This window comes from Diceros bicornis, chromosome 28 (assembly GCF_020826845.1).
Source record: "Diceros bicornis minor isolate mBicDic1 chromosome 28, mDicBic1.mat.cur, whole genome shotgun sequence".
Taxonomy (NCBI): domain Eukaryota; kingdom Metazoa; phylum Chordata; class Mammalia; order Perissodactyla; family Rhinocerotidae; genus Diceros; species Diceros bicornis.
This window is the reverse complement of record NC_080767.1, coordinates 10667879-11223818: the sequence shown is the minus strand read 5'-3', so window position 1 is coordinate 11223818 and position 555940 is coordinate 10667879. Positions and strand designations below refer to the sequence as shown.

At 40.6% G+C, this 555940-nt stretch overlaps 7 protein-coding genes, 1 long non-coding RNA gene and 1 other non-coding gene across 13 annotated transcripts; 6 read left to right on the top strand and 3 right to left on the bottom strand.

Annotated features, from left to right (window-relative positions):
* The first annotated feature begins 24016 nt into the window (after window positions 1-24016).
* On the top strand, window positions 24017-46592 carry PGAP4 (post-GPI attachment to proteins GalNAc transferase 4). Of its 3 annotated transcripts, XR_009215882.1 has the most exons (3): window positions 24017-24210; window positions 41912-43589; window positions 44039-46592. XR_009215882.1 is itself a non-coding variant. In XM_058523670.1 (2 exons), the coding sequence occupies exon 2, from the start codon at window positions 41989-41991 to the stop codon at window positions 43198-43200; it is 1212 nt and encodes a 403-aa protein (XP_058379653.1). In that variant the 5' UTR covers window positions 24017-24210; window positions 41912-41988; the 3' UTR covers window positions 43201-46592. The 3 variants fall into 3 exon arrangements, 2 of the variants coding, with proteins under 2 accessions (XP_058379653.1, XP_058379654.1); XM_058523670.1 differs by having other exon boundaries at window positions 41912-46592; XM_058523671.1 differs by lacking the exon at window positions 24017-24210 and adding an exon at window positions 25034-25135 and having other exon boundaries at window positions 41912-46592.
* Window positions 28231-28333, bottom strand: LOC131393827 (U6 spliceosomal RNA). The gene has a single exon (XR_009215972.1). It is a non-coding gene; the product is annotated as a U6 spliceosomal RNA (small nuclear RNA).
* A 43809-nt stretch (window positions 46593-90401) lies between the features above and the next one.
* On the top strand, window positions 90402-98835 carry ALDOB (aldolase, fructose-bisphosphate B). Its single transcript, XM_058524715.1, has 8 exons — window positions 90402-90513; window positions 91336-91547; window positions 92578-92632; window positions 94240-94400; window positions 95309-95392; window positions 96282-96456; window positions 96873-97072; window positions 98740-98835. Exons 1-8 carry the CDS (start codon window positions 90402-90404, stop codon window positions 98833-98835), a joined length of 1095 nt encoding a protein of 364 aa, XP_058380698.1.
* A 10023-nt stretch (window positions 98836-108858) lies between these two features.
* Window positions 108859-120824, bottom strand: ZNF189 (zinc finger protein 189). Of its 3 annotated transcripts, none has more exons than XM_058523667.1 (3): window positions 120532-120824; window positions 119713-119839; window positions 108859-111620 (listed from the first exon to the last, which is right to left on the bottom strand). In XM_058523667.1, exons 1-3 carry the CDS (start codon window positions 120562-120564, stop codon window positions 109900-109902), a joined length of 1881 nt encoding a protein of 626 aa, XP_058379650.1. In that variant the 5' UTR covers window positions 120565-120824; the 3' UTR covers window positions 108859-109899. The 3 variants fall into 3 exon arrangements, with proteins under 3 accessions (XP_058379650.1, XP_058379652.1, XP_058379651.1); XM_058523669.1 differs by having other exon boundaries at window positions 119713-119794; XM_058523668.1 differs by having other exon boundaries at window positions 119713-119797; window positions 120532-120823.
* Window positions 120825-121131: 307 nt separating this feature from the next.
* Window positions 121132-124384, top strand: MRPL50 (mitochondrial ribosomal protein L50). The gene is made up of 2 exons (XM_058523665.1): window positions 121132-121223; window positions 123420-124384. The coding sequence occupies exons 1-2, from the start codon at window positions 121132-121134 to the stop codon at window positions 123799-123801; spliced, it is 474 nt and encodes a 157-aa protein (XP_058379648.1). The 3' UTR covers window positions 123802-124384.
* Window positions 124385-138544: 14160 nt separating this feature from the next.
* Window positions 138545-170135, top strand: LOC131393166 (bile acid-CoA:amino acid N-acyltransferase-like). Its single transcript, XM_058523664.1, has 4 exons — window positions 138545-138606; window positions 158895-159411; window positions 164209-164411; window positions 167431-170135. The coding sequence occupies exons 2-4, from the start codon at window positions 158946-158948 to the stop codon at window positions 168025-168027; spliced, it is 1266 nt and encodes a 421-aa protein (XP_058379647.1). The 5' UTR covers window positions 138545-138606; window positions 158895-158945; the 3' UTR covers window positions 168028-170135.
* Window positions 170136-198342: 28207 nt separating this feature from the next.
* On the top strand, window positions 198343-201635 carry LOC131393661 (acyl-coenzyme A amino acid N-acyltransferase 2-like). The gene is made up of 3 exons (XM_058524714.1): window positions 198343-198805; window positions 199049-199251; window positions 201042-201635. Exons 1-3 carry the CDS (start codon window positions 198343-198345, stop codon window positions 201633-201635), a joined length of 1260 nt encoding a protein of 419 aa, XP_058380697.1.
* An 11687-nt stretch (window positions 201636-213322) lies between these two features.
* PLPPR1 (phospholipid phosphatase related 1) lies at window positions 213323-472348 on the bottom strand. The gene is made up of 8 exons (XM_058523663.1): window positions 472126-472348; window positions 335788-335895; window positions 259078-259266; window positions 245091-245223; window positions 227651-227901; window positions 223955-224131; window positions 219705-219836; window positions 213323-214432 (listed from the first exon to the last, which is right to left on the bottom strand). The coding sequence occupies exons 2-8, from the start codon at window positions 335848-335850 to the stop codon at window positions 214400-214402; spliced, it is 978 nt and encodes a 325-aa protein (XP_058379646.1). The 5' UTR covers window positions 335851-335895; window positions 472126-472348; the 3' UTR covers window positions 213323-214399.
* Window positions 472349-473179: 831 nt separating this feature from the next.
* Window positions 473180-497741, top strand: LOC131393660 (uncharacterized). The gene is made up of 5 exons (XR_009215952.1): window positions 473180-473338; window positions 474174-474344; window positions 475254-475340; window positions 496493-496559; window positions 497613-497741. It is a non-coding gene; the product is annotated as an uncharacterized LOC131393660 (long non-coding RNA).
* The last annotated feature ends 58199 nt before the right edge of the window (window positions 497742-555940 follow it).

The following is a 555940-nucleotide window of genomic DNA, read 5'->3' as shown; positions in this document are numbered from 1 at the left end:
CAGCTCCAGTGACTTTTTCGGCTTGTTGGCCTTTGCGCCCGCCACCTGGTTTTTCTACTGAGATAAAGTGCCTTGTTCTGTTGCTTGGTATTAGTTCTACCGAGACTCTTTCAGGCTGCCGATTGGCTGATGGTCCCGTCAATCTCCGGCAGGTGAGAGCTAGCCTCCGATACCTCCGGAAACTTTTACTCGGCGGAGTCCATTGGTGCTGAAATGAAGGGTTCTGCAGAAAATCCAAGAGGTTGGATGGGTTTCGGGGCTTGGAGACTTTTACAGGGAACTATGTACAGCCCTGTCTACACATTAGAGTCACTTGGGGAGTTTTGGTCCCTGTAGGGTAGGGCCTGGACATCCACACTTTATTTAAAGCATTTCCCCACCCCTCCCCCACCCATGAGATTCTAGTGTGCAAACAACATTGACAACTACTGCTGTTGTGCATCTTTGGAACAAGAAATTGACCAGGGAAAAGATAAGAAACACAAATGAATGAGTTGTTTCTGATCTCAACAGTAGTCTATTTGAAGCTAATTAAGCATTGGTTTTAGTCAATAACAAACTGCTATTTCCTGTTCAATTAAGCTAAATGTCTATGTTTTAATGATAGTAAGGTAATCATTCTAATTTATCAATAAAAGGCTGTATGTGTCATAGAACTATGAAAAAGTATCTCATGGTATCAGATAGGTGCCCAGAGATGGAAAAATGATTGTTATGTCTTAAAAAAAAAAAAAAAAAAGAAGAACCACCAATGGAATTTAGGCATCTTTGGAAAAAAGATCAACCCTAATCCACACTGGATTTCTGGTCACGTGAAGACTTTTGTCCCTAGGTCTTACCTGTGGGTGAAGTAAGAAAGTAAACAATGGGAAAACGAGTGTTCGTGGTTTCCAGTACTGGAACGCTTTAACTAGCCTGGAAAGAAGTAACTGGCCCCACTTGGACTTCAGATTTTTTCAGGCAAAGCAGAACCCTGAGAACCGTGTTTGGGGATCCACCTGCTGAAAAGCATTGTACTAGAAATGATATTCATTCTCTGATCTCCCTACTTTGGCTGCTCTACTCTTGGCAAGTCTTGCATCCACAGAACCGCTGAATGGCAAGCAATGGTTCTTCTAGCCCAAAGTTTGTAAACAAGAGGCTCACAGGCTGTATTTGGCCAACAGATATGCTTGCTTTATTTTGGCCAGTATTGGCTGCGCTTTGTGGCTAAGGAGGGGGAAAAAAAACTGGCTTGTTGCCAACATTTAAAATAAGATATTTGAAGTAAAAATCCAGATTATCAACTTCTCTTGGAAATGTTGAGGATCTAGCAACACCAGGCTTGTATTCTTGCATGGCCACATTGCCTAGAGCTGAGCAGTGCTTCCTCTTTTATTCCTGTTTGCTGTAATCCCCACTCTTCATCATCAGTTCCCTGCCACTCTTCGAGTTTCAGTTGTGTATCATCACCTGTGTGTTGTATTGTCATAAATCAGTTGCTGATATTAAGTGAACATTATTGGTTGCCTACCCAGTATCCATTCTCCCTCCCTCACCTTCTTAACACAACTAGGATATTATTCACATATCCATTTCACTTACTTCATTCCGTATGTCTTGGGGGAAGCCGACTTCACTTCCATCTCCAAAGATTGCCTTAATATAAATAGTAAGTCCCATTCCTCAAGCCAAAGTCCTAGTCTTAACAATGGACAGTTCAGGGTGAATTGCTTTGAATACTAGGACTGAAGCAGTATACTTATCTTCTGAATTTTTTGTGTGAGGCCTGAAACTGTTGGAGTTCTTGCTACCCAGCTTGATAATGAAGCCAACACAGAGGTGGGCAGAATTAAGAGAATCTCAGGGAAATAGAGCCAGATCAACTCAGGACAGCCCTAACTTCAACCCACATTTCAAAGCGCTAGAGAAGATGATGAGAAGAGAACAGATCTTTATAGGACCTTTCAATTCTCATCATGTAGACAACCACATTCTCCAGCTGCTGGTGAGATGTATCTTTTCCGAAAGCCCCAGTCAGCCATCTGACACCTTCCCGATAGCCTGTCCTGATCCAAAGAGGTAGTCTCACCCTAGAGAATTGGGAAAATGGAATAGATGAAGGGGAGGATGGCAGAGACTGTGCTCATTGACCTTATTCCTCATTTCTGACCAGCCACCACCTGTTCACCATCTTAATCAAGAGAAAAAGACTAGCCCTGGAAAAATGTTTAGCCCTCACCCAGAAATGGCAGAGCAGCATTTGCTATACTAAAATAATACTTAATATTTTATATCACTTGTCTTTGAAAGCTCTCATTGCTTGTCTCAACAACATTATAACATAACTAATACAGTAATAATGCTTTTTTAGAGGAGAAAACACACTCAGGAAGATTTCAAGTGATTTTTCCAAGTTATTTAATGAATATTTGTCAAAGGACCCAACTCTTTTGACTTGTCCCTCATTTTCGTTAACTACACAATTCTGCCACAAGGTGGCAGCAGGCAACACGCTTTTGATCCCAGTTCTTCTAAAGCTTCCGTTGCAGAGTACTGCACTTACCCTTCGGTCATGTCTTCAACTCTTAGAAACCTGGACAACTACTTAGGATGGGCTCAATGCTCTCATAAAAGACATAATTAAGAAATTTTGGATTCTTATTTACCATTTTGTCTATGTTCTCTGCAAATGTACTGCTGTAAGATTGTTGTTATATCTCCATGCATTCCAATATTCCATGAAGTCTGGATTGGATTATTTGTGTGCTAGGCATAATTCCAGAAGTCCCTTATTTATCCTTATTTTTAGTCAAGTTGTATTTTATCTAGCATGACATCACTTGTTAAACAGAAACATACAGACTCCATGGCTCCTGCTCTAGGCTTAGTGAATCAGAATCTCCAGGGGAAAGCTCTCTGGAAATGCAAGTTCTTACTTTTGAAATTATGCCCACCATCTGGGCACGTTTGAGGAACACTGTACTAAGTGATGATATCCAGCTCTTCCTGAGAGTGTTCTACAGAAACCAAGCCCCTCCTCTTGTCCTCAGCCTCTCCTACCTCCTCCTATAAGGTAGGATTGCCACATCTCTCTCTTCTTCTCTACGCCCTGCCTCCTTCTCCCCAGATCACCTGGTCCGCTGTGCTATGCCATGCCCGGCCCTCTCACTTTGTGATTTCTGGGGACCGTGGTCATGGCTTAGTCCAGGGGACCAAAGCCAGGCCTCTCATCCTCAGAGAGTGAGGACAGGGAGTCCTAGCAGGGTTTATGGAAGCATGAGAGCTGATTTGTAGTCACAAATTGTCAGAGAAGCCCCACTTCATGTAATGCTCTCCTGAAAAGCTGCATTGTGATATGTGACAGAGAATTGGTCTTTTGTGTTTTTAGGCCATGTGACATTCTGTGTTTAGGTTACTAATATTTTTATAATTTTGATTTTCATTATGCATTTGTGCTGGCCGTGACTCCCTCTAGAGGATGAGAATTTGCAAAGCAAAAGCCACGCTGTCTTAGTGAATTCTCACTGGGTACGTCCACTATTTCATACTGCTGTTACTGGGTAACTGGCAATCCACCCAGCCTTGGAGGAGAAAAAATATTACTGAAATGCTTGCATCAGGCATTAGTGTAGGGGTATGGAACATAGTTACGAAGGTAAGATTTTGAATTTTCATTTTCAGCAGCATAGAATGACCATCCTTTAGAAAACAAGCTGAGGACTAAAACTGGATTTCAGCTTAAGGGCATTTGTCAAACTGGGTAAAAGTGAACTTAGGTTTTCATGGCCTTGAAAGGCAAGAGGTACAGGAGACAAAGCCCAGGGCCTATCAAGGTTGAGTGCCTGTTGTGGACAGCAATAACAAAATGGAGTCACATGTGCCGGTGCTTCTAAATGGAGCTGAGGAAGTGAGGCTTATGCACGTACACCACACCTCTGCATGATGCAGCGTGAATTTTTGAGCTGTGCCTCGCTGTTATCTTGACCTTCCCTTAAAAAAAGAAAAAATGCTTATTTCTATAGAAAAATGCTTCCTCCCATGGGTAAGAACTTTTTTGCCTTGGCGATGCCTTAGCAACCAATCACACATAGCCAAGGAATAACGGTTGTTGCTAGCACCAATCATGCATCTTGCAAAATAGCCTGTATGATTTATCTGTTTTTCTCTTTATAAACCCTTGCCTTGTCTTCTCCAGAGCACATTTGGGTTTCTGCCTAAACCTGTGTCTCCCAAACTGCAATTCTAATTGCCCAATATCTGCCGTTTAAATTGCAGTGATTTTTCCTCAGTCAACACTATTAGAGAGCCCTCTGAATAAGAGTAAACTAGAAATAACTATTCTAACATCCAGGGGACTGAAAGAAAATTGTCTATCTCAAACCTTCATGTAAAGATTTTTGCTGACTGATCTGGAATTCCAGAAGACATTTAGAAAGAGTTTCAAAGAATGGAAGAGGTGGAGAAGGGTCCACAAAGGCCAGGGGCAGAGTCAAATAGGAATAAGAGACTGACCCTTGTTGGAATCTTTAGGAAATAGACTCTGACATGGAGATATGCATGCAAGAGCTTTAGCACCTGTAGGAGAGGGGAAGAAGCAGGACTGGGCAGAAGGAGAAATTGGACTGTGTTGCTGTCACCACAAAGGCCTCCACTGATGTGGGTAACTCGAGAACTGGGAAAGCCTATCAGAGTTGCCCTGAATTGAGGCATGGAGGCTAAGCTTTTACATCCCTGCATCAATCAGTATTGGATGTGGATACCAGGTGACCTGGGGAAGGGGGAAGGACTTTGAGTGAGGTGGCTTTCTTCAGCCAAGGGCAAACTCTGGATAGGAACTCAGCTGAACACTGACATCCAACATTCCCGGCAGCTGGGGAAAATGAGCTCCTCAGTTCTAAAGGGGGGCGGGGGGCCGGCCCGTGGTTTAGCGGTTAAGTGTGTGCGCTCCGCTACTGGCGGCCCAGGTTTGATCCCGGGCGCACACCGACGCACCACTTCTCCCGCCATGCTGAGGCCGCGTCCCACATACAGCAACTAGAAGGGTGTGCAACTATGACATACAACTATCTACTGGGGCTTTGGGGAGAAAAGGGAGGAAAAAAAGGAGGAGGATTGGCAATAGATGTTAGCTCAGGGCCGGTCTTCCTCAGCAAAAAGAGGAGGATTAGCATGGATGTTAGCTCAGGGCTGATCTTCCTCACAAAAAAATAAATAAATAAAGGGGGGCAGGGGAAGATGTTGACAGCACACCACAGCATCCACTGGATGACCAAAGGATTGGGATAACCAGTGCTGGAGGTCCTAAGGCTTTGAGGTTGAAAAAATGTCGCTTTGGAGTCTTGCTCAGAGACACAGAGGCCAGGGGCTCCCATCTGACTCCTGCAAATGAAGGTGTGGAGTCTTGCTGACAGGTGGTCCCACTTCTAGTACCCAGGCACTCCTTTAATCCCTTCAAATGTAGTTTGTAAAGGGATTATTGTATTTTACTCCAAAGTTACTCCAAAGATTACTGTTTTTACTCCTGCGGAGAGGAGAATGGAAGAAGAGCCCATTCCCCCAAGACTTTCAATAACCCAATACTGTGGACTCAATTGTGTCCCCCCCCAAAACACGTATTGTGACACGCAGCATGATGGTATTTGGAGACGGGGCATATGGCAGGAGCGGGGAATCAAAGCTATCTGTAAACTTTATAAACAAAATTCTGTTGAGATTTTGATATAGTGCATTACGTTTATAGAATAATTTAGGGAGAAATGAAAATTTTCTCATATTTAGTCTTCCCAACCAGGAACACATCATATCTCTCCATTTTCTCAAGTGCTCCTTTATGTTTCAGTAAAGTGTCACGGTTTTCTTCTATTATGTCTTTCATGTTACTTATCAAATTTATATTTAGATAGTCCGTAGGTTTTGTTGCTATTGAGAATAAGACTTTTTGAATTATATTTTCCACTTGGATATAAGTGCTATATAGGATAGCTATGTATTTTTCTGCCTTCGACTTATTATCTTACAAAACTCTCTTGTTGATTCTCTTAGGTTCTTTTTCTTTTTTTGGGTGGAGAACAATCCTATCATCTGCAAATGATGATTTTCTTGCTTCCTTTCTTTATACTCCTTTTCACTTTTTTATCTCCTTATGTCTTGAAGAGAATGATGACGCTGAAGACTCCCTAACTCATGTAGTCTTTCCCCACCGCATGTATTTTCCCACTGCGTATATTTTCAGTCCATGCCAACCACCTTACATGTTGTCTTTCTGCAGTTAACAGCTGAATTTGCTTGTGTGATATGAACCCCATTTCTTAATCACCATGCCCCATCTGGGTCACACATCTACACCATGTCTGTCTTTTAAGGTCCAATTCAAGTCTCCATTCCTTTGATTAAGACTTTCCAGATAATGTCCCAGTTCTTGTTGCTCAAACCCATCAACTCTGATAATGAAGCAGTGTTAACATTTGAAATGCAATGCAGGAAAGAGGCATCCTCTAGGGAAGGCTGACTGGTTAGCATAAAGATACCTCCCCAGGTGGTATTATGTAGGTGAAGGCACCTTATTTCCTACTCTGAGGCAAAAACACAAAATTGATTACAGTTTTAGGACCCCCACAGGGGATCAGGGACTAAAGAAAACACTCCTTATCCAAACTTACATGCAGTGTTCTAACCAAAATGCCTATTTGTTAATTATTGCAAAAACACCAGACATGTGCATTCTCTGGTCATTAATTTTTTTCTCCTTGTAGCTGGTCTGTGCATGAAGCCACATTTACAGATAATCAAAAGGCTACTTGATGAACCTGGAAGCAAAACAAGCAGGATTAGATATATTATTTTAATATTAATGATACCTGTCAAGAAGGGCTGGCTCAATGATGGTATAGCTTCACAATGGAAAATGTATCTAAATTTATAGTGCTAGCATGAAACACCATGACAGTAGGAATACTATGATATTTTCCTTTTTAAAAAATTAAACTGTATTATATAATTGAAATCTGCTAAGAGAGTAGAACTTAAATGTTCTCACCAAAAAAAAAAAAAAATTTTTTTAATGCAATAATCATTATCCCAGCCCAGGGTAATTGTGCTCATTCAGGTCAATCTCTCTGAGCACAAATTTGGGGCATTTAGGTTTCCAGGCACACCCTCTCTCACCCTTGGAATTTATAGGTGTCCTAAGAGAATCTGCGTGGATAGAGGTCAGGCATCTTCCCCAACAGGCAGTCAAGAGTGATGAGATGGATCACTGAACTCCAAAGAATCTATAGCACACCGTATCCATACTGCAAGCAGTATCTTAATGCCAGCAAAACAACACAGGTGTCACACCAAATATTGTTCATGTGAAGATTATTTGGCTGTATTTATATTTAATTTGTAAATATGTTTTGGTTTGTATAGTTATATAAGCCTAAGGCATTTATACCAAGATTATGTTTATACATTTTTAACTAACATTATAAGAAAAATAACTTAAGTAAGCACTAGGTGGTCCATGAGAAATTTGTTTTCTTTTAGAGAAAGGTCTGTACATTACTTAATTTGAAAAATACTATTTATCACTTAATTGTATATATGCTGTCTTGTGTGGTTCATGATTATTACTTATGTCTAGTCTTTTTCATTCCTAGCTTTTAAATTATTCTGAGATTGACAAAGGAGAATCGATATCAATATAACTGACATAGTATGCCAATGTAAACATTTATTGACTCTAACAAACTAACTGTATTATGATGTTACTCACATCGTTCTGATACACTCAGATATAAATTTCTGGTGCATGAAGGCATGTGGCCAAACCCAGTTAAAAGGTCTTGTAGCAGTAGTACACAGCCAGGAACCCATGAATGTTTAGATTCTTGCCTTATCAGCACTCCTTCCCCACCTCAGAGGAAGAATAAGGCTGAACACACTGATGGCTATTGTGGTTACAGTTCCCTACAGAGTTGTGAAGTCAGCAGGGACTGCCTCCAGCATCCTCACTCTTGTAAAGTCCTCCCAGCCAGGCCCCCAACCGCATCACCTTCAGCATACTTCTGGCTCTCAGCCAGCTCTTCTCTCGCTTCTCACTCTCAGAACCTCAGGAAACACTCTGACCTTACACATACGTGTACTGATTATTGTAAATTTAAGTTACGCTCACAAGTAGCTCATTTGCATTTCAAGCTTGAGTGACCTTTACTGCAGGATGATGGTATTAGTTCCTCTTGAAGACATTTATGAAGCAGGAGACACATGATCTTATTTGGAACAAGTGGGAGGGAGTTCAGGTCACATCCCTTCCCTAGTCTTCCTCCTGAAGGGGGGGAAAAACTTTCCCCTTTTTCCCTTCTAGGTTCTTTGGCTTGCCTAATAATTAAATTGACAGAAATAGATTAACGGGAGAAAAAAATTTAATTTTGTATGTACAGGAACCTCAAAGTTGTGAGCCTCCCACACAGTCAGACAATTGAAGCTTGTATGCCATCCTGAGCTAAGGAGAAGGGGGACTTCAAAGGGGAGGAAAACAATTCACAGGAAAGTGGGGAGAGCAAATGTTTGGTAAACAAATGTTTGCCATGCATGTAGTCTTTCTGGTATAAAAAGTTATCTCTGATAATAGCTCTCTTCCTGGTACAGGTTTCATACCCAAATTCTTTAAGGCAGTTAAGGGAGAGGTAAAAAAAAAAAATTTCCTAAGTTTGTTAGGCCCTGATTGCCTTCAGCTCAAAATAATCCACAGGCCAAAGTGGCATATTTAGAGGTCACGTATTCTGCTCCCCTTCAGTCCCAAGAATAGTTTGGGTTGGTAACATTTACCCTTCATAAAGGATTAAGTCATTAGGCCTTATTTATTGAACTAAAACCTCAAATTACAATTTATGCTCCAGCCTAGAAGCTGGCTTCATTTGCAGCTTGTAATTGAATAAGGCTTTAAAAGTAATTGCATACCAGTAATAGGCATTTTTGAAAGTATAGCAATAAAGATACTGTACTTGAACATGTCAAAGCCGTGGACCACATTTTGACACTGCATTGACATTTCAAATGTTCAGTTAACCCTGAAGACTAGTTCCCTCTAAAACCGTACAGATTCTCATTTTTTTGTTTGTGCTTATTTTTATTAACCTAGTAATTATGTCTGTAAACACCTACAACTGAGCGATGACCACGCCTAATTAGATCAGCTTGTTTGAAATGTGACCTTAACATTTAGAGTGACAGCAAAAAGATGTGTGGTTTCAAGCCGCTAAATGCTAAAATATCTGAAGTACTGAACATCTTGTTTTGTATTTTTTTTTTAATTCTTGTGAAGACTGTCCTACTTTTAAAGCGAGTGCCAATCAGTCTGTCAATTTGTACTAAAGGTTTAAAATACAAGTCAGAGCTGGGCCTGATGGCCTAGTGGTTAAAGTTTGGCGCCCTCTGCTTCAGCGGCTCGGGTTTGGTTCCGGGCGCGACACCACACCACTCGTCTGTCAGTAGCCATGCTGTGGGGCAGCTCACAAAGGACTAGAAGAATCTACAGCTATCATATATGCAACCATGTACTGGGGCTTCAGGGAAAAGAAGAAGAAAAAAGTGGAAAATTGGCAACAGATGTTAGCTCTTTTAATTGTCTGTTCTAAAGAAAATAAAATCAAATAATTGTTTAAATATAACTATACAAAAATGTTTATCATAGAATTATTTATAATTTTAAAATTTTAGAATCAATTTAAATACATTATGGTATGTCCATAATATAGAATTCTACATAGCCATTAAAATTGTGATATGGAGCTGTGTTTCTTAACATGAAATAAGCTTACAATGTATTGCTGAATGGAGTAAGTAGGTACATGTGTAGCATCCATTTTTATAAGAAATTAAAAACGTTTAAATATACTACCAGTTTAGGATTTACGTGAGTTGTCTCCACTTTCAATCTCCACTTCCTCATCTCCCATTCACTCCATTTTCTAAATCAAATATTTTATTTATCAACTGTTTACACATAAATGAATATGAAGGGGTTTAACATGTAAATTGAGTAGAGAGCACAAACCTAGCTATTTAAAGAGAGGGCATTATGGCCATTGTGAAAAGACATCCCCTCCCCTTACAAAAGAGAAACTGAATCGAGTCTGGCTTAAGCTTTGTTAAAAGAAATTGAGGCACATTAAAAATTTTAAGAGTTTATTTAAGCAAAAGTCGAGTGAATCAGGCAGCGCCCAAGCAAAAGTGGTTAGGAGCGCCCTGCTAACGGGAGCCAGGGCTCGTGTAGAGAAAGTGTGGAAGCAAAGAAAGGGAATTACTGATGGGCTCTAGCTTAAAGCCTGGTTCGCTGTGTGTGATTGGTTGTCCCTAGCATTCTGATTTCATAACCTTGAAGCTTTTCCAGTCTTAGATTTTGGTTTGCTTAGGTAGGCCCCACGGCCTTAGAGCCACATCAGTACAATGGCCTCCTTGTTATTTTTTTGTGTGTGTGAGGAAGATCAGCCCTGAGCTACCATCTGTGCTGATCCTCCTCTTTTTGCTGAGGAACACCGGCTCTGAGCTAACATCTATTGCCAATCCTCCTCCTTTTTTCCCCCCAAAGCCCCAGTAGATAGTTGTATGTCATAGCTGCACATCCTTCTAGTTGCTGCATGTGGGACGAGGCCTCAGCATGGCCAGAGAAGCGGTGCATCGGTGCGCGCCCGGGATCCGAACCCGGGCCACCAGCAGCGGAGCGAGCACTTAACCACTAAGCCACGGGACCGGCCCATGGCCTCCTTGTTTAATTTAACTATCTTCAAGGGAAGTCAGAGGTGAGTCCCGAGAAACACATTGTTCATGGCAGTCATTGGGCTGGATACCAAACCTCCCAAAACAAAACCAAGATGTCAGCAATAATTTACACTAATCATATAGTGTATATCCCCCATCCCACCCCATTGCCCCTCTCAAAAGAAAATTCAGAGAGCTTTACTTGGTGTGAGTATTTTATTGAGCCAGAAACAAACTGTTACAGAACAGGGAGACTTCCAAACCTAAGGTGGTTAGAAGCTTAGGGCTAAGTAGTCACAGCTCAGTTTATAAAACAGGAACAAGTACATTGTTTTCTATTGTGATTGGTTACTGGAAACTTATATTCCTTTCCATTGCATAAGCTTCCTTGTTTGTACCTGACTTGCTAACAAGTTGTAAGGCCATAATATAAGGACTTGAAAAAAATTTAAGTTTTGTTTCAGGTCAGCATCAGCATTTCTGGGAAATCAGGACACACAGGTGGTTATGATGATCACCAAATATTGTATGTTGATGAGACAAGCCTTTTTCAAAGGCATCACCATCAAGAATTTATGCAAAGAAAGACATAGAATCTCAAAGTGGCCAATAAAGTGTTGAAGATAGATTAACTTTTCTATTATGAAGCAATTTATTGTTCTGCCTACTGTCGAGTCTATTCTGACTCCTAGTGAACCCTGCTGCCTGGTGCAACCCTGCTGGGTCTTTTTGCGCCATCCTCTCACCTTCCGGTGCTGTATTAGACAAGGTTCCACTGCTATTCATAGGGTTTTCATGGCCAGTTTTTTCGGAAATGGGTGGCCAGGTCCTTCTTCCTTGTCTTTCTTAGGAAGCTCCACTGAAACCTGTCCACCATGGGTGACCCTGCTGTTATTTGAAATCCTGGTGGCATAGCTTTCAGCATCACAGCAACACGCAGCCAACACAGTCTGACAACCGACAGATGAGTGGTGTGGTTCCCTGACCGGGAAATGAACCCAGGCTGTGATGGTGAGAGCACTGAATTTCAACCACTAGACCACCAGAAGCAATTTATACATCATAATTTATACGAAGAAATGAAGATGGCAAGCACTATTCAAACTCCTCTTGGTACTTTTTTTTTTACAAAGAAATAAAATATTTAATTCTCAATGTTTCTAAGATTTAAATTACAATTTACTAAATAAATATTAGTTTGGCTATTTTTTTTCATTTCCCTATACATTTATAACCAACAATAAGAGAGTTTTTAAAGTTTTGGGAAAAATTTTTAAGGCCATGGAACAATCATAATAAATTTTCTGCTTAACTATTAAAATGGCTTCATATGGTTTCAGCTTGCACAATAATTTTTACAGGCCTGCACTACCGTGCAATGCGAGGACTGCGTGCATTTGAGAACATTTCTGTCATGCCCACATATTTGAATAACAGTTTGCTGGACATAAAATTCTGGATTCTAAGTTTTCTTCCTTTAATGATTTGAAAACCCTATTCCATTGTCTTATCGGATCTGTGATTGCTGTTGAAAAATCTAATGACAATCTGATATTTGTTCCTTTGTATTTGATCTATTCTTCTCTAAGCTTTTAGAATTTTCTTTTGCCTTTCATATTCTCTTTTTTGTGTATGTGAGGAAGATCAGCCCTGAGCCAACACCCATGCCAATCCTCCTCTTTTTACTGAGGAAGACTGGCCCTGGGCTAACATCTGTGCCTATCTTCCTCCACTTTATACAGGACCCGCCACAGCATGGCCTGACAAGTGGTGCCTCAGTGTGCACCTGGGATCCAAACCCGGGCTGCGAGCAGTGGAGCTCGAGCGCTTAACCACTACGCCACAGGGCCAGCCCCCTGCCTTTCATATTCTTTAATGTCACTAAAATGTGTCTAATCATGGGTTTTTAATTACCTCTCCTCTTTGACCTTCCTTTTCATCTTTTTTTAATTTCAAACATATATCTTTTATTTTTTCAATATTTTCTCCTCTGTTGTTTTCTTTTTCTTCTCTCTGGAATTCCTATTTTTCTCCTCCATATTTTTTGTATTCTCCTTTCCCACTTCTTTCTGCAAAAATTCCTCAATCTAGTCCTTCTTATCACTAATTTTTTCCTCAGCTTTATCCATTCTGCTATTTCACCTTTCTCATATGTAATATTTCTCCTTAATTCTTTTTTACATTTTCTTATTCTTATTTCATTTTATTAATATGTTCTCTTATCTCTTTGAGTATGTTCATTATAGCTACTTTAAAATTACTGGTCTGTTTGTTCTATTACCTTCTGATAGAATTTATAGTCCAGTATATTATCTTTCTTTTGAAATAGTTATTCTTCTCAAATATCATGTTATCTTGGCCAGTGGGCTTATTTTCCCCTGGGTACATATCAGCAGAGAAGGCCAGGAAAGTTTACAACGAATGAGGTCTTCAGTGGAGAGCCCAGGCACCAAAAAAATCTTAAGTCAATCACAGTTACATTTCAAAATAACTCCTCAGGTCAGGGCTTCAACTTTTCCTCCCTGGGAGAAGAGTGTTAGGGAGAGACACTTCCAAAACTGCCACTTACCAGACCTGGAGTTCGGAAGGGAGGGGTGGGAAATCAATTGCCCAAAGTGAGTCAGTCCCATCTATTTCCTTAACTCCTATAAATACAGACTTTGGCCCCACCCAGATTGTAATCTAGGGACATCTGGGCCAAAGATCTGAGTCACCACAGGTAAAGACACAGGCCGGCTTTGTCCCAAAGCAATGACAGGAGCAAGGACATAATTCCCACAGTTCTTTTCTTGTTCTATTCTCCCACCACAGTGCCTGAGCACCTGTCCCCCACTCCAAGTCCTCACCCCAATCACACGCACCAGTTACCAACAGCCTCTCTTCCCACCGCGGGGTTTCTCCGGTTCTTGCTTCCTCTGGGATTGTTCTCAGTGGAGGGAGCCAGCAGAGGGGCTGGCTCAGCATCGTGCTTGGAACCAGAGCAGAACCTACAGCCAGCCCATCTCCACTCTCCCCTCTCTCCAGCTGCTTTCCGTCCTCCAAAATTCTGTGTGTCTTATCTCCTCCTCCACTCATCCCTTTACCCACACTGCCTTTATTTCATTCACTCTTCAACCTCCTCCAATTTGGCTTTGGCCCCCAACACTCTACTGAGAAACTGCTGTAATCAGTGTCACAATAGACTCCAGCCACGTTATTAAATCCATTTTGTGTTGTCATCTTGAACACTTTGACATAATTGATCGATCCCTCATGAAGAATTTTCTTTTGGCTTCTATGACACCATTGCACTGTCCTGCTTTTCTTCCTGCCTCACAGACTCATTCTCTTCAGGCTCACTTGCTTGCTTCCTCTACCACCACCCACTCCCTAAATGTTAAAGGGCCCTAGGCACTCAGCCAGCCACAGAGGGTAGATAGTGAAGGGAGCCCTTCCAATCCATTCGCTTTATAGCAACTAGAGTGATTTTTTAAAAACACAAGTTGAATAGTGTTACCCTCTTGTTTAAAATCCTTCAATGACTTCCCATTACACTAAGAATAAAACCTAATCTTGTGGCTATGGCTTACCTCAACTGAAATAAAGAGTCTGGGTAAAGGTTAATTAAAGGAGTCTATCTGACAATCAAGGTGAGGAATTCAAATCCTGGGAAACAGTCCAACAGAGTATTCTGAGGAACTGCTCTGAGGTGTGTGAGTTTAAGCACAGCTAATATCTCTTTCACAAAACAGGGTGCGTGCAGGGAAGAGGAAAAAAACTTACAATTAGATTTCATATATGTCAAAAAAGGGATAGGGTGCATCTGTTTTTTCTCTTGATTGTACACTGAAGGTAACATAAACAAGAATTCCTTGGTTATACATCAAACAAGTTCAGAGATGCTGATGTTATCTCGGTGTGAAGGGAGGCAAGGACCAGGGTCATTATTTATTCGCTCAATTTCCAAGAAATGCAGCTGTGGATGTAGGAGTTAGGTACCTTTATCATTCCCTGTTGCTGATTTCTCCAGCTGGCATCTTTAGTTGTGAGACGAGGGGTTGCAAGGTCATTTTGACACAGGCTGAAGATGGTCTGCATGGCTGCTTCACAGTACAACATGGATTTTATTGTGCTGACTTAAAGCCTATGCAGTTTGCTTGCTAGATTCGCCTATTAGACCAGGGAGAGGGGTCCCAAAATCTGTCCACACTTGTAAGATCTTGTATGGTCTGATCACTCTCCCCACGTGTTCATTAAGCTCCAACTCTTTCCAGCCTCAGAGCTTTCTATTTTATTCACCGCTATATCTCCGGAACTTACGGAGTGCCTGGCAAATAGTAGGCACCTGTGGTAGGCTGAATAATGGCTCCCAAAGATGTCTATGTTCCAATACCTGGAACCTGTGAATATGTTACCTTATGTGGCAAAAGAGACTTTGCAGATGTGATTAATTAAGTTAAAGACCTTGAGACGGAGAGTGCTGTGGTCTGAATGTTTATATCCCTCCCAAATTCATATGTTGAAATCCTAACCCCCAAGGTGATCATACTTGGAGGTGGGGCCTTTGGGAGGTGATTAGGCCATGAGGGCAGAGCCCCTATGATTGGCAATAGTGTCCTTATAAAAGAGACCCTCACAGAGCTAGCTCACCCCTTCTACCTTATGAGGTTACAGGGAGAATACGGCCATCAATGAGAAGGTGGGCTTTCACCAGACACCGAATCTGCTGACACCATGATCTTGGACTTTCCAGCCTCCAGAACTGTGATAAATAAATGCTTGTTGTTTATAAGCCACCTTGTCTATGGTATTTGGTAGAGCAGCCTGAATGGACTAAGATGGGGTGATTAGCCTGGATTACCCAGGTGAGCCTAAAGGTAATCACAAGGGTCCTTAATAAAAGGGAGGCAGAAAGGTTAAAGGAGGAAGAATGTGATGGGATGGTAGAAGAAGGGGAAGAAAAGGTGATGTTATGTGGGGCCATGAGCCCAGGAATGTGGGCAGCCTCTAGAACCTGGAAAAGATAAAGGAACGGATTCTCCTTGAAAGCCCCCAGAAGGAACCAACTCTGCTGACACCTTGATTTTAGTCCATAAGACTCATTTCAGACTTCTGACCTTCAGAACTGTAAGAGAATAAATTTGTGTTGTTTCAAGTTTGTGGTAATTTGTTACAACAGCAAGAAGAAACTAATACAACACTCGAAGAATTGGTTGGAAAGTTGAATCATTTTGAAATAGCTCACACTTATGTGTATGTCCAAATATAATACCTCTGAGCCACCCACCCCTCCCGAAAGCAGAAACTTAATCCCAACTGAAGTGTCCCCTAGTTATTTTGGGGAGCGAGTTCCCAACAGAAGATGTTATTTATACCCACATCAGTGAAGAGGAAAATAGTTCAGACCTGTCCTAACTACAGTTTGTTCCATTTCTGACTCTAATCAGTGTCTCAAACCCAGCTCAGTGGGTAGGAGGAGACACACGCCATCCTATTCCCTTTAGTTTCCTCTTTTCTCTTTCTTCTCCCTGTCCCCAACTCAAACTCCTCTGTTCTCTTCTAGTTACAGAATAAAAGTGCCAGCATTTCAATGGATGCAAACACACACTGGTGGGAAATTTCAGTAAGGTCCTTGCCAGCCTCAAATAGCCAAAAGTGTCCTGTTACACACACACACACACACACACACACACACACACACACACAGAAATGAGAGAGATAGAGAGAAGGGAGCACATGAAGATTAAGAACTGTTTAATATGACAGATTTTGATTTTTACTTTTAGGAAATTTTGATTTTCTTTGACCATATTTGTAATTTTTTCACAATGAGTATAAATTATTTGCAAAACAAATTAAACTTTAAAACAGGAAATATATCAGTCAGGTGTAACCTATTTTTAGAGTGACTGTGGAGTTGTCAAGAGCTTGACAGAAATGTGAGAGGAATATGGGTTCCAATCACTGCAGCATAGAGGCTTAACGAAATCAGGGTGATGGAAGTCAATTACCAGTGCAAATTAAGCAACCAGAACTGTGGCTGAGGGGCGCGGACCTGGAGTCCCCAGAAAACAGAATGGCATCGTGACTGTAACACAGCACGAATGTCAGTGGCTTGGGAGGGAGCCTCCTGGGAGCACGTCCCAGTCCTCAATCTCTGACATGCATCTGATTCCTATTCCTGAGTTCTTGACCCAGCTCTCCTTAGTTAGGGAAGTGACTTTCCAACCCTGGGAAGATTTATAATTAAGTATAGAGAAAATGAATTAAATTAAGCACATAGTATTAATACTTTCATTAATTCAGGAAAACCTGTGTATGTTTACAACGTTTAAGAGAATCTGGCTGTTAGTCTTTTAATTTTAAGTTGACAGATGTGGGAGAATTGGACTGAATGTGGAAACTCCATTGAATGTTACAAGATTTTGAGAGGCATTCTATACAGAAACATATTAGATATTTGAAAGTTGTTTAAATGCTTAGTAAAGTTTTTCTTATAATAGTTTTGAGTTTACTCTCAGGTATTTAAAACATGTAAGAAAATCAAATATATTTAAATGTACAAATGTACTTTAAAATTAATTAATTAAAAAAGTAAAATTGCTTATTTGCATATAAAACTACTAGATTTATGAATAGAAAAATAGATTTATAAATTAAACATAGGTTTAAAAAATGTAGGTTTTAAAAATTTCAACATTAATATGTAGACTATTAATTTTCAATCCGTGTAACTGTAGGTAGTCCTTTCAAAGCAGAAAAGCCACCTCCCCCAAATTAAAAAAAAACACTTATCATCATAACTAAATACTTATAGCAACAATAAAAGAAAACAAAAGCTCATGTTTAAAACACGTGATGATATGTATATTATATTTACATAGGAAAGATTTTTTTTGTTTTTGTTTGGCTTTTTTTTCTTTTTTGCAGGGAAGGATTCATCCTGAGCTAACACCTGTTGCCAATCTTTCCTCTTTTTTTTTTTTCCTTCTCCCCAAAGCCCCAAGTATAGTTGTATATCCTAGTTGTGAATCCTTCTAGTTCTTCTATGTGAGCTGCCACCACAGCAGGGCGACTGACAGAGGGATGGTGTGGTTCCACGCCCGGGAAGCAAACCCGGGCCACCAGAGGGTGCTGAACTTGAACCACTAAGCCCTCAGGGCCAGCTCAGGAAGTTTTTAAAAATGCGTGCCAATCAAATAAATGCTTAGTTTGACACCCTTCTAGAAATCTGAATAAATTATCACTCATGAACTCTGGGTCTACAATAAATTAAATTGAACCTACAAGAACACCAGGCAGTAAAAATAAGTACAATTTAAAATCAGACGCAGCAAAAATACCATATTGTATTTCTGTAGGCAACTGCTGCTCACAGATATCAAAGATCAATTTCAGTCCCCACCTAATCAAGACTACCTCAAAGGGTAATACACACGGGTACTATCCAGTCCTCCTTATAAAGGGTTTCTTCATTTGCTTATTCCTTAGTTATTTCAAAAATCCATTATAAGTAACTGGTGTAGAAAAGACAGCTCCACACCCACAAGGAGCTCGTTTTTCCAGAGAGGTAATCCTACTGGGGCAGGGGCTACTGGCAGAGGCCGGGTTATGAACGGCCTTAAATGTTATGCAAATTAGCTGGAAACTTTGGCCAGCTGGAGTGTTTTAAACTGGAGAGAAACCTGGTCTGGTTTGTGTTTTTAGACAGTTCAGTGGGTAGCCCTTTGGAGGTTTGTTTAGAAAGAGACTAAAGAGCCTGAGACAGAAAAGGAGACTATTACCAGGTGAGAGATGATGTCTTGATCTAAGCTCTGCTGTCAAAAAGCCAGGTGAGTGGAGTGAGGGGTCTGACTATTCATAGATTCAGAATGTTAGTTCTGGCTAATCAAAGATTTACTCTAATAAAAATGGATTAGAATGTTTACTTTTGGACTGACTGAGGATAGTCTCTGCTGTTTGGTTTTTTCTCTTTTGTAAAATAGGAAGAATCACGTGATCAGGTGATGGTTAGAGGTTACCATAACACCATTTCCAACCTGGGAGGACGAGCAATGGGAGATACGTCTTACTGTAGACAAAGAAGGAAACCAAGTGTGTCAGGTAAGTTGTAGGCACTTCTCAGGACACAGTCTGCGATGCATCTTTGATGAAATATTTATGGTGTTTTGGTGAAGTCACAATTTTAATAAAGTAAGGGTTAAAAATGTCCCATGCTTATGAAAAGAAAATGTTTCTGTTTTTGGCTAGTGACAAACGCAGCAACAGGACTCACTTATACAGCGAGATTGAAGTTTGCGGGAAAATTGTATGGTTAATGCTACTGCAAATTTGTTTCAGTTCCCACATTGTCAGGGGCGGCTTCCAGAAGTCAGCTTGTGAGACCTTAGAGAGCTGCTGGAAAACACTCCATCTCTGTGAACATGGAAATCCACTGAGCTGTGTTTACTTTCTTTGCTTTGCTCCATTAAAAGAATGGAATACAAATATCTCCCCTCACGACTAATAAAGATTCTTTGCTCCACCAAACTTTAGTGAGGCTCCTGTATCTTCTCCTAGGCCTATCTGTGCACTTGTAAAATCTAGTGTTAGCGAGAACCCTGCTAAGTCAGTTTAGCAAGAACTCCCACCCTCAATATCTGATCACCCTGGCCTGTCTTCAGCAAGAAACCTGTGAAGTCCCTTTAGCCGGAATCTCTCTTTACGCCAAATGTTTCCTCTTAGTAATTTGCCATCCACCAACCTCCATCCTGCCGCTTGGCTGTAAACTCCCACTTGCCCCTGCTATGTTCCTAATTGAGTCCAATCCCCTTTGACAAGACCCCATTGCAGTGGTCCCTATACCTATCATCATGGCCCCCTTGAATAAGGTCTGCCTCACTGTCTTCAACAAGTGTTGTCAAATAATTTTTTCTTTAACATAGCCAAGGGGATGGAATGAGTAAGAACCATATAGCTGGATGGAAGCTGTTGTTCAGGGTTCTAGTTTCCATGCTGGGTGGTGATTTTAAGGGCATTTATTATATTATTATTGTTATTGTTACTAATAGATAGAAGTCCCTACATAGGCACCTGATGAGAGCATATCATAAACCAAGAATTATGATTGATCTCTTTCTAAGCCCCAAAAGTCCAATTTTTCAAAAAAGAAGAAAAGAAAAGAAAAAACCCTCCCTACCACAAGGGAAAGGAGGTAGCTAGGCAGGAACAAAGAAAGGGGCTTACCAGATGAGAACCAGAAGCCTGCAAACTTATCTTCCCAGGAATTTCCCAGGCTTTCCTAGGTTACCACCCCTCTTACCTTCCCCTGGAACCTCTATTTATTTTCTTTCATAAAAGACCTTGATGCCTGTTCAACTTTGAGTTTTAATCTGAAAAACTGGCTCTCTGTTACTCCTGTCATAGAGAATGGAGTTATTTTCATTATCTATGTGTAACTATAATCATATAAAATAATAATAATAAACACTCTTGAAACTACCACCCAACATGGAAATTAGAATCTTACCATATGATTTTAACAGAGTATGAAACAACTTCAAATAATTGTGTATTCCTCTTTATAACTTATATTGGATTAAGTTTAATAACATATAATAAAAAACCCCAAAATAACAATAACTTAAAAAAATTTTTTTAACCTTCTCATGTAAAAGAAGTCTGGAAGTAGGAGGTCTGGGACTGGTCCAGAAAGTGGGAGTACCTTCTCAAGCTCCTTTCCTGTGTCAGATCCAGGTCTCAGCAGTCTTATATAGACTTCCCAACATTGCTAATGACTACTTGAGAGTAGGACACCCATCTCATCTTATTTCATTCTCATCTATGTATAGTGTTGGCACTATGTCAGGACAATTCTTCAATAAATATTAGTCATAAGAAAAGAGGATGGAGGGATGCCCAGATGGATGGATGTAAGATTCTAAGGGAACTTAATATCTAGCATCAACTATGCTGACATACATGAGATGAAATCACGTGAGCCTTCATTGGCTTTGCTGCCTTACCTTGTGACCACTGAATAGACCTTTTAGAGCAGGTGTCTGAAAACCAGATCGTGAATATTTTAGGTTTTGTGGATCATGAGGTCTCTGTCACAACTATTCAACACTTCTGCTGTTGTGTGATAAAAGCCATAGACAATATGTAAACGAATGACTAGGTCTCCATAAGACTGAAATTTGAATTTTATATAATTTTCACGTGTCTCTAAATGTTCTTTTTATTTTTTAACCATTTAATATTGTAAAAACCATTCTTAGCTCATGGGCTGCACAAAAACAGGCAGTGAGTTATAGTTTGCTAACCCCTGGCTTAGACAGGCAAACAGACCTAGAATTAGAAGGCCTGAGAAAGGCAGTAAAACTCTGGTGGGAACTCTGGGAAGAAGGGAAAGACCAGGGTGGAACGTGGCTGTCTATGTCTTCTCTTTTGATCCCATCCTTTTCCTCCCCAGGGTCATTCCACATCTCTTTCCTGTGTTCCCCTTCCTCATTAATTGTTTTCAACCTATGTGCAATTTTCTCATGCCTCCAGTGTTCTCTATCTCAGGACCATTTGTGTTTAAATAGGTTTCTGGAGGACTGAAAAACATTTGAGACCCAAAATCATAGCTTTCCAATGAAGGGCCTTCGTGCATTGAAAGATATCGTTGCACTAATGCAAGTAATCTCTCTGTGCCTACCTGACGAAATATAATGCTGGCTTCTATGCACCTTTTAAAAGAAACATGCTTCCTGTTTGCATGACTTGGGGGTGACCCTGAAGGCAGGAACAGATTTACACACATATGCTTGAATGAGTAGTGAAGACCTATCTGAGGGGGAAAAGTATTCTGCAATTCTCATTTGGACACCGAGTTGGCTTGAGATCTCACTGCTCTTTTAAGAGGTCCCTAGATTTTAGGTAGTTTCATTCATAATATGTGAATGAAATAAACTATAACTTATGACAGATCACATCTTCAAATACCATTTAAATGAGCACTTATTATATACTTAGTGACTACTTAGCACTTTCACAATACACACTAAGTTACCTTGTTCAGTATCACCTAATTATGTATAGGATCTTTTATTAAACCTCTGTGGCCTATTAACTAAGTGGTTTCTGAGAGGTGAAGTTCAGAAATGATCTCTCAATGCGTGAAAGCCCTTCATTAGTAATTACAGCCACTTTGCAGGTATCTTCTTCATGATTCTCTTCTCCCTTTGCCCCCTTCTCTCTTCTAGATCTTCTGTGCAAAGTGTTAGAATTACAGAGTAGAACCAGGAGTTCATACTCATTCACTTGTCATTCACTGTGGAGAAGAACAAAGGCAGGAGCTCAGGGGATGGGAGTGCTGGGATGGGAGTGGAGATTATAGGGGACGATCAGGGACAGCAATGGAGCAAGCCCCATGGAAATCTAGAGGGAGAGTGTTCCAAGCATAGGGAAAAGCAGGTGCAAAGGCCGTAAGGTGGGACTGGGTTTGGTGTATTTGAGGAATAGCATGGGGCCAGTGTGGCTAGGGTAGAGGGCAAAGGAGAAGGTGGTTGGATAGGAAGCCAGACCAGGAGCCAGCAGCCACATCCTGTAGGACCTTTCTGGCGATTGTAGGAACTTCGGCTTTTGCTATGAGTGAAATATACCCAGCTCTGATCTGCCCTTAGAAATTATGCCTGGTGCTCTTTGGGAGAACATCAGGATCCATAAATGGTACAGCCTGGGCTCTATACACAGAAAGCCAGCCACTGGCTGATAAAGACTTCAATTTATTAGGCGCTGTTTACATCATCCAGAAGATGTCACAGCGAATGAGCTCAATGTGGTTACAATGCCCTGAGCCTCTGGATACAGGTTAGACACTCCATTTATCTCTGGCAAAATCTAGAAGCTATAGAAAGGAGTAAGAAGCCACATAGCATGGGGGAAAAAAACACACGGCTTTGGAGACAGGTGAAGCCTCTGCAGACAAAAAGACCTAGATGTGAATCCAAACTCTACCACTTACTAGCTTCGGAACTTTATGCAAATTCATAATCCCTTTGAGCCTCAGTTTTCTTGACTTAGAATAATAATAGTAGCTTCCTTATAAGATTGTTGTACCCAAATTAGAGTTGTACTGAATATTGAGTACTAAAATAATGTGAATAATATGTTTTGCACAGTTCCTAGTAAATAACCACTTCCTTATTAACTAGTAGACTAGACTGACCAGCCCTGTCACTTGGATAAGATCATTCCTTTGGCCAAAGCTCAATTTTTCCATCTGTAAGATGGGTATGATATTATCTATCTAACAAAATTAAGGGTTAGGGATGGGTACTGCTTCAGGCTGTTAACCTAAAAATAAAGAGCCAAAATGAGAGGCAGAGAGGTGTTTATTTGAGGATCAAAGAATTGCATTTTAGGGTACACAAATTTGGGTAGCAACCCAAATAGTGTCCCACTACAAAGTAAAAGTCAGGGGTTTTTAAAGGCAAAGACGAGAGGTTGTATTACAAAGAATTTTAATTGGAATGGGAGGCAGAAAGCTAGTCTTGGCTAAACATTGATTGGCTGTTGATTCTATCTTCAGAGTCCACAATCCTCAGTCTTTGTGATGGGGATGTCTGGTCTCCTGCTGACTTCTCAAACAATTGCTTGTAAAACAATCGCCTTTTTGGACCAGTCCAAAGGTTTGGCCCAACCCAAGGTTCAAGCCAAAAAGGCAGTTTCTCTGGAAAGGCAGCGCTGATTCCATTTTTAAAGAGCTCCACTATAGTCAGTTTTGACGAGACTTTTAAATGAACCACCAAAGCCACTCCTGGGAGAGACTGACAGTTAAGTGGAAAGAGCCACAGACCTAAATCCCATGCCTGACTAGGCGATCTGGTTAGACCAAACCGTTCTGCTTTTTAATAAATGTTTACATTTCTGGCTTTTGGAATAAGGGTTGCACTTGGCAAATTATCTTCTCAAATCTTCTTTCGTCACTTGCAAACTGGGGATGATAATCTCCAATGTACAGGAGTGAAGTGAGAGCTAGAGGAATGTTCATAAGGCACCTGGTATAAACGCTGGGTACAGTGGGGATTGCGGGTGGAAGTGGCGTCCGCTATTATTTTTATTATTGGCAAAAACAAATCCCTCCAGCAGAGAACACGCTTGATGGACAGCTGGGACTGGGAACAGCGCAGAGACCTACTCCTTCCAGCATTTCAACTTCCTTTACCCTGAGCCTGCTTTTCCCTCTTTGCCCATCAGTTGGCGCCTTTTGCCGTCCTTTTTTCCCCAGCTGGCTTTGGGGGCTGCGCTTGCTCCGCAGCTCTCAGGTCACATGGCCTGCCTGGGCGCGGGGACCCCGCGCTGGAGCTATGCCGCGGGAGGAGGCGATGCTTCGGCGCGCACCCAAACCGCGCTGCGCCCGCTCCTCCGGCGCCTCAGGGTCCGGCCACGGCTCCTCGGTGGGGATGAGCCAGCCAGCGTAAGCGACACCAGAGGCGGCCCTCGGCGTGCGCAGGGGACGGAGCTGACCGCCCCCGTCGGGTAGGTTTCCGCTGCGCACGATCTGCCCAGCCCCTTTGGCATCGTGGTCCGAGCGCCCACCCCGGAGACGCACCAGAGCCAGGGGTCTGGGATTAGAGGTGGCGGGGGCTGGCGCAGCCCGGGAGGGCCTGCGCCCCCGGCTGTGCGCTCTGGGCAGGCGGGCTTCGCTGCGGCCCCTTCCCGGCGCCGGCCGCTTCCAGCGGAGGACTGCGGGGACCCCGGCAGGGCGTTCCCCGCGCGGCCGCGGCCGCCAGCGCAGGGATGAAAATGACAGAGTGTCGCGCGGCTCGGCTGCGCCGCGAGGCCGACAGGAAGGCGCGAGCCGGGCGCGTGCGAGCCCAGGTGAGAGCCCGGCTCCTGCTCAGCCTGGCCGGGCCCAGCAGCCTCGGGGCCGATCGCCTAATGACCGCCCCTCGGGCTAGCCCGGCGCGCGGTGACGCGCCGCTGTAGCAGGGACAGGTTTCTGCGGGCGACCGCGCAGCCCCGGGGCCGGGGAAGCGCGACCCGGAAGAGAAAGGCGTCCCTCCCAGTTCCCGAAAAGACCAGCCGAGGCGAACCAGCGCGGCGATCGAGACCCTCAGCTTCGGCCTACGGGTGGGAAAACTGAGGCCCGAGCGCGGCGGGGACTGCCTAAGGTCAGCGGCAGGCAGTACATCCGGGACCCAGGTCCCCCGCTCCCGTGCTCTTTCCACAGGGCTAGTGGGAGCCAGCTGGGCTGGCCTCGCCCTCCTCCCGGCCTCTCGGCGCGGGCGTTGCCGGTGCCGCACTGCGCCCGGCCCGCGGTGTGGCGGGGCCCGAGCGCCCGCAGGGTGGGCGTGGCCCAGGCGTCCCCTGCTCCTCTAGTGCTCTCCCCGACGCGGGGGGCGCGACCGCAGGGCGACTCCGGTGATGACCTCACGATGCGGACCGTTAGCAAAACGTGCAGGTGTGCGCGCGCGCGTATTTCCCCAAGAGAGCTAAACCTTGTGGGAGGAATAGCTGTTTTCAGGAGGGCGTTTCTAGAGGGCGCTGCACCAGGTGCTTTAGAAGATGAGGAGAAAACTGTGTGTCTAACACCTAACGTTATTAAAATTATTAGAATTTTTTAAAAGATAAGCTTATTACAAAATATTCAGGAAACAAAAATGTAAAGGAGAAAGTAAAGATAGCTTAAAACTTCATCGTCTAGATTGTTGAGAGTTTCTGGTTATCTTAAAATTTTCCCTGCGTACACACATTTAAATCAATAACATGGGCAAAAATAGTATCTTGTTTTCATTTGCATGTCTGATTACCCAGGGGGAATCAACCCCTTTTCCTCTGTGTATTGGCCTTTTGAGTTTGTGTGGGTGAATTGACTGTTAATTATTTTGCCCCTTGTTCAATTGGAGTGTCTTTCTGTTCCTGATTTTTAAACACTTTTTATATATTACACATTAAAGTCATAATTTGGTCATATATGTTGTACGATCTTTCCCAGTTTGCTTAATGTTTTTGTCAGGTTTTCATCTTTGATCATAGCAAGTTTAACATTTTTATTTAGCCAAATCTATTATTCTTTTTCTTTATGATTTCTGCTTGAGGATCTTGCTGAGAAAGGCCTTTCTTTTTTTTTATTGATGTTTAAATAGTTTATAACATTGTGAAATTTTGGGTTGTACATTTTTGTTTGTCCATCACCATATACATGTCTCCCTTCACCCCTTGTGCCCACCCCCCACCCCCATTGCCCCTGGTAACCACAGTACAGTTTTCTCTGTCCATGTCTTGGTTTATGTTCCACATATGAGTGAGATCATATGGTGTTTGTCTTTCTCTTTCTGGCTTATTTCACTTAACATAATACCCTCCAGGTCCATCCATGTTGTTGCAAATGGGACGATCTTGTCTTTTTTTTATGGTTGAGTAATATTCCATTGTATATATATATACCACATCTTCTTGATCCAATCATCAGTCGGGGGACACTTGGGTTGTTTCCACTTCTTGGCTATGGTGAATAATGCTGCAGTGAACATAGGGGTGCATAAGCCTCTTTGGATTGTTGATTTCAGGTTTGTTGGGTAGATTCCCAGTAGTGGGATGGCTGGGTCATAGGGCATCTCTATTTTTAATTCTTTGGGGAATCTCCATACCGTTTTCCATAGAGGCTGCACCAGTTTGCATTCCCACCAGCTGTGTATGAGGGTTCCTGTTTCTCCACATGCTCTCCAACATTTGTTGTTTTTTGTCTTCGTGATTATAGCCATTCTAACGAGCATGAGGTGATATCTTAGTGTTGTTTTGATTTGCATTTCCCTGATGATTAGTGATGGTGAACATCTTTTCATGTGCCTATTGGCCATCTGTATATCTGCTTTGGAGAAGTGTCTGTTCATTTCCTCTGCCCATTTTTTGACCGGGTTGTTTGTTTTTTTGTTGTTCAGTTGTGTGAGTTCTTTATATATTATGGAGATCAACCCCTTGTCAGATTTTTGTTTTGCAAATATTTTCTCCCAGCTGGTGGGTTGTTTGTTCATCTTGATTCTGGTTTCGTTTGTCTTGTAGAAGCTCTTTAATCTGATAAAGTCCCACTTGTTTATTTTTTCTTTAGTTTCCCTAGGCTGGGTAGGCATGTCATCTGAAAAGATTCCTGTATGACCAACGTCAAATAGTGTGTTGCCTATATTTTATTCTATGAGTTTTATAGTTTCAGGTCTCACCTTCAGGTCTTTGATCCATTTTGAGTTAATTTTTGTGAATGGCAATAGCAGATGGTCCACTTTCATTCTTTTGCATGTGGCTGTCCAGTTTTCCCAGCACCATTTGTTGAAGAGACTTTCCTTTCTCCGTTGTATGTTCTTAGCTCCTTTGTCGAAAATTAGCTGTCCATATATGTGTCGTTTTATTTCTGGGCTTTCCATTCTGTTCCATTGATCTGTGTGTCTGTTTTTGTACCAGTACCATACTGTTTTGATTACTATTGCTTTGTAGTATGTTTTGAAGTCAGGGATTGTGATGCCTCCAGCTTTGTTCTTTTTTCTTAGGATTGCTTTAGCTATTTGGGGTCTTTTGTTGCCCCATGTGAATTTTAGTATTCTTTTTTCTATTTCCGTGAAGAAGGTCATTGGGATTCTGATTGGGATTGCACTGAATCTGTAGATTGCTTTAGGTAATATAGACATTTTAACTATGTTTATTCTTCCAATCCCTGTGCATGGGATGTCTTTCCCTTTCTTTATGTCATCATCGATTTCTTTCAATAATGTCTTGTAGTTTTCATTGTGTAGGTCTTTCACCTCCTTGGTAAGATTTATTCCTAGATATTTTATTCTTTTTGATACAATTGTAAATGGTATTATCTTTTTGAGCTCTCTTTCTGTTCGTTATTAGCATACAGAAATGCAACTGATTTTTGTAGATTGATTTTGTACCCTGTGACTTTGCTGTAGTTGTTGATTATTTCTAATAGTTTTCCAATGGATTCTTTAGGGTTTTTAACATATAAAATCGTGTCGTCTGCAAATAGTGAGAGTTGCACTTCTTCGTTGCCTATTTGGATTCCTTTTATTCCTGAGAAAGGCCTTTCTTAACCCAAGTTTGTATGAATATTCTCCTGTATTTTCTTCAGGTACTTTTAAGCTTTTGTTTAGAAATGTTAATGTGGAATTTTATTCTAGTTTAAGTTATAATAGTGGAGAACCAATTTACTTTTCCTGAATGGTTAGCCAATTGCTACAAAGCTATTAAGTTCATTTTGTACCCCTGATTTAAATTGCTACAATCATGATAGATTGAATTATTACATATTTTTGTCTGTGAATTTTTGCATCTGTCTACTTATCAGTATATTTTGGTGCCATTGCCATGTTATTTTAATTACTGAAGTTTTATAATAGGTTTAATAGCTAGTTAGGCAGATTCTCTATTATTACCCAGTATCACCATTTTCCTGGCTTTTTAAAAAATCAATTTTTTTGAGGTATAGTTTACGTGAAATACAATGCACCATTTAAATGCATATTTTGATGAATTTTGTCAAATGTAACCACCATCACAATAAAAAATTATGGAGTACTACATAAACTTGATGTCATCATTACACAGGGGCCATGCTCATCTTTGATATATCCTTCCAGTTTTAGTATATGTGCCAGCAAAGCAAACATTTCCCAGCTGTTTTTGTTAGTACTAATTCTAGATGATCTTTAGAATACTTTGGTCAAGTTAACCAGCCTCTTCCCATCTACCAAAAGAAACAAACAAAATCATGTTTGGATTTCTGTTCGATTTTTGGTAACAAGGGTCTTGAGAGTAGGGACCTTAGAGGAGAAACTGAGGGTAGAGACTGTCATGTTCACATCCCAGTGCCTGGGGCAAGGCTTGGTATTTGTTGAATTGAATGTTTAATAATGATCATAAAAGTAATACATGCTCTTTGCACAGGCGTAGACAGCAAAACAGGAAACCTCCAACCCTAGTACCTTCATCTCTCTTTCACTAAATTATACTCCACATTAAAAATAAAATAATCATACTATATACATTTTTCTACAGTTTGCATTGACATAGTTTGCATTTTTCCCTTAGAGACTATTTTAATCTGCTTGGTTTGCTATAACAAATTACCATAGACTGGTAAACAGCAGAATCATTTATTTCTCTCATTTCTAGAGGGTGAAAGTCTGAGATCAGGGTGCCAGCATAGTTGGGTTCTGGAGAGGACTGTCTTCCTGGTTTACAGACAGCCACCTTCTTGCTGTGTGCTCAGAGCAGAGAGCAGAAGGGAAGGAAGCTCTCTCCTGTCTCTTCTTATAAGGGTGCTAATCCCAGCAGGAGAGTTCCACCAGCATGACCTAATTACCTCCGAAAGAGTGCATCTCCAAATAGCATCACATTGGGAGTTAGGGTTTTAACATATGAATTTTGGGGGAACACAAACATTCAGTCCATAGCAGAGATCTAGCTAAGACTTTTTAAATGTCAGTGTATTTAAACCTTTCTCTTTCTTTTTAACGTCTCCATATCATCCCCTTGTATAATTACCTCAAAATCTGTCCCCTATCACTGGAAATAGTTCATCCTTCCTTCTTCCTTTCCTTTCCTGCCCCTTTGTCTCTCTCTGTTTCTTAACTATTACAAACAAAACTGCCATGAACATTCCTTGTCCCTCTTTGGTAGCATGTGTTGACATTTCTGCAGGGTAGATTTCTAGAAGTAGAATTTCTGAGCCAAAAGGGATGCACATGTCAAATTTTTATATATACCATCTCAACTTTCCCTCCAAAGCTTGCACAAGTTTAGATGAAAATGCCCATTTGCTGAACTGGGCCACTCCCTCTTGAAGTAAATTGAATTGTCATTATGTTAAATACAGAGATTAATTTTGGAGAAAGAGACCTCTGTCTCCTCTTTCATTAGTGAGGCTTTCCAGCTAGGAAAATGTTATTTTTCTCCATTTATTAAAGACTTTTTAAATGTCTTTCAGTAGAATTTTATATGTGTGTATATTCTGCATACTTCTTAAGTTTATTCCTAGGTATTTTAGTTTTTTTTTTTTTTCATCTTGACTAGGATCTTTTATCCCATTAATTAATTTAGTGATTGTCTGATTAGATGAAAGCAATTTATATATATATATATATATATATATATATAGTGTCTGTGTATATATAATATAAATTACTTTTACATATTAATTCTGTTACCAGCCACATTCTGAAAGTCTATAACCATTTCTAATGGTTTTTCGGCTGACTTTTCGTGGTTTCCCAATCTGTGCAGAGACAATATTGTGTATTGGTTGAGAACATGAGTTCTGGAACCAGTCTGCCTGGGTTCAAGTTTTGCCACCCACTTAAAAGCTTTGTTAACCTTAAGAACAAGTTAACTGTGTCTTAGATTTTTCAGTATAAAATGGGCTTCTCCAGACTAGTGGTTACCAGAGGGGAAGGGGGTTGGGAGGTGGGCACAAGGGGTAAAGGGGCACATATATATGGTGACTGACAAATAATAATGTACAGCTGAAATTTCACAATGTTATAAACTATTATGACACTAATAAAAAAAATGTTTTTCCTCAAAAAAAAAATGGGTTTCTCAGTGAGATGCTTAGAACACTGCCGGGCACATAATCCGTGCTCAGTAAACATTCACAGATAAGTTGACCTCTGCACATTGTATGACGGGCTGTTTGATACTCCCAATTTTATAGCTGAGGAGTTGAGGTCCATAGAGGTCAAACGACTTGACTATGGTCATGTCTTTGCTCCACAGACATTGAACCTCTTCTCTGCATGGAGTACTGTGCTGGGTCTGTGAGGGGAACCAAAGAAAAATCGGACTGAATCCACTAACAAGGGATTTATAAGTCCAGTTGGGGCATAAGTCAAGGGCCATGAGTAAAGCCGTGGAAGGCAGCAGGCAGCAGGGAAAAAACATGGGCTTTGACTTTTGTCCTGTGTTTGAATTTCCTGCTTTCAACTTGGTAACATCTGTTTTTTTCATCTAAATGGGATTAGTTCCATTGCTATTTGAAGTTGCTATTTTGGTTAGAAGAAATAGATGCAAGAGTCTAGTACAGTCTAGTACATGTAGTAGGAGCTTAATAAGTGGTAGCTATAAATAGATGCAGTCTAAAGTAGAAAGTGACAAATGAATGTCCTGGGGGAAAGTTCATATAAAGGGCCCCAGCACTTGAGGGAAAAAAGGAGATTATTTCTGGTTGGGGGAGATCAGGGTTGGCTTTTGGAAGAGGTCCCTGATTCTTGATGGTTGCTTTAGCCTGTGTGAGGAGAAGTAGGTCTGGAAAAATAGTTGGAACTGGATCGTGAAGAATCTTGGCAAAGAACTTGGACTTTATTCTACAGTCATTGGAATCATTGAACAGTTCTACAGAGAGGAGTGCCATGTTCAGACCTGTGCTTCAGAGGATCCGATGGATGCTGATCATGTAAAACTTGACCATCATTTGCAGTGTCTTGTGTCTGACAAAGGGCTTTCAGAGCCATTGTCTCATTTCATCCTCACAATGCCTCCAAAAATGAGATATTTTTTATTTTCCTATTTTGCAGAGGGGCAAAATAGTCTCAGAGACATCTAATGATTTTGGTGTTGGGGCCAGAACTGGACCAAGATCTTTTGTCTTTAAATCTGTTGCTCATTCTGGAAGTCAGAGCCTACTTAGAAGCCTGTTGCGGTCAGCCGCCTGAAGCTGATAGGAGTAACTAGGACTAGGACGTGGCCGTGAAGAAGGGCATGGCAATGGGGAGGGGAGGAGAGAGGCGTAAGGGAGACCATGGAGGTAGAATTGCAAGGACTTGGGACGTGACTGGAAGAGGTGAGAAGTCAGAACTGACTGGTCTGCTGGACCCAGGTGCCTGGGACAGTGGTGGTGTCATTCAAGTAGGAGGGCGGACTTGAGAAACTTGGGCCATTCTCCAGTGCTTATCTCCTGACGCTCACTCAGCCTGGTGTTCTGCCTCCCATTCCCCTAGGGCCCCTTCAGTTTAATTTTCAGAAGCTGCACTAAAATGTAACTGTCATTGTTGCTCCATTTTTTCATCCTAGCCCTGTTTCATGTTCATTTCCTGGTGTCTTTGTCCTTTACAGTCCTCCCTGAGCCCTGCATCCTAGACATGCTAACAGGCATAATCCAGTTTAGGACATGGGTGTCTTTCAAAATGCACTTGCAAGGCATAGATAAGAAGAATTCGTTAATCATTGTTCCATAGAATTGAGGCTGTAACATTGTGGTTGTTCCATAGAATTGGGGCTGTAACAGTGTGGTTGTTCCATAGAATTGGGGCTGTAACAGTGTGGTTTCCAGGCCAACTCACAGATGCCAATCAGTGCACAACATTGCTCAAGTGTGGGCCTGAGCCGGCGACATCATGGGTGACTGTGAAATTCTGGAAAAGGGCTATCAGAGTGATAATGTAGACATAGCCCTTCTGTCCCACCCCCATGATTGGGCTGGGAGTAGAGAACTCCTTCCCCCAAACTACCAATGGAAAATCCTTTGTTTTCGGGTCTGTTCCCGCAGTGCCAGTTATCTTAAAACCAGATCAGTAAAGTGAAATAAACTATAGGTGGCATTGGATACCACACTCTACCGTGCAGCAGTTGGTTAAATGCTTTAAGAAAATGTTTTAAAAAGCAAACAAGAACAGTCTTGAATGCCTACATCACTCCACGTAGCTGGATTTTAGGCAAATCAGTCATTTGATCATTGAATGAAGGATCTGATCTCAGCTCCCATAGCCCAAGGTGGGTGTGCTAGCTTGCATTATGGTTCAAGATATTTTCTGCCCCTCCCTGGAGAGATGTATATTTCCCTAATCATTGACTGCAGGCTTGGCCATATGTCTTTTGGTACCCCCTTCTTGCTGGAAAATTACATATCTCTGCTCTGTGGAACTCGAGTTATTATGTGACTTGCTCTGGTCAGTGACATGTCGGTGAACATGATATGTGACATTTTTGAGCTGTAGCTTTGAGAGCCAGTTCGTGGTTCACTGTCTGTCTCCCCTCTGCTACAAAGCCAGCAATGTTCAGGGAAGAGGCACTTCCATCTGCCTGGGGCCTGGAGTGCAGATGACATGGAGCAGGGCCACAGTTGACCCCTAATGGACAAGTAACATGAGTAAGAATAAAATCTCAGTTTTTATAAACCCTTGAGATTTTGGGGTCATTACAGTAGCCCATCCTGACTCATACAAAGTATTATAATATGGGGGGCCAGATGCCTTGTGAGCATTCTAGAAATTTCCCAGACTTTCTGAGCAGATTGCTAGATCCTTTCTCTTTTCCTGAGGGCTTAGAAATTGGCCTGCTGCTTTTCCTTTCTATTGAGTCTTCGCTTTCCCCTTCCTCTGCTCTGCGGGAGAAGTAAGTTTCCCTGCCCCATTGCTTTGGCTGGTGGATGGTGAATGGACTTGATCTATGGCAAGCTTAAGCGAGGCTGTAATATACCTGCGTATTTTGACTCTTCTGTAGCTGCTATCCACCAAAAGAGCATGCCTCAGGGGGCTGTTTCTTCTGCAGCTTGACCTAGAATGAGACGTATGTGGAACGACCTGATTCTGACCTGCGGGCTGGAGCTGAACCCAGCTGAGCCACAGCTATCCACAGACCCATGAGCAAGAAATGCATCTTATCGTAAGCTGTGAAGATCTGAGGCTGCTCAGCACCCCAGCAAGAGCTGATCAGTGTAGGCAGGGACCCTGTGTCCTCTAAACTGCATCCCTGTCCTTCCCTGATCATGAGTAGAACAACAGTCTCACAACCATATTTTTAAAGCTAGGGATTTCTGATATGTTGATGATTTTATTGCTCCCAGTGGGCGGTTGCCTGGAGTAAAGGTCTGCTTTGTATCAGCACCCGGTACTTCAGTTTCTGTCCCACCTGCCAGAGGGGAGAGGGAGTCAAGAGCCTGGGCTGTCAAGGGGAAGGGCAGGGCCTGAGAGCAGCAGCCTAGAGTGGCTTGGAAAGCACTGACATCTAATTTCTACTGCCCGGCATAAATACTGACATGTAAGGAGAATCATCATGCTTGCTTTATAACCGTAGCTTCAAGCAAGTCCTCTTCCTCTTTACCTACCAGGAACATACAAGCCTCTCTTGTTCAGAAATGCTGGAGCTAGGCCTGCAAGTGCACCAGGCTCCTGAGCAAGATCCTGGAGAATAAAGCAAAAAGCCAGGGGCCTGGGAGGACTTGGTGCTTTCAGGGCTTCTCCAGTCATATCTGGGTTTAAGGATTGCCCTCAGTCTGTTTGTTTATTCACTAAATATTCGTAGACTTGCCACCCATGTGACAGACAGGTAGCTGGGTGCAGGGTATCCATGGTGATCAAGACAGATAAGCTCATTGTCCTCCCTGAGGGGTATGTTCCGATGGAGGAGGCGAACCAAACCAAGGACTAGGAAGGAATCTAACAAGCTACCGTTGCAGCTAAAACTGGTGGGAGGGTGATGATATTTATGTTAAATATATTGAAATTTAAAATTTATTTTCTATAAATCAGTACCTTTAAGTCAAAAGGTGCAAACGGGTACAATAGTCCCCCCTTATCTTCAGAGGATACATTCCAAGACCCCCAGTGGATGCCTGGAACCACCAATAGTACTGACCCCTGCATGTACTATGGTCTTTCCTATACGTGCATATTTGAGGTGCAACAGCAAAACTAGCACAAATTTCTTTTTCCTTCTTCACAATTTCATGGATAGAAGTTTCGTTCTTACTATAGTTCTTAGCAACTTCAGCATACGATTTTTTTTTTCTTTCCTTATTAGTCGAGAACTTTCACCTTTTCACTTAAAGGAAGCACTTTACGGCTTCTCTTTGGCGTATCCGAATGGCCAGCACCTCTACTTTTGCGCTTTGGGGCCATTATTAAGTAAAACAAGGGTTTCTTGAACACAAGCACTGTGATACCAAGACAGTCGATCTGATAACCGAGATGGCTACTAAGTGACTAATGGGCAGGTAGTATATACAGCGTGGATCCGCTGGACAAAGGGATGATTCACATACCAGGCAGGAGGGAGCAGGACGGCTCAAGATTTCATCACGGTACTCGGAACGGTGTGCAATTAAAACTTATGAATTGTTTATTTCTGGAATTTTCCATTTAATATTTTTGGACCACAATTGACTGCGGGTAACTAAAACCATAGAAAGCAAAAGCACAGATAAGGGGGGATGACTATTGTATTTAGTACAAAGTTTCCATCCCACCTCAGTCCCTAAGCTACCTAGTTCCCCTCTTCGGAGGCAAAGTTGCCAGTCTCTTGTAGATCCTTCCAGAGATAGCCTATGTATATACGTATATAAGCAAGTACATTTGTGTATATTTTCACCCTTTTTTACACAAATGGTAGCATGCTATACATACATACTTTTCTATGTCTTCTTCAACTGAAAATATATCTTAAAATTTTTCCGTATCTGTATGTAAAGAGTTTGCTTACTTTTTTTTTTTACCTTTTTTTTCTTTTGGTGAGAATACTTAAGTTCTACTTTTTTAGCAAATTTCAATTATACAATTCAGTGTTATCAACTATAGTCACCGTGTTATACATTAGATCCTCAGACCTTATTCATCTTATAACCAAAAGTTTGTACCCTTCGACCAACCTCTCCCTATCCCCCCTTCAGTCCCTGGCAACTACCATTCTACTCTCTGTTTCTGAGTTCAATCTTTTTTTAGAGTCCACATGTAAGTGATGTACAGTATTTGTCTTTCTCTGTCTGATTTCACTTAGCATAATGCCCTCTGTATTCATCCATGTTGTCACAAATGGTAGGATTTCCTTCTTTTTTAAGGCCAAATAATGTTCCATTGCATATATATACCACGTATTCTTTATCCATTCATCCATCAATAGACACTTAGGTTGTTTCCATACCTTGGCTGTTGTGAATAATGCTGCAGTGAACATGGGGGTACAGATACCTCTTCAAAATAGTGATTTTGTTTCCTTTGAATATATAGCCAGAAGGGATTGCTGGACCATGTGTTCTATTTTTAATTTCTTGAGGAACCTCCATACTGTTCTCCATAGTGGCCGTACCAGTTTATGTTCCCACCAACAGCGTACAAGATTCCCTTTCTCCACATCCTCACTAGCATTTGTTGTCTCTTGTCTTTGATAATAGACATCTTAACAGGTGTGAGGTGATATTTTATTGTGATTTTGATTTGCATTTCCCTGATAATTAGTGATGTTGAGCACATTTTCATGTATGTGTTGGCCATTTGTGTATCTTCTTTGGAAAAATGTCTATACAGGTCCTTTGCCCATTTTTTAATAATTGGGTTATTTGGGTGTGTTTTTTTTTGCTATTGAGTTGTATGAGTTCTTTGTATATTTTGGATATTAACCCCTTGTCTAATATGTGGTTTACAAATATTTTCTCCATTCCATAGGTTGTCTTTTCATTTTGTTGATAGCTTCCTTTGCTGTACAGACCTTTTTAGCTTGATGTAGTCCCACCTGTTATTTTTGATTTTGTTGCTTTTGCTTTTGTTGTCAAATCCAAAAAATCATCGCTAAGACCAATGTCAAGGAGCTTACCCCCTGTGTTTTCTTCTAGGAGTTGTACGGTTTCAGGTCTTACATTCAAGTTTTTAATCCGTTTTGAGTTGATTTTTGACAGTGGTATAAGACCAGGATCCAGTTTCATATCTGTTGCCTGTGGCTCTCCAGTTTTCCCAGTACCGTTTATTGAAGAGACTATCATTTCCCCGTTGTATATTCTTGGCTCTTTTGTCATAAATTAATTGACTATATATGGTTGGGTTTATTGCTGGAGTGTCTGTTCTGTTCCATGGTCTATATGTCTGTTTTTATACCAGTACCATATCGTTTTGATTACCATAGCTTTGTAATATAGTTTGAAACCAGGAAGTATGATGCCTCTAGCTTTCTTCTCTTGCTCAGAATTGCTTTGGCTATTCAGGGTCTTTTGTGGTTCCATACAGATTTTAGGATTCTTTTTTCTGTTTCTGTGGAAAATGCCATTGGAATTTTCATAGAGATTGCATTGAATCTGTAGATCACTTTGGGTAATATGGACATTTTAACAATGTTAATTCTTCCAATCCACGAACATGGAATATCTTTCCATTTATTTGTGACTTCTTCAATTTCCTTCATCAATGTCTTATAGCTTTTGGTGTACAGATCTTTCACCCCTTTGGTTCAATTTGTTCCTAAGTATTTTATTCTTTTAATACTATTGTAAACACAATTGTTTTCTTAATTTCTCTTTCCAATAGTTCCTTGTTAGTATATAGATAGGCAACTGATTTTTGTATATTGATCTTATATCCTACAACTTTACTGAGCTCATTTATTGGTTCTAATAGTTTTTTGAGTCGTGTGCCATTGGGTATCAGAGCCAGGTGATCCAGGGGACTGTCCTCTCAGGCAGCTGCCGCAAAAGCTGGGGGGCCAGATGTGTACAAGCTCCTTGCAGAGAGATGCTGGCCACCTGGTGTTATCAGTGGAGCAAGCCCGTGGGAGAAGGTGGGGGAAGTGCCCACTGGCTTCCCCCCGGCTGCCTGGGAGAATCACAGCCAGCTCCGAGATGAGTGCTAAATTAGAAGCCTGACCCTCAGGCAGCAGCTTGTAAGGTACGCAGTCAAACCTCTTCCAGGGAAAGACTGGGGGATGGGTGTTTTTTGTGGGCTCCCTCTGCACTGAGCCCTGGGGGGACCAGTGCTCACTCCCTGTTAAGAACTGCTGCTTTCTTTGCTATCGTCCTGTTGGTCTTGTGGCTACAAGCCCCATTGGCTTTCAGAGCTAAGTGTTCTTGGGGGCTCGTCTCTCAGGTGGGAGTCTTAAGAGGTGGAGGTGGGGTGCTAGATATGCGATCCAGACCCTTCACTCTTGAGGGAGAAACTGGGAGTTGTGAGTTCTCTCCCAGTTGTACGGTGCTGGGCCAGGGGTGGGTTTTATGGTGAGAGCTGTCTCAACCTTTCCTACTTGTTTCGATGTGGGTGTTTTCTTATTTGCTTGATGTATAGGAGTCACTCAGCTAATTTCCCCTCTAGGAGGTTGTATTAAAGGATGAGAAAAATCTATGTGAAGAGCCAGGGAAGGGAGGAGAATAAGAATGTTTCAGACTGAGGGAGTTGCATGAGCAAAGGCCGGGAGATGGGCAAGAGCTTAGCATGGTCATTGTTCTGAAGGAAGATCAGCCTGTAGAGCTGCCCTGCTCATGTAGCCGTTGAGCGCTTGAAATGTGGCTAGTCTGAATTGAGAGATGCTGTAAATGTAAAATACACCATGGATTTCAAAGACTTACTATGAAAAAAAGAGCATAGAATACCTCGTTAATAATTTTTTATATTGTTTCATATTGAAATAATAGTTGTGATGTATTGTATTAAAAATATGTTATTAAAATCAATTTCATCTGTTTCTTTTTACTTTTTATTGTGGCTGCTAGAAAATTTTACATCTGTGGCTTGCATTATATTTCTATTGGACAGAGCTAGTCTAGAGCATAGGTTGGTAAACTGTGGGCTGCAGGCCACATTTGGCCTGCAGTCTGTGTTTATGTAGCTGAAGCACTAAAAATAGCTTTTACATTTTTAAAGAGTTGGTTTTTTTTTTTTTTTTTTTCCTCCCTTGCTGGCCGCTTGGAGTTTATTTTCTACTTGTGCAAAAAGCACCCAGTTACAGGATTTCGGGAAGGCTCCCTGTGGCTTGGATAGTGAATAGCCGGGTTCTGTCAGTTTCCTTTTTGGTGTTTTGCCCAACTGCATCTGATTGCTGCAACCTGCCTAGTCTCCAGGCCAGGCGGGGAGGGGTCAAGGGCTCTGACGCACCTGTCACCTCCGGAAGCCCCGTGGCTGGTGGTGGCCACTCGGGACCAGGTTCCGTGTTGGTTTTGCTGGGCTGACTGCCAGGCTGCTTCCTCGTGGCTTCCTGGCCAGGTAACCAGTGATCATGCTGCTGGGGGCGTGGGGAGATTCTGAGTGCTCTGGGGGCTCCAACCCCTTGGCCATGAACGGGAGCATGGACTTCCTGAAAAAGAAACTCGCCCACCAGGGCCCCGGGTCGGCCTTGGGGAGACAGGGGTTGGGGAGATGGCTTGCCCGGGGTACTCGGCACTTCCGCAGGAACTGTCTGTCCCTGGGAGTGGAACGCAGGCGGCCCCAGCAGTAGTCATGGGTGGTAGTGGTTGTGAGGCGCCAGGAGCGAGCCACTGGAGGGGATGGCTGCCATGCCCTTGCTTGTGGCCTGGTGGAAACCTCGGTGGCGACTGCTCACGGGCCTCGGTGCACAATCATGGGCGGCAGGGTGGCTGGAATGGTGCCCTGGGCCACAGAGCACATTTGCAGAGGAGACCGCAGGAGGCCACTCCACAACGGAGACCCCGTGGAGTCTTAAAGAGTTTTTAAGAAAGAAAAAGTCTAAGAAGAATATGCAACAGAGACAGTATGTGGCCGAAAAAGTCTAAAATATTTACTGTCTAGCCTTTACAGAAAAATATTGTCAACCTCTATAGAGTCTAGAGCAACTTGAGAAAGCAGAGCGGTAGAACAAGACAACAGAGGAAGGCTGGGTCCAGATCATAAAGGGCATTGTGGACCATGATAAGAAGTTTGGGGCCAGCCCCGTGGCTTAGCGGTTAAGTGCACACGCTCCGCTGCTGGCGGCCCGGGTTTGGATCCTGGGCGCACACCGACGCACCGCTTCTCCGGCCATGCTGAGGCTGCGTCCCACATACAGCAACTAGAAGGATGTGCAGCTATGACGTACAACTATCTACTGGGGCTTTGGGGGAGGGGGAAGGAGGATTGGCAATAGATGTTAGCTCAGGGCTGATCTTCCTCACAAAAAAAAAAAGTTTGCATTTTATTATAAGAGCAATGGGAAGCTAAAGAAGAGTTTTAAGCAGGAGAGTGACATCAGATTTCTATTTTTAGATGATAATTGTCTGTGCACGTACATACACACACACACATATACATACTCCTTAAACATCCCACCCCTGGGGCTTATCTGGACTAAAGAGCGTCACATTCTTGCTTTATCAAAAACTGTCACAGGAAGAGGCTGTTGAAGGAGGGTGGTTAGCCGTTTTACACCACACCCAGAACTCTGCATTGTCATCATAATCACATTCTCATCTTAGCACTTAATGTGTGCCTGGCATTTTCCAAGCTGCAGGCCTTATCTTGTTGACTGTTATTTTGTTCCTTCTTCTAAGTGGGTATATTTCTCTTGCGTGATAGCAAGGGCAGGGAGAACAGGGTGAGCAGGAAGCCACCTGAATGACCCCATTCCCAAGGCCAGCTTACCATGAGTGCAAGCCCAACCCAGTTTCAGTCCTTGGCTTCCACTAATAGTGATGTGGAACTGGCGAGGCCACTTGGATGTGCAACCTCATGATTTATTAACTCCATTGACCTGAGCAGAGCACTTGAAGAAGCAGCCAGTCTGTAGCACTCTGGAAGTTCACAAACTAGCAAGCCTGGGGTTGCCTACTAGTCAAACCTCTCCCTGTTTTTTCCCTCTGTAGGTATCTCCCAGATCTTTTACTAGTGCTGGGAGAGTCTGTCTCACCTCTGGGGTCCCACAGTATAATCTGCTTCTGTTGCTGAAATGAGACTTGTCTCTCAACTTCCTTGAATTACTGTGTCGTCATACTCTATAGAGAGAGGTTTGGTATTTTACGCAACTCTAGTGGGCAGGGTTGGCTGACTGCTGTAATAAACAAGTCTAAAAATCATTAGTGACCAGACACAGCAGTTTATGTATTTCTCACAACACAGCCCACTCTAGGTTGGGAGGGTCCTGGGAGGTGAGCAGTGGGAGGGACCTCTGCTCCATACAGTCATTCAAGGACGCAGACTCCTGCCATCCGGTGGCTCCACCCTCCTCTAGATCACCGAGACTGTCCATTCAGCTGGCAGATGGAGAAAATGAAAGTCGAGAAGGCACATCTGCTCTCAACCACCTTGGCCCAGAAGTCATACCCATCACTTTGCCCACATGTTACTGACAAGCCCTGGTCACATGACCTCACTTGGAAGAAGACGGGTCTTTCTGTGTGCCCAAGAAGGGGAGAACACGGATATGAGGGCACTGGAGACTGCACCCCAACAACCTTTATGGTACCTGGGCAGTTCTTCCTTCAACTGACACGCTAGGCAGTTTTCCTCCAAATGTGTGCAAACCTTACCATGCTTCTGAGGTAAGAGGTTTACCTTCTTTTCTGTAGATACCATTTTGTTTTGCATTGACGTTACTGCTGTTATACTGGCTTTGTCCTTTTAATTCTACTTTTTGGCGCGAGTCTGTTTTCCCTCAGATCATTAAGCCTACTTACTCCTAACACGTTACTTGAATTTGTACATATGGATTTATTTTAATGGCATTTTTACTCTGTGCCTGACCTCAGGCCTGCACTCTGAGACATCGTGTCACGCAACATTCCTTTCTGGACCAGGCTGGGGACAGCTGTCGCCTCCATCTTCATCTCTGCCTACCCCTTCCCTCCCTCATTGAAAAGCTGCTCTTGGGTCTTCCTTCAGATAGTTCCTCCCTCCCAAAGTCTGGGCTCCAGAGTTCACTGGCATATGGGAGATCCTTTCTCTCGCTGGTTCCCATGGTAGTTCTGTGAAAAATAAAATGGGAGGACAATCAGAATTAAATTAATATACAATGTTAAATATAGTTGCATGAGATTAGAGAAATAAGAATGGAAGATCTTGACAAAGACGTCTTTGGAAATCCTAAATATCCTTTTCTTGTTTGAGATGTGCAGAAAGACAGGGTTTTCAGAAATTGCTATGCACAGTTGGTCAACAAGTACTTACTATGCACTTACGTTGAAACTTACTCTACATGTGTATTTCCTTTGTGTCAAGACTTGCTTTGCATTTAGTTTAAGAACCCGTGTCTATGTTGCTGCTGAATTGATATAATGATTTTATTAGCCTACCTGGTGATTTCCTGGCACACTGTAAACCCGACTGAGGATCCGTAGGCGGGGAGACTTGGTTGGCTGCACCAAGGTTTTATTACTCATAGAGATGATAAAAGAATCCCAGAGATCATTAACAGAGACCACCAAAGAACAGTTTACTGGAGAAAATACTTGCAAGTCTCTAGTGGCTACACAGCCTAGAATTAGAATTTCTGGTTTGATATGTGCAAAGTTCCATCCCTGGGTTTTTTTTAACCCTTCTTTACCATTCTCTACTTCCTCTCTCTTTAGGTTTGACTTGTGCTGATTTTGGCCTGTGTTCCAGGATGGTTTGTTCTTGGGACCAGACCTGACCAGAAGTTGACCTCATGAGCATCTCAGCCTCTCCAGCTGCCATGCTCCTCCGGAGGCTGAGGCGGCTCTCCTGGGGCAGCACTGCTGTGCAGCTCTTCATCTTAACGGTGGTGACGTTTGGCCTGCTGGCCCCCCTGGCCTGTCACCGGCTTCTGCACTCTTACTTCTATCTGCGCCGCTGGCATCTGAACCAAATGAGCCAAGAGTTCCTGCAACAAAGCTTGAAAGAGGGTGAAGCTGCCCTCCACTACTTTGAGGAGCTGCCCTCCGCCAATGGCTCAGTGCCCATCGTCTGGCAGGCCACCCCCCGCCCCTGGCTGGTCATCACCATCATCACCGTGGACAGGCAGCCTGGCTTCCACTACGTCTTGCAGGTGGTGTCCCAGTTCCACCGGCTTCTTCAACAGTGCGGCCCCCAGTGCGAGGGGCACCAGCTCTTCCTGTGCAACGTGGAGCGCAGCGTGAGCCATTTCGACGCCAAGCTGCTGTCCAAGTACGTCCCCGTGGCCAACCGCTATGAGGGCACTGAGGATGATTATGGCGACGACCCTTCAACCAACTCATTCGAGAAAGAGAAGCAGGACTATGTCTATTGCCTGGAGTCCTCCCTGCAGACCTACAACCCAGACTATGTCCTGATGGTGGAAGATGACGCCGTTCCAGAAGAGCAGATCTTCCCGGTCTTGGAGCACCTTCTGCGGGCTCGCTTCTCCGAGCCGCATCTCAGAGATGCCCTCTATCTAAAGCTCTATCATCCCGAGAGGCTCCAGCACTATATCAACCCAGAGCCCATGCGGATCCTGGAGTGGGTCGGCGTGGGCATGTTGCTGGGGCCCTCACTAACCTGGATATACATGCGGTTTGCCAGCCGCCCGGGGTTCAGCTGGCCGGTCATGCTCTTCTTCTCCCTGTACAGCATGGGTCTGGTGGAACTGGTGGGCCGGCACTATTTCCTGGAACTGCGGCGGCTGAGTCCTTCCCTGTACAACGTGGTCCCTGCTTCCCAGTGTTGCACCCCAGCCATGCTCTTCCCTGCCCCTGCGGCCCGCCGGACCCTCACCTACCTGTCCCAGGTGTACTGCCACAAGGGCTTTGGCAAGGACATGGCCCTGTACTCACTGTTGAGGGCCAAGGGGGAGCGAGCCTACGTGGTGGAGCCCAACCTTGTGAAACACATCGGGCTCTTCTCCAGTCTGCGATACAACTTCCATCCCAGTCTGCTCTAGCATGCCAAGAAATGCCTTCCTGAAGTTGGCCACTTCTTGGACCAAAATATTGAGCTCTTTATTTGGACATGATTGCTTGCAGATATTTCACTGTTTAATGTTGCTAGGGGTATAGGCACTGGGACAGCTGAGGAACATACTAGTCAAGAACCTTGGGCTTGGTAATGCTCTGGCAGGAGCAGCAGTTCACCACAGGTCCGGACCTCTCTCCCTCCACACAGCCACACTGCCTCATGCAGTCTGACCCGCCCAGTGAGGGGGCATTTAAATACTAGCTGTATTCTCTAGTTGTTTTCAGCTCTGCTTTCTGATAGAGCTTGTGGCTGCCAAAAATATTGTGCACAGTGATATCACTGTTTTACGATTTTAAGGGTAGAATTTGGTGAAAGGTGAGATCCTTTTGAATTGATTTCTTTCTCCTTGGGCATGAGAATGGATGTATGTTTAGAATATATGTCCAAAAATACAGGACCATGTGGATAGATTCCATTTGTTTCCTTGACCTGGTGTGATAAAAGCTGTGCAATGCCCAGCTTCTTGGAGGCAGGAGATCTGGCTTCTGTTACCTGGAGTTTTCTTTTCCACACATCTGTAGTGCACTGATAATCAGTATTGTTCGTGAGAACTTTAAGCAAGATCTGGAAGTGCCTTCTGGATCATCAAAGTCAGATTGCTTATGTTTTGTAATGATTTAATATTGAAGATTTCTGTCACATTCTGATTCTTTGAAAATTGGACATTGCAGAATGATCTAGAATGAGTGAGCTCTTTACTAATAGCAGATCCTTTCCCCTAACTTTGCTGGCTAACCATTCAGCCTCATTTCTTTTTCTTCTAGGTAGCATGATGTCATAGAAGAAAAAGCGTGGACTGTGAGGTCGGAAGACCTGAATTTTTATTTCAGTTTCTGCCATGTCCTAGTGGTTGAACTTGGGCAAGGCATAACCACTCTGAGTCTCAGTTTCTTCACCTGTGAAGTGGGGATGGTGATAGATACCTTTTAAAGTTCCTTGTGGATTGATTGACAGGATGTACATAAAACACCTAGCAAGTGCCTCGCCCGTAGAGGACACTTGGCAACTATTTGTTCTTTTCTCTCCTGTAGTAAGTATATAAAACTCGAGTGTATTTTGGATAAAGATGTTAGTGATATTGCTTAAAGTATGAGGTAGGGCGTAGGGCTGACACCTGTGGAACAGCTGTTCCAGACCAAACGCTGCTAGAATAAAGGCTGACTTTTCATTTTGACCTCTGAAGGATATGCAGCTCAGCTTTCACCCAAGCCACCTCCAACCAAGCCAAAAATAAGAATTGTTCGTTCAAACTGGAAATGATCTGAGACTCCTCTTGAGCTTGTTCCAAGACTAGCATCAGAAAGTTACTTTTCTCAAAAGTTACAAATAAATGTCCTTTGATGATACTTATCAAACTGGGGCCAAGAAGTCCCTTGATGAGGATGGATGGTCACATTAGAGTTCAAGCAGTTGGTTTGCTTTTAAATTTCCACAGGGAGCTTCTGTTTTGGGATCCATCTACTCAAGAACACCAAAGGAGGATGTGGGAGTTCATCTCCACATTTTACAGATGAACAAACTGAGACCCAGAGATGTTAAACGACCTCTCCAGGTTCAGCGGGAGAGCTGGGACTGGGACATAGCTCTTCTGACTTCCAGCCCTTGCACTTTATTTCCTAACCACATTAATTTTATAAATATCTATGTAGTCAAATTCTCTTTTGTAAAATCTGATTGTAACCTGGACTAAATAATGTCTCTGTTAAGCTAAGAGGGCAGAAACTCATCGTCATGTTGGTCTTGGGGAACGAAGAGGTATCGGTCGGTGTTGTGTTGTTATGGTGAGCTGTATGTGTCTTCCAGGAATGTCCAAAGTGATCAGAGCCACTAGATGACTTAGTAAGACGTTCAGACTCCACTCCTTCGTTCCTTCTCTCCCAGTAACTGGTCCACGCCCGTGTTTGAGAACAGTGCTACCCCAACCTAGAACGCATTAGAGTTTGTTGCATTAATGATTGGGTCTCCTCATGAAAATTTTTTGCCCAGTGACAGGAGAGCCACATCTAAGCTAGCCAGGCCCAAGATAGGGAATCATTGATGGTTCCCATTTCTGCCCTTTCTAATTCGGTTGTCTAATTCGGTTGTCTACTGTGTGCAGACATCCCCTCCCTGGCTCCTTCATTCTGGATGGCCAAGGCCATCTTTGCCTTGTCTGATTTCTCTCCCTACACACTAAGACGTCTTCCCCCATTGATCTTAACTAGTCTGCTGTCCTTGGATATTTTCTGCAGATGCAGGCTCAGTTTTGCCCTTTTATCCCCTCGCACTTCTAGATCTTCTCCTCTGTCTCTCATTCCTTAGAGTCTAATTTTTGTATGTTGTCTTTGATTAGGACAGCTGGCAGCTTTACACCAAAACTGAAGTCTCTTGTTTAATCCTAAACAAGGGGACTAGAGGAGAACTGAAGTCCCCTTCCCATATCAAGGGACATGGGTTACCAGCGGGTGAAGGTCTCTAACAGTCCCGCTCGCCTTTCAGAGTTTAAATTATAGTCAGGCCTAAGAAGCTCCCGTTTCTGACTGAGTGTGTTTGCATAGACATATCAGTTAAAATAAAAGCACCCGTTCCAATGAGGCACCCTGAGAAGACTTTTGTCATTCTCTCTTGTTTCTGTGGATGGATTTTTCGGACGTGGCAAATAGTAACACACACACACAGCCCCCATTGTGGAGCCCCAGGGTCGCCATTCAAAAGTATGGGCTGTTTGCTTCAAAATTCATAACTGATTTTGTTGTATTTTTTAAATGGAAATATTTGAATTGTACATTCTTTTTTGTTGTTGTTATTTAAAGAAAAAATGCTGAGAATACTACAGTGCGACTGGAGAACACCAATGGGATTAACATAATGATAGAATTAATCTAATTTACCTTGGATACGCTCATCATTTGGGAGAGTTTATTTAACTGTTAACTCAATTTGGGTGGAGAGGCATTCTAATTGGAGTTGATTACTGTGGGATTTTTATATACACTACGATGCGTTGTGAGTTATAGTAACATATGATTGTAAAATTGGGTAATTTTAAGTCACATGAACCCTTTGGATATTTTTATTCCAACTGGAATGAGTTTGCTGAGAAATGCTCGTTAACTGGCACTGTTTTTTTTAGGTTGGATTTTATTTGGAAAACCTTTGGGGCTGTGTCAAAGATGGTTGGAAATCTAATAGTCCAAGCGGCAAAAAAAGTACTTAATATGTTAGAATTGCAAAGGAGATGTGCTGTAGCTCACAGATCACCCCAGGACTTGGATTGCAACATTGTTGTGAATCATCACTCTGCAATAAATGCGAATTTTTGCTTTAGAATTTAATAAATTTGCTTGATCCTTTTCCTAATGACCTACACAGAAATATGGAAGAATGAACTGATTTCAAAAAAAGCATCTATGTTAACAGTTTGGGGGGAAAAACAGATGAAAGTCCAAAGGCAAATGATAACTTTATTAAACAAAGAACAGAATGGTATCTAGGAATGGGGTAGCTTTAAGATGTCAGAGAGATGGAAAAGAGGACAAAGATGTACAGTGAAGCAGAGGGTCTCACATTTGTCACCTGTTGTGTGTCCCAAACTCCGTGATGTGATAAATCTTTTATGTATGCCCCACTGTCATGAAGTCTCTATAGCACTGTGAAGAATGCAAAGGAACTAAATGATGGATAGTCAGTGTTCTGGATAAATAATTCATTACTTTCCTGGGACCTGGCTTTCTATTGCATTTAGAATAAAATTCACACCCCTCCCTTACCTCCCAGTGCAGATGTGATCTGGCCCCTGCAAACTCGCTGACTTCATGTCTTACCCCTCCGTCCTCGTGCTCTAACCACACTGGTTTTCTCTCAGTCGCTTGGACTTGCTAGGCTGGTTTTTACTGCAAGGGCTTTGCACTGCCGGTCTCTCTGTCTGGAATGCCTTTCGCTGGGCTGAATCTTCCCTATAATTCAAGTCTCTACTCTGTTAATCCCCTCAACAGACCTTCCATCCTGTCTACAGCAGTCTGCCCCTCCCCTACCCCCAGCCCCTCTATCACGTTACCCACTTTGATTCCCTTCAAAGCTCTTGTTGTTACCTGAAATTCCCTTATTTCTTATTTTGGGGTTTTTTCCTCCATCTCTGCCCCACAGAATATAAGCTCCACAATATCAAAAGTCTTCTGTTTCATTCACTGCTGTGTCCCCAGAACCTAGAACAGTACCTGACACATAATAGGAAATGAGAGAGAGACAGAAAGGAAGGCAGACAGACAGACAGACAAAGAAAAGAGAAGGAAAGAAGGAAAAAGAGAAAGAAAGAAAGAAAGAAAGGAAAGACAGAAGGGAAGGGAAGGAAGAATAAAGGAATCCACAGTGGAGCTGCCTACAATAGGAGAAGAGAAATGGGACTGGGGGAACAAAGAGTGAGCTCCAGGTAGTAGGGTTGGTTATGATGTACAATTTTGACCCCTGTGAAAAGAAGTGTTGTACATGCATTGCAGGCAGAGCGAATGGCAAGTGCAAAGAGAACCTTTTGCACTGCCACACAGCGACTGTTTTCTTTGTTGTGGTGGTGGTTTTGTTTTCAGTGTGTGTGTGACGGGGTCCCTGTGTGTTACTTTCAGGGGAAGGCTGGGTTTTCTCCTTCGGGCTGCAACTACTGCATCTTTGTGGTGTTGCCAGTGGGCATCATCTAGACATGAGCACCACCCGTGGAGGCTGCACAGCCTATTCTAGGACTTTGAGGCCAAGAGGCCAGAAAAAGAGTGAAAGAATGATCCCCACACTGTCCCAGTGAACTTTCTCAAGTCATCTCAGTGAGTAGTGAGGGTTTAAGCCTGACCGTGTAGCTCTGGGTGGTAGGGGTGGCCTCTGGCAAAATATTATATGATTTAACACAAACCAAGAATAGAGAGGTAACCATTCCCAGAGGGACAGGAAGGGATGGGAGGACAGGAAGCTCTCTAACGATCATTTTTCTGGTAAGTGACTTTTAGTGTCTTATATTTTGTTAGTGTAGCTTTGTTTGAATGTGAGCAAGTTGAGTCCTCCACAAAACTTATGCACTGGCAACACGTCAGACAAAGGATGTACCCCACCTCAGTTTGTTTTTATCCAGAAAAAGATGTAAACCCTGGCATTGCCGTGGCCCAGAGACCTGAGACCATGGTTACTTGTACAATCGGTTAACACACACTTTTGAAACACAGGTCAACCAGTCTGTGTAGATTTCTTTCTAGCAATACGTTTGGGCAGTTCCTCTTGTCCTTCTCAACCATATCCCTTTCCAGCCCCAATACATCCGCAATCCACAGCCAGCGGGGTTCAGCAAAAGAAGCCTGGCTTCCATCCAGGTCCCCATCCAATGAAGTTAATGATAAAAGAGGCCGGATTCTATCTTCTTCCTGGAATGTACACATGGAGTATTCTCCCTCTTCTGAACAAGTAAAAGAAAAAGCTTCTATATTTTTAAAGTTATTAAACAAGAATGGTGTTTGTCACATTCAAATTCTTAGTTTGCATATTTTTCTGCAAGGAACTACATCAAACAAATTAATCATACGTAAATCTAAATTTAGCAGTTTTTCCCCATCTTCATGAATGCCGAAATCATATTAGCAATATTCGTTCAGATGACTCACGCTTTTGTCTGTTTTAATCTAGCTAAACTATTAGCTGAAATGCCCCAATCTGCAGAAACACACTCCCATATTTGAAACAGAAAAGGCTTTGAAGAGATTAGAACCACATTATCTTTCATTTTACCAGTTAACACCAAAGGAAGAAAAGAACTGTTTCGGCCAAATTAATCCCTTATTGTCACACTTAAATTATTGTTACACGTTAATCCTCACACTAAGGCAGACAGACATTAAAATTCAGAATTGCATCTCAGGAACCCTTTAGGACAAATCATTTTTGTTCTATAAAAGGCACCAGGTGTCATGTCTCACGTATCAGTGTACGTTTATGGAGTGCCTACTGGGTGACTGCCCTGTGCTGGGAGCTGGAGACACAAAGGTCAGCGAATAAGACGTGCTTTCCTCCTTTCAGGACCTTGGCACCCGGTGGGGGAGTTAGTACAGTGTGGTAAGTCCTAGGACTGCAGGGTCACGGGGTGCCATCTATAAATTGTCCCAGAGCACCCCAACTTCCTCAACTCCTCTGCAACCTCTCTTGCTGAAGACAACATGGTGCACCAAAGAAGCCTCGAACTAACAAAGAAACATGACATGAACATTTATTTACAGAAATAAGTGAGGAGTAGGGGTGGAGGGGAGTTAGCCTGTCCCTGCTACAGGGAGATAAAAGAGTGTGAGTTGGCTCTCAGCACAGGTGCTCTGGGGAGAAGATATACAGCTTTTGATGAAAGAGGAAGATCCAGAAAATTATCCTCAAATAATTGGGTTATTTTTTTTCCTTGCATTTCCAGAAAAACAAAGCTCTTAATGTCATGTTTTGTAATCCAAATTCATTTGAAATCTTTTTTCTGAAAATGAATTAAAAATACTCACTTTGAAAAGAAAATTGACTCCCAAAGAACTTTGCTTGCCCGAGGATGACATACCTTGTTGGCAGCAACTTGCCATACTTTTCTCAAAAAAGAATCCAGAAAAGCCACACCCAATCTGTATTCTTGTCCATCCCATCTTGCCGACACAAGCTTGCTGATCCTCAAATGGAGAGAGGATTGTGAGGGTCACCCTGGTCCTTGCTCCCTCAAGGTGAGTCTCCTTCCCCAAAGCTTTCCTGCTAGTTCATCACCCTACTCATTCTTGTGGCGTTTGGGTTTCTTGTGTAAAGTGTGTTCTTTCCATGGCTCATCTCCACGGCTGACTGCAGTTGGATCCAGTCTCCTGGAGCTTTCTGTCCTTCTCACAGGATGACTAGCTCACCCAGCACAAGTTGTGAGCGAGCACTCTCCTTTGAACTCTGAAGAATTTTTAACTGAGGGCCACATTGTTTCTTCTACCTATTCTCATCAATATTTCCATACGGATCCCCAAGCCAGAAGAGACTCATCCCTTACTTTTTTTTTTTTGAGAAAGATCAGCCCTGAGCTAACATCCATGCCAATCCTCCTCTTTTTTGCTGAGGAAGATTGGCCCTGGGCTAACATCCGTGCCCATCTTCCTCTATTTTGTATGTGGGACGCTGCCACAGCACGGCTTGATAAATGGTGCGTAAATCCATGCCCAGGATCCGAACCTGTGAACCCCGGGCCACTGAAGCAGAGGGGTGAACTTAACTGCTACACCACTGGGCTGGCCCCCATCCCTTTTTAAAATTAAATTTTTTTCTTTTTACTAATCCACATTGAAACAGTGTTGGCAAAATCCTTAGTCTCGCTCTAAGGACAGCTGGCCAAACTGCTGCTCCACAAACAGTGGATGTTCAAAATCCACAACCATTGTTCAAAACTCTTCATCTACTCTAATCCTTACCTTCAAGGATTCCCCCATAGGAATGAACCAAGCACAATAACCCAAAACAATAAGAGAAAGGCCTGAGTTTTTAGCAAATGTAATTGTTAACATTGATGAGAAAGCATTCAGGAGCTAGTAGTTCTAACCACCAGCCAATAAGGATATGGTAAGGTTGCTTTATATATGAAAATTCTGATTTCGCTTGCCAAAATGGGATAGCTCAATTGGAAAGAAAAAATGGTGTTATCAGCCTATTTCTCTAAAAGAGATGTTTGGAGTGCTTTTGTACATTCTCCTCATGTATTGGGGAAGTATGTTGTAAATTTTGCAGGTTAGTTTCAGCACATGAGATGATTGTAGCTTTAAGAGGCATTCGGCTGCAAATAACAGAATCCAGTCTCCCAGGGCCTTAAGCCATAAGGACGTTTAATATTCTCACCTAATAAGAAGTCTGGAGAAGGCAGTCAGCAGCACAATAATGTCGTCAAGGACCCAGACACTTGTCTATCCTTTTCTGCCATCTTTTGCCACTTCAATGCTACTGTACTTCAAATACAAGTCCTCACAGGGCTGTATTCAAAGCAGGAAGGTGGAGGCTGGGGTGAAAAGTTTTCTCCTTGTGAAGTTCTGTGTTTTTTCTCCAGGAAGAACAATTTCAGGAAGTCTCCCAGAAGACCTCTCCTTTTGTCTCATTGGCCAGATATGGGCCATAGGCCCACTCCTAGAACAATCACAGGCAAAGGGAAATGGGATAAACCCAATCGCAATTCATTCCGTTGTGGCTTAGGTGGGGGCCTATCTTTCTTGACTTCAAGGGCTCTCTACCCACCACCCAACCAAGATGGGGCTTTTTGTGTGTGTGTGAGGAAGATCGGCCCTGAGCTAACATCTGCCAATCCTCCTCTTTTTGCGGAGGAAGACTGGCCCTGGGCTAACATCCGTGCCCATCTTCCTCCACTTTATATGAGATGCCGCCACAGCATGGCTTGACAAGCGGTGCGTCGGTGCACGCCCATGATCCGAACCGGCGAACCCCAGGCCGCCGCAGTGAAGCGCACGCACTTAACTGCTTGCGCCACCGGGCCAGCGCCAAGATGGGGCTTTTGTTAGCCACGAAGAAGATGTATGACATCTGAAGGTTATGCTTTCTACCTATTATTGAACAGTCCTGAATTGTTAATTTGGGGCACATGAAGAGCTTTTTATTTCTCTCCAAATTCACAATTTTGGAAAGTCGTCACATGAATTTTGATGTACACTATGAACCGTGCTATAAATTTCTGAAACTCTCTTTGGCATGCAAACCTTAATATGTCTGCATTAGAAAGTATTTTCCCGTCTGTATTCAGTTTCAAGAGAAAATTATGAAATTGAAATCAAATTATGTTCACTGAGAAAACTCAGTATCCCTGGAAATTTAGAAGTGAGTCTGACATGAATCCTAGGAAGATCTTGAAATTTCTAGCCATTTGAGCGATGTTTGACAGTCCATCAGGAGCAGGAAACCTCCCTGGTCAACCAAGGAGGCTTAAAGAGATACTCACAGATAGAGGGCTTAGTGGTTACTCACCAGCTCTTCTCTGCTCCCAACAGCAAATGGCCAGAGCCATGGCCCCCTCGACTGCAGGAGGGCCCAAAGTGCAGAGAGGTCTTTCACATACATGAAAGGGAAGGAGAACAGATTTTGGTGAATACTAGTAATATCTCCTTTACGGCCACAGGTTTACAGGTTTACAGGTCAGCGCTGGGTCCTAGGAAAAATTGGAAACAATGACCCTCCCTCTAGCTCTGTGCTCTGTTTTGTCACCTGATCTTTGAATCAGTACTTCTTATGCCCAGAGTCCCAAAAACTTTCTCATGAGTAAGCACCAGTCCTAATTTCTCTTTCTAAAGGAGCTTCAACATAGTATAAGAGTAGGGGTGAGGAGGGAATGCTGTGCCATCTCCCCATTCTGAGTCTTCTTTTCCCTTTTTCATGATAAATTCACATATACCCATTTTTTTTCCAATCCTCGTTCAGATTGTCTGACTTGCTTACTGCTGTATCATAAAGTTACAGCCCAGTGCCTGGAACTCAGAAATGTGTTAATGAGTGGATAGATGGATGAATGGATAAATGGATGGAGGGATGGCTGAGTGGATGGAGGGATGAATGACAGTTTCCTCTCCACCCACAGATGAAGCTCAAAGGGAGCCCGTTTCCACTTTCTATTTACCCTCTGAACTTCTCCTGTCACCTTGATCCTAGTTGTAGTCCTCTGTCTTGGATACCATTTTTGCCTCTTTTTTGGGCTCCCTTTGGATTTGGACCTTGTTTGGGATTAATTATGGGGGTGTCAGAGTTTCAGTTTAGGGGCTGAAATCCTACCATTCAGACCTCTTCAGAGATTCCTAATTGAGGAATATTCACGTGAGAACAATAACCAAATGGAAAATAAAATACCTTTTTATTAACTGATAAGTAAGCACCCAATTCTCTCCCAGGGCAGAGATCTTTGTTAAGCCAAATCAGATTATGCCGTTTCGGCCTGGAAACCTAAAGAAGGCTTCCACCACTCAGGAGTGATGGAAAGATCTGGAACAGACCAGACGCAATTTATGCAGAGGCACAAATGTAGAAGAGAGAACAGCCGGGCCCTGACCCGGTGTACTACAATAAGGGGACTGTAATTGCAAAAGAGAGAACATCAGCTTAGAGACCATCCTCTAGTTAAACGTGTTTGGTAATTTCCCTGTGCTTTGAGCGCTTGAGTAATTAATTCCTCTTCCCTCAGGAAGAAGTTGTAATAAAGGTAGAGGATGTGGGAGCAGCGGAAATGCTGCCTCCCCTGCAGGCCAAGATGGAAATGGAAGGAGAGCTGGCTGACCGTTCTCCATCTCCTCCTCCCCTCTTACATGACCAGCTCTTCGCTCTTCACCTTGAATGCCATCTTCACTTCCCCCTTTGCCCTTCGGTCTTTTCCCTGGGGTCACGCCCACTCCACTCCATGACAAACTGTCTCTAGAACTCCAATCTAGGCCAGTATGCTCACTCCACTACACCTGCTTGCTAGAGAGACAAGTTCAAACTCTAGGATTATTACTGCACTTTTGTATAAAGCCTCCCTTTTCTTTTCACACAAAACCTGCTGTCTGTTAACACTGCTTTATAAATAAACTTCCTTTTGCCTACACATGGATTTCTGATCAAGTGGCCCACCACTGAAAATTCTTGGCAACCTGACCACAAGGAATGGCCTGTAGCTAGATTCCACGGCTGAATGAGCGTCCCCATCTCCTTAACATATTTGCTATAAAATAACAAAAAGTTCATCTAGAACAATGAAAAAAAATTTGGAAAAACAAAAAACTATGAAGGGTTGGCCATGATATAGACAATGTGGGAGGAGAGACTTTGGATGGAGCAAAATCAATATTCGCGTGCTAGCTTCTTTCTCTCAACCTCTCCTGCTGTCTCCCAATTATATGCCATCATTTCACCCATTCACCTTCACTTCTGCCAGCCTGAATAAGTGTGAATAGTCTCTGTCTATGCCGTAAATATCAGCCTATTTAGACAATTTTCTGTTAGTTAACACAGATCTTCTTCATGTCCAACTAATAGCGCTGTTTATCTAATAGTTCTGTCAACAAAATTTTAGAATAGACAAATAGAGTGCAAAATGCCTCAAAGCAATCTCATTCCTACAGAAACTCTACAAGAAAAAAAACTGAAATGGTTAAAAGACTTATAAGTGGTGGTACAGACACTCCACCACAGAAGACAGCCAATAAGCACAGGAAAAGATGTTCCCCATTCTTAGTCATCAGGGAAATGCAAATTAAAACTGCATGGGATACTACCACACATCCGCTAGAATGGCTAAATTTTTTTTTTAAACTGACCATACCAAGTGTTGGTGAGGATATGGAGCAGCTAGACTCTCATGCATTCCTGGTGGGAATGTAAAATGGTACAGCCACTTTGAAAAACAAGTAGGCAGCGTCTTGAAAAATTAAACACACACCTATCATTTGATCACCTCTAGCCATTCCACTCTTAGGTATTTATCCCAAGAAAAATGAGAACATATGTCTACATGAAGACCTGTACATGAATATTTATAGAGCTTTCTTTGTAATAGTTAAAAACTGGAAACCACTGAAATGTCCATCAACAGCAAATGGATAAACACACTGAGGAATATCCATATAATGGAATACTACTCAGCAATGAAAAGGATGAATATGGATGAATCTCAAAATAATTATGCTGAGTGAAAGAAGCCAGACAAAAAAAAAAAAAAGAGTATGTATTGTATGATGCCATTTATGCAAAACTCTAGAAAATGCAAACTAATCCCTATGGTGACAGGAAGCAAATCAGTGTTACCTGGAGATGGGATGGGGTAAGGTAGGGAAAAAGAGTTGATAAAGATACAAAAAGAAACTTTTAGGGGTGATGGATATGTTCAATATCTTGATTGCAGTGATGGTTTCATGGGTGTATACATATGTCAAAACATCAAATATTATACGTTACAAATGTGCCCTTTATTATGTCAATTACATCTTAATAAAGTTGTTATTTTAAAAAGACCTATATAGCAGTTTTTGTACCAGCCAAAGATGAAAGAACTGGCTTGTGTCTTTTCATTAAGTTTCCAACTGCTCTCTGAAAGCTCTCTTTAGAGTGTAGGGCAGAAGAGAGGAGGGCTGAGTGGCTGGGTTACCTACCACCCCACTGTGCTTTTACCTGTTGATTTGTTTATAGTTTCTCTAAAGATTTCTTTCAAAAACGGCCAGGTTTAAGGGGAGGAAAAAAAGAAAAAAAATGGAAAAAGTCTTTAAAATCTGCTGGATCATCTGATCTCTAATGCCTACCAGCTATAATATTTTAGGAATCTAAAGTTCTGTAAGTGAGTTTTGTAAATATACTGTATCTTTGATTTGAAGATGCCCTCAATTATAAAAGACACATGGTTATCTCTAGGTTTTAACAGCTTTTTAGGAGGAAAAATAGCAAAAGCAATATATTAAAAGTACACATCGTAAAAGTCACTCCAGTTTCAAAAATATTAAGAAGTATGATTTAGAATCCTCACTGTAGCACGTGGTCCTAGGGTTGGTGAAAAGGATGTGCAGGGCCTGCCTTTGCAAACTCAAGGGGCCCAGTTGTGGTCTCAGCACCACAGCTAGTCTCAGGCACAGTCTCTTGAAAGAACAAGCCACACACTAAACCCTCAGACTTCACACTTAGCCAGGTTTTTCTCTTTGCCCAGAATCTGTAGAAGCCCCGATAGTAGGGTTGTATTCAGAATCCATTATACCTTTTAAAAATGTAAATTGGTTTTCATTCATTTATTCATTCATTCAACAAAAATTTATTGAGAACCTGACACTGTTCTAGGCTCTGGGGATAGAGCAAGGAACAAGACAGCTGAGAGTCCCTGTCCTCGTAGAGATTATATTCTAGAAAAGGAACAGATTTTTTAAAAGTATACAAATAAAATAATACTATGGTTTCAGAGGACAACGAGTGCTATAAGAAGAAGCAAAGCTGTTCAAGAGTGTAGAAGCTGTGAGGGCTATTTCTGATAAGGTATCATGAAGGCTTCTCTGAAGAACTAACAGTTAAGTGGGGACATAAATGATATAACTGAGTAAGCTATGTAAATATTCAAAGTATAGGATGCCAGGCAGAAAGAACAGCACGTGGCACAAGCTCCTGAGGTGGACATAAGCTTGGCCTGGTTGAGGAACAACAATAATGTCAATATGGCTGCAATGCAATGGGGGTGAGGGAGGAGAGTGGTTAGAGATGAGGCCGGAGAAGGAGGCCCTTTTAGGCCACCGTAAGGAGCTGGCATTTTATTCCAAGTATTATGAGAAGCCTTCGGAGAGTTGGAAAGTCTGAACTCTTCACTGAATTATCTTCTGGGTATGATGTTGGTATCAGCATTCTTATCTAATCTTCTGTACTGCAAACTCCTAGATTCCCTCTGTCACAACTACAGAATATAAAAGCACAAAGAAAACGGTTTTTGTGCTAGAAATCAAGGAAAAGGGACAGTCAAATGCAACAGACTTAGGGGAGTTTCTGCAAGAAATGGTGCAGAAGGGACTAGTTTGAAAAAGTGGGCAATCCTACCTATTGCAACTCAGCCACAAGAAGGAACAACTCACCAAGAAGTGGCCTGGACACCTGCAGAACTCATCCATATACTCAGGGGCCTGGGCTGGAGGTGAGGGCAGAGCAAGGGCTGGTCTGCGGGTATATCTGGATGCACCCAACCACTCTGGGACAGTTTACCTGGTACTGGAGGTAACCCTATCTTACACTGCTCACAAAAACTAACTAGAAATGGTTTAAAGACTTAAATGTAAAATATGAAACCATAAAACTCCTAGAAGAAAATATAGAGAAAAAGCTTCTTGACATTGGTCTTGCCAAGAATTTTTTTGGATATGACACCAAAGCACAGGCAACAAAAGCAAATATAAAAGTGGGACTACATCAAACTAAAATGCTTCTACACAGCAAAGGAAACAATCAACAAAATGAAAAGTCAACCTATGAAATGGGAGAAAATATTCACAAACTGTATAGTTGCTAAGAGGTTAATATACAAAATATATAAGGAACACATACAATGGCAAAATACAATAGCAAAAAACGAACAATCCAATTTTAAAAATAAGCAGAAAACCTGAATAAACTTCTTTCCAAAGAAGACATACAAATGGCCAACTAGTACATGAAAAAGTACTCAACATCACTAATCATCAAAGAAATGAAAATCAAAACCACAATGAAATATCACCTCACACCTGTTAAATGACTGTTATCAAACGACAAGAGGTAACAAGTGTTGGCGAAGAAGTGGAGAAAAGAGAACCCTTGTACACTGCTGATGGGAATGTGAACTGGTACAGCCGCTATGTAAAACAGTATGGAGTTTCCTTAAAAAATTGAAAACAGAACTGCCATATTATCCAGCAATCCCACTTCTGGGTATACGTCCAGAGGAACTGAAACCAGAATCTCAAAGAAATATTTGCACTCCCATATTCATTGCAGAATTATTCACGATTTCCAAGACATGGAAGCAATCTAAATGTCCATCAACAGATGAATAGACAAAGAAAGTGTGGTGTATACACACAATTGAATATTATTCAGCCTTAAAAGAGAAGGAAATCTTGCCGTTTGTGACAACACGGATGAGCCTGGAGAACGTTATGCTAAGTGAAATAAGCCAGACACAGAAAGACATGTACTGCATGATACCACTTACGTGAGGAATCTAAAATAGTCCAACTCATAGAAGAAAGAGTGGAATGGTGGTTTGCGGGGAGGGGGGCGGGCAGGAAACTGAAAGGTATTAGTGACACGGTACAAAGTTTCAGTTATATAACATTAACAAGTCCTAGAGATCTATTGTACAGCATACAGCCTAGAGTTAACAGTACTGTATTGTATAATTTAAAATTTGCTAAGATCTTATGTGAAATCATTGCTAAGATCTTATGTTAAATATTATTATCACACACAAAAAGTAATAAGAATGAAAGAGGGTGGGAGGAAACTTTTCTAGGTGATGACTATGTTTTTGTCATATATTGTGATGGTTTTATGGGGGTATACTTATCTCTAAATTCATCCAGTGGTATACATCAAATATGTACAGCTTTTATATGTCAAAAAATAAATAGAAGCTAAATTAAATGGAAAAAAATTGTCCATATTTCCCTTCATTTGGATGTCACACAAATTTTGAGAGATTCTATCTTCACTTTCCATGTGAAACGATAAGAGACTATCTTAGGCCTCCTTATGTAAGAGTGTGCAAATGGAAACTTTACTACACTATAAAAATATACAAGATGAAAAGAAGGGATCAGTCTAGGAATCAGGGAAATATCTTCCTATAAAATATAGTTGCTGCCACAAATAAATTTTAGAAAATTTCCAAAAAGTTTTCACAAGATTCAAGAGGACCTTAAATCTACAAATCATGTAGTCATGAACAATAATGAAACAATTAATGAAAAAATAAAATGAAAAGATCTAGGTATATCTATTGGTTATAGTGAGTTTGATAAGTATGTCTGGGTTCCAAATTTCTGAACCCTGTCCTGCCAGCTCCTTTCAATACTGTTACTGGATACATACCCAGGTTCTTTACCCGCCACACAAGAGGGGCCAAATAAAACTGGAACGCCAGGCTTATGGCAAGGAAAGAGTTTTTATTTTGGGCGACGTCAGCCAGGAGACGAAAGCTCTCAAATTTGTCCCGTCTCCCTTAAAGATGGGAGGCAAGGGGTTTTAACGGTTGTGAGGAGTGTAGCTGCTTGTAGGGAGGGGGAGCCTGTGGTCTTGCTGGTTGGCGCTTTCCCACCAGCCTGCGCTTGGCCCCGTGAGGCTGCTTGCAGAGAGGAGGAGGGCGAGATAAGGGGATCGCGGGTGGGTGTCTCCGTGGCGGAGGGTGGATCCGGAGCCAGGAAGCCTAGGAGTTGAGGTCTGAGAAGCTTTAGCTTCTTGATATCAGTTTCCTTGTGACAAACCTCAAGAACTTGTAGTTAGCCAAAACTTCAGTGTGAGCCCAGCTTGAGGCCACCTGGGCTTTTAACAATTTGTAACTTCTATCTGCCTTGTGAAGTTCAGGGATACAAAGGTTAAAAAAAAAACCCAATAGTTACATATGACTGTAACTTAGAGAAACAGGGCTAGAGGATGAGTGCTTTTGGTTTTAACTCCATACATTCCAGGTTTAATGTACGGGAACTGATATCAAGGCCGGTGTCAGTACCTTGGCACAGGCCACCCACCCCTGGAGCATGTGCACAAGCAAGAACTTATGGCAAAATCATCCCCAAGTCCTGATGTCATCTGTCCCTGTGACTTGGCCTACATGAGGCATCTTCCCGCCCGGGGGACTTCACTCTGGTTCCTGCTTAGCCTTCTAAGTGGAGGAAGCAAAGTTTTCAAGCGAGAGGAGGACCCAGAGTCCTCCTCCTACAGTGCCAGCTGCACGGGAGCAAAGAGAGAAGCAATTCAACAGGAAACATCTAAAAACAGAGATCCCCAAGACCAAGAGGCATGGGAGCATTTATCTTAACCCAGTTCTACTTCAGCTGTCTTTGTATCCTTTGGCCTCGGATAGACCTAACTCTTTCAGACCTCAGAGGAAAAAGCCTTGCGCGCCCCCTAGAGGATGGCGCGTGCGGCCTGCACTTCCCCACTCTGCGCTCCTCGTGGGCTTTGCTGGAATCTGGAGACCCCCTTATCGCCTTGAGCATACACACTTCTCTTCTAGCACTTATTGCATTGTATTATTTGCTACAGCCTGTCTCTCCCTTGCCTGTGTGAGCCCTGAAGGAAACCAGAGTATGTCACCCCCAAAAGTGCCACTTTGGCGTAAAGATTATTTATTAAAGTTAAAGGCACCTAAACAACAACAGATGCAAAAAGGGCACTCTGACCTTCCTTTTTGTTCCTGAAAGCCCGAGACGAAACTCCCATGTGAAAGATGTCCTCCCTACACCAGGAGGAAAGAAAAGTTCTCATCAGCGGAGACAGAAGATGAGGCTGAGAGAAATCTGTGCAAACAAACCTTGTTAAACTAACCCTTATCATCCCAGTCTCTTCTCCACCATTAACTGCCCTAAGCCAGTCCCTTTGAATTGTCACGTTTTCATAATTTGCTACTTTTGTCCCACTGAGTCTATAAGCGTTGGGCTCTAACTGCTTCTTTGGGTCTTCATTTTCCTGTGGGGCCTCCCATGCACATGAAAAAAATCTGAATGCTTTTCTCCTGTTAATCTGCCTTAAATTGATTTAATTTTGAGGCCCAGCTGGAGACCCTAAGAGGGCAGAGGTAGAATTCCACCTCCTACAGAATTCTACAGAGGTAGAATTCCCTCCCTGCCCCTTGAGGGAAAACACTGGCCACCTCGCTGGGTTTTCTCCATCCGTGGCAGCAGCGCCTGCAATCCAGTGGGGCCCTCAGCAACTGTATTTGTTGGAGGAAGGAAACCATCTGTGAGGAACAAAAGACGTAAACATTCCTGGGATGACCACATTTTATCTTGTAATGTTCAATTATTTCTCCTACTTTCTTTTCTGTTTTTTTCCCCTCCGTCACATATTATAATTAACAATTTATATGGTCCTTGCACATGCAATATGTCATTCAGTTCTCACAGGTCTGTTGGGAACGGATATCTGCCTGCCTTTGATAGATGGGAAAACTGACATTGAAACAGGTGAAGTGAGTTGTTCAAGGTCACATAGGCAGGAAGTAGGAGAATGAGGAAACTAAGCTAGGCTTTTCTTTTTTTTTTTTAACTTTTATTTTATTTTATTTTCCCCCCGAAGCCCCAGTAGATAGTTGTATGTCATAGCTGCACATCCTTCTAGTTGCTGTATGTGGGACGCGGCCTCAGCATGGCCCGAGAAGCCGTGCGTCGGTGTGCGCCTGGGATCCGAACCCGGGCCGCCAGCAGCTGAGCGCGCGCACTTAACCGCTAAGCCACAGGGCCGGCCCAAGCGAGGCTTTTCTGACTTCAGACTCGGTGATCTAATTTAGGCCACTTGACCGTTTTCCTTTGGATTTTTTGAGAGCTTTAGTCTTAGTTTAATTGTCTGCAATAGCACATGTGGACACACACACACATACACATGCACATAAATTGGCAAAACGAAGACAGCTTTCCCTGGCTCCCCCTTCTTCCTGTTTTGTAACTATGATCACGGATTGAAAAAGATTCCAACAAGATAACACTGGTTCTCAAACGTGATTGCATGTTGGAAATCACCTGGACCTCACCCCAACGATTCTGACTTCATTGGTCTAGAGGGGGCTGAGTGTTCAGATGTTTAATGTGCTGCCTAAGTTGGGAAGCACTGCAATACCGAAAAATGTAAAGAAAATGAAAAAAACTAATACCACCAGGCACATACAACCACCACGGTTAACCTTTTGGTGACTTTCTCTTTTCATGGAAACACACACTCAGTGTTACAAAAACAGGGCGTCATACAAGTTGTTGTGTAACTTGGTTTCTTTACTCACATCCCACCCCCCACACCTTTTGTGTCGGCACATACACAGATTTTAATGTCTTTTTAGTATTCCATTGTATGAATGTAATACAATCGCTTAAAAAAAATCTGCTACTGATGGAAGTTCACATATTTTTTAAAATTTTCTGTTAAAATCAGCACTGCAGTAAGCACCCTTGTACACACTTGTATACCACTAGGCTTATTTTATCACTACTATTTATTTCTCCAGTCTGATTTATGCTTCATTACAGTATTCTCTCCTCACCTAAATTAAGACAGGAAAGATGGAAGAAAGGGAAGAAAGAAGAAAGAAAGATATGAAAAGCAAGTTCAAGAAACAGAAAACCTGGCTCTTTTACATATTTCCTGGGCTAATTTTAGAGATGACACATATTGGAATGATGCCCTACTCAATGCTGACTTCCAAGCATGTCAGTGAGTGAGACAAGACAAAGTCCCGTTTCCTGGTTCCCCTATGACCCTTTTTCTGTAGCCCAAGGATGAACATTCAGGAGGCAACAAACCAGGGATTCTCCGGAGGTAGGTTTCTCAGCAGGTAGTCCATTAGCCACAAGAGGTCACTAGGGGATAAAAAATCACCGCTTCTCTGAGCAAACTCGTCTTGGCTGAACCCATTAGTTTTCAAGGTGTTTGTTGGCGATGGCAGGAATCATAGGGACAGAGTGATGTGATAGGATACCAGTATTCTGGATTTACTATAGACATTAATTTGCTGCAAGTTGTAAAGGAAAACACTTCTTTTCTTAATCACACCACTAGCCACTATTTTAGGAATTATCTCGCCATCATAGAAAACTTGAGGAAAGAGGAGTGGTTAAGCACATAGGCTTAGGAGTCATATGTACTGGGATCATAGCTCAGTGTGACCCTGAGCAAGTTACATAAGCTCTCCAAGCCTCCATTCCTCATCTGGAAAATGGTAGTGATGATGACGCTATCTATCAAATGAAATGGGTATGTAAAATGCTTGGTTCATGTTAAAGGCTAAAGAAATGCTAGCTGCTTTTGTGTCTACAGTTGACATTGGAGGAGAGATGAGTTCAGTTTGGGACATTTTAAGTTAGAGGGGCTGGAACATCAAAATGAAGACAACAGCAAGAGCAGAGTGAAGCATCTGCAGTCATCTATAGCTTATGAGGGTATTCCTAGCCACACTATCTCGGTTATGCAATCTGGCAATATATTTTGGGTTTTTTTCAGACAGATTTTATTTTATAAACAAAAAAGCATTTTTATGAGAACTTTCAGAAAAGGCTACTGTAGATGCGGATCAAGGAGAAAACATGAAGAAAAAGTACATGGGTAAAATGAAGTTGTGTCTATGAGATGCCAAAATATTTAAATGAAAAAATGAAAAATTTGGTAGGTTATCTGGCTGACATTTGGCATCAGGCACAATTTCTAAAAGGACATTCATATTCACTTTTTCATCTTCATCACACGCCTGCTGACCTTACAATATTCCATTCAGCTAGTCAGAGGTCGTGTACTTAAGGTCCAAGCTTCATGGAGGAAGGTGAAATATTTTTACTCTTCTTCCTAATGAAAACACTTGAAGCACCTCCCCAAACACATTGCATTTTTTCCCCCAAAACAACTGGTTAGGAATCAATGCATACAATTCTCTAATCAAAATGCTCTAGATTAGTGGGCACCTTTGACCATGTGGGCCACATTGGAGATATGGTTTTTTATTTTAGCAGTTACTCAATGATTGTACTTAATCTTCAGCAGTGACTAATGAACACTACAGGCTAGCACACGAATAATGTGCTTCACACAGAATAATAAACATTCATATTACATTATCAAATGACTCGCACTATGTTTTGAGAACTAAAAGTGTTTGCATTAGTCAGAGTACAAAGTGTAACAGAGATCCCAAAATACAACAACTTAAACTGGGTAGTAATGTATTTCAGTCTCACTTAACATCCAGCAGGCAGGCAGACCAGAGCCGGCTTTATGGGTGTTTGACCTGTGTAGCCACACAGAGCTCCATGCTCAGAAGGGGCCAAAGCTTGGTTTAATGTGCCACTGTTGCCATCTAGAAATTCTTAATAATTTTATCTTTGAACTTGTGTTTTGTAAGTAAAGTCCAATGGGACAATGGAACATGCACGCAAGCAGAGGAATACAGAGGAAGTGTGTCTGCCATTCCTGGCACTCTGTTTGCATATAGTGTTGGCAATGCTGTCTAAGCACAGAATTCCAGGGGGCCCACGGTGCACGGGATTTCAGGGAGACTTGAAGTGAGTATATGTTAAGTGTGTTATGTCTGTGACTAAGTAATGGGCTGGGGGAGGGCACTGACAGTCCTGGGAGGCCAAGCTTTCCATTTGAACCAGAACTTGCTTCTAATCCAGAAAGAAGACAGTGACTTCCTAAGAAATATGAACAAACGAGGAAACATCACATCCTTTCTTACTTGTGTTACTTCCCTGTACTAGCCAGCCACTTACACTGAAAATGACGACACAGAAAGAAAGGGAAACCTATACTTCCTTTTCCTTTTAGTCTTTCCTTACTCATCAGTAAGCTGTGAGAGTGTTAAGACAATATGTGTGTATCAAGAAGTGAAACAAAAACAGTTGAGTTAGTTTTGTGCAGAATTTCTACTCTTCTGGTAAGAATAAAATACCAAATGTATATGAACATATATGTATGAACTACAAAACACAAACTGTGTAATTTTGGTTATCTGCACGTGAGTTAAATGCTCTTACCTGTGCATTTAAAACTGGCATTGCACAATATAAGGATAAATGGTAAAAATTCATATTAACGATCTAAATCTTAAATTTTCTTTACTTAGAACAACATTAAATAGCAACAAAAAATACCATGAGAAATCAAAAGAGAGAGAGAGAAATCAAAATCAACCATGGAAGAAGGAGAAAACTTTAAATTTTACTATCTTTAATGGCACTTTTCCCCTGCTTTTTGAACAAGAGGCCCCACATTTTCATTTTGCACTGGGCCCCACAAATTGTAGCTGGCCCTGCTGCTGTCTTCAACATGTGGTTTCCACTTGTGGGTTCAGCGTGACTGCTTCAGCTTTTGTCATCTTCCAGCCAGTGAAGAGCTGGAGAAAGACCAGGGAATTGAAGCACAATGCTTTCATGGGCCCGCATCACTACACTCAAATCCCATCTGCCAGAGCTTAGTCACACAGCCACATCGAGCTGCAAGGCTGGCTGGAAAAGAGCTGTCGCTGTGCAGCTATATACCCAGCTAAAACTCTGTTACTTTAGAAGAAGGAGAAAATGGATATTGGGCAACAATTTGCAGGTGGCCACAGCATTCATTCAATTTGACCTAGTATTTCCAGTCCTAGGAACTTATCTTAAGGAAATAACAGAAATATATAAAAAGTTTTAAGTATAAGGATATTCACTGCATCTCTTTTTATAATTACAGCAAAGAAATGAGACACAACCCAGATTTTCAAACAGAAACTGGTTGACTAAACAAAGGCCTGTCTATATTCTGGAAAATTATAAACCCACTAAAAATTATGTTCTCAAAGAATATTTAGTGGTCTAGGAAAATGCTTAAGATGTAATGGTACATGAGACAAGCAGAATGCAAAACTCTACATATGATACAATTTCGATGCACTTTTTCAGCTACGTGGGTAATGTTGGGTTTATCACAGGGATCAAGGGAACAAGGCTGTAGACCTCACAGGGTAAATTTATCATCGCTTATGTTTGGACCACAGCCCTGCAGGATCAGAAACTGGACTTCGTTTATAGACTCAGCCAGATTTGCCTCTTGGAATGAGACATTTTAATCAGAATCATAAGATAAATACATACATCAGGAAGGCAAGCTTATTCATCTACAACGAGATATAACAGTGACATGAACCACATATATATATATATATATATATATATATATGGTATATTATAGTATTACATTAGATGATAATACAGCATGGCCAAGGCAATTTCAGTCCAGTAACAAAGTAGATGGTTTTATTCTTAAGGAATTCTCCAAGAGGATTTTTTGAGAAAAGCAGCCAGAGTGTGAAAACACCTACATTTTTCAGAGGGTTCTAAATGTCTCTCTGTAAAGAGTTATGGACAAATGAAGGCATAGAGCCTACGTCCTCTGGCCGTGTTCGAGAGTCCTGCAGCTGGTGAGCAGGAACAGAAGTTTTGACTTCCATTTCCTGTGGGGAAGAAATGTGGAGTGGCACAAGGGAAGGAGGGTGGAGAAGATTCTGTTCTAAAGCGATGTCTGGGAGAACTTTGGAAGAGAGCGGAGATGGAGTTTGAGATTGTGACTCTGGAGTACTCATGAGGTATAGGATAAAAACAAAAGGAGATTTAAAGAAGCGTTGCTGTAGTTATGAGTCTGACTTTTGTTAATGTTCCTTGAGAAACATGAATAAATCTGAATTATTTGGTAATTGTTTTTGGTTATGTAACCTTGAGGGGACCCTGGAGTAAATAGTCCAGGGATACAAAAGTAATTAATGATTTTTAAATCTACATTATATCAACAGTTTTAAAAAGTCATTTAAAAAATGGCCATTCATTCTTTTTTTGAAAGATGAAAAGATTTAATATATATATATCCATTGAAGAAAAACTCTTAAGTACACTTAAGATAGTAGTCTTCAAACTGTGCCCACGTGTCTCCAAAAATAGTTTTGAGAAACTATGTACAACTTTGTACTTTAAATTAACATATATAATTTGTCATCATAAATGTAAATAGTTCCAAATGCTGTACTATCCAATGTCTTGATATTGGTCACTCTTTTAAATATAAACAAGGGAATCTTAAATACTAAAGTGATTAAATACCCACTATCATCCATTAGAGAAAAATAAATGTAAAAGTTCAAAACATTTCCATTATTCTTTTCCACTTCCCTCACATGATTCTATCTAAATAGAATTATATATAATATATTTTTAGTCTTGATAGATATATTGATCACTATATCATACTTCTCTGCAACTAACTAAAAAACCTTTCTTAGTTTTCTGGAACCATAAGGCTCTAAGGCTACACTGCCCAGCACTGCAGCCACTAGCCACACGTGGCTATCAAGTGCTAGAAATGAGACTAGAGTAACTAAGGAACTAAATTTTTAATTATATTTTAGTTTTAAAATTTAAATTTAAACAGTTTTTTCAATTTTCTCCTAAAGATTTGATCTATTTGTTAGGTTTATTTCTAAGTATTTTATGTGGTTTGGTGCTCTTGAAAATTTCTTTTTAAAAGATACGTTTTCTGTTTGTTGATGGTATTTAAAAAGACAATTAGTTTTTGTATACTGATTTTATATCCAGCAATCTTGTTAAACTATGATTAGTTCTCATAATTATTCCATCCAGGTAGACAATCTTATCACCTACAAATAATGAACAATTTTGTTTCTTCATTTCTAAACTTTATACTTTTTATTCACTTTCTTGTCTTAATTCACTGGCTAGGACAATATTGAACAGAAGTGTTGATATCAGGGGCCCTTGTCTCATTCTATCCCAAACAAAATGCTTCCAATATTTTACTATTAACTATGATGCTTGCTATGGGTTTTTCATAGACACTTTTATTAGATTAAGGATGGTTCCTTCTGTTGATAAAAAGTCTTGAATCATGAATTTTGTCTAACACCTTTTCATTAACAGATGATTATTTTCCTCCTTTAATCTGACAATATAATCACTTATATTATTTGATCTTCTCATGATAAACTAAGTTTGCACTCCTGAGATAAACCCATCTCATGGTCACTTTTACAAGTTATTGTATTCAACTAAGATTTCGTTTAGAATTTTTCCATCTACGTTCGCTGAAGGGATTGGCTGTAATTTTCCTCTTTCAAACTGTGGAAATTAGTAAAAGAAACCTTAACTAAATTGGAGTCAGGAAAGCCTGTAGGGGGAGCTCTCACACCCTATCACACATTGTCAATTACACCAACCATGATGAGAGGGAGGCTTGCATCTTCTGCAGGAAGTAAAACTACAGGACTACTGCAGGAAGATTTCTCCTCCCACCTGGAAAATGAGAAATGCCGCAGCTCAGCCAATGAGAAGCCTTTGCCATCCTGAACTGCTACTTTGCCCCAGTGGACTTCCATTTAGAACAGCCCCTCCCTACTCCTCCTTTTCCTCTATAAAGGCAGCTCCCCTCCTTTGGTTTCTGGATTTGCCTATGGTTTGCCATAGCATGCACATTCCGAATTGCAATTCTTTTGGCTATTCCCTAATAAACTCATTTTGAGATAAATAACAGACAAATTTGCTTTTTAAGTTGACAATACTATTGTGTAAGTTTGGGTTTCAGGTTTATGTTAGTCTCATAAATATATTGGGTAGTGTCCCCTCCTTCTGTTCTCTGGAATAGTATTAAGTAAAATCAGAAGCATTTGTTTCATGATTAAAACAAACCAATAAAAGTGTGTGGCCCTAGAATTTTCCTTGTGGTAACATCAACTTCAGTTTCTATTTCTTGAGTGGTTATTCTATTTCTTCTTGAGTCAATGTTGTTATATTATTTCAGTAATTGTCCATTTTAGTTAGGTTTTCAAATATGTGGGTAACAGGTTTCTTGATATCCTTGTCAACTTTTCAGTATCTTTTTTTATTCTTAACATTGATAAAGAAAAAAAAGAAGTCAAAAGAAACAGTCTTGGCAGAGGGCTTGTCATTTTATTCGTTTTTTCAAAGAATCAACTTTTACCTCTATATTGTTTCATTTGTTTCTACTCATATCTTTTCTTTAGGTTTATTCTGTTTTTCAGTTTCAGTCTTTCTGCTCTTCTAATATAAGTATTTAAGGCAAAAAAAATTCTTTAAGTGCTATTTCGGCTGCATCCCCAAATTTTCAATACAAATTATTTCCATTATTTAATGCAAAATATTTTCCAATTTCCATTATGATTTTTTCTTTGGTGTATGAATTAATCAGAAGTATGTGTCTTTATTTCCAAATAGTTGGAGTTTTTCTAGTTATTTTTGTTATTGATTTCTTATTTACTCATATTGAGGCTTGTATAATATAGCAAGCCTCCAGAATTTCCCAAGATGTGTTTTATGGCCTGAGATGTGGTCAATTTTTGTAAATGTTCTAAGTGTACTAAAAATAATGTGTATTCGGCAGTTATTGGATGCATTAAGCCAAGCTTCATTATGCTGTTCAAACTTTCATATCCTTAAAAAATCACTAAGAAAGGTATAAATAAAATCTCCCATGATCCTGGATTCATGTGTTTGTCCTTACAGTTTTTTTTTAATGTAGTTTACAGTTCTATTATTAGTTGCATTAAGTATGAAGTAAAAGTTACTTGTTTTTGGTGAATAAATTCTCTTATCATTATGTAGTAATGCTTCTCTCTATTAACGCTTTTTGCCTTAAAATCTACTTTGAACTTAGTATAGCTATGTAAGTTTATTTTGGTTAGTATTTGCCTGGCATAACTTTTTGCATTCTTTTACTTTGAAATTTTTTGACTCTTTACATTTTAGCTGTGTTGCTAATAATAAACAGAATTTTCTGACTTTTAAAAAATCTAGTATGGGGATATATTCATTGGAGATCTTAATCTATTTACATGTATCACGATTGAGATTTTTGTATTTATTTCTACCATCTTATTTTGCACTCTCTCTTCTTTTTTTCTTGTTTCTCTTTCTCTCCTTTCTTACCTTGTTTTGGACAGAATACTTCTTTTCTCCTCCTTCTTGAAGCATATGTTCACTGGGTATAGCAGTTATTTTCTTTTATCACATTGATAACAGCCCAATTCCTTCTGTCTTCTATTGTTGCTATTGAGATGTCAGCTGTAAGTCTGACTGTGGCTCTTCAAAAGTCATGTTTTCTCTGATTACTTTTAAGATTTTTCACTTTGTCGTTGTTCTACAGTTTCACTATAAAGTATTTAGATGTACTTAAAATATTTGTCCTGTTTAGAATTCACTGGATTTCTTGAATCTGTGAATCGACGCTTCATCACTTTGGAAAGTTTGCAGCCATGCTCTTTTCAAATATTACTTCTGCTTGGTTTTTTCTCTTCTTCTGCTAATCTATGTATAGGTAGGTTAGAACCTCTCACTGATTACCCTATGTTTCTAACTCACTCTTCTGTATTTTTATCCTCCCTCTCACTCTGCTTTGTGCTGTATATTTCCTACTAATCTACCTTTCAGTTCATTAATTCTCTCTTTATCTGTGCTTAATCTGCTATTAAATTTATCTATCAAGTTCTTGATTTCAATTATGTTTTTCAGTTCACTTGTCTGCTTATCTTTTAAGGTGTCTAGACACTGTATTTGGAAGTTTACTTGTAGAAATAATTTGGGGCCTAAGATAACATAGTCTTCTTCCAGGAAAAGATTTTTTTGTGTGTGTGTGAGGAAGATCAGCCCTGAGCTAACATCCATGCCAATCTTCCTCTTTTTACTGAGGAAGACCAGCCCTGAGCTAACATCTATTGCCAATCCTCCTCTTTTTTTTCCCTTTTTCTCCCCAAAGCCCCAGTAGATAGTTCTATGTCATAGTTGTACATCCTTCTACTTGCTGTATGTGGGATGAGGCCTCAGCATGGATGGACAAGCAGTGCATCGGTGCGCACCCGGGATCCGAACCCCGGGCCACCAGTAGCGGAGTGTATGTACTTAACCGCTAAGCCACGGGGCTGGCCCCTTGGAAAAGATTTTTAATTTGCTTCTATCAGATGCTTGGGGGTTTGGGGGGAGAGGGTCACATCAAAGCTATATCTAACCTGTACAAACAGCATTCCCATTTCCTTTATTATGCCTTATTAAATAATTGACTGTATCTGTACTCCCTTATTCATCCATTACTCTGAAGTCCTTGCATATCTTCAATTTGTTTTGGGAGTGTGAGAAGATGATATATATCTGTATCTCTATCTACAACTACATCTATCTCCAGGGATCTGTCCCAGCATCTGTTCTTTACCTGGTAATATATTGCTATGCTCACACATTTTATTGTGGTTCTTAGGTTAGTTCAGCTGACTATGCTGGCATCTGGGATTATGGTTGCACACGAGCTATACTTTTTAGTAAGCTGCCTGGAGGCACACGGTTTATATGGTCGCTCTTCCTCTTTTCTCGCAAGCTCATCTGAGATTTGCTCAGGAGAAGAGTGCCCACTCTCAGAAGGTCACATGAGTTTGATTCCACGCCCAAATCATCAGGTGGCTCTGCTTGCTGATGGCCAGTGGTGGCTCTCACCACCTCTGGAATCCAGCTCCTTGGATTCTGCTGCCTCCTGGGCCACCGTGTCCTCGTGTGCCGCTTAGTAGCCATCTTAGCATGGGCCTGCTTAGCACGGGCATCCGGGATGTGCAAAAGGTCAGCACGCTCCCTGTAGAATGCCTGGGCTCTGCACGTGTTGCTCCTCCTTCTCTGCTGTGCGCCCCCCACTCTGCCTGGCACAGCGACAACCCCTCTCCTCACAACAGCGCAGCCTGGCCCAGACAGGGTCCCTGCCTCAGCCCTGCACCCCATGCCCGCCTGGGACAGAGACCTCCACCTCACCCGTCCTTCCCCACCCGGGCTGCACGCCTTGCCCGGCCCCACAGGAACCCAAGTCCCAGCCCTGCATCCTCTGCTTGGCCAGGGCAGTGTGCCTCACAAACCCAGCCCCGCCAGCACCTCCTGCAGGCTCCTGGTGCTGCTGCCTCTAGCCAGCCAGCTGAAGCATCTGCTTCAATGTCTGTTCTTGATTTTTTTTTAAATTGTGAATTAAGATAGATAATTTTCTAAATGAACAAATATCTCAAACTAAAAAGCAACATGACACAACAATAAAACACTAGCAGCATTGCCATGAAAAATAATAAATCATAAATAATCGAAAAAGCACACTATCATCACAAAATTTTAGCTGTTTTCTGTAAGTTCTAATGACTGTATAGGTAAGAGGCTACTGAAAAGACTATAAAATTCTTTCATTATTTTTACAAGGTATCATTTCTCTTAGATTACAATTTTTAAAATGGAAGAAAATCAACTAAAAAAACTATTAAAACTAGTTATGGATGTCAAAAAGGTGATGAGTTACATCATCTTAAAAAACAAATTTGCCTGTTATTTTACCCTCAAAGTGAGTTTATTCAGAAATAGCCAAAAGAATTGCAATTCAGGACATACATGCTATGGCAAATCATAAGCAAATTCAAAAAACAAAGGAGGGGAGCTGCTTTTATAGAGAAAAGGGGGCATAGGGAGGGGCTGTTCTAAACAAAAATCCATTGGGGAAAGTAACAGTTCAAGGTGGCAACAGCTTCTCATTGGCTGAGCTGCTGCATTTCTCATTGGTTGGGCTGTTGCCAGGTGGGGAGAGAAATCTTCCTTCAGTAGTAAAGTAGTTTTACTTCCTCTTGAAGATGCAAGCTTCCATCTCTTCCTGTTTGGAGTAATTGAAGTTGTAGGATAAGGCATGAGAGCTCCCCCTATAGGCCTTCCTGATTCCAATTTAGTTAAAGTTTCTTTTATTAATTTCCACAGTTACTAAAGAAATCTTTTCTATAATAAAAGAAATAGATTATCTAACAGCATTAATAAGTTAAAAATATAATTTAAAAAGTCTCACTTAACATAGCAACAAAAACAAAAAATTTTCTAGAATAAACTTAACAAGAAATGCACGGGGCCAATTATCAAAAGAACTACAAAAATTTGGTGAATTACAAAAATTAAGATGTAAATAGAGTGGCATATTATTTTTCTTGATGGTAAATTTTAATAACACATCAATTATTTCCTAATTTGTTTACAAGTTTAGTATAATTTTAATAAAAATGCCAAATTGAGAATTTCATGAAACCATTCTGAAGTTCATTTGCAAAATTAAAAGGTAAGAAGAGCCAAGAAATCGTTGAAAAAGATTGTAGGGGACATATTCTCCTAGATATTTAAATGTATCATAAAGCTCCAATAATTAAAAGTGTTGAGTAGTACAAGGGTAAACAAAAATGCATCAAGGGAAAAATAGCATAATACATTTGTGTGTGTGCATGCTATGCATGCATATACATTTACATATTAATCAAATATATTATGGGTGGCATTTCAAAAAATGCTAAATTGTTTTAGAAACAGTATTGAATTAACTGATTAACGTAGCAGAACTCTGCATTATGGCTGTCCAACATCTTTCTAACAACCTCTTGACATTCTGATCATTTCTCACTTTGTAAACGAGTCCTGATTTCCCCAAAAAAATCCAAAAATCAGGCATATGACTTAGATTCTACGCCCTCCTCACTCTCACCCCCCATGACATCTTATGTGGAAGGGAGCCATGTGAGGGGGCATATTCAAGGAGACAGAGCTTCTGGTAAGTGTGGTGTCCAGAGCATTTGCTCCTTTGGAGCAGCCATGTTGTTGTAGGCAGGTAGTAAGTCAGACATGAGCAGGGGAACGGCTAAAAGCTGACACACCACAATAGAAGAACCCTCCTTGGATGGCCTCCCTGCAACACCCACAGCGTCCTGTTTGTCCTGCTTTGCAGCTTGCTCAGGCACATGGTTAGCTTCCACCTGCTGCGCCCTGAACTCACCCTCATTATACTAAAATCATAATAAATTTACATGGTGGTTTTGACCCCCCCCTTGTGGGGGATAGAAGCCATGACAGTTCTGCCAAGGACCATCTAAGGGGAAAAACTCCCCCTCCCGACATGGAGGAGGGGACAGCAAGCTGATTGGGTGACATTCTTTCAGACCCCTTCTTTTCCCCTCCTCACAAATAAATAAACCTACATAATCTACAAGCCACCCAAACCTCAGTGCATACACTCACCGTGAGCCTGCCCACTCCCTCTCTTGGAGTGTACTTTCACCTTGAAAATAAATCCCTTCTTTCTTTGAACTCATCTGTGTGTGTTCGCTCACAAATTCTTTTGTCATGCTGAAACAAGAGCCCAGAAAATCCAGCCAGCCCACCCAGTAACAGTGTCAGAGTTGTAGGTGTCCCACTGAGTCAGTGTGTGTGTGTGTGTGTGTGTGTGTGTGTGTGTGTGTGTGTTTTCCTGAGGAAGATTTGCCCTGAGCTAACATCTATTGCCAATCTTCCTCTTTTTTTTTTTGTATGTGAGCCGCCACCACAGCACGGCCACTGACAGATGAGTAGCGTAGGTCCGTGCCCAGGAACTGAATCTGGGCTACTGAAGCAGAGCACGTTGAACCCAACCACTAGGCCACTGAGTCAGTTTTTAAAGAGTTTTTGCTAGAACCATCCTGTGGTATGGTCAGGTATTTCTTCTGGATCTGCTGATCATGCCTGTCTTGCTCTTGACTGTGTAGCCCACAAGCCTAGTTCTCTGGTCCTCCCAGAGGTCTGTGAATTACCAAGTATCCTTTAATAAATCCCTTTCTGCTTAAGCTAGTTAAGAGTAGAGTTATGGACTGAATGTTTGTGTTTCTTTCAAAATTCATATGTTGAAATCCTAACCCCCAATGTGATTATATTAGGAGGTGGGGCATTTGGGAGGTGATTAGGGCAGGAGGGTGGAGCCCTCATGAATGGGATTAGTGCCCTTATAAGAAGAGGCATGAGAGACCTTGCCTCCTCTCTCTGCTCTCTGCCACGTAAGAATGAAACCGAGGATGAAGGAGTTAAAATTTCCCTGGATTAGGATGAAACCTGCCTGTACCCACAAGGTTGATGGGAAACAAAGTAACCAGAGTTTCTGAGCTTGCTTTGCAGAACAGCAGGATAAGAGAGGAGCTTGCTGATAGCCCTCTGCCTGACTAAACACCTCACAGGAGCTTTGAGAAGCTAAAATGACCGATTGTAAACTTTAGACCTCACAGACTAAAAATCTACCACATGCAACACAGAACCCGCCTGAATCTGCACATGCGACCCATAAAGAAATATGAAACACAGTCGCGCCTTTGTGGAGGACTCTTAAAACTTCAGCCCCCAAGGCCACATGCTCCTCCCTCCTTTGGCTAAAACTTTAAATAAAAACCCTTGCTTGTAGCTTTTCAGGGAGTTCAGGATTACAGTGTTAGCTGCCATTCTCCTTGCTCAGCACTTTGCAATAAAATTCCTACTTTCTTCCACTACGCCCGCTGTCAGAGATTGGCTTGCTGTGTGACAGGTGATTGAACTCACTTCAGGTTTGGTAACAAGAATACAGTGGGAGGACAGCCATCTGCAAACCAGGAAGTGGGACCTCACCAGAACCTGGATCTGCCAGCACCTTGATCTTGGACTTCTCAGCCTCCAGAACTGTGAGAAAATAAATGTCTGTTGTTTAAGCCACCCAATCTATGGTATTTGTTCTAGCAGCCCAAGCTGACTAAGACAAGTAGAGCCTGTTATTTGCATTTAAGAGCATGCATGGAGAACATTATGAACATGCATGACTCACACAATTTACTATTTGGTGAAAAAAATACATTTAAATTCCTGCCTCAAACCAGTCACAAAAATAAAATACATCTGGATTAATAAGTAAAATGTTAAAAACTAAAATAAAAAGCAACCATCCACTAAAACACCAAAAGCAAGAACCCAAAGACAAACCTAAAAAGAATTAGCCAAACTAATTACAATTAACTAACTGACCACTATGGTCCACCACTTGATGTTGTAACCGAACTCAGTGGGTCTGTCTCTTGGCGAGGGTGGAACCAAAAAGCACAACCAAAGCTGAAGGGGGTGAAGAAAAAAGGTGTATTGCTTGCACAAGCGATGGAGAACACCAGGGATAGCTCCCAAAGCAGGGCCCTCCCCAGCCCCCACCCACCTTGGGCTTAGTGCAAGTGAAAGTTTTATACACCAGAGTGCAGAGGAACTGTTACAACTGTGTAACAACTGGGCCTGATCAGGGCACACGTACAGGCTATTACATAAAGAGTTCAATGTATCACTACGTAACAGGTTCAGTCCAACGTGCCATTTAGAGCTGCAGCAATTTGCAGGGGTCCTGCTGCAACCATGTCAGTTTCACTGCAGGATGACAACATCTGCAAAAAATGAGGACATCTTCTTCTGAAAAACAGCACATTTAGTTTTCTCCTTGTCTGGAAAACATTTGACAGACTGTGTTTAGTTATGGGTCATATTTTCAGTAACCCTTTCCTTGCCTGGTTTCTGGTCATAGTAGGGGTAGATCAAAAATGTGTGTCTGAATAAACTAGCAGGCAATGAGAAATGGAAACCTGGCCAGTTAAGCAGTTTCACAACATTATGAGATAAAATTAAACTGATTGCTCAGGAGAAGTACAACCATTATTAGTTCTCAGATCAGACAAGAATTTCTGTCTGAGGACTTCGTAATGAGCACAGCCTGTGATGGGATTATTGGACGATGGCCAGAGAGTGAGTTGCACAGACCTATTTTCGATGATGGCCTCCAGGCAAGTCAGATGGCATCATACCAAAAGCACACTAGAACTATTCACCCAAAACGATTCCAGCAGGAAAGGTGTAGGCCTGGGTATGTAATGTGCCCATTCTCTGTACCTCTGATATCGTCAAACTGGATGGACTGCATATTATTCAAGGAATTCTCTCCCAATATTTCATTCAGGTGATCTTTTGATAAATTATTGGGGGATTTGAGCCCAAGTTTATACTCCTTTCTTGTGGAATAAAGATCTATCTATATATAAACAATCAAGATAGGTGTGGGACAGGGCCTCTCAGAGGCCAAGAGAGATCCAGGCTACTTCCATAATTTTAAGCTTCCAGTAAGTATATTAAAAATGAAGACTCTGGCAAAACCACAGTTACCAAAACCCTGGTAGAATTTGAATGCATACATTTAGCAAATTAATGCTTTGAATACACACATGAAGCAATAACTGTGTGTATAACTCATTTGGCAATCACATCTAAACGGAATTTGAGGCCTTTCTTGAACGTGAAGATTAGACCCTCCTGGCCTCTGGCATCGGTCCTGGTGAAGTTAAGGAATCTATCAGGATGGGCCTGAATAGAAACCATTCAGGATTTACTCAGCAGAGAACCACAGGTGTGGTAGCCGATACAAAAGTTGTTTTACGGGCTGACCCCGTGGCTTAGCGGTTAAGTGCGTGCGCTCCGCTGCTGGCGGCCTGGGCCCGGATCCCGGGCGCGCACCGCCGCACCGCTTCTCCGGCTGTGCTGAGGCCGCGTCCCACATACAGCAACTAGAAGGATGTGCAACTATGACATACAACTATCTACTGGGGCTTTGGAGGGAAAAAATAAATAAATAAAATCTTTAAAAAAAAAAAAGTTGTTTTACTTGGTTTTAAATGGGTGCCTGAAATGCCCAAAACTTGCAGTCTGCAAGTTAATAGCCATAGCTAGATCCTCCCCTTGGCCATGATGAAAATCTCACTGATACATACCTAATTCAAAACAATGCTTTTCCTGGCTTTAACAAGTAAACATGTAAGAAGGTCACTCCTGTGTGGGCTTGATTTTTACAACTTAGTTTAAAGGAGGTGGATGTGTATGAAAAAATAACTTAAGGTCTAGAATTGTCCATATCTTCCCTTGCCTTAGGGATTAGCTAACAGGGCCACTGTCTGTCCTGGTCATGTCTAGCTCAAGAAAATGCAGTTATATCCTCAGGGTATAAAGGAATGCTTGTCCTTTATTAATTCTTCTCTGGTGTTTTCTGGTTCCCTTCCACTCCCACAGTCACAGAGCAGAAGGGCAGGTAGTAAAACAGGCCCACGGGAGGATTGATCCTCATCGCAGCTCAGCACTCAACTCCATCCTCCGTTACCCACACAAAACACGCACCTGAGGTTCTATCTCAGAGCAGGAAACACTCTACACTCCCGACTCTGTTCAGCGCATCCGTATATGGATTCTTCCCTGACAGTCTCAGAGAGAGACTACCTTCCTTTGAACTCAGGTACAGGGGGGCTTGACTTTCTTACGGCCCTCACCACACAACCTTGGAATATACTTAAAAGAGAAACCAAAATTGTGACGTCATATGGAAAGTGCCTTTTAAGGAAGATGGAACGTGTTCGAGGAAGTCTCTGGGTTTCTGAGCGGCTCCTCACTAGCGGAGTAGATGGCCCTGTCCCGTAGCCCAGGAAACTGATTTGTTTGGAGATACAAAGGTTTAGAGGTGAGTGCGGGGGTGCTGCCTCAGCTAGTGGAGTAAAAACAATTCAGACTTCTATGAGCAATCTGTGAGGGAAGAAATGAGGAGGAGAAATGGGAAAGGAGAGGAGAGAAGTAGAGCCTTCAGCAGTCAATGGAACATTCCACCTGGTGGGGTATTTCAAAGCACTTTTAGGAATAGGGATGACTAATGCTCAATTTCAAATTGTTCTATGGCCACCATGTAATTCCCCTTCCTCTCTGCAAATCTTTAGCTATGTCTACTGTTAGATTAATTAAACAGGAGGTCATTAGAGTGAGGTGGCTCTAACGCAGTGGCATCTACGTTAGCAAACGCAAATCTAAGCCTGTATATGCCTCAAGGTTATGAAATCCAAATCTAAGTACAACCAATCACACACAGCCAACTAAGCTTTAGGCTATAGCCTATCAATAATTTCCCTACTTTACTTCGGCTTTTTCTCTATCAAAGTTTTTCCCCAGCTCCCTTTGACAGAGCTCTTCTAACCATTTGGTATTGCTCAAATAAATTCTTATAATTTTAATATGTCTCAGTCTATCTTTTAACACTGCAAAAAGCCTTTGTGCAAGTGAAATTGTTCGTTTGTTTATTTTTGCTTTTTCATGGAGATCTGCTGAAGGAGCCAAGTTTCCCATCTAGGTCACCAAGGCAGAGACAGGGCTGGTACACTGGGGCTGGGGCAATGACCCGTGCTCTTGACTGAACTGATTCAGGGAAATGAGATGCTCTGAGGCAGAGTGACCTTAATAACAGAACCTCCCTGGGAATATCTTCCAAACTGGCGGAAGGCATTGGACTTTCTGGAGGTTATAGATGGAGGTTTGAGCCAATCTTATCTGGATCTAAAAAGCCAAGGAGGGATCTGAGATCTGAGTTACATGTACCAATTTGTGATCTTGTCTTCTCTCTCCTCCTAGACCCAACAGGGACCGTCACTTTTGCAGAACCACTATAAGCAGCCTACCTTGGAGGTCCAGGATGAAGGAGGGAGAAGGTATGAGGAAAAAGACCCCAGAGACAGTGGTGTTGGGGAGGAGAAGAGGGCACTGGAAAAATGATCAGCAAATTTACCTGCACACGGTGTAAGCAAGAGCTCTAGCAAGAGGTAGCTGTCTGTATTCTCTGACAATGACATTCAAGAATATAATTATTTTTTAATAAGTGACTGCCTTTTTTTCTTTATAGTGACTGCTTTTACCTTCTTCTCTGGGATCAGAGGGACTCTATTCTCACTTGGCAAATGGCCCAAAGGAGAGCCACCAAAATGAGCAGCAGAAGAGGGCAGGCCGGGGCAGGAAACAGATGAGAAGAGGGTAACTGCTCCTCTCTTCCCGCTCCGGGGGAGCCAGGGCGTCTGCTGCCTGGTCACGACCATGCAGCCTGCTCTGCTGGGGTGCCAGTGATTGGATGAGGAACTCCCTGACACCCTGCCAGAGATAACTCATTCCAGCCTCTTGTTTGCACCTCCATCTGGCAGCCTAGCGGGGCTGAACATGCCTGGGAGTCAGCTGTGCCGCAGAGGACAGGCATGCCGTGGTGGTGGCAGTGGCACAGGCCAGTTGTGCACCTTGAATGGTGTGGCCCAGGGGTGCTAATGAAGTCAGCTTGTCTGCCTCCCTGGTGGGGTGACCCTTCCCGCCGCTCAGTCTGCTTCTGAGTCCGGAAGCATGGATGCATGGCCTTATCTCTTTATTCATCTCTCCTCCTCCGTTCCTCTTTACACTCTCCACAAATGATGCGGCCATTTTCTTCATCCTCCTCAAACCCGCTTCTACCTCTCCTCCACTAAGTGGAACTTCCACTAAGTTAAGTTTTATTATTGTCCTTTTGCTGCTGAGGAAACTGAGGCTCAAAACGGTTAGAGAACTTGTCCAAAGTAACACAGCTAGGAAGCTCTGAGCTGGAATTTGGAGCAAGTTCTCTCTGACTTCAAAGTCCAAATTCTACATGATTGAATGATATTGACTTGCCAAGAAAATTTATGGCTGGACCTTCAGAAGGGCAGCAGGTTGAGTTTGTCGGTGACTGTATTAATTACCTGGGAGGCTGAGTGACACTGTTCTTCATTTTGTGGGAGAGTAGGTGGCACTGAGGTGGTCACTAAGTGATTGACTGGTCTGCCCTCTGCATGTGCTGGCTGGCTGCCTGCCCCTCAGTATCTGGGCCTTTTATCCAGCCTTCCAGGAAAGTGTAAATCTGGATCTGGTCAGCCTGGTGCTCTTCATTCCTAAAGACTGCTGAAATGAGATGAAGCAAACCTAAAGAAAAGGGGAATAAGAGACGAGGGGTTAGAACCACCCAATTTCTTCCATTGTGCCAGTATTTTGAAGCTCTCTAGTCAATAAATGATCCATTTCAACAATACTTCCCCAAAGAAAACAGTTTATGGTCTAATCTAAGTTTCTTATATTATTGTTTAAAACCATTTCCTTTGCTCTGGGGCAAACCGTGTATGTTAAAACAGGCAATTTTGGGGGAAAAGACCATAGACTATCACAGCTAGAAGGGACCCCCTCCTTTGCTGTATACGTGATGAGTTCAAGGTCCCACAATGGCTTTAGAGTCACAGATCTGTATTTCAGTCCCTGTTCTGCTGCTTACTAATGGTGTGACCTTGAGCCAGAGACGGGGTCATCTCCCTCCTCTCCAAAACGATGCCTACCCTGCTGATGAAGTGGGGATTAATGAAATATTCTGTGAAGTTCCCAGAAAAGGCCCTGTGAGCAGTAAGTGCTCAAGAAATGGTAATGCCCTCCCTTGGACAGTGTCATTCAGCTATTAAGGGTAGATCTAGGGCTGGTTTTCTGATTCTCAGATGTGTGTGTGTGTGAGTGTGCATGTACCACAGGAGCAGGGTACCGTCTGTTTCTGTGAAGTAGTGTGGTTTATAGCACTTCGTAATTGTGTAGGTCTTTACAGCTTTCAAAGCATTTGTTTAGATGATACGTTCAACCAGTGCACCAACACGGTCAAGTTAGACAGGAGGGGTATTACTAGGCCCACTTGACACCCCAGGGGAGGGAGGCTGAGAGAAAGTGATTTCCGCCCGTTCCACAGCTGGCCAGGGACAGAACTCGGCCATCACCCAGACCTCGTGCCTGCTCACCCAGGGCTCTTTCCACTGACGCACATTGCTTCCCCTCTAAAGGCCAAACAGTTTCAGCAAAGAGATAAGGAAGAGTGAAAGCAATATTATGCTGGGGCTCATAAATGACATAAGTAACCAACATTCCTGATTAGATAGTGAGGGAAAAATTGGACTTTGAGATGATTGAGCAAGAGGCAAAGAGAAAACACTGACAAGGCAGTAAACAGCGCACTATGAGGGAATGTGGGGAAATAGGATTGGTGGTCACCGCGGACCACAATGTAACTCTTTCCTGTCACTCAGTAATTCTGAAATTCTGCGGCCCATTCTTTCTCATTCACTCTGCCTCTGCAGCTCCCTACTGCACGTACACATTTCCTTAGACTAAAAAAACCTCAAGTTCTTTATCACATTTCAAGCTTCAGTTGTCTCTGGTCTCAAGGGGGTGGATTTTCTAAGCCCTAGAGTTTTACTCTCTAGTCTCAAGGGGGTAGCTTTTCTCAGCCCTAGAATTTGGATACTCTCAAATTTACTTACCCTAGATACTTAAATATACACAGGCACTCTAGCCTTCCCGGAATACACACAGTTCAGATTTCTTAGCAATGAAGAGTGTTTAAAAAAATCACCAGGAGGAAATAGAAGGCGATCCCCGACTCTCCCATTTCCACGTCTGCTGAGGTCGAAAGGCTCTTGCCCCTGGGCTTCATTCTGGTGCTTTAAAACTATTGACACTCTCAGATTCTGGGCTTTTTAAAAACCTACCACATCTCTCTCCCAAACTGACACTTAACACTCTAACTCTGTGAATATACCAAACACCGTTGGATGGTACACTTTAAATAGGTGACTCGTATGGTATGTGAATTCTCTCTCAATAAAACTATTACATTATTAAAAGGGCCACAAAAGAATGGAAAGAAGGGTCTCACAGAGATATGTGTACACTTATGTTCACAGCAGCATTATTCACAATAGCCAAAAGGTGGAAGCAGCCAAAGTGTCCACAGACCAATGAATGGATAAACAAAATGTGGTTTATACATACAATGGAATATTCTTCAGCTTTTAAAAGGGAGGAAATTCTGACACATGCTACAACATGGATGAACCTTGAAGACATTATGCTAAGTGAAATAAGCCAACCACAAAAAGACTAATACTGCGTGATATCAATGATTAGAGACCTAGAATAGTCAAATTCATAGAGGCAGAGTGTTGAATGATGGTTGCCAGGAGCTAGGAGGAGTGGGGGAAATGAGGAGTGGTTAAATGGATATAGTGACAGTTTTGCAAGATGAAAAGAGTTCTGGAGACCAATTGCAAAACAACGTGAATGTAATTAACACTACTGAACTGGACACTTAAAGATGGTTAAGATGGTAAATGTTATGTTATGTGTATTTTGCTACAATTTTTTTTAAAGGAGTTAAGGAGACTGTGGTTCATGTGCACATTTCAGGAGAGCTACAGCCTGGATTCCTATGAAATTCCAAATGGACAATGATAGAAGAGCTTTCAGAATCCAGCATAGTTTTAGAAGAAAGTAATGGTCATCTTATACTTCTTAATTATTTCAAAGTTTTCAGGGATAATTATTATAAGACAGTTACTCCAAACTTTTCTGAGGTTGATACAAATGTATTCATATATTTATTGGTTCCTTTATTCAACAAAAATTAATTGGGTGCCTACTGTGCTCTAGGCATTGTGTTAGGTGCTGGGGAGACAGTGATGAGGCATCATTGCCCCTGAATGCATAGGTCTTACAGTGTGATGGGCTGAATCAATTGATATGGAGCATGACCTGGTCACGTAAAAATCCAGATTATCTAGACTTTTCTTTCATGTTACTTCATAGAGTCTTCCATGAACACTGCAGTAACAATGACCACCACAACCACCGCTGCACAATCTTTTGGTATTCTCATATACGTTCTCTTATTTGGTTTGATCTGATTTGATCCTGACCTCAACCCTCTCCTCCCACTTCTTAGATTATAAGTTTCTTAAGAACAGGCCAGTCTTATTCATCTTGTAGTCTCTACAAAAGTGTGTCCTGTATAAAACATCTCTGTAGGTAACGCAATGCCTCACACACAGAATCTCCATAAAAATTTTGTGAACTATGGTGGAATAACACTAGACCTATCTCTATGACCAAAATAATGACTGCTAGTTCCAGAGTCCTGAAACCATCACAACCCCCAAAGCAGATTGCAATACAATGAGGAAATATCCCTACCACAGATTAGAAATGATACTTTTAAATGCCATATTAACCCAATCATAGTTCTTCCTCGCATTGTGTAGATGTGGCTCCTTTTTATGAAAGTTCTTTATAATATTACTAATCCTACACTGAATGTAACTATTATACATGAGATTTACTTGCATGTACAAGTTTACTTGTTTGTGGACTCAGATCGCATACTGTGCATGAATATATTTAACTCATGGCCTGTCTGCTGACTTATGTAGATATCATATTCAAATCAGAAGTATCTAGAGTGAGGCAGGGAGTGGAGAATGAATGAGGCAGTTGTTGGGGTATTGAGAGTAATGATCATGACTGATATCATCTTGTTGTTGCCTATTAGAAGAGTCTGCCATTGGAGGCCTCTAAAGCAGAATTATGCATTCAGATCCGGCTATTTAACGCAAACTTACTGTATGCTAAGCCCTTGTCATGTGTTATTTCATTCATTCTCCATAATCAGTTACTGATGGAGCCAATTTACTAGCCCACGTTACAGATGGTGAAACTGAGGACAAAAGAGGTTGGAGGATTTCCCAATATTTCACAGCCTCCAAGTCCCATGGTCTTTCCACATATCATGACATCTCAATTTTTTTGTTGTTTGTTTGTGTTATTTTGTTTTTTTGTGAGGAAGATCAGCCCCGAGCTAACATCCACGCCAATCCTTCTCTTTTTGCTGAGGAAGATTGGCCCTGGGCTAACATCTGTGCCCATCTTTTTCCACTTTATGTGAGACGCCGCCACAACATGACAAGCGGTGTGTCTGTGCGTGCCCGGGATCCGAACCCCGAGCTGCCAGCAGCGGAGCGCATGCACTTAACTGCTACGCCACAGGGCGGGCCCCATGACGTCTCAGTTTTGAACGTTTTATAGAGTTAAGAGATTAACAAAAAAAAACTTGCAAGCAGTCTGTGTTGCTCAGGAGGTGCTGTTTCTCTAGTCCACTAAGCCTCAGCCTCGCTTTCCTGAACTTTGAGTTTCAGTTGCAAACCCTGGGGGCGGCCGCATGCTGATGGCAGGGTAGCAGCAGCAGGGGACACCACTCAGGGGCAGGAGTGCTCATGCTCCTCTGACATGCCTTGCCAGCCTACTGTTCACGTGGAACGATGCCCAGCAGGAACAGGGCCACCTACGTCTGCCGACGCAAGTGGTTCTTTCCTGATTAATGCAGGTTTAACGTCCAAGGTTCTAAACTGCTGGGAGCGGGGAGCGAAAGAGCTAATCTATGCAGTCTGTGGTCATCAAAATGTAAGCAGCCCTGCTTTAGACTACTCACTTGGAGTGAGACAGACTCTCCGTGTACCTGTCCTGTGACTCTAGGCAAGTTACTTGCCCTCTCTGAACCAGTTTCCTTATCCAGAAAATGGGGTAGTAAACCTTCCCTCAGAGAGCTGCTGAGATTGGAGATCATGTATAAGAAGAACCGATTCATCACAGAACCTCAAAAAATAGCAATTATTATTGTTATTGTTGTCATTGTTATAACAAGAATAATTAGTACTAGTAGCATAAGTAAAATTATTTCTGCCATGCATCTCTCAGCAGGTGGAGTGTTTTAGTCACAGTTCTGACCACCCAAGTCCCGACTCCCAACAACTGTCACTAACCCTGTTCTCCATTCTTTCATCACCATCTGCCTCTACTTCCTCCAATCCCCTTTGTCAACAGTCAAATCTGATGAAAACTCACATGTCCCCCGATCAGGTCATCTTGGTCAGATGAATCAAGCATCAGGTGGAGATGGGGAGACCAGAAAGTGTGCCTTTGGGTGGCCAGTGGAGTCGAGAGTGCTGATGGCACCTTCACCTGGTCTAGCCTCTGCTATCCTTAGGACAGGCTTTGGCCAAAATTTCCCTCAATTTTGTGTTTCAAGCATTTCAATTTCCTTCAATAATCACATTCAACATCTAACACTACCCACTTTTAGAAGTTATCTGAGCTGAAACTCTATGTAGACAACCTAATTCTCTGCTTCTTTTTCCTTCATTTCATTGACATTTCACTTTTCACCCATAGGTTCTAGTGTTATACTCTATACCTCTGAGCACTTTGATATGTCACCCCCATTTTATGTGTTATTCCAAAAGAATATGATCCTGAGAATTTATACTTTCTTGTGATCATGGTCACTTCATTATTTTTAGATTTCCCCATAACTTTTATTTGCCTCATTGATTATTTGCCTCAGGAAGCATGCAATATTTTTATTTACTTTCTCTTGAATTAGAGTTTGGCTGAATGCTCAGGAGAAAGCCCTGTGGAATGAGCCCATCGCCAGTCAGTGCCATGTCTAGGGGAGTTGATGGCTTATATCAACCACTTTGAGTTTCATTCTGGTTTTTACCAACTTTGATGACAAAAATGTAAAGATTGAGAGAGAATGAGGATAGAGTAAAAGACAATGTGTTCTGGAATTAAAGACATCAGGAAGCCCAGCCTGGTTTTGGGGGCACTGGGGAAGATCTTTGAATGCCCACTGTAGGCAGGCACTTTACAAACTCATTTAATGCTCTCATGAAGTTGAGATCCCAATTTACAGAAGAGGAAATTAAGGCTCAGAGAAATAACAAAAAACACCTTGGCCAAGGTCCAGTGTCCAGTAAGTGCTGAGGCTAAGCCAACACTCTCCCCACTGTCTCTCAGTGGACTCTAGAGCCCAGTCACTCACTAGCTGCGTGACTTAGGGGAATCCCAGAATCCTCTGTGCCTCAGTCTCCTCACCTGTAAAACGAAAAGTCTGGATTAAGAACTACATGGTTTCCAGATATCCCTTGTAGCTTTAACATTCTGTGAGTACAATGAGTGTGTGAACATGATTAGAAGGATTGGCTGTTTACGAGCCAATCAGAGGTATTGGATAAACACCTCCCTACCAGGCCAAGGTGGGAAGGGGAGGGCAAAAGTTTAAAAAAAAGCTTTGATGAGAAGTCTATAAAAACTGTGCATTCCCTAAGATTCGTCCTACGTGGCAGCTGCTGCTTGTCCACAGCTTCTGGCGTCTAAGAGAACTCTCCTCTCCCGAATTGTAAGTAAAAGAACCTCCTTTGTCTACCTGCACTCACCAAGGAGTAAGGGGTTAACGACAGCACTAAGTGTGTAGAGGGGAAAGTTTGTTTGCCTCTGTTTTCAGGAAAAATGTGATGATCTGCTGAAATGATTGCTTTTCTCCCTCAGCGTGAATGCTCACTCACACCTTCCCTGGCTCTTTGAGTGGCAGCAAAATGCTCAACCTTGCTGCCAGTTACCACTGTTACCTGTAGAAGGGCTTTTCTGAGACTTTGGCTTAGAAAAAACAGCTTGAATACTATTTGCTTAGGTTGCACTCAGTTTTTGAGATTCCTGCTCATTTCTGCTCTCTCCATAACAACTGCTTATTTCGATGATATATTTACATAGCAATCACCTTATGTCATTTTCTTCATTCTCTTCCCACACTGACTAGTACCAGCACTGAAGTTTCTTTGTCACAGAAATGAACTCTTGGCATGATTTGCCCTTCAGCTTTACCCACAGCTCAAATGAGAAAATGAAACAGGCTTGGAAACCTCATACAGCATAGTTGTCATTTGATTATGGATTCTCAAGCTGTCCACTTGTTTGATAGTTTCTATAACATTTCCTACTGGCACCAAACACCCTGAAGATCCTATGGTTTAAGATATTTGAAATCAAAAGCTGCTGATGTATTTTGGTACATTTGTTCTACTATCTGAAAAATAGGCGTGTTGTGAGGGTAGGTTGCCTTTTAAAATAAACTTCTCTTTAAATAGTTCCTAGGGCTCCCTTAGCCAATTTGGATCCAGCAGGGGCTCCAGCTCTGCTGCCATCATCACTTGAGCTAAAGCACATCTGACGACCACCCAGGCCCAGGCTAGACCGGAGGCGCTGGGGCAGGGGATGGAGTGGAGTTGCTATAAACCTGGGAGTTCCTTCCACTTATTTGCCAGTTCAGAGGACAGAGCAACACTCAGGTCTCTTTCTAGGCTGCTCCACGTATGTTCAAAGGCACCAGGGATCAGGCTGTCCTAGAGCATCTCACTGCACTCGTCAGTGAGGCATTGGGGTAGGTCATGAGGCTGAGGGCATCTTCATGCATGCATCCACATAAAAGGGCTGTGCACAGTGCCTGGCAACCAGAGGCTTTCAATGAACAAGCCCCTCACGTCTGTCTTCTTGAAAATCCATCTGCCTCGCGCATGGAGAAGCACGTGGACTCTCCACTGCCGTATATTTCTCCAGGAGTTAAATGTTCATATGTTACAAATTATTATCTTTTCACAGAACCTCTTCAAGGAAGGCAGAAAGAACCACACTGTAGGGTTCCATCTGTCATTATGCTGAAGAAGGATTGGAAATAGGCTTCCAAGTCATAAATCAATAGGATATGACTTTCAATCCTAGAATGTCATAACTTAGAAGTGGCATCAGACATATTCTTCCTGGGCCTCAGTTTTCTCATCTCTCAAGTTGGCAGGTTGATGCAGATCTGTCTGAGGTCACTTGTAGCTCTGTTTTTCTGTAGTTACCTTCTATTCGTATATGTTCATACTCACAACCTTTCCCCAGATTTGTACACATATTTCCTGTTAATAGATTATGCATAATAAATCATGTAATATATAAATCTGTTCACTAAGAAATCAAACATTATAAAAAATCCATAAAGTGAAATGTGAGAGTCACTCCGCTCCATCCCATGCCCTAGAGATGACCCCAGGGTGGTTATTCTCTGCTTATACAGACCCACAAACAGTATGTGTGGTTTTTTTTTTTTTTGTGAGGAAGATCAGCCCTGAGCTAACATCCATGCTAATCCTCCTCTTTTTGCTGAGGAAGACTGGCTCTGAGCTAACATCTATTGCCAATCCGCCTCCTTTATTTTTTCTCCCCAAAGCCCCAGTAGATAGTTGTATGTCATAGTTGCACATCCTTCTAGTTGCTGTATGTGGGACGTGGCCTCAGCATGGCCGGAGAAGCGGTGCGTCGGTGCGCGCCCGGGATCTGAACCTGGTCCGCCAGTAGCGGAGTGCACGCACTTAACCGCTAAGCCACGGGGCCGGCCCGGTATGTGTGTTTTTAATTTAAAGAACAATATTACATATTGCATACTTCTTTGAAACTTGCTTTTTTCACTCAATAATATAGTGTGAACTTAAAATCACACTTAAAAAGAAAAGTTGACTTGACACCTCAGTGAGCAGAGGTTTGGGGGCACAGAAATCATTCTCTATCATTTCCCACTCCTGCTGGCCTCCTGTCTCCCAGTGGTGAACATCGGCCTGTGACCCCGTTTTATGATTAACAAAGGGGCAACATTTGTGCTGATGTGGTACAGACCTTTAATCCCTCTGTAGAAGTTTAACTTCCCATAAACAGTATTGGTTCAATTTGACCTGTTTTTCTGATTAAGTCAGCACACTCAGTCTGAAGAAAATAGCTTGGTAGTAAATAGAAACATGGAAGTCCCTTTGGTAATTATTATTTTTTTTAATTTAAAAAGAGAGACATAATAATACCTTACATTTTCATAATGCTTTATAAAGCATCTTCACGTTTATCATGCAGTTCAACAAATATATTTTGAGCAACTACAATGAGTAAGGTGTACACAGGTCACATTTGATCCTTTTGGCAATGAGACAACCAGAGCAAATATCTTCACCATTTAATCCATAGTAACCTAAGACTCAGAGAAATGACCAACTTGCCCAGCTAGGGGAGGCAGAGCTGGTCTTTGCACCGCGTCTGTCTGATCTACTACAGCAAACCTCCGTGTGAATGTGTCAGATGTTTATGAATTGGTCATGTCAGTGGTGTGGGATGATGATCCAAGCCCAAAGATTTTGAGTACTGGAGGGGTGTCATCAAGGACATTAGAATCATCCAAATGCTGATTCCTTTCACCAAATTCACTCTTTCCTTGAAAGAGGGGACTATTGCCCCTTATCCCAACTTTGTGCCTTATTAGCTATTTGTCCTTGGACAAATAATTAAACTCTCTTACATTCTTTCCTTATTTATTATATGGGAGGGGAGAGAAGCCCAGCTGCCTTCTGGGATTGTTGTGAGCAATAAATTATATAGTGCATGTAAAGCAATTAGCAGAGTGCTGGCAATAAATGATAATTTGCTATTATTATTGGGCTATTTTTTCCTTTTGTTTTATTTAAGGAATATCTTTATTTTTTCCGTTGCTGACCACACCACCCTGTGTCTGAGTGTATGAGCGGAGAGGAAATTGGGGAAAGGAGGAGGCCACAGGATTGGATAGGAAACTACTCAAGATAATCTTCACTGTGATTTGATTAGTTTGATAGCTCAATCTACACAAAATCACTCTTTCTAAATCCAAGAGGAGAGCCTATGGGCTTACATTTTTCAAGACTAGCCCAAAGTGGCAGCCAAATAGAAGCAATGTCCTCTTCAGAGGACCCTGCTGAGTACGTTGTTTGGGTAGGGGGTTCTTTGAGCCAGAGTGTCTCCTTGCTAAGGCAGTGAAGCTGAGAATTACTGGAGCAGGGATCACTTTGTGACTTTAGCATCATTAGAGCCTGTGGGAACCTCCAGCCCAGAGGCACTTAGGAAAAATACCCCCCATCTGCTTCAAATGGTCTCATAGGTGGTTGAATATAAGAAAAATGAGCCTTGCACCCACCCCCTAGGTCCCAAAGGTGAAAGGAGGTTAACTTCAAGGCCAAGTGGTGGTTTCTCCTCTCAAGCCTGTTGCCTGGAGAATAGTCTGGACTACAGGCTAACAGAGCAAAGTGAAGAATGGTCACAGAGGCCAAAAGCCTCACTGTTTTGGCCTCAAGCCATCCAGGGCACCCGATGGCACCTGGAATCCACAGAATAGAAGGACTGTCAGTTACTGCAGTGCCCTCTGTTTGTCAGATTTCAGTGGGTCACTAATTAGCTAGGTCAGAACCAGGATCAGTGATCCCAAATGTTTCCTGGAAGGCACTCTGTTTAGGATCACCATTTGGCATTCTACCTTCATCTATTGTGGCTAAATGCAACTACTTAGGCTAAGGGGAAAAAAACTACAGACTTACTTTGTTTATCCAATTGTGGAAATAGGCCAGAAATGTCAGAGGGGCCTATAGGGCTTAGCTCAATACACTGGAAGTCTTGGTCATGATTCCATCGAGCCACTCACAGTTCTGTTCATGCCTCTCCTGCACTCTTTTCCAGACCTGCCACGATGGCCCACCGATTTCCAGCCCTCACCTCAGAACAGAAGAAGGAGCTCTCAGAAATTGCCCAGCGCATTGTTGCCAATGGCAAGGGGATCCTGGCTGCAGATGAGTCTGTAGGTGAGTTCAAGAAACATGATACAACAGGCATACTGTTGTTTCTCCGCTTAGCAAAGGCAACTTGATAATCATATTTTCTTTCCTCTCAGAGGAAGTAAAGTTTTCTGTACACGGGAGTGGGAGCAAAAGACTCAGTAAGCATAGACCTTTTGAGGCCTGTTGTTCCAGTAGACAGATTTCTGAAAACAAAGGGACGAGGCTCAAACCCTCCATTTTAGGACCCCTTGCCAGGGATCGTTTGAATCCATCTGTAGCAAGGCCAGGAACTCAGTAACCGGAATATGGTCAGACATACAACCCTCTGCTGCTCACAAGAAATCAGTGTAGAGTCAGCCAAGAAAGGGCAGGGAGGGTAGGGAAGTGTCCACACCTGGGACAGGGAAGGGCTTGTGGCAGACAGAAGCCCAGGTTGGCATGAGGGAGAGTGGTGGCAGGGCCTGCATGGCCCACCATAAAATGATAGAAGCCAGGGAAGTCAAGAGTCTGTCCCAACCCCCTCCTTCCACTGTATGTACATCCAGTCAGGTTGAGGGCTGGACCTGGGGAGGGCTGGAGAGGCCTGAGGGCCTTACATACCCACTTGGACCCAATGGTGGCTTCCATCCTGACCTCAACACACCCAGCCCATACCTTCCTAACCAGCATCCTGATAGCAACCAAGGCCTTTCCTGGGGAGAGAAAAAAGAGGCAGGAGCTTTGAAGATCTGAATGAAAAAGAGAGTCTTGCTGCCCATCCTGGTGAGAGTCACTGAGCTGGTGTGGAGGAGGGCATCAGGAAAGCCCAGGCTTGCTCCTTATGCTGCCTCGGCCCTCCCACCATAGGCACCATGGGAAACCGCCTGCAGAGGATCAAGGTGGAGAACACAGAAGAGAACCGCCGGCAGTTCCGAGAAATCCTCTTCACTGTGGACAACTCCATCAACCAGAGCATCGGGGGTGTGATCCTTTTCCATGAGACCCTCTACCAGAAGGACAGCGAGGGAAAGCTGTTCAGAAACATTCTCAAGGAAAAGGGGATCGTGGTGGGAATCAAGGTGAATACTTCCGTTCCCATCTCGCTTTTGCCTCACCCCAGCCAAACTCCCAGCCCGGTGGCTGGGGGAGGGCCAACACTCTGAACATTCTTATCATCTTATTTCTGTCCTCACTCTTTTCCATCATCATCTTCCCACTGAGAACCAGATCCTCTTCTAGACTTTTCTTCCAGTGCTCTCTTCTTTTAACCAAGTTTTCTACAAGGTACTTAATCTCTTAGTGTCTCAATTTCCTCATTTTTAAAATGGGAATAATAGTACCTACCTTAAAATGTTCTTATAAGGATGAATGAGTTTTTAAAACAGTTCCTGTTGCATAATTGTTATTTAGTTAATGATAGCTATTATGATTAAAGCATTTACTGTTCCGTTGTAACTATGTCTTCCAAATCTGCACGAACGTCTCGGGAGTGGACATTAGTATTTGTTGAGTGCTCACGACTCCAAGCACTAATTGGGTCCTCCTCACAACGTCTGGAGGTAGCCTCAATTATTATCCTTATTTTAGAAAGGAGGTGAGAAAATGGAATGACAAGGGGTAACATAACTTGCCCACGGCAAGGCAAAATTGGAGCCAGTTCAAACCCAGGCTGTCTACCTCTCCGGCTCTTGACCTTAGCCTCTGCTCTGCTGAGAGGAGAAGCTGCATCTTTATCCTCTTCGTCTCCTGTAATAACGCAGTGCCTGGTATGTGCAGGTGCTTAATAAATGTCTCTTGAATAAACAGTTTAAGGGAAGCTGCTCTTATATGGCACCTCTGCATCCCAGGAACTGTCGGATTACTTCTTCCTTCCCAAGCTCCAGGCCTGTGCTTTCCATCCTCTTAGGCTGACCCCTTACATGTTCCGTCCAGGTAACTTCCCTTCTGCTATGGACTGAACTGTGTCCCCCTCCCCCCATGACTAATATACCTTCCTAATTCAACTCCTTAGTTTGTGAAAGATGAGAACTGTTAGCATCAGGGGCTCTGCTTGTGTCCTACTGGGACACTTGACACCGCTAACTACTTGTTAATTATTTATATTCACAGTTAGACCAAGGAGGTGCTCCCCTTGCAGGAACAAACAAAGAAACCACCATTCAAGGTAAGGCAATTACCCACTGATGTGAATCACGCCCTTATATGCTAGAATGAATGCAAGCCAAGAGGCGAGCAAGGGAAAACAAAATGTGGATATCACACTGGTTCTAGAACCACACACCTGGTTTTCAGTCCCAGCTCCTCTAGTTAATAACTGTGTGACCTCAGGGTAGTCACTTAAAGGCTCTGAGGCTCAGTCAAAATGGGATAACAATATCTACTTTGCAGAATAGTGGTGGGATTAAATCAGACAATATACATAAAGTGCTTACCACGTGCCTTGCACAGACAAGATACTCTGGACCTGGGAATATTATTTTTAGAGAAAAATCCAGCAACAGTAGAGAGGAAAGATCGCAAGCTTTGGGATCAGACATACCTAGGTTTGAAGCCTGGTTCCATCACTTACTACTTAGATAATTTTGCAAGGTACTTCACTGCCCAAAGAGACAAGTATAATTCACAGCTCTGGGTTAGCTAAGCAGAATTTGAAGCCCAGCTCTGTCACTCTTTAGTTATGTAAACTTGGCAAAGTTACTTAACCTCTAATAGCCTCAGTTTCCAAATCTGTAAAATGAGTATACAACTATTAGTTGTATGATATGACTATAGGGTTGTAATAGTATAACAACTACAGTAGTCCCTCCTTATCTGTGGTTTTGCTTTCCTCAGTTTTGGTTACCCGAGGTCAACTGTGGTCCGAAAATATTAAGTGGACAATTCCAGAAATAAACAATTCATAAGTTTTAAATTGCATGCCATTCTTAGTAGCATGATGAAATCTCACACCGCCTTGCTTCACCCCGCCCGGGATGTGAATCATCCCTTTGTCCAGCGGATCCACGCTGTGTACACCACCCACTGTATAGTCACTTAGTAGCCATCTTGGTTGTTAGATCGACTGTCACGATCTCGCAGTGCTTGAGTTCAAGTAATCCTTATTTTACTTAATAATGGCTCCAAAGCGCAAGAGTAGTGGTGCTGGCCATTCGGATATGCCTAAGAGAAGCTGTAAAGTGCTTCCTTTAAGTGAAAAGGTAAAAGTTCTTGACTAATAAGGAAAGAAGAAAAAAATCACATGCTGAGGTTGTTAAGATCTACGGTAACTTTTATTACAGTGTATTGTTATAACTGTTCTATTTTATTATTAGTTACTGTTGTTAATCTCTTACCATGCCTAATTTATAAATTACACTTTATCATAGGTATGTGTATATAGGAAAAAACGTCCTCGGTTTCAGGCATCCACTGAGGGTCTTGAAAGCATCCCCAGTGGATAAGGGGGGACTACTGTCTTAGGGTTGTTATGATAATTAAATGAGATCAGGTGTACAAAACGTCTAGAACCACGCCTGGACCATAGTAAGTACTAGACAAATATTAGTTCCCTCTAGTCTTCTTATGGAGTATCCACGGTATGTTAAAACCATATTTATTAAATCCAGGTCTTTTGCCTCAGTACTGGGATTAATATTTATTTGCCTGGATGTTTTCGGTCCTCAAACTCTGTGGCTAAAAGCTAAGCCAAAGGAGAACTCCTTCACTTTATCAGTGGCCCCATGGATCAGGGACTGGGTGCAAAGAAGCCTTTCTCTCTTTGGTGACTTGCAGGGCTTGATGGCCTTTCTGAACGCTGTGCTCAGTATAAGAAAGATGGTGCTGACTTTGGGAAGTGGCGTGCTGTGCTGAGGATTGACAACCAGTGTCCATCCAACCTTGCCATCCAGGAAAATGCCAATGCCCTGGCCCGCTACGCCAGCATCTGTCAGCAGGTGCTCTGTCTTCCCCTTGGGCTAAAAAACAGGAGGCAAGAGCTTTCTTCAGAGCCAATTTTACTATAACTTTCCAATTTTACTATAACTACACATGAGCCTTCTCTCACCAATGTATCCTGGTAGCATTTATCACCACTTTTGCTATAGCCAAGCGTGGTAGGGAAAGATTTAGTTCCACAACTCAGCTATGAGCCCCAAAGACCAATGCCATCAACTGCTGCCCTCTGCCAGAGCTCTAGAAGCTGGGCCTTAAAAGTGATCAGTCTTGTAAGGCCAGGGCACTTGCTTGTCTATGCTCCACCATGTCTGAGGCATGATCCTCTTAGATCCTCAGTTTGAAGGTGATAGTTCTGATCTAGTTCCAATCCACATAATTTCTTGAAGGATGGTGACTTGATGCTCAAGTTTCCAATCTAAGTTGAAGTTTCTCTGGGATCCAAGTTAACGTCAGATTGCTTGTGTGGGTGCTGTGTTGGGGTTACTTGAGTTGTGGGCACCTGGAGAGTCCCAATTAGAACTGTAAACATTGATTAATTCCTTAATTAACCCAGACAAGAGGCATCTTTCTTAGTGATTTAAATTTGACTGCCCTTAAAGGGTGACAGCTAGGTACTGAGGTAGGCAGAACAGTCTCTAGAATAAGATACAGAAATTAAGGGTTTGCATTTATTTTACTTCATACCCAGAAAAACTTTTTTTTTTTTTTAGCTCACTGTTCTTTTTTGGCTAAGCCACAAATGCTCACTAGACATCCCATTAAATTTCTTTCACTGCCTTTAAGTTACCTATATGGTATTTCTCCATAAGGGCTTCGTTTTACACCAATTGTAACTGTTGACTATCCTCCTAAGGAAAAGTTCCCAATGAGAAGAGCTTCACTTTGTCTCCTCCTTTTTCCTTTTTAGAATGGGCTGGTACCCATTGTTGAACCAGAGGTAATTCCTGATGGAGACCATGACTTGGAACACTGTCAGTACGTTACTGAGAAGGTGAGTCTTGAATATAAAGGTCCCAATTCCTGTTGAAAAATCTTGTTTTTAAGTAATAGCTGTTACTTAACATATATCAGCTGTTATATATGAAATATTCTTTAGTTGGAATCATTTTGTAGCATTGAGAAGGTAACGAGGTGTTCTCAAACCTTCTACTGTTTTGGCACATGATATGCTCCTTATGGAAAAAGCACAGGATTTTCAGTATCAAGACTAGGGTTCGAGAATCCATGTTCCCAGTTGTGGGACCTTGGGTTAAGTCATATCTTTTTGGACCTCAGTTCCATTACGTGTAAACTAAGAAATTTTAAAATAAGATATGAGACTCACATGAGAAACTGTAATTAGAAGTCATTTGTTCCCATGTGACTTTCTAAATTAGCCACAGTATATCTGTAAGACAGTAAGAAAGTCCTAATGTAACCTGACCTCAGTTTCTCCACTTGCAGAATTAGGTGGACTGAAATGAGTCTGAAAGCATTTCTGTCTCTAAAATGTATGTTTTTATCACCACTCAGCTTCTATGGGGATGGAGAACGGAGGCCAATTTAGATGTCCTCAGCTAACTAAATCAAGGCCATCTCAATTGACCAAGGGGAGTAATGAGAAAGAAGGAGTGAAGGGCCTCTAGGAGGCAGAGCCATGCCAATAGTGCATGCAGTGAGCATTCAGAGTAGGGGTGGCAGGGATAGGCCAGCTGGCTGTGCTCAATGGCTGTGGTTTACAATGCATTACTCTGATGAGGCCTAGAGGCTGGTTGGAAAGCTTCGGCCAAGCAACATATGGGAATTCCTTCATCCTGCGTCCCCACAGTGTAAAAGGGCCAAGGTCAAGTGACTCTAAGGCTGGCTCTGGGTTTCACCTGTTGGGACCTCTTGTCCTTCAGGTCCTGGCTGCTGTCTACAAGGCTCTGAACGACCATCATGTTTACCTGGAGGGCACCTTGCTGAAGCCCAACATGGTGACTGCTGGACATGCCTGCACCAAGAAGTATACTCCAGAGCAAGTGGCTATGGCCACTGTCACAGCTCTCCACCGGACTGTTCCTGCTGCAGTTCCTGGTAAGGCTTTCTTTCTCCTCCAGCTCGAGGCCTCAGCCCTCATCCTTTGAAGGAGCGCCACAAGGGTCTGTGTTTGTCCAGGTGTCTGCCTCTATCGACGAAACAGACCTCTGCTGTCTCACAGGCAGCCAGCACTTGCCCCCTGCACTCCATGATACCATGTATCCTGAGTCTGTCCAAAGGCACACAATCCATTGATTTCCTCAATATTTTACCACCCTCCTTATTTATTAAAGCCCTTCTCTCCTTAGCGCAACTAGCTTCGGCAAAGGCAAATTAGTTTGTCCGACCCAGTCCCACACAATTAAGTAGAGAAAAGATTGAGACATTACATTTCTTTTAGGCTCCTTGCTTCCTTTCTCAAGTAGGGCACATAAGCTGGGCCTAGTAGAATGTAATGGCTTCTCTCCTTCCAGGCATCTGCTTTTTGTCTGGAGGCATGAGTGAAGAGGATGCGACTCTCAACCTCAATGCGATCAACCTTTGCCCTCTTCCAAAGCCCTGGAAACTAAGTTTCTCTTATGGACGGGCCCTGCAGGCCAGTGCCCTGGCTGCCTGGAGTGGCAAGGCGGCAAATAAGAAGGCCACCCAGGAGGCGTTTATGAAGCGGGCCCTGGTAAGATGCCACTCCTCTTAGCTCCTTGATCAAGTGGATACTCAGGGCCTGGCTCTCTCACATGGAGAAGCACTGCTTTCTCAGGCCATGACGGTTTCCCCAGATAGTGTCTACTAGATATTTGAAAATGTGGCAGTCGAGCTTAGCAGGAAGGTTAGGGCTAGAGAGAGTTTCGAATTATCCACACTGGGAGGTTATTGGATGACAGTAGATTGAAGGACTGTTTCCACAGAGATACTTCAGAGGGAAGATAAGAAGGCCAAGGGCTGAACCCAGCACACCTTTCATTTTGGGAAGAAGAAGAAGAGAAGCTACCAAACCAAGCAGCAATAATATGATAGAATGAACCAAGGCTTCTGGGAACAAAGAGAAACAAGTTTCAAGGGGTCAATAACAACACACTACAGAGAGATTCAGAATAAGGACTTTTTGAAAAGGCTGAGACTGGCACATAGGAGCATATCAGTGACCCTCAACAAAACAGTATCAATAGAGAGAGAAGAGGAAAGATGACCATTCAAAATATTTGTTAGGAAAAGACCCAGAAAAGTTACCAGGAGAAATGAGGACAACAAAGGGTTTTATTCCAGCAGTAACCATTCCTTTTTGAATACCTACTGTGAGCCAAGGACTGGGGTGAACAAAGCAGACACAGCCACTGCCTTCAGGAGGCTTAGAGTCTGGCCAAATAGGAGAGAGTTTGGCATGTTTCAATGTAAAGCAGAAGGAGCCAGAGGAAAGATCAGAGATCAGGAGAGCGGGGATCATTGAGAGGACAAGGACTTAGAGGAATCAGGATTGTATGAAACTAAATATTAAATACAGGTGGCAGAGTTGGCCTTAGAAAGGAGGGAAGAGATAGCAAAGAAGAAAGAGAATGGGTTTGGAATCAGGTCTGTAGAGGTGAAGAGATGTAGCAGTTGGAGGGCATCTATTAGAGTGATAAGGGAATGGAGATTTCAGTCTTAACAGTGGGGAAGCCTGGAATCGCTGTTGAAGTGGTCTACTAGGAAACTGACCAGATGTTCCGTCCAAGCATCAGGCAAGGTGCAGCTGAAATGAGAATGAGTTTGTAGTATATTAACTTAGATCCTGAATTTTCCTAACAGCTCTCTTAAGCATGCAGGAAGATTGAGATCAACCTACATGGGAAATAGCAGGGTAGAAGAATAAAAGTTTAACAGGAAGACAGAAGAGTGCTGAATTTGAGTGACAGCCTTAATCAGCTTGCTGATCACAGAGGAGGCTGGGCAAGGAACCCAGTGCAGCCAGAAATTTGGTGATGAGGCGCTAAAGAAAGGGAGGCCCCAGCGAAGCTAAAAAAAAATCATCTCAGGGGCATAAGTGAGGTGTGAGATTTTAGAGGTAGTGCTTTACCACGCGATGATGGAGAACTGGGTATGGCGGTTTGGTGTGTGTCCGAACCACCTGATGGGAGTGTCAAAACGAAGATTGCTGGGCATCAGCCACCAAGTTTGTGATTCAGAAGGTCTGGGGTCAAGCTAGAGAATTTCCATTTCTAACAAGGTCCATGAAACACACTTTGAAAATGACTGTAGGTGTAGAAATAAGTCCTGGAGAGAGCAGACAATAGCAGCAGTGACTTGAAGCCGTGGTACCGCTGAGTTGGCTCTAACTCGTCCTCCTCTCTCACACTTGTTTTTCAGGCTAACAGCCAGGCAGCCAAAGGCCAGTATGTTCACACAGGCTCCTCCAGCGCTGCTTCTACCCAGTCGCTCTTCACAGCCTGCTACACCTACTAGAACCCGAGGCCTGCCGGCCTGGCTCTCACTCTTCCAGGGGTCTGGGAAGGAGGCCTGAAAGGGAACAACTTTTTGACCAACCCTGGAAATCAGGAAAAATTAGATTGAAACTGCTGGAAACACAATGCATGTTAAATTCTTGGACACAAGAAAAAAAATCAGTTATTGAAACATAAGTCTGAATATTAAGGATCTAACAAAATTTCACCCCACAGTTTCCTTGCCACACTTCCAGCTCCCCACGCCCCTGAGTATCCACCTAAGACAAGAATAGACTTGAAGACAAAATCAACTCTCCAGCCAAATAACGACCACCGAGTGAAACCCCTCAGAAGCTGAATGCAGAGAAGTGCGTCTCATTGAACAATCTCAACTGTGGTAGGTTGTGAAGGAGACAGCTGCAACCAAAAAGGAAATAAAATATTCTATAAACCTTCAGTTGGTATCAGATTTCCCTTTCTGCTCTTGCCTTCAAAGGGCTCAGTATGTTTCATTATCTTTGACCCTACTAGAGATGATTGGTATTAATGGTCAGGGTCCTCAACGTTGGCTACTCATTGGAATCACCTGGCAAAATTTAAAAAACCCAGATGCTCAGGCCACACTCCTGCCCAATTAAATCAGAAGCTCTTGATGTGGGATCCTCTAAGTATCAGGGTTTCTTAAAGCTCCCTTGATGATTCCAATGTGCAGCCAAGTTTGAGAACTACCAAGCTAGAGTTCAAGTTTGAGCATATTTAAAAATGAAAGCCATTCATAACGTGAAGCAAGGTAAAATGTAAAAAGATTTCGAGCAACATGTGGAGTGTAAAAGAGATTCAGTGTGACTTTGATGCTTGGAGCATTCCTCCTCGAGTGGCCCAGGTTGGTGACACAGGACTACGTCTTCCTCTGCACATCCGAGCACACTACCTAGTTTTGCAGTAAAGAATATTCCCATAATTATACTTTACTGACTTTCAATTTTCAGAATTAACCTGTAGAAAAAGCATTAAAGACAACCATAGTTACAATAGAGAATTTAAACATTATAACTTTGGACAGTATAAAAGTAATGATTTTGGTGAAAAAAAAGTAATGATTTAACTGACAGAAGCTGAGAAATTAAAGGGGGAGGAGAAGTGGAGGGAAGCAAAGGGAGCATTAATTCACTTAGGGGGAGTCAGGATTCTACTTACAATTGATGGATTAAGAATTGGTGCTTTAAAAAAAGAAATAGTGTTGTAAGTCCATCAGAGTAACAAAGGAAATGGATACAAATGATTAAAATATTCATACCTATAATTCAAATATAGGAAAAGGTAGTAAACTAAATTATCTCTCTGGAAGAGTGCAAGGATAAACAATATTGTTTAGAGTAGATAAATTGAGAAATAGAGGCATAAACATATTATTTAGAGGAATAAGACAGAATTAGTCCAAAAGACCTGGGAGTGGGGCGTAGGGAAGGAGATTTTTACTTATTATGTTCCTCTACAACACTTGAGTGTTGATTTCCATGTACCTGTATTACTTTTCTAAAGACAACTATATTCATACAAGCAATTCAAACCCCCCTTAGAGGTCATTCAGCCCAAGGCTTTCGATTTACAGATGATAAAACCAAGCCTAGAGCAGTCGAATTACTTGCTGCAGGCCACACCTTTAGGGGTTTAGGGTAGAGTTAAGAGATTAAAACTCAGCTCTCTTTCTCCTATAACAGACACAAGGCCAGAGAGGAAGGGCAGGGCAGGGCACCAGGCAGCGCTCCACACCTCTGCCACCAGTGTTGTAGGTCCTCCACACGTTGTATTGTGTTCATTCATCCCATCAGCAAGCACTTCAGCTCCTATCATGTGCTAAGCTGTCCTAAAAGCTGGTAACACCTGGTGTGACAAAGCCCTTCTGCCAGAAAATTTTTATCTCGAGCTTACTCAGCATCACTGACTCTATGTTGTAAAGAAACCTCTTAGACTCTCATTTACAGGTTGAGCATGAATTTATAATCAAGACTGAGTTATTTATGTCTTTTGGTCAGGGCCGATTACATTTCACTGGGTGTGAGGATTTATATAATGCATTTTCCCTGGCTATCATCTGATATATTTTCCTGAGTAAAGCACTACAGTTGTCTCTGAAATCTCAACCCCAGTAAGTTCCCCCACTCAGGGTAATTTGAAGACAAGTGTTATGAGGCTACAGACTTCCATTTCTATTAACTGTATGAGGCTGCAGACTTCCATTTCTATTAACTAACTGTATGAGGCTACAGACTTCCATTTCTACTAACTGAGTGAACATATTAGTGGCATCCTAGGTTTTGGTACACTGTCAGATTTATTCTAGTAGTTATTGAACACCTACTAAAAATAAAACCTGGTACTAGGCACTGAAAGTAATTAAGAGGTTTCAGCTTGAGGATAGCCATAACATTCGCATACCAGACAATTAAGCTTCAGTAGCTAAGCAAGAAACGAAAATGCCATTGACAATGTTGGGAAGCGGGAAGGAGAGCCGTTCAGTAGAGCTGGCTGCAGAAAGGGAGGAGAGGGCACTTAGGTTGGACATGAGGGGATGGCAAAGGGGAAGGAACTCTTAGAACTGCCTTTGTGTAAGAAAACACTTCGATAATTCACTAGGAGGTAATACCATGAAGGCATAAGTATCAAAAGCCAGCGCCACAAAAAAATTACTAAATGCTGGGAAGAATAAAAAGAGGAATTTGTTTTTGCTCTGAAGAGGAAGAAGGAGAGGAAGGAGGGAAGGGGCAGGAAAATGAGTGACGAGAAAGGAAGAAACAGAAAGGAGAGGAAGACAGAAGGCAGGGAGAAGCTAGGGCAATATGGAATCGTGGGGAGGTGACTAAAGGACTTTTCGGAAGGGGGAGAAATATCAAGCACTCTAAAGATATTTGTCTTCTTGAGCGGAAGAGCTGAGTTTCACGGATGCGTCTATGTTATGCCTTACAAAAACAAGACACCGAGATGATGCATAGTGATTCATAACGGGAATTAATTTAGCAGAAGCAGAAGCCGACTGTGACAATGAGAATATAAGCGTCTCGAGACGTGCAGAAATCTTGGAGCAGGCTTTAGACACGGCAGCATTGGGACTTCAAGTCCATCTGATTTAGCTCTCCTGGGGTGGAAGACTCCAGCGGACGTCTACATTTCACTCAGAGCAACGGCGGGGGAGACCGGCCGGTGCACTAAGGCAGCTGTCCAAGGTCGCGTAACCCGTGGGTGAGACTTAGGCTAGTGTGATTTGCCAAGTCCTCTTGGGAGGCAGTACCCGTGGTGGTGAAAAGCACAGGTTCTGGAGTCGGACAGTCTCAGTTCAACTGCTGGCTCTGCCACTTGCTAGCCGTGTGAGCTTGGACACATTACACGGCCTTTCTGTGTTTCAGTTTCTTTGTCTCCAAAATAAAGACACGTATAGCATCGCAAATTAGTGAGAGGTTAAATGAGTCAATACATCTCAATAATAGGTTCACAATCCCGAAATCCAAAAAGCTCTGAAAACCAAAAGTTTTCTCATAAGTTTGGAGCAAACTATTTGGTGGCAAACCTGACTCGAGGCTGTTGTCTTTATTCCACTTGATGGGATGCAGAGATATTAATGTGTCTGATTGTAGGTGCTGACTCGGACCCTGCAGAGGGAGTTACACAAGGTACAGCATAAGCAATATACTTACTCTCCAACATATTGATTTCCAAAACACATATGCCCTCAAGGCTCTCAGATAAAGAATTGTGAACCTGTCCTTAGTTTAACATCTGCCACGCTTCTAGGGTAGCAGATGAATTACTCATGCTCAATAGAGCCCAGAAGGCTCACGTAACGCTACCAATTCCCTAAGCCCATTTTCTAGAGAGGATGAATTAAGAGACAGGAGTCATAATGGCAAAGCGCAACACAGCCACTCACGGCTCTTTTTTCATTACTCAAATAAACACGGTTTTCTGGCTGTCGCACAGACTGTCCTAAGCCTTCTGAAATAGTCTAACGCTCAGTACTGGGCATCAATATATGTAAACATGTATAAAATCAGTCAACAATTATTCAGTCAACAAGCATCTACTGTATGCTTGGTGCTGTAAAGATACTACATGGGCCTTGTATGCTTACCCTTGAGATGAAGACAAGGATCCAACTAGGAAGAAAAATGGTACACAACAATGTGCTACATTACAGCAGCAAAGGGCAGGTGCTGAGATCAGAAGGCTTTACAAAGGAGGTGGGATGAATTGCAGACAGTTTATTGCTAGTTATATGATCTTGCGATCTTGAGCCTCAGTTTCCTCATTTGTAAAATAGGGTCGCTGTGAGGTTAACAGTATTTTATGTACGGTGCCAGATACATAAGTCGTGAAGAAATATTAGTTATATTTTTTCCCCATCAGGTGGCTCTTGAAGATTGGTAAAGGCACTTGAGTGGAGTGAAGATGAATTAACTGGGTCCTGACTGCAGTACAGATTGTGTATGTTGAGGAAATTGTGGGAAATTGGAACAGAATGGTGAGATCAAGTGGAGTGGCACAGTGGAGGGGAAAGGGAAAGTGGGCAGGAATAATATGGAAAGTCTGGCCTTGAAGTAATGAAAAATAGGAACTTGCGACTAACTTTTGAGCAGGGAGTAACATGATAAAAGAGTGCTGCTGAAAATTATTTGTTAGAACGTAGAGGATTGGGAGGAAACTGGGAGCCAGCTAAGTGTGTATAGTAGCAATCCAACACAGGGCCTAGTCTCTTGTTGGTGGGAGTCAGTGAGTGGACACGATATCTTTAGACTAGGGAAAACAACAACAACAAACTCTCCTTATGTAGTATAGCTATTTACCACCCAAATAATGTCTCTGTTTTATTGCAACCTGAGAGGCAAGCACCGGGACAAATGAAAATTCAAAATTCTCCTACATCTTGTTCTCAAAAAGAGCTTACATACACGCACAGACACAGCCCTTTGAGTATGGTGGCACAGTGAAATACAGAGCATCTTCTAAATATAGCGCTAATTCTTCTGGTAGTTCCTAACAACCAGGGCTAAGCTGTAGCCTGAGGTCTCAGGTGTCGGACAAATCTACCCTGGCCTCTTAAGACATCCAAGGTCGAGGCATCTTTCTGCAGCCACTTCCAACTTTTCCTTCCTTGTCTTGCCCTGGTTTTATCTCGGGGAATATACAGACCAAAGAAGTTAGAATGTACTTCTTGATTCTAGGGACACAACGACTGTCATATGATGTGGAGGTTTACCTTAGCCATTGGACTGACATAAGTCTATTCTTGAGAACATGGCTCCTGGACAGGAAATAGTGAAGGTAGAGATATATGCTATGTTGTATTTGTGAAAAATGTATCAAAACTCAGTGTTTTGCAAAGTTAGGTGATTTTTTCCCCCAGTCTTTACACTATGGAATACACACGGCTTACTACTCACTCCCCAAAGTCTCCTTGAGGATAAAAGACTGCTTGATGCAATTAATACTTACAGTATTAACATAGCACCTAGCAGGTGTTTGAAAAATACATGTTAATTGAACTTGTACCATTTGTGAGGTAAAGTGAATGTGTTCTTCATTTGTCCATGCATCGTAGAGATGGCCTTAATTAAAAAGAAACCAACCAACCCACCCCCACCAACCATCCAAGGCCACAAAATACTTTTGAAGGAGATAGAGAGGGAAGGTGAAAGGTATCAAATACTGATTAGGAATAGTAACTTTAAAAAAATGATTGGAATATCTGGACTAGATTAAAAAAAGGAGTTGACATTTATTCTGTAAACAAATATCACGCTCAACTGGGTATGCTGTGACCCCCCCTAGATTTGCTGATGACATCCTCCTTTAGGAAGACAGATGGAAGAGAAAGACCTTCCTCATCAAAATTACATAGAAATGGAGTATTATAGTGATTTCCTTTTTTTTTGCCACCAAAGACTCCTTTTACTTGCTCATTTTAAAATGTTATCTACTGTGATGGTTAATTGTCTGTTTCAACTTGACTAGGCTAAGGGATGCTGGTAAAACATTATTTCTGGGTGTGTCTGTGAGGGTGTTTCTGGAAGAGACTTGCGTTTGAATCTGTAGGCTGAGTAAAGAAGACTGCCTTCACCAATGTTGGTAGGCATCATCCAATTCGTTGAGGGCCTGAATCAAACAACAAGGTGGAGAAAGGGCAAATTTGCTCTCTGCCTAAGCTGGGGCATCCGTCTTCTCCTGTCCTTGGACATCAGCGCTCCTGGTTCTTGGGCCTTTGTACTCTGACTGAATTACACAACTGGCTTTCATGGTTCTCCAGCTTGCAGATGGCATATTGTGGGACTTCTTGGCCTTCATAACGGCATGAGTCAATTCCCACTGTCTGTCTATTTATCCATCCTATTGGTTTATTGGTTGCTTTTCTGGAGAACCTGAAAACATCTACTGATTTATATTTGCTTCATCTACTTTAACCCTAATCTTCTTTCAAAATCGTTCCATGTGTTAATTCCTACAATTTGAGTAATCCCATTACAAGTTCATAGCCCTTTGCTTCAGCTGGTCCCTAAACAAAACGCCATAAGCCCTCCACAAGTTTTTGTTTGGTTCTCTCTTCCATTCTCCCCAATTGCTACTCCAAATCTTTACTATTGACAAGGCTCCCAACTCTACCCCTACCGGTGTCCACCCCGCTTTTCTCCCAAATTGGAGGAAGAAAGCCTCCAAAGAAAATCCTTCCATTAGTGCTAGAATTCATTTTTGCTTATCTAGTAACTTAATCAGTTTCCACCTGCTCTCCTTTATCTTCAACCTCTCCCTAAACTGGCTATCTTTTCAGAATGGCAAAATACTCAAATTTTTCTTTAAAGTCCATCTACATCCCTCTTTATATTCACAGACAAGTAATCTACTTTCTATTCCCTTTTACAGACCAGTAAAATTAAGTGGGTAAGAAGAATCATCAGAAAAGGTTGTCGATTTTCTTTTTTTCACTAAAGACACAGATTCAACAGACCAGTCCCTAAAATTACTATTATTTCATAAAAGGACTTTTGTATTTAAAAGGGGTGCATAACTTCAGAATAAAGTAAGGTCTTTAATCAATTTAGCTTTTTTACAAAGATACTATATTGTGCTTATTTTTACCATTTGAATGTAGAACAGTAAACTTCTTGTCATGAATTGATAGCATTTGGGACCTGACGATCTGCACTCTGCAGACACTACTTAACACCCTGAAAACTGGCTCTTCCCAATTTCAGAAGCTGCTCTTATACAACAAATTTAATGACTTTCTTTTCTTTTTTTTTTTTGAGGAAGATCAGCCCTGAGCTAACATCCATGCTAATCCTCCTCTTTTTGTTGAGGAAGACCGGCTCTGAGCTAACATCTATTGCCAATTCTCCTCCTTTTTTCCCCCCAAAGTCCCAGTAGATAGTTGTATGTCATAGTTGCACATCCTTCTAGTTGCTGTATGTGGGACGCGGCCTCAGCATGGCCAGACAAGCAGTGCGTTGGTGCACACCTGGGATCCGAACCGGGGCCGCCAGTAGCAGAGCGTGCGCACTTAACCACTAAGCCATGGGGCCGGCCCTAATGACTTTCTGATTATCAAATCTAGAGGACCCTTCAACCCTTCCTTGATGTCTCTGCAGCACTCTGCCAGGTCACTTTCCCATAGCAGTTCTCACTTCGTATTGGGTTTTCCACACTTCTCTGTGTTCCTCCCTCAGCCTCCTTTGCATCTTGCCCACCCACTAAACAATAGTGGGCCTCAGGATTCCATCTCTGGATTTCTTTTCTTTCTTTATTCTTTCCTCAAGTCCTAATTCATTTCTGTGTCTAAACACTGGTGAAATCCTAAGCCAATTTCTAGTCCAGATCTCTTCCCTTGTACCATATCCACGACTTCAATTACCTCTGGACATCTCTACTGTCTCACAGACCAAACATTACATGTTCAAAAGCTTTAGTAATCTCCTCACTCCACACCAGGTGCACCGCTTGCCACCCACACCCCGTCTTAGTGAATAAGAGCACCAACCACCCAAACCCACCTTGACTCTCCTCTTCACTTTCCTCATTCAGTTACCAACCAACCCTTACTCTATATTGCTCAAATCCATCTTTTTCTCATTCCCACTGCCTTACTTGAAAATGCCATAATCTCTCAACTGTACTACTCTAAGAGCCTCTTGAAGTTAACATGGAAACCACAAGTCCTTGAAACAGTACTTCATGTAATTTTCTGAGGATAAGATCCAGAGAGCTAAGGGTCAAGAACCAATCTTTTCCCTCCTATTCACTTCCACATTGCCTCTTGACTTAAAATGGAGGCATCACAGGATGTGTTGTCCGTGCAGTATTTGCAAAGGTACACAAGGGGAGTTTCTGGGGTACCAGTGATGTTTCTTAAGCCGTGCCAGTTTCCTGTTTAGTTTGGAAAATTCAGAGTTGCACACTTCAAATATGTGCCCTTTCCACACACATACAACATACCTAAATATAAGGAAAACATTACCACAGAATTTTAGGCAAAAGAGCCAAGTCCTCTCTCTTGAGCATGACAACTCGCTTGTTCTGCACTTGTTTGCTGGCAGCCTTACCTCCTGCCACGTTCTTGTCACGGAGCAACTGGGAGTTCACCCTGTAGCTACCAGGTCCTCCCGCAACTCCCCATCTTCAGACACTAATCATCTTTCCTGATACTCATCTTTTAGTCTCCTCTTAAGCATCACCTCCTCTTTTAATATTTAACTTTCTCCTTCCCTCCTCTTCTAGGCACTTCATATCCCTCTCTAAAGCCCTCTCCATACTTCTGTCATTTCCTTGGCAAACAACAGTGAATAGTGCAATGAACTTGCTTTAAAAATAGTCACCCTGGGCCGACCTCGTGGCTTAGTGGTTAAGTGCACGCGCTCCGCTACTGGCAGCCCGGGGTTCAGATGCTGGGCGCGCACCAACACACCGCTTCTCCAGCCATGCTGTGGCCGCGTCCCACATACAGCAACTAGAAGGATGTGCAACTATGACGTACAACTATCTACTGGGGCTTTGGGGGGAAAAAAAGGAGGAGGATTGGCAATAGATGTTAGCTCAGAGCTGGTCTTCCTCAGCAAAAAGAGGAGGATTAGCATGGATGTTAGCTCAGGGCTGATCTTCCTCACAAAAAAAAAAAAAAACTCACCTTTTTGGCTATGCTTTTTATAAGCAAGGAATTGTAAATATAGTCAAGAATTGTTTCACTGCTAGTTTTCAGCTGTTGCTCCAGATTCACATCCAAGAATGTTAAAAACTATGTAATTTTAATAGGAATATCTCATATGACCATGGCGCCAAATTACAATGAGGTCAACAAAGCCAGCTTCTGCTAAGCAAGATAACCATACATGAAACAGATGCAATTCCAGCAGAAAGCAAAGCAATGTTTTAATGTGCATGCAGTGAAAACACACACCTTTCATTAGGTTTTTCAAAATACTGAGGTCTAAGAACCTCATTTTTAGCTGAGACCTTGGCCTGGGAACCATAGGTGTAGAATAAGTAAAACTGGGGAGATTTAGGGCAGGATAATTTTATTGAGGAATCAAGTGCATTTTCAGTTACTTCTCTTTTTTTGTAATTTTAATTGGGCTACAAACTCTGTTTTGAAGTTAGCTGTATGGTAACTAGGAGTACCTAATTAGAATAAGGGAGTGCACACAGAGGTACATTTCTACACATGTACCGTAACATCCACATTTACACGTGCACACACACACATACTCAGAGACAGGAAGGTGAAAATTTGGAGGTGATGCTTAGAATGTCTAAGGCACAGGAGAAAGGGAGATATTTTGCTCAATTAGGAAGTTAGAATTACAGGGTTCTGGTGACTTGGCATTGTGTACTCACAAACTAAAGAACCTGGACTTAACCTTAATTGAACTATCCTAGAAAACGTAATTAGTCATTGGTACAAGAAGTGAGAGCAACTTCCTTTAAATCCTTGATTCTAATTTTTAAAAGCAGTAACATATTTGACAGGATAGATTTTATACTAAAATAACAAAGAACTCTTACACAAAGCAAAAAACAAAACAGGTTTAATTATTAAAACAGATGAATTAATAAGTTTATAATAACCATTAACTAAGGGAAGCCCTAGAGCCAGAAATAAGGATTTTAAAATTGCATGCAAAGTCTAGTTACCATAAAAACCAAAGCAATACCAAAATATCTCAGCTTCCTAGCATAGACTTCAGGTCTTTTTATTCCCAATTCTTGGTAATCAAAATATGTACACTTTCACATGCTACTGGTAGTGGAGGAAAATGATTATTTGTATAGGACTACAAATATCTTTCACAGATGGCAGGGCACCAAAAGAACAGTGTCTTCTTCCACCTTTTTGGGCCCATCTTGAAAAAAAAAAAGGCACTCCCAAAGCTTCCTTGCTAACACCTTTGCTAGGTTTGTTCATTACTCAATCTTTACATGTAAAATTAATGGTCCACTCATTTTAAAGATCTGGCAACCACAAGGCATTGGAACTGCCTTTCTTTCACCCACATGCCAAACAATTGGCTTTCTTAAACAACAACAAAAACTGTGGATACCAGTTTCCAAAAAATAAACATTTGGACTTTGTTTCCTTGAAAACTTAATCATATGATTAATTACCGGACTTTGGCATGCACAGCCAAACATATCACAGAACTGAAAGACCCACCATACAGGATGGTGGCAGAGAACTCTTCGAATAATTATTCTAGTTTTCTAACATCAGCTGCTTCCAGCTCCCTTGTACCAATGCAACTTTGTCCTTCTCCTTTTATTAATTATAACCAAGTGCTCTGAGCCTGGATTTAACCTCTCCTGAAAGATCTGTTAAAGAAAGATGCTTAGATAAATTACTGAGTCTTTCTCTACGATCGTCAAAACAGAGAGTAATGGAAGTCTTCAATTGCCTGAGGACAGTTGATCACTATTCACAGAATCTTGAGAAACCATTTGCCTGAGGCCAAGGAGAATTTGCTTTATCACTAAACCTGAGGCATGCTGAGCCTACCCAAACTTGGGTAGCCAGTCTCAAGTCAAACTAAGCTTCAAAACTTCTCTACATTTACTGCATCCACATAGTGTGCAATTTTTGATGCTGAATAAGAGATATGCGGCAATTGAAGGCTTCGCCACAAGCATCACATTCATGGGCTTCTGGGGTTTTCACCTCTGCATGGATCTTCTGATGGTTGACAAGGCTGCGCTGTTGACTAAAACTTTTGTCACACTTCTCACACTTGTAAGGTTTCTCTCCCGTGTGTATTCTCTGATGCTGAATAAGGCCTGAGTTCCGGCTAAAGGCCTTCCCACATTCATCACATTTATGGGGTTTATTACCTGTGTGAACACCCTGATGTCGAATCAGATTACAAAGCTGACTAAAGCTTTTGCCACACTGTCTGCACAGATAGGGTCTCTCACCAGTGTGGATTCTCTGATGTTCAATAAGAAATGAGCTCCGACTGAAGCTTTTCCCACATACAGTACATAGGTAGGGCTTTTCACCAGTGTGGATTCTTTGATGTTGTACAAGATGAGCACTGACACTAAAAGTTTTCCCACATTCATCACATTTATAAGATTTTTCCTTGGGATGGACTTCCTGCTGTATAACAAGACTACAATTTGGATCAAAACTTCCCTTAGTTTCATTGTATGAATAAGTCTTCTCTCTGGTGTGGATTCGCTGATGCTGAATAAGACCTGAGCTTCTACTAAAGGCTTTTCCACATTCCTCACATTTATGGGGTTTGTCTCCTGTGTGAATTCTCTGATGACGAGTAAGGTTGCAAAGCTGACTGAAGCTTTTCCCGCACTCTTTGCATTGATAAGGTCTTTCTCCCGTATGGATCCTCTGATGTTCAATAAGGAACGAGCTCCGACTGAAGCTTTTTCCACATTCAATACAAAGAAAAGGCTTCTCACCAGTGTGGATTTTTTGATGTTGTATAAGGTATGTACTTAATCTAAAGGCTTTCCCACATTCACCACATTTATGGGGTCTTTCCCCAGTGTGAATTCTCTGATGTTCAACAAGCAATGAATTTCGACTAAAGCTTTTCTTACATTTGGTACAGTGATAGGGTTTCTCACCAGTGTGAGTTCTCTGATGTTCAATGAGGTGTGACTTCCAACTGAAGGCTTTTCCACAGTCACTACATTTATGGGGTTTCTCACCTGTGTGAATCCTTTGATGTTTAACAAGGCTCCTTCTCTGGCTGAAGCTCTGTTTGCACTGATTACACTGATACGGTCTCTCTCCAGTGTGGATTCTTTGATGTCTAATAAGGGTTGAGCTCACGCTAAAGGTTTTTCCACAGTAATTACACTCATAGGGCCTTTCCCCAGTGTGAATTCTCTGATGTTCAATAACAAATGAACTGCGACTAAAACTTTTCCCACATTCGTTGCATTGAAAAGGTTTCTCACCAGTATGGACCCTTTGATGTTGAATGAAATGGGCCTTGCGGACAAAACCCTTTCCACATTCTTCACATTTATGGCATTTCTCTTCTGAGTTTGGTCTCTTATGGATAATATTAGTGTTTCCTCTGAACGTTCTCTGTTCCTGGGTCAAAGATTCCCTTGGAATTTCCCATAAGAAGATTCCTCTTTGTTTATCTAACCTACCAACAAGTTCAAAGGTTTCTCTACCCATGGGATCCTGGTCAATTTCACTTTTGATTCTTGTAACTATTACACCCTGTGGTTCCACTTCTTCCTCAATTTCCTCAATTTCTTGTTTCACAGTTGGCTCCTCATCCTTATCTCTGTTCAAAACATCTGGAATAATACAAAGAAAACAGAAACATCAGCCAAGCTCTTTGCTAGCAAGGATAAATTTTCAGAAAAAAGATAAATTAATCTATTATGTCTATAAAATGTAGTTTACTACCTCACAGTATTGTTGTGAGGATTAAATTAGTTCATATACATAAAGCATTTAGAACAGTACCTGGCAAAGAGTACAAGCTATATAAATATTTAGTATTAGTTATCTGATGAGATGAAATGTTTTTCTTGGAGAAGGGGTATGAAAAGAGTGTTTACCAGGCAAAGAAGGAGTCAGTAGGAGAAAGTAGAGTTGGGACGAAGGGCTGATAAATCAACAGTGAATCATGCAAGGTAAAATGGGCAAACAAAGAAATAAAGACAAGTAGTGGTAGGATGAACCAATCTATCAAGGAAGAAAGAATAACATGGGAAGAAAACAGTAGGTACAGGAAAATTTAGGATGAGACAGCATTATCGGAATGTGAGTACACCAAATAAGTGACATAAAGGAACACATAAAATGATGCTGAGGAGCATGAAGACGAAAACCAGGGGACGCAACAATTCATTCATTAACAAGAACTTATTGTGATCAAAAGTATTCCAGGCATCGTGTAATGATCCAGGATTCAGAGATAAGACATGAAGCCTTCTACCAAATGTAATGGATGACAAATACAAATGGAGAATGAAAATAATATGACAAAGAAAGAAAATAATATGATAAAGAGAATATTAAGTAAAGCAGCTCCTATATGAAGAGACAAAATGGCTTAAAAAAAATAATGGGTTGAATGACATGGAGTCTATGATAAAGAAAAACAGAATAAAATAAATATAAAGGAACATGGTTAGAACTAATGGAAGAAACATAGGAACAGAGAAGTCTGCAGTAGCTTACCACTTCACCTACCACAAATCATACCACATTCTTCAAGTATACATGATTCTCACTCCTCTAAAAATGTAAGACCCGAGTTGGAACCATCCAATTCCAACTGAGAGTCTGTATGACATCCGAAAAATGAAAATCCTGCATGTGTTGGAGGAAAGATAACGTAACAGTCTATGACGTAACAGAGTGGCATATAGGACACTTAAGTATGCCTCTGACTTCTTTCCTGATTTTCTCTCTCTTGCTGCCTGTTCGATAACTTCACTAGAAAATTCTATCACTACCAAATTTATATTTGGCCCTACACAATTCCCTTTTTCAGATTTCCTCTTTTTTCTCAATTTTCTAGTCTTCTAACCGTGGAGTCATCTTTGAATTTTCTTTTTATTTACTTCAAACCAGTCATTAAGTTATTTTACTCCAAAAAAACACTTCTCTTATTCCCCAAAGAAACTAGTAGAAACTTTATTTCTACGTAGGTTACAGTCACGCGTCGCTTAACGATGAGGATACATTCTGAGAAATATGTCATTAGGCAATTTCGCCATTGTGTGAACATCATAACGTGTACTTACACAAACCTAGATGGTACAGCCTACTACACGGCTAGGCTACATGGTACCAATCTTATGGAACTACAATCATATATGAGGTCTGTTGTTGACTGAAAGGTCATTATGTGGAGCGTCGCTATATTTACAGTGTTCTCTCTTAAATCCACTTTCAGTGGACTGTATTTTCTTTCACACAATAAAAAAAGATGAGAGAACTCTCTCAACTTTCTGCCCCCTACCTATAAAATTATCTGTAGTGGTATATGAAGATATATCCCATTCCTATCCAAGGCTAATGCTATCTACCCTCTCTTGATTCCACTTGCCACTGAACGCTTTGTCAATTATTACCATTTTTTCCTCTTTCTTCAATCTGCATTCTCCATTGACATGTCCTACCAAAATACAAGTATGCTCAACTTTATCTTGAACCTGAAATCCTTCTCTTGATGAAATCCAAGCTTTGAAAAAAATCTTAACACTGCAGCTCTCCATTTCCTATATTTTCCGTGCCCAACCTCTTCCCATTCAATCTGTTCTACAATCTACTGTGAAATCTAGTTTCTGTTTCTAGCATCTAGAGAAACTTCTCATTATATCACCAATGACTTTCGAATAACAAATACAATGGACATTTTTCGGTCCTTATTTTACTCAGCAGCATCTGACACTGTTGACTACTCCCATTTCTTGACAGTTTTTGGTTTCTATGCTATTATATTCTTCTAGCTCCCTCCCTACTTCTTCTCTGGCCTTTTCTATACTGCATTTCCCTCATGTATTTCTCTTCCTTTGTCAACTGTTTAAGGTTATTGTTACTCATGTTTACATCCTTATCTTGCCCTATATACACACTCTCTGAATAGCACCGAGAGATGTCTCAAAAAGGGTTCACAATTAACATCATCATCGTCATCTGCTGTCACGTCTGTCTCCACCTCTAATCATCTTCTCTTGAGAGGCATCATCATCCATTACCCTCAAGTCCCAAAGCAGGAAATCATCCTAGATTTCTTCCTTTTTCTTACTGTTAGAAGAAATCTATCAGCAAAATCAATGATTCTACTCTCTAACATCTACCTTCTTTCTATGTTTTCCCTGGATTATTGCAAAAGCCATCTAATAATCCTTAGCTCAGATCTTAAGGCTGTCCCCATACTACATCTACTTCACTGAATCCAGAGAGATCTTCCCAAAATGGAATTCTAGTCATGTCACCACCTGTAGATTCACTAGCACTCCATCACCCATAAGATCAAATCAAAGCTCTTTACACTATGATACTTAGCACTTCATGACAGTCTCTAAGCCTCAATTCACGCTCCTACCCACTCCCTCACACTTTAAGTGGGCAAATTGCCTGTGTTATAGTCTTTTATGCCATTTCTCTGCATATCTTGTTTACTAAATGTCCCCTAACATTGTTTACCTGGCAAATTCTTGGTTTCTCTTTAAGACTCAATTCAAAGCAACAGTTCCTCTACAAAGCCTTCACTAAGTCCACTAGATAGATTTAGGTGTTCTGTTTTTCATCATCAGCCCTTGTCCGTAACTGCATTATAGCTATTATTACACTGCACTTTTAACTGTTTGTGTTTGTCTCTTCCATTGGATTATAAATTCCCTGTGAGAAGGAGAAGTCTGTTCACAATGTTTACTCAGTAGACATTGTTCCAGGGGTTTTACTCAAAGGACAAAGATAAAATTATCATTATTTGCAGACAGTACGAATTTCTATCAAAAATTCCTAAAAGAATTAAATGAAATACAATAGCAACAACAAGACTAATATATAAAATAAATACTGGTTCTTACTACCAAGAATAACCAGTTAATAAATAGTACCGAAAAATAAAACACGCTCTTCATGATAATAAAAATCATAAAGGAATAAATCTAACAAGAAATGTGCAAGATTCATTAAAATAATCATAATCTTTTTCTGAAGGACATAAGGCAGTTAAATAGAGTCAACCAAATTGCTAAAGGGATTCACTATTGTAAGGACTTTAATTCTTCCCAAACCAATCTATTGACCTCCCTGTATTCCAATCAAAATCCTAGGAACCAATCAATAAACCCCAATGAATCTAAATTTCAATTGGAAACATGCAGAAAACTAGTTAAGTATATCCTGAAAAAGAATATAGAAGAATGACTTCTCTTACCAGACATACGATGTAATATAATGCTAAAGTAAATAAAGCAGAGAGGAACTGGCATGAAAATAAATAGGTCAAACAGAGAGGTAAAGAAAAGAAGTGAGTCCAGTCTTCCACACAGAAGAACCTAGAAATGACTATCCATTATAGCCGGGCTTGGTAGCTATAATCACTTCCTGAGATCTTTGCAATGCATATGTTCCCATCTTGTGATCATAGCTAATTTGTCTAGAACAGACAGTAGACTCAAAGTGCATCTCTCCCAGTAATTTGGAATTGAAACTGAAATTTCTAGTTATTCTGAATGTGACCAGAATTGTACCTATCAACTCAGAAGCTAAAGGAACAGAAGTATGTGGACACAAGGGAGAAAGACTAGTCTGCAAAGGAGAAACAAACAGAGTAAAAAGAGTTAATTCCTGACTTCCAGAGAGTGATCCAATTTCTGGTTTCAGTCCTCTTCTGATGTCCAGTTGCAATCCTGCTCATATATTCCATGAGCCATCTCTGTCCCTAAAATAACTTCTCTTGTTGGCTTAAGCTAACTTGAGTTGATTTCTATAATCTTTAATCAGTTTTAATAATATGGTAGCCGAAGGGAGAGAGAGAAGGCAAGAAAATGGTAAAGTACAAGTGGCTGAACTTTAGGACAGAACAGGAATTCGCACTTATTTCCTAAAAAGGGCCAGACAACAAATATTTTTGGTTTTGTGAGCCATATGGTCTCTGCTGTAACTACTCAACTCTGTCACTGTAGCATGAGAGTAGTCACAGATAATACAGAAAGGAATGGGCATGTCCATGTTCCAATAAAACTTTATTTACAAAAACAGGCAGTGGGCCAGATCTTTCCTGTGGACCATAGCTGCCAACCCTGCTATCCAACAGAGTATACAAAGAACAGTTTTCTTGGTAAAATAATGAGAGAATAGGGAAGAACTTGTATTTCTAGGGCTAGCACAGTGCTTGATAATTTATTGAATGAATGAGTGGTTGAACAAATAAGCAACGAGAGACTATAATCAAAGAAAAGAAATAATGAGTTTAAGGTTTTGTAGGTACAACAATTCTCAATCCTGTCAAAGTCCCATATGGCTCAGGCAGACTGAAGGGAAGTCACTAAAACTGAAGAAGTTGGTTTCAGTTGAAAGAACTGAAAAATCAAGAACTGAGAGATCAAGCTACAAGCTGTATCATCAATGTAGCTATTAAAGTTTTTAAAGAAAAATCAGCATGAAAATGAAAGGTATAAATAAAAAGCCAAAATTATAAAGCTAGAAGAGAGTTGTGTCAAGTAAAGCAACAAGATGAAGTGGAGGAAAACATTACGTTGCAACAGTTGCATAATCATGATCTCTCATCAAGGGGATGGAGACACAGTCTATAGAGAAGGATGCAAAGATTGTAGAGGGAGAAATGATAACTGATGAAAAGCTGTATTTCAGCTAAAATAAAGAAAAGAGCCTGAAAGTAGATCACAGATGGGCTCACTGCCACACCTTTGTCCATATGGAACTCACATTCTGCAGTACTGGGGACAGGCAAGGCTGGGCATTTGCCCGGTTCTATCAACCAGGATACCATATGTGTGGATAAAGCTGGCAGTGACTCAGAAATACCATGGCATATTGAAAAAAAAAATCAGCAGCTGATATGGCTGAAGATTGAAGTAACGTGTAGAAAATAATAGATGAAGCTAGAAAGCTAGGCAGGGACTATATAGGGAGGTCTTAGTATGTAGAACAAGAAATTAAGATTTTTATCTTTTAAACTATCAAGGATCAACAGAAGTTGTAAGTAGTTAACTAACACAAAATCACTTTGGGGGCAGTAAAGAGCATATATTAAAAGAAAGGGAGACTGGTGGCAAGGGGCGAGTTTATGGGCTAATGCAATAGTCTAGTCAAGAGGCATTGAGTCTTAAGTATAGCCATTCAGTCACACAAATATTTAAGAAGCATATAATATATGCCTGCTCTGTACTAAGTGCTAGAGAAATCAAATGAAAAAGATATAGTTACTGTTCTCATGGAGATCAGTCTGGTTAGAGAAGTAACATAAATGATTATAGCAGTGTGACAAATTCAACAATGGAAGTGTATACAGGTAGCACAGAGAAAGGAGTGCGTAATTCTGAAGGGGAGGCCCTTGAGATTTTCATGGATTATGTGAGATTTTCCAGGTGTGAGTTGCTTATATGGTCTTCAAAAGGAGATGACCAGGAATTTGGAGCTCAACAGAGAAGATAATGACAATGATGATGATAGCCATCAACATTTATATTGCACTTACTACATGTTAGTCAGTGTTCTAAGTGCTTTACATATATTAACTCAGTTAATGCTCACAATAACCCTAAGAGGTTAAGTGCTATTACTATTCTCACTTTATAAAAAAAGAAACAGGCATAGAAGGGTTAAGTAATTCACCCATGGTCACAAAGGCTAAGCGGCGGAAACAGGATTCTCACTTAGGCAGTCAGGCTCCATACTGTCTCTCTTAGGTGGAGGTAAAGATTTGGGACTTACATCATATAGTGGTAGCTGATGACCCAAGTGTAGATAAGGTCCACCAATGAAGTATATAGACTGAGAGGAAGTCTGAGAATGCAAGACAAGGGGAGGGAGCAATAAAGAGTTTCAAATATCTATAGAGAGGTGGGATAAAATAAGTTCCAAGAAGAGTCTACTGCATTTGACAACTGGGTTATTACGGACCAATTTTAAACAATTTAAGGGGAGTGGCAGAGGCAAGAAAAGGGATCTAGAGATAATGGGAGGTAAAGAAGTACAGACCACACATTAACTACTCTTACAAAAACTTGGGCTGTGAAGAGAACAAGTAGCAGGCTACAGTGAGCAGCAAGAGGGAGACTGTGGCTCCAAGAAGAGGTTTTTTCTTTCTCCCCTCCTTTCCCCAAGTGGAAAAGCCATGAACATGCCTATCACCAGAATAAAGGTACCAGGGGGGAAGGAATAGTGACTGAAGCTATAAAGCAAAAAAAAAAGACGACTGATAAACAAGTTCTTGGAGATGTGAGAAGAAAGGAGCAGCCTTAAGTGGGCAGATGAGGGGCAGAAAAGTGGAGAGTTCATGTCTAGTGGCCTCTATCTTCTCTGTGAAGCAGAAGGTAAGGTCCACTACTGAGTGACAGACCCAAGGAAAACCTTGAGTTTTTAGAATAGTCACCAAAAGGAACAGAAGATTGAGCAAATCAAAGATAAGAAATTTGCTGAGATGTAAAAAGCCAGTGGAAACTAGAAGAAAAGCCAGGCATAGATACAGGGCATCAATCCTCTCGGTTAATGCATTTCTCCTGCTGTGTTTAGCAACTCAGGTAGGAGAAAAGAAAAGGCAGATTTTACAACCAATACAGGATTTCAAGTTTACAGAATGGGTAGAGCCTAACAACAAGGTGGCAAGAGAGCATGCTGGTGATAATTCATATATAGCTCCATGGATTAGATGAGGAGGCAAAGTCAGGAAGAGATGGATATGGATAGCCTGGAAAAAAAACTAGAGAAGTCAAGGAAGAGGAAACATCATTAAGAATGAAAGTAGGAAAGGAGTAGGAGAGGAGGAAAGGTAAGAAATTATAGTAAGGTCCACGTGAGCAGAGATCATGTCTGTTTTGGTGACCTTTGTTTAGTTACAGTAAATAAATACCTATTGCACGAATAACTGATCAAAGAATAAAATATTGGGGTTTAAGATTTGCCTTAAACAAAATGACAAAATTGAGGGGTATGCTCATTGATGTGAGTTGTTGAATAAAAATGAAAAGCAGGGTCCCTGAAGACAATACAGTTAAGGTACAGTGAGGCTTAAGGAATGACTGCATCCTCGATGGTGTGGGTTAGCATAGAGAAGACTCTGGAACACATGACAAAGTCTAGGTGAGGGACCAAAAAAAAGTTGACAGACGACAGTGACAAGGAATTGAATGAGTAGAATAAGACTGCTGAGGCCTCAAAGGAGAAAGATTTTGTTTCAAGGTGAAAAACTAACGATTTGAGAATAGCACTGAAAAGCTGGGAGAACAATAACTTCTCCCTTCCAGCCTTGAGACAAAGGGTGGGGAAGGAAGAGGATATGGGAGAATAAGCAGCCCCTGCCAGAGAAGTGGTGTCCTTGGGAAACTGCCAGGTTTCAGTTAAGGCCAGGAGGGGTAAGGAACATTATGTGAAGAGGAACAGGGGCTCCAGAAGGCAGAGTGAAAAGGGGTGGGAGGAAAGCCGTGGGAGGAAGAGCTAGAAGGGAAAGAACAGAGCAATATGGGAATGAGATTGTGAAGACAGGAAGCCAGAAAAGCTGGTATTTTGGTTATTGCAAGGATGCTAGGGTGAGAGTTATGGAAACAACAGCTGAAAGGGTTGAATCAGAACTTCGGAACAAAGCAGTTTGGGTACTGGTACTGGTCCAAGCATCCTCAGAGTTTCAATTCTAACAGCCTCTTAGGTATTTCAATCAGAGAAACAGCAGGTTCTTACCCAGTGAGACCAGGTTTCCATAATTCTCCATCATGACATCTTTATACAGGCTTCTCTGAGCTGGATCCAGATAATCCCACTCCTCCTGGGTAAAAAACACAGCCACATCCTCAAATGTCAGCAACCCCTGAAATAGTATGATTTCTGTAGTCAGTTCCTGTTGTCTCAAGGACAATTCTACCACTGAAAGTAGCAGAAGCAATCACTCATCAGGGCCGGGTAGGCTAGGAGGAACACGGTAACTACGAGTTCCAAATGGAGCCCAATTCAGGGAACCGACTGTAACAGCCCGGCACCTCGAACTAGAGGATAACTGAGCTGGATCCTTGTTCTCGGTAATGAGGGGATTCAGGCTAAGGCTTTTCTGGTTTAATAATCATGCCCTAATATCTTTATTTTAGTAAGCTGCCCCAAGGCCTCCCCAAGCTTCCTACACCTCAGTGCCCCGCTCCAACTCTCTATTCACACTGGCTTGAGACCCTATTCAATTCAAGTCCATTAAGTTCTCTAAGCGCCTACCTTGGGTCCAGGCATCGTGATAGGCACAGAAGACACAGGGGAGGGTCAAAAATGATGCCTTACCTGCAAGAACTCAAATGAGATCACTAGTTTGGAACATTACTAATTTTCTCCAGCTGACTTATCAAGTCGCTCTTGAAAAAAAGGAGCCAGTGGGCAGTCTGGTGGCGAACCGCACCCCAGGACACTAGGGGGTACTTCCTTGCACGGCGCTGGCCCTAGAGACCACGGTCGGGGGGCGGTGGCGCGGCCTAGCGCGGTAGCGGCGACAGAACGGGGATACCCGGAGGGGCGACTTACCTTTGGCTCCGGCGGGGGGCTCGGGGAAGCCATCTCCCGGACAGAAAATCAGGGCAGGAACCCGGGGCGGCCGCACGCAAAGGAGCCTCCGGTGAGGCCTACCCGGCCGGTGGAGAAAAGGCCCGACGAAGGCGAGGCCTCCAGAATGGGTCTGGCCAGGTCCTGCCTCGGTCCCCGAGCGGTCACGACCCCAGCAGCATACCACACGCACTATTTGGCCGCCCCCCAACTCCAAACCCCCTCCCCTGCCTGGCTACGCAGCCTCCTAGGCCTTGCTGGAACCTCCTCCCCGTTGCCAGTTCCTCCTCCTTTCAGCCAAGGAGCTTTATGACCGCCCGCTCCCGGACCAGAAGGCGTCACCCGGAACCTTCCCGGGACGCCCCCAAACTACAACTCCCGTCATGCTCTGAGAGAGAGCCTCGGTCCAGCCTCCGCCGGCAATGGCTACCGGACTACATTTCCCGGCGTGCAAAGGGAGAGGGAGCCGCTGGTGAGTCAAGAAAAAGGGAACACCTGCCACTAAGCTTACACCCGATTGGCTAGTGTTGGCGCGTCACTGCTGGCTGAGGGCGGAGCTCTGATCCGTAACTCCCCTCGGAGATGGCGGCGCTGTGGGTGTCCGGCGTTACCCGAAGAGGCGTCTCGTGGATAGTCTCAGGGGCGCCGCGCAGAGAATTTTGGTCTCGATTCAGGTAAAGCGGAAAGGTAGACGGTGGGTCACGTTCATGGAAAGTAAGGAGACAAACTGAGCAGGGTAAGGGGACGAATTCATAAAGGAGTGTTGTGAGAAAGTGCGTTAGGGTTCTGAGTGCAGAGATCTCTAAGATTCAGAGATGAAGTGCAGCCTCCTCATTTTGTTCGTTTGTTCATTCGTTAAGTCACCCGACAGATAGTGCTTACACCCCTACTGCGGCCCAGCATCTTCCTAAGTAGGACGCAGCGGAAGCAAAGTCCCTTCTCAGAGCTTAAGCACTCTGACGTGTGAGGAAACTGAGGCCCCACAGAAGTATTTTGCTAAAAGTCACAGAGCAAGTTATGGCACAGCTGGATCTACAATCCAGGTCTCTTAACTCCCCATCCGCTGCTTATCCCACAGCACCATGTGGAATCTTTTGAAGGTAAACCTGTTTGCCTCAGATAGTGTTAGGACATCAAAATCTGTGGGAACCTCAGGGAACAATGTATGCCCTCAGCTTTCAGACAAAAACTCCTTTAGTCCAGAAGGATTTTTGTTATCGGCTCAGGTATTTTTCAGCTTCCCGTCTTTTTTGGTTAGTATTTGTTATTATCTCTCGAACCTCCTTCAAATTTGTTCCATTCACTCATTCAGCAAATATCTGTAGTGTCTGCTATAAACTAGGTGTCTAGGTGTTAGGGATACAGTTGTTAATGAGACAGACCTAATCTTTGTCCTCATAGAGCTTAGGTTCTGGTGGAGGAAAAAATGAACAAACGTAGAGTATAATTTCTGAAAGTGGTAAATTACGAAGAAAACTAGAGCAGTTTAAGAGATGACTGAGATGGAAGGAATGGATTATACTTCATTCTGATGAGATGTGACTGGAGTAGTTTAAGGAGAAAATGAAAGGTGAGGAAGTAGAGACAAGTACAGACAACTCTTTTGAGGAGTTTTCTTGTAAAGGAAGCTGAAAGGGAACATGGAGTCCATGGGGAATTTTTTTCTTTAAAGATGGAAGACATTACAGTATATTGTGTGCCCTGGGAATACTCTAGTAGATGGGAGAAATTGATAAAGAATTGGTGCAGAAAGAGGGATAAATTTCTGGAAGAGTCTTTGAGTAGACAAAGAGGAACAGCATTACAAACCATATTCTTGGCCAGACATCGTTCATTTCTGGTGACTCCAGTTTTTAGGGATGCCCGATCCTGATCAGATGCCAGCTCCTTGGAAAACAAATATTTCATTAAGCGCTGAAATAGTGTATCAGGCAGATTCCGTCACGTTGGCCCATGTACTCAACAGTAGTTATTCAAGCAGTTTTCCAAAGACCTCAAAATCAGTAAAAGAGGTCTCTGTATTCAGAACTTTATAATCTGGCACAGTGGTTCTTCACTGGGGACATTTTTGCCCACCAGGGGACATTTGACCATGTGTTTTGGTTATCATGACTGGAGGACAGGAGTGCTACTGGCATTTAGTGGGTAGAGGCCCGGGAGGCTGCTAAGCATCCTGCTGAGAACAGGACAGCCCCTCACAACAAAGAATTATCTGGTCCAAAATGTCAATAACGTTTGGGTTGAGAAACCCTGATCTAGTAAGAGAAGTAGAGTGTAAATAAAATAAAAACTCAGGTAGGATGCGACATGCCCTGAGAGCGATATAAAGTGCTATAGGAGATCAGAGGAACTTGCAGTTACATTTGATTGGGGAAATCAAGTAAAGCTTCTTGGAAGAGAATAGTTTTGTCCTAGGACTTAAAGGATAAGTCAGAAGTAGGTGGAGATGAGAGGCATTTCAGACAGGATATTACCTGAGCTAACACGCAACATCAGGAAAGTGGGAAACAGAATGTAGTTTAGTTTGGGTAGCGCATAGAGTATATATAGATTAGAGGGAGATGAGGTTACTGAGGTAGATTGGGTTTGGATCTTGGAGGACAGACAACTTACCTTCTTCACCCATCCATGGGAATTCTTAGAGCGTGTAGAATCTAACGACCTTTTGTTTTCTGCCTGTGCCAGCTCAGTTCAACTATAAGCTTCCAAGGGCGGGGACCTATCTTATTCTTTCTTCTCTTCACAGTGCCCAGAAGAGTAGTAAGTGTGCAAATTGTTGATTTAGATTGATGGGCAAGATTGGGTCTGGTGTTTGTCAACTTCGTTAATGCGGTGAACTAAAGATTCACCTATTTGTTTGATCATTTCAGAAAAGAGAAGCCAGTTGTGGCTGAGATAGAAGAGGTGAAGGAAGAACCTATACTGGTGTGTCCACCCTTACGAAGCCGCACATACGTACCACCTGAAGATCTCCAGAGTCGTTTGGAATCTCATGTCAAAGAAATTTTTGGCTCATCTGTTACAAGCAATTGGCAGGACGTCTCCCTGGATGATGGTCGTCTGAAGTTCAGTTTCTTGGCACGTTTAGCTGATGACTTGGGCCATGCAGTGCCTAACTCCAGGCTTTACCAGATGTGCAGGGTCAGGGATGTTCTTGATTTCTATAATGTGCCTGTTCAGGATAGATCTAAATTTGATGAACTTATGGCCAGTAATTTGCCTCCCAATTTGAAAATCGCTTGGGGTTACTGAGCAATTCGGAAGAGGAGCACATTGAAGCCATTTGTTTCCCTCTGAGCAAGGAGGCTTGTCAGACCTTTTGATACTTTACTGTGTGAAATGCTATCAGACTGTTCTCAAAACCCACTATTTCTCTGGGAGAATGCATTGTCTCTTTTTGTTCCCTCATATCATGAATTGACAATAGGATTTTCTTTTTTCACATTTGCTGAAACTTTTTTGTTTTTTTAATGGAATCAGGTCATTAATATTTTATGAAAATTTTCTTCTCTGGAAAACATTGTAGTTAACTTGGATTTAAGATATGAAGCCATTACATGTTCAGACGTGGTCTCTATTCTTCATAGGCATAGAAGAGTAGATGCAAGAGAAAGTTTTAATCTTGTTAGGACTCTTAAATCTAGGATGGTATTATATATAGTACGTATACAAATAAGGAAACGTAGATGAGATATTTTAAAAGAAACATAAAAATCTATATTGTGTGTTATAGAAAGTTGTTTCACTGTTGGCTTTACCCCCAAGTAAAAATAGTAGAAAACGGTACTGTTCATTCTGGATGAATCTCTTTCAGAATTAAAGTAGATTTCTTGAAGTGTGTTGTGTGTTTTCATTTTTTTAACGGTGGAATCTGCTTTTCTGCCTTGTCATTTCCTGAATTTAAATATTATAAATGAAAAAATTAGAATATTTGCCAACTATTAAGTGCTGACTTTTATTTTAAATAAGAGATATACCAGATTCTATATCTAAATGAATATTCTTTTCAAAGGAGATGGTGTTTATTTCAAACCATTTATCTTTTCTGTAATTTTTAAAAGTGGCCTTGAGTACCTATGAGTATCCACTAGGGTGGTAAATCTTTGCAGACTTTGGTCTACTTAATTTGTGGAAATTACTCAAATATCGAGTTACCAGATGGTTTTAAATGACAAAATGATTAAATGAGGAAGTGATTAAATTAGAGATTGTTTTTTATCAGATTTTAGATATGGCTACAGAGTAATGAGACAGGGAGAGGGAATGTCTTGACTCTAATAATTGTGAAAAAAAGTGGTAGGTTTTAAACAGGAAAATTTCATTTATTTTTCCCAGGGCGACTTCTTTGAAGAGGGCAAAAATCAGTTGGGTATTTAAAGTCTGGCATGTTTATTAGAAAAATTAGTTACACTACAGTCATGCCCTATAAATGTCATCAGCAGACAATCAGGTTTTCAATAACCTATGTTTAAGAACTTCAGAAGTCTGGAGTGTCAGAGTGTTTGGAGACCTAGGGCTTAAACATGAGAGCTGTTACATCCCTTCTGCTGTGTGAAAAGGGTTCAGCATGGAAACATTTGGATTTTACAATCAGGATTTGATTTTCCCATTTCCCACACAACTTTTACTTACAGTCTGGAGACACAGAAAAATGCAACAGGCAAGATGGAAGTAAGGGATGGTAAGGGTAGTGTGGAAAAACACTTGGTTTCAGCTGGAGAACTGCAAAACCGGGCTTCACGTAAGGGTTAAGTCAAAAGCAGTTACTCCTTTGTAGCTTAGAGCAGTGTTTCTCAAAATTTAATACGCTGGTGAATCACTTGGGGATCTTTCAAAAATGCAGAATCTGATTCCTTGGGTCTAGAGTGGGTCCTGAGCTTCTGCATGTCTAAAAAGCTCGTAGGTAATGCTGATAATGTTTTGAGTAACGTGGCCCTTGTTAAAATCAAAAGCAAAGGGAGACCAGCCTTGAAGCTTCTCTGAGCAGACAAAACTAGTTTAGTCATGAATTGAGCTTAATTACCAGTCACTGTGAAGACACTGCCTTCTCACTGTGTAAGCTGCTTTGTAATGATATACCCCTAAACCTCATTCCATGTTTTGGTTTGGGTGCTCCTGGTTTACAGACTCCTTGGTGTATGCACAATAAATTTTTACTAATTATTACTTTGGTGGTTCATTGGTTTTATTTTGGCTATTTCTGAACTTTTGACACCCTAGATGCTAGTACTGAGGTGGGAGACATACCACCCCCTGAAACAATAGTCCTGGAAATTTTAGCTAACAGGTAAGGTAAACTGCACACGCATCAGTAACTCTAGAGGGCGTCACTGGTTTACAGTCCAGTACAATGAATATATCAGAATAATGACCTAGTGTTCCTGAGAAGATTAAATTAGATTTGCTAACTTGTTTACAGAGGTAACCAAACATGTGACGTCGTTATAAAAGGTTTACATTTAAAAAACTTAAATGATTGCTATATAAAAAGTTACCAATTATTTTTACTTAGTTGGGCCTTTGAGCTCAGTAAGTACACTTACCTAAAACCTACTAATAAAATAGAGATTTGGGGTTAATAGAAATTGGTCTTATATAAACAGTATGTATTTCAAGCAGCATAAAACAGGCTTCTGTTCTTTTTTAACATGTCAATTTTCTGATTATAAAGGTAGCACATTTTTTAAAGAAAATTGGGAAAGAGAAAAACAAAAATATCATTTCTATCCCACTGCTCAGATAATCACCTAACATTCTGGGATATTTCCAAATGAAAAAAAACCTTTTTCCTGTATTTTAAAGTTTACTGTGACATCATGTCCCCTTACCCCCTTCACATTACAATCATTTCTGCTTATCTTTATATAGTCTTAATAACAAATTTGATTAATAGCATATTATTTCATAACTGGGTGTTATGTAATCAGTCTATATTCTGTTATTGGATATTTAAATTGTTGCCGGTTTTTAGCTTTTATGTTGTTTCTTATCCTTTTTTTCTAGTTCTTTGAGTATTGGTTTGCCATAAAACTCCCTTCTACTCGGAGATGGAAGTCATTCCAATGTAAATTTCTTGACTCTAAACCTAGGAATGGACAACTTGGTCCTGCCTCTTTGATTCGTAATCCCATTAGCGTGTGTTCTGTGTATCCTAAAGTAGAAAGTGACAGGCACCTTGAACGTAATTATATCTGCATGCACGAACTTAATCTTATCTGTAATTACTTTTCTTTCATTTTCATTAGATTATTTCACAGTGCAAAAGTCCTAAAGTTTTTACTTGAATAGTTTCTGAATTCAAAAGTAATATCTCAAGTTAACTTCTAATTCCACAGAATTCCAATGTTATTCTTAGTTGTACAGTAGCACACTGCAGCTACCATCAAATTTCTGCTTCTTTCCGTCACTGAAATATCAAATTCAAAATATTTAACACTGATGCAACACTTACTTATACACAGTTCATATTCAAATTTCACCAATGTTCCAGGAATGACCTTCATATCAATTTCACCCCCTGATCCAGAGTTCAGTCCTGGTTCATGCTTTGCCTTTTGTTGTCATGTCTACTTAATCTCCTTTACCTCAAAACAATTCTTCAGTAATTTGTATTTTACACTGAACTTATTCATTTCATCTAAGTTGTCAAATTTGTTGGCATAAAGTTGTTGATGATATTCTCTTATTTTCCTTTTGATGTCTATTGGATCTGCAATGATAAGCCCTCTTTCGTTTTGGGTGTTTGTTATTTGTATTCTACCTTGTTTTGATTTGATCAGTCTAGCTTGAAGTTTACCAGTTTTGTTGATTTTCTCAAAGAACTAACTTTTGTCTTTGTTAATTTTTTTCTGTTTAGTTTCTATTTCATTAATATGTACTTTTATTATTTCTTTTCTTCTATTTACTTTGGGTTTACTTTCCTCTTTTTTCTAACTTCTTCAGGTAAAGCCTTAGGCCATTGACTTTAGTCCTGTTTTTCTAATGTAAGTCATTAAAATTATAAACTTCCCTTTTGAGCTTTAGCTTCATCCTACAATTTTTTTTATATTGTACTCCCATTATCATTCAGTTTGAAATATTTTCTAATTTCTGATCTGATTTCTTCTTTGACCCATGGATTATTAGAAGCGTGTTTGATTTTCATATATTTGGGGGTTTTCTAGCTCTTATTGTTATTAATTTCTAATTTAATTCCCCTGTGGTCAGATAAAATACTCTATAATTTCAATATTTTTACATTTATTAAGATTAATTTTACAGTGAAGTTTATGGCCTATCTTGTTGAATGTACCACATGCACTTAAAGTTGTTGGGTTCTACAAACAGCAATTAGGTCCAGGTCATGTATAGTGTTAAATCTACGCCTGTACTGATTTTTGTCAAAATGTTCTATTAATTGCTGAGAGTAGGATGTTAAAATCTCCAACCACTATTATAGAATTGTCTATTTCTCTCTTTAGTCCTGTCAGATTTGCTCCATATATTTTGAAATCCGTTATTAGGATTTATGATTTTTATAATCTTGTCATCATTATCTTTTATCTCTGATAGTACTCTGGGTCTTGAAATCTACTTTATCTGACATTAATATGGCCACTTCAGGTTTCCGATGCTTACTGTTGCACGCTGTATTGTTTTTCATCCATTTTACTTGCAATCTGTCAATGTGAATTACATTGATAATTTTTCACCACAATGCTGACTCTTGGTAATCCCTTCTTTGTTTTTGTTTAAAGATTTACTCTAAAAGTATGCCCTATAGTTTTAGTTTAGCACATATAAATTTATAAGATTCATTTATGTGAGTTCATTTATGACTGGCATCTAACATTCAATGTTACGTTTGTGAGATTGATCCAGATTATTGCATGTAGTTGTGATTCATTTATTTTTATTGCTTTATAGTATTCCACTGTATGAATATGCCAAAATTTATTCATTCATTTTATTGTTAATAGATATTTGGTTGTATCCTGTGTTTTAACATCTTGAAAAATGCTGCTGTGAATATTTTTGTACATATTTCCTGATGCGCTTGTGCACACGTTTCTGATGGGTATGTCTCTAGAAATGGAATTGCTGGGTCAAAAGTTATTCATATTGTCGCATTTAGTAGATAATGCCAAATTGCCTTCTAAAGTGATTGCATCCATTTATATTCCTCTAGCAGAGTTTGAGTCTTGGTGATCCACTTCCTAACCAACTCTTATTATTTTCAGAATTTTACTTTTTTGCCATCTTGTGAGTATAAATATACCCCATGATTTTAATTTGCATCTTTCTAATAACTAATGAGATTAAGCCTTTTTTCTATATGCTTATACTTGTGTTTCCTCTCCCATAGAGTGCCTGTTGAAGTCTTTTTCTCATATTCAACTGAGAGTTTCATAAATTAATTTTTTAGGAATTGTTTATGTATTCTGCTTAATAATTCTTTATCAGTTTTATGTGTAGCATAAGTCTATTGCAAGTTAGCGGCTTGTGTTTTCAAGGTTTTTGGAGTATTTGGCTGATCAGAAGTTCTTAAAATTCAGGAAGTTAAATTTACTAATAGTTTCCTTAAGTTTTCACTTTTTAAATGCTCTGTCCATCACCTCAAATAAATAAGGACTCAATAATTTTATGGAGATAGTGCTTTTATTTTCTTGTCATGTAAAATCCCACTAATGCTCCATTCGATAGCTATCTCAAGAGCCCTTGTGAATTAGTTGAGGAGGGGGAGGGAATCAGTGGCAGATTTGGTGTTACTCAAATTCTAAAGGTAGAAATTGTGCCATAGGGAAAGTATTTTGTTACTGTGACCACACTTGTAGTTCTCAGCTAGTTCAGAACCCTTTGGTGGTAAGTCAAAGCCCTTGACTTCTTTATTTGCAGAGGAAGGATATGCCCAAATGGTACCAACAGAGGTCAAACAACTTGTTTGTCATGGAAATTAATAAAATATATGAGTAAAAGGTAGGGGCTATCCCTAAGGGTGCGAGATTTAGAGAACACAGAGAACAAAAAGAAGGAAAATAGGAGAGGACTCGATAAATTTTAAAAGTTAATAGGAAACTAGTGCAAGAAGTGGGCAGTAAGCTGGTACTTTTCTTACATTAGCTCGGTTAGACTTAACAAAAGACGTATTTGAGGTTTTGACCATCAGAACAACTCTTGGTAGTGTCATTCTTCCTTTACTGCTAGAAAAGAGGGCTCAAGAGGAAAAAGTCAGGTACTTTGGCTTGTTATCAGGGCTCTCTCTTCTGGGCAGATTGGAGATGGTTTAAAATCTCAGCTGTTGAATGAGAAATGAATCAGATTATTAACTCCAGTGTTTGGAATTTAGCAGGCAATGAGGGAAAATAGTCTTTCTGCTCATTTTATAATCTTGAAAAGCTGTGGAGTTCCAAGAGTGCTCAGATAACAGTATGTCTTTTCAGTTGGATTCTGTTTAGAAAGGACATCAACAGGGACTTGTAATTATGAGGATATCAAGCCAGAATTTATATTTCTGAGGGAAAATGAAAGACTATCTTAAATTATTTGTTAACTTTTCTTTATTCTATTTCCCCCATCCCCATTAATATTTCTCCTTCTTTTTAAAGACTATTTCCTAGAACATTATAGAAGAAACTCTCTTAGTCTGGGAAGCTGAATTATAGTCCTATTTTTATTTCGTTTGAAGGATGATTTTCTTCTAATGTAAGACTAATTACACGTTGGAATTACATTCTGTGAAAATATTTCTTGAAAGTCGACTACATGTCATACATATTTATGCAATTCAGGAATGCTTTCTGGTAGTGAAATGTAATAAACCAGGAATATTAAGGAAAAAGTGATGACATTTGAAGAGAAGTAAAAGTGTGTTGGGGAGTAGGAAATTCCCCCTATATACCCCTATTGAGTTCTTATAGCTGGACTAATAATAAAATTGACACAAGACCAGATTAACAGAAGAAAAACCAATTTAATATGTGAGCATGGGAGATCATAAAAAAATGATGCTCAGAGAGTGAACAAAGTAGGCATTTTACATATTTTTTTACCCAAAGAAAAAATACATTTGTGAGGATTTGAGAGGACAAAGAAAATCAGGTTTGGGTGCTTAATTAGTAAGGAATTTAAGCATATTTTGGATTTGGGGTAGTAAAAAAAGTAACAAGGTTTGTTTATACAGGTTTCTTGGCCCTTAATTCCATAGCTTTGGTGATACGGATGTCTCTTTATCTCCTGGTGCAGGGAAGACATCTTTCACATGGGAAATTTATTTTCTGCTTTTAGTGGGGACAGAGAGAGGAGGGTCAAAAATGCTCTTTTTATGTCAGCTGTTTCTCATGTAACTTTAATTCAAAATAATCAATATGCCATTATGAGATATTTTAGGGCACCCTTCCTGGACCCCAACAGTTCCCTCCTTTGAAACGTCCCTGGAACTTTTACACATTAAAAGCTGAGCTGACAGCTGTGGAGAGAGAAAATGAGTTAGAAGTTGAGTGGTAAAAGATCTGCAAAGAGAGAAAAGAACATAGATTAGAATGAGGGTGAACAAACAGAAAAGAACAAATAGAAGCACATTTCCCCACACCCTCTTATACCAGTCCCTCAACCCCAGGAGTAGACCAAACCAATAGAATGTCTGTGCTTCATTTATCTGCTGAAAAATATTAATCCTCTCTTTTAATAGACTTAAGTTAGATACTATTTGTCCTGTTTGGTTTACATAGAAGCCACATTTTTCACCAATGACTGCATAAGCTCCTCCTCCTGGGCAGTCAGTGTGTCCAGGACATGATGATTTTGGAGTACCACAGAGGCTAAGCTGTTCCTTCTGCCTGGAGTATTTATTTTCAAAGTTTGCATAGTGGTATTGAACTCTTGTTCCATTGCCACGGAGTGATTTAAGATTGCTTTTTACAATTCATAATCTCTAAAGTTTGGGAATAAGACTCTCAATGCTGAAAAGAACTTGAAGTTGTGATGTACAAGCAGATTTTCTACTATTTCTCAACTGGTACATTTATGTGGCACAACTTTATGAACAAAGGAGCCCAAGTGTGTAATTTGGCTGGCATTTAGGGTGGCGTACTTGTTGACAGAGGGAGACAGGTATCCAAGTCCACACCATCCTGACCATTTAGGTGGGAACACTATGTACTTAGTTGCCATGTAAAATAAGACCACCAGGGTGATCCAAAGATCAAGTCAGAGTGGAGGAGGAGGGCAAAAGTGGTAAAGAGACACATATGTGTGGTGATGGATAAAAACTGGACTATTGGAGGTGAGCACGATGCAGTCTATACAGAAACTGATATATAATAATGTACACCTGACATTACACAATGTTATAAACCATTATGACTTCAATAAAATAATTAAATAAAACAATGATAAGGTCAGAGTGGAGCCTGTAATTATTTCATGACCTTTGTTAGTATTTGTACACTTCCATTTCCCACATGCTCCTGTTGATCTGTGCCAGCAAAACAGATTGTGAAATAGATGGTATAGGAGACCTGTAGTCTGGTTTTGGCAATTGGAAAGCTTAGTCTGTCACCTGGCCAAGTAAGTCCACACTTTTGGTTCATATAGTTTGTGGTATTAGGCAGCTTAATCAGGGGAACAGCTATGATATCCCATGTTGTACAGGGTGACTTGTGAGCCATCCAAAACATTTGTTGATTTGGCAGATGTTTGTGCCAAAAACGGTAGTGCTAGAGTCACTTATAATCTCCTTGAAAGGTTTGAAGATGCCACCAGTGGAGTCAAACCACCGAGTTTGATTGTACTATTGTCCTGGAATGTCACCCAGGAAAAGTCCAGTGTAATTTCTATTTTCAATGCAAAGGGAAAAAATTTCACCTATTGTCTTTATCTGGGCAAGGGACAGTCCTTGAGCTTCTATAGCATTTTTCCAGGCCCAAATGACACACCAGAAGAAGAGGCAGAGTGCTGTTTGTCTTGTCATGGATACCATACCCTGTCGCTCATCCATCTTCCATACTGATAGATAAATGAAAAGCAATAGGATATATTGGAGTATATGGGGAAGCCATTTGGTTTAAAACTAATCCAGCCTGACCTTGTTTTTCCAGAAAGACCTGATATGTCCTGTTGAGCGTGCAATGTCATCTGCTTTAAACATTTACAATGTCCCAAAGCCAAGAATGATGCTTTAAAGACATGGATGTTTCCTCCCCCATATCGGCACTACTTTAAGGGTAAGCATTTCTTCCCAGAAACTAAGGATTAATTACTGACCTGTTTTAACTCATCTCATGACCACTGACTTCCTGACCACCAACTTGCCGTCCTCACTTTGTGACCACTGACCTGCTGTGCTAGCAAACCATCTTGTGACAGTAGTAAAAGAGATATTCCTGTCATATGTGATGTATGATCTTTGTTCCAAGATGGTATATAACCACTCTGTGCACCACGCCTCTTCAGAGAGCTTCCTTCCTTGGTGGAAAAGTTCTCCCAGGCTATAGTCCTCAAAATTGACTCATAATAAACGCACCACAATTTTGATATATAGATTGATTATGGATTATTTGTGTTGACGGTACTTAGTCCACCAGGTGTTCACATGGGCAGGAACGAAGACTAGTTCAGGTTCTTTTGCACTATTTAGATGTTGACATAACCAACGGTCAGATTAATTAGTTAACGTGGCCAGGGTTTGGTAAGCTGGCAGGAAGAGGTGTTTGTTCTGTGCCTGACCTGTTGAAACAGAGGGTTAATAAGAACAAGACACGGGTTAAAAAAGAGCCCATAGTGGAGACTTAGAGAGACAGATACAGAGAGCACTCTGCAGTCAGCCTTCTGATAAATGGTTAACAAATGTGGGAAAATGTTCATTAATAAGAGAAGGCTTTTTTTTTAATGTGTGTATTGGGAGTCATAAAAAACCAGAATAAATGAAAGCGAAGTTTCTTGATCCATGATGTTGGGAAAAGCTGTCTATGTCATGGTGCCATCTGCTACTGGGGCCTGGGGATTGACTCTGGATATCCTTATTTTAAGGTCACCTCTAGGGACTATCTTCCAGTTGTCTTGTGAGCAATGACCTGAGTCTATTTTGGCACGGCTTGCATGGATCCACGAGAATTTTCTTTTATTTTGATGGCAGTGTGGGTGGTTAGCAATACTTAAGGTCCTTCCCAGTGAGGTGACAGCGTGTATTTTCTTCTAAAGACCTTGATGTACACCCAGTCTCCTGGCTGAAAAGGATGGCAAGGCTTGTCAGTTGGTGGAGGCCATGTCCCTTTTATCTGTTGGTAAAATGGTTCAAGTGTACTAGTTAGTTCTTTTACATAGCTACTCATACCATCAAATTGTTTGCTTAAGTTCCCATAATGTTCACTTAATCTAGGAATAGAAGGTTTAGAGATGCCAGTAGGCACTGGGTGTCCAACACTATTTCAAAAGAGATCAACCCATGTCCCCAGTTTGAAGTATTCTGGATCTTTAAAAGGGCCAAAGGCAAAGCTTCTGGCCATTTAGCTCTGGTTTCTTGACAGATCTTTCCTAAAGTCTTTTTTATGTCTAGATTTTTATGTTCCACTCGCCCTGATGATTGAGGATGGTATGGGATATGAAATTTTAATGAATACCCAAGTGTTTTTGCAAGTAGCTGGTTTATCTCTGCCGTAAAATGAGTTCCTTGGTCTGACTCAATCCATACAGGAATGCCAAATTGCGGGATAATCTCAGTTATTAACTTTTCCACTGTTGTGGCATCAGCACATCTAGCTGGATAACATTCAGCCCATCCACTAAACATGCAGACGATAACCAAAGAATGAGAATAGCCTAAAGCTGGGGGCAAATCTATAAAGTCCATCTGGAGTGCCGCAAAGGACAGCGTGGGCCTAGGAGGACTTCCTGGGGCATGTTGATTTCTTTCAGAAGTTTGGTGAGACTTGCAAGTGGTACACTGGGAAATAATTTGGTCAGAAATTCTGTGGATGCCAGTGCAAAACCAACTGTCTTTTGTTCCCTACGTATCCCCCACCTGCATCTATGTCCCATTTTGGGAAACAAGTGCAAAGCCAAAGAGCCAAAAGGAAAGGAGCTACAGGAAGTCTGTTTGGCTCACTATGTAATCCATCTGATCACTGTTTGGTACCTTTTTCTTCTCATTTGTCTTTTTCAGATTGTGGGGCATTTGCCTGATAGTAATAACAGTCAGGCATAAAGGCAGGTTTCAAAATTAGGCAGAGAAAGGATAAGGGGGTCTGTTTTGAGCTGTATATTTAGCAGCTCTGTCAAACCTGTCGTTTCTTAAAGATATAATACTAGTCCTCTTAGTATGGGCTGAACAGTGAACAATCACAATTTCAGAAGGGAGGTTAATCACTTGCAATAGGGCAGCAATCATATGTCCATTAGCAATAGGAGTACCCACAGAAGTTAAGAATCCAGAGGATTTCCAAATTGTGCCAACAGCAAGGCAGACTCCAAAAGCATATTTGGAGTCTGTGTAAATAGTGGCAGCTTTTCCTTTTGCTGATGTGCCAGCTGCAGTCAGGGCTGTGAGTCCAGCAGCTTGGGCTGATTTCACAGTGGGCAAAGAGTATGCCTTCAAGTATTTCACGTGGGGAGACTATGGCATAACTAGTTATCATGTTTCCGTGGGAGTTTCACTTGCAGGATCCATCACAAAATAGAAGTCCAGGTTATCTAAAGGGAGGTCCGAAAGATACTCTTGTGTTTTTGAGACCATTTCTATAGTTGCAAGATGATCACGTGGAATGGAGTGGGGCTTTCTATCATCAGAAAGGGGTAGTATCATAGCTGGATTTAAAGTGTTACAATGATGTAGGAGGATGGAAGGGTTAATTAAAAAAGCCTGTTTATAGGTGGTCTGTCACCATGTAGAGAGGTGCTGCATCCTACGAACTTATAAATTAGCAGACAGAATGGGGAACATAGAGGTGAATGGGGGAGCCTAATGTTAGAGTGCTGGCTCTGTCAATCAAGTGGCAGATGTCACAGGGTCTAATTGGCATGAGAAATATGCTATAGGGTGTATCTGAGAGGCAAAAGACTGTCCTAGAATGCCTGCATCAATCTCGTTATTTTCATGGTCGTGTGAATGAAAAGATTTGTCAAAATCAGGTAAGCCAAGAGCCGGGGGTGAGGACAGAGCTAATTTTAAAGCTTCAAAGGAGGTTAATGCTCTGAAGGCCAGGAAACAGTCTCTGGGTTGATTTCTGGGAGAAGAGCATACAGAGGTTTAACGAGGGCTGCAAAATTAGGAATCCATTGGCAGCGGTAGTCAGCTGACCCTAAAAATTTACGTAACTGTTTTTTTCTACTGGGGAGAGGGATGGACAAAATTGACTCAAGGTGTTTTGGGGTGAGCTTTTGAATGCCCTGAGATAGCTCATGTCCTAAATAGGTAAGAGTTAGTTATACCTATTGAAGTTTAGATCTGGAGGTTGTATGGCCTCATTCAGCCAGTGCCTTTAGGAGGATGGAGTCTATGAGAGCTCCCTGCTTAGTTTGCTTACAGAGTAAAAGTTCAGCAACATACTGAACAAGTGTGGAGCCTTGGGTAAAGGCTACAGAATCCAAGTCAGCTTTAAGGACTTGGGAAAATATTGAGGAAGACTAGCAATATCCCCCGAGGTTTGTTAGTCCATGTTCATTGTCTCCCTTTAAATGTAAATGCAGAAAGAAATTGTGAGTCAGGGTGCAATGGGATTGAAAAGGGAGCTGAGCAGAGGTCTATTACTGTGAACCAGACTGCATGAGCAGGAATTGAGATGAGAATGGTAGCTGGATTTGGGACTATGTGGTGCCTAGGGATTACAAAAGAGTTTATGGTTCCTAGGTCTTGTACAAATCGATAGATTTGGTTCCCATCTGAGTCAAACTCACCTTCTTTCTTTACTGGCAAGATTAGAGTGTTACAGGGTGAGGCAGTAAAGACAAGGAAGAACCTGAAATCAACAATCCAAAGAGGCTTATGCACCCCTATGTTCACTGCAGCATTATTCACTATAGCCAAGGCTTGGAGGCAACCCAAGTGTCCCTCAACAGATGATTGGATAAAGAAGATGTGGTATATATATACAATGGAATACTACTCAGCCATAAAAAAGACAAAATCGTCCCATCTGCAACAACATGGATGGACCTGGAGGGTATTATGTTAAGCGAAATAAGCCAGACAGAGAAAGACAAATACTGTATGACTTCACTCATATGTGGAATATAAACTAACACACGGACAGAGAGAACAGTTTGGTGGTTACCAGGGGGAAGAGAGTTGAGGGATGGGCAAAGGGGTGAAGGGGTGCATTTATATGGTGACTGACAAATAATAATGTACAACTGGAATCTCACAATGTTATAAACTATTGTGACATCAATAACAAAAAGCAGAAAAAGTAAGACCACACAAAAAAATTAATACCTTTTTAGATTATGAAGCTAAGACATGTTTTTTGTAGACTTTTCAGAAAACCAGGGATGCCAAAAAAAAAAAATTTCTCCTTTTCAGGTGAATTTAAATCAAGAGGAATTTCTGGTAAAGAAGGTAGGAAATTTGGGGCTTGGTCTGAGGGCAACGAAATAAAAATGCCCTTCTCATTACAATTTATGGTGGCATTAAATTTACACAATAAATCTCTACCATGTAGGTTTGCTGGTGAGCAATTGGAAACTAGAAAGTCAAGACAGGAGTTAAGAGGGCCTAAAGATATTGGAGTGAGCTGAAATCTGGGCAATGAAGCAGGCTGCCCAGAGACTCTGACTGCTTCAATAGAATCAGAGGTGACAGGCAGATAAATCCTCTGAGTGGATGGTAGAGAAAGTTGCACCAGTGTCAATTAAGGAATCCAGTTCCCAATCTTCTATTTTAAGTTTCACGATAGGCTCTGGGGTATGACTGAGGATCATCTGACCCTCTCAGTGAAGGTGGAATTGCTGCTCAGGAGAAAAACCAAACTTCTGGGGCTTAGAAGGACTGCTTTTTAATTTTCCATTTTCTTTAGTGTAGGACAGTTTCTCTTTCAATGTCCTGATTTCTTGCAATATCTGCAACTGTCTGGTGACAAATAGGGAAGGCTTTGAGTGGGCTTTAATTTACTCTCAGAATCATTTTTCTGTCTCCCTAAAGATTCAAGTTGCAAAGCAAGAATTGTAGCTTTTAACTCTTTTTTTCCCCCTGCATTCCTGCTAAATTTTTTCAAAGAATGCGTTGCTGCCTCTGTTGTCACACTTAACAGTTGCTCAGGCCAACTGACCACACTATTCTGATTTTGTTTTTTACTATCAGGGAGCAAATTTCCCACAAGAGCAGATATTGAGATTCCTATGTTCTGGGGCTTCTGGGTCTAATGCAGTGTGCCTTTGGAAAGTTTGTATAAAATGTTCAACAAAAGCTTTTGGATGTTCACCTTCTGCCTTCTTTTTGAATGCTAGTTCAACCTTTGACCCATTTACATTGAGAGGGAAGGTCTCCTGTGTCACTACTCTTAACCCTTGAATGTCAGCCTCTAGCTGAGCCACTTTCTGGTCTATTTGTGGGAGGGCCTGGGAGAGGTTCTGGCCATCTGTTTCCCGCGTGTGTGTGTGTGTGTGTGTGTGTGTGTGTGTGTGTGTGTGTGTGATTTTCTCCAGGGGATCATTTGGCCTGTCTGATAACTACAGGATAATTGTGGTTGGGAAGCACACCCCCTAGCAGCCAGTCCAGGTTCCTGTAAGTGGGGTTGTGAATAGCCACTAACCCTTCTAATATCTCTCTGAATTCTGTAGGCTTCTCTGAGAGTGGAGGTGAGAGGGTTTTGTAAATTAAAAGATTGGCTGCTGTCCAGGGGGCATGAATTCTCTGCGATGTGGGCCCAGGATACATCTGCAGGGGACATTGCGGGAGGTATTTCATAGGAATGTATGAAGTTGTCAGGGCCTGTTTATCGAGCCCTGGAAAGTAGGAGGAGTCATAAGGGACAGCAAAGGGACTTACTACCCTTCTCCTGTGCTCTGCTAAATTCACTTCACAGCTTGCATCATTTACATAAGCCACCTGGATTCTTCTAGCTTGGAGGTCAAACGGCAGTGCCCTCTGTAAGTCTTGTAAAGAGAGGGACGTTAAATTAGGTAGCTGGGAGGTTAAGGGGTTTTCTGGGGGAGTTGGAGAATTTTTAGGAGTTAAGAGAATTGGTCGAGGCGCTGGAGCTGGGTTTTGAACTGGGTTTTGAGGGAAGGTGTTTAGACCAGGGGCCCAGAGGTCCAAAAGACCTTCTGGAGGGCCAAGGCCAAGAAGTTGTGGATGAAGGGGAGTAAAAGAGGGAGGAATAGGGGGATGTACATCAGATTTGGTTTTTAATTGTTGTTCTGATTTCTCCTTTTTTATTTTATCAAGGGAATCTCTAAGGTTAGCTGTTATTAGACATTTTTTGTCCTCCATTCAATTAGACCCTCTCTTTAACATCAGTAAGGCAGCTGCTTATGATGAGAGCTCTTTAATATTTTTCCAAATGTAGAAGTTTTTTTCAATTCAAAAGATCTGTCATCTGGCCATTGACAAATAGGATCTCCCTTAGTATATTTATTCCAATAGTGACTCAATCCAATAAGCCTTTTTATGGAAAGACCCAGAGGTAGGTTTCCAGGCTTAGAGTAAATCTTTACCATGAACGTATCAACCAAGGAAATATTGACTACAATTCAAACAGCAGATATTTATTTGGGCAATTAGAATTGCAAATTCAAGAGACATAGATTTAGGTAGAAACCCAAAATGTGTCCCACTAGGGAGTAAAAGTCAGGGGCTTTTAAAGGCAAAGAAGGGAGGTGGTGTTACAAAGAATTTTAATTGGAGTTGGAGGCAAAGAGCTAGTCTTCACCAAACATTGATTGGCTGTTGATTCTATCTTCAGAAAGTCCACAGTCCTCAGTCTTGGTGACCAGGATGTCTGTTGTCCTTCTGACTTCTCAAACAATTGCTTATAAAACAATTGCGATTTAGGCCCAGTCAAGGGTTCAAAATAGCAAACAATTTCTCGGGAAAGGTGGCTCTGACTCCATTTAAAATGGCTCCTCTATAGTCAATTTTGACATATTCCCCTTCTGATTGAAGTCTTTCTTTGAAAGCATCTCTGGTCAACCACTTGAAAGCATGGCTGATCGACTATTGGAAAGCATTACTAATCAGCCATCAGAGAATTGTTGGCCCCTCATCGCAAGGAAGGCTCATTCCCAATATGTTGTGTCCCACATAGGAGAAAAAGTAATTTCCTTAGGAGTCTTAGCCCACGTTTGAGCAACAGGAGTGCCAGAGCAGAGAAAATCCTTACCGTCAAGTTCCTTTAAGGGCAAACATTGTGGTTCCCCCCAGGTTTCTCAGGTGAAGGCTCATAAGCCCTAGCAATCATTTTAAAGCACTGAGTGACCATTATCTGAGTGGTGTTTTTATAACATTGAGCTATGCAGAAAAGACAAAATTTTACAACAGGGAGAATTCCTACAATAATAAAATGCTAGGTTCATATTGGAGAACAGATCTGACCCAGGAGGCAATTCCTGAGGGTAGCCAGCTAAAGAGGTCAGAGAACTATGTGGTGTCAGTGGTCACAGCATTTCACCATTTGGCCTGTGCTCAGATTTTGTCTAGTTCAGTTTTTATTTCACTAGAGTTATTTACCCAGCTACAACAAGAGGTATTTATCACAGACAAAACTCATCTTGTTCAGCTAGAAGGTAGTCAAGAGCAATTCTATTATCTAATACAACTCATGCAAGGGAATCCAAAGATTGATCTTGGGCAGCTATTGCCTTAGTGGCAGATATAGCAATATTCTTCAGGTTTTAAATGAATTTCTGATCAAATATTAATTCACTGCAGTGCCTACCAAAAGAAAAGCATTTTTCTAAAACTGATAGCTTCACTGGGGTTGATACCACCAGGCATTAAACACCCTTGACTTTGCGTGCAGCTAGTTTCACATTTTAGTCTGTGACGTAGATTCAAAGCTGATGCCCAATGCTGAGTTTCTGATTGATCATATAACGAAATAGGTGAAACCAATAATCCAATTGCATAATAGCCTCTAGTTTGATAGGGATTTAAACAGTGTATTCCCTATAGGTCTTTCTGCCAAGTACAAGGGAAACATACCCTAGGGGAGCACAAATTATCTAGTCATTATAATGAAATCGACTAAACCAAGGATTTGATTTTTAGGCAAGGAGTTCTAGACACTTAGCACAAGGAATTGGGGGGGAGGAGGGATGGCAGAGAGATTGGTAATTAAATGTACTAACTAGATTCATATACAGAACAAGGCTTCTGATGAGAAACACAACAGTCATAAAGATTTCTCCATTTTGTAACAGATTGAGAGATGTAGATAAGAGTATTGTCTTTCCAAGAAAGAGAGGGAGAAAATGAGGTAAGAAGCAACAGTGAGTAAAAGGTATAAAGCCCTGGTCTGGCCATCGGGGAAAAAGCTGACTGCCACAGATGGGCAATTGCTTCTTTTCCTAGTCAATTTGATTTGGAGGCCTCCAGCATTTGTACAGGATCAGATGTCAGGTGGAGACTTCTTTGGCTGTGAGATGTATCTCCAAGGTTAAATGCCTTCTAGTTTCACAGCAGTGTCAGTGGTCAGGAGCACTTGGTAAGGCTCTTTCCAACTGACCTTGAGGGCTATCTTCCTCTGATGACACTTCCAGAATACCCAGTCACCAGGCTCTAGACTGTGACCAACAGGATCTTTTAAATTGGAATCCAAGAAAGCTTTCTTAACCTGTCAATGATAGGCTTGAGTATAAGATATTAGAGACTTACAGAAGCTAGTCATACCAGCATAAGACTAGAATCTAACATCTTCAAAGGTGCAAACATAATTTTTATCTCTATAATTACCCTAATTATTTTCTAGAAGATAATTGCAGTAAAACTAACTTGTTTATATTAAAAACTTGGCCTGATTAAATGAAAATAAAAATACTCACTGAGAGTTTCTGAATTCTGGAAGGATCAGGTAGGAAGAAAAAGGAAATGTTTCATCTTTGTTCAGAAAGGTATAATTTACCAAATTGTTGATAGCTTAAGAGATGAGATTTTTTTAAATCTGGAAAGACAAAACATTAGAGCATCTTCCTCAGTTCATGTAGCCCCATGTAATTAATATTCGTTCTTGATCTTTTGTTAGCAGTTTTATGAAGCCATCAGTCTCTCTGTTAGAGGTCTGTAATTTCTTACCCAGTTCAGTATCATGACCTGAAAGTTTATCAGAAACCTGCATTCTAGAGTAAGTGTCAGAGTCTTTTCCAGGAATCTCTCTGAAGAAGAAACATATTTGCAAAGACATCAGAGTAAAACTGTAACTGTCTGCAAATAACAAAAGACTTAAAATGGCATGGTTAGGGATCTGATTACAATGGAATTGACAAGGAAATTTGCTTATTTCTGTGACACATTTTAAGATAGTGACTAGAATTATGGCATTATACCAGGATATATCAGAATTTTAGGACTTTTATATAATTTTTTAGAACACTTATATTAATAATATTTATACAATATAACCTAAGAAGGTTTATCATCATTTATTTGACAATGCTTCTCATGCAATTTAACATCCCAAATAAGCCTAATTAGTTTAATATCTCCCTTTTTATAGGAAGAGAGAACAAATTCTTTGGGAAGTCCCAGGGATATGCTGGAAATTCTCAGTTACTTTCAGGTCAAAAAGAAAGACTTTATTTAGGATTTGAATTTTGAGAAGTTTGTCAAAAATATCAAAAGGTTTTAAAAGACTTGGTCAAATAGGATCATAGGTCACTATGAAACAATGTTTGGTTATCCATTTAACTAAAGTGACAACAGAAAATGTTAAAGGTAACACAAAGAGTTAAAGAGTTAAAAAAACACTTAGATCTCTTAATAGAGAAACCTGAGCTTTCTGCACATAGGAAATTATTTTGAAAGAACTAAAATCCCTGCCTTTTAGGTAGACTTACTCAAAGGTAAAGAAAAATATTTCATAATCTCTTTATTAAGAGCCAACTAAAAGTCCAAGAAAACTGTCCTTTTAGTAGAGAGAAAACCAAATTCAAATTTGCACCAGGTTTCTTTTGATATTAAAACTGATTTACTTAATTAAATTCATTTCAATCTTAGCCAACTTGACCATGCACAAAACTCTTTTCTCAAGGTTCCTCTTCCACAAAACTTCTATAAATTTCCTTTTATATTCAGAATTTGTCCCATGTCTTCTCCCATTCTTAGCCTTTCCTTAGGACAAAAATTCCTTTCCTCTTTCGCATAACCAGTTTTACTCTAGGACAAATTTACTTTCTTAACAAAACAAAAATATCTCCATTCCTTATGCCTTTTTTGTTTTAAACTGAATACATATATCTTACTTTCCATGTATACAGAGATGTTTCCTTTGTTAATTTTTAGTAGCTTTAATCACATATATTAATTAGAATTCTCAACCCTTAGAAACCTTAATTTTTAGTGAAAACTAAAAAGTAAGCAATTATGGACTTTTACCTTAACATTCTGTGGATTAGTAGACTTATAAATACTTTCTAGAAATATATACTTTCTCATAGAAAATTTCTCAGCATGACACAAAACATGTTTATTAATAAACTCAAATACTTTTAACTTTTTCTGTAATAAGAAGCCCAAATTAGATAAACCTATGTTTAGTAATTAATGTCTAATATTTTATCTTATTTGGAAATTATCTAGATACTCAATACATTTCTATCATTTAACTTAATTTAGCAAAACTCTAAGGTTTCATGTTACCAAAAAGATTTTGAAAGCTGTTTTTAGGTACATATACCATAACACGTAATTATTGTTAAAAAGTTCACCCAAAACCTTTTTATCTTACTTACATCTATTTAGTTTACATAGTCTTAATAATTATGTTTAGATTACCTACAAAAACTTCTTGAGACATTAGACAAAACCAGCCATCAATCTTTTTGTTTTTTTTGCTGCCAACTTTTGTAACAGAGATTACATGGATTTGTTTAACTTTTGGCAAACCCAGGTAGAACAAAAGTTTTATATTTAATACTGAAAACTCTAAAGACATGCCTATTTTAATTAACTCAACAAACTTAAATTAACTTTAATACTGAATACTTTCCTAGATCACAGGATCCTGAAATTCATTTGGGTTAGTTTCTGGATTTTTCTTTTTTAAGAGTATACTCAATTTATATAGCACTTGTTTGTTTTTAAGCCAATTAAATAGAGCTCTCTTTTAAACTAATCTTGATAATAACATCTGGAGGTAGTAAAATGTCACATATTTATAACACATATATAGAAACACACACATAAACACCACAGACAGATGCAACCAAAGATCTTATAGCCTCTGTTTTTAAAAATTTTCCTTAGATTTTTGAGCAAGGGTGCTTCCATATCAGTCTGCATCTCCAAAAGCTTCTTTTATCTTTTATTTCCCTTCAGTCTTAGGAATTGCAGATGGACTAGATAACAGCTCCCAGAGAGGTTACAAGCTTTTTGAGATAAACAGAGGAGGTTAGTTGCTTATCAAGGACCGACATATCCATCCAATTACATTATCCTGAATTTGTTTCTTTCCCACTGGGTATGAAATTTTATTTTAGCTTAGTAGGGAAGAAGCCTAGAAAAATATTTCTATCAGTTTCTGACTATCAGCTTCCAATTTGGCCAAATTTCTGATCGTAAGTTACTAATCCTTTCAAATATCTTGTCAGGTTTCAGCCAGGACAAATAGTAAATATTTCGGGCAGTATTAAACAACTCCATTAATTTTTATTTTTGGTTTTCCTTTGGCTGTGTAAGGGGATAATGTAGCAATTAACAAGAAAATCTATGAGAGTCTCATTAACTCTGGCAGGGTCCCACATAGGGCCCTCCTCCAAAGATAGATACGGGGGTGTTTGTAAAGCTATTAACTTAATGAGCTTCTGTATAGTCTTTTGTTTTAATTACCTCTTATATCTTAAATTTTTGTTAAGCAAAGACCTTTGCTGCATAGTTTTTTGCAATGGAACATTCAATAAGGCTATTTTGGAATTTTGAAGGCTTTGCTTTTAAGTACACTTCTTAAATGATCTTATCTAACTGGAATGTTCCTTCTAAGGGCCAATGTAATTCCCCTTAGGCTGGCGGCAGTTTGGTAGAACCCTAGCCACAAGTGGAGTTTAACCCCCATTTCTGCCCAGCTATATCTGGCTTAAAATGGGGTACAACCCACATTTCTGTCCAACCATATTTTGGGGACCCAACCTGATGGTTACCAAGCCAAGCTCTCAGGACACAAAACAAGCTTAGTAAGATTTGATTTTCTTTGTAAATATTTACGGCTTCTGAGACCATAGTTTTTAAGCAGGTGTGTCAGAAGGTGGCACGTTTGATTCTTTGGAAATTCAATTTGTCTGATCCATGGTTCTCAAATCTAGTGCACAAAAAGACCAGTTTTGGAGTCTCAAAAGAGGCCCAAGTGGCCACTGTAATTTTAGGTCATCTTTAGTATTATCAGTCCACCAGGACAAAAATTTATAAAAGGAAGGACCATAGTTCTTAAATATAAACACAGCCGGAGTTCCTGAGGGAGGTTGTTTATGGTTGTTCTAGGACAACTGTTTCCCATAACTTAGACAGGGTTGTTCTTGGTGGACCAAGGCAGGAGGATATGTGTTTTAGGACGAGTATGTGCTGCTTGTTAGGACCACCACCCAAAGCATCACCAATGGGCCTTTGGTTTCTCTTTTACATGTCTCGGAGATTCCTGAGCACCAAACGGTGTTGGGTTGCTCAAGGTACTAGGGTGACCAAAGCTTTATGTGTACCTTCTGGATGACCTTATGAAGTTCTTTCTGACCCTTGAATGGAGTATGTTCTGTCGGGAGGCTCTGTGAGACCGCTGCACACCATGGACAGAGTCCTGACACTGCCGCTAGGTTTCTAGTCATCTAGAAACAACCCAAAATGGTCAGAAAGCACAGTGTCTCTTATCTTCTTAGTCAGAGGACCCTTATTTGGATAATAAGAGAAATTAAGAGGTCTGCATTGGTTATCAAGAACAACTGAATTTCAAATTGTAAGAGAATGTGGCTACTTCAATAAAGTGAAAACTATAATAACACTCACCAGGAAATGTCCTTAAACCCAAATCCTCTGCCTGTTAAGGCAAGGATGGAATCCTCTCCTCCAAAGGAGTGAGGACAGAACTGGTTAATCTTCGCAAATAAAATCTGATCTGAATCTCAATTGAAAACAGCAGGTTCTGATCCAGGAGAATTTACCACCAGAACTCTGAGGCTCCCTGGTGGAAACACTAAAGAACAAGGGTCTCTTGGAGGTACCTTCCACGTGTCTGCTGCGACATCGGGAGGTCTGTGTCAGTTGCTTTGGATCCTGCTGGCTATGCAAAGAAGTATTGACCGAGAAAAAATTCACTGCAGATTCAAACAGCAGATATTTATTTGGGTAATTAGAATTGCAAATTCAGGAGACATAGATTCAGGTAGAAACCAAAAAGGTGTTCCACCAGGGAGTAAAAATCAGGAGATTTTTAAGGCAAAGAATGGAGGTTGTATTACAAAGAATTATAATTGGAGTTGGAGGCAGAGAGCTAGTCTTGGCTAAATATTGACTGGCTATTGATGCTATCTGCAGAAAGTCCACAATCCTCAGTCTTTGTGATCAGGATGTCCGGCATCCTGCTGATGTCTCAAACAATTGCTTGTAAAACAATTGTCATTTTGGCACAGTCCAAAGATTTTGCCCAGTCCAAGGTTCAAGACAGCAAACAGTTTCTCTCGAAAGGAAGCTCGGACTCCATTTAAAATGGCTCCACTATAGCCAATTTTGACAAATGCAAGAGTTGTCCCTGGAGTGGGCATGAATGATGCTGCCCCCATGATCCAAAAGTTCACTCCCCAAAATAGCCTAGGAAGCAAAGACCTTTGCTGCACAGGCAGTAAGGATGGTGTGGTGAAAACAGTGTCTCTAGTCTCCCATAAGAACATGGGACACCTCTAGTCACACACTTGCTAATCTGTGACACTGGGCAGGCGTTACTGGAATGGGACTTTTTCCAGCACAAACAAGCAACAAATGTTGAGATGACAAAGGCCCTTTATGGACTGGGACTCCTCATGACAAACTCCCCTGAGAGCTGGCACAGTTGGACAAGGAGAGTGCTGCTTGTGACTGCATGTATTGGAATCCCAGTCTATTTGACTGGCCACCAGTTTCACCCCAATAAACGCACCTTCCAGATGGCAGAGACCAGAGTAACTATTTTCACTGGTCACAAAGCCATGCCCATAGGACACAGAACAAGATGGAAGGGAAAAACTAATTCAGTTTCTATGAGTGAGGTTCCTTTGCTGAAGGAACCCACAGTAAAGTTTGTGTGAAGAGATGCTGGTCTGATGAGAACAATGAACTCATTGGTCTGTGAGGCTGGCTCCAATAGCAGGCTATAGAGGGCCTATACCTGCTGTCCTGCCCTATGGCTCTAGGGTTCTAGAACCCTATGGTTCTATGGTTCTAGAAAAACAATACAAAAGACAGAGACAAAGGAAAACAATGACCATCTCTGGGAGGAAAGGATCAATAAAAATCAAGAGTACTCATCCAAATTTACTAGGGTCACTAGGCCCCAAGGAACTAATTCCATATATTTTCTCCTGCTAATCTAAATTTAGAAAGAGGGAAAAAAAGATTTTCACTGGACCCTGCAAACAAAGATCTGGGAGGCTGACACAGTAAGAAAGCCTACCTGTTGCTGGCCATTGTCAGATGTCCCAGCATCTCTCAGTTGCAGTAGTCCCAGGGAGAAAGCGGTTTTCCAGTTGGTGAAGTCTCCAGCTTGGCTCACCAAAACTGCCAAGGTGAGGGAAATTCTCCCTCGCTGGACTAATAATAAAATTGACATAAGACCAGATTAACGGGAGAAAAACCAATTTAATACACGCACATGGGAGATCATAAAAAGTGATGCTTGGAGAGTGAACAAAGGTCGATACAGTTTATATATCGTTTTGCACAAAGAGACAATACATTTGTGAGGATTGACAGGACAAAGAGAATTAGGTTTGGTTGCTTGATTAGTAAGGAATTTAAGCAGAGTTTGGTTTTGGGGTAGTAAATTAGTAAAAAAGTAACAAGGTTTCTTTATACAGGCTTCTTAGCCCTGAATTCCCTAGCTCTGGTGATAAGGATCTCTATCTATCTCCTGGTGTAGGGAGGGTACCTTTCACATGGGAGATTTATTTTCTGCTTTTAGGAGGAGCCGAGAGAGGAGGGTCAAAATGCCCTTTTTGCATCAGCTACTTCTCAAGTAACTTTAATTCAAAATAATCAATATGCCATCATGGGATATTTTGGGGCAGTCTGCCCTGAGCCCCAACAGTTCCCTCCTCTGCAACTTCCCTGGACATTTCACACATTAAAAGCTGAGCTGGAGGCTGTAGAGAGAAAACAGGTTAGAAGCTGGGTGATAAGAGACCTGAAGAGAGAGAAAAGAACGTAGATTAAAATGAGGATGGACAAACAGAAAAGAACAAATCAAAGTTAAACTAAAGTTAGCAACTTTTCAACTAATTTCTTTCTGTAAACTAGTTGGGTACACTGGTCGATACATGTGATACTTAAATAGAAGCTTAATGGATAATGTGTGGAAGGAATACTACACCTTTAGGCTTAATTAGAGCAGGGACTGTTTCTAATTTCCTAGCGATTATTACATGTAGACCCTTGATAAATTCTTGTCAAACTACTAATCAATTTGACTAGGAGTTGGAAATAGGAATTCCATTTCTGACTCTGCCATGTATTTCTGTGTGACCTTAAGTACTCAATTTCTTGAATATTTTTACAAGTGAAATATGGTGTTTTGGGCTATAAAATCACTTGTTTTTAAGATTCTTAGGCAACAATGTCTTACTCACCATCAAATTCTCAGCACTGCTCTCTCTGTAGTCCCGTTCTCACCAGCGTGTATTTATGCCTGTGTCTATCTCATCTCTCTTGGAAAACGCACACACACACACACACACACTCATTAAGAACAAAATGCAACATTAGCAGATACTGTCATCGCCTTGCTCATATACACTTCCCCTAGCGGCATTAGTGTGCAGGCCTGACTCACAACAGCCTGACTTTGGATTTCTCTGCCTGATAGCTTTTTGGGCCTCCAGAGTCAGCTTTACCTTTCAGCCTGGCAGGCTAGAAGTGGTGGGAAATGGGAAATTAATGACCCCTCCCCACACCACTACCAGGAGCAGCCCTCAATCAACCATTTATTGGATACTTCTCATTGCTCTTCTCCACATATGTTTCCAGGAACCCTCAAAATAAACCAGTCATGTGCTGCATAATGACTTTTCAATCAATGATGGACTTCATGTACGACAGTGGTCCCATAAGATTATAATGGAGCTGAAAAATTCTTATTGCCTAGTGACTTTGTAGCCATTGTAATGTCATAGTGTAACACACTACTCATGTGTGTGTGGTGATGCTGGTGTTAACAAACCTACCGCACTGCCAGTCATTTTATAGCACATACAATTATGTACAGTACATTATACTCGGTAATGATAATAAATGACTGCTACTGGTTTATGTATTTACTATACTATACTTTTTATCATTATTTTACAGTGTACTCTTTCTACTTATAAAAAAAAGTTTACTGTAAAACAGCATGCCATGTTCCACAGCAGCAGCCTCATACACCTCTGTTTACCATGTCTCTAGATTGTGTCATTCCTCTTGTGCTTGATTTAATCTCATGCTGTTTTGTTCATCATGGCCCCTAAGGATACAAAATCCACTGCTAATGTTTCTGGTAAGAAGCCATATAGAGTGATTGACCTGGAAACAAAATTAGAAGTGATTAAAGACTACGAGGTGGAAAATCAGTGATGGTTATTGCTCATCAGTTAGACATGCCCCATTCCACCATAGCTACGATCTTGAACCACAAGAACAAAGTGATGGAAGCTGTTAAAGGATCTGCTTCATTGAAGGCAATGAGACTAACAAAAGTTCAAGAAGGGCCTATATCAGACATGGAGAAACTTCTAATGACCTGGATTGAAGACCAGACACAGAAGCGTATCCCTCTCAGCACCCTGATGATCATGGCCAAAGCAACAAATTTATATGAGATGTTAAAAGAAAAGTCTGGACCCAACTATAATGTTGAATTTACTGATAGCTCTAGGTGGTTTAAAAGATTCTAGAATCATTGTTCATTGCATAATGTGAAAGTGAGTGGTGAGTAGGTGAATGCCATTGCAAAGGCAGCTGAAGAATTTTTGGAACTCTAGATAAGCTAGCTGATTGTGGAGGAAAATTACTTGTGAGAGCAAATATTTAATATGGATAAAACCTCCCTATTCTGGAAATGGATGCCTGAAAGTACTTTCTTACATAAGGAGGGCAAGTCAATGCCCGATTTCAAGGCTTTTAAGGACAAGATAACATTCTTGCTTGGGGACAATGTTGCAGGCTGCAAATTGAAACCCTCTGTGATCTGGCACAGTGAGAACCCCAGGCCTTCAAGCATATCAATAAGTACACACTGCCAGTGTAGCACAGGAGCAATGAGAAGTCATGGATGACCCAGCTCCTCTTCCAAGATTCCCTCCTAAATTGCTATGCCAGTGAAATGAAGAAGTACTATTTGAGAATAACATACATTTCAAGATTTTGCTTATTGTTGATAACATTCCTGGACATCCTCCTTTTATTAGTGACCTTCATCCCAATATCAAAGCAATGTTTCTCCCTCCAAACACCACCTCTTTGACTCAACCAATGGATCAAGGAGTTATAGAAGCTTTTAATACATACTACCTAAAGAGGACCTTTGCCCAGGCTGTTGCTGAAACTGTGGAAGAACTGATTACAACATCTATGACTGCATCAAGAGCTTTGCTTGGACTTGGGGTGATGTCACCAAGGAGTGTATGAATGGCATCTGGAAGAAGATACTCAAGAGTTTTGTCCTTGACTTCAAACAATTTGCCAAGGATAAGGAGGTTGCAAACATCAACAAGGCTGTGGTTGAAATGGCAGATAACTGTAACCTGGGCGTGGCTGAGGATGATGTTGAGGTGGTTCCTGAGGAATTGACTAATAAGGAGTTGTTGGAACTGGAACAGGAACGCACAGCTCAAAAAGAGGCAAGAGAAAAGGAACTGTAGGAGAGAGAAAAGAACCCCCAAGAAAATTCACAGCAAAGGATTTAGCAGCACCTTTTGCAGACCTCAGCAAACTCCTTAAAAAGTTTGAAAACATGGACCCCAACACCAGAGAGGAATACTCATGGTGCATTATCGGCTTACAAGCAAATCTATGATGAAAATTAAAAAGAAGAAACCAAGCAAACCACCGCAGAGACATTTCTGAAAAGAGCGACACCCCCTCAAGAAGAGCGGCAGGCAGGTCCTTCAGCAGGTGTTCCAGAAGAGGGCACAGTTATCACAGGCAATGACAGCTCCATGCATGTTATTGCCACTGAAGGCCTTCCAGTGGGACAAGATGTGGAGGTGGAAAACAGTGATATTGATGATTCCGACCCTGTGAGGCCTAGGCTAATGTGTGTGTTTGTGTCTTAGTTTTTAACAAAAAAGTTTATAAAGTAAAAAAAAAATTTAAAAATAGAAAAAAGCATATAGATTAAGAATAAAAGAATATAAAGAAAGAAAATATTTTTGTACAGCTGTACAATGTGTCCGTGTTTTAAGCTAAATGTTATTACAAAAGAGTCAAAAAGTTTAAAAAAATTAAAAGTTTATAAAGTAAAAAACTTATGGTAAGCTAAGGTTAATTTATTACTGATGAAAGGAAAACATTTTTTTATAAATTTAATGTAGCCTAAGTGTGCAGTGTTTATAAAGTCTATAAAGTAGTGTACGGTAACGTCCCAGGCCTTCACATTCACTCGCCACTCACTCACTGAGTGAGCTCCATTCATCCCTGCGAGCTCCATTCAGAGTAAGTGCCCTATACAGGTGTACAATTTTTATTATCTTTTATACCACATTTTTACTGTAGCTTTTCTACATTTAGATATGTTTAAATATACAAATACTTAGCATTGTGTTATAATTGCCTACAGTATTTAGTACAGCAATATGCTGTGCAGCTTTGTAGCCTAGGAGCAATAGGCTAGATCATATAGCCTAGGTGTGTGGTAGGCTATACCAGCTAGGTTTGTGTAAGTACATGCTACAATGCTCGAACAATGATGAAATTGCGTAACAATACATTTCAGAATGTATCCCCATCGTTAAGAGACTCATGATTTTACTTGCTCTTGACTTCTTATCTCAAGGCAGGCTTCTGGAGAAACCCAAAATAGGACACAAAGCAAACTCCTGCCTCACTCTTCCTTCAACCACCACCCTATTTTTCTCCTCCTTCTTGACAATTAAGCTGTCATATTCACTCCTCAATCCTACCAGGGTCTGCCTTCACCGTGTCACCAAGTCTCCCGTCTCTAAAAATATACGAGGATTAACATGTGGTATATCCAATAGCAGTTTCAGAACTTAACTTGCTTGAAATATCAATCAATGATAAATAATCCTTCCTCAACCCCACTGATAGATAATTCTTAAGGATTTGACCTTACACAATTGTGGGAGCTGGTTTAGCAGTCTCCGGAAGGTTGTTGTCTTTGCACGTTGGAGCTTGAAGTCTACAGGGCAGGCAGATGGGAAGAGAAGATGGATGTAGAGGAGAGAAAGGACAGGCTAGAACCCACAAAGCATGAACTCGCAGTTTTTGCTGCCCCCGACCTTGGTAGTATGAGTGTTTGCAGGAAAGTCTGGTACCCTTTCTCAAAAAACTAAATTTACACAAATTTTGATCTATTTGCTTTCAGTATCATCCAATTAAAAGTATTTTCCCATTTCCTTTATGATTAGTACTTTGACCCACAGATTATTTAGGGCAGCCTTTTCAAATGCTTAATAGCCCCTCGTGGCTAGTGCATACCTTACTGGCCAGGTCAGTTTTAAAGAGTCAGTTACCATTTAGAAGATTAAATGTAGGAAACCTTCATTTTAACCATTTCTGGGAATGTTCTTTTTTTTCAAGGTATATCCAATTTTCTTTCTAGTGGCATCGTGTCCTGTTATTTCTGCCTGAATAATTTTCCGTAACATTTTTTTGTAGTACAGTTCTCCTAGTAATGAATTCTACCAGTTTTTGTCTGGAAAACTTTTTTTTTCTCCCTTGTTTCAAAAATCTTTTTGTTTTGAAATAATTAGAGACTCAGGAAGTTACAAAAGTTGTGTACATTCTCCTCCATTTTTTTTTTTTTTTTTTTGAGGAGGACTAGCCCTGAGCTAACATCTGATGCCAATCCTCCCCTTTTTTCTTGAGGAAGATTGGCCCTGGGCTAACATCCGTGCCCATCTTCCTCTACTTTATATGGGATGCCGCCACAGCATGGCTTCACAAGCAGTGCGTCTGTGCGCTCCCAGGATCCGAACCTGCGAACACCGGGCCGCCGCAGTGGAGCGTGCACACTTAACTGCTTGTGCCACTGGGCTGACCCCATTCTCCTCCATTTTTAAGAGAGATTTTTGCTGCATATAAAATTCTGGGTTTATAGATTTTTTCTTTCCTTCAGCAAGGTTTGTCATTCTATTTTCCTCTGGCTTGTACAGTTGCTGATGAGAAGTCTGATAAAGTCCTTTTCTTTGTTCCTCTGTACGTAATGTGGCTTTTTTCTCTAATAACCTTAATTTTTTTTAATCTTTGGTTTTTATCACTTTGAATATGATGTGTCTAGGTTTTTTGCTTGTTTGTTTGTTTTGTTTTAATTTATCCTGCTTGGCGTGCTCTGAGATTCCTGTGTCTGTAATTGATACATTTTATTATTTTTAGAAAATTCTTGGCCTTTATCCCTTCAAATATTTCTTCTGTTCCATTATCTCTCTCTTCTGGATTTCCAAGTACATGTATATTAGGCAATTTGTTTTTGTCCCACAACTTTTGGGTGCTCTGTTCAGTTTTTCCACTCTTTTTTTTTCCTCTTTGTTATGCAATTTGGGTAATTTCTATTGCCCTATCTTCAAGGTCAATGATTTTATCCAAGCTATGTGCAATGGATGAGCTTGTTGGAATCATTCTTCATCTCTGTAGCTGTTTATTATTATTATTATTTCTACTATTATTTGTAGCAGTCTGATTTCATTCTTCCTTTTGGTTTCCATTTATTCTGTTGTTGAAATTCCCTATTTGTTCATGCCTGTTGCCCACCCTTTTCACTAGAGCTTTGTCTTAGCTTTGTCTTTAACAGTTTGAGCTGTTATACAAAACTATCATGGACCAAGCGGCTTAAACAACAGAAATCTATTTCTCGCAGATGGAGGCTGGAAGTCTGAGATCAGGGTGCTGGCATGGTTGAGTTCTGGTGAGGGCCCTCTTTCTTGTTTTCAGAAAGCCTCCTCCTTGCTGTATCCTCACATGGCAGAGAGAGTGAACTCTGGCCTTTTCATCCTCTTATAAGGGCACCAATCCCATCACAGGCGCTCCACCTGCCTCGTATAAATTTAATTACCTCCCAAAGCCCCACTACCAATTACATCACAATACGAATTAGAGCTTCAACATGTGGATTTTGGGGGCACACGCACATTCAGTCTACAGCAAGCTTTAATATATTAATCACAGTTATTTTAAATTCACTGTTCGATAGTTCCATCTGTGTCATCTCCAAGTCTAGTTCTGTTGATTGCTTTGTCTTGCCATTTTTTCTTGCTTTTTTGTGTGTCTCATAATTTTTTTTTTTTTTGGCTAGGTTATGCAGCAACTCTGACATATAGTCCATTTCTTCCTTCATCAGGCCCAGCATGGCCCCAGCTGGGTTATGCTGTGACTCAACCTTGGCTATCGGCCTGGTAGCCAGGATGGGGACAGCTCTTAGGGGCACCTGTTGCCTTATGAGGGAAAGATCTCTATATCACTTCCATCTTTCCCATCTTTCCTGTTAATGTGGGGGAAAAGAGAGAGTGTAGTTCTAGTTCTTAGCGGGAGAAGGGTGGGCCTCTTCAGCAGGCCTAGAATTTCAGAAACTTCTAGGGAGTCAAAATTGTTGGGGGCATCCGCCAGATGTCCCTGTCTCAGGTTCAAGGTTTGGTCCCGACCTTGACATAACAGACCTGGCTTGGTTGGATATTTGTTGGCAGTGAGCTACTTTTATCATCAAATCCTCTGCTTGAACTTCAGCTTTTTCTTTTTTATTGAGATGTAATCAACACACAACATTACATTTGTTATATGTGTACAACACAATGATTTGATACACATATATATTGGGAAATGATTACCACAATAAGTTTAGCCAATATTCATTACCACACATCAGTTATAAATTTTTTTTCTTATGATGAAAACTTTTAAGATCTACTCATCTTAGCAATGTTCAAATATACAATACAATTACTAATTATAGTCACCATGCTGTATGTTACATCCCCAGGACTTATTTATTTTATAGCCGGAAATTTGTATCTTTTACCACCTTCACCCATTTTGCCCACCTCCCACACCCCCACCCCTTGCTTATGGCAACCACCAATCCGTTCTCTGTATCTATGAGTTCTTTTTTTTCTTTTTTTTAGATCCCACATATAAGTGAGTTCATAAGGTATTTGTCTTTCTCTGTCTGAATTATTTCACTTAGCATAATGCCCTCAAGGTCCATTCATGTTGTTGCAAATGATAGAAATTTCCCTCCTTTTTTATGGCTGAATAATATTCCACTGTGTACATGTACTATATTTTCTTAATCCATTCATCTGTTGATTTAAACACTTAGGTTGTTTCCATGTCTTGGCTGTTGTAAATAATGCTACAATGAACATGGGGGTATAGATGTCTTTTTGAGTTAGTGTTTTCATTTTCTTCAGATAAATACCCAGAAGTGGAATTGCTGGATCATAAGATGATTCTCTTTTTAATTTTTTGAGGAACCTCCATACTGTTTTCCATAGTGGCTGCACCAATTTACATTCCCCCCCAACAGCGCGCAAGGGTTCCCTTTTCTCCACATCCTTGCCAATACTTGTTATCTCCTGTCTTTTTGATAATAGCCATTCCAACAGGTGTGAGGTGATATCTCGTGATGGTTTTGATTTGCATTTCCCTGATGGTTAGTGATGTTGAGCACTTTTCACATATCTGATGGCCATCTATACGCCTTCCTTGGGGAAATGTCTATTCAGATCCTCTGCCCATTTTTTAATCAGATTCTTTGTGTTTTTGCTATTGCTATGTCTCATAATTTTTTATTTGATTGTCAGACAGTATATAGAACGGTAAAAACTGATGTAAATATTTATGTCTGGAAATGGAAATTCCTCTTCTGCTGCTGGTCCGTTCCTGGGGCCAATCTAGTGAAGAGCCAGCTCATTTTTTGTTGTTGTTGCTATGGTTACATTCACTATATCACTAACTTCAAAATCTTGTGGTGTTTAGAAGGGAGGTTAGTTTGCGAGAGAGTTTTTCTCAACGTTCACTTTCCACCCTCAGCGTTAGGCCTTCCCTGTGTGCCTGCACGTCAGAAAGTGTCTCTTTCCATGCTTTTGCCCACCCTAAGTGGTAGCATGCTGTTACTTATTACTTCTTGCTCCCTAGCCTGGTCATGGGGAGGCCGCGATGGTTTCCATTGTCCTGGTTGAGACTCAGTCTTTGGCAGGCCCTGTGCCCTTAGGTCTGGAGATGGAGATTTCTCAGTGATCCTGCCCTTTCCCAGTGATAGGAGACCTCTAATTGTTTGGGTCCAGGTTGATTTCCTGTCCTCCAGGAATAGAGTTTTTCTTTTTCATTCATTTTTCCTGTACCCAGTAGCAATGGGTCTTCTCCTATACCTTGGGAGTGACAGAGTTTGCTGTTCTTACTTTAGTAGGGTGACCAACCCCTCTTGGTTTTCCTGGGACTGTCCTGGTTTTAGCACTGAAAGTCTTACATCTTAGGAAATACCTCAGTTCCAGGGAACGACTCAGTTCATCATCCTCTCCTCTAATCGTTTAAACCATTTATTTCTCAGGAAAAAAAGGACTAGGTGGGGCATTGTGCCTTTCTTACAGTGGTGACTGCTACCTTCCTCCAGGCCTGCACAAGTAAGGAAAACTATTTCCAGTCTCTTCTCGGCTCAAATCTTTCTTATAATCAGCTAGTAAGGTCCATGGAAAAGAGCCTGCTATTGGATGCAAACTTCTCTTGTGTCTGCAGCTTCCAGGTATTTTTATGTTTATTCTAGCTCACACTCAGCCTTTAGGAATTCACTGGAAATTTAGCTGAATTCTAATTATCTGCTTGTCTGTAGGCCCCAGCTTCCGTCTGTGCTCTGCTGCAGGTGTGTAAAGTTAGGCACCTGCTCTGCTTTATATAAAGGCCTGCAATGCCTCAGATGCATTCTCTCTGCTCCCATCTCTGCTCTCAGTCTCTGATGTGTTTTCCCTGACCACATGGTCAAGTCCTATAGAAAGAGTTGGCAGTTGGAGAAAGACTTACTCTGAGGCCACAGTTTCTCAGAATTCTAATCTATCAAACCAGCCCACACACATCCATTAAAAATGCATTAAAGCGGCTGGCCCGGTGGCACAAGCGGTTAAGTGCGCGCTCTCCGCTGCGGCGGCCCGGGGTTCGCTGGTTCGGATCCCGGGCGCGCACCGACGCACTGCTTGGCAAGCCATGCTGTGGCGGCGTCCCATATAAAGTGGAGGAAGATGGGCACAGATGTTAGCCCAGGGCCGTCTTCCTCAGCAAAAAAAAAGAGGAGGATTGGCGGATGTTAGCACAGGGCTGATCTCCTCACAAAAAAAAAAAAAAATGCATTAAAATTTCTGTTGATTTCTCATTTTTCTCTATGGGGGTTTCTTTTTTTTTTTTTTTGGTGGGGAAGATTGGCCATGAGCTAACATCCATTGCCAATCTTTCTCTTTTTTTGCTTGAGGAAGAGCGGCCCTGAGCTAACACCTGTGCCCATCTTCCTCTGTTTTGTATGTGAGATGCCGCCACAGCACGGCTTGATGGGTGGTGCGTAGGTCCACACCTGGGATCCGAACCTGCGAACCCCAGGCAGCTGCGGCAGAGAACGCGAATTTAACCGCTATGCCACTGGGCAGGCCCCCGGGGGTTTCTTTTTTGCTGCTTTATCATAACTGCAAGTCACTGCGTAGGAGACAAAATTTCCTCTCTACTATGAGGAGCTTGTCACTCACTGGTTTAATTCGTTTAGATTCTTTGCATTCTTGGCAATCTAACGAATTTATAAAGACAAAAGCACAATTGATTTTGTAGTTTACCCGGATAATTTTGGTTATTAGAATGAGAACGATGGTCAGTTTTGTGGTTTTCTCCACACTAACCAAAAGGAGAAGGATAGTCCTTAATTTTTAAGAAGAAGGTTATAAAAAGCTAAGCAAGGGGCTGGCCCGGTGGCGCAAGCAGTTAAGTGCGCGTGCTCCACTGCGGCGGCCCGGAGTTCACCGGTTCAGATCCCGGGTGCGCACTGCTGCAAAGCTTGGCAAGCCATGCTGTGGCGGCGTCCCATATAAAGTGGAGGAAGATGGGCATGGATGTTAGCCCAGGGCCAGTCTTCCTTGGCAAAAAAAGAGGAGGATTGGCGGATGTTAGCACAGGGCTGATCTCCTCACAAAAAAAAAAAAAAAAGCTAAGCAAGACTTCTGTGTACCTGAAGGGCTTGTCAGCTTCTAGTTTTGCTTAGGACTGGGTAAATCCTAACTATGAAGCTGTGAGTATTTTTTCTATAGGGAGTAATACATGTGTCAACCTCCTTGCTCTCCTCAAGATTTTATTCTCATTCTTTTGAGAAGATCCCTCTATTTATTTTTTATGCTCTATTGGAGGTAAATTTTTAGATGCTAGAAATTCCGCTTGAAGGACTTGGGGAGGGGATTAATAATGGAGTCACCTGTTGCATATATATATATACACACATACATGTACACACATTGAACAAATCCTCCTATTTTCACCCTCCCATCTCACACCTATCCTCCACTGCACCTGAGTTTTCAAGGGTTCTGGGTGGCAGATTGTGATATCCTCCTTGGGTGTGTTGATACCATTCATGCATATTTTGGCTGCTCCTTCCTCAACCCTGGTTCATTTTTATTATAAAACTTATCAACTTACTTTATATCTTCTAGAAATTTGTTGAAAGCTCTCAAGCGTCTTGCAGTCGAAGATTATAGCAGGATATTTGCTAAATAACTGGAGAGTTAGAGCCAGATCCCAAGCATTCCTGGTCCAGTTCACCTTTCATTAACCTTATCACTGCCTTATTTCGTTCTCCCATATTTCTTTCTATTTCAAGGTTGTACTGAAGACATTACTGAAGAATCGTTCAAAGTGCCACACTGCGACAATGATTCAGCTGACGGCTACCCCTGCAAGTGCACTTGTCGATGAGCCAGTGCATATCCGAGCTACAGGCCTGACTCCCTTTCAGATAGTGCTTCTGCAGGCCTCGCTAGAAGATGAAATGGGGAACTTGTTTCATTCCCAAGCCTACTATAGGGCCAATGAAGTTGGTGAGGTGGACCTGGAGCATGCTTCTTCACTTGGAGGTGATTATGTAGGAGTCCACCCCATGGGTCTCTTCTGGTCCCTGAAACCTGAAAAGATATTAACTAGACTGTTGAAAAGAGATGTGATGAATAGCCCCTTCCAGGTTCAACTAAAACTCTATAATTCAAATGTAATCTTAATCGACAATGCCTCCACTGCTCCAAATGTCAGCCTGACTTTGGAGAGGTGGTACGCAGCACCTGGTGTCACACGAATCCAAGTCCGAGAAGGCCGCCTTCGGGGAGTCCTCTTTCTCCCTCCAGGTGAGTAGAATTACCCTGGTTATTGTCATCCTTTTTTCTCTTTTGAATGCCTTATTCTTCTAGAAGTTTAACCTGGACATGGATAATACCTAGAGCAGTTCTTTCTTGCCTTAGAATCGTGATTCACTTTGGGTCAGAACAAGAATGTGGTGATACTCCATTCCAACTCAAGTTTCATCTCAACAATCCTGGAGCTTATCTAAGGATATGACATATAGCTTATAGAGTCCTTGCATTATGGGATTTCCATAGTTTTGGATTTATGTGAAATCTATCTGTATTGAAGCCTGGCTATCTGGAGACCTACATCCTGATATCATGAAACTGTGTCTCAGCTTATTTTGGGGGTTCTGTCATATCTGAGTCTCAATTTAGGCACAGATCATTGCACAATTGCCACAATAAACTGATGATATAACGGACTTAAATATTGCAAGAAATATAGAGGATGCAAAGAAAATTTATACTCTCTAGTTCCAGAAATATTTCATAGTTATAAAATATTCCAAAAATCAGCAGATAATACAACATACTCCCTAATGGCTATAAAACTTACCAGAACACTCATAGTTTCCCACAGTGATCTCCACATATCAATAAGTGATTCAAAACATCTATTGTTACATTTCTCGGAGTTTATTGTGAACGAAGCAAGGTTAATTTCCCAGAAGTAGCCCTTGGCAGGTCCAGGTTTCAGGTATTTCTGAGATCCCCTTCTTCTGATATGTGCTTTGGTCTGGGATACAGCCATCACATCATCAGGATGCATTGCCTGTCTCGGTTTTTTTTTTTTTTAAATAGTCACTTTCTAGAACTGAGATGGGTTGAGGAAACCTGAATTGTTAGAGGTGGTTTCTGACAGCATAGAGTTCTAGATGGTGTAGAAGGAATAAAAGCTTCCTTTTCTGAATTCACCATGACCCATGCACTTGTTTAGATAAATTTGAATTTTTTTACACCTAGTAATTAGCATATAAACCACTGTATTGTGTGTAGGGATCAGGAAGTAGGTGGCACAAACTTCTGTGCCTTATGATCCCAACTCAGTTAAAAACCTGAATACTAGTGCAGGCTCTCCATCTTGGGTGATGTGCTCATTCAGGGTGTACTGTCTGTGAACCCTTTCGGACTTTGCACATGCCGGGTCTCCTGCTTAAGGTGCTTGTTCTGTCAGGGTACAAAAGACGGGTTGAGTTGTGTGAGACAAAAAGAGGTTGAGTCAGATCTCTTGTATTGCCTGGTAAAGAAAGGGCATGTGTAGGACTGGGGATCAGCACAGTAAGCTGTCTCTGAGGAGGGAAAAATACTAATGTAGCAGATTAAAGCTCTGGGCATCGCCCCAGCAGGGCTACCATTTGAGTTAGATTATCTGTGACTCCGGAAGTTATGGGTTGGGCACTGTGGCAGAGACAACAGAAGGAGAGAGTACCCCTAGGATTTTGGTCCCAGCTCTGGGAGGGGACAGAAATCTGAAATACCTCCACAGAGTAACAGCTCCTAGCAGTGTACACAGTGCTCCTCCAGGTAGAGCCTCTCATGAAGGAATAGCACATCATGGTAAGAACTTCCTGTCCTATCAAGGGGTAGTTAAGTATATTTCCCAGGGGTAGGTTGAGAATATGTTCCATCGACCCACCGCTGCCATGGCTCAAACCACTACTTTGCTTAAAAGTGGCATGCCTATTTGCAGAGGAGCAGTGTATCGGCCAGCCCACTGTCTCTAGAAATGCGGCTGCTCCTAGGCCCTGTAGAGCGTGTGAATCCTCCAAATGTCCCCACCCCTATTCCTGTGATGGCCCCTGCAGCCTGCAGAGAGAGAACGGGGGAAATTCCCACTGATGCCTGGAAATGGAAACAAACCACAGCAGCCAGTGGGCTGAACGCAGAGCAGTTTGGCTGGTGAGCCCTGGCTGTTAACCCTTTGCATTGACCATTGGGCTGTTCTAAAGAGACTAACGCTATGGCTTGGACAATGTAAAGCTGAGGAGTGGATGATCATAAATAAGCCTTTGCGGGATCAGGTATGTAGAAAGACATTTGGGTTCGCCTACAAAAGCTGAGGCAGCTCTCACCATCTTCCATATCCCAGCGCATAAGGTGCTGACACTCCCTGGCAGTCAGGAAGCTGATGCCCTAGTCTGGCTATGAGCCCTAGCAAATGACGCTTCAGTAGATATAGTAGATTGGGTGCATAGAAGGAGCGGCCTCCGTAGCAACCAGGTGGGATCATGTATTGCCAAGGATGCTGGACTGACCTTGAAATGCACTGATTTGGTTAATGTAGTGACAACATGTCATGTGTATTCTAAACAACGCCCAAGGCAACTGCCAAAGGAGTCTAGGGCCTTTCACTAGAGTTCCTAACTGGTGAGGGACAGACAAATTGATTATATTGGCCCCCTCCCTCCAAGTGAGGATTCTAAATATGCCTTGGTTTGTGTGGACACTGTGCCTGACCTAACCCAAGCTTTCCCCTGTTGTCATGCAAACCAGGCTGCCACCATTAGGAGATTAGAGAAGCTGAGTAGCATATATAGATACCCTCATTGACTAGACAGTGAACAGAGGTCAAATTTCAAATATCATGATATACAAGATTGGGCAAAAGAACATCGAACGGAGATTCCATCTCCCCTATATCTTGCAAGCAGCAGGGTTAGTGGCGAGGAAAAATGGAAAAAGCAGTATATTACTAAATTACCAACAGGAAAAACCACCTTGACTGGGTGGACTAAAGTACTGTCCTAGTCTTTAATAGATTTGAATGATCAACCAGTAGGGCCTGCTGTCCTATATGCCAGACTGGGGACCCCTGCTGAGACACCCAGTACCATAAGGTATGGAAGTTGCAGGAAATAGTCATTGCCCTGACTCTCACCATGGATCAAAGTGCTGTGCTGCTGAGAACACCAAGCAATATCACACCTGGAGAGGCATTATCTACTCGAATTTGCAATAGGATGTCCCACCTGGATGGGTGAGTTACTTCACGCCCCTGGGTGAGGTGGAACTACTCAAACTCCACTGGGATTCCATTGTCCTGCCGCAAGCTGGACCTGTTGAAATGCACTATACCTGGAATGGAACATGCACCATTGAGAGAAGGGAGAATGTGGGGGCGGTCCCAGTCTGGCATATCCTGCCCCCAGTCCATCTCCTCATGCCTGACAGTACTGCCTCCCTCAGCCAACATGTATAGTATGCACAACCAGGTCAAGTTCCGAAAGCTGCCAACCTCCCTCTCCTCAAGGCCGAATGGGCACATTCTGTTTTCCACTGGGATGATCATTTGACCGCCATCTTTATCCCCTTCATTGGCCTGGGAGATGTTATAGCACACATAGAAGCCCTTACTAAACTCACCCAGCAAGCCTTAAATGATAGCCAACAAAGTATGTCCTTACTGAACACTGAAATGCCTCTAACGAGAAAAGCTGTCTTCCAAAATAGGATGGCCTTGGACAGTATCACTGCTTTGCAAGGAGGCACCTGTGCCATTATCCAAACAGAATATCTGATGAGTCTGCTAATGTATTATCTTTATTAAATCATATGAAGACACAAGTGAATGCCTTGAGTGATCTGACCCCCACCCTAGGGGACTTAATAAATCAGTGGTTTGCATGAAGGGGCCCTGGGTGGAAAAAATTGTTACTTGTTTTGGGGATCATTGTCTTAATCTGCGTTTTCTCTTGCATGTGCCTATACTGTTGCTGTGGTATCTGCCTCCAGTACAGCCAGATAGCTGCCAAACTAGCCACCTCCGTGCTAGTGAAACCCCTTGTTGACCACTCAGGGCACAGTGCAGGAGAGGGGGACATGTAAGATTGTAAGAGCTGGTTGTGAGTGGTGGAGTGTTGGAGGAGGTCATCAAGAGGACATGACTTCTGGTTGACCTGTGAGCCGGACCCTGGCAATTAGAGGCTCCTCACTCCCGTCTCTGTCCTTAGAATGTATGCTCTGCCTACCATTCCCATAGTAGGAGCTGTTCTAAGGACACAGCCTTAAGAGAGTAAGGTGTTGATGAGACCACCTGGATGGTAGATGTAACTGAACACAGTTAAGGCCACTATATAAACTTTTAAGATTCTGACGGGCAGATGCCGAGACCTACTCGTCTTGCAGCCTCCCAAGACAAGCCTTGTAAATAAGTCCCCTTTCTTATTAAACCTGCCACCTACCAATCTGGAGTGGTCTGCCTCTTTCTTCGGTCTCTCCTTGACCTGCGTGAGTATGGGGGCTAGTTTGTGAGCCAACAATAATCATTTTAATACCTTTTTCTTTGAAGCCTTATACTTTTGAAGCCTTTTTTTTTGAGCCATATACTTCTTTGAGAACCCGATTAAATCTGTTGATCCTCTCATCAGTAAAATGCACATATAAACATACATTTTTTGCATATAATTTCAGGACCTTCATTGATTTTCTGGAGCCTATTTGTGTACCTCTCTACAGGTTAAGAAGCCCTGGCCTAACTTCTATGGCTTTCTTTACTCCAAGACTATAGCAATGAATTACTATGAGTCTCCACTTCTCCTTGGCTGCAGAGATTAAACACACCAGTGAACGTGGTTCCCAATCAAACTTTTGGATACTGTGTTCCATTATATATTCAATCAGTTTTAATTCTGCCCCAGATACAAGGCTGAAAATTTGGGGATTCTATTGAAAATGTATACATTAATTCCAAAATTTGTGACGCATTTCTTCTCTGTGTTGTCATATTTTTCTTCTCTTTTCCTCACCTCCCCTTCGTACTCAATTCTGTTTTATTTTTACATTATTTATTTTTTTCAGGAGACGGCTGTTTCCCCGGAGTAATTGATTTGTTTGGTGGTTTTGGTGGACTTACTGAATTCCGGGCCAGTCTCCTGGCCAGTCATGGCTTTGCTGCCTTGGCCTTGGCTTACCGTGACTATGAAGACCTGCCTTCCAAACTAGAGAAAGTAGATTTGGAATATTTTGAGGAAGCTGCCAACTTTCTCCTGAGACATCCTAAGGTAATTTTTGCCCTTTCATTAGATTTCATTTCCTGTTTTTTAATAATCATAATATTCTGTGATTTCCCTTAACTTCCAAGTATGAGTCTCCCTCAGTGAATCTGAAAAGTCTATTACATATCTATATTATGCACATGATTTATTTTGCATCCAGTGTCTTTGGCTCAGAAAGACAAAATGCATAGAAAGTTAGCCTGTGTCCATCATGGAATCAAAAGGCATTGGCTTTGGATTCAGACAGAAACGAGTTGCATTTCTGGCTCCAGCTCATCAGGTTGTGAGAATTTGGGCAAGTTACTAAGACCCTCTAATGCTCAGTTTCTTCATCTATTAAATAATATTGTAGTGATACTACTTCGTAAAGTTATTGTGAGAATTAAAGGGGGTAGTACCAGCAAAGTGCTTACTAGAGTAACTGGCAATACTAAACGCTCAATAAACATGAGCAATTGTTGTTACTATCATCTTCTCTGATAATTATTAAATCACCACACTTAACCAGACAGATAATCTGTATTTCTTTGAAGAGTGGGTCTAAGTTTTTAGTTACTTGGGAGGCCTTAAACATAATGCTGTGGTATTCCAACTCACATACCCTTTTTAAATTTTAAAGTGTGCTTTGCTGCTATAATCGGATTGATGCGTGTTATTCCTCTTTAATCGCTAATATTTTTTTCTTAATAAGAATTGATCGAAGTAAAATTAAGTGTCTATACTACATCCTTTTTCATATAAATGTCACCAAAATATGGTCAGAATTGCAATAGTAAGATGAACAACAATTGCTGACAAGCTACTGGTGCATTGAATTTTTAAATTGCTATTTTTGATGCATATTATGGAATTGTCCTTGAATTATTAAATAGTTTTCCTCTTACCCTAAGAATTTCTCACATTTCTGTTAGCTGGATACAAGTGGTACATTCATTCATATTTTTCCAAATAGTAAGAACAAAACCCCAAACATTAGTTAATAAAATGCCTGTTTTCCTAAGAAAATATCGGGGATCAATTAAGGCTTTAGAAGAAACGTGGCTCTCTGAAACTATCCGCGCCTGAATCCGGTGCTCACGGAGAATCAAGGCTTTATTTTGTGCCATAAAAACTAATCGTGTTTAACTCCTTCTTCTCGCTTGCTCTCCCATACCCAACTGGTGATTGGGAACTGAACACTCATATACATAACATAAACATGTTGTTTTCTTTTTATGAGGGCATCCTCATTTCTTCCCCGCACCATTGCAATAGGCTCTGGCCTTTCTGCCTCCATTTTGCAAGTCAGAGTTGTAAGATCGGTCTTTCTAGAGCAGAGCCTTTTTACTCACTTGCTTAAGAGTCTCCCAATTTACTACAGGATAAAAGTCAGGCTTCCTAGCATGTAAGATAAAACTTTCCATGATCTAATCTCTGCATACTTCTTCAGCCTTATCTTATGCCTATCCTTAAAACCTGTCCTAATTCTCCTCTGTAGTTGGGAAAAGAGTCAAGGCCACTTAGCATGTCCTTCAAAGTTATTCACTATCAGTTTGCTGTTTTCTTTTCCAGCCTTTTTTTGCTACCTCTCATCTTATACTCTAAACTCAAATAACGAAGAACTATCTGTGGTTCCCTAAACGCATTGCTTCTGGGTTTTTGCACATGCTCCTCCTATGGTGAATTCATTAGGAATGTTTTGGCTATGTTTCCCAGAGAAATGGCTGATGGTGGCTTAAACGACATCAACATAAGGCATTTTATTCTCTCATGTAACAGATCTGGAGATAGATGGTTCCAGCTTTAGTTCAGAAACTTAGTGGAGTTTTCAGTGAAGGAGACTGGTTTGACATTTCTGAACTTCCGGGCCTTCTCCTGAGGGTCGCAAGACAGCTGTGGCAGTCTCAGGCATTAAGCCAATATGCCAGTGTCATAAGCAGGAAAGAATGGTCAGGAATCTAGGCTTTCTCCTCATGATTCTATGCCATTTTATGTGGGGGAAATCTAACACCCTAGGTTGAAGGTATTGGCCTTACAAGAGAGGCTGAAAAAGTATGTAGCAAAAGGGGATAGGTTCAGATCCACCAGAATTTATCCCTTGGGACTGGATACACTGCTATGCCCCACAAAATGAAGGTCACGTTAGCTTTGAAATTGTGGAGCATGGTTCCTGTATAGGCAGTTGACCATGTCTGCTTCACTCAGCATAGAATACCATTCCTTCTAGTTTGCTCTCATTTTTTAATGTAAAAAGTCAACTCATAGCCCATTTCCTGTGAGAATCTTTCTTTGATCTTGCCTTTATTCTCTGCCAATCTGGGTTTGCTGTCTGGCCTATTGCATTCTTATGTCATAGAATTTATAAGATCCTCTAATCGCCTGTTTTTTCCCTCCTTCTCTTCACCTGGCAGGGAGGTCCTTGATGATAAGAGATTATGCCTTTCCTCTCTGTCTCCCAGTGCTTGGGACAGGCTGGATGATCTAAAAATGCTTGTTTGATGATGGACAGTGACAGAAGAAGCTGAGCCAAGCCTCCTTTACGAAACCTTTCTCTTAAGGAGAAAGCTTTTGGAGAAACCAAAGGAAGTCTAGAATCCTCTGTTCAAGTTTCCATGCTCTATCCTATTAATCTCACCTTTTTCTCAATGTTTTCCTACAGAATGCCCTTTCTCCTGAACTTCTAGAGATCTCAGAATTGGTGCAACAAAGTTAACCAATCGATTGTACCCTGATTCATATTATTCACAATAGTTACATGCCTTTTTCTTATTTTCCCTACTACATTGGTGTTTCTTTTGGGCATTTTAAACTCAGCGCCTAACACAATGCTGAATCCATAGTACTCAGTGAGTAAAGCCTGACGTATTCTTGAAGGAGTATTTCCTTTGAACATACATTGTGTATTTCAGAACTCTAGACCTGGGTATGTGGGTGGGATTAGCACTTACTTTGTCCCCACTTGCCATTGAAGTTCTTTGGTTGTTTGAGATTGTAGAGTTTTGTCAAATAATGCATATAATCAACATCTCATTTCCACTATTTTCAGGTCCTTGGTCCAGGCATTGGGGTAGTCTCCATATGCAAAGGAGCAGAGATTGGACTCTCCATGGCTATTCACCTAAAACAAGTCACAGCCACGGTGCTTATTAATGGGCCCAACTTCATTCTTGAAATTCCACAGGTATATCGTGGTCAGATACATCAGCCCTTGCCCATCTCTCCACAATTACTATCCATCAGTGCCTTAGGGTTATCAGAGTTTCAGCACATTTTTGAGGCAACTAGAGCTAAGGCCAATCAGACATTTTTTCTCCCCATTGAAAAAGCCCAGGGACATTTCCTCTTCATTGTGGGAGAAGATGATAAGAATATCAACACTAAAGCATGTGCTAAGCAAGCCACAGAACAGCTGAGGAGAAATGGGAAGAAGAATTGGACCCTGTTATCTTATCCTGGGGCGGGCCACCTGATAGAGCCTCCCTATTCCCCGCTGTGCTGTGCCTCACAGATCTCCAGTCTTCACCTCTTGGTGCTCTGGGGAGGAGAGGTGATCCCACATGCAGCTGCACAGGAACATTCTTGGAAGGAGATCCAGAAGTTTCTCAGGAAGCACCTCATTCCAGTTGTGACCAGTCGACTCTGAGGAAAGTCAACATTCCTGGAAAATAGAAAAGCAATAGGGTGCTTTACCAGACCTTCACTTGATCTTCACGGAACAATGTCTTTGAGCTCTTATTGTAAAAAGAAGTTATAGCAAGAGAAAGCAGGAGGACTCAGAATGGTCATGTCTTGACTTTGGAAAGGGAAAAATGGTTTCCATTTAATCCGATATCATACACTGAGGGTTTGCATTTTTAGAAATAAACTTAGAGCTCTACTTTCCTGAAAATATTCCAGTCTACAATTATAGCAATTCTCTAGGGAAAAAAATGACCAAAAATGAACCACAGACTCCCGTGGTTTGTAAAACAGGCATGAATAGAACCAGGTGCTGATATTCTTTGATTTCTTAAAACTCAAATTAAATATGCTTAGATCTCTCATATTTGAAAATATGCTCATGGTTCATGGTTAGTTCATTGTTATTGGAAAACTAGAGCTGGGTAAAAAAATATTATTCTAAGGTAATATGGACGCTGATATGGTGATAACAACATTGAATCAGTCTGCAGTCAATAATTCAACAAATACTAATAAAATAAAGTAATTTTTGTGTCTAAGTGTACACCATTTTGAGAGAGGAGCAATCTGAAATTAAAGAATTGCAATTTGGGAAAGCAGCCATGATGGTGTGGATTGTATGCCTCTAGATTAGGGACTGGCAAACTCTTTCTGTAAAGTACCAGATAGTAAATGTTTTTGGCTTTGTGGGCCATAAGGTCTCTGTCACTATTATTCAGCTCTGCCATTTTAGCGCAAAAGCAGCCATAGATAGGATGTAATGAATAACTGTGGCTGAATAAATAAACTTTATTTAAGGACACTGAAATTTGCATTTAATATAATTTTTACGTGTGAAAAAATAGTAATTTTCTTTTTATTTTTTATTTATTCGTTGTTGTTGAGGAAGATTGGCCCTGAGCTAACATCTTTTGCCAATCTTCCTCTTTTTTTTTACTTTTTTCTCCCCAAAGCCCCAAAGTACATAGTTGTGTATCCTAGTTGTAGGTCCTTCTAGTCCTTTTATGTGGGGTGCCACCTGAGTATGGCTTGGTGAGCAATGAGTAGGTCCACAGCCAGGATCTGAACTGGTGAACCCTGGGCTGCCAAAGTGGAACGTGCAAACTTAACTGGCCCCTCTTTTCATTTTTTTCCAAGCATTTACAAATGTAAAAACCATTTTTAGCCCACGGGCAGCAAAAAAAACAGGCTGTAGGCTGGATTTGCCTTGCAAGACATAGTTTGATGATCTTGGGTGTAGAGCAACCCAAATTACCTTGTCCAAGTTCAAATTTGAGACATGTTCTCTAAGGGGCAAGTCACAGCCCAAATAGTCCTGAGCTACTGAATTGCGATGGATGGAAGTGGTAGGTGACTGCTGGATAATCAAGGTGAAGATGAACCAGTAGAAAAGTATTTTGAATCATTTTGTAGGTATGATGGGGAGGTGATGAGGAGTTAGATTAATAGAAGTAATATAAGGACACTTCAGTTGTATTTGCCTAAACTCTTTTTCTTTTACCTGCCTTCTGATATTCTTTGTTTAGAGTGAAATCATTCCACTCGGTGTGAGTGGAGCTGTTAGCCTCTCTTGTCTCTCACTTATAAGTTTTCACATTTCCCAGACCTGGCCAATCAGAATACCTCACTCCTTTGACTACAATAATCATGTAATTGCGATGGCTAATACCTCCTATGCTATATTCTATACAATAGTTATATATGTTATATGCTATATGCAATATGCTGTATAATAGTTATCATAATAGGTGTAATGGGTATAATTTTTCTTGTTTCGTGTTCTGGACTTTAGGAAGAATGCCTCTATCTATGAGGTGTGATGTTGGTGTTTAGCCTGATATATATCCCTCAATTTATATTTTATGGATCTTTCTTTTAAACCGAGAAGGTTTTGGATTTTTTTCAAGTGTTGTGTCAGCATCACTAGAAAGGGTTGTATGGTTTTTCTCTGTAGATCGATTTATATGATGAATTATTTTTCTAGTATTGAATCATCTTTATATTTATAGAATAAAACTCACTTGTTCATGATGTATTCTTAATTAACATTAATAAATAAGATTGAACGACTTTTGTGTGTGGGTTTTCTTTTTCTTTTTTTTGTCCAAGTATTATATCAGTGTTGTACTTGTTTCATAAAAAGAATTCAAAAGTTTTCCTTCTTTCCTATAGTAGCTTACTTAGGACAAAAACTATCTCCTCTTTAAAAGCTAGTAGCTCTATCCTGGGTATTCTATTGTTCCTGGTAATTTTTTTTTTAAAGATAACCTAGATTTTTATTGATGTTTAATATATTATATCTTGTCTATATTATAGTGGATACTTTCAATCCAAAACAGCTCTTTATATTTTTTAACATTTTATATATCAGAAAAATCAGAAATATTTAAAATTAAGTTAAACTATATGACAAAATCTAAAAAAACTACCCTCCAATTCTGGCACATTATGTTGCTAGAGTTAAAACAGAAATGAATTCCATACTACTTTTATTTAATTTTTAAAATTATATGAACAAAATTTTGTAGAGGTTCTGGCATATCTTTTTATTGTGGTAAAACAGACAAAACATAAAATTTACCATTTTAACTATTTTTAGGTGAATTTATGCTGAACAATATGGTGGCATTAAATACTATCACATTGTGCTACCATCACCACCATCCATCTCCAGAACTTTTTCATCTTCCCAAAGTGAAACTCCATATTCTTTAAACAATAACTCTCCATTTCCTCCTTACCCCAGTCCCTGACAACCACCTTTCTATTTTCTGTTTCTATGAATTTAATTACTCTAGGGACCTCATATAAGTGGAGTCATACAATATTTGTCCTTTTGTGCCTGGCTTATTTCACTTAGCATAGTGTCTTCAAGGTTCATCCACGTTGTAGCATGTGTCAGAATTTCCTTCCTAAGACTGAATAATATTCCACCGTATGTAGAAATACTTAGCATTTTGTTTATCCATTCATCCATCGATGGACATCTGGGTTGGCTATTGTGAATAATACTGCTATGAATACTGGTGTATAAATGTTTGTTTGAGTCCTTGTTTTCAATTCTTTTGGATGTGTACCTAGAAGTGGAGCTTCTGTGTAATTTTTTGAGGAACTATGATATTGTTTTCCACAGTGGCTACATCCCACCATCAATGCACAGTTGTTCCAACATCTCCACATGACAACACTTATTAGTTTCAGTTCTTTTGATAGTAACCATTGTGGCGGGGCGTACCTTAAGATTGATATGCTTACCTGAGCAACCTTAATTCATCCTTACAAATCAAATTTACAGCAGTCAGTATTCTCTATGCAAGACAACACAAATATGGCAAGTGAGGGGGCTTTATTCAGTGGAGGCAATCCCTGTAGAGGGCCGACTGACTGCTGAGCGCAGTACTCCCAGCGGCTGGATCACAAATCCTTTGTTCCAGAAGGAGGATCTGCATGCAGCATCACTGTGTCACCACAATGGCTTTCTGTGTTCTGCCTCTTATGGGTCCCCCTCTCTATTCTGGAAATTTCTCCCTCTGCCTCACATGGAGATTGACCTCCTCAAAGCCATTCCTCTCCCAGTGAGGCTGACTCTTTCTGGGAGTGACTATTTGGTTTGTTAGATTTAGCTGGCTTCTAGTTTCACTGCAAGTGTAGTGCTTTTTTTGTTATTGCTCCCCATTCTGTTTGTAACTCATTGATTTTCGGGAGAAGGAAAGATTTAGAACTAACTGCCACCATATTCCTATTGAAACTAAAGTTAAGAAAATTCTTATAATTATCTGATTTTTTTCAAATCTTTCGAATGAATCTTCACAATAGTCAGATTGTTTTCAGAAACTTCTGGTCAGTTCATAATCTGGTAGTTCAAGAGATGAGAAGAATCCGCTATATCATGATCAAGGGGTAAGTTCACAGTTCCAGTTTTGCAATTGCCATATTTGTGTTGTCTTGCGTGGAGAATACTGAGTGCTGTAAATTTGATTTGTAAGGATAAATTAAGGTTGCTCAAGTAAGCACATCAGTCTGCAGGATATACTAGCTTGTATGTCCGGTCCGAATCATGCATACCATCATGGAGATGATTCCTCACGTCTCTCAAGTCTCCCTTCAAATCTCACATTCTTAATGAAGGCTACTCTGACCTCCTAATTAATATTGCTTGAACGTCTTCCCATCCCTGCTACCTTCCTTCCTAGCTCTATTATCATCACCTTATACAATATCCTATAACTTACTCATTACGATCATTGTTTATTGTCTGTCTCCCATTACCAGAATGTAAGCACCATGAGGGCAGACGTTGTTGTTTTGTTTACTGCTGTATCCTCATTGCTTACTCTATATTTGTTGAATGAGTGAACAAAATAACACCAGCCACCATTTACTCTGTGTAACTGGAAGGTGATTTGCATGTTCCCTCTCTCTCAATCCTCGCAGTAGACTAATGAAGTAGGCAGTTTAACACTGAAGTTCTCCCAGCAACTTGAATTAGGGGAATGAGGACTTTTCTACATGGAAACAAATGAGCTTCGGCATAAAAGTGCAAATGTTTGCTATCACTCCCTTCTCTTCACAAAGCTGAGGAAAAAACGGTAAAAATTTTAGTACCATGCCTTTAACCGGATTGACAATTTTAACAACCTAATTAAGAACTTCTCTAAAATCTTCATGCATCTTTCCAGCAGCTGGAGCTTTCTTTCATAAATATATTTCACTTCCATTGCAATAGCTTGAATGTGTAGAACAAACATTCTTTCATATACTCAATAAATGTCAGCTCCTGGAAGTAACATTTGGATGTATTACTGAAAGAATACTCAATTCATATGGAAACTCAACATATAAGAATCTATACTACTTTTCCTATCACCTGTATTTTGTGTATAATCTGAACTTCAAAACAATAATTTTAAAAGTGTTAGTTCCAAAGGTTTAAAATATTCAGAGCTCACCTGAGCACCATGCCTATATATCATGCAGGTACTTTGCTACTTATTTTATTGTTACTCATCCTAGCATATCAATGAAATCAGGGTTGTGTGTGATAGTTCAATTTTTTTTCCCTAGTACATACTACATGAATGTCAATTATAATAAAACACTTGGTACCGTAAAAAATCACATCACATGCAGTGTTTCCTAAAGTGTGGCAGACATTGTTGGTGACCTGCTCATGTCCCCTCAGACCCTACTGTTTTAGGACACAACTGCCTAACCACAGTTCACTGCCTGAAGGATTCTTCTGTTAGCCAGAGCTAACGCTACCTGTAGGTACGACGGGATGAACATGCCTGAGAATTAACACCTCTCCAAACTCCACCCCAGGAGCAGTCCTTACACAATGAATGGCAAAAGTTGGTAAATTAACATCCCAGCTCTCTTGTTCTCAAGATGGAATGACTTGGAGGCACATGTTCTGTACTGATTCCCAGAGTTCCCCAGTGACTTAAGTTCTAGCGACCCACAATGGGAGCCAACTTGATTATGCACCCTTTTTGGCTTCCTTCCCTTCCCATCTCACTTCCCCACTCCCCTGTTTTTGGTTTCTGGGATTACCTGACAAATTACTTGCACTCAAATCTTTGTCTTAGGATCTGACTTGGGGGAGACTTGAATTAAGACATTGGTATAAGCTGTTTGCAGTTGGGTTTCTGTCATGTAGGCAAGACTGCTAACACAGTGTATTATATATATCACCTTTTCTCCTTCTAATATGGGGAATAGATTAGAGGAGATTAGCCTGGAGGTTGCAAAAAAAATCAGACCAGAGAATCTTTGGGGATGGAGAGGAGGGAAAAAATCAGAAGGACATTTGGAGGTGGAATCTACAGGACCTTGTAATTATTTGGAAGTAGTTGGAGGAAGAAGGAGGAATCTGAGGTGATTCCCAGGTTTTTGATTCAGGAAATTTGCTGTACGGATATCATTCATTGAGATAAGGAGTGTGTGTGAAAGAGAATGTCTTGGAAAGTGAAGAATTTGATTTTGGATATAAGTTTGAGATACTTGTCTGATGTTCAGGGGGAGAAATAGAATCTGGCCTCAGGAAATATATCTCGATTAGAGATATTTATCTGGAAGTTCTCAGCAGCGAAGTAGGAAATCACCAAGGGGGAGGATGTAGTATGAGGAAAGATGAGTGTCAAGGAGCGATTGCTGGGAAAACAATAAAATTTAATGGACAAGATAAGAAACAAGAACGTACAGAGGGGGGTGAAGTCAAGATGGCGGCATAAGCAGACTCTGAACTCATCTCCTCCCGCGGACACAGCCAATTTACAACTACTCATGGAAAAATTACCCCTGAGACAGAACTGAAAACTGGATAAGAGGAACTCCTGCAACAAAGGACAACTCTAATTGAGGTGGAAGAGGCAGAAACTCCCTTCTGGAGAGGAAAAATGCTGCCTTCACGAGCCACAGCGCCTCACGGCTGCCTGGGAGCAGCCCACAGGTCTGCAGCCTCACTGGAGGCGTGGGGCCCTGAGACGGGAGCACCCCTGCTGTGGGCATTTTGTGGACCCAGCACAATCGAGACAGTGGCATAATATCTGACTTTGCCTGCTACTAAAACATTGGGGAGCACCCCCAGAAAACCTGGTTCACAAAGAAATTAAAACCGTCTCTTAAAGGGCCCACGCACAAACTCACCCGATTCAGAAAGCAACCTAAAATCACCAGAAAGAAAGGTGCACAGTGCTTTGGTGAAAAGAGACTCACCTGATAGGCCCTGAGTGCATCTCGGTGAGAGGTGAGACCTCTCCAGGGACTGGGACATTGGCGGCGGCCATTGTTGTGACCTAGTTTGGGCGTGCTGACACAGACGCCATTGAAGTTCTCCCTGGGGCCGGCTAGCCCAGGGTCTGCCCCACCCACTAGAGTACCAATTTAATCCAGCTTAGCCAGGGCAGGCAGCCCACCCTAGAGACTGGCCCCACCCAACAACAAGCGACCAGGCAACTTGTGGGCCTGCACAGATTGGTGACTGGATTCTCTGCAGCCTGGCAACTGAGCCAACTTCAGTGGGGCAGGGCATGCACAAGGAATGGGTGGAGGATGTGGGACAGTGGTGGAGTGTGTGGGGTTCCTGCCAGGGAGAGACTGGGTCCGCTTTGGGAGGTCAGGGCGTGCACATGGGGCAGGACTGTGTTGACTGTGTGTGTGGACCTGTGGGCGGCAGGGCTTGTCAGCTGCAGAAGACTTGTGCTTCTCAAAGACCCACATAGGTGGTTTGCCCCACCTTCCAAAGCCTGAAACAATCGGGTGCTCCTGTGCCTGAGGCCAGCCTCACCCAGCTGCAATCCTCAGAGAGCTGACAAGAGACCTAAAGGCTGGAGGCTTATAGCAATTGTAAGCCCCTGAGCCTAACAACCTGCCACACTGGGGGCCTACTCACTTAAAAGAAATACTGCAACACAAATGTGGTATGAGAACTTGCAACCAACTGTGCTGGGGCTCCCCACACCTGATAAAGAGACTGAAGGGCCCACAACAACCACAAGCAGCTGAGCATTACAACAACTGGCCAGGAGCATAACTCGGCCTCCCTGGGCGCCTACAGGGAGCGCAAACAGGCTACAACAGAAGGACACATGTAGCCCACATAGGGGTCACCCATGCAACATTGAGAATGGAGGGAAGCACACTGTAGGCCTCCTAAGGCATCACCTGTATAAGGTCACCTATCCAAGAGCAGGAGACGTAGCTGACCTACCTAATATGTAGACACAAGCACAGGGAAAGAAGCAAAATGAGGAGGCAAAGGAATACATTCCAAGTAAGGGAACAGGACAAAAACCCAGAAAAGGAACTAAGTGAAACAGAAATGAGCAACCTGCCCAACAGAGAGTTCAAAATAAGAGTGTTAAGGATGCTCACTGATCTGGGGAGAAGAATAGATGAACTCAGGGAGAATGTCAACAAAGAAATGGAAGATATAAAAAAGAACCAATCAGAAATGAAGAATACAATACTGGAAATGAAAAATTCACTAGAGGGACTCAAAAGCAGAGTAGAGGATACAGAAGAACGGATCTGTGAGCTGGACGAAAGACTAGAAGAAATTACCCAAGCTGAACAGGTAAAAGAGAAAAGATTAAAAAGAGTGAAGACAGTCTAAGGGACCTCTGGGACAACATCAAGCACACTAACATCCATGTTATAGGTGTCCCGGAAGGAAAAGAGTGAGACAAAGGGGCAGAGAATCTATTTCAAGAAATAATAGATGAAAACTTCCCTAACTTAAGGAAGGAAACAGACATCCAGGTACAGGAAGTACAGAGAGCCCCAAACAAGATAAACCCAAAGAGGCCCACACCAAGACACATCATAATCAAAATGCCCAGAATTAAAGATGAAGAGAGAATCCTAAAAGCCACAAGAGAAAGTCAAGTTACATACAAAGGAAACCTCATAAGGCTATCAGCTGACTTCTCAGCAGAAACCTTACAGCCTAGAAGAGAGTGGCATGATATATTTAAAGTGCTAAAAGGAAAAAACTTACAGCCAAGAATACTCTACCCAGCAAGGTTATCATTCAAAATGGAAGGAGAGATCAAAAATTTCCCAGACAAGCAAAAATTAAAGGAGTTGGTCACCAAGAAACCAGTGCTACAAGAAATGTTAAAGGGACTGATTTAAGGGGAAAAGAGAAGACCACAATAGGAAAAATTATCTATTTCCATGATAAGAGTGTAGTGGATACAAATGCACAAAAAAGAGGTTAGATATGATATCAAAAACATAAAATGAGGGAGGAGGGGAGTTAAAGAGTAGAGGTTTCAGACAGAGGTCAAACTAAAGAGACCATCAATTCTGTATAGAAGGAGAAAGGAACAGAGAAGGACTACTAAAACACTGAGAAAAAAAAAGTTAAAAAATGGCAATAAGTACATACTTATCAATAGCTACTTTAAATGTCAATGGACTAAATGCTCCAATTAAAAGGCATAGGGTGGCTGATTGGATAAAACAACAAGACCCATATATATGCTGCATACAAGAGACACACTTCAGACCTAAAGACACTCACAAACTGAAAGTGAAGGGATGGAAAAAGATACTCCACGCACATGGCAATGAAAAGAAAGCTGAGGTAGCAGTTCTCATAGCAGACAAAATAGACTTTAAAACAAAGACTGTAAAAAGAGACAAAGAAGGGCATTACATAATGATCAAGGGAACAATCCAACAAGAGGATATAACACTTGTAAATATCTACGCACCTAATGTAGGTGCACCTAAATATATAAAGCAATTGTTAACAGACATAAAAACAGAAATAGACAGTAACACAATAATAGTAGGGGACTTTAACACTCCACTTACACCAATGGGTAGATCATCCAAACAGAAGATCAATAAGGAAACATTGGCCTTAAATGACACACTAGAATAGATGGACCTAGTAGATATATACAGAGCATTCCATCCAAAAACCAATGAATACACGTTCTTTTCAAATGCACATGGAACATTCTCCAGGATTGATCACATATTAGGCCACAAAACAAGTCTCCTTAAATTTAAGAAGATTGAAATAATACCAAGCATCTTTTCTGACCACAACTGTATGAAACTACAAATCAACTATAGGAAGAAAATCAGAAAAGCCACAAATATGTGGAGATTAAACAAAATGCTACTGAACAACGACTGGGTCAACGAAGAAATCAAAGAAGAAATCAAAAAATACCTGGAGACAAATGAAAATGAAAATACGACATGCCAGAATTTATGGGATATGGCAAAAGCGGTTCTAAGAGGGAAGTTTATAGCAATACAGGCCTATCTGAACAAACAAGAAAAATCTCAAATAAACAATCTAACAATGCACCTAAAGGAACTGGAAAAAGAAGAACAAACCAAGCCCAAAATCAGTAGAAGAAGGGAAATAATAAAAACCAGAGCAGAAATAAATGAAATAGAGACCAAAAAAAAAAAATAGAAAAAATTAATAAAACCAAGAGCTGATTCTTTGAAAAGATCAACAAAATTGACAAACCTTTAGCTAGACTCACCAAGAAAAAAAGAGAGAAGGCTCAAATAAGTAAAATCAGAAATGAAAGAGGAGAAATTACAACAGACACCTCAGAAATACAAAAGATTATAAGAGAATACTATGAAAAGCTATATGCCAACCAATTCGACAATCTGGAAGAAATGGATAAATTCTTAGAATCGTACAACCTTCCAAAACTGGATCAAGAAGAAGTAGAGAATTTGAATAGACCAATCACCAGTAAGGAGATCGAAACAGTAATCACAAACCTCCCCAAAAATAAAAGTCCAGGACCAGACGGCTTTCCTGGTGAATTCTACCAAACATTCAAAGAAGACTTAATATCTATCCTTCTCAAACTCTTCCAAAAAATTGAGGAGGAGGAGAAGCTCCCTAACTCATTCTACAAAGCCGAAATTACCCTGATACCAAAACCAGACAAGGACAACAACAAAAAAGAAAATTACAGGCCAATATCACTGATGAACATCGATGCGAAAATCCTCAACAAAATACTAGCAAATCGCATACAACAATCCGTTAAAAAGGTTATACACCATGATCAAGTGGGATTTATTCCAGGTATGCAGGGATGGTTCAACATTCGCAAATCAATCAACGTAATACACCACGTTAATAAAATGAAGAATAAAAATCACATGATCATCTCAATAGATGCAGAGAAAGCATTTGACAAGATACAGCATCCATTTATGATAAAAACTCTGAATAAAATGGGTATAGAAGGAAAGTACCCCAACATAATAAAGACCATATATGAGAAACCCACAGCTAATATCATCCTCAATGGTGAAAAACTGAAAGCTATCCCTCTAAGAACAGGAACCAGACAAGGATGCCCACTGTCACCACTCCTATTTAACATAGTACTGGAAGTCCTAGCCAGAGCAATCAGGCAAGAGAAAGAAAGAAAAGGGATCCAAATTGGAAAGGAAGAAGTGAAACTGTCACTATTTGCAGATGACATGATTTTATATATAGAAAACCCTAAAGAATCCACCAGAGAACTTTTAGAAGTAATAAACGAATACAGTAAAGTTGCAGAATGCAAAATCAACATACAAAAATCAGTTGCATTTCTATACACTAACAACGAAGTAGCAGAAAGAGAAATTAAGAATACCATCCCATTTACAATTGCAACAAAAAGAATAAAATACCTAGGAATAAACTTAACCAAAGAGGTGAAAGAGTTGTACATGGAAAACTATAAAATATTGCTGAAAGAAATTGAAGAAGACACAAAGAAATGGAAAGATATTCCATGCCCTTGGATTGCAAGAATTAACATAGTTAAGATGTCCATACTTCCTAAAGCCATCTATAGATTCAATGCAATCCCTATCAAAGTTCCAACAACACTTTTCACAGAAATAGAACAAAGAATCCTAAAATTTATATGGAACAACAAAAGACCCCAAATAGATAAAGGAATCCTGAGAAAAAAGAACAAAGCTGGAGGTAACACACTCCCTGATTTCAAAATATACTACAAAGCTATAGTAACCAAAACAGCATGGTACCGGCACAAAAACAGACACACAGATCAATGGAATAGAGTCGAAAGCCCAGAAATAAACCCACACATCTATGGACAGCTAATCTTCGACAAAGGAGCCAAGAACATACAATGGAGAAAAGAAAGTCTCTTCAACAAATGGTGTTGGGAAAACTGGACAGCCATATGCAAAAAAATGAAAGTAGACCCTTACCTTACACCATACACAAAAATTAACTCCAAATGGATTAAAGACTTGAATGTAAGACCTGAAACTATGAAACTTCTAGAAGAAAACATAGGCAGTACACTCTTTGACATCGGTCTTAGCCACATATTTTCAAGCGCCATGTCTGACCGGACAAGACAAACAATAGAAAAAATAAACAAATGGGACTACATCAAACTAAAAAGCTTCTGCACAGCAAAGGAAACCATCAACAAAACGAAAAGACAGCCTAACAATTGGGAAAAGATATTTGCAAACCATACATCTGATAAGGGCTTAATCTCCAAAATACATAAAGAACTCATGCATCTCAACAACAAAAAAACTAACAACCCAATTAAAAAATGGGCAAAAGACCTGAACAGACATTTCTCCAAAGAAGATATACAGATGGCCAACAGACACGTGAAAAGATGTTCAAAATCACTAACTATCAGGGAAATGCAAATCAAAACTACAATGAGTTATCACCTGATGCCCGTCAGAATGGCTATAATTAACAAGACAGGAAACAACATGTGTTGGAGAGGATGTGGAGAGAAGGGAACTCTCATACACTGCTGGTGGGAGTGCAAACTGGTGCAGCCACTATGGAAAACAGTATGGAGATTCCTCAAAAAATCAAGGATAGAACTACCATATGATCCAGCTATTCCACTGCTGGGTATTTACCCAAAGAACTTGAAAACACCAATGCGTAAAGATACATGCACCCCTGTGTTCAATGCAGCGTTATTCACAATAGCCAAGACTTGGAAGCAACCTAAGTGCCCATCAAGAGACGAATAGATAAAGAAGCCGTGGTATATATACACAATGGAATACTACTCTGCCATAAGAAACGATGAAATCCAGCCATTTGTCACAACATGGATGGACATTGAGGGTATTATGCAAAGTGAAATAAGTCAGAGGGAGAAGGTCAAATACCATATGATTTCCTTCATTAAGTAGTAGATAATACCAACAATAAACAAACACATAGAGACAGAGATTGGATTGGTGGTTACCAGAGGAGAAGGGGGGAGGGAGGAGGGCGAAAGGGATAATTGGGCACATGTGTGTGGTGATGGGTTGTAATTAGTATTTGGGTGGTGAACATGATGTAATCTATGCAGAAATAGAAGTATAATGATGTACACCTGAAATTTATACAATGTTATAAACCAATGTTACTGCAATAAACAAAAAATTAAAAAAAAAAAAAAAAAGAACCTACAAAGCGGGCCGAAGAGGGTTAACCAGAGAGGGTAAAGGCAAACCAGATAAGAATCACTTCACTAAAACTGAGGATAGAAATTTATATCACGCCGGATATGATTACACTACAGCGTAAGAAACGAAATTTAAGATGAAGACTGAAAAGCTTCCATGAGATTTGAAAATTAGGCAATTCTTGGTGAGCTATTTTATTGGACTAGAGGGAAGAAAATAGAGTGCAATTGGCTAATGGGTGAATACGAAAAGAGAAAGTAGAGATTGTGTGTTGCAAAAACCTGAGGCAAAACAAACTGGTTTGTGGTTTATGTCTTGTTTTATGGTGCATGTTTTGTCTTTGTTATTAATTCTACGTTAATATTGTTGGCTCTGAGCTATCTCAGAATGGTTATTGAATTCCAAATTAATAAAGAAGAGGTGATGTGTTAACGGATATAAGCTTGATTTATTTAAATCAATTTATAAAGTTTTCTCACTGCTACAGAGATTGGCACTAGCCTTGAGATACTGTTAGGAAGAAATCTATAGATTTCTCCAGTCAAAGTCCGTATGTACTACCTCAAAGTTCTATCCCCTAATCCTTGATTTTTGACCCAAGTCTAATCATCAAGCTTTGTCATAAAAAACCAAATTAACTAAATTGTAATTTGTCACTTAGATTTCAATTTCCCATGTATGTAAGTGACATCATGGAAAAAACTTTGATCCAAATTTTTTCTAATGATTTGGGATCAAGATTTGTATGTTATTTCAAGTGATCCTTGCCATATTGGCTGCTCTATATTTACTAGAGACTTACATTTTATTTCTAGAATCAAGAGTCAAAGAGTTATAATGCCAAGAACAAAACATACCTCCCGTCAGCTTTCAGCAATGCGGGGATTGTGTGTACATAAAATCATATTGAGCAGATGCTTACTAAATATTTTTTCTTAAATCCCACAATGCAATATTTTAATTTTTGCTTTAAGGAATTGGATGTATTTTAAAGAAAATTAAAGAGAATTTTTTTTACATTTACCCATATATTTATCAGTTCTGGTGCTCTTTATTACTTGCTGAATATTTGAGTTTTTATTGGTATCATTTTCCTTCAGCATGGAGAACTTCACTTAACTATTCTGCTGGGAATCAATTCTTAGTTTACTTTCACCTGGAAATGTCTTTATTCTTGAATGATATTTTCACTGAATATAGAATTCTGGTTTGACATTACCTTTAAAGATGTAATTCCACTGTCTTGTCACCTTTGTTTCTGATTAGAAGTTAGCCGTCAATCAAAGTGTTGTACACCATATGTAAGGTGCCATTTTTCTGAGGCTGCTGTCAAAATCTTCTGTTTATCTTTGGTTTTCAGCAATTGGAATATAATCTTCCTAGGTGTGAGTTTCTTTGAATTTATCTTGCTTGGCATTTACTTCTTGAATCCGTAAATTTAGATCTTTACTGAAATTTTGGAGATTTTCAACTATTATTTCTTCAATCTCTCTGCTCCGTTCTGTCTCTTTTCATTTTCTAGGGATGCAAACATATGTATTTTTAGATATTGCTTTGGATATTTTCCCAGAAGTTCCTAAGACTCTATTTTTCCCTTTGATTTTCATTTTTTTTCTTTCTGTCCTTAAGATTGGATAATTTCTATTGATGAGTTCTCAAGTCTTTGGCTCTTTTTTTTCTAACTCGAATCATTTATTAAACCTATCCTGTGTTTTTCCCTCTAAATATTCTATTTTTTTCGTTCTACTATTTTCTTTTTTTTGTATAGTTTTTATTTATTTGCTGACATTTCCTATTTTTTCATTCCTCATGAGCATATTTTTCTTTACAAACCTGAGTCTAATTACAAAAGCTGCTTTAAAATCCATGTCTGCCTAATCCTAACATCTGGGTCATATTGAGATTGGCCTCCATTGATTGCTTTTTAAAAAAAAATATGGGTAAATTTTCATGTAATTAATATATCTAGTAATTTTGAATTGTATCCTGGACACTATGGAAGATACTTTGTAGAAACTTTGGATTCTGCTATATTCCTCCAAAGAGTATTAATTTTTCTTTTATGCAGGTGGTTAACCTGACTGAACTCTAACTCCTAACTCTGAAGTCTCAGTTAGTTCCTTAAGTCTTAGTTTGGCTACTAAACACCACAGAGGGATCAGCCAGAAATATGGGCCGAGAAAATCGACAGCTCTTCCTCTCTGTCTCCAATTTTTGAGATTATCTTCCTAACTTTCAAACTGTTGTGGTTTCTCCAAACTCTGTCCTCTGATTCTTGAAGCCAGTAAGACTGAAGATGTCTAGACACATTTGAGTCATTGATCACAGTCTATTGGCACCTGCCCTCTGGTAAAGATTCATAAAAAATTGGAAACTTACCTAGTGTCTTTCCTACTTCTGGGTGTTGACTCCTCATCATCATCTCCTTGTTGTTCTAGCTCTCTGATAGCTGTGTTTTGTCCAGAATTTATAGTAGAGGGATGGTCCCATAGGAGCTATCCAGCCATTGCCAGGAGCTGAACCCAGGTGTCTGATTTTTAATTCAGGACTCTTTACTGATTCCAAATAGGGCTCCAAATATAGTGGATAGTAACAGAGGTTTTTGTTAAAACATTTTTAGTTTTAGATTTACAGAACAGTTGCAAAGATAATACAGAGACTTATCTCACATATCCCACGTTCAATTTCCCCATTGCTAATATCTTATGTTAGTATGGCACATTGTCACAAAATTGATACATTGTTATTAACTAAAGTCCATACCTTATTAAGATTTCTTTAGTCTTTCTCTAATTTTCTTTTTTGTTCCAGGACACCACAGTACATTTAGTTGTCATGTCTCCTTAGACTTTTCTTGACAGGGACACTTTATGATTAACTTGTTATTAGAGATCCATTCAGGAAACAGCCATAAAAGACCAAAAACTCCATAATAGTAGAATATAGAATAATTATACAGGTGTTCTTACTTTAACATGAAAATACACAAAAAACCCATTTGTTTGAAAGTATATAATATTCCATATTATTTACTTTTCTGTGACATAAATGCTATTATGTAAGCAATAGGAGTTGTTAATGGTGGCAATTAATAGTATTTAACAGTAGGACTATTTAAACAGAAATATGTGTTACAAAAACCAGAACAGGGGGCCAGCCCAGGGATGTAGTGTTTAAGTTTGCGCACTCCGCTTCAGCAGCCCAGGGTTCACGGGTTTGGATCCCAGGAGTGGACCTACACACCACTTATCAAGCTATGCTGTGGCGGCATCCCACAGACAAAATAGATGAAGATTGGCACAGATGTTAGCTCAGGGCTGGTCTTCCTCACCAAAAAAAAAAAAAAAAAAAAAAAGAACAATGTTTTTTAAATAAACTTTTTATTTTAGAATAGTGAAAACTTGGATAAATAAAATTTACATAAAGATTGGGAAGAGCTGCTGTCCTGTGTTTAGACCGACCCCTCACTCCTCATCTCTCTCTCTCTCTCTCAAACACACACACACACACACACACACACACACACTTACAAGTTTATTAAAAAGTACAGGGATGTCTCTGTCACTCAGCATCCAAATCTTAACCTTAGTGGAATGCCTCTTCAAACCTGAAACATCCACTGTCATGCCTAACTCTATTTCAGGTCCCACATCTCTTGTCCTCTGTTTGTGAAGCAAAGGGGAATGGCTCTCCAGTTCTGGGAAGGTTTGTGCTGTGTCAGTGTTGATGTAGTGGACAGATACCATTTCCAAGCGCAGGGAGGATTTAACTTTGGACTTCCTCTATAATAGAAAAGTCAAAATAATTAACATGGCAATTCCTTCCTCTCAGACTGCACGAATATAGCAGACTCTTGGATAACAGAATGTTGTTCCCAATAGTGTGGAGTGTATGTTTTTCTTTTCTCTTTTTGTTCAAATTTGTAATTCTGGAGATATGCAGGATGAGTGTGATATTAGCAACAGTTGCACTTGGCAGCTGAAGAACATTTTGCATAATAAATATTTATATTAATCTTAAGTATGTGCATTTGTATGTTTAGATACCATAGGTGTGAAGTGTGATGGTAATTCTTTAGTGTATTTATCTCGATATAACTTTAAGAGAGAGTGACAATCACAATGTAAGTGATGGCAATTCACATGATGAAATTAAAATATTTTGTAATATTTTCTGCAATTCTGACAATTTATCATTTACAAACTATTTCAATATATTGTTTAAACTATTTTATTATTTATTTATTTATTTTTTGGTGAGGAAGATTGGCCCTGAGCTAACATCTGTTGCCTATCCTCCTCTTTTTGCTGAGGAAGATTGGCCCTGGGCTCACATCTGTGCCCATCTTCCTATACTTTGTATGTGGGACACCTGCCACAGCATGGCTTGATAAGCAGTGCCTAGGTCCATGCCCAGGATCCGAACCTGCGAACCCTGGGCCTCCGAAGCAGAGTGCGCGAACTTAACCACTACACCACCAGGCCAGCTCATAAACGATTTCAATATTTAATCTTTATACATAAATTCAGGATTTATTTCTGAATCTAAGTATTACATTAAGAAATATATTGACCATTCCAGTTCCTATTGCCTCTGCAAAGAAAAATTTCTCTAAATTGAAATGAACAAAAAACTCTCTAAGAACTATTATGACTCAAAGACAGATGCTATTTAGAAATTACTGTCAATAGAACCGAAATTTTGTAAAAGAATTTTAGTTCTAAAAATGTAATCAGCTATTTTGTTAAAATGAGGGCACTGAATAAACATATAACATTTTATGAATTATGAATGTCTCTATTTTATTACTCATTTAAAACATTGCTGGCCCATAGAAAGAACACTTAGTATGTACTATAATAATTAAATTCAGTTGTCTTTAATATTTGCCAACTTCTAGTCATAGAAAAATACAGTTTACAAATTTTTTTTATTTTGTCATTATGAGGGTATATTTCAAGGTAAGAGGAAGGAGCATGTTTTATTAAACAGTTTGTTCCTTTGGCTTGTAATTTTAAATATTTAGAATCCCGCATGTAGGTCTTAATTTTTCCTCTTGCTCCACAGGTACTGCAAATGTAGAGGATGGGCTTGCACATTGCAAATGCCCACCTTCTGTAGAAGAGTTCTCGGTAAGATGGCTCTGGAGAGTTGTAAGGAAAGCTGGGAAATGTACTCTAGCCCAGGAGGAAAGAAAATGAATGGTATTTGTTGAAAACATCATGGTCTCTACCACACAATCTCATTATAAAAGAAACCTTAGTAACTATCAAAGCACCACATTCTTTCACCTACTTGGTGTCAGCGGTTATGCACATTATTTGCCTTAAACTCTCAGGCGTCAGCTTTCGGAATTCTCGATGATCTAGTGCAGTGTTTTAAAATTTTATGTAAGTTTTATTATTGACATACAAGATGATTTCAGGTGGTTTTGAAACATTTTTACTTTAATGATTAGGCATTCATGATAATGCGCACCAGAAAAAATTACTATCTTATCAAACTCATGATTTCGTGAATGTTATTATTTAGGATTAAGGTTAAGATTAAGATAAAAAGGGAATATATTTAAAAAATTAACTCAACAAAGCAGACTCTGCATTTACTGACTACAACTCAGATATACAAAAGACATAATTTTTTAGAATTTCCTATAATAGAACCAGGCTTTTTGTCAAACACCTCTTTCCAATGTTGGTGGAGGGGAAAACAACAGGAACCAGCTCATTAAAGGTATCTTAATCTTTTTCTGTTTAATATAGCCCATGTTCAGGTAAATATTCAGTCAGTTTGAAGTTCAGATACTAGCAGGAACGTTTATCTCCTTCAAAGGATATTCTCTACCTCCTTCTCCCAATCCGGGTGCAAGATGACTTGTATTTCTCAGGGCAAGGGTGAGGGGCAGGAACTCTAGAATGAATAACTATTCTTGGCCGGCTTGCCTAACCTGGTGGAAGTGTAACTTGTCTGGTCTCCAGCCATCGACCTCTTGTGTACACCGATGAAGTATCTGCACCTGGTATTACTCATGGTTTGTCCTCACGGCAAGGTCAAGGCTGGGTGGCAAACCCATTCCCACTCTCTGGGCCAGGCGGCAAACCCATGCAAACACTCTGAGTTTGCCCCACCTGACATTCATCATCCTTGCAAATTCTCTGAGTGTCAGTTGTGTCTTTTATCAGGTCCCTGGTAGACCCGTATATTCCATATCCTCTGCCAAAGGGTCAGCTCACTCGTGGCCATAATGATCCCAGGGGAGACTTGCTGGCCTTCGACTCTCAACTGCCTTCCATGCTCATCACTGTGAGACTATGGGAACTTCCAGAATGCCTTCACACAGCAGGAGTGCAAGAGAGACTTGTGTGTGCTATCTCTGCATCTCTCTCTGCCTGAATGCACAATGTCCCCCTTTACTCTGTCTTCCAGAACTCCAAGCAGGAAGCAGGATATAAGCTTCCTCTGGGTCTTTCAGTTTCTCATAGTCCACCTCCACCTTTGTCAAGGCCTAAACTTTCTTTCTAGGCAGGCGTCTCATTTTACAGCTGAATAGTAGAGCCTCAGAGAAATTTTTACAATCAATCAATAGTAGGGCTAGGATCAGAACCTAGGGACTTAGCCCAAAATTCTCTCTGTTACACTATGTTGAGATTTTTTCCCCCTAGGCTGTTAAACTCTATTCTCTGGAAATTTGAAATAAATTTTGGTCTATGTACTAAGACTGTTTTTGTCTTAGGAGAGCTAGAAACACTTCAATTTCTATATTGACTCTTATTATGGGAAACTTCTCTTTAGGTTCTAAGCATGATCAGGAACATTGCTGGGTCTGTCATTGAAAGGGAGTCACAGTTTTCCACTGACTATGTTGCAGTTATGCGGAAGCTCAATGAAATCCCTCAAGTACATTGGGTGACTTTAACCCATTGGAGTGTCTTCATCCATAATCACTTATTTTTGCTACTTCTCTTCCCTCTCCTTTGAAGGAAACCAGAATGTGTCACCCCAAAATATGCCTCTTTGACATAAAAATTATTAGCACTTAAAAAAAATAGCAGATGCAAGAAAGGCCCTCTGACCCTCTCCTTTTTCTTCCTGAAAGCAGGAGACAAAACTCCCAGATGGAAGATGTCCTCCCTACACCGGAAGGAAGGTAACATTCTTATCATCAAGGACAAGAAGTTGAGTTGGAGAGAATTCTATACAGTCGCAGCTTGTTAAAGTAGCTCTTATCTTCCTCTGGCCTTCCTACATAATTTACCTTTCCACAATTGCTTCTGTTTGCTCCACCTAATACAAAAGCAAGTAGGTTTCACTGTTTCTTTGGATCTTCATTCCTTATGTGGGTTTCTTGGTCATGTAAAACTGACATTAAAAAAATTTGAGTACTTTTCTCCTGTTATCTGTCTTATGTGAGTTAAATTCTCAGGCCCAGCCAATATACCCCAAGAGGGTCTATCTATCTGTCTATCTAGAGCGATACATTTATTTTAAGGAATTGGCTCATGTGACTGTGGGGCTGGAAATCTGCAGGGCAGGCCAGCAGGCTGGGGACCCAGGAAAGAGTTGACATTGCAGTCTTGAGTCTGTAGGCAGGCTGGAGGTAGAATTCCTTCTTCCTCAGAGGACCTCAGTCTTTTCTGCATGGTTCACACCTATTATTGAAAAGTGCTAATGCCTCCTTTGTACATCGTTGTCACCTTCCTGTCCATTGTTCCCACCAATGTCCTGACTCCTCATTTCCTACATCCCTTAAGGGCCTATGGAGGGCCAGATTCCCGGATGTTTTCTGTTCTGGGCTGCAGAGTGGAGAAGGTCTGGCCCTGTTCCTGTCTAACCTGCACTTCACTTTATTACCCGGGCACTGACGCATCATGACTTGCCCATCTTTTCCTGTGCTCCTCTTAGAGTCTTAGAAAAACAACACTATTTCTGCTGCCTTCCTCCCCCACCCCACCTCCCATCCTTGGAGCTGATCCTGGGAATTAGTCACTAAGCTGGGAGCCTTGCTATCCTGCCAAGGTACCTCTCCTCCAGGGTAAGAGCTGTGTGCCAAAACACCCCTCTCTTCTCCCAGACATTCCAATCTGCCCATGACTTCCAAGACCAGCCCTTTCTCCTCAAGGCTTATATTTCCCTTTCAATGCATTTTATCATATCACTCCCATTTCACAAATTAGAAAGCTGAAGCACAAGGAACGTTAAGTAATTTGCCTGAGGTCAGTCACACTGATACATAGTAAAGGAGTCAGTGTTCTAATCTAGGTCTCTCTGATTCCACAGACCAGTGGTCTCACATTGACTGACGGGAATAACAATGGGGCAGATTTCGGAGGTTCTGGTCCTGAGGAGGCATTTTGGCATTGGGAGGGCTTCTGCTGTCCCTTGGAAGAGTGGTTCCAAACTGGGCTATGCATTAAAATCCCCTGTTAAAAATACAGAGTCCAGAACCTTACGCGAGCACTATCAAGTCAGAATCTCCAGGTGCTGGGCCAAGGAAACTTTAACAGACTCCTCCAGTGAGTCTTAAACCCACACTGCTCTGAAGATGGTTATTTGGGACTCACTTTCCTAGAAATCAGCAAAAAGGCAGCCACCTAAGAGACCACTGACTTAGAGGAGGAGATAGAGAAGGAATTGAAGCAAAGGAGACTAGAGCCAGGAGTTGAGAGGAGGGATCAAAGGGAAAAGTTTAAACCAGAGCTATGTGATGAAATACAACGTTCCATTATGAAACACTTGGACGGAAAGTCACACCAGCTAGACCGTGCCTCTGCCTAGACCCTGCGGCAGCCTTTGCTGGTAGCCCCTTCACTGGGGACTTAAAAAGCAGCTGACAGTTTCTTTGGAGACAATTTCAGCTTTGAACAATAGGCTGGAGTGTTTTGAATGATATAAATTAGCGAGCAACAGGCAAGAGCCCAGTGCTTCTAGGTCGGCTCTGCAATTCTCCCGCTCCAGGCTACCTCTTGCAGCTGAATTCAGGTGAGTGTCCGGGGAGTCAGGGCTGTCACTGCCTAGCAGAAAAGGTTGCTTTCTGATTTCAGCTGGCAGGGCACCTGGGAAGGCTACTTTTATTGTGCTGTGTGTGTTTCTCTCATCTCAGTGGGTAGCACAGTTCTCTGAGGGACCAGCAATTATCATCCCGGGTGGCTTATTGCTCAGAAACACAGATTTATGTCAGATGCATCAATCTAACCACGAGATTGTTTACAGACTATTTTGGAGGCAAAATGCACACTTGGCTGCAAAAGTCAGGGTCCCACTAATGTGAACTTATGAAGAGATTCTTTCTTGACTCAAGAAATTTTTCTACGGGATTTATTGCTTGAGAGGAGAGGGAGGCAGTCTTGTGAGGAAGAAAGAAAAGCAAAAGGCTCCTCAAGGGAATGGAATTTTTGCTTCTGGATTAGTAATTTTAACTCCTACAGTGACCTTTTACCCTCTTCTAGCCTTTGTTTCCTGCCTGCTGCTGTTTTGGTGTCCTAACAGGTCAAGGCCTCCCAGTGGTGTAGGCTTGATCCCCTTCAGCCCGGGTGTCTGGAGTTCTGGAACCTGCTCAACAATGCAGCTTCCAGCTTTCAGCTCCTATCAGATTGCCTCCATATTGCTGAGGGCTCCTTCTCCAACTGCTACAAGCTAAAGCCGTGTGAGGGAGCTGAGTGCTTGTCTCTTGCCCCTGGCTGCTTTGTATCCTTGGTTTCATGGACACTTTGCAGTGTGAAGAATCCTGCCTTCTGCTGCAAAGAACTGAGGAAGCCCGGAGGTTTTAGTCCATTGGATTTTGAAGAGTCTCCATCTTCAGAAGTCACCTATAACAATTCAATTGGGCTTCTGTTCTTTCTTCTTCATACTCTGAGAAATGTCACTCAGTCTTTTTTTTTTTTTTGGCTTTTCCATCTATCACTTATTCTTTCATTTAATTCCTCAAACACTGACCAATCACTGTGTCAGGCACTATTATAGGAACTGAGGAATAGAGTGTTGAACAAGGTATAATTCCTGCCCTTTAGGAATAATTTATTATCTAGAGTAGTGCTGTACAATAGAATATTCTATGATGATGGAAATAGTCTATATCTACATTGTCCAGTGCAGGAGCCTCTAGTTACATGTGGCTATTGAGCAATTAAAATGTGGTTAGTATGAACAACTAAATTTTTAATTTTATTTATTTTTAATGAATTGAAATTTAATTAGTTACATGTGGCTAGTGGCTACTATATTGGATAGCGCAGAAAAGGAAGAGACAGATAAAGAAGCAGATTTTTACAGTATCATATGCTAAGTTTTGTAATGACTTGGTTGGTTAGAATAGTAAATAAATTGGGGTTGGTTGTAAAAGGCTTTGATTGGATCAGATTATGAAGCATGTCAAACACAAAGGGACGTCCAAGTCCAAGACTGACAGAGTCAGCTGGTAAGAAATTAATGAGCCCCTTTCAGATTCAGATAGTTTATGACTTACATAGAGAGTGAAGGCAAGAGAAGCCAAAAGTGCCAGCTGTCTGGGTCCCTGTCTCACACACCAAAAGGATGGCACTGAAACAAAAGGAGCCAGATGACTTCAACACAGTTGTGAGACACCCTGTTGCTGAGAAGTCACCTCTAGACTGCAGCAAAATGGTCATAGAGCCTGCAGCTCTGCCTACAGAGGTGTAGGTGTGAGATGGAAAGTCCTACGCCTCTCTGGAACCAGGGAGGTGGATGGGAAAACTGCCTCATGGCAGCCTCCCACAAGATAGAGAGAGACAGATGAGAAAACAACCTTGTGAAGCCTCCTCCAAAGATTGCCTATCTTGCCATGTTTCTGGGAGGATCACAAGGCATTCCACCCAGATTTAGGTCATGTGGTGGTTCAAGCTTTGCCTGTGGACACATGGAAGGTCTCCAGATGCTATGGCAGAGCCATTCCCCTGCAAAGGGTCTTAAATGCTAGGCCAAAGTATTCAGACTTTCCTCTTAAATGAATCTGGCAGCCTTTGGAAGTTTAAAGCAGGAGAGCAATTTGATTATTTTTATGGTTTGTAGAGATCTGTTTGAGAACATTGTAGAGATTAGACTGGGGAGCAAAAAAAACTGTAAAGAGGGAGAAAGAACTGGGTAAAAGGAGGAGAGTTTACAGGAATGGAAAGGAAAACCCACAGTCAATAATCACTTATTGACTATATGGAATGTGAAGGGCCCCATATGCAGTGAAAGTGACAAGGACAAATCAGATAGGGTCCTGCCCTCAAGAAATTTACAGACTAACAGGAGAGCATAAATGACTCTAATATAAAGTTCAATAATATATCAAGTGCTTTGAGTGGCATGTTGGAAAGCCCAGAGGAGGGAGAGCCCCTTTTTGCTGGATGTCCCTGTACAAAGTAGGTGCTTTATTGATGATGTTAACACAGTGCTGGACAGGATAAGCTTTAAGGCTTCTTACAACTTATTCTGAAAATCTGTGAAGGACTGGCTCTGAGAGGCAATAAGTCTTATCAACTAACAAAGGTATTAATCCCCATCACAATATGTAGATCAGTTGGGACCCAACTGAGAATAAAACAATAGAAATGGAATATAGGGAAAGCAGGAAAAAATCATGAAGCTAAAGCATGGTGAGAGGTGATAAGGAGAAGGTTTGAGGGCTCTGGATATCAGGGGCAGGGTTAATTTGCTATATACCACTGGAAATATTAATGGATGAGTCCTCACCCCTCACTTCCCACCCCCGAATTTGGGTATTTCCATTTCTCCTTGTCCTTCTTCCACCTGAGGGAGGTCTGTTGATACTCACTGCCTCAAGAAAGGATGGCACAACAGGAAGAGAAAAACGAAGTCTTTTTCTGGTCTTTGAGTTAAAAAAAGCCTAATGGATGAAGTGAATTCTAGAAGTCACAAATTGGTGTGTTTTGTTTGATACATACCCTGGGGATTTTTGTTGTTGGTTTTGTGTGTGTGGGTGTGTTGGTTGGTTTGTTTGTTTTTTACAGAATACACTTGAATGCCTTTAGACTGGCCAGGTAGTCTTTAGTTCACTATGGTCTTTTATTTCATTCATCTCTGGCCTTTATCTATAAACTTATTACCTGCCTGGCCCCTATAGGTATCTGAATTTGGAACCACTGGTGTACACTGTAAAATAGTTTTAGAAGAATGCATAGTGATGTATGAGCAGGGCTTCCCAACCGCAAGTCTCTCAGCACTGTCATAGTCACAGGGAACTTAGTTGGACCCCAAGGAAAAGCAGGGTACTCTGAATTCTGTGATTACATCTCTGCCACCTGGAGGAACAAGGACTCAAAATAGAAATTACTTTGAATCTAGAAAATAGAAAAAACATTACATTTTGTGCACATGTACGTCTGTGGACTAAAATTTATTCCTGCCATTCTATTATCTGTCTTGCCAAACTATGCACCAGCGTATATATTTAACTAAAGGCTTTAGAGTCAGGGAAAGGAAAAAATGAAGTTAAAAACAAGAAAGTAATGGGAAAGGAAAAAATGAGTGCAAGGCTAGGAAAAGAATGAGCTTTCAGACTTCTACTCCCATTTGGGGAAAATAAATAAGGTTTATATAAAAGGTCACATGGCATGGGTAAAAACTCTTGTGTCATACTTAACAACAGAGGCAATCTTAGATGAATCACTTAACTTGATGAGCTCAGTTCCTAATTTACAATGTAAGGATAGTAACGATTTTTTATTCCCTCAGGGTTATTTCAAGGGTCAAATGGAATAATGACCACAAAAGGGCCTTGAAAAGTGGAAAGGCTTTACTATGGGAATTCATATCATCCAGTGGTTAGCTTTTAGTAAGTGCTCAATAAGTGTTTGCCATCAGAGGAAAAAAAGGGAATTGAGGGCGGAATAAAATTCTAACAACCATTTAAAATAACCAGTCCCCTGATTGTCAAATGATGGTGGTATACGACTGTCTTTTCAACTTTCCTAGAGGCACTGCTGCATTTTTAAATTGTTTGTTAAAGACTATGCACAGTGGAATGGGACAACTTGTTTTCCATTACCAGCTAATGTAAATCCCACTGATAAGTAGCTTCACTGTAAAGATGGATTTTTTGGTGTGTGCTCTCTTGTGAAATGACGCAGAAGATGGCAATGCTCCATCACTAATTTTATGAGGCTTGTGCCTAGTCCTTCATTCCTCTTCTTCCATTTTAAATTTATCTTCAAAAATCACCCTATTGGACCATCAGACATACTTGTAAAATGCAAATGCTTACTAAAATATGAAAGAGTGGCATAATAAATAACAAAATGGGAAAAATCCCCTAAAAAACAATAATTTCTTGTTACAATGCTCTTCTTACACTGTCCACACTTTGCAATGTTTACAAATATAGCAAAGTGTCAGGGGGAGCTGAGTTGCAGTGGGTAAAAATTCATCTTTTAGAATGCAAATTTCCTTCTGACTTTCTATTACCCAATAGAGTTTGTTTACTCCCTTAACTCATTCCATGGAGCATTAGGGGGGTGTGGAGTAGGTAATTCAGAAAGGAAAGGCAAACATTATCAGCCTACTATCCACCTCTTCACGTGATATAGTGTTCATTAAGCATCAACAGCCTCCTCTATATTGCATCCAAAACTGAGAATGGACACAACCAATTGAACATGGTCCTTTTGCACACCGCCTTACGGGGATGAAAGACCCGTAAAGAAATCACTAATAGGGTTACTCAGTCCTTATCCATCATTGTGCACGCTAGCATCACATGACACTTGAAATTCAAAAACTGTTTTTTTTCCCCAATTAAGAAGCTCTTGTGGAAACCCTAGAGACATTATGCATAATCTTAGGGTTCCTTAGAACCCCAGTTGAGAATCCCTGGTATAAAGGTACAAAGTCTTTTTTCATGTGTGTGCATGCATGCACAGACATGTGTGTTGTGTGTTATATTTTAATCCTGGGCTTCTCTCATTTCTTGAGTACATAAGGAAGTGTTCTATAAGGAACAGATGCTACATAGGCCTGATAAGTCTGAGGTCTGTTAGACTTACAACCAACTTTTGAAAAGGCAATCTGTCAAACTTTGCCTTAGATACTTACCAAATCTACATGAGGGTTCACCCTGCCTTGCCAACTTGTGAAGGAAGGTGACTTTATTGAGCCTATATTCCAAGGGCAATGACTATAGGGTTACTGACCATATGCCCTTTCCTAGTCTTTGTTTGGTGGGAAAACCTGAAACACCATTCACAAGCACACACTGTTGCCTGGTCAAGTGGCCTCCCTCCCTCCCTCTCTCTCTCTCTCTTTTTTTTTTTTTTTTGCTTATTTGTTTCATGGGTTTGTTTATGTCAAAAACCACATCATCCTCTTGGGAGAACTCCTATTTCTAACAGGAAGTTTCACTACAATCTAATCTCTTGCGTATATGTTGGTGTAAAGGGCAAAAATTTAGATATAGAATAATAATGACCATCACGGGGAATTTCTGACAAATCAGAATCAACAAATTAACACATTTAACAGGAGCTCCAGAAAGATTAGGAGACAAAACATCAAGCATTCAATAGTCAGCCGAGTGCTGAGACCCCAAAACAAAATTCTAGCTCTAAGATAGATTCTCTCAAAGACTGAAGTCTTCCGAAAACTATCTTTTTGCATCTCTTTCCTTTACAGAGCTCCTGACCTTCTAAGTGAGTTACCCTATCTTCAGGGGTTTCTCAGGATAAGAGTAACCACATTTCTCTCTGTCTCTGTCTTTCTTTCTTCAAACTCCCACAGTCTACCCCAAGACTGGCTGTCTGTGATTATTCAGTGACAGCTTCTGAATTTTATGGATTCGGCCGCATGTGAAGAGCCCAGGTGCAGGACTAGTGTGAGGCAAGAGAGGCTCCTAGGGTGCAAAATTTCAGGAGGACTTCAGGGGCTTGGTTATGCAAGTCAATTCTGCAACCTAGGTGCCCTCTTGCCTCAGCTTTAGTCCTGATCCTGCTAGAGTGACTGGTGATCTTGGGTCCCTCTTCTAAATTGGCAAAGGGAGAACGTCCCTGGCACATCTTGAATCAGGTATCTGGCTGATCCAAAGAGCAATGGCCCCAGGGTTGAGGTCACTTGCTATAAACATAGCTGCTGAGTGTTCATCTCCGGGCTTTTGGTGGCAGTTCTCAGATAAAAAGGAACCATGACTTGGTAAGAAAGCCCAGTATTTGATATTACAAAAGCACTATATAAGTAGAGAATTTTTACTACATTTTTGGTGCTATCTTTCTTCTGCCCCTGTTATGACTCTCCTAACTCCTAAGCATGTACATTGCATAGTTTACTATATGAGTATCAATAGGACCTCTAAAGTTTTAGCACATAGTTGCTGCCCTTGAGGAGTTTGCAGTGCCCTTGGGAGGATGAGACCAGATGCAGGGTGCAGGCTGCAGAGTCGATATGGTAAGCAATTCAAATTAATTCAATATGAAAATACAATCTGTATTGAGTCAGTACATCGCATAGAAGTTTTGAGAAGGAGAATAATAGCAAAAAGAGTTGGGAAAGGATTGTGACATAGGGGAATCAATTATTCCTTCTTCATGATCTCTACTTTGAGGACAAAGTAAATAGCAGATACAGAGGCTTACAGGAAGGATTAGACCACAAAATACTCAGAGAGCACTGAAATGTTGCATGGGACATGGAATGTTCTTTTTTATGTTACATGTCCCATCTCCTGAACATGAATGAAAGACCCCTGAAGTTTGAATTGATGCCACCTTCTTCTGTCAAGAACTTCCCCAGTATTGAGGAAAAACATTCACAATCATTCTCTTTACTCCAAATGATTCCATTGACCATGAGTTTAGGCTTCTGTAAAATGGTTAGTAATATGTGTTGATGGGGGATCAGTTGGGAGGGAGTGCGTCCTTCGCAGAAAATCACATTTTTAAAGTAAGCGCAAAAGGCATTTTCCCTTTGTCTCTCTCTTACCTCCACCAACCCCCTTTCTACAGTGAAGAATTGGGCAGCAAGAGCCCCTTTTCTGCCCTTGCCCTGCCAGAGCCACTTTATTTCTCCACAAGTTTTTGTACTCACAGATCTAGACCTCAAAGCCTTTATTTGGCATTCCTCCATAAAATAAAATTAAGGATCCCTCGGAGAATCAAGCTTTTTGAGGGGACACCTATTACTACAACTTGTGTGAAGATATTATTGAAAAAATGGTGCACACCTATGTCAAAGTCTCATATGAGAAATTTCTTTTGGAGCTAAATTTTGGAACAGCCTCCCTTTTTCCTTTCCCCTGAGGAACTGGTAACTGTTTTTGTGAGAATAACTAGAACAATGCAACTGACCAGGTAGCCTTTCCCCCTTTTCTATCACTAATTCAGTGCCAAACCGACAGCCCACAAAAAGGCTCTACTTTTTATGCTCCAAGTTTTCTTTGACCACTGCCTCTGATTCTAGTTCATATTTTCCTGAATCTTATTTTATTTTGATTTTACTTTGAATCTGTTATCTGTAAACAGGTTCAAATCTCTTCTGGAATGAGATATAGAAGAAAGGAAGGAAGGAAAAAGGGAGAGAGGGAGGGAGGGACGGAAGGAAGAAAGGAAGGAAGGAAGGCAGGCCCCAAATTTTGCTCATAATGGAGCATAGTACGAAATAGCTGATCAAACATATATTATAGTCTATTTACTAAAAAAACATTTCGACATTTACTACTCCATTGGAAAGGCATAAAAGAAGAGACAAGATCATGAACTTTTGTTTTCCCCTAAAAAGAACAAAGAATGAGAACTCTGAAAAGAGCTGGAGTTTGGTCTTACAATGGCAGGGAGGGATTAGAGACTAAAAAAAATTAAACAACACCATAATATATTTCTTGTTTATATAACTCTACCCCAGGTGGGTATGGGAGTTGAAAAACAGCACCGATCCTTCCTATAAGTCCTTTATCACACATTATCCCCTTGGATCCTAACAAACACCCTGTGAAATAGGTCACATGGGTATTATCTCAATTGAAGAATTAAAACTCAAACCACAAAACTAAGATTTACTGCAGTGTTATAGTGGATAAGACAGGCGGCTGTGGTGTCAGACCTAGCTTGAATTTCCAGTTCTACTATTAATTATTTATGAGACTTTAAGCATGTCATTTAACCTGTTTCATCATTTGTAAAATGAGAATAACCAGTTCTCTTTGCACATCTTCTTCTCCCCCCTCCAAATATTCGTGTACTTTGCACTAAGTCTAACTTGGCCAGAACTCACATAAGCCTTGTCTGGGCCCTTTCCTTAGAACTTAAGTTTCCAACTCAAGTCTTTCTCTCACTGCAGGGCATGAAATACCGCTTGGTCCCCTCACCAGTTGCCAATGATCCAGCTGACAGCCACCCCTGCAAGTGCCCTCATGGATGAGCCAGTGCACATCCGCGTGACAGGCCTGCCCCCATTGCAGATAGTGACCCTCATGGCATCTCTGAAGGACGAGATGGGAAATGTGTACCGGTCCAAAGCCTTCTTTAAGGCTAATGAGGCCGGTGAGCTGGACCTGGAGCAGGATCCTGCATGTGGAGGTGACTATGTGGGGGTCCATCCGATGGGCCTCTTCTGGTCTATGAAGTCTGAGAGGCCTTTCTGTAGGCTGATTAAGCGGGATGTAATGAACAGCCCCTTTTGGGTCACCCTGGACCTGTATGACTCAGTTTGCTTGCAAGATTCAGTCACGCTTCAGCCCAGGGCCCGCCAGACGCTGCAGCGCTGGTTCTCGGTTCCTGAGGTGCAGCGGGTGCAGATCCGAGAAGGTCGCGTGCGAGGAGCCCTTTTCCTCCCGCCAGGTGAGACTAATCTGTGGTGGTAGAGAAAACACTGTTGATGGAAATAAAAACAAATGGTCTCATTTTACTGGAGCACTAGTATTTCCCACGATCTTTTAAAACTAACGTCATTTGTTTGTGTGTGTGTGTGTTTGTGTGAAGGTGGAATTCATTTTGCTCAGCCTGTACTTTCATTGCTTTCTATCTGCTTGACCCTCTTTCACTTTTTCTGATCCCATTCTCTTCTCTGTTTGTTGCTCTCAGGGGAAGGCCCTTTCCCAGGAATCATTGATTTGTTTGGGGGCATTGGGGGTCTAGTTGAATTTCGGGCCAGTCTTTTGGCTGCCCGTGGCTTTGCGATGATGGCATTGGCATATTTCGCCTATGAAGACCTGCCCAGCCAACTGCAGGAGGTAGACCTGGATTATTTTGAGGAAGCTGCCAACTTGCTACTAGCTAATCCCAAGGTATTTAAAATACTTTTCATTTTACCTTGCAACGTTACAGCAAAGGAAAAAAAAAATCACGAATATCTGTTCTGCCTGTTTTACCAATCTGTTTAGACTTGGGCATACACAGTTTACAGTTAACATGGGGATGATAACATCTACCTTGTAGGGTCCTTGGGTTAGTTAGTGATCAGCTTAGTGTTTACTGGCACAAAGAAGACAATAAATGGTGGCCATATTATGATTATTTTCAATGGAAAAAAGCCAAAACTCTTTACATTTGTAATGCTTGTGACTTATTCATCAGTGGCTTTTCAATTTTTTATCAGCCACTGATCTCCAATCTTGAATTCTCTATCTTGACATGTTTTCAAATTTCAGTGTTTATCTCTGCATGGGGTTATGCTAGAGTAAGTCACACGAAAGAGTTCTGAGACTAAGCATAATGCAGAAGTTCAGTGTTAGAGCTGGGCCAGGAGATCAGAGCAGAATTGTCAGCTAAACTGACGTGGCTGCGTCATCTTATGAGCAGTTAGCGCTTTAGTTCAAGTTTCAGATCTAGAGACAGAACTAAGCCTAAAGTAAGCGTCTAATGCCCAGAGCCAGGCTAGGAAGGGAATCTGGAGAGGAAGGGTCATTTTAGAACTCTCTGTCAAGTATCATTATACTATCCAAAGTGTGGTCCAGGGACCAGAGGCCATGGCACCTGGGAGCTGTTTGACTGCAGACTCCCAGGCCCCATCCCTGAATCAGCAGCTGCGTTTTAACAAGATCCCAGGTGATTCGTGTGTACTTTTGAATTTGAGAAGGATTGGAATAGCACATCTCATAACCCAGCTTTTTTCTAGGAGTTAAATATCAGATGAATTATGACTTAGTTCTCTTGGGGGGGTCCCAAAGTACTGATATATGTGTTAATGACTAAAAAAAGAAACGTAGGAATAGGTATCACATTGTCAGGTGTCTGGGATGACATTCTACTAAGTTGAACGATATTAACCTATCGTTTTCACCTTTCTGTGATCAGAATCGCCTGTGAGCAAGATAAACATACCAGGTCGCTATGTATTTGCTGCTGTCTGTCCAGAACGCCCTTCCTTTCCTCGCTCATCTCTCAGACTTCTCCCCTCCGTCTGCTCCCTCAGCCTACCACAGAATTAAGACTCCCTCCTATGACTTACCTACTACTTTTCCTACTGGACTGGGTACAGAAAATCAATTGTGTATAGAATTCAAGTCTTTCATGTTTACACTCCCAATGCTTTCAGGATTAGCCTTTGGATTAATAGATGTGCAAAACCTTTGTAGCTGCACAATACTATTTAAATATGAATTACACTTACAAAATGTTTGAAGGAACCTGGGAAACCTCTTTTCCCAGGTGTAGAGAAGAATTTGATTCTTTGGAAAGCTCACCTGCCTCTGCTCTTGGGACGTTCAATGTTGCCGGTGCTTTAGACTCTTTGCTTTTATAAAACTCTGCCTTTGAGGAAGAGTTTCATTTCTACTGTTTCACTTGATCTTCATAATAATCCTGCAAGGTAGGTAATATTATCTGCCTGGTAAGACAACAAGGCTTAGAGAGGGTAAGTAGGTAATGTTCCCAGTCAAGGAAGCTGGTAAACCAGAACCCCAGGACTGTGTCGTCGTCCCCCCACCCCCCGTGTCCCCCCCCCCCCCCCCCCCCCCCCCCCCCCGCCACCCCGCCCCGTTTTCTGACTCTTTCCATCCCACTCGTTTACTGGCCGGTAGGATGGCTTTTTCTCCGAGTATGGCCTGTAATCAGTTCCCTTTATTTTGTGCTTTAGATCCAAAAGCAAGGAATCGGAGTGCTCTCCATAAGCAAAGGTGCGGAGGTAGGGCTGGCCATGGCCTGCTACCTGAAGCAGGTGGCAGCCACTGTCTGGATCAATGGGACCAACGCCATCTTTGAGTCTCCGCTCAAGTACAGGGATATGGTTATGACACCCATCCCTTCGTTTCCGGAGCGCGTGCAGATGGACGTCTCGGGGGCTGTGCGACTCCGCCACTACAAGGGGGACCCCCGGGATAAACTGAATCAGCAGAGCGTGCTTCCTGTTGAAAAGGCCCGGGGTCCTATCCTCTTCATTGTATCAGGGGATGACGAATGCTTCAATAGCAGAGAATATGCGGAGCAGGCCCTGGACCAGCTGCGGAGCCACGGGAGACGCAGCGGGAGAATGCTGGTCTACCAGCGGGCGGGCCACCTCTTAGAGACGCCCCACGCGCCCTCCTGCTATGCTTCTTGGAACCAGAGCCTTTCCGCCCCCGTGCTCTGGGGAGGGGACCGTATTGCTCATGGTGCAGCCCAGGAGCGCTCCTGGGCAGAGATCCAGAAATTCTTCAGGCAACACCTCCTTCCGACCAGAGGCAAAATCTAAGCAAGGGCTAAGGCTGATGATGGAGTAGGGAGAAAAAAACGAGAATTAAGGCAGGGATGTGATGGGGAGAGGAGGCTCTCCTGATTCTCTAGATTCACAGTCATATCGAATCAACCGGAAGGAAATGAGACAAAATCAAAGGACCAGGGCACAGGTGCATCTGAATTATTTCTGACAAATTTGTATGTGCTTTGAATTTTTGTATAGTGAATCTTAGTTTATATGCATGAGGGTATGTTGCTGTTTCAAAGTTGTGATACTCTTGCAAATTAAATAATCTTTTGTATCCCAGTTAGGGATACCTTGGATCCAGCTATTGCCAATCTAGATGAATTCCCTGGAACTTCCAAGTTCCTCGTGGAAATACGTTTTCTGTTTAAATTATTGTGAGTTTAGTTTCTGACATTTGATATGAAAACGTCTAATACCACCAAGTGTAACACTTGCTATAGATTTCCAGTAGATACTTTTTATTTTTTAGAATAGTAATGCTTCTTTTTATTCCTAAAATATATTTCTTTTTACAATTTTAATCAGGAACGGTATTGAATTTAATCAAGTATCTTTGTAACATTTATTGAAATTCAATGAGTTAACATATTTAAAGCTGTTAGAACAGTGCCTGGCACATAGCAATTACTATGACAGAGTTAGATATTATTTTCATAACACTTTCCTCCTTCAATCCATTAAGAGATGTTACATTTATTAATGGACTAATTTTGCTTATTCACCTAACTTGCACAGATGAATTTCTCTTATTGACTTATTCAGAGTTTAAAAATTCTTTTGGAGCCAACCTGGTCATTTATATTTTCTCAGAATTTCACCCATATTTTCTAGAACCCATTTTTCTCTTATAATTTTTCACATATCCCCTGTTGTTTATTTGCATGCTTTCTCTTTTCTCTCAGTCTGAATTGCCAAATATTTTTCTATTTTATTGATCTTTTCCAAGAACAACTTTCAGTTTGTTTATTCGTCAAATCTCTTTTTTCCTGATTCATTGAGTTCTGTTTCTTGAAAATAAATTCATTCCTTCTGCCATTTTTGTGTTTATTTTTCTGGCTTCTTGACATGCAGTGTTCTCATTTTATGAATTTCTAAATAGTTTCTGATTTACTTTTTTTCACCCTCTTAAACCCAGAAGTAATTTTACCAAAGTTTCAGCTTGTAGATAACTTGCTGGTTGTAAAGGGGAGGGAGAAAGAACGTCGCTTTGCAATGGAGGGATCAGATAGTTACCACCAGAACCCACTGATCAAACTTAGCATCTCTAAAAATGATCAATTTGATGTAATTTGCTTCATGATAAGATTTAACATGGAGTGCCCAGCACTACTTAGACTACTTATAACAACGCTATTTAACTTGAACCTAATCAAGCTTTTAGAGCAAACATCTTCTTGATGTAGTAGCTAGAGAACAAGGGAAAAGGCACTACAAGGAGACGAACAAATCTAGATTCTGGGTCATTCTACGACCTGGTCTCTTCACAAGTTAATTACCAACTGACTTGGTCTCTTTACAAGTTAATTGCATGAAAAAACTTGGGATATTTTTTTTCTTTTTCTTGCATGGGCATGAGCTGGGGGACTGTTCAGAATTAAAAGAGACTTACCAGACATCAGCCAAATGCTGTGTGTGGACTAGGTTTGAAGGACATAACTGTAAAAAGACACTTTTGGGACAATTAGAGAAATCTGAATACAGACTAGATAGTAAATGATATTAAGGAATTATTATTATCTTGTTAGGTGTCATAATGGTATTGTGGTTACATAAAAAAGTCACTATTTAGAGATGCATACTGACATATTTAAAGGTGAAGGGCCACAATACCTGGGAATTATTTTAAAATACTGCAGGAATATGGCAGAATGTGAACAATTATTACATCTAGGTGATGGGTATAGTGAGGTTTGTGATAATGTTTTCTTTTATGTGTGCTTGCAATTTTTCATAATAAAAAGTTAAAAAAATAAAAAATACAATCAATATATTTACCTTTCTGCCCCCAAAGGGAAGAACTTTAGCATACACTGCATCTTGTTCTCCCATTAATTTCAGATTATTGATTTTTTTTACAATCAATAATTATTTAACATAACTATGTTTTAATGGTTTCTTTGCTCCTCACTGTTTCTTACAATCTGTCTTGTTAATTCTTGGCTTTATCTTCCATTTGGCCATTTCTTCAAAGTACAAACCTGAGTAATTATTCAAAAAGATTCATATTCTTCTGAATCTTAGCACATCTGAAAATGTCTATATTTTGCTCTCACTCTTCAGTTATAATTTTTATACATATAAAATTTGATGTTAACAATTATTTTCCTTCCGCACTGTGGTCTTTTTATTTTGGCATCCATTGTTGCCAACGAGAAGTCTCATTTTTGTTACTTTGTGGAATTCTTTTTCTCTGAAAGCTTTTTGCGATTTTCTCTTTGTTCTTAGCGTTCTGAAATTTCATCAAGATATGAGTAGGGGTGGGTTTATTGTTGTCATTTTAATTTATTTTGCTTGGTGCTATATGGGCCGTTTCAAACTAAAGACGTAGCTCTCTTCAGCCTTAGGATGTTTGCTTCTATTAACTGTCTGGTCACTTCACCCTTTTCATTTTTTCTGTTCTCTTCTTCTGGAACCCCAATTAAGAGCATTTTGGAGGTTCTGGTTGTATCCTCCATGAATATTAAATTTTTCTCATACTTTTATGTCTTTGTGCTTTTTCCCTCTGCATTCTTGGAGAACCTCACAGTTTAATTGTTCAACTCACTAATTTTTCCTTCAGCTGTGACTGACTTGCTATTTAGCTCATTTCTTGCGTATTATTTTGATGATCATTATTTTTAATTTTCATGGTCTCTAATTGGATCTGTCTCCTTAAAGCCTGTTCTCATTTTTTTCTTCAGCTTTATTGAGGTATAATTGACAAATAACATTGTGTAAATTTAGGTGTACAACGTGATGATTTGGTATATGTTTATATTGTGAAATGATGACCACAATAAGGTTAGCTAACACATCCATCACCTCACGTAGCTACCAATTTTGTGTGTGTGTGTGTGTGTGTGTGTGTGTGTGTGGTAAGAATACTTAAGATCTACTCTCTTAGCAAATTTCTGGTATACAATACAGTATTGTTAATTGTAGTCACCATGCTGTACATTATCCTGTTTTCATTTTATAGATAGATCTATAGCTAGATCAATCTTCCTTTCACATGTGGCTTTCATGAACACACCCAAGTTCTGTGCAAGACAATGTTATTGTACTTAACAAACAAAATAAACCAGGGTCCTCTTATTGAGATTAAGAAACCCACTTATCCCAGCACTACCCAGATCTTACTTTTTAGGGCTCTGATTTCAGCCAAATGAAACATATCTTATTCATGGCCGCCTCTGCAAGGCTTTACTGGGATCTCAGCTCCCAGCTCCACCATTTAGTTTTGCCCTGTTACTTGGTTAGAAAAATCTAAAAGTCACTAAAAGTGGCTTACACAATTGGATAATTATTGTCTCTCATGAAAAGAAATCCAAAGGAAGGATGGTTTGGCTTATTCAGCTTTAGTTTATTCAGCAGCTCAGCAGTGTCATTAAAAACGAAATTTCTTCCATCTTTCTGCTCTGCCATCCTTCACATATCAACTTATTCTCTTAGGCTATCTCCCTCTATTATTCTAAGACATCTACTGCGGGCCCCAGTAGCTCATGAAGAAGGTCTTTAGATTTCCCCATGTCTCAGTGGCCAAAACCATGTCACATGTTCATGCCTAAAGCACTCACAGGCAGGGGAAATGAGATCACCGTAACAACTTAGAGAATCAAGATTTACCCACGGGTATAGAGATGGGCCCAGCATCCATTGAAGTCCATTTGGCGGACGGTGAACAAAAATGAGATCTGTTATTAGTAAGGGCTATTGAGTTGCCAATTAGCACAGTTTACCCCACTTGCTTTTCCTGTTTCCCCTATTTTCATAACAGACGAAAATTGCAGCGGGAGAGGTGCTCTTGTGGTTTCTCTCGCATTCTAAATGTTTTCTGTAACTTGTGAACAAAGATTACTACTCAAGTAAGAGGGAACTCCTCCTGCCTGACTGAGCTAAGACATTGGTCTTTTCTTGCCTTCAGACTCATACTGAAACATCAGCTCTTCTTGATCTCAAGCCGACGGCCTTCAGACTGGAACTTACATTATTGGCTCTCATGGTTCTCAGGCCTTCAGACTCAGGCTAGAATCACACTATCAGCTCTCCCGGGTTTCCAGCTTGCTGATTGCAGATCTTGGGACTTCTCAGCCTCCATAACTGCATGAGCCAGTTCCTTATAATAAATTTCTTTCTCTATCTATACATCATGTTGGTTCTGTTTCTCTGGGAACCCTGGCTAATACAGATGTTGGTGCTGAGAGTGGTTCTAAAGAAACAGAATTTTAAGGATGAGTTTTCTGCATTGGTTCTGGGGTTTCTGGAATTGGCTCTTTAATCTGATTAGGTTCAAAGGTGCCAATGACTCTATTTTGGGTAGTAAAGACAACACAGATAGTTCAGGCATGATCTGGCAATAGAGATATACAAATATCACCATTGGATACTCCTAACCAACCACTTAAAAGAAGCAAGGGGCTGGGTGACTTTGTATATGATACTTTTGAATATTTTTGGCAAACTAATGAATATAATGAGATTGGCTAGTTGCTCCTAATGTCCCTGGACAAAGTGGGGAAAGAAAAGGATGAACTCAGGGATTTAAATTCCCAGTTTTTGTGCCCCGTAAGTGATCTGAAAGCTTCTAAGTGTGCTCTGAAGAAGATCCTTATCTCCTTAGCCACAGGGCTGAGATTGCTAAAAATCAAACCCAGAATCTTATCCTGTGACTGGCTGAGTTACAATGCAAGCTAACTCCCAGCCTCATGGGGTATCTACTGTTCAAGTAAGGGCACGGATTGGGAACGTGTGCCATTAAGTTGATATGAGAACTAAATTAGATAACTCATGAAAAGCTTTCAGCAGAGTGTCTAGTATACTCTCAATAAGCATTTCTGTGTCTGTGTTTCTGCAAAATAAGTGGCTTATTTTCAGATCATCTCCAATCATGAAATGACTCTACTCACCAAAGGAGGCACTTCTTGCCACTATCCCATCATCACAATGAAACTAGAATACAATGACCTTTAGCAACAGTACGTGGTCCTCAGGTTATGCATATTATGTGAGCTTGCGCAACCTAAAAAGTCTAATGAATGTGTCATGAAATTCAAGATGGTTATTAATTTTTAACCTATCTTGTTCAATTTTCTTTTAAAAAATTATGTTGTGAAATTTGTCCTTCTACACTGCCTTGGTCCAGATCCAAAAGAGAGTGGGCTGCCACGATGGGAGAAGTATTCACAATCATGATAGTTTTCAGTAACAAAGAATGGAGAATCTTGACGTAAATGGCTTAAACAAATAAGGAAATTTATTGAATCCAATAACAAGAAATCCAAAGGTTGAGTAACTATGGAAACAACATAATTAGAGTCCCAGTTCCATTTCTCTGCAACTCGTTTGGCTGCGATCTTGTGTGTTGGCTTTGTCCTCAGACTAGCTCCCCTCCTGGCCTCATATATCCTCAGCCTTAAGACAAAACAACATCCAAAGGGAAAACTTGTCATTTCTTTGCTTTTTAAGACAAGGAAAACATCCCCCCAAATTCCCAAAATGTCTCTTTCAGACAATCTCCATTCTCTTCAGACATCTCTGACATTTCAATGGCCAGAATTATGTCACATGTCCATGCCTACACTAATCACTGGATGAAGAAAAAAGACTACCATGATTGGTCTACACCAAAAAAACACCCTCACAGACATACCCAGAGTAATGTTTGGCCAAATGTCTGGGCATCCTGTGGCTCAGTCAAGTTGACACATAAAATTCACCGTCACAGCATAGGTAGTCACTAAATGATTTTCATTTTATAGATGAGTAAACTAAGCCTTGGAGAGCTTAACTTACCTAAGCTCACACAAGTATAGATTAATTTACAATAGGATTGAATTTACAGTCTTCCCCCAAAACTCATGTAATAATTATTTCACCCACCTGACAGCAGTATCCACCCAGGTTGCAGTAGCAAGGGATGAAATAATTCAGTCCTCTCTTGTCTGTTATATTATGGCTTCCACTATAATTGAGGTTGGAAGTGGCAAGTGTCCTTATAATTTTTTAATTTGATTAGCTCAACACATAATAGCAAAATATAGACTTTCTCCTAGTCCAAAGACACAGGACCTTGCAAATACTTTAACTGAGATTACTATCCACAAGAAAGAAAGAGCAGACCAAGCAGAGGCATGTTCTGGCCTCACTGAGAAAGAAAGGCTTAGTGAATGTCCAGCATTGCCCCGAATGAGAAAAACTGGGACAGAAGAAGAAGAAAACCCGCCAGTGGAGGAAATCTAGTGAGTCAACCACAGAAAAGTCATCTTGGCCATGGGACCAGGGCTGTGTAGCAGGCTTTCCCCAGGCTTATTGAAATATCCATTTACACGATTTGACTTTTTCTGTTGGGATTTCATGCTCGTCAAGGAACATTTTAACCAATGAAATGGTTTTCTAGACATCCAGATTACAAGATGGGATATGGGTAAGGGATGTCAAATTCTGGATACTAGAGAGTGATGATTCCACCATCAATTGATAAATTGTTTTTTAGTTTATTCACAGTGTGCTAGAGAAATATTTTAAAATGCATAATGTATTTACATGCTTTTCTCTTTGCATTTTCTTGCTTCATTTTCCCTCCCAGTTATACCTATTTGCCTTAGGAGAGGTTTAGGATTGTTACAAAAACAATTTCAAGAGAAGGAAAGAGTTAATGTCTCCAAAAGGGATTGATTTTACCCAAAAGAGACTGGTTTAACACAAAGATGAAATTACACTTAATTGGCAAGTTAAGATTTATTTTTTTCTCTCTACTCAGTGAGATAGAGATGCTCACTAGGAAGTTTAGATTGGTTTTATAAAATATTTAGGCAAAGAAATGGGTTAAATTTTTTATCCTGCTACATTCAATAAGCAAGAGTCCACAGGAACGGGTCACCTTTGAGGAACTCAGAGCCTGGCTTCAGGCCAGCAAGGCTGAGGTCCAGACCCAGTGGTGACTTCCATCCTGAGAATCCTGCCTGAGGAATCAGGTAGAATCAGAGACTCCATCCTCCCTGCCCTGACATCTCCCTCCCCACTAGTTGTGGTCAAGTTACTAGAAAAGCTATGGAAATACCGGTGGAGGAGATGGTGGTGGTAATAATTCTATCCTCAGTATCCAGGAAAAGCATCACAGAGGAGATGGCATTGGAACTGCATCTCAAAGCAAGTATTTTTTTTTCTTTTGAAGTTCCTAGAACAAAGATGCTATGATAATGAGAAGGAATAAAAGTCTGGTGAAGGGATACATTGCTAAAAATCCTATAAGAACACGTATCAGGGCCATTTGGCTTTATCATTTGATAGGGGAGATTTTCAAACAGAGTTAGATTCCAACTTTATGCCAGTGAGGCGAAAGTTATGCTGGTAGAGCTAGTACACGTTCACCCAAATCAGTGATTTCAACAGGCAGTGGTAGATTAATTAATACATATCCGGTGGATCTTGGTATGATTGATTTTACCAAATGTACAAAAATCTCTTTTTAAGGTGGTCAAATAACTCAAAACCTGTCCAGTGGTGAGTTAATTCACAGCTGGTGACAGTTTAGTTGATTAGCCCTGGATGTGGCCCTCATTGGGCCCAAGACCTCAAACCAGAGAGAGAGCTCTACCAGACAACAGGCAGCTGGGGTGGAGGTACCCCTGCGGCCGCTGAGGAGCAGGATAGAAGAAATGCCCAAATGAGAAAATATCTGACCACATGGTCCCCACAAAGGCAGAAACTCTGCTGGCTATAAAGAGGGGGAACGAAAAGGGGACATAAATATTTTGTACAGAATTACATATGACGAGTCTACGCGACTCTAGTGAGCCTGAATTTACTCAATTCTGAAATACTGCAAACTTCACTTGAAATTGAAAAGAAGAATTGCTTTACAGGATGATTCAGTGGAGCTATGACTTTATGTAAGAACATTAAACATCATTATCCCAAAAGAAGAGCTGTTCTCTGTTCCAAAGTATTTGAGATAAATTGATAGCTGGGCGTTCCATTGAAGTTAATAGAGCAAAGCAAGGACATTTTTCCTTTAAAGAGACTGTCACTGAGGAAAAGAGGTTGAGACTCACCCTCCTCTCCACTCTTCACACAGGTTTACTTGGTTCATGAGAAGGCCATAGATTGTAACCTTTAATAGATGCCAACACGCAGGGTACCAAAATGAACAAGCCAGGCTGACAAAGGCACCAGCCTTGTGTAGTGTCAACATTGCTTTTCCTGGAAGAGTCTTTCTAATGTTAGAAGAGTGTGTGCAGTTACCTGAGCTCCACAGGGTCAATGGGCTGGAGAGGAGAGTCAAACTCAATTTCTTTTTCTTTCCAGATTTTCGTCCATCACCAGGCTCCTTGAGCAGGGGAGTTAGATTTGGAAAAGTTTCTCTAGGAAGAAAGTGTTGCTGAAAGCTAGCATGCCACCACATCCAATCCAGCTTCAAACCCTGTTGAGTCTACCTCCCAGCTATTTTTCATATCCTTCCGATCCACTCTGTCTCTCTCATTACTGCTGTTACCGCACTTCTTGATTCTTGATTTAGACCCATTCTACACACGGAAGCAGCCCAGAAGAACCCCTTAAAAATACAAATCTGATTATGCCATTCTCCTGCTTACTGAGGGCTCTTTGTCTGCTAAGGGTTACCTGTCACTTTAGGATAAATTCCAAAATCCATAATGAGGCCTCCAAAGTCTCCAACGTGCTTTCCAGCATCATCAGATATCTCTCACTGGGCTTCAGCCACTCTGGCCTTCTTTCAGTTCTTCACATGTGTAAAGCTCTTTCCTGCCCCAGGACCTTTGCACATGCTATTCCCTTGGCCTCATACGCTTTTCTGTGCTTTCTCTGTCTAGTCATCTACCAATCATTCTAACATACATGTCACCTCTTTGAAGAAGCCTTTTCTGATAATACTCTATCTTGCCCTATCTAAATCAGGTCTCCCTTCAAAGCACTAATTATATATTAATTGCTTTGTGGTTGTTTTCCTTTTCTTCCACTTGACTCTAATTTCCTTGAGGGTAAGAATTAGGTCAATTTATTTTGTTGCCTATTCCCAGTTCTTAGCGTGATTCCTGACACATAAGAGAGCTCATTAAATACTTATTGAACAAATGAATCAATCAACCTGTCCTAGGACATCTGGATCAAGAACTGGGATGTAAGCAAGAGGGAGGGTGTTCATTACACAGTTCCCCTGGTCGCACAGGGGGTGACAGTAAACGAGAGGCTAGTTCTAGTGCTCATCTTGAATTCAGCAGGGCAGGAATAGCGCAACAGCCTTAATGTTACCTACTCCTTAAGACAAACTAGGGCAATCTGGTAGTGGATGTGTCTGCCTGCAAGATATTTAACACTCTCGAGAGGTTCTGGGAGTTGCATATAACAGGGAAAGCAAGCCAATTTTTTGAAACAAAAATGGTACTCCTGGCTTTTCTGCTCTTTAAATCATCCCAATGATACCCACTCCCTTTCCTTCTGCTATGGGATTATGCCTGTTTGCATTCTCTGATTCAGACAAGCTACACACAGCCCTTCTGTCTACTGCAGCCTGATAGGGAGATCTCTAGAACTTACCAAGAGAGGCCCCCACATGTTCATAACTACTGAGGGCAGCTTCCTCATTCTCACCATCCCTGTATCTAAATGTACTTATCTTTCAGCTACCTTTGGGCCCCATTCAAATTCTCCTTATTTCCAAATGAATTGTAGCCTCTTTCAGCCAAATTAGAAGAAAGTCTGAAATCCATCTATTTGACAAACTTTAACTAATTGTTTGCTCTGTGTCAGGCCCTGTTCTGGGTGCAGAATCAAAGAAATGAAAGATGTCATAGGTATCCTTGGGGCTAATGGACTCATGAGGTTGCTTATGTCAGTACACTTTATGAGCCATTCCTTTGTTTCCCCCCACTTCCTCTCACAGTGAGTCAGACTTCTCAGGTCTGGGCTTTCCTTAAAAAGAAGGAGAAAATCTCATTGCAGAATTCATTCTCTCTGAGGCTACAGTGACCACTTGTCCCATGTAGACAGAGGGCGCTGTCCTTGGTAGGAGGCCGACATGGAGGGGTCCCAAGCCCTAAGAAATGAATCTCAAATGGCAGGCTGGAAAGATCAATGTGAGGCCTGTGAAGTGACTTGGGGCTAAATAGGGGCAACACTAAGGTTGCCATGGCATAATGGGGGAATCAGACTGGCTCAATGATCCCAGGGATGTGAGCCCAGAGATGCCCCTTAGTTCCCAGTGCCCCAGTATGGTGTCCTGTGGAGCATGACTCGGTCATGTACCCACACTCCCCAAGCCCAAGGCCAGGAAATTGGGGTGTGTGGCCTCCTAGAGCTCTTGGAACACTTCTGATAGGTCCTTCCAGATCGCAAGTAGAAAGAAGCGTAGAAGGATAACACGTTGTCAACTTAACTTGTGTTCTTGGAAATACCGTCTGGTAGTCAGACATTTAAATGGCCTTTCATTGTGATGGGAAATGGGTAATGTAAAATCAATATAGCCTGCCAGCACTTTTCAGAATGTCTTATCATGAACAAGGAAATACAATTGAGCTCTCATTGCTTTTATAAAAAAAAAACCCTAAAATATGTTTAGAAAAAGAAAACGAATCACTCTGAAATTGGGTGACATCGCCTTTAGGTAGCTTATATAAGACTGAAGTGCCCAGGGCTGGCAAATCATTCCTTCTCATCAGCAGAGCGCATCCTTCTCATGAGGTGCTGCTTTCACCTACACCATCCTCTGAACCATCTGAGTAATTGAGAATCCTTTGGAAAGATGTGAACTTGGTCCAAAAGCATCTTGATGGACTGGAAAGAGCGGAATTTGGAGGCAGGCAGACCTGGATTGTAATACTGGCGATGACACACAGACAGCACCACCTTAGTTAGGGTCATCACAGCTTCCCTGGGCTCACTGCTTTGAGAACAAGCAGATTATGTCGATGAAAGTGCGGACGAGGCAGAGCTGGAGCATCTGGGAGGAGTCAAGCTCTCAATACTCTCCTTTGCTTCCCCAACGTGAGTCAGACATCACTCAGATGTGCGTGAGAGTGTGTGTCTGTACGTGCGAATACGTTTAGGTCAGAATGAGATGGAGGATAGGGAAAGTTTTAGCAGAGGTAACTTTTGTTCCTAAAAACGACTATCTGACTTTTTATTGACAACGCAGGTGTGTCTACAGGCAGGCTGAAGACAAACCGAGCTTGCTAGGCATCCAGAATGTGCTTCTGGGTGTCTTAATAATTTCCAGAATTCTTTTGCTTACACACATGCACACACACACTCTCTCTCTCTGACACACACACACACACACACACACACACACACACTCGTGAAATCACCTATCAGTCATGCCTCTAGGATTTATCTCAGCAGGCATGCAACTGAAAAGTATAAACATTTATTGAGGTCACTTCATTGTGACTCTGCTAAGACCTTTGCCCAGTGGATGAAATTTAAACAAAGGACACGAGCCACAATACATTTTGTGATAACTTTTTTCTTCTCTTTAGAAAAAAAATATGTACAAAAAAAGCTAAGAAGAGCCAACATGGAAGTGTCAAGAAAACATTCTGATAGGTACAGACAAGGGAGCTCCTTCTCTCTGAGGAGTTACACATTAGTTATTACCATGCTAGAAAAATGAGATGCAGTTAAAATTCTAGAACAATTAAAAGCCACAAAGTCAAGCTGTTGCTCTGGGGCTCTAGGTTGTAGATGCTCTGATACCCTTTTCTGTAAAATAATACTGTGCAAACTGTAAAATATTCATTTTCATATAAAGTCCATACAATATGATATACAAAACTTTTGAGTTGACACAGGAGGCTGGTGCTGGCTGCTTTTTGGAAAGAAGGCTGTAGTGTCACCTGCCTGGCCAAGGATGTAATTCCAGAAAGATCTTGAGTTTCTTAGAAGGGAAAGGCCATTATCTCAGAAAGAATCATATAATCCCAACACCACTCAAATCCAGGATATTCTGCCAATTGTTTGTGTAACCAGATGACCTCATTAATAAATTACTTTAACTCGGAATGCAATAACATGTTAAGAGATCAGAACACAAAGTTCTTTTTGAAAGTAATATTTCTTTCTGCACGATTGATTTTGAGATTTACCATTAACCAACAAGATCCTCCCTGCAACTCAAAAGTTAACTTTCATTAAAATTCAAAAATTCTGGAGGAGGCAGCAACTGTGGTAATAAAAGGTTAAAATGAGTTATATTAATTTTATTTCTGTGTCTATAAAACTGAGAAAAGAAGGTTTGTGTACAAATATCACAAAACACAAATATCACATTGAATAAATGTGGTTCTTCAATGCACACTTGAACAAGAAGAAAACTTTGTTGGTTTAAAATTCTGGCATAAATATATTAAAGCTGATCAAAAAAAAAAAAATCAGAGCAAGCTACATCACTTCCTCATACAAAAATGTACAAAACATTAGCCTCTAACTAGATAAACATAATACTTGTCTTCACAGTTTGACATCCAGTAACTGTGTGTCTTGAAGTATTGAATTGGAAGGTGATTAAAAAAAAAACAGCTTGTGACACATCAGCCGTCTCAGGTAACTTCGGTCATGGAGGCAGAGTGATTCTGCAAACACAAGCAGATAAAATCTTAGTTGATTAACTCACGCACATCCTCATTCTTCCCTGAATATCCCTTGTATACTTGTCTCCTCGAGTTTGCACAGGCTGTTCCCTTTCCCTGGTCTGCTCTTCAAGGCCCCTCCAATTGTAATTGTTACCTGTTCCATTAAATCTTCCCTGATTTTTCAACCCAAATCAGATCCTCTCTTCATCTAAACTTGTTCTCTATATCATTCTGTGTTATATTATACTTACTCAACTATTTTCTAATATGAACTTCTAAGGATCTCAAAGTAACTTTAGCTGCATCCTACAACTTTTTTAATGTAGTATCTTTAATATTGAACAGTTTTAATTGTTGGAAATTTTCCATATGATTTATTCTTTGAGTCATGAGTTACGTAGAAGTGGGTTTAATATTTTCAAATAGATAGGTTTTTTTTGTTTTTAGGTATCTTTAAATTTTTCTTCTACAGAAAGCGGTGTGGGTGGTGTAGGTTCCTTAAAATTTCTTGAGACTTGCTTTTACAGTCTTGTGGCATGGCTATTTTCATAATGCTTCATGTGTTTTGAAGAGGATTATATACAATGCACATCAGATCAACCTTATTAATCATCTATATCTTTACCATATTTTCTTTCCTTATTAACTACTGAGAGAAATGTGTGAAAATCTCCTACTATGATTGTAGCTTTGTCCATTTTTCCTTGTAATTCTATCAATTGTTGTTTATATGGCTTGATTACATAACCTGCCACTCTTTTGTTTATATAACTTGTATATATAAGCCCCACCTTTTACAGGGCCAAGGCTTTCTCTTCTGTTTGAACTTAAAACCCCCAGTCCAGGGGACCGGCAAACACCTGAAGAAACCGTGGCTTCAGATTCACGGATTAGTGTGGGTTTCCTGATTCCTGTTTGTTTTTAGGACACCACAGATTTACATTATTTTTGGAGCGCTCAACCACGCATTTTAGAAACCGAGTATACAGTATTTTTCAAGATACTTTTATCTATCATATTTGTGAAAACTAAGGTTTGATGCATTGCTTGCCGTAATGTGAAAAATAACTTTTCCTTTTATGTTTTTACTTTTATAATACGCTTTCTTTTTTTTTTTTATAATTTTATTTATTTATTTATTTTTCCCCCAAAGCCCCCGTAGATAGTTGTATGTCATAGCTGCACACCCTTCTAGTTGCTGTATGTGGGACGCGGCCTCAGCATGGCTGGAGAAGCGGTGCGTCGGTGCGCGCCCGGGATCCAAACCCGGGGCGCCAGCAGCGGAGCGCGCGCACTCAACCGCTAAGCCACGGGCCGGCCCCATGCTTTCTTTTTGAAAAAACTTTTTGGCCAATACTTTGGCCACTTATATGTTTATAACATTCCATTTAAGAGTAAGTGGTAAAGATAAGGTAAGTCAACATCCTATCGTTAACTAAGTTGGTGATTTGGGGCAGATTTCTTTAACTCTCCAAGTCTTTTTTTTCTATTTATAATATGAAGACTATAATATCACTAGTTTTGAATCAAGGGGTCCATTAGAATTCCTCTGCAAATGTTTTCTTAAATATAACTTTTTTAACCACAGAAGCGCTGAATCAGAATCTCCTGGAGTCAGGTCTCAGGCATCCGGGTCTCACACAGATTGGATTCTTCTTTCTTTGTGTTAAAGAAAAAAATGTCTTCTTTCCCCCATCTGGGGCATAGGGAGACTTTATACTACACCTAGAGTGAGTTAACACAATTGTTTCATCTCTAATTTAATTTTTTGTTAACATAAACTCTGTTCAACAAGGACACCACTGCTCAACGCTCAATGGCTCAGGTGAACGTGAGGTGGGGCTGCAGAACGTGGAGAGCTTGAAGCTGGTCTCTTAAGGATCATAATAACTCTATGGAATCTAGAAGGGGGTCTCTATGAGATCACAATAACACTATAGGATCACAAAATGCTTTGGAAACTTGACCATTTTTGTTTTTTTGGATTCTATAATTATTTACTTTTTGGTTTCTCTCAGTACTTGGGAAAGATCTTAGAAGATGCACTCTGTCTCAATCAACTGTGCTAACGGGAATCATAGAAGGCAAATGCTCAAATTTGAGTTTTAGAGAGGAAGAAAGAGCACTGTAGCTCTGGGGGCTCCATGTGGCGAAGGCAAAAGAATGTCTCAGGAGGAAGGAAAGGAGAATGACTAGGGACCCTCCCCATCCATCTTCTCCCTGAGGTATTTTGAACAGCGGGATGGATCTCATGTGTGTGAATGTGTGCTCTGAAGAGGGGTTCATATCTTCTCTCAGATCCCAAAAGGTCCTCTTCCTGGGAAGATGGTTCTATCCTAGAAAGTACAAAGGAGCAGCTTCTAACAGAAACCATGGCTGCTGGAGTTGCTCAGGCCGCTCTTGCCCACAGAGGAAGACACAGGGCATATTTACTTTGGAAGAGGTGCTCAGTTCAAACTCACCAGTTCCGTGCAGCTCAGTTCAAACACACTGTCCCCTATAGTCCATACTCAGTGCTGAGAGTTGCAGATTTCAAAAAGGACTTTTCCTTGAATGAAATCTCAGGCTGTGTGGTGTAGTAGAACAAGCAGAGCCTTTAGAATTAGATGGGCCTGTGTTTTAATTTTGATGGGGTGACCTTGGGCATGTTACTTAAACTCTTTGTGCCTCACTTACTTCATCTATAAAATAGGATAATAATGCACATTGCAGGATTATTGTGAGGACTGAATGTGATGACTCAAAATAAATGCTCATTTTCTTTTATTGACCAACAAATAAAGGGTATGTCTTCCTAACTATCCAAGTGGAAACATTTGATACTAAAAGCAGACATTTGGTTGCTTGAATCTTCCACAGTTGGTATGGAAGGCTCACCTGAGAGGCAACACTTTCCATCCACCTTCCTGTAGCTTCATTTTGACTAGCCTGCAGAAGTCCTGTTCATTGCTTCTCATAAATTTCTATTTTCCATGGAGGTTCAGATAGTAACTATGGTTTGATTTTAAGTTCTTGGTTTTGATTAAAGGGTCTAGTTCAGGTTTTGATTCTGGGTTGCATCTATCCATCCATGAAACATTTATTTCACACCTAGTGAATGCCAGGAAATATGGAGAGTAAGTAAGACGTGGTTCATGAGGTTAAGATCCTCAAAGATCTCCAAGTCCTTGGGGGAGGCAGATATGAGGGGACACTATTGGCACTAATTTTGAGGGGCAATCACATGAGTGGCCCAACCCTGGTATTCAAGAAAGGCCTCAAATTATATGTAGATGAGGTGACACACAGGGAAACAAAGACACATCAACAGATTTGAAAGAAGTTCAACTACTGCCTGTAGTGAACAATGAATTAATATATATTTTTAAAGAATTCTTTGCCTTGTGAATAGCAATGTTTGAAACCCTGTTTGGCACTTCATTTATCAAGTGAAATCCCCCCAAATATGGTCTGGACATCTTTTGACCTGGTCAACTATTAATAGTCCTAAGGGAAAAGAGAGAGAGAAGTATGGAGAAGGCTTCAGACTGAGGGTAGTCCTTAAACAGTGTTGGGCAGAAGGATGGGGTGGAAAGGGGGTGTTCTTAGACCAAAATGTTCAGGGCAAAGTGGAAGCATTTACAAGGACACAGAGACTGACCCATTTGTGGAACTCAGCAAATATTTCAGTTTGCTTTTTAAATTCACCTTTGTCTTCAGTTGCTTCACCTCAAAAATAGAGAGAACCATGCTGACTTCACTGGGTACAGAAACATAATTAGGAAAGAAAAACCAAGGAGAGGCCATTTCACTATTTCATTACAAGGTTATCATTATTTAGCTTATTTCATCATTCAACCTGCATCAACAGGCTGTATATAAATACACCAGTAATAAATTTTTCAGTACGTTATTTCTAATTAGACCAAGTCAAAATTTTTACCTTAATACAGGTTAAGGGAAAACAAACAAAAATGTACTTGGCATTGGGTTGAATGCAGAGCCTGAAATATTTTTCCCAAGATGAAAATAGCTTTATTTTTTTTCTGGTTCATTAATGAAACTAGAAAGACTTCATTAAATGTGAAAAGAAATAGTTTATCTCAGAGAGATGTCTGATAGTTAATAATCTTTAAATAGTGAAAAATATTTTCTACTATACTGATATGAAGTACATGATAGTCCAGTGGGAGGTGATTTACTTTCTCCTTGCACTATGGTGTAGTAAGGAAATGCCAAATACAAACAAGATTTCAAGATAAACAGACTATTACAGAAAATAAACATTTTAGCAGGACTCAGCTACCTGAAAAAAGTGGCATGATAATAAAACCTTGTTTTATTATTAGTTTTCCCTTTCTCTGTCCGCTTAAAGAACTACTCATCCCAGCTCCCACATGCGCTAGCTATGTGTGGCCCTGGGCAAGTAATTTAACAACACTATCTTCATATTCCTATCTTTATCTGTGAGATGGGAATTACACTATCAATTCAATAAGGTTTTTGTTCAAATAAGAATATATTTGTAAAGCACCTAGCAACTGTCCCAGGCAAAGTAAGTGCTTAATAACATCTTGCGAGCCTCCTTTCTGCTGGCAAGTCTTCTCCACGGCGTTCCTGTGTTCCCAGACAGAATTGATTTTTTCTTCATTCGTATTCACACAGCACTTTGTGGGCCTCTGATTCTGCATGTCATATTATGATTACTCATCGATATCCACGGTTCCTCATCATCTGTGAGTTCTTTGAGGGCAAGGACCATGAGGCTAATTATTTTCTGTATCCCTGGCACGAAGCAAGGTCCCCGTGTAAATAGGTGATCAGGAAGTATTGTTACATTGATTTTTTGATTGTTGTCATCAAAATAGCTCCAAAAGGACACTTAGATAATAACCTTTTTAATGTGCTTCCACTTTACATCTATCACTGGATGCAACAAACCTTTTTCTTTCCAAATATTGTGCTAGTTACTAAATCAATTGGCCTCCCACATGATTGGTCCAAATTTCATAAATGTGGTATTACATTGGATGTCCAGGTATCTTGAAGCAGCTGGGGTTTAAGTTAGACACTACTAAGAACTTCCTCAGGATTCATGATTGCCAAGCCCCAGAATGAATGCAGGACTAACTGACAGAAGCTGTGAGGTTCTTGAGGGCCTTTACATCAGATTTGTATTGATGCTGGCAGGATTCGGTGGTTTCCCGCTTCCTGTAGAGGAACGGATTAGTGGACCTCCCAAGATAACAGGCCTGAGCCTGTGGGTTGACTGGCTAAAACCACTTTACTATACCTGTGCACTTAAGGTTTCCAGAGGGCTTTCTATCCTTGGGAAAGCCATTAGGGGCACTCCACGGGGGTCCTCGGGTTTGGGTTTGGAAGGAGATCCTTGTGTTCCTTTAAAGTTATGGACCACACACATTCCCTGCAGGATGAGGGGAAAAAGATTGAGGTCAGACTGCAGCCATCAATGCCTGGCCACCTCTGAGGCTGGCAGGCCTTCCCCCTACAACATCATCACCATACTGACTTTGTTCCTTTGAGCCAGCAGGTAGGGACCATGGAAAGACCTGGAACACGGCCCAGGGTGTCTGCTGAGCACATTCTAAGTGCGAGGAAGCATCTGCTGGATCACCAGATGGCCACTGACAATCAATCCACCCATTGAGTCTGTTTCCTCACCTGTAAAATGGGAATAATAATACCTACCTTGCATTTATAATGATTAAAGGACACAATGAATGTAAACCACCTCATAATAACAGCTCATGCTTACTGAGGGCCACCACGTACCTGGCACTGTCCTGAGAGTTTTACCTTATTTCATTTAATCCACCCAACAACCTTACAAGGGAGGTGCTGTGGTCATCTCCAGCTTAGATAAGGAGGCACAGACAGGTTAGATAACTTGCCCAAGGTCACACAGAGATTTAAATGCCACAGCCCCTAAATCACACCGCTGTAATATTCTGCCTCTTAACAAGTGCCAAACATACAGCAGATACTCAGTCAATCTTAGCTAGTCTTAACTCCTACCTAAGATGATCATCCTTAAATTATGTGATTACTATTTTCTTGAGATTAAATAACTCATTGGTGGCACTTTTCTTTTATTTATTTATTTATTTATTTATTTATTTATTTATTTATTGTGAGGAAGATCAGCCCTGAGCTAACATCCATGCTAATCCTCCTCTTTTTGCTGAGGAAGACCGGCTCTGAGCTAACATCTATTGCCAGTCCTCCCCCTTTTTTTTTCCCCCCAAGGCCCCAGTAGATAGTTGTATGTCATCGTTGCACACCCTTCTAGTTGCTGTATGTGGGACGCTGCCTCAGCATGGCTGGAGAAGCAGTGCGTCGGTGCGTGCCCGGGATCCGAACCCGGGCCGCCAGCAGCGGAGCGCGCGCACTTAACCGCTAAGCCACAGGGCTGGCCTGGCACTTTTCTTTTATTGCTTTCATTAAAAAACTTTCCCAGGGCTGGCCCAGTGGCGTAGTGGTTAAGTTGGTGTGCTCCGCTTCGGCGGCCCAGGGTTCGTGGTTTTAGATTCCAGGCACGGACCAATGCACCGCTTGTCAAGCCATGCTGTGGCAGCGTCCCCTATAAAGTAGAGGAAGATGGGCACAGATGTTAGCCCAGGGCCAATTTTCCTCAGCAAAAAGAGGAGTATTAGCAACAGGTGTTAGCTCAGGGCTAATCTTCCTCACAAAAACCCCAAAAAAATCCCTATAAATTATAACCCATTTTTCCTTATTTCCGACTGAGGCCTCTTCATAACTGAGTCTGTTTTTACCATCTTCTCTGCTTCTTTTGCCCATGTAGAGTTTATCTGTCCCTGTCTGTACTCTCTCTTCCACTGTTCTGTATCTTTGTTTCTAGATCCAGGGGCTTTGAATCTTTCCTGTCACTCTTCAAACCCTGCAGAACATTTACATAAATATTCTCTCCCTGGCTTTCCTCCACTTCACTCTCCAGCTCTCTGAAACTTCCTCCATTCAGGGAATGGGAGAAGAGGAGGGCCTAGGAGCTCTGGAGTTGGAGACCCAGGTCAGATTCATGGCTTATTGGTTGGATGGCCATTGGGCAAGTTACTTATCTTTGAGCCCCACTTTCCTCTTCTATAAAATGAGGATAGGAATATTGTTAGGGTTGTCCTAGGAGCACATGATTTGATGTATATATAGTGTAGGGCATGTAGAAATTGCTCAACTAATAATTTCCTCCCACTTTCATCTTCATAGGAAACACAAAACAATAACGAATGTGTACTGTAAGTATACACCCATTCTCAGACATTGCTCTGCTCTCTGTCTCCCCTCCAAGTCTCTGCTTTGGAATGCCTCCAGTCTCTTCCACGACATCCTTCCCCTCCCATTTCCCAGCATAGTGTGTGCATATGTGAGGTGTGTACATGTGCACACATAGACACAGAGGGAGACAGTGGGGTCTGTCTCCTGCCAGAGCAATTCAACAGCAGGTCTGGGTCTTACATAAAGATCATTTGTGGAAAACAAATTTTGACATTTGCCATCCATTGGGAAGGCAATAAGAGACCAAATAGTAACTGAGTGGTAGGAAACAGGGCTGCAAGTTACTGAGAGAAAACAAGTTTAATGTTAAAGCAGAATTTGTAGATAGGGCCTCAGCAAACTGAGGACTTCACAGATTCCATCCCATAAAGATCCCATGAAATTGCTTGGGACAGTCAGCACTGCTCTTTCTCTCTGGCCAGGGGTGGCTGGCTCCAGACGGATGGACAGCAAAATTGTTTGGCTCTTCTCTGAGCCCAAGCCTTCATTTACGTACCATTGATCTCTCTTTGAAAACCCTCTCTTCTCCTCAAGTCACCTGTATTCTTTCCTTCTTTTAAAAAGCAGTTTTAGGAAAATATTCCTTATGAGACATCAAATCTTAGGATCATCTTAGCACCACTTTTCCTGCAGCTTCACCCAGAGAATTGGCATTTAAGTTCTTCATCTTTCACTATAGAAAGAAAGCCTGGATCCATTAAAAATAATTTTGAATTAGAATGGAGCCTGCCAATTAGTGTTCTGAGTAAATGTGAGCATTTTTCTGTGAGTATCTTAGCAGATAAAAAAGCTGGGAAACTCTGAGTTAGAGGTAGGAAGAGGCATATGCATATTTTGTATGTTGGGGAGGGCAAGGAGGAGGGATAGGACAAGGAGGAATTAGGTCACAGGACTGTGAAATCCATCTGACTTCACAGATGCCAGTCTTAATGGGTGCTTTGGGCCAGAAAGGGCAGAGTGGGAAGAGGGACACCCAGACTGTGATGGCTTCTATCTCCTAGGGGAGAGTTGCTGAATATTATTAGGGGATTCCTTTCATATACAATACGTGAAGCTCCAGTCCTGGTGATTTACTGTAAATCCTTCTGGGCGTATTTTAAATCCTCGAAGATAATTAAAAACCTGCACCTTGATGGTATGCACATTCAACGGAATACTACACAGCAAGAAAAAGGAATTAATTATGGAAACATGCTACAACATGGATGAATCTCAAAATAATTTTGCTGGGTGAAAGATGTCAGGAAAAAAAGAATACATACTATATGAATCCATTTATATAAAATCCTAGAAAAGGCAAACTAATATAGAGTGATGGAAAGAAGATCAGTGGTTGTTTGGGCATGAGGGGAAGAGAAGAGTGGAGAGAAGGATGTATCTGTAGGTCAAAATTGATCAAACTGTACACCTTATGTGCCATTTATTGTATGCCTCTCATACCTCAATAAAACTGTAAAAAGAATAAAAACAAGACAAAAAGCAATAAAAGTTAACCTCTTCTCTTCCAATTCAACTCAGATTAAGGGATTTCCTAGTGGAGTAGGTGGCCAGGCCCCTATCTATTTGAGGAACTAAAACTTCATCAGAAATGTAAAGACATGGAGAAAACTGTATTAACAAAAACTCTTCTCCAGCAAGATTTTATACATGGTTGAGAAACCATATATATATATTCATATAGTGGAAATAAGATGCCTAAAAGCCCTGTCCAGATAATAAGAGAGGCCTTCTAAAAGGTCTGGGTATGCTCAGCTGAGGGTTTTCATGTTTCTGAGTGGGACATGCAAGTCTGGGCCAGAGCTGAATTGCTTGGGATGCTAGAGAAGGGGCTGTCTGCTTCCAACAGGGCTTTTGCTCTTCCCTCAAGCAACACTTAGCTTCTGCTCCCAATACATTCTACACAAATATTTAAAGAACACTGGTTTGAAGGTATGCCAAATTACTAGTCTGCCCGCCCCTGGCCCAAGTCCACTGTTGAAGGGAGTGGAGAAAGCTGTCCTTTATGGGCACTCTTCTCCCTCACTCCTAGAGGGAAGATGCAATCATATTTCTGAAAGAAAAGGAGCTTTAGAAATCATTTTTGCAGCAAAAGGATGCATAATACTTGGAGAATAACTGCAACTCACGAGGTCGGGGTCAGAGGAACATGGACTTAGACTGTGAATTCTGGGAAAGCTGACTCACCCTGATCCTGGGAAGCCTTCAGAGGGCACAGGAGGGAAGCTGACCTACCAGAAACAGGGCTACGGCAGTGCCCAGGATGAAGCCCGCAATCACGTCGGAGCAGTGGTTTCGGTACTCAGACACCCGGTTGAGGCCTGTCAGGAAGGCTGTGCAGAGGGTCCCGAGGCACAGCACCGGCTTGGCCAGTCGACTGCTCTTTGTCTTGATTGTGCTTGTGATGTACATCTGGAAGAGGACAGAGACTGGGGAGTGACCGGGCAGTCTCTGCACACGGTGCATATACACGCGTGCACGTACACACACCAGCGCATACAAACAGGGGCGTGCCGAAGCAGCCATACCAACTGGTTGAACAACTCCACTAAGCTACCTCGTTAAGAACGTGGGTAGGAAACTAGCGCAGCAAGAACAAGGAATAAATATACAGAAATCATAGTGTTTTGTATTCTAGTGGGCATGTGAACAGAAATTACAGTGACACAAAGAATGACTGCACGATAATGATCAGATTTAGAACACGCAGTTTTTATGCAATAAATTAAAGAACCATTTGGGGTATTAGGAAACCCATGTAAGATTCTCAGATACCAAATAAACCCTCTATGAGAATGAATTTTACAGAGAAGACCAGGTAGGTGAGCGGCTGCACAGTTTTCTTTTTGCGTCCCTCATAGTTCCAGCTGATTCTTCACACCTTCAGTTAATAAATACAAAAGTATTGACTGAGTAGCTGATTGACTGAATTAGAACTTCCAAACAAGTGTGTCACACAAATGGGTTTCAGCTGTGCTGGAAAATTGATTTCCCACATTCCTTGGGACAACTGTGATCAGCTCTATCCATTCATTTACTCCAGTGTGTTTTAAAATAGTAAACTTTTCTACGTGTGCCACCACATCCAAAAGGTTGGGAAGACCTGAACTAAGTAAAGGATGAGGTAATTTATGGCACCTAAGATGCAGACTGTTCTTATGTCATTGTGAGGAGCTGAGCAAGACTCTTAAGTTTCATATGCTCAGTTATCAAATGTATCCTTGGTGGCCTAGAGCAGGAAGATGTACCTCTCACAAATAAGTACTTTGTTAGATCACCTTTGATAATGATTACAAGAAACCACTAGAGGGCATTATCGATCCATCATTTCTTAACAAATGTGCTAAATGAGTTTACAACCCTGAGAAATAGTATGTCGATACTTAAATTATAGTCTACAATGTGGTTGTATGGCCTGAACATATAAGTTCAAATAGATGCATTTTACAATGTTACAATGGAAACTGTTAATTTCCTAGGATGATGTTTCAACACGTGTGAATACAAAAAGATGGGGTTCTCTTGACTACATATAACAGATGCCCTACAAAACTGGTTAGATCTGTTACATAAATGAGAGCATATCATTACACCATTCTGAGGCTGTGTAGGAAATGTTACTTAACATCTATACTAGATATATTTAAGTTTATTTTTTATGCTTCTATATTGTTTTTTAATTATATCCTTTATAAATCTTTTGTATAAGATTACAAACTATTAGAAGTGTGGGCCTATGGTTAGTATTCTTCACAGTATCAACTAATACTTAGGAGATCCTTGTTGAGTAATTTCTGAAAGCACTTCACACATAATAGGGGCTCAGAGAATGTTCACACAATTGGAATCTTGTTTCAGGGTTTATCTGATTATAGTCTGTCTGTGGGGCATGATCTGAATTGGATTATATCTGAATCCTTGAAAACATGTGCTACAGCAGCATCTATTCTGAGTGAGCTGACTATACTCACTTCTTTGTTCCCCAAAAGAAATTTATATCTCATTTGATGAGATAGTAGTTTATTATGAGTAACAGATTTATTTTTATAACAATGTTGTAAAAATTAATTTCACACAGCAATGACTTTAAGATAAAAATACAGAGAAAGGTACGAGAGTACATTGCTTCATATAACTTAGGTTCTAGACAACTTAGGACAAATCAATACTTTGAAAAATGGCAAATATGCTAAATGTCTTAGAGGACTTCCTTCATGTAAAAAATACCCGGCATAAATTTTTTTCTTTTTTTGGTGAAGCAAAGAAGCCTCACCAAGCTACAATTGATCTGTTTTGCAAATTGAGGCATCTATATCATTTACATTCATGTTTCCTTAGTGTGGGGCAGCTGAAATAACTTTTATCATGTATTCATTAAAAAGTAGATCTAAAAGGAATAACTAGTAAGACTTATTTGGGCTACTTGTTGGTTGACAAATTGATCCTATAGATGTGATCCTGTAAATGACACACAAAGGAACCAATCTCTTAAAGAGAACATTCAGCAATTTATTTAAAACTCTGCTAAATAGACCAGACCTGTAGAAGGTCACCTTTTTTCCACCCTGAATCTAAGTATTCGGGGCGATGGCCCGGACACTCTTCCATCAGAGGCCGACTCTCGGTAGGGAGCACAGTGACTCCCACTGGAGGGGGTGGGAACGAGCTCCCCTGGGGGTGGGGCGAGGGAGCGCTCAGAATCTCTGGGAAGAATGGATGGTTTGAAAGGGGTCTTTCCTCTGCCTTCTCCTTCCCTCAGCTTTCACTGAGAATCCCTAGACTATCCTGAACATAAAATAAGTTAAGTAAGGAAAACGGGTGTTTGCAACCAACAGTTCCTCTTCCCCAGGTAAATACACATGATACCCAGCCTTTGCGCTGATCACTATACTTCCACACTCTCCGGAAGGAAGCACAGGCCAGAGAAAGGTGAAATCATTTCCAAAACGGATACAATCTAAGAGTGGAAAAATAAGAGGGACACCATTGTTTCTTCTTGTATTTTAAGACGTGGGACACGCTTTAGGTTTTCCCGATGAAAGTAAAAAATTTAAAGAGACCATTATACCCAGTGGGGACAGTCAAAGCCTGTGGGATTTGGGGAGCCGTGAGAAGTGAACTTCCGGGTGTTGGGGGTCTTGCGGGATCACGCATCTCTCCTGGCAGAGTGATGGGGCAGAGCGTGAGGAGGAGCTGAGGAGAGCTGTGTCTATCCTGCGTCTGCTGCATCGCCAGGCAGCCATTCACATAGGGCCAAACCTGCAGATTTGTAGGCAGGTGTGAGAAATGTGTGCCATTCTGGAACCAACCAAAACTTTGGCAAAGAGTTCTGGGACAGTGAGAGAATCTCAGACGCGGTGCCAGAAGCCTGGGTCCCAGCTCTGACTTTGTGTTTCTCTGCCAGTCTCTGGGCCTCAGTTTCTGCATCTCTAAAATGGGAAGATTTGACTAAGTGATTATCAACATTCTTTCCAGAACTAATATCATCTGGCAGGTCAGAATATTACACTGGGATGTTGGGGCTGGGGGCAACAACATGATATAATACAGGAAAAACATGTTGTAAGGAGACTTTAAAAATCACTATAGGCACCGGCCTGGTGGCGCAGCGGTTAAGTGCACGCGCCCCGCTTCCGTGGCCCGGCTTCGCGGGTTCGGATCCGGGCTGGGACCAACGCATTGCTTGTCAAGCCATGCTGTGGAGGAGTCCCCTATAAAGTAGAGGAAGATGGGCATGGATGTGAGCCCAGGGCCAGTCTTCCTCAGCAAAAAAAGGAGGATTGGCAGATGTTAGCTCAGGGCTACTCTTCCTCACACACACAAAAAATCACTATAAATGACAGCGATGAAAGAAGGAGAGTGAGCAGGGGAAAGAGACACACATCTCAGCCAAAACTGGACTTGGGAGAGACGCCCAGCTCGCACACTCACTGTGGCGTATAAGGCGGAGTAGATGCTCAGAGCAGCGTGTTTGGAGGGGAAGGATCTCCGAGCCTTCTCGATCACGTCCAGGTCGCCGGTGCAGATGTTCCCGTTGTTGATGAACTGGTGGTGCGCGCGGCAGTCCGCGCTGGTGTAGTTCGGCTTGCACACCGTCAGGAAGTACGGCGTTAGGTGTCCGGTGACCACTTGTCCGGCGTTGACAAAAATGTCAGTAGCAAAAAGTCCAAACGCAAATACCCCTATAAGCAGATTTAAAACAATCATTAGAAACGGCAACATGCACCGTCGACTGGTTTTGTCCCTGAGAGGAGACACAGCGTGAGTGTCCACGACGACCTATCAGAAAGCTCCTCCCAGAGTCTAACTGTCCCCTCACCTGATCTTTCCAGCGAGTGGTGCCTGCTTCCCAGATCGCCATTTCTTCCAGATTGAGGCTGACAGTCTGCTGATAGCATTTCACTGTTTTGTATCAGTAAATTACAGGCAAGAAAGAACTTGAATTTTGGAGTCATCTAGACCTGGGCTCTACTAGTCTCACCTCTGGTGACTCATTCACAGTATAAGTTATTTACTCTCTCTCAACTTTGGAACCCTCAGTTACAAAATGGTGGGGGAAGCGATACCTCAGAGAGGAGTTGGAAAGGTGAAATAAGATACGTGCAAAATACCCTCTATGGTCCCAGCATTAAGTAGTTATTCAGCATCAGTTCTCTTTCCTTCTATAGAAAATATATTCTCCCTGGTCCTGTTTGGAAAGGCAAATTCTCCTCGGAGGAGTTATTTATAACGTCACGGCAGGTGAGAGTGAATGAGATTGTTAGAGAGTTGTTCCTAAAAGAAAGAACATTGTTCCAGAAACTTTGATTGAATTAGATGTTTCATTTGATGTTGGAAAGAGAAAATGAGAAGAAAGGCAGAGTGTTAAAGATGAACCCCGTTGACTGTATTAGTTTCCTATTACTTCTGTAACAAATTACCACAAACTCAGTAGCTTAAAACAACACAAACTGATCCTCTTACAGTTCTGAAGGTCAGAAGTCCAAAATAGGTTTTTCTGGAAGCTCCAGGTTAGAATTCATTCCTTGCCTTTTCCAGCTTCTAGAAGCTGCCTTCATTCCTTTTCTTGTGACCCCCCTTTCAGCAATGTCATTACAATCTCTGCTTCCATGGTCACATCTTCTCTGACTCTGACTCTCCTGCTCCCTCTTATAAGGACCCTTTGATTACATTGGGTCCACTTGGATAATCCAGGATAATCCCCTCGTCTCAAAGTCCTTAATTTAATCACACCGTAAATTCCCTCTTGTCATGTAAGGTAACATAGCCACAGTTTCCAGGGATTAGGGTATGGACATTTTGGGAGAGGGAGACATTATTCTTCCTACCACACTGGCTTTGCTATTTGGCTGAGAATCTTGTGGGTAGGCTATATTTCCTAGATTTTATCTGTTCTCTGGTAAATTCCATAGGATTAGCCCCAATAAGCTTGAGCATGGATAAGCAAGATTCCTTATAGGAGGCTTCACTGTGAATTCTTTCAAAGCCTACCGTACATCTATAGATTATCTGTGGACTGTCGTTTGTTAAATATATCCAGAGGGGCTGTGCAGAGCCAAGGTATGTACAAGTCGCTTAAAGGGATAAAGAGGACTTCAAATGCAGCTCAATTATGGGGGAAGTTGGCAAGTGTGGGAGGTAGTGTTAACCCTTGTAAATGTCAAGTGTCTAGTATAGTTTCAATTAAGTTTCTACCCAATTTTGACTCCCACATTCAATGTCCTGAATCTACAAATTGTGCTGATGTTAGTACCCAGAAGTTAATCCATTACAGAGGTGAAGACAGGTTTGGTTGAAACCTTCATCCGGTTTTCATTTTGATCTGTATCGATTGCTATAATTTTCTTTTTTGTGGCTTTGCCAGAATGCGCTTTGTCACAACAAGAACTGGCTCCTGTAATGGCTCCAGCCGGCTCACCCTCATGCCTCGGAGAGTAGGCATTCATTGATCACTTGTGGCAATGTTCACCCCCAGGTTCTGGAAGTCTGAATGGTTAGGAATTTTTTTACATCTTCAAGCAAAGACCAGGTCTCTGGCATTTTCAAGGGGCAATAAGTCTATCTAGACACACTTTTCCAGGAAACTAGGGTAATTTATGATTGAAAAGGGAAAAGTGACAGCATTTTCCTCTGGCATTTTATTTGTCAGAAGTGCTTCCAATTAGGGCGAGTTTGTTTTTTCTGAGACAGAGGAATTCTGGGTTCCTCAGAGTGGTGTCCGAAGTGCCAGCTCCATGGTCACAGTGATTCTGTGACGGGCAGCTTTCGTCTTTGCTGTCACGTGATATCGTTGCTGCAAGTTGCTCTCCTCTCTTCTCTCTGCCTCTTCTTGATCATGTCTGCTTCTCCTGGCGGCTTAACAAGCATCTCCTTCCTAAACATTTCGTCCTGGTAGATTGGATCTCGCTTCAGAAGGGCACTGCGGCAGCCCGAGGAACCCACCTGCCTGGCACAGGCCGTGCCAACAAAAGGCGCTGGAACCTGCATCGGTGACTCACAGACGTCAGATCACGTGGGGCTTTTGTCAGGAACTCCAGCCATTCCTCTGTCACTTAATCCTGAGCTCCTTGTGTGTACTTTACAAGGCTCAGAAGCTAGAAATAGCTGCTTTTGTCCTGAGAGTCAGGAGGAACGCCATTTACGGTCTCCTGTATTGCAAGGTATGATTTGAAGATGTTTTTAAAAATGTCTATATGCCCCAAAATTGGTGACTAAAATTCTTTAAGTGAGATTATATTTTTGACATTTTAGCAGATACATTTTTCAGTCCTGTAACCCTCACTAGCGGGTTCTGTTTATCTCATGGCTGTGCTCCCAGTGGCTTCAGGGGAGCTGGTTAAATTTCTGAGTGGATTTACAGCAGACACAAAAGTCTAAAAGTAAAGTGCTCTTGATTTGCCACAGCTCTGTATTTCAGACACTTGCTGTTATTGTGTTGCTTTGTTTGTTTGGAATTCCAAAAAGGCTTGGACGGGAAGAACAAGAGCTGTGGTCTGGAGGACGAGACCGCTGAGGTTCTAAAATCAGCCCTAAAGCAGGGGAGGACGCGGCTGACAGAACCCTGCCTGGTCCGGCTGAAGGGATGAAGGGGACATGCTCTCTGCCTCATGCTGGCTGTCAAACTCCAGGGGCAGGCGATAGAAATCTCCAGAATGATTTTTGGAAACCCAGTTGAAGTGTGTCCTGTGCTTCTTAGAGTGTAGCTCAGGAGCCCTGCAAGCCTTTTAGAGAAGTTTCACACCCAGCATGGTATCAGAGCAACAGGGCACCTGCATTAACAATGACAGAGGGAGGGTCAAACTGATTAGCCCAAGGGCCACCACATAAGACCCATATGTTCCGGCATGGAATGGGGTAAGTGGTTGTGAATTCCCACATCCCTCAGGGGTGAGGGGCATTAGAATGCTAAGAAGACCAGGAGGCTAGAAGAAGCCTGGAATTAGGACAAAAGGACTGGCCTCTGTTGATGTCTGTGGTCCCTGTCATGATGACACAGATCAGCTAAGGAAACCTTTGTGGCCTAAAAGAATCTGACACCCATCAGGCAAGCCAAAGGATGAAGAAAGAGGAACATGAAGGTGTTAAAAAGTCCTTATTTTTTTCCTCAGGGTTTTACCTGGATCCATCTGACCTCAGATAGGATGTCTTTGGACAAGTTAGGATCTCTGATCACTAGCAATTTAGGACGTGGAGGTGAAACTGTGACCTGGGCCCTGCTATGGAATCAGTGCAGGGTTCCACCCTTTTACTCAACCAAGAATGTAGTAGGAGAAGCAGTGACATAACCAGCAAATGTGCATGACGAGGATCTTTGAAGCCACAGACAATTGGTGTACTGGCAAAGGATGATAGGGCTCATACCAGGATATCTTTAGGCCTCCTGAACAAAGAACTTGTCAAAACACATAACTAAACTGCTCATTGCTGAAGAGGACTGTGTCCCTTTCCTCACTGGAGACCTTCGTTAGGAAGCCTAGACCCAGACAGTAGAGTCACAATTAGCAGGGACTGGTGGGGTGAGCAAAGGAAAGCCTGACTTCCTTTTAGGCACAAAGAACCTGTGACATTAGGTGAAGCCTCTGAACTGAAGGCCAATTGTTCTATATTAAATTATAACTGTGTAATTTTCCAGTTTAAAATGGCACCTTGCTGAGAGCTTCTGATAGAGCATCTCCCAATTGTCCACTAAAATATACATGAAGACAGTGAAAAAAGATGGCAACTCAAAATGCCAGCCCAAGGAAGAACCAGTGAGAGGTTTCTTTCTCTCTCTCACGCACACAGTTTTACCTTGTGGAAAACTCATGCTTCTCCTCAGAAGACAGAGATCACCGGGGAAAATCTGGGGAGTGATTTTCTCTCTCTCCTACAGTCTGGCCCCTGACTCAGAGATCCAGGATTTGGACGGCTTAGAAAAAAGGGCTGCTGTCACTCCACTGGATGAGTTCTGCTCTTTGAATTTGCCTGGAGCTGCCTCCTCTCCTCCCTCATTCTTCTAAACGCATTTAGAGACACACTAGGCCGGAAGTGGCAGGGGTATAGGCATTGGCATCTTGCTTCTGAGAGGAACAGACTTGCAAGGTCTAGAGAGCAGTGCATGTGTGCCCTGTCGCTTTGTGTGCCCTCCATCTTTTTAGCAGTGGAGGTACGGGGAGATGCTGGGTCACTGGAGCTGAGGAGTACTAGTAGAAAGCCTGTTAACCTGGGTTTGGACTCAATGCTCTGCACACCAACCTGCTCTCGAGCTTAAGCTCTGAAGAGCAGATACACTTCTATCTGCTGACGAACACCAAATGTGTATAGATCTTGCCCACTTAAGAGTGAATAGGGATGACTTCCACAGGTAGGGGGTGCCAAAGGCAGGGGGCTGGACAAAATGGGTGAAGGGGGTCAAAAGGTACAAACTTCTAGTTATAAAATAAATAAGTCACGGGGATGTGATGTATAGCATGGTGACTATATTTAATAACATTGTATTGCATATTTGAAAGTTGCTAAGAGAGTAGATCTTAAAAGCTTTCATCACAAGAAAAAAAACTTTTGTAAGTATGTATGTTGATGGATGTTAACTAGACTTACTGTGGTGACCATTTTGCAATATATACAAATATCAAATCATTATGTTGTACATTTGAAACTAATATAATGCTATATGTTACTTAAACCTCAATTAAAAATAGTGAATAGGGAGAAACAAATAATCACATATTACATAGGCTCTTGGAAAAAATACTCCTATTTTAGACTAGTATGGTACCATTATACCTCTTTTTTGTACCCCTTGTCCCAGTAGGAATTTTACATTCGTGTGATTATTCAATAATGTCCATCTCTCCCATTAGAATAGTAGAACACATAAGCTCTATAACAGCAGAGAACACATCTATTTTTGCTTAACATTGTCTTCTAAGCACCTAGTGTCAAACCTGGCACACAGTAAACATTTAATAGATATTTGTGGAATCAATGAATGAATTGCTGAAGAAACTTCAGAGAAGGTTAACAGGAGAAGAGGAAAAAAGAACAAAAGAACTTGTGCAAATTTTCTTATGCATGTTGGTGTCTCACATCCCCGATTCTATTGAACACAGGGTTGACATCAAAACATTTAGCATGTGAGTTGTAGGACTCATGTCCCTTTTTTATAAACTTCACAAATCCAGCATAGTTCTAGGCGCCTAGCAAATAAAGAGAGTAACTGAAAATTGAGACTTCATAAGTGACTCATGAGGCGGGAAAATTTTAAATCAAAATTTGGAAATCAATCTTCATTTTCAAGGCAGCAAGAGTGAAAAAAACCCTTTAAATTAGAGTATGAAGATTCGTGCTATACACGAGAAAGACTTTTTACCGGGGACATTCGTGACACACGATGAATCTGGAAGTCATAATGAACTTGGGAAATCCTGATGGGTACAGTTTTACTTAGACATGCACATCTTTGAAAGAAATGCCGCCACTTCTGGTTCTGAGAAGTTGCAATGGTTGTCAGTTTGAGTATTAATACATGGGGACATGAAAGCATGGCTTCTACACATTTTCATGTGGAGAAACTAACACATAGAACTTTAAAAAAGAAAGGATAGTGAAAAAGACACAAAAGCCAGTTATCTGGGTTAGGTTGGTAATAGTACTCTCTGAAAAGGGGGAGGAATTCTACTCCTTCCTTAACGTATGTTCCCAGCCTCTTTATCAAAGATTTCTACAAGAGGACTGCTCTCTTGTCTATGTAGAGCAAAACAATGCAATGAAAGAGAGAATTAAAGAACTATTGTGTTGTGTGATATTGAGAATACTTGAACATTTTCTTGTTTTCAAAATTTAACCAGCTTTGTGAATCTTTTGTGGTAGCTTTTCTCCTATGATGTTCAAGAAACAAGGAAACTTGCCCTCAAATCAGTTCCTGGCCCTTTGTTTTAGTTGGAAAACTGATGAAAATTTTATTCTGCACAATCAAGTACAAGCAAGTGGCATAGGTTCACCACGCCATTTACGACAGTGGAAGGGGAACACTGAAGGAATTCTTATGTTCAGTTTCCTCAAAGTACGTTCTGATTCAATCACCAACTCTTAATTCTAGAGCGCATCTCTCATCAAATCACCATTGTAAATAAAATACAAGATAGAAAGAAATGAATATAGTTCATTTTTGCTTTCTTTTGCCACATTAAGATCCCCAGTGGAAAATCTCACTGGAGAAAGTCATTTAGCTGTTGCAAATGTGTTCTCAATTCAAATGTGAAGACCATTCCTTCCAGAAACAACCGTTTCTTTAGGAAAAGTGAGTGAAATGTTTTCTCAACATGCTTTATTCAAACTGGAAGTTTCCCAATGAAGATATTTATCTGCAGTTACCATGTTCATCCCATTTCCTTGCAAGGATGTACCGAGCTGATGAGATGTTTGAGTAAGACTGCCATGGATCCTAGGTAATAATAATAAGATAATAATAATGATAGCCAATACACTGTGCTTAGTATATACTAGGTATTGTTCTAAATGCTTTGAAATATTAGTTCAATTCCTCCTCACTACAACTCTATGAGGTAGACTCTATTATTACCTCCACATTTCACAGATGAGGAAACTGAGGCACAGAGACGTCAATTAACTTGACCAAGTTCATACAGCTAATAAGTAGAACAGCTGGGATTAGAAACTAAAAACTATGGCTCTAAATCCATGCTCCTAATCATAACCCTCTAAGCTTATATTTTCATGTACTTAAAAAAATACGTGTAGGCATCAGGCCACAAAGAAAGCACTTTAGCTCCTTATGTTTGGTAGCACGTGCGTGCGTGCACGCGCGCGCACACACACACACACACACACAGGCACTAAGAAGGGGCAAGGATTTAGAGCACGCCCCTGATTAAATGTATTGCGCTTGTCACAACAGAACAAGAATTCCTGAATTTTTTAGCCAACAATTTTCCAACAAGAATATGATAGAATACCTATGATATGTCATCATTAAATGAGGCACTTTTCTCATCACTTTGGCAATGAATCTGACTTTTTTTCTAGTACAATACAAACACGATTGGTGCAAATTGATCTACATACATCAAATATTATCTAATGCTTCAAAAAGAAGTTTCTGACAAAATTGAATATATCATTTCCTTGGATAGTTAATTTCAGGGCTTCACAGAACAAGATTCTTGTGGTTTCTTTCTCCTACAGACATGGTGAAAACACTGAAGTCTGACAGCAGTCTACTTGTCTTGATGGCATGGTTTTCATCCTAAGAACAGACTATATTTAAATCAACTAATCTCAACTTCAGTTACTTTACCTGCAAAATGAGTTTCAAATAATCCTTACATCACAGGGTTATTATGCAAATCATAGGAAGTAGTTATAAAAATATTTTGTAAATTGTGAGATCTATGTAGATATTAGTTACTCTTATTTTTATAACTAAAGGATGTAGATGTTCTCAGTATTTTAAATAAGTTGATTATAAATTCATTTTTAAAACAGAGGAAAGAGATAAGAACCCCATAATTCTATCAACCTCAAACAAATATTCAACTCTGTATATTATTCATCCTCTGTATTAATAAAACACCTTTTACAATCTGATGAGCTGGTGGTTCTTAAAAATACACTATATTTATCATTATTATAACTGCTCATCATGATAAGTGAAAATCAAGGATAATTACTTAATAGGGATGATGAGTGATCAGCTAGAAAACCCCCAAATATTTTTACAAGTGAAAGAATAAACAAGTACATTTTTATTTCTCCAAAGCATAAATCACATGACTTCTTGATGACATGGTTTTATCTCAACAGGAGTGTCTTCTTTACTCCTTTCTCAGGATAGCTCCTCCATGCTTCCTCTCTCAAATCTCTGACTCCTCTTTCATCCCTGCTAGTTTTTAAATATCTGCTTCTCAGTTCCTCTAGGCAGCGTGGATCCAAATGCTGATTGATAGTGACAAGAATCCTAAAAGTCTGCCAGTGGCAATGATAATTTTACAGTAAAAGGTATGGAGGACGTGGATGCAGAGAAGTCTAGGAAGTACACCCTAGATAGAAATTAGATGTGGAGAGGGAAGATTTTAGAGCCCTTACCTACCAAGGTTTCTAAACACAGGCATATCAAAGCCTGGAGGACTTCCAAATAACAGACCTCAAATTCTGCCCTTTCTGATTCACGTTTCTAAGTTTCTAAATCCAAAGCTGATGATCTGAATCTACCCCTATTCCCACCACCAGAGTAGCATCAAGTCCCAAAGGGCAGCTGCCAGCCCAGCTCGTGACTAACGGATAGTGATCCGCGGTGCTTCCTCTGCTCGATGCATTTCCTAACCACTTTTATTATGTTTTGATGTAATAACTTAAATTGTTTCCAAAACACACACTGCTTTTATTTTTCAGTATAGAAAACTTTGTCCTCAACCAATTGTTGGGAGTCATTTCTGATATTCAGATAGTATTTTTGCACCTTATTGTGTCTAATTTTGTGTGTGTAATATCTTGCATAGCAAAAATACTCAAAAACTTTTTAAAATAAGTCTTTGACTTATACTCATTTTCGTAAATTTTTATAGCTGTGGATCTCAGCTGAGGGTGATCCTGCCCCTAGAGAACATTTTGCAATGTACGGAGACAGTTTTGATTGTCACTAGTGGGAGACGGGGTGCCACTGGCACCTGGCCAGGGATGCTACTAAACATCCTACAGTGCACAGGACAGTCCCCTACCCCTATACAGAAAAGAATGATCTGGGCCAAAATGTCAATAATGCTGAGGTTGAGAAACTGCTTCACAGCAACTAAGTTCACTAAAGTGCCGTGAATTGGCATTGGCTAACCCACGAAGTGCTGGAGAAAACAGCAATCTGCTCAGTTAGTCCTTTTATTTGAGTTTAGCCGCTCAACACTGGTGCTGGGGAGGGTCCTTGGAAAAGGATCATTAGAGTCTCCTTTGACTAAATAACTTTCCTCTTGATAATTAGAGCAACCTATAGAGTCATGGGCCAGGAGTCTTGTCTGGATCTGTAATGCTCTGGTTCACTGAGGATGACACTCAGAGGGGAGCAGATTTGCTCTCTGCACTGAGCAGGGCAACCAAAAGCAGCCTCATCACAACTTTTTGAGACCTGAGCAGAGTTGATCCCTGGCTGTGCCTTTCAGGTCAACCAAGACTCCCAGCTTCAGCATCCCTCCTCTCCCTGCATCCTTGATCTCCACCCACTCCGCCCAGGATCTCCAATCCTGGCCCCTAGTAGGAAGTACCAAACATCTTAATCTCAAAGTCTGGTGGCTTGGCTGCTCATGGGGTCCAGAAACTGAGGTTCCATTTTTTCCCCAAGATCCATCCTGGTTTTCTCCTCCTGATCTGTGTACTTCAGCTTCAACTCTGGTTCCCGTTTCTGAGTTCTAGAAATATCTCCATCTGCTTAGAAATCTCCATCCCTTCCTTGCTCTTGATATTTTTCTTTTATGGTCTAGCCTCTTGTCTCAGAACTAAAGCTGGGTGCCTGGGTGCTGCAACTTATTTTTAGACTCACCTTCCTCGATCAGCACATGGAGCTGGCCTAGTTCACTGGGCACCTGGTCTCCTGGGATGGTCACTGTCCTGATTGCTCTGCCCTGCTGTGAAGTCACTGGCAACTCTAAATAATTTTCATTGTAGGACAGCCTCGCCCTCCCCATTGCAAATTGCATGTCTTCCTCCACAAACCCCCTATATCCTTTCCCTACTTTATTCTTCCTTCATAGCGCTTATCTTCTAACAAACACTATAATTTACTTACTTATTTTGTTTAATGCCTGGCTACCCCCACTAGAATATAAACTCAGTGAGGGCAAACCTCGTTCTATTTGGTTCATTAAGATGTCCTCAATACCTTCATCAGTGTCTAGTGTATGGTAGATGGCTAATAACTTATTCGTTGAAGGTTGAATGAATACAATCAGTCCCCCAGTTTAAATTTAATTACAAATACCAAATGCAAGTAGAAATGGATTGACTGAATCAAATAAAGTCTCTTTTCAGACAAAGTACATTTAAATGACTTTCAAAATTAAGAAGGATTTTCTAGTTCTCGAAAAGGCTGACATTAAGCTTGTCTCAGGGTATCAATTCTTACAACCATAAAACATTGTGACCTTTGAAACTGCATTTAAAATATTCACGCTTCATTTAGATCACACTTAATTTATGGCAATTAAATCGTGTTACATGAATTAACTGTTTAGCCTGGCACTTTCTAGTCTGTCTGGTGCTACCTAATCCTTAGACCCGACCTAAATGGCCTAAGACTTGCCTGGAATTTAATTACATTTTTATGAGAAGTAATAATGGAGCAACTATGCAATCTCAAGTGAAAAGCCCATAATAAATAGCTTCTAGAAGACAGGCTATTTTAGGTGCTAATATGCAGGCTAGTCTTGCCATATTTGGATCAGTTTTTTTCTTTAACCTAAAAGAAAGTACTTATTCAGGAAGGGAAAGTTAATTTAATTTTCCTTCTATATGGCAAACAAACCAAAAGCTCTCATCAAATTCTAATGCTTTTTATTCGTTACTTTTCAATATTAAATTAAAAAGTTACTATTTAATAATTGATATTTACAAAAATATGTTTACTCAAGCATATTTGTGAATGAAAAGAATTTAACTCAACTTATCTTCATGAATTTTGGGGAAAAATGTGACTTCCTTCTTTTGTCTTTGTTGCTGAAAAGGAATGAAGGGGTTTATCTCTTGATAACATAAATCTGTGTATTGTTGTTGCTATTGAAGTTGCTATCAATTTCATGCAATACCAAAGGAAATGATATAAGAAGGGAAAGGATGGAGAGGCAAAAAATGAGGGAAGGGAGAAATCTAAATATGTGTCACTAATTTGACTACATTTGTTTTTATAAAATGTTGGCCAAATTTGCTGGTTCAGCCAATTCCTTTCCTCCCTTCCCACATCGTGTAAACACAACTGAAGAATTTATACAACAGTCTAGAAATGAGTAGAGGAGTTTAGCTATGAGGGTTTTATACGTAAAGGGGAGGCCAGGAATCTCCCTTATAATGAGAAGCTTGGGAAAAAAATTTAGTGTTGGATTTGTGAATCAGAGGAATTCAGTCTTCTCTGTCAAGGTCAACACAATTAGCATTTATCTACAGGAGGAGATGGTTTAATTAGAATATTTTCCCTTTGACTTCACTATTCTTGCCATTTTCTCACTTAAAATTTAATTTGGATCTCTAAGATGGGGCAATGGGCTCTCTGTTCAAGTCTATGCCACACAGACTAGAGAAGACAAAGAGCTGGGGCGCCAGGGTTCCACTTTGAGCTCTGCTTTTTACATTGAAGACTATGTTAAAGAACTGGGCCATCCTTCTGGATAGCCTCTATTTTGACACCCCTCCCTTTTTTTTTTTTTTGTAAAAGGATGTTCAGCTCTTTTCTAATTCTAAAATTATACATAGTCATGATAAAAAATTGGAAATTACAGTACAATAGAAAGCAAAAAATAAAAATTATTTATCCATTATCCTACAACTCAAAAGTGACAATAGTTACCTTTTAGTGTATTTCCCTTCAATCTCTTTTCTATGGGAAACACACACATATATACAACCCCGAACACACACAAATACATACACATTTATATAATGTATCCTTTTTATTTTGAAATAATTATAGATTTATAGTGTCTTGACTTTTTCACGTAACATTATATCTTGAATATTTCCCCTTTCATTAAATATTTTTAAAAATACCATTTTCTAAGGTTGCAACTTATGGTGGTAGCATTATTTTTTTAAACTACATTATTAGATATTTCTAATTTATATATTTTTGTTTATTTTGTTTTTTTAGTGAGGAAGATTAGCCCTGAGCTAACATCTGTTGCCAATCCTCCTCTTTTTTGCTGAGGAAGATGGGCCCTGGGTTAACATCCCTGCCCATCTTCCTCTACTTTATATGTGGGATGCCTGCCACAGCATGGTTTGATAAGCGGTGCGTAGGTCCACACCCAGGATCTGAACCTTCGAACTCTGGGCCACCGAAGCAGAGTGCGCAAACTTAACCACTACGCCACCGGGCCGGCCCCTCTAATTTATATTTTGATTAAATAATTTTAGTCCATAAAAATTAATCTGCATCTCTGATCATTTCCTTAGGATAGATTATTTGAAGTGGAATTTTGGGTTCAAAAGGATAGTCATTTTTAAGGCTATTTACATATACTGTTAAATTGCTATGCAAAAGGGGTATATCAACTTAGTCTCACCAGAAATGTGTTAGAATCCCAAGTTTTTTCTCATCCTTGACAGCATAAGGCATTATTTTCTTTAAAAATATTTTATTATTTCATTGGCCATTTTTGCAATGCTGATTGTATGTGTTAAGAAATATTATTTGTAATGAATTCTAGAATAATCACATAAACTGCAAGAGAAAAGTCACGCCATTTCAGCTTAATTAGAATAGTTTGCTGAAAACACTTGTCACTTTCTTTTTTTTGTGTGAGGAAGATCAGCCCTGAGCTAACATCCATGCCAATCCTCCTATTTTGCTGAGGAAGACTAGCCCTGGGCTAACATCTGTGCCTGTCTTCCTCCACTTTATGTGGGACGTGGCCTCAGCATGGCCTGACAAGCAGTGCGTCAGTGCGCGCCTGGGATCAGAACCCCGGCCGCCAGTAGCGGAGCGCGCGTACTTAACCGCTAAGCCACAGGGCCGGCCCCCACAATTGTCATTTCCTAATGCCGATTGCATAGCCTGTATTTTGGTGGCTACTGGGCTAGAAAAAAGGACTATTAAACTCTTAACAATAATGTTTCTAATACATTTTGATTACTACTTTATTTTACTTTAATTTTTTTCAAAGGAAACATCTCCATTTAAAAGACCTTTGTTTCAAGTAGTACTTTTTTCTTCTTATGAAAAAAAATTAATTCACACATACTCAGAAATAGTACATTACGTTTCTTAAGATAACTAGACTCCTCCCCGACCTCTTACTCTCCTCCAGGAAAAGTCATTATAGACTTCTCTGACTCGCCCTTAGAAATTGCCTTATTTATGCACTTTAATTTCCTAGAACTAAGCTGAAGAGTGGTAATAAAGTTAATGAAACAGGAGGCAAATGAATATTTAAGAATCAGCATTTACGGAAGCAATTTTAGGCAAATCTATGATTTAACAAAGTTTATCTTTGATCTTTGCTCTTCCGCAAAACAAAACAAAACAAAACATTTATTAAAAACCTATTATGTGCCAGGCACTTTGCAATATGCTGTTGATATAAAGTGAAAAAGATACTGTCTCTGCTCTCCAAGGGATCACAAACTGATGGGAAGAACAGACTTGAGTAATTATGGTAATATGGTAATGCCTAGAAAAGACATGGGTGGAAGGCTCAGTGGGGGCCTGGAAGAAGAGGTGGCTTGCTGTCTGGACGGGTAAAGAGGTACTGTGAAGCAGCATTCGGAGGGATGAGTAGGATTTGTCAGCTTTAATGGTGAGAGGTTAGCAATGGGATATTCTGGGCAAAAGGAGCAGCACATGAACAGGAACTGTGACCAGGTATCGCATTGTCCTTCTGAGGGCCTGTAAAGCCCTCAGTATAGCCTGGTGAGAAAAGAGGTCCTTCTGACGAAGTGGCACAAGGTGAGGCTGGAGACATGAGAAGACCTCAGATCACAAAGGGCCTTGTAGGTTATGTTGAGAACACTAGGGATGCAGTGAAAGATTATAAGCAGGGAAATGACTTGATCATACTTTTTGCTCCTGAAAGATCTACAAAATTGTCAACGGCATTTTTGCGAGGTTGGGGTGAATGGAGGCAAGTTGCAAGACAAGATGTAGAGAGACCACTTAACGGGGTAAGAAATTTAAATGGCCCAAACCAGTGGCTCTGAAACTTGAGCATGCATCAGAATCACCTGGATAACTTGCCGTGAAACAGATTATCAGGCTCCATCCCCAGATTTTCTGATTCCCTAGGGATGGGATGAGGCCTAAGAATCTACATTTCTAACATGTTCCCAGATGGCTTAGGGTGACTTCTAGGTTTTTGATTTAAGCAACTGGCCAGATCCTGGTGCCATAAAATGAAAGAGGGAAAGCACGCAGCAAGTTCTTCTTTACCCAGCCATCCTCCTTCCCTTTCAATGCTGTTTCCACCAATTCTCCAAGACTTACATGCTGCCTGCTGGCTGCCTCCCTACTCCAGCACCCCTTCTTCATGAGCAGCACCTCAGGCTGCTGAACTCCTACTGACCTCATTTGAATGTCCCTGGCTTATGCTCCCAGGACCCAGGTCTCTGTTAGCTTATGATGGACCCAAATGGACCAATGTGTCATTGATTATGAAAACAGGAATTTGATGCTCCTCCAGGATGAGAAATTTCTACGTTAATATTAGTCTTCCTGGAACCATGCCTCAGCCCAATGCAGAGACCCAATTGGGAATTTCATGTACCACAATAGGCAAACTGCAGGATTCATTTCTGGGTGGTGGGGGGTCTTCTGACATTCCTTGATGAACAGAAACTTGCCCTACCAATGCATATAGGCAGACCTATATAACTGACAGATGCCAGTTAAAATTTCCATTCTTTAGACTCTGCCCCAGCTGTAGCGGGTCACAAACAGGTATGACTTATCTTTGCCAAAGAAAAATAACATTGACTTTTCTACAGAAAACAGTATTCAGATGTCTCAAAAAATTAAAAATAGAAATATCACATGATCCAGCTATCCCACTACTGGGTATTTATCCAAAGAACGTGAAATCAACAATTCAAAGAGATTTATGCATCCCTATGTTCATTGCAGTATTATTCACAATCTGCATGACATGGAAGCAACCCAAGTGCCCACCAACAGATGAATGGATAAAGAAGATGTGGTATATATACACAATGGAATACTACTCAGCCATAGAAAGGAAAGAATCGTGCCATTTGCAACAACATGGATGGACCTTGAGGGTATTATGTTAAGTGAGATAAGCCAGACAGAGAAAGACAAACACCGTACGATTTCACTCATATGTGGAAGATAAACACATCGATAAGGAGAACAGACTAGTGGTTACCAGGGGCGATGGAGGTGGAGGGGAGGGCGAAAGGGGTAAAGGGGCACATATGTATGGTGACGGGTAAAAACCAGACTTTTGGTAGTGAGCACAACGCTGTCTATACAGAAACTGATATATAATAATGTACACCTGAAATTACACAATATTATAAGCCAATATGATCTCAATAAAATTTAAAAAAGATAAAAAAGAAAAATAGTGACTTTTAAAGATATTTCCATTTGATTGTAATCTAATAACCCTCTGCTTTGAATAACTTGCTTTAATTACATGAGCAGGAAACAGATCAGACAGTGGGCATAAAATCTTCTTCCCTGAATCAAATTATGTACGTGTGTGTAAACATTCTTTCTCTTTTTCTCTCTTGCCTTCTTTCCCTCTCTCCCTCCTTCCCCTTGGGAAAAATTACTTTATCCCATTTTGAACCAGATTTTTCATCTGCACAATTAGGACTGTAACCTACCTTACAAGGTGTTGGGTGGATTAACTGAAATAATGTATATAAAGCATCTAGTCCAGCGTCCTGTATAATAAATATTCTATTCTCTCCTTCTCCTTTTTCCTTGATAATGTGTTATCTAGCCACTCTGGTGGGAAGTGACCAAACTCTTGACATCTTGGAAAGGCACCATTGTTAGGAATGAGTGAACCAGACAGTGGTGACGTCATATTGATCAGAGTATACCCAATGAGCCAATTACAGACTTCCACAGGTTATTCTGCAAATACCATCAGCAAATGCCGAAGACTATTTTAATATTGAGCATTGCTTCTTTTAAATTAGATTTTCTTAAGCTTCCCATTCTACTAGTTCCCTCATTCCCACTCCAATCATAGAAGTTATTGCATATTTGATTTTGATGTGGTCATTTGCTCGTAATTTGAGGAAATTCAACCTTTTTCTATAATAGGGAAAAAAAAGATTAAGGATAAGCAAAAGAGTTGAGAGCATGTTGTATTCCGGCCCTCACGTTCTCAGTTCTATATGTTCTAAATGACATCATGGGTTGTTTTAATACAGCCATGTTCACACTTGGGGAGTTTTATCCTAGCTGCCATGAAGTAGGTATTTGCAGGATCTCATTAGAATGCTGTAATAGTTATTCATTGAGTACTTACTGTTGTAGTGACTTTGCAAGATCTATATTCCTACCTATGCCCACATACACATTCACTCCCATATCTGTAATCATCATCCATATCACCTCAGGAGTTTTTATAAAAGTCTTAGAAGGAGGGATATAGAACACGCCTTCATTATTCCATGTCATAAACACTAATAAAGCTATTTGTTTTCCAACTTTGGAAAGGCATTATTTTCAAGAACCTGATGGATTAGATTTCTCATATTTGTTAAGTTCCCTGCATAACAAAATAACTGGATGGGAAACCTTTGTCAGGAAATTTGATTATTTCTAAATTCATTTTATTGTTGTCCCTGCTGCTCCCCCCAACCCCCATCCCTGCCTGACTCAGCTAAAGGGTATATGGCAATATCCACTCAATATTAAAATATATGACCAGAGAGAATATCAGATAAATATGGCAAAGGGAAAAAAATCTAAGTTGAAATCATTCTTAAGACAATTTAATAAGTATCGGTTCACCTCAAGGATAAAAAATTTGATTTGGTACTAGGATCAGGCTCAAATTCCACACTTCCTGGAAAATCCCCAGAGCAACCCTTGCTTTTAACGTTGATACTGCCATAGCGTAGTTTATTTTATCAAGCGTCTTCAGCTTTGGTAAATTTTACCCGTAAGTGGGGGCTGGGCTCAGCATGCTCTCGTACTCACCTATGAATCTTATGATCCTTCGGAGTAAGGGGTTCAGGTAACAGCATTCTCCGGTTACAATTGTTTTCTCCTGGGCAATCAGAGATTCTCTGGTTGACTTTATGAAATACATGGATATCTCACCAATAAAAATCTGGGGAAGGAATGTTTAAGAAATGTCAAGTTGGAGAGCTGTCTGATAAAAGAGACCAGTGGTTTAAAAAAAATTTTTTTTTGAGGCTCCACAATCCTTTTAAAAGTTATCATGTTGGAGAGATGGAGAGTTAACTAGTAGTTTACGTTTAACTTTTCAAAAGAATTAGAGAAAGCAATAATTGATAATTTCAGATAGATTTTAGGCTATAATATTAAAGTCTAAGGTCATATAAAAACAAGTTGAAATAATAAATTGTAATAGAATTTATGATAAGGCTCACTCATGCTGGGATTGAATTTTTTAACTGAATGTGTGAGCTGCAATGATGAGGAATGACTAGGACAGCCAATGTGCCCAATAAGGCATTATATGTACACATCATAATAAATTATCAGTTCATTATGTGGCAATACTACCATTATTTACATGATAAATACTTATTTTTGAACATGTTTGCCTGAGCTATATTTCTTCTACTCTGAACTGGTTGACTATCCCTTCTTAATGATTGGCACGTCTCCTGTTATCTTGAACTAATACATGCATATTACCAATTTAAATCATAATGCCTTTGCATAAATTGTAAGCTCCCTGATGGCAGGGACCACATCTTATATTTCTTCATTATGCTTAACCACCCAGAACAGTGTATTCTCATTTAAAATAAGGAGTGGCATGAGGCAAGCTGTCACTAACTCTGACACTGACACAATTGAAGACTGAGAACGATCAACGAAGAATAAAAAGTTAGTAATTACCATTATCTATTGAAAACTGGGTGTCACGCACTTTATCATAGTATTTTTCATGCTCATAAGATCCCTAGTGTAGGTTTTATTACCCTTGCTTTACTGGTGAAGAATGAAAGTTCAACAAGGTTAAGTCACTTACCCTCCAGAGCATACAACGGGCACGTGGCTGAACTGAGATTGGTACCCAGGGCAACTGGGTGCCAAAGTTCAAGCCTGCTACCACATCATATGCCATTTTTATTTTTCCTAATCATAACTTCAACATTTCTCCAGAAGAATGCAATCCGATAGATGCTCGTCTTTGCTATGCATATGCTTGTGAGTTTAGATAAACTTGATTAATGTTTTAGGAATTCCCATGCTTATATTCCTTCTGTCATCATGAAATATCTGTTTAGACGGATAAAGATGATAACATCATGAATGGCACATGGGTGATGGAAAGTAAACTATAGAATTTTAAAACTAGAATCATTTATAGATGTTTTTCCCGTCCTTTTATGAGTAAGGAAACTGAAGGTCTCAGGGACACGGCCACACACAGTCGGACAGTGTCTACTTCTGACATAGTTGGAAGCAGCTCTAGAATGTGGCCTACAAATAGATAGTTATCCTGATTGTGTAGATAAGACATCTGAGGCATAGAGGGCTTAAATAATTTGTCCAAGGTCGTCAGAGCTAGTAAGTCACAGACCCCAGCCCTGAAGCCAGGAAAACCTGGCTCCAGAGTCCTTCCTCTTAACTACTACATTTTCACTTAGTAGTGACTCAATAAAATATTTGTTGAATTTGTGTTTAATATTGAGAACATAGAAAACAAAACAAGTTAAATGCAATATGCTTTAAGCACTGAAAAACTCGTGATATTCAAGTACAAGATAGAATGGTGCAGTGGAAATAGAACTATGGGCAAGTCATATTGGGGTGGGGTAGGAAGTCAGCAGGGACAGACAGAATTCAGGGTCAGATAGGCAAACAATGGGCAAGCATGGATCCCCTTGGCAGGTGCTAGCTAGGTATGGCTGTGCAGAGTTAGAAATATTTTGTGCCTAACATCCCTTGGAATTAACAATGAGGTAATGCTCTGCCTTGTAAAAATATTTGAATAGCTTCAAAAACTCAGCCATCCCTCTTTGTTCATAAGGCCTCCTTCTGCCAAAATAAGGTGCCAAGGGGCTTTGTTTGTCTCTACCGTACAGGATGGAACTGCATTGCTGTGCTTTATCTTAGTGAACAGATGGGGATAAATTCATGCATGCTCGGACAAATGAAATAGTATTCTCCTGAGGGAGCTTTCTCTGATCCCACAGACTAGCTTAGGCGTTCTTGTCATACACGAACCTCTTACCTTGTGCTCCTCCTTTCTGGTTCTTATCACAAGTGATTACATATTATTAGCGTTATTCTTGGTTATGGGATTACCTGCCTGTCTTATTCTCTTATACCCCCAGGACCCAGCCCAGTGTAAGGTACATAGTAGTTATTCAATGTTGAATGAATTAAGCATATTAGATTAATGAAGGTCTTTTGGAACATAGGTTTAATGAGATAGGCTATAAAGAAGGAAAAATGATTTCTATTATTTATCCTTCTAGACTCTGTGAAAATGTCACTCCCCTCCCAAAACCTTTGCCAGGTCCCCTCAGGAAAAGGGAGACCCCCTCTTGTCATTGCTCCCACAACACATTATACAGATCTCTATCCTGACATCTACGCAATTAATTCAATGATTATTTGTATGTCCCTGTTCATTGGACTATGATGTCCTTATGGGAAGGACTTATGCCCTTCTTTGTATTGGGACTAGTACAGGAACTGGTATTTAGCAGACTCAATCAATATGTGTTGAATAAATAAAAGATTAAATCTTTAGAGGATCTACTCACAGATAAAACCCTCTGACCTTCATTTCCCTAAAGATGAGCACTGCAGGAAATCCCCAATATGGACCAGAAAGCATGCAGTTCTCAGTGTACTGCTTAAGAATAAATAAAAACCAAGAACTAAATAATACAAAGTGAACTATCTCTTTTGAACTAAATTCACTCATATACTCATTTTGCATCCAACAGTTTTGGAGAGGGAGCTCCCACTCTGCCAGGAATTGTCCTAGCACTGGAGGCACAGCTGTGAACAGATGCATAGGGCTGGGGAGGCGGGGGGTGAGACACAAACTAATAAATATATCATGTAATGGTGTGAAATGACATATGATTAAAAAGTAAATCAGGGAAATGGGATGGAGAGTGATCAACATAAGAAGAAATAAGAAATAAGCATTGCTTGCCTCAGCCCAAAGGCAATGTTTCAGAAGCCAAAAACATACTCCATAGGAAAGAAATGTGCAAATTCTAGAAGTTCTCCATTCAGTGAAGCTTTCCACCACTCACACAAGAGGGCACAAAAGCAAGAAAATGTGTGAGAAAATCTACATATAACCTATCCTTATTAAAAATACACATGTGCACACACAGGTACACACACAAGAATCTAAACAAAACCATTCCCAGGCATACCAGACCAAACAGGACTTATCATGCAAAAGGGTGTGGGGCTCAAATAAATCTGTAAGTAAAATGTACTATGACTCTCATGTCAAAGGTGATAAGCAGCACAAGAATTGTTACTATCGGCCAACAATATTCAAATCACAATCGAGGTATGAAGCATAAAAGAAAAATCAGAGCAAGGAAATATACTAACCTATATATCTAGTTACTGACATAATGTTTGGAATATATTAAGTGATAATGAATATTTACATAAAGAAGAAAGGAAGGAAGGAAGGGGAGAGAGAGGAAGGGGGTCATTTTATGACTAACAGGTAGGAAGATATTCCTGGTTTTTAGTTAGGACTGTGATGGACATAAAGGTTGTTGATGAAACAATCCAGCTCTCTAGATCACAGTGAGTGGGCTTCAGCAATGTTCGTTTTCCTGCATTTTACTGACCACACATAGGGTGCTATTTCTCCAACCACTGGATCCTATAGTCTCATATAGGTCCTGATTTTGCTTAGAGTGAGAGAGAGAGAGAAAGAGAGAGAAGATTCTGCTTGATAAAGGAAGAGGTCTCTCTTCTTTCCTGCTGGGCCTTCAGCTCACACTGGATGCCATGTTGCACACTGTGGCAGATTTATGACTCTGGTTTTGGCAATGGCTGGATTCTTCCATCTGTATCTTTGCCACACACACTCTACCTCTATCTACCACTCTGTTTGGAGAGCAGCTGGGACATGTGGGACTCTCCATGTGTTCAGCCCTGGCTGCCCTGTCTATTAGGACCTTTTGATTGTTGGCTAACAAATACCATATCACTCATAGCAAATGAGAGTACCCTCTAGTGAGAAATGATCAAGGCCAAACTCTAGATCTGACAATAAATGAATTGCAAATGAATTCCACTGGTACATTTCTCATCCCTCAGCTATGCCGGCTACAATCCCAAGTGACATAAGACATTTAGATAAAAGTAAATATACTTTAAGTAATGAGGATAACTGTTCTATCTTGATAAAGTTGTCTTCCAAATATGGAAACCCAAATGGAAAATAAACAAATGACCCTGGACTACAGTGAATCAGTTTGGTGTGTTATCTTTTAGACTTCATTTCTTCACAATGTTTTACAGGAGATCTGGTAAGCAATAAATAAGTGATATACATGTAAAATATTTAGGGGACAGTTTTTAGATCTCAAAATATAAACAGTCTGCAGAAACACATAGTCACTGGAAGACGTATTATAATTTCATATTGTAGGGGGATTCACTGCATGTTATATGTGGTTATCACTAAAAAGGACATCTAGAATTCCTGGAATATATGTTTTGGGTTCACACATATGCTATTTGTGGCTCTGGTACTTGGCAATATCAAAGTCGTTGCTGTTTCTTGAATGTGGGTTGTGGAGTTGAAATTCCAGCTCTCTTCTTTTTTATTTTTTTTATTGTGAAATTTTTGTTGTACATTATTGTTTGTCAGTCACCATATAAGTTCATCCCTCCACCCCTTGTGCCCACCCCCCACCCTCCTAGCCCCTGGTAGCCACCAAACAGTTCTATCTGTTTGTGTGTTGGTTTATCTTCCACACATGAGTGAAATCACGCACTGTCTGTCTTTCTCTTTCTGGCTTATTTCACTTAACATAATACCCTCCAGGTCCATCCATGTTGTTGCAAATGGGATGATTTTGTCTTTTTTTATGGCTTAGTAGTATTCTATGGTATATATATACCACATCTTCTTTACGTAATCATCAATCGAGGGACACCTGGGTTGCTTCCATGACTTGGCTATAGTGAATAATGCTGTGATGAACACAGGGGTGCATAGCCTCTTTGGATTGTTGATTTCAGGTTCGTTGGGTAGATACCCAGTAGTGGGATAGCTGGATCATAAGGTATTTCTATTTTTAATTTTTTGCAGCTCTCTCTTTTCTTGATGTGTGACTTTGGGCAAGTAATTGAACCTTTTTGAGCCTCAGTTTTCCTTTTTTTCATAATTTTGAACATGAGGGGAATAAGTATATCAGAAAATTGTTGACAGTATTAAAAAAAAAGTGTGTCAAAGCATCTATCGGTGCTCAAGGGATGTCTGTTGCCTTCACTTCCTGGTCTATTTAGGCAAGAATGTGTGTTGAAACTGACAGAGTAAGGAAACATCATGTAAGGAAACATCGTGTGACTTTAGCTTTGCTCTGCCCCTAAGCAGGTGTCTGATCTTTGACCAGTCGCTTGACTTCTCTGGGCCTCAGTTTCTCATCTGTCAATCTGTCAGTTTCTCATTTGTTGGACTAGAAGACCTCTAAAGTGTTTTTTCAGGTCCCACATTTTTGCCTTTACAATAGGAGCTGATGAGAGAGGGCTGATTAAGGAAAACTGAAATCACATGATTAGGCTTCGATCTCACTTCTGTTGGTTAAGCTCTGCAGGGCCAGTGTGGTTTCTTGTGGCGCTTCTTCCTTCAGCCTTCATGCACTTTTAAAATCCCATGGGACTTTGCCCTCACCAAGTAATCTTCCCTTAAAGCAAAGTGAACGCACCCTATTCCAGAGTCATTACATCACCTGATATCTCTGTCACTGGGGTTCCTAAAGGAGAGCTAGCCCCCTCTCTGAGCTGTCTGTGTGTCATGCTCTGAGGAAGAGGAGAAGGTTCTTTGCATATTTTCCAATATTGGTGTCTAAGTACCTTCAGAGCTTTCAGTTCCAGGGATCCTTAGATGCTTCCAATATTCTCCCTGGGAGGTTTCTACAGTCAGGAGCATTTCCAAGAAAGACAGACATGGTTTTTGTTGTAGATTTTGCTTAAAAGTGACCCAGGAGATTTTTAATGTACAGACTAGGCTGCCAGCCTCGACTGGCAATGTCTTCATGCTCTCCTTTAATCTTTCCTGACGAGTGCCACTGACAACCCAGATCTGCAGAGAGGTTCTGGTCCTCTCACTTGCTGAGCTTTGGTTGGTTCAAGGGCTCTTGACTTCTGCTTTATGACACCTCAGTGTAAATAAAGGAATTCAGCTCTAGACACTTCCTATGCCTTTCAAAGCTCAAGGCTGCAACAGAATCAAAGCCATTTGGATGACAGCATTTTGAAAATCGTTCAGCAACTGGGATAATAAGTGTTTTGTGGATTGGAGCCTCCCTACTGGTCTTAATCCAGGGGCCGTATCTACCCATTCAGAAGGCTGTCTTAAGATGGCACTTGATATAAAATGTAGCACCAAAGTGTTACGCTACATTCCAAAGCATAGTAGTCTCTTATGACTTTTTTTCTGGACAGTGGATATAAGAGAAATGGGAATTTAAAATGAGTTAGTTAAAATATTGCTCTCAATATAAAAGTAAAATGTATCGTGATCACCAAGTAAGTTGACCATCACATAATTTTAGGCAAATAATAGTCTTTTCAAGAAACATTATCTAAGCTCCTTAACACAATCATCTAGTCACCAGTCCTTAGAATGGGCATCTTAAAAGTGGTAAGCAAATCTCTCTGTGGGATGATGTCAGGGGAAAAACAATCTGTAAAGGAATTTGGAGCATTCATCTTTAGGATGGACAAAAATGTGGAAATGGATTCTTTTCTTCAAGTTTTTAGAAAAATCCACAATAATTAATGGGGATATCTATAAATCTTTCCCAGAAAAAAATGTAAATTTAAAGACTAAGTACATTAGCAACAAAGAAAATGTGCTCATGGGAAAGAAAAAAGGAAGTCATGTGATAATGTACAAAAGAGAAAAACATGTGAATTATAAAGTGTTAAAAGGGGTTTCAACAGATGAGATTGTTCAGAGCCTGGGAGCGGCAGCTTATGAGGCATTACAGGGTCCTACAATGTCTCCTTTGCTTCAGCAGCTGCGTCCCTGGTCAGCCAGCCAACAGACTTGCATTTACTGAGAGCCCCCTCTGTGATCACACTGTGCTGTGGGCTTTTACATTCACTGTAAGAGCTTACAGCCCAGAAACCCCCCAAATGAAGAGTCACAATTTCCTCCAAACCATGTCTTTCTGTCAAATTGGTTTGTCTCTTTCTTTCCTAGGAAATTCTAGATGAGTCTTGGATATGCGTGCGTGCACACTTGCACGCAAACTGAGAGCCGTTTCAATTCTCTCAGGCTGGGTGTCAAATGTTCTGCTGCTTCAGTACTAAATACTCCCTTTCCACTTTGTTGTGAGGCCAAGAAAAAGGTTTAATAGCCATTTTCTCATGCCTTGCGGCACTGGGGCTGAGACAAAATAAGAGTAAATCAGATTCTCCACTGAGTTAAATCCTCTTCTCCAAACAGGCTCTCTGCCTTTACTCTGAGTGTATGAGTTTATTCGGGAGGCCTGAGGCAGTAGTCAGCCCCACGTTGGTCAGAAGCACTCTGCAGATTTCTTGGAAATGTGGGCCACCACTTTTGGCTAACGGTTCCAGACACAATAAATCTCCCAAGCTCTAACCGTTCCTAAAGATCTGGGACAGCAGTGGCCTGTCCCTGTGCAGTTTATCCCACGTGGCCTTGCCTCAACATGATGCTGATCTTTTCTGACAGCAAAGCACCAAAGGAGAAATAGGAAATGACAAGGCAAACACGTGGCCGAGTCTTTTCCCTCACGTCTTCCTTGTGCGTCCCCGCAGTTGTGAGTAGGGCTGGTAATGCCCATCCACAGAGACACACAGCAGTGCAGTGTGCTGGGTTTGTCTATGGTTAATGTGCTTGAGAAGGCACAGGAAACCAAGGACAAGTCCAGGTTGAGCTACTTTTTAAAAAATTGCCATTAGTTAGTGTCACAAAAGTCACCCCACAGTCTTGCCTTCTTTCTACTCCTGGGAAAATAGGAAATGGGTTTAAGGAAGAATAATAAAAAAACTGCAGTTCTGTGAAACACTTGAGCAGGCACAGAGGTGCAAAATCAAACTCCAGAAAGAAAGCCAAGACTTGGAAGTTGGGAATCTGACATTTGGAGTCTTCCAATCAGAATGTTCTTTTTTCAGTTCTCATGGAATATGAGAACTGGAAAGATCTTGGAGACCATTTAGCCCAACCCCTCCTTTTATTTAGAGATGAGAAATTGAACCCATAGAGGGAACGTGACTTACTGGGGGCAAAGCCATGATTGGGATCCCTGCCTTTCTTGAAACAGCAAACTCTGCAACGAGAAGAGAATGAAGGATGCACACTCAGAAGCAGGGGGTGTGCTGAGTTAGGCCCTTGGGGTCTGAGTCCCCGTGGCCCAACAAAGGCTGCTCTTGGACAAGCCATACCTCCCTAGGATGGAACAGAAGAAACGAACATAGCTCCTTGCTCCAAGGAGATGTCCCTGGGCAGCAGAAGAATTCCTCTGCTTTCTGCCTTGCTGCTGCTCACTTCTTTTCAGGTCTTGGGGGAAGACTGAGCACCATCAGCAGGGTTCCAAGGCCACACAGCTCTCTGCCATTAACTTATCAGCTGTAAGCAGCCCTGGTTCCTAGCAATGCCCCTCATTCAGGAGGAAAATAAAAGTGGAACCCAATGGATGCCTATCTGTCTAATCACATACAGAACTAGCTGGGACCTTCAGCAAATCCTTTAACCTCGTTAAGTCTCAATGTTCTCAACTTAAAGGGAATTGGACTACACACTTTCTCTATGTTCTTTAGGATGTCTCTTTTCTGGTTTCACTGAGATGTTGTGAGGATCAATTAGGCAAGGATTGCAGAATGTAAATAAATTAAAAGATGTTATTCTTACCATCATCATTTATGCAATATTCCTCAGCACATATCTTGGGGGCCTGCCAGCATTATTGGTCACATTTTTCATCCAGAGAAGCAAAGGAATGGAAAGCCTGAATCAGGGTTCTATACTAGAGAGCTAGAGTAGAGCTATAGGTTTGTTTTTTCTTTCTTTTTTTTTTTCTGAGGAAGATTCGCCCTGAGCTAACAAGTCTGACCAATCTTCCTCTCTTTTGTATGTGGGTCGCCCGCCACAGCATGGCCGATAAATGGTGTAGGTGTGCGCCCAGGATCCGAACCTGTGAACCCAGGCCACCGAAGCAGAGTGCACCAAACTTAATCACTACACCACTGGGCCGGCCCCAAGCTGTAGGTTCTTAATACTCAGTTCAGTGTCCATTGACCATATCCTCCTGGCTCCCATTGGAGCATCTGATCTCCATGTCAATTTGTGTCATTTGAGGAAAAGGAATTGATGGAACAGATCTGATCAAAATTCCTAGTCTGGAGAAGAGTTTCTGCTGAACATTTTAGAAAGAAAAAAAATAGTCTATGATTTTTGCCCCGAGAGAAGAGAAAATCCTTCACAAAGTTCTGTTTTACTATTTTTGTTTTTTGGCCATGTGTGCTTCTGTTTATTAGAATTGCCATTTTCAAGTCTTATTAAAGATTAGTCCTTTCATAATTATTGCCAGAAAAACTGGAGTATACAATTTATTTTTAAAATATATCTTTCAATTTGAAAATAATAAACATTCACATAGAATTTGGAAAGAAATATATAAAAGTATAAAAAAACGAAAAAATTAACTGTACCATTAGTACTCAGAGATAATAGCTCTAAATTTTTAGTTTATTTCTTACTAGTCTTTTGATATATAATTATAAATTTGGGATTATACTTGCAACACACAGAAGGTGTCTTCTTAGGGTCTATTAAATATTCAGACCCACAAACAACCATGTGCTACATTTGGCACTAGTCCACTTGGAAGGAACCATAGCTTGCCAACAGGGCAGCATCACATGCTCCTCTTCAGCACATGTCCTCACAGTGGTCCAGCAGCACAGCACAGCTCAGGTGCAAGGAGACCACAGACATATCAGCAAACGCAGGAGCCACCCTGGCTTAAAAGCCTCACGCCCTGTAGGAGTCAATATATGGTGTGGCAACTCCATAGGCATAGCTTCCAAGGTCCCACAATGGACATGACAAGTTTCCAGAGTCACTGCACTTGGAAGTCATAACGTGCTACCTTCTCAGGTAATTATGGTTCTCTGGGTCCACATGCAATTCACCAATCAGGGGTTAATTTTGCCTAGTAACATAGTTGATACACATCATCTTTTTCTTTTTCTAGGGAAACAGAGCTAGAAATTTAAGAGACAGTCAGATTCTCTTGTGTAAGGGAAAAAGATTTTACCCACAATACTATATGCAATATTTTAGCCTTTAAAAAAATCTTAACATTAAATCACAAGCATGTTTCATTGTTATTAAAGGTGTTTCAAAAACATGACTGCCCCATAATGTATTTACACAAGCCACTAGTATTACGTATTTAGGTAGTTCCAAGTTTTTCACCATTAAAACTATTGCTGAGATGAACATTCCTATACACAAAACTTTGTATTTATATAAAATTCTGATTATCTCCTTAACATAAATTCAGAGAATGGAATTAATGACTGGGTCTGAAGTTCATAAAACTCTTAATACGTCTTTGACAAGCTGCTCTTCAGAAAGAAAATATCTTTGACTAGAATTGTATGAAAGTATCTGTACCTTCAACAACATGGGCTATATTTCTCTAAAACATCTGCCAATCTTATATGGGGAAAATGTCGTGTTTTTAAAAATTACTTTTCTTTGATAATTGATGAGTTTAGAAATGTTTATATGCACACAATTTATTGTTTTGTTAATTGTATATTCCTCTCCTCTCCCATTTTTATTTTGGGAAGCTCATCTTTTTAAGTATTAAGGATATTTACATTTGAGTCTCATATGCTGCAAACATTTTTGCAGTCTTTACTTTTTCTTTTGATAGAAATGCTTATTTTTAGGTAGACAAATCCATCAATCCTTTCAATATGCTTACATCAACATTCTTAAGTGAGATTGTTGCTATTGAGGGTGCTTTTGTGGGTATGTAAGTAGACCTTCTAAGTGTTTAAAATCCATATTTAACTTGCTTTGTAATGAGCATTGAAAAGCTTTGCATTTATTTTTAAGCTCTGGACCTTTTTTTCTGTGTGTGTGAGGAAGATTGGCCCTGAGCTAACATCTATGCCCATCTTCCTCTACTTTATATGGGACGCCACCACAGCATGGCTTGACAAGCAGTGCAGTGGTGGGTGCCCGGGATCCGAACCTGTGAACCCCGGGCCGCTGAAGTGGAGCATGCACACTTCACTGCTATGCCACTGGGTCGGCCCTCTGGAACATTTTATATATTATGGATTTTCTATTCCTTGAAAGTTTGAAGGAATTTGTACTATAGCTATGTGTCTGTCCTCAGTACTATTTTGCGAGATAAATTTTAGACACGTTTAAAAATTTATTCTACTGTTATTCATCTATTCATCTTTTCTACATCTTTTTATGGCATTGTTATTAAATTATCTCTTCACAGAATATTTTCAATTTTATTGAGATGTAAGCATTTATTGGCACTGAATTATATATACAATTTAAATAAAAATACAGTGTAGACTTTTCAAGATTTATGTATTTTTGCTTATAAATTTTTTTCTTAACTTTTTTTTACTTCTGGCTTTCTTATATTAGACTGACTAGCCAGAGGCTTGTACATTTGACTTTTCAAATAATTAGCTCCTGATTTTATTTATGACTTCTATTGTTTTCTTTTTTTTTTTTCCATTTGTGTATTTGTCTTTTTTTTTTTTAATTCTTTGTTTATGGCAGTAACATTGGTTTATAACATTGTAAAAATTTATTTTGTTCATAATTTTTATTAATCTGTTTCCCTTGCTTTCCTCAGTATTTTTTAATGGAAAAATAGCTCTATAATTACAAGAATTAGTTATAGGAGAACCTGGGCAATGATACTTCCTGGGACTGGGATTAAGAGAGGAAAACATGTTAGTAAGTCAACGGACCACTCAGAGATTCATGTCTGAATACACAGGAAAATGATATGCTTATGAGACAGGGAGAAACCAGGATCTGATTCCAGGCTAAGCCTTCTGCCTCCAGGTAGAGCCACCATTAAACCATTCCAGACAGAACCCAATGTGGCCTCCAGGCTTTATCTGGGAAGTGAAGTGTCACCTTTTGAGGCCCATGGAAGGGTGTCTGTCATGCCTTCTCTTATTCCCCAGGCTGGTGAGAAAGAATAAGGGAAAGGTTAGAGGGATAGAGAGATCAGCCTTCCTCGGGGAGAGGGCACATCTCCCATCACTCCAAAGAGGAGGTGTTCCCAGGGTCCTCAGTGGAACCTCATTCTCTTCAGGCAGAGGAAGTAGGTCTGTGAGCCTGAAGAGGGTGAAGAACAGTTTCCAGCTGGGTTCTTTGTTCCCCTGCTTCTAACCACTTAGTATCTGCCAGACACGGTGCTAAGTCATTTTTATGAATCATCTTATTTAAGTCTCATGACAACTCTATGAAATAGGCAGTCACATTATCCCCATTTTTATGGGGGGAGTGACTTGCCCAAAGTCACATAAACAAGCTGCGAATCCAGGTATGTGCGACTGCAAAGCTTGTGTTTTTAACCACGCTGATACATCACGTTTTATCATTGCTGACCTTAATTCCTACAGCACAGTCTTATCATTTAAGGGGGAGCTTGTCAAGCTGAGGATCAATGATCAAAATGAACTTAAAGTAGTATGAGTCATTACATCCACATTATTTCTCCTCAAAATTCTATTCCATTTCTCATCTTAAAGCAAGCAAAACATTTGCATAGAAAACAATACTTGAACCAAATGTCTGAGCAATCAGTATATTCCTCAGCATGCCAGTCAGTATTTTTCTTACTGCCCAAAAGAGAGGGGAGAGGGAGAGGGCAGGTGGGGGAGGACAGAGAGTTGGGGGGAGGCAGCTATTGGAAGAGAAAGGGGGGAAATGATAACTGAGATTACATCCCCAATAATCTGAGGCTGTAGCATGTTTAGACACAGAAATGTTTATTTAAAACACTCACAAAGTCATTTTAAAAATTAAAATTAAAACGTCTAAGTGTTAAATCCCTTTTCCAGATAATACAGATCTGTGAGCTTTATGCTTTTGCAACAGGTCTCCCTAGAGGATTTTCTGGCCAATTTTTTTGCCTCAGGAGAGAGAAGAATGAAATAAACAATGGTAACATTGCAACTTAATTGAATGTGATGTAACGTGAACAGAGCCAGAGCCACCAAGAATGAATCACAGCAAACTTCAGGTCAAATGATTTCTCTCATCTCCACCTCTCTGGAAGTTCAATCAGAACAGCAGGAGATACAGGCCCAGGCTGGAGGGATTTTATTTCACTCCGATCTGAGTCTTCATATCAATGTCAGCATTTACGTTCAAGACCTCTTCTGAATACACACAACCCACGGCATATATTTTCAAGAGCACAAGAGCTGTTCTTAACACATTAGCCAATCATGCCTCTTGATTTATGACATTCAAACATGCTTTAAAAAGAAAAAATATATATATATACATATTTAAATTCAGATACCCAAAAGCAAAAGCCACCTATAAAAGACAAGACCTATTTCAATGAAGTTTTATGCAGAGCTCTACTGACTCTGTTTTGGTTGAAACAGGACACCCCTGATAAGGCTGCCGGTGAATGCCCAGGAAGAGAGAAGAGAGCAGAAAAGGCAGACAGGAAACGTTTAATATCTGACAATAAAGAAGGAAGTCTAACTCTGTACTTACAATAGCAGTTGGGGTGGCAGCCAGCACACAATAGAGCACCAGAGGGGTGATGAAGCTTTCTTCCTCTGTCCCCGGGTAAGGCTTCATTAAGTCTCCGTCCTGACAGAAGAATCCTTGGATATGCACCTGAAAAGTGTCAGTGCATTCGAAGTAGTAGGCAAGCAGCACTGTCCCAGCCATGATGACAAGCTGAAAATACAGCATGGCCACACAGAGACATTAGCAGGGCTTTGGAGCAGCGCTCGCCCCCAGAGCACACTCCCTCCATCACCCCGGCAGCTCTCCTTGTATTGGTATTGGAGAGTGTGTGCGTGTCTGGCTCGGCGTGCTCTGGGCTCGGGGCGTGTATGCTTGCTTGTCTGCCTTGTAACATCTGTTATATAAACCTTCCAGCAAATAATGAACAGTGCCCATCTGAGAGGCAGACCACAGCAAGGCTTGTAGAGAGACCCAGTTTCTGCTGCCACCCTCTCCTAGGATGCCTGGGAACCAAGGCAATATCTCCACTCAGGACAGAGGTGAAAAGTCAAAGGGCAGTGGCATAAGAATTGCCAAGATGTAGATGGGAGATGTGTTCATGGCAAATTTCACAAAATATTAGAGACAGACTTACCTTATTATAAAATATTGGAGGTAGGTAAATCATGAATGAATGAATGAATGAATGAACAGGAAAGCTAAAGCCTAGAAAGATTAAGAGAAATTTTCAGAACCACACCCTAAATTATTTGCAGAGATGAAAACATAGTACAAGTATCCTATATGAGTCATAACTGTTATCCTTTTCCAAAATAGTGTTGCCTTTATTCCAAAATGCTTTCCATCAGTATATCAAGGACTTTGCTAATGATCACATCTTATTATAGACATATATTCTTCATAAGGTTTGGACATAAAAAGGGACACAATCATCCTTTAATTTTGACTTAGAAATGTCCCAGATACTCGCCGAGGTTTAGCTGTGGCCTTGAATAGGTATGAGGAGTCGAGGGAATATGGAAATGCCAATATTATTTTTCTCATTCACATTTGGAAGACACAAAATGTCAAGATAAGGTGATGATAAAGGTAGTTAGAAAACTGGCCTTTGAGGTTATGAAATTATAGAAAATTTAGCTGGAAGAGATCTTAGAGATCTTCCACCTAAAACCTTTATTTCATAGATGAGAAAACTGAGGCCCAGCAAGGGGAAGTGACCACTGCTGGATCACCGACAAGTCAACTAAACTTGTGCTTAGACTGAGCATCAGCAAAGCAGGGAAACTGAAACAGAGAAAAAAAATTTGAAATGTTGATTTGTTTAAAAGTATCTGTGTAATCATTGTGGGAAAAAATCAGAACTTGGTAGGATGTCATTGTACATATTTTATGGCTTAAAAATGTTTTTATTTGGAAGTACATATGGGGCAGTGAGGGGAAACCATATTCCTTTCAGGGTTTAGGAAGTCTGAAGTTCTTACTCCAGCCCTGGAATGACTAACCCCAGGATTAGTCACAACAGCAAACTTACTTTGATGCAACTAGAAGCGCTCAGTGCAAAAAAGGAAACTCAAGGAGCTGATGCCCAACTGTGAATCTGAGATGGGAGACAAACACCTTTCTGTTTACAACAGCCTCCTTGCCTGAGCATCTCATCACACCGCGCCCGAATTTCAAGACTTTCCCAGGCCAGAGCTGGCTTCCTGACACTCGAGAATAGAGGCCGAGCAGCTGCAGGGGCGACCTACTTCTCCCACTTATGTTTCTTGTTAAAGATCCAGCGGCTGCTGGTGGCTTTGAAGGAGGAGGTAGGGGTGGCTCCATTGGCTTCCTATGTCCCCTCCCCCCGACACTATATCCCCAAGGCTGAAGTCACATTTGGGCCAGCTCGGTATCCCCAAAGTGAGGGAGAGAGAGGGCTTGCCATAGTTAGTGTCAAAGCCAGGACTAGAAATCACATTTTCTGACCCTCAGGGGAGAAAATAAACACCACTATCATTGGCATCAAAACTGCATCCAGGGACTAGTCCCAGTGGCCTAGTGGTTAAGTTCGGTGCACTCCACTTTGGTGGCCTGGGTTTGGTTCCCAGGTGTGGACCTATACCACTCATCAGTGGCCATGCTGTGATGACAGCTCATACACAAAATAGAGGAAGACTGGCCACAGATGTTAGCTCAGGGCAAATCTTCCTCAGCAAAAAAACCAAAAACAAAAAAATGAAACTAAAAGCTATGGGGAGAGGCCAAACAGCTAAACTCTAATGCAGAGAGGCACTGTTTGGCATTTTCATTCACGTTTATATCCACTTCTTTAGCCACGACATTGAAGCAGAGCCTTAAACTGTCTCCACTCTACCCCTCTCTCTGGAACCAGGCACAGCCTCTACTTCTGGGATATTATTTCTGCAATTCCTCCTCATCATAGGCGAAGGCATCATTTTCTTTAGGAATCATTTTGATTAAGAATCCTCCCCTATTCTTCCACTGTCCCTATATCAATGCCTTTCCTCTATGACTCAGAAGGCTTAAGAATCTCCCAGTTGTAGTGTCTCAAGCACAAACTCTAACCACCCTGCTACAAAGATCTTTACCTTTTGGCAGCATCCATCACCCCCTTTATCTCCAGGCGGGCTCTAAATCATATTTCCCATTCACTATCCCTCATACATGACTTGTTTCTGGCTCTACAAGGACCATTTTCTATTATCTGGCATTTTTTACCCCTCCTCCCCAGTGGACCTTCTGTCACAACTTCTGACCAGCCAGTAATCTCTGGACACTCCTGCGTGTTTCTCTGTGCCTGAAGTTGTTTATTGACACCACATATAATCACCAACGCTCATGCCAGCCATCTCTGCTGTTTTAAGCATTTTGTTTATTTCTTTTGTTTTTAGCAATAGAGAAGAGACTTGGACAAGCATGTTTCCTATAAGAATGAGAGATAGGTGCTCCAAAGCTGCCCCCGCTAATGGGTGCTTTTGTGTCAGCTACCTTATAAAGTCAAGGGCGTCAGGTTTCTATTTCTTCCATCTTCACTGGTCAGCTGAGTCGACCTGATGGGAAGGAACCTCACAAGTCAACCTGGATGTTTTGGAGCTGTGATAACACTAGGATTCCAACCATTTGGGGGCTCCACCTCTGGGGCTGTCTCAGTCTCCTGCACAGGGCTGATCTGGGATTTCTTGTATTTCATCCATGTAGCTGGAAACACATTTCTCTCTCTCGGCTGCATCAGCCTTTGGGAGATATCTGTTTAGAAAACAGGCAGGATCTATGGGGGCTTTTTGTATAAAACAAAAACAGCATCTAGCTTCCTCTATTGAGAAAGAGTTTCATATTTTATTGGGTGCCTTTGTGCTACCATTTCCATTTAAAAAAGGGAAAGGTGGGGCCTGCCCCGTGGCTTAGTGGTTAAGTGCACGCACTCCGCTACTGGCGGCCCGGGTTCGGATCCCGGGCGCGCACCGACGCACCGCTTCTCCAGCCATGCTGAGGCCGCGTCCCACATACAACAACTAGAAGGTTGTGCAACTATGACATACAACTATCTACGGGGGCTTTGGGGGGAAAAAAAAGGAGGAAGATTGGCAACAGATGTTAGCTCAGAGCCGGTCTTCCTCAGCAAAAAGAGGAGGATTAGCATGGATGTTAGCTCAGGGCTGATCTTCCTCACAAAAAAACAAAAAACAATAAATAAAATAAAAATAAAAAAGGGAAAGGTGAAAGTGAAGTAAATGAAGGCAAACACATATATATAGGGAAAAGGACTCAATAAAAAAGCAAAGAATAGAAAGTTTTAAAACATAGAACTGTCTTAACATCAAATACATCAAAATCAACAATAACAACAACGAAAAGGCCAAGGTCAACATGCCTAAATTTGAAATCTATAGAACCAACCTTGAATAGCTGCCTGGCCAATTTAATCCTGGAAGTAGCATTCAGAGAGAACTGAAGGAGTAAATCGATTGCAGGGCATAAAGTAAAGAAGAGAGGACCTTGGAGACCCAGGGTGGAAGAGGTAGTGGGAACTTCAGCAGCCTGCGGGACAGAACTGGCCCATCGGCATGATCATCGTGTCTGGGCTCCTCCCCTGGACAGCCAGAAACCCCGCCCTCTTGTTTTCAAGCAATCCTCAAACTCTCTGGAGAGTCCCAAGTAATGCCAGTTAGAGAGGCACAGAAGCAAGAATGTTTCTTTTCTATTGAACATTCTCTTGTGACCATATATTAATAAGAAGCTTATCATTTGCTGCAGGAACAGAAAGACCACGTTAATTCTGCTTCCATGAGCGGAGAGGTCCGCCCTGCAGCACGGATGACAGCACACAGCTAGCCATCAGCGTCCTCCCCTCTTCCTCCCGGTCCTGGGCCATGATTCATCACTGTCTAGGTTTGTGTCACTGGTGCCAGCTGGCACATTTGCCATCTCCATTGCCTTCTCCAGCCCCATTTAGGGATGCATGAAAGGAGAGCATAATGTTGGTGTCATATGAACAGATGGTGATGCTGTGCCGGACCCAAGTGCTGGTGGAAGGGTTGAAGATATCAGTGTGAAAGGAGCAATTATGGCCGTGGAGGATAACAAGGTGTAGGGAGCTCACATACCAGGGATTTTCCTCAGCCGTCGCTTCCCAAGAACGACAATCTGACATATGAAAATGCGTTAAACCCTGATCATTCCACAAGGATTCAGAAGGCAGAAGCCAGCAATATCTGAAATCCAGCCTGTCAGGGTTGAGAGCCCTGTATTTCTACCCAGGCCCTCTGCTGATTAAAGAAAAGTGAACGTCACAAACCGTGATAACTGGGAAGGTCACAAAGCTGAGAGAAGAAGCTGAGATGACAAGAACACTTTCCTCTGGTCTGTCAAGTGTGGAGCATTTGTGGACCATTGAATTATATGAGCTGATACAAGCTGGGAGAGCAGGGGACAGGTAATGGTGATATGACTCCTGTGAGAGTGTGTGTGTGTGTGTGTGTGTGTGTGTGTGGTGTGTCCAGGTGGATAAAGGCAGACACATGAGGTTGGGGTGAGAAGACTGGTATCTGGTCTGGAGTGTAAGGGGTATATTCCAAACAGGAAAATCCTAGTGCTAGGTGACCAACCATCTCAGTTTGCCCAGGACTGAGGGGTTTCCTGGGCCATGGGACCTTTCAGTGCTAAAACCAAGATAGTCTTGGACAAACTGGGGTGCTGGGTCACTCTATCTGAGACAATGAATGTTTCCCTCCCCAAAGGGATTTCTTATCCTGGTTTAGCCAGGAGCTATCAAGACCAGTGCAAATTATTCAATCAACCAACAACTGTTTGTGGGAGCTGCCTCTGTGTTCAGTCCTGAACTAAGTGCTGTGAAGGTGAGGATTCTCAGACACACTCTCTAACCTCAAGCAGTTTGTGATCCATTTGGGGAGTACTCACCAACACAGGAAACAGACAATGATTTGTAGGAGGGTGTCAGCTGATCCCAAGTTGGCGTTCATATGTGGCTGTGTGTGTCTGGTGAACTGGTAGGGAGGGAGGTTACAGAAGGAGAACAAGGGATGGGCTGTTTCATGGAGGAGAAGGGAGTGCAAGGGATGAGAGAGCAGCATGGTGTCTGTTTAGGATTTTGGTTTTGACTAAGCCCCATGGACACATGTTCAATTCCATAGAGAGTGGGCATAAAGGAAACTCAGGGCAGAAGGACACTGCATCAGAGCTCAGATGATAAGATTTGGTGTGACATGACACAGAAGCACTGACTTAGTGAGGACTCCAGGGAAGAGCACACTTGAAGGATCTGCGTGTTTGTCAGTATTGAGAAAGACCATGCTAGGCACAAGTGTCGGTAGCTGCACACAAGGGCTGGGGTGGGAAACCCTCAAGTGACACGGATGGAAGTGGGAACCAAGGGAGAAGGCTGGAGGGGAAACGTGGGAAACCTGATAGCGAGCCCTTGCGGTGCCTCATTGGGGACCCTTTGGAATAAATGTGACCCTTTGAGAGGGCTGGAAGTTCTCCATAAACAACAGAAGCAAGAGCCAAGAAGAAGGAGAAGGAGGAGAAGAGGAAGGAGAAGGAGAGAGAGAAGGAGGAGAAGGAAGAGGAGAAGGAGGAGGGGAAGAGGGAGGGGGAGGAGGAGGAGGGGGAGGAGGAGAAGATGGTGATCTAAGGGCGATGATGTATACTACGCATACACATATGTCCCAGGAACTGTTGTAAGCACTTCACATAAATTAATTCTTCCTCTGCCCCACCACTCTGTGTGGCAGGTATATTGCTATTTCCATTTTACAGATGAGGAAACAGAGGCACAGAGAGATTACATGAATTGCATAAGGTCACTCAACTCATAGAGGTGAACCTAGGATGATCACTCTAAATATGATGTATTTCTCATAGGTGGCCTGGGGAAGATCAGGTTACAGATATAAGTCAGCATACCATTAAGGGCTAGGCTCTGTGCTCCAGACTTGAGTGCTTTATTCAATTGTCTCCTCGTGTCAGTTTCCGCATCTGTATGAAGGTTAATAATAACTCATAAAGATGTAACGAGGCATGCTTAAGCATTCTCATTTTGTTCCAAAAAGGAGTTATATCAACTTCCATCAAATAAAGTAAGCAAGCATCAGGGAGAAGTTGACACAGAGGAAGGAAATAAGTATGGAGACAGGAATTACATTCCTGAGGATAAGTTGTCTAACAGTCAACACAATAAAGAAATGCTGGTCAGTTACACATCTCACAGTGTCTATAAGATAAAACCCAACCGATGGTTGAAGATAAGTAGAATATTTCTGATACAGTGACTGGACAGACATTCTTCCTGAGTTCTCATAAAGCGTGTGGCATGATAAACAATGACTCAATGCTGAGTATGATGGTGCTGTTCTTTATATGGGATCTTATATTAACTCAGCACAGGCTGATGACACCACATCAGAGTGAAATGCACAAAAACAATATTGTGGGATAGAATGGAGGAGGTGGACGTTATGATTCAGTCTAGGTTGAACTTGAGAGAGACAGCACAATGAAAGGTTAAGAGTGTAGGCCAGATCGCCCTGGTTGGAAACCCACTCTGCTGTTTACTAGGTGTGTGACTTAAATTATTGTGCCTCAGTTTCTTCATTTGTTAAATAGGGCTAATAGTACTGTAGCACCTATCTCTTCAGGTTATCATGAGGATTAAATGAGGATTGTGTATTAAGTATTTAGAGCAATGTCTGACTCATAACAGTAAGCACTTGCTGGAAGAATGGATAGATCACATTTTCTTCAAGCACTCCTTCCTGGGTATAGTTTCTTTCAGCTTAGGTTTTAAAAACTATTGAGTAGCAGTGAATTTGATATTGTCTTCTAGTGAGTACTCTGCTAGTAAAATACAGACGTGTGTCTTTTTCTATATTGATTCAATTGTTTAATAATACTTAAACGTTATTATTAGAGTAGATTAGTGGAAGGAACCTTTGATCAGGATTTGTCTTCTTCGGACAAATCTCTGAACCTCTCCACATCCCAGTTTCTTCTGTGAAAAAAGATGGAGTTACTTTTCAGGGTTGTAATGAGAATTGAAGACATTATACATAAATATTGATGACAGTATTTCAGCACATAGTAGATGCTTAATAAACGGCATCCCTATTAGCCTCCTTTAGTGTTATTGTGTCTTACTATACCCTTTATTATGATGGTTTTCCAAACTGCAGGTCTCAAACCATTAGTGGATTGTGAAACAAATGCACACAATTTTGGGGTTCAATTAGAATTTTTTTTAAGTATTTCTTTTTTTTTTTTTTTGCTGGTAAAGATTCACCCTGAGCTAACATCTATTGCCAATCTTCCTCTCTTTTTTTTCCCTCCCCAAAGCCCTAGTACAGAGTTGTACATTCTTAGAATTTTTCCTTCTTATATATCGGAGAATTTCACACATAGTAAGAGCAAGTGTTTCTATGTGAAACATGTGGGTTTAATATGTGGGTATAATACAATGTGAAATGTATTTCTTACTATAGGTTGCAGTAAAAAAAAAATCCTTCAATAAAACGTGATTTTATTAGATACTTGTCTCATAGTGTGTAAGTTCCTTATACTATAGTGACTAAGACACATAGGTTCAAATCCCAGATCCACTAATTACTAGTGTGTGTCTTTGAGCCAATTGCATAACCTGTCTATGCCTTAGTTTCCTCGCCTGTGAAATGGGTTCTCATGGGAGTGGTATGAAAACTGTATGATTTAATATATCAAAACCACTCAGCAGGTGCTCACTAACTGTGAGCTGTTATTTTACTAAAACTTGAGTAGAATATACATTTTTTTTCTGAATAAGCAAACAATACCACATGCACAAAAGTACATAAGAGAATATAAAGTCATCACATTAGGCACAACTGAATGATCAGCTAGTTTTTCCATCTACAAAACGATGCTCGTTGATAAGCATCTTATTTCCACAAATATGAATTTTCAAGAGTCATGTAACTATTCTTAGTTTTGCTATTTGCAAACAATATTATCTCTCAAGATACATAAGAATAAAAATAAAATATTAAGCAATCAATTAGTCCTCCTTTGTCAGAATATTCAATCTTTAATTACCGATTATATTTTTGTATTTTCTGACTTTTTAAAATACTTTTATTTATTGTGGTAAGAACACTTAAGGTGAGATCTACTCTCTCAACAAATATTTGAGTGTACCATATGTCATTGTTGACTATAGGTACAATGTACAGCAGATTTCTAGGATTTACTCATCTTGCTTAACTGAAACTTTATGCCCGTTGATTAACAACTCTCCATTTCCCCTTCAGACCTGTGTCTTTTAATTAACAGGCCATTAAGCTGTGGTTAAGAATGACATCCTCTTGTGAAAACTGAAAAACTTACAATGGAACAGTGTGTGTATGAGAATTCATCCCCTCTTCCTTAAGGAAAAACAAAGGTGTACCCACAGGCAAGGATATGTAGATGAAACGAGATTGTTTAGTCATTCAACTAATATTTATTGAGTGCTTCCTACATGCAGATATTGGGGGTATTCAGTTGTTAACAAATCTGAATAACAAATAACAAAACTCTTAACAAAACATATATGATCTTTGGACTCATAGGGCTTTCTGGTGGGGAGAGATATTATAAAAGCAAGCCCAAAGAAATAATAATAATGACTCTCATTGACTTGAAATGTAACTCGAAATGCATTATCTGTCATGATACTCATGCCACCCTGTGAGATAATGAGTTATCCCCATTTAAAGAAGAGAAAATTTATCCAAGCTCACAGAACTAGCGAACGTGGAGCCAGGATCTGAACCTTGGGTGCCACTTAACCACTCTTTTAACCACTCTTAAAACCTGCAATAAACATAATAAGATGATGTTTGTAAATTGCTTAGCATAATGCCTAGCACGTAGTAAGTGCTCAGTCCTTTCTCTTGTTCTTTGATTTCCATTATCTCCTCCTTTTCAACGTTTTCTTACATGGCTTTGGGGTTAGAGTGGGGGTTGAAGGAGGGTCCCTCGCCACCACTATTCTTTCTTAGTATTTAAAAACACTACTTTCTCCTGCCTCTGACCATTCTTTCCCCAACTCCTTTCATTTTTCCTTTTCCTCTGCCTGGTCTGTAAATGGTAGTGCCCTCCTAGGATCTATCCTTACCCCTCTTTTCATTTTCTTTCTATTCTCTCTTCTTGGGAGATCTCATCTCCCTCTATGGCTTCCACTCTTACATTGATTCCATTGACCCTCCTATCACCATTCTTGACCCTGCACACTCTCCTGACCACCAACCTGGTGCTCCACATGTACTACAAATTCCTCAAGTCTGAAATGGAATTCAACCTTTCTCCTCCCTGCAACCAGCAACTTCTGTTGAGTTCCTGAGCCTGGCAAATCCAACCACCATCCCCTCGATCATACAGGCTGGAAATCTCAGCATCACCTCAGACTCTTCCTTTTTCCTCCAGCTTTTGCACTCCTCATGCCATCCCTGGTCAGTCGCCGAGTCTTTCTTTCTGTAGTGCCCTTCCTATGTATCTCATTTTTCTCATGCCAACTGCGATGTTCTTATTCAGGCCTCCATATTCTCTCATCTATACTTTTGAAATCTTACCTGCTCTTGCTGCCTTTGGGACCCCTTTGTGCCATCACTTACCATGCTGCTAAAGAATTACCATCCTAAGGCACAGCTCTGATTATGTCCTTCTACTTCTCCAAAATTGTCAGTGATAGCTATTCTAGGTAAACCAAGCAATTTTCTCTGTATGGAACACACTGGGCTTTGTCCTACCCATGGTTTTGGTAATGGAGAGAAGAAGCCCGCCATCTGAATAGAGACTAAGCCAGAAAACCCCATCAGGCATCTCTCCTCAGCAGAAAATACCCAGGTCTACCTCTCAGTCTGGGCTGCCTACACCTTCCTACTTGGCTGCTTCTTAAAGAACAAATACAAATACCACATCCCTGTCCTTTTTTTTTTTTTTTTGGCATTTTCGTCCTCCAGCAACTTATTGGTTATCTATCAGTGAATAATATGGAGAAATGTAGAGGGTATGATAATATTTTCAGGGAGATTGGCAGGCATAACTAATAATGGAGAAAGCAGAATAAAAATGCAAAATGATTTTGACATTTGAGAACATTCCTTAGGGATACATGTAAAGTCCTACAGCAAGTCTCTGCTATTCAACACCTTCAGGGGCTGGTAGAGTAGAAGGCCTAGAACTACGGCCTGAGAGGCTCATCGGCCTTGCCCTTCACTGGCCCTGTCCATAGCAGGGCTGCCTCAGGCCTCAGAGGTGGGGAAGGTCAGAGCTCAAGAGATGTGAAATGTGTGAGACAGGGAGAGTGACGAGATGATGAGTCAAGAGAAGTATTTGTAAAGAAAGTCCTGGATGACTTTGATGTGCATTTTATTTACTTACTTATTAGGAGTAAGTATGAAGTAAGTAATCTCCAAGTAAGAGATTAGAAGGAAGTAAGTAAGTAAGAGGTGGATGGAAGCAACGCATAAATGATTCCTATGGCCTAAAACTGCACAGTCCTACTACCTTCTTTGTTAAAACAAACTAAGTTGATTTCGGCACTAATTTAAGGTTTTTCAGCAGAAGCATCAGAAGTCAGCAAACTACTACTGAACTCCAATTATGTGCCAAGCCCCTCAACTAGTTGGTATGAACATAAAGATGAGGGAGTTCTTAGTTTTTCAAGGATATGAGCAAGTGACCAAGTGATCAGTTTTATAATACAATTGATTAGTTGTTATAACTGGGTGATAAATGTATGGATGGTTGGATGGATGGATGGAAGGAAGGATAGATATGTGGGTGGATGGATGGATGGATGGTTGGATGGATGGATGGATGGTTGGATGGATGGATGGAAGGAAGGATAGATGTGTGGAAAGATGGATGGATGTTATGACGACACCAAGAAGACAATATTAACTGTGACAGACACATGATGAGATGGAAGGCTTGTGTCAGCAGTGACATCTGAGCTGGTTACATGGTATAATGGAAGCATATGGCCTTTAGAGCTTAAAGAACAGAAGCAGTATTAGATGCACCATTTACTATCTGTGTGGCTTCCGTCTCAGAGAGAAGTACAAAATCTCTCTGAATCTCAGTTTCCTCATATACAAGATGGATATAATAATATATATAACACACTTGTGAAAATTAAAATATGCAAAAAGTACAGTTTAGCTCATGGCTTATACTACTTGTTGATAAAGGGGAGTTCTTTGCCATCCTTAGCCTCCCCATAACAGAATAAATAGCAGAAGCTTTCTGGAAAACCTACTATCAAATGAGTTACATAAAATCAACTCACCAATCAGAAACTCTACAAAATGTAAGGCGTTACCCAGCATGTCAACATGCAGGGGCCCACTGCCCTGTGGGAGAAGTGTAGGCAAACAAGGTCTTGGTCTGCTCAGCTCCCAAAGATGACACTGAGGATTGAAGGAAGGAGACAGAAACTATGCCAACCTCTTCTCAGTTGAGTACCAAAAAGAGGTGGCACTGGAAGCCATTTCTAAGGGCAGGCAACTGTTTCCTTAGTCAGGATGTTCCACATTTAGCCAGACTCAGATGATACAAAGGAGGATCAAGAAAGGGGGAAAAACCTGCATAATTTGGAGATGAAGGCCTAACTTTTGGGTTTTGTTCTGTCACTGACTGGCTTTGTAATCCTAGACACATGGCTTTAGCTTCTCTGATTCTCTGACCCATATGGGGGGAAACACCCTAATGGGTATGAGGTAACATGGGAAATGGAGTTAAATGAGAAGATTGGAGAAACTCTTTGAAGATGGTAAAGCATTATACACTATATAAAGTACCATATGATATTATACATATTATACAAATATGTATACTAAATTAGTAAATTAGTGAAAATAAATCAGGCCAATATAAGAGATAAACAGCCAGAAATAGGCTTAGGAGGAATAAATGCTTATATTACTGGAATTTCCTTTAATTTATGAACATATTTAGGCCCACAGTCTAATTCTCCTTCATGCCAAAGGAGGGTGACTTTAAGCCTAGGAGAGGTTGACCCAAGATCAATCCTCACTCTTCCTTCTCTTCATTTTATTGTAGTGGGCAGAATTCTGAGCTGGTCCCCAAGATTTCTGCCCCCTAGTGCTCATGCACAGTATGATCCTGCTCTTTGGGTGTAGGCAAGACCCATGAAAACCTATAATGGGATATCACTCTTGATTACGTTACATTATATGGCAAAGATGTAGGAACTGTGATGATGTAATTAAGGTCCCCAATCAGATAACTTTAAGAAAAAGAGATTATCCTAGGTGGACCTGACCTAATCAGTTGAGACCTTTAAATGCAGTCGAGAGATTCAAAAGTAGACATTCTCTGTTGGCTTTGAAGAAGCAAACTGCCATACTGTGGAGAGGACTACATAGCCAGGAATGGTGGGCTGACTCTAGGAGCTAAGGATCTCAGTCCTACAGCTGCAAGGAACTGAATTTTGCCAATAATTGGTGAGCTTGGAAGACCCTGAGCCTGAGACATGATTGCAGTCTCAGCTGACACCTACACTTCTACCTACTAAAACATTGGGCAGAGGACCCAGCTAACTCACACACAGACTCCTGACCTTCAGAAACTGGGAGATAATAAGCTTGTGTGGTTTTAAGTGGCTATGTGTTACATAGCATAGATAAATACAATAAGATGAGAAGCTCTCCAGTGATCCCAATGAACAGGATAGCCCCACAGGGCTGCTTTAATAGGGCAGCAGAATTGCAGCTTTTATGCTTTAACTCCTTCATATGCAGCAGAACCTGGAGTTGGCTTTCCTCTGCTAAGACTGAAGTTCCCAAGCTTCTCAACACCAAGGTTCTCTATCATCATTTTCCTCTGATGGTTCCCAAACCTGAAACATGCTGTTTACTTAACAAATTGTATTTACTTTAGAATAATTAATTTGATTTCTAATTTTAATTAAGTAATTGCCCTTAAATTAAATATAAATGCAGAGCTTCTGACTAGCATGAGATGAGCAGAGTAACTGAACCAACCGGTGATTTTTACCCCAATGAAAGAAACCAGATATTTTGGTTATTCCTTATAGGCTTAACATGGATAAATATACATCTTACTTCTACTCAAGCTTTTTGAAAGACAGAAAATAGCTCACTGACCCTAGGAGTTGACATCACTCGAGATGTTCATCCAGACCCTGATTGCCCTTCTCTGAGAATTACACACTCTAACCCACACTCATGCTTCTACTGCAAGACTGATTCCTTGGCTGGAGCTGAGTTGACTAAGGGTAGACACCTGGCTCAAGGAAGGCCCATAAGCTTCCCTCTCAAGAATGTGAAGTGAGATTCACAGACCTTCATGTGTCTTTGTCGACCACTTGAACTCAGGACATATAAATCTAGGAGCTACAGAGCTGCCTTGCGTGGCCATCTGAACCTGGAAAAGCTGTGAAAGCTAATGGACAGATATATAGAGAGAAGAATGAAATGGACATGCAAAGTCAAGAAACCAGAAGGCCTGGAGAGAAAGAATAACTTTGGTTCTGATGCTTTTCCATTTCTCATTTTAGTTTATGCCGAGGTCAGTCTATGCTTCTTGGGATTCATAGGATTCACTTTTATCCTTATCAAAAAATTCCTTTTTGGCTTCACATAGTGCAATTGGCTTTCTCTTACATGAATCCAAAGAGCCAGGGCCAAAACAACCTACCCTGTCCTTAAACGGGTTAGTCCTTTAGGGCTCTGGAAGGGGACCTCTGCTCTACATCCACAGGGACTCTTGGGTTTAACTGTCCCAGTGCCTAACTTCTTTGTAGGAATGAGCACCATTGGGTAAGCTACAAGAATAACAAGTAGGCTATTTGAATGCCAGTCTTTAGACACTAAAACCGAAGACATCACTTTCTTCTTGTGGAGGAAGGGGAGGAGGGTGTAGATATGTGAACACAGCCTTTGATATGCCATTCACTCCAGCCAAAAACACTGAAGAAGATCTTTGGAAATATGATTGTCAAAGCATCCAGAATAGTTAGCCCTACTCAGAGGAATGAAGACTTGTGTCGTTTCTGACAGTTGAGACATATGCAGCAGACTTATTAAGTGAATAAGTAGGTCCAAGGGGGTTTGAGTGGGAACAGAGAAGGAAAATCTCATTAATCTATGAGGATGAGGCCTTCTCAATTTTTAAAGAGCCAGTTGAAGAAACTACACTTACACAGTAATTTCAAAAGGAAATGTAATTTTCTTGCCATCTTTAAAATTTCCTTCATTAATAATCGAAAGAGGTTTTCAGTAAAAGAGATATGGACTTAATCAGCAGGCACAGCCGCTGCGTGAGCAAAACCTGACACCACAAGTGACCGTGTGAGCCCAGGACTGGGATCATCGTCATCGCAGTCTTTGCTTTCTGACTGAGCACTGACCCAGCTTTGGGGAGACGGGTTTGACTTTCTGCCTCAAGAATGGCTTTCTAATTTGTCCTAAGAAATCATTTTGAGACTTGTGCTTAGTCTGAAGAAAGAAAGAACTTCGTTCTTACTTCCTTTGGCCTATCCATGCTATAATAATACCCACGTTATAATCCTAATGCATGATATTCCAAGTAAAGGTAACTTACTTAAAGAAGTCAACAATCTAATCCACTTAATCTAAGGAAAATAGGATACAATAGGATTTCAGCCCAACAAAAGAAATTTGCCTAGTCATTATGTATCCTTTTGTAGTAGGATTAAGTTTTATGGGGCTTCATAGTATATTGGATTCTGTACTTTTCTTTATTTTGGGGGGGGCATGGAATGCATTTTCCATCATTAGGAATATTTTGGTATAGACACTAGGTATAGATGTCATAAAGAAGAACCCAGAAGTGAGTGGACATTAAACACTAAAGCTCTCGAAATTGCTCTGGAAGTCCTCCTCAACCACCTTCGCAGTGTGATGTGATGGCTCCCTGTGCAAACCTAACCTGATCCCAGACCTTATAATATTGCATGGCCGTCCCTGATTTTCCTGAGTCTCCCTCTACCAAGCTGCGAGGTCCTGAGGGAAAGGATCCTTCATATTTGCACCCCCAGCTTAGCACAGATACACAATAGATATTTAAAAGACATCGGTTGAATGAATGGATGAGATTCCATAGTTTCTTTTACTCATAGCAACTCTGCCATCTGTTCTAGGAATGTATGACCTGAAACTGTTTGGGATGTCTTATTAACATACTGGTTAAAACTAAAGTTTCTAATATAAACCAGTATATTTTGAACAGTGATCTCTGGTATGCAAGATGTTAATAGGTGCTTTGGAAAGAGAGAGAGAGGGAGATCTGTGGTCAAAAAAAAGTTGTAATTATTTTGCTCTGAAAAATAAGGGATATTTTCATGGACCTACTGTTTCAAAGTTTTAACAGATACTAGAGATATAACAGGTTGCTATTTAAATATTAAAATCACACTGTTATCTCTTAAATCAAAAATTATTGAGAGTTCCTGTTTGTTATTTATGACAAGAATCCTTTTCTCATCATGAGCTTTTAAATTACAGATGTATTTGGGAAAAAAGGCATTGGAAAATGATTTGATGACTCTAAATTAGAATGAAAATATAAAATTAATACTGAATTTTCTGCATGGTGTGTAGAACAAATATTAAAGATTCCAACCGAAAAAGAAAACTAAGGAAACAGGCTTCCTATCTGTGCTTTCAAATAATTTTAAACAGAAGTACTTAAGATACCATTTTAATTTCCCCCCAGAAAGGAACATGATTCTTCTATCCCCATATGCATTGCTAAGCTACTTGGGAATTAGGCAAATGAGAAGAAAAGGAAAAACATTCTTTTAAGTCAACCAGTTTGTTTTTCTTTCTAATTAAAACAGGTAAATCTCAACATTGCAACAGATTTAGATGTTCTCATTTTCCTTTAAAAATCACTGGGTAGGGATTCTCCTTATTTCCCTTAAAATTACTGAATAAGTTAAAGATCTTGCCTCTCCCAAACACATTAGAAGATGCGGCATAAATAACACAGGTCTGAATCTCACTCCAACTCCCCGTGGCTGTCAGATGACAGGTGCTCAGGTCTGCAGCCGCTTCACTCTGGCTACATGTCAACGAAGCCAATTATCCTAGTGAAAGCAATCAGGTGAGCATCTAGGGACACTAGCTTACCAGGTGTTTCCCGTTGTGGGAGTAACTTTTTGCATTGATGGAAAGGTTCTAAATCCGTACTCTCAACATGGTAGCCACTAGTGACATGTGGCTGTCAAACCCTTGAAATTTGGCTACAGCAACTGAAGGATGAAATTTTAAATTTTATGTCATCTTAATTTATTTAAATTTAAACAGCCACACAAGGCTAGTGACTACATATTGGATGGTGCATAATGGCTTTGCATTAGCAGGGTGGTAGCATGAACCAAGCATAAATTTGAACCTTTTCAAAAATTATAAGATGCTCTAATACATAAGGGTATACGCCGAAAAATATATCATCAGAATTTTACTCATTAGAGATTAATTGTTATTAACATGTGGGGTGCATTTATTCTTCCAGACTTTTTTTTCTCCCCAGCCATATAAACATACACAATCATAGGTAGATTCTAAAATATATAAAGTAAAATCACATTATACGTGCTGCTCCACAGCTTGCATTTCTCTTAACATATTTTGACCATTTTTCTATGTTAGTACATAGAGATCTTTGCAGTTACTTGAGCCAATATGGTCCCTTCTTTGCTAAGCCAGTCTCATTTCTGTCATTTCCAGCCAAGGAGTTCTGATTGACAGAGGTGTGTTGAGGGACCAGTGTCACCTTTATCATTTTGGGTGTATCAAGGGCCCTATCTCAGAATCAAAGAAGAGAAGTAGGTACAAACTTCAAAGAGGAAAGCTTTGCATGGCAGACAGAGGAAGTTAACATTTTATTACATGCTCAAAAGGAAACAAGGAAAAGATTTTGAGCAGGGAAGTGGCACCATCAAACTTGTCATTGAAGAGACCTTGGCAGTAATCTGTACTCGATTGGAGCAGAGATCCTTGACAGAGAAATCAGAGTTGGTACAAAGGTCTGTTTACAGATCAGTTACCAGATACTCAGAATCCCACTAACACTGCTGTGCCATCGCATTTCCAGAGCAAGCTCACAAAATCCTATTCAGTTCTCTCACTCACGGTAGAGTAGAAGTAAAATATTGTGTAAGTTTAGTTTTCAACCACTATTGTGAAGATAAAGTAACTCATTCATTAAACTTTTATTGATAAACTACTATATGCCAGGCATTAGGGAACTAGTGCATAAGATGAAGTCTCTATCCACAAGGTGGAGGCTGTAAAAGGAGCAGATTTAGGGGCTGGGAAAAATAAGAAGCTTAATTTTGAATATACACATTTTGAGATGTCTATTAGACATCCAAGTGAAATGTCAAGAAGGCAGTCAGACACGAGTTGGAGATACATCAAAGTATGTGATCACCTAGTGAATGAGCATAGTGAAAAGAAGAGTCCGGGAGTTGAGACAGATGAGCAAAGGAGACTGAAGAAGGTAGTGACAAGAACAGCACCGGAGAGGAAGTAACAGTGAACCAAGAAACTAGAATCTCCAAAGAATGGGGGAGGGGTGGTCCAGAACTTTGTATTACCGCACCAAGGAGGCAGAGTGAGTGGTATTGACAGAGGGCACGAGTTTCCAAGCAGAGTGATTTTTAAGGAGAGTAGGACAATAGTCTAGAAAAGGCAGTGAGGAGCAAGGACAACCCCCACCCTGTCTCCAAGTCCAGTAGCACAAGGCATGTGGGAAATAAAACATGGCCATTTGTAAGGGCTCTAGGGAAGCAACATAATTAAGAAAGCCAAGTTCATAGTAAGAAAGGGAAGGAACTGTTCAGACAAGGTTAAGAAGACACGGGACTTGACTGATGACAGACTTGCGAGTTTTGGAGTTTGTAGGGCAGCAATTCAGGGTTGAGGAGGCTGGGAGATGAGCTCAATTAGAGACGCATGAAGCTGTGTGGGCATGACAAGAGACCACAAGGTGTGAGACGACCTAGAGTCCTTGTTTTCTAATTGTGGTTAACATAGACAAGGAGAAAGTTTTCTAAATGTGGTTAACATAGACAGAATTAGCCCCAATATTCTTTGAGGCAGATTAGTGGGGCTCTGTTGAGACGAAAGAGACAGAAAGAGTGCTCTTCTGTGTTGTGTTGTGAATTAGAAAAATAATAAGCCTTTGGGTGCTAATGTAGGAATGTGACCACTTAAAAAATGTTTTTATGGTGAAATGTTTCCTAAGTCGTGGCAGTTTAGCACTAGCATCTCTGGACAGCATGGATTCAATCCTTATCATAACAGGTATGTGTCGAATGCCTATTATTATACTAGGCATGGAAAAGGATGGAGAAAAAGGAAATGAAGTCCTTAAATGTGGCTGTGTCTGCTGTCTAGCAGGCGATCAGAAGAGACCGGAAGTTTCAAAATCTTTTCTTGCTCTTTGGGATTTCTGGAGGTACATCTTCTCCTTTGTCTCCAGAGCAGAAAGGGCCAGTGGTCTATTTCTCCAAGTATCCTATGTTGAATATTTGTGGCTCAGAAATGCCTGTACCATTTTATAACAAGCACCTAATAAACTATCAGAGAATGACACATCTTTATGCCACATATCCTAATAAACTATCAGAGAATAACAGAGGATGAACATCTTCACTGTTTAAAATGTGAAGGATCTAAACCCACCCCCCACACTCCACCAGGCTTCCTTTTCCCCTGTGTTTTTAAAGAAATGAGAAAATGTGAGGAAAAATAGTAGTTTGAAGTCGACAGAGCTAGAAATGACAAAAACATGCCAAATGTGCCATGCTCCCCCATCCATAATCATGACAGACAGCACCAATAATTCTTGGGTCTCTCTCCTGTTGAACACAGTTGGGTCTTCAAATCATTTTCCATATGGTACTCCAGACAGTCATTACCAATTGATTAAAATTAGGTGACCCCTGACGACATAAGGAGTGTCACCTTTTCAGATATATGAAGTGGGTCCTGAAATAAGGTAGAATACCACAAGGTTTTTAGTACATGCTCAAATGACTCCTTTGCTCTTTCAAAGTACTTTACATTCCTGAGACAAGAAAATTCTGGTTCCAAAGTATTCTCTCCAGAGGAGAGGCACACAAGAGGTAATCTAGCATGGGGTATTGCTAGACATTTGCTCATCAATGGTTTATTTTAATTTTGGAGGAAGCCAATAGCAAGCCTCCAATCCTGTCAGCTGATTGCGTCGCTGTATCATGGAGTTTGGCATAGAAACTGATGCAGTCATGATGATTCTACTAAATTAGAGCATTGAATAGAGCAAAGATTATTTTTCCCCCTCTAACCTTAGGTTAAGTTGTCCCCAAACATATTTCATCAGGAAGATGTTATTATACCCCCTTAACAATCCTAAGACCACTTCTCAGTCTGAGTCTTGGCCTGAGAGAGGCTTTCTTCACCTTGTCTTTGGAAGGAATGTCCAGCTATGTCAACTACATAAGCTCAGAGCTTGGAGTCATTTGAACAGTTTCATTTAGAGAAGCAGACACTGAACAGATACAGCATTTTTGTTCTTACGTTCTCTCTCTACGAACTAAGATAAGAACAGGCATTAAGCTGCTTAGAGATCTGAATTAGAGGAACAATTATTCTAATACACATGATAGGGGAAAGGCTCTCAGAGCCCATAATCTCCTGATTTTTATGAAAAACTGTCACTCTCTGGATATCCATGCTTGACTGAAGGTTCTGAAAATAATCTAAGCCTCCTTGTCTCACTTTTATCCTCCAGGATTGATTTTTGTTCCTTTTGAAAACGATTGTTCCGTTTTAAAACTTTCTGAACACGGCACAATGCATAATCTGTATCATGTAGCACTCTAAATACTCTGCCATTATACTAGGGTCCTTATGACTGAGCATGCCTTGTCAATGGAAATTTATTTAATGAAATGTGAAATTACTTTAGAAGACACATTTAGACATTTGATTTTAAGCCGAGCATGTTGAGCTGAAAAGGTTCAGGAAATTAGTTATATTCTTAAGTAGTCAATAATTGTTCATCACAGGGTAGCTTTTCATTCTTGACTGCTGCCTCTGCCTTTTGACCTCCCACAATAGCCACTAGAGGGTAGGGAATACAGTATGTGAAAGATCAATGGTGTCTTCACATTTTCATGACATCTTTGACGTCAGAAGTGTCATAACCAGAGTGTGCAGTCAGGGTGCTGGTCTGAGCCCCATCAACTGACACCTTATACCTGGCATCATCATCCTCTTACAGTCTCCAAACTAGAATCTGAAAACTGTGAGTATTGCTGTATGAACTAACCCGGGCTTAGCTCAACCACTTCCTAGGCATAAGCTCCTTTGTTTTCTTTCTTTTTTTTTTTTTGGTGAGGGAGATCAGCCCCGAGCCAACATCCATGCCAATCCTCCTCCCCTTGCTGAGGAAGACCGCCCCGAGCCAACATCCACTGCCAATCCTCCCCCCTTTTTTTTCCCCCCAAAGCCCCAGCAGACAGCCCTACGCCACAGTTGCACATCCTTCTAGCTGCTGCACGTGGGACGCAGCCTCAGCATGGCCAGAGAAGCGGCGCATCGGCGTGCGCCCTGGATCTGAACCTGGGCCGCCAGCACCTGGGCCGCCAGCAGCGGAGTGCGCGCACCCAACCGCCAAGCCACCGGGCAGGCCTGCTCCTTTGTTTTCTATGAAGGAGGATAGGAACTCTATTCCCTGGGAATCAGGAAAAATATTTTTAGCTGGATATATTTACATGGAGGTTATATTCACTCAGCATGTTCAAAGACTGAGAGGTGTGGGAGATAGACTAGCAATAATCATGCCACTTTAATTTCTAAAGATATTCTAATGAGCACCCTGGGTCTGGAAGACCCTTTCTTCTACCTGGGAGCCCATGAAAAATCAGTGCACCAGACTAAGAAGTCCCCAGGGACTGCAAACACAGCACAGCTACTATGTTCCCAGAGCCTGGTATGTGATAGGTGCTCCACGAGCGCTTGTTCAGTAAATGGATGAAAGCCAGAGTAGAACTGCAAGGTCCAGACGCCAGCCAGCTGGGTGTCGATACAGAGACTACTGCCCCTATAGCCATGTTCTCTCAAGGGCCTCAAAGCAACCATTAACACCAAGGAATGCTCTGTAAATTACCATGTAGTAAATCTAAACACCATTAGAAACCGAAAACACTTTTCCTCATATATATCTCTTTAGGTTTCCTGCCTTTCCTTATGATGGCTGTAAAAATCCTCTTCTCAGATGCTACAGGTGAAGAAGGGGTGGATGTAGGTACCCAGGCAGGTCACCTGGAAGCCCGAGAGGGGAGGAGCGAGAGGGGGCTGGAGTTGCCCTGGTGTTGCTGCTTCTTTTTTCTCTCTCTTGTTGGAGAATCTTCTCCGGAGGCCAGATTCTGAATCCAGTTATCTGAAGGGCTTGGCTCCAGATGATGTATTTCTGGGCTCTTCTTCCTGCTGGAAGCTGCCACCATGGCTTCAGAAAAGAGCCCTGAAGCATCTTGGAGAGTCCTTGTCACTGCAGCAAGGCTTCACTGGGCACCTCTCAGCATAGCTACTGTGGTAAATTAATGGCGTTAAAGGCCCAATTCCTCTCCCCTCCCGGCACCCATGCTCTCCACCTTATAGTTCCTCTCACTGAAGAGCAGTGACTTACTTTGGCCCATGGGACGTGTGCAGATGTGACCACAAACAGAGGCATCAAAAGCACGTGTGTGTTCCCGTTTGCTCTTGCACCTCTGCCTTGGTCAGGAGAACATGCCTGGGTTAGCCTGCTGGAGGGATGTATAAGATACACGGAGGAGAGCCAAGTCACCCCGGTGACAGCCAACTAACCCACAGACGTGTGAGCCCCAGACAATTGCTGGTCAACTCTCAGACCTATAAGTGAGCCCAGCCAAGACCAAGAGTACTGCCCAGGAAGGTCTAAACAGCCAACCCACAAACTCATAAGCTAAATAAAGGCTCACTGTCACACACTGCTGAGATTTGGAGTGTATCATTATTGCGGCCATAGACACCAGACACAACTACTTTCTTTTGCTGTTGAGGGGCAGTGTAGTTTAGTGATTGAGGGACCAGACTCTGGAAGCTGGAGCTCAGGTTCAAATCCCGCTGCTGTCACTCACTGACCTGGGGGGAGTCACTTAACTCTCTACCTCAGTTTCTTCATCTATAAAATGAAGACAACAGTATCTATCAACGGAGAGCTGATGTGAAGATTAAATGAACTAACTATATATGAAGAGCTTAGAACAGTCTCTAGCATATAAGTAAGCATTATAAATGTGCTATTACCATTTGCTGTTATGTTGATTTGCATTGGTGAAAAGAGGGCCGACATGTCCCACCGTCTGCCCCTGTGCTAATTAGGGAATGTCAGCCGGGCTTTTCTAAGGATTTCTTTTTTACTTCATATGATGTGCTGCTTTATCTGGGTGGGCAAAGGTTTTTCAAGTAGGCCTCAGTGTCCTCTCCCTTCTTCAGAGTGAATATGCACCAGATCTGTGGACAGTCATTGAGATTTTTGTCATTTGAATGTCATTTTTCCCTAGATTTCAGTGTTTATGCAAACTTTTTCTTACTTTTATATTATTTGAAAAATTTTGAAAGGGATATGGGAGGGGTGAGTAGGAGGCTTGTGGTCAAGTAGCTATTTGACCCAGAGGTAAGACAGTATGGTTTTAAATAATCTAATACAACATTGTTTATTTAGTCTTCCCTTATTTGAATGTTCCATTTATTTAGAATAACTTGGCAGATTAATATTCCTTGCCCCTTTCCTCATATTTTGAGTCTATGGCAACATCTGTACATTGAAAGCTAACTGGTGACATTCCTTGGTTTACATACTCTGTTATTTTTCTGGATCATGAGATTACAGACTCTTGGAACCGGAAGGCACTTTAAAGATCACACAGTCTCTCTTTTTACAGATGAGGGTACCGAGGCTCAGACAAGCTAAGTGATTTTTTTAAGGTTCTAGAACAAGTTAGCAAAAGACCCTGGATAAGAATATAATGCTCTCCCAAGTCCAGTGGGTTTTTATTTTTTTTTATTGTTTAGTATTTGATATGTTAAAATAATATATATATAGTGTATGATAGGTTAACACATAATAATAAAATAAATACCTGGACACATCACCCAATTTTAGAAGGACATCAATGATGCCATAGAGGCTCTTATATATGTAGCTCTGATCTCCACCTACTGTAATCTGGTGCATCCCCAATCAAATGCATCCCCCAAGGAGGTCAGCATTTTCCTGAATTTTATATTTTTCAATTCCTTGCACATTTGTATGTTTCCCATAAATAAATATTTAATAAAAATTTTATCATACCACAGTCGTGGTAGGATAAACATTATATCCTAATATTCTCACTCAACATTATATCCTAATATTCATCCACATTTTTGTTTGTAACTGAAGTTCATTCATTTTCACTAATTAAATTGAGTGTTGTTTTTTGCTATTAGGAAAATGTTATGAACAATCTTGATCATGTCTACTGTGGCATGCATAAAGTTTATAAAGTTTCTCTAGGGTAAAGGCTTAAGAGTGGAGTTTCTGGATCACAGTATAATATACATATTCAACTTCGTAAGATAATACCAAATTGTTTTTCAAAGTGGTTTCCATTTTCCATGCTCATCAGCATGGTTTGAGAATACTCACTCTTCACAATATCAGCAATAGCTGCTGTAGTTAGCCTTTCAGTCTAGTAAATACACTATTAGTAGGCAGGTATACTATAGTCTAACTTATACTTCCCTAATCACTTATAAAGTTGAGCACATTTTCATAGATTTATTTACCTATTTTGTTTACTCTTCTATGAAATGCCTATTTATTTTTTTTTTTGCATTTTTCTACTTTTTTTGTATTGTCTTTTCTTTTAACTGACTTGAAGTAGATTTTAATAAATTCTGGACACTAATCTTTTGTCAGATACATAAGTGGCAAATAGATTTTCCCAGGTATTGATTTATCTTTTTACGTTCTTTATGGCACCTTTTGATGACTATAACTTCTTGGTTTTAACATTTTCTTTGGTATGATTTTCACTAAGTCAAAGGTGTATTTTAATGTATGTCAACAGAGAAAGGAGATTATATCCAAATTATGGGGATTTTATATGTATAAATAATCTACTGGCCTAGTCAATCATATATCTAAAATATTCTAAAACAATTACTTCATCAGTTATAACCTCTTTAATGGTGATTAATTCAAGCCACACTGGTAGTTAAAAATATAATTTTGTGTACCTATTATATCACATAGTTTCCATTTTGTCCCATAATTCAGATTCAATATTTATCAAATTTGCAGCGTTTTAATATTATTATGAAATAAGGCATTGAATTATTTATAGGTAACCTATCAGATCCATATGATAAAATCATCTCAAAAATAATTAAATCAGAAATAAATTGCCTAAGTTCATGAAGCTCTCAGTGTAGTCAAGGGCTAGTGAGGTGGACGTAGTAGGAAAAATCTGCCACGTAGTTCAGGAGTTCAGCACAGCTAAGAAAGGAAAGGTTGAGTTTGGTTAGCCATGAACTCCAGAACTCATGAAAGCAGAATTCAAAAGACCTCCAGATTCAGCAGACACAGGTCTAAGGCATGAGAACCTAAAAGAGAAATCATTCTGAATGGTTAAAATTCTCAAAAATGAAGTTCTAACGAGCAAGAAGAGGAGGAACAACTGGAAGAAACTCTTTAGGCCGCATGGGGATCTCTACGATGAAGCCAAATCAGGCAACTGGATATATAAAAGTCGAAAGGAAAGAGAGCTAACCAAGACCAACGTAAGACAGCGGATCTCTTTTATAGTGTGCTCAGACGTCTAAAATCCAAAGTAAATGGTAGCTAACAAAACAGCTACAATTAAATTTGAGGCAACAAGATAGACTGATAATGTAATATTGATGGATGATACTGAGAAAGTAGAATTCTTCAATATTTATTTGAAGTCTATCTTCCCTGTCTAGAGAAAAGATATTTAGATTTTAAAAGTTAGAGTGGCATTGGTCCCAGATGTAGGGAGTGATCGAAGAAAGAAGAAAGTTGCTTTAAATAAGTTTAAATATGCTTTACAAGAGAAATCACATCCAGGACACTGAGAAACTTCCAAATGAGAGTTTTAAGAAATTACTGAGAATAAAAGAGAAGCAGGAAGGTTGGAAATGGGCAAACATATTTCCAAATTTCAAGAAGGGAAGTATACAGAATTAAAAGCATTACTAACAATGAAGATTGAATTTTATATTTATCCTGGGCATAATTATAGAATGAATGTTACAGGGCAACTTTCTTTGCTCTTAGAAGAGGAAGCATTGATCACTCTGAGCTGTGATGGGCTCCTAAGCATGAGTCAGGGCATCTTAGACTGATCTGACTTCATTCCTTAGTGGAGTTACTAGACTGGCATAGCAGGAAATGGGTTATTCATGGTCTATTTAGACTACATCCAGGAATCTGGCAAAAGGTGACCTTGAGAACTTGGTGGACAAGATAGAATTGTGGACTGAGGGATAGGTATATTGAATATTGGATGAACTCAAAACGAGTTTATTAATGAATCAGTAGTAATATTAATGGGGAAATGTAAGTGTGTGCATTTCTCTGTCTTATATCCATGAGTTAGAAGTCAGCCTTATCAAATATGTGAATGATGTGAACTTTAAAGGGATAGCATATATATTGAAAATCAGAATCTAGAAAGTTCTCAATAGTCTGGAATGAAGACTGAATTTAACTTAAAGAACTTTCATAGAGATAACAAACAGAAGCCCTAACACTTGGGTCTAAAATAATCTATGGCTCAAATACCGGGTGGTGGTGATGAGGGGAGCATAAAAGTAACAGAACAGCAAAACTTAAAGAACAAGACCTAAAGGAACAAGTCTGTTCACTCTCAGCTGTTAACTTGTCTGTCTTGGAAACACTGCGCTCCGTTATTTTTCCTCTTCCTGAGTCTTGAACTTCTCCATCTTCACTGCTTCTGAGCACATCTTAAACATTGAAAATAAACACAATAAAATAAAACACAACAAAAAATAAAACCCTCCCTTGATTTTATTACTGCTGTTAGCTACTGCCCAATCTGTTTACTTTCCTGCCCTGCAAAGCTACTCAGGAGTTAACTTCATGTGCTCGTCTCAAATTGGTCTCATTTAAGTCATCAATGACCTCATAATTGAAAAATTCATTAAACACTTGTCAGTCCTAAGCTTATTTGCTGCCTCTGCAGCATTTGACATGCCTGGTCACTTTTTTCTTCTTGAATTTTTTTCTTCCCTTGGTTTGCCTACTTTTGTGGTTATTTTCCTGGTCTCAGAATTCCATCTCGAGTACCTTTTGTCAACTCTCCTCATGTGCACACCTCCTTCTACCATTAGCTTTGTTCTTTCTTCTCACTGTTTATGCTGGGGGATTTCATGTACTCCCAGGGTTTCAACTGCCTCTTATATGTTGGAATCTTTATTTCTTACATAAACCCCTTTCTTGAGCTCTAGACTTTACTTTCCACTGAACTTCTCCAATGGCTTCAATTATCATCTATACTTTGATTACTCACAGATGTATAATTCTAGTCCAGTCCTCTCTCTTGAACTTCAGACTCTTATTTCTAAATCCATACTCAACATCTTCCCTGAGATGTTTCTTAGGCATCTCATACTCGAGAATTTCCAATTGGAATCGTAACGCCCCCTTCCTCCACTTCCTGAAACTCTCTTGCAGTATCTCCTTCTCTGAAAATTGCACCACCCTCCATACAATTATTCAAGTCAGAAAATGAAGAGTTGTCCCTGATTCTTCCTTCTTTCTTTTTTCCACTCCACATTCAGGAAGACTCCAAGTCTGTTGGATTCTTTCTCCTTAGTATCACACTGTCACTCAAGCACTTTTTCTAAAACAGAAGTCTATTGATTTCTTTTTTCTAGAGGATAAAAATCCCAACTCCTTAGCATGCCACCCAGGATCCTATGAGCTGAGTCCTCCCTACCTTTCCAATCTCATCTCATAGCTCTTCCCTGCAAGTATCCAAGGACTAATCACACATTTCCACTAAAAATAAGGATACCTACGTATGTCTTGATTTTTTTTAATACTTTTGTGTCTATTCATATGTTTTTCCTTTTGCTTCAATTATTCTTTCTTCCATTTTTTTGCCTGATGAATTTCTTTAAGGCATAATTTCTTGTTTTCTCTAGGCAGTGTTTGAAACTTTCTTTTCTCTATCCACATAGAGCCTCATTTTCCTATTACAGTGCACACCACAGAGCAGCAATTACTTGTTTTGCACAACAGTCTTCACTACCAATCTGTGAGCTCCTCAAGGAAGTGACCAGGTTCTATTTATCTTTAATAAGCTAAGCCATTAGCTCTTCACGGTCTACCTCATATTCTGAGTTGTGGTCTTGTTCTTTTCAGGGCAAGCCCCAGCCAATGACTGAGCAAGGCAGTGGTAGCCAAGGCCATGTTCTTCTTGGAGAGTCCCTAGTCAATAGCTAAACAAGATGTGGTATAAAGGCCTAGCCATTTCTGTCCAGCTGGGGACTCCTTAAATGAGCAACGTTTGCTCTAGAGCTCCCCATTGTGCTGGCAAAGACCTCTTCTGGTCTGCATCATGGGCTGATGTCTCCACCTCCCCATCTCTTTTCACAAGTGTTGCTCCCCAATGAACTTTTTGCGCTCCTATTCCTTCTCAGTGTCTGCTTCCTAGAGAATACAACATATACAACCATCTTGCTTTATCTTAAGAAATTATAATAGCAGAGAGCAACTTTTAGGACTTAGTGGCAGAACAAGCCTAGCCATAGTAACGCAATATTGGTTCTTGGCTTGAGGTCATTGCTTGCTTTACTATTGTTTAAGTAAATCATGGCAATAGCCTTGGTTATTGGCTACCCAGAGAGCAAAATTAAGACTGCAAATAAAAGGAGGGGAGGAGTAGGTTACACAGAGAGCACCAGGAATCTTGATTTTGCATCAGCCTGAAGAGAAGTGGTAGAACTCAATGGAATGATAAGCATCTCACAAAGATCCAATTGGCCTTGTGAGGCATACACTGATTAAAAGACCTCAGTCCAAGTTCTCTAATTCCTCAACCTTATCAGAAATCCTTATCTGACACTGCTTGCTTAAGAATATGGGCTGAGCAGGGAGGTCTAACAATTCCCAGGCATTTATGAAGGAGCCCTAAGATTGGATCTTCTTGGGAACATTCAAATCACACCATTACAGAAACTGAATTTGTCTCCCGCTTTGTTTACTGAGTTCAACGACAGCCATTTTTAAAGTGTATTGTGGTAACCATGAAGAGTGTTGCGTGTGTGTGTGTGTGTGTGTGTGTGTGTGTGAGAGAGAGAGAGAGAGAGACACGCATAGAGAGAAAGAGAAACAATTAGTACATCATTCGAAAATAGGAATTTTATATCCTACTGGCATTCTGTCCTCAGTCTTTGTCTCTTTGGTCTCACATTTATAGAAATATTTGCCTTTTCTCTGACAGTTGACATTATTCTTCCTGGAAAAGAGAAGAATGCCAGGAGAAGGACATGATATTTCTGTTCAAATATTTGAAGAATTAAGAGGAATTAGATTTGTTATAGCAAAAGTTGTTATAGCAACCAAAGGGTAAACATGGGCCCAATATTTGAAAGCTGAACAGAAAAAATTTTGCACCAACTTTTTGTCAGAACTGTTCAATGATGCAACGGGTTGCTCTGATAGGTGTGTCCTCTACTGCTAGGGGAAACCAAGCAATTACTTTATGGAGATGACATTAGATGGGATTCAAGTAAAATCTGGAGCATTAGGTTTCAAAGTCTCTTTATGCCAGAAATTCTATAAATACTGAAGAAACAGGAAGACAAATATGAAGGTATTTTGAGGGACATTTCCCATTAAATATAAATATAACAGGAATTACATTACCATAATCAAATGTTAGTTCTGGTTCTCATTTTGTCAGGTATAAATCTCTGCTGATACCTTTAAAATTGTTTTTCTGATAAAGCCAGCCAAGCATGAAATAACTTCTAGCTGCTTTAGTAAAGATTAATAGAGGAAATTACACTAATGAGAAGCTAATACAGCAGAGTAAGACGACCCTAGAAGCACATGTCCTTTCACACAAGGCTGGTGAATACTGTGCCTGTTGGAAGTGAGGAGTTATGTTCTCATTTTCTAAAGAAAGGTTTTGGGAAATTTATCAGTAGGGGGCATTGGTGTTCTATCAGCAGGAGAACTTGACTCAGAGAATAAGTGCTCTTGGTAATTCTGAGCACTTTAAAATGATCAACAAATCAAAGCAGACAGGAAACTATTTTTCTTAAAAAATCTGCACAGAAATGTCATCTGTTCAAAATGAAACCTAAGGAAGTAAAAGTACAGCATGTACATATTTGTTTCTTCCAAGATAAATGGAAGATGCTGGAGGCCTTAACAAATTTTTTTTGAGAGAAAAAATATCGCAGCAGCTGCAAATTCAGCATTTCCAAGTCCTAGGAATTGAGAAGACAGCTGAATTTGTATCATGGTGAACCAGCATCACTAATGCTTAGAGCTCCCATTTAGCTGCAATGAGAGTGAAATTAAACAGTTCTCTCTGTGTTAGAAACTTCACCTAATACAACAAACACTGGTCTGTTTTTCTCTCTCCCTTTCCACTGGTACAGGCAAAGCACACAATCATGAAAGGAACTGGGGAAAAAAAAGAAAACATGTAGATATGGAATGCACAGTATATGAGATAAAAAGCTGCATTTCTTCACTCTAAAACACATACAAGCCCTGCAATTTGTCATGGAGAGAAAGATTATTAAACACCAATAAAAATAAATGCAAGTTTTTCCAAATCTACCATGACACAAATGCTAGATGGTAGATATAATTAGTTATGAATTAGTACTCTTTATAGAAGATTTTTATATCCCAGCTTTCTTGCCCTCTATCCTCAAAAATACTTTTAGCTTTATATATCTTAGAAGTTAGAATTCTGGGACTTAAAATTTGAGATCTTAAGGAACAACACACAGGAAAGATACATCAAACATCAAACACATACACACACCTGTAGATTTCTCTGATTCGATTCCATTTGAAGCATGAGAAGGCTGCCTAATTCCCACCCATCCTTAATGCTCATCCAGACTTTTACCTTCATTCATCTAACACATATCCCTGAAGCCCCTTCTAGGTAAGTGGCAGACATGGGCTAGGTGCTCCTCTATAAAACTTGCCTTGCCCCCTGGGGCTGTACTCTGAACCCCTGGAACATGAGTTTCTAGTTAGGTTATATTTTTCTCAATTTAATAAACCCTTATAGTATTTCTCCCTGATGCTGCTGACAGTAAAAGGAAGGAAAATAGCACTACTCTATTACAATATGTAAATCAACAGTGAGAAAAGTTCACTTTAAACAACAGGGTACACTTGGCTGTTTCTCTAAAATATGGGTTTTATTTTTGTGGTGACATAAATAAACAACTTTCTCAGAGGCGAGTATTCTCTGAGTAATAAACTCAAGAAATTTTGACTTTTGTAGTCACATTTTCAAACCAATTGAACACATTTGGAAGAAAAAAGTCACCAGAATCATTTTGCAATTGCAAAGAATCTTGGTTAGACCAAAAAATCAAAAATATGACCAAATAAGACATTTTTAAAAACAATGTGGAATCTCCCACAAGGTCTTTTTCAAAAGTACCTGGGAAAATGAAACTCTTGCAATAGGAGAAAGTTTGCTAAGTCCCTGTTTTATATATATATATATATTATATATGTTTATATATATATATGGCTTAACCTGTTTGGGGGCAGAAAGAAACCAAAACTTTTAAAAAAGGCTCAATTTATAGCCAGGTGACTATAGGCTAAAGATGGCTTCCAAGCAGATGGCTGCCCTCTTTCAACAAATGTTCTTTATCGGGACGCCATTTTCTGTTCCCTTACTCCTCCCTCCTCCTCTCCTACTGGCCATGACAGTGCAAGGATAGGACACGGGGGTAGGGGTTGCGGAGAGAGATGTAGTGAAAGCTTTCCTGAAGAAAACGCTCTGGCCTTGGAGCTGGAGAGTTCCATTCCCCACTCTGCTGCTAACCAGCTGTGTGAACTTGGGCAAGTTACTCAACCTCACCTAGTCTCAGTAAAATGGGGAACATAATTCCTAACACAACAGAAGAAAAATATCAATGCATGAAGAGCTACAGCTTCCTGCCAAGGAAAATTGCGGCCATTGACAGCTAGGTCTGTTCCCTATCCTCCTTTTTATTAAATAGATTCAGAATTAGTTAAACACTAAAAGGCAGAGAGTACAGAAGAATTTACACTGAAAACTCAGAAAAGAGAGTGACTAATTAAAAAAAAAAAACTCCTTAAAAACATGCCTAAAAAAGAGTGGTGTTTTTGTTTTGTTTTGTTTTGTTTTTGAATTACCAGCCTTCGTGTTTGGTGGTGCTGACTTTTAAGGGAGCTGGTAAATAGCACCCAATTTCGCCCACCAAGTGTTTTGAATCAAATAAGAGAGAGCAAGAGAAGATGTGAGAGAGATGAAGATAGTCCCTCATTACTTCTAAAGGCTGGGTTACAGCATGTGGCTGAGATGGATCTCCTAATGTTACAGAATTAGGTGGACTTACCTACTCAGTCATAGACAACGCTAAAAAACCACGGTCCCTCCCCACATAGCAGGAACAGACTAGAACACGTTTCCCGTGGTATCTGGTTCCCAAGAGCAAGGAAGGAGGAAGAAGCTGAGCCACACATGCTCAGTTCCTCTTCCAAACTTGCCAGTGATGACACTTATTCCACCCCAGCCAGGGAGGGCAGAACTGAAGGGGTGGAGAGAGGCCAGGGTTTATACCCTCACTGATATCTCTCCACATGGAAGGAAATACCAGGAGTGGGAAATGTGCTTCGAAGAGCATAAATCATCTCAATTCATTCTTGTTCTGCAGAATGAATTGGATCTTACAATAATGAAATTTATTATAAGTAACAGAACTCTGCATCCACATCCTTAATGTTTAAACAGACTACATTTCATCACCCTGATGAATACATTCTGGTTTTATTCTGGAAGGGCTTGACATGAGACATGATATGTCTAGATTTTCCTTTCTTTTATTAAACCTTTTACTGCGTTTAATTTCCAGAGATCACTGGATGGTTTCCAGGGGAGGGAGGGGAGAAGTAGGTAGGCATCTGAAATGATCTCTGACAGTGTGACATAGTAAACTGATTTTTATAGCAGCAGCCAAAATTACAGTAATTAGAGAAAATATCCACATCTTTATAAACAGAGTGTTAACTGATTCAAAGGGACTAATGAGAACTTACAAGAGGAAGTGCACTTTTGCCTCTGAGTATTAAACATTAATTAAAGTCAGAAGGCAATAGTCAAATTACCTCTCCACTTCAGTCACTTGGCAAGGCACAGAACTTGGAGAGGCTCTAGAATCTGCGGACTGCGACCCTCCAAATGGGTTCTCTAAATTATGGTCAGTTTTGATTCTGAATTTTACTTCCTGTTAAAGATTTTGGTAAGATCTTGTTGCAGAAACCGGGAAATGAGCTCTCAAATGTAGATTGTAGATAACACTTTATCTTCATGTCAATATAAAATTATGCTTAAGAATTAATGTGTGATTGTGGCTTTGATCCAATAACAAACAACACAAACTTCTGGGAGCAGACCTACTCATTTTTTCATTCTAAGTTAAGAATTGGCTGATTTTGGACAGGGTAGGTCATGGAAATGGCCAGTTTGGTCATATGAATCTCCTTGGTGGCTGCAGCTCAAAACACTTTATTTTGATTCCTAGGTAAATAATATAGTGACTTGGGGAGAGGGATCTTTCCTCATGATTCTTTCAACTCACGTATTTTGTATTTCTTCCCTGCAAATTTCCATTAACTTCCTATTGTTCCTCACCTGCCAACTCACTATCCCCCAAATTTAGCTGCTACGCCATCCAGTCACCTTCTACCTCTACACTGAATTGACTATTTCACTCTTTTAAATTATGACTTCTTCGTTCCTGTGTAGCATTTATGGCGAACTTAATTGGTTCTGCTTTTAAATAATCTCATCTCCCCCAGTATATCATATCCCCATAGTCCCACTGGAATTTACTGTCAACATCAACTCTGTCCAGTTTCTTTTCTTCTGTGGTGTTTAAATTTATTAAATAGACTTTATTTGCCCTTTCTACTTCTTTATTTTCTATTCTCTCCACTCAATTACCTGACATGTTTTATATACTTATTCTTTCTTTGACAGTGTCTCCTTTTAACTTTTTTTTTACACTGCACTTTTAAGTATGATATATTCTCACCAAACCTCTGAGGCAAATATTACATCTACTTACAGATGAGGAAATTGAAGAAACTAAGATCCTAATAAAGGATTTGAACCTAACTCCTTGCTTTCTAAATCCCGCGTTTGTACCCCCACACCCCTACCGTGTGTGCCTGGCGTGGGTCGGCATTTGTACCAAGGCTCAGTCAGGTGGGTTTACGTTAGCCTGAAAGGGGGCCTCCTCAGTGAGATAATTTGCAACATGATCTTTTCCACCATCTAGATTGGTTTTGCCTGCACTCCCTAATGCGCTGGGAGCTCCTTGGTGGAGAATGCACGTGGGCGCATGTGCGCACGCACACTTCCTCCTAGCACAGAGCCAAGTGCCCCCAACATCCTAGATACTCTCCTTGAGTTTGCTGAATTGACCTAAGTTGAAAGCAAAAGCAGCAACAAAATTGACAAGCTAGAAACCTCACAGCTTCTAAATAACTTTAGGCCCTTCTGTTTTCATTATGTCAAATGAAGAATGCATAGGTTTGGGGTTTGTTTTTTTTTTAACCTTACAATGAAATTAGGCGTAGCCTGAGCTGCTGACCCACAATTTGCCCTGAAACCCTTTAGAGGGAAAATGCTACAGGAAAGCCACAGCTCAGACTGCAGCATATACAGATTTACTGATGGTCTCCTACATGCCTGTGTTTGTGCTGGTTCCTGGGGATACACTGAAGAATATGGCACAGACCCTACATTTAATGAGCTCGCAGTCTAGCAGAGGAGACAGTCCTATACACCAATAGTTGCAATGCAGAGGGTCAAGTGCAACTATAGATGCATTTACAAGATGGAGTAAAGCCCAGGGCGGGGTGTGTCTGGTCCGGACAGACTTTACAGAGCAGACAAAGCCTGTACCATACCATAAACCTTTCTGGAGCAAATCATTAGTTTTGAAGTTGGGTCTTTTTAGACACTTAAAAAATGTTGCTAGGATTCCAGTTGTTGAGGCAAATGTAATACCCATGCTTTGATAAAATTTTTAATACAAATGTAGCAGGTAAAAATCTTGCCTATAAACTAGGGTGTTAAAAAATCCCATTTCTTTATTTTTTTAAGTCAATTTATATCTGAGTTTGAGCCACCATCACACTGGGCTACAGGAAATTTATTCTGTCGTAATTATTGGAACTCCCCCACAGGATCTTAACAGTGCATCTAACAGGCCCTCGGGGTGTTGGTCTACACTGGGTAGCCCTGAAGCCCTCAGTATCCAGCTCACGCAGTTCCCTCAAGTTCCCGTGGCTTGGCTGCTTCTGTGCCACAGTTATAGCACAGGCATCTTTGCTGGGGCTCAGAGCCCCAGGGCCCAAGGTCCAGCCTCCTTGGGGGCCCCATGTGGTCATCACCTTGAGGTCTTGCCACCTCACAGAAGTTCTGCCACCCAGCAGGACATATGTCCCATTAATTGAAAGACCCACCCATTTCGTTCCTCTTTTCTAGTCTTGGGGAATATTCTCCTTCTTTCTCTCTCCTGGCCCTAAGAGCACCCCACTTCTTCCCCTGTCCCTCCAGGTCTCCTAGCATAACCACTTTAAGGAGTATAAACTTTGATAAAAGACAAGAAAAGCTAGGAAGCTTAAGCAGCTTCAGCTGTTCTCCCTGGCATACATCCCTGTGATTAAAAAAGCACACTGAGCCCCCGGCTACTTGCTTGGTGTTGAAACGGAATGGGGTCGGTGGGGGAGGAAATAAACACACACGCATGTACGCAAAAATTAATATCTCAAAATATTGTCCTGCCACATAAGCAACATGTTGCCCGGGAAACGCACCTTTAGACAAAGCTGCCATGACATCCGTCCAGAGTGCAAGCAGTTGAACCATCAGGTCAGAGAGGAAATACAAGAGCTGAGATGGCAACAGATGAAAAGAAGCCATGGCTTCTTTGGTCCTATCGAAAGAATGGTGAACTGAGAGTCAGGAGACATGGGGTTGGGTCTTAGTGTTCTCATTAAATTTACTGTGTGACTCTGGACAAGTGACTCTAATCTCTTTGTGCCTCAGTTTCCCCAGCTGCAAAATAAGTGGTATTGACGGGTTGATCCTAAAGGCCCTCTAAGCCCCAATATTTATATTTGGTTTGATGTAACAGGAGTGGATCTATCATTTTTACAAAAGCATCTTCATAACCACCAAATCATTGTCTCTAATATTTGACATTTTTAAGTTATATTGTTTGGCTAGACAGGTACTGGGCACAATGGGGGAGTAACGCTAAGTAGGGGTGTATGAACCCTCCAAAGGCGAATGCGGCACAGAAGTAAGCATGGGGCGTGACAGGTTGTGTCAGAAGCATCTCACTCCGGCTGACCGCTCTGAGCCTTTCTATTATGGCTCATTTCCAGCTGTCTTTACTACATGCTCCTACTTCATGTTAGCTGCACAGGCAAATTTTGCAGTTGGGATGAGAAGTTCTGGAAATCTGGGAGTTTATGGGTGACTCCTTGTGTGGTAGTGGTCTGGCTCTTGCCTTGGGTGAGCTCTGTGGGACCCGAATGAGCCCGTCAGCCTTGCACAGCCAGGTGAGGCATGGCCCTCGTTAAATCGGTCTGTAGTGCCTTCTATTTTCAGGAAGCTGCGGTGTGAGCAGTGACAATATTTCATTCCACAAATGGCCCATAAGAAACATTAAAGATGTCATGAGCTCAAAAAGAATTGGCTTAATGATTCTTTTCACTTAAGGAGGAACTGCTGGTAAAATTCATTCCTCAAATGACTCCAAATGACAGATTCCTGAACAGGCACAAATTCAGGCCCAACATGCTAACACAGTCCTTACACTTACCAATCTCCTCCACAGCGTCTATAAACACCAACCCTAGGCCAGCTACAGGCACTTGGAAAGAGCTTACAGTGCGTTTTCTCTACCAAGTGAGACCACCACCAGAATGCCCTCTTTATAAGGAAGAAATAAAACACATTCCCTCAAAGACTCAACGACAGAGGCCCAAACATCAGTAACTTTGGGTTCAGTTAAGAAGAGAAAAAAAAAAAATCAGTCATCAAAATGGAAGCTTTTAATTATGTTCCCTACTATGAACTGAAATGAATGTTCCATATTCAATAGTGAATTGTATCTTTTTGGATATGGCCATGGAATCTTTACTATTTTCCTGGCAGAACATTTTTAACGATTGTTATTGTGTAATCATCAACAACAGCAAAGACACTCACCACCTGATTTGTAGAGAAAATTCTCTTTGCAGAATCTTTCCATTTTATTCAGCTTGTTACATTGTCAACTGTCAGAGGCTAATGCACAATGGAATCTTTTTATTAGTCCTCATAAAAGCCCTCTAGGGAGATGAGAGAATTTGTTATTCCATCTTTATAAGATGGGAGAGATTTAGACCCAGCTATCAAGCCATAGGTTCTAACATATTAACAGGACCAGGAGAGGAATTCAGACAGGGGTTTCATCTTGTTACATAACTTGTTAAAATTTTTTAAAAATACAATCTAAAAACTGACTACTTGGTTTCTACAATGATGAAGTACTGGTTTGGCTATATACATTTAGATATTATATGTTTCACATATATATATTCATATATAATTTTCTTTAAATTGATGGAACTAATTGGGTCTTTCATTTTACATTAGAATTGTCATTTCATCATTTCCCAGAGGAGCTCAAATTTACCTCACAATATAGCATAATTTACCTAGTCCATGTCTTAAATACATTTCCTAATACTCTTAGGTGGCAGGTCAGGTGGAAAATAGTCTGTAGCCTCCTTACGCTGCCACTAGTCAGGATGGACAATCCAAAGGCTGAAGGCCCTGGCGCTTAGAACTTATCATCACAGGGCCTTGTTGGCTGTGGGTGAATTAGCGAAAGGATTTAATTCTCATTGGGGGGTGGGGGGGGTCTCAGAATATGATGAACGGTCTCACAAAAGTTCTGGAAATTCTATTTTCTGGATGTCATGACCAACACTATTATATACCAAGTAACATGTTTCCACGCAAAATCAGGAGAGACTGGCCCCCCATAGCTAGTGTCCTCCATAGCTGTTGGCTTCCATATTGTTTTAGGACTCATCATTCTGAGAATATCTCAGATGTTTCAGAGGCAGAAATATGGTGTTTCCTTCCAGGACGATGGCTTTTAAACCTTTGATAGTAGTGAAGTGTTGTTTGCAGACACAGGCTAACATAGGGCTCCAGTATTAGAAGCACTGCAGTGGAGGTGCCTGGGAGAAGGGGAAGAGGGAGGAAACACACAGGCTTCCGCCTCCCCCTGCCCCTTGCCATCTTGAGACTCTCTCTGAAGCCTGGTTCTCTGCAGCACCTAATTTGAGGGCTCTTGCTCTAGGCTACCTGCAGAACGAGCCAAATCACATACAATTGCCCATGTTCTCTGAGACATATAATAGAGACACTGCTATTTATGTTTGTGCCATCTGACTGTGTATTATAGATCACAGGCAAAGGACTGAGTTTCACTCACAATCCTTCAAAGCTTTACATGGGTTTAGGGTGGCAGGTATGAGGTATATGGAGACAGAGTTGGGTAAGGGGTCATTTGTTGCATTTTGGTATAGCTAAAAGCCATATCCTTGCCAGAGCTGAACAAAATTCACATAATACCCTATCAGATGAAGAGCACAAACAAATTTTACAGCTACATTGGCTTTTCAAGGTAACCCAGAAATGAGCAAAACTCTTCTTGTTTGTTCTATTCCAGACTGAGGAGTTTGAATGTTAGCAGAACTCATGCTCAGGTGTATTGGTGTACCATCTTTCTCTAACAGGAATTCCCTGAGGGATCCCCAACCTGGAGGCACAGCTGAAGTACTTCATAATGGGACTGTCCTATATACTGCGGGCCTGCCCTCTTTCTCAAGTGCTGCTTCGATTCTCACATCATTGCAGGGCTGCTCCAGCTGCCGCTAATTTCTCTGGGGACTCGGTGTTGCTGCCTAAAGAAGTTGTGCACTGCACTTCCGCTGAAGAAATTGCTTCCCCATTGCTGTAGATGCTCTTGATATTACATGTTGATGCTGATTTTCTAGGCACTGTCTAGATGGCTAAGGATGGCTAAGGATCCTCTCATTATACAAGGCTTTTATTTTTCCTATTTTCTTTCCATCTTCCATTTATTTGCTCCTGGGGAAAAGGGAAAATGCTTTATATTCATTCTTACACAAATAATGTTGAGCATATTTCTTGATAAATAATAGATTCTCAGTAGATATATATTCATTGATGGATCTTCTTCTGGAGGGTTCACTTTTGGTGATAAAAAGCACAGGCTTCAGAATGAAAAACACATCAGTTTGAATGCATGTTCTGCTTCTTATAGGTGGTATGACTTTAGGCAAGCCACTTCACCTCTCTGAGCTTCCATTTCCTCCTCTTTAAAGTGGAATAACAATACCTACCTCCCAGGGTGGCTGTAGGAAGATATGGTACAGTGTATGTGACTTGCTTGGTATACAGTAGGTGATCAAAAACAGCAAGTCCCTTTCCTTTGCACTTGAAGAATGAAGCGCTATCGTACTTGTAGTGAGGACAGTCTGGCTCTGGAGTCCCCACGATTGAGAGAGCTTCTGACTGAATGACAGGGGCTGTTAAATAATGAAAACTACCAACTGTAGGAGGCAGGTTAACAGAATTGGCATAGAAGCATATTATTTGGCCCTCCCTAGCATCCATTCCGCCATCTTCTTGGATCATATTCCCAACTTACCTTCAGGTACCACTTCTCTTCAATTTTGCTCTATGATTTGAAGGCAACTGACTCTATCCGTACTCCAGAGTTGAGCCTTGATTAGCCAAAGCAAATCACATATCCAAGCCTCTGGCTGCAATGATTGGTTCAGGGATGGGCATATGACTCAAGGAGAGCCAAATGACATATTTTCTGGGGCTTAAGAGAAAAAGGAGTTGACTCTCTCTCTTTTGTGGGGCTACCACAAAAGAATCTCTCTTCTTTTTGGATGGTATAATGTGAAGCTATGAGGCCGGAACTACTATAAAGGGAGAGCCTAGATCTTCTGGCCCATAGTGTGAAACCTGAGGATGAAGTTGGCATTAAGAAAGGCAATTGAAAGATGGAGAGGAAAAAGTCCTTGGCGAAAGTTTTTGAACCCCTGCATGAAGCCTTACCTGAAGCCAGAGCTATATCTGGACATTTCAGTTATGTGAACCGATCAGTTTGAAATCTGTTTTATAAAGCTTCAACTGAGAGACCCAATATGCTTGGGGAAAGGAAAACCTTGTGAATCTAATTACCCTCAAAGATAAGTTACTTACCATTTAACTAGAAGACAAAATTGTAAGAAAATTATTTGTTCTAAAAGATATTTCACACCTTAATAATGTACTGACAGGGGCTGGCCCGGTGGTGTAGTGGTTAAGTTCACACGCTCTGCTTCAGCGGCCTGGGGTTCACAGGTTCGGATCCCAGGTGTGGACCTACGCACCACTTATCAGGCCATGCTGTGGCAGGCTTCCCACATATAAAGTGGAGGAAGATGGGCATGGATGTTGGCCCAGGGCCAATCTTTCTCAGAAAAAAGAGGAGGACTGGCAACAGATGTCAGCTCAGGGGTAATCTTCCTCACCAAAAAATAGTAATAATAATAATGTAATGTCAGCTGAACTGATATAGCTCTTTGATGTTTTTCTTTGCTACTTTACTGCTCCATGTGCAATATGTATACTCTTATGAACTGAAGATTTGTGTCCCTCCTAAATTCATATGTTGAAATCCTATCCCTCAATGTGATAGTATTAGGAGGTGGAGCCTTTGGGAGGTGATTAGGTTCATGAGGATGGAGTCCTCATGAATGGGATTAGTGCCCCTATAAAAGAGACTCCCACAGAACTCTCTTGCTCCTTCCATCATGTGAGAACACAGGGAGAAGACAGGCCATCTATGAAGGAGGAAGTGGGCCCCCACAAGACACCAAATCTGCCAGCGCCTTGATCTTGGACTTCCCAGCCACCAGAACTGTGAAAAATGAATGTTTATTGTTTAACCCACCCAGTCTGTGGTATTTTTGTCATAGCAGCCCGAACTGACAAAGACATTTATAGTTAAAAAAACTCTGGTTTGCACTGTCAAGTAGTAGAAAAAAAGATGAGAGTTGTAGTTAGAGAAATCTATGTTCAAATCCAGCTATTACCACTTATTAACTGTGTAACATTTGGCAAATAGAACCTTAATTTCCTCACCTGAAAAATGGGTTTAATAGTAACTCCCTTTTAAATTACAGGTGGTGAATAATGATATTTAAATCACTGTGCTCATTTAATGGCATTTTTTTTTTTACATAAAAGCGATCAGGAAGTCATACAGAAGTACCATATAGAAAAGAAGTTCTTAAATAGGAGCTATTTGTCTCCCAGTGGACATTTGGCAACATCTGGGAACATTTTTGTTGTCACAACTGGAGGGGAGCTGCAGCTGGCATTTGGGGGTAGAGGCCAGAGATGCTGCTAAACATCCTACAATTCACAGCACAGCCCCCAAAACAAAGAATCATCCAGTCCGGAATGTCAGGACTGCCAAGGTTAGGAAACTCGGATCTACAAGACATGTCTACTGAAGTTGGTGGAGTGCTCAAACTGGGCCTGGAGTTGCATTATTTCTGCCAAAACACTATGTGGAAATGGAGGAGGAAAAATGGTCCACGAGCAAGCACATGAGATGGTAGCACCAAGAGGGAAGGTGGAGGGACTCCCTGCCCCTGTGCCAAGGCAGGGAGATGAGAGCCCAGCTGAGGAAATGCAGAGAGCACAGAGCACTGGAGAGTGCAAACCTGAGAGCCCAGCTAGGGCTCCTGACAGTGCTACAGTCAGAGGATGACTGTCCCTCCCGCTGGGTCTGGGGAGTGACACAGCTCTGAACTGGAGTGCTCCAAGCATCTGTAAGAATTGTGAGGTGAAGCACAGTCGAAATGTGGAGAACTTGAAGTCAGGAGAAAATAGGACATCTTAATTTCATTGACCAGGTTATATATTGTTTTATACTCCTTAAACATGGTATGGTATGATATGATATATGATATGATATTACGTGTGTGCACACGCTGAGGGTGTTTGCAAATTCTGGCATGGTGGGGAAACAGAACACTGCCTAGTTCAGTCTAATAGATACTCCCAGTTGTAACACAGAGACAAAACGTGGAATAGTCCTATAAATCCTAATCTGGCCCTTTGTGGCGATGATAATCATCATAAGGTTGCAGAATATGTCCAGATTTCTGCATAAAATGCTTCTTTTCTCATGAAGCTTCCGGCACCAAATGGCTGGAGTGAATTCAGTATCGTGTACCCAGCCCCCCAGACCTGGGCAGAGCTGCTGAGAGTAACCCAAATGGGAACCCCACCCCAGACCATGCAGTTACGTGGTGTCTGGAAGCCCCATTCACCCACAGTGAGAGGTGAGGTCAAAGACAAGGACCCAGCACAAATGGCAAAGCTCCCTGGCAGGAATGTGATGATGTGGCTGCACTACCCCTTTCACTGTGGGGGAGAAGCTGGGTGGAGGGGAGTGCTCACAACATGACTGGTTTAATAATTACTCTTTTCTCTGCTCCTCTGCTGACTTAATCAACTTCCTAAAGGACACATAGATGTTTGCATGTGTGTGTATCTGGTGGCAGCTGTAATTATCGTCACCCATTACCCTTCCCTATGCTCCTTCTAATTGTCTTTGTGACTTTGCTTAGCAATTTATGTTAAGACATCTCAGCAATTCTTTTCTCTTTTCTCTTGGTGAAATCTTTAAAATAGTCTTTTTATTATCGTTGCTTTAATAGTTTTAGTTTGCTACCTGCTGAGATGGCTGTAGTTTTAATCATTACATTTTAAAAGACAGCTGTTACAAATTTCTTTAACTGCACAAATAACATCATAACAACTGAACTAAAAATGAAATAAACTATTAATTTCCCATGCTTTGCTAATAATAATAATAGCTAACATTTGAAAGCTTACCATGTGTAAAGCACTGTGCTACACCATATATATTTTTTCATTTAAGTTTCACAACATTCTTATGAAATAGGAAGGATAATGTTATTTACATCGATTTCGCAGAAGAGGAAATTGAGTCTTAGAGAGGTCAAGTGACTTGCCCATGGTCATGCCAAACGGTGCCCTGCCAAACTGGACAGGGCCAGGACTCCAGCTCAGGACTAGACTGATGCCCGAGTTGGAACTCAAAGATTGTGTTCTGGTTGCTTCTTCTTTGGTTCTTTCCAGTATTCATCATTATGCATGCATAATTTTTACATTTCTGCAAACATAGCATTGACAGACTTTGTCTGCTCTTTTCACTCAGCAGAATACTAAAAATACTTTCCAAGTTGCTATAATATATTCATAAGGTGGGTTATTTTTATTGATAGTATATTCTTTCATAAAATCAATAGATCACACTTGACTTGAGCATGCTTCCACTGTAGCATATTTATAGTTTTCAGTTTTTCATCTTTTAACTATAAATCTCTAGAGAACATCTTCATACATGTAGTATTTTCTAATTTTGACCTATTTCTTGGGATAAATTCCTAGGAGTAAAGACACTGAGTCAAGGGTAGGTGCCTTTCTATAATTCTTCAAACATTTTCTTCAAAAACTTTTCCAAATTATGCTCCTTTGAGTGCTTCTTAAGGCCTCTCAGCTTACCAGGATATTATCAGAACGGAAATTCATCATTATTTTAAGTTTGCATTAATTCAATAGTTATCTTCTGTTAATAGGCATTTCTTTGAAAACTATTGAAGTAGGACATTCATTTAAATATGGTTCTTTTTATCAATTTCTATAAACTCTCTGTATAGTATAGACAAGGGCAAACTATGGCTCATGGGCCAAATCTGGCCCACTGCCTGATTTTATAAAGAAAGTTTCATTGGAACATAGCCACATTCATTCATTTATGTATAGTCTATGGCTGCTTTTATGCTACAACTGCGGAGTTGGGTAGTTTCAATAGAGATCACGTGGTTCGCAAATAGAACCGGCTACATGATTTGCAGGGTCCAGTAAAAAAATGAAAATGTGGAGCCCTTTGTTAAAAGATTATTAAGAATTTCAAGATGGCAACAACAGAGCCTTAAACCAAGTGAAGGTCACAAGCCCAGAGCTGACCCTGTCCACAGAGCTTAAAACATTATCCAGCCCTTTACTGAAAAAGTGTTGATTCCTGCCTAAATCTGTTATAATAGGTTCAAATACTTTTCCTTGTCTGTAATGTTCCTCTTTTTTAAAAAAATTATGTCATTTATATCAAAACACTGATGTTTGTTCTTATATGTGATAGATTCTTTAGTTTCCTTCAACAATCACTGCCCCAAAGATCAGATAGTTAAAACTATTTTCTACAAGTTCCTTTTAATGATATGATTTCTTAAATTTAATTTTATTCATAATGGTAATTTTAATGTGTAGTATGAAATCTGGTTATAAGCTAATTTATTTAAAAATTGAGTCATCAATCCAATTGTAAACATTTTCCTTGTTCATTGCCTAGTGATGCCTACCTTATCATAAATGACTTTCTTATAAGTAATTGGCAAATTTTTCAGCTTTTTAATCTGTTTCATTAATTTCTGATTCTATTTTTTGTTTTTTAGCTCAGTGATTCTCAACCAGGGGTGATTTTGCCCCCCATGGGACACTTGTCAGTGTCCAGAGACTTCTTTTTTTTTTTTTTTTGCTGACAAAGATTCACCCTGAGCTAATATCTGCTGCCAATCTTCCTCTTTTTGTATGTGAGCTGCCCCCATAGCATGACTTCTGTCAGACAAGTGGTGTAGGTCCACGCCTGGGAACCGAACCCAGGCCGCTGAAGTGGAGCCCACTGAACTTAACCACTAGGCCACCAGGGCTGGTCTTCGAGGCATTTTTGGTTATCATAACTGAAGGAGGAGTTGTTACTGGCATCTAGTGAGTGGAGGCCAGGGATGCCGTTAACCATATTATAATCACAGGAGAGCCACCACAACAAAGAATTATCTGGTCCAAAATGTCAATAGTGCCAGGGTTGAGAAACCATCCTTTAACTTTGTATTTTCTTTACTGATGCTTTATAATATGTTTAAGTACATTAAGTGTCATTTAAGGCCAGCCACCTCCCCCATTTCTGCTTCTTTTCAAAACATCAATTGGTCTTCCCGAATGTTGATTTTTACAAACGAATTTTAGAATAGCTTCTGTCAAGAAAAAAGAAAATTCTTTTCAGATTTTGACCAGAAATGAACTAGTGTTACAAATTAACTTATATTCCCAATCAACCGTCTATTACAGCTCTAGTTTGTAAGTAGTAAGTCTATAACCAAGTAAAATTTCCAAATTTTCTAGTTTTGTTACTTTGTCATAAATATCTCTCAGGTTTATTCCTGAGTATTTTACAAGTTTTTTGTAAAATTTTTCACATTTGCTCTAAAATGGGATCTCTTTATTATTAAATAGCTATTTCTGGATACTACTTTTTATTTCAAACAACTTTACTAAAACTCATAATTTGAGTAGAATCTGGCTGGTTTCTTTAGCTTTTTAAGCCATAAAATAATATAAATTTGTAGATTCTTTCCAATGTTTATCTTTTTTTGTTTAGTTGTTACAGCATAAGCTTGGACTTCCAAACTAACTTTAATAAATAATATTGATAGAATTAAAAATGTAAAATATTTCTCAATTAAGTAAAATGTTCTTGACACTGAATATGGATCATTTACCATTTTAAGTTAAAAATAACAAGCAACTTGAAATAACCCTCCCTATGAAAAATATAAGCTACAGATCTTTGTTTTAAAGTAGTTATTACTGGTCTTTTGATATTATTACACAGTAAATACGGGTGTGTATATGTTTGAGTATGTGTACATATAGACACACACATACATATGCACATATACCTACATATGACAGATCTCTAAAAAAATTAACGTGACATGGCAAAGTGCTGGATGTGCTAGCTAGGTTAGGATATGTTGGCAGTGCAATGATGTGTTTAAGCTCCTTGGAGTACAGGAGTTATTTAGAAGCCATCAAGGGTAAAAGGTACCGCTGTAGCAGGTCAGATTGTCATTTCCCCCAGCATCCCTGCAGAATAACATGATTGATTCTTGAATGGACTCAAACAAAAATATTTCTGACCTAATCTTTAGTCCTTCAGTGACAGCAATCCAGAAACCCCTCTTTACCAATTTCTGTTTTGTCACCTCATCCATCTCGTTACAGATTTTTCTGGAGGCCTCAGAGGGCAGTCAAGAGTGACTGAGCTGCACATTCTCCTCAAGGATCAAAACTGTAGACAAACACTTCTCTCCAAACTGATGTACATTTCTGGCTCTCTCTATGAATATATGGAGTTACAGAAGTTTGGAGTAAGAGATACAATACTGATGAAATAAATTATTTAATCAAATGATCATACACACTTTTTTCTGTCCGCATTTAACCTTCTGTGAATACTATGAAAACAATGGTACATTTGCATTTGAGGTGCTTATGACTAAACTTTTTCACAGTGTTTCCCTTCTTAGGTACAAAGCATTAGATTTAGAATCTGATTGGCAATGAGGAGCAATGGAAGGATTGTGAAAATGAATTGCAACCCAAATGATACAAGGTAGAAATTGATAAAGAACATTCTACATACAAAATGTTAAGAAATATTTCCCCAGGGCTCAGGAGGTCATAGGTTTTCCCATGATTGCTCCAGATAATGGACAGCAAAGCATACCATAATCATGTCGAAACCATGACTTGTAATTTATAAACTTGACATTGATAAGTGACAGGAAGGTAATATCTGTTTACAAAGTTTACGTTTCTGCTCATTTACTATTTTAATATTAACCTTAGAATTTCTACAGTGTATATTATAATGTTAAACACACGCCTTATTTTAAATTTAATATAGTGCTTATTAAAAGTATTTGCATGGATCATATCTTTTTCTGAGTGCTTACTCAAAATATTTTATGCATTTTTGGATATTCAAAGAAGCACTCGATTTATTAACATTATAAGGCTTAAAGGTTTAAAGAGGTGTAAAAATGGCTACGCTATTAAAAAATTTCTGACAAACTGTAGAAGAAATGGTAATTTGACATTAAGGAGTAATCAACTAGATTATGAGAATAATAAAACCCAAAGTGACTAAGACAGACAGAGACTTCAGAAGGTTGAGAATAATATTGGATAAAAGAAGAGTGAAACACCTTAGGACAAATAGAATAGCTCCCCCCCAGGTATAAATACCCAACAAGCTGTTATCAGTGAGGAAGGGAATTACCTGGGAAACGTGTGTTACAACTTACAACACCATAATACACTTGTACTCAGTCCTCATGTTACACATCTCTCATTCCTTCTGCTACAGATATGTCTATCGTAGTCAAAAGAAGACTTTCCTACCTATTTGTACTTGACAATGATCCTTGAAGACTCAGAGGAGTATACTTCTGACAATATTTGCTATACTATCTGAAACCTGTAATTATATACTGATAATCATATATCACTCTCCTAGAGTTTGGTCATTGGACACATTAACTATTGTAACTAAGAAGAATGAAATTGGTAATCATATTTATCCTAAAATAAAATACACCAACATTTTAATAACTATTATTATGCTCTCCTAGAATTACATATGTTACTCTGGGTAAAGTTGGCATTCTGAATTACTACCATCTAGATTCTAGGGAATAGAGGAGGTATCTCAAAGCCTGTAGAATGTAAAAGTTAAGAGCATAGGATGTGGAGTTAGGCAACTTGCATTTGAACCCTACCTGTGTAAACTTGGGCAAGTTAATTCACCTCTCTGTGTTTCCATTTCCTCATGTGTAAAATGGGGGTAATAATATCTACCTCATAGGATTGTCACAAGGATTAAAACAAGTTAATTTATGTAAAGCACTTAGCACAGTTCCTGACATGCAGTAACTATTATATATTTACTATCATAACATCTACCTCGTCTGTCTGTCTGTCCATCAGTCCGTCCATCCTCCATCTACCCTATTGGTTCTGTTTCTCTACAGAACCCTGACTAATACACATTTTTAGTTTGGATTCTAAGGTGATTCTTTCTGTCCAAAGAACTAAAATCTTTTCAGCATATAAACCCATTAAGAACAAATCTAGCAGAAGAATTGAAGTCAGAGAGGGACAGAGCTGCTGCATCAGCAAGCCACGCCCAGGGTTAAGGAGGTGGGCATAACAAGTACAGTTCAGATTTGTTGTCCAGAATAGACATAACCAAAGAATCAACCCACTTATAGAATATTCTCTAGCCAAAGACTATGGAACACACCTGTAGGTGAACGAGTTGGGTTTGTTACCCATTTCAGTGAGGGAGAATACACACCATGAGTAACTGTGGGGTGTCTCAGGAAGAGGGTATTAGCAAGGACTTATAGGATTGGGGCTTTGACTGACTTGAGGAGGGTCCAAGGAAGCAGCCTTCTCTCTAGATTGGGTACTTTCAGAAAGCAGGGATAATTTTATGATTATCTCAGTAAATCTTATCTAAAGGCTGGCAGACTAGAGAGACTAAAGCTGTAATTGGTAAAGAAACAGCAGTCACTCCTATAAGCTGAGAGAGGGGGATGTTTGGTATTTTGTGGCTTGGACGATGTTCATGTTTTGTCTGTGTTCAGATGTGAATTCAGAGTGGTCTTGTTTTTGTCTTAATCCATCACGGTCACAGAATGGCCTTGTCTCATGTTGATGTCCTGTGAGATTGTCTATGTTCAACAAGAGAACACCAAGGCCTAGCTGACAGCCTTGGGCCATCTCCAGGGTACCAGGGCTGCTTTTCTCTTTCTCACCATCTTAATGAAGCTCATTTCCAACTGAGCGGGTGACCCCTTGTGAAATCTCTAGTCCTATCTTTTCAATTATACTTTCAGCAGCAACATCTGAATTCCAAAATTAACCAGGGGCTCATAAAACCATAATTATAATTACAACATGAATATAAAATTAAATTTAATTAAGATTAAAAATGGAAGGATACTCAACTTCCATTGTGAAGATAAAGGAAGAAAATTGCATTCTTCTTCCAAATTCTAGGTTTTAAAGGCCTCTATATTTTTACAAACAAAATTGACCAACAGAAATATGTAAATTTCATTATATTCATATGACACAAGGTCAAATCTGGGAAAAAAATTGATGGGAGACTATGAATTCTCTTATAATCAAATCCATTATAAAGAACGAGAGGAAGAAAGAATGAGAGTCAAGTACACCCTGCAGAGGGCCCCAGAGAGTGGAGTGGGAATGGCGAGCACAGACTCATCTTCCCTTCTGTTCCTAGCCACTGGTTACTTCCCACACAAACGCCACAGAGCCCAGGGATCTCCTGTGCCCCCTGGATTAAGGATTCGGGGGCCTCCGAGCTGTTTGTGTCATTATTTACATGTCCTTATCTTCTCCCAGATGACCCCCTTGGTGCTCTGAAGAAGTAACACGGGTTATATTAACTTCTGTGAGGTGCGTACAATTACAATTCATATTTCACTACCGCAAAGCCAGTGGTACTTTTGCCTATGGCAGAATGCCACTGTATATTTGATTGCAGCACTAACCGTTGTTTGTGGTGTTAGCAAAGCGTGCTTGATGATCACAGCTTAAAGCAATTGCCAGGACATAGCAAATGTACATAATATTTGGTTTTATAATTCTAAAAGTAATTCTACATCTGAAGGAAACTTAAGTGATTATGAAACTAATCTATATACTTCCAGGAAGTACCACTCTTTCTTCACATCTAAGGCTCCATCATTCCAGGGTTCACATGTGGGTTAACAATCACTGCCTGATCAAACTGTCTGCAGGAATCAGTGTTGATCTTGAAGACAGAGCAAATGATTAGATCGGCAAGGCTGTGATCCAGAAGATAGCTGACATGCTATTTTTAGAACTTTTCACCGGTAAAATAATCCACATTTGCAGAAACTTCTTAGAGGGACTATCTCAGTAGCTGAAAATTGGACAAATCTGGAATACTCAGATTCCTTCACATTCATTTGATGTGGAAATCAAATACTTTGGCTAGCAAGAAAATTGCACTGCCAACTGCTCACGGTCTGTAGTCGATTTTACCCTAAGCATCTTCATGGTTTGGACCAAACATAAGTCTTTCTATTGTGAACTGGTTGATCCTATATTCCTAATCAGTAGACAATGGAAAGAAGATTGTGTAAAGGGAAGAAGCACACATTATTGGGCTTTGGAAGTGGACTGAACATGCCCAAGAAATCTGAGACAGGACCCTAAACAGAGAGACAGACAGCAGCAGATGTTTCATCCACTCCCCAATTACATTAAAGGTTGGTTCTGTCCATAACATATCCATGCTGAAATACCCACAAAGCACACATCTTCACTAGACAAGAAAAACTCACAGATGAAAAAAGTCTGCCTCTTTGAATACCATGGACCTCATGCCCTAGCTTATTTGATTTGTTTCAGAGGAAGCTTTGTGAAGAAACTCGAAGCGCAGTCGCTGTAAATGGAACACAGAACACTTGGGCTCTCAAACTTTTCTGTGTGTCAGAATCACCTGGAGGGCTTGTTATACCACTGAGGACAGGGCTTACCCCTAGACTTTCCGATTCATTATGTCTGTAGTGGGAGCTGTGGATTTGCATTTCTAACAAGTTCCAACGTGATGCTGATGCTACAGGTTGGAGACTGCCCTCGGGACCCGCAGATGTAACTCTTTACTTTATTAGTTCCCGAGCTCTCCGAGGGCAGCCCTCTCTCCTCGCCCAAGGCTCTCACAAGTGTGCTCAATAAATGATTGTTAGTGAGCGAATGAGGTGTGGGAGATCAAGATTTGGCCACCCTGAAATCTATCTCTTTACCTTGGTTGTTTTCTCTGAGGACATTTGACTTCCCCCACTAACTGCCTAAAGAATTTGACATGGTAGCTCCTTCCTGGAATAGATCTATCATGATGGCTGTAAAGATAACGTAGGGTAAATGTTACAATAGGAAAGGCACCAACAAGCCCCTCTTATCAGAAGTTCTGTCTCTCTGGCCACATTCTCTGGATGACCCTGCAGAAGAGTTGCCAGACAATCATTTACATTTATAAGGGAAATCTCCATTTGTAAAGGTATCTCCCTCTCTGTTTGGAGAAGAGAGGGGGATGAGCTCATTTTTAGTGACTTATCAATGTGGAAGGTGAGGCCTTGGGCTGCATAATAAACCTTACTCTTGTTTACTGTGCTTTAGTGGTAATCTCCTGTAACTGACTCCCCCCACCCCCAAAATCCTCCTTTGTCATTGGCTGAAAATGGTATTTAAGACGAGAATTTCTGCTATTGTGTTGAGAAACGCAGTGTCCCTGCTTTCTCCCATGTATACATGTTATTAAACTTGGTATTATTTTCTCCTGCTAACCTGTCTTGTTGATTATTTGGCCAGCCAGAAGAACCTTAAGGAAAAGGGCAGAGGGTGATTCTCCCTCTTCCCCCTACAGAGGAAACCACGGCACAGAGAGACTGAATGGCCTGCCCAAGCTGGATGTTTCTCTTTTTAGCCTGGCCAAATGGGGAACAGATAGAGGGGGTGGTGGTGGCCAGAGAGACCTGGCCACCACCACCCCTTTCACATTGTAAATGTGAAAGGTACTAAATGAATTAGAATTTGTGTCTTTTAGAAAACCACTCCAAAAGATGCATTAGATTTTTTTCTATATCCTTTTTCTGACTGCTGTGGAACAAGTACTTAATGGAATTACCTTTAAAAATGTAGTAATTTATTCTACCCCAAGGATATTATATTCAGTGATTTGGCAAAACTAATCTGAACTAATAGACACACATTTACAGAAACTAAGCAAATTTTCCAGTGGAGAGATACTTAGCCATTTGGAACAAATGAAAGTTGAGGTATAGAGATTAAAGAAGAGCTGTAATGTCCAAAAGAGGTACCAGTGTTTACACAGAGAAGCACAAATCGACTAAAATGCAGAGCTAAAATGCGTGCTGACAAAGGAAACTATCATAAGGGGGTGGAAAGCCCACCAGCACCACTACCAAGAAATTGTCAACCACTAACAGATGCTCAGGTTCAAGAGACGTTCTCCATACATGTGTCGCCTAAGGATGCATAAGCTAGATCTACACCTTCTCAGAGCACTTGGTTCTCTCTAGTGAAGTCAGGCAAACAGTGACTGCCCATTCACTTCCATGCTGCCAATGAAATATCCAGTGCCTACTGTCCCTTTAAAAATTCTAAATCTCTTCCACAGACCACACCGGAAATCTCTCAGCCGACAGGTGATACCAAACCTCTTAATCTCAAATTTGTGTGCCCAATGCCCAGTAAGCCAAACTGAGACATCGGTGCTTGGAGACGAGAAAGGTTTATTTGCATGGGCCAAAACAAGTAGGTGGGAGCCTGGGTTCACTCAAATCCACCTCCCCTAGAACAGAAAGCAGGGGGTTTTATGAGCTAAGGGGCTTGGCAGGAGGGGCTTCAGGGAAACAAAGGGGTCACTCCCGATAAGCCTCTGGGCAATCTGACTTCTAAGCTTCAACAGCTGCTGAGAGCTGGCCATCTGGTGATCGGCCATCCGGTGATTGCAATCTCCCCTAAGGCATTCTCTTTTTCCGGCAAAACAGGCTCACAAACCCTCGAGACCCCTGAGTCACCCCTCAAGTTAAACAGGAAAATAGCAAATAGGTTTAATATCTACAGTACTCCTAAGATACCCGGCTTCACAGGGACCAATATAAGCGAGTGAAATTGGGAGAACATAAGGCTATAGGTAGTAATGGGACTTGGTTAACAAAATACTCTACACTCCGTTTAAAGGGGAAGCTGTTTCCCAGCTCCAGGAGATTGCTGCATTATGGGATGTGATCCCAGTGTTACCAGATCCATCCATTTGTCAAGAGGTATCAGAACTTGGATTTTCATGTAAAGTTTTCTGAGGGTTAAAATAGTGTGTGACCCAAACAAAATATGTTTGTAGGCAGGATGCGGCCACTAGCCTTCATTTAGGACCTCTCCACAGATCATGGGTCCATCAAGAATTCCTAGATCACCCCATATGCTAAGCCACAGTCCTTTAGTGATGACTTTGCCATTGGTGGTGAGTGGGGGTGGCCTGTTGTCACATAGCCTGGAGCTGACTTAAGGGGCAGAAGCTTGGGTTCTATTCCCCATGCTTACCTTCACTTTCTCCTCACCCCCCACCTCTCAGGCCCCTGGTACAATGTTCTGAAAATGCACGCGGGCTCCAAGAAAGAGAGCACTCTGCCCAGTTGCTCACAGCTCGAAGACCGTCAAACCACAGCTGGAGAAAACCACAGCATTGAAAAAAACTGAATCAAAGAATTAGAGGGTTTGAAGACAACTCTGCTTAATTCTCCCAGTCCAGGTACAATTAAAGGATAGAGCACAGCCCTTGTAATAATTCTGCAGGTCAGTGTGGTCTAATGCTTCTAGTTCCTTCTCTATCTCATTCTTCTTCATTTCTTGTAAGAAGAACAAGTGAGAGGAAGGGATGGAGGTTGTATACTTAGATTTTTCTTGAGGTTTATTTATTCATTTCACTGAACCAATATTCATTATTTTACCTTTCTTATACATGGAGCTTACAGACTATGAGTGAGACAATAAAAAAGTAAACAAAAAAATTAAGATAATTACAGATAATAAAAAGTGTAATCTGGCAAATAAGATAATGCAAATAATCACAGAGGAAAACTTAGCACACACGTATTTGTTGTGTGTTCATACTCCTGACTTGGAATAGAAGGGGGAAGGTGATGTCCCTTTTGGGAGGGATTCCCATGCAGAGGGGCTATGTTCACTCTAAGTTCTGGGTAGGCAATGGAGGGGTTGCTCTGGTGGCCCACTTTATGTCCTTACAGGGGATGTCCAATTCCAAGGTCCTGTACACCTAGTGATGCCAGGTCCCTCTTCTATCCTAGTAGGTTCCTGGAGCAGCTCTGAGTTCCTGAAGTAACTCCAGGTATTGGTGGTAGTTATAGGGAAAATATAACTAGCCTATGTACCGTTAGACATGTGACAGTTTAGTAGGAAAATCTGAGTGTCATAGCTGGGAGCTGAATCAATGCTCATTTCCAACCTCTTTCAAGAAGATAATCTGCTGGCAAAGGGTCCAAGTTTAAACCTAACCTTTTCCCATCCCTACTTTTGCCCCTTTGTTGTAAAGCAAGAGAATCTTGGACAATCTGCTTGCAACACAAAAGTACAGAAGAAAAAAGGTACCTGAGCAGAGACTGCAGACTCTGGGAGAAAGATCAGGCTATAGAATGGAGCAAGTGGAGTTTCAGGTTAATGTGTCAAAGCAGCAGGTGTCTTACTAAACACCCTCAGATAGACTGCCTCGGAAGACTGTACTCACAGTGAACTTCCAGAAAGTAAATCAGTGGTCTATACAGAAACTGAAATATAATGACGTATACCTGAAATTTACACAATGTTATAAACCAATGTGACCTCAATAAAATAATTAAAAAATAAGTAAATAGAAGGCTAAGCGTGTGGGCCTTGAAACTGTACGCATTTGTTGTGTGTGTGGCCAAGTCCGGTCCACTATCTTCCTTTCCAGAGCATGGATTCAGACATTCACAGAGAATCTTTTGTTGTATTGACAAGTCCTAAGTTCAATAGGCCTCCAGGTAATCATTGTAGGTCAGTAGTTCTTAAATCTTTTTTACCCTTATCACTTTTGAGAAATAGTCTAGCTCCTATAAATCATTTGGTCACTGTGACTTGACTTCTCACATTTGCCAAATCCCTGAGGAAATATATTGGTGTAATTTGTGGGCACACTCTCCCCGGCCCCCAGGACTATCTTACCCTCCTCCTACCATCAGTTAAGATTCTCTATGAGGAGATATAGAGCATCTCTCTTTCAATTACAGGAAAGATTATGATTCCTCAACTCAGTAAGCAGCACCTCTTTGCTTAAGCAAAACTTATTTTTGTCTGAGCCTGTGTATTTTACACAAGCCCAGAAGTACAGGACACTCATATAGCATTTATGGGAGAGTTCAAATGTGACATCATTTCATTGCTGGCATAGGCCCCGGGACAAAGAAAAATGTCAATAAATACATATTTAATAAATGTTAGTTAAGTAAAATATCCAATGAACATTTTTGGGGTCAAAGGCTAGTCCATTATATGATAGAACTTTTCAGTGGCTATATTTGTCATGTCCAAAGGGCATTATCCATGTGAACCTAATAAACATCAAAAAATAGGTGAAAATATAAAACAAAATGCTTAAATGCATTTTGACCCAAATAACAATGACTTTCAGATGCACATCTCATGCCAATTGGCTACCTTCCTGTAGATGACAAAGTATTACTTACCCATGATTGACTTCCGTTTAGAAACACCCAATTTCTGGCATTGACGAGACCTCTTCTTGGAAAAGAGATTTTCAAAAACATTTATCAGATGAGCTTCTCTAAAATAGTTTTTCTCAAAATAAGATCCACCTGCCAACTGCATTAACATCACGTGGGGTAATTGTTTAAAATGTAGGTTCCTAATCAACCATCTTCTCTGAATCCAATCTGAGGAGTTAGGAATCTACACTGCTAACTCTTCTAGTGAGTCTCATGCATACTGAAGTTTTAGAACCACTGCACCAAGACCTTGAGGATAGGGAAAGATAATTTCCAAAAAGGAAAAAAAAATGCATTGAACTTATGAAGCCCCCTTGTAGATACATAGGATTTTGCAAGCTTTAATGACTCTATTCTTTCTTCCAACAGGGACTTAAATATATAATAACCACACTGTGTGGGTAATAAAACTATGAGAAACATGAGTACCTTAAAAGTTACAAAAGTAGCATTGTAATTATTAAAATAAAATCCACAAGAAACTAGAACAAGCTGGTTACCACACTTCTTCCCACCCCCAACACATACATACACACAAACCTCTCCAAAGGTAGAATCTAAAATTCTTTCAGAGAGCCTCGTAAAACTGAACATTACCCACGTTATGATCTGTGCCAGACTAGACTGAACTGGGGTGAGTACAGACTCCTACACCTAGATGTCCCCAGTTATCAAAAAGTTTCCAAGTTGAATTTGACTCAAAAGTCTGCTGGGATCTCACTCATTCCGATTAGCCCAATAAGAAAATATCAACCCCTCTAGAGAAGCTAAAGAATCTCAGAAACCCATTGAATACAGTCGGGCCTCTGTATCCGCTAGTTCCCGAACCACGGATCATGTACTGCTGTGTTTACGACCTGCGATGCGGAAGCCGGCAAAGGACTGACTAAGGGACTTGAGCATCCATGGATTTTGGTATCTGTGGAGGGTCCTGGATCCAATCCCCTGTGGATACAGAAGGAGGACTGTACTTCCAGGGCCATGAAGATCCAGTCTGGAGAAAGGGTTGGTCTCCAGGGAGATGAAAAGGTACACACAATAGCAAAGCACTAACAGAAGGGTCCGGTTGCGGCTTTGCCTTCTCAATATGGGTTGGGGGGGGGCGGGGCACCTGACCATAAACTTGGCAGGAACTCAAAACCAGAGCTAATAACACTCTGCATCCTCAGCTGAGCATCAGCCAAGCCTAGGCACTCCGTTAAAAGACCCAAGTGAGAAGGTCAGAGCCAGGGATGATTAGTACTAGCATAGAATGTGAATCTTCCTTCTCTTTGACATCTTCATCACAATACGATTTTCATTTTTATCCTGAAATACTTGATTTCCCTTATTCATAGTGTGATATACAGTCCTCAAAGAGACAGGGGTGGAGGCAAGTGAGCCCTACAAATCCCCAATGGGCTTGAGCTGGTTGCTACTACCCCTCACATCCCACTCCACCTCTTGGGAACAAATAGGATAAAACCTTACCTTTATTAGGGTATGAGGCTAAATCAGTGAAAAACTGCAAGGTGGTTTTTTTTAAATATTAAGAGACAGAGAATCTTTTTATACTAGTATAATCCTGCTGAGTTTATGAAGACAGATGGGAAATTAAGAGACACATATCACATGGGGAAGCAACCTTAGGTTATTTTCACATAAATTTTCAACCAACATTCATCTCTACAGACCACTTAATCATGTCAGGCACAAGAACAACGAAGATATAATTCTTTCTTAATTCTTTTCCCTGTTCTCATCCTACATGGAAAATATGTTCTCATTTGTAAGTGGGAGAAGAAACCATTTGTTTTCAGAGGAAAAAAAAAGTCACTTGAAAAGGACATATTCTGAATGCCATACAAATTTGTTTTCTCATTTTTGGAGTAAAAATAACTATGGAATAAATAGATACATACACATGTTATGGAAATAAACATATGTATTTGCACATATGTTTAAGTCTGTATTTTTTCTCTCAATCCCTGCTTGATCCACATAACAGATATAAATCCCATTGCCTTATTTCATAGGATAATCATGTTTGAAGCTAGAAGAAACCTTAGTGTTCAATCTGTACATTTTACAGATCAGCAAAATGAGACCTAGAAGGTTCAGAGTGGTTTTTGCAAGGCCACATAGGTCACACAAGAAGGAAGATGAAAATCTAAATTCTCTAACTCCTGGCCTGGTACTGTTTCCAAAGGACCATAAAGTCTTTTTTCCTAGGGTCTCTACTGAGATCCCATATAGCTTCATTAAAAAAGCATAAAAAGTACTTTTATTGTTGCATCTGTAACCTAGCCTGGGTATGGAAGACATACCAGTAGTGTGATGGAGTTAGAAGAACAAGTGGCCTGCTGCTGCTTTTAGAGATGGCATTGCCCCCAAGTCATTCAGTCCTGACAACGTTGATACTGTTGAAAACATGTATCTGCAGGAGGTGAGTAAAAATCAATGATTTCAGGTCTTAGGGTCCTTTGACATTTCTTATGGCTCTTGGCAAATTCCATTCGATTCTGTGCAACAAGAGTTTATTGAGCATTACAGTGGAGGCAGCCAGTGCCTGTCCATAGTCCCTTGGCACTCACTGTTTTCTTACAAAGCAACTCTCTGCCTGAGGGCTTTCTGAGGTGCAGGAGTACTGGCTGCACGCAGGACCGGACAGAGTGCCCGGGAATCAATGACCTTTGGAGTAAACCTCAAACAACGATGCCGATACCATACGATAAGTACTCCAGCTTCCTCGCCCCTCAGTGGGGATAACTCTGAGGCACATTCTAGGCAGCCTCCCAAAAGTATCTAGCATGCACTGAGCCCCAGTTCTGCACAATGGAAACTATTTAATGCACCTTGTGTCGGCTTCATTCCTTTCCATTTCCTTGCTCTCCACAGGTACTTTCAAACTACTTGCACTCAAATCTTTGGTTTAGGGTCTGTTTCCGGAGGAATCCAACCTAAGACAAGCATATACTCTGTACAAATCACTTTTCTATAATAGGTACCAAGAGAGATGAAGATGAAAAAGATATTGTCCTAGGCTTCAAAAGGTTGAGGCTAGGGAGGGATGGTAAAACTTCTACATATGTAGCCACATAGGTAAGACAAGACAAGACAAGACAAGACACAGCACTTTGGAAGGGGACTAGGGATATGGACAATAAACATATGTTCACTAATGAAAGAGTCTCACAAGGAAAAGTGGAAGTTGCCATTAAGAACTCAGCATGAAATTCTCTACAGCAGGAAGGAGTCAAAGACACTAATTAGTAGCATTACACACATCAAATAAACAACCAGGGTCCGGATTTCACTTGGAAATACGTGTCAGAGAATTTGTCACTGCTTCTACACTGCAAACTTGCATGTCAATCCAAAAGGAAAATTTCACACAACCCAGGCTTGTTTTCCAGTGGCAAGGGCAGGCACACAATCCCCCAAACTGGTTGGACCAGATTAATGGGCTATTTTGCATCCTGTGTTTGAAGAATGTCAAAACTATTTGTCTTTTCATTCAGTTTTGTCAAAACAGACTAATTTCTGTGGAAAGCAAACAACTTAAACAGTTAAATTTTGTGTATGTCATTAGGTTGACAAGTCAGCCAATTGAGTTTTCACTTGAGCTGGCGGCTGTGCCACAGTCAGCCAAATGTTTGCGGGTCGTGGACATGGGTGACACAGAATCTTATAAATAACTCTCCTTCAGCCTGAGACGGTTACTGTGTAAAAATAACAGAACAGAGGAACTTGAATAAAAGTATACGATAGGACACCTCAAGGGCATTCCTGAGCTGATAAAAGGCTGGCTTTTTCATGGTGTGTGGTTCTAGCCAGGTTGTCTTGTGAATGAACGTGCAGGGAGCATCCACCTGCCATGTGCTAGGTAGCTTAAAAACTCTATTTAATCCTCAGCGCAACCTAGTGAAGCAGGTATTATTATTATTACCCTTTATTTATTTATTTTGCTGAGGAAGATTCGCCCTGAGCTAACATCTGTGCCAATCTCCCTCTATTTTATATGTGGTTTGCCGACACAGCATGGCTGATGAGTGGTATAGGTCTGTGCCTGGGATCCGAACCCATGAGCCTGGGCCACCAAAGCAGAGTGTGCCAAACTTAACCACTATGCCTCGGGGCTGGCCCCTTATTACCCTTCGACAGACAAGAGAACAAACTTGGGGATGCTCAGTAACTTGCTGAAGGTCATACAGCTACTTTGTTAGACCCTCAAATCCAAACTTTTCCAAAAATATCACGCTCTCTTCCTTTAGAGCTGAAAAGAAAACACACTAAATTTCAGCTTCGAAGTGCTTTGCTTAGGAGACACCAAAGTTGAATTTGAACAATTGTCAGCTGAGAGGAACTTAGATTTTTGTAACATAAAGTTGAAATTCTTATTCTGTCAAATAACCTGTAGTTTCAGGGAAAAGGAATCTTTAAATGCCTCTTTATTTTTCAGCTAAGCATTCTTTTGTCTAATATCAAAAGAAAATTAATTCCTAAGTTATCTAAATTCCATGTAATAGACACAAAATTAATATTAATCTTCTGAAAATCTGAAGATTTTTCTCAAGGCATAGCTGCAGGATTTAATATCAAGTGATGAGGACACTTTGGGAAGGATGTTGAACATATTACATTTCAGAGAAGGATGAATACCCACATAGAAAGGATAGCAGACAACGTGAAAAACAAAATTGCCTAAAGTGACTTAATTTTCATTAGGCAGATTTATTTTATTTTATTTTTTTAATTTTTTTTGTGAGGAAGATCAGCCCTGAGCTAACATCCATGCTAATCCTCCTCTTTTTGCTGAGGAAGACCGGCTCTGAGCTAACGTCTATTGCCAATCCTCCTCCTTTTTTTTCCCCAAAGCCCCAGTAGATAGTTGTATGTCACAGTTGCACATCCTTCTAGTTGCTGTATGTGGGACGCGGCCTCAGCATGGCCAGAGAAGCGGTGCGTCGGTGCGCGCCCGGGATCCGAACCTGGGCCACCAGCAGCGGAGCGCGTGCACTTAACCGCTAAGCCACGGGGCCAGCCCCATTAGGCAGATTTAATAAAATTTCCTTCATCAAATCTCTTTAAAATTTTTTTTAGCCCTCCATTCTTCAAATCTTATCCCCTAATTTGGTTGGAATAAAGTTTTTTTTTTTTTTGCGAGGAGGACTAGCCCTAAGCTAACATCCAATGACAATCCTCCCCTTTTTTCTAGAGGAAGATTGGCCCTGGGCTAACATCCGTGCCCCGCTTCCTCTACTTTATATGGGACGCCACCACAGCATGGCTTAACAAGTGGTGCGTCGGTGCGCTCCCGGGATCTGAACCTGTGAACCCCGGGCCGCCGCAGCGGAGGGCGCGCACTTAACCGCTACGCCACCAGGCCGGCCCCTGGTATAAAGTTTTTTTTACTCCATATCTATTCTCTGCCTTAGTTTGGGCTCCCTGCAAAGTGGACCTTGAGACATGATGTGGGGGCAGGAAGTTTATTTGTGAAGCGACCCCAGGGAGCACATGAGGGAATAGGGAAGGGAGACAAGCCAATAAAGGTGCAGTGATGAGTAGGTTATCACTATGGGCAGCTGGCATCTTGCCTTGCTGGGACTTCTCAGAGACTGGATCAAACTCTCTTCAGAATGGTCCCGCTGAGGAGTGAGGAAGCGAGACTGTTTACCCACCATCACTCCTTCACTGGGGTGACTCCTCAGCAATCACGGCCTACTCAACTTGTGAGGCCCAGCATGTTTCTACAGCTAGAGAACGGCCTCAGACAGAGGACAGAGAAACTTGTGTGTTTGCTCAGGACTGTTTGCAAGTGCTCTTGGGATGGGTCAAGGGAGATGGACAGGGTACTGCCAGCATCTGCTAAACTGGCTCTACTGGTGTACCTTTCCACAACGAGCTACTCTGTTGACTGATTTAGTTCTCAAACTTTACTGGACATAGGAAGAACCTGAAAAACTTGGAGAAATGCATACCTCTAGCCCCTCCCCCCCATTGTGATTAAGATCGGTGGTTGGGTTCAGGAATCTGAGCTTTAACAAGCACCCCAATCATTCCAAAGCAGGTGGTCCCCGGGCCACAGTGTGAAACACTGTGTTGGTGGAGCCAAAGACCATGAATTCATCCCCCTGTGGGCTAACCAGTATCTCGCACAGAACAATCTCTAACTTGGCTGTAGATGGACCTTACTTTCCTATGTCCCATTTTTTTTCAAATATAAGCTGTTGTTCATAGAGAGAACATAATGAGAGTAATATAATGATGGGCTAGCACTTTGCAGGTCTAATTCTAGAAAATCACCTGAAATATGAGATTCCAACTGATCATGGATCAGGAGCAAAATTATCAGATACCCTTATGCTAGAGTGACCATACTTTTCCAACACATGGTGTGATGAGTAGGAGCAAACTTATGGGGAAAATAGGACAGAAGAGTTGACATTAGGATAGAAAATGAAGTCATTGTAGCTATATATGCTGGTCAAGAATCTTAGGAAAAAACTATCTTCAAGCATCTGCTACAGGAAACCAGAATATAAACCAGAGCAGCTTTGGGAAGCATCAAAGCGAGACCAACAGTTGAGGCTGTCTTTTTCCAAGTTTCCTGGGTTATGATAAAGGGTGACATGGTAGTTCTAAAAGCCATTCGCTATGCTCAGTTTTTTGATAATATAGCATCCCTCTCAGGTTTTTCTTGTCTGTCTCCTACATATTAGGGAGAGTGGGCAATGAGGGCCCTGGGGCCACGGCGTGTGTTCCTCTCTAAGAAGGATATTCCGCAGTCTGGGGACAGATGGTATCCATTGTAAATAGTGAAAATCTCAGCTCATATCTCCTCTCCTTGGCCCAGGTTCTCATCACCACTTCTGCCATTTCATATCACCAGGTAAAGTATAAACGTAAAATATCCAGGAGTGTTCTGGTTTCCCAAAGCCCTTGGGATAAATAAATTGCTTAATATGGCCTCTGTCTGCCTCGCCCGTCTCCTCTGTCACTACTCCCTAGCTTATGCTCTGAGCTCCAGCCTTGTTAAAACTCTTTCAGCTTTTCAGATTCTTGGTACCTTCTTAGGTCCACGCTGTCACTTCCTCCCATGAGCCTCCTCCTTCATTTGAGTAGCATCTCACCTGTCTTCAGGTTTTGGTCTAAATGTAACTTCCTCTGGGATAATTCTCTGACCCCTTCAGAAAGATGAGTCAGAGTTGATAGAGAATCTCTGTGGGCCTAGCAATCTCCTACTCTTGAAGGCTCATCCTCACATTATGTTACATATATTAAGACATATCATATTGTACATTATGTGATTGTCCTTGCTGCAGACATTTGGAAATAATTTTTATAGTTCTGCTTTTGAAATTATTTGGCTATGAGTAACTAACTTAATTTGCTATTAATAGAACAGGGTTAAGACTTATAGGTTTGGTTGCCAACTCAGTTAATAACCAGCTGTGTGATCTTAGATAAGTCACTTAACCTCTCTGAATCTCAGTTATCTTATCTGAAACAAGAGAGGCTTGCATAAGTGACCTAAGACTCTCCTGCTCTGTTTAGCACTAAGTGTCTATGTCTTTATCATTAACTGTGGGGAAAGACGTTTTTGGTGGTAAGTGCATGGAGGTAGGAGCGGGGCAAGAATTCTTTACTGATATAAATGCACCAAGGAGACAGAACCACCGATAGGAACTCTGGCTAGAGCTGCCAGTTGAGTAGAAAAAGACAGTTCCACAAATATGTGTAGAAAAGACAGTTCTAAAACTGAAAATAAAAACAATCATTTATTTTATATAATGAACAATGTAATATATCAAGCTATAACCAGAGAAAAGAAATTCAGAGTACTCACATATATTTTCCTAAACAAGACTGACAATCGAAGCATAATTATAATTATTTATAGTAATCCCCCAAAGGCTTGGTGTTCAAGACAACCATGTAGTATGTGTTGTAAAGATAATCAAGTGTTAGAAAGAGCAACTCTCACTACTGTTTCAATTAATTCTACTCTGAAAAATGATGTGAGAATTTGGGATTTGGGGAATATAATGAGTTTTCAAATACGAGAAGTAACCAGTCTCTGCCTTTGTATAAAGAATTTTGTATTTCATACTATACACATCAATAAACTTAGTGCAATCTTAAAAAGCAGTTATTTAGGGAGCCAGCATAGCGGTTAAGTTTGCGCATTCCACTTCAGTGGGCAGGGGTTCGCTGGATTGGATCCTGGGAGTGGACCTACTCATTGCTCACCAAGCCATGCTGAGGCGGCATCCCACATAGAAGAACTACAACTATGACACACAACTATGTACTGGGGCTTTGGGGAGAAAAAAAGAAAAAGAGGAAGACTGGCAACAGAGGTTAGCGCAGGGCCAATCCTCCTCCTCCTCAAAAAAAAACAAACAAAACTCAGCAAAGGCCTAGAAGAATACACACAAATCTATGATACATTTAAAATTTTTTTAAAAAGTAGTTATTTAATGTTTTCTGTTGGAAAAGGTAATCAAGTTCCATGTAAAAAATATACATTTAGGGGCCGGCCTGGTGGCGCAAGCAGTTAAGTACACGCGCTCTGCTGTGGCGGCCCGGGGTTCGCTGGTTCAGATCCCAGGCACGCACCGACGCACCGCTTGTTAAGCCATGCTGTGGCGGCATCCCATATAAAGTAGGGGAACATGGGCATGGATGTTAGCCCAGGGCCAGTCTTCCTTAGCAAAATATAGGAGGATTGGTATCAGATGTAAGCTCAGGGCTGGTCTTCCTCACACACACACAAAAATATATATATACATTTAACCTCAACATTCAGAGATTAATACTGACTTCTGTGCATACCTTTTCTTCATAGGCATACAGTTGTATAGGCACAACTATATATTTCCATAAAGACAGCACATTTTTCACCTGTGCTGCAGAATTTGAATGGAGAGGTTATCTGGCCTGGAGGCTGCAATATCTACTGCTGTGACCTTAACACACCTGGCATATCTGAGAAGTAAGAGAGGCTGAAGGTCCACACAAAAAATTTTGTGTGAATTAATGTGCATGGAGAAAGCGGATGGAAAAATGAGGGTGGAGGAGACAAGTGTGTCTGCCTTAGGTATGGTCCTTCCACAAGGACATGGATTCATGCCTGAGTCCTGTGAACCAAAGGGCTGTAGACAGAAACATAAGACACAGCAGCATCCCACTGATGCTCAGGCGATGACGTGAGACATGGAGTTGGGGAGCAGGGCTTCTTCTACCCTCTGTGTAGAGCAAGTACCAGTGGCTCAGATCTCAGCCTCTCCAATATGAGCAATGCCAGCAATGGCCGGGGTGAGACACCTTTATGTGGCTTCTTTGCTTGAGGAAATGGATGAGCACGGCTGGAGTTGATGAAGAAAATTCTCTAATTCTTTGGCTTAGGGAGAACAAGAGCCAAGAGACTGCTTCACGAACATGGGTAGCAATCCCAGGCTTAACCAGGGAACTGTGGGGCTGCTGGAATCCTCTGTGAGCAGGTGTGAGCAATAGACAGTGAAATTTTGGTTCTTACTGATAATGTCACTCTCATCTATATTCACAGCCTAGTAAAGCCCAGGAAAACTCAGATTATATACTGTTTTGAACCCATTTCCTCTCCCTAATCCCCTAAACTATCTAATTTGAATATTTCTTCATGGGATTAAAGATTTTTCTACAATATCATTTTTATGGATGCAGTGTTCCACTTTTTGAATGGATAAGAATTTTTTTTTTTTTTTTTGGTGAGGACGATTGGCCCTGAGCTGACATGCACTGCCAATCTTCCTCTTTTTGCTTGAGGAAGATTGTCCCTGGGCTAACATCTGTGCCAATCTTCCTCTATTCTTTGTATGTGGGATGCTGCCACAGCATGGCTTGATGAGCGGCGTGCAAGTCCATGCCCAGGATCCGAACCCATGAACCCCAGGCTGCCAAACTGGAGCGCGTGAACTTAACCACTATGCCACCAGGCTAGCCCAGGACAAGAATTTTTTAATCTCCTGTAATTAATATTAGGGACTTTTCTTTTCCATCATTATTAACAATTTTATGATACATCACTTTGCAGCAAAATCTGTCACGTTCATGATTATTTCTGTAGGATAGATTAACTGTGTACTTGTGGGGTCAAAGCGGAATTCAAAGTCTTGAAGATTTTGGTACACAGTGCCAAGCTGCTCTCCCTACAGACTGCTTTTTTATACTTCCTCCTCTTATAAGTGTGCACTCTTATAAATTATATTTTTATATGCTGTGATAGATTAAAATGCGAGTGTTTCTTTTTAGAATAAATGATCATAACATTCTAAGCCTTAGCTTAGAAATTAGGCTTCAGGTAATCTTGGAATTAAGATTCAAGAGGAATACAAAGAGCTTGGCCAGCCACATGTCAACAACAACTTAGACTAGTTCATATTACATTTAAAGGACAAATTTTGTGAAAGAAAAATGCATCACAAAGCAAAGAATGGATTCACCTGCAGCCTGCGCAAAATAATAGACTAAGGCAGGACAAGATGCTTTTATAATTCTTTAAAAATATAACATGTTCAGTCCAGAGTCTGTCATTATTTTGGTACAGTTGTCTGGGCTCATGCCCCGTAGAGGAATAATGTGAAATTCTATTGAGGATCAGCGTACTGGTGCATCCATTCAACATTATGAAGAATGCTTGGTTTACAGCAGTATAATATTAATTCTTGGGGCAACTGATAGGGAGCATGTTACCATACGCATACAGCATGGGAGCAAGGTGGTCTGGAAAATGACACAAAACAGATGGTGGATTGAGGAAAGCATTCTAGGGCAGAATCTGGGAAATGTCACCTGGGTGTGGATGGTTCTCACTAGGATTGTCCTCTTCACATGGTCTCACTAGGACAGGGACTTAGGGTCTTAGGGGAATGTTAATCTCCCCTAGTCTAGTCAGTCATGTAGTTCTCGAGTCTCCTCTTTAGCCTCCTACCACTTGGCAAACTGGTCGCTACCTGAACCCTCCAGTGACAGGGAGCTCTTCCTATCAGGGCCATTCACTACATATATAATTTAACAAATAAAACACTCAGCAAACATGTGCAATGTCACTATTAATTAGAACATGGCTAAGTAAAACCTTTTATCATCTGGATGATTTGAGACAATTTTTAGTGGGAAGAGATAAATCATGAGGGCACTGTGATAGTCATTTAGCCTATAAAGTCTTTCTCCCTTAGATGCTTTTGTAGGATATACTTCCCTATCACCCCCTTTGAAGTTGGGCTCGGCCACATTTTTGTTGCTTTGGCTAAGGAAATGTGAATGGAAGTGACCTATGTCAATTACATATGAACCTTTAAAAGTCTGTCCTGTGAATTTCCATGTTTGCTCTTCTTTACCAAAGTGATCACAGAAACGTGTTGAGATGGAACCTCCAACAGGATAGGTCCCTGAATGACTGTGATGGGCAGAGCCTTCCCACCAACCTACACAGGACTTGCAGTGTAAGAAATCAGCTTATATTGTACTAAGCCACCGAGCTCTAGACACTGTTTGTTATCGTGGCAAAACCTATCCTGTACTGACTGTTAGAGTCAGTTTTAGCTGGAATTGTTTAAAAATGTCAACTTACCAGATACAGCCTTGGTAAATATATGTGTTTGTTTCAATCTCCTATATATCTATAGCTACAGTGGCATGGACACAACCCATGTTCAGATACATTAAAAAAAGGAATTTAATTGCTTTCAGCATTTTGAACTTAACTAAGGCACAAAATGAACACATATTAGAAAATTTCAAATCTTAAAAGACTGTGTGCACCAAATTAAGCTTAGTGGTTACCTCTGGAGAGGCAAAGAGGAAAATGGGATCCTATAAGGAAGAGTACATGGGAGCTTCAAGTTTATCAGTTGTTTTACTATTACTTATTTTAAATCTGAACTTAATAATGTCAAAATTTTAGGATTTTATATAGCTAGGTTGTAAGTACTTGAATGATTTTTATATCATTTTCTGTTATGTAGACTATGCTTGAGATTATTCAAAATACATTTTTAAGTGAAAGTTATTGAACAATTATTGAGGCCAAAAGAGTTTTCTGATTATAATCAGCTAACCTAAACTTCCAATAAACAAAATACCCTATTTCTCAAAGAGTTCCAAATAGTTGAGATTTACCTGGATTAAAACATAATAATACTCTTCAAGCTCTTAAAAGATGGCAGATTGTAGAAAGGGAAATTCACATTTCAACATTTCTGTATGTTTGAATTCTGGCCTCTGAACATATCAGAAAGGACTTCCTTACCCTATGTCTGTTCTCTACCAGAGAAAGTTCACTTTTTGAATGTGACTATAAGACCAATCATTATGCCCACATATATGCAGTGGAAGGAAAAGATTTGAATTTATGTTAAATTAAAATCCAAACCTTAACACTTATTGGCTGTGTGGCCTTGAGCAAGTCAGTTAGCTTCTCTGTACCTCAGTTTCTTCATTTGAAATTTAAAAAGTGAAGTCAAATTCCTATTGATCAATAAGTCAATACTATCCTACTGATTTTTTCAGTACTCCAGTTTTATAGTAAAATATCAAATGCAAATATAAAATACGGTACATTTAATGGTAAAATATCACTATTTGGGGATTTAAAAAATCTGAAATCTGAATAACTTACATCTTGAGATGTGTGCAGAGAGCTACGTATTTCATTAAAATGTTGACAAGAGCAAGGGTGCTCTCATTCTGACCTCATCCCCGCCCTGTTCAAAATCTTTCCAGGGTATTTTATAGTTACTATCATTACCATTTTTAGAATACTAGTGAAGTTGTATATCTTTTCTTATACTTATTAGGATTTGTATTTTCCCCCAGAATCAGATTGGTCTTTGAAAGGGCGGCTGGGGGGAGGAGGGTAGGCCATTAAGGAAAACAGGAGGAGGGTGTGGTAGGGGGATTACAGAAAGGGGACCTGGAGGTTCCCAGGCCCAACTCCCAGTTTTTCCCTTGGAATCCAACCACCTGATTTCCCCCGGAGCCGTATTTCCTCCTCTCTTGATCTTTTGTCCTCCAGGGCCAGACCCATTTTCTTAGCCCTAACTTCTCTTCCCCTCATGATAATTTAACTGGGACCTTGATCCCAAACATCCAACTTGGAGAGACTCAGTGCTGAAGAACAGAAGAGCCCTCACGCAACTGGAAGACCATCTGAACAAGGATAAAGCATGATGGCAATCTCATTTTTTTTAAATTGATGTTTTAATAGTTTATAACATTGTGAAATTTTTGGTTGTACATGTTTGTTTGTCCATCACCATATACATGTCTCCCTTCACCCCTGTGCCCACCCCCTACCCCCAGGCAATCTCACTTTTAAAAGAAACACCGGTATTTTGATACTATGAAAAATAAATACCTAATATTGGCATTGTCCTTTTGTTCCAATATTGCAACCACTGGTCAAAATGATGATTAAGCAAGAAAACGCATGGGGAAATGCTTTATAATTTGCATTTGTCATTGCAATTTAAAAAACCCACAAATTTTTCATGGCTTTGTTTGAAGTCTTATCCAATAACACCTCAATACGTATTTTAAACACATTGCCCCTCTAAGCCCAGCAATGTTGCATATCTGGGAATTAAACTGCCAGCTTCCCTCTCTATCACGGTTTTGGGGGGTGTGTGTGTGTAGGGGAGCCAGTGTTTGTGTTTTGTTGATTTTATTTTTCATCTTTGTTGTTTTTGTTATCTGTTTTATATTGGGTAGGAGCTGTTATTTTTAATTATTTTTATGTTAACATTTATTAACCCCTTATTACTTGGCAAGCACTTTCAGGAGCATTACCTCATTTATTTCTCAAAAGTGCCCATGAGGAAAGTTTTTATTTCCATTTCACAGATGAAGCAACTGAGGTCCAAAGAAATTGCCCAAGTTTATACCAGCAGTCAACGGCAGAGCCAGGACTCAAACCCAGCGCTTTTGTCATCAAGTTATTTTCCTGTTCTACTCCCCATATATGAGGATAAGTTTTAATACTTTCTCCTTGGCAAGAACCAGCAGAGTTTAAAAAAATAAAGGAGGAAAAGTTCTCAAAGTGACTTAAAAATCTGAGATAGCTGCAATCTAAGTCTCAGAAACAAGGCAGGTAGAGCTGCTAAATCTTAGCACTTGGAAGCAAAGAGCAGAAAGCAAAGCCAAGTCTCACTTTTTTTTTGTTTTTGTGGTGAGGAAGATTGTCCCTGAGCTAATACCTGTGCCCATCTTCCTCTATTTTGTATGTGGGACGCCACCACAGCATGGCTTGATGAGCAGTGTATAGGTCCACACCTAGGATCTGAACCTGCGAACCCCGGGCCACTGAAGCAGAGCGCGCGCACTTAACCATTTAACCACTACGCCACTGGGTCGGCCCCTCACTCTTCTTTTAAAATTTCAGGCACATAAAATAAAAGAAGCATTGAAGTGGCGCTTATTGTCCGCAAATGATGATGTGGAATTCTTTAACTTCTGGCCCCAGAAAGACACTTGGAATCATCAAGTTCTTGCAGAACCTCATGAGATTATTTATCTTCAGGCTGGGCTTTCTAACAATCACCTGTAGGTTCAAGCTGAAAAAAATGAGTTGTCAAAAACGGGCAATAAAAATTGCAAGTACAAGCAACCATCAAAATGATAAAACTGTCGCATCCATACACATCAACCCACAATTACATTCGTTATGTGCAAACTCCTAGTACTTAATATTGTCTGCCAAAGAAGCTAAGTTCCATTTACAGCTTTGCTGTTAGCACAAATATATTTGAAAGAGACTTGACTGTTTGATTTATTCATGATTTTACAGAGAATGAAGTGAAATTGTCTTGAGAGGAATCGACTGGTATCTGGGAAGATTTGTCAAAAGGGGTATTTCAGTCCTAAGCATTTTGGAAAATTACACTGGTGTTGATTGAGGGGGCATGAGAGATCTCTGACAGCTCACATTCTTATTTTTAGGGAAAAGAATGATTTTTTCAATCATGAATTTGAGTGTGTTCTTCCTCAGAGAAATCCTCCTTTTGTAGATCCTCAAACATGAGAGGTCTTGCTGAAATGACAGAGAGAGAAAAGCAGAAAGGATGAGAGCATAGAGAGAGGGAGAGGGAATCGGAAATATATTGTGAGGATAAGGGAGAGGGAGGGAGGGAAGGAAGGAAAGAGAGAAAGGAGGATTAAGCCTGAAAAACACATAGAACATTCGATTATTTTGATCACTATTTTAATTTTTTAACTATTTTGTTGTAAGTACCTTTATCCTCACCAAAAATTAATATTGTTGAGTTCAAGGAGCAGAAGTGAGAAAGTAGATACCCTTGTGTTCATTTAAAAGTTAATTTCCTACTCCCTCTGACTCTCCAGCTTCTGTCCACTTCAGCATTTGCTATTTTTCACTTGCTCTAATAGAACCAGATCAGTAACCACATGAAAGATGTTGGTCAGAAGTATTATTGTGGACCATCTTGGAACTTTAGTGGTCCTGGATTTCCTTCTCATTAGGGATAGGAAAGTTTATATTCTGGCTCTTAAAATCATTATTCTCATCAAGGGCTTTCCGTTTAAGAGGCTCTGGCCAGCATGGAAAGGTACATTTAAGGATGAGCTGACTCTGGAAGATGTATAAAAGAGACGCTTTCTCAATGTCTAACATTCAAGGGCTTGGTTTCTAGAACCATCCGCATTGCCCATTACATATACTTCTCAATCCTTTCTGCTGTCCTCCCACTGTTAATCTCCTCCCTTTCAGCCCATCACCTTCTATATGCACTCTCTTAATCTACAAACTTTGCTCTCTCCCAGTGACATCTTAACTTCTCATTCTGGTTTGTAACATTCAAGGATTACCCGGAGCAATGCTTTCCTGACTTGTTACCACCGTGAGACCTTTTGTGCTGCATGCTGCTTTGTCAGACAGCTTCTCTACCACTGTTTCGGCCCTCTGCACATTTGAATTTTAGAGGCTGGTTGGCATCTAGTCTTTTCAGCAACTTCTACAAATAAAACATCCCCCAGTCAAAATTCTGTGCACATGTAGTTAAAATCACCAAGAAAACGCACATCAGTGCTCCACTGTGGGCACTATGTGCCTTTCATTCCCACCTTCCATGCCCCACACACATGTCAATCACGGCCCAACAATTCTGGCTCTACAAAAACCTTGGTGAGATCCAAGTTACAGAAGTCTGGTTAATATGTTAACTGTGCAAGAGGGCAACACACATAACGCCTTGAGGGGACAAAATAGATACTGATTAAGTATGTATTGAGTGAATGAATGCATTCATGGAACAAAGATGGCATAAAAACATTCTACTGCAAACATTTAAAAACAATGGTTGGTTAGCCTTTTTTCTTTTTTTTTAGTTCATGGGAGTTGAATCAAAAAGGTTACTGAAAATTAGAGTGGTAACTGCATAAACTGATGATACAGTGGACCTAGATGGGAGTAAAGAAGGGCTACATGCCAATGTTAGTAACATGAGGACTTGAGTTGGGACTGAGACTCCTGTGTAAAAGCCAGAATTCCTTTTTACTTCAGAGAATGAGTGTTCTGTATAAATCCACCTGCTGGCATAGGAAGACTCCAAGGAAGGTGAACTTTGACTATACTTTGAGACTGTACAAGTTCGGGTTCTGAACATATTGGGCTCTGAACCTAGAAGCCTGAGCCCAAATGCAAAATCCCTTCAAAGAGATACTGTTAAAACCTAAGACCCACATGAATCCTACAGAAGAAGCAAGCTCTGCTAAAAATCAGCTAAAAACAAATTATAAAAATAAATAAGGAAACAATCCACCATGAGCTAGAGACAGCAGATACAACATACAGGAGGATTAGAATACCAATAATTGCAGATAACAGAATAATCTGAGAGAATATAAAAGAAAAACCATGAGGAACACTATAAAAACAGGCAGATTTTTAAAACTGCACATAGAACTTCTAGAAATTAAAAAAAAAAGATGGTTAAGAGACACTGAATATAGAAAGAATGAGAAGATCTAACATGAAATAGATGTTGCAGAAAAAGAGACGAGAGAGAATGAAATAGAGAGAGTATTTGAAGAGGTGATGGCTGAGAGTTGTACAGAATTGGTGCAAACATGACTTTATAGTCAAGATGCACAAGTCCTAGCCATTATAAATTCACACTGAGACACACTATACTGAAACTGAAGGACACCAAAGAATGAGAGGAAAGTTTAAAACCAACCGGAGAGAAACAGTAGATTACCTACTAAGAACAGTAACAAGAAAGAAGAATTTTCAAAGTGACAATAAAGGCCAGTGGGGTAGGGAGGGGAAAGGAATAACACTGGGAAAATTCTGAAGGTGGAAATAAACTATTCAATCTAGAATTTAGTGCCAAGCTAGATCACCATTCCAGGTTAATTGTATTATAAAAACAACTTCAGAAAAATATTAAGAATGTTTGCAATTCACTAGACCCTTGCTGAAAGAACTACTAAAAGATAAATTTCATGAGGAAATTAAACCCTAAGGAAGGAGAGGAATAAAAGGAACAATAGTGAGCAAAGAAACTGATGAATACAGTCGTGTCTCACTTAACGATGGGGATATTCTGAGAAATGTATCGTTAGGCAACTTTGTCGTTGTGCGAACAGCACAGTGTGTACTTACACAAACATAGGTGGTATAGCCTACTATACACTGAGGCTATATGGTACTAATCTTATGGGACCACTGTCATATATGTGGTCCATCATTGACTGAAATGTCATTATGTGGCACATGACTGCATATGGATAAATTCAAAGAAGCCCTGACTTAAAAAATTAGTGAAAAACTTAAGGAAAATATAAAAATCAAGAGACACCCACGATCTCAAAGTGACCTAAGAATATCATTGATTCTTTAAGAGAAGCACAGAGCTATTGATTAAATATATAAACTTAACAAAAACTGAGGTTAAAATTTAAGAGTAAGCTTTAAAAGAATAGAAATATAACCTATAATTTACAACATAAAGGGGGATTAAAATAAATTAAGTAATCTAATCTAGGCGGCAGAGAACAGAAAAAAAAGAAGAAATGAAAGTTCACACTTACTTATAATTTAATGCTAAACATCTAAGTATTCCCTTTAAAGTCAGCAACAAGGCAAGGATGTTTTCTACCACTGCCTCTATCCAACATTACACGGGAGGTTTAACCAAAGCCATAAGACTAGAAACATAAATTAAAGTCATAACAACAGGAAAAGAAACTACTCTGCTACCACTTGCAGATGAGGTAACCGTCTGAAAAAAAAGTCTAAGAAATATACAGACACGCTCATAAAACTAATAATAGAGTTTAACAAAGTTTCTTCAAGGAAACTGATATAAAAATATCAAGATTGTTCCTATAATGCAACAACAAATAACCGGAAAATGTAATTATCTCTCATCAATTCCACTGCTGGGTATCAATCCAAGGGAAGCTCTTGCACACATGCACAGGGAGACAGAAATACAAATCTTTTTGGCAAAAAAATTGTAAAGAGTAAAAAAACATTAAGAAAACAAACCAAAAAAATCAACCAAACTGTCCCTCAGTAGATATATTCACACAACAGGACAAAATGCAACAGTTAAAAAGAATGCCTTGGGCCGGCCCCATGGCTTAGCGGTTAAGTGCGTGCGCTCCGCTGCTGGCGGCCCGGGTTCGGATCCCGGGCGCGCACCGACGCACCACTTCTCCGGCCATGCTGAGGCCGTGTCCCACATACAGCAACTAGAAGGATGTGCAACTATGACATACAACTATCTACTGGGGCTTTGGGGGGAAAATAAATAAATAAAATCTTTAAAAAAAAAAAAAAAAAAGAATGCCTTGCCAATCTGGATAAATCTCAGAAACATAACATTGAATGAAAAGGCAAATTGCAAAAGGAAATTCAATATGGTATCATTTATGTAAAATCTCCCTAACATATTATTTACGAATCTATACACATGCAGGAAAAGAATGAAAATATGCATGAGAATCATGCAGGGGAATGAAGCCTCTAACTTAACATATATAGTTACTTCTGGGTCCAGGACAGTAGGACTTTAGTCATATATCTATAATATTTTATTTTCCTTGAAAAAAATATTTGAAGCTCATATGGCAAAATTTTAAGATTTGGTCTTGATGGTGGGTGCAGGGACGTCTGTTATATTATTTTCTGTTTGAATTCTTTAATAATTAAAAAAAAACAGTGAAAATATATTCATTGATCAAATTGACATTTTAACCAAGTTATTTTTGACCAAGTTTTCTGATATCCCTGTTATCATGCCTGAAAGAAGGTAGGTAAACACTAAGTGTTGGATGAATGAAATTCACGAGAATCACGAGAGCACTCTGAGCTTCACCTCCTCCCCTCTCAATTTCTACTATATTCTATTTCACTTTCTTTTTTCCTTTCTCCTGCGTGTTTCTGCGGGAAGTCACTGATATATCTTAAACTTCCAAGAAAGTAAGAATGACAATATAGCAAGAAAAAGAATAAACTATCTTTCCTTTCCTAGAATTTTACACTTATAATTTACGTTCGTGTCAAGTTAAGCCACAGAAAGACTGATTGATGTCTCTTCTTGCCTCTCCACCAGTCAAGCTCATCATCCACACATTAGAGGGGTGAAAATCTTCAGACATGTAGCTTCCAGCCATAAATTAAACTTCTTACTTTGAGGTTTGGTTCCCGTTTGATTTTTAAGAAAATTTGACATAAAATTGCTACCTGGAGGATAAAGATGATGACAGATGACTTATTCCCCAATTTCTCCCAGCTTACTTTAAAAATTTATTTTTCTTATAACAAAGAGAAAGAGTTTTAACATTGAAAAACAGTGCTATAGCCTTCTAGCCTTTCCACATGAGCAACAGGAGAAAGGACTCCTTTTACTTCTTTACAATTTCAATGTGAACAACAGTAATTGGAACCCACAATATCCATAATGTATAGTACTGTCTGAACGGAGTTATCCTTGGTCTTGTATAGCGAGTTACAGGAAGAGTATTAAGAACACGTGTTTACGTTGAGAGATGAGTTCTTGGTTACCCTTTCAGAGATTTATCTTAGCTGGAGTCTACGTGTATCTTGACTTATATTAGCACCTCTGTTCCAACCTAATCTCCTATTTCCACCTGATTCTGCAATACAAACAGGTTCACAAATATCACCAGAAAATAAATCATCAAGTAATATTTGTTCATCTAAACTACCAAGGGATGCCTATAATATGAAACTCAAGGATCAGCCAAACACATCTATGTTGGGCCAAAAATCAGAATGCTCAAAATTATCCAGTAGACTATAGAGACAGCTAACATTATTTCAAGAAGTAGAAGATAAAAATATTTGTTGCATTGACCCATAGGATGTGTTTAAGCAACATACATACAAAAAGTACATTTTTGCTGATATAAGTAGTGGTTTAACCCAAGTATCTATTTTCACATAGGTGATAAAAGGGATCAATATCCATGCTCCTGTCACACTCAGCCAAAAAGATTCCATGACACTAGAACACGCTATAGCTGACCCTTGGGATGTAGAAACCAGCCAGGCAGTTACCCAGAAAGAAAACTCAGGCACTTTTCAGCTGAGCTGTCATGTTTTAAACATGACGTTTAGGATAAAAAACAATCCATTAGATACTCTGCCTCTTGAGAAGGCAGAAATACTAATATCTATGGCAAATCAACATTTTGAGATAACCTGTAGTAGTTTTTATATATAATAATTTTGCATCACATGATTCCAAATTTCCTAAAATCTCCATGTCTTTGTCTCCTCTATAGCAAACATTATAGAGAGCGAGGTACAGTGGGGAAGAGGTACAAAAAATTTTAACCAAAAAGATGCTGGAGAAACTGTTTGCTGATACAACCTTGGAGTAACTCAACAAAATAATTCATGACCAAGAAAAACTGTACATTACACAAGTTCTTAATACCCCACTAAAGAAAAATGCCCAGTAGAGACTGTCAACTTTAAGATTGTTTTTCTTCATTTGGGCTCCAAGGCAAAAGACCATCATCTAACATCATCTGTAAATCACCTGCTTATTGAATTCCTGAAACATGATATTGATTTTTAAAAAAACAACTTAATTAAAATGTTGCACTCATAATTAACAATATATTGACGCCATCACTCAAAGTAGAAAAAATATAATAAAACACTATTATTTTGTACCCCGTAGATGAAGTTTATAATCCTTCTTGTTCTACGGCTTCCTATTCAAGAAATACTTTGCATAATTTATTAATTCTTTACCAATATTTATGCTATCAAAATTTAATTGTCAATCAGGAGATTAAATAATTTTACAAAATAATCCAAGTTGTCAGCATAAAAACTGGTACTATTATTTCAATTTGTCCATAAAGGTAAAAAAATACACATACCTCAACAAATATAAAACATGGGATGATGGAATAACTTCGTTGAGTGTTGTTTCCTACAGCCATTTCTTACACCATGTAGCAAGGCTGCACCGTCTACAGCTGTCCAGGCTGAAACAGAAATAGGTAGCATGGTGTAAGAACCATATGTTTAACAGTCCCTTAGGTGTTTGCATAAAAATATCAGCTGCCCTGTAGATAAGCAGGCTGGGTACAAGCAATGCAAAATAGTGATCTCCAACACAGTCAAGTCCAACTAATAATCATTCCAGGAAAAAGAAAATAATATATACTAGCCATGAACAGCCTTAGAGCCAAAATGACCAGCTAGGGAGCCCCTGTGTACATAGCTATAGTCAACAGAATTCTAATTGCCTGGTGCTGCACGGAGCCCCAACCCAGTAGAATGCCTTCATGCCATGACACAGTTTCTGCTACAAAACATGTGTTACTGTCCATCCTGCCTGGATCTCCTCTACCTTTGCCTGATCCTCCTGGTTTGCAACCTAGGGACTTGCGTGTTTCTGCCCTTGCCTCTCCCTTTGGAGCTGACATTTGGAACTGAGGCACTAATCCTGACTTCCTTCCTTGACTCCTCTCTGCCCTTGCTCCTTTGGCTACATGGCTATTAACTACTTTGGATTAACACATCACTGATCTCTCTCACTGGGTTCCCTCAGCCCCATGTGTGTGTGTGACCCCAAACACAAAAGGTTGACGTGATAATGCGTTCTCTTAACGTGGAAGAATGGAGGAGCTGGGCAACAGCAGATTATTTTATTAGAACATCTCTGTTCTACTTGGAACCAAAAATATTCCCATATTAGGAGATCGATTAATTGTGGTTCTTCTAAAAAATGCAACAAAATGGAGATTTTAGACTTTTATGAAACTTCCAGGCCAAATAAAAAGAATTTTTCCACTAGACATTTTATTCTCTATCCAAAGCAATATTGCACATATGTTTTAGGTATCTGCTCTTGATAGATATCATTTTTCATTTTTCTGTTTCTGTGTCATTCTTCCCAAGAGTTCTTGTGGATTAAGGTATGAAGAGTGACACAGGGACTGCTAGTCCATGTGAATGGCCAACTGCACTTTTCTTAAAGGTCATGAATTAATGTTCATGTCTTAATTAATGTTCATGTCTTAAGTCATAATATAGCCCTAGCTGGGAGAAAATTAAAGAAATGTTTCATAGAGAAGATGGCTATTTAAGTTGATTAAAATAAAGGTAGCTGCTCCCCTATTAGAGGAGGATGAGAGAAGCATTTCAGCTAAAGGGAGCAGCAGGAACAAAGGTTCCAAAGATATGAGTCAGCCTAACATGTTTGGGAAAATAACATGAGCAAGTTGAATATATGAAAACCAAGGATGAGCTATAGATGCTACCAAAATGTGTTTATGTACAAGTGCTCTTTACACACAAACTCTCACAAGTAGAATACCTCAAGGATAAGAAATCGAAGATTTGTCCATTTCCACACCAGATAGGAACATAGGAAAAAAAAAAAGAATATTGAGAGTGGTTTTTTCTTTCCTGGTAATTAAGTCAGAGCTCTTCATTTCTAGGCAGGTATGTATATTACGAATCAGACTTGTCCAATGGACTCAATGCCATCTCCTGAATGTGTTTCCACTGAATTTTCCACATAATTTCTTCTTGTTTATGAGAAGTATAACAATCTCTCATCAACCCAGGACAAATACAACAATTATTACTGATTACACAATGTCTGTTTTAGTGATACTGAAAACGGCTGGTGCTGGAGCACAGTCACAGCTGGATGGGGTAAACCTCTTTCATTTCTAAGTTGTGCAAAGGTGGCTCCAGCTGACCAGTCAAGGAGGCTGCAAAGAACAGACCTGCCCTTGAGAAAGAGCCACCATGATTCAGTGGGCCTTTCTGCCCAGGCTTGATATGGATCTAAAAGTGCCAGTGGTCAAAGTCACAGCCTGTGGTCACTCTCAGGAGCCCATAGTCTGTGATTTTAGGGAAACTAGAGCTTGCACTTTGTATAGAGAATATTTTGAGCTAATTTTGCTAAAAATGTCACGGTAGTTCCCTTTAAAGTTAGGAGGATATGAATTAATAGAGTTCACTAAAACAAAAATCTAACAAACAAATAAACAAGGCTATCAAAAATTGTACCCTTCCTAGTAAGCCCAGAATTCTGCAGTCTGAGCCCACACTGATTTAGGACAGTGTTTCTCAACCCCATCACTGTTGATATTGTGGGCAAATAAATCTTTGCTGTGAGGGGCTATACTGAGCATTATTGAATGTTTAGGTACATCCCTGGCTCTACCCACGAGATGCCAATAGTAGCAACTCCCCTTCCCCAAGTGCTGACAACTAAAAATGTCTCCAGACATAGCCAGATATCCGTACCCTTCAAGGGAGTGGAGGAACAGGGGGTAGAGATGACCACTAATTTAGGAGGATTGAAAGCAGAGCCCCCAGGACATGAGAATTTTTGAGCTGGTAAAGAACTTGCTTCACTGGGATCAAAGCCACAGTTTTGCACAACAGGACAAGCTTATGCCTGCTTAGTACCTAAGAGAGGGAAATCTGGATATTGTTGAGGTGCCTTCTTGGCATTTGGGGAAACAAAGGGCATGTCAAGCTCAGAGATCATGATTGGGGTGATAGTAAAGCCACTATAAGAGGTAGTTACTACCACTCTGAATCCCAAAAGAAGGCAGGGCTGTTTCATCCATTAGGTACTATAGGCCCAAGTCCTAAGGCCTGTGAGCTTTTTAAGAGCCCATGAAAATACATAAGAAATGAACCAAAAAGGAACCAAAACTATGCAAAACTAAATTAGTATGTAAGTGTATGCCTAAAACTGTAAAATTCTTACAACTTCATTAATTACTCAATTTTGTACTCATAACAATTCATTTGAAAATGATTTGTAGGTGATATTCTTAATTCTAAAAATTCCTTTGCAGAGAAACTACAGATAATTTTAAATTAAATTAGTGACTCAGAAAAACAATTTCAAGAGAAGTTATAAAAGTCTTTTCATTTTGGCACAAAATAAAAATTTACTGTCAGATGTAGATTATTATTTATGTGTTTATTATCATATGGAATGAAGCCTCAAAAAGTGAGTGTCAAAAACAAGCTTAAACAACTTTAAAATAGCCCTGGAGGGATTTTGCTTCCAGCCAAGAGAAAGTAACTGGGACTGGATTTCACACTTGACACAACTAAAAAACACAGAGAAAATAAATGAGACAATGGTATTCAAGGCATCAGACGTGAGGCAATGAAGAGCAGTGATGCCTTAAAAATGAGAACAAACAGAGGTGAGCCCTGCGATTGCACTAGTTTACTGCCTGGAGAGAGTTTCCAGGCCATGGTAGAAAGAGGGGAACCAGAAAAGTGGCCAGCGGTCTCCCTGAGTTGAGTAGATAGAGCTGGGAATGTGGGCAGCCCGAAGCAAATGGAATACCAGAGAGGAGGATGCTGCACCGAGCGAGAGAGAGCTAGGTTGCTCTGCAGAGGGTCCCCCTCGAGTCTTCAGCAGAGCGCTGATGAGCATGGGAGGAAACTACCCAGGGCCTGGGAGAGAAACCATCCAGAAGAATTAAAGCCAATAATCATTGGGGCTTACACAAGGCCAAGAATACTTTCCGTTCCCACCAACCAAAATGAAAAGACTCCTAACTCGGCAAACAGGAGGTAGAGGACATCAGTTTTGGTTAATTAATAACTCCAGTATGAAAACATTTCTCATCCAGGGACCACTAGTGGCACTGAGAAGTGCTCCTTGTAGAGTATTGTTGTTTTCCTTTAATTTGTCTGTTACAGAATACTGAATATTTATTGAGATTCTGGGCCACTGAGTGATGAGCTTTCCCCTGGTGTCAGGGGGCCCCAGAAGCAAGAATGTGACAGCACAATCCACGACCCAGGTCATGTAAAGGGCATCTCTGACATGAGGTTTACAAAATTTGATGTGTTGAAACTTTCTAGAAGTTCCTCAGAATTAGGTTGGTGTAAGAATGAAATGAGATTGTGTCTAGAAAGGGGAAAAATAGGGCTTATTTCTATGTGATCCAAATCCTGATTGGAGGTAAGGGTGCGTTAGAGTAGAAAAGGGAAAATTACAATGAAAAAAGGAGCTGTGAGGGTTACATTTCATCTTATTCCCCAGTCCTCAGGCTGAGCCATAATCTCCAAAGCCAGCTCATCTTTAACACATGTTAAATAGGCATTAACTTCCTCAGTTGCACTGAGCTACTCCTCACTGTTCTGGATGATTTCTATTCAGCACGTTGTCTCCAACCAGGAGCACAGTTTGCATTTAATTTCCCAAAGCTGGAAAACTGAACTATTTCTCTTTTTTTTTTTTTTTTTTAATTTTTTGTTTATTGCAGTAACATTGGTTTATAACATTGTAAAAATTTCAGGTGTACATCATTGTACTTCTATTTCTGCATAGATTACATCATGTTCACCACCAAAATACTAATTACAACCCATCACCACACACATGTACCGAATTATCCCTTTCACCCTCCTCCCTCCCCCCTTCCCCTCTGGTAACCACCAATCCAATCTCTGTCCCTATGTGTTTGTTTATTGTTGTTATTATCTACTACTTAATGAAGGAAATCATGCGATATTTGACCTTCTCCCTCTGACTTATTTCACTTTGCATTATACCCTCAATGTCCATCCATGATGTCACAAATGGCTGGATTTCATCGTTTCTTATGGCTGAGTAGTATTCCATTGTGTATATATACCACAGCTTCTTTATCCATTCGTCCCTTGATGGGCACTTACGTTGCTTCCAAGTCTTGGCTATTGTGAATAATGCTGCAATGAACACAGGGGTGTATGTACCTTTACAAATTGGTGTTTTCAAGTTCTTTGGATAAATACCCAGCAGTGGGATGGCTGGATCATATGGTAGTTCTATCCTTGATTTTTTGAGGACTCTCCATACTGTTTTCCATAGTGGCTGCACCAGTTTGCACTCCCACCAGCAGTGTATGCGAGTTCCCTTCTCTCCACATCCTCTCCAACCCATGTTGTTTCCTGTCTTGCTAATTATAGCCATTCTGACGGGCGTCAGGTGATATCTCATTGTAGTTTTGATTTGCATTTCCCTGATAGTTAATGATTTTGAACATCTTTTCATGTGTCTGTTGGCCATCTGTATATCTTCTTTGGAGAAATGTCTGTTCAGGTCCTTTGCCCATTTTTTAATTGGGTTGGTAGTTTTTTTGTTGGTAAGATGCATGAGTTCTTTATATATTTTGGAGATTAAGCCCTTATCAGAAGTATGGTTGGCAAATATCTTCTCCCAATTGTTAGGTTGTCTTTTCGTTTTGTTGATGGTTTCCTTTGCTGTGCAGAAGCTTTTTAGTTTGATGTAGTCCCATTTGTTTATTTTTTCTATTGTTTCTCTTGCCCAGTCAGACGTGGTGTTTGAGAAGATGTTGCTAAGACTGATGTCGAAGAGCGTACTGCCTATGTTTTCTTCTAGAAGTTTCACAGTTTCAGGTCTTACATTCAAGTCTTTAATCCATTTGGAGTTAATTTTTGTGTATGGTGTAAGGTAAGGGTCTACTTTCATTTTTTTGCATATGGCTATCCAGTTTTCCCAACACCATTTGTTGAAGAGACTTTCTTTTCCCCATTGTATGTTCTTGGCTCCTTTGTCAAAGATTAGCTGTCCATAGATGTGTGGGTTTATTTCTGGGCTTTCGATTCTATTCCATTGATCTGTGTGTCTGTTTTTGTGCCAGTACCGTGCTGTTTTAGTTACTATAGCTTATTTCTTTTTTTTAAAGCAACAAAGACATTAAGGGATAGGAACAAATCGAATGGGATTGTACTTAGGCTTTTAAGAGAAATACTTTGTTCAATTTTAGAGATGCTTCTCAAAGTTTGTAAGAATGACAATGTGAAGACCTATACATAATAGGAGGGTGGCGTTGGCACTCCCTTTTTTCTCCAGTGTCTCACAGCCAGATCCATGGTCCAGACGGTGAGCTAGCCCAGACTAAGGCAGAGACATACACAGAGCATAAAACCCACAATCCAGGGAAATTTGGAATTGAGTCAAATGTTTACAAAATACACAGGACTCAGGGGCCCTGTGAGGATACCTGGGCCCCCACATTATTCTTGAGTAGCTTTTCAGACCCAGGGATCATTCCACGTCCATATGATCAGTATTTTTAGGTTTGTCCCTACTGCTTAAATCTGATGAATCACTCTCATAGTACCTCAGTCTCTCCCTGGGCCTGTATTCCTGTCGGGACCTCACTCAGTGAGTAGGACTCAGCCGCCCCACTTAACTACGTGAGTCCTTTGAACCTACAAGTATGCCTGGCTCACACTTCAGCCCTAAGCCTGGACAGATGGTCTGCAAGACAGCCATTGCTCCTTGCCACCAGATGATTACTTGACATCTAGGGTCTATTCTGCTGGGCCTCTCACAACTGAGGCAGAAGTTTGCCTGGCTAACATCGGAGCTTGAATAACTTTTTGACTCAGTTAAACGTCTCTGGTCCCATTTTGCAACCGTCTCCACCCCACGGCCACCCCCAGCCTTTCTGCCTTCCAGCCACTCAGTTTCTGCAACATGCCAAGCTCTTCCTCACCTCTGGGCCTTCTCACATACTGCCTCAGAGAGCGCTCTTCCCTCCTCCATATTTGCCTATCCAGTGTCTCCTCCTCCTTCAGGTCTGCAGTTCAACGCCCTTTTCAATGGGAAAGTTTCCTTAACTGCCCTGACTGGTTCAGTTCTCTCTATTACACAATTTATCACACTCCTTCATAGTATTTATTGTGTAACTGTTTAATATCTATTCCTTTCTAGACTGTCAGTCAGCTTGGCTCCATGTGGGCAGGGCCATGTTTGTCCTGCTCAGCACTGTAACCTTGGCACCTTGCACAGTACCTGGCACATAGTGGGTACACAGTAAACGCTAACATTAACAATGTTTCTAAGCTGCTCAGCTCCATTGTTTGATTTCACATTTGCCCTGGGTCAGTTCCTTAGCTCCTTACCCAGTCCTAATCTAGGTCTTGGGTCAATCCTTTCTAGGTCTTGCGTTAATCCTTTCTAGGTCTTGCTTGAACTCAACAATATGGTACTAATGTAGGTCTGTGGTCAATTCCTTGTGCCCACTCCAATGAGGTTATACCTTGGACCCCAAGAACAATGGAAAATAGGGTTTGAAAGTCCTAGAAATAACAATGTAAACCAGAACACATTTCAACATGGAAAATTGAAAGGGGAAATTATCCCCCTGAATTCTGCTCTGGGTTTTTTTTATTGTAAAAAAAAAAAAAATCACTCTAGATTGGTGCTTTAAAGGTGTATGCCTTAATTAAATATAAAAGTTAAAAATTAAATTGAGAAACAAAAAACGAGTCCAAGTCTCCCTACAAGTAAGCCGTCTCTGTTAGGGACTAGTCTTTTAAAAACAAAGAGGGCCAGCCTGGTAGTGTAGCGGGTAAGTTCACGCGCTCCGTTTTGGCGGCCCGGGGTTCGTGGGTTCAGATCCCAGGCACAGACCTACGTACCACTTATCAAGCCACACCGTGGCAGGCATCCCACATAGAAAGTAGAGGAAGATGGGCACGGATGTTAGCCCAGGGCCAGTCTTCCTCAGCAAAAAGAGGAGGATCGGCAACAGATGTTAGCTCAGGGCTGATCTTCCTCACCAAACAAACAAACAAACAAACAAAAACAAGGAGCACAAGGATGATGCCAACCAGAAAGCTCAGCAGCAACTTGAAGCAGCTGGGACGGGAGCCAAGAGCACGCTAATGTGTGACCGGCTGATGGGAAGGGGTGCCCTGGATCCTCTCACGACCTCCACTGGGAGAACTGCTTAGTAGGAGAACAATGCCCAGACAAGCAGGGTGTTGCCCTAATTTCTTTTTAAGTTGTTGATATTGTTTACCCCTAATTTTCCACCAGGAAAGAAAACATAGCTGGAAAAAGTAGCAGGGCACAAAGGGCTTTTCTTAATTATAAACGAGTTAATGTTTCCTTCAATAAAATCAAAGACTGGAAGGAAATGAGGTTTGATGCTCAGTTAACCTGAAACCTTGAAGCATGGGAGCAAGAACCAGAAGTATGCGCGCGCGCGCGCGCGCGCGCACACACACACACACACACACACACACACACACACACCGAGAAGGGCTCAGAGATCAGGAAAGTTCCAGGGAAAGTTGTGCTCAGCTTGAAATCTGGGAAGAAGAGAGGCAGAGAATATGTTGCAATTGCTCTCAATTGAAAAATAGTGAATGTGATTCTTAAACATACTTAAGTATTTGTACGCTCTTGCACCTGGCTCTGGTTATAAAGTTTCAAATATAATTTGAAGGTAATTGCAGTTATGAACAACAATGTTGTCATCAACATGATGTTGTTGTCATCAGGATCTATGTTGTAGGACTGACTATATTAAAGGTAAAGAATGTTTAATTGTGGTCTCTCACATCCTTCCAGTGAAAAATGCCCATTGATAAGGTTTAAGATGAACTATGTTAAAGTCTATTCTAAAATGAGCCATATTTTAGAAAGGCTCTGGTGTTCCTAGTATCACAACACCTTTTACTAAACTATTTTGAAGACAGGCATTGAGAAGAAGGTGCCAGTTTGTCCATCCACCCATCAATAAGGCTTTAGCAAGTACCTACTAGGTGCAAGGCCTTAGGCTTTGAGTGATGCAAATATGAGTCACACAGTCACTGACAGCAGGGAACTTACAACCTAGTAACAGCACAAAGGCAGTCTATTTAAAAAATAATGTAGATGATGTGAATTCATTAGAATAAGAAATTATTTCCATGGATGATATTTGAGGTGGGCCTGTGAGGACAGGTAAGGAGGTAGGAGATGGATTTCTAGGCATTAGGACTGGCGTGAGTCAAGTATGGAGCAGAACAGCCCAGACCACATCTATGGAATGGAATTATGGTTAGGAAGTTTGGCCAACACACAGGAGACACCAAGTAAATAGCTTTGGGTACAGCTAGAAGATTGGGGCTGTGTTGTTGAAGGCCAGGCTAAGGATTTTAGATTCTTTTCATTTCCTTTGGCTTACAGTATGTAAGATGGATGGTGGTGGGTCAACACCGGAGTTAGGAAGACTTATTAGGGGTCACTATCATCTATGTGAGACATAATTAGAGCCACACAGGAGCTGGCTTCAATCTAGTTTTTGCACTTTTGAGATGAACAGGCAGGAGAGGTAGATGGGAGCCCCTGCTTGAATCTGGGCCTTTCTGAAGTGGCCTAGAAGGGAATTTGTTATGTTATTAAGGTCAGAGGGACCAGAGTTCCCTTTCAAATGTCCTAGCCTTTGGTTCTTCTACATTTCCCTTTGAATTCTGTTCTGGTTCTCATCTCCAGGCCCACAGTGGTTTCTAATGATCCAAGAGATGTGGTCACTAATTAAGTGGAGAGAAAAGTAGCAAAAGATCAAGCCCAGGATGAGAAATTGCTGTAGAAGACAGGAAATGCCCCATAGCCTAGAATTGTAAAGAAGCTGCACAGGAAAGTTCTTTTGAGGGTGGTGGTTCCAGGATATTAGACAGCGCCATTATGGTCTTGCCCGCAGGGATGTATGTCACAAGCTGTTCTGAGAAGCGGGGAGGCTGTGATACTGTTGTTCTGCCAAGCAAGGCTGCATTTTCCAATTTAAAGCTAAGCTGTCCTGGAGCCAAGCTGTTTGTTTTTCAGAAGCAAAGACAGGGAGAGGAAGAGAGAGAGAAAGAGAGCGAGAGGGAGAGGAAGAGAGGGAGGGAGAGGGAGGGAGAGGGGGAGACGGGGAGAGAGGGAGGGAGGGAGAGAGTGGAGAGAGAGGGAGAGAGTGGAGAGAGAGAGAGAGAGAGAGATCCATGAGTTGAGATACCAAATTTATCCTCAGGTCAACTCTCTGGATCAGAGTGGTTTTGTTCTTGTCATCAAATCCTTGATCCTCGGGCACCCTCAGAATTCACTGCCAGGAAGTCCCTATGTCCTCATGACAGAGTAATTAATGAGCTCTGTTGGACCCTGTTAGGGTCTCACAGGAGACAGGAAAAAGCAGCAAGAGGAATTCCCTTTCACCCCAGGAGATTTCAGAGAAGAATTAGACAACACTGGCCTAAGCCTTAGTTTGCACTGCTGCACAATCAGGGGACGATTGCATGTATTCTGTGACTGAACCAACCTTAGAATTTTGAATGAGTATAATAATGATGATAATATTGCCCACTAGCCTCCTTGATAAACATGTACTAGGGACTTACTATTCCTCGCCAGGCTTTATACAAGGTTATATACAGTTTTAGTTTTTACAGTTTTAGTTTTTACATTTAACACTATAATGCTTCTTGAGTTAACTGGCATATGGTATGGAGACATGCTGACCATTCTTTTTACTATTGCAACCTGCTTCCCTCATCTAGCCTTCCTGACGCTCCTTATCCTATTATCTACTTTCTCTTTTATCTATACCACTTGTCGTCTAACATATATAATTTATTATATTTATTATCTTTCTCAACCTGCCAGAATGTAAGTTTCACAACACCTTGCCTATTTTGTGCACCAGTTGCACCCCAGTTGTCTCTTGGAAAGATGACATTAAGTAATTACAAGTGAGATAAAAACAATGTCTCTCTAGGATCTGTAACGGGGGACCGAACATAGTCTAGGGGGCCAGTAAAGTCTCCCCTGAAGAAGCAGTCTTTGGATGCACAGGAGTTAAGAGGATGAGTGGGAACTGTATTGCTGTCAGAGGGAATAGCATAGGGGGAGCTCCTGAAATGAGAGAAAGCAGGGCCATATGGCTGAAACAAAGAACACAAGCAATGGACATGTAATGAGGCTAGAGAAGAGAGGGCCCAGATGATACAGGGCCAGGCAGGCCGTGTTAAAAAGTTTGGAATTACAGTCATGCATTGCTTAACGAGGGGGACACATTCTGAGAAATGCGTTGTTAGGTGATTTCATCATCATGTGAACATCATAGAGTGTACTTGCACACACCTGGACGGCATAGCCTACTACACACCTAGGCTCTACGGTACTAATCTTATGAGGCCACCGTCGTATATGTGGTTCATCTTTGATGGAAACATCATTATGCAGTGCATGACTGTAATTCTAAGAACAACAGTAAACTATTGAAAGGTTTTAAGGAAGAAAACTGCCATGCCCTGATCTGCTCTTACTAACAATTGTTCAGGATAGAGAAAGTGGTTTGGGAGAGTGGGAGAAGAATGCACATGGTGAGGTGGCCAGTTTAAGGCTCTTGCTGTCATCTAGACAAGAGGACAAGGTGGGTTGGGTTAAGGCTAAGGCAATAGAGACAGACAGACAGGTGAATGGGGTCAAAAGAGAATTAGAAGAGCAAGTAAGATTTAGTAACTGATGAAATTGGGAGTGGTGGGAATGTCAAAATGCTTTTCCTTATTTATTTAAATCCCTTAACTAAAACATACGTCTTTCCTGTACTGTCTCCAGTAGTGATGAACAGCTTCTGTTTACTCCTCTGTTAAGTCATCTGTAGCCTCCTCTTCCGTCTTTCCTCACGAATCTCAGTTGTGTCCTCTCAGCCTTCATCTGGCCCAGAATCAGGCGCAGCGTGGAAGAGACTATTCTTCAGAATCACCTCACAATATCTCCTTTTAAAATACCCTTCTTAAAGAAAAAGAACAAAGCCAATGCCTTATTGCAAATTTATTCCCCAAATAAGTTAGGGTCCCTAAATATATAGGAATGCCCTTCCTTGTTTTCTTTTTGCCTTTCTAACTCCTACATATCCTTCAAGACACAATTCAACTACTCAGCCATAAAAAAAGACAAAATCCTGTCATTTGCGACAACATGGATGGACCTTGAGGGTATTATGCTAAGCGAAATAACTCAGACGGAGAAAGACAACTACTGTATGATTCCACTCATACGTGGAAGATAAGCAAACAAACATATAGATACAGAGATAGGGAGAACAGATTGGTTGTTACCAGAGGGGGGAGGGCAAAAGGGGTAAAGGGGCACATATATATGGTGACAGTTGGAAACTAGACTTTTGGGGGTGAACACAATGCAGTCTATATAGAAGTTGAAATATGATATACACCTGAAATTTATATAATGTTATAAACCAATGTGACCTCAATAAAATAAATTAAAAAATTTTTTAAAGGCAATTCAATGTCTGAATCTGCCAGGAAGCCTTCTTAGGCCAGTCATTCATTCACTCACAACAATCATGCTTTGACCCACAAATAAGCCATGCACACTTACTATCTGAGCCACTGATTTGGTGTTTAATCACAGGCAACACTAGGACATCAATCACAGGAGTGGGTAAGGCAATCTCTTGATTTGTACATGACTTGCCTCTTGTATTCTCATTTTGTCTTTCAGTGAAACTCCAAAGTTCTGAGTTATCTTTCTATGGGCACATGGGTTATCTTTCCTTCCAGATTATAAACTACAAGACTGACCTGACTTATAAGTCCGTGTGTCTCTCATAGCATCCAGCACAGAGCTAAATGACAAACACATGGTGAATCTTTGTGGTGGTTCTGAAGAGAACTGTGGAAGAGGTGACTAAAAGGTTGCTTATCTCCAACTCTTCCTCTCACTTCACCAACCTCTACAATAATGCCCCGCTGGGCATCAAGCAGGCAGTCAGCAAATGCTGGCTGTATTAAAATTGCCATATCTGTAGAAGACCCTGTGATTACAGTCAATTCATGAATATTCATAATAGAAGAAAAATGAATGAAATCAAACAACTAGCAACACCACTGTGGAGCAATAGTTTCACCTGTCCTTTTGCTAAAGTTACTGAAAAAAAAAACAAACCACTAAGTACTTTGAGTTTTCCTTCATTTTTCCCTTTTCGTCTTTAGCGGCAACATAAAGGTGTCAAAAGGCCAGGACCAAAGGGATGAAGGCAATAGCAAAATTTATATAGCATTTACTTACTCATTTAACACTCACAACAACCCTATGAAATAGAGCCAATTATGAACTGCATTTTGATGAGAAAACAGTTACAGGGAGGTTAAGCAGAGTGCCCAGGATCACACAACTGGTAAATGTCAGAGCTGGGATTTATAATCTAGGTACCTGAACCCAAAGTCTGTGTACTTAGTCACCACATCAGTTTATTCTCCAAAAAATAAAAAAGGAAGCAAAAGGCTTAATCCACATCCCTGGTCATCAGTCTTCTGGCTAATGGTCAGTTCACTCTCTAATACACTGGTTCTTTTTAGAGTCCAATAAGCATCCAGGGCTAGTGATTCCCTGATACAAGCCTTGAGTTTTTCCTAATTGTAAAGGAACTTCCACAAGTCATGGACCAAGATACATTCAATGACTGTATTTAGAAGACCTCTCATTCTTTTCTCTATCTCACTAAAACTCCACACTTCATAGGATGGTAAAAATTATTCCAGGGATTTGATGTTATTTTGTGGCACAACCTGGAATTGATTAAGGATGTAAATTAGCCCCCTAAAAAGCACGTGGTTACTGACTGACCATGCTGCTATCTATAAATAAACTTGGAGATGCAGTTAACACCTGTTCCACTGTTCTCATCAACATGTCCTCCCTTCTTTCACTCTGTACTTTGCTAGCTTGTAGCCTACAGAGTGAAACCTGGACAGGTTCACTAATGACCTATGCAGCAGCCTGATGTCACTAGAACACCATCAGAATGGCAGAATTACCTTCCTGGGTCAGCATCCACCCTCATCACATGAGTTAATGGAACTTTGCACCTAGATGAAAAAGCCCCAGCTCCACGAACTTGAGCACTAGTTTTAGAATCTTACAGGTGGATCTGGATCCAGGTCACAACTGGAACCAAGTAAGCAAATTAGATTAAGTCCCTGTGACTTGCTGTGTTTCTGTCTATTTCTCTGTATAGTTGTGGTTGTATGGGGGCAATTGTTGTGAGGGGTAAATTACATGACGTGTGCAGTGGTTAGCATACGCCAGGTGCTCCGCAAACATTCTGTTGAATGCAAGCTCTTTAGGCTCGGCACTTGCTGTTCAATTTTCTACTTCTGCCTGCAAGTGTCCAGACACCACCGACTAAGGAAATCCTACTGTACTATTCTGCGTAATAAGCAGGAACTGTTTGCAGAGCACATTAGTAGTACTTATTAAACATTCTCCTTATTCACCCAGATAAAAAGATTATTAATTACTGAGCTTTGGCTAATTCCCAGGACATCTAATTTGTTCATATCTATTTTCAGAAAAGCTTCAGATTTAAATATGAGTTAATTTCACAATTTTTTTTCTCCTCACAGAGAAACCACAAGGCAGTCAAGCAGGTAGCAGTATGCAGACTACATTTCAGCCAGTGAGGCTTTATAAGGAGGAAATTCATTCTTGAGAATGGAGAAATGTGGGTAATAAGATAAGCGGAGTGATGACCTAAGCAGCAAGAAAAATTAAAAAGCTCTTGCGAGTTCTGCCGAAAGCCTTTAATTAACCACATTTTCCACAACACAGAGCAAACCCTTCTGGGCAACCATCAAAACACAGCCTATACAGTTCAGTGATGGGTCAACGCTAGCAAAGTGGTAGCTCAAGGCCTGGAGATTTTAGAAGCCCCCAAAAACACAAATCAAAAGCAGTGGTGAGGTTGAAGCTAGAATTCTCTGAACTTAATAATAAATGAATGAATCCAATTCCCTTGAGTCTAGCACATCATGCTAAGACGGCTTCGCCGCAACAGCTCTAAAAACGGGGAAGAGACAGCTGCAGAAACGTGCATGTTCACTGTTGGCACAAAACTCACAAGTTCTTCCCTAAGTAAATAAAGCCAGTCACAAAGTCATTTGCTTTGCCCTTGGGAATCCAGGCAGTTTTGTCACTGATTTGTGGATGAGCCAAAACTGTTTCCAACCGAAGCATTTTATTTAAGGCGTTTATATTAACACAGTCTGAGTGTAATCCAAATTCTCACATCAATCATGTGTTAGGACAAAGGCAAAGCAGAAGACATTCCTGCTGTTTGGGGCGGGGAAAACACACTGTCAGGCTGGGTTTAATCATGCAGACACACTTGACTGAAAAGTGAAGATTGCAACCTACAGAAAGATTGTTTGCTGGATGCCCAGTACCATATGAGAGAACATGGAGTAACTTATTACATCTTCATTCCAGTTCTCTAAGGAAAATATTCTTTTATACTCATTTTACAGTTGTGGATACTGAGGCTCAGAGAGGTTAAGTACTTGCCTCGGATGGTTACCAGGCTAAGAGGTATTGAAGCAAAAGCATAAAGTAGGTCCACTGGGCTCCACTCCACCAAGCTAGCTTCTTATCCTACACAATACTTACCCAGAATATCTAGGCTAATGATATTTGGGGACAATAAATATTGAAATATTTACCCTAAATGAACACAATGCATTGAACACTCAAAATAATGGAGTCCCAGGGTAGGAAGCTATCCCACGAGTTATCTAGTCCAAGGACGCATCCTATGCTTAGAGTTTCAATAAAGGACTTTTACACAGTTTGAAATAAGGTAATAATTTTCCAGAAAGGCAAATAGTCTTGGGGTCTGGGAAAATCCCCTTAGCAGACACTCTTTTCTCTTCCTTTCAATAAATAGCTTATATTTTAAGTGCTTCCCATGTGCTAGGTGGTGCTAAGCTCTCCAGCATTGCCTTAAGAATCCCCACAATCATCTTATAAGGCAGGCACTGTTGTTAATATCCCCATTTTATAGATAAGCAAACTGAGGTCTAGGTAGGCTGCATAACTTATCCAAGGTCACACAACAAGTCAGCTTTAATGCAAGGATACAAACCCAGTTTTTTAATGTGGTCTTCACGGTGTATGGAGACACACAGTGAAATATAAAAGGAAGTAAACCTAATGGGTTCCTACTATTCTCTAGCTTGACATCAGTGGACAGTTGTGCTTATTTGCAAGTTTGTGGCGAGGTATCCAATAACCCAATACTTTCTTCAATCTAAGGCATGTCCGAATACTTCTCTTCGGTTTGCTAGAGTCAGAACATCTTGGTCACTGAGGCAACATGCTAACTACCCATGTATTGAGGCTGTATTTGAACATCTGCAATGAAGGAAAACACTCTTACAGCTTATTCCATTTGTGGGCAGCTCTGATGATCAGAACATCATACTTATATTCAGCTGACAATGCAATTCAGTTAGGGACCTCCCACTTGTATCTCTTGTAGGTCAAGGGCAAAAAATCATGCTGATGAAGAAACATTACCAAAAGCAAAGAGGTTTCATGTTATTCATCGAAGCACAAGTGATCTTGAAGGAAATTGAGAGAGATTCTTTTTCAAGGACAGCTTTAATAGCTGAAGGGGAATAATGTTTTATATCCAGCCAACCATTCAGCTACAGACAACTTGTCACACTAAAGTGGTTAAAAAATTTTTTTTAATATTTCAATGACATCTTGAATGCACATGAGAGGTTAGTGAACAAGGAAGTTATGGACTTTTTTTAGAAATGACATTTGCATTTAGCTTGAAATTCTTTCCAGTCCTATGAATTTTGCATAAATATTTATGGAATCCTGACGGTTAATTAGATTACAAGCCTTTTATCCAGGAATTTGTCCAATTTTACACCCTCCATGAAGCCTGCGCTCTTTACTGATCTTGGTTTGGTCCATGTTAAATAAGCAATTGTTTTAACAGCCTTAAAGGCTACATTTTAAATTCTCACATTTGTTATGCATACTACATCATAGAATTTATAATCCTTATTTTTAGACAAAAGTTTGAAGACTCAAATCCCAGGATAAAATGGATTTCTCCATTTTGAAAGCTTTCATTTTGATCAAGGATTAATAAAGCACTAAATGCTCCCAAAACAAAGAGCAAAAAGTACAAATCAGCACTTTGTATCATCAGCCTGGCAGCCTTTTACATAGATGTCTTCAAGTGACCCCCTACTACAGCCCCTGAAAGTGGAGATTACTGTCCTATTTTACTGTGAGAGAAACTAAGGAGCAGAAAGGCTAAGTTCCTCCTGTTTAGTATCACGTAGCAACTAAGCAAAAGCAGTTCTCAGGCCGAGTCCTCAGATACAGCCTCACTTCTCTAGTTACAGAGGAAGACCAGCTCACAATTACCCAGAGGGAAATAAACCACTCTGTCCTTCATCAGGCTTATTTCTAGAAGGCTCAAGCTCTCCCCAGGTATGTGCTTTAGGAACCCCAATAGGTACCCAGGAGTCTTTTTCGTTTATACTCAGCACCCTCACTCCAACTTTTTGTCCCTTAAGGTAATGTTGGGACGTGATGGGTATTCATTTTAACCAGCTCAGTCTCTATCAACTCCCTCTTTCCATCATGGATGTGTTCCACATGATATTCCTTTATGCTTATTTGTGGAAGTGGCCACTTTATCATCCTCACCTCCCTGAACTCTTCGTTCTTTTGTACTACAGTTCTCACCATCTCTTTCCATTTGTCTCTCTCTTTTAGCCTCTCTCTTTTGTTCCACAAACCATTATTTCTTCATAGAAACTTAAAAAATATATAAAGTAATATATGTGCTGAGTTTAAAAGGTCAAATAAGACTATAAGCCTCTGACCCCAATAACAGTCTCCTATATCACCTCTCCTCATCCCCATAGTCCACTCATCAGAGGCAATCACTTTGAGATATTTTAATTATTTCTTCTGATATTTATTAACCAGACGCACAAATTAAAGAAAAAATAAAGTGATTGGTATCATTATGGAGGGGAAAAATCATTTTCAGTTTGATCAAAACCCCAGAGAAGAAAGTCCAGAAAAAACTTATATTACCACAGCATAAACTACCACGCAAATCTTTCACACCAAGACAACTCAAAATAGGACAGATTTGAGATTAAAGCCTATATTTAAGTCTCTAAAGCCTATATTTAAATCTCTATAATAAAAGAGCTCAAAAATTGTATGACATCTCAAGGATACGAATTTTGTAGAGGTTTTTTTGGAAAAAAAAGGGTTTTTTTGCTTCAATTTTACTCCTTAAATACCTAGACTACCTCATTGATGATTTTGAATTCCTATGTCCTGAGTCACATAAACTTGACTTCTCACAGTGAAATTCCATTTCCAGGTGTTATTGCAAGATCAATTATGAGAAATCAAACATGAATTTCTACTTCTATTGAAAATGGAGTCAGGCATCATCAAGATTATCAGTTACATATGTAAGATGGGGAAAAAGGAGGTTTTTATCTTAGATTCCCATTTAGACACATTTTTAACTCTCAAAATTGAGGATATATGACAAAGATATGAACAAAGTTTAGCCTAGACACACCTATTACATGAAAGGTAATGGAGAGTCCATTCAATCCCATGCCTCCATTCACCCAGCAGAAGAGTCAATCTTACAAAGCTGCAGGAAAAGCTGGCGGTGCCTAGCACCTATGTCTTGAGCCCTACTGCTTCAGTTGATCTGGCCCAACTCCCAACTCTGCAGCATCTACAACATCGCTTTACCTGGGGACATTTTACCTGAAGCAGAGGATAATTGCTTAGCCGCCTGCAGTGCAGGCTGGAAGTGCCAAGGAATTAAAACTCCTGGAAGCAGCCCTCAACCAATATCTGATGGTAGTTGGAATAAAAATGTCCTAGCTCTCCAACCCTTTGGATGAGGAAACTCGGAGGCATGCATTTTACATTGTTTCCTAGACTTTCCCCAGGGAGTTAAGCTCTAGTTATCCAGTGGTAGCTGGCTTGAGAGTTTATGCTTTATTGGCTGTCTTCCTTTCCTGTCCCACTTTCCCACTCCCCTACCGGTATTTCCTGCGCTTTCCAAAGAAACTACTTGTATTTGCCTTGTCTCACAGCATGTTTCTAGAGAGATCCAAACTAAGGCAAAGGCCAGTTCCTTCACTTGAATTCTGGTCTCCCATCTCATTTTTTCCTCCATTGACTTCCTTTTCTTCCCAGGAGCCAATCTTCTTCCACTCTATGAAGAAACGCTCTTGCACCACTTGCTAGCTATTTTCCTAACTCCCCCTCCCCTTTCTTTTTCATCCAATCTAAAGAGTGCTCTATGTTGTAATTTCCTCATCTTCACTAATTGCAATCTGGCTTCTTTATCCATCTCTGTATTGAAGATCTTTTCCCCAAATGTCAACAATAACCTTCTAAATGCCAAATCTAACAATTTTCTGCCCCTACTTTAGCTGATTTCACTACATTACAGAAACCACTTTAAATTTCATTTACCTTGATTTGTGACATCACTCTCTTGATTTTCCTCTTATATTTCTGACTATTCTTGCTTTGCTGGATTCTGTTCTTCTGCACACAATTTAAATGTTGATGTTCTCCAGCATTCTCTTCTCAGATTCTCTTTTCACTATACACACTCTTCCTGGGTAATTTCATTTATCCTCATGATTTTAACCATCATAATATGTTAACAATACCAGAACCCATATCTTCAGGACTGACCACTCTTGTGAATCTAGACACATATATCCACCACCCCATTGGACATATTTACTGAATCTTCAGACATCTAGATTTCATACATCCAAGAGAGAACTCATTGCTTTTTAGCCCAAATCTCCTATAATCTGCATCTTACTTAATGAAGCCTCCATATGCTCAATCACCCATCCTCTCTCTCAGGGATCATGACCTAGCAATCAGCAAGTCCTTCTAAATATTTCTCAAATGTGTTCTCTCCTTTCCTTCTCCATTATCACAGAAAAATTAAGTATTCCTCAGTTGCTCCCTCATATGGTGTCATAACCTCCTATTTGGGTTCCTTATCTCCAGGCTTTATTTCAGCCACCAATCCATCCTCAATACTCCCACCAAATGATCTTTCTGTAATAAGTGAAACCATGACAAGTCAGGCCCATCAGTACAAAAAAAATTAAGTTTAAGCTTCTTTATCTGTCTATAGGATCTTTATTACCTTAAAGGCTATCGCTCGCCATTCAGAATCTCTTATAGTTGTCTGCAAATACGAGGCAGTGGCTCTCCTTTGCTTTTGAACTCCAGCTATTCCCTCTGTCTGGAAAGCCTTTCTCTCTCCTTATCTGCCCATTGACACCTATTCATTCATTTAAACCTCCCTTGGGTGTTCCCTACGTGTGCCTCCCTGACTCTACTCGACAGAATCAATCATTATGTCTTGGGCACTACTTCTGCTCTTTGTACATAACTCTCCTATTGTGTGTGTCATACCAAGTTCTATTCGCTTGCTTCTGTAGCTGTTTCTATTACTAGATGGCAAACTGCTCCACCCACAACAAACTCAGAGCCCCCTATCAAATGCTGTTACTAGTGCCCTCTATGACTTTGAAGCACTCTATGTACTCGTAATTAGCTAACCATTATATGTTTTGAATTCCCATCTCCCCTTCTAGACTATACAGCCCATGAGGGCAAGGTCAGAGTCTGTTTTGTTCACTGCTGTAACCCCAGTACCAAGCATTGTGTCTGCCAGAGGAAGTGTTTAATAAATATCTGTGGACTAATTGGCTTACCCCTTGAGGACAGGGCCTATATTTCATTCATTTCCTTACCCCAATTCATAAGAGCACCCAGAGTAGGCATCAATGTCAGTCACCTTATCCAAACAGCATGGGAAACAAGAAAACGGAGTGTTTTCTGACAGTTAAGAAATCTCATTTTCTTTGCATAATTTCATGTTTCTGCCTGCTCATCAGTATTTTGGGAATATCATCAAATCAAGAAGTCCAGTGGTGAGTGGCAAGCAGATTGCTTTTGTCACACCATTTTTATAGTAGATGCTTTAAGTTTTGTGCTGGGAAAGATTCTCAGGCCATGTTTGATACCAGTGTCAAGTGTACAATGATGAATTAGTACTCAGTCATGGACTCAGCAAGAGGGGAGCAGTGGCATATGTGCTACATAGTTGCCATCCCTTTGTAAACCAAAGGGGGGGATGACAAATAATATAGCCACACAAAAGGCTTCACTGGTACATGCTCAAGCATTCATCCAGAATGTCCGAGAAACTGACAATTAGCTGATTACTTATTAGGATGTTACTCGGGTAGGTCTGACTGTACAATATTTTAAAGCAACAAGACCTTAACTTTTATTTCTGCAATAGCTGATACTTTCCCCTGTTTAAAGAATACTAACATTTTTTCCTTTTAAAATAAGTACAAATATTTGAAACCAAATAAACAAAAAGGCCTTTGGGTATTCCAGCAAGTTTCTCAGGATGACCCAGATTTATATAAATTCTCTTCTACAGTGAATATTACCACCTTATACTTGGAGACTGTCTCATATTTTTAAAGTTGTTTCCAATCCATTACTCTATCTGAGAAGGGTTCCAAAGAACTAAATGGCCAACTCATAATGGTAACTGTAGGGGAACAGAATTTGTTACACCAAAATGTGTTTCTTTGGCTTGATTATTTTTAAGAACAAAAGACTCAGAAGAAACTTTGAGCTCTCCCCTAAGTGCCTAAAATAATTTAAGATAGAAGGCCTGTTCCACGAAGCAGCTATCACTATATATAACCATAGTATACTATGAACTATGTGTAGTGGACAGGAAGGAATCTAGCAAGGCCCATATGATCTAAGTCCTCCCCATGTCTCATTATTTTTGCAAGGATGGCAAACATTTGTTTACCAAAGATCTGCTTTTCCATCTCCATGTGAATTGCCTTCCTCCCCTTTGAAGTCCCAGACCACTACCCCCAACATCCCCCTCTGTCTTTAGCTGAAGATGGTATTTAAGGTAGTGGCTTCAGCCATTTTAGAGGTCACTCAGCTTTCCCGGGTCTCTCCCATGTGCACATGTTATTAAATTTGTTTGATTTTCTCCTATTATTCTGTCTCATGTCAATTTAATTCTTAGACCAGCCAGAAGAACCTAGAAGGGTAGAGGAATACTTCTGCCTCCCCTACATAACAAATACCCATTACTTTGGTGTTATCTAAGTTATAGAATATTTTCCATTAGCCACACATGGTTTCCTTTTCATGTGATTTTACCTTTCAAAACATACAATTTTGGACCTTTTCTTAAAGAGGTAAAGTTGTTTCCATTTTACTCTATTCTCTCAAATACTACACATAAAAGAAGCTGTTAAGGAAAAAAATTTCATTTAATTGGAGATAGCAACACTGCCCCAACTGTGAAGCCCAGCTGACCAATAATGTGAAATCTGTATGCATGAGCGTGAACACATAACCTTCCCAGAACTCAAACAGGAAGCACATTCCACCAAGAGCAAGAGCCACTGTCCTAAAGTCCTGTTGAAAAGTCATTTTGTTCGAAGCAACAAGATCTGGGGGCACAGGCAGGTCATAAAAGAAGCAGGTTATATCCCTACAATCGTAGGGAGGGGGATCTGAGGAGGAATCAAAGCTGAGTGGCTCTTTCTGTGGTCCCCAGCATAACCACCCAGTTGATAGAGACTGTCAGAATAACAGCGTGATGGGTGGATAAGAGGCAGCAGTCCTCGGATCATGACACTGACAACCTCCGACTTAGAGGTATGGCTGAGAACCACATCAGCTTTCTGAACGACAAAAATTGAAGTCAGGTGCCTAAGATCAATAAACACGATTTTGTGAAAAGGTGTTTGAGACAACAAGGCTCAACCAAAACTGTGGAATGCTCCAACTTAATTGCTCTCTTTCACCCCACTCTGAAATGTTCTTCCAAAACTTGTGGCCCAAATCAAGGATAACCAATAATCAGAGATGCACTAACTTGAGACCTATGCATAAAAGCTACAAAACTAAAGCAAGCAAATTAAACAAACAAAACTAAAACCTCACAACAACAGGAAATAATTAGATTAGAATGATTTCACAGAAAACAAACAACCCAATATAGAAAAGGTTCAGACAAATCTCAATAGACACAAAAATATTAGAGAGACGTATAGACAGAGCTCAAAGAATAGACACAGGATTTCAAATAGGTAATTATTATTAAGATTATAGAAGGAGATAAAGAGAGTGAGTTGGCAGCACTCAAGAAAGAAATCCAAAAGAAAAACAAAAGCATGACAAATGAAAGCCTTTTTAAAAGCACAAATATAAAATGAACACAACTGAAAATGGAGCCAGTGATACAGTTAAGAGGTTTGAAATGACATAAGATAAGAAAGAACAAAGATATTAACATAAGGAAGATAATACATGTGGAAAGCAAACGAAATCTGACATACCTATAATTGGTGTTCCTGAAAAAGAAAGCAGAAAAAAATGGAATAAAAATAGTCAAAGATAGAGGCTGGTCTGGTGGTGTAGTGGTTAAGTTCATGTGCTCCACTTCAGCAGCCCAGGGTTCATGGGGCTTATCAAGCCATGCTGTGGCAGGCGTCCCACATGTAAAAGTAGAGGCAGATGGGCACAGATGTTAGACCAGGGCCAATCTTCCTCAGCAAAAAGAGGAGGATTGGCAACAGATGTTAGCTCAGGGCTAATCTTCTTCACCAAAAAAAAAAAAAGTCAAAGATATAAAAGAAGAAAACAATCCTGGATTAAATATTTGAAACTGCAGATAAAAAAGACATCCTTTCCTGAGAAAACCAGATAAAGTACTGGTGAAGTTGTTGAACTCTAAAGATTAAAAAAAAAATTCTATAGATATCCAGTTATGAAAAACAAAGAGAATAAAAAAATTATGTTGGCCTCTGACTTTTTTCTAGCAACATTAAATATGGAATATAGTAAAACAATATGGACAAAATTCTAAAGAAAAGAAAACATGACCTAAGAATTTCATAACCAGCCAACCTGTTCTTGTTTTCCTCACTGCCTCTAATGCAAGCCAGGCAGGGGACTCATTGTGGGGAAGGCAAGGCCATCATGGGTCTGAGATGGAATACACAAAGACGTAACCCCAGATAACCTGAAGACTGTGAGGCCTCTCAGAATTCTGGAGTTCTCATAGATTAGCACAGGAAGTATATGAAGTGGGAATGGTTATGAGTAAGGTCAGAGATTTTTTAAAGGCTGAGCTCTCAAGAAATTTTAATTTGCTAATTTATCCATTCATTTATTCACCAAATATTTGCTGAATCTGTTATATTCCAGAGTCTATGCTTTACACACTTAATTCTGGATATATGATCAATAGTATTTCATAGTCATTACTTCTTTTGACCAGAACTCTGATGAGTGCTTTTCCATCATCTCAGAAGTATGGAGGAAACATGGGAAGCACACATCAACTGGTCATAATCCTGTGAAGCAAATTCCTGGAAGAATCCGTAACACAAGTAGTAATTATTACCTAAATATATCTAATACAAATTGTAAGGTATAAAGGTCCTTAAAAGAGTTTAATAAAATGTGACAGGAGTTCAGTGGTGGGAGATAATCACTTCAGACAGAAGGATGGGGAGGAGGACTCTCACGGAAGGTTTTTGTGGTAACTGACACTTGAGCCAGGCTTCGAGTTACAGGTAGATTCGGACATTTGGGGATGAAGGGAGAATGACTTCAAGCAGGGGGAATTGTGGGGATGAAGGCACAGAAGTGGGAAAAGCTCTGGATATGTCCTGGAATACAGCATGTCGGGTAGGAGATCCTAGAAAGTAGGTGAGATGAGTCTCTGTGGACCTGATGGAGGGCCTTGAAGGCCAGACTAGGGAGTTGGAGTTTCCTTCTGCGATCAGTGAGGTGCCATTGAGTCAACATATAGCAAAACCAACACTGCGCTTAGGGAAGATTAATCTGGCAGAAAATCTTTTAAGATGAATAATCCAGTGGCCACAGGCAGGGGGCCATTTACAAAGCTAATGGAGGGTTTAGCAAAACACTGGGAGGGCTTGGCCTGACATAATGGAAGCATGAAAGGGGAGCTGGAGGGAATGTTAGAGATTCATACCAGGGGTAGAAGTAACAGAGAACTGAGCTTGGCAAATAGCTAAAAATGAAAATGATGGATGAGAGAAAGTGGGGGTGGAGGAGTGGAATCCATATCTCAGGTGGTTACTTGGGAACTGCTAGCAATAGTTTCATTGACGAGGCAAATGAGCCCAGGGCAGGGCTTAACGTCCGATAGCGAGGTTCTTCTAATCTAGAGCAGGGTCCGCGGGCAGTGAGATATGGGAGTGGAGACAAGATCAGGGGCATTTACTGTATGAGGGCCCGAGGGAGGCCCCTGAGGGCACTGGGAGACTGCAAGGTGGGTTGGTGCCAGCCTAACTGCACATGTGTAGGATTCTCTCCTCACATCCACTCTCAGGTGAACGGGTACCCAAACCTGACTGCATTTATGACCATGGTTGGAGAACGCCTGAACCAGGGAAAAGATGGTGCCTCAGATCTGGCCATCTTAAGAATGGGCTTTGGGGTCAAAACACACCTGGGCCTAAATTCCATTTCTGCTGCTTACTGAGTGACATTAGGCAAGTGACTTGACTTCACTGAGCTAGTCTTGGAGATTAATGTCTCTCAGGGGTCTTGTGGGGATTTCACAAGGTAAGAGTAAAGTGGATGGCAAAGGGCCTGAGACTCATAAACACTCAACAAATGGGCGCCCAGTCCCCCTCACCCCACACTCCCAGTATACCTGCTGCACCAGCTGCTGGTTTCCTGCAAAGTCACCTCCAGTCCCCAAAGCTTCTGTCTCCTCCTGGGATGTCCTCCTCTCTGCCTCTGCTTCCCTGGAACTCCTTTCTCCTTGTCCTGTTTCCTGGGCTTTCAGTCTCTTTTCCTCCTCCTAAATTTTGCTCTTCATTCTTCTCAATTATCGAGTGTCCCTCTCTTCATGTTTTTTGCTATTCTGCTCCTCCCTCCTAAGAAGTTATGACTAAAAAGACTCAGGAAGAGCCAAAAAGGCACTTAGTACAAAAACTCATCTCCTCTTTGCTTTGGCAGAGCAGTTCCAAATATCTTACCTTAGTATTTTGAAGAAATGGGTGCCTTCATGGGACTGAAAGTGACTAGTTTTCTAAAGCCCACCCAGAGACAGAAAACTGTGGTAATTCCCACAGAAAGCCCTTACTGTAGATGAATACAAGACATTCCTCACAAATTATAAATATACAGACACTGGAAATATACTAGACCACTAGGCACTGGGTAGGACTCTGCTCTGAGCCACAGAGAGCAACTTTTAAGCGAGGTTCACTTGAGGCCATTGAACCAACCAACAGGCAATTCCAAGCACAGAGCCTCTCTTGTGGGGTGAGGATGGAAGCCACTCTCAGCCACACACGTAGCTCCTGTTTACTTCTCAAGTTATCAGGTGGCTAGGCAGTGACTACACTATGTCAGAACTGCTGAAGTGACGTTCTGCCCAACAAAATGATCTTAACATCCTAGTCCTTTCTTCTGAAGCAATATAAATCAGAAACAGAAGTCTCTTAAAATTCTTAATGCCATGTGGAACTGAAAAAGGCTTAAAAATCGCAAAATATCAGTTTCAACGAACAAAGCATCTCTGTCTCCTCCACAGGCTAATGTCATGTGTTTGGGGCAGCATTTTAAGTTTCGTGGAGGCAGGGACCTTTCCCGCTGACCCTAGGACAAGAGTCTGTCATCACTGGAAGCGCAGAGCTCACAATATGCTCTGCCCTGGTTTAGGGGACAGGAAGATTAGGGAGGGACCATTTTGTTAATGCTCTTCAGGCCCCTGCTGGGGAAGAAGGGAACTCATTCCTTCTGAGCCTCAGGCTTGGAAACTGTTTTGCCAGATTATTCAGCTGTACTCTCACTGGCAATGCGGTCCCAGTTTCTAAAATTCCCAGGTAATTCAAGAGAAGGGTATTACATGGAACAGCCGGATTTTCAAACATTCTCCCTTTCTTCCTGCATAGTTAATAGGTCTCTTCTCCTAAATTGGCCTGGCTTGGTGGATGGGGTCGGTGGTGGGATCTTCTGAGGGACTTTCCTTTTCTGCCCCACAGGTTCCCGTCCAGCGAGGCTTCACATTGGCACATTATCAGGTATTCTCCCTACCCCTTTATTCTAGACTCAGCTCAGCGAGGCCTTCTCCAACAATGATAAGCACCTACCTACCTACCCAGTCACTTGTCCATCAACACTTATTGAGCATCTGCCATGTGCCAGGCCCTGTGCTGGTCACTGGGGGTACAGAGATGAATAGAGTGTAGTTCTTCAAAGCAAGAGACATATAAAGAATAACATTATGCTATGAGAAATATCAAGAGATATAAAGAAAGTGCTATGGGAGCCCAGAGGAAGCAGTAATTAATTTTCCCCAAACGGTAGGATGAGGGAAGGATTCCAGAGGCGGTTGTGTTTAGGTAGGGACTCGAAGGATAAGGATTTCACCATGGAGAGGAAGAAAAGAGAGACTTCAAGGTAAGAGAAAAAGCATGAGCAGGGGGAACAGATGAGAAAGTTCTTAGCATGTTGAAATATTCCAAGTAGTCTGATTGGGTAGTACACTATTTAGATAAGTGAATGAGAGGACAGGGAGGTGAAATTAGAAATAGGCTGTTTATGAAGGAGTTAGCAAAGCGTTCTTCCGGCCAGTGGTTTTCAAAGTGTGGTCTCCAGACCATCAGCATCAACTGAAAACTTGTTAGAAGTGCAAATTCTCAGACCCCACCCCAGACCTAATGCACCAGAAACTGGAGGTAGGGAGATGACAAGAGCTGGGGAGAGAATAGCAGTCAGTTTGGTAAGCTCTCCAGGTGATTCTGATGTACTAAGATTTGAGAACCATTACTGTAGGTAAAGGGGCATTAGAGATTTCTAGTCAGAGCAACAGTATAACACACCTGCACTTTACAGAGACCATGCTGCATCAATATGGAGTTGTAGATAGGTGGGAACTGGAAGTAAGGGGACCACTTAGCAGGCTTTTGCAGTGACCTGCATAAGAGATGATGAAAAAATGAAGAAAGTCATCCATCTATCTTTTCCATCCTTTGTCCAAGCAAGCAAAAGTTACAGGAGGGAGAAAAAAAAAAAAGTCACCCAACTAGGATCTCTGGTTTCACAATAAATTCATGAGTACCTACTTCACAGTCTTCCATACCATCCCGCCAGCCCACTACACCCCCCACCTCGGGGTTGCTTTTCCCACTCATACTTGATGCTCTTCATTGATCACAATCTGGATCTCAGAGGAGAGGGACCTTGTCTATATTGTTCCTCACTGAATTCTTAATGCCAAAAGATGTGCTACACAAAGGAATTAAGGGAGCAAAAAAGCAAACGAGAGGAGACATATTCAAGAGATAAAGTTTTGGGAGAGCATGGGAAGGATTCTAGACTATTCCTGGATTCTTATCTGGGAGATTGTCCTTAAGTGCAATTGAAATATAGGAGAAGAGCTAGTGGAGGCTGGGGGCGGGCGAGTGGAGCAGCCACTCTGGCCACAGAGGATGCCTGGGCAAAGGGAAAACCAGGTCACGGAGGAAGTCCCTGTGGTCCCGGGGGAAGGGACCAACCCAGTAAAAAAAAAAAAAGGCATGTGGAGTCAGGCCACATTTAAGTACAAGCCTAGTGTCAAATGACAAAACAAACGATTTAGTAACGAGTTTGATGCCCTTTAGTCAAGGGAAAACAATCCATGGATTGGGAGACTGCAGCGCCTCAGAAGCAGTGAAGCGCTCCTCCTCAGGGATTTTGGGCAAGAGTTTTATAGAGCATTAGAAGAGGCAATGTGGAAACAGGGAACGATTGGCTAGGAGGTTGGGGATTTCCTCATAAGGCTAATGTGTCCTATATTCTAGGGTAAGGTAAGCCAGCTAAATCTGGAGGATTGTGATTGGTGTATGTTAGGTTTCCTTGACAAGTGTTTCCTGTACGTGCAGGCTGACTTTGGTTTACTTTTGTGACGTGGGCTGGGCCGCTGGAGCTGCCCCCATTTTGTGGGTCCCAATATATGAGTTAACTTTATCATTAGCTTCAGAAGTGCAGGCAGAGCTAACCTGGCCACTATGGGTCAGGAGCGACTCAAGTTTCAAGTTTTAGCCTTTCTTTATCCTATCCATTCATTGATTAATTAACTCATTCAACATTTATGACCAGAGAGGCAATATGGCATAGCGGTTAAGAGGGCAGTCTATAGCCAGATTGACAAGGTTTGAATCCCAGCTCTACCATTATTAGCAGTGAGACTTTGGGCAAGTTACTTAAACTTTCTGTGCCTCAGTTTATTTATATGTAAGATAAACTCTCATGAGGTAATTTCTTGGTGAAGGAAGAAGCTTGGATCATCTAGAGAGAGGGATGTTCAGACGGAGTTGGATTGAGAAACGTGGTAAAAGTTTGGACTAGCCACTTTGGGATAGAGAACAGAATTGCTAACCAATAGTGAGAACCAAATGGGGGGTGGGAATGATAAATACACAATGATGTGGCCAATTAGCAGGGTTGTGGTTTTTCTTCCCCATACTGTTAGGCATCAAAGGAACAGGAATAGAGAAAGTCAACAATGGAACTGATCTGGTGTGGGGAATCACAGAGTGGGTACAGGGACTGAAATTCCAGAGAGCGTAGGAAGAGAGGGTGCTGGTGACAGAAGTTCAGGAATCCAGTAAGAATCTGTGTCCTAATGCACTTTCCCAGTCTCAGTGACTTACAAACTTATTCAGGGCTTTCCCATGCCCATCTTATTGCTAGAAAATTATCTTTAAATAGACTATTTTTACTTAGTCTCATTCTAAGAAGAACAATGATGAAATCATCAGTTAGATTCTTTTTTAATCCTCATTCAATAAATATGTAAGTTTTAAAATGGTCATCCATATACAACCTAGAATCCTCGGGCTCATCCTGTCCTGGGAAAAATCCATTGTTATTGTTAAGAATTTGGGCTTTGACGTGAGTTCAAGTCCATCTAAAGGGAGTAGTGAGATTTGCCACTTACAGTGTGATTTTTGGCAAGGGACTTAAATCTCTCTAATCCTCAATTTCCTAATCTGAAAACTGGCAATGATACTATCTACTTCATAAACCATCATGAGAATTAAATGAGGTAATTCATACAAAAGGCTTACCCCAGTGATTGGCACAGAGTAGATGCTCAATAAATTATGGCTACATTTGTTACATCAACTCCCATAGTGCCTAAGAGTTTATGATGCTAATGATTAAATTACATGAGACAGAACAGCTAATACTTTCACAGACTGGAATCTTCTCTGTTTCCTGCAGAGATTCCCATAGGTGCTCTTAGGAGACCTATCTCTCCTCACAATATCTACTACAATGTCCCTCGTAGTTGGTAATTAATGCTTATTTTCTATTCAAAGAATTCTTATTCCTTATGACACTCCTACACAGGGATACAAGGGTGTCATATTCTTCCAGACAGAAGCTTCCATATTTGGATCCTTTTCTCTTAGGATTCCTGCCAGGTGTCATCACTGTGACACCTCTAAGCAGAGAGTGTTACCTACTGACAGACCTTGAGGTCACTCATCTGTGGAGCACAGTCTCCACCTCTTCCTCACGTTTGCCTGTGTCTTGTTATTGCTGCTTACTTTAGTCTCTCATCCTCACTGGGTTGTTATTCTTCCTGTTTGGCTAGACAGAGTACACACTTATCAAATTGCGGTCTTATTACACATTGCACCAAAATAATCTGCCCCACAACACACTGGCCAAATTCTACTGTAGGTAATCGGCTGCTGCCTTCTTATCCCATTCTCTCTCCCTCTTTCTAAGGGGTATAATAGTCTTGTTGGCTTCTTCTCTGTGATGTCGTGTTATTATGTGTCATTAAACAGCTGCCATATCATGCTCTCTAGAAGAGGCCATTTATACTTCTACAACAGATGAGATGATGGGGAGCTATTTAAACGGGGGGAAGTCTCTGGAGAAAGAGGTTGTTCTGTAAATACATAAGGTACCCTCTGCTGCCTTTTAACCACTTGGCAATGCATGTAAAATGCAAAGAACATTTTACACACCTAAAGATTTCCACCCTAACGATTTCAATGCTGTTTCATTCTTGCTTGTGTTTCAAATACCTGTATTATTTATGTGCAGTACTAAGCAGAGATTCTGGTATACAGTAGACCTCAACCAACACTTGTCGAATGGAAAAAAAGAAACTTAGTTTCAGTCCATATAGAGAATCTATTTTTTTTTCTACTTATTAATCTTGTTTTCTGTGTCTCTAGGAAAAGCCAAACCCATTCATCAAAAGCAATTTTTAAGGGCCGGCCCCATGGCATAGCGGCTAAGTACACGCGTTCCACTGCTGGCAGCCCAGGTTCCGATCCCGGGCATGCACCGAGGCACCGCTCATCAGGCCATGCTGTGGTGGCGTCCCATGTAAAGTGGAGGAAGATGGGCATGGATGTTAGCTCAGGGCCAGTCTGCCTCAACAAAAAGAGGAGGATTGGCATGGATGTTAGCTCAGAGCTGATCTTCCTCACACACACACACACACACACAAAAAGCAATTTTTATGAGGGGCTGGCCCAGTGGTGTAGTGGTTAAGTTCATGTGCTCCACTTCAGTGGCCCAGGGTTCGCTGGTTCGGATCCCGGGTGCAGACTCATGCATCACTTATCTAGCCATACTGTGGCAGTCATCCCACATATATAGTAGAGGAAGATGGGCACAGATGTTAGCCCAGGGCCAATCTTCCTCAGCAAAAACAGGAGGATCAGCAACAGATGTTATCTCAGGGCTAATCTTCCTCATCAATAAAAAAAAAAAGCAATTTTTATGAGAACATTTACAGCCTTAGCCCTTCAGGTGACCAAAGGAGGGGAATGGAAGGGAATGACGTCTTTCCAGCTCCTTTTGTTTTCACATCATCCCTCTCATTTGAAGATACTACAGATTCACAAGTTTCGCCTCACTAATTCTATCAAGGGACAAATATGTGGTAGATGTTTATTTCACTTGTTAGGTGGCAGTTGAGACTGACTAGGGAAAAGCTCTCCAGCGGATTCAGATCTGGATCTAGATTCCAGGCCCTCAGCTCTCAACTCTGGCCCAATACCCACTTGCATCTTTTACTTCGAAATGGTCATTCTACTGACCAATTATATATAACTTTTGTTTGACATTTCCACACCTGCAAAAATTAATATAATGATGCCACTCCTACTGTGAGTGCAACATATTGACTCTTCACTCTCTTTGCAATCACCTCTTGCATATTATCTACCACTCGCCACACTGAGGACCCAGAGGAAGAAAGGACCCATCTTCACAGAGCTCGTTAGGCCAGGCACTTGGTTAAGTCTGCTATATCTGCAGCCTGCTTTAGTCCTCACAGAGTACCTGTGATGCAGGAACTGCCCTCACATAAGGGAGGATGGCTCAGGCTCAGAGAGGATAGTATCTCATCCAGGATGACAAAACTAGGAAGAGGTAGAGCAAGGATCTGAACCCATGGCTTTATTTTCATTTCAAAGCTCGTGTTTTCCAGGCTATCTCTGTAGATGGAGTTTGGCAGGATTGGAGCTCCCTCTTTCTATGAACAGTGGTCACTTCTGTGTGCCAATTCTATTGCTGGTACACAGTTGTCTGCTTTTCATATTGAGGGGGTGAGGGGCTCTGGTAACTCTGTTTTTATCTTTATAGAATTCATTAGAACTGTTTAATTAATGTTTTCTAAGTATCATTTTTTCCTGTTTCTGAAAGGTGAAGAAATATAGATTATTTATTTCATATCATATAGATGAAAAAACCCTACCAATTGCAATATTAATTGCTTTACCATGAGGCCTCTTGGGATGGATACATTACAAAGACAACACTGTGTTCACCACCATATGGAACGTTAGTCACTTTTGGCTGCTCCTTTACATCCTGGGAAAGAAGCCAGTATCATTGTCTCCTGTGCTGTGAGACCTGTGAGAACATGCATTGCCAGGGCTAATGAGGGGTATGTGTTTAAAGGAGAAAAAGTCATCAGTTGGTACCCCCAAGACATTGTCATCACAGAAAGCCTGATGGGGAGAAAGAATCTGGTTAGTCGGTCTTCAGAAATTAGGCTTCCAGTTCTTTATCAACTAAAACCTTTAGATTTGTTTATTCTTAAGACATTTTAAAAGTGATCATGAATTTTGGATTTAGAATGGGAAGAAAAAAGAAATTCTCATTAATCAAGCATCTCTGTGTTACACACTGTGCTAGGTCCAATATCTAATTTTATTTAATGCTTACAACAATTCTAATAGCTAAGAGCATAAGCTTTAGGATCAGATACCCTTGTTTTTGAAACCCAGCCCTGCCTCTCACTAGCTGTGTGACCTCTGGTGAGTTACTTCACCCTCTGTTTCTTGACTTCCTCTCTGTAAAATGGAGGTTATCATACCCAGCCTGCAGCCCTGTTGTGAGAAATAAATGAAATAACATTTGTAGAGCATTTAGCCCAGCACCCAGCAAGCAGTAAACATTCAAATTCATTAACCCTTTCAACAAATATATATTGAGCACCTATTTGTGCCAGGTATTGTTCTTGTCTTTACAGATACAGTGGTATACGAAACAGACAGAAGTCCTGCCCTGTGGAGCTTAATCTTCAGAAATATAATCAGGATTAACAACCCAGTGAGTTATGAGGCAGATATTACTGGCCTCGGTTTACGTGTGAGGAAACTGAGGCACAGGAATTCTTCTCTGGTGGGGCAGGAACCCACCAGTTATATCGGTATAGACAAGATGACAGAGTTGTCTCAATTATTGCATATTCATAACTTAATTATGCATATGCATGAGGAGTGGTAATGATAATTCACAGATACAGCCTCATTTATTCTATCTGTGTGCTGTCAATGTGGATAGCCTGATACAGCAGAAAAGCTAAGGATTTACAGTCAGAGGATCTAGATTTAAATCATGACTCTGCCACTGACCGGATGTCATGTATCCTCTGGGAGCAACCTGATCTCTTGAACCCATCTCTTCATCTGCATGGTGGGGATAATAGTACACTCACAGAGCTATTTAGGGGATCAAATGAGGCACAGATGTTCAGGAACTTTGTAAATCCTACTACATTATCGAAAAGAATGTTATAATATGACCATTTCAGAGGCAGACTGTTCTCTCCAGAGGTAACACACACTAAAAGTGGTACCACTCCTCATTAGAGCATATTCTTTTTTTTTTTTTTGGTGAGGAAGATTGGCCCTGAACTAACATCTGTCGCCAATCTTTCTCTTTTTGCTTGAGGAAGATGGTCCCTGGGCTAACATCTGTGCCAATCTTCCTCTACTTTGTATGTGGGATGCCACCACATCATGGCTTGATGAACGGTATGTATGTCCAGGCCCGGGATCCAAACCCGCAAACCCCGGGCTGGCAAAGCAGAGCATGCAAACTGAACCACTATGTCACCGGGCTGGCCCCAGAGCATATTCTTGATCAGTACACACAGAGCTGCCACGTACAGTAGGCAGGCTATGCCTTGCACCAGGCCACCAAACCAAGGAGACAAACAGTAGCTAAAATACAGCCCACTCTCTGCTCACCAAGCTATGCACCCAAACACTGAACGACCTCCACCCAGAGGAACTGGCACCTTGCTCTAATTTGCCCAAAGACAGAATATGGGCTAGCAGTGTTCTCGATTATACTTTGTGTTCTCTTTTAGTCTTCTTCCATCTACTTCTGTCCAATTAATTCTTACTTCTTATCCCTCCAACTTCCATTCCTTCTGGCCTGTCTTCTTCTCTCTTCTTCCCAACTTCTTTTCTCGCCTGGCAGTCCTTCCAACAGCTTGTTCAAACCAACATGGTGCCTCTCCCTGACAGTTGCTTCTTTTCTTGCCTGTATGCATTTCCCAAGCCCAATGTGCAGAACATCCCTCCATCCAGATCTCCACCCAATCTGCCAAAGAATGTCACCTCTTGGACAGACCTTAAGGCCCAAAGGAACAGGTACTGTGAGGAAAGGATCTAGACTGTAGGTCAAAAGAGCTGGATGCTGCTGCTAAGAAACCAGATGACCACCTTCAAGTCCTCACCATGCAGTTATTGTCTATAATAACCACATAACATATTTTCACACATAAAAGTACATAAAGCTCTTAAAAGCAAACATAACAGAATAAATGCAATTCATAAAGAAAGGCATCTAAACCTAGTTGACCAAAATTGAATAGGGAGGAAGGGATTTATGAGTGAAAGATTCAACAGTGACAAGTAAAGATAGAGAAATTGGAAGCTTCAACAGAGTGATAAATCAGCTTAAAGTCAGAGAAAAAGAGAACTTTGGCATGAGAACCATGTGTTGAATGGCACCAGAGAAGCTCAGCAAAGTCTATTTTGATCCCATATTATATCCAGTGAAATAGGTCTCTGATTTGATGCACGTACCTGCACTACTGTCTCAACTCTAATGCTGACGGCATAAGCTGTTCCTATGAACACGACATGCTTCTTCAGGGCACTCTGGGCACTGTGCAACATGCAAGCAGTATCTCAGGTTTTAGAGGGAAGTGGGCTGATGATAAATGGTGAAAGAGAAGATGGGGTAATTATGCCCCCCACTAACTGATTCACCTGCCACTAAGGGCTGCGAAGGGAAATGGAGGGAAAGGGAAGAGGAGGAGGAGGTGAGAGTGGGAAGAGAACTCTGAAGTAATTTACACCCACTCAGAGGTGAAGGAGAGGAACTACAGCTGATGAAAAAATTAGCAGAGAAACTTCTCCAAATCCCCGTAACCTCAATCACAGCACACACTGCAGATGTTTGCAGATAAAATGCTCCTCTCCCTGCACAGCCATCTGAAATTCACCATGGCTGTGTTAAGGTACAGGGTTAACTGGACTCTCCTGCTGCTCCTTTCCTCACAGAGAACCCGCCAGGCACACAGTGGCAGGAGGGGGAAACTGAAATGTGAATGTGAGAGCAACTACACCAGAAGGTAATGGCAACAGGGATCTCCAAGGGACGTGAGTGTCGGCTTTTCTCAAGAAAGGACTCCTGCAGCAACCTTAAAGCCAGCGTAGGAGGGAAACATCTTTCTCATCTAATGCCCTACAAGATTCGAGAACACAATCCAACAGAATACAAACTCCAGATCAGCAGATCGCGGGGAGAGACAGGGAGAGCAATGCTGGAGCTCCGTTTAAGTAGATGATAATGTTTCATTGATCTGGAGCGAGCTGGCAAAAGCAAGAGACAAAAAGAAACACACTCTGTAGGGAAGAAAACCTGAGTCATTGAGCCTGGCAGGTATAGAATTAAGGAGAGCCTTAAGAGAAGAGTTTGAAATCATTGTAAGTACAAGTGGTTTGATACAGAGGAAAGCACTTTGCCCTGGGGATCAGAGCTGGCTTCTAAGCCAGCGCTCCAATAATCAAATGACCTATTTAGGGCTGGGTGTCCCCAAGTGGGGATTGACGAGGCCCTTGCTTGGGTAGTCTATGAATTAATATTTGCTACTTTCACTTTAGGAAATCTGGGCAGAAAAAAGGGCATCAATTAATCTACAAAATTAGAATCATGACCATAGCGGAAGCATCAAGGGAATTTTCCAGTCCTTTTAGGTTCGCTGTAATCTGACCCCAGAGTGAGCAGTTGCATGCTCACTAGCCAAGGAGTCAGGGCTGATGGGGCCTTACACCAGCTAACTCTAATCAGTAAGCGTGACTTGGTGAAGCAGTTCTTGATGCCTCAGTCACCTCATCTATTAAATGAGGAGGGTGTGAGTTAAGCCACAAACGTGACCCTTTAGAGGTCTTCTGTTATCTGGTATGCCATACTCAGCCTCAATTCTCGCTGTGTGCTCATCGATACCCTCTGATTAACCCTGGGGGTTTATCATTCCTCTGCTTCTCCCCTCCACAAACACCATGCCCCATCCCACCACCTCTCCTCTGCTTTTGCTGTTCTCCTGAACTAGAACTTGCACCCACTCCTACTCCCTTCCAAACTCTTAGTCATTTAACCCACTATCCATAAGTCATTCCCAGCTGCTCTGATACTCATCATTCTTTCCAATTTTCCTGTTTTTACAGACCACAACATACCTCTCAGTACTGACTATAGTGTCTGATGCTGTCCTCAAGTTATTTTCTAAGACTTAGGTTTGTCTCTTTAAATAGCAAATTCCTTAATTCTTAAACTTCTATATTCTCTATGGTGCATAAGCAGTGAATGAAGGCTTAATACACAGAAATATAGTCTTTTTGGCTTGAGGTCAAGTAGAAACTATTAATGGATGCCAACCTCATTTTCGTACAGTAGGACAAAACTGCACATTTCCTAGAATTCCAAACCCAAAAACTCTGTTTAGTTACGTTGTTTACAATCTGCGATTTCCTTGACTATTCTTGAATATTAGCAATTCAAATATTTGAATGCTTTCAATGTGCCAGTTCTACGTTCCAAGTGCCTTATATGTATCAGCTCACTTAATTCTCAGAGATACCCAGTAAAGTATATGGTATTATTGATGGAATTTTGTAGACGGAGAAAAGGAGGCACAGCAAGGTTAAACAGCTTGCCCAAAGTAGGATAGCTGGGGCTTGAACCCAGGTTGTCTAAATGCAGAGCCTGGGTTTATAACCACCATACAATCCCACTACATGGCTTAACTATGACTTTATTTTGCTCTAGTTTCCTGCACTTCTCTACAGGGATAAACTCAAGAATGGTAGGCATCCAACAGTCATCCTTCTTCTAGTGTGAAACTCATAATCTTTAAGCTGAAAATGTTGAATAACAGTGATATTTACTCTTTATTTGGTGTTCACTCTATGCCAGGCACTACTCTAAGCATTTACATACATATCGTTTAATCCTTATGATCATCTAAAACTCGTCATATGAATATCATGTCTAGTAGATACAAATACTATTTCCTTTTTTACAGATAAAGTAATTGGAGCTTAAGTCAAACAATTTATCCAATATCAAAAGTGTCTAGATGGTAAAGCTAGAATTCAAATTCAGTTCCATCTGATATTGGAGGCTGAATTCAATTTGTATCCTATCCTGTTTTCTCCTATTATTATCTATTATAGGGCTTATAAAATTAAAGCAAATGTTCTTTTACAATGGACATAAAATCAAGGGGAAATAATCAAATCTATGTCCTACCCAGCAATTGAACACTACATTTATTAAAAGCAAAATGGTATTAAAGTAAAAAATTGATTTCAAAAGCATGTGTTATATAAGACAGATACCATGTGCAGCAGTAAAGGGGGTTTAGAGTAGATCAACGCATGTACTGATGGGGAAAATTCTATATATAGGAAAAGAAAGAGAAACTCATGCTATTCCTAAGACTGCTACTCAACTTATTTTTCTATAAGAGAGTTTCCTAACTGGAACCTGATCCCAAGGGATTTGTATTGCAGCTAAACACTAGTTTAGTAGCACAGTTTTTAGCATGATTGAATCTTACTGCTGGCCAAACTTCAACATGAAATAACATGAACCATAATCCTTGGTTAATCATTCAAGACATAAGACAGTTCCGGAGACTGAGGAAGAAAGGGTGAAAAACCCCAATTATGAACTAGAATTCCCTAGTGCATTCTTTAGGGCCTTGTGCCCTGCTCACATCTAGGGATTTAGCGGCGTTAACTGATCTCAATCTCTTCGTGAGCCTTTCAGGAGTTCTAGGTGTACAGCCTCCTCAGTTTCCAAACCACCTCTGTTTTAAAAGCCACTACAATGTTACAAGACGCTACGAGCCAAATAATCTAGAAAGAATATAGTTATAGAAAGCCAAAATAATCCTAATACACCAAAACTTTTCTTGTGAAACCTTCTAAACAAAGGTTCAAAAAACAATAACTAACATGGACATAGCTCTTCCTACAAGTCAGGTACTGTTCTGGGCACTTTCCTTTAACTCATATCATTCTATCAACAGCCCTATGAAGTGGGTACTATTATTAGCACCATGTTACAGATGGGGAAACCAAGACAAAGTGAGGTTAGGTAACTTGTGCCAGATCACACAGCTAGTAAGTGGCAGAGTTAAAAGTTGAGCCCAGGTCATCTGAGGATAGAATCTATCGTTTTAATCCTTTTCCTAAAAATTTCTTTCAAAGCAAAGTTCTTCCCTACCTGTTTCTCTAGGACTCAGTTGTGCATTTGCCAAATTAGGTTAAAATGTGTACCCTTCTCAAACTTTCAAGACTCCGCGGAAAGTGAACTAAGAAAAAGAAAGCAAGTAGAGGCAAACCTTCCATACCCGTGAGCAGACGCTGGTGTCTGAGAGAAGCACTCAACAGAGCTGGTCAAGAGGCTTCCCGCCTGGAGAAGAGGCCACGTCCTTGCTCCCTCTGGCCTGCTCCCTGCCTCCACCTCCCTAACAGAGCTTCTGAGTCCGCTCCTCCTCAGGCGCTCCCTTTAAGCTGACGGCCCCAGACACAACTGGGCCAAGGAACTTGGGCTTGCCTCAGGAATCAGAGGCTTGGTTTAGGCACCTGCCTTCGCTGCTTTGAAACAAAAATACTGCCTTCCGGCACTTAGAAGTTTTTAATGTGGCAAGAATTGTCTCCTTAAAAGAAATATTCATGGGAAGATTCAAGATATCAGGTAATCTCATTTACACACACACACACACACACACACTATTATTCCAGAATGAATTTACAAAGCCATTTTAATAGGTAATTTGAAAAGAATACCATTAAAGTTGGGGGCTGGCCCAGTGGCGTGATGGTTAAGTTCGCGTGCTCCGCCTCAGCGGCCCGGGTTTTGCAGGTTCGGATCCCAGGCGCGGACCTAGGCACCAAGCTATGCTGTGGCGGCGTCCCATATACAAAATGGAAGAAGATGGGCACAAATGTTAGCTCAGGGCTAATCTTCCTCAGCAAAAAGAGGAAGATTGGCAACGGATGTTAGCTCAGAGCTTATCTTCCTCACAAAAAAAAAAATAAATGAATAAATAAATATTTAAAAAAGAGTAACATTAAAGTCAGGTCATATCACGTGTTTATCATTCGTAGATACACAGTTTAACGTATGCAGAATAAGAAGGGGCATAAGGGCCATTACACATATTTATCCTTGAAATTATTTCTAATATTAATAAAAATATTTCTTGTCACAATAAATTTGTGATGTGTGAACTGTTCTTTACATTTTACAAATGAGTAAACTGAGGATCATAGAAGTTTAATAACCTGTCCAGGGCTTCACATATGAATAGTTAAGTGGCTGAGCTCACAGTTAAACTCAGACTTGTGTAAACCAAAACGCATGCTCTTTCAAGTACCTCTCGATGCTGCTCAGTTTATCAGTTACCACTTTGCCCCTCATACACATTCTCTATATTATCCTATCCTCCACTTAGAACATCTGAACACACTTACACATATGCTGCTAATTCAGCCAAACACAAATGATGGAGAATTAAGTGGATAGGTGCCCAGAAGTGATTTTGTATTACTTATATTTTTGAGCATATTCTGCTCTTTGTTAGTTGCTTTATTCTTAGTAATTGGTTGGAGATCAGCAAGAATTAAATCCAGCCAAGAAAGTTCTCAATAACTGTGTGCCAGTCTCATTAAAAAAGAAAGGTTCTTAGCAACACGTAATATATAATAGCTATCATTTATGAAGTGCCAGGTCTTTTAAAATCTAATTTAATTTTTATAACATTTCTCTGAGGTTGGTATATTATTAGTTCAATTTTATAGAAGAGGAAACAAAGGCCTAAGGACACTGAGTAACTTGCCCAGGGTTATGCAGTTGATAAGAGGCAAATCTTGGATCGCACCAGCTCTGCCTGGCCTAAATGCCCCCATCTGCTCAATGTCATCCTGCATGCTGGTCTCAAAGGGGAAATTTCTTGCCATGGAAATACGAAGGCAGTGGAATACTGAAGGGAAAACAACGCTTGTAGAATAGTTTCAGTATTTTTTTTTTTTTTCAGCTTCATGAGCTATAAGTGACAATAAACTGAATATACTTAAAATGCAAATTTGATGAAATCATTATATGTATATATCCATTAACCATCACCATAATCAAGATAATGAGCATACCCATCACCCCAAAGAGTTTCCTCATTGCCTTTATAATCTACCCCTCCTCCCCTCCTATCCCCAGGCAACCACATGATATTTTGTCACTATACATTAGTTTGCATTTCCTAAAATTTTAAATAAATGGAATCATACAGTATGTACTCTTTTTTGTCTGGCTTTTGGCATTCAGTATAATTATTGCAAAACTTACCCATGTTGTGTGTATCAATAATTTGTTCCTTTTTATGGGTAAGTAATACTCCATTGTATGAATATACCACAGTTTGCTTTTTCCATTACCTGTAGATATTTTGGTTGTTTCAAGTTTGGGGCTATTACAAATAAAGCTGCTAGGAATATTTGTGTACAAGTCCTTGTGTGGATACATCCATCCAGTTCTCTTGGATAAATAACTAGGAATGGAATGGTTGGATCATATGGTAGATGCATGTTTAACTTTTAAAAAAAAACAACCTCCAAACTGTTTTCTAAAGTGGTTGTACCATTTTACATTCTCACCAGCATTAATGAGAGTTCAGTTGCTCCATATCTTTGCCAACATTTGGTATAGTTGGTCTTTTTAATTTTCAACAAGGATTTCTTGGGCCCCTACACCATGCTCTGCACTCCGCATGAGGGCAGGGGGACAGTAAAGAATTCGAGAACAAAGGACTCCACCCCATGGAGCTCAAAGCCTACTTGGGGAAACAATGAAATAGAGCACCTTTAGTACAGATGTATATCTATATCTATCAAATATGATATGTATGATAAGAAGGATTAATATGATAGGACAGGATAGGATACCTAAACATGATAAAAACGATTTAAAGAGGGAATATAAAATAAGAGCTTAGCATTACTAAGTATAGTTGGTCAGGTTTAGCTCCTGGGAACAGATAAGTTTTGTACCAACCTTGAGAGAGCAATAGGATTTGTATTGTTAGAAGCGAAAATGGTGTTTCAGAATCCTCTATTGACTGGGTTAAGTTGGGTCAGTTATTTAACCCCTCTGTTCCTCATAACAGGGAGTTATAATGTGAATCACACCAGGAGACAGTACTACGAAATCATCTTCTTCCCAATTTCTCATCGGAGAAGTGTATCAACCTCACAGATTACATGGACTTAGGCAAAAAAATGAATAATTACCTACATATTTTAAGAGATGGCACTGATTGACTTGGGTCCATCAACAGAACAAATGCCACCCTTCTGTCATGTTCAACTTGAACTCTGCTGAATGCCAAACACAATATCCAATCGCTGCTTGTAAGGGATCACAGGAGACCATGCCTTCAAAGCAGCAATTGGAAACTGAGTTTGGTGCTCAGTAAACTGTCTGCCACAGATGGACTCAAGTGATACAAAGATTTGGCAAGAGTAGATACGATCATCATTACATCCCAAAGGAAAAATGATGTCTATTCACTTTTTTAAAAAAGCATTCATCCTTTTAAGAAAAGAACTTCTCTGAATTTAAACAAAAAGCTATAAGGATAGGTTGGGAAGAATAATGATTCCAGTGAGGTTTTTCTTGGAATGTCTCAACAAATGGATGTTCTGGTGGTTGTCCCATGTAAGCCACAGACCTCTTGGTTCCTCAATACTAGAGATCCTATTTTTTCTTTAAATGCTTCTCAAGGCATAGCACCCAGGTTTACCAAGAAACATCCCACTATCCCAAAGTGCTTATTCTTTTCTAGATCCCCACAAAAATCCCTGCACTGCTCTTTCAAGACATTCTGTCAGCTGTAATCCCCACTTGTACCCAGCCCAATATCCCCTACACCATGTCTGATGTGGTTTCATTCTTCCTCCTCTCCCTGGCTACTTCTCACTGTCCCTCTTGAAATGATCCTCCAACTACCTACTTGCTCTCGCTCCACTCATACCCCACCCTCCCCATGGATTCCCTACTATCCTAAGAGCACCTAGCCATCACTGGGCATATTACATTTATGGTAACCCACACTTGCCTGTACTGGAAGGACCAGACCCAGGCTGTCTGATCTCAAAGCTTGGAGACCTCACCGTGAAGAAGTTCTACTTCCTAGTGTCTTAAAAGCCTTGGGATTGACTTATAGATAGAGCTATTCAACATTCCTAATTTGGGGGGACTTTCAGATTTATAATATTTGGTCTCAATTTTAGAACATGGAACCCTATTTAGCGTTTCGGAAATATACAGATACATTGGTTTGGCTTATAGAGGGAACTATCCACAACAAAGTCTTTGAGGGGCTTCAGGAACACCAATTCCTTGGCAGAAAACTAGGTGAATCTACTGTATTGAAACTAAATTCAGGTCTAGGGGAAAGAATGATATTATGAGGCCCTAAAACATTGCACTTAAGACAAAGCCATTTATATTAAATGTCACTTTGCAATTCTGGAAACAGATATAGAAAAACACTAATCTAGCTTCTACAGGCAGACCTGAAAGCCAGCAGTCTTGGAGAGTAACCAGGCGCTAACTAGGTGCTAGAAGGAAGACGGGTTAGGGGTTGATGGAGACAGAAGTGGTATACAAAAGGCGACACCTCCAATTCAGAGTTTACCCTGGGTCAGTTTTCGAACGGGCTATTTTTTCCTAGGAATATCAATTGTGTCACAATACATTCAATTAAGTGGATCTATTGATTCTGATTAGCTACATAAATTGTTAAATAAAATTGAAAACTAAAGTGAACAGTAAATATGAATCTACAAATAACTTCTAGAATACACTTCTTTGAAACTTTTTGTTTTGTTTTAAATTAAATATCCACTTTAAAGCTTGCAGGGATTTTTATTTCAACTTTTTTTCTCCTAGTCTGTTAAGGAAACAAAAATTAAGCTTGATGTAGTTTCTATCTGTAAAATGAGAATCATCACACAGTTGTGACATAAAAAGCTCTTAGAACAGTGCTGGGCACGTAGCAAGTACAATTAACTGTTTGCTAGTAATATTATGAAAACCAACAGTTGTAGACAATGTCAGTGTTTGTGCAAAAAAGGGAAGACAAACAGGTTTTAAGATGCCTGGAAAGGGTATATATCTTTATGATGTATGACAATGTTCCTGCGGTGAGATTAGCCTTCAGTGACAGATCAGGGAAGACTGCCAGAGAAGATTCCTTGTTACGGCTCAGATGCTCCTTCTGAAAAATCCCTCTATGCACATTCAAAGCAAATTGCAAGAGCTAACCTGGAAAACAAATGAATACAAAGCAAGTTTCAGTGTCTGTTTAGGCTGTCTGGACGTGCTCCAGCTTTCCAGATAGCACTGGGAAATGCCAAGTCCGTGCTCCTTGGGATGACTCTGGCCTCTTAGTTCTTAAAACCACAAATTAGTGGATTTACTTAACCATACTGTTACGGCCACATTTGTGATCAGGCCTCAAATAGCTTGCCTAGTGCATATTCTATATCTAAAGAAGAGAAGACAGACACAGCTAGTATCAGCAAGGGTGGAAACTGGAAGAATTCATTGTTCCCACTTGCCTGCACTCACAATCCTCACCACATAACCCGTTATAACAACCTTGTGACTCCTATAAATCTAAAGTAGTCAATTATTTTTCACCTTCCTTGAGCACCACATCCATGCCACTTGCTGACCTGGAGTGTGAGAACTGACTGACTGCACACATGTCCTGAGGTGAATGTGCAATGCAGCTGAGTTATGCCTACACTACAGTCATTTATAAAAAATTACAAACTGCTCCTTGATCATAAATTATTATTGTAAATGGTGTTACTTGTGACTAAAATGCATGGTATATTCAGAAGGACAAAGCTTTGGCAAGTGTAGCTTTCAATTCTTTATTAAAGGTGGCCTGGTGTGTTGAAAGGACAGACTTTCAATCAGATCTGGCTCCAAATTTTGGCTCTGCTATGATGTGAGCTTAGACAAGTGACTTAAACCCTCTGTGTCTGTTTCCTTACCTGTGGAATGAAAAGAATAAACCTTGCCTAGCAGCGTTGTTGGGAGGATTAAAAGATATAAAATGCTTGGCACAATACCTGGTATATAGGAGTTCAATGAATGCAAATTTATTCTCCATCAGGTAAAAAGAAGCTAGATCCTGTTTCTAGATGCATCGCACCATTCCACTGGCTAAGACTCAAGCATCAATCAGAACTTGTAAGAAACCCATTCTAGAAGGCCATAATTATTACGTGTCCTGAATGCTATAAAAGACTTTAAAAACAATCTTAGTGTCAGAGAGAGAACCAGTGTTGATAAGCCGCCTTCTAGCCTCTGCCTAAACCCCCGGTGATGGGAGTTCACCCCCTTGTGAATCAGCCTCAGCTGTCTTTGCACAGGTTCAACTGTTAGAAAATGCCTCTTTAAATTGAGCCCAAATTTGACTCCCTTAATAACCACCCACTGATGGATCTGATTCTGTCCTTCAAGCTACCAAGAATAATTCCAGTATGTCCAATGCAAAGGATGTGATTGTGGTGATGAGATGAAAGAGCCACTAAATCCTGGATATACAGAATGGGAAGGGCCTCATTGGGTCATATTATCTCCCAGGGTACAGAGACTCTGAAGCCAGGTGGGATGGCAGCTGAGATAACTGATCCTCAAACCTTTCCTTAAGTGATGACCTGACACTTACATCTATTGAAAGAGAGAAGAATATGATGGCAACCATTTGCTTTGTTCAGTTGAAGAAATGGAGTAGTCCTAGGATGAAAGAAGGGGATGGTACTTATTATATAATAGAGACTCATCCATTCATTCATTCAATAGCACCTGTTGCTAACCAACTATGGAAAGAAGGGTAAGGATAAGTCATTTAGAAAGATACCTTACTAAGCAATGAGGCTCTAGTCAATAAGGATATTCATGATGATGCTTTGTGTAATAATAAACTTAAGATGATAAAAACACAAAGGCATCAATAAGATACATTGGCCAATGAATTTGGAAAAAAATAAACAGAACATTCAAACATTATCTCTCTTTTAAATAAGTCACAAATCCTAAGGTCAGTAATCTTACCCACCTATGCCAACAACAGGAATTCACAGCAATCGATTCCATTGGCTGTTGCAGGTAAGGTGAAAAAAAAAAAAGAAAAAGAAATTATGAGAGACTGAGTACATCTCATTCCCACATCTCCTTCTCACACTTTGCAGATGATGTTTATTATTGTATGCCTAAAGATTTTTTTTTCTCCTGGAAAGCCATAATAAGAGGGGGCTGGAATACTACTTTAGGTGTGAAGATGTGGGACTTAAATTAGCCACCAGGAAGAAGCCAGAGATCTCTTTTAGCCAGTAAGGAAAAACTCAAAGCACAGGCTAAAAGTAGGGAGGAACATCTTCTAAATTCTGCTAGTCATGGCAGTAAACTTAGAGCAGATGACCACTAGTTAGACTGTTGAGTTGCCAACAAAAACCTGAGTTTTTACTTAAGTGTAGGGCTAGCCTCCACAGCTGGCTATAGAAAAATAGATGGGACAGAAATGAGTGGTTTAGGTGGAGAGAGATATGAGGAAGAGAAAGGGAAGGGGATTTTTCCAGAGCGCAGAGCCACTCTCTAAGCAAGTTAAAGGCCCAAAGACTAATTGAGGTTCCCTTTGAGGTCCCCTGGAAACTCTCTCATCCAGCTCACCAAGGACTCTGGTGGTCTTCAAAAGGCAAAGGGATTGTGTAATGGTGCTAGGCTGGTCCTTTCTCCACATGCTCAGCCAAAGTTTCTAGTTTCCCATTGGTAGTCCTCAATCTATTTCAGGGTTTTCAAGGGACCAGCTCCTCAATTTCTCTACAGCCCAAACTTTCTTCCACAGGACTATTGGCTCTTCTTCTCAGCTGCCTATGAGCATTTGCCTGTCAACCCTGCACTCTCAGTTCCTCCTTCCAAAGACATCTCCTGGTAGTTCAATGGCCTCCAGAGAGAAGTTCCTTTATGAGAAGCTGGACCTTGCGTTCTAGCCCTCTGCTGCCCTCCACTGGCCACATCTGATGGCCAGGGTTTGCTCTTCAGCTCTGGGGCAGCGCAATGCGAAATGGTTTTACACCAGGCATCTCCCAGGAGACCAGGTGGGCTTCCACATTGTCAAAGTAGCATACCACCAAGGATACCATACATAGAGGAAAGCACCACCCTGAAGGCCCCATCCAAGATCATCCTTCAAAGAAGAGGTACCAGCCTTTCGTTTACTAAACATACATTGAGTGCTATGTACCAGGCATGTGGTAAGGCTGGGAAGACAGAGATGAAAAGAACAGAGAAAAAGGACACTCAGGAAGCTCCCAGTGCTCGTGCCCGATTATAGCTGACCCATTCCCAGGGGCCCAATTCTAGTGTAGGAGGGAGGTAACTCACTACCTGAGCCCTAAGCCTGAGCCCTTCCAGAGTTTCTGGAAACAAACTTTTCATGGGATGTCATCCAAATCTTCACTTTATCTTTGTGTCCTTGTCTCTTTTTTTTATTTTTATTTTTGAAGGCATCAAAGTCTAAGACATAGGGTCTTCCTTCAAGAAATTTCACAATTGTAAGGAGGAAGACAATCAGGGAAAAAAAGTAACCATAACATAAATTGTGATGTGGCATGAGGCAAGCTGTATGGGAATGAGGAGGAAGACGCAATTAATTAGGACTGTGGGGATAAGAAGCAGCATTTAAGGGTGGTCTTCCTAAAACAGAAATCTCATCATGCCACTTGCTTATTTAAAAAGAAAATAAGAAAAGAATTTTATGGCTCGCCATCGTCTATAGGCTCAAATAGAACCCCCTTAGCACATCTAGAGTAGGTTTCATAATTTTTCCCTACCTTCCTTAAGAGCCTCTCTCATTGCTGTCTAACATCTGCTGGTCCAGCTGAAGGCACATCTTTATCTCAAAGAATATGTAGCCAGAACCCAGAGAGAGAGTTCCAGGCATCCCTTCTCAGTTCATGGAAAATCCTTGATCTTCTGGGCTTCATTCCTCCTTAACTTCTCTTCATCTCTTGTTCCATTTACTAAACTCTCTCTTTTAGATCCTGTTTCCAGGAAAGCAAATTTGGTCTTTAAGGTGTGACTCCAGACACATTCTCTCTCGGACAGTTATGTGCTTTCTCTTTAGCTCCTTTGTATCAGCCCCACTGAACCCGGATCCCCAGAACCCAAGCAGGCAGCGCCTATTTCCCAGCTGTGAAGGGCATTTAAGATTCTTGAATATTCTTGCCCAGGGCAGGTCAAGGTTGCCTTTATCAGCGTCTTGCCCATCCATGTCCAAGGACGTTAGTAATAAATCAAAACTGTTACAGCTACACCGTGTCTCAGGTAATTTCTCTGGACTATACCTCTACCTTCTACTTTGAATATTTAATCTGATCTTCTGTTGCCCATTGGCTGCCATCTGGATTGTTCTTTATGCTTTCTCCTTGAAACTACTGCTGACATAAACTTTGTCTCTGTTGACAGCATCTCCCAAAGCAGCTCTTGGGCAAAAACCCCCAATATCCCAGGGCCCCACTTATTTAAGAAGAGGGAGTCAGACACAACTAAAGGGATGATGAGAATACCGATAGGATTAGGTGATGTTTATCAGGGCTCATGGTGTGCCAGGCTCCGTGCCAGGTACGTTATGTCATTTGATCCTCACAACTAACTTTTGAAGGCAGTGTTCTTATTATCTCCATTTAAAGAGAAAGAAACTGAGCCTTTGGAGATTAAATAACCTGCCTAAGGTTTTCACACATCTGATTTCAGAGTCTGCACTCTTAACAACATGTTTTTCCTGGGTGCCTGCCTTACAGATAATAAATGCTCCATAGCTATTTACTGGATGGTCTAGATGATACTAACATTTGGCCACAAAGCCACGTTGGGATTTGTGGTCTTTCCTAGAGAATCTTCAAAGTTTTGTGCTTCTACGGAAGCTTCCTTTTCATTCTCTAGAAAACTGAAAGGACTTGAATAAAGTCCAAGAGCCACGGTAGGTGGTGAGAGGGATCTGGAACTCAGAAAAAGTGACAGTCCTCAATGGAGTGACGTACTATTACTGTTGCTATCATTATCTCTCCTGGCTAAATCTGAAGGAATTCTATGAGTACAAAGAAAGCAAGAAATCTCTCTCGTTGAGATGGGTTGCAGCTAAGTGTACATCCAAGTTATATGACAAAAAGTACAATGCACACATGCCATATGGAATCTATGCATATTTCACTGTCAGGTTTTAAGTAATGGTTGTTAAAAAGGCTATTATGCAATATGGTTTTTTATGTCTCTCACATCTATAATTTTTTTAAACTCGATTTCTTGCCCTCTCATATATTCCCTAAAGGATGAAAAGATACATATTTCAATCTCAACTGGCAATTTGTATTTTTGAAAGTAAAATTCTGAAACTATGATGAGACCACATCTATTTTGTTCATCATCGTAGCCCCAAGTGTTTGGCCCATGGGAAGCACTCGATAAATAACTGCATAATTGAAAGCAGTCAACATTCCCACAACTATCACAACCGCCCTCGGAGGCTAAATTTATGCAGGCTGCTGATCCTCTGTGTGAATCAGAGCACAGATATATGTAAATGTTTAGGTTGCCTCTTTTCCCATATGTTCCTGAAGCTCCATCTGCAAAGAAAGTCACCTTCCAGGAGTGAGCAGCGCACTTTGTTTCACTGGCGCTCTGCTGTGGGAATGGAATGAGGTGTCCTAAAGGAATGTCCTTCCTCTACTGTGGAGATTGGACAGAAGGTGACAAGGCAGCAGAATCAAATGCAGGCTGGCCTCAGAGTGTGATGCTGAAGTTACCCGGAGAGTCGGAGAGTCGTGTGCAGCAGCTGCCAAGCTCAGACTATTCTAAGAAACATAATTAGCCACAAGAGGTAACAAAATAAAAAGGAGACCTCTCCTCCACCTCTTAAAAGTACTCAGTAAGTTAATTAATAAATGGTCCTTAGGCTCCTCTATAGAGAAGATGTTTAGCAGCATCCACCTATTATACTTTTCAACCAGTGCAGGAAAAAACATAAACCCCTCGCTGACCATTCAGGTCTTCATTACACTGGGGCCAGCCCTAGGTAAGCACTTTGTACCAGAGACGCCAACATGTACCATTGTTAAGAGCATCTGTTCTGGAACCAGATTAAGTTCAAATTTCTGTTCCACCACTGCTTGCCTCCAGATCTACTTTTTTCATCCTGTTCTGTGTCCTCAGGGGCTGACCTGTGTGGATCACAGCAGCTGGTTCCCTTACTTTCCTGCTTCCCAATGGCGAGCACTAGCAAGACACTGAGGGAGAAAGGAGAGAGCGGTCTGCTGTCCGTCCCTTGCTGGGATCCCGGCCAACACATCCATTACTAGTGTGTGATTCTGGCGAGTTACTTGAGCTCTTTAGGTCTCAGGCTGACGTTTATGTTGGGGAAGATGGTAGGATCTGGGTCACAGAGGTGACAGGGTAGAGAGTTCAAGAAGATCTGTGACAGGGTGTAACTGGGCAGAGATTATACACCTATAAATTAGAAGGTCAGGAAAAGCCTCTGAAGAAGGTTACAGTGAAGCTGAGACTTGAAGGAGAAATAGGAGTCAGACAAATTTGGGGACAGGGGATGAGAAGTAAGGGGAGGAAATAGGATTCCAGGCAGAGGAAACAGTATGTGGAGAGGCCATGAGTCAGGAAAAAGCTTGAAATGCTGGAAAAACCATAGGCAGGCAAACTTGCTGAAGCACAGCAAGCAATGGGGAGTACAGAGAAAGAGATGGGGCTCAAGGGGAAAGCTAGAGCCAGATTTTGTAGGACTTTGCAGGCCTTGGTAAGGATTTTGGATTTTATCCTCTGTGCAACGGAAAGCCATTGTCAGACTCTGAATCCTAGGTCTTGATGCTGCTGTTTGCCTTGCTGATTTTGTGAATATTACCTATTTTCAGACTGCTTTCCACTTTTCAGGACATCTCCATTGTTCCTGACCTGATCTCCTGTGGGGCCACCTAAACTGCTCCTATCATCCCTTATGTCACAGTCCTCCCCTGTTGCTGCCTCTCTCTCCTCTAGCTGTGCCTCCTCCCACCTTCTACTAAGAGGTCTGCTTCCAGGTTCTAGGCCCCCCTCTCCGCCACAGCCTCTGCAGCTAACCCTTCAGAGCCTGCCTCCACTTACTGCTGGAGCGGGACCTCTCCACAATTCTGCCATGGAACAGAAGAGCCACAGAGGCTCAAGTTTCTTCAGAAATATGCAAGTTATGTCTTTAAAATTTCCTGTGAAAAAAATTGCATTTGTCTATCAACAGTGCAGAGGTTTGATTGGTGTTTTGGTTTGGTTTGGTTTTGGGGTTTTTGCATGTGAAAAAGCTTCAGTGACAGCATAAAATAGAGTCTGAGTCTTAGTTGTTCTTTCTTAACATCACCACATTTCCTCCCAAGCATACTGAATACCGGCATATTCGAGAAGTCGTAAAAATTTCCCATTAGGAATGCAAATTGGGGTCCCATGGGTACATCTGAATTCTGATTTGTACAGATCTTGGGATGATAAATTTTCTAGTTCACCTTATAGGAAAGCGAGTGATTCACTTCCTGCAGAAAAATCTAAAACATAAATAATAGTCATAGATCCCTTACTCATACGACTTTCTTGTTGCTTCTCTAAAAAACAAACATCACTGATAGAGTATGAAGGCAAAAATGTACATAAAACTGACCTGGTTTCTTTGTGTTTGGTTTGGGTTGGGTTGGGTTGGGTTTGAGTAAATCAGAACCAATGCTTAGAGTTCTCACTGGAGGCCACTAAAACATCCTCCAGGGTAAGAAAACAAAAGAATAAAACTCTTATCACTTCCTCTCCCATTTCTGACTATCATTCTAGCACCTCCTAAACCTGAATGTCTACATCTAAAAGAACAAAGAAGCTTGAGGTTCCCAGGCATGTACAATTGTACCAACCAAGAGGCACATCTCTCAGGATCTGTCAGCTCCCCAAAGAAGTAAAAAAACTGGAGGAAAGGATCCATCTTTTGGCCCCAAACCACGTTCATTGCAAATATCCAAATATTTGAGGCTGACATCTGAATGGTGAGGTCAGTTTTCTGCTTCACCCCATGTGAATTGACACGGACTGGTTCCTGCTGGGTTTATTTCAACATAAATGATAAACTGACAAATAAGCAAGCGCCACCACCTGGCATTTGACAGCGTGAGGATGAAGTCTTAACACACCTGCTCAGATGTTCCACAGCTAGACAGCTGCCTGCACCACTTCCTGTCTCCATCTGGAGGAATAAAAGTGCACTGTCAGCATTCCTCACTCCCACATTTCCCCCAAAGTGTGAAGCACCATACGGAAACTGTCAAGCTTAGCTCCGCACTGCTTGGGGTAACCAAGTAACGATGCACAGTGCACGGGGTCCTGCATGCCAGGGGCAGTGCTGCATGCCAGGGGGAAACAGGGATTAAATGCAGGAAGAGAGAGCTTCTGTACTAAAGAACTCAAATTACTGCTAACACCGTTTGCATTTGAAGCTGCTAATCCGGGATATTTTTAGATGGGAACAGTAGCCAAACTCCCAAAATCCAAAATTACATCCCATGGGAATATGAACCCAATACTAAATGGATAAGGACAGCATAAATGGCAATCTCAGATAAATGTCATTCATGAAGGTAGGCTTTTATTTCTGTCTGTACTCACTTTTTAATTCCATGTGTGGAGTATGTGCTGACTGCGTGTTTAAATATAAATAAAGACATATATGCATATGCCTTATAATACAGTATAGGAATGACAGTATCTGAAAAGTTGTCTTTACATCCTGAATGATTTTGTGGTAGGAGTGATGAAGTAGGTGTTAAGCTAATATGCAAGTAGGATGCTTAAATGTGTTCGTAAAACCATGTTGTCTTTAAGTATGATTATCAATTGACATGTATGCCTGTTGATTCAGGATGTATATGGGGGCAGGGAAATGCCAAATGATCCCCTAAGCTTAAATTTGTTTCAATATGGGGCCGGCCCCGTGGCTTAGCGGTTAGGTGCGCGCGCTCCGCTGCTGGCGGCCCGGGTTCGGATCCCGGGCAAGCACCGACGCGCCGCTTCTCCGGCCATGCTGGGGCCGCGTCCCACGTACAGCAACTGGAAGGATGTGCAACTACGACATACAACTATCTACTGGGGCTTTGGGGGAAAAATAAATAAATAAAATCTTTAAAAAAAAAAAAATTTGTTTCAATAAAGCACATTATGGAGTTGGGAAGGGAAGAGGTAAGGTTGAAGCAAAGTTGTATTCATTTTAAAGCATTGGTATTTGAGAGAATAAATTCTATCCAGTTCTTCTACTGTGAAGACTTTCTAACATTTGGGTGCTCTTCTAAATGTCTTATTACCAGTGGTGGGTTGGGTTGGTGGATGCCTTAAAATGATATGGTTCAATTAGGTCAAGCAAAGAGAAGCTCACGCAGGAACTCAGAAAGTCTAAAGTACAGTTTTTATAACTGTGTGATTAAGGTTTTACCACCTGGCATCTGAAATTTTCACCAAGTGACTACTTCATAATTTGTGTATTTTACCAAAATTTTTTTTAAAAAACCCTTTATAAAATGCCAGAGTAGCACCATCAGAATATTGACAGACCATATCAAATGGCACTGATCATTTATATTGTTTAGGTATGCAAATACAGGGACAACAGAAAAATATTGTCCCCCAAATATCTCACCACACAAGCTCCAAAATATTTTTATTAAAGGAATTGACTGCTAATTAGGCAGGGTCTTGTGAATGCATCAGTTATACAGGAATTCTGTTGCATGTAAACCAAGCAGGAAGAAGCATCACTGAACTACGAAAACAGAATTGGGTTACGAAAATATGAAATCAGAATGTTCTAATAATGCTAAGAAGAGATTGACTTACTTTTAGCAAGAATATCTAAATGTCTTAGGTTTTATTTTTATTTTCTTAAAATGACTTGGATTTTTTTTAAACAACAGTAATGCCTGTTCTTTAGTGAGCACTTAGGAAACAGATTTTTTTTAAAAAAAAAAGAAAAGAAAAATCTCCCATTATCCCACCACTAGTCATGTTTCGGTATATCTCATTCCAGATATTTGAGTTATACTGCATATATTTTCCTGAGGGGCATCATCTAAAAATATAACATAAATATTCTCTCACAATATTATTTTTAATAACACACTATAATTCGTTTAACTCATTCTCTGTAGTTGATCACTTACAACGCTTCTCATTATTTATTAGCAATGTCGAAAGAATATCCTAGGACCAGGGCTTTGCAGCATACATAATCATTTCCATAAGATTAATTCCTTAAAGTTGTATTGCTGGATCAAAAAGTATACAAGTTTTAAGGCTTTTTATTAAAACATTTTAAATTATAGAAGTAACTCGTGAACATAATCTATCAAAAAGCAAAAGTCTCTTTTACCTTCTTGCCCCACCCCAACCTACAGACCACTCTTCAGATGTAACCACTGTTAATAATTTCTTATTTACCCTTCCAGAAATTTTCTATACATACACAGGCACATATGCAATTTATACATATATCCTGCACCTTTACACAAATGGATGCATGCTATATCTTAGCAATATATTTCAGAGTATTCAGTATCAGTGCATATATTTCCACCTCAATCTTTTTAATGATTTCATTAGATTTAGTTGCCTAGATATATCAGAGCTTATAAAAATGCTCCACTATTGATAGATACTAGGTTTCATCCAATTTTTGCTATTACAATGATATAACATTCTTGAACATATATTTTGCAACTAGCATAAAGGTATCAGTATAAAGGGAATTTGCTAAGTAAATGGTGTATGCTTTTAATTTTGCTAGACATTACCATATTGCCTTCTAAATGGTTACATTCATTTACATTTCTTAACAACACTGAGAATTATGCAACTTTTTAATCCAGGCCACTCTGAAAGCTAAGACATTGTATTATTTTTGTTATTTTAAATGTCTTTAATTATGAGTGAGATGTATCACTTACTCAATTTGGACTTCAAATTGAAAACTCTAAGTGAAACATCATATGGATTCTGAAGACTGGAAAATCTTGCCACTGCTATTCTCCAACTAACTACAGCCATGCATCACTTGACAACGGGGATACAGTCTGAGAAATGCATCGTTAGGCAATTTTGTCATTGTGCGAACATCATAGAGTGTACTTACAGAAACCTAGATAGTACAGCCTACTACATACCTAGACTATATGGCACTAATCTTGTGGGACCACTGCCATATATGAAGCTATCATTGATGGAAACATCATTATGCAGTGCATGACTGTAATTTATTAGCTAAAAAATTGTTTTGTGATTTATATCCTTCACTTCCCATCATATTCTGTTGCTTTCAGAGATGATAATTAAAACAATAACAAGAGCTATTCTGTTTTGGCACTGTTAACAATGGCCAGTTTACATGTTTGAGATACTTTGCTGGGAGAATTATTGAACATAATGTCTTTCCACCTTCCCATCCCAAAGCAGAGTCACTCAGAGCCATGTGAGGGGCCATTTGTGTTTGCCATGAAGTCACAGTAACTTTAAAAGTTCTGAGTTATGAATAAACCACCTAGTGGCAGATATTACATACAGTTAGTTAATTATGAACAAAATTCATTAAAATATAGGGTAGTATTCAAATACTTAAAACCTTATTTTAAAAAAATAAGAATATACTCAAAAATGTTAACAGGGATTATCCCTGGATAGTAGAATTGCAGATTACTAAATTACTCTTGATCTTTCTGTGGGAATGCTAAAATATCAACACCAAGTGCTTTGTGCAGGAATCTGCTACTTATACTCCTTAAAGAACATACTAGAAGAATTTTTTAAAATTCATAATAATAATAACAATTCATTCAGTGAGTATATTTGAATACTTTCTGTGTAGCTATGATTGTGCTCCAGGCCAGAAGTATATGGCATAGCCCTGGTTCTCTAAGAGCCCACAGTATTAAATGTACACAAGAAATGGTTAGCAATGTCAAAAGAGAGAAGAGAATAAAACGCTGATTCAAATGCATCAATTATACCCCTGGGAAAGTCTAAGTCTCAGTTTCTTTACTGTAAAATGATGGAGTTAAACTAAAGTAGATGAGTTCTCAAACTTTCTTCTCTCAGGATGCCATTACATTCTTAAAAATTATTGAGGATCCAAAAGAGCTTTTGTTTACGTGGGTTTATCAATCAATCTTTACCATATTAGTAATTAAAACTGAGAAGTTAAAAAAATATTTATTAATTCAAAGATAACATTAATAAACCCATTGCAGGTTAACGTAAAAAAACATATCTTATGGGGCCAGCCCCGTGGCCCAGTCGTTAAGTTTGGCGCTCTCCACTTCAGCGGCCCAGGTTCAGTTCCCAGGCATGGACCTATACCACTAATCAGTGGCCATGCTGTGGTGGTGACCCACATACAAAATAGAGGAAGACTGGCAATAGATGTTAGCTCAGGGCAAATCTTCCTCAGCAAAAAAAAATATATCTATATATATTTTATAAAAAATAACTATATTTTCCAAAACAGAAGAGAAATATAAGAGCAGCACTCTTACATTTTTGCAAAACTTTTTCATGTCAAGTAAACAGAAGACAGCTGGATTCTCTTGTCTACTTCATTCAATCTGTTGTGATAATACATGCCGTGTAGCCTCTGGGAAACTCATCCTATACTAGTGAGAGAGTAAGAATGAAGAGGCAGGCAGCATCTTAGTATTATTATGAAAATAATTTTGACCTTGTGGACCCCTTGCAAAGGTCTTGTGGATCCATGAACTATACTTTGAAGATCTCTGAGCTAGATGATTTCTAAGGTCTCATTCAGTTCTGACATGTTATGAACATATGATTCTCCCCATTTAAAAAATGCCAGAATGGAAAACACAAAAGAAGACAGCACACTAAGGTCTAACCGGGAAAACACGGCAAAGATAGGAAAATTTTCCCTAAGCTTTGGTCTTCTGGAATTTGCTCTCTCACAAAAGTCAGATTGGCTTTCCAGAAAAGAAACAAAATTTTTAAGAATTTAAGAGAATTTCTAAGCAGAAATTAATTTCTATCATTAGTTGCATAGAAAACTTCACTTTGGGAGTTTTAACTTGGGAGTTTTAACTCATGAGTTTGTCAGAAAATTCTTTACTTATTTTCAATTTATCAGCTAGATATTATTTTATTTATTTTTACATATGTAACAAATCTCCAATTTAATGGCCAATTAAGATTTTATTTTACTCTACATGTTTTTGTGGGTGGGGAAGGGTATGTAAAAGAAAATTTTAATGAGCCCTAATAACTAAACCAGAGGCAGGAATTGTACATGTGTGTGTTTACTAAAGTATACAAATATTCAGATTTTATATATAGTGCACACTTTAGTAAGTGTGAGATCTCTCTAACTGGAAAACAATCCTAGTCATCAGTCATTTCATCTATAATAAAGGAATGGAATTTCTCTAATAAAGGAATTCTGGTGTCCGGTGCTGTTGTTAGACATGTTAAATTGAATATATTAGCCATAGGTTGAAATGAATATGTTAAATACATTTTTAATCTTTCCCTAGGTTAAAAATAATAGGAAAGCCCTATAAAGTTGACTGGATAACCCAAATGCAGGCATTAAGAAGCACATTCATTGAATGTATCTGTGATTAATAAATAGTTTTGCTTCATTCCTACATGAATTTACATCAGACAACTGTCTCTGTTTACACAGTTGGATGAATTCATTAATTCTTATTAAAAGAGTGGCTTGTGGCAAAAATACTCCATGAAAAGCTTTCGTAGATGGCACGGCAGGAGCAGAGGGAAGCGGGAAGTGTGCTTATATCCATTTTCCTAACTGAGAGTACATTTGAAATAAACTTTAAAGCTCTAAAAAAGCATTTAAAAAGCTAAGGGTTTTAAGGACACATTCTGGTTTCTCAAGCCAAAATGATGCCTTGCAAAATAAACATATCTTCAATATAGAGTTCATTGCCACTCTCCACTCCTTACTAGGAAAAGTTGGTTACTTAATTGATGTAATTCATGTATGTGACTCAGTTTACTCATCAGTAAAATGGGGATAAAATGAATAGTACCCACTAATCTCAACAGGATTATTTGAGAGTTAAATAAAACAATGCATAAAAAGCTACTAGTATAGTTCCTAGTCCAAACTGAGCTCTCAATAAATAAGAGCTGCAATGACAATGATGATGTTTCTTCTTCTAACATGCTGCTTGGAAATATAGACTCACAGACACATGGAAATCTGCTGTGTGACTGAGCTGGCACTGCAAATCAATAGGAAAAGATGGCCTTTCCAAAAACTGGCATTGAGACTACTGGTTATCCATAGAAAAAAATAAAATGAAATTTTCCCTATCTCATATCATACACCAAAATTAATTCCAAGTAGATTAAAGACTTAAATGCAAAAGGCAACAATCTACAGTTTTTAGAAGACAATCTGGGAGAATATTTTATGAGCCCAAGGCAGTAAATGTTTTCTTAAATAAGACACAAAAAGGGTTAACCACTAAAAGAAATCATTAAATTTTATCACAGTAAAATAAAAATTTTTGTAACATAAACAAAAAACAGAAACTTAAACCGTGAGTTGGGAGAAAATATTTGCCACACATATAACTAAAAATTCATTAGTATCCCAAAACTATAAAGAATACCAACAAATCAATAAGAAAAAGACAATAAATCAAGTAGAAAAATAGGCAAGAGATGTGACTAGGCACTTCAGCATGGAGGAATCTAAATAGTGTTTTAAATAATAATTATCTTCTTTTGTAATTAGGAAAATACAAATTAAAAACATAATGCAATACCATTTACAACCACCAAACAGGCAAATATTAAAAAGTTTAACAATATCAAGTATTGGCTATCAAAAACTCACATGCTCCTGGTGGGTATATAAATTCATTTCACCCATTGAAGAAAGTAGGTAGACCTAACCTAGTAAAACTGAAGATGTGAATTATTTATAACTCAAAATTTTCCCTTAAACTCCTGCACAAGGACACATGTACAAGAATGTTCATAGGAATATTGTTTGAAATAACAAAAAAATGGAAAGAAGGCAATGGAATACTAAACAACATTGAAAATGGGTGAATTTTGGTTATACAGAGCAATATGGAACATAACAAAATTGCAGGAACATTACAGTGAGAAGAAATAAAATCCAAGAATATGTACAATACAATTCCATTTACACCAAGTTCAAAACAGGTGAGCCAGCCCTGATGGTCTAGTGGTTAAAGTTCGGCATGCTCCTCTTTGGTGGCTTGGGTTCAGTTCCCGGGCGTGGAACCACGCTACTGGTCTGTCAGTAGCCATGCTGTGGTGGTGGCTCACACAGAAGAACTAGAAGGACTTAACAACTAGAATACACAACTGTGTACTGGGGCTTTGGGGAGGGGAAAATAAAAAGAGAGGAAGATGAACAACAGATATTAGCTCAGGGCGAATCTTTCCCAGTGGGAAAAAAGAAAAAAAGGCAAAATTAACTTATGGTTATTGGACGTCATTGGCATTATTAACCCTTTTCTAAAGAGAAGAAGACACAGTAGCCTAGAACCCGGCAGCATTCTATCTTATCCATCAGCAATGATGTCCAGAGGAGCTATGAGATGCCTATCTGTTTAGGCCTTTACAGTTTCTGTATTGTCCCCTACAGTTTATAAAGCACCTTCACATTGAGTTTCCTTATGTGATCTTCACAACATACTTCTTTATAGATGAGTAAAAAGAGGCTCAGACAGGTTACACGAATTTCTCAGGTTCACACAGCCATCTGGGTGGCAGAGTATGACTTCAGACTCTGTCTTCTACGTCTAACATCCACTCTTCCATGCTGCCTGAAAGTCAGCTTGACCAAATGATCTTGCAGTCCACAAACATGAGATGGGGCCCATAAACCAAACACACTGGGAGTCCCAGTTCACTCCCAACGCCACTGGCTCTGGAGGCCAGCTAGTTCTAGTCTGAGCTACGTAAGTGGATCTAATCCCGTGGTGGACAGAGGTGAAGGCTGTACTCTGATCCAGAGAAGCCCTAAGAAATATGTGGGAACATTTCCAGTAAGCAAGAGTGTCAGGGCAGCAGCATCCCAAAGTGGTGTTTATTCCCTCTCCCTATATCAAAGAAACAAAAAATGCGAATTGTTACAATAATTTACCCCTTGGGTCACCAGACAAACGCCCAATTGCTCTCTGGGATATTCTGAGCCTGCCTTCCAGTCTTCAGGACCTCTGGGAGACAGGAAGGATCTTGGGACTGCCAAAGTAAATAACAGGTCTAGCTTTATTGTTTAGGTTAATTTAAGGCATACAGTGAGATTTTTAAAAAAATGTTCAGGGAACTGCATTACAATGAATGGATTTTATTTTCCCTAAACAAAAATATGCTTTGTCTGGTATCATCTTTATCCATAGGGTGACTAAATTTTCCATTGTGTCTGGGCAGTTCTGGTCTCTACCTGTTATCCTGGCATAATTACTAATGGTACCTACCTTCACAAATAATGAGCCCCAAGTTGGACAATAAATTATCTAATCAAACTACTTATCCAAGATTATATTTATGTATGTATTTATTTTATTCAACAGACATCTACCCTGTGCCAGATTCTATGCTAAAGGTCAGGAAGACAAAACGGAATAAGCCTTTGTAAGATGTTTACAATCTAAGACAACCCCTAGCCCACGGATGGATCAATTGATTGATTTAATCACCCATTCACTAATGCAATAGGTCTCCTTCAACAAATATTTATTATCTCCATCTAAAACCTGGGAATACGTTGGGAAACAGATAAAAGTGGTTCCTACCCTCATGGAATTTATAAGCTTATAGTCTAATGGAAAAGATAGATAATTACATAAAAATAACTAGAAAGGTGAAAAATGGGAATAGGTGGTATTCTATAAACAGCATTGAAGAGGTGATGACAGATTCTCTTTTAGGCGGAATATGGCTCTCATATTTGGAAACACTCTTTATGGGGCTTCCAGCCTGGTTTTAAATGAAGAAGTTAAAAAAGGAGCTAATCTTCTCTGCGGTGTACCAATGTACAAGGGTTGTCTTTCTTGGGTTCATGGATTTATTCTTTAAGTATATTCAACAAATAGTTTTGAGCCTCAGCCTCTAGGTATAGAATGGTGAAGAATGTGGAAAAAACCTTTGCCCTTACGGACTTTACCGTCGTGTGCAAGGGTTTGAACTACTTGGTTCATTAATATATAAAGGATCTATATAATTACTCTTTCATCCATCATTTATTCCATTTATTCAACAAGATGGCCAAACATTGAGTAAAGTGTCCAATGAGAAATTTGGAGGAGAGTTATGTCTGATTCCCAATTGTTAGTTTTTCCTTCTTAAATTACCTCAAGTTTTCCTCAGGTGCTTGCTAAGTGTGTCAACCACTGTCCAGAGCTGGTTCTGGAGCTGCTGCTGAACGAAGAGGTGACATATGGCAACAAAGACTCGTAAGCGTTTACAGCAAACACTCCGATGTTTCCAGAATGGGACCGGGTTTCCTTTACGAAGTATTTAGTATTAAGATACTAAATAAGAGTGATCTCATAGGTGTGGAAAATCTAAGAACACTCAAATTATATTTTGATGGGGGAAATATATACTGTTATATAAGCAATCACTGGAGCATTAACCCAGTCCACATGCACGCACAGTTTTCCTGAGAGAGGTCCTAACTTTGATAAATCCTCAAAGGAATTCATGAGTGCCACCGCCATCCCCCACCACACAAAAATGTCAAGAAGCACTGGTAAAGAATAACAGAAATATAAACTAATTATTACACAAAGCAATAAGCATTATAATAAAGGAATGCACAAAGTTCCCGCAGCAAGCTAAGCAAAACACAAGCAGCAATGGGTAAAAAATGTGCATTTCTTAAGGTTTAATTTACTTGCATATACTTTTTTGTACACACAAGTATCGCACAGTGGCTCAAAGAGTGGGTTTGGGGATCAGGCAGATCTGTGTTGAAATCCTACTCCACCACTATTTAGCTATGCGACTTTGGGTGAATGACTTTGCATCACTAACCCCAGTTCTCTCAGCTATAGAATGGGGGAATGATAGTCTTAACTGTGGGCTCTAACAGTGCCCTTGTAGTCCTACAAAAACGGTGGAGTCCTAACTGTGAGGATTAAGCCATAAAGAACTTGGAAAAGCACCTGGCTATTCAAAGTGCTCAGTAAATGTGAGCTAGGATCACAACTAAACATACACACACACACACACAGAGTACAAAGAGTAAATTATTTCTGACAAACTGTCTTTAAGTTTATCCCATATATTAACAAATATAATTCCTTAAAAGTTCTTAAATGCTAACATATAAAACATGTGTGTTCCAAAAATACATTTCCATATAATTATAGTATTTTCAGTGGTTGAGAGCAAAGATGTGGTATTTCAAGGAGGTGAGCTGGGTGAAGTCTGAGGAGTTGGTGTGGAAGACTTACACAGAGGTGTGCAGCTCAAATAATACCTAGAAAATGCAATCCTAGGTTTTCTCACAAATAAGAAAAAATAAGTGATTAGAAGGTAAAACCTAACTCTTATTCCTTTCCGAGGTCCAGCCTTTAATCCACTTGGTCTCATTAGCCTGCCTTTGCATGGAGATGAGGATGGTTTTGCATTGCAAAATAGTCACTGTCACCACAAAGGTGAGATCTCATCTTCTCACTTCCCATGTGTGACATGCTTTAAGTCCGACTTCTTTATCTTTCCACCTTGCTGGGTCCTAAATTTAGTCACGGATTCATATTAATAATCCACTTTTTGTAAATCTGGCATTTTTCTAGGTATTGCACATATGAAAAAATGCCTACAATGTGACTCTTGTAAAGGAAACAATGAGCCCCTTTGACCAGGTGTGATGAAAGGGAGAGGAATACTCAGCCAGCACATTTTCCCCAAGTCCATAACTCTTTCTCATTTTACTGCAATATTTTGAGAAACAAATAATCACCAGTCCCAGTGACTAGATCTAGGAGACAATTTATTACGGGTCATTAGTGCAAGATGCTCTTTCGATTCTGTGCAGCACAGGCTCCTCAGCTCCTCAAAGGGAAAAGAGAAGGGGTGCTTTCTGGCGAGCCATATTTTTTTAGTGTATTTGCATTTTATGCTCGTTTTTCAATCAGAATCATGTTTCCTTGACTGTGTAACATGTATCAGAAATCAGAAACCAAATCTTTCTTCCTTGTCAATATTTAGGACATAAATATCTAGTGAGCGGCTCATCACAGGATCACAGACAAAAAGAGAAACAAGTACAGAGGGTGCTGGGCTGGAAGGGACTAAATCTAACTGACTTCCTCCTTCATCATAATTTTCACAGGGTTTTGTTGTTGCTGTTGATGGAGTTTTTGTTTGTCTGTCTGAACACTTACTCTGTACCAGGCATTGTGTGAAGCACTCTACATGGCTGTCTCTTTCAGTACTCACAGAAAAACCCATCAGTCTACTCCTGTTAGACTTGTTTTATAGGAAACTGAGGCTTAGAGAGATTAAGTCACTTGCCCAGGATCCAAGGGCTAGTAAATGATGCCTTCAGGATTTTAACCCAGGACGGAACAACTTCAGAGGCCCCCTTGCGACAAGCATGTCAAGGACAACCTTTCCACCCTCATCCACGGGCAAAACAGGAACTACCACACTCTTGTTCTCTCATAGTCTAGTTGAGACTGCCTTCTCATTTTTCATATTTTAAAACCGAGGCCCAGAGACTCAAATCAATGAAGTAAGGTCACAGAAGTACCCAGGAGGACAGCCAGGATGGAGTGCCGACTCCCTCATGAACCACCCACTTTACCCTGCAGCTGCAAATCATTTAAATTAAATGGATTTCCCCCTACTTTTAAAGGGACTCACTGTTTCATGAGGTCACATGCTTCTGTACCCCACTACCTTTCTAATGATTCCACTTAATTTCCTTTTCCTTGAGTCTCTTCTTTTGCCCACCCCTCAAATATTCACGATCGCTGGGGTTCCCCATCTTTGGCTTCTTTGCTCTTTACTCTTTTCACCAAAGTCTGCCCCATTCCCATGAGTCTAGTTATTACTGACAAATCATTTCCAAATTTCTGTGTTTGGCTTGAACTCTCCCCTGAGCTCCAGACCCAAGTATACAACATCCCTTTCTGAATGTCAGAGAAGCATCTAAATTGATGATGTCTAATACCAAATACATCACCTCTTCCAATCCATTCTCCCCATAACCCGTCTCTCCAATTCATCCCACCTGATACCCTGACCCACCCGTGCGCAGGTCCACAAGTCCTGTTGATTTTTATCTCCTAAAATAGCTCCTAACTTTGTCCCTTACTTTCCACTGCTTTTGTTAAAGTTTAAGACCTCATCACCTGTACTAAACAGATGTTGCAGTAGACTCCTGCTCCATTTCCAATCTGTCTTCCACTCAGGCTCCAGAGCGATATTTCCGAACGCAAATCAAACACATCACTCCCCTGCTTAAAACCATTCACTGATTCTGTATTACTTACTGGGAGGAAAAAAAATGCCTACCATGTTCTGTATCATGGCCCCCAAGGATCTCCATGATCTGATCCCTCTGGAACACTCAAGCCTCAGCCCCTGCTCCCACTTCATTTTTTATTCTGGAAATCCCAAACTACTTGTGGTTTCCCAACATGCCAAGTTATTTTATGTTTTATGCCTTTAAGTTTGGGCCCTCTTGCAGAAATACCTCCCCCACCTACCTCTTCCTGTCATTCTAGAGAATTTCTAATCAGCTTTTAAAACAGACCTGGCATGTCATCTCTTCCGCCCACACGTCCTCCTCTGGTAGCTTCTGCTTCAAATGTAGCTACCGTTTCTTGTGCATCTTGTTCCTTGGACACCCATTGCTGCATTGCCCACAATGCATGGTCATTATTTGTATTTGTATAGATGTCCGTCTTGTCCTATAGACAATGAGTGCCTTCAGGTGTAAAACACATACACACCTTCTAGATGACATGCTTGTTCAGATGTTTTTGCAAACATATTGAGATTCACTTCAATTCTACACACATCCTTCAAATGTAACACGTACTTGTGTAAATGTCACAATGCTTGTTCAGGTGATACACATGTCCCTTAAATGTTACAGGTGTTCACTTAGGTCTGACATGTGTTCATGTAGATGTTAATCAGCACACTTAAATGTTACAAATAGGTGTTACACATACTTAAAACAGTGCTTCTTAAAATGTGGGTCCTGGACCAGCAGCATCAGTATCACCTGAATGCATATTCTTGGGCCCGACCCCAGATTTTCTGATTCACAAACTCTGGGGAAGAGTTCCCAGCAATCTGTTGTAACAAGTCCCGCAGGTGATTCCGGTGCATGCTCAAGTTTGAGACGATGTTACACATCCTCATTCAGATGTTCTACCTGCCTGCTCAGACCATATCCTTACTAATGCAGGTGATACACGTGTCCACTAAAATGTTACATATGTTATCTTTTGTAAAAAACATATTCACTTAGATAATAAATAGCTCAAAGATTACACACGATGTTCAGATCGTGTATGTGCTTGTTCAGAAAGTCATACCTGAGACATCACAAACCCTCATCAGACAGCACACCTGCACACTGAGATGATACACATGTTCACTGTGTTGTTAAAAATGTTTACTTAAATCTTACATATGTTAAACTATCCACTTTGATCTTCCACACTTGTGTGTTTATTTAGATGTAACCTATCCTTCTTCAGATAATACACATGTTCACTCGGATCTTACATAGGTTCATACATACACAGCGCACATAGACGTTTCACAAACCCATTCTGATGTTAAATGTGTCTATTCAGATCACACATGTTCAATTAGATGTCCATGGGATCATTCAGTTGCATGCTCACTCATTCAGAAACTGCCTTCCATAGCCTGTAGGTACTGCTAACCAACCCATGCTAGAGAAGAAGGAGCATCTACTACTGCTCTGGTTGCTTCCCATTTTGACTATGGTATTCTTCTTTAGAAAGGTTCCTCTTTACTTGGTCATCTGTGGCACCTGGCCCCTCTCTTGGTGCTGTCTGCGTGTCACTCCCTTTGCAGAATGTGCTGGCCCACCAGCTGCCTCACTGCTTTTTGTGACCTTCAGGGTAGCCCAGGCACTCCATTTATTTACACAGAATTTATATCAGTTTGCCACACTCAGTTTGCCACACACAGTTTGCCACACTCCTCTACTTAGGGAAAATTGTTCCAGCAACTGTAAGCTTCTCACTGGGTTTAAATGTGCTTTTAACCACATCTTCTGTCATCTTTGGCAACCCACGGTTATATAACTACAAGGCATTCCATGTTCACTCATTTCAGGAAAGCTTTCGATCGGTTCTACTTCATAATTTTACGATTGCCTTGGCCACAATCAACAAGAGAGGCTTGGGCAGCGATACTGGCTCAACATCCAAAAGGAGAAGTATTGATTGAGCACTTATTGTGAATTCAACTCCTTCAGAGGCCCAGAAATGCTTCTGTGCTTGTCCCAAGGGCTTCCTCTTCCAATTTGCAGAGCAAGAGGTTGGATCTTGGTTCCACCACTTACTGGCTATGTGATCTCGAGAAAATCATTTAATATTTCAGAGGCATAGTTTCCCCATCTGTATAATGGGGATAATGATGTGCACCCCGCAGCTTTTATGTGAAGGTTTTATGTCTGGCACATAGTATGCGATCAAGAAAAGTTAGCTTTTAAAAAAGATGGTGTTGTAAGCCAACTAAGGCAAAAATTATACTTTCCCACATTGAAGCTACCATGACACATGCAGGTAAGGTTGGGATTAAGAGGCAAGCTCCACTTATACAGGCAAACCCGTCACAATCTCAGGAAATATCCAGACGAGGGACCCCCAAGGCAGTAGTCGGGATAATTCTCAGAAGTCCAGCAGTTAAGCCAACTATCAGCTACCATAAGTCCATCCATAGGTATTAGGGAACCCCCACCCACCCCGAGCAGGAGCAGAGGGGCAGTGGGAGATGCACAGGAGCCCCAATTATCTCAGGTGTTACTGAAATAAAATCTTGGACTAGGGACTAAGTCAGAAGTCCAGTCCTATCAACTGAGGTACACGAGGATAAAGGAAGAGAGGATACTGAGCTCAGAAAACTGGGCACAAGTGGACATTCTAGCATGGACAATTTCAAGGTCTGAGAAAGGGATGGAGAGCTCTATAAACACAGACTATAGGGTCACTGTTCAGACAGCACACTCTGGGTCAGATGAGCTGCAAAGCCACTGACAACATGGACTGGAACCTGTGGTCAGCACTGGACTTAACCACCAGTCACTGGGGAGGGGGGCAGGGGTTTCTTGAAACTTCCTGCCTTAAGAGCAGATTGTTTGTAGAACTGAGATAGACTGAAGCCTTTGGGGATGTCATTAGCAAGCTGGACAAGATAGAAACAAGGAAACGGGGGTTCGGGTTGGTGACAGAGTGGGTCTCACATTTCTCTGACATTTAAGTCGCAAGGCAGTGCCTATTGACCAAAAAGGCCACCTGGCTGTACACATTCATTCCTTAAATAGGTAACACAGGTGAAGTGCGTAGAACAGTGCTGACACAGAATAAGGTCCATGTAAATGTTTTATGGTGTGATGGTATTTATGAATTAATTCAACAACTCTGTAAGGTGTATCTGCTATGTTTTAGTTGCTAGGGGTATACGAAAGTGAAACCACAACCCCTAATCTCAAGGGATCAATAATCTATCCATATAGTCTAATTTAAACAAACACAAAAACATAACGGAAAGAATGTCTAATTCTGCCTGCATTTGGTGAGGCGAGGGTGTCCCAGAGAGCTTCTCTGATGTGTTTGAGTGGCCTCTTGGGTATTCGGCAAGAAGATGGAGAAAGTATAGCATTCAGACAGAACACTAGCAAGTGCAAAGGCACAACAAGGTCATAACACATTCAGGGAAATGGAGGCAGCTAAGGGTACTATACAGGGAATGGGGAAAGCTCAGGCTATACAGGACGGTTAGAGCGAGATCACATGGGGAGACGGCCCCACGGCTTAGCAGTTAAGTGCCCACGCTCCGCTACTGGCCGCCCGGGTTCGGATCCCGGGCGTGCACCAACACCGCTTGTCCGGCCATGCTGAGGCCGCATCCCACATACAGCAACTAGAAGGATGTGCAACTATGATATACAACTATCTACTGGGGCTTTGAGGAGAAAAAGGAGGAGGATTGGCAATAGATGTTACCTCAGGGCTGGTCTTCCTTAGCAAAAAAAGGAGGATTAGCATGGATGTTACCTCAGGGCTGATCTTCCTCACAAAAAAAAAAAAAAAAAAGAACCAGATCACAAATAGCCTTAAATGTCTTGATAGGAGATTAGGCCTAAATCTGTAGGCAATAGGGAGCCACTGAAGGTTTGTGAGCAGGAGAATGATTTGAGTTGATTTATCTTTTAGGAGCCTCACTCTGGCTACAGTGTGTACAATATCTGGAGGAAGGCAAGGCAGGAAGAAGGGAGCCCTGCTAGAATATTCTGACTGCAATTCAGATGGAAGATGATGATGGTCTGGATAAAGCAGTAACAGAAAGGACGAAGAAGGGAGGATCAATTCCAGAGAGAATTAAGAGGTAGAAAGGATAGGATTTGGTGACCACTTGAACAAGGGGTTGGGAAGAGAGAGAAGTATGTCCTTCGCACTTTTCAGAAAAACTGCAAGTTTTAAGTCAAGTATTCCAGTGCGGCTGGGAGCAATGATCTGCTCTGATATCTGGCACTTGCTCAGGGCCACCCCCTTGGTGAAGGATCCAGGAACACTGGCAGTGATTCACAGATTCCTGATCAGTCATGCATCCTGGGGCCCTGACTGCTTCTTCTGGGACGATAAAGCAGCACAGCTGATCTAAGGAAAAGAGAGAGTCACAATCTCCATGTCATTTAGCAAAGAAGATGGAAGCAGCTGCCATAGTGATGCACTTACATGTCAGCTGAGTCGATGAGTGGAAATTCTAAAATTAAAGCAGAAGGACTGAGGGTCAAATGCAAAATTGGTCAGTGGCTAAGGTATATTTGCTGGATGCATCAAAACAGACGGGAAACTAATTACATGACTTCTCAGTGGACAGAAGGTTGACATTCTGAAATTTCAGAGTGCTATTACAACTGCCACAACCAAAATATTCAGTTAAAAATGTCAGGGCTACATATTAAGTGGGCACTCAATTAAATGAATAAACGAATGAACGGATTTCTCTAAAATATTAAATCTAGCTTTCAAGATTCCCCAGTGATTACATCATTGTTCACATTTTCCACATGTGCTTGGTTATAGCATATTAATAATTGAGAGCGTTGATTAACGCATCAGTATTAACTTGAAGGGAAGTTTTAGTAACATTCCCAGGTTTCTGTACATAGCTCAATCCTGTTCAACATTTTTGTCTATAATTTGGATGAAAGCACAACTGTCATTCATCAAAAGGACTCAAAGTTGGTGACTTCCTTCTCTCCTTCCTTCCCTGTCCTCTGTGCTCATCGGGGCACGTCTGATCGTCAAGAGGAAAATGAGAACTAGAGATCATGTAGTTGCTTCACATAAGCAGGGAAAGAGAAGAGGAGAGGAAGGAAAGGGCAGAGGGAAACAGAAGGACTAGGGGAACAGGAAGCAAGAGAAAGAAAGGAAAGAAAGAAAATAGAAAATGAAAGGAGAGAGGGAGGAAGGAAGGAAAGAAGAAACGAAAAATGCATGAAGGAAAGAAGGGGGGAAAGAAGGAAAGAGATAGGGAGAGAAGCAAGAGAAGAGCCACAAAGCAAACAGGATGATGACTGTTGAAATGATTACAGGAACGGAACCTAGAAGAGTCTTGGGCAAGAGAGAAGGATCCCTAGTAACTGCCTTTCAATACTTGAAGGGAGTCGTGTAGAAGAGAGAATAACTTTATCTTGTTTTGCTGCAGAAGGCTGAGATGAGATAAACGGAAGGAATTTTTAAACAATCAGAACTATTGGAAAATGTAACGAGTTGACATGTCATGAGCTACCAGTGACTGAAAAAGTTCATAAGAAGCTATCTGCCCAAACCTCAGAGTTGGTGAATGATCTTCTGCCTGGTGAGGAGAGTGGTCCAGATGATCTCATGATCCACAGCTATTCTAATGTAGACAAAGAAACACTTACTGTGCTCACGTCTTTAAGATAAATTGCCCTAGTTAGCACAGTGAAGAGTAAAGGAAAGGAGAAAGGGACAGAAAGAGGGAGAAACTCGGAGGATAAAAGGAGAGACATTCATTCATTCATTCGTTCATTTCTTGTTTATTCATCCAACAAATATTTATTTGTGGCTGAAAGGGGATACAATGATGAGTCAAAATAGATAATTCCTGTTCTCATGGAACTTAGTCTATTAGAGAGATAAACATTAATTAAATATCTCCTCGAATGAATGCATAAATACTAACTGAGATAATGGCTCAAATATAAGTGTTTTTGAAGAATATATAACAAGACAATATTCCCTTGATTGGGAAAGGAGATGGGGTATATCTTAGTCAGCTTGGACTGCCATAACAAAACATCATTGACTAGGTGACTTAAACAACAGACATTTACTTCTCACAGTTCTGGGGGCTGGGAAGTCCAAGATCAAAGTACCAGCCAATTCAGTGTCTGGTGAGGACCGTCTTCCTGGTTGCAGATGGCTGCCTTCTCACTGTGTCTTCACATGAAGGAGAGAGAAAGAAAGAGAGAGAGCTCTGGTCTCTTTCTCTTCTTATAAGGACACTAATCCCATCATGGGAGTCCCACCCTCACGTCCTCATCAAAACCTAATTACCTCCCAAAGGCCCAATCTCCACATACCAATACATTGGAGTTTAGGGCTTCAACATATGCATTGTGGGGTGGGGGGGCACAAACATTCAGTCCATAATGGAGAGAGGAGGAGAGTCAAGGAAAATTTTCCTGAAGAAGTGAGCCCTGGGCTAAGGAGGATAGGTATGGGCACAGGAGTTCATTCCAGAAAGAGGGTGCAGCATGGGCAAAGTTCCTGCAGCGTGAGGGAGCAGAGGCCCTTGGCAGCACTGAGACGCCAGTGTGCATGGATCACAGAGAACAAAGCTGAGAGAGAGGCAGGATGAATTTCAAGAGGTAGGTAGGGCTGGACCAAGCAGGGCCACTTTATTTGATAAAGGACTATACCGATTCTTTTTCTAACTCAACAAAAAAAAATATATGGAGACTTTACTATATGTCAAGCACCAGTGAGGCGCTAAAAATACACTGAAGATGGTAAGCAAGACAGATATGACTCCTGGTCTTCATGGAACTTAGAGTCAAGAAGATCAGAGAAACAGTTAAACAAACAAGTGAAAAATCACAATGCAAAAATAGTAGATGCTGATATAGGGAAGTAGGGACACCTATCATATTCTGGAGGATGAAGATCAGCAAAGTCTTCCTAAAGGAAGTGACATTTTTAGTGAGACCTGAAAGAGAAGTAGATGTTAGCAAAGTAAACATTGAAACAAAAGGTATTCTACTTTTAAGGAGCAGGTATGCAGGCGCAGAGGTAAGAGACAGTACATTGTGTTGAAGGAATATGAAAGTTCAGAGTAGCTAAAATAAAGGGTGCAAGGAGATAGTGGCAAGAGATGAAGCTGGGGTTGTAAGCAACCCATACATCATGAAGGAATCATACTCCATGTTATGAAGTATAGCCCTCATCCTGAGGAAAGGGTTCGTGTAGAATGGACTAGGAAGGAGAAAGCCAAAGACTGGGAAGCCAATTAGGAGACTATTAGCACAATTCATGTGACAGTTGATGAGATCTGAATTATATTCTAGACAATAGAGGAAAAGGGAATTGGACAGGGTTGAGACATATTTAGGAGGCAAAAGCCATTACACTAGTGTTTGATTAGCTCAGTAAGGTGTCGTAGGCACAATAATACCCACCAAAAGACATCCCTGGAACCTATGAATATGTTAGGCTATGTGGCAAAGGAGAATTAAGGTTGCAGATAGAATTAGGTTGCTAATCAGATGACCTTAAATATGGAGACTATCCTAGACTATCTGGATAGGCCCAGTGGAATCACAATGGTCCTTAAAAGTAGAAGAGGGATACAGAAGAGAAAGAACCAGAGATGGCAGTGTGAGAGGTCTCGGCCTGACCTTGCTGGCTTTGAAGATGGAGGAAGGAGGCCATGAGCCAAGGAATATTGGTGGCCTCTGGAAGCTGGAAAAAGCAAAGAAACAGATTCTCCCCTAGAGCCTTCAGGAAAATGCAGCCCTGCCAACATCTTGATTTTAACCCAGTGAGACTCATCTTGGACTTCTGACCTTCAGAACAGTCAGATACTAAATTTGTATTGCATAAGTCACTAAATTGGTGGTAATTTGTTACAGCAGCAATATGAAACGAACACAGTGAGAGAGAGGAGGGGTCAAGGATGATGCCAAGATTCTGTCCTGGGCAACTATGTGGGATGGTGCTTCCATCAGGGAACATAGGAAGAGAAGGAACAGGTTAAGGAGATAGGTGGTGATTTGTTTTTGAATAAACTGATTTTGGGATTTCTGCAATATTAGTGTCAGGTAAATGTATGGGTCTGGGGCATCAGAAAAGAGCTCTGGATTGGAGACGTAGCTCTGAGATTCATTAACATATGTGGTAATTTAGGCTATCAAGTAGAGGTGATCATCTAGAGAGAGACTAAAATTTTTAAAAAATGAGAAGGAGAAGGAGGAGAAGAAATGGACCTAGTATATAATCATAAAAAGCTCTAGAATTTAGAGGATGAGAGAGAAAAAGAAGCATGCAAAGTTAAGAAGGAGCAGCCAACAAGAAAGGAAGAAAACGAGAAAGGCACAGCCACACAAAGCAAATTTAGAACATGTTTCAAGAAGGAAAGTTGGGTCATAAGTATGCATTACTATTGAAGAGGTCAAGAAAGGTAAAAACTGGGACGTGAACACTGAACTTAGTGGGAAAGAGGACACTGGCACTCAGGAAAGAGCAGATGCAGAGGAGTGTGGAAATAGAAACCAGACTATGGTCAGTTGAGAGTGGTTGAAGAAAAGTGTAACAACCCATAAGAAAAAGCACAATCTCAACAGAAATCAAACACAGCAGGAGTACATGCACACACAGACACACCATTTTTCATCTTTTAAATTGGCAAACATTAAATCTTTTTAAATAAATTTTGCCCAGTCCTGGTGAAGATGCAGGGAAATAAGGACTCTTATCATTGATAAAGATTGTAGAGCTTGTGTTGTAACCACAAGCCCACTAGAGCCAGCTCAAACAGACCCCATCTCTTATCAGTGATTAAGAATTGTTTTTCAGAAAATTTGCAAAGTCACATAGCCAGAGCATGTGCAAAAGAAGAAATCTTGACCTGAAATGACCGTGGAACCAAAGATTCTCCTCTCCATGGAACCAAAGGACTGGGACATGACCAGAACTTGAAAGTTGGACTCTTATCAGAAGCGAGGGATCAGTCATCCAGAAAGATCCTGTGTTAAAATCCCTTCCCAACCTTGCCATAAATGTTTAAAACCTTTCCATAAATGTTTAGAACCTTACCATAAATGCTTAACGCCCACCAATCAAAACCTGTTCCGCTAGTGTTTCCGCATGCCAGCCTGTTCTCCCTAACTTCTTAAATTTTGCCCCAAATCCTGAATTGGAGGAGACAGATCTGAGGGCACATGTCCCCTGTCTCCTTGCAAATTGATCTCTCAAATAAAGCTACTTTTCCTTTCCCAAAGGCTGATGACATAATAAATTGGTTCATTATGCTCATCAGGTGGCAAGCCTTTGCTCAGTAACAGTGTTACGGGTTGAATTGTATTCCCCCCCCTAAAAAATAAGTTGAATTCCTTAGACCCTCAGTTCCTTAGAATGTGACCTTATTGGGAAACAGGGTCTTTACAGATTTAACCAAATTAAGATGAGGTCATCAGGGTGGGTCCTAATTCAATGACTGGTGCCATTATAAAAAGAGGGAATTTGGACATAGACATGCACAGAAGAAAGACTATGTGAAGAGACATAGGGAGAATACCAGGTAAAGATTGGAATTATGAAGCCACAAACCATTATGAATGTCTGGGGTTTCCAAAAGCTGGAAGACTCAAGGAAGGATCCTTCCTCTATAGGTTCCAGAGGAAGCCTGGTCCTGCCAACGCCTTAATTTAGGACTTCTAGCCTCCAGAACTGTGAGACAATAAGTCGAGCATCACTTAACAGTGGGGATACATCCTGAGAAATGTATCATTAGGCTATTCATTGTGTGAACATCATAGAGTGTACTTATACAAACTTAGATGGTATAGCCTACTACACATCTAGGCTCTACGGCACTAATCTTGTGGGACTACCATTATAATATATCTTGCAACAACCTTCCCTGAGGGCAGTTTAGAAATATGTATCAAATAGTTTTAAAATATTAATTTTGACTCAATTTCTAGTAATTTTACTAATAAATTAACAAGAGACTATTTAACAAGAAGGTTCATTGCAATAGACTTATAATGATGGAAAATTAGGAACAACTTAAATAAAAAATAAGAAATTGGCTGACTTCCTATGATTTCCTTCATTAAGTAGTAGATTATAACAACAATAAACAAACATATAGGGACAGAGATTGGATTGGTGGTTACCAGAGGGGAAGGGGGGAGGGAGGAGGGTGAAAGGGATAATTCGGTACATGTGTTGGTGATGGGTTGTAATTAGTATTTTGGTGGTGAACATGATGTAGTCCATGCAGAAATAGAAGTACAATGATGTACACCTGAAATTTTTACAATGTTATAAACCAATGTTACTGCAATAAACAAAAAATTAAAAAAAAAAAAAAGAAATTGGCTGACTAAATCATAGGTTTATAACCCAGAATATGATACCATGTGTTAAACACTATTCAAATACTGTTTTAGAAGAAAACTAATGATATGGAAAAAATGTTCACACTACATTTTTATGTGAAAAAGGAGGTTACATTCGGTCCAATATTATTCCAACTTTGTGCTTCATGTGTGTATAGAAATGATAATGGTGAGCATTAGAGGAGAGTCAAGGTGGAGCAGAATTGCCTTCCCAAAGTATGCCTCTTGGCATAAGGATTATTTTAGGCTGATTGTTTTCAAGAAACAGCAGACACAGGGAAAGCTCTGAAAATCCAGTAGAAGTTACCCTTTTGTAAGAGATATTTACATTTAAAAGGGAATCTCCATTTGTAAGGGCGTCTCCCTCTCTCTACCAGGAGGAGAAGACAACTATGACTAAATCTCTAGAAACTCCTATCTATGGAGAAGGCAGAGACTTAAATCTGCATAACGTTACCCTTGTTACTTGTTACTGCACTTTCTTCTCATTAACAGGTCTTCCTCCACACCCAACATCTTTCTTTTGTCATTAGCTAAAGATGGTATTTAAGGTGATGGCTTGGGGCATTTTGGGGAGTTACTCAATTTTCCTGCGTATCTCCCACGTGTACAGGAGATATACATGTTAGTAAATTTTTTTGTTTTTTCTCCTGTTAATCTGTCTTTTATTATAGGGGGATCTCAGCCAGGAACCTAGAAAGGTAGAGGGAAAATTATTTTTCCTCCCCTACATGAGCATTGGTCATTTTTATTTTCACCTTAACACTTTTCTGTTTTTCTAATTGTAGCCATGGGCCCATTTAAAGCCAGTTCAAACAGACCCCATCTCTTATCAATCAAGCAATTAAGGATTGTCTTTCAGAAAAACTGCAAAGTCATGTAGCCAGGGCATGTGCAAAAGAAGAAATCGTGATCTGAAACGACCTCAGAACCAAAGATCCTCCTTCTACGGAACCCAAGGACCCGGACGTGAGCGGAACTTGAAAGCCGGACTCTTATTCAGCTTTCTGACTCTTATCAGAAGCTAGGGGCCCCTCATTCAGGAAGTCCAGTGTTAAAATTCCTTCCCCACCTCATGGAAAAATCTTTAAAACCTCATCATAAATGTTTAAAACCTTACCGTAAATACCGGAAGCCCACTAATCAAAACCTGTCCCACCAGCGTTTCCCTCCCTAATCTCTTAAATTTTGTCCCAAATCCTGAATCAGGGAGACAGATCTGAGGGCACACACCCCCTGTCTCCCTGGAGATCAACCTTGCAGAATAAAGCTGATTTCTCCCCTCAAAGACTGGTGCCATAATTAACTGGCTTGTTTATGCACATTGGGCAGAGAACCCCAATTTTGTGTGGTAACATGATTATTCCACCATAAACATAATCATCAAGATACTAATAATATCTTTCAAAACATATACAATTAACCTAATTTAGTTAATAATAATTTGATCAACAGAAATAATTAACAATAATTTTTTCTATCCATCTATCTCTGTCGATCTATCTGTCTTCCAGCTCTATCACTTACTATGTGTTCTTGGGCAAGTCCCTTGACTTTTTAAGCCTCAGTTTAATTATCTGTAAAATACGAATAAAAATTTTCTCATTTGCTTGTTGTGAGGATTAAAGAAATAATGGATATAATGCATAATAGCACAATGCCTGGCAAATACTAACTAGTCAATAAATGTTACATGCCTGTCTCTCAGGATTAGTTTATTAGGAATCAGAGATCCGTGCCAGCTCACCAGGAAAGGCACACCCCTGTGGGATTTAAATGTTCACCACTTGGAATCACCGTAAGGTGTCATAATACTTGTTTCACTAGCTGAGTACTAACATTCAGGGATCAGTAATCCAGCATGGCAAATTCGAGCAGCTCTTTTGTGTTCATACTATGACCCTCCTATAAAAGTTATAATTTCAGTATAAAGAAATCTCTAGAGAAGGAATAATAAAAGGCTAAGCAGGCTAAGATGTTTCGTTACTGTAAGATAAATGACAGCAAAATATCATTGCAACCATTTCCCATCGTAATCCTTGCTGTAATTTCCTCAAAGCACTTCACAGGGCGAGAGCAACGCAAAATGTCTTTCTGCTCACATAGAGCTCAACAATGAAAAATGGTACTGCTGATTACTTCAGATGGTCTGATATAATCATCGTGAAAATTAGCAGTTGTTCACATCATAGAACAAAATGCTGTTTTATAGAAAAAAGGGAATGAAACACAAGATGTGGATATTTGAGTTATTTTCACTTTTCACTCTGTCCTCCTGGTCACTGCATTTGCCTACCATATGGCCTAACTCCTACAAGTGGAGAGCGGACAGTAATTTCACAAGCAAATAAACTCTTTGTTGGTCCTCAAAGTCACCTTCTTGAACTGGCTGCAGCTGCAGTATTCTACCAGCAGTTCCTTGAAGTACCCTGCTATCTCTAAATTCTATTAGTCATTTCCATGAGGATTGGATGGTAGGATGGAAGGCAGGGGAAAGTCAGATGCTTCTGCTGACATTCCAAACTTTGTCAGTAAGGGTCCTCTTATAATTCTTACTGGAAAAAGCCCAGGCATGTTTATTCAGGCAGTGTTGACAAAGCCTCTGCCATGAGCTGCTCTCTCTGCTTAGTGCTGGCATTTCAGAGAGGCAGAGATGAATCAGACATCTGATTGTTATTGATGAGGCAAATTTCAGATTGAAGGAGTGATGAGTTATTTCATTTGTAGAAGAACCATGTGCCCCAGAGAACAATAACTAGACAATTCCGATGAAAATAGTACCAAAGAGTTCCTCTCACGTCGAGAATAGATTAGAGTCAATGCTTAGGAACATTGCATGGGTTAATTTTTCCCTCCCCACTTCCCAGATAATCTAGTATGTAAAACCTTAGAGAATTATTTACATAAAATGTATTGACACTCTACACTAGTGCAAATGTACTTTCTTGTTCACTATATCACATTTTCTGAGAACAAAGAACAAGTAAATTCAACCTCGTCTAAGTTGATTTTAGAGAGGCACTGAAGTGAGATCTAGAGTAACAAAGCCAAAGTAAATAAAAAGTAAAACCTTGAGTAAAACAAATATTTACCCTAGATTTAAAAGCAGCACTTCTTTGGATAGAAACAGATGTGACTTTTTAATCTCTTTTGCTTTTTTCTCATTATTTCTGTGATTACTGGGTCTCTTGAGTTACACATGTGGAGACTTTTAGTAGGAAAATGAAGACAAGAATGAGAAAAGACTAGCAGAATGAGGAAACAGAAAAGAAAATAGGCATATTAAAGTGCATTTTCAATTAAAAATTCTCTTTCTCGAATGAAGGGAGTGTCATTGAAACTTCACTTCCTAGATTTTATAAGTAATATGTGTCATCATAAATAATAGAAATATATTCTTGAATGTTTTTTGATTTGGGGAAGCCTTGTTTCTCATGAGATAATATTTAGATTGGTCATTACACCCTCTGAACAGTATGGGTATAGACTTTTCTGTATGCTATGTAGTCCAAGAAGCAGTGTGGGGACCTTCCTGTGGGTTTGTGGCTATTGGCCTATTATGCATGACTCTGACCAAAGAATATGAGGGCTATCCGCACACTTCCATTCTAGTCTGTGACTCAAACCTCTGATAACAGCAACAAACCTTGGGTCAAAGTCCAAGATTTCTATGAGTGATGGCGTGGTTGACATGTTGATGCACACGGCCCAGATCATTCTTCAAGGGAGGATTTATTGCCCAAGTGGTCTGCAGACAGCCTCCAGATATCAACCTTCAGGGTCCCTTCAGCTGCACAGAGCTACCTGGCCTTGGGGCACACCTTTCATGGAGTAGCTCCCATCTGGTTACTGAGCAAGATGTGGCAAAAAGGCCCAACCACGTTAACCCACCACAGGAGAACTTGATGGGAAATATCTGTTGTTCCAGAGCTCCCTGTGGGATTGGCTAAACTTTATCAGACGTATATGGCAGTTCGACTTCTTCCTCTGCCCAATCTTGCTTCCGCAGTGTTGATCCTAATAAATCTTTTGCACCCCAAATTCTATCTTAATGATTGCTTCCAGAGAACCTAAGTGATGACACAGGTTGAGTATACCAAAGTAGATGTTCTTGGGTGTTTAAGAAGCCACACTAAAAATAGCAGAGAAATTGGGGCCGGCCCCGTGGCATAGTGGTTAAGTGCACACGCTCCACTGCTGGCGGCCTGGTTTCAGATCCCGGGCGCGCACAAGGCACCGCTTGTCAAGCCATGCTGTGGCGGCGTCCCATATAAAGTGGAGGAAGATGGGCACGGATGTTAGCCCAGGGCCAGTCTTCCTCAGCGAAAGGAGGAGGATTAGCATGGATGTTAGCTCAGGGCTGATCTTTCTCACAAAAATAAATAAATAAAAATAAAAATAGTAGAGAAATTAATATAATACACTATATTAATAAATTAAAAGACAAATGTCACATGTTCAGCTTTTCAAAAAATCTAACACCTCTTCATAATAAAAACACTCAACAAAACAGAAGAAGAAGTGAACTTTCTCAAACTAATAAAAGGCATCTACAAAACACCCATAGCTAACATCATACTCAATGGTGACAGACTAAAAGTTTCCTCCTAAGATCAGGAACAACACAAAGATGTCCACTCTCACTACTTCTATCCAACATTATACTGGAGGTTCTAGCCAGGACAATTAGGCAAGAAAATGAAACAAAAGGTACTGAGATTGGAAAGGAATAAGTAAGACTATCTCAATTTGCAGATGACATGATCTGGTATATAGAAATTCTAGAGAATCAACAAAAATACTATAATAACTAATCAACAAATTCAGAAAGTTTGCAGAGTCCAAGACCAATATATAAAAATAAATTGTTTCTATACACTAGCAATGAACTATCCAAAATTAGAATTAAGAAAATAAATCAATTTTCAATAGCTTCAAAAAGAATGCAATATTTAAGAATAAATTTAACAAAAGAAGTGCAAAACGTATTCTCTGAAAATGAAATATCATTGAAAGGAATTAAAGAAGATCTAGGTAAATGGAAAGACATCCTTATTTACTGATCAGAAAACTTAATATTAAGATGGCAATCCTCCCCAAATTGATTCAACGCAATCACTATCAAACACTATCATCACTCATTAAGCAAAATAATTCAATGCAATCACTACCAAAATCCTAGGTGGCTTCTTTGCAGAAATTTATAAGCCGATCCTAAAATTCATATGGAAATGTAAGGGGCCCAGAATATCCAAAACAATCTTGAAAAAGCAGAAAAAGTTGGAGGACACACATTTCCTGATGTCAAAACTTACTACAAAGCTACAGAAATCAAGACAGTGTGGTACCGGCATAAGGATGGACATACAGATCAACAGGATAGAATTAAAAGTCCAGATATAAACCCTCACAGTTATAGTCAATTGCTTTTCAACAAGGGTGCTAAGATTATTCAATGGAAAAAGAAGAGTATTTTCAACAAATGGTGCTGAACAACTCAATACCCACACGCAGAAGAATGAAGTTGGACCCCTTCCTCACACAATACCAAAAAAATTAACTAAAGATGAATCATAGACCTAAATGTAAGAACTAAATTTACAACTCTTAGAAGAAAATTTAGGAGTAAATCCTTATGAGCTTCAGTTAGGCAACATTTTCTTAGATATAACACCAAAAGCACAATCCGCAAAAGAAAAAATAAACTGGGCAGCATCAAAATTAAAAGCTTTTGTGCCCTAAAGAATGAGAAAATGAAAAGACAACCCACAGAATGGGAGAAAAATATTTGCTAATCATATAGCTGATAAGGTACTTGTATCTAGAATATCTAAATAACTCTCAATAAAAAGACAACCCAATTTAAAAATGACAAAGGATCTGAATAGCTATCTCTACAAAGAAGATATATAAATGGCCCATAAGCACATGAAGAGATGCTCAACATTATTAGTCATGAGGGAAATGAAAATCGAAACCACAATGAGACACACCTCTTCACAACCATTAGGATGGCTATAATCAACAAACAGATAAGGCGAGGATGTGGAGAAATTGGAAACTTCATATTTTGCTTCTGGGAATGTAAAATGGTATGGCCACTTTGGAAAACAGTTTGGCAATTCCTCAAAAGGTTAAATATAAAGTTTCCATATGACCCAATAATTCCATTCCTAGGTATATATGCAAGAGAAATTAAAACATATATCCACACAAAAACTTGTACATGAATGTTCACAGCACCGTTATTCATAACAGCCAAACAGTGGCAACAATCCAAATGTCTGTCACCTGAGGAATGGATAAATAAAATGTGGTATATCCATACAACGGGCTATTTGGCAATAAAAAGAAATGAAGTATTCATATATCTACAACATAGATGAACCTTGAAAACATCATGCTAAGTGAAAGAAGCTAGTCACAAAGGGCACGTATTGTATGATTCCATTTATGTGAAATGTCCACAATAGGCAAATCTAAAGACACAGAAACTGGATTAGTAGTTTCCAGGGCTGAAAGAGTGGGACAGTTAGGGGAGAAACGAAGAGTAATTCTAATGGGTACAGAGTTTTATTGGGAGTGGTAATAATGTTCTACAATATATTGTGGTGATGGCTGCACAACTCTGTGAATAGACTAAAAGCCACTGAATTATATACTTTAAATGGGTGAACTGTACGTGAATTATATCTCAATAAACCTGTTTCTTTAACAAACAGAGTTGGCCACATAAAGCATGGAAAATGTTCACCAAATTGCAGAAAGGTACCACTGGGCCTCAGGGACCACTGGATACTGGGGACGTGAATGCCATCTGGACTTTTGCTCACCCCTTCTCTTGTCTCTGCTTCTGTGAGCCTGAGGATGTGTTACATGTCCCCTGACACCAAGAAGGTAGCAATACTCTAAGAGTTCAGATCCAGATTAAGAGGAAGTCAGTAGAACCATCCTGGTCCACCTCCAAAGAGAAAGGAGAACCCCTAAGAAGCCAGAGTAAGTTCTGGGGACAATCTATAGAAGCGAGTCCACTCTATAGACTGCCCCATTGCCACAAGCACCACTTCCTCCTTCTGAAAACTAGTCCCAGCTTCCCCTCCTTTAAGGGACCTGTCTTTGACCTACTAAGGAATACCAGAATCTATTTTCCAGAAGCTTTCTGGCAAAAGTTCATTAATTATGGCTTTGTCTTCAGTTCTAAACAGGATCTGAATATTTTTTCTTGTCAATTTTTTCCCCAATTCCCATAGTCTCCTTTTCTTTTCTAATTTTGACCTCAGTTGTTTGGTTTTGAGTCCCTATGTCTCTATGTTTAGGCTTATGAGTAGAGATGGCACTATGTGGCCCTGTGCTCTGTGGATGGATCTCATCCTGTCATTCTTGACTGTCTTCTGCCTCCTTCATCTCCCTTACTGGCCTCACAGGCAGCCCTGTGAATTAGTCAAATCACTTTTAGTTACAAGTGGCAGAAACCCAAATTAAGTAGCTCTAGCTAAAAGAGAAATATCTTGGAAGGATATTCTAGAGTATCATTTTCTGTAACTGAAGAAATAATTGAACAATGAAATTGCAGGAAGGTACCACTGGGCCTCAGGGACCATCGGAACTGGGGACATGAATGCCATCTGGACTTTTGCGCTCCCCCCTCTTGTCTCTGCTTCCCTCTGTGAGCCTACTCCATTCTCACTAAGGTGGCATCCTTCACAGCAGAAGACCACGGCCATCAGTAGTTCCTAAGCCTCCATATCAAAGTTTCCATATCACAGAGGTAAAGACTCTATGTTTTAATTCTAATATTAAAAATTATAGAGAAAACACCTTATTGGCCAAGAAATTAGAAAATATCTAGCCCATGAGTTGCAAAGTAATGCCAGACCCAATTCAACCCAGAGAGGGGTTCTGTTCATATAGCAAGGATTTTTATTGTTAACGCTATTTAATTGGAATATCTTTTGATAGGGTATGCGCCGTCCAGTTGGCCTCAGGCCCTGTCATACTCATCAGTGTCATGCTGCATGGCTGTCCCTGAAAGAATTTGAGTTTGTAGACCAATCTGGACTGCATTTCTTAAGGATAGGCACTAGACTATTTTCATTTCCCTACGCTCAGTACCCAGCCCAATACCTGCAAAACAGTGTCCCAAAGAAATCCTTGAATCAAAAATTGAACTGAACTGTAACAAGGCCAATGGGGCACTGCAAAGTGAATAGCTATATTCTGCATCAGAAAAAAATGACTCCCTCTGTGAAGCTCTGATTTTCCACTTTTTTCTTTACTAACAAAAGTTGGATACTTTACTTTCTCCCCTGTAAACTGAGTATAATAATAGCACCAACCTCATAGGATATTGTGTTGATTAAAGAAAATAAAGTAAATAAAACACTTGGTTCTGGGCCTGTATAGAGTCGCATTCAATAAAATAAGTCATCATCATCATCATCGCCACTCTGCTTTCACCCTTAATACGCCCTGTCCGTATGGATTTAGTGATGAACAACAAAGTTCTAGTCCTTTTCTCCCATTGACAGGGATTGTCACCATGTCCCTTGCTGGGGACAGCATCCCCAACTCATCTAGATCCTGGAATTCAGAAAGGAGAATAGGCCCTAGTAAGTCTCAAAGGCATAGCACAGACTGTATTGCTCCTGCGAACTGGGACCACCTGAGCACTTCTAACAGATCTTCTCTATTTAACAGCCTCCAGGCGTCCCATACAGGAAGCTCTGAGTCAAAGTCCCCTTGTGTAATAAGCTTAGAAGAGGCATCATTATTGTGACTGTGGAGAACTCCTTTAAAACCAGTTATTCAGGGCAAACAAAATTTATCTTCTATGTTCCTCAGTTATTAGATCTGCAGATTGGGAGGGCATTAAAACTGCATCCTCCTTATGGACAAACTGTAAAGATTAATTAGGCGATATCAGCCAAGTGGAGTTCTCTTGAGATTTACATATAAATATACTCACTCTTGTTATTATGAGGCTTGGAAATATTCTTTCTTTCTCTCTATTATTTAAGATAATGAATCTGACCATTAATAAGTAAACAGATGAAGGAACAGCCCTTTGTATTCAACGTGGCATTTCTTAATCAAACCTTCTTCTTTAAAACAGATAATGGAACCAGTACTAAGGATGCTGCATGGTGGGCAATTACTCGTCTTAAGGGGCCACTTCTTTATAGTGTGGATGCAGTTTTCAATACCATTTGATTCAATCTTTTATTATAGACCTACCTTGAGTAGGCAATTGATTCTTGTTAGTCCCTGGAGTAAATGTCTAAAAGAGGGTTCATCACATTTATTTTAAGAGGTTCCTGCTCCTTTATGAAATGGATTTGATTTGGTACACGTGAAAATGAAAAAAGGCTTCATTTACTAAGTGCTATTCTTTTCACAGTCAATTTTGCATTACCTTTTTTTTTTAATACTGGAAACCCGGTTCTGAATCATGATTATTTGAATCCTGTTTATTTTCCTAGCTCAACTCTTTTTTTTTTTTAATACTCTCCCCAGATCTGAAGATGTACCAGCTAGAAGGTTTGAAAATTCTGATAATTTTCCATGTCCTTATTACTTTGTACAACTACTCATGTGACTATTTGGACATTTTTAAACATTTTAGTTTAAAACGAAATATCTAGTGGTTTTCAGTGCTCTGTTGGGATTCTCCCAATATTATCAATGTTCACTGCCTGTTGAGGTTGGACACAGGCAAGGAAGAAGGGCTCTTGTGAATGGGACTTTGGAATAGCCAGTCTTTACTGAGCCGCTTCCTGGGCCCTGACAAGGATATCTGGCATGTGATAAGGTAAATTTTAGGGAGAACTAGCAGACATTCCATAAAGCAGGATTCATTTCCTAGTCTGTGCTGTGGAACCAAGTTGATACAGGTCTTCCAGCCAATTCTGCAGGAGAAGCGGCTGAGCTCACTCATCTTTGTTCACTTCCAAGCCACTTCCGAAATGCCTCTTCCCCCCTTTACTCCCTTCTGACAATCCCACTCTTTCTTCGAATAGTAGTAACAGTGATAATAATCGTGGTGATGACAGTAGCTGCCCCTCATTGGTATGAGCTAGGCAGTTGGCTTATATTTGCTCATTTAATCCTCACAGCAGTTCATAGTGGAGCACTAGCATCATCCTCATTTTACAAATAAGGAGGCTGAGATTTAGAGAGATTAACTCATTTCGTCAAAGTCACTCACACACATTTGGACCCAGGGCTGTCTCCCTTCAAAACCCATACTCTTTACTCCCATGCAACACTGTCTCTACAAACATGGGATTAGAAAAACCTGTCCAAATAAATAAATATATCCAAAATATAAATATATTTTGGAAGATTTGGAATCTTCCAAATTCAAAACCCAGAAAAGGCAAGGAGAGGCCACCCTTCCAGTGCAAAGTAGTAAACGACAACTTTATTTTCTTGAGTTTGACTTTGCAGTTAAACATAAATCCAATCCAATTTCATGGCAGGGCAAGAAGGGCTTTTTCCCTGCAGCACTGGATTCACAACACGCAGTAACACACGCACCTCAGGGGAACTTCGCATGGGTGAACCATGCTAAAAATCATAACCCCCTCCTTGAAAGAAACAAAAGCCTTCCAGCTCACCCCAACATTCCAACCCTCAACATAAAAAAAAACAGAAAACATCCAGATGAAATTGTGTTGTAACTAACAAGAAGGATAACAGAGAAGAAAAGTAAAAGGCAGAACAGGTAAACCTAAAGAATCTGTGAAAGTAGAGGGGCAATCTGCCACGACTTTTCCAACAAGAAATGGGAAGATATGTTATTAATGGGTAGGTTGTATGTGGTCAGTATTTTTCACAGCATTTGCTAGAGCTCCCTCCTCCCTCCACGATCCTCACTGAGTCACTGCCGATCTGGCAGCAGCTACTCCCACCACTCTCAAAAATGATGCCCAGGCAATATTTGGATGCGATTTGATCTCAGGGACAACTCTGCAACATTCAAATATGTATCAATGAGAGTATTACATTTGCTTAAAATTTCAGATATTTCTTAATCTAGACAAAGGGAAGAGTGTGCTTGCTCCTGCACTAATTGGAGTGCCTTACAAAGGCACTGCCAGCCAAGTTCAGATCCATGCTTATGCTTCTAGTTCTTTGTCAATTCAGCTACTCACAAGCTTCAGTGGATTCCCCTGATAACACATTTCAACATCCCACACAGTCAGGAGATTTCTGCTATTAACTAATCTCCATTCCTCTTTCTGAAATTTAAATATATACCTACTCATCTTATCTTAAGCAGAAACAGAATTGGACCATGTTGATATGTAATACAGAGGGAAAAAAATTAAATCTAAACGTACTGTAGCTATTTCTGCTTTCTAATGGGGAAGTGTAAGGACAGAGATGCTGTAATTCAGGTAACTCTCTACTCCTTCCAACCCAATTCAGAGACTAGAGGGGAGGAAATAAGTTTGAAAGCACTTCTGATTTAAAATTGTGAATTAAACACATGCATTTAGTTCTGATCCTCTCAAATCCCATTAAATCTCAAGTAAAGTATTTTTTAATGCATGAACTCACAAAGGAAAAGGGGAGAGGAGACAAGAAGTAAAAATGTTGGGGGCTAGAAGGACAGGTGGGTGGTAGCTGACTCAGGAGAATCAAAAAAGCAAAATTCTAAATCAGCAGCAGAGAAAGGCAAAAAGCAATCTGCTTTACATTGCAGAACTCCCAGTAGGCTCAGGAATCAATGGCACCAAATACTTCTGGAAGAGGCAGAGAAGATGAGACTAACGGGAAGATTTGTTCAAAGACTGTTTAAGAAGCAGTTGGCTCCCCAAAGTCTTTTCCCTTTGTTCTTCCTCCATCTTGGCAGAAACCTGGAGTTTTATTCTCAGGAAAGGGAACAGAGGGTCTCTGAACTGGGGGACATCAGTTGAGAGTTGAGCCCCATACCAAAAACAATGGAATTATAGAGCATTTACATACCGAATGTTCAGACCTCAGCCCTTTTTCACATCCACTCAGCTCCCAGAGGTTGGAAGCCTGACAAGGGATTGGAAGGGTCTTCTCTGAGGATTGTAACCAAAAAGAAAATTCTAAAAATATTGACATCAGAAGTTCCCCAGTCACCCTATAGTGAAGACCAGAGTCAACAAGCCTCCTCTAGTGCCCAGAGCTTCCAAACAGCTTCACATTAAAAAATAAAATCGAACCACCAGACAAAGCAGAGAAAATGAAGGAGAAGAAATTATCAGTGAAATAATTCAAGAAAATTTCCTACACATGAAAGATATGAATCTCTGATTTAAAATTCTGACCAACATAATGGTTTGGCATAACGGGTGAAAATAAACCTACAGCAAGGCATATCACAGTGAAATTTCAGAATTCTAGGGAGAAGGAAAAGATGCTAGAGACTCCCAGAGAGAAAAAATATATACATTTTCAAATAAAGAATGAAGAATCTGGGGGCCGGCCCAGTGGTGCAAGCAGTTAAGTGCACACGCTCCGCTGCGGTGGCCCAGGGTTCGCCGGTTTGGATTCTGGTCGCGCACCGACACACTGCTTGGCAGGCCATGCCGTGGCGGCGTCCCATATAAAGTGCAGGAAGATGGGCACAGATGTTAGCCCAGGGCCAGTCTTCCTCGGCAAAAAATGAAGAGGATTGGCAGATGTTAGCACAGGGCTGATCTCCTCACACACACACAAAAAAAGAATGAACATTCTGAATGGCACTGGAAATGGGAAGACAATAGAGCAGTGCCTTCAAATGCTAAGGAAAACGTGATTTTTTTTTTTTTTTGCAGGGGAGGATTCCCCCTATGCTAAGAACTGTTGCCAATCTTCCTCCTTTTTTTCTTCCTTTTCCCCCCAGAGCCCCAGTACGTAGCTGTGTATAGTTGTTGTTTTTTTTTTAATTTTTTGTTTATTGCAGTAACATTGGTTTATAACATTGTAAAAATTTCAGGTGTACATCATTGTACTTCTATTTCTGCATAGATTACATCATGTTCACCACCAAAATACTAATTACAACCCATCACCACACACATGTACCGAATTATCCCTTTCACCCTCCTCCCTCCCCCCTTCCCCTCTGGTAACCACCAATCCAATCTCTGTCCCTATGTGTTTGTTTATTGTTGTTATTATCTACTACTTAATGAAGGAAATCATATGGTATTTGACCTTCTCCCTCTGTCTTATTTCACTTTGCATTATACCCTCAATGTCCATCCACGTTGTCACAAATGGCTGGATTTCATCGTTTCTTATGGCTGAGTAGTATTCCATTGTGTATATATACCACAGCTTCTTTATCCATTCGTCCCTTGATGGGCACTTAGGTTGCTTCCAAGTCTTGGCTATTGTGAATAACGCTGCAATGAACACAGGGGTGCATGTACCTTTGCAAATTGGTGTTTTCAAGTTCTTTGGATAAATACCCAACAGTGGAATAGCTGGATCATATGGTAGTTCTATCCTTGATTTTTTGAGGACTCTCCATACTGTTTTCCATAGTGGCTGCACCAGTTTGCACTCCCACCAGCAGTGTATGAGAGTTCCCTTCTCTCCACATCCTCTCCAACACATGTTGTTTCCTGTCTTGTTAATTATAGCCATTCTGACGGGCGTGAGGTGATATCTCATTGTAGTTTTGATTTGCATTTCCCTGATAGTTAATGATTTTGAACATCTTTTCATGTGTCTGTTGGCCATCTGTATATCTTCTTTGGAGAAATGTCTGTTCAGGTCTTTTGCCCATTTTTTAATTGGGTTGTTAGTTTTTTTGTTGTTGAGATGCATGAGTTCTTTATATATTTTGGAGATTAAGCCCTTATCAGATGTGTGGTTTGCAAATATCTTCTCCCAATTGTTAGGTTGTCTTTTCGTTTTGTTGATGGTTTCCTTTGCTGTGCAGAAGCTTTTCAGTTTGATGTAGTCCCATTTGTTTATTTTTTCTATTGTTTCTCTTGCCTGGTCAGACATGGTGTTTGAAAAGATGTTGCTAAGACCAATGTCGAAGAGGTCGAAGAGCGTACTGCCTATGTTTTCTTCTAGAAGTTTCACAGTTTCAGGTCTTACATTCAAGTCTTTAATCCATTTGGAGTTAATTTTTGTGTATGGTGTAAGGTAAGGGTCTACTTTCATTTTTTTGCATGTGGCTATCCAGTTTTCCCAACACCATTTGTTGAAGAGACTTTCTTTTCCCCATTGTATGTTCTTGGCTCCTTTGTCAAAGAGTAGCTGTGCATAGATGTGTGGGTTTGTTTCTGGGCTTTCGATTCTATTCCATTGATCTGTGTGTCTGTTTTTGTGCCAGTACCACGCTGTTTTGGTTACTATAGCTTTGTAGTATATTTTGAAATCAGGGAGTGTGATACCTCCAGCTTTGTTCTTTTTTCTCAGGATTCCTTTAGCTATTCGGGGTCTTTTGTTGTTCCATATAAATTTTAGGATTCTTTGTTCTATTTCTGTGAAAAATGTTGTTGGAACTTTGATAGGGATTGCATTGAATCTATAGATGGCTTTAGGAAGTATGGACATCTTAACTATGTTAATTCTTGCAATCCAAGAGCATGGAATATCTTTACATTTCTTTGTGTCTTCTTCAATTTCTTTCAGAAATGTTTTATAGTTTTCGGTGTACAGATCTTTCACCTCTTTGGTTAAGTTTATTCCTAGGTATTTTATTCTTTTTGTTGCAATTGTAAATGGGATGGTATTCTTAATTTCTCTTTCTTCTACTTCGTTGTTAGTGTACAGAAATGCAACTGATTTTTGTATGTTGATTTTGTATCCTGCAACTTTACCATATTCGTTTATTACTTCTAAAAGTTTTCTGGTGGATTCTTTAGGGTTTTCTATATATAAAATCATGTCATCTGCAAATAGTGACAGTTTCACTTCTTCCTTTCCAATTTGGATCCCTTTTATTTCTTTCTCTTGCCTGATTGCTCTGGCTAGGACTTCCAATACTATGTTAAATAGGAGTGGTGACAGTGGGCATCCTTGTCTGGTTCCTGTTCTTAGAGGGATAGCTTTCAGTTTTTCACCATTGAGGATGATATTAGCTGTGGGTTTCTCATATACGGTCTTTATTATGTTGAGGTACTTTCCTTCTATACCCATTTTATTCAGAGTTTTTATCATAAAAAGTTCTTCTGGTTCCTCCACGTGAGCCGCCACCACAGTATGGCCACTGACAGACAAGTGGTGTGGTTCCATGCTCAGGAAGTGAACCTGGGCCGCCAAAGTGGAGTGCACTGAATTTCAACTGCTAGGCCATCAGGGCTGGCTCAAGGAAAACATGATTTTTAATCTGGAAATCTTTATATGTCCAACTATCACTATTTAGTGTGAAGATAAAAGACAGACAATTTCAGACATGAAAATCCTAAAAAACAAAACCAAAAAACCTTACTTCTGATGCACTCTTTCTTAGGAAGTAAAGGATGTGCTCCAGCAAAACAAAGGAGTAAAGTAAGAAAGAGGAAATCACAAGATTCAGGAAACAGAAGGTCCTACAAAGGAAAGCAGAGAAAAGGATCCTCGGGATGCCAGTGAAGAGGGGTGGCAGGATGAAATGTGTACAGCCTGCCTAGAGAGTCACCAGACCAGACTCGGGTAGGGCAGCAGACTCTAGGAGAGATTTCTACAAGAACATAAGATGGAAAGCTTGCCTAATGAGAAAGAAAGCACCAAGAGGAAATTTACTCCAAAGCAAAGAAAGTGGATGCCTTTGGGGAGGTAGAAGTGGCTGGGTTCCTGTATGAGTCCCAAGGAGAGAGGGGATATAAGCAGGAATGGAAAGAGCGTCTTTCTCTCACAACATCTGTGAGATTTGGAGAAGTAGAGGCAGCACTTCTTGGGGCTTAGTCTATCCGACTGCGGCACCAACAGGGTGTATGGGATTTGCCCCTTCAGTGCAGCAACCTTAGCCATACAGGAATGCTGGCACAGAGCCAGAAAGCATATTACAAAAGGTAATACCTCCAGTACTGGGAGGTGGCATAAGTATACCTGCAGTAGCTGGGGCACAAATAACAGACCCTCATGTAACTTTACTAGGCATATCACAGGAAGAAAGGGAAATAGAGAAGAAGCAAAGGGAAAATGGCAGATGTAAGTGGTGGCTGAGAAGATTTGTTCTAGAACACTCTTGGATCATCACTTAGAAATTCCATAAATATCCAGAAGGATTTTATGGTAGGAAGGTTAAGTTTCCATTCTAGGAAGCATGTTGTACACACACACACACACACATGCACACACCCTACCAAATCTAGGCTGATATCCAGAATAAAATAATATATTAATTTATAACTGTCCTAATTATATTTCATTGCTAAAGCCAATTGTTTGTTTCAACCAGAAAATATGCCCTACTTAAGACATTAGTATCCAAAGACAATTGATAATGGGTTTGCATTTCCACAAGTGTGTTTGAATTTCCGTTATCTGACATCTCACAGTAGGGAATTACTATTTGCATTTTCAGGTAGACATCTGGAATTCAGGCATGAGATTGAATACAATTATCCTTCACAATAAAAGTAAACAGAGCTCGGCATGAATCTGCTAATTGTTCTTTCCTGCTGAGCTACAATCTTTAGTCATAATAGATACATAAAAGAGTAAGTACCAATCTCTCCATTCTCACAAAGGCCAAAGTTATCTTCTCAAAGCCTAAATCACATTATTTCCCTCTTCTGCTTAAAACTTTCCAATGGAGAATAAAACTCAAATTCCTGGGGCCGGCCCAGTGGTGTAGTAGTTTAGTTCGCATGTTCTGCTTTGGCAGCCTGGGGTTCACGGGTTCAGATCCCAGGCACGGACCTACACACCACTCATCAAGCCATACTTTGGTGGCATCCCACATACAAAATAGAGAAAGATTGGCACAGATGTTAGCTCAAGGCTAATCTTCCTCAAGCAAAAAGAGGAAGATTGGCAACAGATGTTAGCTCAGGGCCAATCTACCTCACCAAAAAAACAAAAACACCCTCAAGTTCCTCATAATGGCAAACAAGGCTCTAGATCAGTGGGTCTCAGCTTGAGCATGCATCGCCAGGAGGGCCAGTTGAAACTCAGATCGCCAGTGCACACCCAAGAGACTCTGATTCAGTTGGTCTTGGATGGGGCCTGAGAATTTGCATTACTCACAGATTCCCTGGTGATGCTGATGCTGCTAGTCCAGGGACCACACTTTGAGAACCACTACTCTACCTGCTCAGGCCCCTGTCAATTCTCTAGCGTCACCTTCTAATACTCTCCTTCTAGCCCATTATGTTCCAGCCACACTGGCCTTCTTTCTGACCTTCAATACCTCACGCTTGTTCCAGTTCAGGATCTTTGCACTTACTGTTCCCTCTGCCTAAATTAGTTCTCTTCTTGATCTTCATCTTCCCAGAGGGGCTTTCTTAACCACTCCAGCTAAAAGAACTCTCCACCTGACCACTTTCAATCTATACCATTGTCTGATTTCATTTTCTTCTCACCAGCACTTCTCTCTCTCTGAAGGTATGCTATAATTATTTGCTCATTATCTGTCTCCTCTACAGAGAGTAAGTTTCATGGGGGCAGGGACTTTCTCTGGCTCTCTGTTTACCCATAGCACTTGGAGGCAAATAATAAATAATTTTTGGATGAACAAATAAATGTGGGAGCAAATAAATGAGATCTGGAGGAGACCAGATCTGCTGGTTGAGTCTTTTAGTCACAAGAGGACTTGCATTACTAGCTAGATAAGCACCTAACCACTCTACAGCCATTGGTCTCTTTCCATTACTCTCGTCCAAGAACCTTTTGTTCCCCACGTCATCCGTAATTAGAAAATTTATTCCACCCATCATTTGTAATTAGAAAATTAGACCAGAAGGTATAATTTAGTACAAAGCTGGTGGAATGTGAGTTCTGCTAAGCAGGGATATAGTAATATTACCCTTATTCTAACAAAGATAATCAAGCTGTTTTATAAAAAGGGGAATGATGTAAGCAAATTAAACATATTTTAAAATGAAACAGAATTAAAATTTATTTTGATGGGAAGCTATATCTGTGATCCCAGGCATATGACTCTGACAAACCACCAAAACTGCAAATCTGTAGAAGGAAATACTGATTTTCAAGATTTTTTTTAATGTTACTAGAGCCATTTGAATAACGCAGATTTCAAATTAAACAAAAACATTTAAAAATAACTTCTCTTAGACAGTGGATTATTTAACAACTGTCTGTTCTCCAGCTCTTACAAAAATCTTAATTTTTATAGCACTCATTTGAGTGGTTTCTCACAACTGTTGGCCATGAAAGTTTATTTTCAGGAGACGCTTAATGTTTGGTTCAGATTCTCTGGCTCACAGTAAGTGATCTCCCTTAATTTCTTTTGGTTGGGAAGGGAAGCAAAACACTGCACTTTAGAATCAGATCACTGCTGGGGTTTTTAATGGCACTTCATAAAGTTGTATCTGTAATCCTTCACCCTTCTAGTCATTGTACTGCATGCACTTCTACCATGTGGACTTTTTATTGGGTAATCACTTGATAATTAGCCCAATACTTGGCTCTACTCAGTATACAAACATACTCACCCTTCTCTTGCTGTTCTGCTACACTGTGCAGAATACCTATCACAGTGATATTCAGCGGGTACTTAATGAATGGATGACCAACATAGCAATCAAAGAGAACAGAAGCATAAAGTCAGATCGAGAGAAAGGAAACCTGTTTTTACCACGGCCTGTACTGTCCCATAATCTCAGAGAAAATATTTTCTTTAAGAATAGACAGAGCCTTGATGTTTATTCAGAGGAACATTTGTGGACCTGTTACTACAAATGGGCTATCCTGTGATGGGTCAAAATAGTCATTAATTAGCTGAGTTATCTTGGGCAAGCTGTTTCATCTCTCTGGACCTCACTTTTCTTTTGGGGGAAGGTTAGGCAGTTAAGACAGTTAATGAGATCCAAAATTCCATGCTCAAATATTAGCTCCATTTCTAATAACTCCTTCCAGGAAAAAGGAGAAATCCAACATCCCAGTATCATACTCGATTTCTAGAAAAGCTAATCACCTAAACTGAAATATAAGTGAGCATTCACAAACCATCAAGCTAATGTCTTGCATTTTATTGATCCACAAAGACATTGGATGCCACATTCACTTTTCCTGATGCATCAATACACCATCTAGGACTTCACAATTCAACAAAGAGTTGAAGCCTCAGAGCCACAGTTTGTTTCTAGGGCAAGGCCTGAAATCGTACTTCATTTTCATGGTCTTTTCCAGCTTCATTTCTTTGGGACAGAAATTATAAAGGTGACCCCAAGATCCTTTCCTTTCATAATTTAAGATTTTTACGGTGTATGTGTTTAGAATCTCATCACATGATAATAGGATATTAATATTCATGGTTTCATCTTCTTTCTCCATAAAACAGATTCACAAAGATTAGCACCGTCTGCTTCAGTGCAGATACACAAACTCGAGGCAGGGCATGGAAATCCGTGTAAGGAACAACTTAACTCAGAGGGAGTGAAACAGATCATTCTACTTTCATTCTTCAAGCTGAACACATTGTAAAAATTAAGTAAAACAAAAGTCAAGTGTGACAAGGATTTTAATTGGAGAATATGGTAGATTGCCATCATCAAAGCCCAGAGGAAAAGACAAGGCTAATCTCATTAAGGTTATCTGGGTACGCGGCAAGAACCAGCCCCAAGAAACCCACGGTTCTACAATCAATTTCTCCGTCAAGGGAACTTAGTTTATTCAGGCTAATGAACTGAGGGAAGACATAGGATTGGAAATAACATCTAAGCATTTTTCTAACGGAAAATATAAATGATCCAGGTTGTACACAAACCAATAGGTTGGTTCATTCTTAATGAAACATGCAAATTTTCCTTTGCATGTGGCCCTGAGAAGTTGCCAATTGAAGAGAGACTTTTCCCTGATTAGTGGCTCTTTGCATAACACCTTTCACGACAGTCATTGAAATGAAACGCATGCTGTGCACAGATCTGCCGCAAAAGAAATTTCAGCTGAGAATCCTGTATTGGTGAGCTACTACTGAATTGGAAGTTCCTTTGAGAAATAACTCAGAAAATTAGACTTTTAAAGTATCGCCATGCTATACAAACACGCCATGATTTATTACTTTGTGCCTATTTCATCTGACCTAGACCTATTCCTCTACAATTGTCTTTGTTATATCCACTTGATTATAGTAGCTACCTTTTATTTTCTAGGAGCTAAACATTATGCTAGGTGTGTTACCTATATTTTCTCCCTCAATCTTCAGAACAATCTGCCAAGGTAGATACAAATAAGCAAAGAACCAGGTTTTTCCCATTGTCTTCAGGCATCGTTTTGTTGTTGTGAGTGCCGAGTCAATTCTGACTCCTAGCCACCCTGTGTACAGCAGAGGGGAACCCTGCCCCATCTTTTTGCACCATCCTCTCACCTTCCGGCCTCTCATCTTCTGGTGTTGTATCAGACAATGCTCCACTGCTACTCACAGGGTTTTCATGGCCAACTTTTTCGGAAGTGGGTGGCCAGGTCTTTCTTCCTAGTCTGGAAGCTCCACTGAAACCTGTCCACCATGGGTGACCCTGCTGGTATTCGAAATACCAGTGGCATAGCTTTCAGCATCACAGCAACACACAGCACCACAGTATGACAACCGAGAGATGGGTGGTGTGTTTTCCTGACTGGGAAACAAACCTGGGCCATGGCTGGCCAGGCCCTGGTAATAATGCATTGTTTATCCCTTAGTTAACCAATGAGTATTCCTAAACCTCATAAATTTGGATGCAAGCTTTCTTAAACTTTGAACTAATAGTACACATGAATGGTGAAGTTACTTTCTTTAATAAAACATAAGAATAAAAAGTGTTCACATTGATGCAAGAGCTTCTAAACTCTGTGATCTCGTGAGTAGCTATAATATTCTTTGTCTCCTCAAATAGAAAGCATCTGGGAAATATTAACATACAATTTCAATGGCCTGTGATACAAATATCTTTTTATTGGTGGCAATTACATTTGGAAAATGTATCCTTTGTCCACACACCCCCATGCTGTGCCCAATCAGTAGCAATTTACTGTCAATTTCCCAATATCTGTTGAATGCCTATTGTCCTCTCTGTTCCCTCAGTCTATCTTTATTATCTCTCACCTTCATTACTATGGCAGAGCCTGACTAGCTATACACCGAACCAGCTCCCGTTTTCTTTGGGCACACAGCTAGACTATATTCCCAGCCTCCCTTACAGCTAGCTGAAGCCATGTGATTGCATTCTGGCTAAAGGAATGCATGTGGAAGTGGTGTCTGCTCCTTCCAGATGGTCCACAGAACCCTCTCAAGAGTATCTATCCTCCTTTCTCTTTCGCAATCCATGAGCTGAATGGAGGAGACTCCAAAGACCTAGAGGATGGCTGAGCCACAACATCTAAGGAGGCTGGGGGCTTGAGTTACAATTTGGAGGAGAGCTATCTGTCTATATGAGCCACCTAACCAGGAACACTTGCAGTGGACTCTTGCAAAAACCAGACACAAACTTTCATGGTGTTGACACTAAAATATAGGGATTATTTGAGAGTAGATAGCCTATCTGACTAAAACACTACTAAAATAGCTTCCTTTCTCAGCTTCTCCCCTTTATAATCCATCATCTGTACTAAAATCATATTTACCTTCCCAAAACAGCACTTTGTAACCATCACTCCCACGAAAAAATGAATTATCGATGTACTGAATAGACACATGCTGAACACCTATTACATTTCAGGCTGATTTCTTACAGAAGCTTACAGTTGAAAATGGCTTCACCTGGCTTTCAGGGGTCTCCATTTGCGTTTGCAAGTTTGCCTCTCATTACACATCGCCCCCATGTCTCTAAATTCCTGACAATCTAATTATTTGCTATTCATGACATATGGTTTGGATTTTTTTTTTCCTCCGCGCCTTTGATTCCTTTGTCCTCTCTTTGTTTCTAAACCTTATGTTTCCTGTAAGTTCCGGTGTAAATGCTACCATTACCAGAAAGTTGCCTTGTCCTGAACTCCCAGCTGAAAGCAATCTCTTTTGGTGTCTCTCTTTTACTGTCTCTCTCTCTCTCATTCTTCCTCTAACTCCCACAGCACTTTGTTTCCCTTTATAAATTCTGCAAGTGCAGGAAGATGGGTCCACCTCTGCTTTCTTCATCATTCTATCCTTTGGAGCTAGCACCATGCCTGGCACATAGTAGGTACTTTTATGAATGAATAGCACTTACTCATTGGGGCTTAGCAGAGTGACAGCAGTTAAATATAAATCGTTGTTTAATGAATGTGAAATTCAAATTTCCTCCAGGTTATATCAGTCTGGAGTTTAATACTTTGCAGTTGCTTTACTTTTTCCCTCCAAATATCTGCTCTTCCTCAGCACTCTCTAGCTCAGTGATGGCTTTTCATCCCTCTACCTGCCTAAACCAGAAGCCTAGGATGACTCTTCTCTCCCCTTCACCCCCTGCTGATGCTACTTCCTAAGAAGGCCTTGAATGCATCCCACCTTCTCCAGTCCCTATTCCCTTGGTGCAGCCTGCCATCGTCACCAAACTGGACTTCCTGCCTTTAGTCTAGCCCTTAACCTCCCCACACCCAAAGTCCACTAGCTAAACAGCAGCCAGATGGTCTTTCTAGTCAAATGCAAATCTGATCTTGTTCTTTACCCACTTAAAGTCCTGAAAAGGCTCTTGACGGATTTCACAATCAAGTTCTAGGTAAAGTAAGCATGACCTACTCAGCTCTTCAGAACTTGATTAATTCTTTAACCCAACAAATATACAGAAAGCACCTCTTCTAAGTGCCAGATACAGTTCTTGGTGCTGGAGGATGCGCTGGTGGATAAATAAACGAGGTGGTCAGGGTAAGCCCTTACTGAGACGGCATCATTTGGGATGAAAGAGTATGAACCATGCAGACAGAGGAAGTGGCCAGTGCTAAGTCCTGGGGCAGAAGCATGTCTAGCCTATACGAAAAGATTGATCTTACAACCCTTGATAATCTTTGCTTCAGCCACAAAGACCTACTTCTAATTCCTGAATGTGCCACTATTTCTCTTCTGGGCGTTTACATATTAATCCATCTGTCTAGAATGCCCTTCCCTTCCCTTCCTTTCTCTATGTAACTCCTCCTTATCCTTTAGGGGTTAGCTGGGCACTGCTGCTCTCTTAAACCTTAGTGTGCATACTAATTGCCTGAGGTGGAACCTCGCAGCTGCATTTCAAACAAAATCCCAGGAGATGCTGATGCTGCTAGTCCCTGGGCCACAGAAGTAACCAGTCATGGAGGATTGGCCTAGGTCAGTGGTTCTCAGCCTTGGATCATATTGGAACCACCTGGAGAAACCTAAATACCTCCCCACACCACAACAATGCCACATCAGATGAATCAAACCAGAGTAGGGTGCAAGTATCAGTATATTTTCAAGTCTCCAGGTGATCCCAATGTGCAGGCAGGCTGACAAGCTGTGGAGTCTCTCAAGTCTCTTCTAACTCAGAAACCGATCACTGAGATGGACAGGCCTTTCCAGACAAGGCATCACTGATACCGCCTGGGCCTGACACGGACGTTGCCATTCTAGACACAGGTCTGTAGCACAGTGGTTCTCATCAGGGGCTCCAGACAGGACAGGTGTGGGTTCATATCCCAGCTCTGTTGCTTGACCTTGGGCAAGTTGCTTTACCTCTCTCAGCTTCAATTTCTTCATCTCGAAAGTGAAAGTCATTATATCTAACATGTTGGTCTATTTAAGGATTTAAAAAGGTGATTATGCACAGCCCTTTGCAGGTAGCCAGTAATTTGAGGCTGCTGTTGATGTTAAATATGAGATTTTGCAGCATTGCAGCTTTAAAAAAAACGATGCCAGTTTGTTCTCTTGCTTTCCTCCTGAAGAGCATCCACATGGAAAATAACAATAGCCACTAGGGAAGCCTGGATCAGCTTAAGCGCCATCAGGGGAACTCTTTCCAACAGTTAATTTCCTCCTCTGTCCTCAGCTCCCAAAGCTATCCTGGGATGAAGACACTGCTTTACTTTATGGAACATTTGCCCATGATAATAGACAGTAATTTGACAAACCTTTTTCCTATCCCCCGTTACCCTTGTGCATAGTAAGCAAAGTTGATATACTCGCTAGGAATAATGCTCTTTTCTGCCTTCATTTGCTAGTGTGGATTATGGTTCTGATCGCCTTACATGAATCAAACCCTCTCTTGGTGGAAGCTGCAACAGCAATGAAATCATTAAGGTGGTTCCACCTAATTAGTAAGTCATGAGCACATTAGTCTCTTGGTGTTTGCGGAAGGGATCATGGAGCCAATGAGGCCAGGTTTCCATTTCTTCTAAGCCATGGGAACCCTGAGAAGTGCGAGCATTTTCCCTACTCTTTGTTGATGAATTTTCACCCTTACCAAACGTTTGAGTATCAGGGCAGTCCTCAAATCCTGCCTCTCCCCACCCTACCAGGCCTGGCTAGCAAGGCTTGAGAAAGAAGATATGGAAAATTTTATCACAAATTCAGGTCTGTCAAAGCCCTTCAATGATTGTTGAAATCCTGCTCCAAGATAACCCTGTTTGAAATCCACACCCAGACCTGTCTACTCTGCTTCCCTCAGCCTTCCATCAAAATACTGACTTACGTATCTACTCTACTCCCATGACTTTACTCACACTGGAATGTTCTTTTTCTTCTCTCTTACAGCTAAAATTTGGGGAATATTTTCCTTAGAAATAATATTATAAAGACTGGTTGGATTTAGTAATTTTATTAGTACAATTAATTCAGTTAATACATGTAAAGTGTTTACAACAGTGACTTGTACATGATATGTGCTCAATAAATGTTTGACATTAATATAATTATTATTATTGCCATTATAGTAGAAGGTCAGCTTTATTATACTTTAAACATGTTTTTTGGGGCTGACCTATATTTTAAACATCTTTTAATAATAATTGAATATCTTCTAAGCATTATGCTAAGTGCATTATATGCTTTACCTCAGTTAATTCTCACAAGAGCCCTATAAGGAGGGTACTATTATTCCTCACTTAATAAAGAAACTGAAGCTCTGGTAGGTTAAGGAACTTAGTCAGTCATACAGCTAGTAAGTGCCAGAACTAGGATTCAAACACATGGCTATTCTATCCTTAAGTCTGTTCTCTTAGTCACGATGTTCAACTTCCTAATAGAACAACGTGTGGTCTTCCCTGTGCATTTTTGCTATTCTCAACTCAAAACTGGCAAGGTCATCAAGAACAAGAAAAGTCTGAAAAACTCTAACAGTCTAGAAGAGCCTAAAAAGACATGACAAGTAAATGTAATGTGGAATCCTGGTGGGACCCTGGAACAGAAAACAGACATTAGGTAAAAACTAAAGAAATCTAAATAAAGTATGGACTTTAGTTAATAATAATGTATCAGTATTGGTTCATCAACTTTGACAAATGTACCATAGTAATGTTAACAATATGAGAAATTGGGTATTACAGAACTCTCTGTAATATTCTTGCAACTTTTCTGTAAATATAAACTTCTTCTTAAATAAAAAGTTTACTTTTTAAAAGTCAATGAATCCTTGCTCAAGGTCATGCTTGGAACAGTATAATATTTCTAACTATAAATAAAGTCTCAGTAAAAAACTTGGAAGATTACATTGATTAATGCATATTTTGGAGCAACATAGCAGTTTGTGAGTTTTCTAATCCAAATTACCCACCTTCTAAAACATTCCATTAAATAAGTTTAGTGAAATGATTATAAAGCAAGATCCTAGAATTCATGGTAATTCTTTCCTCTGGAATTCTAACCAGAGTAAAGAATATTTGATCCATTGTTTAAAAAAAAAAAAAAAACTGCTTTAATGAAAACAGAGAATGTGTTATGCAGAATATTAAGGCTGGGAATCCAAGATCAATTATGCTGAGAAAAGCTCTTTTCCACAAATGTGCCAAAGCAACATTAAGGATCAATGCTGCCTAATTCCCATGGTATGAAAAGAAGTGAGTCCTCAATTCAATGTCAGTGTGCTCATAATATGATATCTACAATACCCTGAAGTGGAAGCACTTTTCAAATAGGAAGTCCTAAACACATACATATCTTGGCTACTTAAAGAGGTCTGTGCAGGGAGAAAGTGAAATGCCACGGAATTCCTTGGTGGCCTGTGTAGAAATTAGAGTGAGAGAGAAAGCCTGGTAAGAACAATTCCTTCAAATACTCTGAAAAATTCAAAGATTAAATCCCTCCTCATCAGTGTGACAGTTTAAAAATATGTTAAAAAATTCTTTGACACTTCTATCCAGGTCTATGTCTTCTGTGCTTGAAACTGTATGCTTCAACCAACAGCATGCCGTGGCAGTGAAGCAACGCTTCCAAAGGTAGGTCATAAAAATCAATATGCTTGTGCTTTGCTCACAGGAACACTGGCTCCTGACAGCTCCAGCCTCTCTGTCTGCTCTGGCCTCACTGTTGTCCCAGCTCCAGCCACTGTTCCCCCACAACCACACGAGAAACTCTGAGCCAGGATAAATGAGCCAAATACTTCCTGTACTCTTGGCCCACGACATCGGTAAGAGATGATAAAATTACTGTTGCCGTTTTAACTCACTAAGTTTTGAGGCAATGTATTACGCAGCAATAGTTGACTGGAATAGTCAGTTTATGATTGTTCAAGAAAGTGGTGGGTTAATATAAAGTGTCAGTACTGAGTAATCTTGATTCATTGACTGTGTTGTGCCAAACCTAGCCATAGAATCATAAATATAAACATGTATAGTAATGGTAAGTAATGGTGTTTTAGTTTAGTACTATAATTATTTACTCATTACCCAGAGACTCTTCTTTAATTTAGAAAATATTTAAGCATCTACTATGTGTCAGACACTATGACAGGCATTAGGAAATCGATGGTGTAAAAGATAAACATATACCTAATTTCATGGAGCTTACACTCCAGTGGAAGAAACAGACAAAAACAAGTAAATAAACAAATCAAGTTATTACCAATTATAAGAATAAGTGCTATAAAGGAAACCACCAAGGTGCTTGGGAAAATCCTACTTCTGACAAGTGCTTAAGAAAGGTCTCTCTGTGGAGATGGCATATACGACAAGATCAAAAGGTGAAGAAATAACCAGCCATGTTAAGAGCAGCAGAAATGTTCCTAGAAGAGGAACAACATGGGCAAAGGCCCTGAGGTAGAAATATGCCAGGACCAAAGTAAAGTCAGTGTGGCTGGAATTTAATGTGTAAGAGGAATGTGGAAGGGACAGCTAGTGTTCCACTAAAGAATGCTCATTCTCTCTTGTAGAGTTGTTTGGGGGAGGTGGCTTTTCAACAAGAGATTTTATTTCTCAACCCTACCCCCTTGCATGCAAGCATAGTCATGTGACTGAATCCTGGTCAAGAGAATGTGGGTGGAAATGCCACTACTAGACCTGGCCCATACAAACTCTACGCTCTCTTTGCTTAAGTGCCAGCTGGACATTATGAGCTAGAGTGTCCTTGAAAACCACGTGTGAAGATGCCATATTGCTATCAATCTGAGCCCCTGAATGACTGCATGGAGTAAAGGTCCATCGTTTCTCCCTCTTTCTACTAACTGGACTTCCGTGAGTAAGAAGTAATCCTTTACTGGTGTTATGCCATGCGATTTCAAACTTGAGCTGTTACAGCAGTTAGTATTACCTTAACTGAAACAAGTGAGAGTGATACAAGATTCATGTGGAATTCACAGTGAGGGGCTGGATCAAATGGTAAGCAATTTGAGTTTTACTCTAAGAGCATTGAGAACCCATTATGGTATGCAAGGAAGTGAGATGATCTGATTTATATTTTAAGATTACTCTGGTTTCTGTAAAGACTGGCTTGGAAGGCAAAAGAATAAACGTATTGTGTTGGGTTATTACACAGGGTCGACATGAAGTAAAGAAATGGAAGTCCCACGTTCTGTCAACTGGGAAGTCTCAGCTTGGTCCAGAGAGCAAAGTTCACAGAATAAGAATTTCTTTTAAATGAAAAGGAATAATCATCTGGTTCAAAAGAGTGATTTGTATATTACCTAGCAGCTTTTAGATTTTCTGGAACTCTTAATAAACACTTCATATGTTTTAGAAAACATAATCTACTCATATCATCTCACCCTGGTTATGTTAAGGAAAGTTTTTATCAGGCTTCTGAACATTTGAGATGTGGGAAACCGCACAAAGATGCTTTGATCTGTATCAAGCTAAGCCCCATCGTGCTACTCCTAAAACCAAACTCTGAGCATGACCTAAGTCTCTACAGCAAAGTAAGATACCATCACTATGAGGATTGGAAAAATCTGGTGGACACAATGATGAATAAATTAGCCAAAGGAAACCGTACTTCCAAACACAAGCCCAGTGGGAACACAGGAGACAGAACACCTTAGTTGGCAGAGAGGGTGTGCAATTGGAGGGTGGGAGTGGGGTGGGCAGAATCAGAGGACAAAGAGTTCGAGTACAAGTTTATCTAGGCAAAGAGGCATTATATCATATGATAATATAGGGTCTATTATTTCTTTGTTTTATCTTACAATTGCTGTCTACTGGATCTCACTTTCACTAGAGAGGGTGTTCTGAGAAAGAATCTTTAGCCAAATACAAAGTTCAGGTGATTTTAGCTATCTTTCATGAGTTAGTACTCTGAATGCACTGTTATAATTTGTCAAAAGATATTCTAAACACGTTCCCCAAAATGTAATGGATTAAATCAGAGTCTGAAACAATAGAATCTAAAGTATGTAAAATATACTATGCCTATAATCTAGCAAAGTGTTTGTTGTTATCCATGTTTAAACGTAAAGTCTATTAAAAGGCTTCTCATCCTTCAAAACTCAGAGCTACCAGTATCAAAGGAATATAAGCCTGTATGTGGCCTCAGGAGTGCTAAACTGAAATACATCCAGGCATCAGCAAGCCCTATTTACACATTTATTCTTGAAAATATATATATATATTTTTTTTTTATTATCTTCTTTCAGAGAACATCTGTCAGTTTGAAAGGACTTTGTTGTATTGTGGTGGTTAATGTTGTTTTAATGTGATCTTTGACATCTGCATGAAATCCTCAGGTTTTATGAAGGAAATCACACACATGCAAACACATCAAACCTTGTCATAACTGTGAGTGCCTCAGAAATACTTGCAAGAGGCAGTTTGATTGACAGCTAGAAACTGTATACATAAACAATTTTTAGCTTTGACCCACTCTTTAGCTTTGACCCATGAAATTACATGACTTGAAGGACAAATAGGCAGCTGTTCACAAATATTCAAAGTGATTCCCAAATGGCATGATAGTTCTTGTCTCTCTTGAAGATTCTAGACTCAAGCCAACCAGATAGTATTCCTTGATTTTCTCAGCCTGAAGATTTTGTTCAGATTTGAGAGGAGCTGTAAAGGGTTATCATCCTGAAGTAGTTCACACTGATTTCCAGAGACCCCGACCAATCATTTGTTCATCTGTTCCACAAACAATAACGAGTCTTCACGATGTACCAGTTATGATACTATATATTGAGGACCCTACATAAATATGACATCATCCTAACCCTTGAGGACAGAACAATCTCTAATATAATGCAATACATGTTTTGGGAACATAAACATAGGACAATTAACTCTGCCTGAATGACCTGGGCCTCAGTAGTCAAATGAATTCATCTGAACAAGAATTTGCGTGTTTTCCTTCTTCAGTACGTTCCCTCCAAGACCTCAGTCTTGGGGAAAACATTCCCTTAATATTTCAAAAACTCTCTAAGAAGCCTCTCATATAATCTTTCCATTCTCCCAGGTGCTCTATGTCCACTGGTCATCACAGCCTCCCTTATGCTCTGTCATTGATGGGCAAGGGCACTTCACTGTTGGTGTGATATTGAGTGGAGGAGGTTCCTCTCTCACATTCAGTGTCATACTTTGCTTTCTAGTCATCTAAGCAGCTTCTAGCCTCTGCCTATAATCTCTTTCTCCATAAGGCACATACTTAGTGGTGGGGACAAGAATTGGCACCCATTTCCATTATGTTCTGTCCACTTCCTTATGTTTTATCCATATTCAAATGATATCATATTATATGTATGCTTCTGAAACCTGCTTTTTTCCATTACTAGTATTTTTTAAATATAGTCTATTGACACATAAACACTAGGTCATGCCCTTCAATGCTCTTGGCATTCCACTGTATGAGTACACTTCTTACTCTCCAAAGCAGGTGCCCAGCTGCTGTGAGAGTACCAGTTTACCCACAACCTTGCCAACCCTAGATATTAACAATTTGCCTTCTACCAATCTGATAAGTGAAAAATGGAATCTCACTATTTATTCCCCGATGAGTAGTAAGAGTGAGCATTACATTGGACACATCTTATCTGCTTCCTTATATCACTTGGCCTCATTTGCTTCCCAGGCTTTCCATTGCTTACTTTGCTTCTGCTGTGGCAGCAACCAAGGGACCTCACACACACCTGTGATTCGACTGCCCGGAGCCAAGCAGTTACTTGCTTGGGAATACAGGACTCCATCTTGGCCGTCAACATGGAGTCAGGCCAACCAGCTCTCTGACTCCTCTTGACACTTGCAGGGAGTGAAACACCACACCACAGGCACAGGGTCCTTCTTCTGAGTGACTATCAAAAAAGCTGAATGTCACCACACAGAGGAGTTAAGCTCCATCAGACTAACTTTGAACAGTGGAGAGTCAGGAGATGATAGAGATCCAGGAAGATAAATTTCATCCCCACCCTCCCTTCCACGGCCTGCTCTGAGTTATAACAGCTATGAACAACCTGTTCTGAAGATAACCCACGCAGCCAAGTAGACAGATATACCATTCAACTGACTATCTCTTCTTTGCAAAGCAGTGGCCAGCGTGTAACACATCATCTTGCATTGCTCCCCTCCCTCCCTTCCTCACCTCCCTTGTCCCTCACAAGCCTGTAGCAGATTGTACTTTTAAGGGGAGGTCAGAGGATTCATTAACAATCTCTGAGGAATGTAATGCTTAGATTGAGTCTATGTTTAGAAAGATGACTCTGGAGACATAATGGAAACTGAGTAGGAATTAGGGAGAGACTAAGAAAGGAGACTAAGGAGTTTAAGGAGACTAAAGAGACATGTTTTTAGGAGTTTATTCCACTGAGGCAGGTGCCAGAGTTAAGGTAACGATAGTGGAGATAAAGAAGAATTGTATTGAAGAGAGTTTAGGGAATTAAGTGTTGATTAAATCATTCATGTGGAGAACGTAGATAAGGAAAGGGCAAAGCATGGGTAACAACAGGTGTAAAGACTGGAGAAAGAAGAGGCATTGAGAAGACTGAGAAAGACAGGTCAGGAGGTAAGAGAATTTGGAGAAGAGAGAATTTCAAGAAGGAAAGATTGACTAATGATGTTCAACAATGCAGAAAGGTCAAATAGCCTAAGACGAAGCAGGAGCTCCGAATCCAGCCATCAGGCATTACCATAACATCAGTATTAAAGGAGGGATGGAGTCCAGAAGAGACAGTGGGTTTCAAATAAGGATAGGTTAGTAAAAGAAAGATGATTAAACAATGGTCTGAAGTCATAGTAGGAACCCAGGGGGAAATCCAGAGTACAGGAGATCAGAGGGCCTGGCTCCAACTGAGAGAGGCCAGGGTTGCAATTTTCATGCAGGGCTAGGGGCATATGTCAAGATTTCTCAGGCAAGAAGGTACAAGTATTTTTGGGAAAAGCTAGAAAAGAAATACTTCTTGGTAACTGAAAAGAGGTTCCACTGAATTCAGGGGAATGGGATAAAAGAGGATCAGTAGGTGGGGGGTTCTCATTTCCAAGTAAAGGTCCCACCTTTACTGATTTAAAGCTTTGTGTAAATTTAGCCTTCATTTTCTAGCTAGCCCTGGAGTTTACAGTCATCAATGTGTTTGGATTTGTGGTTTCCTGGGAAGCCATTCTGTCCCCAATTACTACATATTACCAGTGCCTGAAATACCACCAATACAAATCTGTTGCTTTGAAATTAACCCGTTTACAAGTGCTTCTGGGACAATAACCTCTAACGTGGTTGTGAAGATTAGATGAGAACAATGCACTGTGGAAATTAGATACTAGAAATGTGGGGGACTCCAGGAGGTAGGAGAGGGTTTCTGAAAGTCTAAAGAGAAGGACATCAAAGATAAAATACTTCATTATTTTTATTGAGGATAATCCCTCTTTTTAAAACCCATAAAACAAACTGCTTCTTTACATGAGTTATTACGTCTCCTGCAAACACACACACACACACACTCCCTCCCTTTTTTAAGTAAACTTCAGAGAATGCAAAAAGAAACTTCATACCAGTCTGTGTAAATTATTGCAAATCCAAAAGAGGAATGCGAAATAGCGTCAACTGCTTAAAATGTGACTTGTGCTTCATAATCAAGATGTCTGGCTGAGCTGTCTTTTAATCAGGTATCAGAAGCATATCCTGCAGCCAAAATCTTCAATTACTGAAAGCCTCCCTCAGAAAAAATTGTAAAGTGTGTTGCAAGTTATATCTTAATTAACATGTTATTTTTAAAAAGATATCATAAATGAAAGTTATTAGGATCTCTAAAGAACACCTCACGTTGGCTAGAAATTTGCTTCTGGTTTCATTGAAGAATCAAGATCTAGTTTGCCAAAACGAGATCACTGAGCTATAAATGTGAGGATACAGAGTAATGCTGTTTTTTTTTTTTTAAGTCAGACCTGAATCTGTCCATTCAAAGGCTCATACACCCAATCAGGGTGTTATCCACCTTGGGAGGTTACTAAACTATTCCCAACATTTTGGGGACTTTCTTCCATAGTCCTTTGGATCTCTTCAGTGGTGATACCGACACACTGGGCTTAGTTTTGGGAAATAGTCAAAAGCAGTTCAGAGCTTGGTTTGGTAAATCAGATAGATTATACGATGGAGAATCGCCACTTTTTGTTAAAGAAGGAAGGGTGGTTATAAATTGGTGAAAATTATTTTCCCTACCCCTTATAAACTGGCTCTGGGGGAAAGTCACCTAGGGAAGTTTTGAAAGTGTTTTAAGAAATGGCAGTATTGTCGGAATAAATATATATAAAGTCTAAAATGACTGCTTTAGAGAGGAAAATACACATTGAGATATAAAAAGTCCCTCCAAGCTTGCTATAGAGTGGAGCGCTTATACTCAATATATTATTTTTAATGCATTTTAAAGAAAATGTGATAAGGATTCTCTAAATTCTTGTATATTTTAAATCTCGTTACTTCATGGCCATACTGCATATTCCCTCCATGTGATTATAGGAAGCACTTTACATACACTGAATTCAAAGTCTTTTGCAGACAGGTGGCTGATGAGTAACCAGATCTTTAATTCATAAATTTAACTTGTTACACTCATTTGCTTTATTGTGCGTAATACACACAAATCCTGAATGATTCACACAAACTATTTTTTACTCATAAAAACATGTGAAAACCTTTTCACAGAGTTGCTTTTGTGTCTTTTTAGAGTGCTCATTCTTCAGTGTGTATAAACAAGCAAATGTTTTGATATTCAAATTAATGAAAGCAGTTGAAATGAGAAATGAATCCATCTGAAAATCATATGCTTCCATTTGATGCATATTAATGAAAAGCTCACACACAAAAAAGTTATTTGAGAGAGTATCTACCTTACGTGCAATGAAAAACTCCTTTGCAGGTAAAACAGACAGAAAGGTTATTTTACAGTTAGTCACAAAATCTGAGTTCTAGTTCTGCCTACCCCAGAATAGCAAATGGCTGGAAGCGTGGACTTTGAGGGCAGGGTGATACGGATTTAAACCTTGACTCAGCTATTGGTTAGCTGTGTGACCTTGAGCAAGTTAATTCACTTTTTTGAGCTTAAATTTATTCATCAATAATACAGAAATAATAATATTCATTTCACAAAGTAATTTTAAGAATTAAACAAAAGTGTGCATGTAACTTTCTTAGCACAGTACCTGGGACTTCATTAGTTGTTGTTGCTGTTAATATGATTATTAGGTTGAGCTACTCTGTCTTTTCTGTGCATCAGTTTTCTCTCCTATAAAATAGGACTGTTACCTAATTGAGCAGTGAGAAATCAATGAGATGACATAGAAAATTTAAATGCTATGCAACGCTGGATTGTGTTATGATACAAAATGCTCTTTTGCCTGCATGACAAAGAACAATAAAACGCCTTAATCCCCATGCCCTTTCAGACTGACCACACAGGCTTAAGTGCTGGCATCTCCTGTTAGCCATAGGGGTTTGGTAATTTCAGTCTGAGGTGGTTGAGTTTCTCCAGGCTTCACCAACAGGTGGGATCATGGTATGTATAATAAATCAGATTGCCCTGGCTCCTGCCCCATCTACTCAGGCGGGACCTGCAGGCAACCCACCCGCCACCTCTCCAGAGTCTCACTCGAGTATGTCTGGTGGTCCCCATCAGGTATCTCATGTGTGCTCACAAGCATCCCCTTTAGCTCCTGTCATCATGTGGCACCTCTTAGGTTCTTCCTCTCCTACTCCAGCTCCTGTAACAATCAGGCAATGGAGTTGATGGGATGAAGGAAGTCAATACAAATTACCAGGGCCAGTGGTCCAGAAGGGGGTTCAGGGTCTGACTGTGCTGGATGTCAATACAAATCCACCCCTGTTGAGGGGAACCCCACAAAGTTTTCACCAAGGCCTCAACCCACTCTTGGCAGCCCTGTGCACCATGGAGGGATTCTGAAATCAAGCTCTTTCCCAGGTTCTAACTAAGAAAAGAGAGGTGGGGCCTCTCTGCCCTTGTATCCCCAAACCTATCTTTTCTTTATCTTCCCCACCCAGTCTCTGCTTGGACAGTAAGGTGTAGAGCCCTCCCACAGGGCTAAGCTCTCCTTGCTTCCCTCTCGCTTTCTCCATCACAAGACATTTGTGGACTATAAAACAAAAATAGGGGGCCGGCCCAGTGGCGTAGTGGTTAAGCTCATGTGCTCTACTTCAGCAGCCAGGGGTTCGTGGGTTCAGATCCCGGGTGCAGACCTACACACTGCTCATCAAGCCATGCTGTGGCAGCAACAAGAGGAAGATTGGCAACAGATGTTAGCTCAGGGCCAATCTTCCTCACTGACAAAAAAAAAGAATGGTGCTGAGAAGGTAAGAAATATCCACTGCTTCTCTCACTCCAGGGCCTGGGGATCCAGGCTAGATGGAGGGAGGGTTATAACCTTGGAGAAGTAAAGTGGGTCAGGCTTTTGTACTGTAATAGGTGGGGTCATTATTGCTCTGCAGTGCTTTTTTTTTTTTTTTTTTTTTTATTGATGCTTTAATGGTTTCTAACGTTGTGAAATTTTGGGTTGTACATTTTTGTTTGTCCATCACCACATATATGACTCCCTTCACCCCTTGTGCCCACCCCCCACCCCCAATTCTGCAGTGCCTTTTTAATGTATCTGCAATCTTTCTTCTTTTTCTTATTCTGGCTGAGAGGAAATTCTGCTTCTTCTCTTTCTTTGCTTCCTCAGTTAAATGGGCAAGGGTGTGTGTGGCCCAAAGCAAAAGAAAGAGGGAACTTCAGATCTGGGACCTTCAAATTGCTTTCTAAATACCCTGACAAGTCACCAAGGAGGAAAAGGAAGAGGGATTAAACTGGACATTCCTGTCTGGGAAAATTTGAGCACAACAGCCTGAGTACAAAAAGGCCTGTGACCCAATAACATTTACCAGAGGCTGTTGCTTCTTAACTGACAACCAAATCCTAGGGGTAACTGAGCCCAGAAAGTAATAGGGGCCACCATCAGTGTCAGTGACATCTGCAGCTGGGTACTGAGTCATATAGCCAAGAGCTGAGTGACTGCTCAGAGACTGGATTATGAGATCTTAAATGACCCTGGGGCATCTTTCAAAATAAAATTTTACCAGCCTTAGAAATCTTCAAAATCAAAAGAAAACTGGGGACATAGAAGGATCTGTCACAGAATGCTAGAGGTATAGGTATAGATATAGATATAGATATAGATATAGATATAGATATAGATATAGATATAGATATAGATCTATAAATATAGATGTAGATATATAGAGATAGTATCATGGGTTACATTCAGGTACTCCACATGGCCAAGGACTGAAATTCTGACTTGATGTAAATTTAATCCTAGTTGGGAAATTCAGGTATGTCTGGGTAGGTATAATATCTTAGCTCCTCTTGGCAATGAGGGGACATGATTTCCCAAATCAGACTGGGTCCCTTGGCCATCCACTGAGTTTTCTGACTCCATAAGATGACCTTGGAATCTGCAGATGACCTGGGAATGGCTGAAACTTGAAGGTGCCCTTGTCTTAGACAGAAAGGATGCTGTGGGTGCAGCCTGGTCCAGATCTGACAGAGACAGGTGACCAGAAAAAAGAACTAGGGGACAGAAATAACCCAAGACAGTGTTATTTAAACACCAGGATGAAGAATAGACATTGAAACACAGTCTCTGTAAAAGTTATATGTGGCTCTGAGGAATGAATAACACTTTCATGGGAATATAGAACTCTATGGGTCAAGTGCCCAATACACACTTCCAGAAATAATTAGGTATATTTAGCCTACAAAAAATAATCCAGAGAGAACTGAAAGTCACTTCACCTGGCCAAAACTGTCAAAATCAGGCCAATGAATAAAAGTCACAAGAAGCCAGATTTCAAAGACATTTAAGATAAAATGTTTAAACAACTGAAAGATGGAACAGGTTACCTTTGGAGCCTATATAATAAAATGAGTACAGGTTTGAGAGTCAAAAAACCAAGGATTTGAATCCTGATGTTAAACTGTACTAGTTGTGTTACTCAACTTCTTTGGGCCTTTCTTTTTTCATCTGAAGGCTATGGATAATAATAGTGCATACTTCCCTGGATATTGAAGGATTAATGAGACAATGTACAGTCACACATGGCTTAACGAGGGCGATACATTCTGAGAAATGCATCATTAGGCAATTTCATCATCGTGCAAACCTCATAGAGGGTACTTACACAAACCTAGATGGTTTAGCCTACTAAACACCTAGCCTATATGGTACTAATCTTATGGGACCACTGTTCTATATGTGGTCTGTCATTGACCGAAACATCATTATGCAGCACATTTATACAAAATCTGGCACTTAAGAAGACTCAGTAAATGGAAGTTGTTATTATTACTGCTTTTGTGTTAATAACTGGCATAAAGGAGAAGTTGCCAACTACAGATAGAGGAGATAGTTAGCTTTGGGGAATTTACATCATGTAAACAATGTTTACTTCTAAGAAAATACATTCTAAGCAAACAATGACTTTAATTTAACAGCTTAAAAGAGATGAAGTTAATTGTGTCCACCGGCAAGAGGAGACTCAAATGTCTAAGTCTGTTCACTGCACCTCTCCCTCCTACCCATGTGACGTGTAACCGTATAGCCCAGCACAATAAACCAGACAGATCAATGAAGTTTAAACAATAATTCCCACATGAGGTAATGCAGGAGAAAAAACCCCATCAAACTGGATTATGACATAAAGGGCCTCTGTGCTCATGTTGAAAATATCTGTAAGTGATTTTATATGACCTGAAGCAGAATACCAAGGGCTAGTGATTACAAAAATAATGGAGCAGGAAGACAGCAACAATATTTAAGGTTCTTCAAGACAATGAGTAAGCATAAAGCTGCCATTTGAAATGAGATCGTCTAATCCAATTCTATAAGGAATTAATCAGCTGATCTTTTGATTTACTTGAGACACTTGACCAAACTGCTTTCAGAAAGTCAAAATACATGCACCTCAGCTGAAGAATTAAAGGTAAGTCCTGTCTTGAATGAAATAAGAACTCATAACACATTTCAGTGTATTATTTGGCTTTAGAGATTGTCTTTATTAGATGGGTATCAAAAGGATGCTTCCTGGATTAGCATAGGAGAGGAAGGACTAATAAATTTAGATCTCCATTGTTAGCATAAAAACTAAAAACAAATTACATAATGTTATATATGATCCTGTACAGAATACAGATCTTTCAAGGAAAATAGAACTTGATCTTATTCAAAGTGTGAAAAACCCCATTCCAGCAACAACCTCTTTATCTAATCATTGGTTTCGACTAAAAGGGACTCCCAATCCTAGACACTGAACTGCTGAGCTCAGGTTCAGCCGTCCACATGGAGTCTTTTGTTTATGAAATACCCATGCTGTTACTGAGGAGCAAAGGAAAAAGTGCCTTCGCTCCACTCCTGCCACAGACCATCCCAGCCTTCATACTCACAGCAGGGCCAGGGGCTCTCCTTATCGGGTTCCTGCTGGTTCAGCTCATAATGGCCTTCCTCAATTCCCATCCTGTCTGCTGTACTTTGGGCTGACACAGCAAATGCACATGGAAGAGGTTTGCAGCATAGCAGGAGTCAGAGACTTGAAACAAAGAAGGCTCCTTTTATTTATTTATTTGTTTGCAATTCTCTCCATCTGTCGATGGTCAAGGGTTTCTGTGGCTGGCACCAGGGAAAGGCACTAGAAGAAATCAATTTTCAATAACCTCAGAGACCACAGTGCACTGGATAATAAGCAATAAGTCTTTGTGAAGAACAAATCCTGTCTAAAAGAGGGCTAGTGGGTTTGTGCAAAGCACAGCTGAAGACAGGTGGGAAGGCCTAATAGAAATATTACACCTTGACTCCAGTGCACCAAAACCATTTTGGATTCTGTTCCAATTGACTGTGTCATCAACACGCTTCAGAAATGCTGTTGGGACCATTTTCTGATACAGGTCAAAGGTTGTGTCCAAAGAAATGAATGCATGAGAGGGGCTCTGGAAATGATGGTGTGAATTTGAAGACCTTGTGAAAGTCAGGTCATAGAATTCAGGCTATTAGGAAGATTAAGTTTCATCGGGAAATTGTGATTCAACACGGACAAGAATATTCAAGCTAATCATTTTTTGACATTGAAATATACTGTAAATAGGGTTTGATATTTCCCATTCTAGACATTATTTGAAGTAGCAGAGGCTATCATATGTTCCTGGTTTCTTCTAGAATAAAATACTGTGCGCTCAGCCTGATACACAAGGCCATTTATAATCAAGTCCTAGACTACCCTTCAGGCTACATCTTTTCCCTATGGCTTCCAAATCCTCTACTCCAGCCACACAGAAGTACTTCTTTCGTATTCACTGATTCATACATTCATTCACTTATTCAACATACACACAGCATCTGATTTATTTATCTAAACAATCTTGTAAGATGGGTAGAGCATTATCATTTCTCCTAGAGCAAGCACGTGAATGCTCTGCTAAGGCATTTGAACTTAATTCCTAAAGGGCGTGGAGATTCCACAAAAGTACATGAAAATTCATGAGATTTTTGTCATGGAATTGACTTGGTCTGATTTTTACTTTGGAAAGATAACTCTGGAGGCAGTAGAGTAGGTGAGGCGTGGGGGGAGGGAACTGATGGTGGACACAGAGGGTACTGTAATGATCCAAGCAAGGAATAATAAGAGTACAAATTAGTCAGATGGTGATGGGAATGGGGAAACATGGAATCAATATAAGAGACATTCAGGAGGTAAAGAAATGGAGGGCTAAGTGACTGATTGAAAAAGGAAGTGAGGGAGAGGGAGGTGCCATGAGGAGACCCAGGTTTCTAGCTCAAGTGATTAGATAATGGTGGTGCCATTAACTGAAATGGAAAGTATGGGAAAAGAAGATTTGTGGGAGAAAATAAATCCTTTTATGTCTTCTAGTTTAGATACTGTGTGACACCCAAGTTAATATGCCATCAGGCTGCTGAACACGTGAATCTGGGCTCTTTTGAGTGGAAATATCAAAAATGAATTAATACAGTTTCTATTTTGTTCTGTTTCTATCCTGCCCTTTTACTTGCTGATCAAAAACTCTAAGTGCTAATATCTTTTTAACACCAACTTAGAAGTATTTGTGAGATAATGAAATACAGGCTACTGTTAGATGAGTAAATTGGTACAGTCTTCCTGGAGGGCAGTTTAGTGGAATGGATCTCAATTAAAAGTGTGTCCACCCTAAGTGGGAGATTGAAAAAAAAAGCCACAATCATTTGCAACTCCTCCTATCAAAAAGTAGAGCTTATTTCTCTACCCCTTGATCTGGGCTTGGCCATAGAACTTGCTTTGGCCAATGGGACATTAGAAAACGTGACACAAGCAGAGGTTTGAAAAGTATTTACACATTGGGGTTTGCCCAATCTTACTGCTGGGAAACTTTTCACCACCATGTGAACAAGCCCAGGCTGGCTTCCTACAGGAAGAAAGACACCGTAGAGAGAAGCCCCAGCTACCCAGGATCTCAGCCATCTCAGCTGTGCCAACTGAGGCCCAGGACACCCGACATCATGGTTTCTCAACCTTGCCACAACTGACATCTGGGGTCAGATAATCTTTTGTTATGGAGGGCTGTCCTGTGCATCACAAGATGTTTAGCCAAAGCTCTAGCCTTTACCCACCAAATGCCAGTGGAACCCCTCCCTCCCCCATTGTGTTCATTAAAAATGCCCTCCAGACATTGCCAAATGTCCCCTGGGTGGCAAAATCATCACCATTTGAGAACCACTGGTCTAGATCGTATTTATTGTCACATGGAGATATTCAAGATATAGATTTTATAATAACAGCAAGCAACAGTTATTATATGCTTATTATGTCACACACACTATGGTAAATATTTTACGTGGATTATGTCATTTAATCCCTACCACAAGCATAAGAAGTAGATATTATTAATATCTATATTTTACAGATTAGAGAATTGAAGTAAAAAAAGGTTAAATATTATGCTCAAGTTTACCCAGCTGGTAAGTAGTGAAGTAGAGATTTGAACTCAGATATTCTGTTCCTAGTACAACTCCTTAACTACCATTTGGAGCCAACTCACTCAATCCTGACTTCTCATTAGGTACTAAAACAGGTTATAAAAGAATATGCATACTGTGATATCGTTTTATTTTTTAAAATGAGGAGCACTGTATGCAGGCATAAAAAAAGCCTGCAAAGATACACATCAAAATGTTAACCATAGTTATCACCATATGGGCATTGGAATTACTTATACTCTTCCTGTATCTCTTAATTAAAAACTAAACATCTACCTATCTTCAAGGAGGTGTATAGTGAGTGGAGGGACTAACACATGTACAAAATAGTTAAGAACAGAAATGAAATGAGCATGAATAGAAGAACAGAATACAACATGAAAATAAAGTAGAGCGTGATTATTTCTGACTAGGAGCATCTGAGAAGGTGGGGGAAGATTTTAGTAGGTTCTGAAGGATAGTTAAAATTTTGAGAGGTGCACAAGTGCACATGGACAAGAACGTTTAAGACACGAGAGAAGGAATATGCAGGGCACACTTGTGGAAACACAAGAAGTCTTATGTAGCTTGAGCCAGTAGGAGATAAGATGGGGAAGATGGTTGGGGGCTTAATATTGCAGGATATTGAGTGCCAGAATGAAGAGCTTGGATTTCATGGTGAGTTACAGAAAATTGTTGAGGAATGGGGTGACATGATTAGAGATGTATTTTATAAAGAGAGAGAAAATAACAGTAGTTACAATGAATTGGAAGGAGTAGATGAGAGGGAAAATTAAGATATGAGCAAAAAAAATAGGCAAAAATGATGACTGCCTTAACTAGGACAGCATCAAAAACAGAAATAATACTAGGAGCATTGTGGAAAGCAGAGAATGGAGGCTCAGCAAGATCAGCATTGAAGGGCAGACAGAGTAAGAGAAGCTAATAAAGTAGACTGAAAACAAGAAGCCATAAAGGCAAAAGCAAAACTAGGAAAGGACTGTGTAAAGGAAGCCATGAGAGGAGAAAAAGTGAATCTAGAGTGACAGTAGAGTTTGAGTGAAACATTCTATCGACAAGAGAAGGCTAAGGAGTCCAGGTAAGAGGTGATGGATGGAAGGACAAGTGCAGAGACAGTGAGATGAACGGCTAAGAGGTTGTGGTCACACAACTGTTTCAGAATTTCAGGTTTTAGAAGTGGAATAGTTCTAGTTTGTCTAGGATCAATCAATATCACCATTAATAGGCATCAACTTGGACCAAGTTTAGCTCACAAATATTATGTTTTTATCTATTTCTCACCACCAATAGAGAGACAAGATCCATTGAGTACCCTCTCATCATCTTCTGGGATCCTCCCTCTTCTGGGATCCTTCTTCTATCCTACTCCACTGTACTTCAAAGTATTCTTACAATATCCCCCATCCCAGATGCTATCCCCTCATACTTGTTCTTCCAGGTACAACTAAAATAGCAGAAGACACAGAATCTACTCATTTGGGATATCTTCCTCCTATATATCAGGACATCAAAATTAGACCCAATGAGGCCCTACTTGGAGAGCTCAGATATATTTAGTTCTCACTCCTTTCTGTCTTCTACATTCATGGCTTCATGTTTCAAACACAACCTGCTCTGTGACTCCCCTCCACTCTCAGGTGGACAGTAAATGTTCTCAGTCATAAGTCTTTTGCCAAAAAAGACATTGAGGAGGATTCAAATCAATTTGGAGATCACAGAATCACAGATCTTGGAAGTTCCTGGAATCTTTAAGGAGGCTCTTGTTTCGGTTGTTTGGGTGTGATAAACTCAAAGGCAAACTGATTTCACTTCTATCTCGTTTTTAAAAATAATCAAGGTTCTTATTAGAAGCATCACTTTTTAACATATATATGTAAAGATATGTACATATACATATGGTTATTATTTTTTTTTTTTAATAAAAAATGGGATTTTACAATACCCATCCCTTGAGAAAAAGTATACCACGGTCATTAAGAATGCCAACTTGGGAGCCAACCTACAAGGGTTTAAATCCTAGTTCTACCACTAAGCATTGTGTGGCCTTGGTAGTCATTACCCTTTCTCTGCTTTATTTTCTCAAGTGTAAATTGATACTGTGATATTTGAATGAAGTAATATATGCAACTTAGAATAGTGCCTGGCACATGGTGAGCAATATATATACTTTAGCTACTATTCTTAATTTTATTTTTCCACTTGCCAAAGGATAACGGACATCCCTCCGGGTGAATAAACATAAAGCCACCTTTTTCAAAGTGGCATAATATTCCAATTTATTTAGTATTCCACAATTTATTCAATGCCCTATTGATAACTATTCAGAAATTTTTCCATATTTTAACTACTAAATTGCTATATTATTGGATATAAATTTCCTTAAAAACTCACGCCCTTATTTCCTTAGGATATCTTCCCCAAAGTCAGATTACTGAGTAAAAAGGTGTGTGCATTTTCAGTCTTGAAAATATTTGCCAATTAAGTTCTGAAACTGTTGTAATAATTCACACAACCACCAGCAGTGTGCAGTGTCTGTTTTCACACACACATTCATACACACACATACACACACACTTGCCACCACTGAATAAAAATATTTAAAAGATTTTTATCAATCTGCTGGCTGCAAAAAGGTCTCTTGAGCTTTTATTTGCTTTTCTCCATCTACTACTGAAACTGGACATCCCTTGATACAGTCATTGGCCATTTGCATTTTACCTTTTATGAGTTTCTTGTTTGTACCCTTTGCTCATTTTACTCGTCTATTTCTCATCATTCTGTAGTGTTTTTTGATAGCACGTACATTAACCCATTGGATGCCATATGTACTGTTAGCATTTTCCTATCTCTCAAGGCTTCATCATCCACGCACTAGTGAATGGCCACTCTTTAGACAATGGCTTTGAATCAAAATCTTTCCTGGCCTCTGAGGATTTGTGCTATTGAAGTATGAGCATTCAATGCAAATGCATTAGGAGATGTGCATGTTTCCTATTATAAAATCAATGCTTCTGAGAATTTCCTTGAAATGAGATAGCATCATATCAATCTTCACACTTTACCTTAAGAAAAATAAACATTTTTCTGACAAGGGATGTCTGCTTCATTCACTACCTCATTGTGAGCCCCATTTCTCCAGGACAGTCTTGCATCCCAAAGCATTGTGTTGTTCTCGAGTACATTATGGGAATACATGAGGCTCAATAAAAAGTTTACACCAAGATCTCTAGGATCCCTGTGGTTTTCAATTAGCTCAGGGCAGGCCTGGTGCATCTTACCTCAAACACTAACTAGATCAAAGATCATGCTGTCTTGCGTCTGTGTTTTTTGTCTTCCCAATGAAATGGTAAGCTCAGTCGTCATTTTTCACTTTGCTTTTCAGGAGTCCCGATGTTTTCCTGGACACAGAACAAGGTTATTTGGCAGTTTTCCCTGTGAGTAATGATCTATTTGTGGACCTGTTCCTCTGGCACATTTCTCCTGACATCGTTTTCAAGACACAGAGAAAGAAAGAATGAAGCTGAGCCAAATGGCTCCTCAGCATGGCAAATGAGATGAAGGAGAAGGTGATTCACTCAGTCAGTCAGTCAGTCAATCAACAACAAATATTAATTGAGTCTCTTCAATGGAATAGTCTGGGTGCATACCTACCAACATAATACAATTTAAGGAAAATCACAAGACTTACCTAAGCTAAAACATCTCCCTCAACAATAAAGATTCAATTCCTAAAGGTCTCAGTAACATCTTCGCAAAATCAGTAGCCTCAGAAAAAGAAACTCATGACAGTAATCCAGAGGGGCAAAAAGAAAAAGAAATGGAAGGGCTGCTCAAAGATAGGGCAGCATTCAAGACAAACCACAGTCACGGAAGTATTTGGAAATAGAATTAACCTGCAGCATGACCATTATAAACAGATATTTTTTAAACATATATACATTATAAACCTCATTGATACTGAGTATCAAATGGTGAGGAAATGACATGGTGAAGACCTGAGAGTGGATTCATGCTGGCTACAATCTCCAATGGGGATGAAAAACGAAAGGCGAGAGAAATGGAAGTGACACCATTGAAGGAGTATAATAGAGACTGCTTGGGCTGAGGAAGGAGAGGAATGGTGTGACCCTGATATGAACCACAGAATGGGCACCGTGGCTAGGCAGAGGCAGAGCAGGGGTGGAAGACAAATATCCACATGCTGGCTGGAAGACAACTTGATTGACCCAGTACTCAGGCACACACACAACATTCGTTTCAGGATTTCATTTCTCAAAGAGTAGATGAAGTCAGTAGGTGAACTACTACTCTGTAACTTATTCTGATCCTGGAGTGATGGAAATATCCTCAAAATAGGAACATGAGGCTTAATGATAGCCAAGGAAGAATATTTCAAGGACTCCAGAGAAGAAAGGGGAAAAATCCCTTAATCTAAAGCTTTGGAAATGGTTAAAAGGACGAAGTGTGTGTATATGGGAGTAGGAGAGTCTCAAGAGTAAAATCACAACTCAAAAACAATAAATGACTCTGCTGAAGAAGGAAAGGTGGATTATCTAGAGAGACCAGGGTGACTACACAAGGCTGGGTTTCAATAAGCTCCACTTTAGAGACCATATACTAAAAGGGATACATGAACAACACAAATATATTAAAATAAAATAATTACAAGGATTTGCAAGAACAGTAACAGCAAGAACAAACTACAGGAACTAAGGGTTGAGAAAAAATTAGGAGAGAAAAGGGGAGTTTCTTCGGTTTTGGTAAGAATAAGAGAGATGATGAATGGGGGCAAATAAAGGGGAAAAAAATAGAACTTGATAATTCTCCTGCTGCCCTGGGTGGGTGTATGGTCTGCAAAGTTGTCTGGGGGAGGGGTGGGAGTCATGTGTCAGGGATCAGCAGCAAGGGCTGTATAAAATGGACAAGAGAGTAGATAAAAAGAAATACAAGGGGAAGGTAGCTCAGAGAAAAGGGGCAGAAGACTAAGAAAATGTCAGAGGAGAAACTCTCTTGAATGAAGTCCATATGGAGCAAACGATAAGGTGAAGTTTGGGTTTAGCAGGCCCTCAGTGTAGTGCGCTCATAAACACAAACATGCTCAAGAACGTATATGTTGGACTTTGTAGGAGTAAACCGATGTTGGCTAGTGAACATGGATTTCTGAACATTGGAAGAAGCTATGATCGTTTGTTCACTTTTCATATGTCTGTATCTAAAGGGTGTTGCTGATATTTTGTCCAAAAGTAAAGGTAACTGACATTGAGAATGAACAACATGGCAGGAGGTTATATTATAGACAACTCAGATTCTCCTTACAATAATCATGAGGTAGGTGTTATTGGCCCGTTTTTGGATGAGGAAATTGAAGAACACGGAGGTTAAATATCTTGCCCATGTCAAAGCTCGTAAAGCAGACCTGAAAACCATTTGTTGGACTCCAGAGCCCACACTCGCCTCATTCTTCTATACTATGTCTCTGGGGCAGTACAAGGACACCATAGACTCTTTACATGTCACGTGGCATTTCACTTAACACCTACACAGCTTTGGGACAAGCCTCTTATCTGACCCTGTCTTCCTAAAATACGCTTCTTAAGAGCAATCATTTGGAATCTCTAACCCAGCACATTTTTGGCCCACCCTCTCCCTACCCATTGCCCAACTAAATTACTCCTTTAGACATCTAGCTTCCAATTTTCAGAAGCTCAGGGTAATCCCATTTATTCATGACTCTTTTGGTTCACTTACTCTTCCATTTATTCACCCATTCAACAAAGATTTACTGCATATTCAGATATGTCTAATAATCAAAGTAAAGGAACGTGTCCAGTCTGTACTGTTGCCTAACTGTCATTAAGACCTCAGTCAGCCTGTCCATGTCTTGCCTATTCATTCGGTTGAATTTTCCTGGTGATTTTCATCAAAACGGTTTTGGTTTCTCCAACTCTACAGAGGTAAAGGGCATGGGACCTTTACTTGGTTATTGAGTTTGATGCTTTCAAACCACTTGACGCTACCTGGCAAGGCTTCTGCTTCTCTTTTACATTCATGTGAAATAGCTAGTTCCTTCTGGATCAACTCAGACCCCTCCTCCCTTTGTCCTCTCGATTTTCCTCTTCTGCAAGCAGCCCCCCATCTCCATCCACCTACAGTTTTAAAATCAAGATTGAGAACCTTCTCAACACCTCTTGGTAATCTCAGACACACTTAATATTAAAACGGGACCTCAGTAAGCATAAAACTTAATAGCTTTAGGTAAGTGATTTGGGGCAACCTAGGAAAGTGCTTCCTTGTATGAATGCCAGACATGTACTCTGTTTACCATAGAACACCTCCAAGTCATATAAAAGAGAAACACATCAGGTCCTAGGGTGATTCATATCCTCAGCCAGCACATACATTTCCATCTGATTCACGCTACATGCTTTGGTTTTCAATTGCCAAATGAACAGTAAAAGTTTGAACCTCGCATTCCTGGAAGAGTTACTCCATCTCACTTCATTTTCTGTAAAATGATGGCGCTGAATTAGTAATAATGTATTAATAAATGAGCATTTTTGCAGAATTTTAGAGTTTACCCTCTCATACATTATCTCAAAACAACTCTTTGTGAGTTACCCTTGCCCTCATTTTACAAATGAAGTAACTAAATCTGGAGAGGTTAAGAAAACTCTCAGGTCACACAGTGAGTCCTCAAACTCAGATCTTTGAATTGAAATCTCACACTTTCCATTACATTCCACCATTTCCAAAGGATCTTTATGTTCTCTTTCAGGGGGTGGGGGTGGGTATGGACTGCAAAGTTGTCTGGAGGAGCGGTGGGAGTCATGCATTAAGGATCAGCGGCAAGGGCTGTCTAAAATGGGCAGGAGTGTAGACAAAGACAGATGAAAGGGGAAGGCAGCCCTGGAGAAAACGGGCAGAAGATGGGAGAATGTCAGAGGAGAAACTCTCCTGGGTGAAGTCCACATGGAACAATTGTGAAGGTGAAGTTTGGGTTTCGTCTCCTATAGTAATGGAACAATTATTCTGTTTAATTCACATTTTAACAATATTTAAATCACCTTCATTTATAAAATATTACCCAGGGAGTTATAATTCAATAAAACTTCCTTTTGGCCAAAAGTATACCAATTCCTAAACTCAAATCAAGAAATAATTCAGAATTACTTTCGAAGAAAAAGAAAAGTTCTTAAGTTTCTTCCTGTGGTTCTGGATGTTCACAAGCCGGTTTTCTTGACAGCTGAATCTACCTTAAAGGCAACTTACCATTATTTTTAGGATGGGGGTGCGGATCTAGCACCTGGGAGAGAAAAATGAGGAAAACTCTTGGTGGATAGATATTTCTCTTTGCTACTAAAGGATGTGGTAGGCCAGAAAAATTCCTTGACAGAAAGTATCCTTGGGGTGGTCCCTCCATGCTTTCTGGACGAACAAAAGGAAAAAGAAGCCCTGTCTCATGAACTGTCCCTTGGGTCCACTAACAACACAGAACCTTGAACTGGAGGAAGAGGTAGAGGAACAAAGATTTACAGCAAGAGTGACGTCTGGGAGGAGGACAGGGGGAAGAGCCCCTCTTGGATGAAGATTCTCCCTTTGGTGAAAGACTATGGGGAATTCTCTCTGCCAGATGCCCTATTAGAAAAGGTACTAGTGATCTGATAAATTCTGATTTACTCTCTAGTGTCTTTAACCTTCTTGTAATACCAGGCAATCAATTCACCCAGTTCTGAATGTTTAGATTTCTCTTCCTTCAGTTCTTTTCCTATAAATTCTATTTTCTCCATGTATAAAGGTATAGAGTTTTTGTTTTTTTCATTACTTGCCTCCAGACTGGCTTTTCCTGATGACTCTTATAAAGGCTGACATCTTTTTTTTTTTTTTTAAGAGGAACACTGGCCCTGTGCTAACATCTGTTGCCAGTCCTCCTCTTTTTGCTGAGGAAGATTGGCCCTGCGCTAACATCCATGCCTATCTTCCTCTATTTTGTATATGGGAGGCCGCCACAGCGTAGCTTGATGAGCAGTGTGTAGGTCCACACCTGGGATCTGAACCTGTGAACCCCGGGCCACCAAAGTGGAGCACACAAACTTAACCACTACACCAACAGGCCAGCCCCAAGGCTGACATCTTTTAAGAGTAACTGTAGCATATTCTCTTAATATAGTTAAATTTTCCAACAATTTTACATTTCCCTTTAACTTACCAATTAGTTTTGGTAAGTTTCTTCTATGTAGTTGGTATTTAAGTGAGTAAAAACTTCTGCTCAAAGCAAAAGAACCATAAAAAATCCAACAACTGTTCTCCATGGAAATCCACAGAGATAAGACCTGGGCTCCTGTTCAGGCAATACTGCCACACCTTATATAGCTTCTCCAGGAGAAACTCTGGGACAACTTCAGGGCATTCAGTCCTCCACAAAGCTGCCTCTGGCTGCTGTACCCAGATCATACAAATGCAACAAACCACACAGAACACCTGTCAGCATTTCACCCAGAACCAAACCTAGTAACCAGGGGTAACCTACGATTTAAAGATGCCAAAGAAGCTACATTTTCTATACAAATATACATTTTTCCAATAGTGGGTCACATATAGAGGTAAAAAGGTACACATGCTAAAAGCTTTTAGTTTTCCAAAGGTATTTTCCTTGTGAGTACTTAGTCTGTGTCCAATTTGCCCATTTCGTTGGAATACTATACAAATGAGTCTTTACATAAAATGAAGTTTGATTTCTTTGGGCATCATTTAATGTCATCTTTTTCCATATAAGTTGCACCCCTTAACCTGGCCATCTGGCCTTATGTAGCTAGCAGGAGGCCGAATTTGGCTCAATCTGGAAGAACATTTTAATATTTCAAGTTGTCCACAGTGAAATGGACTCTTTTATGCAGAAGTAAGCTCGCTGGCATGTGCCCCACCCACCAGAGCCCCACGTGTCTGAGAGCCAGTGGTTGCAAGTTAGACACTTCTGCCTCATTCAGGGCATCCTCTGTGACCACCTCCCTACCATGGGCCTCAGTCCCCACCATGCGTTCCCAGATCTGCCCAGCTCTGGATCTCTGGAGCTATCTCACAGTTTCAGACATTTTCTTGCTCTTTTGCCTTTTGGACTGAGGGATTTCTACTGGTTTCCCAGATCCACTCTCAAGACACTAATTATTTTTCACATTTTAATTCATTTATTCAATAAATTTCAATTAAATTTATAGAGTGTGACAGGCACTCTTCTAGGTCTTGAGGATGTAAAAATGAACAAAACATATCGAGTTTCTCATCTTGCGATGCTTACATTCTAGTAGGAGGAGACAGACCACAAATAGATAAACAAATAAACATACATATGAAAAGTAGGGTGGTGATCAATACTAATGAAGAAATGTAAAGCAGAGTAAAGAGTTAAAGATGAATGGCTGGGTATTTTAGACAGAGTGACCAGGGAAGGCCTATCTGATCACACTTGAGCAAATGTATAAAGTGGTGAGAAAGGGAGATACGCAGATTTTTGCAAAGCAGTCATTCCAGACTGAGCTAATAGCAATTGCAAAGGTCCTGAGGTGAAAGCATGTTTGATGCACATCAAAGTTACCTTCTCTGCCCCAGTTCTCAGGATCCTGGCCAACCACAGCTCAGATCCAATTGGCTTCTATCTTGGGTATATCCACTATGGTCACCAACAAAGGGAAAGAACGGAGCCCTGGTGCTGAAAAGGAAAGGCTGGACAGCTTCTTGTTATGTGGTGTGAAAGGCGAGACCCCAGCTCTGAGTGGGTGACTGGGATTCTTGCCATCTGCACCTCAGGTTCTATGATTCTATGCAAGCATATAGATATGTCTACATCTAGGTAACCTACCAGTACAACTAAGGAAAATGAGACTTAAAGCATATCTTTAACCAATAGTGATTAACAATGTTGTCTTCGTGTTTGAGAAAGGCATACATTTTCATCAATTCCCAAGTATTTCCGTGAAATCAGAATAATGCAGAGAAAGAGGCCTGAGACTTATTTTCTAAAGCAGAGCTTCCATGTATTGATCAAATCCCTCTATTCCCCCACCTCTTGCTATGCTTCTGAATTCCGTGGTTCATGGGTCAGCCGTGACTGAAGGTGACATTCTGACAAAGTTTTGAGGTTACCAGCATAATGAGTCATATTTTCGGCTTCTTGGTTTAAGTATTAATTTCTAAAAATGGGAGGCTAAAGTGAAGAGAAGAAAACGTGACAATTTAGTATTTTAAAGGTTGACATCTAAGTGGTTCTGAGGGCCGTATCAGCTGTACATCATGTGTATGTCATAATAATGAATAATAGTAGCTACAATTTCCTTAGTCCTTATTATGTTCTAAACTCCATGTTAAGGCAAGTTATTTATTCCTTACAAAGTCTCTACTGGGGGAAGTGGTACTTTTATCATCTCCATCTCACATATGAGAGAATTGAGACTTAGAAAGACTACAACATTGGCCTGACATCACAATGCCAGTGAACGGCAGAGCTGGGACTAGAACCCAGCTCCATCTGCCTCCACAGTCCAAGCTGTTAACCCACCACGCGATCCTGGCTCCTTGGCAGTGAAGGATAACCAGACTATTTAAGAATCAGAGTTTTACTTATGCTCCCACCATGGAGAAAAATCATCAGTTAATATAAGGAAGAGTTCATGCCTTGATTCAAGTTGGCAGGTAAAATGTTATTTATTTTGGAACTCATTCCTTAAGGTTCAAGATGGCAAGAAGCGAAACCGAAAAATAAATCTGTGCTAATATGTTTAGAGAAAAACACCCTCCCTAGGTAACGTGGGCACCATCTCATCTCAGCGTGATGGTCAGATTGTTGCCTAACTTCAAAGTGTTACTAAAATGGGAGAATATCAGGTCACGGAGGAGGAGAAGACGGAGCCTGAGCAGAGGGTGGACAGGCGGGGAGGGGTGTGAGGATGGCGAGGCAGTTTCTGCAGCAGCTTGTGGGTGACAATATTTACATAAAGCATGAGCTTCAATTTGCTAGGGATTCATTGCTCAAGCTAGTGATTGTGAAGTGAGTTCCCTTGTTCCCTCTTCCAGATGTGAGGGTTGTTTTGCAGTCAGATACAATGGAATCAGCACTGGCTTATTAGGCTGGAAACCAGCCTGTCATCTCAGCCTCTCCAATCACCAGCTGTGGGACCCTGGACAAGTCACTTAACCTCGATGGACCTCAATTTTCTCTTCTAGAAAAATAAGACAATTGGAATAGACTATCCCTTCCAGCAATTCTGTGAATCAAGGAGAATTTACAGATGTTCCATTCATTAAGTTCAAATTAAGTCTCTTCATTATCTCTTGCTAGATAGAATGTGAGCTCCTGAAAAACACACAGTATAGTAGGTGGCTCCTAGAAGGAGCTCAGAAAGCACCTGCTCATTGACTGCATCTACAAAATACAGGTGAGGACAGATGGCCAAAGGGCCCTAGGAGATGTCAGCTTAGCTCTATTTTAGGATGGAAAGCAGCATTCATCCTACTCATGCAACAGTAATATTTGCCAAATGCTTACTAATCTCAAGAAATTGCTTTCCTTTGAAATTGTTACTAAAAGTAAATGGCAAAATAATATGTAAAGTATAACCCCACCTTTAAAGAAAAAAGAAAAAATAATAACAGTAGTAAATGTTAATGGACCAAAAATGCTGGAAGAACACACACTATACACAGTTGACAGTAGTTTTCTGGGAAAGAAGTTGGGGCAGAAATATGACGAATTTTTACTTTCTACACCATACACTTCATTACATCTGCATTTTGAATAACACTGTAGTACACATATAATTGGTTTAGTTTTTTTGTTTTTTTTTTTTGTGAGAAAGACCAGCCCTGAGCTAACATCTGATGCCAATCCTCCTCTTTTTTTTTTGCTGAGGAAGACTTACCCTGGGCTAACATCCATGCCCATCTTCCTCCACTTTATATGGGACGCCGCCACAGCATGGCTTAACAAGCGGTGCGGCTGTGCGTGCCTGGGATCCCAACCGGCGAACCCCGGGCCGCCAAAGCGGAGCGCGCGCACTTAACCGCTTGCGCCACCGGGCAGGCCCCGCTGGTTTAGTTTTTTGATTGCTAAAATACTCTAATTGTTCCAAATTAGCCTGGCCAGGAACTGTTTGTCACATGTTACATGTCAGCCCATGTAAAAAACTAAAGCCAAAAGATTTTCTCAAACCTAGAGATATTGCCTTGTTTTTAAACTGTGAAAAAAATACAGAGAGATAATGTTCTTTCCAGTTAACACAAGTGTGAATGAAAAGGTGTTACTTGTTTTTTTTTTTTTTTTTCAGTTCCTGTGACCCCCAGGAGAGAAGGCTGTGGGACTGATTATCAGCACATTTGTGTATGTGGGTTTGCCTGGAAGCGACAGCCAGCAAAGGTTGAAGATGGGAATAATGATAAAGCACACTCAGCTTGTAGAGGTCTGAGCGGAACAGCATTACTCTCAACCAGATTTTATTTCTTGTTAATTTTATCTGATTCCACTTGATTACGGATTTCATTGACTTTAAAATGTTGGGGATGGGGGTCACTGCTCCATGCTACTCTTCAGAAACGTCAACAGAAAGAGCACCCCAGAAACCCTTGACCACCACCCGTGCAAATACATCACCCCTCATCATGACGGATTTGCTCCAGTAATTATAATCACCTTTTCTTCAGGCTGCGTCTCGGAGCATTTCTAGAACACTTGATGCCATACTACCCAAAGAAAAAGCCCTTTCTAACGTAAGGGAAGCAATATAAAATATGTGCTTTCGTGTCATATAAAAATTTATGACATTCACACAAAGAGAGGTATTTCTTTCCTGTGTGTATGCATCTCTGCTTTCTGTTGTTATTGATGAATGGGAAAAGATAAATGTACCACAGAAGGAGGAAATAACAGCAGGGAGGGGAGCTGACTGCTGACTTCCCATCCAGTGAACTCAGACGAGCTGCTGAAGCCCTGCACCTGAGACTTTGATGATGGCGGGAGGTGATGGGGTGATCTATCACCCCAAGCCTTTAAGAATCAGGAGGATGAGGCAGGATGAGCACAGGCTTTGAACTCAGACCTGGCTTTAAATCCAGCTCTAGCTTTGAGAGCCTGGGTGAGCTAACTCACCTTTCTCACTCTTGGTTTGCTCAGCTGTCAAATGGAGATATTAATACCTATTCCAGCATACTGTAGAAATTAATGAAATAATATATGTAAAGCCCCTTCTATACTCGACAGCAGTGCCTTGGATGGTACTTAGTAGATACTCCCTCAAAATTTCCTCTCTTTATTTCTTTTTCTCCTTTCCACTAATGCTTCTTTTCCTTCCTTTCCTATTTTTTTGGCAGAAATGGCCAAGTTTTGGGGTATTTTTACCTTCTGATCTCAAATTTTCAAAACAGACCAGCAGTGCCATAAGCCAAGACCAGCCACATTGATGGGTAGAATAATTTTCTCCTTTTTCCATCTCAGGCCTTCAAAAACTCAAAAATATAGACATATGTGAACAACCACATACATAAACATAAATGAAGATGACCTCTACATTGTCCTTTAGTTCTGAAATAAACAAACAGATAGATAGATGGTAGGTAGTAGAGCTTTTATTCAACTTCTATTTTTTCCTTTTAGCCTTGCTTTTATACTGCGAATATAATGCTTACTAACTAGCAGATTAGCCAGGTCATGAAATGTTTATTAACAGCTGATACCACTATGTCCAATGGTGTTTCCTTTGATATTTTGCTTTAGGACCCATGCCATACACAGTGTAACTGCATTCTCACCCCGGTGTTGGAAGGCTAGGAAGTATGCCCCCCACTACTCTGGAAAGAGCAGAGCTGGGACTAGGGTATGGCAAGTGAGGCATTTGCATCCAGCACAAAATTTAAAGGGGTGCCAAAAAACTCAGTTATCAAGATAAGTGACATTTTAATGCAATATTTAAAAAAATCAAAACTAATGCAAAAAATCCGTGATGAACAAAACATCAAAATTGTAAATAAAGACAGGAACCAACCCTGCACTTGCAAGCCCCCTGCCTCCCTCAGCTCATCCTGGTCCAGGCCCTGGGTAGACCCTGCATCTGCAATCAGGAACTGGGACTTTGGTCCCAGTTCTCACACTACTTAGCTACACAGCCTCAGGTGAGTCACTGAACCTCTCTGATTCTCAGTCTCCTCATCTGGTTTCACTTGGAAGTCTGAGCTAGAAAACTTCCAGTGAAGCTTTGAACTTGAAAAGTCTATGATTTTCTATCACATGAAGCTGCATAATTGGGGCATCACCAATGACTCAAAAGGATAAGATTCATTCACTCAGTCATTCAATCCAAAACGTTTACTGAGCAATTACTATGTGACAAGCACTATGTTAGGTGCTGAAAATACAAAGTTGAGGACTACAGAAACAGATAGAAAGAGAAGCCAACCCCAGTGCTAATAGGGCAGGACAACCTTCTCTAGGAAGTGACTTGGACCTAAAGGACTAAAGGCATTAGGCAGAGGAAGGCAAGGATGGAATTCCAGACAGAGAAGAGCATGGCCAAAGACCTGAAGGTAAAAAAGGAAAATCTCAGTTGGGGAACTGTAATAAGTTTCCCATGGCTAAAATATAAATAGGATGGATGAAACAAAAAATATCTTTCTTTGATTATAGAGCAATAATAAAAGTAGTTGGCAGAGTACAACACAAAGAGCACTAGATTATGGTCAGACCTGGGTTCTAGCCACTGCCCTGTTGCCAGCTAGCTAGATAATGGGGCTTCCATGTCCACTGGAATTCTATTTGAGAACACACTACAAACTTTTCTACAAAGAAGGGAGGCTTTTAATTCCCAAAGAATGTTGCAAACCTCACATCAGAGATATTTACAGTTTACATCCTGAGTACCAAAGAGGAGCTTTAATTACTACCTGTAGTCACTTCCCAGAAAACAATTTGCTAAACAGCTAAGTAGTGTTGTATGGTGCCCATGAGCCTGCAGAACGTGAGGGCCAGTCTAAAGGCAGGCAAACCATCTTCCCCAGGCAGGGTGACGAGCCAACTAGGCAAATGCTATGGGCAGACACACCCAGCACATGTCCGCTCCACCTAGGCTTGTGACAGTGGAGCTGGTCAGCTCCTGCCATATTTGTGTCTGCTGATTTAATTCCTGCACTTCAGAAGATAGGATTAGAGCCAGCTATTTATAAGCAGTCAAAATAAAAATTTTTAAATGAACACCAAAGCACACAATCTCTAGAGTCCTGAGCATAAAGTCAAAGCTTTATGTTTTAACCTCACTGCTGTCACACATAATATCAACCATTTATTGAGCACTGACTCTGTGCCAAACTTTGCAAATATTAACCCATCTAATCCTCACAGTTCTATGCAATGGGTTAAGATGGTTTTCTCCATCTTAAGGGCAGGGGTAATGTGAAGTGCAGCAAAGTAAACTGCGTGTCCAAAGTCGCACATTTGATAAGTGGCAGAGCCAAAATTCAAATATGCCCTGTCTAACCCCAGAGTCTGTGCTTTCAGCCACTGCGCTACATAAACAAGGGTCATCACCCTGCAGGCCCAAGTGACACGCTTAGAGCATGGCACTCACAGGCTCCTTAAGTTTCCAGGACACTCAGGATCTGAATTCTCTGGGCTTTAGGAAGCGCCTCAGTCATTTAGTCATGGGGGAGAAGAGCACGCCCCATATCTGTCCTCGAATCCATCTTTCCACACTCTTGGAAACAGGCATCCTCCATCATCTCTCTCCTCTCCTCCCACTTCCCACACCTTTTGGTCTCCTTAGACACCAGCTCTCCCCGTCTGCTTTCCCTTGATACACATTGTGTTTGAGGCTCACTGCACCGTCTCCCAATGGCCCCATAACTCTTTCCCCTACCAGACTTCATCAATGACCGATAGGTATGCCTGGCCTGGATTTTCTTTCCTCCCATTCTCCACTGAACTCCCTGAAATATGGCTTCTGAGCACACTGCTGTACTAAAATTGCTTTCTCACCAGTCACCAAGGAACTCCTTTTCACTGTCTCTTTTCAGTTCCCTATTTTCAATTTTGTCAACCTCTCTGCACCTTTGATGAGGGGAGATAGTTAGTAGGAATTATTAAAATGGGCTTTGAGACCTAGTTCTGCCACTTACTGGCTTGGTAACTTTAGACAAACTATTGGAATCTCTGTCTGAGCCACCTCAGCTGTCAAACGGAGAAGGGAATCGTGGGTGGTGTGGGGATTCAAAGAGATTCCACCTGTAGGTGCTCACACAGGTGGGATTGCTTCTGTGGAGTCGCATCACCCCTTCTCATGACTCTCTTAGGCTTTTGCTTTCATGCCAGTTCTCGCCTATTTTAAGTATCCTGTACTACTTGTTTCTCATTAATCCCTAAATTTTGGTAAATATTGAGACTTAGTCTTTGGCTCTATGGTCTCCTGCTTTCTCCATCCTCTCCCTGAATAAAAACTATAGTTGGCATTTACTGTGAAATCACTGCACGCTGGGATCTGCACTATGTGCTTTCCAGGATGTTCTAGTGTCATCTCAAAATCAATTGCCACAAAAGAGCATTGAGCTTTTCACTTTTCTGAGCTAACCTTCCTCCCCATTCCTCTGACACCATTCATCCAGCTACCAAAGGTCAACCCCAAAGTGCTATCTTTGATAAATCTATCAAATCTATCTTTGACAAATTCTCATGTTTTTATCCATTCTGACATCTCTTATTGGGATTTTAAGATTGGAACCCAATATACTTGGGTTTGGTTCAGTAAGGGACCCAGTTCCTAGGGCTGCATGGTTGATTACTGCAACATAGGTGGTCTGGCCCTCATCCCAGGATGCCAACGTGCTTTGAGCTCTTTAAATGAGACCCTGTGGCTTACAAATTCCCTGCTCCCAGATTATATTAAAAGTTTGAGCAAAGTATATGAAATCAGAAAATTCTTAAGGAGGAAGGACAAGGGCATTCACATTTACTGCCAGCCTACTATGAAACAGGAACTATGTTAAGTGCTGTTGTTTCCAAGATAGGCGGATGATACAATTTTTTAAATATAAAAAATGTGATATCACAATGCTGCTTTATCACTGGCACTTCATAGGACCGTTCTTCATAGAGGTAGTCTCCCTGGATCATTCTGTCACTGATCTGCCAAAGGTTGATCACCTTGGAGAAACAGAAGTTATGATTTAGCGTCTACTATTCTAGGGCAGGAATCGTCACTTCATCATTGGATTTCTCATTCATTGATTTAATCATTCATTCAACAAATATTTATTGAGTCTCTCCTCTGTACCAAGCCTGTGATGAAGGCCGGAGATCCCTCAAAACATAGGAAAGAGAGTGAATGTTGGGGAGGTAGAAGGTAGTATGGGAGCACACAGAAGAAGTCCCTCTTTAGATTAGCAGGGTTTACTTTTCTCACTTGTCTCCCAGATATATCTCCTCTCCACCCCCACTGCCACGATCCACATCATTTCACACTATACTTCCATAACAAGCTCCCTGCCTCCGGTCTCACCACCTCCAGTCCATCCTCCGCACTGTGGCCACAGCCATTTTTCTCCAGTACAAATCTGATCATGCCTCAAACTTTCCCAACCTTCAACTCTTTCTTAGCCTTTCGGATAAAACTGAAGCTCTTTTGCTTGGGATATTTCCATTCACACTGATCTCTGCTTATCACTCTGGCCTGATGGTTTGAGACTCCACGGAGCTGAGAACCCACATCTCTCGCTGCAGCCACACAGAATTACTTCCAGTTCTCATATATGTTTTTTCTGCCTGGAAAGCTCTTCTATTCTCCTTGTCCTTCAAGACTCAGCTCACGTCAATCCCTAAGAAATCTTGATCTTACCTTCCTTTAGTTAGATGTCTTCCTTTTGTGCTTCCATAGCATCCTGGGGATATCTCTAACCAAACACTTGTTATACAGCATTAGATGTTAATTAGTGTCGCCCAGTTGCCACGCATCCCTGTATCCACACTCCAGCATCCTGTGCTCCAGCCACATGGGATGGCTTACAGTTACCCTAACTCATCGGGCACTCTCACACATTTCCTCTGCCGGGAATGTCCTTTCTATCCTTCCCTATCTTGTAAAGGACTATTCATGTTTCAAAAACATCTTCAAATCCCCCAAAGGGAGAAAAAATCACTTACATGTCTATACTACTGGCACTTGATTTAACTCACAATTATAATAGTTAATCAGATTGCATCATAGTTAGTTAAATACCTGTTTCTCCCTCCTTGAAGGCTGAGACTACTTTTTTACTTCCTTGTGTTTTTTTCCTCCAGCCTCTGGCACATAATAAATGCTGATGTGTGTTTTCCAAATGTTGAGAAAATTCAGAAGGGAAGATGGAGTGTATAGCACACATGTTAAGAGCTCACAGGACAGTACAGACCCATCCTACTCTCTTATGATTTCATGTGTGTCAATCTTGTATTTACAACTAGATCATAAACACTTTGAGAGCCAAAACTAGGTTATATATTTTTTATGATCTCTAATGCTAAATATGGGATAAACACTTGTAAATAGAATCTGAATATAATCAAAACAAATTGAACTTGCAGATGTAGGAAGAGGAAATGTAGAGAAAATAGAGCTCTAGTAAAAAGTAAAAAATAATCAATCTTTTCTTGCCAAGCTTTGCAAAGAAAAGGATAAGAATGTTCACCATGAAATAAAAAGGACATATGCTGACAATTATATTTAAACCCCTCTATGCCAATTTCCACTTGAAAATATTTCTGGAAAGGTCTTTACTTCACTAGTAGTTTGAGAAAAGAAAAAAAAAACTTCCAGATTTCTATCTTACCAAATGCTTTTTAAAAAACATAAAAGCGAAGCTGTTTTAATAATACTATGCATCTCTTTCCCAATTCTCTTCTTTTTTTTTATTTCTTTCTCAGAAACTTCTTCACCTTTGGCTATGTTGACTTATGAGTCAAGGTCTTTTTCATATGTGAACTTTCTCAATTAACTTCCTGTATATCATGCTTTCTCCTGCTTCAAAGAAGTTACAAAATCTTAAAAATTAAAATTAAAAAAGGTCCCCAGAGCAGCAGAGAGATGGCCTCCGCCTGTCCTCTTAAGGTGAAGAGAATACCCTCTGGATAACCCATAGTCACAAGTACTAGACCTGAACTTCTAGTGATTTCTTCTGTCAGCATCAGCTTGGCTTCCAGGTTCCCCCACACACTTCTCTTACAAATCCAAGGCTCCTGAGGCATAGAAGAGTCAAAAACACACCTGTCTGCCCAACCCCCCTTCCAGGTATAAACAAAACATCAAGATGGAGAAACATTCACATATGGCACTTTCTAGACCTAAAGAACTAATTTTGACTGTGCTACAGGTTAGCCCAGGAATAATCAAGTCTTTTATATTCCAGATGTGACATTCCAGAAATCTCCAAATTAGAGTCCCACCCTACGAATAAAAGCCACCAACCACAGGAGAAGTAGGAGAAGGGGTATATGAAATCAGCGAAGGCTGCAGGGTACCTTGCTTCACACTCAACCTCTTCCTGCCTTATTTGGCCCCTAGTCACTCTCCTAAATGGCCATCATCTATCCCTCTTCCAGCCCCCTTTGTCCCAGTCCTGGACTCCTCACACGCTGACCCGGGCTCTGCCGTTTCAAAGGGCCATTAGATGTGAGGCTATTCCCAGGTGTCCGCAGGCGCTCTGCACTCTGAGACCCCGACGGGGCTGGCATTCGAGGGAATCCCTTTCCCGGGACCTCTTCCCTGGGACCGAAGAGATATTCAGAACGATGCCTGCCCACTAGCTAGATATCAGGCTGCAGAGAATCTCTCTCACGAAAGAGGTTAAAAGGGAAAACGATATCCCCACAAAGAAAAATAACCCAGAATCCTCCACATACTCCACATGTGTGTGTGTCATAAAACCCCAGGGCAAAAATAAAGCCCCAGCTTCCCGCAGCTGCAGCCGCAGCCACAGCAACCCCAGCCCAGCTCCCAGCGCTGCCGCCTTGAAGTGCGTGAAGACAGCACCTTCCTGGGGGAGGAGAGATCCTGGCGCCCGGCGTTCACCAGGAGTGATTATGGCAAGCCTTTCAGTAACTCATCATTCATCCCCGCACTGACCCGAGCCTCACCCCGGCGCCTCTGGCACTGGCGCTGAATGAGAAAGCCAAAAGGCTGCCCCTCCAATTCTCCAGGTGACACCCCCATACACACACTATGATGCGCCTAGGGTGCGGGGAGGAAAGGACGACAGGTGCCCACGCCTGAGGGAAAAATCAAAGGCAACGCTTCCAGCGAGAGGTGAGAAATCCCAACCCCCTCCCGGGCGGTAGGACTTGGCACCAGCTACCTGCAGGGCGCCCCCGCCCGCACGCCGGCTCCCGTCGCAGCCCGGAATGCAGCCAGGAGGGTGGAACCGGACTGAGGGAGCCTCCACGCCCCCTTTGTCTCCACGTTTCCCAAATGACAGGGGAGGAAAGTTTACGAGCAGGGAGGGTGTAGCTTTCTGCTGGGTCAATCAGACACCTCGCACGAGGCGACCCTCCCTGAGATCGCCCTCTCCCCCTGCACAGCCCCGGCGCCGCCTTCATCCACACCTTGAAGCCCGCAAGCCGGTTTGGGCCACCTGCACCGCGTCCGGCCGAGGACCTGCCCGCTGTCGCCCTGGCGTCCCCGAGCAGCCCGCGGCTGCCGGCGCCCCACTCACCTCTCGAGGCGGAGCGTCCTCCCGTGCGCCCTACTGGGCCAACCGGCTCCCGGGAGCGAGGTGCATTCAGGCAGCGGCCGGAGACGCGCTCCCCGGGCTCTGCTGCATTCTGCCTGCGTGGGAGAGCGAGCCGGCGAGCGCGCGGCGCGGGCGTGGACGAGAGTGTGCTTGTGCGAGTGTGTATGTGTGTGTGCGCGCGAGTGCGTGTGTGCCAGCGTGTGTGTGTGTGTGTGTGCGCGCGCGCGCGCGTGGGGAGGGGGTGCGGGGATCACAGAGCCCCCTCGGCGCCCATCCCGCGCTCTGCCTCCGCCTCCGCCTGCTGGTCGCGCCGCCGCTTGCACAGGGTCCAGGTTTCGGGCTCTCGTGTTTGGTTAATGAAAGGAAGGAGCAAAAGGCTGGCGGGAGGGGGCGGAGGGGCGCCGGAGAGGCGGGGAGGGCGCCCGGCCGCGCATGCTCAGAGAAGGATACCGAGCGTTCTCTCCGGAGCCAGGCAGAGAGAGGAGAGCGAGCCGGGGGTTGAGGCGAGCGAGACTGCGCCCACCCGAGCAGCGGGGGGCTCGGCGGGGTTCCCGGAAGGCAGCTGGGAAACCCAACAGCAAAGGTGCGCCCTCCGCGGGGACTCCCTGGCGCCCGCGGTGCGGGAAGCCCGTGGCGGGATCCCGACTCATCTTAGGAGACCGCGTCAGCGGCGAGTCCTCGTGACGCCGGGCTCTCCCCTCCGTGTATCTTTAGCGCTTGGGGCAGGGTTCCCGTGGACCGCTCTCTTGCCTGTGCGCTGTGGGGGGAACCGTGGTGCGTCTCCCCAGAGGGCCAAGAGGAGCCATAGGCAACGGCTCGCGCCTGAACTCAACTGAGTTTCCTGATCTCTGCTTCTTTCTTTCCCTCCCAACTTCCACTGGGTGAAGAGCAGCAAAAGGCGACTGTCCACTCGGGTCCCAAAACAGGCTTGATGGGGCGAGGGCGGGGAGGGGCACACAAACACCGTCTTCCAAAGAACAAAACGCGAGTGGAAGGACGGTGAGTCTCCCAGGGCTCCATACCCAGCCTCCTTTGGTGACAGGGTTAGATGGAGGAGACATTTGTCCTATTCAATAAGGCCAAAGGAACAATAGATCCATTGTCCCCCTTGCCTCGAATGCCAAAGCAATTCTTCATAAGTGGGGATTCTGGCTACTTGGTAAAGAGGAAGAACTGTCCACTGGAAGAGAGTCCGGTAAGAGAACTTGAGCCCGGTGTAGCCGTGGCGCGGTAACCTGAGGCCAGGGAGACGATGGGTGAGCGGCTTTGCGAGTGGAGTGGAAACTCTTCTTTGGTGAGATTATTCTATGAGCAAACTAGGCCAGTGGTCAGGACCCATTCAAGAGCTTCCATTTTCAACGGCCTCCCTGTTTCATCACCCTGTCTTTTCCCCCATTTTCTCTCCTACAGAAGACAGGACATCCTAGCAGGGAAGTCCCTGTCAAGATATTCTTACCTCTTGTTTCTTCATTTATGGTCCCTCCAGAAAAGGACTACCTTTTGGTCACCCCAGCTTTGGAGGGATAGAAGACAGCCTACTCTGTGCAAATCTTTTCCAAGCTTTCAGTCAAGACCACCTCTGAGCACTTCTATGCGGTGCAAGTGAGCAGATGCCTGCTTGCTGAACTCTGACCCCTGTCCCATTCATCTTCCCAATAATAATGCCAAGTGACACTGGACAGCAGGACTATTAGATTAAGCCCTAGCGCACACCCAGAGGAGAGAAAACAACGTGTCTAAATACCACCAACAAAAGCAAAGTTTAGGAGAAAGACATAGAGGAAGAAAGGAAGGAAAAAACGTAGAGAAAGAGAAAGTTGTTAAGAAGCAGAAGTGCTCGGCTGGTTCCTTCTCTCGGTAGCTCCTTGGAAGGAGAATGGCAGCGTCTCCTTGCATAAAGGACCGTGAGTCTGAGTCTCAAACCACCAGGTAGGAGAGATCAGGTTCTCTTGAAAAGCAGCGAAACCTCTTTAGTGAATCACTTACAATATTTGGGGCTCCTACTTCCACGCCTGTTTTTCTTTTCTCAGGCCTTCCCTTGGCACCAGGCTTCTTGGAAGACATCCAAGACAGATCTGCTTTGCTACTACATTCTCCTCAGAACAGTGAATAGCGTTCCCTGGAATTTCAGGGTGTTAGCATTGGCAGCGCCTTGAGGCAGGGAAGCTGTTCTAACGCTCTGGCACTGTTATAAACATGAGGTGAGTGAGGGCTCTGAATCCAAGAAGTGGGTGGGACCTGGAAGAGAGAGGTGGGGCTGGGGGAGGTGCAGGTCTCAGCTCTGCAGCTCTCTCAGTAGAGATGGTACTGAGGCACTTCCTCCCACAATGGCAAGTGTTCCGGGCTGCCTGGCCAAGAAGCACACTCTCCTTTGTCTGAGCCTGGCCTTGGGTGAGGAGGAAAGGGACACCCTGTTCACCATCTCAAAGCTCCAACAAGGTCAAGGGTGAATGAGAATATAAATTTGGAATTGTAAAGAAAGTGAAATCCCTTTATGGTGCTGCTATGAGAGAACTAGCAGTTCTGGAAGAAATTTTTAGTGTTTGGGGAGAGTAAGGGAAGCCCAGGGGACATTAAATGAGATGATGTACATAAAAACACTTAACACAGCCTAGCGCATAGCAAGCTCTCCATAACTTGTAGCTATTATTATTTTGGTTATTAACATTTTTATTATGATGATTTTTTTAAAAAGCTGAAGAGGTTTTTTTTTTCCCTAAGCTTAAACAAATAAAACAGATGAAAGCCAAATGCCTTCCAATTTTCCTTCTGGCTTCCTCCATCGGCCCCTCATGCATCGCCCTGATCACTGATGTATTCAAATCCTTGAAATGAAAAACGTGCTGTAAAACTGTGTGGCAGTGTGAATGGTGAATAACCTGAACTGTCACCTCTCCACGCTCGGATCTAGACATAAGTGTGAGATAGTACCATCTTTCACTGATACGCCTCAAGCACTTTTTGCCACTCATGTCTCACAGAGATTACGGACCCTTCCGGCCTGGCAGTCAGAGTCTCTTGATGTAATGGTCCCCCGGGCTTTGTATTTTTACTTTTTTTTTTTTTCCCTTCCTTCTAATTTTATCTATCTAATGTGTTACTCCTCCTAGGTAACAGAATGCCCGAAGCCAATTAATATGCACACATCTGCAGGCAGCTTTGAGAGAAATTAATGGTGAGAATTTCAGTGGCTGCAGGTATTTTCCATGCTCCTTAAATTCAAATTTCAGGCTTAGCGTTCATCCCCCTACCTCATGGGCAATCTCTAAACTTTGCACCTCTCTCCACCAACAAACAAACATATCTAATGGCCTCACCTCCTCTGGGTTATCAGCAAAATAACCCAGTCTTGTGGCTGTTCAAAACATAGTATTAATCCAAAAGAAGAATCTAGAATTAATAAAAACCAGCAATAGATACAGTTTTTGAACGTAAAACTCTCCAAAGTTATGGCTGCTATAGAGATGTCTCAGTTCTTAGAAAATTATATGAAAATAATTTTCTGAGGTTATGTAATGCTAAAATAATATAACAGCTCCCTGGTGATGCAATATGTAAGTTCTGCTCTGAATATTTTCTAATAATTATGAAACACGCTATTTGCATTTGAATTGTGTTCCACCCATAATTTTGGTTGTTTTCAAATACCACCCTAATGAGACAAAATAGATTTATAAATTTTTTTTCTTGTGGAAATTTCATTTATCTAGTCGTCTTTTCTGGTTCAACCAGTAAATATGTCAAGCCATGACTATAAGGGCTAAACTAGTGATTTATTATTATAAGAATAAAAATGTTTCCATGAGTATTAAAAACTATTACAAAACTATCCCCATAACCCTCTCCATGGGTTTTTGTTTTCACTCTTAACGTATCAAGTTCTTTCTTTGTGTCTGACTTGCCCCCACCTCGGTTGGTTGTGAGCCATTCAAGGGCAGAGGGTTATTTCTTTTTCATGCTCCTGGTGCCTCATGAAAGTAAGCAAGTGGTATATGTTCAATAAATGTTTAAAGAGTAAATGGAATATATAACCAAAAATAAATTTCTACTGGTGACATGTTGACTTTGAAAAAGACTCCCAAGTACCATGACACTTGGCACTCTTCATAGATGATGAAGTCAATAGACACTGTTTTTTAAGGTTTTTTATGTGGGATTATCTAAAAATGGAAGTTGGATGAGAAGGACAAAGCAGGTTTCTGCAGATAGTTTTTATCCCCTTGGAAACATATAACTCTAGCCCATTCTAATTTTTCTGGTTCAGAAAGTGAATCCATTTTTGGCTCAAAGTGACTTATTATTCAAAGGATAGCTTCATGCTGGCCAACCTAATTCAACCAGAATAATGTTCTAATTTATTTAACTTGCCCCCTAAGTAGGATGAAATAGTTGAGTCCATAGTGGTTAGAACTCTGTTTTTCTTAGAAAGAGATAATCCAAAAAGTGAAAAAGACCACCCTCAGGATCCCACCCCAGCATTTCTATTAGTACTGTCTTGAGTGAAAAGCATCAGTAAGAAGTTGGTTCTGTTTTCATAGATGGGAATTTGGGGATGGGAAGTGGGTGGGGAGGGAGGGGAGACTAAACTATAAAAGGTCTCAGCTCTGATCACAACCACTCTGATCCAGGGTAGAATGGGAGGACCAGGTGATTGGTGCCATATTTATCTTTGCTCTTTCATTCATGCACCCAGTAAGAGACTTTCTTGAGAATGACGTCAGAGAGGGAGAAAGAGATCCCAGGATAGAAGCTGCATCTTTTATAACCTAGTCTCAGAAGTAACATGCCATCGCTTCTGCCATATTCTATCAATCACAGATTAGCCCTGGTACTCTCCTCAGATTATCTTCATCTGAGGGTGTCCTTTGTTTCTTGCTGGGACCCTGGCTGATACAGATTTCAAGAATCCTTTTCTCATTTATGGACTCATCTCACCTACTTTGGAACTAACGCTTGTTGCTGCTTCATCTGCTCTGATTCCTGGGTTCCCTCACATACCATGATTTGTACTCTAGGTTATTACTTCACATGGCCCAGCCCCCACGTTCCATGCACATCTGTTGCTGGAAATCCTACCTAGTTCTCCGTGTCCCCACAAGTGGGACCCAGACACCTCTCATTGATTCCCCCACTGTTTGGTTCAACTCCTGATGTCACCTTTGTTATCTCCCCTTGGAAACCTCACCAGAAATTGTTAGAATCGTGACTCAACCTCCCTTGGACTTCACGTATTGTAGACATTCCACTGCTAGCAATGCCTGTCTGCTGACCGTGCCCCAGTCCAGGAGAGGCTGGTCTGCCAGAGCCCATCTATCTCCCTTCTTCAATCTGTCCCATGCTGCCAGTGTGCAACTCTTCACTCCCAATATTAGTGTCTTCATTTTTCTCATTTTTAAAATGAGAGGTCTAAATAAATTAATCATCATTTATTAGTGGTCTAGCCCAGGAGTCAACAAACTTATTCTGTAAAGAACCAGATAGTATACATTTTAGGCTTTGTGGGCCATGCGGTCTCTGTCACAACTACTCAACTCTGCAGCCTCAGACAGTGCATAAAAGAATGAGAATGGCAGTGTTCCAGTTTTTTTCTTTTTTTTTACGAAAACAGGTGGTGCATTGGACTTGGCCCACAAGCTATAGTTTGCCAACCTCAAATCTAATCCTCCGTTTTCTGCCCTTCACGTTTCTCAGCAGCAATGTGTTGGGTAGAAGGAAGCAGAAGAATCCTGCTTTCTATCCTACCTGTAGGAAAATAATAAAAATGATGAAACTGGTGTAGGAAATCTTAGTCCATTGTCAGTTTAGGGGCTCCTTGTCAGCATGGTTTTCGTACTATCTTAAGAATACACTCAGAAAATTATTTTTTTCCTTTTCTGTAAAGCAATTGGCTATGTTTTCCACATTGAACAAGTGGCAGCAACAGCAACTATACTATTTTTAGCCTAAAACCGACTTGTGCAGCCTTAGAAGTTTGATGAGAGGAATATTTTAAAGGGAAATGGAAAAAAAGATGATAGTGTGAGCACCATCTTCCTGCCTGTTAAAATAGGGCAGGTAAATATATTCTAATTATGACCAGCACCTTAAGAAAACTGCCTCTCTAAAGATAAATAAACTCAACCCCAATAAAAAGAATACATTCTTACGTAGGTCCCAGTGTAGGAGCAACACCTCTACTGAGTTGAACTCACACAAATTTGGCTGATGGCTGAGCATTTTAATACATTCAGCCCAAAGTTATGAAACTCAGCCTAAATAAAATTTTCACTCCCACAAAGCAATCTACAGAGTCAATGCAATCCTTATCTGTATTAGTTTGCTGGGGCCACAGACTGGGTGGCTTAAACAACAGAAATTTATTTTCTCACAGTTCTGGAGATCAAGGTGCTGGTAGGATTGGTTTCTTTTCAGGTCTTTCTCCTGGGCTTGTAGACGGCCATCTTCTCCTTGTGTCTTCACGTTGTCTTCCCTCTGTACATGTCTGTGTCCAAGTTTCCTCTTCTTACAAGGACAACAGTCATATTGGATTAGGGCCCACCCTAATGACCTCATTTTAACTTAATTACCTCTTCAAGATCCTATCTCTAAATACAGTCTCATTCTGAGGAACTGGGGGTTAGGATTTCAACATGTGAATTTTTGGGCGACACAATACAGCCCATAACACTATCAAAATCCCAATGGTGTTTTTTGCAGAAATAAAAAAACCCATCCTAAAAGGCATGTGGAATCTCAGGGGACACTGAAAGCCAAAACAATCTTGAAAGGGAACAAACTTGGCGGTCTCACGCTTCCTGATTTCAAAACCTACTACAAAGGTACAGTAATCCAAACAGTGTGGTACTGACATAAAGACAGACATATAGGGGCCGGCCCGGTGGCACAAGCGGTTAAGTGCGCGCACTCCGCTGTGGTGGCCCAGGGTTCACGGGTTTGGATCCCCGGCACGCACCGACACAACGCATGTTGAGCCATGCTGTGGCAGCGTCCCATATAAAGTAGAGGAAGATGGCCATGGATGTTAGCTCAGGGCCAATCTTCCTCAAGAAAAAAGGGGAGGATTAGCATCAGATGTTAGCTCAGGACTAGTCCTCCTCACAAAAAAAAAAAAAAAGAAAAAGACAGACATATAGACCAATGGAGTAGAACAGAGAGCTCAGAAATAAACCCTTGTATATGGGGTCACATGATTTTCAACTAGGATGCCAAAACTACTCAATGGAGAAAGGCAGTCTTTTCAACAAATGGTGTTGGGAAAAATGGATAGCCACATGCAAAAGGATGAAGTTGGACCCCTACCTTACAGTATTTACAAAATAAACTCAAAATGAATCAAAGTTCTAAACATAAGATCTAAAACTGTAAAAAAAAGCTTCATGACATCGGGTTTGGCAATGCTTTCTTAGATGTGACACCAAAAGCACAAACAACAAAAGAAAAAATGGATAAATTGTATACAGCAAAATTAAAATCTTAGGTCCTTAGTGCATCAAAGGACACTTATCAACAGAATAAAATGGAAACCCATGGAATGGGAGAAAATATTTATAAATCATGTATCTGATAAGAGGTGAATATTCAAGATATATAAAGAACTCCTACAATTCAACAAGGACAACAAACCCAATTCAAAATGGGCAAAGGACTTGAACAGAAATTTCTCCAAAGATATACAATATCCAATGTTCCAATATTTTGTGTGTCAGTGTGCACATGAAAAGATGCTCAACATTACTAATCATTAGGGCAATCCAAATAAAAACCACAATGATACACATAATGCTTATAAGTAATAGAGAATAACGTGTGATTTTCATGGAAAAGAAAAAGAACACAAGAAATACTACTTCACACCCATTAAGATGGCTGTAATCAAAAAGAAAACATCAGAAAATAATAACTTTTGGCAAGGATGTGGAGAAATTGAAAACCTTGTACACTACTGGTGGGAATGTAAAATGGTGCAGCCACTATGGAAGACGGTATGGCAGTTCCTCAAAAAGTTAAAAACAGAATTATCGTGATCCAGCAATTCCACTTCTGGGTATATACCTGGGTATGTCATCTGGGTGTATACCTGGGTAACATACCAGGTAAGATAGTCATTCATTCATTCTTTCTTTTATTTAACCATTATATATTAAATGTTTGACCCCAATGTAATCGGAGAATATAAGGTCAAGAATTCCAGATAGTACTCTGAGGAAATTATGCCTAATATTCTGACTGTGTATTTATGTTATTTTCAGTTTACAAATGTATTTGCTAAAATAAAATAACAATTCCATGAAAGGTATAAAAGAAATGCCTTAAGGACTCAGCTAAAATCTATCTTAAGGTGTTACTGGAATAGTACAGTACAATTCTATGAAAATTTTATTTTAACCGTCTAACTTTGATGTAGATATGAGTTGTGACTTAAAGTCATTTGACTGAGACTTTTTAGGAGCATGTTTCTTAGTCCTTAGATCATCCCATAGCCCTTGTTGTTAGTGCCCTTAAGTTGACTCTGACTCCCAGCTACCCTGTGTACAGCAGAGTGGAACCCTGCCCTGTCTTTTTTCCACCATCCTCTCACCTTCCAGTGCTGTATCAGACAATGCTAATCTGCTATTCATAGGGTTTTCTTGGCCAATTTTTTTGGAAGTGGGTGACCAGGTCCTTCTTCCTAGTCTGTCTTAGTCTGGAAGCTCCACGGAAACCTGTCCACCATGGGTGACACTGATGGTATTTGAAATCCTGGTGGCAGAGCTTTCAGCATCACAGCAACACGCAGCCGCCACAGTATGACAATGCACAAATGGTATAGCCCTTGTAACTGGCAACATATATTCACCCGGCAAAGTGCCTAAACCACTCTTCTGACTAGGAAAACTCTCTCAGGAAAATTACTGAAGTATATACCAAACTATGCAAACCTGTTCATAAAATACCAATGATAATTAATGACATCATTATTATCAGGAACAATCTTCATCAGAATTAGTTACCTTTAGCCTATGTAGCTTAGTAAGCCAAAGATTCAATGAGCTTGGATTTCTGTTATTTTGGCTTGTATGGATATATTTCCTCCAAGAAACCACCATTGTCCAACTAATAATCCAGGTGGTTTGGGATGAAAAACCTCTCCCACCTCCAAGCCTGGGCGTAGAACCCCAGCCTAGCTAATCAGAATCTCCTGTCGCCGTAGCCACTGGGGTGTCTTAGAGATGGCAAACGATCCAAACCAGGAAAATTAGATTGAAATCCAGAACTTTTGCTAGTAGGAAAGGAAATGTCTCCTTTCACTGGGATTCTAGCATTTAAAATGCTCTAAGCCTACGAATGCCAGGAGAGAGGCCTTCATGCTATTTTGAACCCCTGGACCTAGCCATGCCTTAGAGTATCACCGGACTTTTCACTTACTTGAGCAATTAATTCATTTTTGCTTAAGGCATTTTGAATTAGGTTTACTTTGCCTGACTCCACTGAAAATATTTATGGATACATTAATTTTGGCCTCTCCTTAAGAATAATAATGGCAAACAAAAGGGAAAGCAAGCAAAGGAGGGGAGCAGGGTTTAAAAGATCTCTCTGGTCACCCTGTGACTGAGTTCCAGCCCTGAACATTTTAGGCGGTCTTCCAGCCATGAGCATACATCTTATGTGTCCTCTTCCCCCTTTCTGAATTGCCAGATTCAGAGGCTGGCACTCTTCAAGGCTGACACCCACCGTTAGACAGATGGAGCTGAGTGGGGGCAAGGCAGAGGCCAGGCAGACCCTGCCAACTCATTTGGCCTCAGGCCCAGCCCTACTCTATAACCACCACTGCTGTCAATATCCAGCTAAGGCTGGTCTGAATCCTTACTGTCAGCTTCTCTAAGCTCCTGAAGATGACAGTGGTATTGGATACTCCTTGTTCCTGCCAGGCCTGGTGGGCCCATGTGCCAGTCACAGCTTTGTGTGGTCAGACAGGTGTCCCTTGGCACTAAGGCAGGCTGAAGCTGCCTCCCATCCCAGAGGCCCCTGCACCACAAGGGTAGTCAGGGAAAGTGCTGGAACAGCTGTCACCCCTCTGACTGCCAGGCTGATCTGACTGGCTTGGTGGGTGTTCCCTCTTTCCCCACAGCTCCCAAAGTTGTTCAGCTCACAAGCATCGCTGCCCAGATGAAGAGGAACTGTCTTTATCTGTCTCCTTCCCCAGGTCCATCTTTTATTCTCCATCCAGAAGTGGTCTAAAAAAATGTAATCTGACCATGTCACTCATTGGTTTAACCCTTCAATGGCTTTTTCCAGACTGATGCTCAAGGTCCTTCCTGATCTTGACCACGGCTACATATCAGCACCAAATATCACCACTCACAACCCACCCAAATCTTGTGGCCTCCAACCATTCCAACTATGTCATTTTCTTAAATTTATGTCATGTGAGAGCCCCCAGTCCTCCTTACATGCTGTTCTCACTTTCCCCACCATGTCTGCCTCTTGTTTGTCCTTCAAGTGTCAGCTCAGACACCACCTCACCCAGAAAGCCTTCTCTGAATCCCCCAAGGGAGGAGGGAGGAAGTGAAGTACCCCCTCCTCTGTGCTCTCATAGCACCCTGAATTTACCCCTAGCCTAGCACTTCTCATACTATGCTGTAATTACACATTTATATTTGTGACTCACTTTATAATCTGTAAGCAAATTGAAGATAGGAGTTATGTCTTTTATCTGATATGTGAAAGGTGCTTAGCTTATGTTTGTTGAATGAATACATGGCATATAAATAGCTGTGCTTCCCTATTTTAATTGGGGCATAAAATGATGAGGTGAATGCCTAATTCTTAGGGAGTGTCTCATCTCAGGAAAAAATGTTATTGTTTTCTTCTGCTCATCCATTGGAGTACCTGATTCAAAGTGAATGTGGATTGTGCTGGCCCGGACATAGAAGAAGCGGGAGGACTCTCGCCTCTGTTTCCCTCTACTTGTTACTAGGTCTAATAGAAAAGAACTCTTGGCTCTGGAGCATCCCTTCGCCATTTCCATTGAACTAAGTCACTTTTAACTCCGTGCCCACTCCCCAAACAGAAGCATATCATGGGTGTGCACAGAGCACCAGGGAACATAGCCCGGCTTTGGCCCATCAGTGGTGCCAGGGCCCTCACATGGCCGGTGGCAGCTGTGCCACCTCGTGCCTACATTAATAAGTGTCAGCAGTACTGAGGGCAGTGGGACGTCAGCAGCACCTGCAATGTTGGCTCAGGGTATTGGTTTTTTCACAAAGATCAGCATCTGCGCCAATAATGGTGGACATCAGCAGCCAGTGTGATGTTGAGGCCCCCTCTTCCAGTGTAATGGTTTTCCCTTGCTAGCAGCAAGGGAAATTAAAGAATAGGAAAATGGTTGTTTCTGTGTGGTAGAGGAGAGGATCTTTTCATCTGTACTTGTGACCCCATTTGATACATCATAACAAACTGGAAGAAGCCAGAGGTATACTGTTTGTTTGTTTGTTTTCAGTGAGACCATTTCCTCTAAATTGGCATGGCCTAAGGTAACATTACAAATTCTAGGCACTGCATCAAAATAGAGCCCCCAACCTTATGTTCAAATTTAGTTGTGCTCTTTATTTATGTTGGGTAAGGTCCTTCTTAGCCTCAGGGTCATCATCTGTAAAACAGGCACAATAAAGACCCACCTCATTGGATTAATATATGGATTGGCTAAGATCGTGTACATCAGTGCTCTACAAACATGGAGTGTGATCAGCAGCCACTCTGCACAGCGTGGTACTTTATACATAGAAGGTGCTCAGTAAACATTTGTTGACTTGAAATACAAGGGAGCTATCTCCAGCTCTGAACACAGCACTGAAATGTTGCCAGGATAAATGGATAAATCCTTACTCATTCTCCTCAGTTTGGGGAAAGGATTGACCTTCACCGGATGGTTTGTAGCTGGGTGAAAAAAATATACAGGACCTGAGTTTTCATTTCAGTGAAAAAGATGTCCTCAAGGTTCTGAAGCAGCAATCACACTTCCTGCGTATCCTTAGAGATTCCCACAGTCCTACCAAGTTCTACCTTATGTACCCTGAGGAAGCTGAGCGGTAAGGAAGCTGTAGAGAGTGGTTAGCTGGATTCTCCCTTGACCACTTAGCAGCATAGAGTTTTGCTGGTTGTGGGTGATGGAAGCAGTCAACACCATCAAAGACTACCAAACATAAGCCACACACAGCTTGCCCACCCACTATGAATGGAAAAGGGCAGTCTTGGCTAGTTTAGCTCCCAACAGATACCTTGCTAGCGGTGCCTCAGATGATGGTGTCATGATTCAAGTAAAGTAGGAAGTAGAAAACTCAATAAGGCTGTCAGGTAGTAATGAGAATCATTGAGGAAGGCTGGGGATAGATGCAGATACAGACTCCTAAGTGGAAGTGTCTGGGGTAGACCAGAGTGTGTGCCCTTCTAAAGGAGGCAGCTGGTAGTTGACATGTAGGAAAGGGGCAGAGTGTTATCAGTTCTTTGCTTTTCAAGAGAAGCTGCAAATCAGGTTTTACATGGAATCTTTGATTTTTTAAAATTGAATAAAACTTTTTTGGAAATGCAAACAAAGAAGCCCTGTGTTGGCCAAGAAATCATATCTGTGAGCAGGATTCAACCCTGGCCAGCCGGTGTGCATCTTCTAACACAGAGCTTCTCTCTCTCTCTTCAGAGATTTCTCACTTTCACAGAGGTCAGAGGCCACACAAAGGCACATCCTAGAGCATGTGGATGACTGGATTATGCTACAATCCCCAGCAAATTCTGAGGTGTAAGAAAGGACCTGTAAGAAAGGAGCAGTGATATCGTAGGCTACAATTGCTTATGCAGAAGAGGCAGTGAAGTGAGTGAGGGGGTGAAGGCTTTCCTGTGCAGGTCAAAGAGCACAGAAGCACACGTGCATATGTGCACACACACGCACATGCTCCAGGCTAGATCTGGATGGCATTGCATAGGTAGAAACATATGCAGTGAACTCAGTAGAGGAATACTGTAGATGAGTGGAAAGAGTACTGCTCTAGGAAACAGACTCCTTCATAACTGCAATTCACCTAGCTTGGTTTCCTCATCTGTAAAATGGTGTTGAAAATAACGCTTTCTTTGTAAGATAGTTTAGAGGATTCAATGAGATATGTTGGCACCTAGCACAGTGTCTAGCAAATAGTAATTCCATTATCATTATTATTATTATTATTGAAATTAAGCCCCATGCAGGCATAGGCTTTCCTTTTAACACACATTTCACAGCACCTAACAGACTCAGAGTGTGTTGGATCCTCACAAATGTCATCTATGGTGGGTTTGTCCCATGGTTTTGCACATTGCTAATGAGGAAAGGGTGACTGGGATTAGCCTGAGAAGGCTGGTGTGGAAAATTCGGTAGCACTGCTGCCTCCCATGGCTTCTCATATTATAATTCTCCACTGGGCTGGGAGCGAGGAGCAGCAGGGCAGCTCCTCAGCAGCTGTGTTCTTTGCCAATAATGAAGTCCTTTCCATAGTGGGAAATTCAGCAAAAAATGAGGCTATCACCATTTTTTGTTGTAGTTGACATATTGCACTTCACCACTGCCTGAGCAAGATCTTTGTGAAAATGGAGAAACCAACACTTCGTGGCATTTCCCAAAGGAATCTGATGTGTATCTGAAGTCTGATAGGTTCCAATTGAATAGATGGAGGCTGTGTAGGAGCAATTCTGAATTTGTCAGCCTGTCCACCTGTCAATTTCCCTGTGCTTTTACTCATACTCCCTGTCAGTCTTCAACGCTGGTCTATTTGAATGACTGGTGTGCAGATGAGCTATCGTAAAATGGGCAACACATGTAAATGTCTGCAAATAAAAAATTAAAACGACAGACAGTTTTTTTACTGGCCACCAGCCGTGTGTATTCATCAAGGGGAACAAACTAGCCCAAAAGGCAACATTTGTTGAGGTGCACATTTCTTATTGCCTATCTTCAGACTCTTGGATGATTGTGGTAAGAACTATAGGATTTGTCAATGAGAAGGCAGGGTTATTATTTTGGGAGAAATAATAGATTTCTTCTTGCCTGTGATTTGATAAATATTGAAATTTATGCTTTCCATTCTAGGAACTACAAGTTCCAATTTAACATATTAATGGAAGGCTTCTTTTGGAGAATAGTTAAAAACCTATTTTATGGGTTGAATTGTGTCCCCCCCAAAACTTATATGTGGAAGTCCTAACCCCCAGTACCTTAGAATGTGACTTTATTTGGAAGTAGGGTCAATGCAGATGTAATTAGTTAAGATATGGTCATATTGGTGTAGAGTGGGCCCCTAATCCAATATGACTGATGTCCTTATACAAAGGGGAAATTTGTACTCACAGGGAGAATGCCATGTGAAGATTGGAGTTATGCTGCCACAAGCCAAGGGACTTCCAGAAGCTAGGAGAGAAGTCTGGAACTGGTCCTTCCCTAGTACCTTCAGAGGGAGTATGGCCTTGCTGACACCTTGATTTCAGGCTCTGGCCTTAGAACTGTGAGAAAATAAATTTCTGTTGTTCTAAGCAATTCAGTTTGTGGTACTTTGTTATGGAAGCCCTAGCAAACTGATGCACCTATAAACCGATAAATTGGATTTGAGTCAATGGAATATAATGGGGAATCTGGATAAATTTAAAGGAATTACTTGAATCTTACTGTAAAGTTTCTCCCATAATGCCACAACTTGTATTATTTTGTTACACATTTATATATGATACATTCATGTTGAGGCACCTTTAAATTGTAAAAGTTATTGTAAAAAAAATGTTAATAAAATACAAATAGAAAGAAAATACCAATATCATAGAAGATAGAAGGAAGGACATACATTAGCTACAAGGATTAATAAAATTTCTGGAACTTTTCTCAATGCTTCCTGATTGCCTGAGCAGAAAGCAAAACATGGAAAGAACACACCACAGAAAAGAGAGGAAGCTTACCAGTTTCTCAGAGATACAAAGCTTTGGTTGATATTTTATTATTTTGTAATTTATTACTATTACTTCTACTACTCTAATGATTAAATGAGCACTAAAATAAAGGGCCAAACACAGTAGTTTCTACTTACTGTAGGAAGTATTGCTCATGCCATCCTTTAGTAAAGAAATCCCAGTGTGCATTATGTATACCCCATGATGACTTTTGGCCCACTTAGCTATTTCTCAGTACACTTTAAAATCCATAGCCTACTTGGTTGAGTATGTAAGTTGTCTGTTCAGTTTCAACAACATTGTCTCATTCTGAAGTTCTGTTAGGTACATATTAGATATTCTATTTAATCTTCCCTTTTACTTAACTTTCTCATGCTTTCTATTTTTTTGTCTTTTGATAATGAATTCTAAGAGAATTTCTCAGCTCTTTCAGTTCTGTAATTCACTCTAGCTAAATCCATTCTACTAGTCAGTCTATTGATTTTACTTTTTAGATTTTGACCATGTTACTGATTTTTCAGATCTTTAATTGGGTCTTTTTTCTAATTACCTGTTCTCGTAAATATCTCTACGAAAATATTCATTATACATATATAAAACTATTTTTTCCATTGTTCTTGTTTCTTTGGTGTTAGTTCTTCTTTTGGTTGAATTTACTGCCTATCTTTTCTCTAGATAGGCAGTAAATTTTTTTCCCCAGATGTATGGTGATTCTTGGTTGTCTGCTTTCTGTGTGACTGATCATCTTGATTCACTCATCTATGAATACTCGGCGTAGAGTGCCTGCCTCTTGTGATAATGTTGAAGGAGAAGGGTATACTTAGAGTGCAGTGTGTGAGCAGCGTTTCTTCTAGGTTTTTCTAGCTACTGGAGTGGTGCTCTGACTCTCTAGCCCAGCTATCCACATTTCCTCCTTGAGCCTGTGGATAAACACGTCTGCTTCCCTTGCTCGACATAAGTTGGTGGTGAGACAGGAACCAACCTGTTAGGTAGCTCTGAATGCTGTTCCCCAAACACCCAGACCTCTTCAATTTGTTTTTCCCGTTGTTTCTAAGCTAAGCGTACCCCCAGAAGCACAAGAGTCTTCCTTCTCTTGTGTGTTTTGAATTGCAGTTTTTCCTGTCAATTCAGATCCATATTTTCTTATTATTTCATTATCTCTAGTCTAGTGGCACAATCTTGTGCAAGTCTTTTGTGGACATATGTTTTCATTTCTCTGGAGTAAATGCCTAGGAATGAAGTTGCTGAATCCTGGGATATACGTATGTTTCACTTCGTTAGAAATTGCCAAACAATTCTCCAAAATTGTTGTAACATTTTACGTTCTTACTAGCAAATATTCCAGTTGCTCCATATTGTCACCAACATTTAATGTTGTCAGTCTTTCTTATTTTAGCCGTTCTAGTTGGTGTGAATGATATCTTCTTGTAATTTTAATTTGCATTTCCCTGGTGGCTAATGATATTGAGGGCCTTTTTTCATATGAGTATTGTCCATTCATATACCTTCTTTTGTGAAGTATGTGCTCAAGGCTTTTGCCCATTTTTTAATTGGGTTGTTCATCTAATTGTTGTTAATATATAGGGGCTCTTTACATATACTAGATACAGCCCTTTGTTAGATATATATGCTGTATTGTTTTCCCGGTTAGTGATTTGTATACTTATTTCCTTAATGATATCTTTTCATGAGCAGAAATTTTTGATTAGGCAAAATCAAATTTATCAATTTTTTTTTTTGATATCACTGCTTTTGTGTTTCTCCAAAATATTTTTGCCTACCCCAAGATTATAAATTTATTCTCTTGTGCTTTCTTTTAGAAGCTTTAGGAGTTTGGGTTTTATATTTAGGTCTATTATCCACTGCAAATTAATTTTTGATATGGTTTGAGAAAGGGATTTAGACTCCTTCTTTTGTATGGATATCCAAATATCCCAGCAACATTGTTAAAAGAATTTTCTATCTCCATTGAGTAGACTTGGCACCTTGGTCAAAAATCAATGAACTATCTATGTGTAAGGTAATTTTTAGACTCTAACTCTCCTTACACTAATATCACAGTCTTAATTACTCTACCTTTACGTTAAGTCTTAAAGTCAAGCAGTATAAGTTCGCCAATTTTTCACCACTATTGCATAGAAATATACTCTTTTCATATTGACATTGTTATTCTGCCACCTTGCTAAATTTATTAGTTCTAATTAGTGGTTTCTCTGTAAACAGTGGTTTTATTTCTTCTTTTTGTATATTTATGTCATTCATTTCTTTTAATTGCCTTATTACGTTGGCTAGGACCTCTAGTACAATGCCAAATTAATGTGATTGGAGCAGTCATCCTTTTCTTGTTTCAAATTTTAGAAGAAACAAGGATTTAATGTTTCACAATTAACTACAGTGTTATCTGTAGATGTTCAAAGATATTCTTTATCAGCTTGAGAATTTCTTCTATTCCTAGTCTGCTAAGAATTTTGTCACGAAGGGTACTGAATTTTTTAAAAATAGTTGTCCTACTGTATCTACTGAGATAATTTTAAGGCTTCCTTTTATTTATCTTTACCTCTTTTATTTATCTTTTATTCTTTTAATGTGGTATACCACATTTGTTGAATTTTAAATAATAATCCAACTTTGCATTAGTGGAAAAAGCACACTTTTCTCATGGCATATTGTCTTTTTAAGAATATTTCTGGATTGAATTTGCTAGTATTTTGTTTAGGATTTTTTCATCTATATTCATAGTAAATATTTTAGCAAACTCAATCATCTAAATAAGAATAAGAAGGTTTCAGAAAAGTCATTCCCCATTATTTTTCTTTTTCTGCCTTTTTCTATAACTTTTTTCTTATGGCTATAACTTATAGCAAGATAATTTTATCACTTTTTTTATTTTTCAGCATGCCCTTTAGGTTTTTATTCTTTTTCTGATTGTTAGCATTTACTGAATGTTTACCATGTGCCAAGTGTTGTGCTAAATACTTTACATTATTATTGCATTATCTCATTTAATTCTTCAAACAATTCTATTTGGTAGATATTATCAACCTCACAATTTTACAAATGAGGAAAATGATACTTAGAAGCATTAAATATATTACCCAAGATCATAAGTGGTAGAGTTTGGATTTAAACCAATATTTTTATGATTTCAGAAACATATAATCGCCACACTATTTTGCCTCCCAGTGTCATCCAGGGATTTAGGAAGAGTATCTATTGAATATACTACCTCCCAATTAAGAATGAATAACAGTTGTATTTGTTTCCTATGGCTGCTGTATCAAATTACCACAAATTTGGTGGATTAAAACAACAGGACTTTATTCTCTCACAGTTCTGTAGGCCAGAAGTCAGAAATTTTTGTACAATGTTTTCTTCAAATATTTGTTGTTTCCAACATTTTCTGGGATTCAAATTACGTATATGACCATATTACATATATGATGGTTAATTTTATATGTCAACTTGACTGGCTATGGTGTGCCCAGATTAATTATTATTTCTGAGTGTGTCTGTGAGAGTGTTTCTGGATAAGATTAGCATTTGAGTCAGTGGACTCAGTGAAGTAAATTGTGCCCCCAATGTGGCTGGCCATAATCCAGTCCTTTGAGTGTGAGCGGGGCTGCGCTCCCTCTGGAGGCTCTAGGGTAGAACACATCCCTTGCGTCTTCCAGTTTCTGGTGGCTGTCAGCATTCCTTAGCTTGCGGCAGCATCTTTCTCTGCTCCACCTTCATATCACCTTCTCTTTGCGTATGTGTCTTCAACAGTCTGTCTCAAATCTCCCTCTGCCTCTCCTATAAGAATACATGTGATTGCATTTAGGGTCCACCCAGGTAACCCAGGATAAACTCCTGCCAGTCAGTACCCTTAACTTAATCATATCTTTTGCCACATACGGTAATATTCAATCTTTTGCCCAATAAGGTAATATTCACAGGTTCCAGGTATTAGGAAGTGAATTTATTTTGGGGGGGAGAAGGCATTTTTTCAGCCAACCACACCAAAGCAATCATAGTTGAAAATGGCATGCTTTCCAGATTACACATACCTATTTTTGAGTTAGAAACCATTGACTCATTGGATTATCTAGGTTGGCTCTTATGCTCAGTTCTATAAATGCTCAGTCCGTGAAATCGGCATCATATCATTTAATTCTTGCCTACTTCATGGGCATCTGGAGAAATAAAATGAGATACTTTCTGAATGGTATCAGGGAAAGAATATAGGGCCTAATTCTACATTCTAAGTTCTGGAATCAGACACTGGGATTACATCTTGAGCCTTGCCACTTATTAACTTAGTGACCTTGGTCTTTTCTTTTATAAAGGGAAAGCAAGACACCTATTTTACAAGTTTGTTGTCATAATTAAATGAGATATTGCATGTAAAAATGACTGGCATGCTGCCTGGCTCAGAGTAAGATTCATCCTCCTCTTTCTTCTCTGCTAAAAATGGTCCTGAATACACTCTCTGTTTTACTACAAGATGTTATGCAGATTAGCTTAGATCAGCAGTTTTCATTTCAAGCAAGAAGGACAAACATAGATAATAACTATTTAAATAATTAATAGGCTGGAACAAACCGTTCACGGATGCTATGCATGGGAAATAAGAATTCTCTGCCGTGACCTAATTCGTGTCCTTGGTCAATACATTTTCCTTTCTTTGTTCCAAGAAGATTAACAATATTGTGTAAAAAAGGCCTAGTCAGGGCCTGGAAGAGTGTAGCCTGGTAAATCGTAGTTATTACTACTAAAGTTATCATTACTTGCATTCCAGAAGATACTACTGGCAGTATTACTATTCATATGTTGGAGCAAATGAGATTGTGATTCAAAGGACTAATAAATAACCCTAAGTTCATTCCATAGTAGTTTGATTCTGCCTAAATAGCTCCATTCATTAGTTTACAGACTGGTGAAATCAAGCTTATGGATTTAATTCCTAGGTGACCTTTTACGCTTGACCTCTTGCGTGATCACAGACTGAAGCCCCGATGCCAGGAAGAGGTCTCATAAATGGGATCTTTGACCAAAAGGAGGGCCTACTGAGGAGCTGTTCTTAGTATTTAAAACAATGTCCTACTCTATTTCCCACCATTTAATTGGTGCTGTTTCCCATGGATTCATTCTCTGTATTCCTCTTTTGGGCAGGAGGGAGAGGGTTCCCTGGGGAATCTTGCAGAGTCCCATGCATTCAGCTATGTCCCATGACCTTAGAATATGTAACTTCAACTGCAGCCCAGCCTTTTGTCCTCTGCCTCTCCCTCTCTCCTGCTTCAGGCAAGTAGCCATAGCCTCTAGCCTTTAGATTACTCAGGTGAAGAACCGTATGGGGCTCTCTGAGTGTCCCTCTGAAGACTGTTTCACCAGGTTGAAGGGGCAGCCACTACTTTTTTTCCTGGCCCTCTGTGTTCAGAGCAGGGAGAGGCAAGAGAAGTAGCCAGGGGGTGGGGTGTGGGAGAGGTAGGAGAGCTCTCACTTGACTGCTGACACAAACCCCCTCTTGGACCTGGCAGATGTTTAAAAATGACTCCAGCTCTGGGGGTGCTTTTCTGATCCGTTGGTGACTTCCCGCTGGATCTCCCTGACCACAATTCTCCTGACCTGGCAGGATCTCCTTCAGCTGGCTGTCACAAATATCCTTCAGTTTCTGTACCCAGTGGTTCACCCTCAGCTTAGATCCCCTTTTGCTCTGGCAGACACCCTTTTGGGCAGAATGGCTTTTTATTTATTTATTTTTTGTGTGTGAGGAAGATCGGCCCTGTGCTAACATCTGCCAGTCCTCCTCTTATTTGCTGAGGAAGACTGGCCCTGGGCTAACATCCATGCGCAACTTCCTCCACTTTATATGGGACGCCACCACACAGCATGGCTTGCCAGCCGGGCGTTGGTGCACGCCCGGGATCCGAACCAGCGAACCCCGGGCCGCCGCAGCGGAGCGCGCGCACTTAACCGCTTTTGCACCACCTGGCCGGCCCCCAGAATGGCTTTTTAAATGACCCATGCCAACATTTTATGATGGACATGACTTCCATGCCTATTCCTCAGGATCTCCATTCCTTTTGGCCTTCTATTGGAGGGAAATGCATTGCTCTCCAGATCAGCCTCTACTCTGCTTTCACGAGCAGCTTCAGATGGCATCTCTCTCTCTGGCATTTTCAGGCATGGTTCAGGTGTCTGCCAGTCCATAGCATCTGCCAAATGAAGGAAAGAATCTTCTCCTTCATTAGACCTGAGGTGGCAGAAACACACTTCTGCTATGCTCCCCACCCTCCTTGGGTGGGTTAGGTATCAAGGTAAAGTTGCATACAGAAAAATTTTCACAACATCCTCTCCAGTCTCCAATAGACTTACCCTCTTATGGTCTCAATATATGTGAGTTGTTTAGTTCTATAAAACCACTCACTTTGGAACATACTGTCTACTGTCCTTATGACTTGGTCAAAAGCTAGAGAGGATGTGTTCCATGTTAACATCCTATTCTTTTACTTGAAGGAGTTTTACAAGATAACCTTCATGTTTCTCCCTCTTGTCCTGCATGTCACCGTCTTGTGCCTGCAAAGGTAAAATCCTGCCTCTATTGCCCCTTTCTGACTTTATATGTAATGAGATTTATTCAGCTTCAGGTCATGCAGATAGATTTCTTTTTCCATAAGAAGCAATATTCATTTGTGAATTCTATAGGTGACAATCTCAGTTGTGTTCTAATCAAACAAACAGCAGAGATAAAAATAAATAAATGAGTTAATTATGGACTTGCTCATTTTAAAGAAACAGTAAATCATGGAGGATTATGAATAGCTGGGTAATTGTTTCTGATCTTAATTCTTAGAATATAGGATTTAGAGAACTGATACTTTGTTAGTTTGCATAATTCAGCTGCAAAGGAAGAGAGTAGTGCTGGCTGCAGCCTCATTCTTCATCGCTGCGTTCCTCCTTCTCCTGACATGTAGGGCTCCTCTCACCCCACTTGCATTGTCAGCCCCACCCCCAGATACGACGAGTGTATTAGTTTCCCATTGTTGCTGTAATAAATTGCTGCAAATTTAGTTGCTTAAAACAACACAAAATTGTTCTTTTACAAATCTGGAGTTTGGAAGTCTGAAATGGGTCTCACTGGGTAAAATCCAGGCTGTCTTTCTTTGTGGAGGCTCTAGGGGAGAGTCCATTTTCCTGCGTCTTCAACTTCTAGAGGCTGCCTGCATTCCTTGTCTCATGGCCCGCTTCCATCTTGAAAGCCACAATGGCCCATCAAATCTTTCTCACATCACATAATTCCAATTTCTGCTTCAATAATCAAATCTCCTTCGCTGACTGTGACTGACTCTTCTGCCTCCCTCTTCCACTTCTAAAGATCCTTGTGATCACATTAGACCCACCTGGGTAATTCAAGACATTCTCCTTATCTTCAGGTCAGCTGATTAGCAAATTTAACTCCATCTGCAACCTTAATTCCTTTGCCATGTAACAAAATGTATTGATAGGTTCTGGGGATTAGAACTGGACCTCTTTGGGCGTGGTATTATTCTGCCTACCATGCAAAGAGTAATCCCAAACTGCAGCAGAAGTTACCTGAATCTCTCCTTGTCTTCCCCTCCCGCTCAGGAAGAGGGTGTCTATCACTCCAGCTGCTTGTTTTGACCCTGGCATCATGGCCAATATCTATTCAATAATCCCAGGTTCTAATGAAGAAGAAGATTCTAGGCCTGTGTTGTTAATACAATTTTATTGGCACACACAGTCGTGCCCATTTGTTTACATATCCCCTATGTCTGCTTTCATGCTGCAACAGCAGAGACTGTATGCCCTGCAAAATCTAAAATATCTATCGTCTGGCCCTGAACAGAGTTTGCTGGCCCCTGATATAGAGGGCTGCTCTCTTTGTCTCTCTGATTTATTCTTACTCATAGACTGTAGTCTTTCACGGTCCCTAGCGAAAGCCAAGTGTGTGGGCCAGGCCTGCCCTCTTTGGTGGACTCAGAACTTCATTTTTCATACCACCAGCCCTGTTAATCTGCTATAAACTCTAATCAATTCCTCAAGCTCTAGGCTGATGCTTAGAGAATCAGCACCCTTCTTGAAGAGTTAAGCAGGGCCAAATGCAAAGTTTGCTTCTTTTCCACATCTTGTTTCCTGTAAATCCTATCTATTTTCGTAGCTCTCCAATGCCTTCAAACAAGTACTGTTTATATTTTGTCTAGCTTTTCTAGTTGTTCTCAGCAAGATGATTGATCCAAGCAATCTGGTCCACCATCACCAGAAGAGTATTTTTAGTGCTGTTATTGCGTTTTTGTTGCCTCCAAATCCTTGTTATATTATCCATATTTTTTTATGTCTTGTTCTTTTTTCTTTTCTGTTTAGCTTGTGATTTCTTTATAGCTCATAGTTTCTTTGTTGCTTTCTTTATAGTACTCTATCTCTTAGGGACTATGCTTTCTTGCTTTCTAATGAAGAAGTCAGGTTTTATGAAATATTCTTCTGAATCCTACAGTTAAGTATTTTCTTAGACTAACTTATCCTTGACCCTCAGAATAACATTTCTTCCCCCTTGTTTTGTACTAATTTACTGCAGCCCTTGTTTATATAGTCTTGTTTCTATCTCCTTATCTATCTTCCAACCAGGTAAAGTCTATCCAGACTTGACAATAAATTGGTTGCTCTTAGCCCTGATTCTCAGATAAACGACAAATCTGCTTATCAGATTTTTCCTCAATGAGAAAACACACTGATACATAATTTGCATTCCAAGTCACATTTTCCAACAGTTTCTTCCATCTTCTAGTGCATCTTTGCTCTATTCCTATGAAATATCCTATCCCCGCTGCTTCATTCTTTCTGATTCTAAACTGAAAGAGTTCTTTAGAAATTCGTTTAGAGCGTTTACTACAATTAAACTTCTTCTATCTCTCATTTCTTACATTTATCTGGTTACGTTTTGTGAATAAATGTGCAAAAGTGAAGTACAGTGTTTTGAGCCATCTCATAAAGAAACACCTATAATCAGGGACAACTGATATGTTTTCTGATTCATTGGTATAGTCACTGGTTCTCTAGTTCAGGAGACAGATGGAAAGAGAAGAACAAAGTTTCTTCTTAACTTCTCAGGTTGGGTCTGTTTCAAGAGATGAAGACTGAATAGGTTTGTCCTCAATCCCGCTGTCTTAGTGGAAATTTCTCTCATATTCTTGTACTGTATTCCTCATCAATCTTAGATTTTTGTGTTGCCTTGAAACGTATTGTTTATATTTATGTTCCTATTTTGGGACTCTGTTTAGGAACTGTGTGTTCAAGGTCAGCATCTGTTAGCAGTAACAGTTCTCCAGAATTGAATCCTGCAGTTATCCAGGGACTGGGTTATTCCTTGATTCCTTCATTCCATGCTGTTAAACGCTTTTCATATTCTTCTTAGGTTTTCCAGATTCAAAGGGATGACATGGTTTATGAAATGAGTCATAAAAATGCAAATTTATATCAATGTAAGTACTTGGCATAAATTAAACTTTTTCTTAAAAATTACTAATTTGTGATTTGGTATCCAGGGATTTGGTACAGTCGAGGATTTCTTCTTTTTTTACATGAGGTATTAGTGAGTTACAAAAAAAGCCACACTAGGCATTTTCTACTTTGTGCAATTGCATTTGTATGTTTTGGTGTCTAGTAGATAAACTATGTCATACAGTGGAGTCAGAAGGCCTGGATTTGAATCCTTTCTTGTGGGATTCAACTATGTGACCTTGAGCAATGCACTTATCTCTGAATCTCTTTCCTCTTCCATAAAATGGGAATGATGAGAATGATACCACTCACCTACTTTACTTGTTCATTGACAAAATGAATTTATATAAGATGTGGAAGAACTCTGTAACTCATTAAGCCCTGTTTAAGTTATACTCATTTTTTAAACTATTTCAGAATGAAAACCGAGGACTACTCTTTTCCAAGGTTAAATTTGAATGAAAAATATTCCTGTTAATCTCTAATTATTCATTCATTCCGGAACTGACATAGAAAATCTGTAATATTTCTTTTCTATATGATAAGTGTGTTCTAGGGTTAACAGAACAGCCTATGGGCGATGAAGCTAGTTTAAACTTTAAAGGTAAACGCATCCTCCCTTCTCCTAGTGACATGTCAGACAGACATCAACTACTAGCGCATTTCTCAGCTTCAAGTGCCTGAGATCCATTCCCTGAATATTCAGGCAGCTTGGAGGAAGCTCCCGCCAAGACATTAAGGTTAAAACCAAAAACCAAAACCAAACACACACACACACAAAACACTAAGAGCTAAAACCATAAGAAATCAACTTCAAATTTTCACTTTCAATTGTATTCAAAGGATTTCTTGCTAGGCATCATGGTTTGTTAGGGACATTTTTCCCCTACAGGAGAGTTGGAAACATGCATTCTTAGCACCTATGAAAAAGGCTCAACCCTGAGAATACAGTTCCTAGTTAAAACAGCAGAAAAGCAGACTGCAGTGGAGGATTAGCTCACTAGAATTAAGGATTTTTTCTGTATGTCTCTCAGAAGGAAATATCACTGACCCAGGAGCAAGATCTAGATAATTTGCATACATAGAAAACAGGGGAGGATGTTCCTGAGAGAGCTGCTCTTGTGCTGATAGCATCAAAACTGAAGGGCATAGCCATTATTTCTTCTAATAACATTGTGAAATTCACAGTAAGTGGATTATTATTTTTAAATATGAATTCATTTATCGTATGGTTTTTGAAAATGTAGTGTAACCCCATTCTGTCAAAAAATGTGAGAAATTGTCTTTAATTAGAAAAAGATTTGTAAATCTTGATTCAGTTTTTACTAGCATTCGCAGTCGGAGACTTGGTTAGCTGGAGTGTTATAGTTATGAAAATTAGCAATAAAAGCTACCAAATCCTATATTTCCTCTTAAATTTCATTATGAACCCATGGAATATTCATTTGAGCCTACAAATGAAACAATTACTGTTGCAAAATCCTTATTGTTATCCATTCTTACTTTTTTTTTTTTTTTTGATGAGGAAGATTAGCACTGAGCTAACATCTGTTGCCAATGGTGCTTCTTTTGCTGAGGAAGATTGGCGCTGGGCTAACATCCATGCCCATCTTCCGCCACTTTATATGTGGGACACTTGCCACAGCATGGCTTGATAAGCGGTATGTGGGTTCACGCCCAGGATCCTAACCTGAGAAACCGGGGCCACCGAAGCGGAGCACGCGAACTTAACCACTACACCACCGGGCCAGCCCCCTATTCTTACTTTTAATGTTATTTATTATTGGGTTACTTTCCTGAACATCAAAGAATACATGATAAAGATTTAAAATAATTAGAAAGTACAGAAAAATACAACAAATAAAAAAATATTCATAATCTTAGTAGAAATATTCATTTAATTAATATTTTTAATTTTTCTATGCACATATCCACATATATATATATATATATATATATACACACTCTGTTTTGCAAAATTTGGTCATATTGTGTATTCAGTTTTATTTAATGATTCTGTCCTTTTTACTTCAAATTTTGTGAACGTTATCCATGTAATTAAGTATTCTTCGAATCTACATTTAATTTATGAGAAACATGTCGTCATATAAATATAGTATATTTAACCAATTCTCTATTGTTGCACATTATAGTCCTTTTCAAGCTTTTCTATATAGTAAATAATGATACCGCTAGCATCCATATACCTAAATCTTTGTCAGCATCTTTGATTAATTTATTCTATTGTTTCCTAGAACTGTAATTATTAGACCAAAAGATATGAACTCCTTTAAAAATCTTGACTCATATGTCCAAGTTATTTTGCTAAAAGGTCATACTAATTTTCATGTCTACAACAGAGTATTAGAGTACTTTGTAAGTTATATCTGCCACTGCATTTAGTTCAAACCTTTAAAAAATATTTTTTTATTAATTGATAGGTAAAAATGGCATGTTATTATTTTAATATGTATTCCTGAATTATTAAGAATGATAAGCTTTTTCTGGATATGTAGTATCTTTTAGAACATCTGTTCATCTTCCTTGCTCATTTTGCCTACTGTTTATTATTGTCTTTTTCTTATTCTTTTCTTGAGCTTCACAGATGGAGGGATCTTAAATATATATCTGTATTGTTTCCTAAAAGTCTTTTCCCAATTTGTCGAGGATCTTTTATTTTTGTTTACTTTACAAACATAACTATTACACAGTTAGTATTTTCTATTTCTGTTTTTGTATATAATATGTAGTTTACTATCTCGATATCAGTTCAATACTTACCTATAAAAACATCAAGTTGTTTTGGGTTTTATTTTTAAATACTTAAATCTATATAGTATGAAGTTAAAATCAAACTATTTTTGATATCTTTTGTTGAATAATTTGTTCCTCATTTTTTAAAATATTTACCATAATAATACATTACATTTTTATACATAGTAAGATTTCTTTCAGGACTAACTCTACTGTTCCATTGATGAGCTGGCCCTTTCTTACACAAACTCCACAATATTGTAATTTGTAACACACTTTGATAATGCATAGAGTAAGTTCTTCCCTTTTCACTCATATTTTTAATCTTGATTTTTGTATTATTGTTTGAGTTGCAAACAAATATTCCTATTCTAACTTTTGGGACTATTTTATGAGGAATGAATGCTGTGTATTATCAAAAACATTTTTGGATTGCATAAAACTATAACATATATTGTCTCAAATCTATTTATTCTAACTGAACCTATTTATGCAAATTATTATATAAATAGATTTCCTAATACTGAATCATCCTTGAAATTATCACACAAATCCTACCTAACTATAGACAGACTTCAAATGTACTGTTGAATTCAACTTTCTAGTATTTTATTAAGAATTTTTGCCTCTGAAATGTTTGAATGAACAAGACATTGGCAAGTTGGCCTCTTTTTTTAAAAAATATTGTCCATCCTGGGAAACTTGACTTGCTGGCTGATATAATAGCTATTATGATATTGCCCTTGAATCCTAGAACTGTGTGAAGCAGGGAGAATAACGGGAACTGGATTCCTGAGTCCTGAAGAAGCTTTGATCTAACAGGGTAACTAATCCTAAGAAGCCTCGTTCTTAGTGTCTGTAGGGATGGGTAACGCATGAAATGTCCACCTCCTAATCAAGAAGGGGCCGACAGCACTTGATGAGGTAGATCTGCAATGAAAAGGTTGGACCTTGCCACACTCATCCTCATTCCCTCACCAACCCCTCTAAGACACTGAATCCAATTTCCAAATGTTGAGCTTCAGAGAGTTGTCTTTTTTATTTTTAATTGTAGTCTCTCCCCAGCTTCCAAGGAAATCGTCCCCTCTTTGGGTGTTATAGAACTATTTGAAACTTTGCTTTAAATAAGTTGCTGGTCCTTTTCATTTTTGGTCGTCTTTGGAGAATTAAGGGTCTGACCTAGCCTCTAATTCCCCACGCTGGATCTGTGATAAAGTCTGAAAGGTAATGCTGCTCCTCGCTGAGGCAGTTATTTTTCTACCAGGAACACAAAGAAACAGAGAAACAGAAGAATGAAGCAGGCAGTGGTGGGGGTTGGGGAGCAGAGAGATTGAGAGAGAGAGGGAATTTCCAGTTAGGTCCAGTTCCTTTTGAAGACCAGCTATACTTTTCTGCCTTTAAATTCCATGAGAAAAAAACACATTTTTTAAAACAAATACCCCTTAACGTAAATTAGCTCTGAAAAAGTCTCTGCTGGTTGTAATCAAAACAACATTGACTAAAACACTAGCCAGACGTAGTTTATCTCCTATCTACCTACTGGACCCCGGCTATGATTCAAACATTCTCCTCTGCGAACATTTGATCTCTGAATATCCTAATTTCCCCTAAGAAGACTTCACGCTCCAACATTACTTCTCTAACTTTCTTTGCTAAAAAAAACAAGCAAAAAACACCAATAAAAAGCTTCTTATTACATTTATACACTGTTCAAAATTTCAGTTGTTTTTTAAGAGGTAACGTGGTCTTATTAAGGTATTGCATGTTAAAGTGTGAATGCCCAATAGCTTAAGCCTCCCAGGGATATTTCTCTTAGAGTTACAGCTTTAATTTCTAATTGTTAAATTTTATGCAGCAGAAAAGGCTAATAATGACATTGTGATTCCTCTCAAATTAAACTCAACCCAACAGATATGTGAAATTACTGTCTTTGGAACCATATTTGGGTTCAACACTAAAAGTAGCCGAACTTCCTTGTATCTTAATTAACCTCAGGCACCAAAATCAAGACAAATATCTACCTTTCAAATTTGTAGGGACAAATAAGACAGCATTTGTAAAGCAGAGAGCAAAGTTTATGGCATTCAAGTCATATCTATGGCTAGTTATCTTAATTAATTTATTTGGGGAAGTGCTGAATTTGCCTTACATTAGAAGTCATCTACTCTGCCTTCTACTAAGGACAGCCCTCAACGCATCAGGGAATTTCTTGGCTAAGGGTGTTCTCGTGACAAATACTTGGCACGAGTGCCACCAATCTTACCTTCTGTGTCCACAGCAGGCATTGCTAATTGATCCCAGCACTCTTTCTCATTGACCAGAGACATAGTCTCTGAGTTTTCAACACAATAGTCCAGGCAGCCACTCCTAGCTAATCAGATCTGGCATCAAGGTTAAAGCATTTTGCCGTTAATAGTTTAGGACAAAGCTCAGCAAACTTTTTCTGTAAAAAGCCAGAGTAAATATTTTTTATTTTGTGTGCCATATGGTCTCTGTTGCAGCTACTCAACTCGGCTTTCGTAGTAAGAAAGCGATCACAGAAAGTATACAAATAGGAGTGGTTGTGTTCCAGTAAAACTGCGTTTACAATAATAGGCAGTGGGCTAAATTTGGCCCATGGCCCAAAGTTTGCCAACTCTAGGTCTAGAGTCTCTCCTAAAATCAAGGGGAGTCACTATTATGGCAAATGCTGCTGAAATCACTTCAGGAGAGTTTGTAAAGAAGTGTTTTTGGCAGCTTGACAGAGTAAGGGCTGAAAAAATGGGCCTGAGACCCGAGGACTTCCTTTGCTCAATTCTCCCTGAAATCCCAGAGTCTGTTTTTCTTCCAACTTGCAGAGATTGCAGAGGTAAGTGCACCCCATTTCTCTTGGGCCTCAACTGATTCAGTGGTTCTGTTCCAAGTGTATGTGTTGCTATTAAAATGCACCAGCTGATGCCTCCTACTCAGGCTATTTACAGTTGTGTTAGATTATGTTAGACCAGTTAGACATTGGTCTTTAGCCTTGAATTTTAGGTTCCTTCCCACTTACATTCTTAATCTAAAAGATCATTGGAGACCCCACTGCCCCAGCAATTAAAGTAACCTCGAGTGTTGCCTCTCCCACAACCATGTGCTAAATTGAGTTATAGATAAGCATTACCAGAACCTTCTACTCTCTCTTGGAGAATTCTCACATCGAGTCCAGTGTTATATTTTCTTTAACAGGGAGAAATATGGATGGCTGAATGTATGACATTGGGCAAGTCATTGTACCTTCCTGAGCCAGTCTCTTCATCCATGAAATAGAGATGATAAACCTTCCCTAACTATTTCCTTGAGTTGTATGAGACTCAGTGGATACCTTTTTTACTTCAGCTTATATTTCACAAAAACCACATCATCCATTAAAATCCTTTTCAGTCTAGTTTTAACGCTGCCATTCACCTCCACCCACATCACCATAATTACTCACATCCTGTGACAAACATCAGGGTTAATGTTGGAGGAATAAGTCTGCTAATGCAACCTTCACTCCCAAATCAGAGATGTTTGTCCAGGTGAGTGTCCTACCTTCGTCATTCACCAGCCTCTTGTGACAGAGAGCATGTAAAGGTCTCCAGATGGATCCTGGTTTTCATTGCCTTTTGGCACCAAGACCCTTCCAAGCATTCAGCATCAGCAAATCAGACAAATATAAAGTTACTTAAATTCTACATGTCTATGCCAGGAAAGATGATGATAAAATATTCTAAGACATAAAAGATTGAAGCAGTGCTATTGCTGGGAAGCATTAGGTAAGAATTATTTATCATAATAGCTTTGACTTGGGCAGAAGAGCCCCTTCAAATTCCAACCGAAGTCTCCTTCAAGAAAAATGAGTAACTAATAGAATTATTATAAAATCAAAGCTGCTGTTCTCTTTCCAAATTCCCTAAATTGCATGGGAATAGTATATTTGATTTACTGGAGAAATTCAAATTTGGCAACGTTTCCAGAGAACTTTGAAACATTCATTTCAGAACATATACATTTTCTTCAATGAAGAAAAATCTACGTTTTCTTCCTACATATATTTACCAAATGATTGTAAGTACCACCTTTTTTGTGTCAAAAGGGATCCATGGCAATAGCTTTTTCCAAGGTCACTTAGTTCCTTTGTTCCTCATTTTCCCCATCTTACAAACCCTATTTTGGTCTTTGTAAAGTAGGATTTACAAATACCTGCTTTCCTTCCTCATGAGGGTATAAAAAGGAACAAATGGAACAATACCTGTGAAAGTACTTTGGAGCTGAAAGATCCATACAGCCAAGTCCAGCAAACTGTCTAAAGGATCTCCTACAAGTTAAATAGGAAGGATGATCTCCTTGAGAGCAGCATTTGTCTCAAAATGATTTCTGCAGTGGAAAATCAAATATCTCACCTTTTGTTTTCTTTGCTTTTCCTCCCACTTAAGGGTGGAGGTTGCCTCTTATTAAACGTAGTTTCTGCAGTTCAACAGCTTTCTGACTATTCACTCATAAACTATAAGGTGGCCAACTTTACTGTGGAAAACAGGACATAAATCATTCCCGCAAAGTAGAAAATGTTTGCTCTTCACAGGGGGTGGTGGTTATAATTTGTACAGTCAAAAATTGGCAATATGGCTATTCTCCCAACTGAGGAAAAATAAAACTATTTTTGTTCAGCGGTTTAGGTCAAGGTGTTGGGGGGCCTTTCGTTGCACAACACTCCCGGTGGTAAATCAACGATCCCATTCTTTTGTTCAGGGGGTGCTGTGAGTGTCCTGTGCTGTCGGAGTAGAGGATATTAGCCACCCACATTACTTTAGATGGGCCAAGTGAAGTGTCGAGGCACAGACAGCATCAATCCTGCCGGAGGGTCAAAGTCCAGGTCTGTAGGGAGCACTCATAGACATGAGAGAGCTAACACAGCACCTCAGCAGTAACCGTCACTCAAACTGTGACAGACAGTCTGCCAGTGAGGCTCATGCCCCATAGCTTCGTGGTTCTGGCTTTGGAAAGTGCTCACTCTGGCAGAGATCTGGCATTCTGGCAGACTGATCCCTCTCCTACATGAGGACTCTCCAAGCGTGGAGCCCACTGGCCTCCTTCCCAGTCTCTTTCCTCTCTTCACTTTCTAAGTCACATCCTGCTCAATCCCTCCCCTCCATTCACCCCCCGCCCCAACTCTAAGAGGTCTTCTGACTGGTCATCTGTCCTCTTTGTATTTTCTATCATGTATGGATTAACTTTATGCACTGCTCCTTAGAGCTTTCTCTTTGGATTTCTGAAATGCTTTTTTCATCTCAAATAACCCTTACATATCAAGAAAAAAAAAAAAAAGCTTTACTTTTCACAGCTGTTTTTCTGAATTGGGCTGCAGGAGCCAGATCTGGAAGACAAATATTAAATGGATTCTCTTTTATAGTAATCCAACCATTCTTAAAGTAATGAGTGTCTCTAGCTGAACTGGGGAAAGGTGATATATAGCATGTAAGTGCACCAGCATATCCCTACATTAGTCAGGGCTCTCTGGAGTCTTTTCTAACAGGCAGGAGGCCCAAACTGAGGTGATATTCTTCTGATTTTCATCTCTTCTGCCCCAGGACTTTCCCATAGACTAAGCTGCTTCCCATTCATGCGGGGACTGGGAGAGAGCTAGGACACTCAACGGCGTGGAGCCATTCCTCTGTTACACACTGTGTCACATTAAGGAATATATTTCTGTGAGATACTGTTTTAAGAGTTTTTCTGAAATCATGTCAAAGTGCTTACTGTAAGTCACAATAAAACATAGACAATATATGCTTTTCTTCTTGAATTAATGAGAAAGCGTAACCCCAAAGTAGGCCCAAAACAAAAAGCTGTAGATATGATGACCACCTCACACCCCCAAAAAATGCTTCTTGGAGAGTGTTACTTGAGCATAAAGAGATGTGGTAAACTCTCCAGAATAACAACAATAACTTCTCTTTATTAAACATGTATGCTGTACCAGTGCTTCACAGATGATAATGCATTTAATTCACCCACAACTCTAACGTAAATATATCCCCCCATTTTACTTACAAGGAAATTGAGATTCAGAAAGATCAAATGACTTGCCCAATTTCATACAGTTGGTAAATGCGGGAGTCAGAATTCAACCCAAGTTTATCTGACTCAAAAACGTAGCTCAAAAAAAATCAACTCCAGACCTGGTTGACAATACAGATGCCCACCCACCGCCAGTGATTGCAGTTGACTAAGTCCTGGGGTGCAGGTTAAACCCCCATTCAGGTTCTAGACTACCTCAGTTTAAAATTCTGAGCACTGCTCTTGGTGGTTTTGTGATCCTGGGATATTTACTTACCTTCTCTACGCCTCAGTGTACTCATTTTTAAAATAGACAGGGAAAGAACTTCAATAGTGTCTTCCGGTAAGGTCATTCTGAGGACTAATTGAGTCAGCATTTGCCAGCTACTTAGGGTGATATCTTAACATGGTAAATACAGTTATTATTATTATTGATCTGATGTGCTATTGATCAGGTCCTCTATTACACAACGTGTCAACGTTGAGCAGGATATTTGTGTGAGATACCATTTTAGATTTGAGGATGACTGTGTTGTGCTCTTCTTCTGACTTCAGAAGAATCTATGGGGTAAACATCTAATCACATATAAAAATTTCAGGACATTCTCACCTTTTTACACTTAAAATTTGATATAAAAACGATATGAACTAGCCATAAGACACCTGAAGAGTATGTTTTCAGCTGTGCTATAATGTAGAGTAACATCTTATAAAAGAATTACTTTTATTAAAGAAAAAGCAAAAATTTTATTGTCATAGTAAAGATATTAACTGAGGTTATGGGGAGCAGAAAACCAGAACATGGAGATGAGAGTAGTAATAAGATTATGATGGGTTTTTTTTTAAGACTTTATTTTTTAGAGCAGTTTTAGGTTCACAGCAAAATTGAGAAGAAGGTACAGAGATTTCCTGTATACCACTTGCCTCCACACTTGCATAGCCTTCCCCATTGTCAATATCCCCAGCCAGACTGGTACATTTGTTACAATTGATGAAGCTACATTGACACATCGTAATCACCAAAAGTCCGTCGTTTACTTTAGTGTTCATTCTGCTGTTGTACATTCTGTGGGCTTGGACAATCGTATAATGACATGTATCCATCATTATAGTGTTATACAGAGTATTTTCACTGCCATAAAAGTCCTCTGTGCTCTGAGTATTCATCCCTCCCCAACCCCCAACCCCTGGAAACCAATGATCTGTCTCCATAATGCTGCCTTTTCCAGAATGTCATATAGTTGGAATCATACAGTATGTAGCCTTTACAGATTGGATTCTTTCACTTAGTAATATGTATTTAAGTTTTCTCCGTGTCTTTTCATGCCGTGATAGTTCAATTCTTTTTAGCACTGAATAATATTCCATTGTCAGGATGTAGCAGTTTATTTATCCATTCGCCTACTAAGGGACATCTTTGTTGCTTCCAAATTTTGGCAATTATGAATCAAATTCCTATAAACATTCATGTGCAGGTTTTTGTATGAACATGTTTTCAACTCCTTTGAATAAATACCAAAGACACGATTGCTGGATCATATGGTAAGAGTATGTTTTGTTTTGTAGGAAACAACTAAACTGTCTTCCAAGTGACTGTGCCATTTTCCATTCCCACCACCAATGAATGAGAGTTTCTGTTGCTCCACATCTTTGCCAGCATTTGGTATTGTTAGTGTTCCAGATTTTGGCCATTCTAATAGGTATGTAGTGGTATCTCATTGTTTTAATTTGCATTACCCTGATACATATAATGTGGAGCATCTTTTCATACACTTATTTGCCATCTGTATATCTTCTTTGGTAAGATGTCTGTTCAGATTGTTGGTCCATTTTTTGGTTGGGTTTTTTTTTTTCTTATTGTGGAGTTTTAAGAGCTCTTTATATATTTTGGATAATAATCCTTTATCAGATGTGTCTTTTGCAATATTTTCTCCCAGTCCATGGCCTGTCTCTTCATTCTCTTGAATTGTCTTTCACAGAGCAGAAGTTTTTAATTTTAATGAAGTCAGCTTATCAGTTATTTCTTTCATGAATCATGCTTTTGGTGTCGTATCTAAAAAGTCATTGTCATACCCAAGGTCATCTCGGTTTTCTCCTATGTTATCTTCTAGGAATTTTATAGTTTTGCATTGTACATTTGGGTCTATGATTCATTTTGAGTTAACTTTTGTGAAAGGTGTAAGGTCTGTGTCTAGATTCTTTTTTTCTTTTTTTTTTTGCATGTGGATGTCCAGTTGTTCTAGCACCATTTGTTGAAAAGACTATCTTTGCTCCATTGTATTGCCTTTGCTCCTTTGTCAAAGATCAGTTGGCTATATTTATGTGGGTCTATTTCAGGGCTCTCTGTTCTGTTCCATTGATCTATTTATCTAGAACAACTATTTTTTTACTCGACTGTGAGATATAAGGTAATATTTCAAATATAATGATCATAATTTATTCAATTTTAAGTCTCATACATGTTTAAGCCTGACTAGTGATTTTTTTCAAATTATAAAATTAGAATGCAGGCTGCTAGTTATATGGGAAAACATTAGTACAGCTCAGGCAGGTAAAAGTAGTCTCTTGCACAAAGCAACCTATCCCAGTTGTGCTTAATAAATATATTTTGTTCACAAAGCTCTATCCCCTTTATCAAATTATTTCTTCATTCTAGGTAGGTAGAAGCACGTGTGTCCTGAATTCCCACATCATCTTCTTTTCTCACTGTCAATGTACAGAATAGTGATGTATAAATTGATAGTGATTTAGAAAAAATTTATAAGTGAAAAAAAAGAACATCTCTTTTTTTTTTAATTGTGGTAACATTGGTTTATAACATTGTATAAATTTCAGGTGTACATCATTATACTTCTATTCCTGCATGGATTACATCATGTTCACCACCCAAATACTAATTACAATCCATCACCACACACGTGTGCCTAATCATCCCTTTTGCCCTCTTCGATCATACGGTATTTGACCTTCTCTCTCTGACTTATCTCGCTTAGCATAATACCCTCAATGTCCATCCATGTTGTCACAAATGGCTGGATTTCATCGTTTCTTACGGCTGAGTAGTATTCCATTGTGTATATATACCACGTCTTCTTTATCCATTCGTCCCTTGATGGGCACTTACGTTGCTTCCAAGTCTTGGCTATTGTGAATTAACGCTGCAATGAACAAAGGGATGCATGTATCTTTACACATTGGTGTTTTCATGGTCTTTGGATAAATGCCCAGCAGTGGAATAGCTGGATCGTATGGTAGTTCTATTCTCAATTTTGAGTAATCTCCATACTGTTTTCCATAGTGGCTGCACCAGTTTGCACTCCCACCAGCAGTGTATGCGAGTTCCCTTCTCTCCACATCCTCTCCAACACTTGTTTCCTGTCTTGTTAATTAAGCCACTCATTGGAGTTTTGATTTGCATTTCTCTGATAGTTAATGATGTTGAACATCTTTTCATGTGCCTGTTGGCCATCTGTATATCTTCTTTGGAGAAATGTCTGTTCAGGTTTTTGCTCATTTTTTAATTGGGTTTTTTTGTTGTTGAGATGTATGAGTTATTTATATATTTTGGAGATTAACCCCTTATCAGATATATGGTTTGCAAATATCTTCTCCCCATTGTTAGATTGTCTTTTAATTTTGTTGATGATTTCCTTTGCTGTGCAGAAGCTTTTTAGTTTGATGTAGTCCCATTTGTTTATTTTTTCTGTTGTTTCCCTTGCCCGGTCAGACATGGTATTTGAAAATATGTTGCTAAGACCGATGTCGAAGAGTGTACTGCCTATGTTTTCTTCTAGAAGTTTCATGGTTTCAGGTCTTACATTCAATTCTTTAATCCATTTTGAGTTAATTTTTGTGTATGGTGTAAGATAATGATCTACTTTCATTTCTTTGTGTGTGACTGTCCCGTTTTCCCAACACAATTTATTGAAGAGACTTTCCTTTCTCCATTTTAGGTTCTTGGCTCCCTTGTCGAAAATTAGCTGTCCGTAGATGTGTGGGTTTATTTCTGAGCTCTTGATTCCGTTCCATTGATCTGCTGTGTCTTTCTTTTTTTGCCAGTACCATGCTGTTTTGGTTACTATAGCTTTGGAGTATATTTTGAAATCAGGGAATGTGATACCTCCAGCTTTGTTCTTTTTTCTCAGGATTCGTTTAGCTATTCAGGATCTTTTGGTGTTCCATATAAATTTTAGGATTCTTTGTTCTATTTCTGTGAAAAATGTTGTTGGAACTTTGATAGGGATTGCACTGAATCTATAGATTGCTTTAGGAAGTATGGACATTTTAACTATGTTAATTCTTCCAATCCAAGAGCACAGAATATCTTTCCATTTCTTTGTGTCTTCTTCAATTTCTTTCAACAATGTTTTATAGTTTTCAGTGTACAGATCTTGCACCTCTTTGGTTAAGTTTATTCCTAGGTATTTTATTCTTTTTGTTGCAATTGTAAATGGGATTGTATTCTTAATTTCTCTCTCTTCTACGTTGTTGTTAGTGTGTAGAAATGCAATTGATTTTTGTATGTTGATTTTGTATCCTGCAACTTTACTGTATTCATTTGTTATTTCTAAAAGTTTTTTGGTGGATCCTTTAGGGGTTTCAATATATATAAATTATGTCATCTGCAAATAGTGACAATTTCACTTCTTCCTTTCTAATTTGGATCCATTTTATTTCTTTTTCTTGCCTGATTGCTCTGGCTAGGACTTCCAATACTATGTTAAATAGGAAAAAGTGGGCATCCTTGTCTGGTTCCTGTTCTTAGAGGGATAGCTTTCAGTTTTTCACCACTGAGGATGATATTAGCTGTGGGGTTGTCATATATGGCGTTTATTATGTGGAGGTGCTTTCCTTCTCTACCCGTTTTATTCAGAGTTTTTATCATAAATGGATGCTGTATCTTGTCAAATGCTTTCTCTGCATCTATTGAGATGGTCATGTGATTTTTATTCTTCATTTTGTTAATGTGATGTATCACATTGATTTATGGATGTTGTACCATCCCTGCATCCCTGGAATAAATCCCACTTGATCATGTGTATGATCTTTTTAATGTATTGCTGTATTTGATTTGCTAGTTGTTTGTTGAGAACATCTTAATTAGGTTTGTTTGGAGTTCTTTGAAGATTTAAAGATCATTTCAGATGTGCTGAAGTAATAAAAAAAAGAAAACATAAAAAAATATATATTTATTTATTCATTCATCAAATCTTCATTGAATGCCACTAGCATCTCCACCTCTGCAGATGCTCAAGGGCCAGGTGATTCTCAAAATTAATATAGGTTCTTATCCAGTAAATACGTTCCTTTTCATATTCTAAGTCCTTCTCACAATTACAATTGTTACTACATTTTACTTTAAACTCTGCTTAGTTTTTAAACTACATTAATTTAATGTAGTTTATAAATGAATATGACACATTTCTTATTTTGAATTATAGAATAATATTAAACACTACCAAAACACTAAACTACTTGCTTTTTTAATTCACATGTAGCATATTTACAGCTTATTTGAACTATACTTTTATCTGCTCAATCCTTGTTATCAAATGCATTCTTAAATTCACAAGCTAAAATTAATATTTCTATCCAAAACATTTTAAACTAAACCATTCGTATTTTTATTGGAAACCAAATCCACTCTAGCACTAATTATGTTTGTATTCAGTTTTAAGCATTCGATTATATTTGTGCTCTATTTCAAGCATTTGACTCTTTCAGTGAGAGTTTTATGGCTAAAAAATGTACACATGCTCTTTCAACGTCTCCATTTTCTGCCCCTGTAGTACATTAGTCATCTGTAGGGTAGGCTTCTAATCAAGGAAAGACTCATGTGGATAATGGAAATACCAATATTAAAATAAGGATTTTTATGCAAAATACTGTGTTTATGAATTGTTTCCAGCTAACACTCTGGAAATAATATAGTCCTCTATATGCTGACGATCTTAGAACTTATCAAAGAACATGGATGCTAGCTGAAGTCCTCCACATTTGGAGAACGCTTCCTTTAGAAACTACACTCTACTTTTCAATTTTTGTTAAATGTACTGATATATAATTTTATAGATTATGTCCTAGGTAACATAAATTTTTCATACTGTAAAATTGCAGAGGTCTAAAGCATGTGAGACACATGCCAGTTTATATCATAACAATAATTAGTGAATTATTGTTATGATATAAACTGCTGAGGAAATTATTAGAATTCTATGATCTAGTGTTGAAGCTTGAACTGAAAAAAAAAGAATAAGACCTATCCACTGAGATATGATAAATTCAATTACAATGTGACAATATATATGGTATATGTTACAGACCATGTGTTTGTGTCCCCCAAAATTCATATGTTGGAGTTCTAACTCCCCATGTGACGGTATTAGGAGTTGGGGCCTTTGGGAGGTAATGAGATTTAGGTGAGATCATGAGTGAAGAACTCCCATGATGGGAATAGTGCCCTTATAAAAAGGGAAGAGAACTCAGAGCTTCCTCTCTCTACCATGTGAGGATCCAGCAAGAAGGTGGCCATCTGTAAGCCAAGAAGAGGGTTCTCATCAGGAACCAAATCTGCTGACACCTTGATCTTTGTCCACCCAGACTCCAGAAATGTGAGAAATAAATGTCTGTTGTTTAAGCCACCTAGTCCATGATATTTAATTATAGTGGCCTGAGCTGACGAAGACAGTGTGAAATTAAGAAATCAGTTTTCATTCATTTATTATTGCATAAAGATTTATTGGGTGCCTATCAGTATGCAGAGGGTTGAGCATCTCAAAGACAAATAGGAAATATTTCTTGACATCAAGATGCTCACCATCCAGTCATGAAGGCGTATGTGTCAATAATTATTATTCTGTTTGGGAGGTTTTATTATAAAGGTCTGTAATAATTACTCTGGGTGCAAGGAAAATGGGGTAGCAAATGGCTACCCCAGAGCAGTGTTCACAGAAGAGATGATATTTTGTATGTGCATTTAAAGAATGAGAAACAGTTCTCTAAGTGGAGAACTGAGAAGAGGCATTTCAGAAAGACGGAGGACCTACTGAAAATTTGAGGCCTGGCAGAGCAGAGTGAGCTTGGAGAATTGCAGATGGTTCTGTAAGGCTGTCATGGAGGGCATGGAGGTTGGGAAATGGAAGCAGTTGAATCCACAAAGGCACATTAGGGGGAGAGTGCAGGGTTTGGAATTTCAAACCATGCTAAATGAGTTGTATTTCATCCTGGGGGAAAAAAGAGGCCACGTAAGGATATAAACCAAGAAAATCACAGATTTGTTTTAAGTATATTACTGTGGTAGCTGCTCTCCTTGAATGAGAACACTCGGTTGTTGTAACTCCCTTAGCATCCACTACCATACAGACGCTATGTTTCCTCAGTGAGCATTCAGTAGATGGTGTCAATTAACCATGTGAGGGTTGAACTGTCCTAATATAACATATAATTGTCCTGATATTTCTTCATGAATGTGTGCGTGTGCACACACGTGCCTAGTCTCTCATTCATAATTTAATGCATTTGAAAATATTCAGTGTATACTTACTATGAGCCATGCACTGTGACAGATGCTGGGGATTCAGAGAAAACAAAACAAAATCCCTGACAAATTGTCCAGTATTGCTTAATTTATTCACTCATTCAACGGTCTTTTTAAAAATATCTGGTTTGGATCCGGTCCTGGACCTATGCACCGCTCATCAAGCCATGCTGTGGTGGCCTCCCATATACAAAATAGAGGAATATGGGCACAGATGTTAGCTCAGGGCTAATCTTCCTCAGCAAAAAGAGGAGGATTGGCAATGGGTGTTAGCTAAGGGCAGATCTTCCTCACCAAAAAAAAAAAAAAAAAATTAAAATGTCTGTTGCCTGATATGTGCTAGTTACTGTTTCAGGAAGCATACTGATAAGTAAACAGGCAATTATAATTACTTTGTGGTAAATGCTACGATCGCCAGCCCTGGTGGTCTAGCGGTTAAGATTTGACACTCTCACCACTGCAGCCTAGGGGTCATTTCCCGGTCAGGGAACCACACCACTCATCTGTCATTGTCATACTGAGGTGGCTGCATGTTGCTGTGATGCTGAAAGCCATGTCACCAATATTTCAAATACCAGCAGGTTCACCCATGGTGGACAGGTTTCAGCGGAGCTTCCCCACTAAGACAGACTAGGAAGAAAGACCTGGCCACCCACTTCCGAAAAAATTGGCCATGAAAACCTTATGAATAGCAGCGGAGTATTGTCTGATATAGCTCTGGAGGGTAAAAAGGGTGGCGCAAAAAGACAAGGCAGGGTTCTGCTCTGCTGTACAAGTCAGAATCGACTGGACAGCGCTAACAACAGTGACGTGCTATGATAGGGTAAATGCCAAATGAAATATTAGAGCATTGGAGCAGTTCCAAAGGGCAGTTCTGAGAAGTTTTCTAGTGGGAGTGAGGCCTAAACTGAGGGAGAAGGATGGATAGAAGTTATCAGAAGAAGGGGAGGGATCACACTGGAAGGACATGGTCAGAATTACGTTGTAGGAAGATCGCTGTAGATCTCTGTGGAGCTTGTGGAGAATGGGCTGGCTTGGGGCAAAAGGGAAGGAAAGCCCAGAAGCAGAGACATCTGTTCATGGCTACATGCCCAAGAGCCAGCACAGATGTTCAACAAATACAAACATGGGGTGGGGTGGGGGTCAAAGGTAAACATGTGTTGGCTCTATAGCCACCATTCAGCTGCATTCAAAGAAGGCAACCAGAAGTCTCTAATAAACAGTCTATGAGGTTAAACCTTTGCGTGTTTTATTGAAGCTCTTGGCTAGTTATTTTCTGTTCCCAAAGCCTGTTGGTAGATGTTCCCTCAGGGACCTATAAGTAACACTGACTAATCCCACAGAATATTAATCAAACTAGCTTTTTTCTTTCCTTGGCAATATGTATATTGCAGTTACTAATTTATTATTTTATTATCTAATTCAAAATGTTCTGTAGAAAATCAGCAGGTCTACTTGACTTGAAAGCCTTTTTGCAGAAGAACCAGGGTGACCTTTAGGGAAGAACACAGAATTTGGGAGCATAAGATCCAGGTTCTACTTCTGGCTCTGCATCTTAATGATTCTGTGATCACAAATAAATTATAACTTTCCTAAGTTTAACTTTCTCACTGGCAACATGAGCATAACAATACCTAACTCATGTGGTTGCAAAGATTAAATGACATCAGGTACGCACAAAGTATCTTGTACAATCTACGGAACTATAAAAATATAAGTCATTGAAGTTATAAAAATAATTTGGAAAATCTCTGCTTTCTTACTATTATAACCAACATGCCGTTGTTTCTTGACAATGTATGTAGTAATTCTTTTCTCACTAGTACTGTTTACCTAGAATCACAGGTTTACTTAAATCCCGACTCTAAAGGGGTGGCCTAATAGAGTCACAGTGAGCCACAAGAGCTGTGAATATACCCATTTCACACTCCCAGGGTTTTATTTGGTTTCTCTCCTTAGGCTGTACTCTGAGGACGATCAATGAATAAGACATTTGCCCAAGGAAAGAATGCAGCATCAGGTCCACAGAGGACAGGAAATGTCGTTGGCTATGCAGAAGAATTACAGCCCAGAAAACACAAGGAAACCTTTATGGGAGTGATGTCATTAGTTAAAATTAGAGGAGATTCTTCACTGTAAAGTGAGAAACCATTACTAGGTATCTGAGAAAGGGTCATCTCTTGTTTAGATAGCCCACATATATATGTACGTATGTATCAATGCTATACACTACAAATATGAGAAAGGAATGGATGTGAGCCAGGATGCTTTGGGAAACACTATCCTTAGCTCACAAAAGGAAAACAACCCACAAAAACAAAGAGAAATCTTCATCTTCGTAGCCTAATTTCTAATTAGCATAGCATCAATTTCTAATTCATAATAATTTACATTTTCATGCAATTTGCACATATTATTGCCAGACCCATTATGCTTATTGCTACAAGTGGACTGAAATCTGTACAGTTTTCCCCCTCTTTCCAACAGCTCTCATTCAATTCTCAGAACATAACTAGCTAAGAAGAGCAGTCAGATGTTCCTGGAGAAGCTGTTAGTGATTCCTTAACACTGTCTTGAGAGATGCATGGCCCCCAGTCCCCAATTATATATAAATATATTTACGTAAAATACACATATACATATAATATCTACTCTACAGTGCTATATTCCATAATTAAATATACCTCTTAGTCCACCCCTCAAGAGAGGCATTTAATAATCTGTCCCTTGGGAAGGCGTGTTTCTGGCCAAGGAAAGCCCACACTTCACCACCGCTGCATGTGCCCAGGGCCTGGTGCAGTGAAAACCCTCAATAAATGTAAGCTATTATTATTGTTTGCACTCTTCTTAAAGTGTCAAGTAGAAATATGCATTTGCAGATTTGGTTTCCCAAGCATCTCTTGTAGGTCACCCTCTTAACACTGGTCTATCGCCCTGGTGCTATAGGCCTGAAACTCCCCACAGGATCAGGGGACCAATTTTATTCCAACAAAATTTCCTTTATGTGATGCACTAATTCCCAGACTCCCAAAATGGAAAATATAAAGCCCTATCCCAAAAAGCAAGAATGAATCTGTGAGAGTTCTACTTTATAGAGTAGTAGAGCAAGCTTGGGCTGTGCACTAGAAGTCAACCCAGGAGTCAGTGACTTCTAGTTTCCCCTAAGCTGTAGTAATGTCAGTCTGAGTGATGATGAGATGTGCCTTTCAGGTACCAACTGATATTAGCTGATATTTAGCTGATATTCTGGGGCTTGTGGATCCTGCTTGTCTTACTCTTCCAAGTGGACGCTCATTCTAGGGAAACTGTCATAACCCAGTATACGTAAATCTCTGGGTCTTCTCTATGGATCTTGCCTCCAGAGCCTGTTGTAGACTTTTCAGGATGGCTTCTACGCCCTCTGAGAGTCAATTCATATTTTGAAAACAGCCAAAAGTAATTTTGAATTCAAACAATATGGCAGGTGATCAAGCTGGAGTGACAAACTCAAGAATGTTTTTGGCAATAGCAGTAGGATTGCCTCCCAGGATGATTGTCTTAAAAACACGCAAGTTGGTGCATCCATGGCTGTTTTTACAAAACAAACAAACAAACCAGTCTCTGCACTTTTCAAAGGTTATTTTCCAGTTGTGAAAATAAACATATGCCATTGTCAGTGCATTAGGGTGATATTAAAGTGTTTTTCCAGAATTTAGAAATAAACCTCACACACAGTGGATATGACTAGTCAATGATGGAAGTGAACCAGAAGAAGGCCCGTGAGAAAACTGATGTGACTTGAGAATAAACTCAGGGAAGGAGACCTGGATGGTAACAGTATTTGGTAAGCAGAAATCTAATTAATTACATGTGAAGGGGAGGGTCAGGAAAAGGGACTCTAAAGAGCCAGAAGTTGACTCTGTTTCGTTCAGCACTGTTCAGGGCGGATGAGCACAAGCTTTCTCGTCATTGGAGAGGTGATTTTTGCCGTGGGCTGGGGTGATTTATTGTGTTTCCCCTTAGCCACAATAAAATATCTTTCAAGACTGGCCATCTTCATTTGCTCTGATTATAGGCTAGGCAAGTGACCTTCTGATAACGCTGGGAGGTGACAGCCTCAGGGCTGACCCTGGGCCATGGCAAACTCTCCAAGATAATGCAGTGTTACAAAGCCCCTTATAAAACTCCAGCCAGTCTTCTGGCAAAAGCCACCCTTCCTGCCTACAAAATATGGCCATGATTGGAGATCTAAAATTATAGAAAATTATTCAGAAAATCTACATCACCTTAAACTCATAATCCAGAGACTGTTAACATGTTGATGTATTTCATTTTAACTATTTTTTTTAAAAATTTTTACATAACTGAGATCAAATTGTATATTCAGTTTTTTATTTTGCTTCTTTATTAAGCATTACAACTTAGATATTTTCCAAATTACCTAAAATATCTATAAATATAACCATTAAAATTGTATAGTATTCCACCAAGTGTTTTTGTTTTCTTCCAGTGTACTTAACTAATCCTCTATTACTGGATATTTGGGTAGCCTGTAATTTTTTTTTTCTTTTGTAAGGAATACTATTATAGGCATACTAATGCAAAAGGCTCATTCTCTATTTGGGATTATTTCCTTGGTTCAAGTCCTCACGGTTGATTTTTAACCTTACTGAGCTGCCCTGTTTCTGAATCTAATTGCCTACTGGCCTCCTCCACTTGAAAATTGACATGCCCCAAGCAGAGGGTGAGCTGCTACTGAGGGTGAGCCCGCCCCTGGCCTCAGCCTAGGCACTCTGCTGTGATTTTTGTTTCAGGAGAAACCTGTCCTCAAACGTGAGCCAGGGAATTACTGGCAGAGGAAATTGACAGCAGCTGATGGGAGTGGGAATTGGGGAAGTGTGCATTTTATGATTCAATTATACAAAGATAATATGAGTGTGGTTTTGTTTGTATATTTACCGCCACTTTTAAGATCTTGTTGAATATATTCCAGACATTTTCAATGCACTTACAAATATATTACATATTTAGGGGTATGTGAATGTATGATAATAATATATAGATTCCTTTTCTAGAATCTTGAGCACTGCCTGCTGAAATGAAACCAAAGTTCCAAAGTCACACATGTTGTAAGTGGTAGAACTGTATTCAATCCAGATCTGTTGACTCTGAGTTTGTAATATTTCCCCTTCACCATGATATTTCCTTTCTAATAGTTATGTTGGGGTGGAAGGGAAAATAAACTAGGTTGCTAGAGCATTTTATTATTCTTTCTGGATGTGTCTGAGAGGCAGTGGTGGCAAGTGTCGATCTGTAATTCTAAACAAACACAGTTTAAAATCCCATGTGGACTATCTCACACACCGATCCACCTGAGACCCCCAGTTTGCACGATGATAGAAGCAGCTGGAGTTTTGCAGCAGTTCTGGGGGATTATATATGTTCTGAGAGCTCAGGAGCTAAGCACTCCACTATCTATAATTGAAAATGTACTGAAGCAAATGGAAGCTTGTGATCCCATGTGTATTTTATCAGATGCTTTGGACATTAAAGGAATTCCTGGAAAATTATAAATTGAAACACTTGTCACGTAGCAGTAACAAGGAAAAAAAAATCGTACTTAGACTTTGGAAAGAAAAGAATAAATTGCCCATGAAATAATTCATAATAGATTTGCAGCTAGAACTGGTTATGAGAGAGTAGTGTGGTATAAAAGATAAGAAATAGAATTTCAAAAATGCTTGGGAACCATTGCTAATTTTTTACCCAGGAGCAAGAATAATTGTACAGAGACAGTTAACTGGTCTGCGTGGAAAGCAAGAGGAAGACAAATACAAACAATAACAGCATTAGTTAAGGCATCTGAGAGAGAAATACAAGAAATGTACTTTTTCTTTATTTCTAATTGTATAACAAGGAAATTCTACTGAAAGTAAAATCAACAAATTGCTTTCACAAAAAAAAGTACCATGAAAACATAAAAAGTGTGCCTTCATTTTCTCACTTTGTGAAAAGAGGGACTCTTCAGACAAAGAATCTAAGTATCAGTTTTAGTGAAATGTACGGATATTAGTTAAGTGCTGTAAAGATACTTCCAGACAAGATGGTGGCAAGAGCTGCCCTTCCCCAAATTCCCAAGAAAATGACCAACAACATGTACAAATAGGATCCACACATAAGAAATGGGTAATGGGTCCTTGAGAGAATAGTCCTAAATGGACCAGATTATTGGCACCCACGGAAAACTGGCATGAGATGTGTTACTGAGAAAGAAAGCAAATGAGAGAAAGCTCCTAGCCTGGAGGGTAAGAGTCTAAGAACAAGAGTAGGCTGAGGAGTTGATGAGAAATGTACCACCTGAAACATTTTGTTGACTGGCAGCAATGGGCCGAATACTGAAGACCACTACAGAGATGTGTACAGGTAGAAATGTACAAAACAAATAGAGAAGTGGGTTTTGTGTGTGGTGTGATATGTGTGTGTGCATGCATGTGTGCCTGCATGTATGCATTGCAGGGAAGACTTCCACGGGGATCTAGTTTGTAGCACTAGTAAATAAAAGGATGTCTAATCTTTGGCTGGAGCTGATAATCTACTTTCCCCTCTCTTTGTTCTTCCTCCCTATCTGCAAGGAAAGTTTCATCTATAAAAAATTTGGACAGGAACACACGACATCTATCATAGACCCTTATGAATTTCCTCTGCAATAGTGAGCAAGCATAGATTAGGACACAGAAGCTATGAGAAACTTCTGCTGTTTGAAGAAAAGGGGAAATTGGCAGGTATTTTTCTTTTTTTTTATGCTGTCTTCATCAGGTTTTGATGTCAGAGTTATCCTTTAAAATGGATTGAAGAACACCTTTTTCCATGAACAGGAACAGGAATAACCCTTGTAAAAGGTTGGGTAAAACTCAGTTGTGAAAAAATCTAGACTCAGTATTATTTTAGGGGAGAACTCTTGAACTTAGGAATCTCTCATAATTTTCCTTTGTTTCATTGAGTCATTAATCTTTCCTATTTCTTGAGCCAAATTTGTCTGGAGCTTCTCTCAAAAGTTCAGTAGAGAATAACGGGACTGTTTTAAAACTTCTGTTTTGACACTGACAGTTTCAATTTTGGAGGCCCCTCCCCACATCGCATCACAGATTAATTTTTTGATGGGGGAGTATAAAATGGTTGGCAGAAAAGATTTTAGAAAGTTTTTTTAGCTTTAATTTTTATTGTAATTTAAAGTAGATAATATAGTCACATGATTCAAAATTCAAAAGATTTGAAAATGTATATATGAAGAGTCCCTATACTTTTGCCCCCAAGCTATTTGGTTCCATTACCAGGACACAATCAATTTATTGTGTCTCTTTAAATGATTTGTAAAATTTTAGTTTTTGATATTAATCATTGGAGTTTCTAGCTCACTTCTGGTACTCTGGTATTTTTGTGGGTCTGTGTTTCCGTGCTTACAGGCCTTTGGAATGCTGCAGGCTCTGCGTCTAAGCCCTGGGCCTGTAGCACTCAATGGATAACAGGGTCCTGGCTCAGGTTTTTCTAACAACCCTGCATCACATTTACATACTTTCCCAGTAACTCCACCACCACTATACCCTCCCTGTGCCCTAGGAGTTTCTAACTGGATGAATCATTTTCTCAGATTTTTTTAAATCTCAAAGGCCATTTCTTAAAGAATGATACCTTAAACCTGCTGGTCTTAGCTCTAAGTCCTATCACCTTTACTTCCCCTGTTGCACGGAAGAGTGTTGGAAGGTTGTAGAAATGGGCGTTTGGGGTTGTGTGAGGATGAAAAGATTGATAGGATTTATAGGGCTTACACTCTTCCCAGAGTGAGCGCTAGTTAACCATGCAGGACCTCTTGCAGAGCATTCAGAGGAATGTGCATTTGATGATTCAATTATACAAAGATAATATGAGTGTGGTTTTATATGTATATATACTACCACTTTTAAGATCTTGTGGGATATAATTCCAGACATTTTTCAATATGTTTACATATAAACCACATATTTAGGGGTTTATACATATATATACACTTATAAAATAATATAGAGATTCCCTTTCTAGGGTCTTGAACACTGCCTGCTGAAATGGAACCAGAGTTGTCTGCCCGTCCTGGGATAGCAGGGATCAGGGGAGTCTGTCTAAAATTGGAGCAAAGGTCAATGGAGTTGGTCAGAAGATGCAATCTTCCCAGCCTGAGGCCAGTCACCTCCTGTGTTTGTGCAGCTCAGCTGCACAAGTGCTGCTGCCCTGCGGAGAAACAGGTTCATTTGTGTTAATAGTCACAAGGCACTCCAAAGGCAGCTGAGATCTGAAGGCAGAGTCGTGACTTCTGCGTCTCAGTGTTTGGAGGCCACTTTACAGAGGTCTCTGGCCACCTGCTCCCTCTGCCAGTGCTGACTTGGACAAACGACTGGGCCTGGTGTCACGTCCGCTGCCTCTGAATCTGAAGACATCAGAGCTTCCACGGAGGTTCAGCTCCCCCTCCTTCATTGGTAAAGCAAGGCTCCTAATCAGGTCTTGGTCATTATGTGGCATTTTGTGGCTTTAAAGCACATTATAAACGTTAAGTGCTAAGACTTTGGGAGTGGTAGGAAGAAAAGGAATCGAGGGTCAGGAGCCCTGTCCTCAGCCATGGCTCTGATGACAGTGGGGACACTGGCACAAAGTTTAACTCCCTGTCCAAAATTCAAGTCAAACTTTAAATTCAATCATGTTCCTGGAAGTTCAAATAGTTTTATATTTACCCACAACTATTAATATTCTTATCTAATAACTACAGATGAAAAGTCAACCTTTATGTAAAGACAAAATAATTTGCTTGTAGGCATAAAGAAGTCTGGGCATTCTGAAAATGATGATGATTTTTTTTCCTTCAACTGTAATTTTAAACCAGAAACACAAAATTATATATATAAATAATATTTAAAGGATGAAAAACAATAGAAGCCAAAGTGGAACAATCTCCAGAAAGATATTCTGCTCCTTGAGAAAAACCAATAGAAGTAAAACTTTAGGGACCCTCAAGGACTTTTAGAACGGACTGCAGCAGCATCAGGAGTCTTCAGCAATCACCATGAAAATGCAGTAGTCACAAGGGAGAGAAGGCATTCAAAACACAGAAAATTTCCAAATCAGAAACAAGGGCTAAGTCTCTTCGTAGTTGCAATGTAGTTAGTAATTACTTACATATAAAATGATTCTGAAAGAGGTGCTTGTAATGGTGAAAAATTTGTCTATGCTACTTGACACCATGTCTGGAACAGAGTTAATATGCAATAAGTGGTCATCGTCATTATGTTTTAATTTATTGTTATAGTCAACAGCAAAGAAAAGCAAAACTAAAGGTGAGGCAGCAGAGGGCAAACTACTGTCGAAGTTCAGCAAATGACAGGTTCTATTTTTAATGAGTTTACCAGTAATGGTGATGATGTCACTCTAAAATAGAGAAGAGCTAAAAAAATATATAAAGCAAAAAGAGTAAAAAAAAAGATGAGATCCCTCCTAAATCAGAATTTAATATTAGGTGACTTTAACCATCTCTATTCTAGCAACTCTTCCCGGTAAGAGGTCTGTCCACTCTGAAGACACATCAGGAAGCCACATACATTCTCAATCATCAGTCACAATCTAGAGACCCCAGGGCACCCACCTTCAGAAGCAAGAAAAAGACAGCCCCGATTTAGAATTAGAAGCAGACAGCTCCTAATCACAGGCTTTGTCTCCAAGGGTCCGGTTTATCAAGAGTTAAACCTCTGCGTCCAAGTGCCGCTCCCAACTAAGAGAATGAAAAAGAAATCTTCTCTGATTAAGGAAATTGCAGGTTTTGAAGTATGTTGATGTTTGAAAAGGATATTGTAATACAATACAGTTCTTTAAAATTTTATGTAAATATTCCTAAATTATCCTGTGATTACTTTCTTTGAAAATTAAGAGACAATAATGAGGTTTGTATGAAATGTCTCCTGATTTCCTTTGCTTTTAAGTAACACAAATTTTCTCATTTTCCACCAATGATATCACAAGTACATGTCTCCACATGGCATACCAGTTTGACTTACAAGAAATCCTCACACATGGTCATTGCAATCCAAAATTGGACTGCCTTATTAGGCGAAGTTTTTTCTCAAGTTCATATCAAATGAATAGGACAGAATTTATGTGGAAAAGTAAAAATTACTTTTTCCATTTTTATTTTCATAGATCTTTATAATCTTTTGTAAAACAAAAAAAGTATGGGAAATCCTGAAGCTTCCAAAATGCCTGCAGATTTTCCTTGCTGTACAATATAACGCACTATTACTAAGTAGGAAATATATTCTGATCCAATAACTATTCCAGATACATAAAATAAATTTGAGCTCTCATTACAAAGAATATTAGGTTGATTAAAATATGAAAAAATTTCTCAGCAAAACGTATAATTGAGCTTAAGGAGCCCTAGATGTTCGAAAAATGACCTAGAAATTGAGGGGAATGGGATACATAGGCTGATCCCTTGATCTCTTTGAACCAACTCAGATTAAGCATTTACTTTCTGACTTCTAGAGATTCGAATTCAAAATGGGATTAGTCGCAAGCTCTGGTCTCAAGGAGCTCACAGTATAATATGGAAAGTAAGAATAATGATAACTTTTATCCTACTTGGCATTGTCCAAACTGACTTGGTTCCCTTAACAGTTTCTTTACCAACCAAGGGCTCCATCCAGCAGTTTCCTGAAAGGCTCCTCCTATTCTGGAGAGTTGCCTGGAGAATATCTCCAGATATTGCCTCTGGGACACACTCAGTCTGCCTTGCCTTTTCTCTGTTTCCAAACCTTTGCTTGGATGCACTGCTTTCTCCCTTCACTCCCACCTTGATCTCTACACTCCAGAGCTTCTCTTGCTACCTGAGCGCATCCTTGCCTAGGTTCCTCTTCACTGCACACCTCCTAGTCACCTGCTTTTCTCACTAATTCCCTGACTTGAGTGGATCGTGGGACTCCAGCTGGCCCTGAGCTCTGGGCATCCTCTTACTTCTGCTGGGAAGTCAGGGAATCTTCTCAATGAACTCAGGTAATGAAAGGAGGATGAGAAAGATGCAGGAACACTTAAATCAATCCCATGAGGACATTAAATTGCCAAGTGCTTGAGCAACTCAAAGTTAATGGCAATGATGACAGCCATCATTTATCCTTAGGTACTCTATCCATATTTACAAGTGAGGAAACAGGTTCACGTGAGTTGAATAACTTGCCCAAGCTCACACAACTTGTAAATGTGAGGGACAGAGCTAATATTCAGTCCTAAGTTTACTGAGCGCCAAAGCTGTACTCCATGTAAGATTATATAGTTTTGTTTTATTTTTAATGACAGTACCACCACTATCACTGGATTCAATTAAGATGGCAAATACTATAACGGAGGAGCTGGAGGCCACTGCCACTCAAGAAAATCATTGCTAATATTAACTGTTTACTATATGCCGGTACGGGGCTGTGTCCTTTACAGAAACCATCTCATTTTAAACCTCAAAAATAACTCTATGGGATACATATTACTGTTATTCTCACTTTACAAATGAAAACAACTAAGGTGCAGAGAAGTTAAGTATCTTCCTGAGATCCCACAGCTATTAACGACAGAGCTAAAATATTCTGAATCCAGAGCTTATGACACTAGTTTCTGTGCCTCCCCATTCTGCCTGTTTGCCGGTTTGACAGATGTGGGTGAGGTGATCTCAAAGGGGAGCTGCCAATATCCCTTGCTTAGATGACATCCCTCCCCTCCTCACAGTTCCTGTAGTTTCCAACTCAGTCTATAAGATCAGTCCTTGCTGAAGCAACATGATCTTACCAATAAGTGTAACTAGTAAAAATGGGTCCCAAAGCAGTCTGAGTTAGACCACCCTTCCGCTTCCTGTGCAGAGGCTGCCAATGTCCTGTAAGGACATAAATCTCTTTATCATAGTCTAGGGGTGCAACAATCTGTCCCAAAGCTGGAGGAGATATAAGTGCTTAAAAGGTATGAATTGGCAAAAGAGGGAAACCCTGGATTAGGTAAACTGGATACATTTGACCAGTGTAATGATGTATGGTGACGTCGTTTATATGAATATTTCTCAGATTGTTATTCGTTGACCTCATTGCTTTAGAATCATTTGGGATAGTTTTTAAATGCAGATTCCAAAGCCTCCCTATGTCTGTCTCCAGAAACTCTGAAGGGGAGATGGGGCTCAGTAATCTTCATTTGACAATTAACCAGCTCCCCTAGTGTTTCGGATGTAGATGCACACCAGAACTCCCCCTGTGCTTATATAATCTTCAGTATTACGTAATTTGGTTTTGCAACTGTTTGACAGATTAAGGATCAAGGCTTATGTTACTTCAGAGCTGACAGAATAATTTATTACTCCATTATCAGAATAGATTATAGATGTTATAGATACATTCAAATATTTAGAGAATTTTATGTACTCTATTGTCATGGAGGCCCAGCACATGCACACACGTGTGCGTACACACACACACACAGTACTTCTAAAAGTAGCAAACAAAATTCAGTTCAAGCACATTTTTTTTGCTGATTGTATCATACTGATTTTTGAGTGCATTAGTCCAAGTACTGTAGAGAGATGCTAATCAGTACTTTGAGAACAAAGTATTTTTTTACACCCAAAAAAAAACCTTGGGAAATTGCTTTGCTAAATCCTTCTGAAGATTTACAATACATACTAAAGATTTGAGGTGCTCCAGAGTGTAAATGAAACTTGCTAACTTTATTTAATATTGAACAAACAAACTTCTTTGGAAAGAGGATGATCTTTTTTTCCTTTTCTGTACCCTCCTTACCACCAATTTGCTTAGCTCTGAATTCATTTGCTCAACAAATTTATGTTACAAATACATGCAGCAACTATAAACTAGGCAGTGTGTTAGATTCCGGGATAAAATGCTGAGTAAGCTAGATGTCTCTTCAGTAGCCACACTCATTACCATCTGAAACTTGTCAAGTCACAAAGGTTCCTCATAGCCCAAGGGGCCCTGATGCAATGCAGTCGGCTCCATTGCCTCAGTTCCACCACTGACCTTACTTTAGTTATAGTTGACAAGGGACTTCAAGAATCTCCAGACAAACTCAGAGCTGCTGCTGAGCTGGGCTTGACGAGCAGAGGGCCTCCCCAGGTAGCTGCACACCCAAGCTAGCTCCACAACAGATGAGGATTAGAGGATCTGTCTGGATGCACTTGAGAGCACAGAGGCTGCTTTAAAACAGGCATTTGAACTAATTGTTGAATCAAAATTTAATCCACACATGTTTTGCTGGGCAGTAGTTTCTTCACATCGTGGAATACTGCCAATCATTTGTAAGGTTATTTCAAATGTCCACTGACAAAGTAATCGGAGTATTTATTTGATACCTTGGGGGACAATACATTGTTATTATACTTTTGTTGTTGTTAGACTATTCTTTTTCTCCTGACATAAGGGACACTAAACAAGTCCACTGAAGGAGGAGGTCTTCATCCTACTCATCCCATTGCTCTGAGAATGACTGAAAGAATGTTAAATCGTTGGCTCATGTAAGAATTGATTTGGGGGGGTTATTTATTTTACTGATCATGCCAGTGAGAGGCATTCCAGGCTGGAAATTCTATACTGACTATGCATATCCTCACATCTGTTACGATTCAGTGGTTATGATTTTGTCTTTGCAAAAGATGCCTTCCAATATGGAGAATCTGTAACTTGTAAGAGGTTTTACGATTGTGAAACATTAGACTCTCCCTTAGTCCTGTCCCATGGCAGAGGAAATAGTAGCGGGAATTTAAGAATTGAAAGGGGCCCGAGACCCAAAGCATCTACCCATACATGTAGCAATTTTTCTGCCGTTGCGTGTGCTTCGCCCAGCTGTAACTTAACTGTGTATACCTAAATCTGGGACAACAGAAGACCCTGTAACCCTCAAGAAGAATCAGTGGACTCACTTTGGCACCCTGAATTCTAGACATCAGCTTGATCCACTCTGCTCATCAGCACAGTGACTGATATTGCTGCCAAATCATCCACACATCTGCATTATGGCTATTAGCTTTGAATGCCTGCATATTGCTCCCATTTTTATCTGGCCAAATAGTGGCATGCTTTGCTTTGGAATGTGAATGAAATTGACAATATCAGTCACTTAGACTATACTGAATATGTTTGTTTCTTTGAAAGTGTTTCTTTGAGGCAGTAGAATTATCCTCCATCTATTCATTCAACTACTTGGTGAAAATCTACTATCTGCCAGATACTCTTGCCAGGGGCTGGAGACAGAGCAGGAAAAATAAGACAATGGCTAGAATTAAAAGTCCATTTTCTGCAGCCATACAAGTTTCAATTCCAAATATGCAAAGTAGAGAGGGTCTTAGTTTTGAAGTTGCCTGATCAATTTGGGTCCTATAGGCCTATCACATGCTCCTAGGCTCCCTCCTACCCCCACCCACTTAGAGGCTATTTATAGAATCCTGACTCCCAGCTAGATTGCAGTTTTTAGTAGAAAGTTTTGAAATTTTTATATCCATTTATTTACCTTTTAACATGTAGGTTTCTTATGTCTGTATTTATTTTCTTCCCCTGAATAAAATCTATATTGAGTCTTCTGAAGTGCTCTTAGAGAGTATAGTATAACTACACGTGGAGTGTAAATGCAATAGGTGAGTGTGTCTCTTTGCACACAAATAAACTTTATAGCACTAGACAATTCATCCTTGGAGTTGTTTGTGATAGCACTTTATGTGGTGGCTTTTAACGAGAGTTAGAAGAAACTGGAGCTATTTGTGTTTGTCTCAAGAGAATAAAAGCTTTTTCCTTGAGTTCTCTGATGCATGTGATGTTTGAGATTTACAGAAATAGCATCCTTTTCCCCTGAGAATAAAATCACCCCCTGCTTTCCCCCCAGGCAGAAAAATAACCCTGCAACAAGTAACGAGCAGGTAGTCTATTTCATGAGCGACTCAAATAGAAGACGCAGAAATCTGAGAAAAATCATTTTAAATTATATTGCAAAAGCACATATTTCCCTAACAAAGCTGACAGTCCATTGTGTTCCTCCAAAAGAAATGGCCTACAATTATTCAAGTTGCCTCCTTCCACTTTGCCCCTCTGGGCTCCACAGTCTGCTCCTCTACCCCATAGAAATGCTACAGTTCCCAAGGAGGCTTTGCAATCAAGAACAGCTGTTCACGATCTCACTAGTCAGCGTTTCCTGTTGTTTACTTTGCCGGCAATCTCACCGAATGCTCCAGGTATTCAGGAACATTCTGACAGGTAAGTGGAGAATGAAATCCTCCCTCCTTTCTAAGACAAAGCTGCTTCATCACCAAACTCCTGAGTTTCCTTCTGACCCTCCTTCAACCCCTGTAGCCTGGCTTTCCTCTAAAGGACATTACTGTCCCAAGGTCCTGTCCAAAGCATGCTTTCCCCTCTCACAGCACACGACTCTTAGCCATTCCCTTCTTTCTGACACACCCTCCTCCCTTGGCTTCCCCATCACTTCTCAAGCCTGGTTTTCCTTGAACATGTCTGATTCTCCTTCTCAGCTTGTCTGGCTATCTTGTCCTTTAAAGGCTGGTGTTCCTGATGTTTCCCCCTCAGTCCTCTTCCCTGTATACTCTCCTTACATTGTGTTTCCTCAGGTAAGTCGCTTCTCCTCTCTGGTTCTCAGTTTACACGTAAGTGGGCAGGGGGCGGGGGAGGATGAGATAGTGGACCAGATAGTTTTTGAGGTTTAAGCCCATCCTCAAATTCTGTGATAATAATTCAGAAGGAATAAATGATATTGGAGATAGAGAGCTGCATACCCTGAATGAGAAAAAGACAGGCTCAGGAAAATGAATCTCAGGAAGGACATCGTGAGAGAAGTGGGTGCCACAGCTCGGAACAGGGCCCAGGAGGGCCTGACAGTGGGGGGCTCAGCAGCCCTGGGCTACCACCCCCTTTGGGCCCCACTGAGACTCTCTAATAAACAGCAAAAGCAGCTTGAAAAGGGGAAATAAGTCACCAAAGGGAGGTCTGAAAAGTGCCTGGACGAGGGATTGGATACGTTCACTCCTTTTCCTTCCTCCTTGACTCAGAGAAAAGCAATGGAGAAGAAACACTTTCTAAGAGGCTGCTCATTGCTCATCTGGTTTTGCTCCAAGAAGCCCAAGCACCAGACACCTGACTCTAATGTCCAATTCAGGCTCACCCAGGATTTAAAACTAGCTAAAACTCTCTTTAATCAAGGACGCTATAAGGAAAATAAGAGGCTTTCTTGATAATGCAAGTGTTCTGGAATGAATACATACATGGTTTACACACATATACATGAAAATTATAAAGAATATTCATCTGGGAGTTGATAAAATGTCCAGCTGTTCCTTGTTAGGGACCTGGTAAAAAGCCTTCACCTGATGTGACTGAAGTCTTCTGCTCTGTTCCCCAAATCCAACCCTGCCTGCACTGGTTGTCTCTTTTTATTTGGGGGCCCTTAATACTATTTTCTATCACTGCTAAGGGAGTTTGCGTGTGCCAATAAGTCTACAAAATGCCTGCAGCGCATTACTTGTTACCCAGGTGTAGTGGGTAACAGTGACAAGGCTAGTATAGGACCTGTTCTACAAGGTTCAGGTGCAGATAATGTCTTTTTTTCTTTTTTCTCATTTTGTCAGATTTATTTATAATTGTAGTTCTCAACTGGGAAACCCCAAGAAACATTTGGCAGTGTCTGGAGATGATTTTGATTGTCACACTGGCAGGATGGGGTGATACTGGCATCCAGTGGATAAAGGTTCAAAATGTTGCTAAACATTCTACAATGCACAGGACAGTGCCCACAAAAAATAATTATCTGATCCTAAATGTCAATGGTGCTAAGGCTGAGAAACTCTGATTTATAACCAACTCAGAGAACCATCTGTCAAGATTCATGGGAAGTCCTGTATCAGTCATCCTGGGACTCTCCTTCCCTCCCTTCCTTTTTGGGCTTACGGTAAACCTGAAAAGAGTCCATGGGACTTCCTGTTGGGGATGGTGAGCTCTGCTTCTCAGTCCGTGGTTGCTTGATGGTGCTCCTTGTGGCCGCATAGTACCACTGGTCTGAAACACAAGGGGTTTGCTCTCACCTCTCATTTTCCCACAACAGCCCCTGACTATCCCCAGAAACATCTTGATGTTGCCAGCGGGACCTAGGACTACCCAAAAGCTTTTCTGCCTTTTCTGGAAGTAAGGAGAGCCAAGGCCTTAGATATGCTATGCCTTCATGAACCTCTTAAAGGCATGTAATCTACATGAAATCTACATGTAACCTACATGCCTTTCAATTCTTGCTGATGAGGCCCTAGCAGTGAAAAAGAAAGCACAAAATAATTTCCAGTGGGTCCTCCTTTGATGTTAAATTCTCAGGAACTTCCCTGATTCTGTAATGACTACTCTCACTCTGCTGCCTGGCACTGGCTGGGGCTCTGCCTGTCTTCTCCCAACCTGGGGCCTCTAAGTCCTGAATTCTGCCACTGGGAATACTAGACACATTTTTACCAGCCCTGTGGGGATGGGAGAGGTAAGAAAAGTGGCCCCATTTGGAGAGAAGGGTAGCTTTCTGATACGACATCAGAGCTACAAATGGATGCCACATGGTGCCGACAGCTGAGCACAGCTCTTCCCATGCCTACCTTCCACTACACATCCTCACCATCGGTGATGGTTTGAGATTTTCCCATTTTCCCATGCCATACACAATGTGTGCCGACTCTAGGTCTTTATCAAAATACTTATATCATGGAATTGTAATGATCTGTGTACCCATTTGTTTCACCCAAGGGCTTCTGAGCTCTTTGAGGAAAAGACTGTGTCTTAATCATCTCCACAAAGTCAGCATAAGGCACCGTGCTTAGCCCATAGGAAGCACTTAGAATTACAGAATGAAAAAAGAAATTGAATAAAATATTTCCAAGCGAAATATTTGTGAGGATTTGTAAAGAAAAGTAGGATGGGAACAGCTATCCAGAATTCACAAGGTGATATTTTATGCAGACAACTAAAAAGATCAGCACATAGTTCTTTTGAAGCTTTTAGCACAATGGAATAAAAATCAGAAACATGACTTTTTTTTTGTTTTTTTGTCATTTGGAAATTGTGGTAGCAAGTAAACTCCTCTGTCTTTTATCTTTGGAACACAGTAATAAAATGTCACATGTCATCATTTGTCTCACAAGTTTCATTGAAAAATTTACCTGCAAGTTAAACAGTAGAGTTGCTGGGCTGGGCTTCCAGAGGTTCGCTGGCTCTCACCAATCTTCAAGGAGAAAACGACTGACATCAAAGTGCTCTATGGACCTGTAAGCAGCTTCTCTCCAAATACCTTCCTTGATCTAAAGGCAGCTCAAAAGCTGCCTGCTTTTAGAGATGGTTTTCAGTAATATAGATGATCTTTGTGCTGGTCTTGTATAGCCCCAAGTCATGGAACTAGCATGCAAGTGTATTTCATTAAGAAGAATTCCGATTTTACATCATTGAGCATACTTGACTCGGAGGAGCGAGAAATGGATGAAGTCACGTTTACACTTACATTTTTTTCTGACTCTTGGGTCCTTTTTACCAAACTGTTGAACCACCAGAATCAAGTCTCTAGATTAAACTTGAAGTCTTTATTATAGGAAATTATAACCTATATTGGAATCTCCAGCTACCTCAAAAAAGTAGCATAAAGTTATCAATAAAATTTATTTTTATTTATTTTAAAAGACGGCCCTTTATTGAGCAAACAATGGATTCAGGTGAAGGTTGTAATATGAAACTAATAATTAATAATATTAGCCAATGTAGTTAATATTTATCTCATTTTACATCTCAGATGTGCAAATATAACTTTATAATAATTATTAATAACTTGACCTAAGGTCTATTTCCCATTCCATCAAGATGGCAAAAACAATCTTAGATAATTTGGGGTTCCCTCTCCTTGCCTTAGAGTTCCGTCTAAGTTCTGAATCACTTATCCAGTGCCATGGCATTTGATGCAACAAGTGGGACTCTAATCTGGTCTTCAATATCATACATCCATGCAGATTTCTTGTGTGTGTGTGTGTGTGTGTGTGAGCAAGATCAACCCTGAGCTAACATCCAATGCCAATCCTCCTCTTTTTGCCAAGGAACATTGGCCCTGGGCTAACATCTGTGCCCATCTTCCTCTACCTTATATGGGACGCCACCACAGCATGGCCTGACAAGTGGTGCATCAGTGTGCGCCTAGGATCCAAACCTGTGAACCCCAGGCCGCCAAAGCGGAGCACGTGCACTTAACCACTACGCCATCGGACTGGCCCCCCATGCAGATTTCTTTTGAGGTAGCTGTTACTTCTTCTGGTTCTCTGTCATTAATCTACAGAGGTCACCATGGAAATAAATGTCACTAGCTTCTCTCTGCTTGCCTTCTTCAGGTCTGATGGCTCTCCTAATTTCCTTTCATTTTATGAGACTTCTCTTGTAGGACATCATTTCTAATCTTTCCATTTCACGATAGGACACCAAAATCTCTGCCAAACTGGCCAAGACCCATTCTCTCTAAACTTACCACATCTGTTTCCTCTCTCAAACCCAGGCTTCCTCCAGAAAGCAGGATACCAGTGTCCATCTCCCTGGAACAATCCATCCCCTTTCCTCCAGTTGGGGTGGAAAGGTAAACCTCTTTCTCATTAAACGTAAACATTTTGGCCATGCCTAAAGTCTTCTCCAGTCACCTAAGGATCCAGGCTTTTGGAAATAAAGTCAATGATACTCCTTTATTTCTGTCTTCTATCCTGTCCCATCCCTGTCCTGAGCAAGGAACACAGAACTGCCCAGCTCTTTGAATGGGGTAGGTAAGGGTGGGAGGTACAGAAAAAAGTGAAGCATCGGAGAAAAAAATAGGTTAGTATCTCAAAATGTTATCTCACCCCACTCACCACATTTATTGTCTTTTCCTTGTCAATATTTTTTGAATTGACTCCTGTGGTTTGTTTGTGTGTTTTGTTTTGTTTTTTCTTGGATCTTTCAATCCAAGTCCAACGTTTGTCATGAGACAGGTTTGCTGGATTGTCACTGCTCCCCCTTACTACTCATTCAGATGTTGTCACTTTCCTCCATAGATCTAAATGTAGAGTTTGGGGGGTTTGTGCATAGCCCACAGTTGCATTTATGATTCCCAGCAGATTCATCTAGTGATGGTCCACTGGGCTGAGGTGGGATCTTCCCTTCCTCAGTCTGGTCGTTTCTCTCACCCACTCTGTATTCGTTACTCTGAGGGTTCCATCTGGCTCTACCTCTGTTTTCACTTCTTTGGCTGACAAAACATCCATCAAGAGACTTCTCTCATAGGACATCATACGATGCACTTTTTTCCAAGCTTCTCTCCCTCCTGCAGTATTGTGCCTTTGGAGTTGTATTTACTACATGGATTAGAGAAAGAGATTCACCATTTGAGGGTTGACAGGCTGGGAAACTGTCACAGAGGGAGAAAGAGATGATTCTGGCTTAGTCTGGCTTAGAGGATATTTCATGCATAACTGTATAATGGTGCTGAGTTCTTCTGACTGTGTGGCCCTTCATTATCCAGGAGTAGGTGTATAGAGAGGGGATTGATTAGAGTTTTTCAATATCTTCTAGAGAGACTAATTTTGTTGGAGCACATGGTATGTCCCCTAGGAAAGTGCTTCTCAAGACTTTGCCTTCAATGGTGTGGTTTATGAAAAGTCAGGCCAGATTTTGAACTGGAGTCTCTTCTTTAATTGTCATTGCCATTGTTAATTTTATTTTTTCATATTCTTTTGGATTTTCAATGGGATTTTGGTGGCATATGTATGAGGCACATCTAATCTGCCACCTTGTAAACCCAGATAACCTAAAGCTGGAATTTTTACCCATGTCCATCTAACTCCAAACCCCTACACTTTCTGCTACTTCATGTTGCCATTTAAGGCAGGCCTTAAATGTAGTGCATTCAGTTCTGCTCCTCAAATACTTGTCTATTCCAATTAGATTCTAATCCTTTATTATAACTTTGATTTGGATTTCCTGAATCCCATCAGGGAATTCAGTAGTAAAAATTGTGCTTTGTACACCGTGTGGCCTGTACCTCAAAAACATTGGTGCTTGAAAGTAGTTCTAGAGAGAAGTCAGCAAAAGGCATGTGACACGTTGAACATAGAATTTAATGAAACATCTGCAGGTGACCTAGGACTCCAGAATTGGGATGTAAAATGATACAAGAGAGGAGTCCAGGCTTTGGGTCCTGATGGGCCCAGATCCAAATCCCTGCTCTGCCACCTTGAGCAACAATTCTGAGCCTTGGCTCTCTGATTTGTACAATGGAGATAATGATATTCACTTCCCAGGATGGAATGGAGATTAAGTGAGTTTATGTCTAAAGCTTTGGACATACACACAAGGTACATAAAAAATAGTACTTGTCTTATCAGGTAAGATGTTATTGATTCCAAGTAACATAATACCTAATTCAGATTGGCCTAATTAACAATAAGGGAGATATCTTGTATTACGTAGATGAAAAGTTAAAAGATAGAGTGGGCTTCACATGCAGTTTAACACAGCAGTTCTTGATGTTGATCAGGACTCTGTTCACTGAACTTGCCTTGGTTTTTCTCTCCTTGAGTCAGCTTTGTGTTGAAGGTAGCTTCTTCATGCTAACAAAATGGTTCACCACACTCTCCAAAGGGACAGAATGAGCATTTGTTCCAGAATTACTAACAGGAATCTTGAGATTCACTCTGATTTTTCACTCCAAAACCAATTGGCCAAGGACATGGAATCCACTGATTGGCTCGGCTTCAGGACTCTGCCTTGGGAGCAGGATACAAGACCACTCTTTGCAAACCCTCAATATCTCTACGCTTTCATTTTCCCTCCATTTCTCCCCCACAACTCTAACACTCCTTCTAAGGAAACCTTTTCTAGCTTGGGTTTGGGAGATGGAGGAAGGGACCCCTCTCTCCTCAAACTCTCAAATATTTTATCCATGCCTAGAGTTCTCTATAGATGCCTAAAAATTTAGGTTTTTGGAAACCAAAGCCAGAAAGTTCTTTGTTTCTGTGTTTTACCCCCGCATATCCTTCCTCTGTGACAATGATCACTTGATACTTAATTTTTCCTTTCCTCGAATCAAAGGAGTTAGAAAGTCTTGGAATTATTTAAGTCAAATACTTCCATTTGTCTGTGGGGAACAAGATACACTACACACGTGATACTTATTTCTGTAATCATCAGCATTCTCATCTTGATGTGATTTTTCTACATCTACCTTGGTATATTAGCAATAAACTCTAAGGACTACCTTGCTGATACTATTGAACAAAGAAATAGGGACATTTCTAATCCCCAGCCTGCAGGTAGAAGGACTTGAGCATGCACAAAATCTTGATGTACTCCCCAAGGAGTCCTTGTGGGAGCCCCACTCGCTCTTCGTTTGGCTTCTTATTAGCAAGTATGACTGAATTGAGGTATTCTGGTTTTTGTCAGCTGTTTGGTATTTGATAGCTGAATCCAACAATCTTTGTTTGGGATTCTCCTTTTGTTCTTGTAGTTTAAAAAGAAAACCAACAACAGCAACAAATGGCTGAGAAAAAAGAAATTCAACTTTTTAAATTCCTGAGCAGAGGAACCTGAACTGTATTTAGCTGCATATCTTGAGATATTTTGGCTGTTGTTTGTCCAAACACAACATTGCTTCGATAGATCTATGTGTAACCATCAAACAAATCAGCAAACAAGAAGACACACAAACCTTCCTGGCTTCTAGAATGGCTCCTTTTTTCCTCTCCAAACTTGAAGGATTGGCAACATCATAATTTACTTAAAATTATCAAAATGATGCTTAGCAAATACTCAATACGTGGTATCTTTCCTTATTTCAATTATTGTGTGAAGAAAGCTGTATACTCTTCCTAAACTCCTCGTCTGGGCCTTCAAATCTGTTTCTCGACACAGCCGCAGTGGGTGGTGGTAAGCGTTTCCAGGAGAGCCCTAACTGAAATTGGATACATGGGGCTTTTCAGTACAGCTGCAAGAAGGATATCTGTGTTTGTTAGATTATTTTAAATGCTGTTCTGTCTTGTTAAAGTTGTATTATATATGTGCTAATGTTGGATTTGGCTGAAACTTTAAGGTGCGTCTCTTGTCTGAAAACACTTTATTCAAGAAATTTAATAAATGATAAGCCTAGGGAAAATGTATAAAACTTTGAGGAAAAAATAATCTGGTAGTTCATAACTGTGGTCCTCATGCACCCTTGAAGGTAGTGAACCATACCTAGGAGTTGCCAGATCCTAGATGGGCAGTCTGGGGTTCAGGATTATAACTGAATATTACCTAGGTAGACAACCCCTGTGGGTAACAATTTCTGACACTGGACTCAAGTCATCTTCTATGCAGAGTCCTTTGAACAAGGCTTCTTCCTTTACTAGTTTGCCTATAACAGTGGCTGGCAGAGAATGGGCATTTAATGTGTATGTGCTGAATGAATAAATAAATTAATGAATGAGCTACCTTCAGATTTTGGTGTGTTCTGGCACTCCAGTCACCTTCAACCCAAGCAATGGCCTTCAACATTAGAGATTTTCAGATAGATATGGAAAGACCCCAAAATGAAAACAGATCCCCACTGAGTCACATGTTAAAAGAATCAATCTTTTCTCCCACATTACCTAGAAAAGACATACATATAAAGACATGCTACCAAGACCAATCCTAAACCATTTATCAATTTAGAATAGCTGGAGTGTTTCTTTGGGGAGAGCAGGTAAGTGCAAAAATGGGAATGATGAGGGAAAAAATGCATCATGCATTTCTCTCCAAATGTTTTCATTAGATTTTCCAACCTAGGATAGTCAAATGCAAAACCACAAATGGTGAGGAGGAAACAAGTCCTTCTGAGTAGACCAAACAGAGAAGTCTTCTCTGTTATTCTGTTAATCCAACCTCTTCCATCAGTCTGCTATTGTAAGCCCCTCATTAGAAAGACAAGTCCAGTGTCCTTCAACCTCCCAGGCTGCATCCAGCTGTCCCAACTCTGAGAGTCTGATCTCTCTGGCGTCTCCCCTAAGACCAGCACTCTAGCCCTGCAGCCACCACAGACACGATGAACCAACAGTGGAGAGTATGAGTAAAATATTAAGTAGGCCATCAGAGTAAACCATTTTCCCAAGGAGTGCATTAAATCAACTGTGTATTTCACAAGTCAGTTTTCTAATAGGGCTCAGTTATAAATTCATCAAAACAAACTGATTTAATAGAAGGAAAGAAGGAAGAAGGAAAGAAGAAAAGAAGGAAGAGAGGGAAAGAGAGAGGGAGGAAAGAATTTAATTTTCACTTTCTTTTCCATTTTTAAAAACATCATAGGTGATACCAATTCATCACTTTCTAGAAGGCTGAGTAATGTAACCAACCCTTAATTTCTACAGCTATAATTTGGAAATGAAGAAACCTTCATATCTTAAAAACTAAATAAATAGATCTCTCAAAGTAAATCAAATCCATGAGCTGAATTATTTACAAAACTCAAATTCACTGTGTTTATTTTTTTATGTAATTTCATTTTTTAATGTCTCTCATTTATGTCCCCAAAGTCCCTCTTTCTTGATAACAATCGTTATCTGGCTGGGCTGTAGCCTTGTGAAAACACTATCAGCCAATTTATCTGCTGGTGGGAAATCCAGAGCCTGATTGCCCAAAGAGATTTCAAGGAAGTAAGTAGACTAATTTACAAAGTCTTTCCTTATGTTTTCTTTCAGAATAGTAGTAACTGTAGAATAAATGCATTTATATTATTTTTTCAAAAAAGAAGAGAATTTTTCCACCTCTTCTTTATTCAAATATTGTTGGATTCAAAAGACTTCATTTAAAAAATCATCGACTCCCTGGGGTTAAGAGATTATTGCCTGTGGGATTTTCATTACCTTTTGAAGGAAAAAAAAAATTGGATTCATGATTTGGGCAGTAAAAGGGCAACTTATATGATTTTTTAAAATACTTTATTTTATTTTTTGGTGAGGAAGATTGGCCCTGAGCTAACATCTGTGCCAATCTTCCTCTGCTTTATATGTGGGACACTGCCACAGCATGGCTTGATGAGTGATGTGTGGGTTCGTCCCTGGGATCCGAACCTCCAAACCCCAGGCCACCAAAGCAGAGTGTGTGAACTCAACCACTATGCCACCGGGCCAGCCCCACACTTCATGTTTTTTAAGAGCAGTTTTAGGTTCTGTCTTCTGGTGAGCCTGCGTCTCCGGACGGTGAACTTCACATAAGTGTTTCTTGGTAGATGGCACGTCTCCCCCCGTAGATGGCACAGGATGGCCAGAGCTGACTGGAGTTGGGTATTTCTCTTCCCTAGGCCAGTTACTCTCTGATGATACCCCAACAAGTTAGGTTAACTAGTTTCTCCTGCGGGCAGGTCTTGATAAGAAAAACAGAGTGCTCTTGTGTATTTCAAAACAGTCCCTTTTCCCCTCCCCCTGCTGGGAAGCATGAGGGGATTATTCTCCTATATTTACTGTGAGAACCTGGTCAAGCTCCACAGGTAAATCTCACAAAATTGTGAGACACACAACCCACCGTTGTGACTGGGTCCCCCTGGAGTTTTTAACTTGCACGTATTGGTGCCCGGAGCCTCCAGCAATTTGTCAGTTACAGTTCAGGTTTTCCTATCCCGGTGCTGGTTCCCAGGGCCATTTCCACTGGAGGTCTCTGCTAGGGTGAGCCCTCCTGATCTGCTTTCGCCTGTCTATCTCTCCAGTCTTGGGGGCAGGGGGTAGCCCTGTGTTCACCACTCTTTTACCAATTCAAGAGAAGGTGTTGATTTTTCAGTCTGTTCAGCTTTTTACTTGTAGTTAGAATGAAGTGGTGTCTTCCAGCCTTCTTAAATGCAGAATCACAAACCAGCAAAACCCAATTTAATTTTTTGTGTGTGTGTGTGTGAGGAAGATCAGCCTTGAGCTAACATCTGATGCCAATCCTCTTCTTTTTTTTCTGCCGAGGAAGATTGGCCCTGCGCTAACATCCATGCCCATCTTCCTCTACTTTATATGGGATGCCACCAAAGCATGACTTGACAAGCAGTGCATTGGTGCACCCCCGGGATCCAAACCTGAGAACCCTGGGCCACAGAAGCGGAACGTGTGCACTTAACTGCTACGCCACTGGGCAAGCCCCCCAATTTAATTTTTAATTGTGGACATTTCTGTTAAAATCAGTACTTCCTATATAATTAATATCTATAAAAATTTTGGATCAAAGGGCGCTTTTTTCTATCGTGTACAAAATCAGTCACATGAGAACATGTAACTTTTTAGACTGTTCTATGCTATATAGCAAATATGTTTATTAAGTAAAGAAATGAATGTGTGGCAGCTCAACATTGGTTACTGCCAACTGTGAGTGGCATTGTTTAAATTTCTGGGCTTTCAGGTCAAATACTGCAATCCACATGACCTGCTCATTCCAACCACCCTTTGTCACCTGTTAAACAGGCTTTACTGGGGGTGGGCTGGCACTGTATGAGGACCACAAATAGATCAGCCTACGTAAATCTCACTGTTGTCATTTCAAGCATGCCATTTTTATCCTGCTCTTGCCTTCCTAACTTCTTTATTTAAATTTTACCATTATTTATTTATATTCTTGTTTTAAGCCTCTTCAGATTCTTAATAAACAAACACTATACAAACCAACCTATGAGATACTTAGGTTTCTTTTAGCTCAAAAGACATGTTTAAAGATGAACGTTCCGAAGGTGTAATCCCTATCAGCCTCATTAAAAGTGACACATGCTTAAGGATGAAATGAGACATTATATATCTTTAGCTCATTTCACCCTCTTTTGAGAGATGATGCTGAGGACACATGTGGGTGTGGCTGACACACATGATTCATTACCACTGCTTAAGACTGTGTTTGTTTTGTGAACACCAGTGCAGTTTGCAGAGCCTTCCCTCAGCCTTGTGAATTCTCCCAGTCATATTTACCCAAAGTGGCCTTGTTGGAAGTTATAATTTAGAATAATCATATAAATGTGTGTCCTGTCCTTGCTCTTGGGTTATAGCCCCACTCATTAGCTCATCCAGTACAAGCTGGCTTATCATCTGTTGCATGGCCTCCTTCAATTGTGTTACCTCCTTGGAGATGTTGACACGAATAATCCATAATCAATCTGTAAATCAAAATTGTAGTGAGTTTATTATGAGCCAGGTCTGAGCACTATAGCCTGGAGGCTTCTTTCCCCAAGGAAGGAAGCACTCCAAAGAAGTGGGGTGTACAGAGTGGTTATATACCGTCTTGGAACAAAGGACATACATCACCTATGACAGGAATATCCATTTTACAACAGTTCTGAGATTGCTTTGCTTGCACAGCAAGTCAGTGGTCACAAGGTAGATACAGTAGGTTGGTAATTAATCCTTAGTTTCTAGGAAGAGATGCTTATCCTTAAAGAAGTGCTGATATAGGGGGAAGCTACATCCCTATCTTTAAGGGCATCATTATTGTCTCTGGGACATTGTAAATGTTTAAAGCAGATGTACAATGTATGCTCAACAGGCCACATCAGACCTTTCTGGAAAAACAAGGTCAGGCCCAAGTAGTTTTAAACCAACTGGCTTCCTCATATACTCCAATATATCCTATTGTTTTTCATTTATATTTATCACAGTCCTGATAGGCTTCACCAAAACTGCACTTTAGTTTTGGCCTCATATTTAGGTTGATAAAACAACTCAGAAATCCCCAATGTGGTATCTTGGAGTTGACCTAAGTTTCCCAGTCACCTAGGAGAGAAGAAATTGCCCCTACTTGTTAGATTTATGTTTGACATTGAGTTTGATACCACATCTACCATACTCTCAGAGGACATTGTTCAATTTTTAATCATTTTCCAAATTCTTTAGTCTTCAACACATCGCTGACAAGTGTTACTTATGTAGTAGAATTAAGTCATAGCTTTCACCTGTCTCAACCAATGAAAGAAGGCTGGTTCACAGCCTCCCAGTGTGTTTTTGTTTATCCAGTTTATTTATGTTCATAACACTGTACCAACTTTTTAAAAATTAGCCCCTTTGTGTTTTATATTTGCAGTACTGGCATGGCATACCTTAATAACAATTAACGAAATATTAATGGTTGCATTTATATTTTTTAAATTACCACTTTTATTATTCTCAGATAGTGCTTTCTGAACTTAATGATCATGCTCTTGAGAGAGCAACACCCAGTTCTTTGTGACTAAAAACAGCTATCAGGAGGGATAAGCAACTGAAATCAAACTCTGGTCCCCAAGACAAACTCAAAAGTGTATACATTTAGAAATACTTATTTAAAGCACTGTATAAGATGCAAAATAAGTGAAAAGTATTTACCACTGAACAGAGTAGAAATCCTAAGTCTGATACAAAAAGATGAAAATCCTGCCAATTAGTTACTACATGCTTGTCACCATTGTTGGTATTTATAAATCAAAATAAGCAGTTTCTAGAAGCTCAGTGAATGCTCATCCAGACTGTAGCTGGAGCAATCATGTGAAAACCACACCAAACTGAACACCCAACTGAGTGTTTATATAGATGAAGAACACAGAGACTTGCAACTGGGAGTGACATTCATGCTGGGCAAGCAAAGCAGTGCAGCGTAGAGGTTAAGCATGTGGACTAAGGGCCCAGACTGACTGCGCTCACCTGCTGCTCTGCCACTTCGTAGCTGTGTGATGAGGTCACCGTGCCTAAGCTTCCTCCTGTATAGAATAGGAATGATAATAATAGTAGTAATAATATATATATACATATATACCTCATAGAATCGTGAAAATTCAAAGAATATATATAAATAAAATATAATATGTGTATAAATAAATAAAAATAATAATAACTACAGCTTATGTGTTCTACATCACAGTACCTAGATGCAATACTTGGAATGTGTTAAGTGTAAGCCGTAGTTGGGATTGTTTTTATTTCAGAGTGTGTCTGGAGTGGTCAGTGTGTCTGAGACAGTCAGTCTGTACTGAGATGCTGCTGTGTGTGTAAGGCAATCAGAGTACCAGTCCTGCGAGTCTGTCAGGATTTCAGGAACGGAGAGTGGCTCTGGAGTGGTCGGGCCATCCGAGCCGCAGTGGACCAAGAGGATCAGTCAGTCAGAGGCTGTCAAGGTATGTGCTGTGCTTGCACACTTCTCCAGTGGCCCCTCCTAGGCCTGGGCGAAATCTCGCTTCTCCAAGGGTAGTGGGCCCTAAGGGTAGCCAGAGCCCCGATGGGGGCAGACGGTTATTGCTGGCTACTAACATACAGACCCCCTCTATTTTCCTTCCTCTCTCCAGCCCTGCCACTCACCCTCTAAAGTCGCTGCCCCAAACTCCCTGACTCCCTGTGGGGAGAGGGGGAGGTCCTCCTCCATTGCAGCTGTTCCACAGGGTACTCCAGGAGGAACTTAGTCTCTACTGAAGCCCCCTACCTCGGTCCCAAGTGACCTAGGATGCAGAGCTCTTCCCTTCCTCACCCACCCTGCCTCTCAGTTCTTCATTCACACACACACACACACACACACACATACACATCTGCCCAGTAGTTGCCCTCTCCAACTTCCAGGCCCTTTCGTAGTGAGGTCTTGAAAAGTCAGCACAGCCAGCAGGCCAACAGCAGGTGCAGGCACTGTCCAGTAGAACTTTCTGCAATGATGGAAATGTTCTATATCTGTACTGTCCAATATGGTACCCATTAGCCAAATGTGGCTATTGAGCATTTGAATTGTGGTTGGTGTGACTGAGAAACTGAATTTTTAATTTTATTTAATTCTTTCAATTTAAATAGTCACATGTGGCTAGTAGGTGCTCTGTTGGCAGTTCAACCTGAGGCACAGCCTGAGTCCAAGTCCCAACTCTGCATTTTCTGGCCTCATGACGTTGGGAAAGTGACTTTAATTCTCTGAGCCTCACTCTCATTATATATGGGAGTAATAATACCTACCTCTAGTGTGTTGCAAAGGTAAAATAAACTCTTGAATTGAAGCACCTAGAATAAGATATGATCTAGAGTAAGCTTTCAGGAATGTTAGCTATTACATGCATTTAGAAATACTTATGTTTCCTGATGATTCAGCTGGGTTTGCTTTTCTCAGAGTCTTAATTGGTTGAAGGAATCACACCAAAATCATGCTCAGTTGACACTTAAGAAAATATCAGAGAAAATATCAACCAGTAATACCTGAAGGAAATATGACAGAAGCTATTCTCAACTGTACTTTGGGGGAATACACTGACAACCGTGCCCAGCTGAGCCTTGGAGAAACATACCTAAACCTTTTTCATGGAGCGATATCCTTCTATGGGTGTTTCAAAGGCTAAGCCATAAGAAAATGTCTTAAAGCAATGACATATTTTGTTTGGTTGAGTCTGGAAGGGTTGGGCCTTATCTGAAATGTCTCACAGAGATATTTAATCAATAAAAGGTCATCAACAATCACTTAAAGCAGAAAATCAATTTAATATTTTTTTATCGACTACCTGCTCTGTGCTAAGTGCAATGGAACCCACAAGAATAATATGATATTGTCTCTGCTTTTAAGAATTTCACAGTGTTTTTGGAGACACGATCTTTTCAAAATACAAATGGCGGAAATCTGAAGTAGGATGAATACCATGATTGTTTGGAAGAGAAGAGCTCAATATTGGTGGAAATGGTTCAAGGGGGCTTTACGGACAGAGATGGGCATCAGATCATAAAGCCCAACAAAAGAACATTGCTTATCTTCCAGGTCTGAAGAGGTTGGAACGGGAGGAATCATTTCTAGAAGCACATGATTGTGGCAGGCATTGTTTAAATTGTGCGGCTGATATACAAGTTACGCATATGAGTTTCCTTTGGATTCAATTCATTCAACAAGTATTTATTGAGCATCTAACACGTGCCTGGCAGATACCTCATAGGCAGCTTGTGGTTTGCTCAGACTTGTACGGTTGAAAACTTCATGTGAGGTGGGAATATGATTTAGGCATGGCAACTTTGTATCCCCGTATTCATAAACCAGAATGCCCTAGTACAGGAAGATGTAAATTTATATGATTGTCACAACAACAATTCTTATGGAAATCTCTGTCTGTGTGTTCACTTTAAATCATCACAGGGGGGCTTTATGCTTCATGTTTTCCAGTTTCAATGTCCTTTATTATTCCTTTTAAAAGAATTTTTTTACAAAGATTTCTACTGAGTAAATCAAAATCTTATCATTTTTTAAAAAGTCACAAGTATAGGCCTATCAGGGCTTTCATATCTCATGTCCTAAGCAGCAACTTTGAAATGTAAATTCTAAAATCACAGAATCATATAATTGTCTCCTAAGAGTATAAACCTCCATTTTTGTCAAGGTATCTAAAATAAGCAGGGAATTTCTTTAAGGTCAGGAGCCAGTAAACCACTCACCCCCCAAAAGATGTTTTAAGGATTCAAAGGTAAAAAAAAAAAAAAAGAAAACTAGTTAAAAAAAAAAAAAATAGTTTATCATTCCCCCTCCTTTTCATAGAGAAATATGGACCCTTCCAATCCAGCCAGAGTAAAGCGCATATGAGACCCACCGCAAAGTGTGGTCCCCGGACCAGCAACATCAGCATCATGTGGGAACTTACTAGGAATGCAGAATCTCAGGCCCTGCCTCCAGCCAACTGAATCAGAATTCGCTGGATTCTGCTTTTAACAAGATTCCCAGGTGATAGATATGCACATGATAAGTTGAGAAGTCCTTCTCTAAAGAACATTAAAATATTACTGAATTAACTTGAAAATACAGTGCTAGTTAACTCAGCCCTACTTCCTCAGTTCCTTTCAAAATTAACTACATGTAAATCGGTCCTGCAGAATAGACAGGAATAGTGCTTTCATGTGGAAGCAACAAAGGATTCTTAACCTTCCCTCTTCTTCAAATAAATATTGAACATGCATTTTTAAAATATCAGTTTAAAGAGATGACAAATTGCTTTCTTGCCCAGGTCACCTATGTGACTCTAGCTGTCTTTCCCATCAACTGTTTCTTTTTTAAAATTAAAGTCTGAGATATAAATGCAACCTAATAAGTACAATAAGGCACTAGATCATGATAAAAGAAGAATCAGAAAGATGGAGGAAGAAAGAAATATTGAGGAGGATGAGAGAAATAGAGGGGGCAGCGGAGTCCAGGCCAGGAGTTTCCTGGACCCTCGGCTTCCTTATCCCTCAGGTGCTCCTCTCGGACAACCTGCCCCACCCGACCCTGGCAGGGCCTCCGTGCTCCAGGGCGATGGAGCAGAGCTGGAGGCAGGACCTAAGCCAGGGACACTCATTTATAAAACACTCTGCAGGGCAAGTGATATTAAGTGCATTATTATTATAACTGGAGGTGTTCAGTCTCTGATGTGAAAGCATAAAAAAAAATAACTGGAATAGAAGTGCATCTTTTAGTCTGGAAAGATTAGTGATTTAAAGAAATCAAAGAGTACCTAGCTTATAGTTGTTACCTTTTTGTAGTTATTAGCCACAACTAACAATTCCTTATGAAAAAGAAGGTACAAAATTATTGCTTGAATATGGGTTTCTGCTCTTGTTTAAAAGCAAATTTATGAAATTCAAATCCAGTATCATTTGCTGACTCAATTACTATAATGAAGGCTGGGGAATTTAATATAAACAAACTAAATATAATTATGTAATCATCAGGAAAGAAACTATAAAAAATGCCCTAAATAAATGTGTAACAACTGGCTCTCTGGGGGAAAAAAGCCCTAACTGTAACATTTGACAGTTTTTATGACATAAATGCTCCCAACATAATCAGTGTCAAGCTACCATTTTGATGTCATTGAACACAGAGGTCAGAGGAGACTCCCACAATTGGTCTCAGGAACCCCTAAAAGCTGCCCCAGCACTTTCCTACAAATAACTAAATGTGCAGATTTTTCCACTCATCAATAGATTAAGCAACATTTAATCTCTGGTCCACAGATGTATCTATTTATACTGTGGGTCTACTGTTAATCAAAGGTGGCCAGAGCCAAAGTTTAAACATCAGATGAGCAAGCACATGGATTTTGAAGTCTGGCTCCCCGTATTTTTATTGTCGGCATATCAAAAAAGGCCTTCAAAGGCTTGAACTTTTATGATATCCTCCTGCACATCAATCACCCTCGGGCTGATGTTTTTAATACTTGTTAACGATGAGGAAGCACTCTGCGTGGCTTATGTTTTGCTTTCCTGGATCTCTTCCCCTGAGCTCCTGTCACTATGTTGGATGTGATCATGAATTCTGAGGATAGACGTGCAGCAAAGGCCATGAATATGTACACTCTGAAGTGTTCTGTCATAATTTTTGACAGCGATATTCCTCAAGATCAGCAGATAGATTATTGAGGTTGAGGGGGTTACCTTAAAAATAATTTTAAAGTAGACATTTATAGCACATACAGAGCAGGCTTATAAAGTTATTTGTCAGAGATGATATTTTCATCCCACCATAGAAAATAATGTTACTTATGAGTAAAGTTGAAAACACAAGAAATCACAAGGTTTTATTGCTATACATCATGTACAACTAATTTATTACGCACTTATTGTAATATACATGAAAATGAGATTTCTCATTCAAAAGAGTGTCTCGTTAACATTTGCTTACCTAGTATCTCCCAATCTTTCACAGAAATATTAATGATAACACATTAAAAGAAGACAATTTACAAGACAATTTACAAGACAATTACAAGAAATTAAGGCTGTCATACAATCTAGTAATGTCAAAATCTGGGATAAACTAGTAACAGTTATAAGAAATATGGACATGAATTTAGAATAGTATTGACACCAGCATCAGCTGATGACATTAACCTGCATTGCTTTATGAGAACAGGACCATGTAAAATAAGGTAGGAAAAATCTATAACCCTTGCAACATAACATGTTTCTTGAACAGACATGTAGGGCCTGCTCTGAGAAACAATCCCTCTATAATGCTTAGAGCCATACTGTGGAGTGTGGAGATCTCTGAACTCTGAACTCCTTCCCACCTCCACTGACATTCTCCTTCATCCTTGCCGAGTCTGTAAATCCTAGAAAATAAGTGGGCAGGAAATAGGGGGAGGGATTAAGAGTGGGCAGTTAGAAATGGCATGGAGCATTCTAGGAAATTTAATTATGGTTTTTTGTTTTGTTTTGTTTTTCCTTTTTGGTGAGGAAGACTGGCCCTGAGCTAACATCTATTGCCAATCCTCCTCTTTTTGCTGAGGAAGATTGGCCCTGAGCTAACATCTCTGCCCATCTTCCTCCATTTTGTATGTGGAACACTGCCACAGCACGGCTTGATGAGCAGTGCATTGGTCCACCCCCCGGATTCAAATCCGCAAATCCCAGGCGGCCAAAACAGAGTGTGCGAACTCAACTGCTACGCTACCGGGCCAGCCCTAATTATGGTTTTTAATGTCTCAGAAAATGAGGCAATGAAGGAGAAGCCCTCACTGGGTTCATGACTTCTTGAAAATGGAAATTTATTGTAGATAAATTGTGTACTTGAATCTTCCCTCTTCCAACAAGAGATCTGAGAAAGGAATTCTATCTCTGCACAAATAAAAAGAAGCACATAGGCAAAGTAATTGCCCTGTTTGTTGATAAACACTAAGTCTAGATAGATGTTGTCTTCACCAAGGATGAGTAGAGAAGAAATGTCAGTGTCAAATAAAACAAAATAAAAAACTACAGAACAGGAGGGAAAAGTAGCATTCAGAAGACCCAGAGAGGAGCGTACCTCTATAATATCAAGTGTGGGGTCTAAGAGAAAATTTCAGTAAAGTATAAAAGATATGTCATATATGAAACAAAACAAGTCATTTTAAAAGCTGAGATGAGATGAAAGGCGGAGATAGATGAAATAATGACGAATGGGAAAAACACAATAACAGAATTTAAGACAACACTGAGGAAGTGAAAAACAGAACTTATGCCGCAGAAAACTAAAAGAGTAATGTGAGTAACAAACTTGAAAGGCCTTCTTAGAATGCAGGGAATAAGGACAAATATAGGTAAGTAATGAGAGAGATGATTATAGATATGGAAGAAGAGAATGGAGAAAGAATATTCAGATATTTAGTGATGTTCAGTGATATTAGAGGAGAGATCAGAACAAATTGAACTTCACAAAGAAGAAATCAGAATAAATTGAAAAAGAAGAAATAATCAAAGCTATAGTTTAATAAAATCCTTGAGCTGAGGAAAGACTAGTACATATATTTTTTAAACGGTTCTTAAAGTCCGGGAAAAATGAGTTAAAGAAATGCAACCTCTAGGAAAACCTGTCAAAATTTTGAGTAATCAAGATAAATTTTTAAAAATCTTTTAAACATCTGAACAAGGTTACTTATAACTGAACAAACTTTCCTATAAAGAATTGTCTTCCAGTGGGTTTCCCCAAAAGCGGATTCTGAGACAGGGGTCTAGTGATCCAGGAAGCCCCTGTGGGGGTGTGGGAACATGAGACAAGGAATCATCACAGGAATCTTTATTGAGCTGGTTAGAGCTATGGGCAACAGGACCCAATCCTAGTGGAAAAGTCTAAGAATATAGTGCACACCTCAGTATCATCCACCCAAGGAGACAGGAAGCTGGGATATTTCCTCTGAACTGCCATCCATCTTCAGCCCATATGCTGAGAGAAGTCCTCAGACAGAGAGTCACAGGTGATTGTAGTAGGACACTATTGGCACACGCTGAAATGGTGAATACTTAGGTGATGTGAGGAGGGCACTGCAAGCATCTACTAACAGTGACCAAAAACCTAATTAGCCTCAGACTTCTCCTCCACAACAACAACAACAACAACAAAAATGATAGAAGGTAGTGAATTACTGTCATCAAAGTTTTAAGGAGAAATGAATGTGTATCAATATTTGATATCCAGGCAACTCTTTTATGAGTAAATGCAACAGCAAGGTGTCTTCATATGCAAGACCTTAAAAACTGCATTGCCCATGCACGTATCTTTTGAAAAAATTAGTCAAAAATTTCCATATAAAAATAATATTTGATCCTACATATTTAACTCCCTTCCCTCCCAAATTCCCTTTGACATTTCAAAGCAGAAAAAATTTTCATCCCCAGTGTAACCCAGAAAATAAATCCATTAATCAGCCAGAGATTTCGAGGAACTTCTACAAGATGTAGCAAAAATAGGATCTGGATTAGGAAAGTACAACTCCCAAGGTCCAATGCATGAATATTTAAAATGTGTGGAGTAATTACTGAAGAAGTAACCCAATATGGTGGCAGCATCTGAAATGACTCCCAATAATCCCTGCCTTTTGGTATTCATACCCTTGTGTAATCCCCTCCCCCGTATATGTGTGTGCTGGACCTAGAACTTGCTTCTTACTAATAGAATACAATAAAATGATGAGATATTGTCACCAAACCAAGTGGGCTCGCCTCCTGGTGAGTTAAATAAGACTCTACACCAGTGGAAGCTGTCTCACAAAGCAAAGTGTCTTTGCAGCAAATAGCAGGCCATGAGGAATCATTTCCAAAGTCATGGCATCCCTGAACAAAGGGAAGCAGGAAGTTTTATTTGGTTGGGGAATGAATGTTCAAAAGGGAGAGGCGGGTATTCACTTGCACAGGCTCAGTTGGAGAACATGCTTCCACATAATGAGGCCTAAGCTCCTCCTGCAGAGATCTTTGCATTAAAAATAAGGCAAAAGTCATGGCCGTAGCTCCTGTGGTGAGGCTTGGTCAGTTTCAGGATGGCTGGTGGTTACATCTCCTTAACATACAAAAGGAAAAGAAACAACTTGGAAAAACAGTTAATTGCTTCCAAACCCACTTTTGAGTTTCTTGAAGCACCTAGTCAGTGACAATACCACTTCTGGGATTAAGTATAAAAAATGTGACTTCTGTCTTTGGTCTCATGAAGAGATCCACTTGGCAAGGAACTGAGAGCTGCCTCTGGCCAACAGCCGGTGAGAACTGAGGCCCTCAGTCCAACAACCTTTGAGGAATGGAGGCCGGCCAACAACCATGTGAGTGAGCTTGGAAGTGGATGCTTCCCCAGTCAAACCTTGAGATGAGAGTGCAGCCCCTACCTACACCTGGATTGCAGCCTGTGAGAGACCCTGAAGCAGAGGACCCGGTTAGGCTGCCTGGATTCCTAGCACTCAGAAACTCTGAGATAATAAATGTTGTTTTAAGCCATTAAGTTTTAGAGTAATTTGTTACAAAGCGATAGTTAATACATCCAGAAACCACCTCCCACCCTGCCCCCCAAAACATGGAAATTCAGGACTTGGAAATAAGAGTGAGTCATCAGGAAGCAGTGGACAAATTAGATGAATTCAAGATCTGTGTCAGTGCCCACATTAACCTTCCTTGCAAATGACCAGTGTGCTCAGTGGTGGAGGTGTTACCATTGTAAGCTCCCAGTCATTGTGGTCACGCCAGTTAGAGGTCAGCTTCAGGTTCTCAGACAGCTTTGTGCTACTAATCTGTAGTATATCAGGGGTAGAGCAGTGGGAGTGGTCCACTTCCTATGAAGGCAATAAGGAGGTGCGTTTTCTGTAAAAGACTATAAATAAAGCCAACTAAAAGTCAGTCTGCTTTCTATTATCCCCATGCACTGGCAATTCCAAACAATGTCGGTGATGAAATACTCCTCCCCATCAGGACAGACAGCCCTTCCCACCTCCCTTTGGTGCATCACTGACTGCCACGACAAAGATCTTACAAATGCTTGGCACAGTGAGGCTCCCTGCTGTGCATAGCCTTCCTGATAACTCCATCTGCATTTTTCATGGAAAATTGGATCTCTTACCCAACACAGATGCCCTCACAGATCAGAGTGGCAAGAAAGAGCAGGAGGAAAGGCAAAGATAAAGGCAGGCTCTGGATCAAAACAAATGAGACTCTTATGATTGATTTTCAGGAGCACACCAGTGCCCCATGCACACAGTCACCACCCATGGTCACCTGTCAGGGGCAGTATTTATTCTCATTCATTCAAGAAATATTTATTGAGTGCCTAATCTGAGCCAGATATGTTCCTGGACGAAGGAATCAGTCATTAACAGACACAAATAATTGCCTTTGTGGAGCTTATATTCTAGTGGAAATAGACTGAAATAAACTAAAAAGAAAAATACATATCAGATGATGATAAATGCTATGAAAGAAACTGAAGCAAGGAATTGGGGGTGGCATGTGCCAGGATAGGTTGTGCAATTTTAAATAATGTGCTCAGAGAAGACTTCAGTAAGTAGGGGAAGTCTGAACAGAGACCTGAAAGAAGCGATGGAGAAAGCCATGTGGAAATCCGAGGAACGAACAATCCAACAGAAAGGATGACCAAGTGCAAAATCCCTGACAGTGTAGTATTCTTTGAGTGTTTGAGAAACAGCAAAGAGGTGGAGACGGCTGGAGTGGAGTAAATGAGGGGGCAGTAGTAGGAGATGGGATGAAAGCGGATCATGAATTCTGCTTCTCTTCCTTTCCCAAATCTTCTGTGAATTCCTTTCATCTGTGGAATCTAAAGTTGAAGTCTGTTGGCAAAGGATTCTGGGAAATGTAGTTCCAGGCTTTCAACCCCTTTGATACCTGGGAGAGGACATGGGCGGACAGGAGAAGTGCTAGATACCAACAGGCAACCTGGCACATTAACTTCCCCCCACCTTCCCTTCTAGGATCTGAAAACAATATTGCCAAAAATACCTTCTAGGACTTTCAGACATTGACATCACCTGAAGTAATTAAAGGACTGCTTGCCTGAAAGAAGTCCTGATTTCTAGTCCACTCTACTGCTTGACCTTGAATAGGCCCCTTAATCTCTCTGAATCTCAGTTTCCTAATCTGTCTAGTGAAGATAACAATATCTATCTGTCAAAGTCATGAAGATTTAATGATTTGGTGCGTGCAAAGGCTCATCCCAGTGTCTGGTACTCTCTAAAATAGAAGCTAACATTATTATAGAGGTAAGATTAAGGGTCCTGTGGGTCCTAACTCTGGCTCCATCGCCTACTAGTTATATGATATCAGGTAATTTATTTCACTTCTCTGAACATCAATTTTTCGTCTTTAAAATGAGAATAACAAAACCTACCTCCCAGAGTTATTTTGAGGATTAAATGAGATAATAGAAAGATGATACTTATGCTGGTACACAGTAAATTCTCAAGGAGTGCTAATTATTATCTAAGAAATCAGGGGCTGGATTTTCTTCAAATTTCCTTCTCATCCTAACAGTCCTTGGTGTTGTTGGTGGGTGTACAACGTAGGACTTTGGTAATTTGCCTCTTTCCGAACTTGTGAGATTTACAAATCTTATTTCCCTTTAAATATATTTCTTTCTAACACACTGTGACAGAACACAAGAAAATTAGAAATGCTTGGCTGTCCAATCACCTGTACGTCCACAGCCCGGATTCCTGTGCAGGGGCTAAGATCAAGAAGCAGGAGTTAGCACCGGAAGTGACCTTGACAGGTATCATGGGTCATTTAAATAAATTCACTCCATCACTTTCTTATCTATGAGAAAGTGGCCTCTTGGTCTAGCCTTGGCCACTTGGCCTCTTGGTGTAGCCTTACAGGGCAACTGCACAGTTGAGGCAGGTGGTCTCATTTTCTGGGGCTATTTCAACAGGGAGTAAACATTGCACCAAGGACTTGGCTGTCCCAAAGAAACTTGACTGGCCAAAGTCAGTGTCAAGCAGGGAAGGAGAGAGAAGAGTGGGCAGCAGCCAACCAGTCGCTGACCACACTGCTTCCCAGAGTCCCAGTCCTGGCCCTGGGAGCAGTGAAAGCACACAGCAGGAACCCGTTCTCACATCAGCCTTCCTAACAATTTCCTGAAGGCAGTCACTGTTGAAGGAGCAAGGGAGTGAATGAATGAGAAGACCCTGATATGAGCACCCTGCATGCTTGGCCAGAGCAGAGTCATTAACTAAAGACCATATTGATATACCACTGGCATAGGAATGTGAAACAATTCTCCCCCTTACCCCTCAGAGAGCCAGTGAGGAAACAAGCTCCGGGTTTACTCCACCTGAGCATGGTGTTCTCACTAGCAACCAATTCCTTAAGCTACATGGAAATAATGCTTACACTTCTACTTCTCCACTAACCACTCCCAAAGAATTGTTCCTAGAGGAAGGGCCCAGCATGTGGAAACCACTTCTTCACTTGCCCCTCTGGACTTCTTAGTGTCCATTTAATTGTTTATTTATTCATTCATCCAACATGTGATTATTGAGCACACACTACGCTTCAGGCACTGGGCTAAGGAACTGAAAATACAACAAGAACACGATCTGATTGGTCCTGGCCCTTTGAGGAGCGCTTGTTTTGGGGAAGGAGATAAATTAATCCACAATTTGTCATAAGTACTGTAGGAAAAAAGGAAGTAGTGGAAGATGCTAGAGAAATGGCATAAAAATCAGAGAGAAGTGAGGGAGGCTTACAGGAAGAACTACATTTGAACTGAGTCTAGAAGGATCTGAAGGAGTTAGCAAGTTAGAAAGGCAGTGAGGTGGGGGTGTTGGTGGTTAGTGTGCAAGATGGAATCTAGGCAGAGGGAACAGTAAGGAGAAAGGCAGGTGTGTTCTAGGTCCCACAGGTAGATCAGTGTGACTGGGAGTGTGGTGGGAGATGAGGTCTGAGTCGGCAGCTCAAAAAAGAGCTGCGAGGAAGAGCCAGAGCCTTGCAAGTCTTCAGGCTCAAGGATCTTGCTGAAGCTGTGGAAGCAACCATATCACCTGCAGTGTGCAATGTGAGAAATACAGCCTGTTAAATTAATTAAACAAGGAGGACTTTAGACTGATGTGGCTCTAATGCCGTGGCACCTACATAAGCAAACCAAAATCTTAAGTCTGCAGATACTCAAGGTTACAAAATCAAAACGCTAAGGACAACCAATCACAGCCAACTAGGATTTAACCCATAGCCAATCAATAATTGCCTTTCTTTGCTTCCACACTTTCTCTGTATAAGCCTTTCCCCATGCTCCTGTTAACAGAGCTCTCCTAACCACTTCTGGTTTGGTGCTGCCTGATTCCTATCCATTTTTGCTCAAATAAATTCATAAAATTTTTAATATGCTTCAATTTACCTTTTAACAAGTCTAAGGACCAAGACCTACAAAGGACCGGATTATTTCTTAACACCCTATTCAACTCTAGACAAGCTTCACCGCGCCAGAGCCCCTCCGCTTGTCCTCCCTGGTATCCAGACTCTGGCTCAGCCGGTTACTGTTTTCTGTCTTTACATTTTCTAGCACTGTCCCCAGTTGTCATTCATATCGAGGTGGAAGAATAGGAACTGTCAACTCTTTACATATTTAAGTGACAGCAGGCTTTAGATACAATTCTGCCCTGGAGAATCCTTTTATAGTGGAAATAATCATTCCCAATAGATCTGTGTAATACATTGGTCATAAGAGAATGTTGACATTTTTTTAAAAGAGTCTATAAGCTGTATTTTAACCTCTAGATGTTGCTAATTAAGCGTTTTCCACCAATCAGTTAGCTGCCGGGTTCACAGATTTTATAGTCTTTTGTTTCAGTGCTCTTTGTGGGAATCCTGGCAGAAAATGAGCCTGTCTTTTTTGCTTAGTCGTTCTCGCTTACAAGGTAGACAAGATAGATTGTTCTCACCGGACCTTTTCGATTTAAGGTTTCTGACTCCTTTTGGCTTGGGAAGCCCCAAGCTTGACCCTCTGGATTTTACATCGTGGCAATTTCTTTTTTATTGAATTTCTTCTGACTGATCATTTTGCTGCTGTATATTATAATTCTCTGCCCAGAGTGTCTTCTGGAAGGAATTGCTGACTCCTATTTTTTATTTGAGGACTGGGAACTTTCTTGTCCTTGTTGATGGAGGCCTCCCATAACCCAGGTACATCTTGTCTCTACTAAAGCTGTCCAGCTCCATCATCACGGCGACTCTATGGGATAGTGGGAAGAAGATGTAGAGGACCCACGCTGAAATCCAGAGCTGGTTTCATGGGCATACAGCCCATGCAGTCGCTCAGAGCCCCACACTTGGTTTAATGCTCTGCTGTCACCACCTCGAAATTATTAATAATTTTTTAACAAGGGGCCCTACATTTCCATTTTGCATTGGGCCTCATAAATTAGGTAGCCAGTCCTGCTGACATTATAATCCCTTTTGATAACAAGAATGAGCCTCAGTGTTTCATCAGGTCGTTTTTCAGTGGAGCAAAGCCAGTTCGTTTCCTCCTACCATCATGCCTATGGCTGCACACCCGGTAAACCGAATTTCAGAAAAGACCAAGGGCACCATTACGCTGGGAGATTATGGACAGACACATAACCACAGCCAGCTGAATGCCATGAGGCACCATGCACAACTTCTTTGCCAAACTCCAGTACATTCGAGATAAAAAGACAGAATTGTCAAGGCACTGAGAGCTCCCAAGCTGTGCCCAGCCCCAGGTGTAACCTCAGTCAGCCTAAGAGAAGTTCTCTAGAGAGTGGTAGTTGAATATCAAAAAAAAAAAAAAATCACAATTTACAGCAATCTGGGTCTGTTTTCAGGAAGTGTAAAGGGAGATGCCTCTTTGATTGGACCTTTTATTTATTTAAATACAGTTAAACTAAAAACCAGGTTAACAGAACAATGTTCTGTTTTCTTCTTTTTAATCTAAGAACACCTGGCTTGTTAGAAAAGCAAACCTGAGAAGAAGGCATCTCTCCAATTGTGGAGTTTTTATACCTAATCTCCTTATACATTTAGATTTTCTCCAAAGGAGTAAAGCTGTTCTACTGGATTTCACTTGCAATCACATGATACCGGGTTGCCAAGGAAATCAAAACGGCTAAAATTCTGGCTACAAAAGAAAAGGAGATACAGATATATATAGATATAAAATATATCCCATAGGTATGTATATATTTATACACATATATATGCACACACATATACATACATATGCACACACATTTATACATACAGATATATAATGTCTTTCAACTAGTGTAGAATAA

Excerpts from the sequence above, each read along its gene's own strand:
- PGAP4 (XM_058523670.1), top strand. The coding sequence starts at position 41,989 with ATGAGCATCTCAGCCTCTCCAGCTGCCATGCTCCTCCGGAGGCTGAGG.
- ALDOB (XM_058524715.1), top strand. The coding sequence starts at position 90,402 with ATGGCCCACCGATTTCCAGCCCTCACCTCAGAACAGAAGAAGGAGCTC. Across the intron at positions 91,548-92,577 it reads GGATCGTGGTGGGAATCAAG|TTAGACCAAGGAGGTGCTCC; the intron begins GTGAATACTTCC and ends TTATATTCACAG. Across the intron at positions 94,401-95,308 it reads ACGCCAGCATCTGTCAGCAG|AATGGGCTGGTACCCATTGT; the intron begins GTGCTCTGTCTT and ends TTTCCTTTTTAG.
- ZNF189 (XM_058523667.1), bottom strand. The coding sequence starts at position 120,564 with ATGGCTTCCCCGAGCCCCCCGCCGGAGCCAAAG. Across the intron at positions 119,840-120,531 it reads GCCCCCCGCCGGAGCCAAAG|GGGTTGCTGACATTTGAGGA; the intron begins GTAAGTCGCCCC and ends ATACTATTTCAG. Across the intron at positions 111,621-119,712 it reads TGGAAACCTGGTCTCACTGG|ATGTTTTGAACAGAGATAAG; the intron begins GTAAGAACCTGC and ends GTATTATTCCAG.
- MRPL50 (XM_058523665.1), top strand. The coding sequence starts at position 121,132 with ATGGCGGCGCTGTGGGTGTCCGGCGTTACCCGAAGAGGCGTCTCGTGG. Across the intron at positions 121,224-123,419 it reads GAATTTTGGTCTCGATTCAG|AAAAGAGAAGCCAGTTGTGG; the intron begins GTAAAGCGGAAA and ends TGATCATTTCAG.
- LOC131393166 (XM_058523664.1), top strand. The coding sequence starts at position 158,946 with ATGATTCAGCTGACGGCTACCCCTGCAAGTGCACTTGTCGATGAGCCA. Across the intron at positions 159,412-164,208 it reads AGTCCTCTTTCTCCCTCCAG|GAGACGGCTGTTTCCCCGGA; the intron begins GTGAGTAGAATT and ends TATTTTTTTCAG. Across the intron at positions 164,412-167,430 it reads TTCTCCTGAGACATCCTAAG|GTCCTTGGTCCAGGCATTGG; the intron begins GTAATTTTTGCC and ends CACTATTTTCAG.
- LOC131393661 (XM_058524714.1), top strand. The coding sequence starts at position 198,343 with ATGATCCAGCTGACAGCCACCCCTGCAAGTGCCCTCATGGATGAGCCA. Across the intron at positions 198,806-199,048 it reads AGCCCTTTTCCTCCCGCCAG|GGGAAGGCCCTTTCCCAGGA; the intron begins GTGAGACTAATC and ends TGTTGCTCTCAG. Across the intron at positions 199,252-201,041 it reads TGCTACTAGCTAATCCCAAG|ATCCAAAAGCAAGGAATCGG; the intron begins GTATTTAAAATA and ends TTTGTGCTTTAG.
- PLPPR1 (XM_058523663.1), bottom strand. The coding sequence starts at position 335,850 with ATGGCTGTAGGAAACAACACTCAACGAAGTTATTCCATCATCCCATGT. Across the intron at positions 259,267-335,787 it reads CATGTTTTATATTTGTTGAG|CTTGTCATCATGGCTGGGAC; the intron begins GTATGTGTATTT and ends CTGTATTTTCAG. Across the intron at positions 219,837-223,954 it reads CTGCCGTAGCCCTGTTTCTG|GGAATGTGTGTGGTCCATAA; the intron begins GTAGGTCAGCTT and ends CTCATCCTGCAG.